Source organism: Ranitomeya variabilis, chromosome 4 (genome assembly GCF_051348905.1).
Source record: "Ranitomeya variabilis isolate aRanVar5 chromosome 4, aRanVar5.hap1, whole genome shotgun sequence".
In the NCBI taxonomy this organism is placed as follows: Eukaryota; Metazoa; Chordata; class Amphibia; order Anura; family Dendrobatidae; genus Ranitomeya; species Ranitomeya variabilis.
The window spans coordinates 417746976-418198510 of record NC_135235.1 but is presented as its reverse complement, the minus strand read 5'-3'; the positions used below and the strand labels follow the sequence as shown (position 1 = coordinate 418198510).

General features: G+C 45.3%; 3 protein-coding genes across 7 annotated transcripts; 2 read left to right on the top strand and 1 right to left on the bottom strand.

The window, feature by feature from the left end:
- Positions 1–43156: 43156 nt before the first annotated feature.
- TMC8 (transmembrane channel like 8) lies at positions 43157–135197 on the bottom strand. Of its 2 annotated transcripts, none has more exons than XM_077251351.1 (16): positions 135142–135197; positions 130619–130747; positions 126574–126719; positions 125986–126132; positions 125814–125890; positions 120699–120838; positions 119003–119150; positions 113253–113423; positions 113022–113173; positions 82877–82997; positions 73012–73109; positions 71306–71489; positions 70191–70321; positions 62521–62679; positions 52258–52336; positions 43157–43414 (listed from the first exon to the last, which is right to left on the bottom strand). In XM_077251351.1, exons 2-16 carry the CDS (start codon positions 130732–130734, stop codon positions 43361–43363), a joined length of 1923 nt encoding a protein of 640 aa, XP_077107466.1. In that variant the 5' UTR covers positions 130735–130747; positions 135142–135197; the 3' UTR covers positions 43157–43360. The 2 variants fall into 2 exon arrangements, with proteins under 2 accessions (XP_077107466.1, XP_077107465.1); XM_077251350.1 differs by lacking the exon at positions 135142–135197 and adding an exon at positions 133495–133587 and having other exon boundaries at positions 43171–43414.
- A 194-nt stretch (positions 135198–135391) lies between these two features.
- Positions 135392–300917, top strand: TMC6 (transmembrane channel like 6). Of its 2 annotated transcripts, XM_077251349.1 has the most exons (21): positions 135392–135410; positions 197812–197892; positions 200777–200877; positions 220616–220693; positions 238647–238793; positions 241318–241423; positions 266071–266155; positions 266255–266509; positions 266776–266969; positions 267060–267204; positions 268234–268389; positions 269903–270075; positions 270174–270255; positions 271100–271197; positions 273269–273364; positions 289252–289327; positions 290530–290663; positions 291483–291659; positions 296006–296084; positions 297691–297768; positions 300699–300917. In XM_077251349.1, the coding sequence occupies exons 2-21, from the start codon at positions 197855–197857 to the stop codon at positions 300717–300719; spliced, it is 2319 nt and encodes a 772-aa protein (XP_077107464.1). In that variant the 5' UTR covers positions 135392–135410; positions 197812–197854; the 3' UTR covers positions 300720–300917. The 2 variants fall into 2 exon arrangements, with proteins under 2 accessions (XP_077107464.1, XP_077107463.1); XM_077251348.1 differs by lacking the exon at positions 135392–135410 and having other exon boundaries at positions 197713–197892.
- A 37677-nt stretch (positions 300918–338594) lies between these two features.
- On the top strand, positions 338595–355363 carry LOC143765064 (uncharacterized). 3 transcript variants are annotated; one of them, XM_077251344.1, is made up of 6 exons: positions 338607–338828; positions 340983–341097; positions 342171–342352; positions 348023–348396; positions 350040–350161; positions 350713–355363. In XM_077251344.1, the coding sequence occupies exons 2-5, from the start codon at positions 340994–340996 to the stop codon at positions 350154–350156; spliced, it is 777 nt and encodes a 258-aa protein (XP_077107459.1). In that variant the 5' UTR covers positions 338607–338828; positions 340983–340993; the 3' UTR covers positions 350157–350161; positions 350713–355363. The 3 variants fall into 3 exon arrangements, with proteins under 3 accessions (XP_077107462.1, XP_077107460.1, XP_077107459.1); XM_077251347.1 differs by having other exon boundaries at positions 338595–338828; positions 350040–355363; XM_077251345.1 differs by having other exon boundaries at positions 338605–338828; positions 342174–342352; positions 350040–355363.
- The last annotated feature ends 96172 nt before the right edge of the window (positions 355364–451535 follow it).

Genomic DNA, 451535 nt, shown 5'->3' with positions numbered 1-451535 from the left:
CAGTCTCTTTACCTTTTACTGAAGACTTCAGCATCCACAGTCCAGGGTACAGACCACAGGGTAAGCAGAGTCCGGCCGGTCCGAAGCCAAATCCAGAGTCCCCTTATCCAGGTGGAAATCAGTAGCCTTCCTACTAGCGCCTGTGTGTTGTAGTACCTCCCTGCTGAGCTTCTCGGTAAGGTCCTCACAACTCTTGTAGATGTTCTAGATGTTATTTCTTCCTCTCTGTCCCCCAGATGGTGTGGATAGGACAAACCCGTATGACTGATGGCCTGAGGCTTGTTTATAGGGACCCTAGAGATGCCCCGACCCCACAATTTGCCACTGGGTCTTCTTAGGTATTAAGGTCGGGCAGCCAACTTGGAATTGACTGTTCTGCCGGTCTCTGAAGTAATGCATAGAGTCAATTACTCCCTCGGTGTTCCGGCCACCGGCTACGCGCCTCAGAAGGAGGCAGTCTATTTCAGGGCAGAACTCCTCCCGGTGTTTTCTCCTTGTGCTATGACTTCGTTTCTCACCCTCTACAGCACAATTCTCTTCGTCTCCTTTCTTAGGATGCTGCCGCACTTGGGGCAGGTGCAGCTCCGTAGCTTTCTGTCCCGCTAGGCCTCTGTCAGGATCCCACCCCTGACAGGGACCCTCTGTCTGCAGCTCAGATGTTCCTCCTTTCCCCCTGTCTGCCTGACAGGTGTTGCCTGGGCAAAGCCCAGTCAGCGTCTCTCTAACTTTCTATCCAGCCCACCAGTTTTACCCTTCTGTGAGGAGTGCCCTAATAGATAGGAGCAAGGCTCCCCCTGGTAGTCTGGAGTGTGAAGTGTGGTGTATGGTTTGTGATACCTGGTAGGTAGATCTCCTTTATTGCCATCAGACGTAATATCACTCCCCCTGGTGGAAGGATGACATTACTGCAACGACCAGGACTCTGGGGCGCTGCACATTCCTAAACCAAGAATCTGCAAAAACCCTAGTCCATGCCCTCATCCTCTCCCGCCTCGACTACTGTAACCTCCTGCTCTGTGGCCTCCCCTCTAACACTCTCGCACCCCTCCAATCTATTCTAAACTCAGCTGCCCGACTAATCCACCTGTCCCCCTCGCTATTCCCCAGCCTCTCCCCTCTGTCAATCCCTTCACTGGTTCCCCATTACCCAGAGACTCCTGTACAAAAGCCTAACCATGACATACAAAGCCATACACAACCTGTCTCCTCCATACATCTGTGACCTCGTCTCCCGGTACTTTCCTGCACGCAACCTCCGATCCTCACAAGATCTCCTTCTCTACTCCCCTCTTCTCTTCTCTTCCCACAATCGCATACAAAATTTCTCTTGCACATCACCCCTACTCTGGAACTCTCTACCACAACATATCAGACTCTCACCTACCATGGCAACCTTCAAAAAGAACCTGAAGACCTACCTCTTCTGGCAAGCCTACAACCTGCAGTAATCACCGATCGACCAAACCACTGCACGACCAGCTCTATCCTTACCTACTGTATCCTCACCCATCCCTTGTAGATTGTGAGCCCTTGCGGGCAGGGTCCTCTCTCCTCCTGTACCAGTTGTGACTTGTATTGTTCAAGATTATTGTACTTGTCTTTTATTATGTATACCCCTCCTCACATGTAAAGCACCATGAAATAAATGGCGCTATAATAATAATAAATAATAATAATAATAATTATAAACAATATAGCAATTACAGCCCAGAATCACAGCTGATTCTTTTTGAGAGGTAAAACTTTCACTGTCTGTTTTTAAGCAAAGTTTTACCTCAAAGAAAGAGTTATCTGTGATCCCGTGCTGTAATGTCTGTATACTCTCTTTTGCTTTCTCCCCTGCCCAGTAGCTGTGGTATGAGGAGATGTCCCTGTCCGGTCAGACACAGCCATTACACAGTACACAGCAGGGGCACATTTATAAGATTATCTCAGCGCAGGAACATTTTGTTAAACACATTCAATTGTGGAACTCATTATAATTTCAAGACCTATTAATTAAAAGGTTGATTAAAATTAACGTTGCTAGTGGGAAACCCCTTTAGTTTCATGGGAATAGAAAGAGTCCACAGACCCACACGGGGAGAAGACCACAGAAGAATGTTGCTGAACAGAGAAACTAAGTGGATCTGTATTCACATACCAAATGGTTTAAACATCAGACAAGATCTAATATTGAACACCAGAAAGGATGGAGTGCAAGAAAACCACTAAAATATAAAATCCAAGTAATTTTATTAAGCAAAAGAATTTACATAAGTAAAATGTAAGCCATACATAATAGCATAGAGAGGGAAAAAAGGTAAAGAGATATGCTGATACAGCAGGAAAAGGTGGACAACAAAATAACCTGGATCATAAATCATATAGCAGAATAAGTGCAAACCATAGCAGTAACAAGCACAGTAAAAAAGGCTGGTGAATAGTCAAAAATTGTAGGTACATGCAACACCAGACTCATATGCCCAACAGGGTTAATCCCGCTTACCCATTATGACCGGTGGTGTCCACACGTCTCCTGCTGGCCCCCTTATGATTTATGATCCTGCCTACCTCAGGTTATTTTGTTGTCCACCTTTTTACTGCTGTATCAGCATGTCTCCTTACCTTTTCCCCTCTTTGTGCTACTATGTATGGCTTACATTTTACTTATGTAAATTCTATTGATTAATTCATGTACTTGAATTTTAGATTTTTGGTGGTTTTCTTGGTCTCCATCCTTTCTGGTGTTCATACGTTTGGGAGTATTCCATCAGTTACTGCCTGCTTTAATGCACTTACCTTGGGAGCGAAGTGTGATCCTCTCTTAGCCTTGGTGTCATACATTGCTTATTTTGACTTTTGTTCTAAGATCTAGTATTGCAATATTGAAATGGATTTTATTTTGTTTGTTCCCCTCTGTATCGTTCTTCTTTTCCTTTTTTGAGATTCTTTTTTGGCTGTTAACATTTATTAGTAGCACTAAATAGAGATGACCAAATATGTTCGGAAAACGATCGCCAAACATAAATTCGGCATGAATATGGTACATTCTGATTCGTGATCAGTAACACGAGCATTTTTGTTAAAAAAGGAAGTCAGCAAACTGAAAATTTGGCAGTAGCCTCCTAATTTTTTCCAGAGCTGTATATATATTGTAGCGTTTCACCCACTATGTGTCTTGGGGGACACTCGCTTGGCAGCAGAATAATCATAGACAGGCATGGTTTTTCAGATAAACAGTCCATGTGGTTTATTATACTCTCAGCATAAACCACTGTAGGCCATGTTACGTATCACAGACCTCACATAGACCTTTACTTCATCATATATGGCTTTACAAATCATTCATTATTCAAGCCTGTATCTCTCCAGTCACCGGGTGACTGCACAGTTCAGCAACTGTCCTATGTTAGCGCACAAAGTTCTTTTCCCCATACCAGGGGTTACCTCTCAGGAGCTCCTGCTCCACAGGTTGACTCCACGTCAGTCCCAGGTCCTCAACACGGACTGTCCAGGTCGACGGTCTCACAGTGCTTCCATGACGTCTCCACTCCCAGGAGCCTCCAACACTGACCGTCCAGGTCCACGGTCTCTAGGTGCTTCCAGGACGTCTCCACTCCCAGGAGACTCCAACACTGACCACCCAGCACCTACAGCACACTGGCCACTCAGTGCCAAAGTCCAACCATGTGCTATTCAGGAATTCCCAGGATTTCCAACACAGGCTTTCAGGGCCTTGCACTTGGACCATTGAGATCCAAACACAGGAACCCCGTGACCCACACCCTGGTCACATTACATACCCGTAACCACTCCCTTAGGTGGGAGTGTGGGTGTGTGTGGCTAGTTTGACCCGCCCATCTCTCATAACTAGCCCTGCCAGTCTCCCATTAGAACTAAACATTTACATGGGGACTACAGGTCCCAGACCACAACACAACTTCAGACTGACAGCGCAGAGTGTCCGCCTCTACAACACACGTACCGGCCATCTACAATTCTGCCAGACTTTGTATCATCACAATTATGCCTCCAAGTGCATCTTGAAGTGCACACACAGCGCCCCCTGGCTGTAACATTGGTCACTGCACCACATAATGTATTTATATTAGATAGGTAGATTGATAAATAGATAGATAGATAGATAGATAGATAGATAGAAAGAAAAGCCGGCAATTCATGTGCCTCAATCAGTATAATCACAGCGCGACAGGTTAGAATAGAGTACACAGAATAGATATATACACATAGAAAATATATATATATATATATATATATATATATATATATATATATATATATATATATATCAGAAACAAAGACAAAAGTGAACGGCACTGCTCAAAACTTATAACTTGAATTAAAGCCGGTATTTATAAGTAATTATTGTCCAAAAACAGCCACATTATAAGCTTCCGGGTGCAACTCCATAGAAGACCAGACTGGTTCCATAGTGTGAAGAGAAGAAAAAGGTGAATGCATTCCGCTTTTTCTTCTCTTCACACTATATATATATATCTATCAGTGGCAAACCCATATATATATATATATATATATATATATATATATATATATATATATATACATACATATATATATATATATATATATATATATATATATATATATATATATATATACGAGTATACAGTACAGAGCAAAGGTTTGGACACACCTTCTCATTTGAAGATTTTTCTGTATTTTCATGACTATGAAAATTGTACATTCACACTGAAGGCATCAAAACTATGAATTAACACATTAATTATATACAGTGCCTAAAAGTAGTATTCAACCCCCTGCAGATTTAGCAGGTTTAATAAGATGCAAATAAGTTAGAGCCTTCAAACTTCAAACAAGAGCAGGATTTATTAACAGATGCATAAATCTTACAAACCAAAAAGTTTTGTTGCTCAGCTAAATTTTTATAAATTTTAAACATAAAAGTGTGGGTCAATTATTATTCAACCCCTAGGTTTAATATTTTGTGGAATAACCTTTGTTTGCAATTACAGCTAATAATCGTCTTTTATAAGACCTGATCAGGCCGGCACAGGTCTCTGGAGTTATCTTGGCCCACTCCTCCATGCAGATCTTCTCCAAGTTATCTAGGTTCTTTGGGTGTCTCATGTGGACTTTAATCTTGAGCTCCTTCCACAAGTTTTCAATTGGGTTAAGGTCAGGAGACTGACTAGGCCACTGCAACACCTTGATTTTTTGCCTCTTGAACCAGGCCTTGGTTTTCTTGGCTGTGTGCTTTGGGTCGTTGTCTTGTTGGAAGATGAAATGACGACCCATCTTAAGATCCTTGATGGAGGAGCGGAGGTTCTTGGCCAAAATCTCCAGGTAGGCCGTGCTATCCATCTTCCCATGGATGCGGACCAGATGGCCAGGCCCCTTGGCTGAGAAACAGCCCCACAGCATCATGCTGCCACCACCATGCTTGACTGTAGAGATGGTATTCTTGGGGTCGTATGCAGTGCCATCCAGTCTCCAAACGTCACGTGTGTGGTTGGCACCAAAGATCTCGATCTTGGTCTCATCAGACCAGAGAACCTTGAACCAGTCAGTCTCAGAGTCCTCCAAGTGATCATGAGCAAACTGTAGACGAGCCTTGACATGACGCTTTGAAAGTAAAGGTACCTTACGGGCTCGTCTGGAACGGAGACCATTGCGGTGGAGTACGTTACTTATGGTATTGACTGAAACCAATGTCCCCACTGCCATGAGATCTTCCCGGAGTTCCTTGTTGTCCTTGGGTTAGCCTTGACTCTTCAGACAAGCCTGGCCTCGGCACGGGAGGAAACTTTCAAAGGCTGTCCAGGCCGTGGAAGGTTAACAGTAGTTCCATAAGCCTTCCACTTCCGGATGATGCTCCCAACAGTGGAGACAGGTAGGCCCAACTCCTTGGAAAGGGTTTTGTACCCCTTGCCAGCCTTGTGACCCTCCACAATCTTGTCTCTGATGGCCTTGGAATGCTCCTTTGTCTTTCCCATGTTGACCATGTATGAGTGCTGTTCACAAGTTTGGGGAGGGTCTTAAATAGTCAGAAAAGGCTGGAAAAAGAGATAATTAATCCAAACATGTGAAGCTCATTGTTCTTTGTGTCTGAACTACTTCTTAATACTTTAGGGGAACCAAACAGAATTCTGGTGGGTTGAGGGGTTGAATAATAAATGACCCTCTGAAAAAACTTTTCACAATTTAAAAAAAAAATAAACAAAGAAATAACATTCTTTTTTGCTGCAGTGCATATCACACTTCCAGGCTGATCTACAGTCCAAATGTCACAATTCCAAGTTAATTTCAAATGTGTAAACCTGCTAAATCTGCAGGGGGTTGAACACTACTTGTAGGCACTGTACTTAACAAAAAAGGGTGAAACAACTGAAATTATGTCTTATATTCTAGGTTCTTCAAAGTAGCCACCTTTTGCTTTGATGACTGCTTTGCACACTCTTGGCATTCTGTTGATGAGCTTCAAGAGGTAGTCACCGGGAATGGACTTCCAACAATCTTGAAGGAGTTCCCAGAGATGCTTAGCACTTGTTGGCCCTTTTGCCTTCACTCTGCGGTCCAGCTCACCCCAAACCATCTTGATTGGGTTCAGGTCTGGTGACTGTGGAGGCCAGGTCATCTGGCGTAGCACCCCATCACTCTCCTCCTTGGTCAAATAGCTCTTACACAGCCTGGAGGTGTGTTTGGGGTCATTATCCTGTTGAAAAATAATTGATGGTCCAACTAAACGCAAACCGGATGGATTAGCATGCCGCTGCAAGATGCTGTGGTAGCCATGCTGGTTCAGTATGCCTTCAATTTTGATTAAATCCCCAACAGTGTCACCAGCAAAGCACCCCCACACTATCACACCTCCTCCTCCATGCTTCATGGTGAGAACCAGGCATGTAGAGTCCATCCGTTCGCCTTTTCTGCATCCCACAAAGACACAGTGGTTGGAACCAAAGATCTCAAATTTGGACTCATCAGACCAAAGCACAGATTTCCACTGGTCTAATGTCCATTTGTTGTGTTCTTTGGCCCAAATAAGTCTCTTCTGCTTGTTGCCTGTCCTTAGCAGTGGTTTCCGAGCAGCTATTTTACCATGAAGGCCTGCTGCACAAAGTCTCCTCTTAACAATTGTTGTAGAGATGTGTCTGCTGCTAGAACTCTGTGTGGCATTGACCTGGTCTCTAATCTGAGTAGCTGTTAACCTGCGATTTCTGAGGCTGGTGACTCGGATAAACTTATCCTCAGAAGCAGAGGTGACTCTTGGTCTTCCTTTCCTGGGGCGGTCCTCGTGTGAGCCAGTTTCTTTGTAGCGCTTGATGGTTTTTGCCACTGCACTTGGAGACACTTTCAAAGTTTTCCCACTTTTTGGTACTGAATGACCTTCATTTCTTAAAGTAATGATGTCCACTCGGTTTTCTTTACTTAGCTGCTTTTTTCTTGCCATAATACAAATTCTAACAGTCTATTCAGTAGCACTATCAGCTCTGTATCCACCAGACTTCTGCACCACACAACTGATGTCCCAACCCCATTTATAAGGCAAGAAATCCCACTTATTAAACCTGACAGGGCACACCTGTGAAGTGAAAACCATTCCCAGTGACTACCTCTTGAAGCTCATCAAGAGAATGCCAAGAGTGTGCAAAGCAGTCATCAAAGCAAAAGGTGGCTAGTTTGAAGAACCTAGCATATAAGACATAATTTCAGTTGTTTCACACTTTTTTGTTAAGTATATAATTCCACATGTGTCAATTCATAGCTTTGATGCCTTCAGTGTGAATGTACAATTTTCATAGTCATGAAAATACAGAAAAATCTTTAAATGAGAAGGTGGGTCCAAACTTCTTTTCTGTACTGTATGTATTTATATTACATAGATAGAAGAAAAGCCGACAATTCATGTGCCGCTATCAGTAAAATCACAGGGTGACAGGTTACAATGGAATCATAGAATCATAGAATGGTAGAGTTGGAAGGGACCTCCTGGGTCATCTGGTCCAACCCCCTGCTCAAAGCAGGATCCACTAAATCATCCAGCCAGATGTCTGTCCATCCTCTCTTTGAAGACTTCCATGGAAGGAGAACTCACCACCTCTTGTGGCAGCCTGTTCTACTCATTGATCACCCTAACTGTCAAAAAGTTTTTTTCTAATATCTAATCTGTGTCTCCTCCCATTCAGTTTCATCCAATTGTTTCAAGTCTTTCCTTGTGCAAATGAGAATAAAGATGATCCTTCTACAATGTGACAGCCCTTGAGATATTTGCAGACATCTATTAAGTCTCCTCTCAGTCTTCTTTTTTGCAAGCTAAACATTCCCAAATCCTGTAACCGTTCCTCATAGGACATCGCTTGCAGAGTGGTCACCATTCTGGTCGCTCTTCTCTCAACTTGCTCCCATTTTCTAATGTCTTCTTTAAAATGTGGTGCCCAAAACTGGACACAGTATTCCAGGCGAGGTCTCACCAAAGAGGAGTAGAGGGTAATAATGACTTCACGAGATCTAGACTGTATGCTTCTGTTAATACATCCCAGAATTGCATTTGCCTTTTTTGCTGCTGCATCACACTGTTGACCCATGTTCAGTCTCTGATCTATTAGTATATCCAAGTTTTTTTTCACATGAGCTGTTGCTTAGCCCTATTCCTTCCATTTTGTATATAGTTTTTTCATTTTTATTGCCCAGATGTTGTACTTTTATATTTTTCCTTGTTAAAAAACATACTGTTAGTTGCTGCCTACTGCTCCAGCTTATTTATATCTTTTTGAATCCTCCCTCTCTCTCTCTTCTCTAGTATTAGCTATTCCTCCTAGCTTTTTGTCATCAGCAAATTTAATCAGTGTACCCTCAATTCCTTCATCTAAATAATTGATAAAGATGTTGAACAATACAGGGCCCAGGACAGAACTCTGTGGTACCCCACTTGAGACATTCTTCTAACTGGATGTGCAGCCATTTACGACCACTCTTTGGGTCTAATCACTAAGGCTACGTTCACACTAGCGTTGTGCGCCGCTGCGTCGGCGACGCAACGCACAACGCACGCAAAACGCGGCAAAACGCACGCAAAAACGCTGCGTTTTGCGACGCATGCGTCGGTTTTTGCCGAAAATCGGACGCAAGAAAAATGCAACTTGTTGCGTTTTCTTGGTCCGACGCTTGCGGCAAAAAAGACGCATGTGTGGCACAACGCAACAAAAAAAAACGCATGCGTCCCCCATGTTAAGTATAGGGGGCGCATGACGCATGCGTCGCCGCTGCGTCGCCGACGCAAACCCGACGCACATTAGCTTAACGCTAATGTGAACGTAGCCTAAGCCAGTTATGAATCCACCAGGATGGTGTGAGATACTTTGTCAAATGCTTTGCTGAAGTCTAGGTAGATTATATCTGCAGCATTTCCTTGATCCACCCAGTCAGTGATTCTGTCATAGAAGGAAATTAAGTGACATGACTTATTAGTTACAAACACATGCTGACTCTTCATTCTTAATCAGGTACTTACATACATGTTGTTTAATAATTTGTTCAAAGATCTTTCCTGTATAGAAGTCAGACTCACCTAGGCCATAGACTAGGCCTAGGTTCTCTGGGTCCACTTTCTTCCCCTTTTTTGAAGATAGGAACAACATTTGCTTTTCTCCAGTCTTCTGGGACTTCTCCTGTACTCCAAGATTTTTCAAAGATTATGGAGAGTGGTTAAAAAATTTCTTCTGCTATCTCCTTCAGTACTCTGGGGTGTAATTCATCTGGACCTGGAGACTTGAATTCATTTATGTTAGTGTTAGTGTTTCCTCACTATCTGTTTATAGATATCCTGCATTCTTCTATTCCTTTAATAGGACAGTGAAAATCAGTTGATTTTACATTTCCTTTCTGAGAGAAAACAGATGCAAAATAGGAAATTAAAAGTTCTAAGATCTAAGGTAGCACATCCCTTGTTTTTCTCCCCTACCTTTTGGAAGACAAAGTTGTCAGCAAGAGAAAATAAGAATTTGCTTGACCTGTTAGTTTGGCCTGAGAGAGATTCCCAATAAATTTCTGGACAGTTGAAATCTCCCATGACCACTATGTCATATTTTTTTGGAGAACTTGGCCATTTGATGCATAAAGAGTTCATCCATGTCTTCAGCTTGCACAGGCGGCCTGTAGTAAATGCCTACAATGGTGTCCTTTCCGTTGTTCTCTCCTTGTATTCTTGCCCAGTTTCCACAGAACTCACAGTCTCTGAAGCTTCAATCTCTATGTAGATATACACTTTTCTAACATACAATGCGACACCTCCTCCTCGTTTATCAAGTCTGTTTCTTGCAAATAAGTTGTATCCTTCTAGCCTTGTATTCCAATCATGTGTATCGTCCCACCAAGTTTCACTGATTCCAATGACATCATATTTCTTCTCCTGTGTTAGTAGTTCCAATTCTCCTTCTTTGTTGCTCATGTTTTGTGCATTTGTATAGAAACATTTTAGTTTGTAATTGGTTTCTCTTCTTCCAATAATTTTAATATTATGATTTTTGGTCTTTGTTCTTCCTTTCCACTTCTAATAGCAGAGTTCTCAATAGTATTTGTCATGTGTATGGCTTTTTCTGGCCTTTTGCTTCCCTTCCCACATTGCTCTAGTTTAAAGCTCTCTTCATGAGTGTAGCAAGGCGACTTCCAAATACATGTTTTCCAGTCTTCGTAAGGTGCACCCCATCTCTAGCAAGCAGTCCATCGTATAGGTAATTCACTCTGTGATCCAGAAATCCAAATCCTTGCTGACAGAACCATCGACGTAGCCAGTTGTTCACCTGCAGAATCTTATTCCACCTCCTTGTTCCATAGAATAGAATAGATAGAATAGATATATACAAATAGAATACATATATACCGTATTTTTCAGGATTATGAGACGCACTTTTGTTCCCCCAAATTTTGGGGGAAAGTGGGGGGGGGGGGTGTCTTATAGTCCGAATCTGTGTGCTGTGCTGTAGAGGAGGGGGGCGGCTCTGGAGTGTTGTCAGGGGGCTGGGGTGGGCTGGCTGCGGGCTGCAGAGACAGCAGGAGGTCCTGTGCTCCCATTCATTAGCCTCATGTAATATTCACTGCACCCGCTGTCCATCACCTCAGTGCTGAAGCGCCAAGTTGATTCATAGGGGAGCAGCGAATATTGCATGTGCCTGCATCTCCCCCCCATCAAGGATATGGCCCCCCGGTCACTCTTATATGCCCCCTGTGCTGCTGGCAGGCACATGCCCCCCCCCCCTGTGCTGCTGGCAGGCACATGGTAGAATAACAAACACTTAACTCACCTTCCCATGATGGCTTAGTGCTCCCAGCTCCTCGGTTGCTCTTCCTGTGCTGACATCTGATCATGGGATCGGTACAGCACAGTGTGCCCAGGTCACATGATCCGATGCCTAGGAAACAGGAAGAGCAACCGAGGAGCTGTGAGCATGGAGCCATCATGGGAAGGTAAGTTAAGTGTTTGTTATTTTATCATGTGCCTGTCAGCAGCACAGGGGGGGGGGGGGCATGTGCCTGCCAGCACAGGGGGGCATATAGTGACCCAGGGGGGCATGTGCCTGCCAGCAGCACAGGGGGGCATATTGTGACCAGGGGGCATGTGCCAGCAGTACAGGGGGCATATTGTGACCGGAGGACATGTGCCTGCCAGCAGCTCAGGGGGCATATTGTGACCAGGGGGGCATGTGCCTGGCAGCTCAGGGGGGCATATAGCGACCAGGGGGGCATGTGCCTGCCAGCAGCACAGGGGGGCATATAGTGACCAGGGGAGATGTTCCTGCCAGCAGCACAGGGGAGCATATAGTGACCCAGGGGGGACATGTGCCTGCCAGCAGCACAAGGGGGCATATAGTGACCAGGGGGGCATGTGCCTGCCAGCAGCACGGGGGCATATAGTGACCCAAGGGGGATGTGCCTGCCAGCAGCACAAGGGGACATATTGTGACCAGGGGGGCATGTGCCTGGCAGCACAGGGGGGCATATAGTGACCCAGGGGGCATGTGCTTGCCAGCAGCACAGGGGGGCATATAGTGACCAGGGAAGGCATGTGTCTGCCAGCAGCACAGGGGGGCATATAGTGACCAGGGCAGCATGTGCCATCCAGCAGCACAGGCGGCATATAGTGACCGGGGGGCATGTCCCTGCCAGCAGCACATGGGGGCTTATAGTGACCAGGGGGGCATGTGCCTGCCAGCAGCACAGAGGGGCATATAGTGACCCAGGGGGGATGTGCCTGCCAGCAGCACAGGGGGCATATAGTGACCCAGGGAGGGCATGTGCCTGCCAGCAGCACAAGGGGGCATACAGTGACCGGGGGGGCATGTGCCTGCCAGCAGCACAGGGGGGCATATAGTGACCGGGGGGGCATGTGCCTGCCAGCAGCACAAGGGGGCATATAGTGACATGGGGGGGCATGTGCATGCCAGCAGCACAGGGGGCATATAGTGACCCAGGAGGATGTGCCTGCCAGCAGCACAAGGGGACATATTGTGACCAGGGGGCATGTGCCTGGCAGCACAGGGGGGCATATAGTGACCCAGGGGGGCATGTGCCTGCCAGCAGCACAGGGGGGCATATTGTGACCAGGGGGCATGTGCCTGCCAGCAGCAAAGGGGGGCATATAGTGACCAGGGGGGCATGTGCTTGCCAGCAGCACATGGGAGCATATTGTGACCAGGGGGGCATGTGCCTGCCAGCAGCACTGGGGGGGGGGGGCATGTGCCAGGATGGGTGTTATATAGATACCATGATTAGGGATATATGATTTGTAAGACAGACACTGGCATTATAAGACAGACCCCCATTTAACATAAAAAATTATTTTTTTCTCTTTTTCTTCACCAAATTTGGGGGTGCGTCTTATAATCAGGTGCGTCTTATAAAGCAAAAAATACGGTATATGGATGTCAGTGACACACAAATATATGTATGTATATTACATAGATAGAAAGAAGAAAAGCCGGCAATTCATGTGCGGTGTACTGTAAAATCACAGCAGGAGCCAACAGGATAGAAGAGACTGATTACGTACAGTAAATACATATAGAATAGATAAATAGATGTCAGTGACAAATACAATTAGTGCAGTGTGTGTGCAAATTACTGTACATGTATTTAATTAATAAAAGATTAATTTTCAGAAAAATTGACGTAGGCTCCTGCGCAATTTTCGGAACCAGCAGAGGGAAAGCCGATGGCTGGGGCAGATATTTATAGCCTGTGAACGGGGTAATACCCATGGAGCTTCCAAGGCTATTAATATCAGCTCACAGCTGTATAATTAGCCTTTACTGGCTATTAACATGGGGGAACCACCTCAAAAAAATGATGTGGGGTCCCCCTATAATTAATAACCAGCAAAGGCTATGCACACAGCTGCTGGCTGATATTAATAGCATAGGAAGGGGCCATGGATACTTGCCCCTCAGACTAAAAACATCAGTTCTCAGCCACCCCAAAAAAGGTGCATCTCTAAGATGTGCCAATTCTGGCACGTATCCTTGCTCTTCCCACTTGCCCTGTAGTGGTGGCAAGTGGGGTGATAGTTGGGGGGTTGATGTCACCTTTGTATTGTCAGGTGACATCAAGCCTTGAGGTTAGTAATGTAGAGGCATTAATAAGACGCCCCCATTACTAACACCCCATAGTCACATTGTAAGAAAATACAGACACGGAGAAAAAAGTAATTTAATTGAAAGAATGACACAGACTGCTTTAATAATCTTAATTAAACCATACTTACGACCTGGCTCATTCCCCTGATGCCTCGTCATCTGCAAAAGATGTAAAAAAAAAACAATATTCCTCACCTTTCTGCAGAGATGCTTTTAATCCATTTGTCCATGACGGGTTCAGCTCTGCTACATCTAGATGGCAGGCTGCATGATGCAACCATGCAGCCTGTCATCCAGTAGACACTGAGCACCATGTGCTCAGTGTCTGCCTGTGAACTGCTATTCCCTGTCTGAAGGCACCGCGAGCGTGAGAAAGTTCTCCTTCTTGCGGTGCCATCTGACAGGTCCTGTGAGTTCACGGCCAATGAACTTACTTCACCTACTCCCTTTGCAGCAATTACAGCATTGCAGATAGGGGTGGGATTCAAATTTTTAACAACAGGTTCTGTGTTTGTGTGTAGGAAAACCACACCCATTTTTTAAGTCACACCCATTTACACACACCTTTTCCTAAAACATATAGTATAGTAGGGGCGCAGTCAAACCATACCTCACAACTTTTGAAGAAGGGAAAGAGGGAAAAAGTTTTTAGGCCACGTCCCTGATCACACCCAGTTCACAACTAGTCACACCCATATCCACATCCCAACCACACCCATTTAGCACTGCTGATCACACTGTTTCATAAACAATAATTATAAACCAAAAAATATGGCCCCACATGATGCTCAATACTATATAATGGCCCCACATGATTCTCAATACTGTATAATGGCCACATTGTGCTCCATATTGTATAATGGCCACACAGTGCTCCATACTGTATAATGGCCACACATGATGCTCCATACTGTATAATGGCCACATATGATGCTGAGTACAGTATAATGGACACACATTATGCTCAATACTGTATAATGGCCACACAGTGCTCCTTACTGTATAATAGCCACACATGATGCTCAATGCTGTATAATGGCCACACATAATTCTCAATACTGTATAATGGCCACTCATGATGCAGCATACAGTATAATGACCACACATGATGCTGCGTATAGTATAATGGCCACACATGATGCTGCATACTGTATAATGGCCACACAGTGCTCCATACTGTGCAATGGCCCCACGTGATGCTCAATACTGTATAATGGCCACACATGATGCTCAATACTGTATAATGGCCCCACATGATGCTCTATACTGTATAAGGGCCACACAGTGCTCCATACTGTATAATGGCCTCACATGATGCTTCATACTTTATAATGGCCTCACATGATGCTTCATACTGTATAATGGCCACACATAATGCTCAATACTGTATAATGGCCACACGATGCTCAATACTGTATAAGGGCCACACACTGCTCCATACTGTATAATGACCACAGATGATATTGCGTACAGTATAATAAGCACACATAGCACACATCCTACACACGCGGCTCCGCTCTGTACACCTCATACACACATGGCTCCACTCCGTACACCTCGTACACACACGGCTCCGCTCCGTACACCTCGTACACACACGGCTCCGCTCCGTACACCTCATACACACACGGCTCCGCTCCGTACACCTCATACACACACGGCTCCGCTCCGTACACCTCATACACACACAGCTCCGCTCCGTACACATCATACACACATGGCTCTGCTCCATACACCTCATACACACACGGCTCCGCTCCGTACACCTCATACACACACGGCTCCGCTCCATACACTTCATACACACACGGCTCCGCTCCGTACACCTCAAACACACATGGCTCCGCTCCGTACACCTCATACACACACGGCTCTGCTACATCCACACTGTAAACCCCTCCTGACCCCACATAAGCTTACCCTCCTCCAGCACCATGACAGCATGGCAGAGTCCTGCAATACACGGAGGCCCTTGATCATGTGACTCCTGACTCCTCCTCTCCTGTTACCTCATCACAGGTCCTGTGCGCACAGAGCAGTGGCAGCCATATATGTGGTGTGCAGCTCTGCAGTGCGGGACCGAGTCTCAAAATCGGGACTGCCCCGCAGGATACCGGACGGTTGGGAGGTACCAGATTGCAGCTCTGAATCTCCCAAATTTGGGGAACCGGCTGCTTTTTTTAACAAGCGGTTCCATAGAACTGGGGAGAACCGGCCGAATCCCACCCCTGATTGCAGACCTTTGGCATTCTAGCAGTTAATTGGCTGAGGTAATCTGGAGAAATTTCACCTCATGCTTCCAGAAGCCCCTCCCACAAGTTGGTTTGGCTTGATGGGCACTTTTTCCGTACCATACAGTCAAGCTGCTCCCACAACAGCTCAATGGGGTTGAGATCTGGTGACTGGGCTGGTCACTCCATTACAGATAGAATACCAGCTGCCTGCTTCTTCCCTAAATAGTTCTTGCATAATTTGGAGGTGTGCTTTGGGTCATTGTCCTGTTGTAGGATGAAATTGGCTCCAATCAAGCGCTGTCCACAGGGTATGCCATGGCGTTGCAAAATGGAGTGATAGCCTTCCTTATTCAATATCCCTTTTTACCTTGTACAATGCTCCCACTCTACCGGCACCAAAGCAACCCCATACCATCACATTACCTCCACTATGCTTGACAGATGGTGTCAGGCACTCTTCCAGCATCTTTTCACTTGGTCTGCTTCTCACAAATGTTTTTCTTTGTGATCTAAACACCTCAAACTTGTATTTGTCTGTCCATAACACTTTTTTCCAATTTTCCTCTGTCCAATGACTGTGTTCTTTTGCCCATATTAATTCCTTTTATTAGCCAGTCTCAGATATGGCTTTTTCTTTGCCACTCTGACCTGAAGGCCAGCATCCTGGAGTTGCCTCTTCACTGTAGACGTTGACACTGGCGTTTTGCGTGTACTATTTAATGAAGCTGCCAGTTGAGGACCTGTGAGACGTCGATTTCTCAAACTACAGACTCTAATGTACTTGTCTTGTTGCTCAGTTGTGCAGCGGGGCCTCCCACTTCTCTTTCTACTCTAGTTAGAGCCTGTTTGTGCTCTCCTCTGAAGGGAGTAGTTCACACCGTTGTAGGAAATCTTCAGTTTCTTGGCAATTTCTCCTATGGAATAGCCTTCATTTCTAAAAACAAGAAAAGACTGTCGAGTTTCACATGAAAGTTCTTTTTTTCTGACCATTTTGAGAGTTTAATGGAACTAACAAATGTAATACTCAGGATTCTTAACTAGCTCAAAGGAACGTCAGTTTTATAGATTCTCTAATCAGCCAAACTGTTTTCATCTGTGCTAACATACTTGCACAAGGGTTTTCAAGGGTATTGTAGCCATCCATTAGCCTTCTTACACAGCAAATATTCTGACTCATGGGTATGTTGTCATGGTTCCCAATGGCAGGGACTCAGGCAAAAACGGACTAGCTCTAGGAAGATGGAATCTCAGATGACCGCGACGCTGAACCTAACACGCAACTAATAGTAGCCAGGGGGTGTGCCTACGATTATCCCTAGACACCTCGCACCAGCCGGAGATCTAGCTGCCCCTAGTAGAGGAATACACAGACCTGGCTTGCCTCCAGGGAAACCCCAAAAGTGATAGTAGCCCCCCACATATAATAACGGTTAGGTAAGAGGAAAACACGTACGCAGTATGAATATAGATTCAGCAAAGAGAGGCCCTCTGACTAGATAGCAGAAAATACAAAAGAGGACTTCGCGGTCACCTCAAAACCCTAAACAGCCATCCTGAAATTACTTTAACTCCGTTATCAACTCATGACACCGGAGTAGTAATTTCAGATCACTAGAGCTTCCAGCAGCAAGAGAAATATAAATGCATGCTGGACAAACAAACACAAAAAATGCCAAAGATCCAACTTAGCTGAATTGCAGTTTTGGAGCAGGTAGCAAACAACAGAGGTGCTCTGGTAACATTGATTGCCGGCACTAGAATGACTGAGAAGCCAGACTAAATAGGAAACTCCCAGTTTCCTGATGGGAACAGGTGCACTGAAAACACAAGACAAAAGTCAGCCAGTACCACCAGTAACCACCAGAGGGAGCCCAAAAACAGAATTCACAACAGTATGTAGAACGCAGTGGTGCCTGGATAGACCTTTTCCTTTGGGCGCTTCCGTATTGACCTGTACTCACGTTCATACCGATTAATCAGACAGCTTAACTCAGCCACGTTCTCATGTAAGAAGACTCCAGGAAAAGAGGATTGCTTTAACTGAAATTCTTGTATTATGATGAAAGTAGCAGGTAAAAAGGAATACTCAACAGAGGACATGTAGTAGGATGCATACAGATGGAGGAATGATGACAAAATGGAGAATAAGGGCGTGAACAAACATACATCACAGGACTACAGTGAGAGAGTTGGGACAAAATACAGGGAAAAGCAAACTTCTGCCTAGAAAGAAGGATAGAACACAAGCAATGCAAACATTGAATGATTTCCCAAGTCGTGAGACATGACACTCCCCGTCTGAAATCCTTGGATTTCACGATGTCCGTAATTCTTCGAAGTTGTTCAAGCCTGAAAAAAACAAGAGGAAGAAAACATGCATGCAATAATAAACATCAAAGATTTTAAAGTCCAAACTCGTTGTTGTCGACCCGTAGATCAAACCGAAAGATAAGTCCAAATATGTTAAACCCATCTTCAGATTGGGGAAGCCGCAAACATGCCAACTCTTCCACCAACCCAGAATCCAATGGGAATGTTAACAGTTCAATAAACTGGAGAATGAAGAGGAATGCTCCCCGCCGTGAGCAACGTCCAGGAGCATGTTCAGTTCATGTGATGTCCTCCTTTCGTAGAAGCAGCACGAGTTCAGTGACCGGGCGGAAGAAGGTTCGGGTAGAGCCCCCTTTTGTCACCTTAACTTCTACCTTACGAGTCTTTCCGTCCTCATTGGGTAAGACCTTGGTAATAAGTCCTATTGTCCAGTCATTACGATGAGCCTCTTTATCCTTTAAGAGAACAAGGTCTCCTTCTTGGAGATTGGGACTGGGCGTCTGCCATTTGTGACGGTTTTGAAGCAAGTGCAAATATTTGGTCTTCCAGCGATGCCAAAACACATTAGCCAGGTGTTGAACTTGTCTCCACTGACGTTTGTAAATGTCCTTGTTATCGAAATTCCCAGGTGGGACTGTAGCGGCTCCAATCTTCTATGTAAGGAGTGTAGCTGGAGTAAGTATCGTTGGAGCATCGGGGTCGGATGATACTGGAACCAAAGGTCTAGCATTTATTATGGCTGACACTTCTGCGAGGAAGGTGACCAGAACTTCATGAGTAAGGGGAAGTTTATGGTCCAGCAACATGGAGTCAAGGATTCTTCGTGCAACACCAATCATGCGTTCCCAAGATCCACCCATGTGTGAAGAGTGTGGAGGGTTAAATATCCAAGTGCATCCATTGTCGGACAAGAAGTTGTCAAACTGCAGTTCCTTGCAGGCTCCTACAAAGTTTGTGCCGCAGTCGGACCGGAGTTGCTTGGCAGGTCCCCGGATGGAAAAGAATCTTCTTAGGGCATTGATGAAGCTGGAGGTATCCATGGATTCAATAACCTTGATGTGAACTGCACGGATACTGAGACAGGTGAATAGGACAGCCCATCGCTTACTGTTCGCGGCTCCTCCACGGGTTTTCCTGGTAACAACCGACCATGGCCCGAAGACGTCTACACCAACATATGAAAACGGTTGGTCCATGCTCAGTCGATCTGCTGGGAGGTTCGCCATTTGTTGTTGTTGGTGTTTTCCTCGTAACCTTCGACACTTGACACATCTATGGAGAACTGAAGAGATGCACCTCTTCATTCCCATGATCCACAAGCCAGCAGACCTGATGGCACCTTCAGTAAGATGTCTGCCTTGGTGCTGTACTCGTTCGTGATAGTGCCGAATCAACAGAGTAGTGACGTGATGTCGACCTGGAATGATGATAGGGTTCTGCTCCTTATCGTATAAGTCTGATTTACTTAAACGTCCTCCCACTCTTAGAAACTTGAGATGATCGACTACTGGATTCAAGTCGAGTAGAGTGCTGTTTTTGGACACGCTGACTCCCTTGGTAATACTGCCAATCTCATGTGAATATTCTTCTTGTTGCACACACCTGATGATAACTTGTTCAGCATGGTCTATGTCGTCGGCAGTAAGACGACTCTTACACACGTGCCAACCATGGCACCCTGAGGGCTTGTCCTTTGTAAAACAGCGAGCAATGTGAATGAGATGAGCTACAGTTCGTACAACGGAGGATTAGCTTGAAAAGCGTTCAAAACGATGAGACTTCAAACCTTGCCTAGATGTCATTGAAGTATAGTGAGCAGAGATAGTTTGTCTTATCTCCTTGTCAGATTCCGGTTCCACCAGCTCATAAGCATTTTTGGTGTTGTTCGCACAGAAATCTTCGTACAGGAGACTGGGAGGCGTCAACCACATGTTGTCACCAAGCTTAGAAGCAGCTGCGAGTCTTGTACCTCGGTCGGCTGGGTTTAAATCGGTGGAGATGTGATGCCACTGCTCAGGGGTAGAAAAACTTCTGATGCGCTCTACTCTGTTGCTCACATATGTATAGAACTGCTTTGTTTGGTTGTGAATGTACCCGAGTACCACCCTGCTGTCAGTGTAGAAGGTAAAGGAATCAATTGTAATGTCCATTTCGTCTTGTACAACTTCAGCAATTTCTACTGCCAATACCGCAGCGCAAAGCTCGAGTCTGGGTACAGAGTGTGCAGGCTTTGGAGTTAATTTGGCTTTACCCAGGATGAAACCACAGTGTACCTTGTTAGCTCCTAAGGTCATCAGATAAGCTACTGCGGCTATGGCTTCTGTAGATGCGTCAGAGAAAATATGGACTTCTCTTCTGATTGCAGTCAAAGGTGATCTTGGAGAATAACAACGTGGGACTTAGAGTTGCTCTAAGAACTTCAGAGACTTCTTCCACGCCTCCCACCTTTGCTGTTTCTGAGTTGGGAGCGGGGTGTCCCAATCCGTGTTTTCGGCCGTAAGCTGTCTTAACAGTATCTTGCCTTGAATAGTGATGGGTGCTACAAACCCGAGAGGATCATAGATGCTATTTATGACAGATAGGACTCCTCATTTGGTAAAGGGTTTGTCATAGGGTGACACTTGGAAAGTGAAGGTGTCCCGTTTGATATCCCACAGTAGACCAAGGCTGCGCTGTGTTGGAGGAACATCGGAACCCAAGTTGAGGTCCTTTAGGTTTGTGGCATGGTCTTCAGATGGAAACGCGTTCATTACCTCTTGACTGTTAGAGATAATCTTGTGGAGTCTGAGGTTTGATGTGGATAGCATTTCCTGTGTCCTGGAGAGTAGGTCAATTGCATCTTCGCTTGTGGGCAAGGACTTGAGCCCATCGTCCACGTAGAAGTTCTTCTCTACAAATTGCCGAGCATCGGAACCGTACTCTCTCTCACCTTCCTGGGCTGTCCGTCTCAGTCCATAGATCGCCACAGCAGGTGAGGGACTGTTGCCGAAGACATGGACCTTCATCCGGTAGTCTATGACCTGATTGTTGACATTGTTGTCTTTGTGCCATAGGAACCTAAGATAGTTTCTGTTGTCTTCTTTCACAATGAAGCAATGAAACATCTGCTGAATGTCGGCCATTATGGCAACAGGTTCTTGTCTGAAGCGGATCAATACTCCAAGGAGGCTGTTGTTCAGGTTGGGCCCAGTTAGGAGCAGGTTATTGAGAGAGAGGCCTTCAAACTGAGCACTGGAGTCAAACACCACTCTGATCTGATTAGGCTTGCGAGGGTGATAGACACCAAAGGATGGAAGATACCAACATTCTTCTCCCTCCCTCAGTGGTGGCGCAGGTTCAGCATGATTTCTGTCAAAGATGTTCTGCATATAGTCAATGAAATGCTTCTCCATCTCTGGTTTCCTCTTTAGGGTACGCTTTAAGGATGAGAACCTTGCAGTTGCTTGCTGCAGGTTGTTCGGCAACCTCACTCTTGGGAAACGAAAGGGTAAAGGAGCTACCCAACTGTTGGAGTCGTCTTGAACAAATTCTTTATCCATAACCTTTATAAATTCTTTATCTTCCCTTGTGGGTGCCAACTTGTTGTCATTACTTGTGGAATCGAACACTGATGACCCGAGGTTTTCTTCCCAGGACTGGAGCGTGTTCATGTTGTTGAAGGATTCCTGTTGCCACTTGGTGTTGCTCACTTTCTCTTTCACCCAGTAGTGATGTGGGCATGGTTGGAAATGAGTGCTGCGACCATTTGACAAGATGTGTGTTTTGTAAGAGGAGATGTTGTTAGGTCTCTTCATCTTATGTATGCAAACATTGCCTATGATTACCCAGCCTAGATCTAAGCGTTGGGCAAATGGTGCATCGTGTGGTCCGTTAATTTGCTGACGCACCTTGTGCAGCCGGAGAATGTCTCTGCCAAGCAGAATCAGGATATCTGCACTGTTGTTGAGGGCTGGTATCTTGTTTGCTATCCCCTTGAGATGTTGGTGATGAAGAGCAGCCTCTGGCGTTGGGATCTCTTCTCGATTGGATGGAATCTGGTTGCACTCGACTAGTGTGGGTAACGGTATCTCGACGGTGTTCTCGAGAGATGTCGCTGTAAGACCACTGGCCCTTCTCCCATAAACCTCTGTAACACCACTGCAGGTACCTAAGGTGTAAGGGTAAGCATTTCCCTTTAAGTTAAACATATCAAAGAGTTCTGACCTTGCAAGTGATCGGTTGCTCTGATCATCCAGAAGGATGTACACCTTTACGGCTTTCTCTGGGTGACCGTTGGGATATACGTTCACCAGGCAAATCTTCGCACAGGACTTGTCCCAGAGGTCTTCTCCGCAGACTTCTGTGCATGAAGAAGATATTGTGGTATGGCTTGCAGTTTGAGCTGCGACCTCCCCGCCATGGCTCGTGGTGGGGGAAGGAGTAAGTGTAGCGTCGGGACGGAATGGGTGGAGTGCTTGTACGTGGTCCTCACTGTCACACTCCATGCACTTAATTGTAGTTTTGCAGTCTTTAGCAAGGTGTTCAGTAGAAGCACAACATCTGTAGCATACCCCGAACTTCTTTAGAAGCTCCTTGCGTTCTAGGAGCGGTTTCTTCCTGAAGCCGATGCACTTTTTTAAGGGATGTGGCTTCTTGTGGATGGGACACTCATGATTTGGGTTCTCTATCTTTTCACCCTTGTTACTCTTGCCTGGGGCTGATGTTGGTAAGGGAAGAATATCCGTCTTCTTCACTGACACTGGACCCCTGCGGTTTCTGTCATTCGAGCGTGCGCTCACGTATTTAGAAGGAGGTGAAGCTGGGCCACTGGATTCTTCGTAGGAAAAGCTTGGGTCGTTCTTACACTCTGTGACGTTTTTTATAAACTCACAGAAGTAGGAGAACGGAGGAAATGACACTTGATGGTCCTTCTTGTATTTTGACCCTAGTGTAGTCCACCTTTCTTGTACGTTGTGTGGTAGCTTGGAGATAATGGGATTTACTCCACGAGCAGTGTCCAGATAGCTGAGGCCAGGTAGGTGGGTGTCTCCCTTGGCCAGCTGGAGCTCTAACAGCAAGTCACTGAGCTCTAGGAACTTTGAACTGTCCTTGCTTGATATCTTTGGAAAACTCTGTAGACGCTTGAACAGTGCATCCTCTATGGCTTCTGGACTGCCAAAGTTTTTCTCTAGTCTTTCCCATGCAGCCATGAGACCAGCCATTGGATTACTGATATGTACAGACCTGAGTCTCTTGACACGCTCTGTGGATTGTGGTCCTAGCCATCTGATTAGCAGGTCCAGCTCTTCGGCAGCAGTGATGCCGAGGTCACTAGTTACGGTTCTAAAGGCATTTTTCCAACCTCTGTAATTTACAGGTTGGTCGTCAAACCTTGTGAGACCGGTTTTAGTAAGTTCGCGGCGAATCATGTACCTTGCGAAGTCGGACATGTCTGTTCTTTCTGACTTAGGATGCACGAATGTGGGCTGAGCGGTGTTGTACATAGGAGTGGAGACATCTTGGCCTTGAAACGTGGGTAAGTATGGAGTGGCATATGCATTTAGTCCAGCAACCGGTTTGGTGGGTATAGTCTTTGCTACATGCGGAGCTGGCACTGTGCGGTTGTCGAGAGTATAATGACCTGCCGGTATATTGGGTTGCGTGTAGATAATAGCCTGTGGAGTTTGATGAGATGCAGGGTCTTGGCGCATACCGGAATACGAAGGAAGTTCAAGTTTGGGAGCATTGTACTGACCTTGAGTGTAGGGTTCTGTAAGTGGATCGGCATCCTGGTGCCCTGGAGAAGCATGAACGCCATCAGGAGTGTTAGTGATGATCTGCGGTTCGCCATTTTGGCTTAGCACGTAGTCTCTTGTGCGTTCAATAGGGTCCTCTGCCTCCACTTCACACAAACTGATGCTGTCTCTTTCACTCCCACTGATAGCTCGCTCCAGGATCCTTAACTCCGCCATGGCTGTTGCGTGTTCACATTCTTTCTCCAGAGCTTCCTTGCGTGCTGCATCCGCATCCATTTCGGCTCTCCTTTGTGCTGCGGCTGCATCCATTTCTGCTCTCTTTTGTGCTGTGGCTGCATCCATTTCTGCTCTCTTTTGTGCTGTGGCTGCATCCATTTCTGCTATCTTTTGTGCTGCGGCTGCATCCATTTCTCCTCTCGTTTGTGCTGTGGCTGCATCCATTTCTGCTCTCCTTTGCGCAAAGGCTGCTTGTATCTTAGACGTTTCTGCCTTAGCACGTGCCCTTATAAGCTGCTGGCTGAGAGTGGAATATTTTGATGAACTTGACCTAGATGAGCGTTTTGAGTGCTTAGACGATTTGGATGAGCGAGATGATGCATCTGGTGTCCGTGCAATTTTAGCCTCTATCTTTGTCTTAATGTCGCATACGGTGTAGTCTCTTTCAGAATTAAGCTGCTGGAAACTTTGCAATTCTTTTAAAGTCTCTGGCAGATTCAGTTTCTTCAGGAGAATAATGTATTGGTCAGTCTTCTCCATATACCTTTGGTATGCTGTGCATAATTGTTCTAGGGCTCCCTCAAGTGGTAACTCATGAGAAGCAGGCCTTGATACAGTGTCTATGTGACTCAGCACTTTCTCCCATAGTGAAGACACTTCACTACATACAACACATTTTTCAGTCTCTAAATTCTCCATGACTTTCCATGTAGGTTTGACTGTACGTTTTCCCCTTTCACTAGCTGGTGGATGGGGATCTGGGTCTCTTTCCTGTGTTTGTAAGTCTGGTAGGGACATTGTATACCTCGCTTCAGACAGGATTTGTTTGCATGCAGGAAGAGTGGATGAGGAGGGTTATACTTCTCACTGTTTATCTGCAGTGTGTGCTTCTATGCACGCTGGGGTCTGGCTGGGAACTGGGTTACTGTGTATCTGGGAAATGTCCTTTTCCACTGAGGTTCAGCACAGACCTTGAGTTACTGTCTCTGAAGGCAGGATATTCCTTTTTACTATTCTGACTCATGGGTATGTAGAACGCAGTGGTGCCTGGATAGACCTTTTCCTCTGGGCGCTTCCGTATTGACCTGTACTCACGTTCATACCGATTAATCAGACAGCTTAACTCAGCCACGTTCTCATGTAAGAAGACTCCAGGAAAAGAGGATTGCTTTAACTGAAATTCTTGTATTATGATGAAAGTAGCAGGTAAAAAGGAATATTCAACAGAGGACATGTAGTAGGATGCATACAGATGGAGGAATGATGACAAAATGGAGAATAAGGGCGTGAACAAACATACATCACAGGACTACAGTGAGAGAGTTGGGACAAAATACAGGGAAAAGCAAACTTCTGCCTAGAAAGAAGGATAGAACACAAGCAATGCAAACATTGAATGATTTCCCAAGTCGTGAGACATGACAGCAAATACAAAGTACCATAAGAACACTGGAGTGATGGTTGTTGGAAATGGACCTCTACACACCTATCAAGATATTGCATTGCAAACCAGACGTTTGCAGCTAGAATAGTCATTTACCACATTAACAATGTATAGAGTGTATTTCTGAATCATTTAATGTTTGTCCAGGTTGAAAACTATTAATCCCCTAGACATGGATTACGGCATGGGACAGAACGACCAACAGGTATGGTATATTGTTGTTTTTTTATTTTAGTTTTATTACAGGAGATCAAGGGCTTCGGTGGAATTAGGTGTTAGGTGAGTATAACTGTGTTTGTTATATTTAAATAAAATGGAAAACTGTGTTTAGTCTTATTTCTAATAAAAGACTTTAGTCTGGCTGTGTCTTTATTTACAGTCCCACTAGTCTAGTTTCCATGTGCCCTGTTGTATGGTCGGGCCGTCCGATGTTTGATTGACACTGGCTCACAGGTGACCACGATGCCTGAAACGTACTTCCAAAGACATTTCCCTGAAGCTATGCGGCCTGAATGGGGCCCATTGATAAAGTTGACGACTGCCAATCACTTGCCCATCCCAGTTGCAGGAGTGGTATGGCTGCAAATCTCTGTTTGTGGCAAAGACCTGGGCCGAAAGGGAGTAGTACTGACCGCCGAAGACGCGGGTAACAGACATGCTGTCACTCTAGGTATGAACATATTGAAGGAATTCGGAAGTCTTCTCATCGAGTCCCAGATGTGCTTCTAAAACAGTGGAGCCATCACACACTCAAGAGGAGGGTGTTACAGCAGCTAATCCGTACGGCCCAAGCTCAAGAAACCTCTAGTGATGGGAAGATGTTGGGGAAAGTGATCGTTCCAACCGCAGCCAACCTGGTTCTACCGCCAGGGCAGACCGTGCTCACTCTGCCTGTCTGAGCGTGTAATCCTCTGGAAGGAGTCGAGATACAGATGGAGCCAGCTTGTTTGGAGCAGTTACCTCCAGGGCTCCTTGTTGCATGGACACTAGCTACTGTGCATGATGGGATGGTCCCAGTGCGATGTGTTAATCTAGGAGAAGATAATCTCATGCTCCCGTCCTTGAGTGAAGTTGCGCAAATTCTGGGCATGCCAAAGGAGCTGATACCACCTCAAGCCATACAGTTGACAGTGAAGCAGGAAGATCTTTGGGCTATGAACCTCAGCATCTGCGAGAAGGACTCTGGAACAAATGCAGGCTGAATTAACAGAACTCACACCACAGCAGGTCCAACAGGTGGAAACTCTATTAGGGCGATACCAAGATGTGTTTGCACGTCATGAGGATTACTTAGGCTGCACTATAGCAATCACCCATGAGATACCGACTGGAAATGCCACACCCATAAGAGAATGTTACCGACAAATTCTACCACAAATGTACTAGGAGGTGAAGGGAATGCTGACACAGATGCTGCAGAATGGTGTTATTCGAGAAAGTCAGAGCCTGTGGACTACTCCCATCGTGCTGGTGTGAAAGAAAGATGGAACTTTACGTTTCAGTGTGGACTATCGCAAACTTAATGCCTGCACTGTGCAAGATTCATACCCCTGACCCAGGAATGAGGAATAATTGTCTCCTTTGGGGAGCATGAAGTACTTCACTTCATTGGATCTACCCAGTGGCTATTGGCAAGTACTGATATCTGGGCACAACCGAGCAAAGATAGCCTTTATACTACCTATGAGCCTGTACAAGTTCAACCGGATGCCGTTTGGTCTGGCTAACGTTCCTGGTACATTCCAACGACTAATGGAGAGGTGTTTAGGTGACTTGAACTTTGAGGCCACTCTCATCTATCTAGATGATATAATCTAGATGATATAATCGTGTATGCCGCAACATTCGAGGAACATCTGCAAAGACTGGAGAAAGGTCTGAGCCAACTAAAGAGACACGGTTTGAAAGTGAAGCCTCAGAAGTTTCATCTATTTCGCACACAGATTGAGTACTTGGGACATGTGGTCTCTGCAGAAGGGGTGAGACCATCACTTGAGAAAATTGCTGAAGTACAAGATTGACCCACCTCGAAGACTGTGAAAGATGTTTGAGCCTTCCAGGGGCTCACCGGGTATTATCAGTGATTCGTAAAGAACTTTACTCACTGTAATAATTATAGGGGATAACTCAGGAGACTCTTTGCGTGGAACAAGACAACTACAGGACACAGTTTTATAAGTGGTAAAGTCTATATTATCACACGGTGATTCAAACAGGTGCAGAGAGAAACTCAAGTCCACAACACTTGGTGCAAATAATAAACGCAGCTTAGCAGTCTTCAGAGAAAAATGCAATCAAGCAGAAAGGCTATGAAGCAAGTTATTCTTGAGGATATTTGACATGAATAAATCCTTGTCTTATAGGCAGTTCAAATCATATCTTAGCTCAACCAGGGAGGCCTGGTTAATAGTCTCAGGTTATAGCAAAGCAGCAGCAGCTTACATGTCCAGCATATGCAGATGCAGTAAACACGAGCAGCAGATGAAGGAGGATTACTGGAAACTTGTGTATGCAGCAGGAACTCAGAGCAGAGTAGCAGGATCACCACACAGGTTCACAGGAGCAGGTGTATAGCCAGGGAGTAATCAGAGGTCAGGAGCTGGATGCAAGGCAGAATACTCTAGCACAGACTGAAGGCTGGGGTGGAGTTTTATAGCAGGAAGACACAGTGCACATGAGACCAAAGACGCCATCTTGGAAGAGGGCAGTAATGCACAAAAGGTAAAAAATGTTCAGAGTCCTGACACTCGCATTGTGAACCCGCTACTTGAACTGATGAAAGGCGTGCCATCTGGTGCAAAGAACAGGACTATCCCATGGGGAGAACGCCAGGAGAAAGCATTTCGAGCCCTGAAGATGGCTTTAACTGTAGTGCCAGTGTTAGCTCATGCAGACTTCTCCCAGCCATTTATTCTCCACACTGATAGAAGCCTGCATGGACTCGGAGCTGTGTTGTCTCAGATCCAAGATGGAAAACAGCGGGTGATCGCCTATGCGAGCCGGTCCTAACACGACTTTGAGCTGAATCCAGATAATTACAGCTCATTCAAACTGGAGCTGTTGGCATTAATGTGGGCCATGACTGAGAAGTTTGTGGAATATTTGTCCAGCTCTGAAGTCCTGGTACACACTGATAATAACCCTTTGGCCCACTTGGAAAACGCAAAACTCGAGGCCCTGGAGCAGTGCAGGGTGGCTTGGGTGACTAAGTTTTGATATAAGATCACATACAAGAGTGGAGCTGAAAATACTCACGTCGATGCTTTATCCAGAGTGACACATGAAAGACCTGTGCCCAACCATGATGAAGAGCTGGAGGCTGAAGAGGTCCCTGAGTTCCGAGATTCTGTCAGGACATTGGCAGCTACGCAAGACCAGGTACAGGCAGTGACTCAGGAATGCATACTGTGACGATCCTGTGATGAGTGGGTCTGGTTACAACAAGATGATTGGGAACTTGCTCAAATGAGACAGTGGGTAACTCTGAAACAACTACCCAGGCAAAGAGAGAGAGACGCCCTGTCACCAGGAACTCTGCAGGTCCTTCGGCAATGGAAAAAGCTTCAACTTAAGAATGGGCTATTGTACTGGAAGATTCAGTTACAACAGGAACTGGGTGTCACCTGGCAGGTGGTAATCCCCTAGGCGCTGCTGTCTAAGATAGTTACGTAAGCACATGAAAAAGGAGCACACTTCAGTCAAGAGAAGACCTTTCAGAGGCTACAAAAACTAGTTTACCATCCTCGCCTGAAAGCCATGGTGGAAGAGGCCTGTTGGCAATGTAGAATCTGCGAGTTAGCTAAGCCTCTGGAGCCAAGAGCTCCCACAAAGACTATCATGACTTCTGCACCTCTGCAAATATTGATACGAGGGATACGAGTATTGTCTAGTAATGACGGACTACTTCACTAAGTTTTCCGTTGTGACTCCGACACGTGACCAAACTGCTGAATCCACAGCACATGCCATCTGCAAGAATTTCATTCAAGTGTATGGCTGCCCGAAGAGGATCTATTCCGATTAAGGTACCTGTTTCCTAGAGCAAATGATGGAAGAGCTGCATCGTCTGTACCGGATCGAAAAATCTCGGATGCCTTACCACCCTCATGGAAATGGAGCCTGTGAATGGTTCAATCGGACCGAGTACACCGCACCACCGCGTTAACGCCATATGCCCTGCTGTTTGGCTGGCCAGGAAGAGAAATCACTGAGCTTGAGTTGGATCCAGAGGACGACTACCCACGGAATGGGGTGTCCACCTGGGTTCGAGAACACCATCATCGTCTGCAGACACTACATTGCTTGGTGCAGATCAGGTTTCGGGAACTTGAACATCCAGAAACAGTCCCTCTGCGAGGGACAGCTCTCCAAGCTGGGGACCAAGTGTTGGTCCAAGATAAGCATCCTAGGGACAAACGGGGACAAAGGGGAAGAAGATGCCCCCAGTCGAGCAGTTCATCAGAATATGCTACGTCCCTGTTTGTCGAGACATCCTGACAAAATTGAAGAGGGGAAAAGTGCTCCTGAAGTGTTCCGTCCGGCAGTTGCTGTTTGCAAAGAAGAGGAGTCACCTGATCTGTCGCCTGTAAATCCTGAAGAGGGATAGGTTCCAGAAGTTCCAGGGGTACTGATAGCTACAGTGGAAATGGGCGCGTCCCCGCCATCGTCTGTTCAGCCCGACTCGACTACCCAATCTGATTCAACTACTCCTTCTGACTTGAGGCGCTCCGAATGGGCCACAGCCAGAATACCCCCCAACAGATACAATCAGAACCAATTTATTTGGCAACAAATCATTCAAGGACTAGTAGAATGTCAAAGCAAACTGCAAGAACTGTCGCCTGTGGAATGGGGAGCAAAAGGAGAGGGGGGGTTTAAGAAGAGGGACCGAACCGGGCTTACCTTTCTTGCCCCTGGTCTGGAGCTGTCAGGACTGTCATCTTTGTTGTCTGGGGGAAAGCTTAGAAACCCGGACCGACCTTTACACTCATCAGCAGGGGGCGAACTAGGCTAAAAAGGGGAGAGCATGCGAAAAAGCAGACAGATTTGGCGGGAGCATGCAGCGTAGCGCACAGCAGGGGAAGTTTGGGGCTCTGTCCTCTGAACACCATGACAGCGCAGGCCCGCGCTATTGTATCCCTGCTGCCACTTATAGAGACTGTGACCAGAGAACTGTCTTTTGTCCGTTAGCTCCTGCTGCTATAGGTACCCAACGCAATGGGACAGTTAATACCGCGTGCGTGCTGCCTAAGAATGACCCGATGACTCACCAAGAACTGTACCATTTCTCTCCCGCATACTTCTGCCGAGCTTCGTTAAGCATCGGCAATATTACAGCCTGCTCTCCTTTCTTCAGCCCGAATCCCGGACTCAGGACCCCAAGCAAGACAACGAGGACTCTACGTCACCAGCAGGAACTGGATCATCAACCCCTGCGGGACAACAACAGATTCAACATGTGCTAACCGCGTTGGCACCAAAGTTCGAACCTAAGACTCTGCATTCAGGAAGCCGTCAGACTGATAACTTGTTCTTAATGAATATTTATTATACCTCTTCCCCCGTTACCTCCCTCAGCATACCTTTTGTGCCCATACCGCTTGCCATATCCCTGCCTCACTTCCCCCTCCCTGCGTGGAGCATTCCCTGTTCAAGTAAAAGCTTAATGTTAACCCTTACTCTGCCTCCTGTCCGTTACTGCATCCCACAACCTGCTAACATCCACGCTGCACAGTGATGAGGCAGTGAACCCAGGAAAGTTCAAAGTAAACGTAGGTTTAATGTCCAAAATCTTACAAACAAAACAAACTGTATCCACTGGATTGCAGCCGGGAAGCAAAACAGTCCATGAAGGTGTCCGGTTGCCAAGGGCGACCGCATCACCGTATTACACTGCAGGGTGCTAGGAGTTCGCTCAGCTGGGCTCTGTGTTCCCTCACACAGGCAGAGATTTTGCAGAACTGTCTGCTCAACACCATGCAAACGCTAAACTGACACACCCAACCCTCTGCTACAATGGTTTTTACAATAATTGTGGCCGCAGGCCACACGCAAAACCCGGACAGGGGGAGGAAAAGGACCAATCCCACTACCTTCCTGTAGTCCATTTCAAAAATACAAACCAAGAGCAGGTTTTCTTAAATCTGCATGTGACGAAAAGCTTGCCAACACTCACTTTTATTCTGCACTGCAATCACAGCTATGCCTGTGACTGCAATGCACTCCCCTGGCCTCAATATGCTTGTGTGCACATCCTGGGGGACACATAGCGACCCTCACATATGACCCCAGTCACTGCCTCACACTATATAAAGACCAATATTGATATTACTGCCATATAGTCAGGGGTACATACCAGTCCTGCAGAACATATAAGAGATCACAGCACAGTTACAGATAATGGCTGTGATATATGTGATGCAGTAACCCCTGTGACAGGTAGGGGGCGCTGCATGATCTCCCCAGTATGCGCTTGGAGGCGTGATGGTGTAGAGAGAAAGTTTGGCAGGATTGTAAATGGCCAATATGTGTGTTGCAGAGGAGGTTACTCTGCACTGTCAATCTGATGTATTGTGGTTATGCTGGGACCTGTAGTCCCTCAAGAGTTTGTGTTATGTGTATAGTTCTCATGGGAGATTGGCAGGGCTAGTCATGAGAGATGGGAGGGTCAGACTAGCCACACCCACACTCCCACCCAGGGGAGTGGTTACCAGTATGTAACGTGACCAGGGTGTGGGTCAGTGTTCGTTGTGAGCTCCCTGTGTGTGGGGCTGAGAGGTGTGTCCGGTAGGTCCTGTGTGGTTCCTGTGTATGGACCTGACCGGTGAAGGTGCTGGATTGTCCTAGGAATGACTAGGGTCCTGTAAGCACCTGAGACCGAGGAACCTGGTGTACGGTCGGTGCTGGATTGTCCTAGGAATGACTAGGGTCCTGCAAGCACCTGAGACCGTGAGACTTGGCTTCGGGTGGCCTGGGTATTGGACGTTCCCGGCTGGGGAAGGACGTCCTGAAGAGTACCCGGACTAGGCCACCAGGCGGGGTCCTGGCTACCTGGGTGTTGGGAGGTCCTGCGCGGAGGACCGGATCCCTGAATAGCACGAGGTGAGGACCGGGATCGGCGGAGCCAGTGACAGTTACTGTGTGGGGAAGCTGGAGTCCTTCGGTGAGGTCTGGACCGACTACTGTGTGCCGGACAGGCAAGTTGGGGATCCCCGTTAGGCAGCTTACCCAGAAGAGTGTTAACGGAGTGTGGGGAAGCTGGAGTCCTTCGGTGAAGTCTGGACTGACTACTGTGTATTGACCAGGCAAGTTGGTGATCCCCGTTAGGCAGCTTACCCAGAAGAGGTTAACGGAGTCGGCAGGTGGAGCAGGAGCTCCCGTCAGGTACCAAAGAGACTGTTGGTGCCTGTTGTGTTTTATGTAATATAAGTAATGAACTTTGCATAACCCGGTTTATGGCATTTTTAATAAACCGCATGGACTGTTTTGTTTGAAAGTTGTGCCTGGCTACATTAATCCCGTGCCAAGCGAGTGTCCCCCAATACACTCAGTAAGAGAAATCTTACATGGCTTACCGCTGTCGTTCCTTCTGATGGAGTCGTTCACTTTTCATGTCTTTTCCATCTGGCCCAGACCGACATGACAACTTCTTCCAGCCAGCTGCAGAGAATACAACAGAGACACATCTGACTTCTCACATTTTCAGCAATGTCCCCAATGGGACTATTCCCAATCTGCACAAACTGCTCATCCTGCTCATATCCCAATGCTGGGCCGCTGCTGCCATATGTGTCCCTATTACTGCACCTGCTATGTGGTTCTCTGTGCCCTCTAAATTCTAAAGCAACCCTCTAAAATATAGTAATGCCGCGTGCAAGTGCCCTAGAAAACAGTGCCCACATTTTGTCCCCAAAAAGTAATATTGCCCTGTATGTGCCCCTTTGACAATCACAGTAACCTGAGTTCCCCTATAACAATAAGTGCCCACTTTACATTTAATAATGTCCCGAGTCTCCCCCCTGTACAGGTTCCCTATACACAGTATGATGCTCTCTTATACACAGTATAATGCCCCCTCACTGTATTTATACTGACCCCGTAATGTCGTCCAAACTATTTAATGGCTCCAACACTGTAATCTCAACACTGTATGATGGCCCCCTAGCTAGCCTCCATATAGCAAAATGCACCAGATAGCCCTCAATATAGTATGATACACTCCCCATAGGCAGACTCTATATTGTATAATGCATTCCCCATAGGCAAACTCTATATAGTATAATGCACTCCCCCTATAGGCAGACTCTATAGTATAATGCACCCCCATAGGCAGACTCTATGGTACAATGCACCCCCATAGGCAGCTTCTATAGTATAATGCAGCCCATAATATAATGCATCCCCCATAGGCAGATTCTATAGTACAATGCACCCCCTAATATAATGCACCCCCCATAGGCATACTCTATAATATAATGCAGCCCATAATATAATGCACCCCCATAGGCAGCCTCTATAGTATAATACAGCCCATAATATAATGCACCCCCATTATAGTATAATGCAGCCCTTAATATAATGCCTCCCATAGGCAGTGTCTATAGTATAATGCAGCGCTTAATATAATGCATCCCATAAGCATCCTATATAGAATAATGCAGCCCCTAATATAATGCATCCTCATAGACAGCCTCTGTAGTGTAATGTAGCCCTAATATAATGCACCCCTATAGGCAGCCTCTATAGTATAATGCACCCCCATTGGCAGCCTCTATAGCATAATAATGAACCCCCATAAGTAGCCTCTATAGCATAATGCACCCCCATAGGCAGCATCTATAGCATAATTCACCTCCATAGGCAGCCTCTATAGCAACTCCATTAAAAAAAATACTCGCCTCTCTTCCTCCTGGCTCCTCCACTGCTCTGAGCACCCACACATCTCCAGACCGCACACGCTGAGTAGTGGTGAAGTCATCATGCCCGCTCTCAGTGACTGCGTCAGTGATGTCAGATGCTGAGAGGGGGATCATGGGAGAGGGAGCGTAACACCTCTTCTCTCATCAATGCGGTCAGCTGTATCGGCATCTAGCCGATACAGTTGAACTTGCGATGATGGGCAGGGGGCCCACTGCTTGCACCGAGCCCCCCACCGCCTGCTCAGTGGCCCCATAGCAGCCGGGTGGCAAAGCAGGGAGATAGATTCTCCCTGCTCTGCCGCAGAATGTAACTGTATTGGCACACTGTGCATGCTGATACAGATGCAGCGCCCCAGAGTCCTGGTCGTTGCAGTACTGTGGCTCCGCCACTATGGGGAGCTATGGTACGTCTGATTGCACTAAGGAGTTTCTCTGACCAGGTACACTCACACCACACTTCACACTCCGGCCACCAGGGGGGGTGGTTCTATCTACTAGGCCACTCCTCACACTTTGGTAAAACTGGGGGTTGGACAGGAAGACAGGGAGAAGTAGCTGGGAAGAGCTAGTGAGAGGACCTGTCAGGGATGGGATCCTGGCAGACTCCTCAGAACAGAACTAACCAGTGCACAACGGGAATACAGTAAAGAAGTATTGGGACCAGAAGGAGTCGTGCTGTTAGACCGAGGCAACATCCTTCTGAGGCGCAAACAGTCGGTGGCCGGAACGCCGAGCAAGTAAGAGACTTTAAGTACACTGCAAACCACGGCCGGACAGCTAATTACAGGTTGGCTGTCTCACTTAACACCTAAGCAGACAACGGAGGCAGCTGTGGGAGAGGGGCGACTCTAGGGTCCCGGAAGAACTCCAGGCCTACCCCGTCATACGGGTGCGTCCTACCATATCATCTGGGGGACGGAGAGAACGAACATCAGAGACAGACAGAAACAGTTGTGAGGACTATCCCAGGAGCTCCGCAGGGAAGAACTACAACATCCAGCGCTAGAAGGTAGACACTGATTCCCACCTGTAAAGAGAACTCCTGATGTGCCTTTGGACCGGCCGGTCTCTGACAACCCAGTTAACAGCGCTCTGGACTGAGGTCTCCAAAACCTTCAGTAAAGAGGTAAAGAGACTGCAACCTGGTGTCTTTGTTATTTACCGCGACTTGCACCCCACAACTGCACCATCATCATCACTTATTCTACCGGACGTCCCCCACTGACAGACAGGGCCACGGACCGGGTCTAGCCACCGTGACAACCCCAGGACTGAGACCCAGAGGCCCGGTGCCGGGTACCCCTAGGCCCTGCGGCGGTGTGGGGGCGCTCTAACTTGGCGTCACGAACAGGATCTACTTAAGCCTGAAGAATCAGGTCATGTGTGCCTTGGAACTGTGATTTATTGCGCTTGAACTGTACTTTATTGAAAAGACTGTGTACTGCCATTTAGCGCCAAAAATTTGCCATTGCCGCGCACGGAGGGAGGAGCCTTAGCTACGTGGGCGGAATCAGCCAAAAGAAGCGCGGAACGGAAAGCGCGGTAAGGCGCCAATCCCGAAAGAGGAACTCCGACCTCCAGCAGGTTAGTGGGAGGAAGGGACAGCCATGTCTGAGTCGGGAGGAGAGGAGGTGGCGGTCGCAGCCGCGGACGCAGGGGCAGCTCCGGTCCCCGCAGCGGACGGAGCCGCGGCCCTAATACCACCACCGGTTGCCGCAGAACCCGCCGTTCCTCCCAGCCAGCCGGACGCTGACGCTAACACAAAAGCCATAATGCCCTTCTCTATGCCGTACCTGCCCGGAGCGGCCTGGCTTCCGCGATACTCTGGGGAGTCGCATACATTCACTGACTTTAAAGAAGGGATCTGCAGCCTGCTCGAGTTCTATCCCCTGACAGAGCCTCAGAAGGTTCATATGATAACCGGCCAACTCTTTGGGGCGGCTCTGAGAGAATTGAAGTCCTGGCCCGCCGAGGATAAGGGAACTGCGCAACAGATTCTTGCAAAGCTTAAGGCCACCTTCGATACTCGCACTGCTACAGAGATTAAATTGACTTTCTATGGATGCAAACAGAGACCGCAGGATAGCTTACGGGACTATGCCCTTAATCTCCAGGAGGCGATGCGGGCCATTAAGCAGGGTGACCCTGGCAGCATGCAGGATGAGGATAAACTTCTGAAGGAGCGGTTCATTGAGGGGCTCCTGTGCAGTCACCAGCGGGGCCAATTGCACTTCCTGGCCATGCAAAATCCAGACTTGACTTTTGCGCAATTCAAAGATAAAGCTATTCAGGCATTGCAGGAGTGCCAGCCCAGCCGCACAATACCACCCAGGTGCCCCGCTCTCACATACCACCAGGAGGTGGCATCGGACACCCCAGTTGCCGCGGAGGCCGACGCCCAGAGCTTCGAGGACGACTCCCCTACAAGACTCCGTCTCCAGGTGCAAGAGCTAACCAAGAGTGTTGCTGCCCTGGCCCGGACGGTGCAGTCCCTACAGGAGGCCCCCAAAGAGAAGATCCAGTTGGCTTCCAGCCCGGAGGATGTCCCGTGGATGCGACAGAGGAGGACCCCGCCGACCAGAAGCCGGCCCGACGATCGCTTCCATCAGGATTGACGACCCATTTGCCGCCGCTGTCACCAGGTGGGCCACCTTGCAAGGTACTGTCCTTTAAACAAGCAACCCCTGGGGCAAAGGGCCAACCCCCAGGAGTAGGACGATCTGGCCCGCAGCATTGGAGAACCAAGTACATTGGAGGACGGCCAGTTCTCCCTGTAGTGGTTGATGGGATCCCCTTGAACGCTTTGCTGGACACTGGTTCTCAGGTGACGACTATACCTTACGTGCTTTACAAACGGTATTGGGAGGACACTGATTTTACCCGTGGCCCTGACGATGATTTCACCATAATTGCCAGTAATGGTCAGCCGTTGCCACAAGTGGGGTATAAGGAGGTCACCATCAAGGTGGGGCGGGTGGAATTGAAAGCCCAAGGGATTGTGATTGTTGATATTGATCGTCGAGAATGTAATCCCATGATGACTCTTGGTACTAATGTTATAGAAAATTGTCTTGCAGAAGTTATTGTTTTGTTGCAACAGGTGGCAGAAACCGCTGGCCACAGTGAACAACGTGCCCTGCAGAAGGAAATCAGAGCTCTGATGCAGAGACAGCAGGTAGAGCTGACTGGTGGTGAGATTGGTCGTGTCACTGTGAGTGATTCGAACCCCATCGCGATACCCCCCAGGAGTGAGATGTTAATATGGTGTCGGGCAGCTATAGGCCTCAGGGGTAAGGACTATCAGGCCTTGGTGGAACCCGTATATTCAGACAATAGGCCTACTGTCCTGACAGCCCGGGGGGTGGTCGACGTCCGCCAGGGGAGAGTGCCCGTACGTGTCCTCAATTGTGGGGAGGAAGAGGTTCACCTCACCAAGTATACCACGCTCGCCAAACTGTTCACTGTCAATAATAATGTGATACAGACACCTGAACCCTTGGTCCCGTCAAACTTGGCAGAGAACAAAGGTTCTGCGGAACCCTCAAAAGACTGGTGTCGGGAATTGCATGTGGGCACTGACTCTACCCCATCCCATCAAAAACAGGGGGCCTACAGGGTGGTACACGAGTACGAGCAGGTATTCAGAAAACACCCCTCAGATTTTGGGCAGGTGAAAGGGATCCAACATCACATCCCCACGGGAGATCACCGACCCATAAAAGAGAGATATCGCCCTGTACCCCCAGCTCATTACCAGTGTGCCAAGGACATGTTGCGGGAAATGAAGGAGGCTGGGGTGGTGAGAGACAGCTGTAGCCCCTGGGCAGTCCTTGTTAAAAAGAAAGATGGTACAATGAGGATGTGTGTTGATTACAGGCAGTTGAATCGCATTACACATAAGGACGCATACCCACTGCCCAGGATAGAGGAGTCTCTGGCTGCTTTAAAATCTGCTAACTACTTCTCTACCTTAGATCTCACCAGTGGGTACTGGCAGGTTCCTGTGGCGGAGGCGGACAAAGAGAAGACGGCCTTCACGACGCCAATGGGTCTCTGTGAGTTCAACTACATGCCCTTCGGATTGTGCAATGCTCCCGGGACGTTCCAGAGGATGATGGAGTGCTGCTTGGGACACCTGAACTTTGAAACCGTGCTGCTATATTTGGATGATGTCATTGTCTTCTCTAAGACCTACGAAGACCACCTGAAGCACCTGGCCGAGGTGTTTGAAGCCCTATCCAACTTTGGCTTAAAGGTGAAACCGTCCAAGTGCCATCTGCTGAAACCGAAAGTGCAGTACCTGGGCCATGTGGTGAGCGCTGAAGGAGTGGCCCCAGACCCCGACAAGGTCACAGTGATTAAGGACTGGCCGAAGCCCAGTGACCTCCACGAAGTCCGGCAGTTCCTCGGGCTGGTAGGCTATTACCGGAGGTTCATTAAGGACTTCACCAAGAAGGCCGCACCCTTGCAAAACCTGTTGGTGGGCCAACCAAAGAAGACCAAGGGGAGGAACACCCCCTTTGATTGGAACGAAGAGCTGGAGGAATCCTTCACCTGTTTGAAGTCGGCACTGACGGGAGAAGAGGTACTGGCTTACCCCGAATACGACCAACCGTTTGTGCTGTACACAGATGCCAGCAATGTGGGATTAGGAGCCGTGCTGTCCCAGGTCCAGAAGGGCAAAGAGAGGGTGATCGCTTACGCCAGCCGGAAACTCCGTCCCACGGAAAGGAACCCTGACAACTATAGTTCCTTTAAGCTGGAATTCCTTGCCATTGTCTGGGCAGTGACAGAGAGGTTCAAACACTACCTGGCCTCCGCGAAATTCACCGTCTTCACGGACAACAATCCGCTAACGCATCTGAATACTGCCAAACTTGGGGCCTTAGAGCAGCGGTGGATGGCCCGGCTAACCAACTACAATTTCACCATCAAGTACCGGGCAGGACACAAGAATGCCAATGCCGATGCCTTGTCCCGAATGCCCAATTTGCCAGAAGCGGGAGAAGACCCGGAGGCACTTGAAGAGGTGGAGCTGCCTGCATTCCATCACCCCAAAGCCACCCAAAACTCTCATCAGGTGAAGAATAGGCACAAGAACCAATCGGATGCCACGCTCAATCCCCTGCCCCACCATGGATGGGCAGAAACCCAGGATAGTGACCCCGCGGTCCGTCAGGTGAAGGAGCTCTTGACGCAGGCTGGGTTGCACCCTGGCCCAGATGACCCACAAGAAACCCAGTAGCTGTGGAAGGGGAGAAGCAAACTGTTTATCCATGATGGCAAGCTGTGCAGGAGAAGCATCGACCCACGTACTCATGAATTGGTGTGGCAGATAGTGGTGCCAGGCGGGATGCGCCCATGGTTCTGGGAGCCTACCATGATGGAGCCGGACACTTCGGATGGAGGAAGCTAGAGAAGCTGCTCCGAGGGAGGTTCTATTGGATTGGCATGAAGAGAACCATTGAGAAGTGGTGTCGGGAGTGTGGTCCATGTAGTCTGCGCAGGAAGGACCGTGACAGTCAACGGGCTCCCCTGCGGCCTATCATCACCAAAAGGCCGCTCGAACTGGTCGCGATGGATCATGTGAAGCTGACACCTAGCCGGTCGGGCTATATCTACGCCCTTACCATCGTGGACCACTACTCCAGGTTTTTGGTGGTTGTGCCTGTCAAGGATCTAACGGCCAGGACTGCCGCCAGGGCCTTCCAGCAGCACTTTTGTAGGCCCCATGGCTACCCAGAGAAGGTACTGACCGATCAGGGACCTGCATTCGAAGCAGAAGTGTTCCAAGAATTCTGCCAACTGTACGGGTGTAAGAAGATCAGGACCACACCGTACCACCCTCAAAATAATGGGATGTGCGAGGAGATGAACCAGGTGGTAATCGATTTATTGAAGACCTTGCCTGTGGAGGAACGGAACCTGTGGCCGATAAAGTTGCCTGACTTGGTGGATATGTACAACCACATCCCAGTAAGTTCCACCAATTGTACTCCAGCGTACCTGATGCGAGGAAGATCTAGTCGGTTACCCGTTGATCTGGACATGGGGGTCCTAGTACCCGAAGATACCTCGCCGGAGGAAGATTGGGATTCAGAAAGGCAGCGAAGATACCGCGAAGTACAGGAGTGTGTAGAGAGAAGTCTCGCCCAGGCTAGGCAGAAACAAGAAAGGGACTACAACCAACACGCTCCTGCGATTCCCCTGTCACCTGGTGAGCAAGTACTTAAACGAAAGAGGAGATTACACAAGCTCGATGACCAATGGGAAGCGGAACCGTATACCATCCTGCCATCCGACTTCGATAACTCAAAGGTTTGTCTCATCAGCAAGGACAGAGGGGAGACCTCGACAGCGGTATCCAGGGATCACCTTAAGGTCTGCCCCGATAAGTTGAAAGAGAGGGGCACGGCCCCAGAAATCTCCCCGCCGGTGGAAAAGGAGAAGATGTTTCATACCGTCCTTGGTGACTTTCCCCAGTCCTGGACTCAGATAAACCAAGCCATCGTGGTGCCTGTTCTAATGTTCCAACAGCCGGACCCACCAGAAACAATGGTGGTACCAGATCAGCCGGCCCCGCTACCTCAACAAGCTTTACCTGATGAAGCCATGCCAACCGCTGAACCAGCAAATCCTCCCTCTGCTATCAGTGAATCTGCTGTACCCACTGTTGATAGCAGCAGCTCCGAGAGCCCCAACCTGCCAGTGCTACCCAGACTCACTAGAAGTGTAGCTAGAAGACAGTGCACTACACCAGCGGTAGCAAGCATAGCGGGCCCTGTTAGGCCAATAGCAACCCCTGCGCTGCGAAGGTCCACACGCAGCACTCAAAATCAAACTCCCCTCCACTACAAAACTTGGAGGTATTAATAAGGGCTGCTATTTAATTGAAAATGTTTGTATGCATATCTTTTTGTTACAGGTTTTTAAATGGACAATAGAGTAATGGACGGTGAATTGCTCAAAAACTTTCAAAAAGGGGGACCCCTTTGTTTACCCGGGGTCCCCGTTGTTTCAACCACTGAACTGAGAGTCATAAACTGTGCATGACCTAACTTTCGCAACGTTCAAGAGTCCTCACCTCCCATAAAGGGAAGCACTGTTATGTTTAATTGTTATGCTATTTCAAAATTCTGTATGTTTTCTGTTAACATGTATTGTTGTTCTTGTTTTCCCAGTCCCGGAGTACTGGATTTAACCGGGGGGGAGTGCAGCGCCCCAGAGTCCTGGTCGTTGCAGTACTGTGGCTCCGCCACTATGGGGAGCTATGGTACGTCTGATTGCACTAAGGAGTTTCTCTGACCAGGTACACTCACACCACACTTCACACTCCGGCCACCAGGGGGGGTGGTTCTATCTACTAGGCCACTCCTCACACTTTGGTAAAACTGGGGGTTGGACAGGAAGACAGGGAGAAGTAGCTGGGAAGAGCTAGTGAGAGGACCTGTCAGGGATGGGATCCTGGCAGACTCCTCAGAACAGAACTAACCAGTGCACAACGGGAATACAGTAAAGAAGTATTGGGACCAGAAGGAGTCGTGCTGTTAGACCGAGGCAACATCCTTCTGAGGCGCAAACAGTCGGTGGCCGGAACGCCGAGCAAGTAAGAGACTTTAAGTACACTGCAAACCACGGCCGGACAGCTAATTACAGGTTGGCTGTCTCACTTAACACCTAAGCAGACAACGGAGGCAGCTGTGGGAGAGGGGCGACTCTAGGGTCCCGGAAGAACTCCAGGCCTACCCCGTCATACGGGTGCGTCCTACCATATCATCTGGGAGACGGAGAGAACGAACATCAGAGACAGACAGAAACAGTTGTGAGGACTATCCCGGGAGCTCCGCAGGGAAGAACTACAACATCCAGCGCTAGAAGGTAGACACTGATTCCCACCTGTAAAGAGAACTCCTGATGTGCCTTTGGACCGGCCGGTCTCTGACAACCCAGTTAACAGCGCTCTGGACTGAGGTCTCCAAAACCTTCAGTAAAGAGGTAAAGAGACTGCAACCTGGTGTCTTCGTTATTTACCGTGACTTGCACCCCACAACTGCACCATCATCATCACTTATTCTACCGGACGTCCCCCACTGACAGACAGGGCCACGGACCGGGTCTAGCCACCGTGACAACCCCAGGACTGAGACCCAGAGGCCTGGTGCCGGGTACCCCTAGGCCCTGCGGCGGTGTGGGGGCGCTCTACAGATACAGTAGCATAGCTCTGGGTGGCCCCCCTCAGAGCGTGGGGCCCTGGGCGACCACCCCGTCTGCCACCTCGGTAGCTACGCTACTCCTGCTGCCATCTATTGAACGCAGGTGAATCCGCAGGTATTCATTGAACCGTGCAAAATCACCGCGTCCAATACATTGTATGGGTGATATTTATCTTGCGGAGACTTGCGTCTCCACAATATAAATTGACATGCTGCGGTCTGGAAAGAAGCGCCGCATGTCCGTCTCCACAGGTAAGCCGTGTGTGTCGGTGCAAGCATAGTGGACATGGGATTTCTGGAAATCCCATCCACTATGCTGTAACATCTGGATGCTGCGGATGTACGCAGCGTCCAACCTGCAGTGTTTGCTGACCATGGGAACATACCCTAACAGTTCTTATGGAGATAGTGAAGTTTCATTCTGGTCAAAAGTGCATCTCAGACAAAGCCACCACTGATTCCAGGCTTTAGCCATGGGTCTTTAATGTTACTTCCGAATGTAATTTTTAAAAATACAGGAAAAAATGCTTCTTCAATTACTGCGGCTCCATGATAAAGTCTTCCTTTTTTTTCATCACCAATAAATTGAAAGCTTTCCATCGACTCTTCAGAAGGTCCCATCACTGGGTATGAAATTAATGATCAACCATATTACTCTAAATATCTTGTTCTTTCAGTCTTCGTACCAAGAATTCTTTATCTTCTATTTGCTAAGATGAGAAAACAAGATAGCTTTAATATGTTCTTAACACATCAATTAACTACAGTATAGCTGGCAACCATTTTTATTTCTATCTTTCTTCATTTTAAATGTTTGCCTTAAAGGGGTTTTCTAGGTCTTGCTTGGTTATTACAGTGGAAACAATCTAAACAAAAGAATAAATGAAACTACGCTATACACAGGAATCCACTCTCTACTACTGCGCTGCAGCTCTACCAGACCAGAAGTAATAACATCCCGACCTCGTCTCCTGACCCTGCTACCAACCAGTCACCGGTGATCATGACATTATTAATTATGGTCTAGTGGAGCAGCAGTACTGGAGAGGGGAGTGGGTAGTTAAGGTGAGTACAGCTTCTTTTCTTCTTACATGGTTTTCTAGTGAATAAAAAAAAAATCTGGAAGACCTCCTTAAAGGGAATTTGTCAATAGGATCAATCTTACCAATCTATCTATATAGGCAGGTATGTCATAAAAAGCTGAATAAAATGATACCTTGCTATCTGAAATCTGATGTCTTATTCCACAGATAGCCATATTTTTCTTATATGTAAATGAGGACTATGGGATGAACTCTGATGGGCATGAAAATCTGCATTCAGAGCTTATATAAAATGAAAAGGAGCCTTCCCATATAGACAGTGTAGGAGAGCTTAACCTACTGACAGATTCCTTTTAAAAGATGTCACTCTGAAATAAAAAAATTCTTTAATTGCTTTTTATAGCTTTATGTTTTAATTTTTTTATTCATTTAAAAATTATATAAAAATATATAAAGTTTCATTGAGAATAAAATGGTTGAAAATTAAATAAAATGTAATTACATTACAATGTTAAATTCATTTGATACAGCACTAAAATGTGTAGTGCCATGTGGGCCTTTGTGTTATATGATCAGAGCAGATCATAAATGTTTAATAAATTCATGTCCCTGTTTATAGGGTCCATGACTGGCAGTATAAAATGTTTGCTCTGAAGATAAGCGCACCTGTTTTTTTGCACATTTTAGGTTAGGCATATGTTAAACTATTTGCCCCAAAAAGCATAGTATTTTTTATATGTTTGAAACTTTGCACCTAAAAAATTGAAAGTGGGCATGGCATAGGAATGGCTACATTTAAGGGTATGTGCACACGTTGCAGATTTGCCTGTGGATTTTTCTGCACTAAATCCGCAGCTCTTGGCAGAAAACGCAGGTGTGCTTTTGATGCGTTTTTTGCGCGGTTTTGATGCGGTTTTTTGATGCGTTTTTGAAAGATCAGCTCAGATCAGATCAGATCAGATCAGCTCTGCCCTCTCCTAGTGTATCATCACCCATCCCCTGCAGATTGTGAGCCCTCGCGGGCAGGGTCCTCCCTCCTTATGTACCCGTGTGCCTTGTTTTTTTTTTTGCTCATGTCTAATGTATTTGTCTATATTTGCCCCGTATTTCACATGTAAAGCGCCATGGAATAAATGGCGCTATAAAAATGAATAATAATAATAATAATAATAATAATAATAATAATAAAGCTAAATAAAGATGTATTATTGAACAAAAAAAAAAAGATTTGTGATGTCATTTCTTGTCCAACCTTCTCTTTTACATTTGTCCAACCCACACTCGAGTTTTGAAAAAAACGAATCTGTTTCTTTTCGCCGGATCCGTTTTTTTTCTCATAGAGTTGTATTAGCACCGGATTGCACCTGATAGCCACACGTTTCATCCGTTTTTTGCCAGATCCGTAAAAAAAACTTTCCGACGGACGGAGAAAACGTACAGAGGAAAGTTTTTTCTGTCTGGCAAAAAAATGCACAGCGACGGATCCTGCGAAAAACGTATCAAACTGAGATGTGAAATGATGAATCCGGCCTCCAAATCCGTTTCATGCATTTTTTCCATTGAAATCATGCACATTTTCCTCTCTCTCTCTCTCTCGCTCTCTCTCTAAAAAAAAAACCAGATCAGTTGCATCAGTTTTTCACTATTTGCAACGGATCAGTGTTTTCAAAAATTTGCCACAAACTGCTTGATGGAAACAAACTGATGTGTGAAAGTAGCCTAACTATCCATATATCTATCTACATCTATCTATCAGGCAGGATCCGGCGAATTTTTGAAAAAACGGATCCGTTGCAAATAGTGAAAAACTGATGCAACTGAACCGTTTTTTTTCAAAAGAGAGAACAGAAAATGTGCATGATTTCAATGGAAAAATTGCATGAAAAACCGGATGCGGAGGCCGGATTCATCATTTCACATCTCAGTTTCATCCGTTTTTCGCTGGATCCGTCGCTGTGCGTTTTTTCGCCGGACAGAAAAAAACATTCTTCTGTACTTTTTCTCCGCCTGCCGGAAACACTTTTCTGAGGGATCCGGCAAAAAACGGATGAAACGTGTGGCCATCAGGCGTAATCCGGCGCTAATACAACTCTATGAGAAAATACGTATCCGGCGGAAAAAAAATGGATCCGGTTTTTTTTTTTCAAAACTCGCCGGATTGTGCCTGACGGCAAAAACCTGATGTGTGAAAGTAGCCAGATAGATATATGGATAGATTTATCTATGTATCTTTAGATATATCTATCTATCTATAAATATATCTATAGATAGATATATAATAGCAAGGTCGAGGTTTCTTAAAGGGAACTTGTCACCCCCAAAATGGCTGGTGAGGTAAGCTCACCAGCATCAGGGGCTTATCTACAGCATTCTGTAATGCTGTAGATAAGCCGCCGATGTTACCTGAAAGAGGAGAAAAAGACGTTAGATTATACTCACCCAGGGGTGGTCCCGCTGCGGTCCGGTCGGATGGGGGTCTCCGGTCCGCTCCAACGCCTCCCATCTTCATTCCATGACGTCCTCTTCGGGTCTTTACGCCGCGGCTCCGGCGCAGCCGTACTTTGTCTCCCCTGTTGAGGGCCGAGCAAAGTACTGCAGTGCGCAGGCGCCGGAAAGGTCAGAGAGGCCCGGCGCCTGCGCACTGCAGTACTTTGCTCTGCCCTCAACAGGGCAGACAAAGTACGCCTGCGCCGGAGCTGCGGCGTAAAGACCCGAAGAGGACGTCATGGAATGAAGATGGGAGGCGCCGGAGTGGACCGGAGACACCCATCCGACCGGACCTCAACGGGACCGCCCCTGGGTGAGTATAATCTAACGTCTTTTTCTCCTCTTTCAAGTAACATCGGCGGCTTATCTACAGCATTACAGAATGCTGTAGATAAGCCCCTGATGCCGGTGAGCTTACCTCACCAGCGATTTTGGGGGTGACAGATTCCCTTTAATGATCGTTTAATTAAAAAAAAAAACATATAAAAATGGTGTGGGCTCCCGTGCAATTTTCTGCGCCAAAGGGGGAAAGCCGACCGCCGGAGACCAATATTTGTAGCATGGGAAGGGGTTAATACCCATGGCCCACTCCCAGGCTATGAATATCAGCCCGCAGCTGTCTGCGTAGCCTTTACTGGCTATTAAAATAGGGGGACCCCAAAAATAAAATGACGTGGGGTCCCCCCTATATTTTATAGCCAGAAAGGCTACGCAGACAGCTGCGGGCTGATATCCATAGCCTACAGAGGGGCCATGGATATTGGCCCCCCCCCGGCTACAAATACCAGCCCCCAGCCGCCCCAAAAATGGCGCATCTGTAAGATGCGCCAATTCGGGCCTCTCTCTTCCCACTCCCGAGTAGCGGTGGGATATGGGGTAATAAGGGGTTAATGTCACCTTGCTAATGTAAGGTGACAGTAAGCCGGGTTAATAATGGAGAACCATCAATAAGACGCCTATTCATTATTAATCTTAGAGTAGTGAAAGAGTTAAAAAAAATAAAGACACAGCCAGAAAAAAGTATTTTAAAATTCTTAATTTAACCATACTTACCATACTCTATCGCCTGCAAAAAATTAAAGATGATAAACCGTATACTCCCTGTCCGACGCAGTCCAATTAATAACGAGTGTCCTATGACGATCTTCCCTATAGAACAGTGACATCGGGTGATGTCACTGCTCTATAGACCTTCAGTGACACACTGACAGGAGACAATGGCTCCTGCAGTGCATCACTGAGGTTACCTGAGTTCAGGCTCTCGCTTTATGGCAATGCTGCGTGGGAACTTTCTCACACAACAGTGCCACAAGTGAGACTAGGGACTATTTTTTACAGTGACGGAGGAATACAGTGCGGAAGGATACCTTTCGTCATTGTATTCCTGGAGTCCCTGGAGAGCGGTCGCATCAGCTGATGCTTATATGTTGTATGTACTGTTATATGTTGTATGTTGTATGTTCTGTTATATATTGTATGCTGTATGTTATATGTTGTATGTTATATGTTGTATGTACTGTTATACAGTATGTTGTATGTTATATGCTGTATGTACTGTTATACAGTATGTGGTATGTTATATGTTGTATGTACTGTTATATGTTGTTTGTTATATGTTATATGTACTGTTATATGTTGTATGTTCTGTTATATATTGTATGTTTTATGTTATATGTTGTATGTTATATGCTGTATGTACTGTTATACAGTATGTTGTATGTTATATGTTGTATGTACTGTTTGTACTGTTATATGTTGTATGTACTGTTATATGCTGTATGTACTGTTATATGTTATATGCTGTATGTACTGTTATATGTTACTAGCTATTGAACCCATTCTATGCCCAGGTGGCGAGCATTTATATTGGTATATGGTCTCCATCCTGGTATGTGCTGCTCCCATCTTGCTCTCCCATCCTGTCATGTGCTGCTCCATCCTGCGCCCCCATCCTGTCATGTGCTCCCATCCTGCGCCCCCATCCTATCACGTGCTGCTCCATCCTGCGCCCCCATCAGTGCGGGCGGCTGTGCTGAGTGCGGGCGGCTGTGCTGAGTGCGGGCGGCTGTGCTGAGTGCGGGCGGCTGTGCTGAGTGCGGGCGGCTGTGCTGAGTGCGGGCGGCTGTGCTGAGTGCGGGCGGCTGTATGTGGCTGTGCTGAGTGCGGGCGGCTGTATGTGGCTGTGCTGAGTGCGGGCAGCTGTGCGTGGCTGTGTGGGTGCGGGCAGCTGTGCGTAGCTGTGCTGGGTGCGGGCGGCTGTGCTGCGTGCGGGTGGCTGTGCGTGGCTGTGCTGGGTGCGGGCGGCTGTGCGTGGCTGTGCTGGGTGCGGGCGGCTGTGCTGGGTGCGGGCGGCTGTGCGTGGCTGTGCTGGGTGCGGGCAGCTGTGCGTGGCTGTGCTGGGTGCGGGCGGCTGTGGGCGGCTGTGCTGGGTGCGGGCGGCTGTGCGTGGCTGTGCTGGGTGTGGGCGGCTGTGCGTGGCTGTGCTGGGTGCGGGCGGCTGTGCGTGGCTGTGCTGGGTGCAGGCAGCTGTGCGTGGCTGTGGGTGGCTCTGCTGGGTGCGGGCGGATGTGCGTGGCTGTGCTGGGTGCGGGCGGCTGTGCGTGGCTGTGCTGAGTGAGGGCGGCTGTGCGTGGCTGTGCTGGGTGCAGGCGGCTGTGCGTGGCTGTGCTGGGTGCGGGCGGCTGTGCGTGGCTGTGCTGGGTGCGGGCGGCTGTGCTGGGTGTGGGCGGCTGTGCGTTGCTGTGGGCGGCTGTGCTGGGTGCGGGTGGCTGTGCGTGGCTGTGCTGGGTGCGGGCGGCTGTGCGTGGCTGTGCTGGGTGCAGGCAGCTGTGCGTGGCTGTGCTGGGTTCAGGCGGCTGTGCGTGGCTGTGCTGGGTGCGGGCGGCTGTGCGTGGCTGTGGGTGGTTGTGCTGGGTGCAGCGGCTGTGAGTGGCTGTGCTGGGTGCGGTGGCTGTGCTGGGTGCGGCGGCTGTGCGTGGCTGTGGGTGGCTGTGCTGGGTGCGGTGGCTGTGGTGGGTGCGGCGGCTGTGGGTGGCTGTGCGTGGCTGTGCTGGGTGCGGCGGCTGTGGACGGCTGTGCTGGGTGCGGTGGCTGTGCTGGGTGCGGCAGCTGTGGGTGGCTGTGCGTGGCTGTGCTGGGTGCAGAGGCTGTGGACGGCTGTGCTGGGTGCGGTGGCTGTGCTGGGTGCGGCGGCTGTGCGTGGCTGTGGGCGGCTGTGCGTGGCTGTGGGCGGCTGTGTGTGGCTGTGCTGGGTGCGGTGGGTGCGGCGGCTGTGGGCGGCTGTGCTGGGTGCGGCGGCTGTGCGTGGCTGTGGGCGGCTGTGCTGGGTGCAGTGGCTGTGGTGGGTGCGGCGGCTGTGGGCGGCTGTGGGTGGCTGTGCTGGGTGCGGCGGCTGTGCGTGGCTGTGGGCGGCTGTGCGTGGCTGTGGGCGGCTGTGCGTGGCTGTGGGCGGCTGTGCGTGGCTGTGCTGGGTGCGGTGGGTGCGGCGGCTGTGGGCGGCTGTGCTGGGTGCGGCGGCTGTGCTGGGTGCGGCGGCTGTGCGTGGCTGTGGGCGGCGGTGCTGGGGGCCTGAGCAGGCGGGTACACCGGCGCACTGTGGGGGTCTGGTGCCGGACTCGCCGCTAGCTCAGGCCCCCGGCACTTGCTATAGTTACCTGGCCCTGATCCAGCGCTGCGCGCCGCTCTGTCTTCCGGGTCCTCTGGCTGTGACTGTTCAGTCAGAGGGCGGCGCGCATTAAGCGCGTCATCGTGCCCTCTGAACTGAACGTCACAGGCAGAGGATGTGGAGGAACAGCGCGCATCAGTGGAACGGAGGACAGGTAAATATAGCATACTCACCCTCCTGTGGCTCGTCCCTGCTTCTCCGTTGGAGATCGCGGTGTGCGTTCAGTACTTACGCATACCGCGATCTCCTGGGAGCGTCACTCTGTGGGGTCTAGACTGCGCCGGCGCTTGCACTTGCGCAGTCTATAAAGGCTTCGGACAGAGTGACGCTCCCAGCGTTATATTATAGATATGCTGTATGTACTGTTATATGTTATATGTTGTATGTTATATGTTTGTGTTTTTATTTTTTTGTTTTTTTGTTTACATTCAACACATTAGCCGGATAATGAACTACTACTGTCCCATCATTGGCTAATGTGTCACTCACTCACTGTAGCAGGCATAGCCCGATGGGACTTGTAGTCCCATCGGACAATGCCTGCACACACACACACACACAAAGACCCCTGCACAGCCCCGCACAGGCCCCCGGCAGCCTGCACAGACCCCCGAGAGGCCCGCACAGACCCCCGAGAGCCCCGCACAGACCCCCGAGAGCCCGCACAGACCCCCGACAGCCCGTACAGACCCCTGAGAGGCCCGCACAGCCCCCCAGAGCCCGCACAGACCCCCGACAGCCTGCACAGACCCCCGAGAGGCCCGCACAGACCCCCGGAAGCCCTGCACAGACCCTTGACAGCCCACACAGACCCCCGAGAGGCCCGCACAGACTCCCGGCAGCCCGCACAGACCCCCAACAGCCCCGCACAGACCCCGCCCACACACCCAGACACGCACAGTCACCACCCACACTCCGCCAACACACTTACCCCCTCCCGATCTGCAGCGTTTCACCCGCAGCTAAACTGCAGATCTTTTTTACATCTGCGGTTTTGCTGCGGATGTGCCCGACGCAATACAAGTCAACAGGTGCAGAAACGCTGCAGATCCACACAAAGAATTGACATGCTGTGGAAAAAACAACGCTGCGTGTCCGCGCGTTTTTTTTCCGCAGCATGTGCACAGCGGATTTGGTTTTCCATAGGTTTACATGGTACTGTAAACCGCATGGGAAACTGCTGCGAATCCGCAGCGTCAAAATCGCTGCGGATCCGCGGTAAAAACTGCAACATGTGAACATGGCCTGAGACATATTTATGACTAGATTTCATCAAAATGTGGAAAATACTGGCAATATTATCAGAAAGGCGCCTGATTGGCTCCAAATATATTCTGCAGAAGGACAAGACCCCAAACATACAGCCTATGTCATTAAGAACTACCTTCAGTGTAAAGAAATACAAGGAGTCCTGGAAATGATGACAAGGACCCTGTAAGGCCCTGATCTCAACATCAATGAGTCTGTCTGGGATTACATGAGGTGACAGAAGGATTTGCACAAGCCTACATCCAAAGAAGATCTGTGGTTAGTTCTCTAAGGGTACCGTTACACTATACGATTTACCAACGATCACGACCAGCGATACGACCTGGCCGTGATCGTTGGTACGTCGTTGTGTGGTCGCTGGAGAGCTGTCACACAGACAGCTCTCCAGCGACCAATGATGCCGAAGTCCCCGGGTAACCAGGGTAAACATCGGGTTACTAAGCGCAGGGCCGCGCTTAGTAACCCGATGTTTACCCTGGTTTCCATCGTAAATGTAAAAAAAAAAAAACAGTACATACTCACATTCCGGTGTCCGTCAGGTCCCTTGCCGTCTGCTTCCCGCACTGACTGACTGCCGGCCGTAAAGTGAAAGCAGAGCACAGCGGTGACGTCACCGCTGTGCTGTGCTCTTACTGTACGGCCGGCACTCAGTCAGTGCGGGAAGTGGACAGCGAGGGACCTGACGGACACCGGAATGTGAGTATGTACTGTTTTTTTTTTTTTTACATTTACGATGGTAACCAGGGTAAACATCGGGTTACTAAGTGCGGCCCTGCGCTTAGTAACCCGATGTTTACCCTGGTTACAAGCGAACGCATCGCTGGATCGGTTTCACACACACCGATCCAGCGATGACAGCGGGAGATCCAGCGATGAAAGAAAGTTCCAAATGATCTGCTACGACATACGATTCTCAGCAGGGTCCCTGATCGCTGCTGCGTGTCAGACACAGCGATGTCGTATGGATATCGCTGGAACGTCACGGATCGTGCCGTCGTAGCGACAAAAGTGCCACTGTGAGACAGTACCCTAAGATGAAAAGACATCACATACTGTATACCTAGATCATTTTTAATCTAATGCTACTTACATTAGAAAGGTGGTCCTTGAGCAGCTCCACATCTAGTTCGTTCTGGCGGACACGGGAGACATAACAAGTCAGAACAATACTATAAAGAAGAGCATAAAAATTGGTCAAATTTTAGAATTTGTATAAGACTTGTATAAAGATTAAGTGTCCAATTCATTAACGTGTTTATGGCAGATCAAAAATAACGTGATAGTTATAATTTGGCATAAATTTGAAGCTGTCCCATCAGGTATGCCAATATGAGCAAAGCATAGGCAGAATGGAGGCTATGCATGCTTGTCAAATTTATGAAGTTACACCACTTTTGGCATAACAATTGTGGCATAACTTACTCCAGAAATGTACTCCAGTTCTCGACATTTCTGCTGGATGGCACTTATAAGATGCAACTAATTCATTTAGGCTAGTTTCACACTAGCGTCGGGCTCGGCCCGTCGCCGTGCGTCGGGCCGAGGTCCCCAAAGCTAGCGTTGTCCCCGCCGCACAACGGGGGCAGCGGATGCATTTTTCCAGCGCATCCGCTGCCCCATTGTGAGGTGCGGGGAAGTGCGGGGAGGTGGGGGCGGAGTTCCGGCGGAGTTCCGGCCGCGCATGCGCGGACGGAAAAAGCGGACCGTCGGGAGCAAAAAACGTTACATGTAACGTTTTTTGCTCCCGACGGTCCGCCACAGCACGGCGCAACCGTCACAGGACGGTTGCGACGTGTGTCATTGCGTCGCAAATGCGTCGCTAATGTTAGTCAATGCAGAAAAAACGCATCCTGCAAGAACTTTTGCAGGATGCGTTTTTTCGGCAAAACGACGCATTTGCGACGTAATGCAGTTAACGCTAGTGTGAAAGTAGCCTAAGTGGCGATTGCCCCTTAGTGAAGTGAATTAGGTGCATCTTACTCCAGCAACCCCGTTCATTAAGTCAGGCGTGCATAACATCGGTCTTAATGAATCAGGATCTAAGTAGCACTACACTTTTTAAAGGAAATTTGTCACCAGGTTTTTGCTACCCCATTTGAGAGCAGCATGATGTAGGGGCAGGAACCCTGATTGCAGCAATGTGTCACTTACTGGGCTGCTTGTTGTAATTGTATAAAATCACTATTTTGTCTACCATAGATCTACTAGTTATCTGAATGCTGAACTCTGTATTACCCCAGCCACACCACTTTATGCCCATGTACAGAATGTGCAAAAAGCTGCCAATCAGTGGTGGGTGAGGATTTATACAGAGCTCATGAATATGCCTGACTACCTTCTTGCTGGTTTACTAGTCCTGTAATGATAATCTCCTGCTGAAAAACAGTGATTTTTTTTTTTAAACTACAGCAAGTAGCCTAGTAAGTACCTTATTTTTCGGATTATAAGACGCACATTTTTCCCCAAAAATTTCGGGGGGAAATGGGGGTGCGTCTTATAATGCGGATATACCTTATCGGCGTGCCGCTACGGGTGTCCCGGTGGCAGTACTGTGCTGTGTCCCAGTGATGGTGCTGCGCAGTGTCCCAGTGGCGGTGCTGCACTATGTCCATGGTGGCAGTGCGGTGCTGCGCTGTGTCCACGGTGACACAGGGGGCTCTGCCAACATTTTGTGAAAGGCCAGAGCCCCCCGCAAGTTCCCACATGGTTTCCTGACTCCTGTGCGGCATTGGACTCCTGAAAAATGGCCATCGGGAGATGGCGCATGGGCAGATCGAGATCTCAGCGCTGTGATCTTGGGAGATGGGATCTCGACACTGAGATCTCATCTCCCGAGATCTCGGCACCGAGATCTCAATCTGTGCATGTGCCACCTCCTGGCGGCCATTTTCCCGGAGTCCACCTAGGCACAGGTGTCAGAAAACCATGGAAGAACTTGTGGGGGGCTCTGGCCTTTCACAAAATGTCGGCAGAGCCCCCCACAGCACCGGGGACATAGTGCACCACCGCCACTGTGGACACAGCTAGGCACCGCCACCGTGGACAGTGGACACTGGACACAGTGCAGCACCGCCATTGGGGACACAGAGCAGCATCATCACCTGGACACAGCACATCACTGCCACCGGAACACCCGCAGCTGTGTGCCGCACTTTGGAACACCCACTCATCCCAGCCTGCGGCAATGCTCCATTCTTGCCTCCTTCACCAGCAACCCTGGGACCCATGCTTCAACGCAACCACCACCCCCGTAAGCAATAAGACGCATGGATTATGAGATGCACCACTATTTTATTAAAAGTTTTTTTCCTATTTTTCTTCTCAAAATTTGGGATGCGTCTTATAATCCGGAGCATCTTATAAAGCGAAAAATACGGTAATACATCGCCGGATTTAGGATCTCAGCCCTTATATCAGCAAAGTGGATGGGATTTATAGAGATCTTGTGCCCACGGTGCTTCTTTTTTACTCAGCATAAACTGACCGTGGTGTGAGTTTCAAATCCACAACATGTCAATTTCTCTTGCAGTTAGGCTGCCGTCACACTTTCAGTGTTTGGTCAGTATTTTACATCAGTACCTGTAAGCCAAAACCAGGAGTGGAACAATCAGAGGAAAAGTGTAATAGAAACATATGCACCACTTCTGCATTTATCACCCACTCCTGGTTCTGGCTTACAAATACTGATGTAAAATACTGACCAAATACTGCTAGTGTGACGGCAGCCTTACACTGAGTTTTCTTTGTGAATTTTCCCAACAGACTTGCATTAGATGTGAAAAATCTACAGGTAAAAAACATATATGCATCTTTAGTGCATTTCTACTGCGGAAATGCATCAAAAAACGCATGTAATCTGTATATGACTGTATCAATAAAGCTTTTTCAAAGACAAATACCAGGAAATGTCAAAAACAAAGCAGCTTTATTTAAAGCACGACATACCAAAAAGTGAAAAAACGCAGTAAGTAACCTAATTTACATAATGCCACTCAGTACCTTTATTCACCCAACCTTGAAGGTTTTAATGGCGAGCTATGCCAGGTGTCCTTTTCAATCCCCATGCAGATGAGGGTTGGTTTGTCACATGGAAAGATAGGTTATTAGTGTTTAGGAACCATCCATATTTAAGGCACACCTTGACGTGGTTGGATGACTTTTGTGCTCTTTGATAAAAAAAAAAATTATAACAAAACTAAGTAACTTACCTTTTTAACATTTTCAGCAGTATTGGAGTTCATGTATTCATTAATCGCAGTGTGCTGAGGAACCATGAATGTATATGTATATTGGTCACATAGCATGTTTGTGTACCTGTACATTAATTTATTACTAAAGGAGTGCAGCTCCTATTTTTTCTTTATATACTGTAAGTGCAGAAAAGGTGCAGAAATTCTGCAACATTAAAAACTCTAAAAGCTTTGTGGGAACGCAGCCTAAATAGCAATAGTCGATTAAGCCATTTCCTTGAAGTAGACAGGTGAGCTAATCAATTTGGGACCATGGTTCAGCAACCACGTTGGTAGTCACTGGCTGAAGGACAGGCCACCTGTGAACATCCTCCAATTTGCAACATTCCTGGCAACTCTTTTGAATATTGTTCCAGTCGTGACATCATGTGTGAGTCACGGCACACGGTGACATTGTAGCGAGCCTACAAATCATAAGAGAAGCTGTAGATTCTGGCAGGTAGGAGGCAGCTTGCAGGGCACTTGCCTGACTGCCACAGACTTTTGATGTGGCCACGGAACCAAACTGATTTATCTCTATATGGCACCTGATGCTGGACAGTTAGAGTGTGTCATATATTGCTGCTAGTTGCTCCGCTGAAACTCTGCCCACTTATTGCATGCTAATAGACATTCGAATGTAATATAAAATTCTCTTGACTGCATCCAGCAGCATTGTGAGGATGAATCCTTAAGAAAACTGAAAAACAATTTTGGTGATCTTGCTATATAGACAAATTCAGCTATTGCTGCATGAAATTAAAAGCTGCCAAATACTCTCTGTTCTGCAACTGATCTAAGACTAAAATCCTCCATAATCCGAACCTCACACCTCTGTCTCCAAGATTTCTCTCAAGCTGCACCAGTTTTCTCGATTGCACTACCCTAGACAACCCAACTAAAACCTAGCCGCCACATTTTTAAACAAGCTTTAAAAAGACATCTCTTTAGACAGGCTTATCACCTCATGACAATAATGCAACTGTTCCCTGTTCCACCTGTAAATTTTCCTCAGAATCTGATCCCGCCTGTTCATCTGCGTCCACATTTTCTTGGTAACTGTTGTGTGGTAGATTGGCTCACTTGGCTCTCACAGAGGTAGGCACAGGAATGCTCTTTGGGTAAATCTTCTGCTGGTTTATTTGTCCTCCACGTCCTTCATTGAGGTTGGTTCACTATTAGGGCTTTTGTCTTTAGCACTTCCAGCATGACTATCTGTATGTTATCCATTGATCTGTATTTTACTATAATCTGATTTGACTTAGCCACTAAGTTTATGAACATAGGAATGGTTTGGCTTTTTTCTACATGATTGTTTTCACCTGGATGCCTTAATGCACTATTGCACTTGCCACTTTATTTTGGAAAATGAGGCCCTGATGAAATTTCATTTTAGTAGCTGTTACCATTTGTATTTATTATTTTTTTTTGTATGGCCTGTTGTGGGTTCCGTTCTTGGGCTCCCTCCTGTGGTTGTGAGTGGCACTTTTGTGTGTTCTGCCCTTGGGCTCCCTCTGGTGGTTTCGAGTGGAACTGCTGCTCCTTGGGTTTAGCAGTAGCAGCTGCTTTCACTGATCATCTCTCCTGGCTTTGCTATTTAACTTGGCTCTGGTCTTCATTCAATGCCAGCTGTCAATGTTTCTGGGTTGGATTCAGATCTCTCCTTGGATTTCTCTGATGGCCTGTCCATTTCAGCAAAAGATAAGTTCTTGCTAGTTCTTTGGTTGTCCATTTGCTGTGGACTTTATTACTCAGCTCATGTTATGTTTCTTTTTATCCAGCTTGTCATTATGATATATTCAGGCTAGCTGGAAGCTCTGGGGAAGCAGATTTGCCCTCTCCATACCGTGAGTCGGTGTGGAGATTATTTTTGTAAACTCTGCGTGGATTTTTAGTTTTTAATACTGACCGCACAGTATCCTTTCCTATTCTGTCTATCTAGATTAGTTTTGGCCTCCTTTGCTAAAATCTGTTTTCATTTCTGTGTATGTCATTTCCCTCTCCACTCACAGTCAATATTTGTGGGGGGCTATCTTTCCTTTTGGGATTTTCTCTGAGGCAAGATAGCTTTCTGTTTCCATCTTTAGGGGTAGTTAGTTCTTAGGCTGTGACGAGGTGTCTAGGGAGGGACAGGAACATCCCACGGCTATTTCTAGTGTTGGTGTTAGGATTAGGAACTGCAGTCAGTATAGTTACCACCTCCTCAGAGCTCGTCCCATGTTGCTCTTTAACCACCAGGTCATATCAGTGTTGCTCCTTAACCACCAGGTCATAACAATGGCCATCAACTTAGCTGCTCACAATGGGAATTATTTGTGCGTATTCATATGCATGTGTGTTGTGAATTCCGTTCTCGAACTCCCTCCTGTGGTCATGAATGGTACTTCGGTGAGTTCTGTCCGTGGACTCCCTCTGGTGGCTGTGAGTGGAACTGCTGGCTCTGAGGTTGCTTCATCAGCTGACCTCGTTTGCGGCTAGGCTGGCTTCTTTATTTAACTCCACTCAGATCGTTACTTGATGCCAGCTGTCAATGTATCAGTACTGGTTCAGATCTCTCTCGGATCTCTCTGATGACCTGTCTACTCCAGCAGAAGCTAAGTCCCTGCTAGTTCATTTGTTGTTCATTGTGTACTGAATATCTTTATTAGTACTTGCTAAAGTTCTAGTCCAGCTTGCTAAAATGATATTGCCTTGCTAGCTGGAAGCTCTGGGGTGCAGAGTGGCACCTCCGCACCGTGAGTCGGTGCGGGGGTCTTTTTGCACACTCTGCGTGGCTTTTTGTAGTTTTTTGTGCTGACCGCATAGATCCCTTTTCTATCCTCGGTCTATTTAGTAAGTCTGGCCTCCTTTGCTGAAACCTGTTTCATTCTGTTGTTTGTGACTTTTCCTCTTAACTCACAGTCAATATTTGTGGGGGGCTGCCTTTTCCTTTGGGGAATTTCTCTGAAGCAAGGTAAGGCTATATTTTCTATCTTTAGGGGTAGTTAGCTCTTAGGCTGTGAAGAGGCGTCTAGGGAGAGTTAGGTACGCTCCACGGCTATTTCTAGTGTGTGCGATAGGATTAGAGTTTGCGGTCAGCAGAGATCCCACTCCCCAGAGCTTGTCCTGTTGTCTAGTTTAACCATCAGGTCATTCCAGGTGCTCCTAACCACCAGGTCATAACACATGTGGTACAATTATGCCTTTCTGACTTTCCCAACTGTTTTTGAACGTGGCACTAATGCTGTCACTTTCTTTTTACTTTTTTATTCTATGTATTTATTTATTCATTTTTTATGATAAAACTGGTTTTGAGGTAATTTGCAATAACAAATTATATTTTAATTATTGCTCTGTGATTAGTGTTGAGCGATACCGTCCGATACTTGAAAGTATCGGTATCGGAAAGTATCGGCCGATACCGGCAAAGTATCGGATCCAATCCGATACCGATACCCGATACCAATACAAGTCAATGGGACTCATGTATCGGACGGTATTCCTGATGGTTCCCAGGGTCTGAAGGAGAGGAAACTCTCCTTCAGGCCCTGGGAACCATATTAATGTGTAAAATAAAGAATTAAAATAAAAAATATTGCTATACTCACCTCTCTGACGCAGCCTGGACCTCACCGAGGGAACCGGCAGCGTTGTTTGCTTAAAATGCGCGCGTTTCCTTCCTTCCGTGACGTCATGGCTTCTGATTGGTCGCGTGCCGCCCATGTGGCCGCGACGCGACCAATCACAGCAAGCCGTGATGTAATTTTGAGGTCCTGGATGCCTAATTCTAGGCATTCAGGATTTTAAAATTACGTTCCGGCTTGTGATTGGTCGCGTCGCGGTCACATGGGCGACGCGACCAATCACAAGCCGTGACGTCACGGGAGGCAGGAGACGCGCGCATTTTTAAAATTACGTCACGGCTTGTGATTGGTTGCGTGCCGCCCATGTGGCCGCGACGCGACCAATCACAGCAAGCTGTGACGTAATTTCAGGTCCTGAATGCCTATTTCTGCATTCAGGACCTGAAATTACGTCACGGCTTGCTGTGATTGGTCGCGTCGCGGCCACATGGGCGGCACGCGACCAATCAGAAGCCGTGACGTCACGGAAGGAAGGAAACGCGCGCATTTTAAGCAAACAACGCTGCCGGTTCCCTCGGTGAGGTCCAGGCTGCGTCGGAGAGGTGAGTATAGCAATATTTTTTATTTTAATTCTTTATTTTACACATTAATGTTGTATTTTACACATTAATGTTGTTTCGATACCCGCAAGTATCGGCCGATACCCGATACTTGCGGTATCGGAATGCTCAACACTATCTGTGATCCATTTTTTATGTTTTTGGTTCGATTTTGATATCTCTATGGATGAGCTTATAATATATGACCCTTTTTTCTGGAAATGGTTTATTAGGACTCAGTATAAACCAATTCAGGGTTCAACAAAATAAACATGGCCTTTCTGGCATAACGGGAAAACAAAAGATAACTCATAGCACTGTCCAAATGCCTGCAGGGTTCTGCCCTCTCAGGATACAACAACCGAGTTTACCTAAACACTTCTGTGGAGGTCTCCAGCCTCCAAACCTACAGACACCAAAAAAAATTCAGTGGCAGGATAATTAACTAGACGCACCACACCCTTGGTGTGGAGATATGGTGAGTAACCGTCCTGCCCATCTCTTAAGGTACCTTCACACTAAACGATATCGCTAGCGATCCGTGACGTTGCAGCGTCCTGGCTAGCGATATCGTTGAGTGTGACAGGCAGCAGCGATCAGGATCCCGCTGTGATATCGCTGGTCGTTTAGGAAAGTTCAGAAATTTATTTGGTCGTCAGATCGCCGTGTATCGTTGTGTTTGACAGCAAAAGCAACGATGCCAGCAATGTTTTACAATGGTAACCAGGGTAAATATCGGGTTACTAAGCGCAGGGCCGCGCTTAGAAACCCGATGTTTACCCTGGTTACCAGTGTAAAATGTAAAAAAAACAAACAGTACATACTCACCTTCGCGTCCCCCGCCGTCCACTTCCTGCACTGACTGAGCGCCGGCCGTAAAGTGAAAGTACAGCACAGCGGTGACGTCACCGCTCTGCTGTTAGGGCCAGCGCTCAGTCAGTGCAGGGAAGCAGACGCCGGGGGACGCAAAGGTGAGTATGTACTGTTTGTTTTTTTACATTTTTACGCTGGTAACCAGGGTAAACATCGGGTTACTAAGCGCGGCCCTGCGCTTAGCAACCCGATGTTTACCCTGGTTACCCGGGGACCTCGGCATCGTTGGTAGCTGGAGAGCGGGCTGTGTGACAGCTCTCCAGCGACCACACAGCGACGCTGCAGCGATCGGCATCGTTGTCGCTATCGCTGCAGCGTCGCTTAGTGTGAAGGTACCTTTACAGAGACTCACAAAAAAAACAACCCTGTCATGGCCGATTAACCCCTCTCAGCACGTAACATGCTGGAGAGAAACTTCTGGGTTTTCACATCACGGACGATAGTAATCTTCATGATACATATCTCCCCTCACATTGCCAGTGAACCTGTCATGCTGTAATTAGGCAGGTACTGGTTCATGACCGGTTCATGCAGCTTTATATCATAACTAGTGTTGAGCGATACCGTCCGATACTTGAAAGTATCGGTATCGGAAAGTATCGGCCGATACCGGCAAAGTATCGGATCCAAACGGATACCGATACCCGATACCAATACAAGTCAATGGGACTCAAGTATCGGACGGTATCCCTGATGGTTCCCAGGGTCTGAAGGAGAGGAAACTCTCCTTCAGGCCCTGGGATCCATATTAATGTGTAAAAGAAAGAATTAAAATAAAAAATATTGCTATACTCACCTCTCCGACGCAGCCTGCACCTTACCGAGGGAACCGGGAGCGTTCTTTGCTTAAAATTCGCGCGTTTACTTCCTTACGTGAAGTCCCGGCTTGTGATTGGTCACGTGCCGCCCATGTGGCCACGACGCGACCAATCACAGCAAGCCGTGACGTAATTTCAGGTCCTTCAGGATTTTAAAATTACGTTCTGGCTTATGATTGGTCGCGTCGCGGTCACATGGGCGACGCGACCAATCACAAGCCGTGACGTCACGGGAGGCTGGACACGCGCGCATTTTAAAATGCGCGCGTGTCCTGCCTCCCGTGACGTCCCGGCTTGTGATTGGTCGCGTCGCCCATGTGGCCGCGACGCGACCAATCACAGCAAGCCGTGACGTAATTTCAGGTCCTTCAGGATTTTAAAATTACGTTCTGGCTTGTGATTGGTCGCGTCGCGGTCACATGGGCGACGCGACCAATCACAAGCCGTGACGTCACGGGAGGCAGGACACGCGCGCATTTTAAAATGCGCGCGTGTCCAGCCTCCCGTGACATCACGGCTACCGCGACGCGACCAATCACAAGCCAGAACGTAATTTTAAAATCCTGAAGGACCTGAAATTACATCACGGCTTGCTGTGATTGGTCGCGTCGCGGCCACATGGGCGGCACGCGACCAATCACAAGCCGGGACTTCACGTAAGGAAGTAAACGCGCAAATTTTAAGCAAAGAACGCTGCCGGTTCCCTCGGTAAGGTGCAGGCTGCGTCAGAGAGGTGAGTATAGCAATATTTTTTATTTTAATTCTCTCTTTTACACATTATTACATTAATGTTGTTTCGATACCGATACCCGATACCACAAAAGTATCGGATCTCGGTATCGGAATTCCGATACCCGCAAGTATCGGCCGATACCCGATACTTGCGGTATCGGAATGCTCAACACTAATCATAACCCTCAATAATTATAATCATGGATGGACCTTATGACAAGCACCTTTTACCTATGTGTCCCCCCTCCCATTTCCTTATAGAATGTAAGCTTGCGAACAGGGTCTTCTCTCCTCCTCTAACTGTTGAAATGTGTTACTCTGTGTTGTCTTTATTGTCTGTACATGTACTCCCTGCTTAATTGTAAAGTGCCAGGGAATATGTTGGTTCTATACAAATAAAAAATATTATTATATTACTTAACATATGGCATAATGCATGAGGCAGGAAGAGAAAGCATATTAGCGGTTACTAGTAATGTCACATACATCAATAATATACAAACATAACATTCTACTGAATTTGACTTGGCTAGACTTACCTCAGTATTAACAGCAGTACATAAGCACCTATGTCTGATGTCAAATATGTAAGTGCAGTCATGGCTATAGGGGGCAATGCAGAGCGAGTACTGTTTTGCACAGCTTCCCACGGAGTATTGTAGTCAGTAAACAAACCACAGGAGTGAGATGGGCGAGCACTGCCAGAAGAAACGCATGAAAAAGAATTATTCACAATGTAAAAGGTTTCGCTGCTTGGACTAATGACTCTGCTGTTGGACAAGCCTAGAACCATGTCCAATGTGGCTGCCAGTGGCTATTCTTCCCATTCAGCTAACTAGAGGTAAAGTTCAACTGTATATGAGTTCGGTCTTGATGCACATTTGTTGGAGCCCAATATATGAGCAAAATGTATTGGGAACTGGCTGTATGATTTCAGCCACGTGCAGTATGTTCGAACACTACGGTGTTTTAGAGAAAAACATTCTTCACCCCTCAGCCTGTTTTCAGCTTCCTGACCAGGCATAATTTTACAATTCTGACCACATTTGCATTTATTTGTAAAAATATCGGAATTTTGGAGAAAATGTTGAAAATTTTGCAATTTTCAAACTTTCAATTGTTTTATCCTTAATCCAGTTAGTCATGCTGTACAAAATAATGTATAAATAACATGTCCCATATGTCTACTTTACATCAGCAAAATTTTTGAAACTTTTTTTCTGTTAGGAAGTTAGGAAGGGTAAAAAGTTTATCATGAACATTTAAATTTTTCCCACAAAAAATTTCATTTGACCACAAATTTTGCTTTGTTTACAAGGGTAGCAGGAGAAAATGAACCATACAATATGTTGTGCAATTTCTTGTGTGCACGCCGACACCCATAGGTGGTGGAAAACTATTGTTTTGGCGCACAGAAGGGTTCGGAAGGGAAAGAGTGCCAATTGACTTTTGGGGCACAAAATTGGCTGGAATAGATAGCGGACGCCATGTTGTATTTGTAGAGACCCTGATGTGACTAAGCAGTGGAAACCCCCCCACAAATAGCCAGATTTTGGAAACTAAATCCTCAAGGAATGTAGAGCTGTGGTAAGCACCTTGAACTCACTGCTGAATGTGGCAATACCCCATATGTGACTGAACAATACTGCTTAGCCACACATCGAGACTCGGGAGAGAAGGAGCGCTGTTTGACTTTTGGAGAACAAATTATTGTAGAATAGTTTGCGGAGTCCATATACAGAGCCCCTAAGTTTCAAAAGAGCAGAATTCACACTCAAGTGACCCTATTTTACATATTACACCCGTCTGGGAATTTATCTACAGGTGTAGTGAAGATTTTGACTCCAAGGGTATTTTCCAGAAACAAGTAGCAGTGAATGTTGCTGAGTGAAATTGCAAATCTGCCGCTGTAGTACCCCTGTGTTGTAGTGCCCATACATTGTAGTGTCCAGTATATTGTAGTGCCCAGGTTGTGCTTCTGGAGATATGGATCGCATAAGAAGAGTGGGTTATGATCACTACAGAGATGCCAAACATGTGGACGCTAAATGTGGTTTGAGCACAATCTGGGGCTCAGAAGAGAGGGAGGCATTGGGACTTTTGAGCACAGAACTTTCTGGATTTTGATTGGGGACAAGGAGTCACAGTGCTTTTCCAGAGCCTTTGTGCTACCAGTAACGTGAAAGCCCTCTATATTTACATTGAAGATGATGGACCTGAGTGGGGACTTCCTTTTTTGTTGATTGAGTTGAAGCTTTTATCAGTATTTTTTTTACATATAATTTTGGGTCACATTTATCCTGCGTTCTACGCTGAGCACTTGTGGTTTCCATCTAAATCTCCAGATGATGCGATTCAGATTAAATTTCCAACAGATCCATTTACTGTAATGAGGTAGCAGAAATACTCTGCCAGACGGTGTCCCTAGTGTCTTCATCTGCCTCATTATAGGGAATGTTCCATGGGGGTTCAGTCGTAATCACGTATTTCAGAGATTTAGATGGAAACCCCGGTGTAAGTGCTCAGAGTAGAGCGCAGGATAAATCTGAGCCGAGCTGTGGTGTTTATGAGGCAAAATGACCAAATATACAGCAGGTCAAGTATTGGTTTTATTTATTTTTTTACGCCATTTCTCGTGTGGTATAAGTCATATGCTTGCTTTATCCTTCAGGTCGATGCGATTACAGTGATACCAGATTTATATTTTTTTATGTTTGGTTGCTGTTGTGGCAACCCAGGGTCCTGGTCATCACAGTAATGTCGCTTTCCTCATGGGGAGAGTGATGCTACGTTTGGAGGCAAGAAAGGATAACTGCAACCAGGTACCACAAACATGCAACACATTCACACTCCAGGCCACCAGGGGGAGCTTTTGATCCTATTTACTAGGTGACTCCCTATATATATATATATATATATATATATATATATATATATATATATAACTGGTAGTCTGTAGGGAAAGTTAGAGAGTTCCAGACAGCAGTCTGAGGAGGATAGAGGGATCACGGAGCTGTGCATGCCCTAAGAGCTGCAGCTCCCAAGAAAGAGATATATAGAAAGCAGAATTGATTGCAGAGAGCATGTAGGAAAGGAAGCACTGGAGAGGATACCAGAAGGGGACCAGCCCCGAGCAAGCTGCCTCCTTCTGAGGCGCAGAAATCCGGTAGCCGGAACACCGAGGTTGTGAGGATCTCCACGCCTTACATCAGAGAAGGGCGGGACAGCTGAACTTCAAGTTCCCTGTCTGACACAACACCCAGGAGGCACAGTGACACCCCACAGAGCCGGATCATCTAAGAGATCCTATAAACAGGCTCAAGTCACCAGTCATACGGATTTTGTCCTATCCTAACCGGGGGACAGAGAGAGAGAGAACATCTGTGAGGACCTTATGTGAAGCTTCTAGCAGTAAGAGACTACACCACTACAGTGCAAAGGAAGGCTTCTATTTTCCACCTGGATAAGGGTACTCAGGACTTGCCTCCAAACCGGCCGGACCCTACCTGCCCTGTGATCCAGTGCCCTGGACTGTGGCTGCTGAAGTCTTCAGTAAACGAGACTGCAACCTTGTGTCCTCGTTCCTTACTGCACCCCTCACCATTCTACCATCTACACTCTCAGAAGCCCTAGGGATATACTTCACCTGTGGGAAGGAATACCATCTAGCTGCCATAACATCACCCCAGAGGACCCCTTAAAGCAGCGTCGGTCACCCTGACCAAATACCACAGGTGGCGTCACGAACAATAGCCTTTATCCCTTTAAAGACCTTTCTCTTTTACATGGGCGCCCAGGGCCACAGACCGGGTCGCCACCATGACATCCCCCTGTGAACCACAGGACCCGGTACCGAGTAACCCCACGGCCCAGGCGGGCGACTCACTGTCACAGTAAAAGATACTTAAAAAAAAAAAGTTTTTACATCTCCTTATTTTGAAAGTTAGAATTATTCTTTATTTCTGCCGACTGAGTCATGTGTTTGCTTGTCTTTTGTGGGATGAGTTGACGTTTTCATTGTTATCATTTTTGGGCACATAATATTTTTTGATCGCTTTCTATTCTGATTTTTGGGAGGCAGAATTAACAAAAAAACAGCAATATAGGAATTGTTTTTGGGGGGGCGGTTATGCCATTCACCTTGTGGTAAAACTGATTAAACAGCTTTATTCCTCAGGTCAGTACAATTACAGCAATGCCACATATATTTTTTTTTGTTTTGTCGCTTTTACACAATAAAAGTAATGTTATAATAAATCATTTTTTTTGCATTGCTACATTTTGAGAGCTATACCTTTTTTATTTTACCGCTGATGGCGCTTTATGGTGGCTTGCTTTTTGCAGGACCAGATGACATTTTCAGCAATACCATTTTTATGTACATTTGACTTTTTGATCTCGTTTTATTCCACTTTTTGCCACTTCACTGAAGGGGTTAGCTAGTGTGACAGATTTATAGGTTCGGTCATTCCCGAAGCGGCAATATCAAATATGTGTATTTTATTTGTCTAATTTTTTACATGAATGTATGAATTTGACTAATATTTTTTCTTTTTCTTTTTTTTTTTATTAATATTTTTGAAATTTTTTTAAACTTTTTTTTTACTTTTTATCCTTGTCACAGTATGGGACATCTGTGATGTAGAAATACTTGGCACTTGTATAGGTGTGTTGAAGAACATATTTATTGAGTGAAGAATGAGTGAAGAATACCTGACCTTCATCAGTCATCTGGATAGAGGAGATCTGTGTGGCAGCACGCTCACACAGATTTCCTCTATCCAGATGACTGATGAAGGTCAGGTATTGACTGAAATGTCACATTTATTTCTGGAAATTCTTCACTCAATAAGTAAGTGCTTCAACACACCTATACGAGTGCCAAGTATTTCTACATCACAGCTGACGGATTTGGTTATCCTACTTGTGCACCACCAGAATTCCAGAAGTGCCGTGTTTTCCTAATTACAGTATGGGACATCAACTTTACCTGCTCTGATCGCTGAACTAATAAACTGCAATGCTTTTGCATTGCAGGGCATTAGATCTGTGCATCGTACACAGGGAGGAGGCATGTCGGCTACTGCTCCGAGCAGGAGCTTACTGGCATCCATAACTTGGTTTTCTAGCTAAATAACATGAAGAACATATATTATTGGCACATAAAACACGCAATTATGCTGCAGAAGGGGGTTTTTTGCATTATGCAAAGTAGGGGCAGGTCAGTGAGGGATCAGTGACTTGTCAGCAATCTGCATTATGAATACATAATCAGAACACCACATGAAGACCCCCACAGGCCGCCCTGCAGCACGAGCATATCATTAACTAAAAAATATAAATAAATATTAAAGAACAACCATAAAACGGATTTCATCAACCAAGGTATCATCTTAATCAGTATAACGGCGCAAACCTGACACTGTTTATAGGTTACTGTGCACAATACTGCTGACTGGTTCCCTCTAAGGAGGACCTTTCACTAAGTTTTTCATTTTGAACTGGACACAGGAAGTAACAGTGGCTTAAGAGTGGAATTAAACATTTTGTTTTATTTCTTATTTTGACTCTTTTTTTGCTGAGATATTAGAAATTACAGCACCACTGCAGATTTTTTTTTATTATTTTACTGATGGAGTGTAGCTACTAATCTATGTTCCCTGACCCTAGTATTATACCTACCAGCCATCTTCAGCTGTTCCCGTGCTGCTCAGGTCTCACCCCACCATCTTGTGACTTTTGATCGTAAGTGAGATGTAACAGTCACAGAACTCATTGTAAGTCTATTAGAGCCTTGTTCTGGCTTTGTTATGGCTCTCATAGATTTACATTGAGTTGTGACTTCCAGATCCCCGAGCAAATGCTGCAGCGATCAGGCAGGTCACAAACTGCTGGAGACCGACAGAACCGTAATGCACAGACTGGCCGAGGATCTCCCAACATAAGCCTGATAGCTTCACATAGTTCTATAAATCTATAACACTCGGGTTGAGAGACCTGTGGCCAGTCGGTGTATTCGGTCCGATCTATATATTCTATATAGCTCCAATGTTGTCAGCCAAATGATTGTTTAGTTAATAGCTCTCCCAGTATTATACTTGGCCGAATGTGCATGCTACTTCCATAGTAGAAATGTGTTGTGTGTATTTTTTGGAACGTGAGAGGATTAGACTGGCATAAATACAACCTGTTTAGTCCCTATGGCCACAAATGTCAGAAACTCTACCAGAGACCTGTCAACTGGGCCAAACAGATAATAGAAGTCAAGTTTACACAATATCCATCACACGGATAAAACATCTCACCAAGAAAAAGTAAATTACTAGATTTCTGGTCATTATAGGAGTGGTACTGACCTTTCACAGAGGTGCAGCTTAAATATTAAAATTTTCCATTTTGAAATGTTAGTAAGTATGGAGACTAAGTCTACAGCATGTAAACACAGAGAAGATCTGTGGTGAGGTCTTACTTCATGCTGCAGGTTGCTATATAAGCAACAATGTAAGATAGATTCCTGTGTATTATAGAGCAGAAGGAAGAGGCTAGATCATAAACAACACAAGTAAACTGTGTCATAGCCTTCTTCTCAGTGTGGTATGGCTACTGCTCACTCTGTCTGAATGTAGTAAGAGAATTACATTGACCCTGTACAAAAAGCTATGACCTTTTTTTTTGAGAAAACTAACTTTTTAGTGGCAGCTGTTACATTTAATCTTCTGGATTAAAATGATAAAACATTAAGTTTTGCGTATTCGTTGTCCATTGGTTAATTTATTTAACCCCTTAACGACCACTGATACGCCTTTTAAGGGTACATAAACCACAGAGCCGCTTTTTAATGGCGCTGTGGAAGAAGTGTATAGTGTCCACCCTCCCCCCGAGTCAGAATTTCAGGGGTAGCTGAGACCCCAGAGAACATGATTTGGGTCGGTTTTATGTATAACGGCGTTATTAACTGTATTACGGCGATCACAAAAAAAAGTCAGATTTTCCATTTAATTTCTTTCTCCTCTGATGTGATCACACATCAGAAGAGAGAGAAATAGGGTCCCCGTACCTCCTTTGTCCCAGGATCCTTCAGCATCCCCCCGTGATGAGAAAATGCGTAGTGCACCCGCTGAGATCTGCTGGCCAGCACCCGGCAACAATAGGAACATTTTCCTATTGGTTCATTTTGATCACAGTGATAGACACTATCACAGTGATCAAAATAAAAAAAAATAGTAAATAAAAACCCCTTTTATCTCCCCCTTAGATAGGGAACAATAATGAAATAAAAAAAATAAATTTATTTCCATTTTTCCATTAGGGCTAGAGTTGGGCTAAGGTGAGTTGGGCTAAAGTTATGGTTAGGGTTACGAGTAGGGTTAGGGTTATGGCTAGGGTTAGGGTTAGGTTTGTGGTTAGGGTTATGGGTAGGGTTAGGATTAGGGGTGTGTTGGGGTTAGGGTTGTGGTTAGGGTTGTGATTAGGGCTAGGGGTGTGCTGGGGTTAGGGTTGGAGTTAGAATTGGGGGGTTTCCATTGTTTAGGCACATTAGGGGGTCGCCAAATGTGACATGGTGCCAAAATTGATTCCAGCCAATTTTGGGTTCAAAAATTCAAATGGTGCTCTCTCTCTTCTGAGCCATGCTGTGCACCCAAACAGTGACTTTCCCCCACATATGGGGTATCGGCATACTCAGGAGAAATTGCACAACAAATTTTGTGGTCCATTTTCTCCTGATACCCTTGTGAAAATAAAAAAAATAGGTCCAAAGTAAATTTTTTGTGAAAAAAGTAAAATGTTCATTTTTTCCTTCCACATTGCTTTAGTTCTCGTGAAGCACCTGAAGGGTTAATAAACTTGAATGTGGTTTTGCGCACCTTGAGGGATGCAGTTTTTAGAATGGTGTTATTTTTGGGTATTTTCTGTTATATTGACCCCCCAAACTCACTTCAAATGTGAGGTGGTCCCTAAAAAAATGGTTTTGTAAATTTTGTTGGAAAATTTAGAAATCGCTGGTCAACTTTTAACCCTTATAACTTCCTACCGAACAAAAAAATTTGTTTCCAAAATTGTGCTGATGTAAAGTAGACACGTGGGAAATGTTATTTATTAAGCATTTTGTGTGACACAACTCTCTGATTTAAGGCATAAAAAATAAAAGTTTGAAATAGAAAGTCCTCACCATCTATACCTATTATCTAGGGTTTCTCTGCTCACTTACTGTGTCAAGAGGTAAGATAAGGGAAGGAAAACTGTCAATAGGCCCAGGAGCAGGACAAAGTAAAACTGGATTCTCAAGGTTGATTCTTGAAATAATTTTTTGGAGACATCACACAGATGGATCAAGGAAAACTAAGAAAATGAAATGAACAGATCAGTATGTGAGATACAATAATATACTCAAAAATCCCAATTTCATACACTCATCAACATTTTATGCTAACCCCAGATCTTCATCCCTTTTGCACATTCTCAAGCCTCATTCAGACAAACTTGTTTCTATCTGATAGAATATGTGCCCATTATAGGCTACAGGAATGTTCCATGTTTTTTCATGGAGACATGTCTATTTTCTACCGGTATCATTGTTAAAAAGTACAAATCATGGATGGCTCACGGATGGCATCAATGTGTAGTCTGTGTCCTGTGTGTGTTGCAAATGATGGGAAAATCTTTGTAATGTAATTATTCATGTGTGAAAATAACTGATGGTAAAAACACATCAAACACAGATGAAACTCGGATCCAAAACACTGATAACACGTGGAGCATTTTTTTGCGAAAGTGAGCAAACACAGACAACTGAGTGAGGCGTTATGGAGATTTTTAGCATGGACTTCCTGGAATTCTTTGTTAGTCTACGTTCACATTTGCGGTCTGCGCCGCAGCGTCGGGCGCCGCAGCGTCGCCGCATGCGTCATGCGCCCCTATATTTAACATGGGGGCGCATGGACATGCGTTGCACTTGCGTTTTGCGACGCATGCGTCACTGCGGCGCACGCGTCCGGGCGCAGAGGACGCAGCAAGTTGCATTTTTGCTGCGTCCAAAATCAACCAAAAAAAGGATGCATGCGTCGCAAAACGCGTTGTGCATGCGTTTTGCTGCGTTTTTGTTTGCGTTGTGCGTTGCGTCGCCGACGCTGCAGCGCACAACGCAAATGTGAACGTAGCCTAATGCACCAAGGTGAAATCTGCTGTATCACATTTGCTGTGCATTTCCACTTGTGAACATTCTTTGCGTTGTGGATTTTTCATAAGAATCTCACCTTTCATATTGCATAAATCATAATGTAATATAATAATATGTGTACACGTGGCCAGGTTTTGTTTTCAGACCTTTTTAATATAGAATGTGATGAAGATAAAGATGAGGTTGAGCAGTGGTAGTAATGGGGCATAGAACATCCCTCCCCACACTAACGTCTGACCATACACTGCATCCAGCACATTTTGAGATAGGTGAAATGTTTCCTTTCCAAGCCAACGGATCACCCAACACTGGTATCGGGAAAACAGGAATCTGGCAAATATGAGGGAAAGTAGTAAGAGATGGTTGGAAATAGTAGACAGCATTTGTCACTAAACATATTGTATCTGACCATGTCATCAACCCAGAAGACATATGTGCAGACAGCCATACTAGGTCCTAAGATTAATGGGGACCTGTCAGCTGATTCATGCTGCCTGATCCAGTTTTCGGCTCCTTAATTACAAACATATATGTTTTACTCTGAGAAGTGTTTCAGGAAAAAACTAAGAAAGAATGGATGGGAAAGATGACTAGTCCTAGAGTGGTGTCCATGCCAGTATTTCCTCCTAGGCTCTACTAGATTGACGGGTCTCTCCCTATAGGTACAGACCCATCAGTCTAGCTGAGCAGGTGGGAAGAAGACAGTTAGGGCATATTATCTCATCCTTAGCAACTTTTTCAACTGTTTTACTCTGAAGTTGTGCAGTGTTTCAGAGTAAGGCTGGAGTCACACTAACGAATAAAAGATCGGTCCAATGTTGATCCAGAAGTAGAAGTAGGGCAAGTGTAATGCGAGAACAATGTGATTTTTATCAACTAACATCCATATGCAATCCGTACACAATGCGTATTTAACATAGTGTTTTACTTCCTGTAATTATCTATGTAATTTAGAGCTAGTTTTAAAATAAAAAAAATCTTATATACAGAGATAGATAATAAATAGAATAGATAATTACGATAGAAAGATGTCCGTGAGATACATAATTAGTGTCGTGCGTGTGTAGCTTACTATACATGTATTTAGCTATTAAATAAATAAATGAAAAAAAAATTGATGTGGGGTCCTCCCTATTTTTAAAAACCAGCAAAGGCTAAGCAGACAGCTGCAGGCTGATATTAATAGGCTGGGACTACGAAGAAGTGGATCATTGTGGGACCTCCATTTAGATTACAGTGAACCGGTGTGGATTCTTTTTTTTAATAAATGGGTGAGAGAAATTGTCAGAGAGAGATTTTTACAAATCTAGGATTTTTGTGTCTGTGTTTATTTCTTTTGACTATGGAGTGTGTAATGGGGTTGTCTGACAGACACCTCTCCATTACTAACTGCTGAGCTTGAAATCAGCAGATATTACACAGCTGACATCAGCCCCCAAATTATTACCCCAACTGCCAGCATACCAGGGAAATCAGGAAGAGCTGAGGCTAATGGATGCATCATTTCTGGGGCGGCTGAGGGCTGGTGTTATTAGTCTGAGAGGGAGCCAATTTCCATGGACCTTCCCAGCCTATTAATATCAGCCCGAAGGTGTCTGCTTAGCTTTTGCTGGTTATTAAAAATAGGGGGCCCATATCATTTTTTTAGGGTCTCCCTTTTTAATAACCAGTAAAGGCATGACATTAAATTTCTGCATGTCATCTATCTATTGTATCTATCTATTCTATATCTCTATTCTGTCTATCCATTTTACATATCTATCTATTCTATTCTAACTATTTCGCACCCATTGATTTGCATTGGTGAGTCTCGGACATTCTACGCAGCTAAGTGCAGTAGGTCTGTATTTACCTGCGAGGCAATTGTAGAACCAAAAGCTCTACCAGTAGTTTAAGAAAGTTAAACATGGACAACTTGTAGAATTCTTGCCCCACTGAGGTCTCCCAGCACTGTGTGGATAAAGCAGATGTAGTAAATAACATGTTAAGGGATTATAGAAAATAGAAAATGAGAGGTTTTGATTTTTTTTTCCAAAAACAGTATCACATGTATTCAATGGCTGTGTTGTTAAGAAGGCCCCATGAGGTTGATCTCAAATAGTAGACATTTGAGTGAATAAATAACCCACCCATTTTCCTGTAATATCTTGGAGGCTGATAATTTTTGATTCTTCCTTGGCTGTGAAGAAATCGGCGTCTATTTGAAAGCATACAGCATATTTTAATATGGCTAACCAACAATTAAATTAATTAAGTAAAAGGCACACTGTCCATTGCATGGAACCACTTATCTATATTCCAATTCAACATTAGGTATACTCCAGCATATGGGTGACACAGTTATTTAACCTCTGCACCTTGTTTTACTATCTCTGCTGATACCAGTCCACTGATATTTATATAATAGTTGGGAGAATTGTTCACCTTGGATAGGATTAGAATCCCCCCCTACTGGACACTTTGCTAGATCTGTATTTGTGCCATTCTTTTACTTGTATTTTAATGATTTAGAATAAAGTTTAAAATTGTAATATCATATATGGTTCTCTTCTTTCGGCTGTCCATTTACATAAGTCCAAATCTGGTTATATGTCATTTGAAGTGCCATAGTTTGCTTTATATGGACACCACTAGATAAATGTGTTGCAATATGATGCATATGGACTGTTGAATAAACTTCTCCAGTTCAGGCTCGGACCGGGAAATCCTCCGGGGGGCCCTGACTCTGATAGTCTCTTTTTCTTCAGCATGCAGAACATACGCTGTGTGCCTGATTTAAGCTCCATCCCTCCCCACCCATCAGAAAAGGGGAGGAAAGCTGAGCGTGGGGTAACTTCCTTACTGTCGGTTCCAACATTGCCTGGTGTAAGGTAGGGTGGGGATCAGAGGCTCAGACTGCAGCATAAGAGAACTATGCCGGGTGGATCTCTTCTCTTTCTCCCCAGGGCCGCCATCAGGGCATTACTGCCCTTACTGGCGGATGGGGCCCAATGAGTAGAGGGGGCCCGCAGCGGGCCCCCTCTCCTCTACTCAGCAGGCCCCAGAGGCAGGATTCCTCCCATATGGCAATAGTTAACAGCCGCCAGACAATCACAGGCCAGCAGCTGACATCAGCAGGCACGTTGCCAGCGTATGATGTCACTGTCATATGCCAGAACGAAGGTTCGTGCCTCAGATGTATGGAGCGGAGGACATCGCTGGATCTCAGACAGGTAAGGATAAACTTTTAAATTTTTTTGTAAAGCAGCGGTATGGGGCTGCATTTTACAGTATGGGGGGCACATTATACTATGGAGGTGCATTATACAGGGTGGGCCATTTATATGGATACACCTAAATAAAATGGGAATGGTTGGTGATATCAACTTTCTGTTTGCGGCACATTAGTAATTAGTATATGGGAGGGGGAAAGATGGGTGGTGACCATGGTGTCCATTTTGAAGTTGGCCATTTTGGATCCAACTTTTTTTTTTCCAATGGGAAGAGGGTCATGTGACACATCAAACTTATTGAGAATTTCACAAGAAAAACAATGGTGTGCTTGGTTTTAACATAATTTTATTCTTTCAGTATTTCTTTCCAAATTTATGACCACTTTTAAAATGTGTTCAAAGTGCTGGCCATTGTGTTGGATTGTCAATGCAACCCTCTTCTCCCTGTTATGGTGACCTGGTGGTAAGGAGCACCCGGAATGACCTGATGAGCAAACTAGTAATACTGGACAAGCTCTGGGAAGTGGGAGCTCTGCTGACCGCAACACTAATCCTATCACAACACACTAGAAATAGCCGTGGAGCGTACCTAACTCTGCCTAGATGCCTCTTCACAGCCTAAGAGCTAGCTACCCCTAAAGATAGAAAATAAAGCCTAGCTTGCCTCAGAGAAATTCCCCAAAGAAATAGGCAGCCCCCACATATATTGGCTGTGAGTTAAGATGGAAGTCACAAACACAGGGATGAAACAGGTTTCAGCAAAGGAGGCCAGACTTCACTAGACAGACTGAGGATAGAAAAGGTGTCTTTGCGGTCAGCACAAAAAAACTATAAAAAACCACGCAGAGTGCGCAAAAGAGAGCCCCACACTGACTCACGGTGTGGAGGTGCCACTTTGCATCCCAGAGCTTCCAGCTAGCCAAGCAATATCATGATAGCAAGCTGGACAAATAAACAATGATTTAGCAAATAAACTCGCAGGGACTTAGCTTCTGATGGAGTAGACAGGTCATCTGAAAGATCCAAGAGAGATCTGAACCAGTACTAGGACATTGACAGCTGGCATCAAGTAACAATCTGAGTGGAGTTAAATACAGCAGCCAGCCTAGAACTAAACGAGGTCAGCTGAGGAAAGAACCTCAGAACCAGCAGCTCCACTCACAGCCACCAGAGGGAGTCCATGGACAGAACTCGCCGAAGTACCATTCACGACCACAGGAGGGAGTTCGAGAACAGAATTCACAACAGTACCCCCCCCTTGAGGAGGGGTCACCGAACCCTCACCAGAGCCCCCAGGCCGATCAGGACGAGCTAAATGAAAGGCACGAACCAGATCGGCAGCATGAACATCGGAAACAACAACCCAGGAATTATCCTCCTGACCATAACCTTTCCACTTGACCAGGTACTGAAGTTTCCATCTCGAAATACGAGAATCCAAAATCTTCTCCACCACATACTCCAACTCCCCCTCAACCATCACCGGGGCAGGAGGGTCAACGGAGGGAACCACAGGAGCCACATACCTCCGCAACAACGACCTATGGAACACATTATGGATGGCGAAAGAAGCTGGAAGGTCCAAACGAAATGACACAGGATTAAGGATTTCAGAAATCTTATAAGGACCAATGAAACGAGGCTTAAACTTAGGAGACGAAACCTTCATAGGAACATAACGAGACGATAACCAAACCAAATCCCCAACACGAAGTCGGGGACCAACACAGCGACGGCGGTTAGCGAAACATTGAGCCTTCTCCTGGGACAATGTCAAATTGTCCACCACGTGAGTCCAAATTTGCTGCAACCTGTCCACCACAGAATCCACACCAGGACAGTCCGAAGACTCAACCTGCCCTGAAGAAAAACGAGGATGGAAACCAGAATTACAGAAAAAAGGCGATACCAAAGTAGCCGAGCTGGCCCGATTATTAAGGGCGAACTCAGCCAAAGGCAAGAAGGACACCCAATCATCCTGATCAGCAGAAACAAAGCATCTCAGATATGTTTCCAAAGTCTGATTGGTTCGTTCGGTTTGGCCATTTGTCTGAGGATGGAAAGCTGAAGAAAAAGACAAATCAATGCCCATCCTAGCACAAAAGGACCGCCAAAACCTTGAAACAAACTGGGAACCTCTGTCCGACACGATGTTCTCCGGAATGCCATGTAAACGAACCACGTGCTGGAAAAATAATGGAACCAAATCAGAGGAGGAAGGCAATTTAGGCAAAGGTACCAAATGGACCATCTTAGAGAAGCGATCACAAACCACCCAGATGACCGACATCCTTTGAGAGACAGGGAGATCTGAAATAAAATCCATGGAAATATGCGTCCAGGGCCTTTTCGGGACCGGCAAGGGCAAAAGCAACCCACTGGCACGAGAACAGAAGGGCTTAGCCCAAGCACAAGTCCCACAAGACTGCACAAAAGAACGCACATCCCGTGACAAAGAAGGCCACCAAAAGGATCTAGCCACCAAATCTCTGGTACCAAAGATTCCAGGATGACCAGCCAACACCGAACAATGAACCTCAGAGATAACTCTACTAGTCCATCTATCAGGGACAAACAGTTTCTCTGCTGGACAACGATCAGGTCTATCAGCCTGAAACTCCTGCAGCGCCCGCCGCAAATCAGGGGAGATGGCAGACAAAATTACCCCCTCTTTGAGAATACCAGCCGGCTCAGGAACTCCCGGAGAATCAGGCACAAAACTCCTTGAAAGAGCATCAGCCTTCACATTCTTAGAACCTGGCAAGTATGAAACCACAAAATCGAAGCGGGAGAAAAACAGCGACCATCGAGCCTGTCTAGGATTCAACCGCTTGGCAGACTCGAGATAAGTCAGATTCTTGTGATCCGTCAAGACCACCACGCGATGCTTGGCTCCCTCAAGCCAATGTCGCCACTCCTCAAACGCCCACTTCATAGCCAACAACTCTCGATTGCCCACATCATAATTGCGCTCAGCAGGCGAAAACTTTCTAGAAAAGAAGGCACATGGTTTCATCACCGAGCCATCAGAACTTCTTTGGGACAAGACAGCCCCTGCTCCAATCTCAGAAGCATCCACCTCGACCTGAAGCGGGAGTGAAACATCTGGCTGACACAACACAGGAGCAGAAGAAAAACGACGCTTCAACTCCTGAAAAGCCTCAACGGCCGCAGAGGACCAATTGACCACATCAGTACCTTTCTTGGTCAAATCAGTCAATGGTTTAACAACACTAGAAAAATTAGCGATGAAGCGACGGTAAAAATTAGCAAAGCCCAGGAATTTCTGAAGGCTCTTCACACAAGTAGGCTGAGTCCAATCATAAATGGCCTGAACTTTAACAGGGTCCATCTCGATAGTAGAAGGGGAAAAAATGAAGCCCAAAAATGAAACCTTCTGAACTCCAAAGAGACATTTAGACCCCTTCACAAACAACAAATTAGCACGAAGGACCTGGAACACCATTCTGACCTGCTTCACATGAGACTCCCAATCATCCGAAAAGACCAAAATATCATCCAAATATACAATCATGAATCTATCCAGGTACTTTCGGAAGATGTCATGCATAAAGGACTGAAACACAGATAGAGCATTAGAAAGCCCGAATGGCATCACCAGGTACTCAAAATGGCCCTCGGGCGTATTAAATGCTGTTTTCCATTCATCGCCCTGTTTAATACGCACAAGATTATACGCCCCTCGAAGATCTATCTTGGTGAACCAACTAGCCCCCTTAATCCGAGCAAACAAATCAGACAGTAGCAGCAAAGGATACTGAAATTTGACGGTGATTTTATTGAGAAGGCGGTAATCTATACAAGGTCTCAGAGAACCATCCTTCTTGGCCACAAAAAAGAACCCTGCTCCCAACGGTGACGAGGACGGGCGAATATGCCCTTTCTCCAAGGAATCCTTTATATAACTCCGCATAGCGGCAAGTTCTGGCACAGACAAATTGAACAGTCGGCCCTTCGGAAACTTACTACCAGGAACCAAATTAATAGCACAATCGCAATCCCTATGAGGAGGTAGGGCACTGGATTTGGGCTCATCAAATACATCCCGGTAATCCGACAAGAACTCAGGGACTTCAGTAGGATGGGAAGACGAAATTGACAACAATGGGACATCACCATGTACCCCTTGACAACCCCAACTGGATACAGACATTGATTTCCAATCCAATACTGGATTATGGACCTGTAGCCATGGCAGACCCAAAACGACCACGTCATGCAGATTATGCAACACCAAAAAGCGAATATCCTCCTGATGTGCAGGAGCCATGCACATGGTCAATTGAGTCCAGTACTGAGGCTTATCCTTGGCCAAAGGCGTAGCATCAATTCCTCTCAATGGAATAGGATACTGCAAGGGCTCCAAGAAAAAACCACAGCGCCTGGCAAACTCCAAGTCCATCAAATTCAGGGCAGCGCCTGAATCCACAAATGCCATAACCGAATAGGACGACAAAGAGCAAATCAGAGTAACGGACAAAATAAATTTTGGCTGTATCGTACCAATGGTGGCAGACCTAGTGAACCGCTTAGTGCGCTTAGGACAATCAGAGATAGTAAAAACACAGCCCCTTCTGACGTCTGTATTCTTGCCGTTCAACTCTGGTCAAGGTCCTATCACATTGCATAGGCTCAGGCCTCTGCTCAGAAGATACCGCCAAATGGTGCACAGTTTTGCGCTCACGTAACCGTCGATCGATCTGAATGGCCAAGGACATAGACTCATTCAGACCAGCAGGCGTGGGAAATCCCACCATAACATCCTTAAGGGCTTCAGAAAGACCCTTTCTGAAAATTTCCGCCAGCGCACACTCATTCCACTAAGCACAGACCACTTTCTAAACTTCTGACAATATACCTCCGCTTCATCCTGACCCTGACACAAAGCCAGCAAGATTTTCTCAGCCTGATCCACTGAATTTGGTTCATCATAAAGCAATCCAAGCGCCAGAAAAAACGCATCGACATTACGCAATGCAGGATCTCCTGGCGCAAGGGAAAATGCCCAGTCTTGAGGGTCGCCACGTAGCAAAGAAATAATGATTTTTACCTGCTGAATGGGGTCACCAGAGGAGCGGGGTTTCAAAGCAAAAAACAGTCTACAATTATTTTTGAAATTCAGGAACTTAGATCTTTCCCCAGAAAACAAATCAGGAATTGGAATTCTGGGTTCTAACATCGGATTCTGAACTATATAATCTTGAATGCCTTGAACCCTTGCAGTGAGTTGATCCACCCAAGAGGACAGACCTTGAATGTCCATATCTACACCTGTGTCCTGAACCACCCAGAGATTTAGGGGAAAAGAAAAACAAAACACGCTGCAGAGGAAAAAAAAAATGGTCTCAGATCTTCTCTTATCCCTCTATTGAGATGCATTAACACTTTACTGGCCAGCTGTACTGTTATGGTGACCTGGTGGTAAGGAGCACCCGGAATGACCTGATGAGCAAACTAGTAATACTGGACAAGCTCTGGGAAGTGGGAGCTCTGCTGACCGCAACACTAATCCTATCACAACACACTAGAAATAGCCGTGGAGCGTACCTAACTCTGCCTAGACGCCTCTTCACAGCCTAAGAGCTAGCTACCCCTAAAGATAGAAAATAAAGCCTAGCTTGCCTCAGAGAAATTCCCCAAAGAAATAGGCAGCCCCCACATATATTGGCTGTGAGTTAAGATGGAAGTCACAAACACAGGGATGAAACAGGTTTCAGCAAAGGAGGCCAGACTTCACTAGACAGACTGAGGATAGAAAAGGTGTCTTTGCGGTCAGCACAAAAAAACTATAAAAAACCACGCAGAGTGCGCAAAAGAGAGCCCCACACCGACTCACGGTGTGGAGGTACCACTCTGCATCCCAGAGCTTCCAGCTAGCCAAGCAATATCATGATAGCAAGCTGGACAAATAAACAATGATTTACCAAATAAACTCGCAGGGACTTAGCTTCTGATGGAGTAGACAGGTCATCTGAAAGATCCAAGAGAGATCTGAACCAGTGAGTGGAGTCTAAGTGGAGTTAAATACTGAGTGGAGTTAAATACAGCAGCCAGCCTAGAACTAAACGAGGTCAGCTGAGGAAAGAACCTCAGAACCAGCAGCTCCACTCACAGCCACCAGAGGGAGTCCATGGACAGAACTCGCCGAAGTACCATTCGCGACCACAGGAGGGAGTTCGAGAACAGAATTCACAACATCTCCCACTCTTGACACACTGAGAGCAACACCGCAGAAGAAATGCTAGCACAGGCTTCCAGTATCTGTTGTTTCAGATGCTGCACATCTCGTATCGTAAGGCAATTGTCTATGCTGTGAAGATACGAGATGTGCAGCATCTGAAACAACGGATACTGGAAGCCTGTGCTAGCATTTCTTCTGCCGTGTTGCTATCAGTGTGTTAAGCGTGGGAGAAGAGGGTTGCATATGTATTTATTTGTGAGATGGCATTAAAGGGAACCTGTCACCTGTTATTTCCCATATAAAGTAGAGCCAACATCTGTAAGCCTATGTGACAGCATTCTAGAATGCTACCTATATTTCCCCAATGCGGTCTCCATAAAACAAAAAAGAGCTTGTATCATACTCCCCTACAGTGCAGACCGGTCCAATGGGCATCGCAGTTCTTGATCCAGCGCCTCCTCTTTTCTTGCGTTGCTTGGATGACGCGTGCTATGTCATCCTCCTTGTCCTCGACACTGCGCTCCTGCGCAGGCGCACTTCCCTGCCGAGGGCAGAGCAAAGTATTGTAGTGCACATACGCTGGAGCTCTTTGGCCTTTCCCCGTGCATACGCATTACAGTATTTTGCTCTACCCTCACCAGGGCAAAGAGAAGTTCACCTGCGCAGGAGTGTGATGCTGAGGACACTGTGTATGATGTAGGACGCTTCATCCACATGAAACAAGAAGAAAGGAGGCACCAGATCAAGACCAAGGACACCTATTGAACCAGACTCTGTGGGTGAATATAATAAGATATTTTTTTGTTTTACGCAGAACATATTGGGGACATATACACAACATTCTAGAATATTGTCACATAGGGCTTACAGGTACTGGCCCTACTTTATAAGGGAAAAACCTGGTGACAGGTTCCCTTTCAGCCACAGTTTGGACATATGCACACAAAGTCATTAAGATTGCATGCAGAGTCACCAAGGTTTCCCTAAACTATGCAATTTCAGGGAAAAGCTGCCACTTTTTATCCTCAAGTGCCTTTGCTGGCAATGTCTTTTCACTGTTTTTTCAACTCTAAGGAGTATGAGTAGTAAATGGTTTCCATACCATGAAACAGTTAAAAGTAAAAAACACTGAATATGTGCACAGCAATGTCATTTTTACATTGCTATACACTACGTTCATTTTTTGCGGCACTTTTTATGTGTGTTCCAGGCGGAATCTAAAGAAGATGATGCGTGCGCAAACCCTAAAAAGGGTATGTGCTCACGTAGATGGAATCCCTGCGGATTTTTTTGCACCTGTTTTGAGAAATCCGCAGGTAAAAAGCACTGCGTTCTACCTGTGGATTTACCGCGGATTTTCTGCGTTTTTTGTGTGGATTCCACCTGCGGATTGCTATAATGGAGCAGGTGTAAAGCACTGCGGAATCCGCACAAAGAATGAACATGCTGCGGAATAAACAACGGAGCGTTTCCGAGCTGTTTTTTCCGCAGCATGTGCACTGCGGATTTTGTTTTCCATAGGTTTACATGGTACTGTAAACTCATGGAAAACTGCTGCCAATCCGCAGCGTCAAAACCGCTGCAGATTCGCAGCAAAATCCGCAACATGTGCACATACCCAAACACCTCTGGAAGGGGCTTTTCTCTTGTGAGACATCTGCCGTTAGAACATATTCATGAGGTAGTCAGCACATATCCTTTAGGCTAGGTTTACATTGCGTTAATGCAGTCCGTTCAATGCATGCGTTGAATGGACTGCGCAACGCAAATACCTTTTAAAGATCGCGTTATGCGATCGCTCTAGCGCAGATGCTCCATCTGTGCTAGCGGTGACGGACCCGAAAACACTGCAGACCGCGTCCAAGGGTCCATCACAGAATGACAGCACATCGCTAACGCATGTCGATTATGAAATGCGTTAGCGATGCGCTACATAATGGCAGTTAATGGGTGCGCTAACGCATCCATTACATAGCGCTAGTGCTGCTATGTAACGGATGCCGTCAGCGCATTGCCATTAACGCAATGTGAACCTAGCCTTAATGAATATGGATGATTCTAAAATATAATTTCCAATATTTATGCCCATTTGCAATGCTTCAAAATTTTCTAAAAAGAAACAGACATGGTAGAATGTTGCAGCTAAAATAAGTGGTATTTCACGTGGGTGCAACAACAAAAAAACACATGGGTGACCAGTTAACTGCTGTGACATTGCCAGCTGCCATTCTGGGTGTAAGCATTGCAGTCTACTGATGGCACAAGTGTGCTCTTATAAATAGTTTACAAACGCTGATGCTCACCTGAAATTTTATATTGTAGCCACACATCTGACATGGTGCCTTGGAAACTCCTAAGCATAGGATCTTTTGACCTAGAGTAAGTAAGAAGATTGCCAAAGTTCCGAGTCTGAGGAATACATACCTGTGCAAGGAAGATTTATGTTTAAAGCATTTTTATTGAGTTTCAAATATAGCAAGAAACAAAAGGCAAAATATTAGAGGTCAAGTATACACAGGAAAAAGCATTGAGGAGGCCAAGATGGTCAGGAAGAAAGCCATATCCACAAGTAGACTATAGTTGTTTAGTAACCTTCATCACTAAAGAGATCCCCTTCCCACAGCAAAGCATAATCCTTCTATATTCAGGAGTAGAACGGGAAAAAGAAAAGTACAAAAAAATATCTTGGTAGGAAGTTTTCTTAAACGTAATTCTTGGCAGCAAGAAACAAGAAAAACTGCTAGATCAAAATAATAGTTCACGTATCTGCATCGTAAAATTACTGGACTGTCAGATGGATAGGCATTTAGTAGGATCATTTCAAATCCTCATGTGAAGACACACAGTATTGTATCTTAATTAAACAGACAACTGTTTTTAGCAAACCAAGAATAAAAGAATGTTATCTGTATGTTAGTGTCAGCTACTGCTATGCAGTGAGATGCAAGCTCCAATAGATGGCAATAGAGTGGCGGGAGGACTGCACACTGCCAGAGCAGACCTGCAGCGCAGCAGCAAGGCTACCACCAGCTGGCAGCAAGATAGTGAAGCAAGCAGGGTCGATTTTTGTCAGTAGCGCAGTACAAAAGGAATAAACAAACACAGAGTCAGAGACAAGCCAAAAACATCAATACTGGTCAGGAGCGGAAATACCAAAGACAAGAGATGAAAGCAGGTCAGGGTCCAAGCCGAGTCAGGACATGAAGAGGGGAGTAAACAGATGCAGGCACAGTCAGCAAAGGCAGCAGGACAAATCAGGGTTTAAGCAAGGTCAGCTACTCATGCCGTAGGCAGAAACTATAACTGACACCGCCTGCAGGATGCAGCAGCAATAAATAGCAAACCTGAACCCAGAATGAGGCAGAGCAAAGTTAACCTCTGAAATGACCAGACCAGAAAAGGGGTAGACAGGACTCAAAACCCGGTCTGGATCATGACAGTTGGCTTTTGAATTTAAGTGTTGATTTCTGGTTGGTCAAGAAAACTGTAAATACTGAATGAGGCACACTTGTTAAGCCTAAAAATAGGTTACATGCCTCTGTATAAAAAGACAGAGAGAGATAGTCAGAGATTCTGCCAAGACATCCATACATCCAAAGGACCAGAGACAGGACAGCAGCCAATTCATCATGGCACCATCACGAGGGACATGGATCTATCATTCTACAGGAAAAAACCTTTTCTGTCCCAGTTGGAAGAATACAGATCTGCTCCATTGACCAACGCTGAACAATGGATACCTTTGAGAAGACAGGTTGTGACTCTCAGGTTAATTGGCCTTGTACCTCAATGGACTGTCATCTTCCTATGCTTGTTGTTACCTCCTCTCTGTGTGCGTGCCACAGGTGGGGTAGCAACCCTGGAAGATCTGAGTCACAGCTCCTATTATTCCGGCAAGTCAGCTGAAGGTTGAGGGTCTGTAATGTGCACCATCTTGGGTATTGTGCTGGGACTGTTCTATGTGTTGTCTGTCTGTTTTGTGGTTCAATAAAGCATTGCAACACTGTTTTACCCTCATCCTGTGTTGTCTGAGTAGCCTTACGTCCACATTAAAGGGAGAGTGGGCATTCGGCAGGATGATCCCTGGTCCATGTTGTTCCGGCTAGTGGACTCGAGTTGCCCGTTGACCCCCTGTGTCTCCACATTATGGTGGCAGCAGTGGGATACTACTCAGCCCGGCAGAACCAGGGGCGCTGTAGGTGACTGGTATTCTCACACACCGTCCAGGGCTCCACAACCAGGGAGGTATACAGACAGGCCCAGCAGACCATTGATGAGGCATGCACAGCAGGTTTTGGACGTCACTATGTCCAACCCCACCAACTCAGCCTTGGGAAGAAGATGTATAGCCTCAACAAGAAACAGAAACTACAGAACGACAGCTTTGACGGATTGAACGTGCTTTAATCCAGGAACTAGGGAATGTGGAGGAAGCCACATGTGGGAACAATGAATACCAGTTGTTTCTCATCAATTACGTGTGGAGTTTATTTTCACAAGGAGGACATGGAATATGCTCTCAGGAAACTGGATGATAGAAAGTTTTGTGTCATAATGGTGAGACCTCTTGCATTCATGACTGTGCTTAAAGGGAACCTGTCACCCCCAAAATCGAAGGTGAGCTAAGCCCACCGGCATCTGGGGCTTATCTACAGCATTCTGTAATGCTGTAGATAAGCCCCCGATGTATCCTGAAAGATGAGAAAAAGAGGTTAGATTATACTCACCCAGGGGCGGTCCAGCTGCGGTCCGGGTCCAATGGGTGTCACGGTCCGGTCCAGGGCCTCACATCTTCTTACAATGACGTCCTCTTCTTGCAGTTACGCCGCGGCTCCGAGGCAGGTGTACCTTGTCTGCCTTGTTGAGGGCAGAGCAAAGTACTGCAGTACGCAGGCGCCGGGAAAGGTCAGAGAGGCCCGGTGCCTACTCACTGCAGTACTTTGCTCTGCCCTCAACAGGGCAGACAAAGTACGCCTGCGCAGGAGCCACGGCGTGAATGCAAGAAGAGGACGTCATCGTAAGAAGATGGGAGGCCCCCAACCGGACCACGACACCCATCGGATCCAGACCGCAGCGGGTCCGCCCCTGGGTGAGTAATCTAACCTCTCCCTGATGCCGGTGGGCTTAGCTCACCTTCGATTTTGGGGGTGACAGGTTCCCTTTAACCCTTTAACCCCCAAGGGTGGTTTGCATCTTAATGACCGGGCCAATTTTTACAATTCTGACCACTGTCCCATTATGAGGTAATAACTCTGGAACGCTTGCATGGATCCTGGTGATTCTGACAATGTTTTCTCATGACATCTTGTACTTCATGATAGTGGAAAAATGTCTTTGATATGACTTGCGTTTATTTGTGAAAAAAATGGAAATTTGGCAAAATTTTTGAAAATTTCCAAATTTTCCAAATTTGAATTTTCATGCCCTTAAATCACAGAGATATGTCATACAAAATACTTAATAAGTAACATTTCCCACATGTTTACTTTACATCAGCACAATTTTGGAACCAAAATTTTTTTTGTTAGGAAGTTATAAGGGTTAAAAGTTGACCAGCGATTTCTCATTTATACAACACAATTTTTTTTTTAAGGGACCACATCACATTTGAAGTCATTTTGCGGGGTCTATATGATAGAAAATACCCAAAAACTGCACCCCTCAAGGTGCTCAAAACCACATTCAAGAAGTTTATTAACCCTTGAGGTGCTTCAGAAGAATTTTTAGAAATGAATGAATTTTTTTCACAATGAAAATGAATTTTTTTCACAAAAAATTTACTTCAGATCCAATTTGTTTTATTTTACCAAGGGTAATAGGAGAAATTGGACCCCAAAAGTTGTTGTACAATTTGTCCTGAGTACGCTGACACCCCATATGTGAGGGTAAATCACTGTTTGGGCGCATGGCAGAGCTCGGAAGGGAAGGAGCGCCATTTGACTATTCAATGCAAAATTGGCTGGAATTGAGATAGGACGCCATGTCATGTTTGGAGAGACTCTGATGTGCCTAAACAGTGGAAACCCCCCACAAGTGACACCACTGTGGAAAGTAGACCCCCTAAGGAACTTATCTAGATGTGTGGTGAGCACTTTGAACTCCCAAGTACTTCACAGAAGTTTATAATGTAGTGCCGTAAAAATAAAAAATCATTTTTTTCACAAAAATGATCTTTTTGCCCCCGATTTCTTATTTTCCCAAGGGTAACAGGAGAAATTGGTCCCCAAAAGTTGTTGTGCAATTTGTCCTTAGTATGCTGATACCCCATATGTAGGGGTAAACCACTGTTTGGGGCGTATGGCAGAGATCGGAAGGGAAGGAGCACCGTTTTACTTTTTCAACGCAGAATTGGCTGGAATTGAGATCGGACATTGGGGCTCGGAAGGGAAGTAGTGGTGTATTGGAATGCAAACTGATGGAATAGTCTGCGGGCGTCATGTTGTGTTTGCAGAGCCACTGATGTGCCTAAACAGTAGAAAATCCCCACAAGTGACCCCATTTTGATAACTAGACCCCCCAAGGAACTTATCTAGATATGTTGTGAGAACTTTGAACCCCCAAGTGTTTCACTAAAGTTTATAACGCAGAGCCGTGAAAATAAAAAATCCTTTTTTTCCTGCAAAAATGATTTTTTTAGCTCCCAGCTTTGTATTTTCCCAAGGGTAACAGGAGAAATTGGACCCCAAAAGTTGTTGTCCAATTTGTCCTGAGTACGCTGATACCCCATATGAGGGTGTAAGCCACTGTTTGGGCACACGGCAGAGCTCGGAAGAGAAGGAGCACCATTTTACTTTTTCAAAGCAGAATTGGCTGGAATTGAGATCGGACGCCATGTCGCGTTTGGAGAGCCCCTGATGTGCATAAACTGAAAAAACCCCAATTCTAACTCCAACCCTAACCCGAAAACACCCCTAGCCCTAATCCCAACCCTAACCACACCTCTAACCCGAACACTCCCCTAACCCTAATCCCAACCCTAACCCCAATACACCTCTTCCCCAACACACCCCTAACCCTAATCCTAACCCTAACCATAACCATAACCCTAACCACACCCCTAAACTTGACACACTCCTAACCCTAATCCCAACCCGAATCCCAACCATAAACTTAATCCAAACCCTAACCCCATCTCTAGCCCCAACCCTAACTTTAGCCCCAACCCTAACTTTAGCCCTAACCCTAACTCTAATAGGAAAATGGAAATAAATACATTTTTTTTATTTTATTATTTTTCCCTAACTAAGGGGGTGATAAAGGGGGGTTTGATTTACTATTTATAGCGTGTTTTTATAGCGGATTTTTGTTTGGCAGCTGTCACACACTAAAAGATGCTTTTTATTGCAAAAAATAGTTTTTGCATCACCACATTTTGAGAGCTATAATTTTTCCATATTTTGGCCCACAGAGTCATGTGAGGTCTTGTTTTTTGCGGGACTAGTTGATGTTTTTATTGGTACCATTTTAGGGCACATAATATTTTGATCGCTTTTTATTATGATTTTTGCGAGGCAGAATGAACAAAAACCAGCAATTCATGAATTTCTTTTGGGGGAGGCGCTTATACCGTTCCGGGTGTGGTAAAATTGATAAAGCAGTTTTATTCTTCGGGTTAGTATAATTACAGCGATACCTCATTTATATTTTTTTATGTTTTGGCATTTTACACAATAAAAACTATTTTATATAAAAAATAATTATTTTTGCGTCTTTTTATTCTGAGGGCTATAACTTTTTTATTTTTTTGCTGATGGTGCTGTGTGGTGGCTCATTTTTTGTGGGACAAGATGACATTTTCATCGTTACCATGTTTATTTATATCTGTCTTTTTGATCGCGTGTTATTCCACTTTTTGTTCAGCGTTATTATGATAAAGCATTGTTTTTTGCCTCGTTTTTTATTTATTTTTTTATGGTGTTCACTGAAGGGGTTAACTAGTGGGACAGTTTTATAGGTCACGTCGTTACGGACGCGGCGATACTAAATATGTGTACTGTTATTGTTTTTTTTTATTTACATAAAGAAATGTATTTTTGGAAAAATATTTATTTTTTTTTCTTTATTTAGGAATTAAAAAATATATATTTTTACACATGTTAAATTTTTTTAACTTTTTTACATTATCCCAGAGTGGGACATCAATATATAAAGTCAGATCGCTGATCTGACACTTTGCAGAGCACTGTTTCAGATCAGCAATCTGGCAGGCAATGAAGGAGGCTTCTCATGTCCTGCTCTCAGCCAGGCCACCTCCCTGCAGGGCCCTGAAGGACCCCGCGGCCATCTTGGATCCGGGGGCCTGCAGGGAGTAGACCCTCGGAACAACGCTTTCACATTACGTTATTCTGAGGGTCTCGGAAGCACGCAGGGAGGGACCGCTCTCGGCACTTTAACCCCTGAAACACTGCGATCAAACAAGATCACAGCATTCCGGTGGCATGGGGAAGCATCGCCCAGGGAAGGGGTGGCATCCAATGTTTTCTCTGATCAATAATACGGTCATCTGCACAAGCCCTAATAGAGATATATGACTACACAATGTTTGTTTCACACAAAACAACAAAAATGACTGTATATAGTGTAATCTTCTATTGGAGCCACCTTTCAGAGGATTTTTTGCCTTTTTTTTTCAAAACCCACATACCATGGACATCTTGTGGAACAAAAATGAAGGCCACACACCGCTCATAAGAGACAGCATTGAGGCAAGGGCAGACAAATGGGAAGAGCGAAGATAATTGGGTGCAAATGTGTATATCATTTCTAAAAGTCCTTTGTCATAGATGAAAGCAGAATTGTATTACAGTAGAGACAAAGGACCAAAATGCCATCAGATGGAACCCTGGATAAACATACTGTATACCTTATGATGCTTGTCTTTTTGGAAAATTAGATGGAAGAATCACACAAGGCTGATTGTGGGTTACCAGGCAAGGTATGGAAACGTAATGTCAAACACACCAACTCTACCTTTAACAGCTTCCCCCACACACACTTTTTTGAGGATCTATAAAAGACTCTTTAAAGTACTGATCAAAAGACAAGCAATATTGCAGCTGTATGGTACAATACGGTTGGTAAACCAGTGCTGTTAAGGGCTATGGAGAGCAAAGGATAACTGTAGTCTTTTAAAAAAGGACAACGGTAAGCAGACAGGAACAAGTCCAGAAGATTGTAGAAAAATCAGGACATTAAAGGGGTGGTCTGATATACAAAGTAATTTTCATCCTATATCCCTATCTATTTAAGGAAGCACTCAAATCAAAATGTTTATCCTCTAATGATTATTGCAATACATTATTATATAGCACTGTGTACTTACAATTGTTCGTTTGCCTTTCTACACGTCTAAATCTTCTCTTTTCCATTAGGTCTATGACATCACGTGATTAAAAACTCACTACCTGAATCTTTCTAAGCTCTATGTACTATAACAAATTGTAATGTGGTACCGTGTTAGCCAGAAAAATCGATGTGAATACTTTTCTGCCCAATGATGACAGAAGTATTCTAGGAGTGATACCTTATTATTTTCTAGTTAGCCAATAAAGGTATCACTCCTAGAATACTTCTGTCATCATTGGGCAGAAAAGTATTCACATCGATTAAGCTCTATGTAGAAACTGGATAAGTAATAAGTCACTGCAAAAGTTCCCAGAAGGGGGAGGAGCGAAGCAGCTGGATCAGGAGTTGAAGAGGGGGGATGATAAATGCAGGGACAAGAGAATTCCTGTTTTTAAACAGAGCAGAGAAAAGAGAAGAATTAGCTGATGTGAGGCAGTGACCGTTGTCACATGCGAGAATTGCTATGTATCCCCCCAGGATGCGCACGGAGGCGTATTAAGGCCGTGGGAGTGCATTGCAGTCACAGGCGTAGCTGTGATTGCAATGCAGTATAAAAGCAAGTGTTGCTCTTGGGCAAGCTATTTCTCCAAGGCAGATTTAAGAAACCTGCTGGGCTTTTATTTTTTAAGTGGACTATAGGATGGTAGTGGGGCAGTCCGTTTCCTTCCCGGCCGGGTTTTCCATGTGGCGTACAGCCACAGGTTCCTTGTAAAACCCCTTGAAGCAGAGGGTTGGGTGTGTCAGTGTCAGTTTGGTTTTGCAAGAGTGCAGAGCAAAAGGCTCTGCGGAGCTCCACGTGTGTGAGGCAATACAGGCAAGCGGAGCTGAGAGCACCCACAGCGTACACGGCGGTGCAGTCACCCACGGCAACCGGTCTCTGAGGTGGACTGGTGTGTTTATCAGCTGCAATCTGATAAGGATAAGTTTCCCATCTGCGATCTGGAGGATATCGTGTACTGTGTATTTTTCTGCGAGTTGGACATTAAAACATTTTGCTTTGAACTTTCCTGGGTCACTGCATCATCACTGCACAAGGTGAATTCCACTGCACTACATATGGTGGAGAATGCAGGCGGTGTGAACTGAGACATACCGCAATGCATGCTGCATGTCAGTGACCAAGCCCGCAACGTTACAGCTCAATCCCGCTGTAGAAATGGAGGAGCTTTAAAAGCAGTTGGTCCTCACTCAGCAGAGGCAACAGGAGCAGTTTCAGCGGCAGCAGCAAGAAGCTCTGCAGTTTCAGCGGCAGCAGCAGGAGCTACTGTGCCAGCAGCAGCAGAGAACATGTGAGCTGAATTTGCAGCTGATTGTGGCTCTGCGAGAGGAGACTATTCTGACTCATGGGTATGTAGAATGTAGTAGTGCCTGGATAGACCTCTACTTTTAGGTGCTTCCGTATTCACCTGTACTCATGTTCATACCGATTAATCAGACAGCTTAACTCAGCCACGATCTCATGTAAGAAGACTCCAGGAAAAGAGGGTTGCTTTAACTGAAATTCTTGTATTATGATGAAAGTAGCAGGTAAAAAGGAATATTCAACAGAGGACATGCAGTAAGATGCATACAGATGGAGGAATGATGACAAAATGGAGAATAAGGGCGAGAACAAACATACATCACAAGACTACAGGGAGAGAGTTGGGACAAAATACAGAGAAAGGCAAACTTCTGCCTAGAAAAAAGGATTGAACACAAGCAATGCAAATATTAAATGATTTCTCAAGTCGTGAGACATGACACTTCCCGTCTGAAATCCTTGGATTTCACGATGTCCGTAATTCTTCGAAGTTGTTCGAACCTGAAAAGGCAAGAGGAAAGAAAACATGCATGCAATAATAAACATCAAACATTTTTAAGTCAAACTCGTTGTCGTCGACCCGTAGATCACAGCGAAAGATAAGTCCAAGTATATAAAACCCATCTTCAGATTGGGGAAGCCGCAAACATGCCAACTCTTCCACCAACCCAGAATCCAATGGGAATATTAACAATTCAATCCAATGGAAAATGTCAATATCCAATAAAACTAGGGAACGAGGAGGAATGCTCCCCACCGTGAGCAACGTCGGGAGCATGTTCAGTTCATGTGATGTCTTCCTTTAGTAGAAGCAGCACGAGTTCAGTCACCGGGCGGAAGAAGGTTCGGGTAGAGCCCCCTTTTGTCACCTTAACTTCTACCTTACGAGTCTTTCCATCCTCACTGGGTAGGACCTTGGTGATAAGTCCCATTGGCCAGTTATTACGATGAGCCTCTTTGTCCTTTAAGAGAACAAGGTCTCCTTCTTGGAGATTGGGACTGGGCGTCTGCCATTTGTGACGGTTTTGAAGCAAGTGCAAATATTCAGTCTTCCAACGATGCCAAAACACATTAGCCAGATGTTGTACTTGCTTCCACTGACGTTTGTAAATGTCCTTGTTATCGAAATTCCCAGGCGGAACTGTAGCAGCACCAGTCTTCTGTGTAAGAAGTGTAGCTGGAGTAAGGATCGTTGGAGCATCGGGGTCGGATGACACTGGAACCAAAGGTCTAGCATTTATTATGGCTGACACTTCTGCGAGGAAAGTGACCAGAACTTCATGAGTAAGGGGAAGTTTATGGTCCAGCAACATGGAGTCAAGGATCCTACGTGCAACTCCAATCATGCGTTCCCAAGATCCACCCATGTGTGAAGAGTGTGGAGGATTGAATACCCAAGTGCATCCATTGTCGGACAAGAAGTTGTCAAACTGCAGTTCCTTGCAGGCTCCTACAAAGTTTGCACCGCAGTCGGACCGGAGTTGCTTGGCAGGTCCCCGGATGGAAAAGAATCTTCTTAGGGCATTGATGAAGCTGGAGGTATCCATAGATTCAATTACCTCGATGTGAACTGCACGGATACTGAGACAGGTGAATAGGACAGCCCACCGCTTACTGTTCACGGCTCCTCCACAGTTTTCCTGGTAACAACCGACCATGGCCCGAAGACGTCTACACCAACATATGAGAACGGTTGGTCCATGCTTAGTTGATCTGCTGGGAGGTTTGCCATTTGTTGATGTTGGTGTTTTCCTCGTAACCTTCGACACTTGACACATCTATGGAGAACTGAGGAGACGCACCTCTTCATTCCCATGATCCACAAGCCAGCAGACCTGATGGCACCTTCAGTAAGATGTCTGCTTTGGTGCTGTACTCGTTCGTGATAGTGCCGAATCAACAGAGTAGTGACGTGATGTCGACCTGGAATGATGATAGGGTTCTGCTCCTTAACGTATAGGTTTGATTTACTTAAACTTCCACCCACTCTTAGAAACTTGAGATGATCGACTACTGGGTTCAAGTCGAGTAGGGTGCTATTTTTGGACACACTGACTCCTTTGGTAATACTGCCAATCTCATGTGAATATTCTTCTTGTTGCACACACCTGATGATGACTTGTCCAGCATGGTCTATGTCGTCGGCAGTAAGACGACTCTTACACACGTGCCAACCATGGCACCCTGAGGGCTTGTCCTTTGTAAAACAGCGAGCAATGTGGATAAGACGAGCTACAGTTCGTACAACGGAGGACCAGCTTGAGAAGCGTTCAAAGCGGTGAGACTTCAAACCTTGTCTAAATGTCATTGAAGTATAGTGAATAGTGTTGAGCATTCCGATACCGCAAGTATCGGGTATCGGCCGATACTTGCGGGTATTGGAATTCCGATACCGAGATCAGATACTTTTGTGGTATCGGGTATCGGTATCGAAACAACATTAATGTGTAAAATAAAGAATTAAAATAAAAAATAGGGATATACTCACCTCTCCGACGCAGCCTGCACCTTACCGAGGGAACCGGCAGCCTTCTTTGCTTAAAATGCGCGCGTTTACTGCCTTCCGTGACGTCACGGCTTGTGATTGGTCGCGTGCCGCCCATGTGGCCGCGACGCGACCAATCACAGCAAGCCGTGACGTAATTTTCAGGTCCTGAATGCCTAATTCTAGGCATTCAGGATTTGAAAATTACGTTACGGCTTGTGATTGGTCGCGTCGCGGTCACATGGGCGACGCGACCAATCACAAGCCGTGACGTCACGGGAGGCAGGAAACGCGCGCATTTTAAAATTACGTCACGGCTTGTGATTGGTTGCGTGCCGCCCATGTGACCGCGACGCGACCAATCACAGCAAGCCGTGACGTAATTTCAGGTCCTGAATGCCTAATTCTGCATTCAGGACCTGAATTACGTCACGGCTTGCTGTGATTGGTCGCGTCGCGGCCACATGGGCGGCACGCGACCAATCACAAGCCGTGACATCACGAAAGGCAGTAAACGCGCGCATTTTAAGCAAAGAACGCTGCCAGTTCCCTCGGTGAGGTCCAGGCTGCGTCGGAGAGGTGAGTATAGCAATATTTTTTATTTTAATTCTTTATTTTACACATTAATATGGATCCCAGGGCCTGAAGGAGAGTTTCCTCTCCTTCAGACCCTGGGAACCATCAGGGATACCGTCCGATACTTGAGTCCCATTGACTTGTATTGGTATCGGGTATCGGTATCGGATTAGATCCGATACTTTGCCGGTATCGGCCGATACTTTCCGATACCGATACTTTCAAGTATCGGACGGTATCGCTCAACACTAATAGTGAACAGAGATAGTTTGTCTTATCTCCTTGTCAGAATCTGGTTCCACCAGCTCATAAGCATTTTTGGTGTTGTTCACACAGAAATCTTCGTACAGGAGACTGGGAGGCGTCAACCACATGTTGTCACCAAGCTTAGAAGCAGCTGTGAGTCTTGTACCTCGGTCGGCTGGGTTTAAATCGGTGGAGATGTGATGCCACTGCTCAGGGGTAGAAAAACTTCTGATGCGCTCTACTCTGTTGCTCACATATGTGTAGAACTGCTTCGTTTGGTTGTGAATGTACCCGAGTACCACCCTGCTGTCTGTGTAGAAGGTAAAGGAATCAATTGTAATGTCCATTTCGTCTCGTACAACTTCAGCAATTTCTACTGCCAATACCGCAGCGCAAAGCTTGAGTCTGGGTACAGAGTGTGCAGGCTTTGGAGTTAATTTGGTCTTACCCAGGATGAAACCACAATGTACATTGTTGGCTCCTAAGGTCATCAGATAAGCTACTGCGGCTATGGCTTCTGTAGATGCGTCAGAGAAAATATGGACTTCTCTTCTGATTGCAGTCAAAGGTGATCTTGGAGAATAACAACGTGGGACTTGGAGTTGCTCTAAGAACTCCAGAGACTTCTTCCATGCCTCCCACCTTTGCTGTTTCTGAGTTGGCAGCGGGGTGTCCCAATCCGTGTTCTCGGCCGTAAGCTGTCTTAACAATATCTTGCCTTGAATAGTGATGGGTGCTACAAACCCGAGAGGATCATAGATGCTATTTATGACAGATAGGACTCCTCGTTTGGTAAAGGGTTTGTCATAGGGTGACACTTGGAAGGTGAAGGTGTCCCGTTTGATATCTTTGGAAAACTCTGTAGTCGCTTGAACAGTGCGTCCTCTATGGCTTCTGGACTGCCAAAGTTTTTCGCTAGTCTTTCCCATGCAGCCATGAGACCAGCCGTTGGATTACTGATATGTACAGACCTGAGTCTCTTAACACGCTCAGTGGATGGTGGTCCTAGCCATCTGATTAGCAGGTCCAGCTCTTCGGCAGCAGTGATGCCGAGGTCACTAGTTACGGTTCTAAAGGCATTTTTCCAAACTCTGTAATTTTCAGGTTGGTCGTCAAACCTTGTGAGACCGGTTTTAGTAAGTTCGCGGCGAATCATGTACCTTGCGAAGTTGGACATGTCTGTTCCTTCTGACTTAGGATGCACGAATGTAGGCTGAGCGGTGTTGTACATAGGGGTGGAGACATCCTGGCCTTGAAACGTGGGTAAGTATGGAGAGGCATATGCATTTAGTCCAGCAACTGGTTTGGTGGGTATAGTCTCTGCTACATGCGGAGCTGGCACTGCGCGGTTGTCGAGAGTATAATGACCTGCCGGCATATTGGGTTGCGTGTGGATATTAGCATGTGGAGTTTGGTGAGATGCGGGGTCTTGGCGCATACTGGAATACGAAGGAAGTTCAAGTTTGGGAGCATTGTACTGACCTTGAATGCAGGGTTCTGTAAGTGGATCGGCATTCTGGTGCCCTGAAGAAGCATGAACGCCATCAGGAGTGTTAGTAATGATCTGCGGTTCGCCATTTTGGCTTAGCACGTAGTCTCTTGTGCGTTCAATAGGGTCTTCTGTCTGCACTTCACACAAACTGATGCTGTCTCTTTGACTCCCACTGATAGCTCGTTCCAGGATCCTTAGCTCTGCCATGGCTGTTGCGTGCTCACATTCCTTCTCCAGACCTTCCTTGCGTGCTGCATCCGCATCCATTTCTGCTCTCTTTCGTGCTGCATTTGCATCCATTTCTGCTCTCCTTTGCGCAAAGGCAGCTTGTATCTTAGACGTTTCTGCCTTAGCACGTGCTCTTATAAGCTGCTCGCTGAGGGTGGAATATTTTGAAGAACTTGACCTAGATGAGCGTTTTGAGTGCTTGGACGATTTGGATGAGCGTGTTGATGCATCTGGTGTCCGTGCAATTTTAGCCTCTATCTTGGTTTTAATGTCACGTACGGTGCAGTCCCTTTCAGAATTAAGCTGCTGGAAACTTTGCAATTCGTTTAAAGTCTCTGGCAGATTCAGTTTTTTCAGGAGAGTAATGTATTGGTCAGTCTTCTCCATATACATTTGGTATGCTGTGCATAATTGTTCTAGGACTCCCTCTAGTGGTAACTCATGAGAAGCAGGCCTTGATACAGTGTCTATGTGACTCAGCACTTTCTCCCACAGTGAAGACACATCACGATATACGACACCTTTTGCAGTCTCTAAATTCTCCATGACTTTCCATGTAGGTTTGACTGTACGTTTTCCTCTTTCACTAGCTGGTGGATGGGGATCTGGGTCTCTTTCCTGTGTTTGTAAGTCTGGTAGGGACATTGTATTCCTTGCTTCAGACATGATTTGATTGCAGGCAGGAAGAGTGGATGATGAGGGTTATACTTCTGACTGTTTATCTGCGGTGTGTGCTTCTATGCACGCTGGGGTCTGGCTGGAAACTGGGTTACTATCTATCTGGGAAATGTCCTTTTTACTGAAGTTCAGCACAGACCTTGAGTTACTGTCTCTGAAGGCAGGATATTCCTTTTTACTATTCTGACTCATGGATATGTAGAACGTAGTAGTGCCTGGATAGACCTCTACTTTTAGGTGCTTCTGTATTCACCTGTACTCACATTCATACCGATTAATCAGACAGCTTAACTCCGCCACGATCTCATGTAAGAAGACTCCAGGAAAAGAGGGTTGCTTTAACTGAAATTCTTGTATTATGATGAAAGTAGCAGGTAAAAAGGAATATTCAACAGAGGACATGCAGTAAGATGCATACAGATGGAGGAATGATGACAAAATGGAGAATAAGGGCGAGAACAAACATACATCACAAGACTACAGGGAGAGAGTTGGGACAAAATACAGAGAAAGGCAAACTTCTGCATAGAAAAAAGGATTAAACACAAGCAATGCAAATATTAAATGATTTCTCAAGTCGTGAGACATGACAGAGACCCCTAAGGTGAGGGGCAATCAGTGTTGTAAAGAGAAGACCCCTAAAGTGAGGGGCGATCAGCGGTGTAAAGAGGAGATCCTTAAGGTGAGGGGTGCTCCGCAGGTGTACCAGTGGTCCTTTGCAGAGTCTCGTCCCGCCAGGTCTCAGGCGTATGACTTATTGCAGTTGGTACAGACATGGCTCCAGTCTGAGACCTTAACCCAGCTCCAGAGAATAAAGAAGGTGGTGGTTGACCGACTGGTGAGGGCGCTGCAAGCAGCCATACAGCATTGGGTGGGGCAAGGGGACCCATGCACTCTGGACCAGCTGGTAGGATTGATTGAGCGGTATACTGCCTCTCAGGACTTTGTACACGAGCATGGGAAAAGTCCACAAACCACTGTTGGAGCTAACCAGTATCGAGCCCGTGATGAAGGAGTAACCCGAAGGGTGGGTGATAAAAGTCCCATTTCCTCTAAAGCGGCTCCAGAGTATAGTCGTGCCACAGCGATTAAGTGTTGGCGGTGTCAAGGGCCCAGACATGTGGCTGTCAACTGCCCCCTTATATCTGAGCCCATGGACTGCGTGTTTACTCGCTCTGTATCTACATATGCCCAGCCAGTCTGTACCACCACTGTGGGCACTGCCGACAGCGAACCCCAGCTAAGCCAGGTACTCATGAATGGGTGCCAAACAGAGGCTCTCCTGGACTCGGGGAGCTTAGTGACTGTAGTCCATGGGTCCCTTGTTGTCAGAGACAACCCCAAAGGACAGAAAATGGAGGTGATGTGTATCCATGGGGAACTCCGGGAGTACCCAACCGCGGAGGTTATTTTTTCCACACCGTGTGGAGACACCAAACATGTGGTAGGAGTGGTGAAGTCTCTGCCATATGGGACTGTGTTGGGAAGAGACTTGCACCTGTTCTGGTTCCTGTGGGAGACCAGGGTCAACCTTCCCAAGGTAAATGGTGTTTCGGGTGCAGAACCCAAAGATCCCAAGTCAGGGATACCTGGCATAGGGGTCACCAACCTAGGGACAGAGTGTAACCCCGATAAGTTTCCCTTAGAGGTTTTGGCAGGAGAGGTCGTGGAAACCCTACTGAACCTCGAGCTGGAAATGTCCCCTGGTAAGTGTGGTACAGCTAGTTCCAGGGTCCCATGCAAAGACTCACGTATAGAAAGAAAGCCTGGAGGAATCAGGATGGTGTGGTCATGGAGGTGACTGTGGTCATACCCACGGGAATCTCTTTGGCACCAGCCAAAGATGTAGCCGGGGGTCTGGTTAAAATGAATAGAGCTCTCGCTAATCAGCAGCGACGGGAGGATTGAGTTTGGGTACGACGAAATACAGATGTATGCCGAGAGTTGCTGTGACGGACCTCAGTGATCCAGCGTGACATAGCCGCCGAGGCACTGGTAAGGGTACAGAAAAAACAGTACCAAGGGCCAGAAGGCAGGTACTTAGGTTATGGGATGAGCTGCGGGGTTATCGAACCCCAAATAAACAAGGTCAAGACTACCCAAAACTGGCCTAAATCTACTGTATATGAGTTGGTGAATCTAGGTTAGCACCTGTTCACACCTAGTTTATGTTTGGATGTGACGGTCAGGTTTTTTGAAAAAATTTTTGAAATGTCTAAAACTACTATTAGTCAGGAAAGTGGGCGTGTCTTCTGCAATGGAGAACAGAGAGGTAGGTGGTCACGTAACAAAGTGTGGAAGAGAAACGCAAAGGGGAGGAATGCTCTTGTCAACCGATGGTTCCGGTCCCTATAAAACATTGGTTACTCAGTAGAGCATCGGGCAGGGAAGTCACAGGGATATGTGGAAGCCCTGTCACGTGCCCCATGTGGGGTGACAAGTGTTCAACCCCACAGGTTTGAATGGGGGGTATGTTGTGAATTCCGTTCTCGGGCTCCCTCCTGTGGTCATGAGTGGTACTGTGTGAGTTTGTTCTTGGGCTCCCTCTGGTGGCCTTTAGCGATATGGCTGGTCTGTGGCTGGGCTCAGCTGCTTCATTTCCTGCTATGCTGTTCCTATTTAACTCACCTGGACCTTCACTTGTTGCCTGCTGTCGTTGTACTCAGTCCTGATTCTGATCTCTCCTGGACCTCCCTTGTGACCTGTCTCCTGCTGGAGAAGCTAAGTCTTGCTTGTTCATTTTGCTCATTATTTCCTTGAAAACGTTTCTCAGTATATGATGAGTTCAGTCCAGCTTGCTTTTATGTGATTTTTCGCTTGCTGGTTAGTTCTGGGGTGCAGAGTGCGCCCCTCACATCGTGAGTCGGTGTGCGGGTTCTTGTATTCTCTGCGTGGTTAGTTTTTGATAGTTTTTGTACTGACCGCACAGATTCCTAGCTATCTTCTGTCTATCTAGTATTAGCGGGCCTCATTTGCTTAACCTGTTTCATTTCATGTCAGGTCAGTTTGGTGATCCTACCACCGGATCATAACAGTACAGCAGGCCAACAAAGTGTTAATGCATCGCAGAAGAGGGAGAAGAGAAGTCCTGAGGTCATTTTTTTTTTCCTCTACAGTGTGTTTAGCCTCTCTCCTCCCCTTAATCTCTGGGTGGTTCTGAATTCAGCTGCAGATATGGACATTCAGAGTCTGTCTTCTAGTGTGGATCATCTCACTGCAAGGGTACAAGGCATTCAGGATTATGTAGTTCGCAGTCCTATGTCAGAGCCTAAAATATCTATTCCTGAGCTGTTCTCCGGAGATAGATCTAGGTTTTTGAACTTTAAGAATAATTGCAAGTTATTCCTTTCTCTGAGACCTCATTCCTCTGGTGACTCTGTTCAGCAAGTTAAAATTGTTATTTCTTTGTTGCGTGGTGACCCTCAAGATTGGGCATTCTCTCTGGCGCCAGGAGATTCTGCATTGCTAAATGTGGATGCGTTTTTTCTGGCGCTTGGATTGCTTTATGAGGAACCTAAGTTAGTAGACCAGGCAGAAAATATTTTGCTGGCTCTCTCTCAGGGTCAGGATGAAGCAGAGGTTTACTGTCAGAAGTTTAGGAAATGGTCTGTGCTCACTCAATGGAATGAGTGCGCCCTGGCAGCGATTTTCAGAAAGGGTCTTTCTGAAGCCCTTAAGGATGTTATGGTGGGGTTCCCCACGCCTGCGGGTCTGAATGAGTCAATGTCTTTGGCCATTCAGATTGATCGGCGTTTGCGGGAGCGCAAACCTGTGCACCATCTGGCGGTATTTTCTGAGCAGAAACCTGAGCCTATGCAATGTGACAGGATTCTGACCAGAATTGAACGGCAAAATCACAGACGTCAGAATGGGTTGTGCTTTTACTGTGGTGATTCTGCTCATGTTATCTCAGAGTGTTCTAAGTGCACAAAAAGGTTCGCCAAGTCTGTCACCATTGGTACTGTACAACCTAAATTCATTTTGTCTGTTACTTTGATTTGCTCTCTGTCATCCTACTCAGTTATGGCTTTTGTGGATTCAGGTGCTGCCCTGAATTTGATGGATTTGTCATTTGCCAGGCGCTGTGGTTTTATCTTGGAGCCTTTACAATTCCCTATCCCACTAAAGGGAATTGATGCTACGCCATTGGCCAAGAATAAACCTCAGTACTGGACTCAAGTGACCATGTGCATGACTCCTGCACATCAGGAGGTGATTCGCTTTCTTGTGCTACATAATTTGCATGATGTTGTTGTGTTGGGTCTGCCATAGCTGCAGGCTCATAATCCAGTCCTGGATTGGAAAGCAATGTCTGTGTCAAGTTGGGGTTGCCAGGGGATTCATGGCGATGCTCCTTTGGTGTCAATTGCTTCTTCTACTCCTTCTGAAGTCCCTGAATTTTTGTTGGACTACCAGGATGTATTTGATGAGCCCAAATCCAGTGCCCTACCTCCTCATAGGGATTGTGATTGTGCTATAAATTTGATTCCTGGTAGTAAGTTCCCTAAGGGACGACTTTTTAATTTATCTGTACCAGAACATGCCGCTATGCGGAGTTATATAAAGGAGTCTTTGGAGAAAGGGCATATTCGCCCGTCCTCGTCCCCTTTGGGTGCGGGGTTCTTTTTTGTGGCCAAGAAGGATGGTTCTCTGAGACCCTGTATAGATTATCGCCTTCTAAATAAAATCACGGTCAAATTTCAGTACCCCTTGCCACTGTTGTCCGATCTGTTTGCTCGGATTAGGGGGGCCAGTTGTTTCACCAAGATAGATCTTCGAGGAGCGTATAATCTTGTGTGCATAAAGCAGGGCGATGAATGGAAAACAGCATTTAATACGCCCGAAGGCCATTTTGAGTACTTGGTGATGCCTTTTGGGCTTTCTAATGCCCCCTCTGTGTTTCAGTCCTTCATGCACGATATCTTCCGAGAGTATCTGGATAGATTTATGATTGTGTACCTGGATGATATTTTGGTCTTTTCTGATGATTGGGAATCTCATGTAAAGCAGGTCAGGATGGTATTTCAGGTCCTGCGTGCCAATGCCTTGTTTGTGAAGGGCTCTAAATGTCTCTTCGGAGTCCAGAAGGTTTCCTTTTTGGGCTTTATTTTTTCTCCTTCTACTATTGAAATGGATCCAGTCAAGGTCCAGGCTATTTATGACTGGACTCAACCTACATCTGTGAAGAGTCTTCAGAAGTTCTTGGGTTTTGCTAATTTTTACCGTCGCTTCATCACCAATTTTTCTAGTGTGGTTAAGCCTTTGACGGATTTGACCAAGAAGGGTTCTGATGTGACGAATTGGTCTCCTGCGGCCGTGGAGGCCTTTCAGGAACTGAAACGTCGGTTTTCTTCGGCTCCTGTCTTGCGCCAGCCGGATGTCTCTCTTCCCTTTCAGGTCGAGGTTGATGCTTCTGAGATTGGAGCAGGGGCTGTCTTGTCGCAGAAAAGCTCTGATGGCTCTGTGATGAGACCATGTGCTTTCTTTTCAAGAAAGTTTTCGCCTGCCGAGCGGAATTATGATGTTGGTAATCGAGAGTTGTTGGCAATGAAGTGGGCATTTGAGGAGTGGCGACATTGGCTTGAGGGAGCCAAGCATCGTGTGGTGGTCTTGACGGATCACAAGAATTTGACTTATCTCGAGGACCCAAACGGTTGAATCCTAGACAGGCTCGGTGGTCGCTGTTTTTCTCTCGTTTCGATTTCGTGGTTTCACATCTTCCGGGCTCGAAAAACGTGAAGGCTGATGCCCTTTCTAGGAGTTTTGTACCTGACTCCCCGGAAGTTTCTGAACCGGCTGGTGTCCACAGAGAGGGGGTGATTTTGTCTGCCATCTCTCCTGCTCTGCGACGGGTGCTGCAGGAGTTTCAGGCCAATAGACCTGACCGTCATCGGACGGCAGGAAAATATTTGACATCAGGCAATATATTACATGTACGACTACACATTGTGTGTACTACGCGGTGTGTAGTTGTGACTTAATTTACATCGGCCTTACATCTCGTGAATTACGAGTGAGAACTCGTGAGCATGTCCGTGAAATCGAGGCAGCACGTGATGTTGAGGAAGTGGTTAATTTAAAAACATTACCTAGACACTTCCGTTTAAAACATGACTGCAACTCCAAAGAATTGCGGGTTTGGGGAATAGATTGTGTCCACATGGGCACTCGTGGTGGTGATTATCTGCGCATTCTTACGCAGAAGGAGTGCAGATGGATAATTAATGTGGACACAATGTCCCCCCGTGGCCTCAACGAACAACTGAGTTTCTCTTCTTTCCTTTAGACCTTCATTGTCTCTGGACTTTTTGGATTATTTTTAACGTGATTTTAACTGTCTTTGTTTTTTTCTTAATTATTCAGTGCTATGACTTTCAAGTATTTATGATTGACACTCTCATCCAGAAAGTATATTGCGGATACATCTGAGAACTTCATGTAATGACATATGAGCGACCATGGACATGAAACCCTGGAACACCAATTTTGATTTTGTTGTTTGGTTATTTTATTTTATTTTTTATTATTTCTTATATATTCACTTGTGTTATTATCTCACTATTTTATACATTTTTAGTACTATGTCTCACTTATGTAATTATTCATTTGAGCACATTTATGCAACTGAACACTTATGTATTTATGCGATTATAGTATATTATGACAAAATGGTATTGTATTTATTGTTGTGCACTTTGAGTTTATGTATATTTTTATATAACTATATACGTATGTATTTATTATTTTTCATTTCATCACATTATTTTTATCCGGTTATTAGTGCACACTGTGATAGATATGAGGTTCTAGGGGTAGTGATCCATGGGTATTGCATTAAGGGATGTATCATTCATGGGGTGTTCTGTTATTCCTAACAAGTATAGGACTTTTCTGCGCACCGGTTTATCCATATGGTTCCTCTTTTTCCATAACAATAGGCCACAGATACACTGTGTAGCGATATATTTTTGAGTACAATAGTAGTAGCTCCCGAACTAAAGATGGTGGCCGCTATACTTGGTACCGCTTAGTGCGCATGATCATAACCCAGGCATCACCGCGCGTCGCATTCGGCGTCTTCAGGCAAGGATTGTGGGGAAATGACGTCAATGGGGATTTCCCCTCACCCCCGGTCCTATGCCGACGCCGGATGTGACGTTAGTAGCGGCGCCTGTGGTGTTGTGCGCATGCGCCGCATTTGTCAATGGCGGTATGAGGATCTATAAAAGCCGGGTAGTGGGACAGTTTTATCGCGTCGCCCCCCGAGGAAGCCGTGGGCGAAACGCGCGTAGGGGCGCGGGTGCGTGCTCGTGGATTCACGTATGGGTAAGGATCTCTGATGGGTATTTTACCGTTTTTGATGGGACATTGGTATACTTATTCTGCAATGTGATAGCCTGTTTGAGAGGCACTCTATGCACTATAGCACTTTAGCAATTATTAGTACCTTTGTCTCCTTGATATTCCCTATTCAGAGACCCATGCTGCTTCCATGGTGCAGCACATTTTAGTGGGTGCACCCATTTCTCCTCATTTCTTATACTCTGGTTTTGTTATAAATTATTGTTAGTCAACGTGTGACTTGGCATTGTTCCTGTGTATTTTTATATGAATTACAATAAAGGTATCTATTTTATCATTATATTGTGTGGTTATGTGCTTCAAAGCTGTGTTTTAATAAACAATAGACCTGACCGTTGTCCACCGGAGAGACTGTTTGTCCCGGACAGATGGACCAGTAGAGTTATTTCCGAGGTTCATTCTTCGGTGTTGGCGGGTCATCCTGGGATTTTTGGTACCAGGGATTTGGTGGCAAGGTCCTTTTGGTGGCCTTCCTTGTCGCGGGATGTGCGTTCCTTTGTGCAGTCCTGTGGGATTTGTGCTCGGGCCAAGCCTTGCTGTTCTCGTGCCAGTGGATTGCTTTTGCCTTTGCCTGTCCCGAAGAGGCCTTGGACGCATATTTCCATGGATTTTATTTCGGATCTTCCTGTCTCTCAGAGGATGTCTGTCATCTGGGTGGTCTGTGATCGTTTTTCTAAAATGGTCCATTTGGTGCCCTTGCCTAAGCTGCCTTCCTCCTCCGATTTGGTGCCACTGTTTTTTTCAGAATGTGGTTCGTTTGCATGGTATTCCAGAGAACATTGTGTCTGACAGAGGATCCCAGTTTGTGTCCAGATTTTGGCGGTCCTTTTGTGCTAAGATGGGCATTGAATTGTCTTTTTCGTCGGCCTTCCATCCTCAGACGAATGGCCAAACCGAACGAACTAAAGAGACCTTGGAAACTTATTTGAGATGTTTTGTTTCTGCTGATCAGGATGATTGGGTGACCTTTTTGCCATTGGCTGAGTTCGCCCTCAATAATCGGGCTAGTTCTGCTACTTTGGTTTCACCTTTCTTTTGCAATTCTGGTTTTCATCCTCATTTTTCCTCGGGTCAGGTTGAGCCCTCTGACTGTCCTCTGGTGGATTCTGTGGTGGATAGGTTGCAGCAGATTTGGAACCACGTGGTGGACAATTTGACGTTGTCACAAGAGAAGGCTCAGCGCTTTGCTAACCGCCGTCACTGTGTGGGTCCCCGACTTCGTGTGGGGGATTTGGTATGGTTGTCTTCTCGTTATGTCCCGATGAAGGTTTCCTCTCCTAAGTTCAAGCCTCGTTTCATCGGTCCTTATAAGATTTTGGAAATCCTCAACCCTGTGTCATTTCGGTTGGACCTCTCAACTTCGTTTGCCATTCATAATGTGTTCCATAGGTCATTGTTGCGGAGATATGCGGTGCCTGTGGTCCCTTCTGTTGATCCTCCTGCTCCGGTCTTGGTCGAGGGGGAGTTGGAGTATGTGGTGGAGAAGATCTTGGATTCTCGTATTTCGAGACGGAAGCTTCAGTACTTAGTTAAATGGAAGGGCTATGGTCAGGAGGATAATTCCTGGGTTGTCGCCTCCGATGTCCATGCGGCCGATTTGGTTCGTGCCTTTCATTCGGCTCGTCCTGATCGGCCTGGGAGCTCTGGTGAGGGTTCGGTGACCCCTCCTCAAGGGGGGGTACTGTTGTGAATTCCGTTCTCAGGCTCCCTCCTGTGGTCATGAGTGGTACTGTGTGAGTTTGTTCTTGGGCTCCCTCTGGTGGCTTTAGCGATATGGCTGGTCTGTGGCTGGGCTCAGCTGCTTCATTTCCTGCTATGCTGTTCCTATTTAACTCACCTGGACCTTCACTTGTTGCCTGCTGTCGTTGTACTCAGTCCTGATTCTGATCTCTCCTGGACCTCCCTTGTGACCTGTCTCCTGCTGGAGAAGCTAAGTCTTGCTTGTTCATTTTGCTCATTATTTCCTTGAAAACGTTTCTCAGTATATGATGAGTTCAGTCCAGCTTGCTTTTATGTGATTTTTCGCTTGCTGGTTAGTTCTGGGGTGCAGAGTGCGCCCCTCACATCGTGAGTCGGTGTGGGGGTTCTTGTATTCTCTGCGTGGTTAGTTTTTGATAGTTTTTGTACTGACCGCACAGATTCCTAGCTATCTTCTGTCTATCTAGTATTAGCGGGCCTCATTTGCTTAACCTGTTTCATTTCTACGTTTGTATTTTCCCCTTAACTCACCGTTATTATTTGTGGGGGGCTGTCTAAAACTTTGGGGTTATTTCTCTGAGGCAAGTGAGGTCTTTGCTTTCTCTCTAGGGGTAGCCAGTTTCTCAGGCTGTGAAGAGGCGTCTAGGTTTTTAGGTAACGCTCCACGGCTGCCTTTAGTGTGTGTGGATAGGATCAGGATTGCCGTCAGTATAGCTTCCACTTCCCCAGAACTTGTCCTAATACTCTGGTTTACATGTCAGGTCAGTTTGGTGATCCTACCACTGGATCATAACAGGGGTATGTGAGGCAGTGACTGGTGTCATATGCGAGGGTCGATATGTGTCCCCCCCAGGATGCGCAAAGAGGCTTATTGAGACCATGGGAGTGCATTGCAGTCACAGACATAACTGTGATTGCAATGCAGAATAAAAGTAAGTGTTGGTCTTGGGCAAGGTATTTGTCCAAGGCAGATTTAAAAAACCTTTCATTTTTTAAATGGACTACAGAATGGTAGTGGGGCAGTCCATTTCCTTCCCGGTCGGGTTTCCCATGTGGCCTATGGCCACAGGTCAGTTGTAAAATCCCCTGATGCAGAAGGTTGGGTGTGTCTATTTGGTTTTGCAAGAGTGTAGAGCAGAAGGCTCTGCAGAGCTCCACCTGTGTGAGGCAACACAGGCAAGCGAAGCTGAAAGGCCTGGCACCCACAGCGTACACGGCGGTGCAGTTGCCCACGACAACCAGGTCTCGGAGGTGGACTGGCGTGTTTATCAGCTTCAATCTGGAGGATATGTTTCCAGGCTGCGATCTGGAGGATATCATGTGTTGTGTATTTCTGTGAGTTGGACATTAAAACATGTTTTGCTTTGAACTTTGCTGGGTCCCTGCCTCATCACTGCAAAGGTTGCATACCGATGAACTACACTGGGTAGAAAGGCATAATGAGTAATTGTAAGTACACGGTGCTATATAATATGATGATTGCGATATATTAAGAGGGTAAACACTTTGATAGCAGTACTTATTTAATGCCATAATCTAAACTAGTTTCTGATATACTAGAAAATAAAAAATTCCTTATCCTTCCCTCACTACACTATCTAACTGCTTTTCTTATTTTTTTAATGACTTCATGTGAGAATCCCAGTGCATGCTGGGATACTCAAAAAAGTGTCACCAGAAGACAGAGACTGCAGTCACTGCCACAGCCTCTGCTCCCTTCCTAAAACCAAGCGCCATCAGTAGTAGAAGGAATAAATGGCTAGCACTCGAATGGAGTTTGTAAGTAAGGTGCCAGTGAACGGAATCAATAATTCCATCAATAGGTCAAGTCTATAATCACTGCACTCATAACAGGAAATTTGTGCTTCAAGTGAATATTTTTATTAACAGGTGATAGACGTTTCGGCCACTCTGTGGCCTTGATCGCAATGTCGCATTGTAATGTTACTTCAATAAGTCGTACTTGTACATCCCGTTTGGAAAAAGGTAAATATGGTGGGTATGTCCACACTGGATAAAAATGCACTGGATTTGCAGGAATGTTCATAGAGTATATGGCACTTTAAGTGGAAGCGGTGCTGGGGCCGCAATGTAGTGTTCTCCCCGCTCAGGCACGTTATTGCCAGCGCTCCCACCTTGCCACCAACGTCGACCTGTACTCCTGCCTACCCTGTGATTTTGTCAGACCTTTATGTGCATGTTTCATTGACTACATTGCGGCCCCAGCACCGCTTCCACTTAAAGTGCCATATACTCTATGAACATTCCTGCGAATCCAGTGCATTTTTATCCAGTGTGGACATACCCACCGTATTTACCTTTTCCCAAATGGGATGTACAAGTACGACTTATTGAAGTAACATTACAACACGACATTGTGATCAAGGCCACAGAGTGGCCGAAACGTCTATCACCTGTTAACCCCTTTCTGACATTAGACGTACTATCCCGTCGAGGTGGGGTGGGCCCGTATGACCACCAACGGGATAGTACGTCATATGCGATCGGCCGTGCTCACGGGGGGGAGCGCGGCCGATCGCGGCCGGGTGTCGGCTGACTATCACAGCTGACATCCGGCACTATGTGCCAGGAGCGGTCACGGACCGCCCCCGGCACATTAACCCCTGGCACACTGCGATCAAACATGATCGCAGTGTTCCGGCGGTATAGGGAAGCATCGCACAGGGAGGGGGCTCCCTGCGTGCTTCCCTGAGACCCTCAGAACAACGCGATGTGATCGCGTTGCTCCGAGGGTCTCTTACCTCCTCCTCCCTGCAGCAGGCCTGGATCGAAAATGGCCGCGGCATCTGGGTCCTGCAGGGAGGTGGCTTCACAGCGCCTGCTCAGAGCAGGCGCCGCGAAGCCTGGAGCTGTGCACGTCAGATCGCCGATCTGACACAGTGCACAACAAAGTGTCAGATCAGCGATCTTACACTATAACATGATTTCCCCCACCCTGGGGCAATGTTATAGTGTAAAAAAAAAAATATTCACATGTGTAAAAAAAAAATAAATAAAATAAAATAAATTTTTAAAAAAAAAAATATATATTGTTCCTATAAATACATTTCTTTATCTAAATAAAAAAAAACAATAAAAGTACACATATTTAGTATCGCCGCGTCCGTAACGACCCGACCTATAAAACTGTCCCACTTGTTAACCCCTTCAGTGAACAGCGTAAAAAAAAAAAAAAAAAAAACGAGGCAAAAAAAAAATGCTTTATTATCATACCGCCAAACAAAAAGTGGAATAACACGCGATCAAAATAACGGATATAAATAGCCATGGTACCGCTGAAAACATCATCTTGTCCCGCAAAAAACGAGCCACCATATAGCGTCATCAAATAAAAAATAAAAAGTTATAGTCCTCAGAAAAAAGCGATGCAAAAATAATTATTTTTTCTATAAAATAGTTTTTATCGTATAAAAGCACCAAAACATAAAAAAATGATATAAATGAGGTATTGCTGTAATCGTACTGACCCAAAGAATAAAACTGCTTTATTCATTTTACCAAACGCGGAACGGTATAAACGCCTCCCCAAAAAGAAATTCATGAATAGCTGGTTTTTGGTCATTCTGCCTCACAAAAATCGGAATAAAAAGTGATCAAAAAATGTCACGCGCCCAAAAATGTTACCAATAAAAACGTCAACTCGTCCCGCAAAACACAAGACCTCATATGACTCTGTGAACCAAAATATGGAAAAATTATAGCTCTCCAAATGTGGTAACGCAAAAAATATTTTTTGCAATAAAAAGCGTCTTTCAGTGTGTGACGGCTGCCAATCATAAAAATCCGCTAAAAAACCCACTATAAAAATAAATCAAACCCCCCTTCATCACCCCCTTAGTTAGTGAAAAATTAAAAAATTAAAAAAATGTATTTATTTCCATTTTCCCATTAGGGTTAGGGTTAGGGTTAGGGCTAGGGTTAGGGCTAGGGTTAGGGTTAGGGTTAGGGCTAGGGCTAGGGTTAGGGCTAGGGTTAGGGCAAGGGTTAGGGCTAGGGTTAGGGTTAGGACAAAGGTTAGGGCTAGGGTTAGGGTTAGGGCTAGGGTTGGGGCTAGGGTTAAGGCTACAGTTAGGGTTGGGGCTAAAGTTAGGGTGAGGGTTGGGGCTAAAGTTAGGGTTAGGGTTTGGATTACATTTACGGTTGGGAATAGGGTTGGGATTAGGGTTAGGGGTGTGTCAGGGTTAGGGGTGTGGTTAGGGTTCCAGTTGGGATTAGGGTTAGGGATGTGTTTGGATTAGGGTTTCAGTTATAATTGGGGAGTTTCCACTGTTTAGGCACATCAGGGGCTCTCCAAATGCAACATGGCGTCCGATCTCAATTCCAGCCAATTCTGCGTTGAAAAAGTAAAACAGTGCTCCTTCCCTTCCAAGCTCTCCCGTGTGCCCAAACAGGAGTTTACCCCAACATATGGGGTATCAGCGTACTCAGGACACATTGGACAACAACTTTTGGGGTCCAATTACTCCTGTTACCCTTGGGAAAATACAAAACTGAGGGCTAAAAAATAATTTTTGTGGAAAAAAAAAAGATTGTTTATTTTCACGGCTCTGCGTTATAAACTGTAGTGAAACACTTGGGGTTTCAAAGTTCTCACAACACATCTAGATAAGTTCCTTGGGGGGTCTACTTTCCAAAATGGTGTCATTTGTGGGGGGTTTCAATGTTTAGGCACATCAGTGGCTCTCCAAACGCAACATGGCATCCCATCTCAATTCCTGTCAATTTTGCATTGAAAAGTCAAATAGCGCTCCTTCGCTTCCGAGCTCTGCCATGCGACCAAACAGTGGTTCACCCCACATATGGGGTATCGGCGTACTCAGGACAAATTGTATAACAACTTTTGGGGTCCATTTTCTCCTGTTACCCTTGGTAAAATAAAACAAATTGGAGCTGAAGTAAATTTTTTGTGAAAAAAAGTTAAATGTTCATTTTTATTTAAACATTCCAAAAATTCCTGTGAAACACCTGAAGGGTTAATAAACTTCTTGAATGTGGTTTTGAGCACCTTGAGGGGTGCAGTTTTTAGAATGGTGTCACACTTGGTTATTTTCTATCATATAGACCCCTCAAAATGACTTCAAATGAGATGTGGTCCCTAAAAAAAAATGGTGTGGTAAAAATGAGAAATTGCTGGTCAACTTTTAACCCTTATAACTCCCTAACAAAAAAAAATTTTGGTTCCAAAATTGTGCTGATGTAAAGTAGACATGTGGGAAATGTTACTTATTAAGTATTTTGTGTGACATATCTCTGTGATTTAATTGCATAAAAATTCAAAGTTGGAAAATTGGAAAGTTTTCAAAATTTTCTCCAAATTTCAGTTTTTTTCACAAATAAACGCAGGTAATATCAAAGACATTTTACCACTATCATGAAGTACAATATGTCATGAGAAAACAATCACCAGGATCCATTGAAGCGTTCCAGAGTTATAACCTCATAAAGGACAGTGGTCAGAATTGTAAAAATTGGCCTGGTCATTAACGTGCAAACCACCCTTGGGGGTAAAGGGGGTTAATAAATATATTCACTGGAAGCACAAATTTCCTGTTATGAGTGCAGTGATTATAGACTTGATCAAGCGCCATCAGTGACGCTCATTTCAGGGGCTGGGCTAGTCCCTACTCTGTCATTGTGTGATGTGCACAATGACAGTGCGCGCTCTGTTGCTGGCACAGATTGGCAGTAACAAGCGCACTGTTACTGTGTGTTGTAAGACTACCCAGCATGCAGTAATATCACTTGCAGGGGGCAGCGCTGGTTTCTGCAGGCCAGCTAATCTGATACTGCGCACTAACAGTGTGCTCTGGTACTAACTCATTACTGCTGATCTGAACCAGCAACAGAGAGCGCGCTGTCATTGTGCACATCGCACACTGACACAGCAGTGACTAGCCCAGACTTTGAAAGGAGCATCACTGATGACGCTTAATTTCAGAGAGGGAACAGAGGCTGTGGGAATACTGTGATCGGAGCTTGAACCATACACCCATACATCATGGACCACACACGACTTTAGTCATAAGAAAAACAAAATATTAAAAATAACATTAAGATGTACAGACAATAAAGACAGCATATTTGAATTGCCATAATTAATATTGTGTTTCACTCGTTGAGTTTCATAACAGATATGGTGTTCGAAAAGTTAGGCAAAAGTGGATAGAACATTGGTAGTGAGTTAATACAATTTTGTAGCTGCCAGTAGTGTGTTGTCTGCTTGCTAATGGTAGCTAGGGCTTACAAATGAATGAACTCCACCCAATAACAATTTTATGACATATTTTAAAAGAAACTCAACTTATAAGGAATGTGTCATCGGAAAATGACCTATTGTTTAAATCAGGTTTTAATGGCACATGTATTTTTCATGATCTAAATAAAAAAAAAATAGAAATTGAGAAATGTCCACACAGTCTACTGGTGATGTTTTAGACTAATAGTGTCCTTTCAGTAAGAGTTTTCAGCAGACTGATTATCATCAGAGGTAAAATTACAATGACAGCTAACACATCTATACATAGCTGACTTACACAGGATCCTTCACTCACAATTGGTGATGTGACGGCTACCCCTCCCTTCACAATGATCTTTGCCCACGCTCAATACCGTAGTTGCTTCAGTACAAAAGATAGGGTCTCAGTCAGTTTATTGCTGCTATTGTACATGTGTATTTCTTGTAACAACAGGAAATATGAGTCTAGAATAACCCCAGTAGCCAGTGTGAAAGTTGCATATTTCACATTTTTAATTTAATATAAATTATGATATGGAAAAAACATTGCCAGCATTAAAAAAAAAAATACATTTAGGCACAAAAAACTGATGTAAACCATAGGTAATTTTTCTGACTACACATTCCCTATAAAGTGGAGTAAGAAGAAGATAAATTCAGCAACATGAATGTATTAAAAAGGAATAAAGTGGGGAAACCAGTCTATGACATAAAAAAACATGCGTTGGCTAGGGCTAGTCGTTAGAAGCATGAAAAATAATGTAATAATTGTCGTTCACCTGATCAACGTTAAGGTTATCTCTGCACTGGGGGACAAGCCTTCAAATTTTACTAGGAGCCTGAAGAAATATGGCAGGATCAGAAGAACCAAGGAGATGGCAATAGGCACAGCATACTGAGTCACCAGGCTGAGGATTGGATCATGTGGCCTCTGAGGAACATACTGCCATTAAAGAATATGTCGCTCTATATGCAGATGATGGACATTTGAAAGATTACATTGAACTTACCTCTTCAAAGTCTTGAGAAACACCTGTAGCCAGATATATCAGATAAAACCCTCCAGCCATTAGAGCCAGGATGATACAGTTGATAAAAACACGCAAAGCAAGAATGCGAGCTCTTTTACTCAGGGATTGTTGAGCCGTTAACCAAAACCAATGCTCCTCAGCCAAATGAGACTGCGAGAAGGAAAGACATTAGAGGACTACTGATTAAAGTGAACCCGTCACCAGATTTGGCCATATGAGTTACTGCCACCGCCTTTCAAGGTTGATATACAGCATTCTATAATGCAGTAGATAAGCCCCGGTGTAACAGGCCAGATTATACCCCCAGGCCAGACTATACCCGGGGTTAAAGTGGCCTAGGCTAGATTATACCCCGGGTATACTTTGGCCTAGGCCAAACTATACCCCGGGGTATAAAATAGCCTAGGCCAAAGTATACCCCTCCAGGCCAGATTATACCCCCCAGGGTAAGCTGAGGGAAAGCTGCTCATTCTTCTAGGTCACAGCTCCCCCTCCCATCGGGCACTGCTCCTTTTCAAGCTCCTCCACCTCTGGTGACGCCAGGGATCTCCCTTTCTAAGCCCCACCCCCTCCCTATAGTCACATGTGACATGAAATCTTCAGCCCTGCTCGTGCCAGCTCGTTGTCTTGGCGCCTTGGATATGCTTGGAAAAGGGCTTTGTATACCTAGGGGGCACTGACGAGCACTGAGGGGTGGGTGGGGAACCCCTTTACTGGTTGCTATGGGATATAGCATGATCACTCTATCCTAGCAACACCTTGGATACGCTTGGAAAAGGGGTTTATCTATCTTGGGGGCACCATTGCAGCACTGCGGGTGGGTGGGGAAACCTTTTACTGGTTGCTATGGGATTTTACATGATCACTCTATCCTAGCAACGCCTTGAATACGCTTGAAAAAGGGGTTTATCTACCTTGGGGGCACTCTCGCAGCACTTAAGGATAGGTGGTTAACCCCTTAGGTGGTTGCTATGGGATTTTACATGACCACTTTATCCTAGCAACGGCTTGTATACGCTTGGAAAAGGGGTTTATCTACCTTGGGGGCACCCTTGCAGCACTGTGGGGAAGCCGGGGAACCCTTTTACTGGTTGCTATGGGATTTTACATGACCAATTTATCCTAGCAACGCCTTGTATACGCTTGGAAAAGGGGTTAATCTACCTTGGGGGCACCCTCACAGCACTGCGGGGTGGGTGGGGAACCCTTTTACTGGTTGCTATGGGATTTTACATGGCCATTCTATCCTAGCAACGCCTTGGATACGCTTAAAAAATGGGTTTATCTACCATGGGGGCACCCTCGCAGCACTGCGGGGAAGCCGGGGAACCCTTTTACTGAGGAAGGAAACAGCACAAAAATTCAAAAGCTGACTTAGGCCATAGTATACCCCCGGGGGATAAACTTTATACCAGGGGGTATAAAATAGTTTTTATAGTATTTCTCTAGGCCATAATGTTATCACTTCACTGTTTTTCTCACCCTATTGCTTATTTGTTGAAAAGTGTGCAGATCTGAACTGACAGTAGATGGCGCTGTCCTGTCAGTGCATAGTTAATGATAACTTGTTTTGTATGTTCTCTATGACACCTCTCTGCTCTCTATGACACCAAATCTTTTCCAATTTTGACAACCATGGAAGATCAATTGTATGACCAGCTTTTGAGATTCTACACTGCAACAGAACAAAGGTACCCTCAGTATACCTACGATCTACCTCCTGAGAAACGTGCAAATGCCAAGTCCCAGTTTAGACAAACAGCAAAGCCATATCGAGCCCAAGGAGGAATTGTTTATCATAGGGAAAAGGAGGTTCTTACTAAAAGTCGACTGCCAAATATCCTGAAGGCCTGTCATGACAACCCAATATCTGGGGGCCATTTTGGCAGAGATAAAACTTTAGCCAAAATCTCTGACCGGTTTTACTGGAAGGGAATGAAAAATGACGTTCACCAGTATGTGAAAGCCTGTCAAAAATCAACCTACTACCAAGTTCAAGAAGGAAGTATCTTAGCACCACTCTTGGCCTTACGTTTAGTAAGGTTGTATACTGTGGATGCAGACGAGACCTTGAACAACCACGGCGTACATATAAAACCAAAGGTGATGGAAACTGCTTCTTCCGGGCCATCAGCTACATCTTGACAGGAACAGAGGACAACCATTCCCTTCTCAGAGATAAAGTCATCCACCATATGAAAACTGACTTGACAAAAAAACTACAGGACTACTTGAACCAAAATGTGAATGAATATGTGAACATCTCTGGAATCTCTCGTGATGGAGTCTGGGCAACTGATGCAGAGATCATGACCACGGCGAATCTGTTGAGTTGCGACATAATAATCTACACAAACGTCGGTGACTCCATGGATTGGTTGACATATCCTGCAAGCTTCAATCTGCAGTCAACAACTGAACATGCACTGTATCTTGAAAATAAGCACGATCATTTCAATGTTGTTATCAGTGTTTAGCTTTAAACGTTAATTTGGTAGCAAGGACATGCTAGACTAAATGTCATAATACACAGAATGACTGTTGGGCGATTTGTTGCCCCAGATAATTGCATTGCATGATAAGTGACTTATAGCTAATGAGAAATTATTGCCCCCCCTCCCACCGCTAGGTGGTGCTGGCTCTGCTTCTACAAGCTCCAACGGCACTAGCCAGGTGCCGCTCTCCTCTATGGCGCCTGGCTGTGACGTCGGCGCATGGAGAGGCAGCGCCACCTAGCGGCAGGAGGGGGACCCCGTCTACCAGGAGACGGGCAGCGGCGGTTAGCGAGGGGGGGTAATCGGGCAGCCCCCCTAAGGTAACTATAAAATGGGGGGGTATTTGTAATGCATATGCATTACAAATACCCCCCTTTACAACTACTTTTGCCATGGGCAAAAGTTTTGTATAGTGGGAGGTACTCTTTAAGAATTGTCAGTTTGGTTTCTCAATAAAATGTTGAAGCATTAAGTAATTCTTGTGTATATCACTCAATGCAAATGATTTCATTGGGGTATAATATGAGCTGAGAGGTATAAATTGGGCTAGGCAACTTTAACCCCAGATTAGTTACATAATCTGGCCTGGAGGGGTATAGTTTGGCCTAGGCTATTTTACACCCCGGGGTATAGTTTGGCCTAGGCCAGTTTATGCCCGGGTATACTCTGGCATAGACCAAATTATACCCGGGGTTAATCTGGGACAGGGTTACTTTGGCCTGTTACACCGAGGAACCCTTTTACTGGTTGCTATGGGATTTTACATGACCACTTTATCCTAGCAATGCCTTGTATATGCTTGGAAAAGGGGTTTATCTACCTTGGGGGCACCCTGCTTGCTATAGGGTTTTACATGGTGTAAGTACCTTAGATTGATCATTTGAAATCGCTTAGCAACCAGGAAAAGAGTTCCCCAGCCTCCATGCAATGCTGCGACAGTGCCCCCAAGGTAGATAAGCCCCTTTTCCAAGCGTATCCAAGGCGTTGCTAGGATAAAGTGGCCATGTAAAATCCCATAGCAACCAGTAAAAGGGTTCCCCGGCTTCCCCGCAGTGCTGTGAGGGTGCCCCCAAGGTAGATAAACCCCTTTTCCAACCGTATCCAGGGCGTTGCTAGGATAAAGTGGCCATGTAAAATCCCATAGCAACCAGTAAAAGGGATCCCCACCCACCCCGCAGTGCTGTGAGGGTGCCCCCAAGGTAGATTAACCCCTTTTCCAAGCGTATACAAGGCGTTGCTAGGATAAATTGGTCATGTAAAATCCCATAGCAACCAGTAAAAGGGTTCCCCGGCTTCCCCGCAGTGCTGTGAGGGTGCCCCCAAGGTAGATAAACCCCTTTTCCAACCGTATCCAGGGCGTTGCTAGGATAAAGTGGCCATGTAAAATCCCATAGCAACCAGTAAAAGGGATCCCCACCCACCCCGCAGTGCTGTGAGGGTGCCCCCAAGGTAGATTAACCCCTTTTCCAAGCGTATACAAGGCGTTGCTAGGATAAATTGGTCATGTAAAATCCCATAGCAACCAGTAAAAGGGTTCCCCGGCTTCCCCGCAGTGCTGTGAGGGTGCCCCCAAGGTAGATAAACCCCTTTTCCAACCGTATCCAGGGCGTTGCTAGGATAAAGTGGCCATGTAAAATCCCATAGCAACCAGTAAAAGGCTATAGTCTGGCCTGAGGGTATAGTGTGGCCTGTTATAGTTTGGCCTAGGCTGTTTTACATCCTTAGGTATAGTTTGGCCTAGGCCAAAATATACCCAGGGTTAAATGTAGCCTAGGCCACTTTAACCCTGGGGGGTATAATGTGGCCTGGAGGGGTATAGTTTGGCCTAGGCTATTTTACACCCCGGGGTATAGTTTGGCCTAGGCCATTTTATGCCTGGGTATAGTTTGGCCTAGGCCAGTTTATACCCCGGGGTATACTCTGGCCTAGGCCAAATTATACCCGGGGTTAATCTGGGACGGGGTTACTTTGGCCTGTTACACCGGGTCTGACCTGAAAGATAAGAAAAAAAACTTTTATTATACTCACGTGTGGGGCAGTCCGGTCCAAGGGGTGTTGCTCTTCTTGGTCCGACGCCTCCCATATTCTTGTGATGCCGTCCTCCTGCTTGCTTCATGTGGACGATGCATTCCTGCATCCACACAGGTTCCCCAAAATCGTGCTCCTCTCTGACTTTTCACGGTGCCTGCGCACTGCAGTACTTTGCTCTGCCCTCAACAGGGTAGATAAGTACGCCTGCGCAGGAGCGCGATTCCAGGGAGCCTATGTAGATGACGCAGGGATGCATCATCCACATGAAGCAGAAGAAGAAGAAGGCTAGCACTCGACTTCTGTGGAGGTGACGGTGCTAGTGATCGGAGCCAGTAGTCCCATCGATAATAAAATATATAATCACTGCACTCGTACAGGAGAAGGTTTGCTTCAAGTGGATAATTTATTGGTGAAAAGTGAGGCGACAGGAAAAAAAATTAAGGTTTCAGCCAATCAATGGCCTTGATCACAATGTCGCCTTTCATACGTTCTTTTCTAGAATTTGAACATGTAGTATCCACATCATTTCCAGTCACATGGCCGGCCATGTCCTTATACAAGCAGCACCGCCTGTGCTATAGCAGCTGCTCGTTCGACCAATAAGAACAACACCCATCGGACCAGAAGGCCCCGCAGGTGAGTATAATAAAAGCTATTTTTCTTCTCTTACAGGTCGGATCGGGGGCTTATATACAACATTATAGAATGCTGTAGATAAGCCCTGAAAGGGGGTGGCCGTAACTCATATCAGCCAAACCTGCTGACAGGTTCCCTTTAAATAGATGACAGACTGGATTCACGCTTTTATTCGGGAACTCCGTTTGTCTGTTCTGTTCTAGGAAAAGACAATCAGAATTCATATAGAAATGGATCAGTTGTAAAACTGATGCACCAAGAAGCAGAGGGGTTCTATTGAATATTACGAGGTTCATCTAGGTTCCGGTAAGTGTTGAGACCTGAAAAAAAAAAATCATACAGTACTTTTTTTTTCTGTCCTAAAAACTGACACATATCAGAACCCACAGGGACCCCATACAAATAAATAACGCCCTTCTCCTTCAGTTTGCACCAGTTGTGCCATTGATCTGTTTTTGATGTGAATTCTTTTGTCTGTTCCTAAAGAAGAACTAACAAACTGAATTTGCGAATGCAAATGTGAAACCAACCTAAAACATATAATGATATGTAGATAGCCAGACAAACCTTGATATGATTGCTGAAACTCTTCTGCTTAAGAACAGATGTCACCGTTCCTCTCACACAGAAATCCCAACCCGAAAACACTTTGCTGCTGATCGAGGTCCTGTACTGTCTGCTCCGCACTCGCCTTTGTGTTATTCCTTTCACTGTACTATTGGTTAAAAAGATCAAGATATTACTTTTTCATGTAACAAATATTGTGCTGTCTTGTTGCTGTCTAGCGCATTAAGAATGAAGAAAAAAAAGTGTGTGATTTAATCCAAATGCAGCCGGAGAAAGACAGCTAGACTATCTCACTGGTCAACAATGAATCTGGGAAACCTCCTATCTCTCTATCCCCTATAAAATGAATCGCTGTAATAATCGACTACTACACTCATCTTCTTCAGTGCTGCAGTTGTACAACATATTACTATTTGGGAAATTTGCCAGTTTTAGGTCTTTCTTTCACTATTGCTGGGCTGTGAGCTGTGATGTCCTCTCAATATACTAAATCACCCAAAAATGGCTGCTGCATTCCCTGCCTAGGCTTTTAAACAGGATATGATAGTCCCTTCTGAATGGCTGTACTATTCCATGTGATATGGTACCTGCAAGCAAAGACCACATGGTCATGCCTGAGGTCATGTCAGCCTTTTATAGCTAATGCAATCTTCTGCAATGAATAAAATAGTGGAGTGCATTTTTTATGTTATTCGAATCGCGAAATGTTCAAATTTACTTACACTTGCAAATTTCATAAAATTCAACACAAATTTAATTTGCATTGAAATCGATTCGCTCGTCAAACTCAAGTTAATTAAATCTATAAGAGCGAACATCTCATATTACTATTGTTTAAAAACAAATTTTCCTATCATTATAGTCCAGGATGGACTTTGTTGATTTATTGAACATCAGTTATAGTTGAACTCAGAAATTCTTTAAAGGGAGTCAATAAGCAGGTTTTTGCTGTGTAATCAGAGAACAGCACGTTGTAGGGGCTGAGAGCCTGATTCCAGCGATGTGTCACTCACTAGGTTGTGTGTTGCTGTCTGCTTCAATAAAATCAGTTTTATCAGCAGGAGATTGTCACTACAGGACTAAGTGTTTTGTGCTTCCTAGTCAACTGCTCTGTGTAACTCCGCCCCCCAACTGATTAGCAGCTTTCTGTCAATAGACAGTGTACACCAAAAACTGCCAATCAGGGGGTGTGGAGAGGTGACACAGAGCTCATTGTTCAGAATATTGCAAGGTCTGCAGCAGAGAAAATGTTGATTGAATTAAAATGAGAGCATTCAGACTAGTAAATGATACATCGCTGGAATCAAGGTCTCAGCCCGTACAACATGCAGCTCACAGATTACAAGGCGAAAAAATGGTTACTTGTTTCCTTTGAAGGTTTTTTTGAAAGGGATTGTCTCTAATCTATGAATTCTAGCAGTGTCTTTTTCTACCCGGAGAGTGCCAATCACTTTAATGAACAGGTAAGGAACTGAGCCTCATGAAAATGAACGTTATTAGTTGAAAATAATGAAGCTACCCAGTTTTTTTCCTCTATTAGACACATCACTCAGACAGATAAAGAGACGTTAATGGGTGCTCAGGACTGGGAACTCTGCCAGTACCCAAAATGAGATAGCACCAACGCTGAGCGAGGAGCATTACAGAGCAGGTCAATGTTAGGAGAAGGTAAATCTAATAAACAAAGGGTTTATACCATTGTAAGAGAACAAGGCTACAGATCAATAAGAAGAAGAAGGGCGTCAGCAGGTAGGACAGCCGGACACTATAAGTATCTTTATGTTCCATCACATCAATGTAATGTCCATAGAAAAAGAAGGTGTCCTGCATAAAGCCCTGAAATGTGAACACACAAAGAGTAAGTACCGTATATATAATGCAATTTATAATCTTTACAAAGTGTTCACATCAGAAGTTTCATTCTGTTGGGGTGGACCCATAATTCAGCACAATGAAAAGCCCTCTTCCAAATCAACTTCTACTCGGGTATTGTGCACTTTTGGAAATCAGTGGCAACCCAAACAAGCAGGCTACAATGACCCATTGCAGGTCATTGGGTCATTCAATGAGTATATTTTCAACCCCGTCAGAATTTACTTTCTGGCCAATGAACGCTAGAAGCTGAAAAATGGAAACCAAACCTACACCTGCAACTTTAATGATTGCACTGCTCATGGTCATCTACGGCAGGGGTGGGCAAATAATTTTCCTGAGGGCCACATGAGAGACCGTAACTGATGTGGAGGGCCAAACCAATAGGCTGAAATGAATTCTACTCAATATCAATATCAAGATATTGTAATTATTATATTATTGATAATTATATTAACCCCTTTCTGACATCAGGGGTAATACGCCGATGTCACACACCCTCCCTTTTATGTCAGAGGTGAGCCCACATCTTTCCCGGCACATGTCAGCTGTTTTGAACAGCTGACATGTGCCAGGAACATCCACGGGTGAAATCGCGATCCACCCGCAGCTATTAACCAGTTAAATGCTGCTGTCAAACTCTGTCAGCGGCATTTAACATTCGCGTCCGGCAATCGCGCTGGAAGTCCGCCCATCGCGTGATCGAGGGTCATCGATGGGTTGACACGACAGCCAGAGTTCTCCAGGAGACCTCTATGGTTGTCAGTGCTGGATTGCTATGAGCGCCGCCCAGTGGTTGGCACTCATAGCAAGCCAGCAATTTTGCTACATACAGGCGATCTAATCATCACCTGTATATAGCAGAGTGGATAGGGATATGGCAGCTTCTAGTCTCCCATGGAGACTATTGAAGAATGCAAAAAGTTTTAAAAAATGCTTTTAAAAATATAAAAAAATAAAAAAAAATAAAAGTTCAAATCACCTCCCTTTCGTCTCACTCAAAATAATAATAATAAAAAAAATCAAACATACACATATTTGGTATCGCCATATTCAGAATCGCCCAGTCTATCAATAAAAAAAGGATTAACCCGATCACTAAACAGCGTAGTGATAAAAAAAAGTGAAAACGCCAGAATTACATTTTTTGGTCGCCGTGACATTGCATTAAAATACAATAAAGGGCGATCAAAAGATCGTATCTGCACCAAAATGGTATCATTAAAAACATCAGCTCGACGCACAAAAAATAATCCCTCACCCAACCCAAGATCACGAAAAATGGAGACGCTACGGGTATCAGAATATGGCGCAATTTTTTATTTTTTTTAACAATGGTTTTTTCACCACGTAGATAAAAAAGAACCTAGACATGTTTGGTGTCTTTGAACTTGTAAAGACCTGGAAAATCATAATGTCAGGTCAGTTTTAGCATTTAGTGAATAAAGTAAAAAGGCAAAACAAAAAACGGGTGGGATTGCACATCTTTTGTGATTTCACTGCACTTGGAATTTTTTTCCTTTTTTCCAGTACATGATATGTTAAAACCAATGGTGTCGTTCAAAAGTACAACTTGGCCCGCAAAAAACAAGCCTTCACATGGGCAAGGGAGCAAAAAACGAAACCGCAAAAATTAAAATACGGTACCTCCGGGGTTAAGGGGTTAATATTAATTGTATCACTTAATATTGAGCAAAATTAAGTATGCTGACGTCCCCATATATATCTCTATATCGTATGAGCCCCCCACAGCCCCTTATATACTGTAAGAGCCCCCACACAGCCTCCCCATATACTGCATGAGCCCCACATAGCCTTCCCATATACAGCATGAGCCCCAGAAAGCCTCTGGATATACAGCAAGAGCCCCATACAGCTTTCCTATATACTGCTTGAGCTCCACACAGCCTCCTTATATACTGTATACTGCATGAGCCCCACACAGCCTTCCTATATACTGCATGAGCCCCACACAGCCTCCCTACATACTGCATGAGCCCCACACAGCCTCCCTATATACTGCATGAGCCCCACACAGCCTCCTTATATACTGTATACTGCATGAGCCCCACACAGCCTTCCTATAAACAGCATGAGCCCCACACAGCCTCCCTACATACTGCATGAGCCCCACACAGCCTCCCTATATACTGCATGAGCCCCACACAGCCTCCTTATATACTGCATGAGCCCCACACAGCCTCCCCATATACTGCATGAGGCCCCCACAGCCTCCTTATATACTGTATACTGCATGAGCCTCACACAGCCTTCCTATATACAGCATGAGCCCCAGAAAGCCTCTGGATATACAGCATGAGCCCCACACAGCCTCCTTATATACAGCATGAGCCCCACACAGCCTCCCCATACACTGCATGAGGCCCCCACAGCCTCCTTATATACTGTATACTGCATGAGCCCCACACAGCCTTCCTATATACAGCATGAGCCCCAGAAAGCCTCTGGATATACAGCATGAGCCCCATACAGCTTTCCTATATACTGCTTGAGCTCCACACAGCCTCCTTATATACTGTATACTGCATGAGTCTCACACAGCCTTCCTATATACTGCATGAGCCCCACACAGCCTCCCTACATACTGCATGAGCCCCACACAGCCTCCTTATATACTGCATGAGCCCCACACAGCCTCCTTATATACTGCATGAGCCCCATACAGCTTTCCTATATACTGCTTGAGCTCCACACAGCCTCCTTATATACTGTATACTGCATGAGTCTCACACAGCCTTCTTATATACAGAATGAGCCCCACACAGCCTCCCTACATACTGCATGAGCCCCACACAGCCTCCTTATATACTGCATGAGCCCCACACAGCCTCCTTATATACAGCATGAGCCCCACACAGCCTTACCATATACAGCATGAGCCCCACACAGCCTCCCTATATACTGCATGAGGCCCCCACAGCCTCCTTATATACTGTATACTGCATGAGCCCCACACAGCCTCCCTATATACTGCATGAGGCCCCCACAGCCTCCTTATATACTGTATACTGCATGAGCCCCACACAGCCTCCCTATATACTGCATGAGGCCCCCACAGCCTCCTTATATACTGTATACTGCATGAGCCCCACACAGCCTTACCATATACAGCATGAGCCCCACACAGCCTCCCCATATACTGCATGAGGCCCCCACAGCCTCCTTATATACTGTATACTGCATGAGCCCCACACAGCCTTCCTATATACAGCATGAGCCCCAGAAAGCCTCTGGATATACAGCATGAGCCCCATACAGCTTTCCTATATACTGCTTGAGCTCCACACAGCCTCCTTATATACTGTATACTGCATGAGTCTCACACAGCCTTCTTATATACAGAATGAGCCCCACACAGCCTCCCTATATACTGCATGAGCCCCACACAGCCTCCTTATATACTGCATGAGCCCCACACAGCATCCCCATATACAGCATGAGCCCCACACAGCCTCCCCATATACTGCATGAGGCCCCCACAGCCTCCTTATATACTGCATGAGCCCCACACAGCCTCCTTATATACAGCATGAGCCCCCACACAGCCTCCCTATATACTGCATGAGCCCCACACAGCCTCCTTATATACTGCATGAGCCCCACACAGCCTTACCATATACTGCATGAGCCCCACACAGCCTCCCTATATACTGCATGAGGCCCCCACAGCCTCCTTATATACTGTATACTGCATGAGCCCCACACAGCCTCCCATATACAGCATGAGCCCCAGAAAGCCTCTGGATATACAGCATGAGCCCCATACAGCTTTCCTATATACTGCTTGAGCTCCACACAGCCTCCTTATATACTGTATACTGCATGAGTCTCACACAGCCTTCTTATATACAGCATGAGCCCCACACAGCCTCCCTACATACTGCATGAGCCCCACACGGCCTCCCTATATACTGCATGAGCCCCACACAGCCTCCTTATATACTGCATGAGCCCCACACAGCCTTACCATATACAGCATGAGCCCCACACAGCCTCCCCATATACTGCATGAGGCCCCCACAGCCTCCCCATATACTGCATGAGGCCCCCATAGCCTCCCTATGTTCTGGATGAGGCCCCGATAGCCTCCCCATATACTGCATGAAGCCCTTCAAAGCTTCCCCATATACTGCATGAACCCCCCCCATAGCCTACCCATGTCCTGGATGAGGCCCCCATAGCCTCCCCATATACTGAATAAGGCCCCCATAGCCTCCCCATGTGCAGTATGACACCCCCATAGCCTCATAATGTGCAGCAAGACATCTCCATAGCCTCACCAGGTGCAGCACGACACCCCCATAACCTCCCCATGTGCAGCATGACACCCCCTTAGCCTCCCCATGTGCAGCATGTCACCCCATTAGCCTCCTCATGTGCAGCACGACACCCCCATAACCTCCCCATGTGCAGCACGACACCCCCATAACCTCCCCATGTACAGCATGACACCCCCATAGCCTCCCCATGTGCAGCATGTCACCCCATAACCTCCCCATGTGCAGCACGACACCCCCATAACCTCACCATGTGCAGCATTACACCACCATAGCGTCCCCATGCCCACCTAAACATCCCACACACATGAAAAAAAAAGACCACCACATACTCACCTCGGTCCCGTTCCCCGGAGTTCTGCTTCTCTCCCTGCCTCCGGTGCGCTGACTCTCCGCAGTACACAGCTGACGTGATGAAATTACGTCATTGCATCGGCTGTTTCACACTCTGATTAGTGGAGGAAGTGGCTGGAGGACCTTCCTCCACCAATGAAGTCAGCGCAGATGGAGACAGCGAGCGGGTGCACCCATGGTGTGGTGCGGCCCGTGGACTTCTGCTTTCCAGCTCGTTGACTGACACACTTTGCTGTGGTTTGATCTGTGGTATTCTATTGTGTAAAATAATAATCACAATGTCTCACTTCTCCGGTGAACACGTCCAAAAAAGTACTCTGCAAGGACTGGCTTTGAAAGTTGACTGAAGAGTTTCCACATGGTTCTGATGAGAACATAATAATAACAGTAATGGAGTCACAGAACAGATTATAGACATAAAAACAGCCATAATCTCTATTCTTGCAAGTGGATACATACCTATATTGTTGTGGTGGTGTCCTGTTCTATTAACTAATAAGGTGGGATAGATGATCAAACTAGTGGTCAGGATGATGGAAGCAAAGTTCAAGATCAACAGGAAACGAAGAAACAAGAAATAGGAGCTAATACTCGCACCAAATTTAGCTGCAAGGGGATAAGAAAATTCATAGTCATAGATTAGTAAGATACGGTCTGTTCTGTTGTGGGAAATATTTACAGTACATTGACAGCGTTCAGTAGATAGTATTGACTGGGTACATAATACCCTATGCAGGGTTGTCCTAATTTGTAATATATACGCACATCGTAGTGTAAAGATGTCAAAACTGGGCAAGCCATAGATCCTCCACCAAAGCGCCTGCCAAATATCCCTCCAAAAAAGGGCATCAGCCACAGATCCCACCACACAGCAACTTACAGAGCTGCCCCCATAAACCAGCCCATACCTGTCTGCTCTGCTGGGCTTCTTCATAAAGAACAGCTGGCCTGCCATTATTTTATGCATCCTAGACTACCAGGCAGTGCTGCATTGTTTGCTCTATGATTAAACATGTCTGATACTCACTTTTTTTCTGAATCTCTCACCTCTGATTGCAATGAGTGTTTTTTCCCACAATATAAAGGATGAAACTAATTGCTGTCCCTTGTTCCAAGCTGGCAACACACAATGTTGTTTCTGAGTCCAAGGAATCCAAAAACTGGTATTATAGCCTTCCAACTGCTTTAGTTCTCTGTAAAAGAAAGGAACCATTATACAATATCATTCGGGATCTATTCTATTCCTTTAATTCGGAATCAAATTTTCCAGCAAGTGTAGTTGGCACAAGATCAGTACTGCATTTACATCTCAGGATCTAAAGTTGGTGGAATCATCTCACAGTCCAGCATGTGGCCTATGTCTAATGTGGGGGCCTTCCAATATTGCCCTGACAAATGAGAGGGAGAGAAGAATCCAGATGTTCCTTCTTATCTTCCTCCATTTGGTAAGCTGCCGCCAGAAGAGTCTGGCAGCAGTTTTATCATACAGCACATAGGAACACTGGGCCAAGAAGCCAAATTTTCCTGTGTAGGGGGAGTCACCAGAGACAATTCTATTCTGAGCAAAGCATTCCTGTGTAGGGGGTAATCAAAAGAGATAACTGTTGGCTAAACAAGCATTCGTTCGATAGCCATCTAGTATGTATTTAGGCCTTTGGACTCTGTTTTTAATAATCCATACCTTAAAAAAAGATCCTTGAAATTGTTCCAGAAAATAAAGTATTTCCCCCAGAAAATTATTGTACAGTCATGGTTACATTTTTGGCCATGACTACATGCTATTAAAACTACCGGCAGCATGTATCAGGCACTGGCTGTATAATTTCAGCCATATATGTTTGACTCTTAAACATTGTGGTGTTTCAGAGAAAAAAACATACTTTGAAAGCCTCCCTTTCCTGGAAGATTCTCCCTGCCCACTGCAAATGATTGACAGGTCTCTCTTTATACAGTGCATAGATGTAGAGAGAGACCGGTGACTAAAAGAGAGCTGGAGGGGGAAAATCCACGAGGAACTGATTAAAATTAGTCACATTTCAGCTAGGCTGTCACACACACAAGTGGCTCATGAGGTTCATCGACCAACTGTGTCATGAGGCCGGGCTTGCCTAGGAGGGGCGTAGCTAATCGGCTACCTGGTGCTCACTGGAGCTCCTGATGGTGGAGGTAGGCTTGAGCTGCAGGTAGCCCTCATTTTACCACTCCTAGGCCGTACTGCAGCTGCTGACCCTGGGTGTCAGGTACACAGGCACGGATACGGACTCGGGCTCCATTCAGACTAATAAGTTCCGGATCCTCAGGCAGAACAGTTACTGACATGGAGTCATAGATTGGACTGACATGACAATCAGGATGCATGTAACTCAGATAGGCACACATTCAAGACACAGGGGTCTCGGATACTGATTCCGTTAATGCCAGAGCAGCTTAAGGGTACAGGTGCAGCTTTAGACTTCAGGGACTGCCAGAATGGTCTTAGTGTCTAGCCACACAAGGACCAGAGACTCAGATTAAGGGACTGACCACGCGAGGACCAGGGACTCAGGATCAAGTCACTGCCCACACAAGGTCCAGGGGACCTAATAACTCACTAATTCCACTAACACTAATTAATGACACATTGTTGCTTTGGCCCTTCCCTATTGCGGCAGGTGCCTTTTATGCAGGATGCCTCCCAGCTATTGGTTGAGAGTCATCTTGCAGCCACGCGCGCTGGCCCTTTCAGAACAAAGCAACTCTCGTGTGCACTAAGAACTCAGAGACACAGGATGCAGGGAGCACACTGAGGGACGCGCCGTTACAAAAAATGCTTGAGAAATGGCTTTATAACAGTTTTCAGACTGATAGCTCTCAATTATTTTGTTTCTCATTTGTTCCAGAATTTCTTTGGATTGCGGCATGTCTAACTTTTGAGGATCTTTTGGTCTACTGTACTTTGTCAGGCAGATTCTATTTAAGTAATTTATTGATTGAAAACAGATGTGGCAGCAATCAGACCTTGGTGTGGCTAGGCAATTTGAACTCAGATTCCCAAAGATGTGTGAAACCACAGTTAATTCATGTTTTAAGGGGTGGGGCAATCACATTTTTCACACAGAGACCTGTAGGTTTGGATTTCTTTTTCCCTTAATAATAAAGATATTTATTTAAAAACTGGATTTTGCGTTTACTTGTGTCATCTTTGTCTAAAATTAATATTTGTTTGAAGATCAGAAACATTTAAGTGTGACAAACATGCAAAAGAATAGGAAATCGGGAAGGGGCAAACACTGCAGAGGTCTGCAGTTGATATTGGTGTCCTGTTGCAGGCAGCAAAAATTATGTCACTGAATTATGCTGCCCATGGCACCTATATAGAATTAAGCAGAACTGCAGGTTGTTGGAACGGAGACAGGTGAGTGGCATTGGTTTCTACTTTTTTAAATTTCCGTGTGAAGAGCTACAGAATGGGGGGGGGACATTATTTCTATATTGGAACCAGTATGGGGAACATTATTACTACATTAGGACAACCAAAATTGCTGTTTTTTGGTAATCACGCCTTAAAAAAAATAACAGTAAAATGTGATCAAAAAGTCAGTGATAAAAATGGCACAAATGTATGCTACAGCATATCCTACAAAAAAAAACCTCACACAGCTCAAGGGAAAAATGAAAAGTTGTGGCTGATTATTGCGATAGAATTTTGTTTTTTTTTTACAAAAGTGTAATTATTGTATAAAATTAGAAAACCTGTGACCTGTATGGTGAGATAGTGTCATGAGTGGGTCATGTCCTCCTGGGAGATCTGGAGTTAGAAAATCACTATGTATTGTGAATTGCAGATCTTCCATTTAGTCGGTGTGTTTCTGTTTCATATAGAATGGATTTTGTTTCTTTTGGTGCTGAAGAGGTTAACGACCCTTTATATGCTGGTTAGAAATTTGTAGCTCCATCTCATAGCTGTTGCTGACCTGGTCATTTCCTCTCTCTATAAAATCTGGCCAGACCTTCTCTTCCTCTCCTGTGAAAGTTTCTCTTCCTAGCTCTTTGGAATCGCTGTGCTGAGTTGGAGATCGTGTGGCTGCTGGAGATGGTTGCATGCTGTTTTTGAGTCCCTATTCCCATTTGGTTTGTACATTCCTATCCTTTCCTATGCACCTCTCTACCTTTGCGTCCTCTCTGTCCAGATTCCTTGCCTCTTCTGGGGGGTGCCCACAGCCGCTTCGCGGCAGATCTGAGGACCGCTGCTCATGCAAAAATCTGCCACATGATGAGCGACCTGCCCGTACTGCTCAGCCTCCTTCTTAGCAAAACAGTCACAGTAATACTGCATCTGCTAGCACTGCTGCTGTTGTTCCTCCAGATGAGAACCGGCCCCGGGATGCTATAGGCTGGGTCTCCCTCTTCTTTAACGTTGTGTGGCATGGTGTCGCCTTGGGCTAGCCAGCCCACGTGAGCTATATGGGTGCTCAGCCCCCAACTGACCAGAAAGCCCTCACTATCTTAACCCACCATACCCCTCCTACATTAACTATGTACAGGGTGAATTCCCATATAGTATCAGGTAGACTAGAATGCCCCATCTAGTGGCCCAACCAGAATACTACACTTTCCCATTACAATTGCTGCAAAGTAATGTACACTTCTTAAATGGGTTAACAAGGGAAGTATAACACTTTGCAACCCCTTACATTTATACACTAGCATTTCTGTCCCAGGACTCCTGGGGAGGGGGAGGGCACAGCTTATGGCATAACAGGAGAACAGTAAGGCTGGTGGCCCAAACCTCCTCACCTTTAGAGGTATCTTTGGGAGCAAGGATAGTTAGGGTCCCAGCCCTAGTGACAGTGCAGGACCCCTTTCCCTTTTTATGCAGTCACAGCGTGACACATACAAAATGAGGAAATTCAGAGACAACAAAAGAGGAAAAAAAATGGCACCATGGAAAAAAGTGGGTTTATATATGCTGAATGTGGAATTGATCGCCAAGAAGCAGTAAATGTGTGCTCATCCAACGTAAAATCCATATGCAATAGAAATAAGAAGAAATTGGTGGCGCTCACCAGTTCTGTTTGGAAGTGCAAAGTTTTATTTAGCATGATTCACTAACCTTAATCTACGTTTCTCTTTCAAGGGCACAGGATTATTTCGGAGATCATTATATTTAACTTTTGTCTTCTGGACTTTGTCGACAGTATTTGATTTTTTAGGATTCTTTTTGTTCATTTTCAGCAATCCTCTGTAAAACAAACAGTAGATTTTAATACAGTGGTCCTACAGTATTGGATAGCTTAATTTTGCTATATCAGAATTAACAGGTTTAGGTAAAGAACAAGTTCAAGAGAGGTTAAGCTTATACTACTGACAAAATGCCATATGGAAATATGACCATGAAGGTTGTAAATGATCTCTAAGACATTTGGATGGTGATCTTGGCAGAGGTGTGCAGCACTAATACAAATATTGGGGATCTAGTGTAAATCAATACATAGAAGAAAGTGAGGGGAGTGCTGCTGCACTTGTAACACCCCAGGTAACCGGTTGTTACAGTGATGTTGCCTTCCCTTCAGGGAGGGTGATATCATGATTGGAGGCAAGAAGGATTCTCTTGGCCAGGTAAGGCACTCACATTCAACACATTCCGAATCCAGACCAGAAGGGGGAGCTCTGAACCAGATTCAAGGGAGCTTCCCTCATCATCCCTCATGCTATAGGCATCCTGGTCTGGAGGAGGAGCTAGTTAGTCTCCAGTAGGGAGAGATAGGAGAAGGACGTCTGGAACAGACAGAGAGGCCGAGCAGCCACATGGGAGCTGCAGCCTCTGGAAAGAGAGATAACTTGAAGGGTTGAATAGTGGAGGAGTTTAGAGGAAGGAAGCACAGTGGAGGAAGAGGCTCAGAGGGGAAGAGCGGATGGACACCCTCAGAGCCAGAGCGCAGAAACCAGGCTCCGGGAGCCCGAGGTCGTGTTGTTTTCCAGAACGCGTGATAAAACCAGAGGGCATAGGACTGTATGTCAATTGCCCACACCAAGTCTGAGGTGAAGTAGTAACCTGAGAGCCCTGGTCATGATAGAGACTCTATAAAACGTCTCGCACTGCCTGTCTTACAGACATCTGTCTTAGGACAGGAGAGAGGGGACTTTGCCAGCAAGCTTCAATCAGCAGGGACCTCGCCAACTAGTAACACTCTATTACATGCTACATTGTCACATCATCCCCAGACATTTAGATCGGTGCCTACCAGTCAATTTTTGCGTATTAAACGCATCTGTTCTGATGACAGTGCGTTTGAACAGCAAGCCAAGATCCTTAAAAGTAATCTCCAGCAGAGAGGATACAATCATAAGGCTATATGTGCCGGCTATAGGAGGGCTAAGTTTACATCACGGGAAACACTCCTAGCCCACACTGGACATAACATCTCCAAAAAAAGATGCTCAAAAAATCAACCTGTGCGTTTTATAACTACCTTTTAACTCTGAATGGAGAGAGATATCAGCGATTCTAAAAAAATACTGGCCTGTGTTATTGGCAGATGAGGATGTCAAACCACATATCTCCATCCATCCGTCAATAACATGGCGGAGGTCAAAAAATCTTAAAGACATGTTAACAAGAAGCCACTATGTGGCACCTCACAATCCAATTTTTTCTGAACGAGTAGGCCCTAGGTGGGGATCATTTCAATGTGGGGACTGTTCCGCATGTAAATTCATAGAAAGAACCTCCACATTTGAAAACAGTAGCTTTGATAGAGTTTTCTCTATTAGGGTATGTGTCCACGTTCAGGATTGCATCAGGATTTGGTCAGGATTTTTCATCAGTATTTGTAAACCAAAACCAGGAGTGGAACAATTAGAGGAAAAGTATAATAGAAACATATGCTCCACTTTTGCATTTATCACCCACTCCTGGTTTTGGCTTACAAATACTGATGAAAAATCCTGACCAAATCCTGATGCAATCCTGAACGTGGACACATACCCTAACCCACTATATCAATTGTAGAACCGACAATGTTATTTACTACGCAAAATGTGCATGTAATCTCATTTACATCGGGATGACTACACGCGAATTACGCGTGCGTATTCTTGAACATGTACACGATATAAAGAATGGGGCTTTGGCAAGAGATATAGAAACTCTAAAAACAATACCAAAGCACTTTAGAGTATATCACAATAGCAACCCAAAAACGTTTAAGGTGAGAAGGATTGACCGTGTTCAATTGGGCATCAGGGGAGGTAATTATAAAAAAGAACTACTCAAAAAAGAGACAAGATGGATGGTAGATCTGGACACAGTAGCCCCTAAAGGCTTAAATGAGTTTGTTAGTTTCAAATCCTTTTTAGGTTAGCACAAATTTTAGCTTGTTGCTGTATTATTATACATGTTTTTTTATTCTACGTTTATTGTTTTTTTCTTTATACTACATTATGTTTCAGTCTCCGTTGCGTCATATGTTTTATGATCGCCTTTTTGATGTAATAATTATACTGCTTCCCTCCACTTCATTTATAGTATTTGTAATATCCTCTACTGGCCACCTTGGGAATGCTATGAAGAGCTCATGTATATCAAGTGCTATCCTGAGTATTTAGAAGATGACATCGTATATCATTGATGATTGCTAGCATAATACTAGAAGAATTAATGAAGCCATCTTCATCTTCAGTCACATATTTTGTATGATATTTTTATTTAAATCGGACTATGTAGCCTCAAAATGTTTTGTGACTGACCTGATATGATGCTCTTGTATATATATATATATGATGCATTTCTGCTATTATATGCTATCGGCGATTTGTGGAGGGATATGGCTATCAAGGGGTTAACCTTCACGGTGTTAGGGTGTCTAAATATTATTTTGCATTTAATATTTACCAGAGGGGTGTAGTTTATGTCACACATATGCGGGGGTATGACACGTATGTAGTCTGTGTTTTTATCAGTTGTATTGTAGTAGCGTAGATGTTTACCTCTTGCTGGTTTGTGGAGGTGCATGGCGCGCATGCGCTGTGGCGTCGCTGTGGGGAGGCGCTCTTCTGTTGTAGTGCATTGCTCTGGTTACCTGCCCAGTCACATGACCGGAGCATGTGGTCAGATGACGCGCACACTGAGCGCGGTCTCCACGGTGACGTCGCATCATGGCATCAGTGTGCCGTTGTACACGTGCCAGCAATGAGTTGTTGAGTATGTGTACATATAAAGACTGTAACAGCAACGCCATCTTACCTCCTGACGAAGCTGTGGATACAGTGAAACGCGCGTCGAGGTGTGCTCTGACTGGGTGATCCCCCTCTTTGGGTTAAACATGACTTCAGGTAATGATGACCTTATATGATAGTCTTGCCAGCCACAAGGTAATTGAGGATATTATTATCCCTTATATTGAGCAAGGTAAATATCGTTATATATCCTGCAGGTCAGCCGCAATATCGGCACTATATATGTGTTATTAGGCATATGGATTGTTACATTTTTTCCAGATATGCTCTTTAGTGGGGAGTCACATCAGTCTTTGGCTCTGTTATGATCCTGTACTTATCTTAAATAGTATCTCACCAAGTTTTAACATTTTGTGTATTGGTTTTAAACTTTTTGTAATAAAATATTTGGTTTTATTGATTATATTTGAGATCCAGTGTCTTCATAGTTCTCTATCGGTGTATACCTCACCAACTAGAGTAGCTCAAGTGGGAAAGGCTTACGGACCCCTGGGAGAGGGGTCCTCTATTGCCTCCAAGCCGACCGGACCACAGCTACCCCTGCACTTGGTACCCTGGACTGAGGACTGCTACCTTCAGTAAACCAGGTAAAGAATGCAAACCTGTGTCCTCGTTCTTTGCCATACACTTGAAGCCCTGGGGACCTACTTCACCTGTGGGAAGTTATGCCATCTAGCTGCCATTCCATCACCCCAGAGGACCCCTTAAGCAAGGTCGGTCCCTACTGACTGAATACCACAGGTGGCGTCACGAACAAACTTTATTACAATTCGCTTAAAAGACCTTTCCCTTTAATTGGGCGCCCAGGACCACGGACTGGGTCGCAGCTACCGTGACATCAACTTTAAGTACCGGACTCAGTACCGAGTACGAGTACCCCATGGCCCTGGCGGGCGACTCAGACTTGGCTTTACTTAAATGGGTGCAACAGAAGGAGACATCTGTGCCCGAACATCTGGTTAGAGCACAATTCTGACACACAAGCATTAAGATCTGTTCACATTTCACATATGCATGCAAAGTCTCTATAAAAGTTCTGTCTGGGTTCTTATCATCATTGATGGTAGAAATAGTCCAGCATTCAACACTTTTTGCTGTACAATTAATTACCCTCAGATGAAGCCCTAATACAAGTCAAAGAAGTCCATCAATGACCATTGGGTACATAACTAGAAACATAACCTTACAGAAACCAGAAGATGGAAGTGAAATCCCTAAAATATACAGGTTAGACACAATATTACTGACGGCAGTGCATCTTGTACACACATACAACTTGGCCTGTAATGGAAGCAGATGCCTTCATGACTACCGGCCTTGTCTCTACTTTGGTATTGGTTAGTATTATTTAGGGGTCATTTTCTAATTCTGCGAGTCACATACATAAATTGCCCTTACCTTGTTTTTCCTTCTTATCAGGACCTGACTCTCGTTTCATGTCTTGCAGAAGATGTGACAGGAAGTTATGAGGCATAAATTTGTACAGGAAACCACAAGAAGTGCAACCCATCTTTCTTACCCAGCTTTGTATATATCTATTTGAGGCAGTGAACCCATTGGTGGCCCAGATAAGTAGATATTAGGAGGCGGCTGAGTATGATAACGTCATTTCAGAGCACCGTAGACTTCCACCATGTCAGATCACTGTCACAACTGACGGCACAAAGGTAAGAGGGTGCACACTCAATATTAGGGTAAACATTTTGTTGTTTACATTGGAAACACTGGATTTTAAAGCAATAGAAATGTACATTGTATCATCCTCACTCAAGGATTTGATGATTTGCAAGCCCATAATGCACAAAGGATGAGTCAATTTGTTCTCTTAACTTGTGGTGGTACAGGGGGCTAAGACAGCTGTCAGATTTTATTAAGGGGGTCATTACAATGAACTGGCAAATAATTCTTTCATTCCAAAAACTGTACAAAGGCAATTGCATATTCCTTTTATCAAGGAAAGGAAAACATCAGTAAGACTATGTGCACACGTTGTGGATTTTTCAGCTCAGTTTTTGATAAATCAGCAGGTAAAACGCACTGCGCGGATTTCCAGCATTTTTTGTGCGAATTTCAGCGATATTTTCTGCAGCATGTGCACTGCGGATTTGGTTTTCCATAGGTTTACATGGTACTGTAAACCTGATGGAAAACTGCTGCGAATCCGCAGCGTCAAATCCGCTCCGAATCGGCAGGCAAATCCGCAACGTGTGCACATAGTCTAAAGGAAAGGCTCTAGTACAGTTAAAGCAGAAAAGTGATGGAATGTGCCTCCTCAAGAAGTAGTGATGTCAGACACTAAAATTCATCTAAGAAAGTTCAGTCTGATAGATGTATTTCTTATTTTAAATGAACAATGATTATTATTATTATTTATTTATATAGCACCATTCATTCCATGGTGCTGTACATGAGAAGGGGTTACATCAAAATACAAATATCACTTACAGTAAACAAACTAACAATGACAGACTGGTACAGAGGGGCGAGGACCCTGTCCTTGCGGGCTTACATTCTACAGGATTATGGGGAAGGAGACAGTAGGTCGGGGGTTGCAGTAGCTTCGATGGTGTTGAGGTGGCCGTGTGGTCATTACAGGCTGTAAGCTTCTTTGAGGAGGTGGGTTTTCAGGTTTCTTTTGAAGGATCCAAATGTGGTGGATAACCGGATGTGTTGGGGCACAGAATTCCAGAGGATGGGGGGATATTCGGGAGAAGTCTTGGAGGCGATTGGGTGAGGAGCGAATAAGCGTGGAGGAGAGAAGGAGGTCTTGGGAGGACCGGAGATTACGTGAGGGAAGATACTGAGAGATTAGTTTGGAAATATATGGAGGAGAAAGGTTATGGATGGTTTTGTAGGTCAGTGTTAGTAATTTAAACTGGATACGCTGGGAAATTGGGAGCCAGTGAAGGGATTTGAAAAGAGGGGAAGCAGAGGAGTAGCGAGGAGAGAGATTAATTAGTCGGGCAGCAGAGTTAAGGATGGACTGGAGGGGTGCGAGAGTGTTAAGGCCCCGTCTCACATAGCGAGATCGCTAGCGAGATCGCTGCTGAGTCACAAGTTTTGTGACGCAACAGCGACCTCCATAGCGATCTCGCTATGTGTGACACGTACCAGCGATCAGGCCCCTGCTGCGAGATCGCTGGTCGTGTCGGAATGGCCTGGACCTTTTTTTGGTCGTTGAGGCCCCGCTGACATCGCTGAATCGGTGTGTGTGACACCGATCCAGCGATGTCTTCACTGGTAACCAGGGTAAACATCGGGTTACTAAGCGCAGGGCCGCGCTTAGTAACCCGATGTTTACCCTGGTTACCAAAAAAAACAAACAGTACATACTCGCCTTTCGGTGTCCAGGTCCCTTGCCGTCTGCTTCCTGCTCTCACTGACTGCAGCCGTACAGTGAGAAGTGAGAGCACAGCAGTGACGTCACCGCTGCGCTCTGCTCTCGCTGTACGGCCGGATCTCAGTCAGAGCAGGAAGCAGACGGCAAGGGACCTGGACACCGAAAGGCGAGTATGTAGTGTTTGTTTTTTTTGGTAACCAGGGTAAACATCGGGTTACTAAGCGCGGCCCTGCGCTTAGTAACCCGATGTTTACCCTGGTTACCCGGGTGCTGCAGGGGGACTTCGGCATCGTTGAAGACAGTTTCAACGATGCCGAAGTCGTTCCCCTGATCGTTGGTCGCTGGAGAGAGCTGTCTGTGTGACAGCTCCCCAGCGACCACACAGCGACTTACCAACGATCACGGCCAGCTCGTATCGCTGGTCGTGATCGTTGGTAAATCGCTTAGTGAGACGGGGCCTTTAGAAGGTAGGCTACAGAGGAGGAAGTTGCAGTAGTCGAGGTGGGAGATGATTAGGGCATGCACAAGCATTTTGGTAGATCACAATAGCATTTTTTCTGCTATATAGTTGTCATGAACTCCGCTCTGTCATACATTAAATTTTTAATCACTTATCATCACTTGGGTTTTGGTGTGAATTTTTAATTAAAAAAAACTGTAGTAATTTGACAAGTGCTGAGCGAAATAATAGGAGTATGTCCTGACTGCAAGGATGGAGGTCGTGAGGATCATTCAAGGGAAGGAGATCATACGTCATTGGCTGGAAGAAGCTGAACAACCCCATATAGGCTGATAAATGGGGACATCCTGAGTCGGGCTTTCTCCTTCTTTATTTGTATGCCATGGCGATAGATTGCCTTTCCTCCCTCTCCTGTATATTGTTGTACTTAAAAAGTGTTGAATATTAATTTACTCTTTTAGATCATGATAAATGTAATACATTTTAAAGTTATTTAAAAAAATCCTCCTCGCCTTGGTATTACTGTTAGACACTTGTTATGCTGCCCTCTGGTGATTTGATTCTCTTCAACAACCTTCACCTAATGCATTCCGAGTAGTGATGGGCGAGCACTAATATGCTCGGGTGCTCGTTGCTCAGGTCAAGCATTTGGACTGCTCAACGAGCCCAATGTTAGTCTAAGGGAAACGCAAGCATTTTTCTGGCGGCCCCCCCAGTGGTCTGCAGAGGCACTAGAAATTGCAGAAGTCGATGGGAACAGTGCTCAAATGACATGGGAATAGCATGGGGAAGACCCCTGGAAGCATTTGTGACTCCAAGGTCACTGCTGTGAACAATGTTGTCAGAGTCTTACGCCACTTTTACAGACTCACAATAAAACATACAAAAACTAAACCAAAATGGATTTTCCTGGGAAATATGTTAGGCTACGTTCACATTTGCGTTGTGCGGCGCAGCGTCGGCGACGCAACACACAACGCATGCAAAACGCATGCACAATGCAGCGTTTTGTGACGCATGCGTTCATTTTTTGCATGATTTTTGTCGCAGAAAAAACTGCATCATGCAGCATCCTCTGCGCCCTGACAGTTGCGCCAAAATGACGCATGCGTCACAAAACGCAAGACAACGCATCTCCATGCGCCCCCCATGTTAAATATAGGGGCGCATGACGCATGCGTCGCCGCGGCTGCGCCCGACGCTGCGCCGCACAACGCTAATGTGAACGTAGCCTAAAGGAACATCCTTTTTATAGTAATGACTTGTATATAAGGCAAAATAAATAACCAAAAACAAAAATGCTCCTCCACACCTTGGGCTATGTTCACATGTCGCGTTTTTGATGCGTTTTTTAACTTTAACATTGCTTTCAACCAAGACAAATGCATTCACTGGGAAATGTCATTTGAACATTTTACAACCTTGTCTGGCCATGTGGTGTGTGACTCATCATCAGACACATCTTGTTTCATTTATGAAGGAGGGACTCTGAAAATCACAAAGACATACCTCCCAACTTTTGAAGATGGGAAAGAGGGACAAAGTTTGTGGCGTGCAACGCGCGCCGCGGCAAATTTTAGGCCACGCCTCTGACCTCACCCATTCATAATTAGTCACACCCATATCCACGTCCCAACCACACCCATTTAGCATTGCTGATCACACTGTTTCATATACAATAATTAAACAAAAAAATATGGCCACACAGTGCTCCATACCGTATAATGGCCACACATGATGCTCAATACTGTATAATGGCCACACATGATGCTCAATACTGTATAATGGCCACACAGTGCTCCATACTGTATAATGACTGCACATGATGCTCCATATTGTATAATGGCCGCACATGATGCTCCATATTGTATAATGACCGCACATGATACTCCATACTGTATAATGGCCACACATGATGCTCCATACTGTATAATGACCGCACATGATGCTCCATACTGTATAATGACTGCACATGATGCTCCATATTGTATAATGGCCGCACATGATGCTCCATACTGTATAATGGCCGCACATGATGCTCCATACTGTATAATGGCCACACATGATGCTCCATACTGTATAATGACTGCACATGATGCTCCATACTGTATAATGGCCACACATGATGCTCCATACTGTATAATGACCGCACATGATGCTCCATACTGTATAATGACCACACATGATGCTCCATACTGTATAATGACCGCACATGATGCTCCATTTTGTACAATGACCGCACATGATGCTCCATACTGTATAATGGCCACACATGATGCTCAATACTGTATAATGGCCACACACAGTTCTCCATACTGTATAATGATCCCACATGATGCTCAATACTGTATAATGACCCCCCCCCTCCTGTATGCATGGCTCATTTCCCTCCCATCCCATATACATGGCTTATATTCCCCCTCCTGTGTGCATGGCTCATATTCCCCCTCCTGTATGCATGGCTCATATTCCCCCCCGTATGCATGGCTCATATTCCCCCCCCCCCGTATGCATGGCTCATATTCCCCCCCCTGTATGCATGGCTCATATTCCCCCCTGTATGCATGGCTCATATTCCCCCCCCCCCGTATGCATGGCTCATATCCCCCCCTGTATGCATGGCTCACATTCCCCCCCCGAATGCATGGCTCATATTCCCCCCTCCTGTGTGCATGGCTCATATTCCCCCTCCTGTATGCATGGCTCATATTTCCCCCCCCCCCCCCCCGTATGCGTGGCTCATATTCCCCCCCCTGTATGTGCAGCGCCCCAGAGTTCTGGTCGTTGCAGTACTGTGGCTTCGCCGCTAAGGGGAGCCATGGTACGTTCGATGGCACCGAAGGAGTTCCTCCAATCAGGTATCACAGACACCAATATGTTTCATAGCTGGGCCTCCGGGGGGAGCTAAGGGTGCTATTCATTAGGCCACTCCCCACCATAGTGGGTAAACTGGGGGTCAGGCAGAAAGTCAGAGAGAACGCTGACGGGATTGAACGGAGCAACACCCTGTGGCAGGGGGTGTTGTGAAGGGAGAGACTGTAGGGTCTCTGCCAGGGGTGGGATCCTGGCAGAGGCTTGGCATTGAAAGAACGTAACGGGTCCGCGCAGGCTCCTGGAAGCGGCGGGACTCAAGGAAAGGACTAGAAGCGAGACAGATTGTGCTGAGTGAGAAACGAGATCAAGCAGAAGGAGAATACCAGCAGGGGTTGTGCTGAAAGAGGCAGCACCTTGCTGAGGCGCAATACCGGTGGCCGGAACGCCGAGGGAGTGGATTAGAATACAGCTTCAAGCCATACTCCAAACAGCGGCAGGACAGTCGGTCTCAGGCGGGCTGTCTACCACATATCACCTATGAAGTCTTGGGGGGCAATTGCGGGAGAGGGGCGTCTCTAGGGTCCCGGAAGAACTCCAGGCCTACCTGACAAACGGGTGCCATTCCAACCTGAATACAGGGAAGGGGTGGATTACAGAGGAACATCAAATCGAGTTGTGAGGGAACTTAAGAAACAGACACAACCGTTGTGGGGTTACTTTCCGTAAGCACAGCAGGGAAGGACTACAACACATAGCGCTAGAAGGAAGGCACAGATTTCCACCTGAGAGGAGAACTCTGGAGGTGCCATTGGACCGGCCGGACTCGCGCAGCCTGGTGAACCGTATTCTGGACTGAGGACTCAGAGATCTCCAGTAAAGAGGTAAAGAGACTGCAAACTGGTGTCCTCGTTATTTACCGCGACTTACACCCCACAACCGCACCGTTACATCGCTACCATTACTACCACCTATTTCACCGGACGTCCCCCACTGACGGACAGGGCCACGGACCGGGTCTAGCCACCGTGACAACCCCAGGACTGAGACCTAGAGACCCGGCTCCGGGTACCCCTCGGCCCTGCGGCGGTGTGGGGGCGCTCCAACTTGGCGTCACGAACAGGATCTACTTAAGCCTGAAGAATCAGGTCATGTGTGCCTAGAGACTGTGATTTACTGTGCTTGGACTGTACTTTATTGCAAGACTGTGTGCTGTGCCATTTGCCGCCAAAATCCGCCGCCATTGCAGCGCTGAGGAAAGCACAGGAAGGGAAGAGGGGCGTGGAGTGGGCGTAGACGAGCTGGAGAGCGCGAAGAATAATGGCCGCCCAGTCTAAATATTTCTGTGCAGTGAGGACGTGTCCGTCAGCAGCAGAGATCCGCCTCCTAATCCTTAATGGGGGGCGGAGGCAGAGAAAACGAAACTGCTCACGCAGGAGAGAGCGGGAAAAAGACCAGGAAGCGACCCACGTGGAGGACGCTATGGCCAGCAGCTCCGAACCCGACAGCGGGGTTGAAGTGGAAGTCTCCCCTGACTACCCGGCTGAGCCCAGCAGCTTGTCCTCAGTGGATAACACCAAATTCCTGAGAGCCGAGATGGAGGATTTATATAACCAGCTCCTCCAACTGCATGTAAGAGTCCAGGCCCCGCATCAGGTGGGACCGGCAGTGGATTCCCGGACATCGGAAGAACCAGCGGGACCTGTCGCGGAAAGTGGAATCGTACCAGTGGGTGAGTCCACCGATCCTACCCCACTAGCAGAGGGTGTGTTAGTGGGTCCCGTAGCAGCACCACCTCTCCCGGGGACCCATAGACTTCAGCGCCTGTTACCATGGGAGGAAGTCACGGGCATGGAACACCGTATGCGAGCCCCAATCACCCCTACTCCCTTGCCGTGTGAGGTCAGCGCGGAGCGCACGGTGTGCCGCTGGGTGAACCCTGGATCCAATCTCATGGGGTTCCCCGGGGTGGAGACCCAGAAGGGAGAAATGGTGCAGGCCCTAAGCTGGGAGGAATACCAGATCCAGCTAGAACAGCGGTGGCGAGAGGAAGAGAAAACACATCAGGCTAAACGGGAGGCCTATCATCAAAAAGATTTGGCGGTCAAGGACCGGGCCCGTAAGGACCCCACCACTCACCAGGCCCCGCGCAGGCAGGGCATCATCACCGTCTTTAAACTCCAAGGAGGCTGGGGCTTCATTAAAGAACCGGGGCTATACGCAGAGGTCTTTGTTAACCGACGGGATGTCGAGTCACACCTTAGAGAGGGTCACCCCGATCGAGACCTCTATCCGGGAGACAGTGTTACCTACACCCGGCACCTTGGGGAAAAGGGGTGGTTCGCTCTGAACGTCTACAAGAAAGAGAAACCAGCCCCTGTGGCCAAAGTGCCGCCGTGTGACCGATCTGTAACCACCCTGGTCGGCCCCACCTGCCTGACCACGGAACTTGCGATCTGCCACCCGATCGCCGCCACCACTGTCGTGCCTAAAGAGGTGCCCCTTCGAGTGACCGATGTTCCGGATGTGCCAGCACAGAGAGAAGTGGGAACACAGACCTTGATCGCCGCGCACGACCTGGTCGTGCAACAGACCCGAACCCATGGGGTGTATCTGGCAGCGGGAGTGGACCTGAAACCTGGATTGCAGGGGTCCGCCCGCCAGGAGGCGCCTCATGGAAACTTCTGAAAGAAGAGTCACTTTGTGAAAATGTAAATAGTTACTGTTTGTTCTTTTGAGTTGTTGCTAAACCCGCCCAGGGTTAATGGATCTCTTTGTTGACCCGGGATCCCTGTGTTTGTTCTGAGTTTTCCTAAAATTTTTGCACAAGTTTAAAGAACTGCAGAAATCATGGACTGTGCATGATTCGAACTTCCTTTGTAAATAGTTTGCACCTTCTTAAAGGTGCACCCTACTGGTTTTAGCCAAAGACACTTTGCGAAGATACCATGCCGGAACCTTTGCATGGGCCGGTAGGCTGAGAAGACGAGCTACCTTAGAAAGACTTGGTCTCCTCTTAAAGGGGATGTGAGAAACTGAACTTGAGAGAGATACTGTTGCAGAACAGTAATGCCATAATGATGCCTTGAAAAGAAATGTAACTGTTTTACATGCTAAGTTATATGTGTTGAATTTGTTGAAATGTCTAAATAATGTTTTGCAGAAAGAAAAGATGCAGAGAGCCCGTAGGGGTAGAGATAGAGGTCTGCATAGTTGAAAGTAAGCAAAGTAATAATGAAGGTGAGGATAGAAGGTAAACCCCGCGTCCCCATTGAAAGTTACTTTGTTACTAAGGACAGAGAGTGAACCCGTAGGGGTTAGAGAGTGAGTCCTTAAAGGAGCCGAGTAGAGCTGGCTCAGAGTTCTTTAAACGAAAGGAATGTTATGTCTATACCATGTATAGTAGAGAAAGGCAGTAGGCCCTGGATGAACAGGGCGGTCCTGTAAAAGAAAGGAGAGGCAGTAGGTCTGGTGCCATAGGGACAGGCGGTCCTGCAGGTTCAAAGTAGGAGAATGTGAAGTTACCTTACCCTGTAATGTGATTATAGGAAGGCCTTTGGTAAACTAAGAGTGTATGTTTCTTAAAGGCAATGTTAATTTATTGTTCCAGAATTTGCACTAAGTAGAATACCCGGTTGGGTAACAGGAGTTATGCATAGCCTGTAATTTATAATGTTGACCATGTTTGTAACGTTAAAAGTGTCCTCACCTCCCATAAAGGGAAGCCTGTTCAAGTATACTTATTGTTTTGCACTCAACAAAATTGTATGTCTGTTTGCTAATCTGTATTGTTGTTTTTCTTCCCAGTCCCGGAGTACTGTGTTTAACCAGGGGGGAGTGCAGCGCCCCAGAGTTCTGGTCGTTGCAGTACTGTGGCTTCGCCGCTAAGGGGAGCCATGGTACGTTCGATGGCACCGAAGGAGTTCCTCCAATCAGGTATCACAGACACCAATATGTTTCATAGCTGGGCCTCCGGGGGGAGCTAAGGGTGCTATTCATTAGGCCACTCCCCACCATAGTGGGTAAACTGGGGGTCAGGCAGAAAGTCAGAGAGAACGCTGACGGGATTGAACGGAGCAACACCCTGTGGCAGGGGGTGTTGTGAAGGGAGAGACTGTAGGGTCTCTGCCAGGGGTGGGATCCTGGCAGAGGCTTGGCATTGAAAGAACGTAACGGGTCCGCGCAGGCTCCTGGAAGCGGCGGGACTCAAGGAAAGGACTAGAAGCGAGACAGATTGTGCTGAGTGAGAAACGAGATCAAGCAGAAGGAGAATACCAGCAGGGGTTGTGCTGAAAGAGGCAGCACCTTGCTGAGGCGCAATACCGGTGGCCGGAACGCCGAGGGAGTGGATTAGAATACAGCTTCAAGCCATACTCCAAACAGTGGCAGGACAGTCGGTCTCAGGCGGGCTGTCTACCACATATCACCTATGAAGTCTTGGGGGGCAATTGCGGGAGAGGGGCGTCTCTAGGGTCCCGGAAGAACTCCAGGCCTACCTGACAAACGGGTGCCATTCCAACCTGAATACAGGGAAGGGGTGGATTACAGAGGAACATCAAATCGAGTTGTGAGGGAACTTAAGAAACAGACACAACCGTTGTGGGGTTACTTTCCGTAAGCACAGCAGGGAAGGACTACAACACATAGCGCTAGAAGGAAGGCACAGATTTCCACCTGAGAGGAGAACTCTGGAGGTGCCATTGGACCGGCCGGACTCGCGCAGCCTGGTGAACCGTATTCTGGACTGAGGACTCAGAGATCTCCAGTAAAGAGGTAAAGAGACTGCAAACTGGTGTCCTCGTTATTTACCGCGACTTACACCCCACAACCACACCGTTACATCGCTACCATTACTACCACCTATTTCACCGGACGTCCCCCACTGACGGACAGGGCCACGGACCGGGTCTAGCCACCGTGACAACCCCAGGACTGAGACCTAGAGACCCGGCTCCGGGTACCCCTCGGCCCTGCGGCGGTGTGGGGGCGCTCCATATGCATGGCTCATATTCCCCCCCCTGTATGCATGGCTCATATCCCCCCCCGAATGCATGGCTCATATTCCCCCCCTGAATGCATGGCTCATATTCCTTCCCCCTGAATGCATGGCTCATATTCCCCCCCCCCGAATGCATGGCTCATATTCCCCCCCCGAATGCATGGCTCATATTCCCCCTGGATGCATGGCTCATATTCCCCCCTGAATGCATGGCTTATCTCTCCACCCCCCCGCTCCCGCTCCCATCTTGCATGGCGCACCGGCTTATGTCCTCCTTCATCCACCCATCCCCCCGTCCCCCCATCCCATACTCACCTGTGCCACACTGCACAGCCGCGCCGACATCCCTCTCGTTCTGTCCCAACTCCCGGCGCAGCACCTTCTTCCTGCGTGAGCGGTCACGTGATACTGCTCATTAAGGTAATGAATATGCGCATATTCATAACCTTAATGAGCGGTACCACGTGACCGCTCATTCAGGACTAGCTGTGTATGCCGAGACCAGGCATCGCTGGGGCAAGGTGAGTATGCGTCTTCAAGGAGGGCGGCTGGCCGGGGGGGGGGTTGGGGGGTTGGTCAGTCGGGAGGTGAACCAGGACTTGGCTTAACACAGGGGTGTCGCTTAACACAAGGGGGCGTGTCGGTTTGCTTTTCCTGCTGTCTGTTATGACCCCAATGGCAGAGGGTCTCAGAAATAAATACCAAGTCTGCAAACACAAAAAAAACAGCTCATAGGGCAGTGGTAACTGGGCTGACCATATATCTAATCCTAGCACCACAAATAGCAGCAGCCGGGGAACGTGCCTACGTTGGTTCTAGACGTCTCGCGCCAGCCGGAGAACTAACTAACCCTAGAAGGGAAAAGATAGACCTTACTTGCCTCCAGAGAAAAGACCCCAAAAGTTGGATACAAGCCCCCAACAAATAATAACGGTGAGGTAAGGAGAAAAGACAAACGTAAGAATGAACTAGATATTTAGCAAAGAGAGGCCCACTGACTAATAGCAGAATATAGTAAGATGACTTATATGGTCAGCAAAAACCCTATCAAAATTTCCACGCTGGATATTCAAGAACCCCCGAACCGTCTAACGGCCCGGGGGGAGAACACCAGCCCCCTAGAGCTTCCAGCAAAATCAGGAATCACATTTAGTACAAGCTGGACAAAAAATAAGAGCAAAGCAAATAACCAAAAAACAAGGAATCAGGACTTAGCTTAATTTTGCAAGATCCAAGACCAGCAGACAGGAGCAAACAGAAAGGAACTGATTACAACGATGCCAGGCACAGGACTGAGAAACCAGGAAGTTTATATAGCAACACCCCTGGACTAACGACCCAGGTGGGTGCCAAACAGAGGAAAGACAATCCCAGAGTCATATCACTAGTGACCACAAGAGGGAGCCAAAAAAGTCTAATTCACAACAGCTGTCTGCGGGATCAGAGCGTCCCGTGCGGGACTGCAGGGCAAAGCATCAAATCCGGGACAGTCCCGCACAATGATGGACGGTTGGGAGCTATGACAAAGACTATTTTGATAGGGCCATCAGGCGGCCTTTACTATTCTTAAAGGACCAGCAGTTGGACCTCACTATTCTTAGAGAGTCATCAGCCGGCTATGCTTTGTTGTTCCCATTATTAAAGCAGGTCTCCTATACTCTTATTGCATATGCAGTGAGTGGCAGGGCTTCCCAAAATTTGGACGCACCCCAATACCCTTTTGAAGAGACGTATAGGAGGGCCTCATGAAAACAATAGTCCCATTATTAGGAAGTGGGTCTCCCATACTGTTTGCCTATGCAGTGAATGAAAGCCTGCCCAAAATTTAGATGCACCCCGATACCCCTTTGAAGAGATGTACAGGAGGGCCTCCTGAAAACAATGTTCCCATTATTAGGAAGGGGGTCTCCCATACTGTTTGCCTATGCAGTGAATGCAAGGCCTGCCCAAAACTTAGATGCACCCCAATACCTTTTTAAAGAGATGTACAGCAGGGCCCCGTGAAAACAATATTCCCATTATTAGGAAGTGGGTCTCCCATACTGTTTGCTTATGCAGTGAATGCAAGGGTTGCCAAAAATTTTGAGTCAATACAATGCCCCTTGGAAGAGACGTGGAGGAGGGCCTCATAAAAGAAGGTTCCCATTAGAAAGGAGTGGGTCTCCCATAGTGTTTGCCTATGCAGTGAATGCAAAGGCTGCCAAAAATTTTGAGTCACTACAAAGCCCCTTGTAAGAGACGTGAAGGAGGGCCTCATAAAAGAAGGTTCCCATTAGAAAGAAGCAGGTCTCCCATAGTGTTAGCCTATGCAGTGAATGCAAGGGCTGCCAAAAATTTTGAGTCACTACAATGCCCTTTGGAAGAGACGTAGAGGATGGCCTCATAAAAAAATGTTCCCATTAGAAAGGAGCGGGTCTCCTATACTTGTAATGCCCATGCACTAAGTGTATGGGCTGACAAATATTTACCCTGGGGGGTATACATGAACATACTGTATAAAAAAATTTTTACGGGCATCATAAACATCCTTTAAAATTTTTTGTAGTTGTTGCATCACAGACCACGGTCACCCTGGTGATATGGTAGTGGAGGATGAGGAGAAGGAGGAGGACAACAGCAAATAGCCAAAATCAGGAATGCATCCTCTTTGATTGTGAGCAGACAGAGTTTCAGAACACAGAGAAGAGGGATGGTGATGCTAATTAGGGCGTTATCGCCGCTCACCATCTTTGTGGAGTCCTCAAAGTTTTGGAGGATGGTGTAGGAGACTAGCAGGTGCGTAGAATGCAGTGACACACAGGAGGCAGAACAAGGGTTAACAGGTTTCTTTATAATATATAAGGGGAATGGGAATAGCAGGGGGGGGAAATATAGATTCACTGGTGCAGGGAAGAACAGTAAAGAGGAAATAATGGTTCAAGTTATCAGTCTCTGGGTCCTGGAAGAAGGATGCTGGAAGATTCCTCGGTGGTGCCGCAGGCGGCGCGAGATGTCTCCAATCCAGTCTTGTAGAAAAGACATGCACTGTCTCTGCATGTTGACAAGTCTTCTGGGTCCTTCACCACGTAGTCTCCTGTTCCGGGTATGAGATGCTGTATGGGGGCAAGACCGCGGCACAGTGGGTGAAGCAAACAGTTCAGCAGTAAAGTACACAGTTCAGTGGCCGCAGCCGCAGGCGTAGTCTAGCACTCAGCATGCACCGCAGGAATATTACTGAGTGGGGCCTCCGCGAGGGTCAGCGAAGCGGTGTTGTGAACTCCGTCTCGGTTTCAATGTGGTGCAGGGGTCTCTCTGAGCTGTAAAGAAAAGAAAAATAAACCAGCTCACCCGTGATGCATTAGCTGAGCTTCGGGAGCACGGACACGCTGTGTCCAAACGTATAAAGTCTAAAAGAAGAAAAATGTCCAGCTCCACCGAATCTGTGAAGATAAAATTTCTTTATTCACAAACTTGTATCATAGAGGGTACAAACTTTTTTGTACATGATTTGCTCGCCATTCCACTGGCAAGGTTCTTTGAGGAGTGCGTGGCTGTCCTTTCTCCTTCTGTATGTTTTGCTGCCAGATAAAATGTTCTTGATCATAACGATTGGGGGGGCTTGCCAGCCGTTGTTCGTTCAGAGTGCCTCAGATTAGAAGATGTAGTGGAATTCTCTTGTGGAGGAGAATCTGACCGTAGGGAAGGAGTCATAGATGAGCCTGCGTTATCTGATTCTAAACTCTGTGAGGTCTCGGGGCTTAATCCATCATCCTCTTCTTCTACCGGTGTGTGAATTGTCTCAGGGGGCTCGGACCCCTCTTCCACTGATACAGGGCTTTTAGAAAGACAGGGTTGGAGCATGTTTTGGTGAAGAGTTCAAGTAGGTGCATTCTCTTTCCCCTCAAGCTGAACTTCGTATACAGGTCCCTCAGGACTAACTTGCCTCTTCACCCGGTACGGGTCTTTCTCCCAACGATTTTCTAGTTTGTCCCGAGGACGTTTCTCCTGCACTAGGACACTGTCCCCAACTTGAAACTCTGTTGCTCCGGATGGGGTCTTCTCCACATACTCTAACTCCTACAGTCTAGTCTAGACCAACTGATGTAAGGTTTGCAGGCGATGTCGACGTTCCCAAACCCAGGAGGACACCCCCATCCGTGTGTAGTCCTCTTCTGGATAAAATGCCAGCTCAGTGATTCCTTTTCCATCTTGACCAAACAGAAGAGAGTTAGGTGTATATCCCGTGGTTCGATGTACTTGATTATTATATATCCACACCAGTTCAGAAACGTTCCCAGGCCACCGGGCCTTCCGATCCTCCTCTAAAGTTCTTAGCATCTGAATTAGCGTACTGTTAAACCATTCACAGGCACCTGAGGATGGTATGGTGTGGTGCGGGATTTGTCGATCCGGTACATGCCATGTAGCTCATTCGTTGCTTTCCCTAAGAAACAGGCTCCTTGATCAGAGTGAATCCTCTTGGGACATCCATAGAGTTGGATGAAGTTCTTGCAGATTGCGTATGCAGCGGACTCTGCGGTTTGATCTCGAGTTGGAATCACCACATCAAACTTTGTAAAGTGATACAGCATCACTTGGCAGTGCTCATAGCCCTGATAGGCTGGGTCAATGTCAGATAGTCTATAATTAAGAGTTCTAGAGGGATGGAGGTTACAATGGACTGGACAGGAGCTCTGTTCCAGTGGCTTAGCCAGTTCACATGTCTGACAAGTCCTACAGGCATTTTCCACTTTTGATCTCAACTGGGGGTGGTAGATGAACCGTTGTAAGCATTGGAAGGTCTTTTCTGGTCCAAAGTGGGCCCCTTGCTCGTGTGCGGCAATGGCAATCTCGGGTAACCACGCTGTAGGGACTAAGACTTGCCAGGTCACACTCCGCTCAGTCCGTAGTTGTACTTTTTGATATAGTAGCCCGTTCTTCATCTGAAGTTGTTCCCTCTGTCAATGGATCCGTAGAGCCTCTGGAGACAAAGTATCTCTTTCTGCCGCGCTGGGGAGTCTTTGTGAAGCCACACACCGTCTCAGCAAAGCTAGTTCACTATCTTCCTGTTGAAGTTGAACCCACTCATCTCGCGATTGTCCCAGAACACCTTCCTGGACAGAAGTGAGTATTTGTTCCTGCATTGCCACCATCGTCCTGGTGGGTCTCAGGAACTTAGGGATTTCATCATCTTACAGCTCTTCATCTCTGTCCCGCTCTGGCTTAGTACTCCTCCTTCTAGACAAGGCATCGGCATGAGTGTTCTGTGCTCCCTTTTATAGGCAATCTTATATCGGAACTTCGCTATTCTGGCCACCTATCGCTGCTCCAGAGCCCTCAGTCTCACATTTTCCAGGTGCGCTAGCTGGTTGTTGTCAGTGTGCACCAACACTTCAGACCCAGACAAATACTCCGCAAATCTCTCCGTCATAGCCCACACCAATGCTACCAGCTCCAACTTAAAGGAGCTGTAGTTGTCTGGATTACGTTCAGAATCGTGAAGGGACTGACTCGCGTAAGCGATCACCCTCTCTCTTCCATCCTGCATCTGCGACAACACAGCCCCAAGTCCCAGCAGACTCCCGTCGGTGTGGAGAATGAACGGTTGGGAGAAATCCGCATAAGCCAAGACAGGGGCTTCCGTGAATGCTCTCTTGAGATCCCGAAAGGCCTCTTCCTGAGACTCCTTCCAGCAAATCTTCCCTTTCTTGGCACCCGAAGGTACCCCTTTCAACAGCTCCAGTAATGGCTTTGCTCGCCGAACGAAGTTCTTCACAAAGCGCCTGTAATATCAGGTCAATCCCAGGAAGGCCCTGACATCCTTCACGGTCTTTTTACCTTCCCCACCAGGACTGTCACCCCCTGCTCCTGTTCACGCATGCGTGCGTCACTCCCTACCTCGGGGAAAGTCATTTGGGGGTTTACTCGCACACGCTCTCACAGGACTTGTTTTGTCAGCACGTCTCGTAATCCAGTCACTAAGAGGTCTCATAACATAATGTCCATGGGACCTACTCCCATACCACCCTTGCTAACAATTGCAGTGTGTAATTTCTGCAGTGAATTCATATATTGGGTTACAGTCTCCCCCTCCCTCAGCATTCTGCTAAAGAGAAGCGTCCTCAGTTCCCCTACGTCTGTGGGGTCTCCGTGAGTCTCCTCTAGGATTTGCAACACTTTACTGAAGGTATCTCGGCCTCTGGAGTCCGCACTATCACTGAATCCTACAAGTAACATGAGAGGCCCCCTATATTTCCATTGACAGATGATGCAACCTGAGTGGTGACTTGCTTTTTTTGCAGATTGAGTTAAAGCTTTTATTTGGAACATTTTACATAGCATTTGGGATCACAATTATCTTGTGCTCTACACTGAGAACTACTTACTTTGGGGTTTCCATCTAAATCTCCAAATTACGTGATTCGGATGAAACCCCCGAGGGATCTATTCACTATAATGAGGCAGCAGAGTTACTCTGAACTCTGTCCTCTGTTCAGCGATGTCCCTCTTTTCAGAAATGCAAAAAACTGTGTCTGACTGCACTTTTATGCACTCTTAAAAGACGGACATCTCCAGGTCATAGGTCAGACGGTGTCCATAGTGTCTCTATTTGCCTCATTATAGGGATTTTTTCGCTGGTCCTCCTTCTGAATCACATATTTCAGAGATTTACAAAGAAAACCAGGTGCAAGCGCTCAGCATAGAGCGCTGGATAAATGTAAACCGAGCCTTCCTGCGATCTTTGGGAAACAGAATGAACAAATCAACAACAGGTCATACCACGTTCACAGTGTGGTATAAGGGATAAGACAAATTTTTTCTTCAGGTCGGTACAATTACAGCAATACCATATTCATATAGTTTTTTTTATATTTGGCTACTATCACACACTAAAAAATGCTTTTTTTTTGCAAAAAAAAAAAGTTTTTGCATCACCATATTTTGAGAGCTATAATTTTTCTATATTTCTGCCGATAGTCATGTGAGGGCTTGTTTTTTTGCAGGATGAGTTGACACTTTTATTGCTTCAATTTTCATGGACATAACATTTTTTGATCGCGTTCTATTACCATTTTTTTTGAGGCAGAATTAACAAACACCAGCAACTCAGGAGTTGTTTTTTTATGCCATTCACAATGTGGTAAAAGTGATGAGGCAGCTTTATTCTTCAGGTCATTACTATTACAGAGATACCACATTTATATCATTTTTTTATGTTTTGGAGCTTTTCACAATAAAAACTATTTTATAGAAAAAATAATTGTTTTTGCATTGCTGTATTCTGAGAGCTGAAGCTTTTTATTTCTCCACTAATGGAGCTCTATGGTGGCTTGTTTTTTGTGGGACAAGATGATGTTTTCAGAGACACTATTTTTATTTCCATTCGACTTTTTGATCGCATTTTATTCCACTTTTTGTTCAGCAGTAAGATTAAAAAAAGCATAGTTTTTTTGCTACTTTTTTTAAAAAAAAGTTATGATTTTCACTGTATTATAGACAGTTTTATAGGTCTGGTTGTCCTGGACACAGTGAAACCAAATATGCATATCTTTATGTTTTATTTTGTATTTACATAAATATGCCTATTTATTCCTACAATTTATTTTTTTATTTTGTGATTTTTCTATTAAATATTTTTACTTTTTTTTTCTCTTAGTCTACCTATAGGACTTCAACTTTCATTACTCTGATCGCGAATTTAAAGCATTGCAGTACACCAGCACTGCAATGCATTATCCCTGTCAGTGTTAAACAGACAGAAGCCTCTTAGACCAAGCTGCTGGCATGGTCTAAACAGACCACTGTAGCCAGTGTTGGACTGGGGTGCCAAAGGCCCAGCAGTAACATTGACTTTGGGTGGCCCACTTTTCACCTGCATACAAATATTACACTACCAGTCACAAATTTACTTCTATCTCTAATAATAAACTGGGTAATTTGGTTAATGAATGAGATGCTGCTTTTTTCTGTATAGAGTGAATCAAGTGCATTATGCCAAGAACTGCACATACAGTGAGGTTGGGGGCCCAGGTCTGCACAGGGGCCCACCGGGGGATTTCCCTGTTACCCTGTGAGCCAGTCCGAGCCTGACAGCCCCACACAGAGCCCCGGCAGCCCGCGCAGAGGCCCGGCAGGCACGCATAGAGCCCCGGCAGGCACGCAGAGAGCCCCGGCAGACCGCACAGAGCCCCGGCAGCCCACACAGAGCCCCCGGCAGCCCGCACAGAGCCCCCGGCAGCCCACACAGAGCCCCCGGCAGCCCAAACAGAGCTCCGGCAGGCAAGCACAGAGCCCCGGCAGGCCCGCACAGAGCCCCGGCAGCCCGCACAGAGCCCCGGCAGGCACACACTGACCCCGCCCGCACACACAGACACGCACAGTGTCTGCCCACACTCTTCCCCCCTGTCGTAGCTGTTTTCATTCTGACCCAAATGTCAGCTGACAGATCACCAGTGAGTCCTAATTGTGGATTTACGCCCTTAGTTGACAAGCGCTTGGAGACAAAAGACACCTCACACGTATCCCGTGAGCAAGTCACTTTTATCTGATATATAAAAAGCCAAAGCAATGTTTTATACCATTTACATCCAATGCATTTCAATGTAACTCATGTAGCCCCCACCAGCACCCAGGGTCATATTCTATTTACCATAGCTCAGAACATATTGTAACTGACTATTGAGAACATACATGATAAGAAGTGTAGTCTCCTTGGAGAGGAGACCATCAGACTACTGAGTCAACAGATTCTAGTAATTCTAACACTTAAAGGTAAAAGGCACTTAAAGGCAAGGCAGTTAAAGGCAAACTATTAACCCTTCTATAACAATTTCCCCCTTTTGTAAATGGTATAACCTCTGCTACGGGGTCCGCTGATGTCCACAAAGGAGCTACTGTCTCATGGGTCTAGTACCCACAAGGGGACTTCCTACCTGCTTCGCCCATCCACCCTCAATGTGGACACTCAACTTCCCATCAGCAGTGGCCATACGGGGCCTATGATATACTACAGAAGGTTCAGCCTTAGATAATACATATATTAGCGCTTTTACGGCTACATAAAACAATAAGCAAAGCAACAAGATTTGCATACAAGTCTGAAAAATACCAAAAATAATCCATCCTGCTAGGCCGCTAAGCCAATCGGCTGGATTTAAAAAGAAGTCTCTATATTGTATTAGTCTCATTAACAGCCTTAAGGAACCTAGAAAACCTGAGTCCAAGTCTCATTGGGTATGCTGTGTGGTGTTAATACCTTCCTTGGCTCCAGGGGTAAAGGCTAAGTACAGCATAGCCCTTACAAATACTGGGCTGTGTATACAGATCTAACAGTCCAGCAGGTTTGTCCTTCCGCGTCTTTTATAAGAAAAGCATGATGTTGAGTAAGTTGCTGTCCTTGTCAACATTTAAAAGTTTATCCAGTGTCTCTGTAAGGTGCAGACATCCTACCACTGCCAGCAAGGTGATTAGGACAACAGTCTTTCTGCTAGTGAAAAGATCTTTTTGTAGTGACTGGCATGGATCCAGGTGGGAGTTCCCTCAAGTGAATGTGGTCAACTGGACTTTACAACGGGCCGTCAAACCGTGGATATAGGCTCCTTCTCACGTGTCTGTGTATGACCACCCAATCACCTGGAATCAGAAGATGTGCGTCTGCACTGGCATTAAGATCTGGAATGGATGAAAACACATGTTTATGCACCATATTAAGTATTTTCTGCAAGGCCTGGACATGGGCTGTCATAGCACCGTGTTGCATTTGTAGCACCTGTGGGAAGTACAGACCAGTCTCTGGCAAACTACTAAACAGGACTTCAAAAAGAGACAAGCCTGTCTTTCTATTTGGAGTGTGTCTGACTCACAAGAGTGCAAGAGACAAGCACTCTACCTCGCTCTTTCCTGTGTCTGCCATGGCCTCTGAATTTTCAGTTTAAGTGTCCCACTTGGTCTTTCCATTTTCCCACTACTTTGTTGTCTATATGGTGCATGATATGCTTGCTGTACTCCCAGGGCCTGCATGACTTCCCTCATTATTTCTCCCGTGAAGTGTGTGCCCCTATCGCTCTCTGTGGTTTCTGGGCACCATACCTGCAGATCAGTTCTTTCATTGGGTTGTCTGCAGTCGCTTTAGTATTTGCACATTTTACCAGATAGGCTTCCAGCCAACCAGAGAAGAGATCTACACATACTAGGACATTTTTCACACACTCCTACCTTGGGTAGCTGTATGTAGTCAGTCTGCAGTCTCTGAAACGGGTAGAGAGGCCTGGGTGTCGCTTTCTTAGGGATTTTTACTGTTTTACCAGGGTTGTGCTGTGCACAGATGAGGCATGACCGTACGAGCTTTGCTGCTGCGTAACTGAAACCAGGAGCGATCCGGAAGGCATCTACCATGGACACATGTGACATTTTGAGGTGTGAGTGGGGCCAAGTGTTGCTTGTGCCATAATTAGGAACAGGGACCTTGGTATATACAATTTATCCTTATTCTCCCAAAACTCTTTTTGAGTTCAGCTCAGCTCCCATTCTCCCCCGTGTTCCTTCTCTGTTTGGGCAGCTGGAGGGATTTCAGGACATCTAGGCTCAGTGTGGCTGGAATACGCTGACTCTCCGCCACCGTCCACTGCTCCCTAGGCCGCCTTGCTGCTACTTTAGCAGCCTCGTCCGCCCTTCTGTTGCCCTCTACCTCCACAGAGTCACCGTCCGTGTGTGCTGTTACCTTGACGATGCCAACCTGGACTGGTAACGTCAGTGCCTCCACTAATTGTTTCATCAGCTCTGCATTTTTAATGGGCTTACCGGCTGATGTAAGAAACGTTCTGCTTCTCCAGACAGGGCAATAATCATGGGATATTCCCCATGCACAATTCGAATCTGTGTAAATATTAGCGACTTTACCTGCAGCAGCTCTACACGCCTCAGTGAGCGCCTTCAACTCAGCCTCCTGCACCAACATGTGTGGAGGGAGTGGTTCAACTCGGATTACCTCATGTGAGGATACTACTGCATGTCCAGTGTAGAATCGCCCATCCTGGTGGTATCTGGAGCCATCTACAAAAATAAAACTTCAAAATATGCATTAGGAACAGGTTTTTTTTTTTTTTTTCATGAACATATGTAAAACATACTGTCTCCTGACTCATCAGTTCCTATGCAGTCATGTTTGTGCGTCATGTCAACGTACCAGTGTACTCTTTTTTTTTTTTTTTTTTTATGCTGTCACCAATTCCCCCTTTTCTGAATCCACAGGCAGATGAGTGGCTGGATTCAGAACACTATGTCTTTTGAGGGTGACGTATTCAGGAATTAGTATTAGAACACATTCGAGTCTGATCTGTCTATCCATAGACAGGTGTTTTGGTTGAACTTGTACAAGTATGGCATTAATGTCATGTGGGGAACAAATTGTCAAAAGAAAAAGTCAGTGTAAGCTCACATGCCTAGCAGTAATATAGCAGCTCTACAACACGGACACACGTAGGAGACCCTCTAATCACTGGGTGTAATTGTGCTGAGTAGTAAGCTATCGGTCTCTGTTCCTCTCCACATTGCTGTGTCAGTACTGCGGTAGCATGTCCTCCCTGCTCTGTTCAAAATAAGAAAAATGGCTGATCATAGTTTGGAATGCCTAAGGCCGGGGCTGGCACAATGAGCAGCTTCAGAGAATCAATTGCTTCTTGAGTGAGATTGTAGGGGTTTGATGACAACCTGTCATAGAGTGGTTGCATCATTTGTGAAGCAGACCTTATCCAAGGCCTACAGTAGGTCACCAAACCTAGAAAAATGCGCAGATGCTGGTGTGACCTGGGTAAAGGGAGATTTTGTATTGCCTGTTTTCTGTCTTCAGTCAGGTGTCTTGTACATTCATCAATACAATGTCCTAAAAATGTCACCTTTTGTTTGTAATACTGTCATTTGTCACGTGAGACCTTGCAACCCTTCTCTGCCAAAAAACACAGCAAGGAAACTGTAGCTTCCTTGCAGGACGTCTGGTCCGGGCAGCAGAGCAAGAGGTCATCCACGTACTGCAATAGTACAGTCTGTGGATGAGGTGGTTGCCACTGCTCAAGAATCCCTGCCATCGCTGTTGAATAGATGGTTGGGGAGTTCTTTCCCCTTTTTGGGAGGACCGTCCAACAGTATTGTTTACCTTCGCAAGTAAAAAAGAAAAGATGCTGTCAGTCAGGGTGCAGGGGTACAGAGAAGAATGCATTTGCCAAATTAATGACTGTGAAACATTTTGTGACCGTACGGTGTGTGTATTAGGGACAATTGAGATCACACTCACTGTAACATCATTAATGGCCTGTAAGTCATGAACTATTCTGTGTCAGGGGAACCCTTGGGTCCTTTTTCTTTTTAATGGGATACAAAGGGGTGTTGCTTTAACCAAAGAGGAGTGGTTCCTTCTTTTAATTTAATCATGACAAGGGGAATGGGCAGCCGACCCACATCAGATTTTCCCCTTGCCCAAACGGTGTCTGGTACCTGACTCTTTTCCCTGTCCTCAGACATTCTGGTGTCAGGTATTACTTTCACTACTCTTGCCATATACACCAGTTCTGCAATATTACACAAGTGTTTATATAAATCACACATTAATGACCAAATATTATTTATACCCGTATTTGATTGGGTAGAGTACCCCTTAAGAAACTAAATTTGATTCACAGAATATGTTACCAAAAGAAATTATATATATGAAAATATATATTTACGAAAGATACTGAGTCGTAAAATGGGAGAGCACAATGCCATAGGCCACAGCAAAGCACAAGCTTATTTTAAGAAGGTAGTAGCCCTATGTAAATCCATAACTAACAGTTCCAAATATAAAAAGAAGGGATTTGAAAAATACCAAATACCAGTTACTTGCAATAAGGTATAGGAAGTGAAAAAGACAAATAAACAGTGACTATGGTTTGAGCCAATATAATGAATGGCTAAAAAACTATATATCATATGAAGACAACCTAGATATACAGTGGGGCAAAAAAGTATTTAGTCAGTCAGCAATAGTGCAAGTTCCACCACTTAAAAAGATGAGAGGCGTCTGTAATTTACATCATAGGTAGACCTCAACTATGGGAGACAAACTGAGACAAAAAAATCCAGAAAATCACATTGTCTGTTTTTTTATCATTTTATTTGCATATTATGGTGGAAAATAAGTATTTGGTCAGAAACAAAATTTCATCTCAATACTTTGTAATAAATCCTTTGTTGGCAATGACAGAGGTCAAACGTTTTCTGTAAGTCTTCACAAGGTTGCACACACTGTTGTTGGTATGTTGGCCCATTCCTCCATGCAGATCTCCTGTAGAGCAGTGATGTTTTTGGCTTTTCGCTTGGCAACACGGACTTTCAACTCCCTCCAAAGGTTTTCTATAGGGTTGAGATCTGGAGACTGGCTAGGCCACTCCAGGACCTTGAAATGCTTCTTACGAAGCCACTCCTTCATTGCCCTGGCGGTGTGCTTTGGATCATTGTCATGTTGAAAGACCCAGCCACGTTTCATCTTCAATGCCCTTGCTGATGGAAGGAAGTTTGCACTCAAAATCTCACAATACATAGCCCCATTCATTCTTTCATGTACCCGGATCAGTCGTCCTGGCCCCTTTGCAGAGAAACAGCCCCAAAGCATGATGTTTCCACCACCATGCTTTACAGTAGGTATGGTGTTTGATGGATGCAACTCAGTATTCTTTTTCCACCAAACACGACAAGTTGTGTTTCTACCAAACAGTTCCAGTTTGGTTTCATCAGACCATAGGACATTCTCCCAAAACTCCTCTGGATCATCCAAATGCTCTCTAGCAAACTTCAGACGGGCCCGGACATGTACTGGCTTAAGCAGTGGGACACGTCTGGCACTGCAGGATCTGAGTCCATGGTGACGTAGTGTGTTACTTATGGTAGGCCTTGTTACATTGGTCCCAGCTCTCTGCAGTTCATTCACTAGGTCCCCCCGCGTGGTTCTGGGATTTTTGCTCACCGTTCTTGTGATCATTCTGACCCCACGGGGTGGGATTTTGCGTGGAGCCCCAGATCGAGGGAGATTATCAGTGGTCTTGAATGTCTTCCATTTTCTAATTATTGCTCGCACTGTTGATTTCTTCACTCCAAGCTGGTTGGCTATTGCAGATTCAGTCTTCCCAGCCTGGTGCAGGGCTACAATTTTGTTTCTGGTGTCCTTTGACAGCTCTTTGGTCTTCACCATAGTGGAGTTTGGAGTCAGACTGTTTGAGGGTGTGCACAGGTGTCTTTTTATACTGATAACAAGTTTAAACAGGTGCCATTACTACAGGTAATGAGTGGAGGAAAGAGGAGACTCTTAAAGAAGAAGTTAGGGTACCGTCACACATTGAAATTTCCATCGCTACGACGTTACGATTCGTGACGTTCTAGCGATATCGTTACGATATCGCTGTGTCTGACACGCTACTGCGATCAGACACCCTGCTGAGAATCGTACGTCGTAGCAGATCGTTTGGAACTTTCTTTCGTCGCTTGATCACCCGCTGACATCGCTGGATCGTTGTGTGTGACAGCGATCCAGCGATGTCTTCGCTTGTAACCAGGGTAAACATTGGGTAACTAAGCGCAGGGCCGCGGTGCTGCGCTCTGCTCTCACTGTACGGCTGCACTCAGAGCAGGAAGCAGACGGCAAGGGACCTGAAGGACACCGACGGGTGAGTATGTACTGTTTGTTTTTTTACATTTACGCTGGTAACCAGGGTAAACATCGGGTTACTAAGCGCGGCCCTGCGCTTAGTTACCCGATGTTTACCCTGGTTACCCGGGGACTTCGGCATCGCTCCAGCGCCGTGATTGCAACGTGTGACCGCAGTCTACGAAGCTGGAGCGATGATTATACGACGCTGCGACGTCACGAATCGTGCCGTCGCAGCGATGAAAATTTCAATGTGTGACGGTACCCTTACAGGTCTGTGAGAGCCAGAACTCTTGATTGTTTGTTTCTGACCAAATACTTATTTTCCACCATAATATGCAAATAAAATGATAAAAAAACAGACAATGTGATTTTCTGGATTTTTTTGTCTCAGTTTGTCTCCCATAGTTGAGGTCTACCTATGATGTAAATTACAGACGCCTCTCATCTTTTTAAGTGGTGGAACTTGCACTATTGCTGACTGACTAAATACTTTTTTGCCCCACTGTACACGGTAACTATACCACCTTGTGTAAGGAAACTACTAAACTGGCAAATGAATGGAATTAAGTGTAACTATAATTGGGCATGATTTACCTGTGGTATAATGTGCACGTGGAAGACCCTGACGTCTCTCTGCACCAAATGTTTATATGAAAGGGGACTTGTGACTGTAATACCCTCAGGAGAGTACTGTATGATGGCCTAGCCAGCACTCAACTCTGCTCCCAGCAAATCCATAGGGGTATTGAAACCAAAAATTGTCACTAACAATAACTTTGTAAGCAGCTCTTCTAAGCACGATCTCGTGATTCTAGTCTTATTTGTTTAGTCATAGGGCTTCAGTCGCTTGTCCTTCTACACTCACGCATTCCACAGTCTCGTCAGTAATCATGTCTGGCATTATCAAGTTTCTGTGCCACAGTTCCGGCTGCTCCAGTGTCAATCAAGAATTCTGTCTCTTTCCCTCCTGGAGGTGAAGAAGGTGGAAGATTGGTCTGAGTGTCCATTTTCTCCACAATTCCAGCACTTTACTGTTTCTAAGTCCTTAGGTCCCTTACTGCGTCTCTGCTGTTTCCCTTGTACTCCAGCATACATGACACGTCGTCTTATTGTCCTAGTTTGTTCAACTCCTTTAGCAACTTTTAAGGAGGTCTTTGGATCCACATTTCTCCATTCAGGTCTAGCTGTCTGTACTGCGTCTCGTAAGTCTTTGGTCATACCGTCAATGAATGTATTTACCAATACTTTAACATCAAGTGGGTTTACTGGACTGTACCCCATGTCTTCCCATTTAAGCTGTAACCGTCTAAAGTACATCTCTACACTCTCTTCTTTTGTCACATCTGTATGTGTCTTAATTATGTGTCCTAGCAAGTCACCTGTTTTTGTGCTCACTAACTACCTAGGCCTGCCCAGGTGCACTTATACGTCCATCATATTGTCTTTATCTGAAAAATGGGAAAGGTTGGTTCTCAGGGTCAGCCAATTGTTTTTAGCGTAGCTAGCTAGTCAGAGGGCCTCCAGGGATAATACTCCTGTATCTGTCCTACCCTACCTGATGTGGTTGGTTCTCTGGTGGTGGGGGTGACTAGATGACCGGTTGGGGGTGACATGACATGCTGGTCTACAGCTCCTTCCCAAAAGGATTACTGTCAGCCTACTCCCAAAAGTTAATGTCCCCACTATCCACCAACCACAATCCTGTGTCAGCTTCTTATGTCACTACATGTGATCTTGTCTGGACAGGATTCAGTGTAATTCTCTTAGGTCGGGTTGCAGCACAAATCATACGAGTATTTCTCCAGTCTGGGTTTGTCTGACCACAGTCCATCTGTCTTGTCTGGGTCTCTGGTTATACAAAGGTATAACCGTAGCAGTAATGTGTCAGTCATAGTCGGACTTTTAAGCATCAAAACATTCATAATACACCTTACTTTCGTCCTTTGTCTGTGCCTTTTTGAACAACAAAACATCCACTCACTGGCATTTTTGCCTTTTTCAATATTGGTTTCACATCTTTCACTGCTTCCTTTTTCCAATCTATACAGCGTTTTTTGGATCCCATTGGGGGCCCTGACTGCACACAGAATAAGTTGCCCATGGCTTCAAATTATCCGCTCAACAACACCGAGCAGGTTCCCTACCTACCACTCGGTGGCACCGAGCAGGTGCACTACCTACCACTCGGTGGACTTAAAGGATTTTACCGAGCAGGTTCACTACCTACCACTCGGTAAATCAGCTGGCTAGCACAGCTCCATGGATGGCAAGGTTCCACCACCTAATGCCGTAGACTGACTGTAGCAGGTTACTCCGTACACTACATCAGCCGTGCAGTTGGTTACCTCCTCTGCTGATCCTGAATTTGCTATATCAATCACTCAGCTTGAAGCAGGTGAATCTTTTACCAATCTTTTCAATCACTTACAAGTTTTCCTCTAAAATAGGCACAGTTCTTTTTCACTTTCAATTTCATACAGTACTTATTGCTTTAAACACAAATCTCTCAGCGTGTACTAAACCAAGGACAGAGAAACTTAGAATGCAATACATGGCCCCCCTTCCTCTGGCCCACACGCAAAGGGGAGAATCTCAAGCAAGTAGCGCAGGGGTGCACTTCCCTCCTCCCATCTGGTATTTCGCGCTGATCAGAGCTTTGTGCCTCACACACACAGAAGCAGTTTACAAAAACATTCATCCTCTCGGAATTAAAAACAATTTCTCTATACAGGCAAATCACTGCACAACTTGAAAAAGCTGATTCTGACCGCGTCCGGCCAAACCACATATAGACATACATAGAAAACTATCCAATGTCAAACCATATATAACACAGGTTTCACTGAATTTCAGATGTAAATTAAATGTACATTAAAAATATCCACAACTCATTCATCCTGGACCCTCAACAACACTTAGATAAGTAATGATACTTATGTGATCATTCATTCATACGTGCTCAGGGATTGTTTTTTTTTTTTTCTTTTCCTTTCACTTTTTAGTTGAGTTTCACAAGAAGAAAATCCCTTATCTCAATCACTCCACCTCTTATCTCATTCAGAGGTTCTCATAGACATACACACATACAAGGCTCACACAGCCTGTCTATTCTGCACTTTGGAATTAACACAACTCTATATAAATAAAACTGCAGCAGTGTCTACTGACACTCTGAAAACACTTTAAGGCCAAACAACAAAAACCACAGCCTTATACAAAATACAGCTTCATATAATGTACTGCCAATCCAAAATGACCAAAATAACAACACTGCACAAAGTCTATCCCAGCTCTTGTATTACACACACTAAACAAATACACAACCAATTAGGATATTGACAAATAATACAGATAACAATTATCACAATTATCATCTTATTACTCTATTATTCAACTCTCATACGGACATAAACAGACAAAACAAACACAAAACTCACTGGTGATGTGTGGATTCTTTGAACCGTGTTTACAGCCTTTACCCAGAGGTATGGAGAAATCCGGAAGAGAGATTGCAGGTGCAAACAGATTGTAAGAATAACGTTTCTCACCTTGCTGCAGCAGTTGTTTGCATTATCCTATCTCTCTGGAAGCTCCCACATACGGATTCCGAATAAGGCGGCTGGTTACACGGTCCCCGTTCGGGCGCCAAACTGTCGTAGCTGTTTTCATTCTGACCCAAATGTCAGCTGACAGATCACCAGTGAGTCCTAATTGTGGATTTACGCCCTTAGTTGACAAGCGCTTGGAGACAAAAGACACCTCACACGTATCCCGTGAGCAAGTCACTTTTATCTGATGTATAAAAAGCCAAAGCAATGTTTTATACCATTTACATCCAATGCATTTCAATGTAACTCATGTAGCCCCCACCAGCACCCAGGGTCATATTCTATTTACCATAGCTCAGAACATATTGTAACTGACTATTGAGAACATACATGATAAGAAGTGTAGTCTCCTTGGAGAGGAGACCATCAGACTACTGAGTCAACAGATTCTAGTAATTCTAACACTTAAAGGTAAAAGGCACTTAAAGGCAAGGCAGTTAAAGGCAAACTATTAACCCTTCTATAACACCCCTCTGGAACAGGAAGGACAAGCACAGAAAGGGCTTATTTACATTCCGATATTTGTGTCCCATTGACTTGCATTGGTATCGGGTATCGGTATCGGCGATATCCGATATTTTTTGGATATCGGCAGATCCAATCCGATACTGATAATTCTGGATATCGGAAGGTATCGCTCAACACTAGTTATAATCAACAAAAGAAAAATAATCTGTCAACCCAGGGTTGAAATGTTCAGAGAATTACATAAATCGTTTGCTCAATAAATACTAAATGTAAGTGGCATTTTAAAAAATAAATAAATAAAAAAGACAAGTAACCAAAGAACTAAGGCTGGGTTCACATTTGGGTCTGTGTGCGCAGCGTATGATCCGCATCGATCCGCATGTGTCACGTATACATATCTTTAACATTGTGTACGCAGTGACATGTTTTTGCATGCGTTCGCTTGCGGATGCATGCGTCGTTTGGAGCTGTGCGGCGGGGTCCGGTGAACACAACATGTTGCATTTTTTGAGGCGGCAAATATTGCTCAATCGTCCGCATGCGGACAATTGCTTCAAAAAATGCATTACTGTCTATGGGCACGCATTGTTACGCAAGGATATGCATACGCTTGCGTTCGGTATGCATGCGTACTTCTGACTAATTTCGCATTGGAAATTATGTAACCACATGAAAATTGCCAGCTGTAAAAAAGGGAGTATGGAGACAGGAAGTCCATTACTCTCAAGACTCTTGATGCGGACACAGGACATTGGATCAAGGCAGAAGACTCTGGATGTAAGTATAGAAGCTTTGAAAAGGTATGTCTGTCTCTCACTGCATTCTGTACTCTATACTTATGTTTTTTTCTGTTGCTTCTAGACTGTTGCTGCCATCCCGGTGCTGCTGTCCTGGTCCCAGTGCCGCCGTCTATATGTAAGTATAGAAGATATGAAAATGTCTTTCTGTCTTTGCACTCTGTATTCCATACAGATTTTTTTTTAATTCCCTGTAGATTAGGTGTAGCTGTCTTGGTCCCAGTACCGCCATCTTGGTCCCAGTGCCTCCGTCTTGGTCCCAGTACCGCCGTCTTGGTCCCAGTACCGCCATCTTAGTCCTAGTGCCTCCATCTTGGTCACAGTACCGCCGTCTTGGTCCCAGTGCTGCCGTCTATATAGTAACATAGTAACATAGTTTTTAAGGTTGAAGGAAGACTTTAAGTCCATCTAGTTCAACCCAATGCCTAACCTAACATGCCCTTGATCCAGGGAACTAGTCTGATTGCCGTATGTGGAGTCGGGAAGGAATTTTTTCCCCAATGTGGAGCTTACACTGCCACATGTTTTTTTTTGCCTTCCTCTGGATCAACATGTTAGGGCAGGGGTCTCAAACTGCATTCCTCGAGGGCTGCAAATGGTGTGTGTCTTCAAGATTTCCTAAGCATTGCACAAGGTGCTGGAATCATTATCTGTGCAGGTGATTACATTATCACCTGTGCAATACAAGAAATGCAGTTTGAGACCCCTGCCCTAACATGTTGATCCAGAGGAAGGCAATAAAAACATGTGGCAAACAGTAAGCTCCACATTGGGGAAAAAAATTCCTTCCCGACCCCACATACGGCAATCATACTAGTTCCCTGGATCAACGCCTTATCAAGGAATCTAATATATATACCCTGTAACATTATACTTTTCCAGAAAGGTATCCAGTCCCCTCTTAAATTTAAGTAATGAATCACTCATTACAACATCATACGGCAGAGAGTTCCATAGTCTCACCGCTCTTACAGTAAAGAATCAGCATCTGTTATTATGCTTAAACCTTCTTTCCTACAGACGTAGAGGATGCCCCCTTAATAATGACCGACTGATTCAAGCTGTGCAAGAGCTAGCAGCGTTGTGGGACCCCCGTGATCGGAATCATTCCGACTAAGTCTTGATCCGACGACTCTGGGAAGAAGTGGCCAGATCGCTGATGGATGATTGGGACCATGCAACGACAAAAGTCAGAAAGGATTTTGGTAAGAATTGCTATTTTGGCCACCTCTGCTTTTCTGTAAATTTTGCTGTCTCTTAAAAATTTTATTTTTCTTCCCCCTTCACAGAGAAGAGAGTAAAAGTTTGTTGGTGTTCGATGAAGGATCGCTTCAATAAGGACATGAGAGAGGAGATTCAGGTTCGAAGTGGTGCAGTATGAAAAATCAGATAACACAAGTATCATAAAGAGCTCTCTTTTCTGAAGCCAGCGCTTGCTCAGCGAAAGTGGGTATCTTTTGTGTTGTCTTTCACTATTATTTAATTTATTCTTTTTTGTAATGATATTTTTTTATTTAATTTCCACACAGAACCTGGAGCAGCACTGTAGAACCTGGATCTTCCTCTTTTGGAGTGGCCCCTCATCGACCAGCCAACGAACCGGCACCATCCCAATCATCCACCAGCGATCCAGCAGCCAGACAGGCTTCACAGTCTGGGGAACAGGAAGCCGGTCCTTTTAGTTTTCCCCTCTCCCCGCCCTCTGCCACTACTTTACTTGGGTCTGCTCGGCAGCGGCAGAGGGTTTGGGAGAGGTCAGTCATGCCCGAGGTTATTCACTTAAGCTCGGTCTTCCAGTCTGGGATGAAGGCGGTTGTGGATAGGATGGAGAGTGGGTTTACTCATGTGAACACACTGTTCCAGGAAGTCCACAAATGCCTTGACCGCCTGGAAGGTGACCTTAATAGACCGGCGCAACATTATTTTTCCACTATAGAATGAGGCGTGACGGAAAACCTTAGTCCTGATCTCCAGCTGTTTGTGATGAAGGCCTGTCAGGATGCTTATACCAAGGCCATGCAGCAGTCCCGATATCAGCAGCAGGCACATAGTTCTTTCCCTACAGGGCAACAAGCTCCAGGACAGCAGCTGTGGCAGAATCCGTCTGCACCGACTCGCCAAGGGGCTTATCTACCACCACCACCACTGCTGGACATTACACTTCCAAGAATCCCAAGCTTTACCATGCAGCCGAGTGCATAAGACCAGCCATCCACATCCACCACCACGCAGCCGAGTGCAGCAGCCCACACTTCTCCTACACCAACGCAGCACCAGGGAAAAAAGCAGCAAAAACCCAGAAAAACTGAGGAAAAAATATTACATGCACCCCCTCAACCCTCACCTCCTAATGTTTCTGTGTTTTCTAGTCTGTCCACACCTTCCCTTCGTTCTTTCCCTTCCAATGTGTCAATCCCTTCCAGCTTGTTTTCTACTCCTAATGTGTCTGCAGCGCCCCAGAGTCCTGGTCGTTGCAGTACTGTGGCTCCGCCGCTAAGGGGGGCTATGGTACGTCTGATGGAACTGAAGGAGTTCATCTGACCAGGTATCACAGACACCAATACATTTCACAGTCTGGCCTCCAGGGGGAGCTAAGGGTTCTATTAATTAGGCCACTCCTCACAATCTGGTAAAACTGGGGGTTAGGCAGGAAGTTAGAGAGAAAGCTGACTGGGTTGGAACCAGGCAACACCTTGTGGCAGAGGGTGTTGTAGGGGGAAGATTCGGAGGGGTCCCTGTCAGGGGTGGGATCCTGACAGAGGCCTAGCAACCAGAGAGAACGTTACGTGTCATGATTCTCAATGGCGAGAGAACATAGCCCAGCATATATGAGAACTAGCTCTTGGAAGATGGAAACTATACTGACCATGAACTAAACCTGCCGCACAACTAGAAGTGGCCGGGTAGCATGCCTACGTTTTTTTATCCCTAGATGCCCAGCGCCAGCCGGAGAACTACCTAATCCTAGCAGAGGAAAAGACAGTCCTGGCTCACCTCTAGAGAAATTTTCCCAAAAGGCAGACAGAGGCCCCCACATATATTGGCGGTGATTTAAGATGAAATGACAAACGTAGTATGAAAATAGGTTTAGCAAAATCGAGGTCCGCTTACTAGATAGCATGAAGACAGAAAGGGCACTTTCATGGTCAGCAGAAAACCCTATCAAAACACCATCCAGAAATTACTTTAAGACTCTAGCATTAACTCATAACACCAGAGTGGCAATTTCCGCTCACAAGAGCTTTCCAGACACAGTAACGAAACAGCAGCTGTGAACAGGAACAAAATGCAAAAACACACAAGGACAAAAGTCCAACTTAGCTGGGAGTTGTCTAGTAGCAGGAACATGCACAGAAAGGCTACTGATTACATTGTTGACCGGCATGAAACTGACAGAGGAGCAAGGTTATATAGCGACTCCCACATCCTGATAGGAGCAGGTGAACAGAGGGGATGATGCACACAAGTTAAATTCCACAAGTGGCCACCGGGGGAGCCCAGAATCCAATTTCACAACAGTACCCCCCCCTCAAGGAGGGGGCACCGAACCCTCACCAGAACCACCAGGGCGATCAGGATGAGCCCTATGAAAGGCACGGACAAGATCGGAGGCATGAACATCAGAGGCAGTGACCCAAGAATTATCCTCCTGACCGTATCCCTTCCATTTGACCAGATACTGGAGTTTCCGTCTGGAAACACGAGAGTCCAAGATCTTTTCCACAACGTACTCCAACTCACCCTCAACCAACACCGGAGCAGGAGGCTCAACGGAAGGCACAGCTGGTACCTCATACCTGCGCAACAATGACCGATGAAAAACATTATGAATCGAAAAGGATGCAGGGAGGTCCAAACGGAAGGACACAGGGTTAAGAATCTCCAATATCTTGTACGGGCCGATGAACCGAGGCTTAAACTTAGGAGAAGAAACCCTCATAGGGACAAAACGAGAAGACAACCACACCAAGTCCCCAACACAAAGCCGAGGACCAACACGACGACGGCGGTTGGCAAAAAGCTGAGTCTTCTCCTGGGACAACTTCAAATTGTCCACCACCTGCCCCCAAATCTGATGCAACCTCTCCACCACAGCATCCACTCCAGGACAATCCGAAGATTCCACTTGACCAGAGGAAAATCGAGGATGAAACCCCGAATTACAGAAAAACGGGGACACCAAGGTGGCAGAGCTGGCCCAATTATTGAGGGCGAACTCCGCCAAAGGCAAAAAAGCAACCCAATCATCCTGATCCGCAGACACAAAACACCTCAAATATGTCTCCAAGGTCTGATTAGTCCGCTCGGTCTGGCCATTAGTCTGAGGATGGAAAGCAGACGAAAAAGACAAATCTATGCCCATCCTAGCACAGAATGCCCGCCAAAATCTAGACACGAATTGGGTCCCTCTGTCAGAAACGATATTCTCCGGAATACCATGCAAACGAACAACATTTTGAAAAAACAGAGGAACCAACTCGGAAGAAGAAGGCAACTTAGGCAAGGGAACCAGATGGACCATCTTAGAGAAACGGTCACACACCACCCAGATGACAGACAACTTCTGAGAAACAGGCAGATCCGAAATAAAATCCATCGAGATGTGCGTCCAAGGCCTCTTCGGGATAGGCAAGGGTAACAACAATCCACTAGCCCGAGAACAACAAGGCTTGGCCCGAGCACAAACGTCACAAGACTGCACAAAGCCTCGCACATCTCGTGACAGGGAAGGCCACCAGAAGGACCTTGCCACCAAATCCCTGGTACCAAAGATTCCAGGATGACCTGCCAACGCAGAAGAATGAACCTCAGAGATGACTCTACTGGTCCAATCATCAGGAACAAACAGTCTACCAGGTGGGCAACGATCAGGTCTATCCGCCTGAAACTCCTGCAAGGCCCGCCGCAGGTCTGGAGAAACGGCAGACAATATCACTCCATCTTTAAGGATACCTGTGGGCTCAGAATTACCAGGGGAGTCAGGCTCAAAACTCCTAGAAAGGGCATCCGCCTTAACATTCTTAGAACCCGGTAGGTAAGACACCACAAAATTAAACCGAGAGAAAAACAACGACCAGCGCGCTTGTCTAGGATTCAGGCGCCTGGCAGACTCAAGGTAAATTAAATTTTTGTGGTCAGTCAATACCACCACCTGATGTCTGGCCCCCTCAAGCCAGTGACGCCACTCCTCAAAAGCCCACTTCATGGCCAAAAGCTCCCGATTCCCAATATCATAATTCCGCTCGGCGGGCGAAAATTTACAGGAAAAAAAAGCACAAGGTCTCATCACGGAGCAGTCGGAACTTCTCTGCGACAACACCGCCCCAGCTCCGATTTCAGAAGCGTCGACCTCAACCTGAAAAGGAAGAGCAACATCAGGCTGACGCAACACTGGGGCGGAAGAAAAGCGGCGCTTGAGCTCCCGAAAGGCCTCCACAGCATCAGGGGACCAATCAGCAACATCAGCACCCTTCTTAGTCAAATCAGTCAATGGTTTTACAACATCAGAAAAACCAGCAATAAATCGACGATAAAAGTTAGCAAAGCCCAAAAATTTCTGAAGACTCTTAAGAGAAGAGGGTTGCGTCCAATCACCAATAGCCTGAACCTTGACAGGATCCATCTCGATGGAAGAGGGGGAAAAAATGTATCCCAAGAAGGAAATCTTCTGAACCCCAAAAACACACTTAGAACCCTTCACACACAAGGAATTAGACCGCAAAACCTGAAAAACCCTCCTGACCTGCTGGATATGAGAGTCCCAGTCATCCGAAAAAATCAGAATATCATCCAGATACACAATCATAAATTTATCCAAATAATCGCGGAAAATGTCATGCATAAAGGACTGGAAGACTGAAGGGGCATTTGAAAGACCAAAAGGCATCACCAAATACTCAAAATGGCCCTCGGGCGTATTAAATGCGGTTTTCCACTCATCCCCCTGCTTGATTCGCACCAAATTATACGCCCCACGGAGATCAATCTTAGAGAACCACTTGGCCCCCTTTATACGAGCAAACAAATCAGTAAGCAGTGGTAACGGATATTGATATTTAACCGTGATTTTATTCAAAAGTCGATAATCAATACACGGCCTCAAAGAGCCGTCTTTCTTAGACACAAAGAAAAAAACGGCTCCTAAGGGAGATGACGAAGGACGAATATGTCCCTTTTCCAAGGACTCCTTTATATATTCTCGCATAGCAGCGTGTTCAGGCACAGACAGATTAAATAAACGACCCTTAGGGTATTTACTACCCGGGATCAAGTCTATGGCACAATCGCACTCCCGGTGCGGAGGTAGTGAACCAACCTTGGGTTCTTCAAAAACGTCACGAAAGTCAGACAAGAATTCAGGAATCTCAGAGGGAATAGATGATGAAATGGAAACCAAAGGTACGTCCCCATGAGTTCCTTTACATCCCCAGCTTAACACAGACATAGCTCTCCAGTCGAGGACTGGGTTATGAGATTGCAGCCATGGCAATCCCAGCACCAAAACATCATGTAGATTATACAGCACCAGAAAGCGAATAACCTCCTGGTGATCCGGATTAACACGCATAGTCACTTGTGTCCAGTATTGTGGTTTATTACTAGCCAATGGGGTGGAGTCAATCCCTTTCAGAGGTATCGGAGCCTCCAATGGCTCCAAATCATACCCACAGCGTTTGGCAAAGGACCAATCCATAAGACTCAAAGCAGCGCCAGAGTCGACATAGGCGTCCGCGGTAATAGATGACAAAGAACAAATCAGGGTCACAGATAGAATAAACTTAGACTGTAAAGTGCTAATTGAAACAGACTTGTCAGGCTTCTTAGTACGCTTAAAGCATGCTGATATAACATGAGTTGAATCACCACAATAGAAGCACAACCCATTTTTTCGTCTAAAATTCTGCCGCTCGCTTCTGGACAGAATTCTATCACATTGCATATTTTCTGGCGTTTTCTCAGTAGACACCGCCAAATGGTGCACAGGTTTGCGCTCCCGCAGACGCCTATCGATCTGAATAGCCATCGTCATGGACTCATTCAGACTCGCAGGCACAGGGAACCCCACCATAACATCCTTAATGGCATCAGAGAGACCTTCTCTGAAAATCGCCGCCAGGGCCCACTCATTCCACTGAGTAAGCACAGACCATTTGCGGAATTTTTGGCAGTATATTTCAGCTTCATCTTGCCCCTGAGACAAGGACATCAAGGCCTTTTCCGCCTGAAGCTCTAAATGAGGTTCCTCATAAAGCAACCCCAAGGCCAGAAAAAACGCATCCACATTGAGCAACGCAGGATCCCCTGGTGCCAATGCAAAAGCCCAGTCTTGAGGGTCGCCCCGGAGCAAGGAAATTACAATCCTGACCTGCTGTGCAGGGTCTCCGGCAGAGCGAGACTTCAGGGACAAAAACAATTTGCAATTATTTTTAAAATTTTGAAAGTGAGATCTATTCCCCGAGAAGAATTCAGGCAAAGGAATTCTAGGCTCAGACATAGGTGCATGAACAACAAAATCTTGCAAATTTTGTACCTTTGTGGCGAGATTATTCAAACCTGTAGCTACACTCTGAAGATCCATTTGAAACAGGTGAACACAGAGCCATTCAAGGATTAGAAGGAGAGGAAGAGAGGAAGGCTGCAGTATAGGCAGACTAGCAAGTGATTCAATTAAGAGCACACTCAGAACTAGAGGGAAAAAAAAAAAAAAATTGTAGCAGACTTCTTTTTTTCTCTCCTTTCTCAGCCAGTAATTTAACCCTTTTTTGGGCCGGTCAAACTGTCATGATTCTCAATGGCGAGAGAACATAGCCCAGCATATATGAGAACTAGCTCTTGGAAGATGGAAACTATACTGACCATGAACTAAACCTGCCGCACAACTAGAAGTGGCCGGGTAGCATGCCTACGTTTTTTTATCCCTAGATGCCCAGCGCCAGCCGGAGAACTACCTAATCCTAGCAGAGGAAAAGACAGTCCTGGCTCACCTCTAGAGAAATTTTCCCAAAAGGCAGACAGAGGCCCCCACATATATTGGCGGTGATTTAAGATGAAATGACAAACGTAGTATGAAAATAGGTTTAGCAAAATCGAGGTCCGCTTACTAGATAGCATGAAGACAGAAAGGGCACTTTCATGGTCAGCAGAAAACCCTATCAAAACACCATCCAGAAATTACTTTAAGACTCTAGCATTAACTCATAACACCAGAGTGGCAATTTCCGCTCACAAGAGCTTTCCAGACACAGTAACGAAACAGCAGCTGTGAACAGGAACAAAATGCAAAAACACACAAGGACAAAAGTCCAACTTAGCTGGGAGTTGTCTAGTAGCAGGAACATGCACAGAAAGGCTACTGATTACATTGTTGACCGGCATGAAACTGACAGAGGAGCAAGGTTATATAGCGACTCCCACATCCTGATAGGAGCAGGTGAACAGAGGGGATGATGCACACAAGTTAAATTCCACAAGTGGCCACCGGGGGAGCCCAGAATCCAATTTCACAACAGTTACGGGACCGCGCCTGCACGATATAGCGGCGGTACCCCAAGAAAGGATAAGAAGCGAGGTTTATTGTGCTGAGTGAGAAACGAGATCAACGCAACAAGGAGAATACCAGTAGGAGTCGTGCTGTAAGACGAGGCAACATCCTATTGAGGCGCAATACCGGTGGCCGGAACGCCGAGGAAGTATAGAGCTCCAAGCCAAACTTCAAACCTACGGCAAGACAGTCAGTTAGAGGCGGGCTGTCTCACCCAACTGACCTAGGAAGACACAGGGGGGTAACAACAGGAGTGGGGCGACGCTAGAGTCCCGGAATAGCTCCGAGCCTCCCCATCATACGGGTGCGTCCTAACCATAAGATCTGGTGGACGTGGAAGAACATCAGAATCGAGTTGTGAGGGAACACGAGAAACAGACACAACAGTTGTGAGGACTATCCCGTGGTGCTCAGCAGTGAAGGACTACAACACACAAGCGCTAGCAGGTAGGCACAGATTTCCACCTGCAAAGGGAACTCTGGAGGTGCCATCGGACCGACCAGGCTTGCGTAGCCCAGTTAACCGTATTCCGGATTGAGGACCCTGAAGCCTTCAGTAAAGAGGTAAAGAGACTGCAACCTGGTGTCCTCGTTATTTACTGCACCGCACCACCACCACCATCCACATCTATTATTTGGGCGCCCCTCAGCAGGGTCACGGACCGGGTCTAGCCACTGTGACAACCCCAGAACAGAGACTCAGAGGCCCGGTACCGGGTACCCCTCGGCCCTGCGACAGTGGGGGTGCTGCATGTCCTCTTCCCCAATGTGTCTTCCCCCAATGTGTCTGACCCAATCCTCCAATTGTCTTACACTTCCCCTGTAACAACTTCCCCAACCACTCCTAACCTACCATCACAGCCCGACACCCCCTGGTCCACCATGCTACTCCCTCCCACATACTCTGAAAGTAATCAATCATTTTTCCTTTTTAAAAAAAAATTGATTTTTTTTTTATTTCTGTTAGTAAAAATTGTTTTGCTTCACAATACCGGTCTCATTGTGTTTTCTTTATCTCTTTATTTAACCATGTGTGTATTGGTGAGTGAAGTATGAACGGGTGTAACAGTTAAGGTGTTTATTATACAAGTTAGATTGAAGGTGTTAATATTAGAGTCAGAAAACATTACAGGTACATAACATTACAGGTTCATAACATTACAAGTACATAACATTAAAACTACATAACCTTACAGGTGCATTTTCTTTACAGGTTACAGGTACATTTTATTTACAGGTTAAACCATTTCATCTTGCCATGACACACTTTCACTATCAGAAACAAAATAGGCTGCAAATGTATCCCTCATTTGGGCAACTTCGACTGTAGTCCACAGAGGGTGATGTTGGTAATCCTGCAATGTGGTATTAACAGTTACCACAAGTTCAAAGTGGGGTTGCTCTTTTGACAGGATGTAGATATGCAGAACAACACATGCTTTCACAACCTCATCAATTGTCTCTATTTTTAGATTTATGTCTGTGCCCAAAATGCACCATTTAGATGCCATCAAACCAAAGGCACACTCCACAGTTCTACGTGCCCTTGTCAGTGGTAGTTGAAAATCCTTTTTGTGTGACTCAAGTCCCGACTTGAGTACGGTTTTAGTAGGTTGCCAGACATTTGAAAGGCCTCATCACCAACAATAATAAATGGCATTGGTGGTCCTTCAGTGTTAGGAAGAGGTTGTGGAGGGGGGAAATTAAAATCATTCCCATACAATTGTTGTCCCATGTCAGAGTTTTTGAAAGTCTGTGAGTCATTTCCTCGTCCAAAGGAGCCAACATCAACGGCGACAAATGGACATTCAGCATCCGCAATTGCCATCAGAACAATGGAAAAGTATTTTTATAATTGAAGTACTCAGATCCGATCCTGTGGGTTTCAGAATCCGAATATGTTTGCCGTCCACAGCCCCCCACACAGTTAGGAAAATTACACACTTCATTGAATTTTGCTGCATTTTTCATCCAGAGTTCAGCTGTGGGTTGGGGGAGGAAGTCGGCACACAGAACGTCACACAATGCATGGCAGGTGTCTCCAACAATCCCAGAAAGGGTGGACAGTCCAATTCGAAATTGAAAATGTAGAGATCTTAAGGTCTATCCGGTAGCCAGGAATCTGCGGAACAAAGGAACAAATAAATCAGTACATGGCTTTTCTAACAATAATAGTAACGACAGGTGTTTGTTGTTTAAAATGACATACCTTATGGTCACCAACAGATGTTCCTCAGCAGGAATTGCGGTACGTAGTTGGGTGTCCTGCCTGCTGATGTATCCTCGGACACATTGCAGCAAATCATCCAAGCTCTGTTGCGACAGCTTGGTGTAGTCCAAAAACTTTCCCGGGTTTTCACGAAGCTCTGTGTACAATGACTGGTAGGCTCCATGGCTCTGTCGGAGTTCAACAATGGCTTGTTGCCAAAAGTGACGATGACGTCTTCTCCGTCTTTCTCTTCTCCTTTCTTCCTCACAAGCCACAGCAAAAGCCAATTTCAAAGATAAATCCAGATTCATATTGAAGCTCTCACGCTCTGCATCTTGCAGCAGCAGCATCCAGCATCCAAAGGAGTGAATTTCAGCTGTGCAGTGTCTGTATATATAGAAATCCCATAAGCAACACCCATTGGGAAATACCATATGCATGCTCATAAACAACGCAAACTCATGCAAAAAAGCATACAAATGCATGCAATCGCAGCTTTTTTAACGTCATACATACGAGCATGTGGATAAAAAATGCTGCGTACACATGCATTTGCATGCGTTTTTGCATGTGTTTGCGCATGCAGACGATACGGTGCGGACACATACGCAAATGTAAACTTAGCCTTAGAAGTGGAAAAGGAAAAAAAGAATACTGCAAGCTCCAGTATTTTATTAGTTACTTTGCATGGGTGGGTCTTCAATTAACGCCCATTCTAGGTACCAAGTTCTGTTGCAGAAATGTGTCTTGATTTTATCTTGGATGATAAATACCAGAATAGCAATAAAAGTTTCCAATGTATTAAACCCTTAATGACGGCCAGAAAATTATTGCAATTACACATGTGATTATACACGTTTATTTCCTTTGTGTATTGGAAAAGCAGGTCAAATTGGACATCATTTCACACAAAACCTCAAAAATGGGCGGAACAAAATTGTTGGCACCTTTCCAAAATTGTGGGTAAACAATTTTGTTTTAGGCATGTGATGCTCGTTCAAACTCACCTGTGGCAAGTAAAAGTTATAGGTGTGGGCAATATGAAAATCACACCTGAAACAAGATAAAAAGTAGAAAAGTTGACTCAATCTTTTCATTAGGGGTCTGTGTGAGTGCTACACTAAGGGCTCATACTCACATGCGAGAAACTTGGGCGAGTTTCGCACGTCAATACCCGGCACTGCCGCCGACACTCGGATTGGAGCGCTCAGCTGCATGTATTTCTCTGCAGCTGCAAGCCCTGACCCGAGTGCCGGCGGCAGTGCTGGGTATTGACATGCGAGACTCGTCCGAGTTTCTCACATGTGAGTATGAGCCCTAAGCATGGAAAACAGAAAGAGAAGAAGAGAACTGTCTGAGGACTTTAGAACCAAATTTGTTGAACAATATCAACAATCTCAAGGTTACAAGTCCATCTCCAGAAATCTTGATGTTCCTTTGTCCATGGTGCACATCATAATCAAGAAGTTTACAACCCATAGCACTGTAGCTAATCTATGTGGATGTGGACGGCAGAGAAATATTGATGAAAGGTTGCATTGCACGATAGTCCAGATGGTGAACAAGTAGCCCCAATAAAGTTCCAAAGAAATTCGAGCTGTTCTGCAGGCTCAGGATGCATCAGTGTCAGGACATACTATCCGTTGATATTTGAATGAAATGAAATGCTATGGCAGGTGACCCAGGAGGACCCCACTACTGCTGACACAGAGACATAAAAAAACTAGACTGCAGTTTACCAAAATGAACATGAGTAGGCCAAAATCCTTCTGGAAAAGCGTCTTGTGGACAGATGAGACCAAGATAGAGCTTTTTGGTAAAGCACATAATTCTACTATTTATCGAAAACAGAATGAGGCCTACAAAGAAAAGTACAGAGTACTTACAGACAAATATGTTGGACGTTCAAAGATGTTTTGCTGCATCTGTAACTGGGTGCCTTGACTGTGCGCAAGGCATCATGAAATCTGAAGATTACCATAGGATTTTGGATGGCAATGTAGAACCCAGTGTCAGATAGTTGGGTTTGGGTCCTAAGTCACGGGTCTTCTAGCAGGACAATGACCTCAAACCTATGAGGGGCGTTCATTAAAGATTTCCCCTGACCCACTTATTTATCACAGGACACTGAAACTGCACATGTGTAATGATATACCGCATATAGTCATGTATAAGCTGAAATTTTCATCACATTTTTTGTGCTGAAAATGCCCCCCTCGGCTTATACACGAGTCATTGCCAGAAAGCCGGCAATGGAGGGGGAGCAGCTGCAGGAGTCGGCAGCTGTGACATCATACTCACCCTCCTCGCGTGGTCCTGCATGTCCCTGCATCTCCATTGTCCTGGTGCTGGAAGCTCTCCTCTCACCGCTCATTAAGGTAATGAATATGTACGTGTCTCCACTCCCATAGGCGTGGAGTGCATATTCATTACCTTAATAAGTGGTGCCACGTGACCGCTGAGCAGAGGAGAGGAGTGCTGCCGGCGCCGGGACAAAGGAGATGCAGGGACATGCAGCGACCGCGCAAGGAGGGTGAGTATGACGGGGAGAATGGGGGAGGGCAGGGAGCCATGAATACAAGGGGGAGGATGGGGAGAACGGGTGAAGACGGGGGAGGATGGGGGAGAACAGGGGATGTCGCGGGCCATACATACAAGGGGGAGGACAGGGGAGGACGCCGAGCCATGCATAGAAGGGGGAGGATGCCGAGCCATGCATAGAAGGGGGAGGACGGGGAGGACGCCGAGCCATGCATAGAAGGGGGAGGACGGGGAGGACGCCGAGCCATGCATAGAAGAGGGAGGACGGGGAGGACGCCCAGCCATGCATACAACTAGGAGACCGGGGGAGTCACAAATAACAGGACAAGGATGAGGGGACAATGCGTATCCAGCTTATACTTTAGTCAATAAGCTTACCCAGTTTTCCGTGGCAAAATTAGGTGCCTCGGCTTATACTCGGGTCAGCTTATACTCGAGTATATACGGTAAGGCTCTATAAGTTACGTGCCGACATCCTAGGAACCATCCAATATTATCACCATATGCTTATGGAATAAGAAAAAAATGTCTGTATAGAAGGTCAGAAACCAGTTTTTCATAGGCAGTCTGAAGGGTAGTTTCATAGGGAACATTTTTTTTGTTTATGTCTAGTTTCCAATAAAGAATATTGCAACTGATTATTACAAAATGGTTAGCCATATGATTGTTTTGGCTTGTAATTGTAGGTAATTTATGTTTTCTTCAATAGTAAATGGCATAAACATGCAATGTGGACACTGATAATATTGTACCAACAACCTACTGTTGCCATCCACTTCTGATAAGCTGCCATATACATTGGCAGAGTATCCCACTCATCCAGAATGGTGTGGATTCTCAGATTTCAATACTAAAGGGTGATTCATTATAAAGCTTATGGGAAGTATGTGAAAAACAGAATTAGCATGAAGCATTCCAGCTCGCATATATCATAGTAAATGTGAAGTCAAAGACAAGTCTGGGCAAGAAGCATGGGATGCAACATGCAAGTCAGCTCATATCAGTTTGGAAGTCGCCTGTACTATTTTTTCTTGTTCCTTTTGTTTTGAGAAAAGGCTAAAATGTCCACAGAGCTTCAAAAAGGTCGCAGTTAGCTATAGCCATCAGGTGTGCACCAATTGTCCACAACTTGTTTTGAGCAAACATGTCTGAATGATGTCTTATTCCTTTTGAATTAAAATACACACTTGCATGACAGTATCTAATTATACTTGGGTTTACTACATATAGCATACTGCTGTGCCATGTTTCATCAGGCCCCATACATAAATATACTGAGCTAGCATGGTGGCTCAGTGGTCAACACTTCTGCATTGCTAAAATCCTAGGTTTGAATTTGACCAAGGATGAAATTGGAAGAAGTTTGTATGCGTTCCCTGAATGGGTTTCTGACTGTTTCTCTCCAGTTTCCTCCCACACTCCATATTGACTTTCCATTTAAAACCCACCCTACATCACATAATGCCCATGACAAGAATTTCCAAGCTGTGGTTTGAGTCCCTTGAGTAGGAAAAGCACATGGCAAATAGTTGATATTGGCATCCAACGACAAACAAATGTTTTAAAGGGAACCTGTCACCCCCCCCAGTCGTTTCAAACTAAAAGAGCCACCTTGTGCAGCAGTAATGCTGCATTCTGACAAGGTGGCTCTTTTAGTTCTGGGTGCTGTAACTAGAGAAATAATCAGTTTTTTAATTTGTCAGAAATACCTGGTCCTCAGTCAAGTAGGCCGGCGTTTCCCCCTGCTTCAGACAGCACACTGCTGTCACTCACATCTTCTTGGCGCCGGGCGCTGCCTCCTCTTCACTGCTGTTTTCAAAAGTAGCCGGCGCCTGCGCTCTTATCCCCTGCCTGGTGCAGGCGCAGTGAGCGCTGGCCGTCTTTCCTCATATGCAGTCCAGCTGACTGCGCCTGCGCGGCCGCCATGCTTGTGATTCCCAGCCCCGCAATGTGAATAAATCATAAGTCACTGCGGATTATTTCTCTAGTTACAGCACCCAGAACTAAAAGAGCCACCTTGTCAGAATGCAGCATTACTGCTGCACAAGGTGGCTCTTTTAGTTTGAAACGACTGGGGGTTGACAGGTTCCCTTTAAGGTAGGTTTTACCTTCATATATACAACATCCAATGGAGCATGTCACGATTAAACCAAGAGTAAAAGAAATTCTGTAGATCACAAGGTACAGAATTAAAATCAGGGAGTACCTCTTCTACTCAGAGGTCTACAGGCTAAAGCTTCAAGGTTGGATAGACGTATAATGCCCACAGAGGTGAGAACAAGTGCTATACAGAACCCAATAACGCGTCCTGTAATGCTCTATGACTCCCTCTTGAACTGTATGGGCCTGACTCATCATTTGTGATTCCTTGAAGTCAATTTTGTTTTTTTTAGTCTTTTGTTATTCACTGGAATTTTTTTCACACTAAATCCTTTCAAAATGGTGCCCGCAAGCCGCTATTCATGAATTTTGCATATATTTTAAAAAATGCACTTAATTTTTGTCTTTAACCATTTTTTGGCAACTTTTCAGCACAAAAAGTAGCAAATCATTTTAAAAATAACACGTCTAAAAAAGGCAACAAATTGAAAACTTGTGCAGAAAGCTTACTCCATGCAGGGGACTGGAGTGCGATGCGACATTTGGTAAAAGTCGCATTATGTGAATCTGTCTAAAACATCCGGATAAGCAAAGTTGTCAAGGAAAAATTTTGGTTTAGAAAAGTGCAGCGCCCCAGAGTCCTGGTCGTTGCAGTACTGTGGCTCCGCCACTATGGGGAGCCATGGTGCGTCCGATGGCACTGAAGGAGTTCATCTGATCAGGTATCACAGACACCAATACATTTCACAGCCGGGCCTCCGGGGGGAGCTAAGGGTTCTATTCATTAGGCCACTCCCCACCATAGTGGGTAAACTGGGGGTCAGGCAGGAAGTTAGATCAGAAAGCTGACTGGATTGGACGAAGCAACACCTAGTGGCAGAGGGTGTTGTGGAGGAAGAGACAGTAGGGTCTCTGTCAGGGGTGGGATCCTGACAGAGGCTTGGCATTGGAAAGAACGTAACGGGTCCGCGCCAGCTCCGGGAAGCGGCGGGGCCCAAGAAAGGACTAGAAGCGAGATAGATTGTGCTGAGTGAGAAACGAGATCAAGCGATAGGAGAATTCCAGTAGGGGTCGTGCTGTAAGACCGGAGCAACACCCTACTGAGGCGCACTACCGGTGGCCGGAACGCCGAGGGAGTATTATAACATTCAGCTTCAAGCAATACTCTAAACAGCGGCAGGACAGTCAGTTTAAGGCGGGCTGTCTAACACATATCACCTATGAAGTCTTGGGAGGCAATTGCGGGAGAGGGGCGTCTCTAGGGTCCCGGAAGAACTCCAGGCCTACCCGACAAACGGGTGCCGTTCTAACTGTAACATCAGGAAGGGACGGACGATTAGAAGAACATCATTTAATCGAGTTGTGAGGGAACTTAAGAAACAGACACAACGGTTGTGGGGTACTTTCCGTAAGCACAGCAGGGAAGGACTACAACACATAGCGCTAAGAAGGAAGGCACCGATTTCCACCTGTGAAGTGAACTCTGGAAGTGCCATTGGACCGGCCGGACTTGCGCAGCCTGGTGAACCGTATTCTGGACTGAGGATTCAGAGATCTCCAGTAAAGAGGTAAAGAGACTGCAACCTGGTGTCCTCGTTATTTACCGCGACCTGCATCCCACAACTGCACCACCAACATCCACACCTATCATTCACTGTGCGCCCCACGGCAGGGTCACGGACCGGGGCCTAGCCGCCGTGACAACCCCAGAAGCAGAGACTCAGAGGCCCGGTACCGGGTACCCCTCGGCCCTGCGGCAGTGGGGGCGCTACAACTTGGCGTCACGAACAGGATCTACTTAAGCCTGAAGAATCAGGTCATGTGTGCCTTGGAACTGTAATTTGTTGTGCTTGGACTGTACTTTATTGCAAAGACTGTGCTGCGCCATTTACCGCCAAAAGTTCCCGCCAAAAACCGCCGCCATTGCTACGCCAGAGAAGCAGGAGGGCGTGCCATGGGAGGGGACTACCAAAGTGGCGCCAGAAGCGGTGATCGCCCCCTGCGCCTCTTGTTGCAAAGCGATGACCTGCCTCAAAGCAGAGAACCGCCCCCTGACTTGCGATGGCGGGAACGGGGTGAAGGAGGAGCTCGACCTTGGAGAGATGGCAGAGTCAGATGCATGCATTGCCGCCGAATGCCGGACAGCGACGATGAACAGCAGGGGCTCGAACAATGGCGAGGTGATCCCGGCTTGTCCTCACCCATCAGAGGAGGACCCGCGTCCACCGCAGCGGGAGGACCTGAGTTCCTTGGAGACACCAGTGGAGGAGCCGAGCCTGCCTATCCTAGTCACGGAATCATGGAGGGCGGAGTTACGTCAAGAGATGACTCCGGAGGAGCCGTGGTCCGGGCCGCAGCCGATTCCAGTGTCCTTGTCAACGGACCGGGGCGACATCGGTGGAATCACATCAGGTGCAGGTATGGACGACATCCCTACTCCCCTGGCCGATTCTGCTCTCCCGACCGATCCGGCTCCCTTGATCGATCCCACTCCTGTGACCGCTCCCCATCCCGGCAATGATCGTTCCTTCTTGGTGGAGCGGGTTATCCTCACCTCCAACGCGATGGGGAAGCTAGTGCCTCCGCTACCAACCAAGATGGGAGAACCCATAGGTGTGGGCCTAGACGGGGTGATCCTTCGGTGGGACACCCCCTGGACAGGGCCGGATGGGACCCGGGAGGATGGCCTCACCCTTGCGGTACTTACCTGGGAGCAGTATAAGCAATGTCTGATCCAACACTGGAAAGATCGGGACGAGACTGAACCACCTGACACGCCACGTAAGAAGTCTGCTCCCGGCAGGAAGGACGTGGTAAAGCGGGGAACTGTACTGGCCTACCACCCGAAGAGGGGATGGGGTTCCATACAGGAACCGGGGCTACCAACTGATGTCTTTGTCACTAGCTATAATGTGAAGACCCCCTGCTGCAGTCGAAATGGTGACCCGTTACAAAGAGGGGATCAGGTGACTTACACCCGCCATCGGAGTGCACAAGGATGGTGTGCCCGGAACGTTTGACGGTGTGAGCCTGAGAGAGCGCCCCCTGGTGTCCCGATCATGACTGATCCCGATTTGCCGGACCTCGTTCCCATCACCACGGTACGTCTTGTAGCGGCTACCGAACTCGCAAGCAGGATTAGCCTTCAAATCCAGGCACCGGCTGATCTGATGGCATCTGAGAGACCAACTACCAGTACGGGTGCCACGTTGGCTGGGGGACAGGGATTTCCCCCAGACTTGGAAGAATAAACCTCGATACCATGAATCTGTAAATAGTTACTGTTTTCTGTTAGGCTGCTAAACCCGTTCAGGGTAAACTCTTAAAGGGATCCCTTTGTTGACCCGGGATCCCTATTGTTTGTTTTTGTTACCAAAAGTTTTGCACAAGTTTTAAAAACTGCTGAATCATGAACTGTGCATGATCCGAACTCTTTTGTATATAGTTTGCACCTTATTAAAGGCGCTCCCTACTGGTTTTACTTAAACAAGGACTCTTTGCGAAGATACCGCACTGGAACCTTTGATGAGTATGGACTGGTAGCTTGAGAAGATGTGCTACCTCACCGAGATTTGGTCCCCTCTTAAAGGGGATGTTCATTTGTTGCACGTAAATGGTGATATTGCTTTAAGACCGGTAGCAATAATGTCAATGGAAGAAAATGATGATAATATTTACATGTAAAAGTTATATGTATGCCATTAGTTAATTGTAAAGGAATGCTGATAATGTTCTCTGAAAGAAAAAGTAAAAGGAAGTAATGAGAAAGTTTAATATTGTGAAAAGAAGATAGTTGATAATGTTGATAAGAAAAGGGGGGGGGATAGAAGGTAAACCCTGCGTTCCCCATCAAAAGTTAGTAATGTGTTATTAAGGACAGAAAGTGAACCCGTAAGGGTTAGTGGGTGAGTCCTTATAGGAGCCAAGTAGAGCCGGCTCGGTGTTCTCAAACTGAAAGAAAAGTTATGTTCTATACTGTGTATAGTAGTTGAAAAGGCAGTAGGCCCTGGCTGAACGGGGCGGTCCTGTAACAGAAAGGAGAGGCAGTAGGTCTGGTGCCGATAGGACAGGCGGTCCTGCAGATCCAAAGTAGGAGAATGAAAAAGTTAAAATACCTTGTAATGTGATTATAGGAAGGTCTTTAGCGGATTAAGAGTGTATATCCTTAAAGACAAAGTTAAATTATTGGTTAATAATGTTTGCACTTAGTAGAATACCCGGTTGGGTAAGAAAAGTTAATTATAGCATGTTGCTATGATATTTTTGCCATGTTTGTAACGTTCAAGTGCCCTTACCTCCCATAAAGGGAAGCCTGTTCAAGTATACTTATTGTTATTGCACTCAACAAAATTGTATGTCTTTTTGCTAACTTGTATTGTTGTTTTCTTCCCAGTCCCGGAGTACTGTGTTTAACCAGGGGGGAGTGCAGCGCCCCAGAGTCCTGGTCGTTGCAGTACTGTGGCTCCGCCACTATGGGGAGCCATGGTGCGTCCGATGGCACTGAAGGAGTTCATCTGATCAGGTATCACAGACACCAATACATTTCACAGCCGGGCCTCCAGGGGGAGATAAGGGTTCTATTCATTAGGCCACTCCCCACCATAGTGGGTAAACTGGGGGTCAGGCAGGAAGTTAGATCAGAAAGCTGACTGGATTGGACGAAGCAACACCTAGTGGCAGAGGGTGTTGTGGAGGAAGAGACAGTAGGGTCTCTGTCAGGGGTGGGATCCTGACAGAGGCTTGGCATTGGAAAGAACGTAACGGGTCCGCGCCAGCTCCGGGAAGCGGCGGGGCCCAAGAAAGGACTAGAAGCGAGATAGATTGTGCTGAGTGAGAAACGAGATCAAGCGATAGGAGAATTCCAGTAGGGGTCGTGCTGTAAGACCGGAGCAACACCCTACTGAGGCGCACTACCGGTGGCCGGAACGCCGAGGGAGTATTATAACATTCAGCTTCAAGCAATACTCTAAACAGCGGCAGGACAGTCAGTTTAAGGCGGGCTGTCTAACACATATCACCTATGAAGTCTTGGGAGGCAATTGCGGGAGAGGGGCGTCTCTAGGGTCCCGGAAGAACTCCAGGCCTACCCGACAAACGGGTGCCGTTCTAACTGTAACATCAGGAAGGGACGGACGATTAGAAGAACATCATTTAATCGAGTTGTGAGGGAACTTAAGAAACAGACACAACGGTTGTGGGGTACTTTCCGTAAGCACAGCAGGGAAGGACTACAACACATAGCGCTAAGAAGGAAGGCACCGATTTCCACCTGTGAAGTGAACTCTGGAAGTGCCATTGGACCGGCCGGACTTGCGCAGCCTGGTGAACCGTATTCTGGACTGAGGATTCAGAGATCTCCAGTAAAGAGGTAAAGAGACTGCAACCTGGTGTCCTCGTTATTTACCGCGACCTGCATCCCACAACTGCACCACCAACATCCACACCTATCATTCACTGTGCGCCCCACGGCAGGGTCACGGACCGGGGCCTAGCCGCCGTGACAACCCCAGAAGCAGAGACTCAGAGGCCCGGTACCGGGTACCCCTCGGCCCTGCGGCAGTGGGGGCGCTACAAAGACAAATTAAAAATTGACTCAAATACTAAAGCCACAAATAAATTACTCCAGAAAACTGGAGAAACTACAATGATGAATTAGCCAATGTGTGTCTAAGCAGCAAATGTACATTATTTTCCCACAAGAAGCAGTGAGAAAAAAAAAGTTTTGCTGTGAATGCAACTACATTCTTGGTGTGTCCAACTTCCGGAGTGGGATGCTTCATCACCACCCAGCACCCAGTGGCTTGTATTCTCATAGCATAGAAAATGGTGACAGATTCTATTTAGGCTTCATTCCCACATATAGAAACCTTACCACATGTGTAAAAACCACGGTCATTAATAACACTGGTCAACAGCATTTTTGGTGCCAAAGATATTTCATCGAATTTAGGGTATTTTTGGGGTGCTGATTCTGAATATGTCATCAGTTTTGCCAGATTGGCTCAAGTTTTTGAGATTTTTGGTATCTTATTTATAGCACTTGTTGGTAAATGCGACGCATCATCTCATTAATTTCTTTGGATTAGTACTTGAACTGAGCAGTTCTCAATATAGTTTTGTGTTAATTAGTGTTCTAAAAGTTTGTTCATAGCTTGATTTTTGCACTAACTTTATGTTGTTGTCTGTTTTCCAGTGAAAAGCATGAACTCATCAAGAAGAAGTTGTCTTAACGATCCAGACTCATTCTGTTACATTTGTGGTGAATACACACTGCCAAAACATAGAAGAAACATAACAGACTTCGTAATAAAAGTGTATTTTGCCTATTTTGGGGTTATGCTTGGGGACCAAGACAAGTTTTGGGCACCACACATAGTGTGCAAAGCATGTATCGAATTATTACGAAAATGGAGCAAAGGACAAAGAAAAAGCTTCAAATTTGGTGTTCCAATGGTGTGGAGAGAGCCAAAAAATCATCATGATGACTGTTATTTATGGTAAACACAGGTACAGGCACATCTTCACGATGAGGGACAGGCCTTCTTGCAGATTCCATGTTACTCCCATTTTCGTTTCTTATGCTTATTGAATCCTTGCACTTGCACTGCACAGAAATAACAGTCATCATGATGATTTTTTGGCTCTCTCCACACCATTGGAACACCAAATTTGAAGCTTTTTCTTTGTCCTTTGCTCCATTTTCGTAATAATTCGATACATGCTTTGCACACTATGTGTGGTGCCCAAAACTTGTCTTGGTCCCCAAGCATAACCCCAAAATAGGCAAAATACACTTTTTTTACGAAGTCTGTTATGTTTCTTCTATGTTTTGGCAGTGTGTATTCACCACAAATGTAACAGAATGAGTCTGGATCGTTAAGACAACTTCTTCTTGATGAGTTCATGCTTTTCACTGGAAAACAGACAACAACATAAAGTTAGTGCAAAAATCAAGCTATGAACAAACTTTTAGAACACTAATTAACACAAAACTATATTGAGAACTGCTCAGTTCAAGTACTAATCCAAAGAAATTAATGAGATGATGCGTCGCATTTACCAACAAGTGCTATAAATAAGATACCAAAAATCTCAAAAACTTGAGCCAATCTGGCAAAACTGATGACATATTCAGAATCAGCACCCCAAATATACCCCAAATTCATTAAAATATTTTGGACACCAGAAAAAAATTTTTTTTTTGTTGACCTGTGGAATAGGTAGTTCACTTAAAGGGGTTGTCCAAGTTAGGAAGTTTAATATCCCATGAATAAGGGCTATGCCTCATTCAGACATCAGTTATATTCATGTATGCAAAAAACGGTCCAAGTTTCAGAAGTGTTTTTTTTATCAGGATTTCATCAGTGATTGGTCAATGTGTCAGTGTGAATTGCGTATTGGTTGATCATGCACACGTCCATGGCCCTTCCCTAGGCTATTAATATCAGCCCGTCGCTGTCTGCCTAGCCTTTGCTGGTTATTAATTATAGAGGGACCCTATATCTTTTCTTTTTTTGGGGGGGGCACCCATTTTAATAACCAGGGAAGGCTAGGTATACAGCTGTGAGCTGACAATAATAGCCTGAGAAGCTCCATGGGCATTGACCCCTTCCCAGGCTATAAAAATCTGCCCCCAGCTGTCAGCTTTCCCTCTGCTGGTTAATGAAATATCAGTGGATCCCACACCATTTTTTTTTCAGAAAATAATTTAGCAAGTAAAAAAACATGTACAATAAGCTACCCAAGCATTGTACTAATTATATATGTCACTGACATCTTTATATGTATCTATTCTATGTATACATATGTATTCTATCTATTCTATTCTGTCGGATCACACTGTGATTTTACTGTACCCGACAGATAAATTGCAGCTTTTCAAAGGACACTGGTGTGTAAAAATCACACGGCACTCACATGATCCGAGTGCCGTGCGATTTGTTTTTTTTTTAAATCACACCCATTGACTTGCGTTGGCAAATACACCAGCATGCTGCAATTTTTTCTCATCCCGATCTGAGCTGAGAAAAAAAATTGCAGATAAGCAGAGAATCATAGATTAATATTGGTCAGAGGGCAATCTGATTTTTTATCGGATTGGACTCGTTCATTTTCCTCGCAGATAAGTATGAGCCTTTATTCTGTGGAATTTTACAAGTTTTCACTATTTGCTTTGCAATTAAGAGTGGAATCTGTGTGGGTAATAATTTCTACATCTTTTTATTTATTTTATTTTATGCTTAACATTTACTATATAATTGTCTAAGGGTCACTTCCGTCTGTCCTTCTGTCTGTAACGGTTATTCGTTCACTGATTGGTCTCGCCAGCTGCCTGTCATGGCTGCCGCGACCAATCAGCGACGCGCACAGTCCGGAAGAAAATGGCCGCTCCTTACTCCCCGCACTCACTGCTCGGCGCCCGCATACACCCCTCTGCTCACCGCTCACACAGGGTTAATGCCGGCGGTAACGGACCGCGTTATGCCGCGGGTAACGCACTCCGTTACCCCTGCTATTAACCCTGTGTGACCAAGTTTTTTACTATTGACGCAGCCTATGTAGCGCCAATAGTAAAAACATCTAATGTTAAAAATAATTAAAAAAATAAAAAATGATTATATGCTCACCTACGCCGCCTTTCCCACTCCTCGCGATGCAACCGCCACGTTCCGTTGGCACGGATGGTCTGGCAGAAGGATCTGCCGTGACGTCACGGTCATGTGACCGCGACGTCATCACAGGCCCTGCGCGCCTGCGCGAGCAGGCTGGGACCGGAAGCTGCCGCCTGTACCTCGCACAGGCGACAGAACTACAAGTATGGTGAGTATGTTAGAACTACAAGGGACCCTCGGATCGGAAGGTGAGTATGTTTATTTTTTATTTTTTAACCTGTGACATACGTGGCTAGACAATATACTACGTGGCTCTGTGCTGTATACTACATCGCTGTGCAATATACTGCGTGGCTCTGTGCTGTATGCTACGTCACTGGGCAATATACTACGTGGCTGGGCAATGTACTACATGGCTGGGCAATATACTACGTGGCTGGGCAATATACTATGTCGCTGAGCAATATACTACGTCGCTGGGCAATACACTACATGGCTGGGCAATATACTACGTCGCTGGTCAATATACTACTTCACTGGGCAATATACTACGTGGCTCTGTGCTGTATACTACGTCACTGGGCAATATACTACGTCACTGGGCAATATACTATGTCACTGGGCAATATACTACGTGGCTGGGCAATATACTACGTCGCTGGGCAATATACTACGTCGCTGGGCAATATACTACATGGCTGGGCAATATACTACGTCGCTGGGCAATATACTACGTCACTGGGCAATATACTACGTGGCTGGGCAATATACTACGTCGCTGGGCAATATACTACGTCACTGGGCAATATACTACGTGGCTGGGCAATATACTACGTCGCTGGGCAATATACTACGTCGCTGGGCAATATACTACGTCGCTGGGCAATATACTACATGGCTGGGCAATATACTACGTCGCTGGGCAATATACTACGTCACTGGGCAATATACTACGTGGCTCTGTGCTGTATACTACGTCACTGGGCAATATACTACGTCACTGGGCAATATACTACGTCGCTGGGCAATATACTATGTCGCTGGTCAATATACTACTTCACTGGGCAATATACTACGTGGCTCTGTGCTGTATACTACGTCACTGGGCAATATACTACGTCACTGGGCAATATACTACGTCACTGGGCAATATACTACGTCACTGGGCAATATACTACGTGGCTGGGCAATATACTACGTCGCTGGGCAATATACTACGTCGCTGGGCAATATACTACATGGCTGGGCAATATACTACGTCGCTGGGCAATATACTACGTCACTGGGCAATATACTACGTGGCTGGGCAATATACTACGTCGCTGGGCAATATACTACGTCACTGGGCAATATACTACGTGGCTGGGCAATATACTACGTCGCTGGGCAATATACTACGTCACTGGGCAATATACTACGTGGCTGGGCAATATACTACGTCGCTGGGCAATATACTACGTCGCTGGGCAATATACTACATGGCTGGGCAATATACTACGTCGCTGGGCAATATACTACGTCGCTGGGCAATATACTACGTCGCTGGGCAATATACTACGTGGCTGGGCAATATACTACGTCGCTGGGCAATATACTACGTCGCTGGGCAATATACTACGTCGCTGGGCAATATACTACATGGCTGGGCAATATACTACGTCGCTGGGCAATATACTACGTCACTGGGCAATATACTACGTGGCTCTGTGCTGTATACTACGTCACTGGGCAATATACTACGTCACTGGGCAATATACTACGTCGCTGGGCAATATACTATGTGGCTGGGCAATATACTACGTGGCTAGGCAATATGCTACATGGCTGGCCAATATACTACGTGGCTGGGCAATAAAGTACGTGGCTGGGCAATATACTACGTAGCTGGGCAATATACTACGTCGCTGGGCAATATACTACGTGGCTGGGCAATATACTACGTCGCTGGGCAATATACTACGTCGCTGGGCAATATACTACGCCGCTGGGCAATATACTACATGGCTGGGCAATATACTACATCACTGGGCAATATACTACGTGGCTCTGTGCTGTATACTACGTCACTGGGCAATATACTACGTCACTGGGCAATATACTACGTCGCTGGGCAATATACTATGTGGCTGGGCAATATACTACGTGGCTAGGCAATATGCTACATGGCTGGCCAATATACTACATGGCTGGGCAATAAAGTACGTGGCTGGGCAATATACTACGTGGCTGGGCAATATACTACGTAGCTGGGCAATATACTACGTCACTGGGCAATATACTACGTGGCTGGGCAATATACTACATGGCTGGGCAATATACTACGTCGCTGGGCAATATACTACGTCACTGGGCAATATACTACGTGGCTGGGCAATATACTATATGGCTGGGCAATATACTACGTCACTGGGCAATATACTACGTGGCTCTGTGCTGTATACTACGTCACTGGGCAATATACTACGTCACTGGGCAATATAGTACGTCACTGGGCAATATACTACGTGGCTGGGCAATATACTACGTGGCTGGGCAATATACTACGTGGCTGGCCAATATACTACGTGGCTGGACAATATACTACGTGGCTGGGCAATATACTACGTAGCTGGGCAATATACTACGTCACTGGGCAATATACTACGTGTCTGACCAATATACTAAGTGGACTGTGCAATATACTACGTGGACATGCATATTCTAGAATACCCGATGCATTAGAATCGGGCCACCATCTAGTTTGTTATAAACCACAAGGTAAATGTAATCAAGCAAGAAGCAGATCAGACACAACCGGAAAGCAGAGGGAAGTCAGAAATAGGTTTTACCACTTCTGTCTTCTTTGCTACTTGTGATTCCTTTAGGCACACACCCAGTTGCTGAATCTGATATTGCATTAACACAACATATTGTTAGTTAGAAGAAAGTAACGGTATGTGCACACGAAGTTCCGCTGATTATTCTGATATTGTCTTAACACAGCACATTCCTAGTTAGAAGAAAGTAAGGGTATGTACAGGTTCCGCCTGGAGACTGCCTGAAAGTGCTGCAAAAGTATACCCAGTGAACAGGAAAAGTAAAAACTACATTGCTGTGCGCGTTTTGTGTTTAGTTACTTGTTTCAACCACTTCAGGTGTTGGAAACTGTAAAGCGATTAAAAGAAGTACCGTATACATTCTTCTGGCAGAAATGGAAAGAAAAGATTTCTCCAGCACAGAAAGAATAATAAAACTTCTCGTTTATTCTGTATTCTTATAAAACAACATGTTGGGTACACCAATAAGAATCACAGGGGATACAGGACCGACGCGTTTCGACTAGGTAGTCTTAGTCATTTTCTCAAATACATTGTTCTAGCCACTTGCAAGTCATAGTTTACATAATAGACAAAAGAGTCGACAGTGGCAGAGCAGCCACTAAAACTTCGGCAGGGCCACCAGCAAAGCTGCTTTGCCTAGGAAAACCTTGGTGGGTCAGCCAGTGTCTCAAAGACACCATGTGCACATACTGTACATCAAGCCTTCGTTCCCACAAGTATTTGGTGAGTTTAAATAATGCGGATTTTGTGCAGCTTTTCTTCATCTATTAGGTAGGTTAGGTTACTTGGGTTTTTGAGTGCATGTTTATATGCGTTATTTTTGCAGCACTTTTCGTTCCTTTTTGGTATATCATGATGTAAATAAAGCTTTTTTTTATTTAAAGGGAACGTGTCATCTGTTTTGTCATGTGTCAAATAACACTATCGTCTTAGGCATTCTTCACACTTAAATTATTGTCTTAGGCCTTCTTCTGTTTTGTATGTACTTATAAATATGGTCCATTTTTTAAGGACCGCATTGGACATACGCACACCCATTGTATTTAATGGTGGTGTGCACGTCAAGTTTTTCACAATGGACTGTGTGAAAAACCAGCAGACTTGTCATGTTTTTTTTGCATGACAAACTGCGTGCTGCACACGTGCGCACTGATGACATGTACCAGCTCCTGGGAACAAGCAGTACAGATCCTGTTGTTCCCTGGCACTGGCCAGCGACTGAAGGAAACTCTGATCTCAGCACGACCAGGAGACAATGATGGGAGTAGTACTTAGCAGCAGTTGCGTACCTCCTGTGTAAAATAAAAAATAAATAAAAACGGTATGGCCTTCCGCTCACTTTTCATAACCAGCAGAGGGAAAGCCCAAGGCTGGGGGCTGATATTAATAACCTGGGACAAGGAACAATACCCCATAAGGTTTCCAGACCATTAATAACAGGTGCTTAGACTTTCCTGGTGAATTTACGGGGGCCTCAGAAAAAAAAAATGATATAGGGTCCCCCCATATATTCAAACCAGAAAAGGCTAAACAGAAAGCTGTGGGTTGATACTAAGAGCCTGGGGACCTGTCAGAGATAATGCCCCAGCTCCCCGCTACAAACATCAGCCCTCAGCTTCCCCAGAAATGGTGTATCCATAAGCTCCTCTAAATCAGGCGCTTAGCCTCTCTTTTCCTACTTGCCCTGTGGCGGTGGCAAGTGAGGTAATAGGGTTGAGGGGGTTGATGTATTGTCAGGTGACATCAAGCCCAGGAGATAGTAATAGAGAGGCATCTATAAAATGCCTATAAATTAGTAAGCCCATAGTCATATCTACTATATAATTGTCTAAGGGTCACTTCCCTCTATCCTTCTGTCTGTCACGGAAATCCCAAGTCGCTGATTGGTCGCGGCAAAACAGCCACGACTAGGGTTGAGCGACCTTTAGTTTTTTAGGGTCGAGTCGGGTTTTGTGAAACCCGACTGTCTTAAAAGTCGAGTCGAGTGAAATCGGCTGACCACAGTGAAAAGTCGGGTTTCGGCCGAAACACGAAACCCAGTGAAGAATTCATTCTCTCTCTCTCTCTCTCTCAGAAAATTTCGTATTGCACATTCCAAATCGCTACTGCGCACAAGCGTTAACATGACGATAGCCGTTCACTCCCCTAACACCTATGTCATCACTCTGCCCACGCTCATTCATTGGCTGAAAAAATGGCGCTAATCGCGTCATACGAAACGCGACTTTGGCGCCAAGATCGCGTACCGCATGGCCGACCCCACACAGGGATCGGGTCGGGTTTCATGAGACGCCGACTTTGCCAAAAGTCGGCGACTTATGAAAATGAACGACCCGTTTCGCTCAACCCTAGCCACGACCAATCAGCGACGGACACAGTCCGGCAGAAAAAAGGCCACTCCTTACTCCCCTCAGTCAGCGCTCACACAGGGTTAATGGCAGCGTTAACGGACCGCGTTATGCTGCAGTGTAACGCACTCCGTTAACGCTGCTATTAACCCTGTGTGACCAACTTTTTACTACTGATGCTACCTATGCAGCATCAATAGTAAAAAGATCTAATGTTAAAAATAATTTAAAAAATAAAAAATAGTTATATACTCACCGTCCGTCGGCCTCTCGGATCCAGAACAGGCTTTTCCCGCTCCTCACGACGCTCCGGTGACCGCTCCATGCATTGCGATCTCGCTACGTCATCATCTCGCGAGACCGCAATGCACTCTTGGGACCGGAGCACGCGAGGAGCATTGGTAAAGACCTCGCTTGGATCCGGGGGCCAACGGAAGGTGAGTATATCACTATTTTTTATTTTATTTCTTTTTTTTTTTAACAGGGATATGATGCCCACATTGCTATATACTACGTGGGCTGTGCAAGATACTACGTGGGCTGTGCAAGATACTACGTGGGCTGTGCAATATACTACGTGGGCTGTGCTATATACAGTACTACATGGGCTGTGCAATATACTACGTGGGCTGTGCAATATACTACGTGGGCTGTTCAATATACTATGTGGGCTGTGCAATATACTACGTGGGCTGTGCAATATACTACGTGGGCTGTGCAATATACTACGTGGACTGTGCAATATACTACGTGGCTGTGCTATATACTACATGGGCTGTGCTATATTCTACGTGGCTGTGTTATACACTACATGGGCTGTTATATACTATGTGGGCTGTGCTATATACTACATGGGCTGTGTTATACACTACGTGGGCTGTTATATACTACGTGGGCTGTGTTATATACTATGTGGGCTGTGTTATACACTACGTGGGCTGTGAAATATACATCAGAACAAAGAAACAAGAGCTTTAGATCCCTAAATGTAGCTATGTAGAAATAAAATAAATAATCACTAATGTCAAGCAAATATCTATAGAAAATGTATATAACTTTATTAGTATTTTAAATGCAAACAAGACAAACCAGTGCACATAATAAAATCAAGAAAGTACTGGACAGATCTAATGAACAATGATGCAAACTGGCAGAGGTAGGCAATCCATATAATAAAGGCACTCAAAAATGTATAAACTATGTACCCAGTAGAAAATATGTTAAACTGGGTAACATGACATCACATGCATGTAAAGAAGAGAGTGGCCTAATAAGAACCTAATGTAAATGGGCGAGAAATGTAACACCTATCAAAGGAGCCAGATCACTATAAAGTATAGCGTGTGGCAAAATTACCATATTCCTATGGAGCTAAAGATAAAGTGCCAAAAGTGCATATGTATCAAAAATAGGCATCTCTAACCCATGGAAGCCAGAACCAACTGCACAGTGGGCTGTGTTATACACTACGTGGGCTGTTATATACTGCGTGCGTGGGCTGTTATATACTACGTGTTCTGTTATATGCTATGTGGGCTGTTATACACTCCGTGGGCTGAGCTATATACTCCGTGGGCTGTGTTATATACTACGTGGCTGTGCTATATACTCCGTGGGCTGTGCTATATACTCCGTGAAATGTGCTATATACTATGTGGCTGTGCTATATATTACGTGGCTGTGCAATATACTACATGGCTGTGCTATGTACTACGTGGCTGTGCTATTTACTACGTGGGCTGTTATATACTACGTGGCTGTGCTATATACTATGTGGCCGGCCGCAAACAATCAGCGACAGGCGAAGTCCGGCCGCGAATTGTCACGGGATTTGAACCACGCTTTGCTAGTTGGTCGTGGTTGGTCGAATCCTGTGTATTCAATGTATTATTCTAAAATCTTCATAAATAAACTACATACATATTCTAGAAGACCCGATGCGTTAGAATCGGGCTACCGTCTAGTTGTTAATAAACACAGAGCAAGTCCTTAATTTGAAATAATACAAAACATCCTGTTTAACACATTTATTTAAAAATAAAAAACACAGTTATATTCATACTACACCCATTAATGGAAACCCTTGTCTAATCTAAAAAAAGAAAATTAATAAACCAGCATTTCCCTCACCTGTTCGACATAGTGTCCCATGCCGTAATCCATCTCAGTGATAACTGCTTTAAAGGGAACCTGTCACCTGAATTTGGCGGGACCAGGTTTGGGTCATATGGGCGGGGTTTTCGGGTGTTTGATTCACCCTTTCCTTACCCGCTGGCTGCATGCTGGCCGCAATATTGGATTCAAGTTCATTCTCTGTCCTCCGGAGTACACGCCTGCGCAAGGCAATATTGCCTTGCGCTGGCGTGTACTCCGGAGGACAGAAAATGAACTTCAATCCAATATTGCTTCCAGCATGCAGCCAGCGGGTAAGGAAAGGGTGAATCAAACACCCGAAAACCCCGCCCATATGACCCAAAACTGGTCCCGCCAAATTCAGGTGACAGGTTCCCTTTAATACCTGGATGGTGCCAAGATGCAACTGACCAGGCTGAAGAGCAGGATACAATGAGGTGCTGCAGGTACAGAGATGAGCGATGACTTCATAGAGTTCATTGCTGGTCATTGTAGCTGGGGTCCCACACTTCACTGTGAGCAGCACGATGAACTACGGTGACCTCAATGAGATCACCGCGACCAAATTCTCACTGTGCTCGTGGGGATCTCCTTGAGGTCACCGATCAGGAGCCGGTCGGCACCAGGGAACAGCATGAACGATAGAACAGCGTGAACGATACTGCTTCCCTGGTGCCGGTACTTGTCACACTGATAACAACTCCCATCATTGTCTCCTGGTCGCGCTGATCTCAGCTGGAGCAGGAGACAATTATGACAGCAGCCTTCAGCAGCCAGCTGGCGACAGGAAAAGCGCAAACTGTACCACTTCTTCCCAGGTGCCGGTACGTGTCATGCTGATGGCAATCGGATGCCATGTGTCATCAGTGTGCACGTGTGCAGCATGCATTTTGTCTGCGCTGCGCAAAAACACCTGACGTCTGTGGGTTTTTCACGTGGACACACGGTCCGTGTGAAAAACCTGACGTGCTCACCACCATGTTGTACTCCCTTGAAAACAAGACACAGGCAGGACTTCATAAGAACTTTTCCCATTTTTCAAGACAGTATATGGTAAAATGAGTGATGTCATTCAAAACTGCAACTCGTCCTGCTAAACAACAAGCCCTCAAAGGAATATGTCCGGAAAAAAAACAAAGGAAGCCACAAAAACAAATTGGCCATGTCATGAATTGTTTAAAAAAAATGACTGCACTATAAAAGGGTTCCTGTGTTCCCAGCCTTGACAGCCCCTCATTCAGTGATGTAACCCCTCCCATCCACCGCACTGTCTGCACCGTGTGTGAGTGTCACTACCCAGCACCTGCTGCACACACCGTGTCAGCAGTCAGTGTACTCTGCTCTGGCTACACCCTGTACATATACGTCCCGGCAGGTTGGGGGCGGGGTTTACGTATTAACGCATCGCCCTGGGGTTCCTATCTCCCCCCGTACTTGGGTTGGTAGGGCTTGGAAACAATGCCTGGAGGGGGTGGATCAAACTAAATAGTAACAAGGCTGGGTGTGAATCTGGTAGTATTGTGTACAGGAGAGCAGGGGCAGCAGCTGCAGCCATGTGGCATTGTCTCTATAACTTTTCCTGTGTCCTGACTTGCTCAGCCATGTTCTGTGCCTCCTTCTCATAGGTGCAGACAGCTCTACTGAGGATTCCTGTGACTGGGGCTCATTATGTCTGTCACATTTCTGAGCATTCCTGAGGACTACAGGTGAGTGACTGCCAGGGTGGGTCCGCGTGTGACAGTGACTGTAAATGCTGGGGTGGGTCCGCGTGTGACAGTGACTGCCAGGGTGGGTCCGTGTGTGACAGTGACTGCCAGGGTGGGTCCGTGTGTGACAGTGACTGCCAGGGTGGGTCTGCGTGTGACAGTGACTGCCGGGGTGGGTCCGCAGTGTGACAGTGACTGCAGGGGTGGGTCCGCAGTGTGACAGTGACTGCCGGGGTGGGTCCGCAGTGTGACAGTGACTGCCGGGGTGGGTCCGCAGTGTGACAGTGACTGCCGGGGTGGGTCCGCAGTGTGACAGTGACTGCCGGGGTGGGTCCGCAGTGTGACAGTGACTGCCGGGGTGGGTCCGCAGTGTGACAGTGACTGCCGGGGTGGGTCCGCAGTGTGAGAGTGACTGCCGGGGTGGGTCCACGTGTGACAGCGACTGCCGGGGTGGGTCCGCGTGTGACAGTGACTGCCGATGTGGGTCCGCGTGTGACAGTGACTGCCGGGGTTGGTCCGCGGTGTGACAGTGACTGCAGGGGTGGGTCCGCGTGTGACAGTGACTGCCGGGGTGGGTCCGCAGTGTGACAGTGACTGCCGGGGTTGGTCCGCGGTGTGACAGTGACTGCCAGGGTGGGTCTGCGTGTGACAGTGACTGCCGATGTGGGTCCGCGTGTGACAGTGACTGCCGGGGTGGGTCCGCAGTGTGACAGTGACTGCAGGGGTGGGTCCGCAGTGTGACAGTGACTGCCGGGGTGGGTCCGCAGTGTGACAGTGACTGCCGGGGTGGGTCTGCGTGTGACAGTGACTGCCGATGTGGGTCCGCGTGTGACAGTGACTGCCGGGGTTGGTCCGCGGTGTGACAGTGACTGCAGGGGTGGGTCCGCGTGTGACAGTGACTGCCGGGGTGGGTCCGCAGTGTGACTGCCGGGGTGGGTCCGCAGTGTGACAGTGACTGCCGGGGTGGGTCCGCAGTGTGACAGTGACTGCCGGGGTGGGTCCGCGTGTGACAGTGACTGCCGGGGTGGGTCCGCAGTGTGAGAGTGACTGACGGAGTGGTCCGTGGGTGACAGTCACTGCCGAGGTGGGTCCGCGTGTGACAGCGACTGCCGGGGTGGGTCCGCGTGTGAGAGTGACTGCCGGAGTGGTCCGTGGGTGACAGTCACTGCCGAGGTGGGTCCGCGTGTGACAGCGACTGCCGGGGTGGGTCCGCGTGTAACAGCGACTGCCGGGGTGGGTCCGTGTGTGACAGCGACTGTCGGGGTGGGTCCGCAGTGTGACAGTGACTGCCGGGGTGGGTCCGCGGTGTGACAGTGACTCCCTAATGTGATGATGTCTGCGTAGTTTCTACAAGGTATGGTAGCATTGCACCACTACGGTCTCCATGTATCATTACTGAGCACTGGCTCTTTAACAAAAAAAAGTGTTCACATTTTTATTTTTGTATTTATTTTATCTTCCATCTGCATTACGCAGAAGGATTATTCAGATTACTCAGATCTTGCTGGAACACCTGGCGAAAACACCACCATCTAAAAAGACTTGTCATATTCTTATGTGGCAGTATTTCAAATAAATAAACAAACAAACAAACAGAACCTGCATATGGAGGTGCACACCACATTTGCACAATAGTTTGAGTTTTTGCAGATTTCAAAAGGGAAGATAGAAGTGCAAAAGTGTGTGGGGTTTAGCAGATGAGGGCGAAGGAAATCTTCCCTCCGAGAAATACTGTAAATTATGGAAAGAATGGTGTAAACTATGGCGCAAATCCCACAGCTGGAATAGATTTAATACTCTGATGTGTAATCATCGCTTTAAATAAAATAGCCAAGCTCAGCTGAGTTATGGGGTTTGCTTTTCTCCCATTGAAGTGAATGGGAGTTATGGAAACAACATTGCTAAGTGACCTCCGCTGCTTCCGTAACTCCCATTCATTTTGTGTTACATAGACGGCGTAGCACAACTGTGCCGAGCTGTTTCAGTGACCCCATAGCTGGTGCTGGGAATTTAGATGGAGACACAGTATTCCTGTCTCAGCCATGAAATGTAGAAATGGGAATGAAAAAATCTGAAATTAATTGCAGCGGGTTCTATAACTTGCTAATATAGTTGTAGCAGCCATGGTACCCCAGGCTTCCCAAAGCCTATTTCCCAGATCTCAGTAAATCCTGTGCTTGACATAGCCCACGGTGACTGTCAAACATGAAGGGGGCTGGCTGACTGCTTATTCGATTGCTAAGCCGTTCCTTTTCCATCGTGTCTACTGTATGGACAGGGAAGCGAGGCCACTTAGCAATTGGAATATGCTGTCAGCCAGGCCCCTTGACACATTGCTCTAGTCCGGTGCCATGAAGAACACAAAAATTGGGACATTTCAAACTACTTCCATAAAGCGAATAGATTCTAAGAGCTGAATAGAATTGCTTAAAAATAGTTGAGACTTGTCCTACAACAGTCACGTTTCAGTTCTGCATGGAAAAGAAAACTCGCACACCACAGTCAGCCAGCCCCCTTCACACATTGCTCTGGTTTAGACTCATGAAAGTGGAGTAATCTAAAACAGGTACACAGAATTCCTTTTTCTGGGATGTCTCCTGGCCGCCCCAACATTTTCTCTTTTATGCTAGAAAAGGATGTGTTTAGATGGTATGTAGAATTATGAAAGAGTGACAAGAAGCGCACTATGGGGCACGACGTGGGCGCACTGGGGCACGACGTGGGCGCACTGAGCCTCATCGTGCCAGTGTCAGGCACATCTCCTGTATGACCATAGATAGCTGCGTGTTGGGATACACCACAACGAAAATGACTTTGTGACCTATTTATACTGTGTGACATGTTTATAGTGCACTAATGCACCACTGATTTGTGTCCTTTGCAGTCCTTGTGATGAGCGGGAAGTTCATGATTCCTTCAGCAGTGTCATTGAAGATGTGGAGAATGAAGCCCTTCTCGAACTTCAGCAGCGTGTCCACAATAGAGGTATTCCTACAATCAAAAGCCTTTCAATAGACGCACAGACATGGGGCCTCATGGGGATCAGCGATGGTGATTAGTGGTCCTACAAATCTAAGTCTAAGTTCTATTGTCCATTTTGCAAGAAAAAACCTTCCACACACAAAGAGTTTGTACTACATCTTTTTGAGGCTGATTCTGCCCATTCTTAAGGCGGCTCCAGACACTCACTCTTTTATATATAAGAAAAAACGTAGCAAAAATGACCAGGAAGATGCTTCAGGAAATCCTGCCATGTGTACATGCCCCTCGGCTAATTTAGATGGACGAATAATAGGGGAATGAACGTTCCTAGGAATGCTCAGTCCCACCTATTGCTTGTTTAAACATGGCAGCAGTCACTCGACGAAAGAGCAAAATACTCAACTTTCAAGTTATAGGATGTTTAGGTCACTTAAAAAAAGAAACAGGATGATCTGCTGCTGATAAACAGATGTACTACCGATAACACACACAGAATAATTTATTAATGAATGTTACGTGCAAATTCTTGTCAGTCTGTCTAAACAGGTTATTGAACAACGCCAATCCACTGGCGTGTATCTGATCGGTGTTGCTGGAACAACACTGGCTCCGCAGATGTGTACAGGTGCACCAAGCGTATTTGTGTTATGAGTGCAATCCGACAAAACATTGGATCGGACTCTGACCATTGTTAGTCTATGGGCCGTGCATGTGTCAGATTTTTTTTTCTCTCTGTCCAAGGTAGAAATCGCTGCATGCCGGAGTTTAATCTGATACTCGGATCGCGCTCGACCGTGCAAGCCAATAAACGCATGAGAAGCATCAGACTGTACTTGAATGACATGTGAGTGCAGACCGATTTCCGCCCACTCACAAAAATGGAAAAGATGGAGAATTTTTTTCTTTCCTCCAGCATATCCTCATCCGTGAGAATCAGATCACACTATTTTGACTCTGATCAGAGTATCATTTACATAATGGACCCGATTATCTCAGATGAGAGAATCGATGGTCATGTGGAATTGCCCTATGTGTTATTATAAGGGGGACACATACGGATTGAGACGCAGTTGTCCCAAGTAGTGCACAACCCCTAATGATTCAGGAGCGTCTGGCTCCAATGTTGTATCTGAGATATACTGATAACTGAATGAAGCATATAGTAGGTTGCAAACGGCATCTCTCTCTAGCTGCTAGTTTGGAGGACAGAGATTCTTTAAATAGGAGTTCACACTGGGGGATAGTTTGGCACATCTAAGAGTACTTCTTGGCTGACAGCGCTAATTTGGTAAGTCATAGTATTCCCCATGAAATGATTCTGGGGCATTTCTTCTTACAACTCCACATATGTTCCTCCTTAATTCCTCCTGTAAATATGTGAATACATTTACCATTGTCAGTCTTTCATTCCAGAGGAAGCCACTAATGCTGACTTAATGTGTGGGGTGAAGTGCCCCGTCCTCTCCATGCCTGGAGACCCTTTGGTCTGCTTTTAATATATTTGTTTCATTTTTAACTCATTTTCTGTTATTACTTTGCCTTGAGTATACTCTTTCGTGCCATATTATTAGGTTTGCATCATTAGGGGTTAGGGGGCCCTGGCTTCTTAATATTTCATGTGTGTCTGGGGCAGGATACTTATGGTGGTGTGGAGTTCCCTGCCAGGGCAGTGGGGTACTCGGCACCGGGTCCGGTCTTAAAGGGGATGTCACGTGGCCCTGGGCGTCCAATTAAAGTGGGGAACAGTCTTTAACCCCTTCATGACCTTGGGATTTTTCGTTTTTCCGTGTTCGTTTTTCACTCCCCTCCTTCCCAGAGCCATAACTTTTTTATTTTTCCGTCAATTTGGCAATGTGAGGGCTTATTTTTTGCGGGATGAGTTGTACTTTTGAACGACATCATTGGTTTTAGCATGTCGTGTACTAGAAAACGGGAAAAAAATTCCAAGTGCAGTGAAATTGCAAAAAAGTGCAGTCCCACACTTGTTTTTTGGTTGGCTTTTTTGCTAGGTTCACTAAATGCTAAAACTGACCTGCCATTATGATTCTCCAGGTCAGTACGAGTTCATAGACACCTAACATGACTAGGTTATTTTTTACCTAAGTGGTGAAAACAAATTCCAAAGTTTGCTAAAAAAAACAAAAAATTGCGCCATTTTCCGATACTCGTAGCGTCTCCATTTTTCGTGATCTGGGGTCGGTTGAGGGCTTATTTTTTGCGTGCCGAGCTGACGTTTTTAGTGATAGCTTTTTGGTGCAGATACGTTCTTTTGATCGCCCGTTATTGCATTTTAATGCAATGTCACGGCGACCAAAAAAACGTAATTCTGGCGTTTCGAATTTTTTTCTCGCTACGCCGTTTAGCGATCAGGTTAATGCTTTTTTTTATTGATAGATCGGGCGATTCTGAACGCAGTTATACCAAATATGTGTAGGTTTGATTTTTTTTTTTATTGATTTATTTTGATTGGGGCGAAAGGGGGGTGATTTAAACTTTTATATTTTTTTTATTTGTTTCACATTTTTTGTAACTTTTTTTTTTTTTTACTTTTGCCATGCTTCAATAGCCTCCATGGGAGGCTAGAAGCAGGCACAGTACGATCGGCTCTGCTACATAGCAGCGATCTGATGTTCGCTGCTATGTAGCAGAAAATCAGGTGTGCTGTGAGCGCCGACCACAGGGTGGCGCTCACAGCTGCTGGGGATCTGTAACCATAGAGGTCTCAAGGACCTCTATGGTTACAATACTGAAGCATCGACGACCTCCGATCATGTGACGGGGGTCGGCGATGCAGTCATTTCCGGCCGCCCGGCCGGATGCGGTAGTTAAATGCCGCTGTCTGCGTTTGACAGCGGCATTTAACTAGTTAATAGGCGTGGGCAGATTGTGATTCTGCCCGCGCCTATTGCGGGCATATGTCAGCTGTTCAAAACAGCTGACATGTCCCGGCTTTGATGCGGGCTCACCGCCGGAGCCCGCATCAAAGAGGGGCTTCTGACCTCGGACGTACTATCCCGTCCGAGGTCAGAAAGGGGTTAAAGGGGAATTGTGAATAAGTCTGTCGTGACGCCACCTGTGGTGTTCTGTCAATAGTGGGACCAACACTGTTTTAAAGGGGTCCTCGGGGATGTTGTTGCAGCAAAGATGTAACACTTCCCACAGGTGAAGCGGGGTCCCCAGGGGTCCTATAGTGTATGGCGATGATGGTGAATGCCGGGCAATGAGTAAAGGACACAAGTTGTAAAGTCTTTACCTGGTTTAGTGTAGTTGGCAGGCCACAGTCCAGGGTACCAGGCACGGATGGTGATGTGGCCCGGCCGGCTCAGAGGCAATGGGAGAATCCCTTTTCCAGTAGAGGTCCGTAAGCCTTTCCAACTAGCGCTGTTCTATGTGAGGTCCCTGCTGCCTGAAGCTTACTGGCAAAGTCCTCTTTTCCCATGTCCTGGGACAGGTTCCTGCATGACGAGCAGCTTGAGCCATTTTACAGGGACTCTATCATGCCCCGGGATCCTCAGGTGCTGCATCTCCGGTGTGGTGCGGGTCGATCACTTAAAGTTCTGAGCCCTCCGGTTTTGCCAAGTGTCCTACAGTTCCACTATAGCGTCAGGCTCCCGATACTGCGCTTCGGCTCTGAGGGTGCCCGGTCACAGTTCCCCTCTGAGCCCTGTTCCTCTCCTCTGCTCCTTTCCTCTGAAGCTCCACCACATACAACCCTTCGGGTCTTTCTCCTTTCAGAGGCTTCAGCTCCCACGTGGCTGCTGGGCCTCTCTGTCTGCGCTCTCAGGCTTCCTTCTCCTTCTCTGTCTCTCCTAGACTGCTTAACTCCTCCTTCAGACCAGGACATGTATCATATTTGAGGGAAGCTCCCCTTTATCTGGGTCCTGAGCTCCCCCTCCTGGTCTGGATTTGGAATATGTTGCATGTGAGTGCCTTACCTGATAAAGGGAATTCCATTGCCTCCAAGCATGATATCACCCTCCCCGAAAAGAAGGCAACATCACTGCAACAACCGGTTACCTGGGGTGTTGCAGGTGCAATCCCTTGAGTATCATTGAAACTAATGTGCAGCTTTTATTTTTAGGTCTGTTTTGAATGAAGCTTATTTATTTTGCATTTATCTGGTAGTTTGTGTAGTATATTTTTACCTGTGCCTTTATCACCTCGTTTTTTTTTCTTGTTTGTCTTTGTATCAGTCTGTATAGATGCACCCTATTGTGTATGTATACTCTAGTAGAACACACAGAACAGTCAGACAAAGAACCCCTATGGTAGACTGGCCTCTAATTATCTCATACACTGAGAGATCACTGCCAGTCCGCAGAAGCTGGTGATGTAAAGTGGGTTCCCATAAGCATAAAATATGTATCGCTTTATAGATCGATGTTTCCTGAAAGGAGACGTAAATGTTTTTATCAAATGATGCATAATATATTCCAGGAGGTTCTCTGCCTAAGGCCTCATTCTGATGTCAGTTTTTTATGTACGTATGCAATTGGTGTTTTTCATGGAGAGAACATATACCTAGGATAATCTATGGAGCTGTCCACAGAAAAATTACAGAGACATGTTTGACTTCAAGTCACAGAACAAAATTACAAATACAGTCTATGGGTTTGTGAAATCACTGACCGCAACACATTGCCATTTGTGTGCTGTCCATTTTTAATGTTGCAATAGAAAAGATAATTTTTTTTATTTTTTTTCATTTTTTAATATGAGAAAACAACTGAAGAAACACTGGTGGTAAAAACTGACCAAACACTGATGGAAATCCTTCAATGGTTTTACTTGCAATTCCATTTTGTAATTGGTGTAAAAGTAACTTATCCTGCAGATCGATACAGTTCCCAGTGATGTAACACCCTCTGGTCAAGTTACTACCTATTCTGTGGATAAGTGATAACTTTTTTGAACCAGAACTTTGATATGGCTTTAAGAGGTCTTTGACTTAAACCCCTTCACCCCGAAAATTGTTTTCACCTTCCTGACCAGGCCAATTTTTTTCAATTCTGACCACTGTCACTTTTTGAGGTCATAACTCTGGAACGCTGTAGGTCTTTATTAAATAAAAAATACTTCAGGTGACATTAACTATGATACATTACAAATAAAACACAATAGAACAAAACATAAGAACAGAGCTCCAATCAGATGACAAAAATCACAAAGAAATAAACCAGAAATGGAACCAAAATGGAGAAAGTTCATGACCTACAAATCAGGGACAAGAAAGAAAAATTCCAGTAAAATAAAGAAAGCAAAACTAAAAGACAACAAACAAAATACTCATAACTTACATGAATACCCCCGTAAAATTATAAATTAATAAATAGTATAAAATCATGTAAGACCCCCGGCCCAGCTTCATTCATACTACTATATACAACCCCAACTACATTCACACCGTCCTATATATAATATTATATACAATATATACACTATAAACATATTACACTGAACTGATTTATACAACACCGCAAACACAACAAAACCCTACTGATCCCACTGCCTTACCTTACAGCCACCCCCTTACACCACCACATTCACCCTACAACAAACCTAAAATACAATACAGTGTACAAAATTAACTTTTTTTCCATTATTATTTATTAAAAAAAATAAATAAATATATACCGTATTTTCCGGCGTATAAGACGACCCCCCAACTTTTCCAGTTAAAATGTAAAATCTTCTTAAAAGTCGGGAGTCTTCTTATAAACCGTGTCGTCTTATAGGGCCGGTGACTTTTGTGCCTTTTGGGGGGGGGAGTGGGCCTGATGACGACGAGGGGGCGTCTCACAGGAAAGTGAGTATTCCCCATTACCTCATTGTATCGCTGCAGCGTGGGGTCTCTGCTGGGAGCGGCAGCGGCTGTGCTGTGGGGCAGCGGCTCCTCTTCTTCAGTGTGGGGCCTCTGTGCTGCTGGGCGGCGGCGGCGGCTTATCTTCAGGCAGTCGGGGCTCCTCCGGTATCTCCTTAAAGCCCGGAGGCCCTGCCGGCAACTCCATCGGTGCAATGCAGTGGCCTCCGGGAACATGGCCGCTGCTCAGATTCAGATCTCGTCCCGAGATCTCGGGAGACGAGATTTAAATCTGAGCAGCGGCCATTTTCCCGGAGACAGCTCCATTGCTGCTATGCGGTGACCTCCGGGAAAATGGCCGCTGGGGGCGGCGCATGCTCAGATTCAGATCTGAATCTGAGCAGCGGCCATGTTCCCGGAGGCCACTGCATTGCACCGATGGAGTTGCCGGCAGGGCCTCCGGGCTTTAAGGAGATACCGGAGGAGCCCCGACTGCCTGAAGATAAGCCGCCGCCGCCGCCCAGCAGCACAGAGGCCCCACACTGAAGAAGAGGAGCCGCTGCCCCACAGCACAGCCGCCGCCGCTCCCAGCAGAGACCCCACGCTGCAGCGATACAATGAGGTAATGGGGGATACTCACTTTCCTGTGAGACGCCCCCTCGTCGTCATCAGGCCCACTCCCCCCCCACCCACCATATACACCCGGCAAGGCGATACCCGGCGTATAAGACGACCCCCGACTTTTAAGAAGATTATCAGGGGTTAAAAAGTCGTCTTATACGCCGGAAAATACGGTATATACATACATACATACATACATACACACATACACATATATATATTATATACATATACAGTGCCTACAAGTAGTATTCAACCCCCTGCAGATTTAGCAGGTTTAATAAGATGCAAATAAGTTAGAGCCTTCAAACTTCAAACAAGAGCAGGATTTATTAACAGATGCATAAATCTTACAAACCAAAAAGTTTTGTTGCTCAGTTAAATTTTTATAAATTTTAAACATAAAAGTGTGGGTCAATTATTATTCAACCCCCTTTGTTTGCAATTACAGCTAATAATCGTCTTTTATAAGACCTGATCAGGCCGGCACAGGTCTCTGGAGTTATCTTGGCCCACTCCTCCATGCAGATCTTCTCCAAGTTATCTAGGTTCTTTGGGTGTCTCATGTGGACTTTAATCTTGAGCTCCTTCCACAAGTTTTCAATTGGGTTAAGGTCAGGAGACTGACTAGGCCACTGCAACACCTTGATTTTTTGCCTCTTGAACCAGGCCTTGGTTTTCTTGGCTGTGTGCTTTGGGTCGTTTTCTTGTTGGAAGATGAAATGACGACCCATCTTAAGATCCTTGATGGAGGAGCGGAGGTTCTTGGCCAAAATCTCCAGGTAGGCCGTGCTATCCATCTTCCCATGGATGCGAACCAGATGGCCAGGCCCCTTGGCTGAGAAACAGCCCCACAGCATGATGCTGCCACCACCATGCTTGACTGTAGGGATGGTATTCTTGGGGTCGTATGCAGTGCCATCCAGTCTCCAAACGTCACGTGTGTGGTTGGCACCAAAGATCTCGATCTTGGTCTCATCAGACCAGAGAACCTTGAACCAGTCAGTCTGAGTCCTCCAAGTGATCATGAGCAAACTGTAGACGAACCTTGACATGACGCTTTGAAAGTAAAGGTACCTTACGGGCTCGTCTGGAACGGAGACCATTGCGGTGGAGTATGTTACTTATGGTATTGACTGAAACCAATGTCCCCACTGCCATGAGATCTTCCCGGAGCTCCTTCCTTGTTGTCCTTGGGTTAGCCTTGACGCTTCGGACAAGCCTGGCCTCGGCACGGGAGGAAACTTTCAAAGGCTGTCCAGGCCGTGGAAGGCTAACAGTAGTTCCATAAGCCTTCCGCTTCCGGATGATGCTCCCAACAGTGGAGACAGGTAGGCCCAACTCCTTGGAAAGGGTTTTGTAACCCTTGCCAGCCTTGTGACCCTCCACGATCTTGTCTCTGATGGCCTTGGAATGCTCCTTTGTCTTTCCCATGTTGACCATGTATGAGTGCTGTTCAAAAGTTTGGGGAGGGTCTTAAATAGTCAGAAAAGGCTGGAAAAAGATAATTAATCCAAACATGTGAAGCTCATTGTTCTTTGTGCCTGAACTACTTCTTAATACTTTAGGGGAACCAAACAGAATTCTGGTGGGTTGAGGGGTTGAATAATAAATGACCCTCTGAAAAGACTTTTCACAATTTAAAAAAAAAAATAAACAAAGAAATAACATTCTTTTTTGCTGCAGTGCATTTCACACTTCCAGGCTGATCATCAGTCCAAATGTCACAATGCCAAGTTAATTCCAAATGTGTAAACCTGCTAAATCTGCAGGGGGTTGAATACTACTTGTAGGCACTGTATACACACACCTACACTAACTATCCCGTCACCCCTGATCCAGCTCTGGCCACAAAGCTCAGGAATTATCCGAGGTAGGATCATCATCAGGCCCCAAAGTTTTTCCCCAGGCGAGGCCTGGGCCAGGCCAGATCAGTCTCTTATCACCGCCTTTGAACCCCCCTATCCCCCCACCCAACCTAAGACCCTCTATTATAATATATACAATACATACAATACACTATATACAATATATACATAAACCAACATCACAGAACACAACCTACATACTCACCACCCAAGGCTCAAGTTCGATGCCTGCAAACCTTCTATTCAGGGAACAGAAATACAAAACAAAAGTCTAGGGTGTAAAGATATCAGCCCACCACCAGGATATAGTACTAACGGACTAAGACACCCCGAAGGAGAAACCCTTCCAGAGATGGGCCGCCCTCCGGGCACCCAGTCCCCCGCACTCCAGAGAACGCACCTTCACCAGGGCACCTAGGATGCTGCTACAAACTTCATCTACATGGAGGATTTTACTCTGCATCGAAACTAAAACTCGTGCGTTCCACGTGAAGTACCTGACCACTGCGCTGACTAAGAATAAAGTGGCTCGGTCCCTTCTCCCGTGGTCTCTGAACGCTCCATAGGCCCACTCGGCATAGACTCGGACAGAGTGGCCAGCTGCGGCCAACCAATGGAAGCGCCCATGCTGTTGTACACGTCTGTATTAAAGGGACAATGAAGCAGGAAGTGCTCCATGCTTTCCAGCATGGTAGCACAAGCCTCACGGGGACAATTCCTGTCCTCGGAGCTCCTGTACTTCAAATTGTCCCTCACATACAACTTACCTTGGAAGCAGCGCCAAGTCAAGTCCCAATACTTCTTGGGGATCCTGCTAGAATTTAACAAACTTAACCCAACCTCTAGATCCCGACTTGGGCAGTCCTTGAGGACCAATGGTTTCTGAAAATGCGAAAGCAAGACCATCTCGAGGAGTTTCCTAGGGAGGGACCTCACCTCCCACATTCCCAGACCCAACCGGTCATTTTCAGAATCGGGGTAACATAAGCCGGGAGATGCCCATGCGGTGTGCGAAGATCCTTCAATCTTCCCCCTGTCTCCCATTCCTGGAAGAAAGGCTGAAATCATCAATGCAAGAGAATACCCACGGAGGCGCCCTCTCTTTCCAGAGGTTTGCCACGTTAACTTTCAAAAAGGTGTTCACTAGGAACACCACGGGGTTCACCATATTCAACCCCCCTAGTCTCCTCATGTGGTAAGTGACCTCCCGTTTGACTAGGTTTAGTCTATTCCCCCATAACATCTGGAAGTACAGACTGTAGACCCGTGTCCAGAGAGGCTCTGGCAAGACACAGACGCTGCCCAGGTAGATTAGCAAGGGGAGCAGGAAAGCTTTGCACAGGTCAACCCTTTCCCTCAGGGTCAAAGAGCAACCCTTCCATTGGTCCACTCTTTGGGCGACACCTTTGATTCTGCCTTCCCAGTTTTTCGTGGGGTAATCACCCTGGCCAAATTTGATGCCTAGGACTTTGGCATGTTCTTGGGGTTCGGGGAGGGTGTCTGGAAGATCAAATGCGGGATCCCTGCCTCCCAGCCAGAGACTCTCACACTTGTCCTGGTTGACCTTGGACCTGGATGCCTCCAAGTAGCTCTCCACTTCTGACATCACCACCATCGCCTCCTCTTGCGAAGTAACAAAGAAGGTGACGTCGTCCGCGTAGGCCACTACCATCAGGATAGCCTCCGGCGCCACCCCACCCATCCTCACCCCCGCCAACGGTCCACAATCGACCCTTCTGAGGAAGGGATCGATCGCAAACGCTTAAAGCAAAGAGCTAAGAGGGCAGCCCTGGCTTACGCCAGATCCTACCCCGAAAGGTTGTCCAATCCACCCGTTTATCAGAGGGAAAGTCCTCAGCCTCTGCGTACAAGGTCTTAAGCCAGTCTACAAACCCTCCAGGCAGACCATACCTCAAAAGAGTGGACCAGAGGTACTCGTGGTCGACCCGATCAAAGGCTTTTGCCTGATCCAGGGTCAGCAAGAACCCCTTCCAAAGGCCCGCCCTGTCCCGTTCCATGGCCTCTCGGACACGCAGAACAGCACTGAAAGTGCTATGGCCAGGAACGCAACAGTGCTGGGCCTCCGAAAGGAGTCGCGGTGCAATCTTCACCAGCCTGTTGAAGAGTATCTTAGCCAAAACCTTCCTGTCCAGATTGAGAAGTGCTATGGGACGCCAGTTCTCAATGCGTGACGGATCCTTACCCTTTGACAAAATGATCAAAGCCGACCTCCTTAATGATCTCGGCAGAGTGCCCCAGGAGAGACACTCACTAAACACCTGAGTCAAGAGGGGGACCAAGGAGTCCCTAAAGGTCCTAAAGAACTCGAATGTTAAGCCATCCAGACCTGGCGATTTTTTTTTTTTTTTTTTTTTTTTTTTTTTTTTTTTTTTTTTTGGGGTGGGGGTGGGCCGGAGCCCATCGATCGCCAGTCTCACTTCCTCTTCTTTGATCGCCTCTGCCAAACCACCCAGCGAGAGGTCAGCCCCTGGCTCAGGAACACCTTCAGCCAGGAAAGCCGACATCCTGTCACGATCTAGTTCCTTCCTTCACAAGAGGTGCGAGTAGTATGTACTGACGACCTCCAAGATCCCTGATCTGGACCTTCTCAGGGATTCCGTACAGTCCATGAGCCCCGTCACTATCTTACTATTCACTGAGATCTTGTAGCTTCTGTAAGGGTCGGGCAAGTAGTACTTACCGTAGTCCCTCTCAAAAACCAAAGATGCGTGCCTATCGTACTGACACCTCTTTAGAAAGGATTTCACACTGGAGATCGCCTCGCAGCTACCCCCAGTCGAGACAAGATGCTCGAGTTTCCTCCTCAGGCTCTGATACAGGCTATCCCTGTTCAGGCTTCTGAGGTTCGAGAGTTGTCAGAAGAATCTCGCCACCCGATGTTTGAACATTTCCCACCACTCAGACTTAGTGTTACTTAGGTCCAGCAGCGGTACCTGGCTCTGAAGAAATTCCTCAAAGGACCGTCTTACAGCTTCTTCCTCAATGAGTGACTAATTCATCTTCCAATAACCTCTTCCCATCCGAGGAGTCTCTGTAACGCTCAGAGAAAACATAATCAAACAGTGATCGGCGAACTCCACCTCCACAACTGACAACGGTGAGGAGATGGCCTCCTCATTCAAATAAAACCTGTCTAACCTAGACCTGCACTGACTAACTCTAAAAAAGGTGAACCCCGTGTGGCCTGTGTTGTGCCGGATGTGGACATCCACCAGGTGTGCCTCACTTACTATCCTATTTAGCGCAACGCAATTGTAAGCCAGCCGGTCTCCAGAACCTCCTCTATCACAGGGTCTCGTGACCTTGTTGAAATCCCCTCCAAAGACCACCTGCCGACTTGAAAATAAGAAAGGTTTGATCTTCATGAAGAGACACTTGCGGTCCCACTTGGACTGGGGACCGTAGATGTTAATGAGCTGAAGCTCCTGTCCCCCATGGAGACATCTAGGATCAAGCATCTCCCCATTTCTAACTCGATCAATTGTCTGCATTCAACTGCTGTGGTCTTAAAAAGGACCGCCACCCCGCTATACGGCTCGGCCTCAAGAGACCAGTAGGAGGGCCCGTGCCTCCACTCCCGCCTTGGTTTATGCATGGTTGATAGGTCAGTCATCCTGGTTCTCCTACAAAACAAAATGTCGGCGTCAAGTTGGCCGAGAAAATGAAAGGCCGTGTACCTTGCCGCTCCTGACTTTATGCTGGCAACATTAATGGTTGCCAGCGTCAACGGGGTGGGTGCCGCCATCATGATTGATTGAATTAGATAGCCTTTTTCTTCCCACCCCCAACAGTTTCACCCTCTTCCTCTGACAATGATGAGCTTTTAGTGCTCTTAAGACAAACAGACTCATCCATTCTCTCCTTACATACAATCTGGCCCTTGTCTGGTGGTCCTGAGGTAGTCCCCCTCCCCCAGAAGGCTTTGTATTTGCCCCCTGAGAAGACCCAGCGACCTCCTGAGCCCCAACAACCTTGTCCACAAGCTCCGGCTCTGGGTCCCCATCGCCCCCCACTGGAGGGGAGTCCTGTAGGGCCCAGAACCGGTTAGAGAGATCCACCAGAGGGGGGCGGCTGGACCTTCCAATGGCACCTGGATCAGGGCTAGAGAATCAGAGGGCTCGCACTCCAAGGAGGCGGCTCGAGGCCCGGACCCCCTCTTATCCTTAGTTGTTTTCCTGTTACCCTTTTTCTTTTGCTGTGACCACTCCCCCTCTCCCTTATCCGGACTGTCACCGGATGAAGGTTCCTGGGCAGACATGGCGTCTTTTTGCTCCTCCCTTTCAAGTCTCTTTACTTCCTCTCTCAATTCGCTGTCTTTAGGATCCTCAGCTGCAAGTGAAGCAACCGGGTCAGAGTTTAGGGTCATTACTCCCTGCCCTCTGTTCCCATGGCGCTGTTCCTGCCACCTGATATTGGATGGCGGCAGCCTGCTCCTCATCGGTTCCCTACCTCCTCCGCCCCTACTGGCCCCTTCACGGCAAGATTAGTCCCGGCTTTCGCCTGTCCCACACTCCCCGTTTTCAGGACCGCATTGGCAAAGGAACGCGGACAGCGACTGAATGGGTGACCGAGGTCACCACACAAGTTACACCTAATCCTGCCACAGGTAGCAGCGAGATGGCCGAGGTCCCCACACAGTGCGCATTTCTGGGTGGTACACTGCGCACTGAAGTGTGTGGGGCTGCCGCACCTGTGACAGACCTTAGGCTGCCCCCGGTAGAAAATCAAGATCCTGTCCCTCCCCAAAAATGTTGAGGAAGGGATATGGGTAACGGTGTTTCCTGAAACCTTCAATTTCACCATGAAGGTCCAGGCTCCTGACCAGATACCATGGTCGTCAAGGGTCTTTTCGGGAATACCAACAATGTCGCCGTATCGTCCAACCCAGGTGGAGATGTCGACACAGGAAAGTGACTAGTTAGGCTACTTTCACACTAGCGTTAACTGCATTCCGTCACAATGCGTCGTTTTGCCGAAAAAACACATCCTGCAAAAGTGTTTGCAGGATGCGTTTTTCACCATTGATTAACATGGTGACGGATTGCCACACGTCGCACCCGTCGTGCGACGGATGCGTCGTGCAGTGGCGGACCGTCGGGAGCAAAAAACGCTACATGTAACGTTTTTTGCTCACGACAGTCCGCTTTTTCCGACCGTGCATGCGCGGCCAGAACTCCGCCCCCACCTCCCCGCACCTCACAATGGGGCAGCGGATGCGCTGGAAAAATGCATCCGCTGCCCCCGTTGTGCGGCGGAGACAACGCTAGCGTCGGGAACGTCGGCCCGACGCACAGCTACGGGCCGAGCCCGACGCTAGTGTGAAAGTAGCCTTACTGGTCAAAACGGTCACCTTCCTGACTGAGTTCTGGCGGGATATTGCTACAGGGAGGAAACCCTGCCATTCGGGCATTCGGGGCGACCCCAAGCCAGCTCATGGCGAGACTAGAAAAGCTCAAGGCCCTCCGGTCTCACGAAGCTGACATCGAAGTAGGAGGTCCCATAGGAATGGATCAAGGTGAAGATATCATATGCCGCGAAGCCTATCCCCAGCAGGAGCTCAGCAACCTTTGACCGATCAGGACAAGCATCCTTGCTTACCCACTGGAGACGGGTCACGTTCCTATGGTGACTCCTCTGCCCCGGTGTCGGCAGAGACCAGACAGTCTCTGCCCCTCTATCTCGGAAGGCGGAAAGACCGTGTCTCTCTATCCAGAAAGACAGATCAACCTCCTTCCCCTCTACATTGATGGAACTCTCCCCTTTCACCATCCTCAGGGTCACCAGACAAGGGCGCACTACTACCCCCAGCAGTGACAGCTCCTGGATAGCTTGGGGCTTCAGCCCCCGCCACTGCCGGGGGGGCAGTGGGACCACTACCTAGTTCCCCTCTACCAACACCAGTAATGCTCTCCTCATTCACTCCACCACTACTCCCATCATTTGCAACTTCACTACTCCCATCATTCACTCCACCACTACTCCCACCATTCACTCCACTACTACTCCCATCATTTCCTGCACAGCTCCTTTCATTCCCCTTACCATTGCTACCACTTCCCGTCACTTTATTACCAGCTGCTTGTTGGGGGGCACCGCCTGCCCTGCACCCACAGACTTCGGGGTCCTGGTGTCACGCTTGGGTGCTGGAGCACTCTGTCCCCCTGTCACAGCAGGGCGCCCAGTGTTCCCTGCAGATGATTTATCCTGCTTTTTCTGTGCTTTTTGGACACGCTGCTGCCCTGTCGCAGCCGCATGCCCCTTCTCCGTTGAGGCGCACTGCGCCCCTGTCACAACAGTGCGCCCCCCTTTCGCCGCACCATGTTCTTCGGACCTGCCCCCCACAGCCCCAGCTTCGGCCGGCTCAACCATAGTGAGCAGGGATGGAGTCTGCCCACACCGTCCCCCTTTCGCAATGGCGTGGACATCTCCCCCCGCCCTCCTTGGCCCTGGTAATAACCGGCTTAGCCGCAGAGGGCAGGGAGGGAAACTCCTCAGGGTCCCCTATGTCTGGTGCTGTGAGTACCTCCACAGCCTTGCCCCCTGCGCTTACCTCCACAGCCTTGCCCCCTGCGCTGTTCCCCGCACAGACAGCAGCACCGCCGGACGTCCTCCTCTCCCCACCTTGTGTATGCACCGGACCCACTGCAGAGCCCGTGCCTTTATGTTTGGTGGGGTTAACTCTGGAACGCTGTAATTGATCCCACTGATTCTGAGATTGTTTTCTAATGACATATTGTACTTCATAAAAGTGGTAAAATTTGTTCGATACGACTTGCTTTATTTGTGAAAATATCAGAAATTTGGCAGAAATTCCCTATATGTGGGGGTAAAACCATTGTTTGGGTGCTTGGCAGGGCTCGGAAGGTAAAGAGCACCATTTGACTTTTTGAATGCAAAATTGGCTGGAATCGAGAACGGACGCCATGTTGCATTTGGAGAGTCCCTAATGTGCCTAAACAGTGGAAACACCCCACAAATGACATCATTTTTGAAAACAGACCCTTCAAGGAATTTATCTAGATGTGTGGTGAGCACCTTGAAGCCCCAGGTGCGTCACAAAAATTTATAATATTGAGTCTTGGAAATAAAAAAAAATCTTATTTTTTTCCACCAAAATGTTATTTAGCCCCATTTTTTTATTTTTTTTATTTTCACAAGGGTAACAGTAGAAATTGACCCCCTAAAACTTTTGTGCAATTCCCCCTGAGTACGCAGATACCCGATATGTGGTGGAAAACTACTGTTTGGGTGCACGGCAGAGCTCGGAAGGGAAGGAGTGACTGTTGGAAGCTCAGACTTTGATGGAATGGTTTGCACGCCCCATGACACATTTGGAGAGGCCCTGATGTGCCTAAACAGTAGAAATTCCCGACAAGAGACCCCATTTTGGAAACTACACAGTGATAGTAATGTTTATAATGCTTTTGGTTCTATTGGTGTATGAATTAATAATGTGGTGTTATGTGTAAGTTGTGCGAAGTGCATCAGATTATAAAAGTGTGTCAACAGGGAAAAAAATGATTTAATTAATTTATGGATGTGCCAGGTTTCTCAGGGCAGGTTTCACAATGGTAAATTGTGTGTTTTCATATTCCTCTCTTGGAGCATACTCTGCACCTTTTTTGTGCTCTTCCCTTCGCTGTTTGGGGAACCTCTCCTGGAAAACGTTCACTATCAGTTTCAGAAGTACTGGGACCCTCCCCTTCCTGAGTGCCAAACATTAGGGCCTTGATGCCTACATCCTGAAACTGTAGGTAGGTCCCCGTATTGCCTGGAGATTGAAACAGCACAAAAGCATTATACAGTGCCATCTGTACAATGTTCACTGCCAATTTTTCTTTTTATACCATACTTTAGCTTTTTGCATGGCACTGTATGGTTTGAGGACCTGATTTGAGAGATCTACCGCCGCCATGTACTTATTATAATTCAGGATACAATCTGGCTTTGGGACTTGTGTTGTGGTACCTCTAAAATTGACAAGTGAGCTGTTGTCGTGGTGTATGGTGGTCAAGATAAGAACATCCCTCTTGTTCTTATACTTGATCCCCAGCATGTTGTCGCTGCATTGGGCTCTGCTTTCGCCCTCTTTCAGCAGTTGCCCAGTTAGTGGCTAAGGGAGTCCTCTCTGACTTTTTTTTTTCTCGCACGGTGCCGCATGCAACTATACCTATGAAAGAGAGGGTCTTGAAGAGTGGGGGATACTGATGTGAAAGTAATCTACATATAACCCTTATCCAGCAATAAGTGCAGCAATTCCCACACAATTTTCCCACTCACCCCCATGACAGGGGGTTACTCAGAGGTGTCAATCTGGGTGTCCTTCCTTTCGTAGACCCCAAATCTGTGGGTGTACTCTAAGGTACTCTCGCACTGCTTGTACAGTTTAATTCCGTACCTGGCCCTCTTACTGGACATGTATTGTTTGAACTTTAGCCTCCCTTGAAATGAACCAGATATTCATCTTTTCAGATGTCGCTTTGGGGGTTGTATGTCTCAGCAAATTTTCTGTTGAAGTGGTCAACTACTGGCCGAATTTTATATAGACGATCAAAGTTATGATCGTCTCGTTGAGAACACTGCGCATTATCACTATAATGAAAACATTTTTGGATCACTTCAAATCGTGTCCTTGTCATGGCTAGAGATGAGCGTATAAGCTGCAGAGGGAACCCGGCTTCCTGAATCGCTCCTTCTGATTAGCTGTTTGGCTCCGCAGCTGCATGTGTCCCAGCTATGTGACAGTAACGACACATGCATGGAGAGCCCAACAAACAGGCTATCCATGCATGTGTTGTGACTATCACACAGCCGCGACACATGCAGCTGCGGAGCCGAACAGCAGATCAGCAGGAGCGCTCCATGTATCCGGGTTCCTCTAAAGATTATTCGGTAAGCGCTATAGCTTGTCCCGATCAAATTCGCTTATCTCTATTCATGGCCATACTGAATTCCAGTGTGCTATAGAGTATATCAGTACTCCAGTATTGCCGAAGCTCTGGTTTTCTGACAATGCCCATATGCAGCACAATACCCAAAATGTAATTATCTCTGCTGCATTTACAGGGTCAATCTGGCATATGATGACATGAGATTTGATGTGAAAAAATGATGGGCATACAAATTTGTCTGGGCCACCATAAGATTTATTATTTCCTTGCTGAAAAAGAATTAGACAAAGTCCATTTCAGTGAGGCTGGTAACGTCAAATTGGATTCCTGAGCTGCCCATGATATCCTGAAAAACAGGCTGATAATTTTCAGTCGGTGGATTCCATATGGGATCAATTACTGTAGGGGTTGCCTGTTCTAGGGCACCTTGCTAGATGAGGAGGAGCAAGAGAAATAGAGGAATGTGGCATCTTTGTCACTGCCTCAATCAATGTCGGAGGCAAGGAAAGCTTATGCCTCCTCTGGTGAATAGTGTCTTCTTGACAAATGGGACATTTTTATTTTATTCTTCAACATTGGGAATGTGTGTGTAAGTGGTGTATTGTGTGGGGCTTGTGTAAAGAGTACTATTTATTATAAAAAGTAGAGGTAAAAATTTAGAAGAAACACTTAGAATAAAAAGAACAATCAGTAGATATAAAAAAAAAATTGTAAAAAATTACAGTGACGTTCATTACACTAATGCCCTATTTATAAAGTTACTCGGCACTAACTATTCTTTTGCAAGAAAACATCACTAACACTCCGCTCGCTCCCCTAATGCACTAGCTAAGAAGTTAACCATCAAATTAAATTTTATTTATTTATTTATTTTATTTATTTTTTAGCAAAAGAAAAGTGTTACCTCCCTACTCTCTATTTTTTTTTTTTTTTCTAATAGAAAATCGGACATCACTAACACTGACTTCCGCTACTGTAACTAGCTTGAAAAAGAAAAGGTCGCTGATCAGCAACGATACTGATCAGAGCGCAACGGCCATGGAAAGAGCACAGATACTCAGCCCAGGACGCAGCACAAAAAGAGTGTGCCAAAAATACAATTGGGAGTGTGGGTGATTGGGGATGGGTTGGCGGAGAGCTGGAACAGGGATTGGGGAACTGCTTCTGCTGCTGTTATCACAGATCAGGCACACAGCAGCCAGAATACAGCACAGATTGCAGGAGACAGATCGCGGGAGGATCGCACTTGCCACAAATACTTTTTCTCTAACTCGGATATACAACTGCTCTGCACACCAACTCTGAGATAAAGATGGCGTGCAGAGTGGTGATCGCTATTTTGGATGACCCCTTTTGGTGCTGATTGGTTGAACAATAATGACTGACCAGCGTCAAAGAGGTTAATCAGGTGAGGTGATGTGGCGATCACTCTACCCATTGTGATTAGTGCTGTCTCAGACAGCAACAATCAAAGCATGTCACATAGTTTGCTGTTTTTGTAACTTTATTGTGACCTTGCTTTTATGGCTGCTTAGCATTGATCAGCCAAATCACAGCGATCGCCTTCGCAAGGTGATTTTGGTGGTGGTATAGCCCCCCAGGGCGACATGCAGGGATGTCCTGCAGTCAAAGAAATAGCATTCTGTATATATATGCTTCGCTTTGCAAAATGCAGCTTCCGCAGAGCAGTATATACACGACGCATGTCGGAAAGGGGTAAATCATGTGTGTCTGCTCTATTGGGGTACATTCACACGACCTTATTTTTGGTCTCTGCTGTCAGTGTAAAACAAACTAATATCACACAGACAACGCTAAAGACCAATGTTGTTCAGATGACTGTTAATTTTTACATAGACCAAATGTCCGGGTGAAAAAAATGAAGCGCAGCATACACTATTCTCTTCTGTATTTTCAATTAAACGTGCCCATTTAAGTCTATGAGTGTGTTTAAAAAAAAAAAAAAGCGGATCCCATATGGATCAACTGTAAAGCAGACTATGTCTTTTAGGCATGTTATATGAAACTGATTATATGAAACTGATTATATAAAAACGTAGCCTGAATGGAAGATATCTAAGGAGGGTGTTATATAGTTGCTTCACTCTATTTCTTACTGAGATAAAAAAATTACAACACATTTGTTGGTCCCGTCCGGGCTTACGTCCAAACCTTCCCTCCCCTGCATATATTCCTATACTTAAGACACTCAGACATAGTAGACTGCATATGTGTGCCTGCCTCCAGCAGGCATATAAGCCCGAAAATGATGCAACCTAGAGCACACGTTGACTCTGTGGGCACCATTATGGTCTATGGCCCAGTCCGCGCATACGCCTGAATTCCGTCTTGGGTGGGAATTTGGACGTTAGCCCCCACAGGACCAACGAACATGTGACACAACGCAATGTTGAAAGCACCTTAACATTCGACAGTTGGTTATGGTCGCTCAGCAAATTGCTTCAGACCTTCATGAAAACCTACATTAGGTGCTCCATTAACTTCTAATTGTGTTACATTAAGTTTTTTCTTTTTTCTAGGAACTAGTCCTGAATCATTGGGTGACCACTACTCCGCCACCATGAGAATCCTTGCTAATATGCCAAGTCGAACAATTGGTAAGTATGGCAATTTTGGGATGTGCTCCCTCTTTATAAAATAAAACCGCAGGCATTCCAGGTATGAAGTAAACTTAAACAAGTAATGCTCAGTCTCCCACATTGAACTTTGTTAATGATAAATTTAGGAAGGTAGGTTTTTAGTTTGTTTATATTAAAAAAAATTATATGCTGTTGATGTGCTATCACCGCTGCAACAAAAACACTGAGACAAGACCAGTGGTGGGGAGCTGGTGCTGGACCCAGGGAGGTTGAGTACCTGCTGAATTTATTTGAGTTATTTTACAGAGTTTGGAGTTCACTTTCCTGAAAGTGGACAAGCCCTTTAAGAAGTGAACACATGTTTGGATCCTCACTGCCCTAAGGGCTCATCTTAGTTTGTAACACGGGGAGAAGAAACAGCACTTCAAACTTCTCAGGAGAGATATTTACTCAGTACTGTAACATTGCAATGTCCCTGACCTTTTGCTCCTTTCTTTGTACTTTTCATATCCGGAGTTCCTAAAGAAGGTTTTTGTGGGTGCACAAATGCCATACATGTAGATGTCAACTGCTGTTTAGGCACACTACTGCAGGACCACCATTTATATTTCTCCTGTTGGAAACGGGTCCATCTGTATGCCTTCTCTTTTGTTATTTTGTCTCTTCCTCTTTCTCTCACCAGAAGAAATTGCTAAAACATGTTTACAGCCTCAGGGAGAAAAATACAGCATTTATCACCTCACAGAACTGGGCAAATTCACTTCACCCACCATGTACTAATGTAGTGTTGTCTGTCTCGCATACAGAGAACAGTTTTACCTCAGACATTGTGCTCCTCTACCATTCACCTTATATATCTGCCTCACTCACTGTTCCTGTATTTCCACCACAGACATAGCTGACACCTCATACAGTAATGGTATGATACACCACATGTGATATCTGCAGCTTCTTCTTGTCCTCACATGATGGTGACTGTGTGATAAGTAATGTTACTCTGCTCAATGTGCTGGAGCAGGGAGGATACATGAATTCTGTACACTGCTGGGAGAGGAGTAGCCTGGGTGTAAGAGGATGTTACATAGGTGATGAGTCAGTATGGAGAATACACTGCCCTCATTATTCCCTATAACTAGCCTGCTGTGTGCAAGTTCTTAGCCCCTCTCCATGTATATGGCCTACAGTTAGTGACGGACATATCATTGTTGCAGCCACACAGAGGCCCGAGAGATAAGGGGGCACATTTCTAACTCCAAAGCAGGTGGAATTGTGCATTATGATGAACTTTTGGACTGCAAAGGGCCCATATATTGTTCTTGCACTGGGCCCTCTCCTGTCGGCATCCGCCACTGCTTCAAGTTAGATAGGGATTGCTGTTGTGCAGGTTTAGTCCTCCCTCCTTATAGTGTTATATGCTGATCCTGCTGTGTGCTGGTCTTTAGTTCCCCTTCATGTATATCCCTCTGTGTATACTGATCCTGCTGTGCGCTGGTCAATAGTTCCCCTTCATGTGTATCCCTCTGTGTATACTGATCCTGCGGTGTGCTGGTCATTAGTTCCCCTTCATGTGTATCCCTCTGTGTATACTGATCCTGCTGTGTGCTGGTCATTAGTTCCCCTCCATGTGTATGCCTCTGTATATACTGATCCTGCTGTGGTACAGGTCATTAGTTCCTTTTCATGTGTATCCCTCTGTGTATACTGATCCTGCTGTGTGCTGGTCAAATAGTTCCCCTTCATGTGTATCCCTCTGTATATATTGATCCTGCTGTGGTACAGGTCATTAGTTCCTTTTCATGTGTATCCCTCTGTGTATACTGATCCTGCGGTGTGCTGGTCATTAGTTCCCCTTCATGTATATCCCTCTATTTATACTAATCCTGCTGTGTGCTGGTCATTAGTTCCCCTTCATGTGTATGCCTCTGTGTATACTGATCCTGCTGTGTGCAGGTCATTAGTTCCCCTTCATGTATATCCCCCTGTGTATACTGATCATGCTGTGTGCTGGTCATTAGTTCCCGTTCATATACCTCCCTCTGTATACTGATCCTGCTGTGTTCAGGTAATTAGTTCCTTTTCATGTATATCCCTCTGCGTATACTGATCCTGCTGTGTTCAGGTCATTAGTTCCTTTTCATGTATATCCCTCTGTTTATACTGATCCTGCTGTGTTCAGGTCATTAGTTCCTTTTCATGTATATCCCTCTGTGTATACTGATCCTGCAGTGTGCAGGTCATTAGTTCCTCTTCATGTATATCCCTCTGTACATACTGATCCTGCTGTGTGCTGGTCATTAGTTCCTTTTCATGTATATCCCTCTGTGTATACTGATCCTGCTGTGTGCAGTTCATTAGTTCCCCTTCATTTATATCCCTCTGTGTATACTGATCCTGCTGTGTGCAGGTCATTAGTTCCCCTTCATGTACAGTATATCCCTCTGTGTATACTGATCCTGCGGTGTGCAGGTCATCATTTCCCCTTCATGTATATACCTCTGTGTATACTGATCCTGCTGTGTGGTGGTCATTAGTTCCCCTTCATGTATATCCCTGTGTGTATGCTGATCCTGCTGTGTGCTGGTCATTAGTTTCCCCTTATGTATATCCCTCTATATACTGATCCTGCTGTGTACAGGTCATTAGTTCCCCTTCATGTATATCCCTCTGTGTATACTGATCCTGCTGTGTGCTGGTCATTAGTTCCCCTTCATGTATATCCCTCTGTGTATACTGATCCTGCTGTGTGCTGGTCATTAGTTCCCCTTCATGTATATCCCTCTGTGTATACTGATCCTGCTGTGTGCTGGTCATTAGTTCCCCTTCATTTATATCCCTCTGTGTATACTGATCCTGCTGTGTGCTTGTCATTAGTTCCCCTTCATGTATATCCCCCTGTGCATACTGATCCTGCTGTGTGCTGGTCATTAGTTCCCCTTCATGTATATCCCTCTGTGTACACTGATTCTGCGGTGTGCAGGTCATTAGTTCCCCTTCATTTATATCCCTCTGTGTATACTGATCCTGCTGTGTGCTGGTCATTAGTTCCCCTTCATTTATATCCCTCTGTGTATACTGATCCTGCTGTCTGCTGGTCATTAGTTCCCCTTCATGTATATCCGTCTGTGTATACTGATCCTGCTGTGCGCTGGTCAATAGTTCCCCTTCATGTGTATCCCTCTGTGTATACTGATCCTGCGGTGTGCTGGTCATTAGTTCCCCTTCATGTGTATCCCTCTGTGTATACTGATCCTGCTGTGTGCTGGTCATTAGTTCCCCCTCCATGTGTATGCCTCTGTATATACTGATCCTGCTGTGTACAGGTCATTAGTTCCTTTTCATGTGTATCCCTCTGTGTATACTGATCCTGCGGTGTGCTGGTCATTAGTTCCCTTTCATGTATATCCCTCTATTTATACTAATCCTGCTGTGTGCTGGTCATTAGTTCCCCTTCATGTATATCCCTCTGTTTATACTGATCCTGCTGTGTGCTGGTCATTAGTTCCCCTTCATGTGTATGCCTCTGTATATACTGATCCTGCTGTGTGCAGGTCATTAGTTCCCCTTCATGTATATCCCCCTGTGTATACTGATCATGCTGTGTGCTGGTCATTAGTTCCCGTTCATATACCTTCCTACTGTATACTGTGCCTGCTGTGTTCAGGTCATTAGTGCCCCTTCATGTATATCCCTCTGTATATACTGATCCTGCTGTGTTCAGGTCATTAGTTCCCCTTCATGTATATCCCTCTGTATATACTGATCCTGCTGTGTGCAGGTCATTAGTTCCCCTTCATGTATATCCCTCTGTGTATACTGATCCTGCTGTGTGCTGGTCATTAGTTCCCCTTCATGTGTATGCCTCTGTATATACTGATCCTGCTGTGTTCTGGTCATTAGTTCCCCTTCATGTATATCCCGCTGTGTATACTTATCCTGCTGTGTGCTGGTCATTAGTTCCTTTTCATGTATATCCCTCTGTGTATACTGATCCTGCTGTGTTCAGGTAATTAGTTCCTTTTCATGTATATCCCTCTGTGTATACTGATCCTGCTGTGTGCTGGTCATTAGTTCCCCTTCATGTATTTCCCTCTGCTTATACTGATCCTGCTGTGTGCTGGTCATTAGTTCCCCTTCATGTATACCCCTCTGTGTATACTGATCCTGCTGTGTACAGGTCATTAGTTCCTTTTCATGTATATCCCTCTGTGTATACTGATCCTGCGGTGTGCAGGTCATTAGTTCCTCTTCATGTATATCCCTCTGTACATACTGATCCTGCTGTGTGCTGGTCATTAGTTCCTTTTCATGTATATCCCTCTGTGTATACTGATCCTGCTGTGTGCAGGTCATTAGTTCCCCTTCATGTACAGTATATCCCTCTGTGTATACTGATCCTGCGGTGTGCAGGTCATCAATTCCCCTTCATGTATATCCCTCTGTGTATACTGATCCTGCTGTGTGGTGGTCATTAGTTCCCCTTCATGTATATCCCTGTGTGTATGCTGATCCTGCTGTGTGCTGGTCATTAGTTTCCCTTGATGTATATCCCTCTATATACTGATCCTGCTGTGTACAGGTCATTAGTTCCCCTTCATTTATATCCCTCTGTGTATACTGATCCTGCTGTGTGCTGGTCATTAGTTCCCCTTCATTTATATCCCTCTGTGTATACTGATCCTGCTGTGTGCTGGTCATTAGTTCCCCTTCATTTATATCCCTCTGTGTATACTGATCCTGCTGTGTACAGGTCATTAGTTCCTTTTCATTTATATCCCTCTGTGTATACTGATCCTGCTGTCTGCTGGTCATTAGTTCCCCTTCATGTATATCCCCCCTGTGTATACTGATCCTGCTGTGTGCAGGTCATTAGTTCCCCTTCATGTATATCCCTCTGTGTATACTGATCCTGCAGTGTGCAGGTCATTAGTTCCCCTTCATGTATATCCCTCTGTGTATACTGCTCCTGCGGTGTGCAGGTCATTAGTTCCCCTTCATGTATATCCCCCTGTGTATACTGATCCTGCTGTGTGCAGGTCATTAGTTCCCCTTCATGTATATCCTCTGTGTATACTGATCCTGCTGTGTGCTGGTCATTAGTTCCCCTTCATGTATATCCCTCTGTGTATACTGATCCTGCTGTGTGCTGGTCATTAGTTCCCCTTCATGTATATCCCTCTGTGTATACTGATCCTGCTGTGTGCTGGTCATTAGTTCCCCTTCATGTATATCCCTCTGTGTATACTGATCCTGCTGTGTGCTGGTCATTAGTTCCCCTTCATTTATATCCCTCTGTGTATACTGATCCTGCTGTGTGCTTGTCATTAGTTCCCCTTCATGTATATCCCCCTGTGTATACTGATCCTGCTGTGTGCAGGTCATTAGTTCCCCTTCATGTATATCCCTCTGTGCATACTCATCCTGCAGTGTGCAGGTCATTAGTTCCCCTTCATGTATATTCCTCTGTGTATACTGCTCCTGCTGTGTGCAGGTCATTAGTTTTCCTTCATGTATATCCCTCTGTGTATACTGATCCTGCTGTGTGCTGGTCATTAGTTTCCCTTCATGTATATCCCTCTGTGTATACTGATCCTGCTGTGTGCTTGTCATTAGTTCCCCTTCATGTATATCCCCCTGTGCATACTGATCCTGCTGTGTGCTGGTCATTAGTTCCCCTTCATGTATATCCCTCTGTGTATACTGATCCTGCTGTGTGCTTGTCATTAGTTCCCCTTCATGTGTATCCCTCTGTGTATACTGATCCTGCTGTGTGCTGGTCATTAGTTTCCCTTCATGTATATCCCTCTGTTTATACTGATCCTGCTGTGTGCTTGTCATTCGTTCCCCTTCATGTATATCCCCCTGTGCATACTGATCCTGCTGTGTGCTGGTCATTAGTTCCCCTTCATGTATATCCCCCTGTGCATACTGATCCTGCTGTGTGCTGGTCATTAGTTCCCCTTCATGTATATCCCTCTGTGTATACTGATCCTGCGGTGTGCAGGTCATTAGTTCCCCTTCATGTATATCCCTCGGTGTATACTGATCCTGCAGTGTGCAGGTCATTAGTTCCCCTTCATGTATATCCCTCTGTGTATACTGCTCCTGCGGTGTGCAGGTCATTAGTTCCCCTTCATGTATATCCTCCTGTGTATACTGATCCTGCTGTGTGCAGGTCATTAGTTCCCCTTCATGTATATCCTCTGTGTATACTGATCCTGCTGTGTGCTGGTCATTAGTTCCTTTTCATGTATATCCCTCTGTGTATACTGATCCTGCTGTGTGCAGGTCATTAGTTCCCCTTCATGTACAGTATATCCCTCTGTGTATACTGATCCTGCGGTGTGCAGGTCATCAATTCCCCTTCATGTATATCCCTCTGTGTATACTGATCCTGCTGTGTGGTGGTCATTAGTTTCCCTTCATGTATATCCCTCTGTGTATACTGATCCTGCTGTGTGCTGGTCATTAGTTCCCCTTCATTTATATCCCTCTGTGTATACTGATCCTGCTGTGTGCAGGTCATTAGTTCCCCTTCATTTATATCCCTCTGTGTATACTGATCCTGCTGTGTGCTTGTCATTAGTTCCCCTTCATGTATATCCCCCTTTGCATACTGATCCTGCTGTGTGCTTGTCATTAGTTCCCCTTCATGTATATCCCCCTGTGCATACTGATCCTGCTGTGTGCTGGTCATTAGTTCCCCTTCATGTGTATACTGATCCTGCGGTGTGCAGGTCATTCTGTGTATACTGATCCTGCGGTGTGCAGGTCATTAGTTCCCCTTTATTTATATCCCTCTGTGTATAGTGTTCCTGCTGTGTGCTGGTCATTAGTTCCCCTTCATTTATATCCCTCTGTGTATACTGATCCTGCTGTCTGCTGGTCATTAGTTCCCCTTCATGTATATCCCCCTGTGTATACTGATCCTGCTGTGTGCAGGTCATTAGTTCCCCTTCATGTATATCCCCCTGTGTATACTCATCCTGCAGTGTGCAGGTCATTAGTTCCCCTTCATGTATATCCTCTGTGTATACTGATCCTGCTGTGTGCTGGTCATTAGTTTCCCTTCATGTATATCCCTCTGTGTATACTGATCCTGCTGTGTGCTGGTCATTAGTTCCCCTTCATTTATATCCCTCTGTGTATACTGATCCTGCTGTGTGCAGGTCATTAGTTCCCCTTCATTTATATCCCTCTATATACTGATCCTGCTGTGTGCTGATCATTAGTTCCCCTTCATTTATATCCCTCTGTGTATACTGATCCTGCTGTGTGCTTGTCATTAGTTCCCCTTCATGTATATCCCTCTGTGTATACTGATCCTGCGGTGTGCAGGTCATTAGTTCCCCTTCATGTATATCCTGTGTATACTGATCCTGCAGTGTGCAGGTCATTAGTTCCCCTTCATGCATATCCCTCTGTGTATACTGATCCTGCGGTGTGCAGGTCATTAGTTCCCCTTCATGTATATCCCTCTGTGTATACTGATCCTGCAGTGTGCAGGTCATTAGTTCCCCTTCATGTATATCCCTCTGTGTATACTGATCCTGCGGTGTGCAGGTCATTAGTTCCCCTTCATGTATATCCTCTGTGTATACTGATCCTGCTGTGTGCTGGTCATTAGTTCCCCTTCATGTATATCCCTCTGTGTATACTGATCCTGCTGTGTGCTGGTCATTAGTTCCCCTTCATGTGTATGCCTTTGTATATACTGATCCTGCTGTGTGCTGGTCATTAGTTCCCCTTCATGTATATCCCCCTGTGTATGCTCATTTTGCTGTGTGCTGGTTATTAGTCCCTCTAGCATAAAGAAGTAGTCCACTCGCCTACAGTTAGGTCCAGAAATATTTGGACAGTGACTAAGGGTACCGTTACACAAAACGATTTACCAACGATCACGACCAGCGATACGACCTGGCCGTGATCGTTGGTAAGTCGTTGAGTGGTCGCTGGGGAGCTGTCACACAGACAGCTCTCCAGCGACCAACGATGCCGAAGTCCCCGGGTAACCAGGGTAAACATCGGGTTACTAAGCGCAGGGCCGCTCTTAGTAACCCGATGTTTACCCTGGTTACCAGCGTAAATGTAAAATAAAAAAAACACATACTCACATTCCGGTGCCCGGTTTCCGCTTCCCTGCACTCCTCCTGCATCCTGTGTAAGCGCCGGCCCAAGCAGAGCGGTGACGTCACCGCTGTGCTCTGCTTTCACTTTACGGCCGGCGCTCACAGTCAGTGCAGGGAAGCAGACGGCCAGGGACCTGACGGACACCGGAATGTAAGTATGTACTGTTTGTTTGTTTTTTACATTTACGATGGTAACCAGGGTAAACATCGGGTTACTAAGCGCGGCCCTGCACTTAGTAACCCGATGTTTACCCTGGTTACAAGCGAACGCATCGCTGGATCGGTGTCACACACACCGATCCAGCGATGACAGCGGGAGATCCAGCGACGAAATAAAGTTTCAAACGATCTGCTACGACGTACGATTCTCAGCGGGGTCCCTGATCGCCGCTGCGTGTCAGACACAGCGATATCGTATGGATATCGCTGGAACGTCACGGATCGTGCCGTCGTAGCGATCAAAGTGCCAATGTGAGACGGTACCCTAAGTCTTCATGATTTGGGCTCTGCATGCCAATTTTTTTTTTTTCATTTAAAATAAAACTGAGATACAATTGAAGTGTAAAATAAAAACAACTGGCACACTCCAAAACTGTGATGCAAAGGGGTTTGTTTAATATGCATACAGAACGTTTCGGTCTACAATTGACCTTCATCAGCGTGCAAAAAAATAGCGGTATGGATGTCGGAACCCCAGTAGATATTAATTGGTATTAAATGGCTACTTGCGGTGGATACCGCGTAGTCCCTGCGCTTCCTCCTCCTCGCTTGCCTGACCAATTAGCATTTATTACTGGCCTACACATACACATATGTATGTATATATTCCTATCCTACCCACTACAATCTTGATGCATACCAATTAATATCTACTGGGGTTCCGACATCCATACCGCTATTTTTTAGCACGCTGATGAAGGTCAATTGTAGACCGAAACATTCTGTATGTATATTAAACAAACCCCTTTGCATCACAGTTTTGGAGTGTGCCAGTTGTTTATATTTCACATTAAGGTTTGGGAACCTATTCCTGTGCACCTCCCCTTAGTAAGGCTGTGCTGAACATTTTCTATACCGTACAATTAAAGTGTAGACTTTCAGGTTCAAGCCCTTCACGACATGTGTTGTACATGTACGGCGCATGTCCTGTCTCCCCCTTTGATGTGGGCTCCGTCTCTGAGCCCGTATCTTTTCCGACATGTCAGCTGATTTTCTTAGGCTGTGTGCACGCGATGCGGAATTAGTGTGGATCCGCAGCGGATTTGTCCTCGCAGAAACGCTGCAGTTCCGCAAAGTGATTTACAGTACAATGTAAATCAATAGAAAAAAAAATGCTGTGCTAATGGTGCTGAAAAATCCGCATGAAAACCGCTGCAGATCAAAAGAAGTAGCATGCTACTTCTTTTGTGCGGAACTGCAGTGTTTCTGACCCCTTCCATTATAGAAATCCTCAGGGCTACAAAACGTAGAAAATCCGCACAAAATCCGTATAAATTCCGTAACAAAAACGCATAAAATCCGCATAAAATCTGCACCTGTGTTTTCTGCCAGGAGATGCAGATTTTGTGCGGAAAATTCTGCACCCCAATCCGTGTGCACATAGCCTTAATTACCAAAGATTAAACCACAACCGCAAGATGGATTTCATGAAGCAAGATACCATTTTAATCAGTATAATGGCACCTACCTGACACTGTCTGTAGGTTACTGTGCACAATCCTGCTGACAGGTTCACTTTAGGTTTGGTCCTAAGCATATGCAATGCATGCTCGATGGGGTTGACATCTGGTGACTCTGCCATTCCAATCAACCTTGCAGCCTTTTTGTGAATCTGAGCAGAAAGTATCGCCCTGCACACTTCAGAATTCATCCAACTGCTTCTGTCTTCAGTCACATCATTAATAAACAATAGTGACCCAGTGCAATTGGAAGCCATGAATGCCCATGTCATCACACTGCCTCCATCATGTTTTATAGAGGATGTCGTGTTCTTTGAATCTTGAGCCGTTCCAAGCCTTTGCCATACTAACTTCTTCCCATCTTTCTGGTACAGGTTGATCTTCGTTTTATCTATGCAAATGTTATGGAGGAAATTTGTGGATTGTATCCGCGCTGCCAAACAACTCAAATCCAGACGTAGTTGAAAACGTAGTGGTGGTTTATTCAACGTGTTTCGAAGTCTATATGACTTCTTCTTCAGGGAATAACACAAAAACATAATTTTATCTATCCAAAGAATGCTTTTCAAGAACTGGGCTGGTTTATTTACCGTAGATGTTTTTGGGAAAAGTCTAATTTGGCCTTCTATTTTTTAGGCTGATTAATGATTACACCTTGTGGTGAACCCTCTGTATTTGCTCTCATGAAATCTTCTCTTTATGGTAGACTTAAATATTGAAACAGCTACTTCCTGGAGTTCTTCACTTGGATGGATTCAGTGAAGAGGTTTATCTTCACCATGGAAAGGATTCTGTGATCATTCACTAATGTTGTCTTCCATGGACGTCCATAACTTATTGAGTTCCCAAACTTACCTGTGCGCTTTTTATTTTTTTGTTGTTTTGCAGAAGATAGTAAACTGTTGATTTGGACACTCCTAACATTTCTGTTATCTCTCTGATGGATTTCTCTTTTTTTCAGCCTAATGATGGTCTTCCATTAAGAGCTTCTTTGAGTGCATGTTGTGGGTTCACCAGCTTTTAAATGCAAATGCCACACCTGCAATCAACTCCAGACCTTTTACCTACTTAATTGAAGATAGATTAACAAGGGACTAACCCATGCAGCCCATTATGAGCTTTTGAAATAACTGTCCAAATTCTATTGGTCCCTTTAAAAAGAGGCAGTTACTTATTAAACACCTGTAATTCCTAAACCGTAACTCCAATTAGCCAATTAGGATGTGAATACCCTCAAATTAAAACTGACAGTTATGTATACACTTTAAGCCCATATTGATTATATAACTGTATCTTGAATATGTTTTGGTAAAAAGCTAAAATGCCAAAACTTGTGTTGATGTCCAAATATTTATTGCCCTAACTGTATATAATAGCTCGAACGTGTATTCTGTGCATTTTTCGGCCTATAAGGCGCACCAGACCATAAGTCGCACCACAAATTTTGGGGTGGAAAATAGCAAAAAAAAAGATTTTTATAAGATGGGGGTCCGTCTTATCGTCCGAATTTAAGGTATCTTACCTGAGGGCCGGTGGTGGAAGAGCGGGGTCACAGGAGGTATGGTCCCTTCCTCAGGAAGCCGTCCGCTTCAGAAGTGGGGCAATGCTGCAGTCCCGGAGTATCCCAGCGGTGCAGTGCTGCACGTCCGGTGTCGGTGGTGAGGCAGAGTAGAGCGCGTTGCATGGAGCAGGATCCCTTTCTCAGGATGCCGGTGGCATAAATGTGGCGATGCTGCAGCCCGGTGTCCACGATGAGCAAAGCCAAGTGTATCATTGGTTTCTCGGCGGCCATTTTCCTGAAGCCAAGGGCTGCCGGGATCTCAATCTGCGCACTCGCAGCCTTAAGCAGCCATTTTCCTGAAGCCCACAGCCTTAGGAAAATGGAGCACGAGAGGCCCAGCCAAGATCTCAATCTGCACGTCCGCTGCCTCCGGCGGCCCACGGCTTCAGGAAGATGGCCGCAGAGAAACCAATAATGCACTCCGCACTACAAACCCCCGACACCAAAATTCAGCATCGCCACACTTCTGCCGCCACTGTTTCCGTGAGGAAGGGATGCTGCTACACCACTGCCACAGCCCCCTGGTAAGCCTGCATTCTGACTATAAGATGCACCCCTCACTTTCCTCCCAATTTTTTTTTGGGAAAAGTGCGACTTATAGTCAGAAAAATACGGTAGTTCAGGTTTATTGCTAAGAGTTGCCTGTTAGCTGCAGTACTTTGTCCGCCTGACCCATATGTAGATATTTTTTTATTTGTGAAGCAAGTTAGTACAACTTCAATCCATAAAATCAAATCCTTTATTTCATGATTAAAATAGATATGGCCACACAAAAATAGGCATAGAGGCTTGGTTGTGGATAAGGGGTGCAAGGAGGTGAAACCAGATACATTTCAAACCACTTCTCCTTCTTTAAAGGGTGGACCCTGGTGAGTGTTGGCTGATATTTTCCAGAACCTGGTTTGTAGTGGAGGATAACGCTGCACATATCTGTGCAAATGGACATATTCATGGAAGCTTACAAGGGCTTCTCACTAAATTAGAATATCACCAAAAAGTTAATTTATTTCAGTTCTTCTATACAAAAAGTTAAACTCATATATTATATAGAGTCATTACAAACAGAGTGATCTATTTCAAGTGTTTATTTCTGTTGATGATTATGGCTTACTGTTTGTAATGTCTCTATATGAGTTTCACTTTTTGTATTGAAGAATTGAAATAAATAAATTTTTTGTTGATATTCTAATTTAGTGAGAAGCACTTGTAAATCTAATTTTGCAAATTTTGGTGGTTTCACCCCTTAGCGACTGCCAATTCAAATTAAAACGGCTGCCATTAAGGTGCCTTATTTGTCACCATCATTTTAAAACGGTTGGAATAAGTGAATAGCGTCTCCCTGCAGGTGCAATTCTGTTGGGTGACTGCTGTAAATGACAACTGACACCCTGCGGTATCGTCCCTGGCCGGTGTGATGACCCAGGGTACGTGGCCTGTGAGATCAAGCAATGCATGAGACCAGTGATCAAAGTAAAAAATATACATGTTCCACAATGGGACGAAGTTAAAAAAGTAAAAAAAAAGGATCTAAAACATGAAAAAAGAAAAAAAAACCCAAAGTTTGAGCTAAAATAAACACATAATTGGTATCGCCAAGTTCAGAACGAACCAACCTATAAAACAATAATGTCATTTATTCCATACTGTGAACATCGTAACAAATAAATAAAAAAAAAACACTAAATAAAAAAAACACTCCAAAAATGTTGCTTTTTCATCATGCTGATGCATCAAAAATTAAATACAAAGCGATCATAAAGATATACGTAAAAAAAGCAAAGATACAAATGAAAACGTTAAACCGTCCTGCAAAAAACAAGCCCTAATATTGCTTATTCGAGAAAAAAATGAAAAAGTTACAGCTCTCAGAATATGACGTAAAAAAAAACAATTTTTGTAAAATATTATTTTTGGTGTGTAAAAGTAGGAAAGCATACAAAAAGAATATAAATTTTGTATCGCTGTAATTGCATGGACCCCAAGAATAAATTGATCTTATCACTTTTACCACACGATGATCCACGAAAAAAAAAAAAAAAAAAAAAAATGAACTGCTGTTTTTTGTTCATTCTGCATCTAAAGAACCTGAATAAAAAGTGATCAAAAAATGTTATGTGCCTCAAAATGGTGCCAAATAATCGCTGACTCGTTGCACAAAAAAATAAGCCCTCATACAGTTCTGTCTGCAAAATAATAAATAAGTTACAGCTCTCAGAATATCTTAATATGGCTACAATTATTTATTTATTTTATAAAAAAGCATTTTTACTGTGTAATAAAAAAAAAAAAGGATTTATATCAGCTATTGCTGTTATCACACTGACCTGAAGAATAAATCCACCTTATCACTTATACTGTATGCTGAACAACCTAAAAAACAAGAACTATTGTTGTACTGCTGTCTATTTCTTTATTCTACCTCCCATGTACATCCCCAAAAATGTGAGTCAGATGAAATTCTCATCAGAACCACTCACTATAACGAAGTAGATGGAGTGACTTTGGACTCTGTTTGGTCCTCTTCCAGTGGTGTCTCATCATTTTAGGCATCTTTTTAGCGCACACGTGTGGTCGACCACCGTTCTGTGAATGTCTGAAAGGATGGATACCATTGGAACCATGTGGCAAACAGAGTATAAAGTGTCTCCATCTGCCTCATTAAAGTGACTGTTTCCATCAGGGGTTTCGCTTGAATTGCATTTTTGTGGAATTTACACAGAAGTCCCGACATCAGTGCTCAGCGTAGAACACAAGAATATGATCCCAGCTTTATACTGAAAGCGATCAAAAAATGTTATGTGCCCCAAAAATGTTACCAGTAAAAACTCTAACTTATCCTGCACAAAACCAGTCCCCACTCAGGTCCATCATCTGTCACTGGAACTATAGGGGGTCCCATGTTACTGGTAGAACAAAGACTCTGGAAAAGCGACGTGGCTCAAATACAATCAAGTGAAATATGCACTCCCAAATCCAAATGCCCCCTCCTGAGCCCCACTGTGCCTAAACCACAGTAAACGGCCACATGTTTGGCATTATTGTAGCGGGGAGAGCGCACTTAATTTACAGGTTGCATGTCTCCAAAAGTACAACCTGTTTACAATATATGGAGGTGATACAACCCACGAGGGCTCTATATACAATGTATAAACCAAGGTAGCATATTTGCAATTCTCCAGAAAAAAAGCACAGTGGGTATTACAAAATGGTCCCTGTGCCATAGATTAATTCATAGAGAGGTGCAATTTCTATGATGGAGTCACACTTGGGTTTTTCTCTTGTTCTGGCACCTTAGAGGCTCCACAAATATCACCCCTGCAAACTATTCTAGGGATCTAAAAGCAACATGGCTCTTCTTCCTTCTCAGCCATGACGTTTGGCCTAACAATAGTTTCTGACGACCATATTGGGCATCATTGTGTTTGCGGAAAATTGCGCAATAAATTGTGCGGTCCAGTTTCATCTATTAACCCTTTTGTAACTGACAAGTCTGCAGCAAATAAAAAATAATGGATTTTTACCAGTAAAATGTTTTATTTCCACCCCCCTCAACATTATAAAATTCTGTGAGGCACATGGGGGTTCAGAATACTTACTACACCCCTACATGAATTCCTTAAGCAGTAAAGTTTCAAATATGGAGTCTCTTGTGGGAGTTTCTGCTGATCTGACACCACAGGGGCTTGGAAAATGGAGCTAACAGTCTATTCAAAGTGTCAGTCTATTCCTTCCCATTCGATCACTGCCGTGTGATCAAACCGTAGTGTGCAACCCCACATGAGGTTCTGCCACTTTCAGTATAAATTGCATAATAAATTAAGCGGTCCATTTTCTCTTACTACTCCTTGTGGAAATTATAAATTTGGAACTAATACAGTATTTTAGTGGTATGAACGTCTAGATGTTATAAAGTTTTGTGAATCATCTGTATGTTAAAAATGCTCAGTACACCCCTAAATGAGTTCCTGGAGGTGTCTAGTTTCCAAAATAGTCACTTGTGGGGGGTTTCTTCTGTTTTGGCACCTCAGGGGCAAATGCAACATTCAAAATTTATTCCAGAGATATTTAAGCACCAAAAATTAAATAGCGCTCTTCACTTTCCAAGCCCCGCCATATGCCCAAACAGCAGTTTTTGACCAACGTATAGGGTATGTCTGTGTCCGGAAGAAAAATTGCATAACAAATGATGTCCGTTTCCTATTATCCATTGTCAAAATTGCAAATTTGGGCTAAAACAACATATTAGCAGAAAAAAACTTACATTTTTGTTTTCACATCCAAATTTTAAAAAGTTCTCCTAAGCACCTACAGGATCAACAACTTCAACACACCTCTAGATGAATTTTTCCTGGGGTCAACTTGTTGGGGTTTCTGCTGTTTTGGTACCGTAGGGGCTCTCTAAATGAGACATGGGGTCTGCAATCTATTCCAGCCAAATTTACATTCCAAATTCCAAATGTTGTTTCTACCATTTCGAGCCCTGCCATGTGGCAAAATACATGTGGGGTATAGTCGTTTTTTTGAAAGTGGTCTGAGGGTATTTGCAAAAAAAATGTTGTTTTTTTTTGTTTTTTTAACAACTTTATTGTGTTGTTTTTTCGCTAACTGCAATAATAAAAAAATTGGTTAGCTTTGGTTAGTTTTTTTTTATCATTGTGATTCCCCTATATCTGATTTGGTTTTGTGGCTTGTAGTATTTCAGGAATGATCAAAAGAAAGGTTATCTGTCCTCATCATGTCAGTTTCGTTATATTAAACGTTTTTTTTCCCATGAACAAAGTTCATTTTAATCAATAGATCTTGGAATAATAATCATTTCCACAATTGGATGTGTTTAAATAAAATGTCCCTGTGCTGAGATAATCTTATAAATGTGCCCCTGCTTGTGTACTGTGTAATGGCTGTGTCTGACCGTACAGGGACATGGTTTGATCATACCACATCTCCTGGGCAGGGGAGGAGACAAAAGGGAGTATACAGACATTACAGCAGAGGATCACAGCTGATTTATAAAAATAAATACATGTCCATCTTGGCTGTAGGCCAGGCTTTTTGCAGCAAGCTCCTGTATCGTTCCATGCTCTGACTTGCTCTCTACACTGGGTGTAGACATTTGTAAACCTCAGTTAGAAGCCCAGCAGCTTCACATGCGGTAAATGGCCTTTCCCCAACATACATACTGGATTCAGAGGCCCCACTACCTTCGTACTTGCCACTCAATAATTACGCACAGAATGAACGCTTTACCAAACACTCATAGTTTTGCAGAGAAAGCGATTTCCTTGATATTTTCATATTCTTGAGTACTTTGACAACAAGCTTACATATTGTAAGCATGTAGCTGGATGCCATATGATTTGTGATCTTCCTTATTATCTTTACACACTGCACAACCTTATTCATGTTCAACAACAGCTAATATGACAGATTGTACTTGCCACATTTTTGAGAAGCGGGCACCACTCAGATACAAGGTAACATGGCCAAGTGCGGACAGACAAATTCATCATAATTAACACCAAAAGTGGCGTAAATTGCTGTAGTTGGAGACTACAGTACTTCAGTTGGGGACCAGAGTAATTTTTCACGCTGTCGCACACCCACTGAAAGAAGTGGCAAATTCGTTAGAAGAGGAGCACTGGCTCCATACTACCAGCCAAGCCAACATCAGTGAAGTGTGTCATTAGTCTCCAAAGTGACATTTAGTTGAGCTGGCCACCAAATTGCTGGTGGGCTGTGATCCGAAGATAGGAAGTGCAAGACTTCTGGGGGGTTTGAGATTACATATAGACAGGGAGTTAGAAAAAATAAGGCAGTAGGCATTGGTAGGGACAGAGAAAAGTGAGGGAAATTTCGTGGATGAGGGCTGTTGTGTAATAAGGTGCTATGTTTTTACCTGTCCTAATCCTCCAAATGAGCTGCCAGTGGGGTCCAGTACAAGAGTCAGGCACATATAGGAGCTAATGTTGTCAGCCATGAGTCTGTAAGCACTATCACTACAAAGTATTCCACAGTGGCGGCTGAGTAAGCGTTTTGAAAGAAGTACATGAGAAGCTCTATGAACTTATTTGTACCGTAGAATTGAGATGGCTGCTCCAGCTAGAGGCCAAATGGCTATAGGTCTTCAACCTAGCTTCAGCAAAAGTGAGCAAAGAATGGTCAGTGCGTGAGATTCTAGTCGCACAAACATGTTATTGCTGCAGTCAATCAGTGGCTACTGCGGCGACTCATTGTTCAGTACGACAGCCACTAATTTGCTGCAACAGTGACATGATGTGCCCACCAAAACAGAAGCTTCTGAGATGAGATTAACAGGTGACCAAAAAGGGAACAAAAATAAAGTACTGGACAGCACCTTTAAGAATACTATGTACAGGGCTTAGGAAACCAGAAGAGCTGTGGGAATAATCTAGCTATAGAGAGCTCTATCACCAGCGATTGGTAGCATGGCTTATCAATAATGCATAAAATGCTGACTTGATAATTTAGGTAGATCTTGTGGGCACTACTTAATTATTTTTCATATGTTTTGCATGTAACATTCCTTTATATGCACAAAATATTACATTTTTTTTTCTTTTCCTCCCTCAAAATTGTTTCTAAAGGGCGCTGTAGAGGGGGTATGCTTTCAGAGTATTATAACCGCACCGTGAGAAAACGACAGTCCAAGAAGCGTCCATCTTTGTACACTATGGAACGATGTGCTAGGCCCAGCATAAGGCAGCGTGATGCATCTGCAGAAGCCGAAGAAGGTAAGGATTCGGCTATAGAAAATGAGCAACACCAACCTGGACCAGGTATAACACCATCTATACGTTTTTACTGAGAAATCTTTTTGGCTCCTCACACATGTACAGTATATTCCTCTCATTAACCATGGTATTTTGAAAATGTAACCAGGTTAAATTGCGATTACAGAAAGTTTTTTTTCTATGTTAAGGACTTTTAGATTGGCCAATTATCACAATTAACTGTTTTCCAAGTGAATGTTATTTGACCTCTTTTTGGCAGATTGGATTATTGAATAGAATTTTTTTTTGTCCTCTTCTAGAGCAACAAGGGAATACAAAGTATTAAGGAAAACATTGTGTTAAAGGGGTTGTCTACTACTTGGACAACTCATTCTCATTCCTCATGTATGGCCCCGTTGAACTAAAAACACTTATACTCACTCCCGTGCTGGCGCCGTTGCAGCAACGTCAGCACTCGCGTTCCTGAGGCTCACGTGAGGTTATGTCACACAAGCCCTGTACCCAGTCAGCGCTGACATCACTGTCTCCACATTCGGACAAATACACTGTGTTCCAAATTATTATGCAAATAATATTTCCTCATATTTTCTCTAAATTACCTATCTGAATTGCAGTCATTGTTATTTTCCAGTCATCTACTATTCTAGTATAATTGCAATGTTTTGGAACAAACTGCCTATGAACGCAGTATCTTTTAAAAAAAAATAAACACTCAAAATGCATGTTCCAAATTATTATGCACAGCAGAGTTTTCAACATTTTTTTAATTATTTTGAACAAAAAAATGGTCACTTGTGAAGTTATAAGCATTATCAGCTTATTACAAAATGAAATCAAACAGTTTTCAAGTGAAAACTTTATTCTAGGTGATGTTACATTTGCACATAGGACCTCTTGTTCGAAAGAAGCTTCTGAACTCTCTAGTCCATTGAATTTGTCAGTTTTTGGATGGTTTCTGCTTCAATTGTTTTGCATGTGGACAGAATACCCTCCCAGAGCTGTTGCTTAGATGTGAACTGCCTCCCGCCATCATAGACACTCCTTTTGATGATGCTCCAGAGGTTCTCAATGGGGTTGAGGTCAGGGGGAGATGGTGGCCACACCATAAGTTTGTCCTCTTTTATGCCCATAGCAGCCAGAGATGCAGATGTGTTTTTTGCAGCATGAGACGGTGCATTATCATGCATGAAAATGATCTTGCTGCGGAAAGCACGGTTCTTCCTCTTGAACCATAGCAGGAAGTGTTGTTTTAGAAACTCCACATAGATTATGGAGTTCATCTTTACCCCTTCAGGGATCATAAAGGGGCCGACAATCTCTCTCTCCATGATTCCAGCCCAAAACATTACTCCACCTCCTCCTTGTTGGCGCCTTAGCCGTGTTTTCATGGGGTGTCCATCAACCAGCCATCCTCTGGACCATCGAGCGTTGCACGACACTCATCGGTGAACAAAACAGTTTGGAAGTCAGTCTTCATGTATCGTTTAGCCCACTGGAGACGTTTTTGCTTGTGTGCAGTGGATAGAGGTGGTCGACAGGATGGCTTACGCACAGCTGCAAACCTCTGAAGGACCCTGCATCTTGTTGTTCTGGGGAGGTTGGAGGCACCAGCAGCTTCAAAAACTTGTCTGCTGCTATGACAAGGCATTTTTGCAGCTGCTCTTTTAACCTTACGCAATTGCCTGTTGGAAAGAGTCCTCAATTTTTCCTTATCAGCACGCACACGTGTGTGCTGGGAATCAGCTACGTACTTCTTGATTGTGCGATGATCACGATGAAGTGTCTTGGCAATGTTGATTGTAGTCATGCCTTGACCTAAATACTCCACAATTTGTTGCTTCTCAGCAGCCGACACATCCTTTTTCTTTCCCATTTTGGCAAAAAATGTAGGCTGCTTAATAATGTGGAACAGCCTTCTTAAGTAGTCTTGCCTTTATTTGGACACACCTGCCAAACTAATTTGCACAGGTATCTGCAATTGCTTTCAGTGATATAAAGAGCCCTGGCACACATCACCATCAATGAGTTTAAATGACAAACAAAAAAATTCTAACCTTATCACTCCTAAACTCTTTGTGCATAATAATTTGGAACACAGTGTAGAACATCAAGAGGAAATCGGAGAGTAGCCGCGGCTTCTTGTTGATGTTCAATAGGTGGGTGGGGAGAGTGAGCTGGCACTCCTTGGGTGCAGGGCACGTGTGATGTAACAACCTCATGTGAGCCCCAGGAAAGCAAGAGCCGCCACACTTGCTTATATAGCGAATTGTATTACACATATTATCGGCAGTGTCCCCATTGGGGCTCACAATCTAAAGTCCCTCTCACTATATCTTTGGAGAGTTGGAGGAAACCGGAGTACCCAGAGTAAACCCACGCAAACACAGGGAGAACATAAAAACTCCTTGTACATGTTGTCCTTGGTGGCATTTGAACCTAGGACCTCAGCGCTGTAAAAGCAACAGTGCTGACCACTGAACCACTATGCTGCCCAATCCTATGACCTTCAAAATCTTTTTACCAGAACATCAAAGATTGCTGGTGTCAGAACTGCGGAAAACATCAGGAGCACAGCGGATTCGACTGCTTAAGAACTTCCCACTGAGCCTTCACATAAAGAGAGAGCTGAGGTGAGGAATCGCAAACAAGCCCCCACTACCTCCAAAACTGCAGTGAAAGACAAAGAACCATACAATAGTAGGCTTAAGCCCCCGTCTCACATAGCGAGATCGCTAGCGAGATCGCTGCTGAGTCACTAGTTTTGTGACGCAACAGCGACCTCAGTAGCGATCTCGCTATGTGTGACACGTACCAGCGATCAGGCCCCTGCTGCGAGATCGCTGGTCGTGTCGGAATGGCCTGGACCTTTTTTTGGTCGTTGAGGCCCCGCTGACATTGCTGAATCGGTGTGTGTGACACCGATCCAGCGATGTCTTCACTGGTAACCAGGGTAAACATCGGGTTACTAAGCGCAGGGCCGCGCTTAGTAACCCGATGTTTACCCTGGTTACCAGCGTAAATGTAAAAAAAAACAAACAGTACATACTCGCCTTCTGATGTCCGTCAGGTCCCTTGCCGTCAGCTTCCTGCTCTCACTGACTCCCGGCCGTACAGTGAGAAGTGAGAGCACAGCAGTGACGTCACCGCTGCGCTCTGCTCTCGCTGTACGGCGGCTCAGTCAGAGCAGGAAGCAGACGGCAAGGGACCTGGACACCGAAAGGCGAGTATGTACTGTTTGGTTTTTTTGGTAACCAGGGTAAACATCGGGTTACTAAGCGCGGCCCTGCGCTTAGTAACCCGATGTTTACCCTGGTTACCGGGTGCTGCAGGGGGACTTCGGCATCGTTGAAGACAGTTTCAACGATGCCGAAGTCGTTCCCCTGATCGTTGGTCGCTGGAGAGAGCGGTCTGTGTGACAGCTCCCCAGCGACCACACAGCGACTTACCAACGATCACGGCCAGGTCGTATCGCTGGTCGTGATCGTTGGTAAATCGCTTAGTGAGACGGGGCCTTTAGAGTTAGTGTTGGCAACTATATCAATCAATCCAGGTTGTTGTAGTCTATACAGTACAGCAATAAGAAGTCTGAATTTTTTTTATGTACAGTAATTTCTCTTTCCAAATTTTCTCACCACTTCTTGTCTAAAGCAGTTCTTTGGCTTCAGCCGAGTGCCTTTTCTTGTTGTTCAGGACTGTAAGTGATGCTTCCTCTCCTCCTAATTCAGAATGGTACCATAGGGTGGATGCGCGTTTGTCTCCAAACTACTCATACGGAAGCCATTTAATTTCAGAAGAGGCGAGTTCTTAGTTACAAATCCAAAAATTATTCTCCAAACACTGCTGCATTTATTTGGATATCCATATGTAAATGATAGGGAGACGATACTGGCCATAGGGAGGACAGAAAGAAATGTACTGCTTAAATCCTTAATAAAAGTTACTTTCTCACACTTTAATGTTTTACTTACAGGATGTATAATTAAAGACAGTTAATCAAATAAAGGTACAGTTGCACATAACCTGACATGTTTCGACTCACTGGGCTTTCTCAAGGGTCCAAAGACACCACACCTGGTATTTAATCCTTACAATTTCAGTAATTATATCCAGGTCAAGATTAATAGAGTAGTTATATGCAGCAAGAAATAAAAAAGAAAATATATGGAAAAGTAGCTAAAAATGAAACAATGTACAATTAAACATAGTGATTATGATAATACATGAGGGTTTTTTATCTATTTAACACCCAATATTACTTCAGTCGTCTTTTGTGATAATTTACTAATTATTCACCTCCTCTCCAATCTTATTCTGTAGTGCAGTTATCAATACCTTGGTCGAACAGAAAGAAAACAGGAAGAAAATTTAACTTGAGCATAAATTAATACATCAGGAACATTGAGAAAGATCTGATGACCCACAGCTTGTTATCACTTTAGAAAGAAGTCCACTTTTGCAATCCAGATGGTATGATGGCAATGGCGATTAGCAATGTAAAAGAAGATTAGAGACTTGGTAGTATACCTAAGAAGGCTATCGCAAAAGAAGACAGAGTTTATTTACAAGCTAAATACATTAACCCTTGATGGTGTAATCATCGAGATTGCTGTACATTGTTTTCTAAACTAAAAATATTTTTTTAATATACATAATTACCTACCTTTAATTTATTGTAAGGTTTAAAAATCAGGTAAGAATGTCTGTCAGTATAGACTGGCGAAACCAGTCAGATTATGTGCAGTTGTTTAATGAGCTGGTGTTAATTGTATATCCTATATTCTATAACATTAAAGTGTGGTAAAGTCGGGGGCGTTGCCTAGCAGGAGATGTGAGAGGACGTGTGCCGGACCTCTCCTGATGCCCGAACGGTGAACCGGTAATATTAGAGGCGCCGCCGAACGCCAAGTACCAGGGAAGGAGCTCCGGGGTGTCCGGGGAGCGGAGGGAGCCAGCCGCACTGTGAGAAAACAGCGGGATGACGCGCAAACGGCAGAAAGAGCTCGGGATGGCGGGCAGCACACGCTCCCAAGATGGCGCCGACAGCGCTGCAGAAGAGGCGGCAAAGGCAGACGCTGCCTATCAGAGGAGGCTTGAAGTGATCGCCCGGCTGGAACAGTTTGCCAGGACAGAAAACTCAGAACGGCTGGTGCAGAGAGCCGGTGGAGAGGTAACAGGAGATGAGAGAGACTCTGGGGTGTGGATGGATGTGGGGTCTGGGGCACAGGCAGAGGGGATAATGAGCGGTTCCCCCAAAACAACTATTACAGTACCAGCTATGAGGTCTGATTCTTTGAAGGTGGTAGCTGAGCCGACCCAGGAATATGCTGCACAAATGGGATCTGTGAGCAATGATGAGGCTGGGGAGCCAACCCTGAAGGATATATTTTCTGCAGTATTATTCTGCAAGACTGCTTTGACAACTCTAACTGTCCAGGTGGATGACCTGAAGGGGGAGGTTGCCTCTTTTCGCTCGGCTATGCACAAGATGGAGGGGAGAGTTGAAATGTTGGAGGAACGTGTGGGAGGTGCAGAAGATCAGATTGCTGAACTGGCAAAAAGAGAGAAAAAATATGTCCAGCGCATTGCGGAGTTGGAGCTTAAAACTGATGATTTGGAGAATCGCTCGCGCAGGAACAATTTGAGAATTATTGGTGTGCCTGAAAAGGCAGAAGGAAACAACCCCACGGACTTTATCGAGACATGGCTGAAAACTAAGGTTGGAGGGGACAGTCTCACTAAATTATTTGCGTTAGAAAGAGCTCACCGGGTGCCAACCAGACCTCTGCCCCCTGGCTCCGCCCCACGGACCTTTCTTGCCAAAATCCTAAATTACAGAGACCGGGATATTCTGCTAAGAAGAGCCAGGAATATGGAGGAATTAACTATTGACGGCAACCGAATATCTATATACCCTGATTATTCCACAGTTGTACAGAAGCTCAGGATGAAGTTCGGAGAGGCTAAAAGGCGATTACGTGAACTGGGTCTGGTTTATTCAATGATGTATCCGGCTAAACTACGGGTGGTGGCCATGGAAAAGGTTCACTTTTTTCAAAATCCTGAGGAGGTGTCTCATTGGCTGGATTTGAATGCAAAACGTATTGGAGCAGAAAAGACCCGCTGAGGAGGATCGGACGTGAACTTCTGGCTATTGTGACAGTTTTGGGAGGGGAGGAAAATTGAGTTGTTGGTTGATTCTGATATATTATTAGAGGAATCTGATATGTGGTTCATGTGTGTTAAAGTTGTGTTCGGCGGCGCAACTGTTTCTATATTCTGTTTCTAAAGGGCGGGGAGAGGAACGACCATAGGAGAGTGTTAAACCTATTGGGGGTTGGTGTCGGCTTTTGAGCCACTGCTGGGATTGCGACAGCGCGTTCCCCTTTCTCATACAGAGAGGGAGTAGGAGACTATAAGTTGATTGGTATACAGTTTTGGGGGAGGAAGTTATTGAGGGAAGGGAAGGGTAGAGAGAAGGGAAGGGTAAAGGAAGAGTTATGTTAGTAATAATGAGGGCTTGGGGGGGAGTTTTGGGTAAGGGGGCTCAGGTTAGGGGGGTAAGGGAGACCAACGGAAGGAAGTTGAGAAGTTTCACCACTATGCAAAATGATGGGAGATAAAGTTAAAATTTTGAGCTGGAACATTAGGGGTCTATCGAATGATACCAAACGTAAAGCTATCTTGCAATATATTTTGAAGCAGAGACCCTCGCTGATATGCCTTCAAGAGACTCATTTAGTTAAAGAAAAAACGGGTTTATTGCAGAAAAGATGGGTGAGAAAGGCATATCATGCGACATTCTCGGCCTATGCTAGAGGAGTGTCAATACTTGTGCATACAAGTGTACCGTTCGAGGAGGTAGAGGTGGTAATAGATAGTGATGGACAATATGTATTCCTTGTGTGTAAGATATATGCTAGGCTGTTGTGTGTCGTGTCGGTGTATATTCCTCCACCGTACTCAGGGAAAAAACTACAGGAAATCCTAAATAACTGGTAGGTGGGGAGGAGTTCCATTACTCATAATTGGGGATATGAATAATATTATTGATGATCACTGGGATAGGGGGCAACAGGCTATGTTGAGGAAGGAGGGGAACTTAACAGCGTTTGGTAGCTATTTGAAAGAGGTGGTATGGAGGGACTTATGGAGAGTTCGTAATAAGGATACATACTGTTTCTCCTGTTATTCGGCGACATATGGCTCTCTATCCCGTATTGATATGGCTCTAGGTAATGAAGGAATGGATAGATTGGTACAGGAGGTAGTCTATATGCCTAGAGTAGTGTCGGATCATAGTCCATTGGTAGTAACACTGCAAATTGAAAGCCCTGGGGAAATGGCTAAATTGGGTTGGAAGATTAACCCCTTCTGGTTACAAATTCTTGACATGGGAAAGATTGGGGAAGAGATAGGGGAATTTTTTAAATTTAATGATGGAAGTGCAGCGAAACATGTGGTTTGGGATACCATGAAAGCTTATTTGAGGGGAATATTATCTAAAGGGATATCTAGGCATAAAACACAAACAAGGAAGTCTGACAAAGCCATATTGGAGGAATTGAAGGAAGCGGAGGCAGCATTGAGTAATTTACGTTCTCAGGACACCATGAACCGTATGAAGATGGCTCAGGAGGAGGTTAACAAATTATACCTACGCAAGGCGGAGAGGGTGAGAGCTTTCCAAAGAGAGGCCTTTTATGCGGAAGGGGAGAAGGTGGGCCACCTGCTATCAGTGGTGACGTCTGCTCAGAGGGACTCTACACACGTATATGCTCTGGAATTAGAAAATGGTAGCATTGTAACACAGGGGGCCCAAATTCTGGGAGGTTTTAAGGGATTTTATAGTAAATTGTATGCATCACACACGGGACAGATGGAAGGTGAAATTGACAGGTTTTTTGAGGAGGTAAATTTACCTAGGCTGGAAGCTGAGGATAGAGATTCGTTAGATAGGCCGCTTACGGTGGAAGAGTTGGAGGGTGCCTTGAGGTCAATGGCGGGGGGGAAGGCTCCGAGGGCTGACGGCGTTCCTGTTGAGATCTATGATGTCCTTTCTGAAGAGTTGTTGACCAGATTGCTGGGGGTATTCGAGGAGTCACTGGAGTGGGGAATATTGCCTGCGTCCATGAGGGAGGCCACTATTGTGGTCATTCCTAAACCCGATAAAAACCCACGGTTGCCGGAGTCATATAAACCGATATCACTCCTGACAACAGATGTTAAGATTTTGGCAAAGGCCTTGGCGAACAGACTGACTCGGGTAATAGAAAAGGTGGTTCATTCGGACCAATCCGGTTTTATGCCTAATAAGTCCACTGCCATTAACTTGAGAAGGTTATTCCTCAATATGCAGATACCGGCGGAGAATGCTGATAGGAGGGTGGTAGTTTCCCTCGATGCACATAAAGCCTTCGATAGTATAGAATGGCAATACCTATGGTCGGTTCTGGGCCGCTTTGGGTTTGGGCCAGTTTTTGTGTCATGGGTGAGACTCCTATACTCCTCTCCAGTGGCTAAACTTAGGGTGAACAATGCACTGTCGGAAAGCTTTCAACTGTTTCGAGGTACGCGGCAGGGGTGTCCAGGGGTGTCTGTTGTCCCCGTTGCTGTTTGCTCTGGCGGTGGAGCCTCTGGCAGCGGCTATCAGAGGGTCTCAGTTAGTAAAGGGGTTCGTGTATGGGAAAATGGAGGAGAAAATTGCTCTGTATGCCGATGATATTTAGCTTTTTCTTGAGGGTCCTGGGGAGCCTTTAACCCCTTAACGACCGCCGATACGCCTTTTAACGGCGGCCGCTAAGGGTACTTAAACCACAGCGCCGTTAATTAACGGCGCTGTGGAAAAAGTGAATAGCGCCCCCCAGAGTCGGATTTTCTCTGGGGTCTCGGTTGCCGAGGGTAGCCGAGACCCCAGAGAACATGATTCGGGGGGTTTTTATCGACCCCCGAGTTGCGATCGCCGGTAATTAACCGTTTACCGGCGGTCGCAACAAAAAAAAAAAAAAACGCGATTTGCCGTTTAATTTCTCTGTCCTCCGATGTGATCGCACATCGGAGGACAGAGAAATGTGGTCCCCGATGGCCCCCAATAGCCCCCCGATACTTACCTACCTCCCCCGGTGCTCCTCGTGGCTCCCGATGGGCGCCGCCATCTTGTTTCCGGGAAAAAATGGCGGGCGCACGCGCAGTACGCCCGCCGGCCGGCACCCGGAAGATCTTTGGGGTCTCGGCTGCCGGGGGTAGCCGAGACCCCAAAGAACATGATCGGGGTCGGTTTGCACCGACCCCTGCTTTGCGATCGCCGGTAATTAACAGTTTACCGGCGACCGCAAAAAAAAAAAAAAAAAAAGCGATCAGTTATTTCTCTGTCCTCTGATGTGATCGCACATCAGAGGACAGAGAGATAGGGGGATTCGGGGACCCTAACATACTCACCCGGTGTCCCTGGGTCCTCTTCTGTCTTCTCCTGCCAGCTGGCTTTTTCATCATGGCGGGCGCATGCGCAGTGCGCCCGCCATCTGCTGCCATCTGCCGGCCGGCAGGAGAAGACGAGTTGGGGCTAAAATTAGGGTTAGGGTTAGAGTTAGGGTTAGGGTTAGAGTTAGGGTTAGGGTTGGGGCTAAATTTAGGGTTAGGGTTAGGCTACTTTCACACTAGCGTTTTTTGGCTTCCGTCGCAATGCGTCGTTGGAGAAAAAACGCATCCTGCAAAAGTGCTTGCAGGATGCGTTTTTTCTCCATTGGCTTGCATTAGCGACGCATTGCGACGGATTGCCACATGTCGCATCTGTCGTGCGACGGATGCGTCGTGCTTTGGCGGATCGTCGACACAAAAAAAACTACATGTAACTTTTTTGTGCGACGTGTCCGCCATTTCCGACCGCGCATGCGTGGCCGGAACTCCGCCCCCGCCTCCCCGCACCTCACAATGGGGCAGCGGATGCGTTGAAAAAACAGCATCCGCTGCACCCGTTGTGCGGCGCTTACAACGCTAGCGTCGGTACGTCGGCCCGACACACTGCGATGGGCCGAGTACGACGCTAGTGTGAAAGTAGCCTTAGGCTTCTTTCACACTTGCGTCGGTACGGGGCGGTCGCAATGCGTCGGCCCGACGTACCGACGCACGTTGTGAAAATTGTGCACAACGTGGGCAGCGGATGCAGTTTTTCAACGCATCCGCTGCCCAGTCTATGTCCTGGGGAGGAGGGGGCAGAGTTACGGCCACGCATGCGCGGAAATGGCGGACGCGACGTACAAAAAAAAGGTTACATTGAACTTTTTTTGTGACGACGGGGGCTAAAGTTATGGTTAGGGTTGGGGCTAAGGTTAGGGTTGGGGCTAAAGTTAGGGTTAGAGTTGGGATTAGGGTTAGGGATTGGATTAGGGTTGGGATTAGTGTTACGTTTGGGATTAGGGTTGGGATTAGGGTTAGGGTTGGGATTAGGGTTAGGGGTGTGTTGGATTTAGGGTTTTGATTAGGGTTATGGTTAGGGTTGAGATTAGGGCTGTTTTGGGGTTATGGTTGTGATTATTGTTAGGGTTGTGATTAGGATTATGGATCGGGTTGAGATTAGGGTTAGGGGTGTGTTGGAGTTAGGGTTGGAGTTATAATTTGGGGGTTTCCACTGTTTAGGTACATCAGGGGGTCTCCAAACACGACAGCCAATTTTGCGCTAAAAAAGTCAAATGGTACTCCCTCCCTTCTGAGCTCTGCCGTGCGCCCAAACAGTGGTTTACCCCCACATATGGGGCATCAGCGTACTTGGGATAAATTGGACAACAACTTTTGGGGTCCAATTTCTCCTGTTACCCTTGTGAAAATAAAAACTTGGGGGCTAAAAATCTTTTTTGTTGGAAAAAAAAATATTTTTTTATTTTCACTACTCTGCATTATAAACTTCTGTGAAGCACTTGAGCTTTCAAAGTTCTCACCACATATCTAGATAAGTTCCTTAGGGGGTCTAGTTTCCAACATTTGGTCACTTGTGGGGGTTTCTACTGTTTAGGTACATCAGGGGCTTTGCAAACGCAACATAACACCCACAGACAATTCTATCAAAGTCTGAATTCCAAAATGGCGCTCCTTCTCTTCCGAGCTCTGCCGTGTGCCAAAACAGTGGTTTACCCCCACATATGGGGTACCAGAATACTCAGGACAAATTGGAGAACAAATATTGGCATCCAATTTCTCTTGTTACCTTTGTGAAAATAAAAATTTGGAGGCTAAAAAAATCTTTTTTGTGGGAAAAAAAATATTTTTTATTTTCACTACTCTGCATTATAAACTTCTGTGAAGCACTTGGGCATTCAAAGTTCTCACCACATATCTAGATAAGTTCCTTGGGGGGTCTATTTTCCAAAATGGGGTCACTTGTTGGGGGTTTCTACTGTTTAGGTACATTAGGGGTCTGCAAACGCAACATAACGCCCGCAGACAATTCTATCAAAGTCTGCATTCCAAAATGGCGCTCCTTCCCTTCCGAGCTCTGCCGTGCGCCCAAACAGTGGTTTACCCCCACATATGGGGTACCAGCATACTCAGGACAAATTGGACAACAACTTTTGGGGTCCAATTTCTCTTGTTACCCTTGTGAAAATAAAAACTTGGGGGCTAAAAAATCTTTATTGTTAAAAAATATATATTTTTTATTTTCACGACTCTGCATTATAAACTTCTGTGATGCACTTGGGCATTCAAAGTTCTCACTACACATCTAGATAAGTTCCATGGGGGGTCTAGTTTCCAAAATGGGGTCACTTTTGGGGGGTTTCTACTGGTTAGGCACATCAGGGGCTCTCCAAACGCGACATGGCGTCCGATCTCAATTCCAGTCAATTTTGCATTGAAAAGTCAAATGGCGCTCCTTTGCTTCCGAGCTCAGCCATGCGCCCAAACAGTGGTTTACCCCCACATATGGGGTGTCGGCGTACTCAAGACAAATTGTACAACAACTTCTGGGGTCCACTTTCTCCTGTTACCCTTGGTAAAATAAAAATTTGGAGGCAAAAAGATCATTTTTGTAGAAAAAATGCGATTTTTTATTTTTTTATTTTCACGGCTCTACGTTATAAACTTCTGTGAAGCGCCTGGGGGTTTAAAGTGCTCACCACACATCTAGATAAGTTCCTTAAGGGGTCTAGTTTCCAAAATGGTGTCATATGTGGGGGGTCTCTACTGTTTAGGCACATCAGCGGCTCTCCAAACGTGACATGGCGTCCGATCTCAATTCCAGCCAATTCTACATTGAAAAAGTAAAACAACACTCCTTCTCTTCCAAGCTCTGCGGTGCGCCCAAACAGTGGTTTACCCCCATATATGGGGTATCGACGTACTCAGGAGAAATTGCACAACAACTTTTGTGGTCTAATTTCTCCTGTTACCCTTGTGAAAATAAGAATTTGTGGGCGAAAAAATCATTTTTGTGAAAACAAATGCGATTTTTTATTTTCACGGCTCTACGTTATAAACTTTTGTGAAGCACTTGGGGGTTCAAAGTGCTCACCACACATCTAGATAAGTTCATTGGGGGGTCTAGTTTCCAAAATGGTGTCACTTGTGGGGGGTTTCCACTGTTTAGGCACATTAGGGGCTCTCCAAACGCGACATGGCGTCCGATCTCAATTCCAGCCAATTCTGCATTGAAACAGTCAAACGGTGCTCCTTCACTTCCAAGCTCTGCGGTGCGCCCAAACAGTGGTTTACCTCCACATATGGGGTATCGGCGTACTCAGGAAAAATTGCACAACAAAATTTGTGGTTAAATTTCTGTTTTTACACTTGTGAAAATTAAAAAAAATGGTTCTGAAGTAAAATGTTTGCAAAAAAAAGTTAAATGTTCATTTTTTTCTTCCACATTGTTTTAGTTCCTGTGAAGTACGTAAAGGGTTAATAAACTTCTTGAATGTGGTTTTGAGCAGCTTGAGGGGTGCAGTTTTTAGAATGGTGTCACACTTGGTTATTTTCTATCATATAGACCCCTCAAAATCACTTCAAAGGTGATGTGGTCCCTAAAAAAAACATGGTGTTGTAAAAATGAGAAATTGCTGGTCAACTTTTAACCCTTATAACTCCCTAACAAAAAAAAAATTGTTTCCAAAATTGTGCTGATGTAAAGTAGACATGTGAGAAATGTTATTTATTAACTATTTTTTGTGACATATCTCTCTGATTTAAGGGCATAAAAATACAAAGTTTGAAAATTGCAAAATTTTAAAAATTTTCGCCATATTTCCATTTTTTTCATAAATAATTGCAAGTAATATCGAAGAAATGTTACCACTAACTTGAAGTACAACATGTCACGAAAAAACAATCTCAGAATCAGCGGGATCCGATAAAGCGTTCCAGAGTTATAACCTCTTAAAGTGACACTGGTCAGAATTGTAAAAATTGGCTCGGTCATTAAGTACCAAATTGGCTCTGTCACTAAGGGGTTAAGAAATGTGATTTCATTAATTGAAGGATTTGGGCAAATTTCTGGATTGATTATCAATTGGGACAAATCAAGTGTTATGCAGGTGGATAGGGAAGTGGACTGTACGGGGGAGGTGGAGCAGAGTACGAAATTAAGGGTGGTGTCGCAATTTAAATATCTAGGGATCCAGGTTTCTCTTCCCTTAACTAGATTTGAGGAGCTTAATCTTGAGCCCTTAATAAACAAATTACGCGCCAAAATCTCAGCTTGGAATAAGTTGCATCTGTCGGTGGTGGGTAGAGTAAATCTCCTTAAGATGGTTGTGATGCCACAGGTTTTGTATATTTTGCATAACTCTCCGGTATGGATCCCTCTGACCAGATTTCGTAAACTAAGATCATTATTCGGGGAATTGGTGCGGGGATACTGCAGAGACCTAAAGATGAAGGGGGACTTGCCTTGCCTAATCCCTGGTTATACTTTTTATCTGCTCAGAGCCAGCATCTTAGAGGATGGGGGGAAAGTCTTGAGAAAGGTCAGGGACATAGTAGCGTGGTACATGTTATCGGCATGTGGCCCTTGGGTCAGGGTCTAGAGGCAGGACTATTTAAGAAATTGGGAACTTGTTTTTACACTATAAATTTAATTCATAAGGTATGGCAGACGATTAAACGTATAAGGGGGGTAGTGAAATTCACTGAGTTTTCGCCTATGTGGGATAACCCCTCTTTTCAAGAATTTAATCATATTGAAGGAATGGGAGAATGGAGGGAAAAGGCATTGGGTTGATAGGTCAGTTGATTCATAACGGGAATCTTAAATCTTTTGAGGTACTGCAGCAAGAATTTCAGTTCCCAGGGTTGAAGTTGTATCACTATTGACGGGTTCAACACGCATTTCAGGCACAAAAAAAGAGAGAGCCTATAGTGATTCAGAAGGATCTAATGTTGGACTTCATACTAAATAACAACGGAACAAAAGGGGCAATATCCGAAGTATATGGCGATTTACTACATACCTTTCTAATGGATTACCCTATTAAGGCCAGAGGGAAGTGGGAGGATGAACTGGGACAAATAGACGACGATAGGTGGGAGTCTATACTGGAATACATACCCAGGCTGTCGATGAGTGAACCTGGGAGACTGTCGCAACTATATGTGATAAATAGGGCCTATAGGACACCTGACATGTTGTTTAAAGCCGGGCTCAGAGATGACTCTGGGTGCCCTAGGTGCTCCCAGTCTCAGGCGGGGATACTGCACATGTTGTGGCTGTGCTCCAGATTATTTGCATACTGGGTTGTTGTGCTGAACCAGATAGGGGTAATTTATGGGTGTTTGATTCCCAGGGATCCGGTGGTTTGTGTACTTGGGTATGTGGAGGAAATCCTGACCAACGAAACTGCCAAGATGGCAATTGCTAGATTATTGTTCATTGCGAGAAAGGTGATTGCAAGGTATTGGATCAGGGAGGAACCTCCTACTAGACGAGAGTTTATTGCACAAGCGAATCATATTGTCCAGCTCGAAAAAAGTATATATAATAAAAGGAACAGGATGGGGTTTTTTCAAAAGCTGTGGCAGCCATGGCTGGATGGGAATAATTGAGGGGTGGTGATAAAATGATGCTAATAGTAAATATGTATGTAATGTTTACTTTCTTCTTTCCAAGCGTATTGTATGGTTGGAGTTGGTCTTCAAGGGAGGAGGGGGGTGGGTGGGTATGTTTCTTTAAAATAAAAAACAGTAATGCACCTTGTTATTTAAATGGATTTTATTGTATTTCTTTTACATAATAAAAAATATTTGGTTTAAAAAAAAAAAGTGTGGTAAAGTCACTTTTAATCAGCATCTGTGCAATATATTTCTTTCTGACCTCCCTATGTCCAGTATTGTCTCCTTATCATCTATGGCTACCCGAAATAAAATCACAACAGCGTTTGGAAAAGAAAATTAGAGCAAAACACTCTACATGACCCCTATTCTGCAAGGATACCCCCACTGTGAACAGGTAACTGAAGTGGGTATCCCATGGAGAACAGACATGAAGTTTATACCAGAGGTTGGTAACTCTTCTGGTCTTCAAAGGAATTATATCAGACACTTTGGTACCGAAATCTTGTTAGGATTTTGTTTTTTTGTGACCAGCATAGGTCCTACAGTCATGGAAAACATTATTTTCGGCATATTGGTGAACATATTGTATTTACTTACATCACTGAGCGGCCTGCACATCAGTCCCAAATTAACAGCTGACAGATGGATAACAATATATAGGCCATGTTTCCAATCTATGGAAAGCTAAAATCATGATGGGAAATATGGCATTAATATCTCCCATCTGGGACATCCAGGTGGGCAGATATCCTGAAAATTGTGGATCTCATAATTAATAGGACCTAACCACATCCCATTGACCAGCCCCCATATAAGCTCACCTAGGGGAGGTGTGTGGGAATGACTGTTATATAATAAATACAGATTCAGAATTTTAATCATTGTCATTCCGGAAAATAAAGTTTGCTGTAGTTATTTACCATTTTCAAAGGAGAGCTTCTCTCCATAAAGATCAGAGGCAATTTCTGCTACCACAGGTTTAGTAATTTTATTTTGTAAGCCCTTGTTTGTTTTATGTAATTGTATATATTATATTGTTTTGTCCCCTTTTGTAACATCTTTTTTATATTTTTATAAATGCCTACTTTTTTAATTAAATATAGAATATAGATTAAATATATATTATATAGCTTCGTTCCTCTTGCTCTGTAAACTGCATCCCTGAAGCCATATGAGTAGTGTAGCAGAGGTATTACTCATCAAACTCAATTTGACAGGTGGACACGCCCCTATCAAAGTGTATCAAAGTGTGTAACCCCGCCCCTCTCCTTGTCTTCTAACAGCAGCTGTGTGGCAGCTCCCCCTCCCTTTTTATATAGTTTAATTTGTTAATACAGTGAATATTATCCCCGTAATTGTTTTATATTAGAGTTTTATATTTATATGTGATTTATAATGCGCACATTATGTATGTGGGCATGTTACAACATGAATGTTATCCCCGTAATTGTTTTATATTAGAGTTTTATATCTCATTTATATGTGATTTATAATGCACACATTATGTATGTGGGCATGTTACAACATGAATGTTATCCCCGTAATTGTTTTATATTAGAGTTTTTTACAACATGAACGTTATCCTCGTAATTGTTTTATATTAGAGTTTTATATCTCATTTATATGTGATTTATTTTTTTATTGACATTTTCATAAGCCTATAGTCCCAATAATATTTATTTGACCAGCAGATAATTAATTAAAATCGCATAAAGCGTGTTAAATAGACAATACACCAAAATCATAGCGAATCAAAATGTATTAAATTGATTACTGATACGCTTCCAACAAGTTGATAATAATATCAAAAGTGTACCAATAATATTTATTCTCTTTTTATTGACATTTTCATAAGCCTATAGCCCCAATAATATTTATTTGACCAGCAGATAATTAATTAAAATCGTATAAAGCGTGTTAAATAGACATTACACCAAAATCATAGCGAATCAAAATGTATTAAATTGATTACTGATACGCTTCCAACAAGTTGATAATAATATCAAAAATGTACCAATAATATTTATTCTCTTTTTATTGACATTTTCATAAACCTATAGCCCCAATAATATTTATTTGACCAGCAGATAATTAATTAAAATCGCATAAAGCGTGTTAAATAGACATTACACCAAAATCATAGTGAATCAAAATGTAATAAATTGATTACTGATACGCTTCCAACAAGTTGATAATATCAAAAGTGTACCAATAATATTTATTCTCTTTTTATTGACATTTTCATAAACCTATAGTCCCAATAATATTTGACCAGCAGATAATTAATTAAAAGCGCATAAAGCGTGTTAAATAGACATTACACCAAAATCATAGCGAATCAAAATGTATTAAATTGGTTACTGATACTCTTCCAACAAATTGATAATAATATCAAAAGTGTACCAATAATATTTATTCTCTTTTTATTGACATTTTCATAAACCTATAGTCCCAATAATATTTATTTGACCAGCAGATAATTAATTAAAATCGCATAAAGCGTGTTAAATAGACATTACACCAAAATCATAGCGAATCATAATATTTATTTGACCAGCAGATAATTAATTAAAATCGCATAAAGCGTGTTAAATAGACATTACACTAAAATCATAGCGAATCAAAATGTATTAAATTGATTACTGATACGCTTCCAACAAGTTGATAATAATATCAAAAGTGTACCAACAATATTTATTCTCTTTTATTGACATCGGATATCGTAGTGACTGTGCCGTCTATTTGCACACAACCATTTTGAATCCATGTTTTGCTGACCTTAAACATTTTGTATAACAGCTGTGTTTCTCCTGATTTTTCTAGCGCGGCTCGCTGAGCGTTACCACTGCACTCATTTCTCTTTGCTGCTTCTGAATGTACACTATTCTCACCCATAGACAGTTTTCCTTTAAAAAATACAAATATTATTGAATATAATGTTTTACATATGTTACAGTATTTTATTTTTCCAGGTGTTACTTTAATAATAATAATGATAATAATAAAAATATGAATATTATTGAATATAATGTTTTACATATGTTACAGTGTTTTATTTTTCCTGGTGTTACTTTAATAATAATGATAATAATAAAAATATGAATATTATTGAATATAATGTTTTACATATGTTACAGTATTTTATTTTTCCTGGTGTTACTTTAATAATAATGATAATAATAATAAAAATATGAATATTATTGAATATAATGTTTTACATATGTTACAGTATTTTATTTTTCCTGGTGTTACTTTAATAATAATGATAATAATAATAAAAATATGAATATTATTGAATATAATGTTTTACATATGTTACAGTGTTTTATTTTTCCTGGTGTTACTTTAATAATAATAATGATAATAATAATAAAAATATGAATATTATTGAATATAATGTTTTACATATGTTACAGTGTTTTATTTTTCCTGGTGTTACTTTAATAATAATAATGATAATAATAATAATAATCATACACCGCAAAATTGTGTCAATATTGGACTATGAAATTTTCCATAAAAATCTTCTTGGTTATCCCAAGACACGTAAGAAACAAATGCATGACTTTTAGCACCGCCACAGACACGTATATTATTCCATCTTTCTTTAATTCAACATTATTTTATCACATATTAATTTCACAGATGTCTGTGCCGTCTATTTGCACACAACCATTTGGAAACCATGTTTTGCTGACCTTAAACATTTTGTATAACAGATGTGTTTCTCCTCGCTGAGCGTTACCACTGCACTCATTTCTCTTTGCTGCTTCTGAATGTACACTATTCCCACCCATGGACAGTTTTCCTTTAAAAAATATGAGTATTATTGAATATAATGTTTTACATATGTTACAGTATTTTATTTTTATTAATAGTTACTTTTAACTATTCTTTTAGAGTGTCTAGTAGATTTATATTCTTTGTCTGATATATTTCTACACAAAGCTTCAAACTATTTTGTAATTTATAATGTATCACAGTAGTTTCATATGAAGTTACATCTTAGGCCCCATTCAGACTATTGTAATATCTGTAGCTTAAAATAGAGCCAAATAGCTACTTTCAAATCCGGACATACACCATTGATTTTAATGGGGTCTAAGGGGGTTCTATCAAGGTTTCCACATAATAGTTATGGAAAGAATAATGCTACAGAATTGGCCGCTCCAGTTATAAAACAAAAATGATGAAAATTATCCATGATGATAATGTGAAAAAGGCTTATGCAGTGGGTTTATGGATCTCTACAATAAACACCATGTGTAGAAATTTGGTTCTAGAACTTGTTGGATTAGTGAATATAATAACGTTTGTCATATTTTATAACATGCAGCTAATGATTCTTGCTTTCAACTTGTATGTAACCGGATTAAAATAAAGAATAATGACCTAGCTGATTTGGGTGATATTGTAAAACCATTTATTGTTTCTACTACTTGGCAATTGTTACATTCAGTTATTTTTATTTATTTATTTATTTATTTTTATTTATTTATTTATTTATTTTTTCCTTGGAATTTGTTAGTCATTACAATTATTTTTGCTCCCAAAATAGGTTTTTAGAGCCACCAAGCTACATAAATGTGCAGGCTCCTGAATATTACAATTACAAAACATTCAAAGTTTGTTTCTCCACTTTTTGCAGATAATAAATCTTAATTTCTTTATAATTTGACTTTTAGTTATAGTTTGTTTCAGTTCTTTGGCGTTCTATGTATACCGTAAATTTTGCTTCCTTTCAGTGAATAATATAAGACAAATTATTTTTATTCAAAAACATCTAACTTATGTATACTTTTAAAGCTTTGTTACATTTCTAGCCAGTCTACACCATGCTGTGTAACATAAATACATGCGGCCTTGTAGTGATTTAATATAGTGCACCAAACATGATATGGTTTTTCGTTTCTCTGAACTGGCGCAAACAAAACATATAAGGTAGTACGGCACAAGACGTGAGCGTACCCGCAGCTCACTGAGCATTACCACGGTACTCACTTCTCTTTGCTGCTTCTGAATGTACAGTATTCTCATCCATGGAGAGTTCTCCTTTAAAATATGGATATTATTGAATATAATGTTTTACATATGTTACAGTATTTTATTTTCCTGGTGTTACTTTTGTTCATGTATTACTGGTCTCTTCTGCAGTTGTGATTCGTACCTTTTCTATAAAAATATGGATAAATGAATTGTCCATTATAGAACCATTTTGAATCCATGTTTTGTAGACCTTAAACATTTTGTATAACAGATGTGTTTCTCTTGATTTTTTATTTTTTATTTTTTTATTTATTTTTTATTTTTTCTTGGTTAAGGGCTCACTGATGTTTTAATAAACTTTGAATAAATAACTGTGCATACATAAGAAACCTTGCAATATATCTTTATAGAAATAATACTTCTGCACTCATGGCCACTTCTCCACCTTTGCCTCCTGAACTCATCATTCACTGTGAAATAACGCAAAAATCCATCTTTGTGCTGATGGAGGCATCAACATTTTGCCATTATAAGTTTATGGCTCTGTAAAGAGAGATGAGAATTGTCGAAAGGAGCTGGAGGCAGACACACACAACACACAGAACACACGCACAACAAACACACAGAACACACGCACAACAAACACACAGAACACACGCACAGCAAACACATAACATACAGAACACACACAACACATACAACACAAACAACAAACATACACACACACAACATACAGAACACACACAACACATGCAACACACACACAACAAACACACACAACACATACAACACACACAACAAACATACACACACACAACATACAGAACACACACAACACATGCAACACACACAAGAAACACAAACACACACAACACATGTGTGCTGCTGAAGGCTCCTTTCGACAATTCTCATCTCTCTTTACAGAGCCATAAACTTATAATGGCAAAATGTTGATGCCTCCATCAGCACAAAGATGGATTTTTGCGTTATTTCACAGTGAATGATGAGTTCAGGAGGCAAAGGTGGAGGAGAAGTGGCCATGAGTGCAGAAGTATTATTTCTATAAAGATATATTGCAAGGTTTCTTATGTATGCACAGTTATTTATTCAAAGTTTATTAAAACATCAGTGAGCCCTTAACCAAGAAAAAATAAAAAATAAATAAAAAATAAAAAAATAAAAAATCAAGAGAAACACATCTGTTATACAACATGTTTAAGGTCTACAAAACATGGATTCAAAATGGTTCTATAATGGACAATTCATTTATCCATATTTTTATAGAAAAGGTACGAATCACAACTGCAGAAGAGACCAGTAATACATGAACAAAAGTAACACCAGGAAAATAAAATACTGTAACATATGTAAAACATTATATTCAATAATATCCATATTTTAAAGGAGAACTCTCCATGGATGAGAATACTGTACATTCAGAAGCAGCAAAGAGAAGTGAGTACCGTGGTAATGCTCAGTGAGCTGCGGGTACGCTCACGTCTTGTGCCGTACTACCTTATATGTTTTGTTTGCGCCAGTTCAGAGAAACGAAAAACCATATCATGTTTGGTGCACTATATTAAATCACTACAAGGCCGCATGTATTTATGTTACACAGCATGGTGTAGACTGGCTAGAAATGTAACAAAGCTTTAAAAGTATACATAAGTTAGATGTATTTGAATAAAAATAATTTGTCTTATATTATTCACTGAAAGGAAGCAAAATTTACGGTATACATAGAACGCCAAAGAATTGAAACAAACTATAACTAAAAGTCAAATTATAAAGAAATTAAGATTTATTATCTGCAAAAAGTGGAGAAACAAACTTTGAATGTTTTGTAATTGTAATATTCAGGAGCCTGCACATTTATGTAGCTTGGTGGCTCTAAAAACCTATCTTGGGAGCAAAAATAATTGTAATGACTAACAAATTCCAAGGAAAAAATAAATAAATAAATAAATAAATAAAAATAAATAAATAAATAAATAAAAATAACTGAATGTAACAATTGCCAAGTAGTAGAAACAATAAATGGTTTTACAATATCACCCAAATCAGCTAGGTCATTATTCTTTATTTTAATCCAGTTACATACAAGTTGAAAGCAAGAATCATTAGCTGCATGTTATAAAATATGACAAACGTTATTATATTCACTAATCCAACAAGTTCTAGAACCAAATTTCTACACATGGTGTTTATTGTAGAGATCCATAAACCCACTGCATAAGCCTTTTTCACATTATCATCATGGATAATTTTCATCATTTTTGTTTTATAACTGGAGCGGCCAATTCTGTAGCATTATTCTTTCCATAACTATTATGTGGAAACCTTGATAGAACCCCCTTAGACCCCATTAAAATCAATGGTGTATGTCCGGATTTGAAAGTAGCTATTTGGCTCTATTTTAAGCTACAGATATTACAATAGTCTGAATGGGGCCTAAGATGTAACTTCATATGAAACTACTGTGATACATTATAAATTACAAAATAGTTTGAAGCTTTGTGTAGAAATATATCAGACAAAGAATATAAATCTACTAGACACTCTAAAAGAATAGTTAAAAGTAACTATTAAAAAAATAAAATACTGTAACATATGTAAAACATTATATTCAATAATACTTATATTTTTTAAAGGAAAACTGTCCATGGGTGGGAATAGTGTACATTCAGAAGCAGCAAAGAGAAATGAGTGCAGTGGTAACGCTCAGCGAGGAGAAACACATCTGTTATACAAAATGTTTAAGGTCAGCAAAACATGGTTTCAAAATGGTTGTGTGCAAATAGACGGCACAGACATCTGTGAAATTAATATGTGATAAAATAATGTTGAATTAAAGAAAGATGGAATAATATATGTGTCTGTGGCGGTGCTAAAAGTCATGCATTTGTTTCTTACGTGTCTTGGGATAACCAAGAAGATTTTTATGGAAAATTTCATAGTAGTCCAATATTGACACAATTTTGCGGTGTATGATTATTATTATTATTATCATTATTATTATTAAAGTAACACCAGGAAAAATAAAACACTGTAACATATGTAAAACATTATATTCAATAATATTCATATTTTTATTATTATTATCATTATTATTATTAAAGTAACACCAGGAAAAATAAAATACTGTAACATATGTAAAACATTATATTCAATAATATTCATATTTTTATTATTATTATCATCATTATTATTAAAGTAACACCAGGAAAAATAAAATACTGTAACATATGTAAAACATTATATTCAATAATATTCATATTTTTATTATTATTATCATTATTATTAAAGTAACACCAGGAAAAATAAAACACTGTAACATATGTAAAACATTATATTCAATAATATTCATACTTTAATAATAATAATGATAATAATAATAAAAATAACACCTGGAAAAATAAAATACTGTAACATATGTAAAACATTATATTCAATAATATTCGTATTTTTTAAAGGAAAACTGTCTATGGGTGAGAATATTGTACATTCAGAAGCAGCAAAGAGAAATGAGTGCAGTGGTAACGCTCAGCGTTAGAAAAATCAGGAGAAACACAGCTGTTATACAAAATGTTTAAGGTCAGCAAAACATGGATTCAAAATGGTTGTGTGCAAATAGACGGCACAGTCACTACGATATCCGATGTCAATAAAAGAGAATAAATATTGTTGGTACACTTTTGATATTATCAACTTGTTGGAAGCGTATCAGTAATCAATTTAATACATTTTGATTCGCTATGATTTTAGTGTAATGTCTATTTAACACGCTTTATGCGATTTTAATTAATTATCTGCTGGTCAAATAAATATTATGATTCGCTATGATTTTGGTGTAATGTCTATTTAACACGCTTTATGCGCTTTTAATTAATTATCTGCTGGTCAAATAAATATTATTGGGACTATAGGTTTATGAAAATGTCAATAAAAAGAGAATAAATATTATTGGTACACTTTTGATATTATCAACTTGTTGGAAGCGTATCAGTAATCAATTTAATACATTTTGATTCACTATGATTTTGGTGTAATGTCTATTTAACACGCTTTATGCGATTTTAATTAATTATCTGCTGGTCAAATAAATATTATTGGGGCTATAGGTTTATGAAAATGTCAATAAAAAGAGAATAAATATTATTGGTACACTTTTGATATTATTGGTACACTTTTGATATTATTATCAACTTGTTGGAAGCGTATCAGTAATCAATTTAATACATTTTGATTCGCTATGATTTTGGTGTAATGTCTATTTAACACGCTTTATGCGATTTTAATTAATTATCTGCTGGTCAAATAAATATTATTGGGGCTATAGGTTTATGAAAATGTCAATAAAAAGAGAATAAATATTATTGGTACATTTTTGATATTATTATCAACTTGTTGGAAGCGTATCAGTAATCAATTTAATACATTTTGATTCGCTATGATTTTGGTGTAATGTCTATTTAACACGCTTTATGCGATTTTAATTAATTATCTGCTGGTCAAATAAAAATTATTGGGGCTATAGGTTTATGAAAATGTCAATAAAAAGAATAAATATTATTGGTACATTTTTGATATTATCAACTTGTTGGAAGCGTATCAGTAATCAATTTAATACATTTTGATTCGCTATGATTTTGGTGTAATGTCTATTTAACACGCTTTATGCGATTTTAATTAATTATCTGCTGGTCAAATAAATATTATTGGGACTATAGGCTTATGAAAATGTCAATAAAAAGAGAATAAATATTATTGGTACACTTTTGATATTATTATCAACTTGTTGGAAGCGTATCAGTAATCAATTTAATACATTTTGATTCGCTATGATTTTGGTGTATTGTCTATTTAACACGCTTTATGCGATTTTAATTAATTATCTGCTGGTCAAATAAATATTATTGGGACTATAGGCTTATGAAAATGTCAATAAAAAAATAAATCACATATAAATGAGATATAAAACTCTAATATAAAACAATTACGGGGATAACATTCATGTTGTAACATGCCCACATACATAATGTGCGCATTATAAATCACATATAAATATAAAACTCTAATATAAAACAATTACGGGGATAATATTCACTGTATTAACAAATTAAACTATATAAAAAGGGAGGGGGAGCTGCCACACAGCTGCTGTTAGAAGACAAGGAGAGGGGCGGGGTTACACACTTTGATACACTTTGATAGGGGCGTGTCCACCTGTCAAATTGAGTTTGATGAGTAATACCTCTGCTACACTACTCATATGCTACCCATAGTGTGTGTGTATATATATATATATATATATATATATATATATATATATATATATATATATATATATATAGATATGTGTGTGAGCAGACCGCTGACCCCACTTTGTCATGAACCAGCACTCCGCTGCATCTAGTCGTCAGTATGATTATGCAGTTGACTGATGATTGGTGGATGAGGCCACAGCTGCTTTCGCTACTAGGCCAGATATAGGGAAACTTAGTGAACATATAGTATACACATATCCGATTCCAAAACATGTTATATATACTCACGTCTTCTGAACTGAATTGGCTTCTGTGACAGTATTTTGGAGATGTTCATGCATCCACCCTATGGCGCCATCCTGAACTAGGAGGAGAGGAAGTATCACTTCAGTCCAGAACCGCGGGGAAAGGCACTTGGCTCAAGCCAAAGAACTGTTAATAATAATAATCTTTATTTATATAGCGCCAACATATTCCGCAGTTCTTTACAGTTTAGCAGTTTCAAACACAACAGTCATAGGTAACAATGTTAACAATACAATAATTAAAGCAAAATAAGACGACCCTGCTCGTGAGAGCTTACAATCTACAATGAGGCGGGGGAGATAAAAAGTACAAGTATTTACAATGATGGTTCAGCCATCCTGAGGGAGTGGGGATAGATGGAAATAGTGAATGGGCTACACATGCGCCCTTACACATAAAATGACTTTGATTAGGGAACGTGATAGGCTGCTCTGAACAAATGTTTTGAGGGTGCACCTAAAACTATGCAAATTGTGAATGTTCCTAATTTCTTGGGGTAGAGCATTCCAGAGGATTGGCGCAGCACTGGAGAAGTCTTGGAGACGGGAGTGGGAGGTATGGATTAGTGCAGAGGTTAGTCGAAAGTCATATACAGAGCGCAGCAGTTGGTTAGGCCGATAGACAGAAATAAGGGAGGGATGTAAGGGGGTGCTGCACTGTGGAGAGCTTTGTGGGTGAGAACAAGTACTTTGAATTGGATTCTATAATGAATGGGCAGCCAGTGTAATGACTGGCGAAGAGCGGCTGCATCTGAATACCGATTAGCCAGGTAGATGACCCTGGCTGCTGCATTAAGGATAGACTGGAGAGGGGAAAGTTGAGTGAGGGGGGGGCAAATAATAGAGCGTTACAGTAGTCCAGGCGGGAGTGGATCAAGACGACAGTGAGGGTTTTTGTTGTTTCCTGTGTGAGATAGGGGCGGATTCTAGAAATGTTCTTTAGGTGTAAGCGGCACAAGCGGGCAAGAGATTGTATATGGGAGGTGAAGGAGAGATTGGTGTGAAACGTAACACCCAGGCAGCGCGCGTTAAGGTACCACCCATGGAGAGGGAAATGTCAGATTTAGAGAGGTTAGTAGACGGTGGGTGCAGAAGTTCAGTGTTGGAGAGGTTGAGTTTCAGATAGAGGGCGGACATGATGTTGGAGACTGTGGACTGACTGTCACTGGCGTTCTGTAGTACAGCGGGAGTAAGGTCAGGGGATGACATATATAGTTGTGTGTCATCGGCATAAAGATGGTACTGAAAGCCAAATCTGCTCATGGTCTGTCCAATTGGGGCCGTGTAGAGAGAGAGAAGAGAAGTGGGCCAAGGACTGAGCCCTGAGGTACCCCGACAGTGAGAGGAAGAGGGGATGAAGTGGAGCCAAAGAACGATACACTGAAGGAGCGGTCAGAAAGATAGGAAGAGAACCAGGAGAGCAGTGTCCTTAATGCCTATTGACTGGAGCCTAGAGAGTAGGAGAGGGTGGTCAACAGTGTGAAAAGCTGCAGAGAGGTCGAGAAAAACTGTTTCCACGTAAGTGTGATGATAAATATTATAAAGTGGAATTGCATAAAAAATTCATTACCTTATTGCTGTAGGGGAAAGATTATTACAATACTTGCCATTCATAACTCCAAGCCTTTTGTTAGGGAGTTTTCCATTCTTTAGTGCTTCACTACAGTCGGTTCTTGCCTGTTTCAGGTACTTAACATTGGATGGTGGAGGAATTTGGAAGGGGAGAAATATTAACCCTTGCTGCAGCTCTGTATTAGACAATATCAGCCTGGTAAGACATATGAACATTGCCATTATTTATCTATATATTTTTTAATATATGTTCATTTATATTGTATATCTAATATGATTTTTCTTCTTCTCTGCACAGACTTTCCATAAATGCTGGCTCACGTTGCTGTCAGCGCTTTGTGCTCTGCGACCCTGGCATGTGGCTCTAAAGCAGATTGGTGGAAGATTTGGATCCAGCGTTCTCTCATATTTTGTTTTCCTGAAAACCCTTTTGGGGTTTAATATCTTCATGAGCCTTTTGTGTGTCTTGTTGATTGTCACTCCACAGGCTGTCCATCCACATGGGTCACCAAACCCCCGGACATTTACTAGTTTGGAGCTCCTGACAGGAGCGGTGAGTGTGTACGGAGACTCTAATATACTACAGTAGCCAATTGGACTCCTATACTCCATTCACCTCAACTAGGTGAATGAAGTATGGTCATGGCCGATGTCCAGAGATAGGCAGAAGAGTTGAGTTTGGGAGCAAGTCAGACAGTATCAGAGGCCAGTATGATTATTTTTAAGTGGTTTGCAACAAGTTCTTTCATAGTCACCAATAGATAACAACCCAAAAAGTTGATTTTTCTTATTCTTTAAACACCTTTCTCTTGTTTTTAGGGATATTTTACGGATACGATCATGTATTATGGTTATTATAGTAATTATACCCTAAATGATGGCTGTTCCTCAAAGTCCAATACTTCTTCAATGTGTCCAAAGGACAAGGCCTGGCTTCCATATCACATACCTCTGGCTTATCTTTTCACTATTGGATTTGGTTTCTTGAGTACATGTATTATATTGGTGTATAGGTAAGAGCATGGTGTATATTTTGACAAATTCATTTAATATTTTGACAAGTTTTCACTATTTAATAATCCGATTTCTTTTCTTATATGCAGAATGTCTTGTTCATTTGGTGAAAATTTCAGAGTAGGATTTTTCACCAGCGGTCTGGCTCTAAAAGTATTCAGCTCCTGGGACTTTAAAGTGAACAGAATCCATTCTGTGCAGCGACAGAAGCAGAATATTCACATGCAGCTGAAGGTGAAGTCAGTCCTCCTAAATCGATCAGTCCATGTCCTCAATCAGTTACATTCCACACGGTGGTGACCATATTGTACAGATTTCATGAAAACCATGAGATTATAGATCAGCATTTAAAAGCAAACTAACCTTGCTTCTTTAAAGGGGTTGTGCTACAAGATCACTTCTAGCCTTATGAATATAAAGGAATATGGATGTTTTAGGCTTTGTGCATATTGCGTTTTAGGCAAAATGAACAATATCTGAATGCTGTCATGGGTTCTCTTGTGTCTCATTTCTTTGGATGCCATTCCCTGTACTTCTGAGTATATTAGTATAGTAAGCCATGTCAGAATTAAGGACACAGGGAGGAGAACGTGAGCAGCCACTGCGTGTCCACATGGCCGCACATGCGCCTGAAGCTATACTGTGCTCACTGTGGGAAGTCAGCGCTGTAACTGTCGATCAAAAGCGGAAAAAGTCCTCCCATATGCAAATGATAAGGTGTAACGGCGCACCAAACCCCAATCTAACGGTGCTCCAAGGCCACCTAATTTGCATATGAGTTAAAATTATTTTCACAGGCGCTGTAACAGGTACAGTGCTAGTATACCATAGTTGTTATAGGGACTAAGACCCCTTCAACACTGCATAGCTCATTTAAAATGAATTTTTGGGGTGACTGGCTCCCTTTAATTGATTGGTGGTCATTTAATAGTCTGTTTACACAGGCAGACCACTGTTAATGATGTGCACTGAGCAATTTGTAATAGATCCTTTAGTGCACATAGGGTGCCATAGTTTTTAGGTGCCCGAGCCTTGTTTACACAGGATGATGTGCTGTCAAGAATGTTGAAGATGTGTGTGGCACAAAAGGCCACTTCACCCATTGAACGAGCATTTTGCTCTTTCTCTCGAGTAATCGTCAGCCTGTCTACACAGATTATCTTGAATGAGCATTCTTATCTTTAAGTGTAAATGCACCTTTAGTCATTTATGAGACGATAATCATGTTGTTCATAAATTTGTGATACTACTTGTTGTTTTCAGGAGTTACTCAGTGAACGGCGACCGAATCAGCATAATCATGGCTTCAGAAAGAGACTACAGCATGTGTGTGTCCTGATCTCCTCATGGATATTGTGTGTTGGCAGTTGGTTGGGTTCAGCTTTGGCGGTGTACGTCATTGCAGAGAACCTGCACAAGGTGAGTGCTACATCCTAGTACCTGTGCCAAATCAGCCCTGCCATATAGATTGCAAGTAATTAAAGCAAGAGAAGACTTAATTTAAATCAGCATGTGGGCGGGATAGGTGGCCTGTTCTTCGCGCTAGGGGTGTGATAAATGGCGTCTTCTGGGGGCAGGATAGGTGGCCTGTTCTTCGCGCTAGGGGTGTGATAAATGGTGTCTTCTGGGGGCGGGATAGGTGGCCTGTTCTTCGCGCTAGGGGTGTGATAAATGGTGTCTTCTGGGGGCGGGATAGGTGGCCTGTTCTTTGCACTAGGGGTGTGATAAATGGTGTCTTCTGGGTGGCAGGCTATTCGGCATGTTCTCAGGGGAGAGAGGGTGGGCAGGATAGCCGACCACCTGTAATATGAATCACTTGCTATGAATCAGGGTTTTTTTTTTTTTAGCAGGTGATGTGCTAGAAAACTCACTCACACATGAATATTAGTGGTTTTAAGATCTAATACATAAAAAGTATATGTACTCATCGTTGAGGGATAGTTATGGTCAGTATCCTTCAGCTGACATTAACCTGCTACTGTGATGCACTCAGGTCTTGCAATGTGCTTATCCTGAAGCCTACACTGTTATCACTATATCTGCATCTAGAGCTAACAGGCCTTTGAACAAGCACACAGCTCAATCTACACAGGTGGTGGCCAGAAGGAGGGGAGGGGTGTTTATATACATGAGTTCAGTGATTGACAGTCTTTCCTGTATGACTGTGCATGCAAAGATAGCTGTTGGTCACTAATAGGACCGACCACTGGACTTGTGTGTAGAAACTCAAGGGATTTCAATGACGAAATTTCAGGTTACGCTGAATCTTTTCCCTACGAACCTATATATCGTTCTGCCCACTTTCTCCTTCTGTATACCATGCTGTCCGCAAATTAGACTTTGTTTACAACCTGACAGGTTCCTCTTAACTCCTCAGTCTGGAATACAGTTATTGCGCATACTTTTCCAGGCTCTGGAGGCCTATTTCCTTGGCAACCAGCTGTAAACTTAGTGAAACAAAAGCTCTCATAGCTGCAGAATGACAGCAGATAGAAAGAGCAAGTCAATCAGAAACATTCTTATTTTCATATTCAAAAAACAGTGTCATAAAATGAGAATAACCCATTGAATAGACCACCAAGACTGTTAATAAAACAGTAAGTAACAACTCATGATGGGAAATCTGTGAAAGTGTGGTAAAACATACGAATGCCCCATTCTTTTGCATTTTTTTAAGGAATGGAGGGGTCACACACTTTTGACATGTGGATGTTTTGTATTTTCATACATAGTAATCTGCAGACATGAGTGTAAGGGAAAATGCTATGCCCTGGAGATGGCGTGTATTAATAAAATGCTAGAAACATTATAAACACGCACCAAAAGGAGACAAAATGTAATGTTTGTTTTGCTTTTCATAATTTCCCATTGACTGCCCATTTGCTTGTGGCCTAAGCCTCCTGATGTGTGTTTTTTTTTTTTTTTTTTCTAGGATCATCGAGCTCGAATGAGAAAAGGAGGCGAGCCAGAAGTAGAGGCAATGCTTTTACCACTGCCTTTGGCTGTGTCTTTTTGTAACCTTCTGCTACCATACATGTATCATTTGCTGGGACTTTGGGAGAAGCTGGACTCCCCCATACTAGAAGTCTATATTGCTATTTGCAGGTTACAGGCAGTCTAATGTATTCCCACTTTTCTCATTCCTTTTGTACCTTTTCTCTCTCATTCTGAACTATCCCTTCTTTTACTATCTTTTCTTACAGAAATCTTCTACTAAAGGTTGTCATCCTTGGTGTACTGTGTTATCACTGGATATTACGAAAAACAAACTACACAGAGAATAAGGTAAACCTTTCTGAGGGAGTGTTCATAGTTATTTTTTGTGTAACTGAAATATGTGCTTCAGTCTAATGGAAATAAGTTTTATTGGATGTAACACTTTTAGGGTATTTGTCTACAAAGGGCCGGCATCCCCATATTGTAAAAATATCCATTTGACGATGGTCCAAAAATAGTTCTAGCAATTCACAAATTGTCATACCATACTTTGTGTAAAGTTTGAGCAAGAATAGCCAGAAAAATTAGATTTTTTTTAAACTGGTGTATGGGAAAACTTGAGGAGTTGCCCAAAGCGAGCAATCAGATTGCACTGCTTACTTTAACTAACTACTTCTGGACAGCCCCATAAACTGTAAGCCTGCTGGTAGCCTACACTTTATGCAGTGTAAGCAACTTGTACGAAGTTGTGTGGTTTGGGAGCCGACTTTCATAAGTAGCCAGACTACCCACAGGGAAGGTAAACATAGTTTATTACCATGTTTACCTTCTCATTTTTGGTATACACAGCACTGAACCTTGCGCTTATGTTTACAGATTAGGAAGCACTGACAGTGCTTCCTCCTCCAGACCTAGCAGTCATGTAACCATTGGGTGTAGGGCGGGAGCAGGACCTAATAGACCCAGTCAGCTCTACTATTCAGCCAGGAAGCTAAATTTCCCCTGTAACTGAGGCTAATAGACCTCCGACCCCAGTTGCAGCTAGTAAACAAATGCATTATGTTAAAATGCCCCCCAAAGGACTTTTAATATAGAACACATAGTTGTCGCTCAGTATAATAAGACCTGCTGTTGTCTGCGACTTATTTGCTAATAGCATCCTGATATCGTGTATATTCTTCCTAATCTTTAGTGCTGGGAGACATTTGTTGGACAGGAACTGTTTCGCTTTGTGATAATGGACCTGATTTTCACACTGCTGGACACTTTGTTTGGTGAGCTATTTTGGAGGTAAATGGGTTTAATTTGTTTATTAATTATAGCTAAGGTAAATGGGTTTAATTTGTTTATTAATTATAGCTAAGGTAAAATATTATTTTTAACTATGTACTGTAACATTATTTTATATACTCTACATATGAGGGCAGTCATGGTGTCAGAAGTGAACAGCAGTTCAGAGATTTGCTTCACAGCAGCCATTTGGGCAGAAAAAACTAGGCAGAAAGCACAATTTCTATGGAAGAGTTTTGAGGACATGCTCTGTGCAGAGGTCAATGCGTGGAGAGAGGAACGTTAAGCCCTTCATGACCCCAGCTTTTTTTGGTTTTGCGTTTTCGTTTTTCGCTCCCCTTCTTCCCAGAGCCATATTTTTTTTTTTTTCCATCAATATGGCCTTATTGAGGGCTTATTTTTTGCAGAACGAGTTGTACTTTTCAACGAAACCATTGGTTTTAGCATGTCGTGTACTCGAAAACGGGATAAAAATTACAAGTGCGGTGAAATTGCAAAAAAAAGTGCAATCTCACACTTGTTATTTGTTTGGCTTTTTTGGTAGGTTCACTGAATGCTAAAACTGACTTGCTATTATAATTCTCCAGGTCATTACGAGTTCATAGACACCAAACATATCTAGGTTCTTTTTTATGTAAGTCGTGAAAAAAATTCCAAAGTTTGCTAAGAAATTTTTTTTTAAAAAAATTGCGCCATTTTCCAATTCTTGTAGCGTATCCATTTTTCGTAATCTGGGGTTGGTTGAGGGCTTATTTTTTGCATGCCAAGCTGACATTTTTAATGAGGCCATTTTGGTGCAGATACAATATCTTGATCAGCCTAGATTGCATTTAAATGCAATGTCGCAGCAACCAAAAAAACGTTATTCTGGCGTTTTGACTTTTTTTTTATCGCTACACCATTTAACGATCAGGTTAATCCTTTATTTTATTGATAGATCTGGCAATTCTGAACGCAGTGATACCAAATATGTGTATGTTTGATTTCTTTTTTTATTGTTTTATTTTGATTGGGGCGAAAGGGGGTGATTTAAACTTTTATATTTTTTAAATTTTTTTCATAGTTTTAAAAACTTTTTTTTTAAAATTTTGGCATGCTTCAATAGCCTCTATGGTAGGCTAGAAGCTGCCACAACTTGATCGGCTCTGCTACATAGGGGCGATGCTCAGATCGCCCCTATATAGCAGAATTACTGCATTGCTTTGAGCGCCGACCACAGGGTGGCGCTCATAGCAATCCGGCATCAGCAACATAGAGGTCTCAAGAAGACTTCTGGTTGTTATGTTGACGCACCGATGACCCCCGTTCACGTGACTGTGCGCGCATTTCCGGCCGGATGACCGGAAGCGCTTGTTAAATGCCTCTGTTAGAGTTTGACAGCGGCACTTAACCGGTTAATAGGCTGAGGCGGAACGCGATTTCGCCCACGCCCATTGAGGGCACATGTCAGCTGTTCAAAACAGCTGTTTATACTGCAGGTGGTAAATTTCCTTGTTATCCTGTTGATGAGGATGAGATGACTGCTAGTGGTCTCTTTTATAGTAGGAAGTGTCATTTTGTGAGGTTCCTTAGCCAATGTGAAAATTGCAAGATTTCAATACTTATTATAGATAACTTGCAAAAAAATTGTTTAACTTGGATATTTTAAGAAAAAGTGATATTCTGATAATGGATTCCTTTTAATTGTTTAAGTATTGGACTACACTTTTGCAACGTTCTAATAGTACAATACATTGCTTCATTTCAGGATTTATGCTTTTAACAAATTTTAGGGGTGTTTTTTTTTTTTTTTTGTGGATGTTAAGAGCGTATTTGTCTTCTGCCAACAAGTTGTACACGATGACAGAAAGGAGATGGGCTATGTTGCTGAGGGCTGACTAGGGTAAGCAGGGTATGTTGAGGAAAGCTTCCTAATACGCGTCTTGAAAATGGTGATGAATTGAAGAAAAATATGAGCCAAACCTTTCATCTTATAGTGGATTGTGAAATTGTTTAATTGTAGATCTTGCTCCATAAGTCGCTTCTTTCTCGATCATAATTTTTGCTCACACACCACCATCTTTTGTTACAGGTTAATCCTGCAAAAGAGGCAGAAACAAAAGTGTCGGACAGAATTTGACATTGCTCGAAATGTACTAGCACTCATCTATGGGCAGACACTGGCATGGTGAGTCTGTCTGTCTTGTACAATTTCCTGGTTATGATTTTGTAAGTTAAAAGCCACAATCCAGAATTTTTTTTTTTTTTTTTTATTGCTCTAAGTTTCCTACCCTTAGTCTTGTATTTACCAGCTGCCTTCATCATCTTCTATCAGCACCACTCTGGTCGTCTTCTGCAATCTGTGACCTGTAAGTCACAATGTATGCCTGTGAGAGCCAAAACGAGGCTCTCATAGACTAGCATTGATAGCTTGTGACTGTTACTTCTGACTTCGTTGGGAAGAGGTCAGGGAAATTAGGCAAAAATGCTGTAGTGGTGCTTTAGCGATGATTCAGTATACAGTGTGCGGCCCTAGCTAAAAGCAACATTTTGTAAGTCTAGGTCCATGGGGTTACTAGAACATCACACAAACATTGTGCCGTGCATCTTTAGGCTGTGTGCACACGTTCAGGATTTTTTGCGGTTTTTCAATATAATAACGTGATAAAACCGTGAAAAAAAGCATACATTAAGCATCCTATTACTTGAATGTAATCAGCAATTTTTGTGCACATATTGCATTTTTTTCCGCAGCGGAATCGCATTCCGGAAAAAAACGCAGCATGTTCATTCTTTGTGCGGAATCGCGGGGATTCTGCACACATAGGAATGCATTGATCCGCTTACTTTCCGCATGTGGCTATAAAACCGCGAAAAAACCTGAACGTGTGCACACAGCCTTACAGCGCCCAAAGGAAGATGGAGGTTTAGCTGTCCCCAATCCATGTTACATTGGGTCTCAATGTCAGCATATGGTGGGATGGAGGGACCATGAATTTTCTAGTTCAGTGGGGAAGGTTATTTCTCATATGGTGAAGAGAGGTCCACTGTTGGTTTCCTTGGAGGCTGGTAGATTGCGGCTGTGCTCTAGAAGGTTTCCAACACTGGCGCTGCTTGAGAAATTGTGGAAAAAATTAAGCAATGGAGGGGAATAAGTGATTACACGAGTCATACATCCATTTGGTACGATTCACGGCTGACCGAAACACTGAACCTATGAAATTTTGGACAGTGGCGGAGAATAGGTATATATAAATAAAAGGGGAGAAGCCAGCGCTGCTTATGGTCAGAACGCAATACAAAAAGTGCACATGCACATATTAATTTCTAACTGTATATCAAAATGAACAAGCAATTGATCAATTCTTTGAGCCACCCTGCCACGCCAAGGCATTCTCATAAGGGAGCAGTCCTACGCTATGATTTTTATATTCGCTGTGCCATTACGGCCTCCTAAATGTGTTGGAAGCAAGACCACATTAATCCCACTTTACGTTTTTTATATTCGCCATGCCATTGCGGCCTCCTAAATGTATTAAAAGCCGGACCATACTGAATGCAAACTGTACCTGTAGCGTTTCAGAATCACTCCCATGGCGCCAGAAAGGGTACGCGCAGATAAAGGTCGACCAGGTCCAAACATAAGACATTTCAGATCTGACCTCCACACTGCCTGACCAGCACCACAGATGAAGGGTGACACAGGCACAGGTGCATAAATCAAGCAGCCTGGGGCAGGGCAGGGCTGCTGTATGTGTGTACAGCAACCTAGATCAATCACAATGAAAACAGAAAGAATGGCGTGCATGACCCAGCGCGCACGGCAACAGTGATGGTCAGCCACAAACCAATCTCATTTTGATATACAGTTAGAAATTAATATGTACATGTGCATTTTTTGTATTGCGTTCTGACCATAAGCAGCGCTGGCTTCTCCCCTTTTATTTTGAGAATAGGTATATGGTATGTGTTGCAGCTGTTGGATGGTGAGACGTTCAGAACATTTGAAGCACTTGGGAAAGTGTTCCCTTTGGAACGTAATATGTTCTATCCGTATCTGCAGCTGCGGAATGCATTTCAGAAGCAATGGAGAAGGTCACCGATAATGATACACATGGATGGTATGTTGAATATAATTGGTGTACAGAGGAATACTAGAGGTTTTATAACACTTATCTACAGGGGATTGTTAGACACGTTCTTGGACAGACATCCGTTGACAGACTTGGGAGATATATCGGATGCCCAATGGGAGTCGATTCTGCAATATGTCCCAAAAATTTCTATAAGTGAATCTGGGAGGGTGTCGCAGTTATTCACCATACATAGGGTAGATAGGACTCCTATGTGGATGAAAAAGGCTGGTTTGAGAGTGGACACTAGGTGCCCGAGGTGTACGATTGATGAGACTGATATTCTACATATGCTGTGGTCCTGTCCCCGATTGCAGGCATTCTGAATAGTGGTCTTAAATTTGATAGAGTGATGGAAACAAATGTTACTCAGGACCCACTGATATGCATTTTAGGATGTGTGGAAGGGGTGGCGTTGGATGAATGGGGTAGACTGGCGATAGCCAGAATGCCATATGTTGCAAGGAAGACTATTACATTCCATTGGCTGAATGAAGACCCTCCTACTAGAAAGGAATTTGTGAATAGAGTTATCTTTGTTATACCTATGGAGCGGAGTGTATATATGAAAAGGGGTAAAATGAATCACTATGAGAACATCTGGGGGGGCTGGCTGGACTTTCCTGGGTTACCTTCTTTGGATCTTATCAAAGACAGGATATTGGGGGTTATAGAAGTGTGTACGGCATTGTATTATACGGACAAGGATTATGTAAGGCTACTTTCACACATCAGGCTTTTAGTTTCAGGCAGAATCCAGGCTATGTTCCAAAAAACGGATCTGTTGCAAATAGTAAAAAAAACTGATGCAACGGATCCGTTTTTCTGCCGGATCCGGTTTTCCATTTTTGAGAGAGAGAGACGACTATTTGGACGGTTCCGAAAAAAAATGGATGAAACGTGTGGCCATCAGGCGTTATCCGGCGCTAATACAACTCTATGAGAAAAAAAGGGATCCGGCGTAAAAAAAAAACGGATCTGTTTTTTTCAGAACTCGCCAGATTGTGCCTGAAACAACAAACGTGATGTGTGAAAGTAGCCTAAGCGTGACGGGGGGAGGGGAGGTCTTTTCTTTGTTTGTTTGTTGTTTTTTTTTGTATTATTGGAAATGTAAGAAAAGTAATATTGTTAATATACTCATACATGTTTATGTATGTATTGTTATTCTTCACATTTTCTTCAATAAAAATTATTTGATTAAAAAAAAAAAGAAGACATGCCTGTTCAAGCCAGACAAAAAGGCATGGCATTTCTTAGATATTGCCAGAGTTGAGCAGTTTTCAAAAATACATGTCAAATGAAATGTAGAGCGTTAAAAAAGGAATCTGTAATCAGGTTTTTGCTATGTAGTGAGACTAGTGTGATACCGACGCAGAGTCCTGAATCCAGTGTTTTTTACGTTATTAGGCTGTGTTTTTACTGTTTCAATAAAATCAGTGTTTTATCAGTAGGATATTATCACTACAGGACTGTGTTTGTGCCTCCTGATCCAACCACACCACCAACACTGATTCCCAGCTTTCTGTGCACAATGTATAATGACAGAAAGTTGCTAATCAGTGGTGCTGGAGAGGGTTATACAAAAAGATCAGAGAATGTCTAGAAAGCTGCTTTTTGTAAGTAAGAGGAAGTCTATTGCTGGAACAAGAGGAATGAGTTTAGTCTACATGATTTTGTTTATTGTCACATTCACTTTAAATTCAGAAAAACATATTATGATGATTACTAGATGGCAGCCCGATTCTAAAGAATCGGGAGTCTAGAATCCATATATACTTTATTTATTCAAATGTAAGAATAATACAATTAATAAATAATAGTAAGAAAGAACAAAAAATGGCTGCACTCACCAGCTCTTGACAATTCTTGACAGTACGGCACATTTCTGATTGGTCGCTCGCGGCAGGCGGCAACCAATCAGAAAAGTGCCGCGCACCACGAAGGCATATATCTTTGTCCACCCTGAGCGGGTGTAGGACGCTGGTGACGTCACTTATCTCCGGACATTATCTCCGGACAAAGCCACGGAAGTTGGCACAAATTGCCGGAAGTAGTATTCTAGGCAATTATATATTAGATTTTAATGTTATCAGTGTTTACCTTTGAACGTTTATATTGTATTGTCCTGTCACCAGCCATGTGTACGATTATCGGCCGAAAGCCTCTCTGGAACCAATAATCACCCCATGTAAAGGTATCTTTATAAGTTAAAGATTCAGAATACTATGACTTTTATCATATCCTGAACAGTCAAGTTTTTTATGAACCGTTAAGGTTTTCTGGTTGAAGTAAAAAAAACTCTGAGTGTTTACAGTTTGAAACCATAAAATGTTGAAAAATTATGTCATTCTTGAGTATATCACTCAATGGTGCTCATAAACGTGTCAAATTTGATCTATAATATACTTTAATATACGTTACTTTAATCTTTAATATACTTAAGAACAGGGCCCCAGACATCACACAGGGGGTCTGAAACACCACACAGTGGTCCAAAATATCGCTGTGCTCTGCCTGGGGCCCCATATGCTGCCTGGGGCCCCTGTGCTCTGCCTGGGGCCCCTGTGCTCTGCCTGGGGCCCCATGTTCTGCCTGGGGCCCCATGTTCTGCCTGGGGCCCCTGTGCTCTGCCTGGGGCCACTGTGCTCTGCCTGGGGCCCCATATGCTGCCTGGGGCCCCTGTGCTCTGCCTGGGGCCCCATATGCTGCCTGGGGCCCCTGTGCTCTGCCTGGGGCCCCATAGGCTGCCTGGGGCCCCTGTGCTCTACCTGGGACCACTGTGCTCTGCCTGGGGCCCCATATGCTGCCTGGGGCCCCTGTGCTCTGCCTGGGGCCCCTGTGCTCTGCCTGGGGCCCCATGTTCTGCCTGGGGCCACTGTGCTCTGCCTGGGGCCCCATAGGCTGCCTGGGGCCCCTGTGCTCTGCCTGGGACCACTGTGCTCTGCCTGGGGCCCCATATGCTGCCTGGGGCCCCTGTGCTCTGCCTGGGGCCCCATATGCTGCCTGGGGCCCCTGTGCTCTGCCTGGGGCCCCATATGCTGCCTGGGGCCCCTGTGCTCTGCCTGGGGCCCCTGTGCTCTGCCTGGGGCCCCATGTTCTGCCTGGGGCCCCTGTGCTCTGCCTGGGGCCCCATGTTCTGCCTGGGGCCACTGTGCTCTGCCTGGGGCCCCATGTTCTGCCTGGGGCCACTGTGCTCCGCCTGGGGCCCCATAAGCTGCCTGGGGCCCCTGTGCTCTGCCTGGGACCACTGTGCTCTGCCTGGGGCCCCATATGCTGCCTGGGGCCCCTGTGCTCTGCCTGGGGCCACTGTGCTCTGCCTGGGGCCCCATATGCTGCCTGGGGCCCCAGTGCTCTGCCTGGGTGTAGGACACTGGTGACGTCACTTATCTCCGGACATTAGCTCCGGACATTAGCTCCGGACATTAGCTCCGGACAAAGCCACGGAAGTTGGCACAAATTGCAGGAAGTAGTATTCTAGGCAATTTTATATTAGATGGGCATTTCCTGAAGGAAATACATGGTGCTTGAACATCGCTACCAGCTTTACAGCAGCACTTTTCACACACGGGACTGGGGGGCGCGCTTACTTTTGCACCCGGGGCCGGGGGCGCGCTTACTTTTGCACCCGGGGGCGCACTTACTTTTGCACCCGGAGGCGCACTTACTTTTGCACCCGGGGGCGCACTTACTTTTGCACCCGGGGGCGCACTTACTTTTGCACCCGGGGGCGCACTTACTTTTGCACCCGGGGGCGCACTTACTTTTGCACCCGGGGGCGCACTTACTTTTGCACCCGGGGGCGCACTTACTTTTGCACCCGGGGGCGCACTTACTTTTGCACCCGGGGGCGCACTTACTTTTGCACCCGGGGGCGCACTTACTTTTGCACCCGGGGGCGCACTTACTTTTGCACCCGGGGGCGCACTTACTTTTGGGGCCGCACTTACTTTTGGTGGGCGGGGCTCCTCGGCCTCCGATTTGGTTGGTGGGGACCCTCGGCCTCCGATTTGGTGGGCGGGGACCAGCCTCTGATTTGGTGGGTGGGGACCCTCGGCCTCCGATTTGGTGGGCGGGGACCCTCGACCTCCGATTTGGTGTGCGGGGACCCTCGGCCTCCGCTTTGGTGGGCGGGGCCCCTCGGCCTTCGATTTGGTGGGCAGGGCCCCTCGGCCTCCGATTTGGTTGGTGTGGACCCTCGGCCTCCGATTTGGTGGGCGGGGCCCCTCGGCCTTCGATTTGGTGGGCGGGGCCCCTCGGCCTCCGATTTGGTTGGTGTGGACCCTCGGCCTCCGCTTTGGTGGGCGGGGCCCCTCGGCCTTCGATTTGGTGGGCGGGGACCCTCGGCCTCCGATTTGGTTGGTGTGGACCCTCGGCCTCCGCTTTGGTGGGCGGGGCCCCTCGGCCTTCGATTTGGTGGGCGGGGCCCCTCGGCCTCCGATTTGGTTGGTGTGGACCCTCGGCCTCCGATTTGGTTGGCGGGGCCCCTCGGCCTCCGATTTGGTGTGTGCTCTGCCTGGGGCCACTATGCTCTGTCTATCATCTTCTTTGAGCCAAAGCTCATTTAAATTGGACTCAGGCAAAATGGATATCTGTTCTTTTGTCAGATGAAACAATATGTGAAATTCTTTATAGAAACCAAAGACACCTTGTCCTGCAGACTCAAGGAGAGGGACCATCCAGTTTGTTACCAGTGCACCTTTCACAAGCCTGCATCGCTAGTTGCATTAGTGCCTATGACATGACAGCTTACACATCCTGAAAGGCACGATCGATGCTCAGTATTATATAGAGGTTTTAGAACATAGGCTCCCATCCAGGCAACATGTATCTCAGGGAAGGCCTTGCATATTTCATCAAGACAATGCCAATCCCCATACTGCCGCAGGGCCGAGGGGTACCCGGTACCGGGCCTCTGAGTCTCTGCTCTGGGGTTGTCACGGTGGCTAGGCCCGATCCGTGACCCTGCCGAGGGGCGCACAGTGAATGATGTGACGGATGTAGATAGTACGGTGCAGTAAATAACGAGGACACCAGGTTGCAGTCTCTTTACCTCTTTACTGAAGGTTTTAGAGCCCTCAGTCCAGAGCGCTGTCAACAGGGCTGTCTGAGACCGGCCGGTCTAACGGCACATCAGGAGTTCTCTTTACAGGTGGGAATCAGTGTCTACCTTCTAGCGCTGGGTGTTGTAGTCCTTCCCTGCTGAGCTCCCGGGATAGTCCTCACAACTGCTTCTGTCTGTCTCTGATGTTCGTTCTCTCCGTCCCCCAGATGATATGGTAGGACGCACCCGTATGACGGGGTAGGCCTGGAGTTCTTCCGGGACCCTAGTGTCGCCCCTCTCCCACAGCTGCCTCCGTTGTCTGCTTAGGTATTAAGTGAGACAGCCAACCTATAATTGGCTGTCCTGCCGTGGTTTGCAGTAGTACTTAAAGTCTCTTACTTGCTCGGCGTTCCGGCCACCGACTGTTTGTGCCTCAGAAGGATGTTGCCTCGGTCTAACAGCACGACTCCTTCTGGTCCTAATGCCTCTTTTCTGTATTCCCGTTGTTCACTGGTTAGTTCTGCTCCTAGGAGTCTGCCAGGATCCCATCCCTGACAGGTCCTCTCACTAGCTCTTCCCAGTTACTTCTCCCTGTCTTCCTGTCCAACCCCCAGTTTTACCAGAGTGTGAGGAGTGGCCTACTAGATAGGACCACCCCCCTGGTGGCCGGAGTGTGAAGTGTAGTGAGGTGTTACCTGATCAGAGAAACTCCTTTAGTGCAATCAGACATACCATAGCTCCCCATAGTGGCGGAGCCACAGTACTGCAACGACCAGGACTCTGGGGCGCTGCACTCCCCCCCGGTTTAATCCAGTACTCCGGGACTGGGAAAACAAGAACAACAATACATGTTAGCAGGAAACACACAAAATTTTGAAATGGCATAAACAAGTAAACATAACAGTGCTTCCCTTTATGGGAGGTGAGGACTCTTGAACGTTGCGAAAGTTAGGTCATGCACAGTTTATGACTCTCAGTTCAGTGGTTGAAACAGCGGGGACCCCGGGTAAACAAAGGGGCCCCCTTGTGAAAGTTTTTTTCTTTTGAGCAATTAATCCATTACTCTATTGTCCATTTTAAAACCTGTAACAAAAAGATATACACACAAACATTTTCAACTGAATAACAGCCCCCGCTAATACCTCCAAGTATTGTAGCGGAGAGGAGTTTGATTTTGAGTGCTGCGTGTGGACCTTCGCAGCGCAGGGGTTGCTATTGGCCTAACAGGGCCCGCTATGCTTGCTACCGCTGGTGTAGTGCACTGTCTTCTAGCTACACTTCTAGTGAGTCTGGGTAGCACTGGCAGGTTGGGGCTCTCTGAGCTGCTGCTATCAACAGTGGGTACAGCAGATTCACCGATAGCAGAGGGAGGATTTGCCAGTTCAACGGTTGGCATGGCATCTTCAGGTAGGGCTTGTTGAGGTAGCGGGGCCGGATGATCTGGTACCACCATTGTTTCTGGTGGGTCCGGCTGTTGAAACATTACAACAGGTACCACGATGGCTTGATTTATCTGAGTCCAGGACTGGGGAAAATCACCAAGGACGGTATGGATCATCTTCTCCTTTTCCACTGGCGGGGAGATTTCCGGGGCCATGTCCCTCTCTCTCAACTTATCGGGGCAGACCTTAAGGTGATCCCTGGATACAGCTGTCGAAGTCGCCCCTCTGTCCTTGCTGATGAGACAGACCTTCGTGTTATCGAAATCGGATGGCAGGATGGTATACGGTTCCGCTTCCCATTGGTCATCGAGCTTGTGTAATCTCCTCTTTCGTTTAAGTACTTGTTCACCAGGGGACAGGGGAATCGCAGGAGCGTGTTGGTTGTAGTCCCTTTCTTGTTTTTGCCTAGCCTGGGCGAGACTTCTTTCTACACACTCCTGTACCTCGCGGTACCTTCGCTGCCTTTCTGCATCCCAATTGTCATCCGGCGAGGTATCTTCGGGTACTAGGACCCCCATGTCCAAATCAACGGGTAACCGACTAGCTCTTCCTCGCATCAGGTACGCTGGAGTACAGTTGGTGGAACTTACTGGGATGTGATTGTACATATCCACCAAGTCAGGCAACTTTATTGGCCACAGGTTCCGTTCCTCCACAGGCAAGGTCTTCAACAAATCGATTACCACTTGGTTCATCTTCTCACACATCCCGTTGGTTTGAGGATGGTACGGTGTGGTTCTGATCTTCTTACACCCGTACAGTTGACAGAATTCTTGGAACACTTCCGCTTCGAATGCAGGTCCCTGATCAGTCAGTACCTTCTCTGGGTAGCCATGGGGCCTACAAAAGTGCTGCTGAAAGGCCCTGGCGGCGGTCCTGGCCGTTAGATCCTTGACAGGTACAACCACCAAAAACCTGGAGTAGTGGTCCACGATGGTAAGGGCGTAGATATAGCCCGACCGGCTAGGTGTCAGCTTCACATGATCCAGCGCGACCAGTTCGAGCGGCCGTTTGGTGATGATAGGCCGCAGGGGAGCCCGTTGACTGTCACGGTCCTTCCTGCGCAGACTACATGGACCACACTCCCGACACCACTTCTCAATGGTTCTCTTCATGCCAATCCAATAGAACCTCCCTCGGAGGAGCCTTTCCAGCTTCCTCCATCCGAAGTGTCCGGCTCCATCATGGTAGGCTCCCAGAACCATGGGCGCATCTCGCCTTGGCACCACTATCTGCCACACCAATTCATGAGTACGTGGGTCGATGCTCCTCCTGCACAACTTGCCATCATGGATAAACAGTTTGCTTCTCCCCTTCCACAGCTGTTGGGTCTCTTGTGGGTCATCTGGGCCAGGGTGCGACCCTGCCTGCGTCAGGAGCTCTTTCACCCGACGGACCGCGGGGTCACCATCCTGGGTTTCCGCCCACCCGTGATGGGGCAGGGGATTCAGCGTGTCATCCGGTTGGTTCTTGTGCCTGTTCTTCACATGATGAGAGCTCTGAGTGGCTTTGGGGCGATGGAATGCAGGCAGCTCCACCTCTTCAAGTGCCTCCGGGTCTTCTCCCGCTTGTGGCAAATTGGGCATTCGGGACAAGGCATCGGCATTGGCATTCTCGTGTCCTGCCCGGTACTTGATGGTGTAATCGTAGTTGGACAGCCGGGCCATCCATCGCTGTTCCAAAGCCCCGAGTTTGGCAGTATCCAGATGCGTTAGCGGATTGTTGTCCGTGAAGATGGTGAATTTCGCGGAGGCCAGGTAGTGTTTGAACCTCTCTGTCACTGCCCAGACAATGGCAAGGAATTCCAGCTTAAAGGAACTGTAGTTGTCAGGGTTCCTTTCCGTGGGACGGAGTTTCCTGCTGGCGTAAGCGATCACCCTTTCTTTGCCTTTCTGGACCTGAGACAGCACGGCTCCTAATCCCACATTGCTGGCATCTGTGTACAGCACAAACGGTTGGTCGTATTCGGGGTAAGCCAGTACCTCTTCTCCCGTCAGTGCCGACTTCAAACAGGTGAAGGATTCCTCCAGCTCCTTGTTCCAATCAAAGGGGGTGTTCCTCCCCTTGGTCTTCTTTGGTTGGCCCACCAACAGGTTTTGCAAGGGTGCGGCCTTCTTGGTGAAGTCCTTAATGAACCTTCGGTATTAGCCTACCAGCCCGAGGAACTGCCGGACTTCGTGGAGGTCGCTGGGCTTTGGCCAGTCCTTGATCACTGTGACCTTGTCGGGGTCTGGGGCCACTCCTTCAGCGCTCACCACATGGCCCAGTTACTGCAGTTTAGGTTTCAGCAGATGACACTTGGACGGTTTCACCTTTAAGCCGAAGTTGGACAGGGCTTCAAACACCTCGGCCAGGTGCTTCAAATGGTCTTCGTAGGTCTTAGAGAAGATAATGACATCATCCAAATACAGCAGCACGGTTTCAAAGTTCATGTGTCCCAGGCAGCACTCCATCATCCTCTGGAACGTCCCGGGAGCATTGCACAATCCGAAGGGCATGTAGTTGAATTCGCAGAGACCCATTGGGGTCGTGAAGGCTGTCTTCTCTTTGTCCGCCTCTGCCACAGGAACCTGCCAGTACCCACTGGTGAGATCTAAGGTAGAGAAGTAGTTAGCAGATTTTAAGGCAGCCAGAGACTCCTCTATCCTGGGCAGTGGGTATGCGTCTTTATGTGTAATGCGATTCAACTGCCTATAATCAACACACATCCTCATTGTACCATCTTTCTTTTTAACAAGGACTAACGGAGCTGCCCAGGGCTACAGCTGTCTCTCACCACCCCAGCCTCCTTCATTTCCCGCAACATGTCCTTGGCACACTGATAATGAGCTGGGGGTACAGGGCGATATCTCTCTTTTATGGGTCGGTGATCTCCCGTGGGGATATGATGTTGGATCCCTTTCACCTGCCCAAAATCTAAGGGGTGTTTGCTGAATACCTGCTCGTACTCGTGTACCACCCTGTAGGCCCCCTGTTTTTGATGGGATGGGGTAGAGTCAGTGCCCACATGCAATTCCCGACACCAGTCTTTCGAGTGCTCTGCAGAACCTTGGTTCTCCGCCACGTTTGACGGGACCAAGGGTTCAGGTGTCTGTATCACACTATTATTGACAGTGAACAGTTTGGCGAGCGTGGTATACTTGGTGAGGTGAACCTCTTCCTCCCCACAATTGAGGACACGTACGGGCACTCTCCCCTGGCGGACGTCGACCACCCCTCGGGCTGTCAGAACAGTAGGCCTGTTGTCTGAATATACGGGTTCTACCAAGGCCTGGTAGTCCTTACCCCTGAGGCCTATGGCTGCCCGACACCATATTAACATTTCACTCCTGGGGGGTATCGCGATGGGGTTTGAATCACTCACAGTGACACGACCAATCTCACCACCAGTCAGCTCTACCTGCTGTCTCTGCATCAGAGCTCTGATTTCCTTCTGCAGGGCACGTTGCTCACTGTGGCCAGCGGTTTCTGCCACCTGTTGCAACAAAACAATAACTTCTGCAAGACAATTTTCTATAACATTAGTACCAAGAGTCATCATGGGATTACATTCTCGACGATCAATATCAACAATCACAATCCCTTGGGCTTTCAATTCCACCCGCCCCACCTTGATGGTGACCTCCTTATACCCCACTTGTGGCAACGGCTGACCATTACTGGCTATTATGGTGAAATCATCGTCAGGACCACGAGTAATATCAGTGTCCTCCCAATACCGTTTATAAAGCACGTAAGGTATAGTCGTCACCTGAGAACCGGTGTCCAGCAAAGCGTTCAAGGGGATTCCATCAACCACTACAGGGAGAACTGGTCGTCCTCCAATATACTTGGTTCTCCAATGCTGCGGGCCTGACCGTCCTACTCCTGGGGGTTGGCCCTTTGCCCCAGGGGTTGCTCGTTTAAAGGACAGTACCTTGCAAGGTGGCCCACCTGGTGACAGCGGCGGCAGATGGGTCGTCCGTCCTGATGGAAGCGATCGCTGTCCCGGCCTCTGGTCGGTGGGGCCCTCTTCTGTCGCGTCCAGGAGACATCTTCTGGTCTGGAGGCTAGCTGGATCTTTTCCTTGGGGGCCTCCTGTAGGGACTGCACCATCCGGGCTAGGGCAGCAACGCTCTTGGTCAGCTCCTGCATCTGAAGACGGAGTCCTGCAGGGGAGTCGTCCTCGAAGCTCTGGGCGTCGGCCTCCGCGGCAACTGGGGTTTCCGATGCCACCTCCTGGTGGTATGTGAGAGCGGGGCGCCTGGGTGGTACTGCGCGGCTGGGTTGTCGCTCCTGCAATGCCTGGATAGCTTTATCTTTGAATTGCGCAAAAGTCAAGTCTGGATTTTGCATGGCCAGGAAGTGCAATTGGCCCCGCTGGTGACTGCACAGGAGCCCCTCAATGAACCGCTCCTTCAGGAGTTTATCCTCATCCTGCATGCTGCTGGGGTCACTCTGCTTAATGGCCCGCATCGCCTCCTGGAGATTAAGGGCATAGTCCCGTAAGCTATCCTGCGGTCTCTGTTTGCATCCATAGAAAGTCAGTTTAATTTCCGTAGCAGTGCGAGTATCGAAGGTGGCTTTAAGCTTTGCAAAAATCTGCTGTGCAGTTCCCTTATCCTCGGCGGGCCAGGATTTCAATTCTCTCAGAGCCGCCCCAAAGAGTTGGCCAATTATCATATGAACCTTCTGCGGCTCTGTCAGGGGATAGAACTCGAGCAGGCTGCAGAGCCCTTCCTTAAAGTCATTGAATGTATGCGACTCCCCAGAGTATCGTGGGAGCCAGGCCGCTCCGGGCAGGTACGGCATAGAGAAGGGCATTATGGCTTTTGTGTTAGCGGCAGCGTCCGACTGGCTGAGGGGAACAGCGGGTTCTGCGGCAACCGGTGGTGGTATTAGGGCCGCGGCTTCGCCCGCTGGGACCGGAGCTGCCTCTGTGTCCGCGGCTGCGGCCGCCGCCTCCGCTCCTCCCGACTCGGACATGGCTGTCCCTTCCTCCCACTAACCTGCTGGAGGTCGGAGTTCCTCTTCCGGGATTGGCGCCTTACCGCGCTTTCCGTTCCGCGCTTCTTTTTGGCCGGTTCCGCCCACGAAGCTGAGGCTCCTCCCTCCGTGCGCGGCAATGGCGAGTTTTTGGCGGTAAATGGCAATACACAGTCCAAGCACAATAAATCACAGTTCCAAAGCACACATGACCTGATTCTTCAGGCTTAAGTAGATCCTGTTCGTGTCGCCAATTTGGAGCGCCCCCACTGCCGCAGGGCCGAGGGGTACCCGGTACCGGGCCTCTGAGTCTCTGCTCTGGGGTTGTCACGGTGGCTAGGCCCGATCCGTGACCCTGCCGAGGGGCGCACAGTGAATGATGTGACGGATGTAGATGGTACGGTGCAGTAAATAACGAGGACACCAGGTTGCAGTCTCTTTACCTCTTTACTGAAGGTTTTAGAGTCCTCAGTCCAGAGCGCTGTCAACAGGGCTGTCTGAGACCGGCCGGTCTAACGGCACATCAGGAGTTCTCTTTACAGGTGGGAATCAGTGTCTACCTTCTAGCGCTGGGTGTTGTAGTCCTTCCCTGCTGAGCTCCCGGGATAGTCCTCACAACTGCTTCTGTCTGTCTCTGATGTTCGTTCTCTCCGTCCCCCAGATGATATGGTAGGACGCACCCGTATGACGGGGTAGGCCTGGAGTTCTTCCGGGACCCTAGAGTCGCCCCTCTCCCACAGCTGCCTCCGTTGTCTGCTTAGGTGTTAAGTGAGACAGCCAACCTATAATTGGCTGTCCTGCCGTGGTTTGCAGTAGTACTTAAAGTCTCTTACTTGCTCGGCGTTCCGGCCACCGACTGTTTGCGCCTCAGAAGGATGTTGCCTCGGTCTAACAGCACGACTCCTTCTGGTCCTAATGCCTCTTTTCTGTATTCCCGTTGTTCACTGGTTAGTTCTGCTCCTAGGAGTCTGCCAGGATCCCATCCCTGACAGGTCCTCTCACTAGCTCTTCCCAGTTACTTCTCCCTGTCTTCCTGTCCAACCCCCAGTTTTACCAGAGTGTGAGGAGTGGCCTACTAGATAGGACCACCCCCCCTGGTGGCCGGAGTGTGAAGTGTAGTGAGGTGTTACCTGATCAGAGAAACTCCTTTAGTGCAATCAGACGTACCATAGCTCCCCATAGTGGCGGAGCCACAGTACTGCAACGACCAGGACTCTGGGGCGCTGCACATCCATCGCAGCATCATGGATTCACAGAAGAGTTCAGGTGATGAACCGGCCGCCTGCAGCCCAGACCTTTCACCCATAGAACATTTGGTGGATTATGAAACAGAAAATAAAGCAAAGATCCAGGACTGTTGAGAATCCTACATCAGACAAGAATATTGTAATACTTACCACACTGTTAGTTATGAAAGCTATATACATGCCAAGATGTTAAGATTTACTTTAAAGGCTAAAGTTTGGAAGTTGTGAACGAGGAATAACCTGTCGATCGCTAGGACCCCCACCAATCCCGAGAACAGGGCTCTGGCATGGTAAATCGATCATGCACACTGCCTCTACATTCATTCTCATGGGAATGTTTAAGACTATCCCAGCCAAGCACTCGGCTATATCTGGTGGTCCTATTAATAATTAATAGTGCGGCAGTGTGCATGATCTACTACTGCTAAATTCACGTGGGCATCTTTAGAGCCCCAGTTCTTTGGATCGGTGAGGTCCCAGTAGTCGGACCCCAGTGATCAAGAAGCTGTCCACTGTCCTATAGATAGGGAATAACTTCCAATCTTGAAAGTACTTTTCACTTTTTTTTTTGCACACCTGTTCAATTATGGCAATACCAAATACATCTAGTAGTAAGGTTTACTAGTTATGATAGTCGAAAAGCTTTTGGTTTGTGTCATCTTATTCTTGGACCTATAATCCTCTTTTTTTTTTTTTCTTTTTTTTTTCCCCCCATGAGCGACGCTGTTTAAGGGCTTGTGGTTTTTTGTTTTTTTTACAGTGAAACTATAGTTTGATTTGGTATCATTTTGTCACACAATGTTTTTAATCACTTTTTTTTGTACTAGTTTTTGAGATGCTAATCAAAGGCCTTGAGTAGCCCCGGGTTGCCAAGACAGCTCATCAGTACTCAACATTGGTGTTACAGGGGATAATGGGCTGACAGTGTCCCCCATCCCATTTAGTGTTTGACCACTTGGATGCCATCGATGCGGTTGAGCTTCACATTCAAGTGTTAAATTGCTGTGGTCTGCTGCAGTTATAGAGGGATGTCATCTGTTTAACACAGCCAGGACCAGCCATACTTGTAGCAGTGTCAGCTCCTGAGCCCACTTTATGCATTATGTATACACATGTATAAATGTTATATGACAGAAAAAAAATGTGATAATGTTGCAACAGAACAGTTTTGTTTTTTGTGTTTTAACAGAAAAAGGTACAAAAAGTGCAATGTGTAACCATGTTCCTGTGTCTTCTCTTTCGGACAGGCTGGGTGTTCTCTTTTGCCCTCTCATCCCTGTTGTGCAGACTCTAAAATTGCTCCTGCTGTTCTACATAAAAAAGGTGAGGTGTCAGACCTGAGCTGCATAGCACTCTAAACATGGTTACCAATTACGGTACTTCTATTAACTGCATCGGGTGGTATCGGTATTTCATACAACGGGGATTGTTGACTTGCAAAGTGATGAAATGCCAGTCTGGTAGAAATGGAGCAGTTGGACCTCATTTTAATTTCACTGACAAAATAATTGTCCATATATCAAAAATTAGTAACTGGCAAGTGTCATTTTGTCCACATAAAGAGCTAATTCAAAGGTGCAAATAAATATGATTGCACTGTAAAAATCACTGTAAAAAATACAAATGCCATTATCACTGTAAGATAATAAAATATCATTACTGTATTGAGGCTTTAACTCCATATACAGCCATAAGAGTAAAATCATTAGCCAAAAATACAATCGCCTGCCAAATATTGTATAGCAAATCTGCTCTGACTCGGTGAGGCAATGACTCCATAACTTCTGTGAATGTGTCTTGATATCTGGCACCAAGATGTTAGTGGCAGATGCTCTAAGTTCTGGAAGTTGTGAGGTGCGCCCCTGTAGATTGCTCGTTTTTCCAGTACATCATATAGTGCAGAGGCTTAATGTCAAATAAAATGAAACTATTCGGTGTAAATACCACCATTGATCAGCCCTTCCAAAATGTTAAGAAGACTATGAAATCAAAATCAAAAAGTTCTGTTAAGTCACACAGTGTAGAACCCAATTCAGTAAGTGCCTTTTTTTCAGCCACTTGTTTGGTACTTTGGTGTCTGCTTAGTCGTTGTATTTGTACCCACTAATATAATTGTAGCGTATGAGAATGGAGACCATGTTCTATCTATTAGGTCTATAGTTACCCGTGCTTGTGTGAGGTTGTCACACGAGCCCTGCCCCAATCAGCGCTGGCTTCATTGTCCTAATATTCAGACAAATAACTACTCAAGAGGAAGTCAGAGCTGCGGTTGCTTCCTTAGCTCCTCTTGATTATTTATACGTCTGAAGGCAGAGATTTGGACGAAAAGCTCACGTGACCTAACAACCTCACGTGACCCCAGTAACACAAGTGCCGGCACCGGAGGTGAGTATAGGTGTAACAGGGGAAAAGGGATGAAGAAAGGGTTGTCCTAGTCATGGACAACCCCTTTAAGTATATTTATGCGCCTAAATATTTTAATAACAAACTTGAGTAGTGTGATATATGTCCTTGTTCTCTTATAGGCCAGTCTGATGAGGAACTGTCGTTCTCCAAGCAAGCCCTGGAGAGCCTCACATATGAGCACAGCATTTCTCACGCTACTGTGCTTCCCCTCTTTCTTAGGAGCGTCGGTGTTCCTTTCCTATACCGTATGGTCGTAAGTAGAAATGTTGAGGGGTGAACAGTTAATGGAATCGATAAAGCAGGACATGACCCCATAAGTAGATTGTGTTTTTCTGACTTGGATATAAACCCTATACTAAGCTGTGTTCCTGGTGTAGATCTGTTTCACAACATCATTTCCAACTCTTTTATCCATTGATCAATTTGTGAAGTAATGCTTGTGTAACCTATTAAACTTCATGAGCAGTCATACTGGAATGCTGTCAAACCTGCCTCATATGCTGACCAAAATGTATCATGTCTACAACGATTTCTCACTATCTGTAGGTAATGTGGCAAGCCCACAAAATTTTTTGTTTCTTAGGGTGAATCTGAGAAACGAGCCTGTATCTGGCATCCACAGAAACGCATGGACAGATGTTTCAATTGAAGCAGCCCCATTTGAATGGAGAGAAGGCGTGCCTGCTCTACCTCTGCTCCATTCATTGTCACTGTCAGAAGTAGCCGACCTCTATACAGTAATCATGATTTTCCAGCAGTCCCATAAAGAATGATTGGAGCGGAGGTTGAGCATGTGCACTTTTGCTCCACTCAAGAGGGATGCTCTTGAAGTTGCAGAGGCCTTTTCTGGAGACCTAGTCTGTCATTCCATAATAGACTGCTTTCTGGCAACCTGAACACATATGAATTTAGAAAGTGGCATTAAACAGTCATGAAAATAAAAAAATAACATGTAACTAACATCTGTACAAACAAAATATTCCCATAGTTAGAATTTTACATTCACTATCTATATAGGATGAGTAAACAATACTCTTCTATTTCTTGTGCTCCATATCTATCTCGTTCTTAGTGTGAAGCCTTCGGTGTCTTGTGGTCCATTCCGCTCTCTAAATACTATGTACGAGGCAGGGAAGTTCTATGTCCGGCAACTGGAAGTATCAAATCCCCGACTCAGTTGGGTCAGCTGGATTCACTACTACCTTTGGGAAAACACATTCTTCATTTATCTTGCGGCTATGGTCCTGCTGTGAGTACTTGGTAACAATCAAATCATAGGAAATGTATTGTTAAATTGTGTTATTTTTTAGCAACATGGCCTCATCTATAATTCATTTTCAGCATTGGGGGTGTTTAGACTATGAGTAACCACTATTAGGGTATATGGATGACTCTTGGAATATTTTATTTTAAACTCATTTACTTGAAAATAAGAAATGAGCTCAGTATGGGGTAAAAGCAGAGTTTCTATGTTCTTGACTTCCATAGTAGGAAAAGTAATTCTAATTATTGTCATTTATTTTTTTTGTGTCTAATATCTGACTTTGACTTATAATACAGTCAAATGGCTTGCCACATATTATGGTCACGATATAATACAGGACAATCGACCCTTACACATACTGTACAGTATGTATCTGGTAAACATGATTCCTGCTTAAGAAGGTATAAGCAATATAAGAAAATGCACCATCAAATTAGAAGTGTATAAGTTGTGAGCACAAAGCATACCAATAATTAAGGGTGGATAGATCCAGCTATGCCAAATGTAGGAATAAGGGTTGCGGTCCATGAGGCTCAGAAGATCCCGCCAGTGTTTCACCAGTCTGCCTGCTTTTTCAGGGGCTTTTTGACATTCATGTATAAAAGTGCTTAGCACTGATGTGAAGATTTGTGGTTTCATCAAGCAGGTGAGCAGCAGTATATTGTGATGCCATATACTAGGGCCTTGTACATATAGGTGTCACGGTTTCTATTATAACTGAAGATATGAAAAATTTATTTTGTAACGGTTTCCTTGCAGATACCATTAAACTTTTTGAAAGTTTTTGTCAGGTTTTGCTTTTTATTTTTTTTATACATTTTTAAAGGGAACCTATCACCCCGTTTTTTAAAGATTAGATAAAAATAGTCTGAAATAGGTGCAGAGCTGGGCTTTACATTAGTGCCTTTTTGGTGCCTTTACACCCCCGTTAGGCTGCCGAAATACCTGTGTGAAGTGGCCGTTTTGTCCTGTCACTCAAGTTGGTCAGGTCGGATGGGCATGGTTACAGCGCTTTTTTTCCCTCAGAAACCTGCTCATCATTACGTTGGTGGCGTAGTGGTGTGCGCATGTCCAAAGCGAAGATCCACTGCCCAGGAGATTCAAAACAGCGCGGGCTTCGCTATTCGCCGTTTACCGGTGGGCGCGGCCATCTTTCCTGTGGCCGCGCGTGCGCAGATGGAGCGCTCTGCTGCCCGGGCTTCAGGAAAAATGGCCGCCGCGATCTCCATCTGCGCACGCGCGGAATCCCGCGGCCATTTTCCTGAAGCCCGGGCAGCAGAGCGCTCCATCTGCGCACGCGCGGCCACAGGAAAGATGGCCGCGCCCACCGGTAAACGGCGAATAGCGAAGCCCGCGCTGTTTTGAATCTCCTGGGCAGTGGATCTTCGCTTTGGACATGCGCACACCACTACGCCACCAACGTAATGATGAGCAGGTTTCTGAGGGAAAAAAAGCGCTGTAACCACGCCCATCCGACCTGACCAACTTGAGTGACAGGACAAAACGGCCACTTCACACAGGTATTTCGGCAGCCTAACGGGGGAATAAAGGCAACAAAAAGGCACTAATGTAAAGCCCAGCTCTGCCCCTATTTCACACTATTTTTATCTAATCTTTAAAAAACGGGGTGATAGGTTCCCTTTAAAGCAAGTCACACAATAAGATTTTAAAAAATGTGAATGTGGTCTATTAGGTAAACACTAAGGTGCACAATAAGGGCAAAACCAAACAGCGTAGTTGAATGCACGTTTGCAATTCATGTCCTTCCCGGGAGTAAACTTTGTCTCCATTGGGCAACCAAATTATCAGACAAGTGGGCACGATATGGAAAAGCGGTCGTGCTTGATTTAACCCCTTAACAACCGCCGATACGCCTTTTAACTGCGGCAGTTAAGGGTACTTAAAAAACAGCACCGCTTTTTAACGGCGCTAAAGTTTAAGTGTATAGTGCCCTCCAGTGTTGGAATTTCTCCAGGGTCTCGGCTACTGGGGGTAGCTGAGACCCCAGAGAACATGATGCGGGTCGGTTTTTACCGACCCCAATGTTGCAATCGCCGTTATAACTGCGACCACAAAATTTTTTTAAAAAGTCAGATTTTCCATTTAATTCTCTCTCCTCTGATGTGATTGCACATCAGATAAGAGAGAAATAGGGTCCTCCGATCACCCCCCCAGTAACTCTGGTGTCCAGCATCCCCCCATGAAGTCCCCCCGGTCGGTGGCATCTTCTTCCGGGAGAAAATGGCAGGCACATGCACAGTGTGCTCGCCGATATCTGCCGGCCGGCACCAGGCAACAATAGGACATTTTTCCTATTGGTTCATTTTGATCACTGTGATAGGGTCTATCACAGTGATCAAAATAAAAAAATAGTAAATAAAAACCCCTTTTATCACCCCCTTAGTTAGGTAAAACTAATGAAATAAAAAAATATATATTTCCATTTTTCCATTAGGGTTAGATTTGGGCTAAAGTGAGTTGGGCTAAAGTTAGGGTTGGGCTAACGTTAGGGTTTGGCTAAAGTGAGTTGGGCTAAAGTTATGGTTAGGGCTATGGTTAGCGCTAGGGTTGGGGTTAGGGTTATGGTTGGGACTACAATTAGGGTTAGGGATGTGTTAGGGTTAGGTTTGTGGTTATGGTTGGGATTAGGGGTGTGTTGGGGTTAAGGTTGGGATTAGAGTTTCCACTGTTTAGGTACATCACGGGGTCTCCAAACGTGACATGATGCCACCATTGATTCCAGTCAATTTTGCGTTCAAAAAATCAAACTGTGCTCTCTCCCTTCTAAACCGGGGTATCGGTGTACTCAGGAGAAATTGCACAACAAATTTTGTGGTCCACTTTTTCCTGATACCCTTGTGAAAATAAAAAAAATTGGTTCCAAAGTAATTTTTTGTGAAAAAAGTAAGATGTTCATTTTTTTCCTTCCACATTTCTTTAGTTCTCGTGAAGCACCTGAAGGGTTAATAAACTTCTTGAATGTGGTTTTGCGCACCTTAAGGGGTGCAGATTTTAGAATGGTGTCACTTTTGGGTATTTTCTGTTATAGTGACACCCCAAAGTCACTTCAAATGTGGTCCCTAAAGAAAAATGGTTTTGTAAATTTTGTTGGAAAAATTAGAAATTGCTGGTCAATTTTTAACCCTTATAACGTCCTAACAAAAATAAAATTTGTTTACAAAATTGTGCTGATGTAAAGCAGACATGTGGGAAATGTTACTTATTAAGTATTTTGTGTGACATGACTCTCTGATTTAAGGGCATAAAAATTAAAAAGAACCTGTCACCCCCAAAATCGATGGTGAGGTAAGCCCACCGTCATCAGGGGCTTATCTACAGCATTCTGTAATGCTGTAGATAATCCGCCGATGTTACCCGAAAGAGGAAAAAAAGACATAAGATTATACTCACCCAGGGGCGGTCCCGCTGCGGTCTGGTCCGATGGGTATCTCAGGTCCTCTCCGGTGCCTCCCATCTTCTTACGATGACCCCCTCTTCTGGTCTTCACGCCGTGGCTCCGGCGCAGGCGTACTTTGTCTGCCATGTTGAGGGCAGAGCAAAGTACTGCAGTGAGCAGGCGCCGGGAAAGGTCAGAGAGGCCCGGCGCCTGCGCACTACAGTACTTTGCTCTGTCCTCAACAGGGCAGACAAAGTACGCCTGCGCCGGAGCCGTTGCGTGAAGACTAGAAGAGGACGTCATGGAATGAAGATAGGAGGCGCCAGAGCGGACCTGAGACGCCCATCAGACCGCCCCGCAGCGGGACCGCCCCGCAGCGGGACCGCCCCGCAGCGGGACCGCCCCTGGGTGAGTATAATATAACCTCTTTTTCTCCTCTTTTCAGGTTACATCGGGGGCTTATCTACAGCATTACAGAATGCTGTAGATAAGCCCCTGATGACGGTGGGCTTACCTCACCATCGATTTTTGGGGGTGACAGGTTCCCTTTAAGTTTGAAAATGTTCTAAATTTTCGCCATATTTCCATTTTTTTCATAAATAAACTCAAGTTATATCGAAGAAATTTTACCACTAACATGAAGTACAATATGTCACGAAAAAACAGTCTCAGAATCAGCGGGATCCGTTAGAGTGTTCCAGAGTTATAACCTCATAAAGTGATAGTGGTCAGAATTGTAAAAATTGGCTTGGTCATTAAGTAGCAAATTGGCTCTGTCACTAAGGCGTTAAAGTACCACTTATTTTTTTGTTTCACTGTTGGAGTGATATTGCTAGTGCATGTTGTAAAAAAGACATGGATCCTTTAAGTTCAACTTTTCTCCACTAGTTATAAATTCTCGATAGCTAACGATGAAGTGTCTTTTCTTTTTCAGGATTGTAATTTACTTCCATATTCAGATTGTGAATGGACAGAGGAGAATCATACGGCTGCTGAAGGAGCAGATTGCAAATGTAAGTAGTTCTAGTGATATGTCACATAAAAGATAAAGCCGTGCCAGTTTGGTAGCCTTTTAAGTTGTATGATTTATTGATTTTCAAAGGGATGGGACCGCCTGTTAAAGGGAAACTGTCATTAGAATTTGGAGCCTGGTTGCGTGGATGCAGCTTGGTGTGTTTTAGGCTGGATTTACATATCTGTGAGTCATATACAGAGTACAGACCGAGATGCACGGACTGGCCACGAGGCTCCTGAACTGAACTTGAGAGCCTCATAAATGCCTGTGATGCTCTTGATTTCAGGTTGGGAGATACATAGCTGCTCCATGAATCTCCGATCGTGACACGGATGTGTGAATGCAACTTTACTATCAAGCACTGCCACTTTACAGAGAAAACATAGTTTGATAAGCTAGCCAAGGACTATAAAAGGGGACCTGACTTATTGGAGCGGAGAGAAGCCATCTGGGGTCTGCACCAAACTAGTCAATTCTCAAACTATATTTTCTCTGAAACCCACATGGCTACAATTGCAATATACTTCCCGTTGTTGCCACTTTTCATTTTTGCACTTTTGTGTTTTGCTTATCTTCTTCCAAGATTCATAAGTTTTTGTTTTTCTTTGAGCTTACATAGCCATACAGAGGGCTTGTGTTTTTGCAGGAGGAGTTGTAGTTTTGAATGACACCATTTACTTGACCCCCACTTGGATTTGTTTTTAGACCCAAAGTATGGTAAATGGTGGAAAAGCCGCAATTCCACCATTGTTTTGAGGGTTTTCTTTTGTATAAAGTTCAATGTGTGGTAAAAATCAACATTAATTCTGGGTTTCAATAAGGCACGGAAATGCTTAGATGGCTGCAATCAGAGTTAGCGCCGGTGGCTCCAGTAGAACTTATCTCCTGGGCCTGATTCATACACGTAGGACATTTTTGGCTTTGTTTTCTCAATTTCCTTCTAAAACTAGAACAACTAAATGCTAAGATATATGTACCATAAAATATAAGCCTCATATATTAGAAATAAAAGGGCTTGATGTCTGAACACACTGAAGCAAAACAAACATTTCTTCATTCTCCAAGCAGTTTGATTCAGTACCGGTTTCCTTCTCCCCACAGGCCACATATCAGTTGTACATTTTCTATGTACTGTATGCCATAGAATTCAGTGTGCAGAACCAAACACGATACATAGACAGCAATACAATCCTGCATTAACAGATTCTCAGAATGTTTTATTATTAAGTTATCAAGGTTAAAGCAATTGTTAAAACTAGTGATGAGCGAAGGTGATGGGATGTGTTGTCCGAGCATGCTCTGTGCTAAACGAGTGTCTTTGGCATGCTCAAATAATATGTCCAAGTCCCTGCGGCTGCATGTCTCCCGGCTGTTCGACAGCCGCAATAAATGTAGAGATAGCCTAACAAACAGGCAATCCCCGTATGTGGGACATACAGCCACGGGGACGCGAACATATTATTCAAGCACGCCGAAGTCACTCTATTAGCATCCGAGCATGCACGGATAACACCTTATCCCAGCACGTTCGCTCATCACTAGTTAAAACCAAAGGTCTGATCTAAGAATTTAAAATGTTCTTGTGGTTTACTTTATTGCTGTAGGAAGGAGAAGACAAACGCTTCCTCATCAACAGACTTAATTCAGTTTATGAGAAGAAGAGCAGAGGGCAGCAGCCAACGGTATAACCTCCTGCCTACTCTGGGAAATTATGTGATGTAGGGAAGCGCTTTCAGTAACATAATGAAGTGGATATGGATAGTTTGGATTGTAGCTAAAGCTACAAAATGTACGGTAAAGTCATGTGATGCTTTAACAGGGTTTTACAGTCTCCTGATGAATGAGAGTAACTGCTGGAGCCTACACTGCATCTTTCTCTGACGGGTCCTATCATGTAAAACATGCATCTCTTGGGCTTTAAGCCTACTGTGTGAATGGGCAAACATGCCTCTCCTGGGTTTTAAACCTACTCATTTAAATGGGCTGGTAAAGCCCAAGAGGCATGTTTTAGAATATGATAGGACCCATGAAAGAAGTGTCACCTTGTCGCGGTTGATGGGCTCACATGAATTGGCCACTTCATGCGCTAAGAACCTTCATTTTTGTAAGTACTGTTTTTAAAACCATATATACATATGTTTTTAATTTTTAGTACAGTTTATTCAGTAATCATGTTATATTTTATGTTTGCATATACATTAGTCTCTAGAGTACTGCTGCGTCCCTCTTTTTTGCAAGTTATGTAGTCATTGCAGCGTGCACCTGTTCACATTATATGGAGGTGCTGGTCAGGTTTTTTGTTCTATACAATGCTGTGGTCTGAACAATGCAGCGTTAACTGTGGTGGTGCACGCAAGTTGACATTGTCCTACTAATTCCAGGCTACCATGCTGTTCTCATTGCCTGAAGAAGTCTCTGCCATATGCAGTGTTTTCACCCCTCAGAGGGAGAACCGCTTTGTAGCCTGACATTGTACTACTATCGAGCACTACTCACTGACCACCACCCTGATCCTGGCACCTCCTGTCCCCTCTCACCCTGAGCACTGTGAGTAGTGATAGGGGGGAATTTATAGCTTGCAGCACCGCTGTGAAATACAACAAGATGGTGCCTGGCTCCCCCTACAGCTGTTAACTGGGCAGTCCAGGGTGCATGCCCAGTTCACAGCTGAGCCAGCCACAGTATAGGAGATATGGTTGGACACCAACTGCAGCTCATATGGTCTGGGACAGCCATATTTGCGGTGTATAAGTGTCGTGCTCCGACTTTTACGCACCAGCAAATTAAAATGGCAGCCCCCAGCAGCTGCAGAATTTTTTTTTAATAAATTAAAAAATTATATTTTAGAAAGGTATATTTAATTTTGTATTAAAAATAATTGAGGCTATAATTATTAATACAAAAATAAAATTCGTTAGAACTTCCCTTTAAAGAGGATCTATCACCAGTTTTGGCATCTTAAACTGAATATGATAAGGAATAGTGGCTGAAGACCTGACTGAAACGTTGTTTTTAGTTTCCTTTTATACGTTTCAGAGAAATTAGTTTCTAAAACTTAGGTTATAACTTTATGATAAGTCCCAAACAGACATTACTTACTTTTTGTGTGTACTTCTTCCCCTGTTTGATGTTGACCAATCAAAAGCAAGCAACAACACACTGGGGAAAGAACGGCATGCCGTCATAATATCTTGGAACACATTTTCTCCTGTGTGGGACATGTAATGACAGACACTGATCTCCTCACTGATCTCCTCACTGATCTCACTGCAGAGCTATGTGTGATTAGAGTGACAGGTCAGAGATGAGTGTTATTATTAGCACCTTACAGCTTTCAGTTCACATCAGTTAGTGTGGGTGAGAGGCAGTACAGCAGAAAGAAGATTTCTCATTACAGATACTGCTGCATCTGCAGCTCTTCTCTCACAGTGCTATCAGCTCTGCTGCAGTGGCTCTCCCAATGCTGATTTTGTGAACTAAAAGCTGAACAAGTGCTATTAATCACATTCCTCTTTTCTCTACTCCAATTACTTTGTAATCACACACAACTCTGAAGTGAGATCAAGAGTAGAATCTGTCATTACATGTCTCACACTAAGAACTATGTTTTAAGCTATTGTGTAGAATCAAAAAGAGGGAAGTACGAAAACCCGGATAAAATTGTAAATTTTATTGATACAAATATTAAAATAGAATTAATAGCAAAGTATTCTATAAAGTTCACATAAGGGTTAGGGAACACATGGCAGAGGAATGGCTTTATAAACACGATAATTGTGACAGGTAAGACAGATTTACACAGTAATTTAGATTAATTACATGTCCCTTAAAAAGAAGGTTAAAGTGCTATTGCTTATGTGCAGACAAAATAAAGAAAAGATAATCGCAAACCAATAATACCAGTATTGCTGCAAGAATGAAGTGGTATGTGTGTTTAGTCACTCATAAAAAGAAAGTTCATAAGGTGACAACTATGCCACTATAAGTGAAGTGCTATAATGCAATAATCATGGCTGAGGTAGTGTTAAATATAAAGGTGGCAGAAAATATGCAGGCATTGTGAAGTTGTTAATAAACAAGGTACAGCACCTGAATAGGTGTAAAGGCATTCATGCACTATATACTTGTGATGAAGTGTACACATAAGAAGGGTTAGATGGTTATATTTGGAAAGGCTGACAAGGAAATGCACCTAGGGTCAGAGTAGAGAGTGTCAGCGTGTAAATGCTGTACCTGTTATAGACTGCTCAGACAGGAAACAACCCCGACGCGCGTTTTGCATTTGCTTCTTCCTTGGGGGGAAGGCAACATCCTCCCCGAAGACTGAAAGAGGTAATTTATATAAATAAAGTGATATAAAATAATTTCTCAACAAGAAGGCATCTGATATGAGGCACACAGGTAGGACTTTTTTCAGCATTCTATAATCTGTATGCCCATATTAATAGATTTTAGATAGGTCAAATGTGGTGACAGATTCCCCTTAATTAGATCAGATGTAAATATTGGTTAATCAAACATATGTTCTTTTTAAGATAAATGTAGATTATTAACATAAATGTGGATTATTACCATTTGTATTGACGAAGTTCTAAATTATCATTATTTTCAGCCAAACACTGGAACTGACTGACTGATACCTTAAGCAAACTGGAGAATTAACTTGCCCACCTAACACTGGAAACTGGACTTTGATGTGTGCCAAAGACTGTCATATCATCTCACCAAAAGCGTGATGTGACTTTATGATCCTGCCAAACACTGTACATTTCAATGACTGAAATAACCACTTTGTTATATTTGTCTATTTATAATAAATGTTTTACTGTCACTACTGTCTTCATTGGGCCACAGACACATGTAACCAGTGTAGTTATGCATAGATAGTAATTTACAACTATAGTTTACAATGTTAGTATGGCTTCTCTTTCGTGCACGGGTATCAGCTCACGCTCTCTTTTAGGCTAGGACTTTATAGTGTCACCTATAAGGTGAAATTTTACCTGCACTTGTGCTGGGATTTCTGTTTTAATTTATGGCAGGTAAAGTTGAGCTTCTCTCCTAAAGAGCAGAAATTGAAATTACAGTTCATGTCACAGTAATGCAGTAAATTGCAGGCAATGCTGGATTACTGTGGGGCTTTAGCCCTATAAGCCCGTAAATTTGAGAGTCTGATAGTCCGACACTGAACTTCAGCTAAATCTGTTATCATTCTTCTACATAGATTCAAGAGTTGTAAGGTTCAGTTATGAAATGAGCCATTTCTTAATGATTTTGACCTCCTAAACTCAAATCCGACAATGAAAAATTTTAGATGGCTCGTTTCTATGCTATCAAAGAGTTTTCCTTTTACTGCTACATATAATTAATGCATAACAGTTTCAGTACTTGGAAACATTATTATTTTTACAAATATAAAATATTCTGCATCTTTGTTATGTCAATTTTCTGATTTATTTAGAGGAAACTTGGCAACAATTCAAATAACTAATACATATCTAAACATTATTGCGAACTGTAAACAGGTACAGAAATTGCACTACAAAATTAGGTCCTCATTCAGTAACAACTTTTTTTGCTTATCTCATGTACTCCTGCATCTTATCATCTCTTACAATTGTCTTAACAGTAATCGGCAAGCATTGAAGGATTCCATTTTCTTTTATATCTTTTCTCCATAGCCGCAATAGCTTGGTGAAATCTCACTGTGCTCATTGCTCCCTGCTTCGCAGTTTGGTTGGAAAAAGTCTAGATGCGAATTTAAGAAATTAATCTTTAAAAGAAATCTGTCAGTAGGATCAACCCTCCTAAGCCGTCTATCTGGGCATGTAGGTCATAGGAAGCTGAATAAAATGACACCTTGACATCTGCGATCTGATGTCTTATTCCAGAGAAATCCACAATTTTCTTCTATGTAAATGTCCTCTTCCAGGCTATGGGGAGGACGCTGCTTGGAAGATATTTCGGCCTCCAGAGCTTATTTTACATAAAGGGGAGTTAACAGTGTGAGACAAGTAACTAAAACAGAATAGGAGAAATTAAAGGGAACCTGTCACCCCCCCCCCCAGGCGTTTTTAACTAAAAGAACCACCTTGTGCAGCACTAATGCTGCCTTCTGTCAAGGTGGCTCTTTTAGTTCTGGTCCCTGCCAACGCTGCAATAATCACTTTTATAATGTGCCCCTCATACCTCGAATTTGTCAGGGGGGCAGGTCTTTCCCCCCTGCAACCCTATCTGCCTGTGAGATGGAAGCTGAACCACTGAGGGGAACCTGTAGATATGTCGGTTATAACTAGGGATGGGCGGATCTGTGGATGATCGGGTTCGGACGAACTTGAAAAGTTTGGTTTGGGTACCAAAACGAAACGCAAACCTGAACTCGGATCCCATTCAAATGTATGGGGGACCCAAACATGCAGCAGTTCCCACACTGTCCTCTGTATGAAAGAGTGGGAAACATCAACTCTGATCGGCAGTAACCTTAGACGCTATTGCCGGTCACAGTGCTGCGGTTCCCACTCTGTCACACAGATAATAGCGTGCGAGTCAGTAGCTGTGACCGGCGGTGAAAAAGTTACCAGTGGTCGGGTGATTACTACTACTCTCATCAGGGTACACCTGGTCTTGCTGATAGCATGTGCAGTGCCTGTGTAGATTTCTGTACTTGCATTTCTTGAATAAATAAATCATTTAAAAAATGAAGTGGAGGGGCTCCCTTATTTTTACTATCCAGCTGAGGGAAAGCGGACAGCTGGGGGCTGATGTTATTATTCTGGGAGGGGGCCAATATTCATGAAGCTTCCCAGGCTATTAATATTTACTCACAGCTGTCTGTGTAGCCTTTACTGGTTATTAAGTAGAGAAAAAAAAATCAGCTCACCATGTCTTTTATCTTGACCTCTTGTGTAATCACCAAACACCTCGCACGGACCAGGGTGAAGTAGCCACAATGAATCCAACAGAAAAGCAGGTGTGTCCAGCGAGTGGTGAAGGTAAAAAATAATTTTTAATGAAGATAAATTAAAAATATATCCATATATATGGTATCCAGCACTCAGTACACACTGGCTATAGAACCTAATGACGATCTACATGTTTCGACCTGGTGGTCTTAGTCAGGATCCGTCTTTTTAGGCAAGTATAAATGCGCGGTCGAGCACAGTTTTGTGCACTTCTAAAAAGGACATCAATGAACACAGGCCAGACGGAGTCCAGAGTAACTGGATCCCTCGCGGGTTTCATCTGTCATGTCACTTGGAAATTTAGATGGAAACCACAAAGTAAGTGCTCAGCGCAGCGCGCCGGATAAATGTCATCCTAAATGTTATGTAAAAGGTTCCTAACAAGAGCTTCAATTAATTCCACAAAAAAAGCAAGTCCCCCACCTAGGACTCTGTTAACTGAATTATAGGAGGCTTCCACGTTACTGGTAGCACAAAGGCTTTGGAAAAGCAAAATGCCCCAAAAGAAATTCATCAACTTCTGTGCTCCCAAATGCCGCCCTCCCTTCTGAGCCCCAGTGTATCTAAACCACATTTAGCGCTCACATATTTGTAATTTCTGTAGAGATGAGACCCTGCCTAATTTACGGGTGCATGATCTGGGCACAATGTACAGGCACTACAATGTACTGGTCACTTCAACGGCAGTTTGCAATTTTCACTCATCAACATCCATTACTGCTTGTTTCTGGAAAACGCCCATGGAGTCAAAATCGTCAATACACCTATAGATAAATTCACAAAGGTGTATAATTTACAAAATTGGGTCACTTGAGGGGTGGAGGATTCTGCTTTACTAAATCTTAGGGGTTCTGTATATGGCGTCTGAAATCTATTCTAGGAAAATCTGCGCTCTGTCCCTCTCGAGTCTCGCTGTGTGGCTAAGCAGTACTGTACAGCCACATAATGGGTACTGCCACGTTCAGTAGAAATTGTGGGTCAAATTTTGGTGCCATTTTTACCCATTTCCCAGTATGAAAATTAAAAATTTGGGGCTAACACACAATCTTGGTAAAAATGTAAATTATTATTTTTCCCTTCACCCATGACGGCACACCTGAGAGAGGGATCCGCACAGCCAGGACAGGAACCCTACTGAAATAAAAGGGTGGTACCTCTCCCTTGCTTCAGTTGGGTTACAGAGCATGAGAGGACCTCTGGGTTAATTTACACACATAACCAACACCACATTATAAAACACCCAAACTATAGTGCACACCCATAAGGTGAGAAGAGGGGGATATACAGGTGCTGTCATGGGTTCTGGAAAAAACGGCTACCTGTAAGTAACCTTGGTGTTTTGCCTTCACTCATGACAGCACACCTGAAAGATTTCTGGAGAATTGAAACACCTTTGGGAGCGACCACCACTTGCAGCACCCTTCTGCCAAAGGTCATGTCAGCAGAGGAGGACAGATTCAGTCTGTAGTGCTTAAAGAAAGTAGACGGTGAGGACCAGGTAGCGGCCTTACAGATCAGATCAATTGATACCTCTGCTTTTTCTGCCCAGGAGGTTGCCACGGCTCTGGTGAAGTGAGCCTTGATGCCTTCAGGAACAGGAGCACCACTCATAGCATAAGATAAACTAATGGCCTCCCTGATCCATTTGTCAATGGTACCCTTGGACACCCCATACCCCTTGCTGCTACCCTGAAAGGCTACAAATAGGGACTGGTCTTTCCTCCACTGACTGTTCATGGACATATACTCCAACATGGACCTCCTTACATCTATGCTATGCAAGTTTCCCTCGCCTAGATTTTTAGGGTTGTTACAAAAAGAGGGCAAAGTAATCACCTGGTTCCTATGGAACTTAAGAGCCACTTTGGGAAGCTAGGCCGGATCCAGCCTTAGTACAATCCTATCGTCATACACCTGTGTGTAGAGTGGACATATGGACAGGGCTTGTATATTGGTCACCCTGCGGGCCGATGTCAGAGCCACTAGTAAAACAGTCTTAAAGCAAACCTGTCACCAGGTTTGGCTGATATAAGCTATGGCCATCGCCTTTCAGGGCTTATATACAGCATTCTATAATGCTGTAGATAAGCCCCCGATCCGACCTGAAACATAAGATAAATAAGTTTTATTATACTCCCCTAGGGGGCGGTCCAGTCCGATGGGTGTCGCAGGTCCGGTTCTGGCGCTTCCCATCTTATGATCGCCACCCTCCTGCTTGCTTCATGGCTCCCTGGCATCGCGCTCCTGCGCAGGCGAGCTTATCTGCCTTGTTGAGGGCAGAGTAAAGTACTGCAGTGCGCAGGTGACGGGAAAGGTCAGAGGCCAAACGCCTGTGCAAGTGTGACATCATTATTATTATTATTCATTTATATAGCACCATTAATTCCATGGTGCTGTACATGAGAATGGGGTTACATACAGAGTTATAGATATCGTTTACAGTAAACAAGTTTACAGTGACAGACTGGTACAGAGGGGAGAGGACCCTGTCCTTACGGACTTACATTCTATGGGATAGTGGGGAAGAGACAGAAGGTAGGGGGTGAGGCGGCAGCTCTGGCGATGGCGAGGCGGCAGCTCTGGCGATGGCGAGGCGGCAGCTCTGGCGATGGCGAGGCAGCAGAATGGTTATTGAAGGCTGTAGGCTTTCTTGAAGAGATGGGGTTTCAGGTTCCGTCTGAAGGATCCGAGGGTGGTGGATAATCGGACGTGTTGAGTCGTGGAATTCCAGAGGATAGGGGATATTCGGGAGAAATCTTGGAAGCGGTTGTGTGAGGAACGAATAAGTGTGGAGGAGAGTAGGAGGTCTTGGGAGGATCGAAGATTACATGTGGGAAAATATTGGGAGATTAGTTCAGAGATATAGGGAGGGGACAGGTTGTGGATGGCTTTGTAGATCAGTGTTAGTAGTTTGAACTGGGTTTGTTGGGGAATTGGGAGCCAGTGGAGGGATTTGCAGAGGGGAGAAGCAGGGAAGTAGCCAGGAGAGAGGTGGATTAGCTCTGCAGCAGAGTTGAGGACAGACTGGAGTGGTGCAAGAGAGTTAGCAGGGAGGCCACAGAGGAGGATGTTGCAGTAATCGAGGCGGGAGATGATGAGGGCATGCACAAGAGTTTTGGTAGATTGTGGGCTGAGGAAGGAACGGATTCTGGCAATATTTTTGAGTTGGAGGCGACAGGAGGTGGCAAGAGTTTGGACATGCGGTTTGAAGGACAGGGCAGAGTCGAGAGTTACCCCGAGGCAGCGGAATCCAGGTGCGGGAGAGAGAGTGATGCCGTTTACCATAATAGATAGATCAGGTAGGGGGGATACGTGAGATGGGGGAAAGATGAGGAGTTCGGTTTTGTCTACATTGAGTTTTAGGAAGCGAGAGGTGAAGGAGGATATGGCTGACAGACACTTCGGGATTCTGGACAGCAGAGATGTGACATCTGGGCCAGAGAGGTAGATCTGAGTGTCGTCCGTATACAAGTGGTACTGGAAGCCATGGGTCTTTATGAGTTGTCCTAGGCCGAGGGTATAGATGGAAAAAAGTAGGGGGCCTAGGACAGAGCCTTGAGGGACTCCAACAGAGAGAGGGTGGGATGAGGGGGTGGTGTGGGAGTGGGAAACGCTAAATGTGCGGTTGGAAAGGTATGAGGCAATCAGGACAGGGCAAGGTCTTAGATGCCAAGGGAAGAAAGAATCTGTAGCAGTAGGCAGTGATCGACTGTGTTGAAAGCAGAGGACAGGTCAAGAAGGAGGAGGATGGAGAACTGTCTGTTAACTTTGGCTGTGAGTAAGTCAATAGTAATTTTTGTCAGGGCAGGACATAGACTAACACCTTACCCTTGATCTTTTCATAACCTCATAGACTAGCTGTCCTCCACATCTGTATGGCCTTACTGATGCTTTATTTCTGACATGTACATGTCTTAACTCACACCCTGTCCATGACCGTAAAAACTGGATGAGTTATATCCGTCGTTTTGATGAACAGCACTTGTCTTCGGGTCATTCCATGTCAAGTGAACCAATGATTTTTACCACTATATTTTTAATTCTTTTGAGATTTTGTTATTTGGTAATACTGTGTCAGAGAATGTAAAATGTGAAGAAAAAAAAATTCTAGATATTTTTTTTTATTTTTTATTGATTTTCAAAGTTCAGAAAAAGTGCGAATTTTGGTGTTGCCTGCCTTTACATTTCTCCCCATAACTCAGGCTAGAAAAGAGATAGAGAAACAAAATAAACACCATTCTACTCAGAACTGTACAGGCTTTCACCAGATATGTCACAAGAGTATCTTTAATAATATTTTACCTATGCGAACGCAAGCGCAAAACTTTAAAACGCATTTCCGAAAAAAAACGTTTAATTTAAAAATTTCAAAAGCTGCACATGTGCCTGTTATGCTCCTAGCCACGTCTGCACCAAAATACAAGCTGGGATCGTGATGGGATCATATTTTAAAAAATAAAACTATTACAGTGTCAGTTCAAAAATCTTGATTTCAGGTCTGTTCAGCCTGTGGTGTAGATGTGTGGGGTCTAGATTTACCAAATAATCCATGATTGTTAGATGTTACGGTATTATTTTATTATGTTAGAGCTTAGAAGCAGGAGAGGACAGAGGAGAAAGCTTTGTTAGGGCCCAACCTGAGATTGAACAGGGGTAGACGGTGAATGCAGAGCAGATGACAGGCAGCAGCTCGGGTCTCCACAGGCCAGATTCACACCAAATCTTATCACCCAGGCAACTCCTCAAATGGAGGGAGAAAAATATTCTTACCATCCAGTTCATGTATTGTACAAACCAGGACTACGAAGAGGAGGAGAGTTTGTTATAGGAAGCAGAACCCATCACAGCGACTCAGCAATACCGGACTGTCATCCCATGTAGTGGAAATAAAGACAGTGACGTCCATGACGTGGTAGAAGGCGGCACAAGATCGGCAATGGATGACACAACTGGCTATGTGACCTGTGAATATGATCGGCGCTGGTGGCTACTGGACTCTCCAAAGATTGTGAAAATGAAGACATAGAAAGGACTTTTCTGCACCTTCTGGTCCAGCGCCGTCCTTTGTGTATCCAAGAAAATCAGACATTGTAAAAGTGAACAAAAATCAGGTATAACTCGGGTGGAGCCGAGCACCATGACAGGCCGCACATACTCTGACCCAGAAGGAAACGGCCATTGCTAGTGAGCGCTTATGGGCAAGATGACATTTCACCCACTAGAAGGGACACACTGATGATAGAAGCCCAGTGTAAAAACCTACTAATAATTGTTTGATTAGTTCATATTTTATAGTACGAGGATTTAACTACTGGACTATTCTTCTTAAACACTTCAGAAATGACATGTTTAGTGATATAGTAGAAAAAAAATTGTTCCATGTATAAATAGGTGGTAAAAATATTGGCTCTTTTAATCTGGTTTTTAACATATAATTAGGATCAGACTGTATTTAGAAAATCACACTTGAGGATGTGATCACCTTTTATCTTTTGGCTTGTTCAATGAATTCAGGTTGAAAATGCTGAGCAAGTTGTGTTAAGATGATTAAGATGTATTTATTCTGGCACTTTGGTAGTTGTTTTTTGTGTTACTTTATTGTTACATATAAATGTTCAATGCAATAAGTTGTAATTTGAAAAGAAAAAAGGAAGAAACTCACACAAACATAAAATCAGATGATGCAAGGCTTAAAAAAAATACAAATTTGATAGGTCCCAAGTTGAATCCCTGTACAAATATAAACAAGGACACAAGTAACACACATGCATGTTTTCACAATTTTAAAACATACGTTTTTTTCAGAATTGCGCATCAAAATGTTTAATTTGATTTCACCAAAACAAAATATAAAGAAACATAGTCTTGTGACAAATCAAATGAAAGCCGGTACCGTTCTGAGAAAAATGATGCCTCTCCCACCTCTATATCTTAATTATAGCCCGAGATATGATAAAAAATGTAAAGCCATACCAGGCCAAAATCTGCACTTTTTTAAAACTTTAAAAATCTGAAAAAAATTAACTGATGAAGAAAAAAAATCTAAACTTTTAATTTGTAATTAACTAAAGTTGTACTTCATAAAAACAAAAAATAAAAAAAATCTAAAGACGTCAGGTAAAAAAAATATTCATATTTGGATCACTTGGTATGGAATGACCCCTTCATGTTATTCTATTATGGAGTCTTGCACGTCTGATTTTTTCTTTGGACCAAGTAAGTATGAAGAAAAAAATCGCAGCATGCACAAGTTGCATCTGATTGTCAGATCACACTCAGCCTTTCATTGCTATGGGTCTGTGCAATCTGATTTTTGAGACCAAAGTGAATGAAGACGATGGAGAATTTTTTTTTCTCCTCATAAAATAGTATCACACTCTGATGAAACACTGATTAAAGTCTGATCAGAGTGTGATTAGCATAATCGGACCGATTTTCTCAGTCCTGTAACCCTAGCCTTAAATACTCATAATGCCCAGTTTATTTTCTCCTTTTAAAGGGGACAGTGTCACACATTCTTATTTAAAAAATAAATCCATTTTTTTAATACTATGTATTTTTGGAAATGCTTTCTTCCGCTTGTCATTTTTTCATATTTTCCATTGTTGGCCACCAGAGGGAGCAAATATGAAAGTGTGGTGAAACAGTGATCTGGTCTCTGTTGTTGACCTCAAAACTTCCGTGCTCTTGTAGTTGTGTGTAAAAATAGGGTAGATATGTTTTTTGTTTTTTTTTTTTTGGGGGGGGAGTTTACAGTACAGTATCAATTTGCTGATGTCTGTGTAATTCCCCAAATTTGGGCTTTACATTAAATGCATTTAGTATTTTATGTGCTATTCCATCACTGAACGATCCAGACTTCTACACTTTAATTAGCTAACTGGTGATGTTAACTCAGTAGTCATGGCCAGGGACTATGGAGCTGATTCATCAAAGCTTTTACACCATAAAACTGACGTAAATGCTTTGAAAAGTTGCAAAAATGTTGCAAGTTTAGCCATTTTCAGGCCAGTTTGAATCAGTCCCGATATGATGGGCGGAGTTAGGAATGACCACACACATCTGTCAAATTCGTCAAAAATACCACAGTATTCTCTCAAAATGTTACTCCAGTTAGGGGTAGTATTTGTGGCACATGCCCGGGAGGAGATGCACTAAATTAATTGGCATGCGACCCTGTGTACTCCAAGATTGGGTTATCATGAGTGTGCGATAGGTCAGTCTTGGTGAATCGGTCCTCATGTGTCTTGGAAGATTAGTGTGTGGCAGGTTACCATCACCTTCCTCCAGCCGCACTTCCCTAGATATAAACACATGTAAGGGTGTGACAGGGACTGTCATACACCTCTCCCTGTCATACACCTCTCCAGTTGAAAACGTTTTCAAGAAGTGTATTTAAATATGTGGTTTCATCGTATTTTCTTAGCAGTGTAAAATATACAGTGCATAAAACCTTTTAGACACTAATGTATACGGTTCTAATGTTTAGTAATTAATGTACAATGTTATTAATGTGTAGTATATAGGGAACATATAGAGATAGGTTTGGGACATAAAGTATAGTATAGGGCTGATAGTTTAGAGTAAGAAAGGGAAATATGCAGTGGTGGGCATATTAGTTATAGGAAGTAGTGCACAAGTTTAGCTATCGTTAATATGTTTGGGATCAGACCAGCATGGGAGGGGGTGGGGTCATATAAAAAGAGACTGATTAGATTAGTTGGAGATATAGATAGAGAGATTGATAAAGGATTAGTAAGAGTTCAAGGCCAGAGGGCTGGAGGGCACGAGAAGTATGCACTGTTCTGGCAGTATGAGAAATTCAGCAACGATTCTGGCAACGTCCGGAGCCTACAGACCGCACTAGGCACTGGGAAGCATGCATTATTCCCTTCCAACAAGTGGAAGCCAGACAGGGAAACGCGTGAAGCAGATGGCACGGGTCTTGTGCATACTGCAGAGCCAGAGTATCCGATAGGCTGAAGGAGCCAGTAAGCGAAGGGGTAGTTCAGGCTGAACAATGGGAGAACTTGGAACATACTGTGCTTTGTCAGTAAAGTTGAACTGGTTGTTAAGAAGCGAATGTTCTCTGATTTGTGGGTGGCTGATCTTGTAGATAGCTATGGCGTGCAATAAGCAACACCGTTCCTGTACCCTCAGGGACAACAGCACAATATAGCAATGGAGGATATCCCAATATTAAAACATAACCTTTAATATTATTAAGTTAAAAATCTTGGATACCAACAAAACACAAACATAAACCAAAAGTGCTCAAGTGAACCAGTGCTCAAAGATAAAAATTGGATCGGTCTTATCAATCTGAACGGACGTATCAATATAGCAGTTTGCTTCTCAATCTCCAAAGCTGGGGAATGGTGGTCCAAAAGTATGGGCAAGGGGTGGGGGTAAGTTTGCTTCCACTATCTTCCCTGTTATGCCCCTGCAGAACTCCTGTCCTAACAAGGACAGGCCCCAAGTGAGCCCTACTATGGACAACCACCATATAATGTATATACCCAATGTCTCTCTTCTCTTGGGATATCCTCCATTGCTATATTGTGGTGGCTGATCTTGGACCAATGGACGTGGATGCAACGAAGACCTCTGGCCTGAAATTGAATACACCGTACTGCACACAGAACAACAGTGATGGACAGGGACACTGTTTATTTATGGGGTGCCAGGGAGTAAGTGCTGAATAATGACATCTTGGACATCCGATACACATAATCCCCGGCCATTGTTTCTCTGAAATCCTGCTACCTTTCAGATTAAAATACAAATGAACACAATAACATAGCCAGTGTCCAAAGGCCCCGTCTCACTTAGCGACGCTAAAGCGATCCCGACAACGATACGACCTGTCAGGGATCGTTGCTGCGTCGCTATGTGATCGCTGCTGCGATCTCACTGTTTGACATCTCACCAGCGACCTGTAGCGACCTGTACAACGATGTCACAAGGGAGCTATTATGACGATTCAGTGTCTGAGTCGTCAACAAGGTCGTTGGTAAGGTGTCAAACACAGCGATGTGTGCTACCCAGCGGGACCTCAATGATCAAAAACCGGTCCAGGCCATTCCGACACGACCAGCGATCTCACAGCAGGGGCCTGGTCGCTGCTACGTGTCACACATAGCGAGATCGCTACTGAGGTCGCTGTTGCGTCACAAAACTTGTGACTCAGCAGCGATCTCGCTATGTGTGATGGGGCCTTAAGTTTTTCTGTGATTTGGCCAGCATAAATCTACTGTCAGCGTTCCTTTAAAAATGACTAGAAGGCAAATAAAATAATGGGATGTTTTAAAAGAGGCATAAATGCTCATGATAAGAACATATTTTTGCCTCTAGAATACTGTGTACGAATTTGGTCTCAAGTGTATAAGAAGGACATAGATGAACTAGCGCAGGTGCAGAGAAGAGGAACCAAGGTTATTAACCCATTCACAAACACGCATAGATATGTCATAGGTCGTGTCTCGGCATTTGATGTAGGCTACGGTGCTGAGCCTGCATCATTTCTGGCACATGACAGCTGATTTGATCAGCTGTCGTGCCCTTAACAGCCGTGGGTGGAATCGCAATCCACCAGTGGCTGTTAACATGTTAAATGCCACTGTCAATCTCTGACAGCAGCAATTGACATGCGCACTTCGTAAGCGCGTGATAAACCCCGCCCATCTGCGCTCCTATCAAAGAAGACCCCTGTGCTTGTCATTGCAGATCTGCTATGAGCACCGCCCTGTGGCCGGCGTTCTTAGCAGATGATCATTTCTGCTACACATAGCAGGACTAAAGCCCTGCAATATGTAGCACAAGCGATCAGAAGATTGTAGCTTCAAGCTTCCTAAGGAGACTATTGAAGCAAGTAAAAACAAGTTTTTAAAAATATTAAAAAATATAAAAGTTCAAATCACCCCCCTTTTGCCCCATTAAAAAAATATATAAAAAATTACACACATTTGGTATCGCTGAGTTAAAAAACGCCCCAATCTATCAAAATGTAAAAAGAATAAATCCAATTCGTAAACGACATAACAAGAAAAAATATCAAAACGCCAGAATTACATTTTTTTGGGCTACGCAATGCAATAAAATGCAATAATGGGCCATCAAAATATCGTATCTACCCCAAAATGGCCCAGATCCAGAAAATTGAGACCTTACAAGTCTTGGAATATGATAAACAAAAACCACTGATACATGGCAATGCCAATCTAAAAAAGCCTGCATAAAGTATGTAAGGACACTCCCAACGCAATATATCCTACAAAAAACAACGGAGTTGTAGTCCAGAAAAATATTTTAAAACAAAAATATTTTATTTAAGTAATCAGGCATAAAATTGACAAGACAATGTATATACGATACAGGTCAAACAGCTATACAGGCTCAGGTGTGAAGACCAAACCGCATCCCTAAAAGTAGGCAGAGACAGGGGAAAGCTGTTCTACCTAAGTTATAGTGAGATATACACGGTGCAAATAAGATATTGCGGCTAATATCAATATAAAGTGAATTGATACCCTCTAATAGTAGTAATTGCACATATGTCCCAGACCTAAAAGAGGGGTATCAAATGCAATCTCAAGAATTGCACAGCCAGAGAGTTCAGACAAAGCACCAAAAAGTGAAGCTTCAATCAGATAGAAGCACAGCTTACCCATGAATGTATCTGCGGGATGTGTTGTCAAGAGCAGCCCCGAATATGGCGCCATTTTTTTTTTTTTTTTTACAAACTTTGGATTTTTTTTCACCAATTAAATAAAAAAGAACCTAGACATGTTTGGTATCTGCAAACTTGCAATGACCTGGAGAATCATAATGGCAGGTCAGTTTTAGCATTTAGTTAACATGGTAAAAAAAAAGTAAACAATTGTGGGATTGCATTTTTCTTGCAATTGCACCGCACTTGGAATTTTTTTCCCATTATCCGGTACACTATATGGTGAAATAAATGGTGTCGTTCAAAAGTACAACTCGTCCCGCGAATAAACAAGCCCTCACATGGCCAAATTGACATAAAAGTAAAAAAGGAAAGAAGGGCAGCAAAAAACAAAAGAACGCAATAACTGAAAATCCTGAGGTCGTGAAGGGGTTAAGGGAATGGGTGGACTGCAATGACAAGATACACTTAAACTTGGGGAAACTAAGTTGGGAAATAACGAAGATTTAGGGGCGATTACAATGTGCAAATATATGAGGTGACAGTACAGAAAACGTTCTGATGATCTTTTTACATCAAAGTCTGCGACACGGATAAGGGGACATCTTCTATGTATAGAGGAAAGAAGGTTTAATCATAATCAGATGCAGATTCTTTACTGTATGAGCAGTGAGACTATGGAACTCTGACACATCATGTTAATTCACTACAAAAGTACAAGGAAGACCTGGGTATTAGTGATGAGCGAATGTGTTCTGATAACGTCTTATCCGAACACCTTGGAGTGCTCGTAAACCATGTGCAAGTCTGCACTGCATGATTTGCAGCCTCAACACATGTGGGCATTCCCACAAACAGGCATTCCCCACGGGTGTTCAGGCTGTCTAACAGCCTCAAATCGTGCAGTCAGCAGGGACTCAAACAAAATATAAGAGCACACCCAGATGCCTCGATAACACCTGAGCATGCTGGGAAAAGATGTTATCCAATCACGATCGCTCATCGCTACAGTGGATACCTTTCTTGAAAAACATAGGGTAATATTACAGATTATGGTATTAAACGGGTGGAGGACCTCCTGCAGATCCCGGGGGACCACAGTGCTTGGGCCGCCAGCCCCGTTTTGCCAGTCCTTTAATTAATCTTTTGACTGTGAGTACACAGCGTTCACTACTGAAAGCTGCGACGCATGCAACAAACTATTAATTCCACACGCTGGCCAGTTTTCCCACCTACAAAGAATGGAGAGGCCTGTAATTGTTATCATAGGTACACTTCACCTGTGAGAGACAGAATCTAAAAAATCCTGAAAATCACATTGTATGATTTTTAGAAAGTAATATTTGGTAGAGAAACCTTTCTTTGCAATTACAGGGGTCAGACATTTCCTATAATTTTTTAACAAGTTTGCACACACTGCAGCAGGGATTTTGGCCCACTCCTCCATACAGATCTTCTTCAGATCTTTCAGGTTTCAGGGTTGTCGTTGGGCAACACTGAGTGTCAGCTCCTTCCAAAGATTTTCCATTGAGTTCAGGTCTGAAGACTGGCTAGGCCACTACAGGACCTTGACATGCTTCTTACGGAGCCACTCCTTAGTTGCCCTGGCTGTGTATGTCAGATCATTGTTATGCCGGAAGACACAGCCAAGACCCATCTTTAATGCACTTACTGAGGGAGGGAGGTTGTTGGCCAACATTTTGCAATAAATGACCCTATCCATCCTGCCCTCAATATGGTGCAGTTGTCCTGTACCATTTGCAGAACCCCCCCCCCCCCCCCAAGTATGATGTTCCCCCATCCGCGATTCATGGTTGGGACGGTGATCTTGGGGTTGTTCTATTTGGTGTCATCTGACCACATGACCTTCTCCCATGCCTCCTCTGGATCATGCAGATGGTCATTGGGAAACTTCAAATGGGCTTGGACATGTGATGGCGTGAGCAGGGGGACCTTCTGTGCCCTGAAGGATTTTAATCCATGACGGCGTACTGTGTTATTAACGGTAATGTTTGAGACTGTGGCTCAACAGGCTGTGGCTTGGAGTCCGTCTCAACAGGACTGGATTTTCCTTTTCTTTTTCAAAGAAATTATAGTGCATACAAAAGAAAAATGTACATGGTCAACATGACCTAGTCAACGTGTTTCGACTGCACTAAGCAGTCTTACTCATGACTAATGGTCAAATAACATGCAGTCATTTATATATTTTATTACAAGGTATAACACAGATGTTCTTAATTCACTTAACAATTAGGTGTCACATATAACAAGCGATGTAGCAAAAACTGGAATGACATTACAAAACTTCAAATTATTTGGGTCAAATAATATTTTATATATATATATATATATATATATATATATATATATATATATATATATATATATATTTATATTATTGAAATGTAGAAATAAGAAAAATTAAATCATACACCAGAATAAAAACCCCAACACGTGTTTAATAATGACATGTTATCAGTATACCATGATATGAAGGTGAATGTGAATTCTTCCAAGTAAAATATTATTATAAAATTTATATTTAAAAAATTTAATTAAAAAAGGCTGGGATTGGCTACAGGACAAATGGCAAACAGCTTGATGAGAAGGTAACAACTGTTGACATTAATGACATCATTTTTTTTCCCTGGTGTCATTCGACAGCTCTTTGGTCTTGGCCATGGTGGAGAGGTTGTAGTGTGATTGAGTGTGTGGACAGGTGCATTTTATACAGGTGACAAGTTCAAACAGGTGCAATTAATACAGGTAATGAGTGCAGAGTAAGAGGGCTTCGTAAACAAAAAGTGAAAAAGTAACAGGTCTGTGAGAGCCAGAATTCTTCCTGGTTGGTAGGTGATCAAATACTTATGTCATGCAACAAAATGCAAATTAATTATGTAAGAATAATACAATACCATTTTATGGGATTTTTGTAAGATTCTGTCTCTCATAGTTGAAGTCTACTTACAATAAAAATTACAGATCTCTCCATTCTTTCTAGGTAGGAAAACTTGCAAAATCAGCAGTGTATCAAATACTTATTTTCCCCACTGTATGTACACCCATCCCAGTGTCTACTATGTGATGCACAGTGTCATGTTAACGTTTGGGCACCTCTGGTCAAAATTACTGTTATTGTGAACAGTTAAGCAAGTTGAAGATTAAATGATATGTAAAAGGCTTAAAGTTAAAGATGACACATTTCCTTTCTATTTTAGGTCAAAAAACTATATATTTTCATATAGTACATTTTAAAAATTATAAAAAGGAAAATGGGCCGATGCAAAAGTTTGGGCACACTGCATGGTAAAACTGAGTAGACATGAGGGAACCTTTCAAGGTCCGGTTCAGTTTGATTCCCCACAGCCAAACAGTTCGTCGAATATATCCAAACCCCATTGAATTCAATGGGAGGCAAACCAATGCATATATAACACCTTCGGGGGGGGGGGCGCAAAATTCTGTCAAAACAGCTAAAATTAGGGGAAAAGTGGTATCAATTGACTTAGAGTACAAACAGTATAACTGAGCAGCATGGATGCATGAGACAGAGCCTGGGACAGGGCTTGGACCACCATTTCTAGCTTAAACATTGATCAGTAAGTGGAGGATGAGTGACAGGTGTAGGCTTTGTGCTCTAAAATCCCTGCCAAATTCAGGCAACACACATGAAGGAGACTCAACTTGGAGTCCAAATACCGTATTTTCCGGCGTATAAGACGACCTTTTAACCCCTGAAAATCTTCTTAACAGTCGGTGGACGTCTTATAGGGCGGGTGCGGAGCAATGTGCATATGGTGAGTGGGTGGCTAGGAGCGGCGCATGCTGATTCAGATCTCGTCCCGAGATCTCTGAGTCTGAATCTGAGCATGCGCCAACCCCAGCGCCCATTTTCCCAGAGGCCACCGCATCGCAGCAATGGAGCTGCCGGGGCCTCCGGGCTTTGAGGAAATGCTGCCGGAGCCCCAACGCTGCGCAATGATACGCCGCTGCCCTCCAGCAAAGAGCCCACACGCTGCACAAAGAGGAGCCGCCGCCCCCAGCACATAGACACCATGTTGCACAAAGAGGAGCTGCCGCCGCCCCCCGGCACAGAGAGCATCGCTGCCACAATGAGGTAATAGGGGGATACTCCACTTACACCTTCTCTGTGAGACGCCCCCTCTCTTCGTCATTGGGACCACTCCACCCCACCTTATGCACATTGGTCACCCGCCCTATAAGCCGACACACGGCGTATAAGAAGACCCCCGACTTTTAAGAAGATTTTATATTTTAACTAGAAAAGTTGGGGGGTCGTCTTATACGCCCAGTCGTCATTCTGACATTGTTTTCTTGTGACATATTGTGCTTCATGATAGTAGTAAAATGTCGCTGATATGACTTGCGTTTATTTGTGAAAAAAAACGGAAATTTGGCGAAAATTCTGAAAATTTTGCAATTTTCCAAATTTGAATTTTCATGCCCTTAAATAGAAATGTTGCACAAAATACTTATTAAGTAACATATCCCACATGTCTACTTTACATCAGCACAATTTTGGAACCAAATTTTTTTGGGGTAGGGAGTTATAAGGCTTAAAATTGACCAGCAATTTCTCATTTTTACACCATTTTTTTTTAGGGACCACATCACATTTGAAGTCACTTTGAGGGGTCTATATGAAAGAAAATACCAAAAAGTTACATCATTCTAAAAACTGCACCCCTCAAGGTGCTTAAAACCACATTTAAAAAGTTTATTAACCCTTCAGGTGCTTCACAGGAATTTTTGGAATGTTTTAAAAAAAATGAACATTTAACTTTATTTCACAAAAAAATTATTCAGATTCAATTTGTTTTATTTTACCAAGGGTAACAGGAGAAATTGTACACCAAAAGTTGTTGTACAATTTGTCCTCAGTATGCCGATACCTCATATGTGGGGGTAAACCACTGATTGGGCGCATGGCAGAGCTCAGAAGGGAAGGAGCGTCGTTTGACTTTTCAATGCAGAATTGTCTGGAATTGAGATAGGACGCCATGTCGCGTTTGGAGAGCCCCTAATATATCTAAACAGTGGAAACCCCCCACAAGTGACACCATTTTTGAAAGTAGACCCCCTAAGGAACTTATCTGGATGTGTGGTGAGCACTTTGAACCCCCAAGTGCTTCACAGAAGTTTATAATCTAGAGTCGTAAAAATAAAAAATCATATTTTTTTTCACAAAAAAGATCTTTTCGCTCCCAATTTTTTATTTTCCCAAGGGTAGCAGGATAAATTGGACCCCAAAAGTTGTTGTGCAATTTTTCCTGAGTACGCCGATGCCCCATATGTGGGAGTAAACCACTGTTTGGGCGTATGGCAAAGCTCAGAAGGGAAGGAGCGCCATTTGACTTTTCAATGCAAAATTGGCTGGAATTGAGATAGGACACCATGTATCGTTTGGAGAGCCCCTGATGTGCCTAAAAAGTGTAAACCCCCACACGTGACACCATTTTGGAAAGTAGACCACCTAAGGAACTTATCTAGATGTGTGGTGAGCACTTTGAACCCCCAAGTGCTTCACAGACGTTTATAATGTAGAGCCATAAAAATAAAAAATCATATTTTTTCACAAAAATGATCTTTTCACCCCCAATTTTTATTCTCCCAGGGGTAACAGGAGAAATTGGACCCCAAAAGTTGTTGTGCAATTTGTCCTGAGTACACTGATACCCCATATGTGGGGGTAAACCACTGTTTGGGCGCATGGCAGAGCTTGGAAGGGAAGGAGCACGTTTGACTTTTTCAAGCAGAATTGGCTGGAGTTGAGATCAGACGCCATGTCACGTTTGGAGAGCCCCTGATGTGCCTAAACAGTGGAAACCCCCCACAAGTGACCCCATTTTGGAAAGTAGACCACCTAAGGAACTTATCTAGATGTGTGGCATGCACTTTTAACCCCCATTTGTTTCACTAAAGTTTATAATGTAGAGCCATGAAAATTAAAAAATCTTTTTTTCCCCACAAAAATGATCTTTTAGCCTCCAATTTTGTATTTTCCTAAGGGTATCTGGAGAAATTGGACCCCAAAAGCTGTTGTGCAATTTGTCCTGAGTACGCTGATACCCCATATGTGGGGGTAATCCACTGTTGGGCACACGGCAGAGCTCAGAAGTGAAGGAGCACCGTTTTACTTTTTCAACGCAGAATTGAATGGAATTGAGATCGGACGTCATGTTGCATTTGCAGAGCCCCTGATGTGCCTAAACAGTGGAAACCCCCCAATTCTAACTCCAATCCTAACCCCAACACACCCCTAACCCTAATCCTAACTCTAACCACACCCCTAACCCCAACACACCCCTAACCCCAACACACCCCTATCCCCAACATACCCCTAACCCTAATCCCAACCCTAACCACACCCCTAACCCAAATCCCAACCTCAACACACCCTTAACCCTAATCCCAACCCTAACATAACCCTAACCACACCCCTAACCCTGACACACCCCTAACCCAACCGTAAACTTAATCCAAACCCTAGCCCCAACCCTAACTTTAGCCCCAACCCTAAATTTAGCCCCAACCCTAACCCTAATTTTAGCCCTAACCCAAACTTTAGCCCTAATCCTAACTTTAGCCCCAACCCTAACCCTTATGGGAAAATGGAAATAAATACATTTTTTAAATTTTATAATTTTTCCCTAACTAAAGGGGTGATAAAGGGGGGTTTGATTTACTATTTATAGCGGGTTTTTATGTTTGGCAGCTGTGACACACTAAGAGATGCTTTTGATTGCAAAAAATATTTTTTGCATTACCACATTTTGAGAGCTATAATTTTTCCATATTTTGGTCCACAGAATCATGTGAGGTCTTGTTTTTTGCAGGACAAGTTGAAGTTTTTATTTTATTTATTTTCGAGCACATGACTTTTTTTGATCACTTTTTATTCCGATTTTTGGTAGGCACAATGAACAAAAACCAGCAATTCATGAATTTCTTTTGGGGGGCGTTTATACCGTTCCACGTTTGGCAAAATTGATATAGCAGTTTTATTCTTCGGGTCAGTACGATTACAGCGATACCTCATTTATATAATTTTTTTTAATGTTTTGGCGCTTTTATACAATATAAACTATTTTATAGAAAAAATAATTATTTTTGCATCACTTTATTCTGAGGGCTATAACTTTTTTCGCTGATGACGCTGTATGGCGGCTTGTTTTTTTGCGGGATAAGATGACGTTTTCAGGGGTACCATGTTTATTTATATCCGTCTTTTTGATCGCGTGTTATTCCACTTTTTGTTCAGCGGTATGATGATAAAGCATTGTTTTTTGCCTGGTTTTTAATATTTTTTTACGGTTTTCACTGAAAGGGTTAAACAGTTTTATAGGTCGGGCTGTTACAGACGCGGCGATACTAAATATGTATACTTTTATTGTTTTTTTTTTATTTACATAAAGAAATGTATTTATTGGAACAATATTTTTTTTTCTTTATATAGGAATTTTTTTATTTTTTTTTTAACTTTTTTACTTTGTCCCAGGGGGGGACATCACTGTATAGTGTCAGATCGCTGATCAGCGATCTGACAGGCAGTGCAGGAGGCTTGCCGGCGCCTGCTGTCAACAGGCGCTCGCAAGCCACCTCCCTGCAGGACTCGGAAGGACCCCGCGGCCATCTTGGATCCAGGGCCTGCAGGGAGGAGACAGGAGGAGATGCTCGGAACAACGCGATCACAACGCATTGTTCCGAGGGTCTCAGGGAAGCACGCAGGGAGCCCCCGCCCTTCCCTATGCCACTGGAACGCTGCGATCATGTTTGATCGCAGTGTTCCGGGGGTTATTGTGCCGGGAGCGGTCCGTGACCATTCCTGGCACATAGTGCGAATGTCAGCTGTGATAATCAGCTGACACCCGGCCGCTCTCCCCCCGTGAGCGCGGCGGATCGCATATGATGTACTATCCCATCGATTGGGCAATAATAAGTGGTTCCCTTCTCCTTATCAAGTGGACAATAACATTGGAGTTTAAATTTTCCTTTTTGACGTGACGGACTAAACCATATACCATCATTATGCATCAAGAGATGGAGTCTGATTCCTTGATTTACGTCTGAACACCATCTTTAGGGCTTTTTTATCATCTGAGGATGTGCGCTGGCCGTTTCAGGTTGGAATTATACATCAATTACCATACTGTATTTTTGAGTGTTATCATGTTCTTAATTATTTCACTTATATTACATTTGTGCTGGCATGGTATTTTGCACTTTATTTATGGCACAATGCACTTTTAACCCCTTAACCCCCAAGGGTGGTTTGCACGTTAATGACTGGGCCAATTTTTACAATTCTGACCTCTGTCCCTTTATGAGGTTATAACTCTGGAACGCTTCAACGGATCCTGATGATTCTGTTTTCTCGTGACATATTGTACTTCATAATAGCGGTAAAATTATTGGATATTACCTGTGTTTATTTGTGAAAAAAAACGGAAATTTGGCGAAAATTCTGAAAATTTTGCAATTTTCCAACTTTGAATTTTTATGCCCTTAAATCACAGATATGTCACACAAAATACTTAATAAGTAACATTTCCCACATGTCTACTTTACATCAGCACAACTTTGGAAACAAAATTTTTTTTGGTAGGGAGTTATAAGGCTTAAAAGTTGACCAGCAATTTCTCATTTTTACAACACCATTTTTTTAGGGACCACATCACATTTGAAGTCACTTTGAGGGGTCTATATGATAGAAAATACCAAAAAGTTACATCATTCTAAAAACTGCACCCCTCAAGGTGCTTAAAACCACATTTAATAAGTTTATTAACCCTTCAGGTGCTTCACAGATATTTGGAATGTTTTAAAAAAAATGAACATTTAACTTTTTTTCACAAAAAAACTACTTCAGCTCCAATTTGTTTTATTTTACCAAGGGTAACAGGAGAAATTGGACCTCAAAAGTTGTTGTAAAATTTGTCCTGAGTACGCTGATACCCCATATGTGGGGGTAAACCACTGTTTGGGCGCATGGCAGAGCTCGGAAGGGAAGGAGTGCCGTTTGAGTTTTCAATGCAAAATTGACTGGAATTGATTCATGTCACGTTTGGAGAGCACCTGATGTGCCTAAACATTGAAACCCACCAAAAGTGACACCATTTTGGAAAGTAGACCCCCTAAGGAACTTATCTAGATATGTGGTGAGCACTTTGACCCATTAAGTGATTCACAGAAGTTTATAATGTAGAGCCATAAAAATAAAAATTATTTTTTTTCCACAAAAATTCTTTTTTAGCCCCCAGTTTTGTATTTTCCCAAGTGTAACAGGAGAAATTGGACCCCAAAAGTTGTTGTCCAATTTGTCCTGAGTACGCTGATACCCCATATTTGGGGGGGGGGAACCACCGTTTGGGCGCATGGCAGAGCGCGGAAGGGAAGGAGCGCCGTTTGGAATGCAGACTTAGATGGATTGGTCTGCAGGTGTCACGTTGCATTTGCAGAGCCCCTGTTTTCCCCTAACAGTAGAAACCCCCCACAAGTGACCCCATATTGGAAACTAGACCCCCCAAGGAACTTATCTAGATGTGTTGTGAGAACTTTGAACCCCCAAGTGTTTCACTACGGTTTATAATGCAGAGCCCTGAAAATAAAAAATCTTTTTTTTTTCCACACAAATTATTTTTTAGCCCACAGTTTTGTATTTTTCCAAAGGTAACAGGAGAAATCGGACCCCAAAAGTTGTTGTCCAATGTGTCCTGAGTACGCTGATACCCCATATGTTGGGGTAAACCCGTTTGGGTGCACAGGAGAGCTCAGAAGGGAAGGAGCACTGTTTTACTTTTTCAACGCAGAATTGGAATTGAGATCGGACGCCATGTCGCGTTTGGAGAGCCCCTGATGTGCCTAAACAGTGGAAACCCCCCAATTCTAACTGAAACCCTAGCCCAAACACACCCCTAACCCTAATCCCAACCGTAACCCTAACCACACCTCTAACCCTCATCCCAACCATAAATGTAATCCTAACCCTAACTTTAGCCCCAACCCTAATCCTAACTTTAGCCCCAACCCTAACCCTAACTTTAGCCCCAGCCCTAACCCTAACTTTAGCCCCAACCCTAACCCTAACTTTAGTCCCAACCCTAACTTTAATCCTAACCCCAACCCTTACTGTAGCCCTAACCCTAACTTTAGCCCCAACCCTAACCGTAACTTTAGCCCCAACCCTAACCCTAACCCTAACTTTAGCCCCAACCCTAACCCTAACTAATGGGAAAATGGAAATACATTTTTTAAAATTGTATTATTTTTCCCTAGCTAAGGGGGTGATGAAGGGGGGTTTGATTTACTTTTATAGTGGGTTTTTTAGCAGATTTTTATGATTGGCAGCTGTCACACACTAAAAGACGCTTTTTATTGCAAAAAATAGTTTTTGCGTCTCCACATTTTGAGAGCTATAATTTTTCCATATTTTGGTCCACAGAGTCATGTGAGGTCTTGTTTTTTTGCGGGACGAGTTGACGTTTTTATTAGTACCATTTTCAGCACGTGACATTTTTTGATCGCTTTTTATTCCGATTTTTGTGAGGTAGAATGAACAAAAAACAGCTATTCATAAATTTCTTTTGGGGGGGCGCTTATACCGTTCCACGTTTGATAATATTGGTAAAGCAGTTTTATTCTTCGGGTCAGAACGATTACAGTGATACCTCATTTATATCATTTTTTTATGTTTTGGCACTTTTAAACGATAAAAACTATTTTATATGTAAAATAATTATTTTTACATCGCTTTATTCTGAGGACTATAACTTTTTAATGTTTTCGTTGATGATGCTGTATTGTGGCTCATTTTTTGCGGGACAAGATGACGTTTTCGGCGGTACCATGATTATTTATATCCGTCTTTTTGATCGCGCGCTATTCCACTTTTTGTTTGGCGGTATGATAATAAAGCGTTTTTTTGCCTCTTTTTTTACGGTGTTCACTGAAGGGGTTAGCTAGTGGGACAGTTTTATAGGTCGGGTCGTTACAGACGCGACAATGCTAAATGTGTACTTTTATTGTTTGGTTTTTTATTTAGATAAAGAAATGTATTTATTGGAACAATATATTTTTTTTTCTTTATTTAGGAATTTTTTTTTTCTTTTTAACACATGTAAAGATTTTTTTTTTTTGCTTTTTCACTTTGTCGCGGGGGGGACATCACTATATACAGTGGGGCAAAAAAGTATTTAGTCATTCAGCAATAGTGCAAGTTCCACCACTTAAAAAGATGAGAGGCGTCTGTAATTTACATCATAGGTAGACCTCAACTATGGGAGACAAACTGAGAAAAAAAAATCCAGAAAATCACATTGTCTGTTTTTTTATCATTTTATTTGCATATTATGGTGGAAAATAAGTATTTGGTCAGAAACAAAATTTCATCTCAATACTTTGTAATATATCCTTTGTTGGCAATGACAGAGGTCAAACGTTTTCTGTAAGTCTTCACAAGGTTGCCACACACTGTTGTTGGTATGTTGGCCCATTCCTCCATGCAGATCTCCTCTAGAGCAGTGATGTTTTCGGCTTTTCGCTTGGCAACACGGACTTTCAACTCCCTCCAAAGGTTTTCTATAGGGTTGAGATCTGGAGACTGGCTAGGCCACTCCAGGACCTTGAAATGCTTCTTACGAAGCCACTCCTTTGTTGCCCTGGCGGTGTGCTTTGGATCATTGTCATGTTGAAAGACCCAGCCACGTTTCATCTTCAATGCCCTTGCTGATGGAAGGAGGTTTGCACTCAAAATCTCACGATACATGGCCCCATTCATTCTTTCATGTACCCGGATCAGTCGTCCTGGCCCCTTTGCAGAGAAACAGCCCCAAAGCATGATGTTTCCACCACCATGCTTTACAGTAGGTATGGTGTTTGATGGATGCAACTCAGTATTCTTTTTCCTGCAAACACGACAAGTTGTGTTTCTACCAAACAGTTCCAGTTTGGTTTCATCAGACCATAGGACATTCTCCCAAAACTCCTCTGGATCATCCAAATGCTCTCTAGCAAACTTCAGACGAGCCCGGACATGTACTGGCTTAAGCAGTGGGACACGTCTGGCACTGCAGGATCTGAGTCCATGGTGGCGTAGTGTGTTACTTATGGTAGGCCTTGTTACATTGGTCCCAGCTCTCTGCAGTTCATTCACTAGGTCCCCCCGCGTGGTTCTGGGATTTTTGCTCACCGTTCTTGTGATCATTCTGACCCCACGGGGTGGGATTTTGCGTGGAGCCCCAGATCGAGGGAGATTATCAGTGGTCTTGAATGTCTTCCATTTTCTAATTATTGCTCCCACTGTTGATTTCTTCACTCCAAGCTGGTTGGCTATTGCAGATTCAGTCTTCCCAGCCTGGTGCAGGGCTACAATTTTGTTTCTGGTGTCCTTTGACAGCTCTTTGGTCTTCACCATAGTGGAGTTTGGAGTCAGACTGTTTGAGGGTGTGCACAGGTGTCTTTTTATACTGATAACAAGTTTAAACAGGTGCCATTACTACAGGTAATGAGTGGAGGAAAGAGGAGACTCTTAAAGAAGAAGTTACAGGTCTGTGAGAGCCAGAAATCTTGATTGTTTGTTTCTGACCAAATACTTATTTTCCACCATAATATGCAAATAAAATGATAAAAAAACAGACAATGTGATTTTCTGGATTTTTATTTCTCAGTTTGTCTCCCATAGTTGAGTTCTACCTATGATGTAAATTACAGACGCCTCTCATCTTTTTAAGTGGTGGAACTTGCACTATTGCTGAATGACTAAATACTTTTTTGCCCCACTGTAATATCAGATCGCTGATCTGACACTTTGCAATGCACTGTCAGATCAGTGATCTGACAGGCAGTGCAGGGAGGCTTCCTGGCGCCTGCTCTGAGCAGGCGCTTGAAAGCCACCTCCCTGCAGCCCCCCATGACCATTTTGGATCCGTGCCTGTAGGGAGGAGGAGGTAGGAGACCCTCGGAGCAACGCGATCACATCGCGTTGCTCCGAGGGCGATGTTTCCCTATACCGCCGGAACACTGCGATCCTCTTTGATCGCAGTGTGCCGGGGGTTAATGTGCCAGGAGCGGTCCATGACCACTCCTGGCACATAGTGCCTGATGTCAGCTGCGATAGTCAGCTGACACTTGGCCGCACTCCCCCGTGAGCGCGGCAGATCCACTATGACGTACTATCCCGTCATAGTACGTCATATGGGATAAAGGGTTAATATGTGAATAAGATGTCAGCTCCTTATTACTTATACTTTATTCACATTATTTTTTCTTATAAGATTAACCTAGCCGCCCTTGGCGGGTATTATTAAGTTACTGGCACTTACGTGGATATGTTCTTCTTTGAACATTCATTCACAGTGTTTTCTTATGTGTCTTCGATGTTCTCCTTCTCTTATCTCTTATTAGGCACTTTTCCATGGGGATTGTTTTCAGACTGGGCACGCCGCATTAGATTTTCGAACACCGCAATAATGGCTGCTTCCACTGTACTTCAGGTTGATGGTGGCTGGCTTGCTCATTGCTCTCGTACTGTGTATATATAAGATGACCTTCTATAAATGATGCTTGTTATACTGCACTTCTGATAAATGGTGACTCACAAGCACATGCGCAGTGCGCTTTTTGTCTGTGCATCATAAGACGGCCTCTAAGAGCTACCGGCGTGTGTCAATAACATCACGGAGGGATTTCCTCCATACACACGCCAGAGCAGAGAGCCTGAATACAATACAGCTGGGACATGGAGGTGTTGCTGACATGTACTGATTATGATTCGCCCACGCTGATGGCATCAATGGTATTTATGGATGACATTAGGTAAGATTAGACACACTCCCCTTGAGAAAGCACATCTGCGAAACGCGCGTCGGGACATTTATGGTGTTACAGATGGGCGGCTTACAGCAATATAGGTAACATACATTTTGCATTTCTATTTCATTAGGTCAGGTCTTGATATGTTGTTATTGTATGCATTTGCCAAATAATTAATATACCTCTGGCTATATGAATATTTTGCATGAACACAACTAAATACCAGCAGCCTGATACTAGTCCACGTCACCACGTATTTGGACTTGAATATTTCCTCTATTTTTTTATTCCTCACACATGTTTCATGGGTATTCCTGATTCATGGTTTCCTTTTTAATGTGTATTTTGTTTAATAAAAAATTATTTATATTTATTATTGCTTTTTGGAGTGGTGATATGGGATACATGTTTCTGCCTTTTGTAGTAATATCATCTCGCAGCTGTATACTTAGCCTTTGCTGGTTATTAAAATGGAGGAACCGCCCCCAAAATTAATAAAAAGCAAAGGCAAGGCAGACTGCTGCGGGCTGATATTAATAGGCTAGGAAGGGGCCATGGATATTGGCCCCCTTTAAGACTAACAACATCAGCTTTCAGCCGCTCCAGAATCTTCCCCCCTTGCTCTGGTGTGGTGGCATGTGAGGTGATAGTTGGGGGGGGTGATGTCATCTTTTTTATTGTCAGGTGACATCAAGCCCAGAGATTAGTATTGGAGAGGCATCTATAAGACGCCCCATTACTAACCCCATAGTGATATTATATAAAATAACACACACACCCTGAGTAAAGTCCTTTAACCAAAAAGGTGGTTTGCACGTTAGTGACCAGGCCAATTTTTACAATTCTGCTCACTGTCACGTTATGAGGTAATAATTCTGGAACGTTTTAATGGATCCCGGTGATTCTGAGATTGTTTTTTCAGGACATATTGTACTTCATGAGAGTGGTAAAATATCATCAATATGACTTGTGTTTATTTGTGAGAAAAAAGGAAATTTGGCAAAAATTTTGAATAGGGTCTAAGGTGTGTCAACCTCTAGAGATCAATATATCCAGGAATGAATGGTGGTCGCTGTCACATTCACTCATAAATCTAACTTGTACAAAATCAGCAAAAGATTATTTTGATTCATTCACGACCAATTTGCGAGTGCCACTGGTTCATTATGTCAGTAAAAAAGGTGGTTGCCACTCACCAGCCCAGGAGCATAATACCATATTAAAGAGCAAATGAGTTTCCCATAGCCATACCTCTGAGATGATGGTAGAACCTCCTCATACTCCAAATACATTTGTGGTTAAACTAGTTAAACTAAATTCCAGCAGCTCAAGTATTATGTGACTTCAACCGTATGTCCCTGGTGTTCAAATAGTGCATGGCTGCCTGGAGACCTAATTCATGACGAACTAAGGATTACAACGATTCTACGTCAATTAAAGCAAAAAAAAGCTACAGATAATGGAACCACAAAAAGCTGAATAAAAGTTACAAACTTTATTTATAATTCATAAAAATGCATGACTAAAAGCATGCTATAAAAGGGAATGTAGTTGTGACACTACTCATTACTCACAGATAAACCGTGTGGCTGGGTAGTCAAGAGGTCAGAGGTCAAAAGTCAAGCCAGTACAAGAAGGTATCGAGTCACGATAAAAGCGCTAGACAAATGGATGGTCAAGACAAATCCTAAGTCAAGCAGCAAAGATCAGAATACCAGAGAAGCAGAACAGAACAAGCACACACATAATGAGCAACGGTACAATTGGCAGGAATCAATGGCAGAGAGGTGGTTAAATAGCTAGGTATTTACTCTGGAGAAGAGACAAATGGAAGAAGCCCTGGCACACTCTTGTCCTGATTGGATGGCTAACCTGTCACTCCAAACACTGATAGCTCAGCACGTTCATCATGCTGAGCTGTCCATCGCCATACCGACGGCTCAGCATAGTAACATAGTAACATAGTTAGCAAGGCTGAAAAAAGACATTTGTCCATCCAGTTCAGCTTATATTCCGTCAGAATAAATCCCCAGATCTACGTCCTTCTAAAGAACCTAATAACTGTAAGATACAATATTGTTACACTCCAGGAAGACATCCAGGCCTCTATTGAACCACTTGACTTAGTTCGCCATCACCACCTCCTCAGACAAAGAATTCCAGATTCTCACTGCCCTAACAGTAAAGAATCCTCTTCTATGTTGGTGGGAAAACCTTCTGTCCTCCAGGCGCAGAGAATGCTTTGTGACCGTCACATTCCTTGGTATAAACAGATCCTCGAAGAGATATTTGTATTGTCCCCTTATATACTTTTACATGGTTATTAGAGTGTCCCTCAGTCGTCTTTTTTCTAGACTAAATTATCCTAATTTTGCTAATGCTATTGTAGTTCCCCCATCCCCTTTATTAATGTTGTTGCCCTCCTTTGTACTCGCTCTAGTTCCTGTCATGGTTAGGACATGGGTAATGTCCTGTTCTCTCAGGGTTAATTTTGCTGGCCTCTCTTTGGATCTGGGAGGGGTATTTATACTCACTCCAGACTAGGATTCCCAGTCAGCTATACTTTCGTCTTGTCTGTACTCCTGACCCCTGAAGTGAGTGCTCAGTTTGCAATTGTATTCCTTGCTCTCCGTGATTTACTCTGCTCGTTTGTTCTTTTGGATTTCTGACCTCTGGCTTCTCTTCTGACTATCCCCTGCCTCTCCACTTTGGTACCTCGTGATCTCCTGGTTCTGATCTTAGCTTGGTTGACTACTCTCCTGTGTGTATGGGCTCCTCCGCGCCCCGGCGTCTGGCTCCGCCCCGACCACCGCCCACTCTGTCACATGGTTCAGGTCCTGTTTGTTACCTGGTTAGTAACCCGGCGCTTTACTTAGCTCCCTTGCTGCTGTGTGCAGCTCTCCCCGCAGCAGTAATACCCGGGAGTCGTGACAGTTCCATTATATCTTTCCTGAGCACCGGTGCCCAAAACTGTACGCAGTACTCCATGTGTGGTCTAACCAGGGATTTGTACAAAGGCAGTATAATGCTCTCTTCATGTGTATCCAGACCTCTTTTAATGCACCCCATGTTCCTGTTTGCCTTGGCATCTGCTGCCTGGCACTGGCTGCTCCAGGTAAGTTTATCATTAACTAGGATCCCCAAGTCCTTCTCAATGTCAGATTTACCCAGTGGTTTCCCATTCAGTGTGTAATGGTTACAGCATATTGATTCCTTCTTCTTCTTTCCTTACATTTATCATTGTTAAACCGCATCTGCCACCTCTCGGCCTAAGTTTCCAACTTATCCAGATTCATCTATAGCAGAATACTATCTTCTCTTGTATTGACTGCTTTACATAGTTTTGTATCATCTGCAAATATATAAATAAATATGTTGAAGACAATAGGTCCCAACACCGACCACGCGGTACCCCTCTGGTCACAGCGACCCAGTTAGAGAATATACCATTTATAACCACCCTCTGCTTTCTATCACTAAGCCAGTTACCCATTTACACACATTTTCCCCCAGACCCAGCATTCTCATTTTGTGTACCAACCTCTTGTGTGGCACGGTATCAAACGCTTTGGAAAAATCAAGATATACCTAGTCCAATGACTCACCTTGGTCCAGTCTATAGGTTACCTCTTCATAAAAACTGATTAGATTGGTTTCACAGGAGTGATTCCTCATAAACACATGCTGATATGGAGTTATGCAGTTATTCTCATTGAGATAATCCAGAATAACATCCCTCAGAAACCCAGCAAGCCCCATTCTTAAATTGGACGGCCAAACTGTCAATCACTGCATCCAGACACTCTGATAGGAGGAATTGTGACACTAGCACAGAAATTTATACCATCCAGGAAAGACCCAATACAAATTTCAGATTACAATGCACAAAATTACATATTTATACCAGTCAAAATGCACAAAACTATGTATCAATACAATTTTGTAAAATGCCAAGTGGCAAGAAGCTTGAGAGCCACTTTTAACCACTCTACACTCCTATTGGTGAGTTACAATATGAAAGGGTCTTCTTTCCACGTTATTCATTCACCCTGGAAGAAGCTAATGAGAAACACGTGTTGAGGTTGGTCTATATACACTCAGATCTTTCCTCCATATTCACTAATCTTTATTACCATTTGCGCACTATTTAACCACTGTTTGGCTACATCTCCTCACTGTACCCTGTTTAGCTGTCTAGACACTTGGCCTTTTTTTTAATATGGTATATATAATATATATATTATCAATAAATAAAAAAAAAAAAATTTTTTTCAGCTGTTTGGCCACTTGGCCTTTTACAAATTGGTATAGATACAAAAAACATATAAACAATATAGAGGACTTTGCCCTTACAATATTAATACCATGCATATACACATTGCTAGATTTTCAGAAAAATCTACATTTATTTAATACGAAAATTACACCCTTGAGCGGTGCCCACAGACAGGCAGGAGGAAGGCATCACAGTGCCAGTGTGTGTGCAATTGTTCCTCCCTCTTGGTCGCACCTTTTAATGTTGATGTGCAATTTAAGTTATACAAATTTAGAGACATAAGTCTATTCTGACTGTACAATGAGAAAATTGTCAGCTCACCCTATATACAAATTTAAAAAAACTGATCGTCACATCCAAACATATACTAAGTGTGAACAGGTGCTAACCTAGAGTCACCAACTCATATACACTCAAACAAAAAAGGCAGCACTATGTTTCGCCATAGCATGCAAATATGAAAATTGATTTGCATTACTGCATTAGAAATATGAAAAATTGAGAAAGCTTAGTGCATAACTTGGCCAATTCATGTTTACCTGGAAGCCACGTTACGGTGTTTCTCGTTTACAGGACCTAACAATGCCTTTCTTCTCTCAGAATAAAGTCTTCATCTGTATGGGAACATGAATCCTCTCTTAGAATAAAATCTATCTTTCTGTGGAGGTGTAGTGGTCCTGCTGGGATTAAAAACACCTGTGGCTAAAAGACAAAGTGCTCAGTCAGAAGGCTAATGAATACAAATTTCAAAAAACTGACCATCAAATCCAAACATAAACTGAGTGTGAACAGATGCTAACCTAGAGTCACCAACTCATATACACTCAGAGCTCACCCTGTATAGCCAGCATGCACAACAAGGATCAGTCCCATCTTGTAAACCTCTTCTTTTATTTTGCTTTGTCTTATGGCCTATGTATTTTTGATATAAGTTAAAATAAACATCTATGGATTTTACCACATGCGGAGGCTGGCTTCTCTACTTTTTCTACTCTGACCGTGGTCTATACGTGCAGCTCCTTCAAGTGCAGCTTGTTAGGTGCACATTAGAAATATTCCACAAAGTGCCAGAAGAGACCAGAAGGGATTAGCTAGAAACCTTTTACTAAGGGCAATTCCCTTTTTCCATTTTCCCACAACTACTCTATCACCATGCTCACATATGCTCATACAGTCATTGTCTCACTAATCCTTACTGTCTTTCACTATACCCAAACCCCAACAAATTTATATTTATCTTTCCCTCTTACTACCCACCTGACCTCATCTGCAGACCTGTTCCTAAACCTCAGGATCCCTCTTTTTTAAAACAAAATCAAGCTGTGATTTCTCCACCTCTGATCATCTCCTCACAGCTGGTGATAAATCTCCCAATCCTGGTCCTCCACAGCTAATAGGTATAGTGCCCTGCTGCATTGTGTTAGGCTATGTGCACACGTTCAGGATTGTTTGCAGAATTTTCCTGAACAAAACCGGACTTTTTCTGTGGGAAATCCGTTCGCATTTGTATCGCGTTTTTACCGTGTTTTTTGCTCATTTTTTTTTGCATTTTTTTCCGTAGCTTCCCAATGCAATAATATAGCGGCACAAATGTGAAAAATCCGCAAAATTAATGAACATGCTGCGTTTTTTTTACCGCGATGCGTTTTGCAGAAAAAAACGCAGCATGTGCATAAAAATTGCAGAATGCATTAAAAATGATGGGATGCTTATGTAAGCTTTTTTTAGCGTTTTTTCCGCTGAAAACGGACGAAAAAACGTGAAAAATCCTGAACGTGTGCACATAGCCTTATAGTGGCATTCATTTCAGCCACACTCCTCCACCCTGGCAATAAACATGGTCGAGGAGTTGGCCTTCTCCTTTCTAACAACTGCACCTTTCTCCCAATCCCACCTCTACCATCTTTTATTCTCCCATATTTTGAAGTGCACTCTGTCCATATCCATTCTCCTTCCAAACACCAAGTGGCAGTCATATACCGACCCCCACCCGCCCTTTATCAATTATGTCTCCACTTGTCTTCTATACTCTCTCTTGTCACATCATCATGGGTGATTTTAACATCCTAATTGACACCCATATAACAGACCACTGCCTTTCCCCCACAACTTTCGTCTTTACTGTCACTGAAGAAAAGCTTACTCATCTTCTCTGCAAATCACACTTCACCGTTTGTGCTTTTAACTCCATCCAACCTCCTCTCCAACTTTACTACTATACTTATACCAGCACAAAGCCATCTATTCAATCTATCATTAATCTCTGAAGTCTTCCCATCCTATTTTAAACTCACAACAATCACGCCCATTATGAAGAAGCAATACCTTGAGCCAACATCTACGTCCAGCTGTATCCCAATATTGCTACTCCCTTTCGCTTCAAAACTTCTTAAACAGCTTGTCCATATTAAACTTTAGTCCCAGCTATCATTCAACTTGCTCTTGGACAACGTACAATCCAACTTTTGCAACCATCACTCCACTAAAAATGTCCTAATCAAAGCTACAAGTGACTTACCGCCAAAGCTAACAGACAATATTCTATACTACTCCATGTAGACCTGTCCTCTGCCTTCAACAGTCAACAACTTCCTGCTCCTAAAGATCCTCTCTTCCCTTGGCATGAAAGACTCACCCTCTTCTTTATATATCATACCTTATACTAACTGCACAAATAGTGTCTCCTATTGCCATACTGCCTCCTCATCCCACCCTCTCTCTGTTGGTGTCCCTTAAGGCTCTGTCCTGTCCCCCTACACTACTCCATCTATACCTTTGGCCTAAGACAACTCATAATGCAGCGCCCCAGAGTCCTGGTCGTTGCAGTATTGTCGCTCTTCCACCAGGGGGAGTGATGGTACGTCTGATGGTACTAAAAGAGTTCACCTGACCAGGTATCACAGTCACACACTACACTTCACACTCCGGCCACCAGGGGGAGCAAAAGGTTCTATCAGGCCACTCCTCACACTCGGGTAAAACTGGGGGTTGGATAGGAAGTTAGTCAGAAAGCTGCCTGGGTGAGACCCAGAGAAGACCTGTCAGGCAGACAGAGAGAGAAGGAGGAACATCGGAGCTGTAGACAGAGGTCTCTGTCAGGGGTGGGATCCTGACAGAGACATAGCAAGAGATAGAACGTTACGGAGCTGCGCCAGCACCTCATTGCGGCAGCATCCTAAGAAAGGACAAGAAGCGAAATATATTGTGGAGAAGTGAGAAACAAGATCACAGCACAAGGAGATAACACCAGGAGGAGTCTTGCCTTAAGACCGGCAACATCCTTCTGAGGCGCGTAGCCGGTGGCCGGAACACCGAGGGAGTAATTGGCTCTACGCATTACTTTGAACTACGGCAGGACAGTTAATTCCAAGTTGGCTGCCCAACCTTAATACCTAATGAAGACAACGGAGGCAAATTGTGGGAGAGGGGTGTCTCTAGGGTCCCTATAAAATAGCTCCAGGCCTACCCCGTCATACGGGTCGTCCTATCCATACCATCTGGGGGATGGAGAGAGAATATCAGAAACATACACGACAGTTGTGAGGACTATCCCGTGGTGCTCAGCAGGGAAGTACTACAACACACAGGCGCTAGTAGGAAGGCTACTGATTTCCACTTGCAAAGGGAACTCTGGATGTGCCTTCGGACCGGCCGGATTCAGCCAGCCTTGTTAGCAGTGCTCTGGATTGTGGACGCTGAAGTCTACAGTAAGCCTACTTTCACACTGGCGTTTTTTTCAATACATCGCAATGCGTCGTTTAGGGGAAAAAACGCATCCTGCAAAGTCTGCAGGATGTGTTTTTGCCCCATAGACTAACATTAGCGACGCTTTGCGACGCATTGACACACGTTGCAACCGTCGTGAGACGGTTGCGCCGTGTTGTGGCGGTCCGCCGGGAGCAAAAAACGTTACATGTAAAGTAACTCCGCCCCCACCTCCACGCACTTCCCCGCACCTCACAATGGGGCAGCGGATGTGCTGGAAAAATGCATCCGCTGCCCCCGTTGTGCGGCGCATTCACTGCTAGCGTCGGTAACCTCGGCCCGACGCACTGCGACGGGCCGAGCCCGACGCTAGTGTGAAAGAAGCCTAAAAGGTAAAGAGACTGCAACCCTGTGTCCTCGTTATTTACTGCGACCTACACCATCATTTACCTCACTGGGAAGCCCTGGGGACATACTTCACCTGTGGGAAGGTATTCCATCTAGCTGCCATAACATCACCCCAGCGGACCCCTAAGCAGCGTCGGTCACCCTGACCGAACACCACAGGTGGCGTCACGAACACTTGACAAACTACATCCTTTAATTGGGCGCCCCTTAGCAGGGCCACGGATCGGGCCACTGTGACATCCCCAGAACCGAGACAGAGGGACCCGGTACCGAGTACCCCACTGCCCTGCGCCTGGGGGCGATCCAATATACTCCCATGGCTTACAGTACCACCCATATGCTGATAACACTTATATCTATCTCTCCGTCCCAGAAATCACCTTTCTGCTGTGAAGAATCACAGAGTGTCTATCAGTTATATACTCATTCTTTTTATCACCCTTTCTAAAAAATTTTGTGGACAAAACTGAACTCATCATCTTACCTCCATCTCACTCAATTCCCCTACCAGACCTATCTATCACTATAAACAACTTCATGCTTTCCCCGTATCACAAGTCCACTGCCTCAAAATAACTCTTGACTCTGCTCTGTCTTTGAAATGACACGTCCAAGCCTAACCAACTCAAAAATATTTCTAGAATTTACTCCTTTTGCCGCACCTGCACTTTACCTAACTAACCCTGACCCGTCTGATTCAGAATGACTCATCACAGTTACCGGACGCAACACGCTTTTACCCTCGGGCTTCAAAACCCCCCCCACTTGTTGTTAGTTCGTATGACTGCGTGTTATCCGTTTACATGCATTATTATATAGATTACATTTACAGCTCTGTATTGATATTTTCTTTATTATCACTTTATATGTAAATTGTAAATTTTCAATAAAAATTTGTTTAAAAAAAAATATATTTCTAGAATTCATCCTTTCCTCAACCCTGAATCTACTAAAATGTTAGTCCATGCCCTCATCATCTCCTGCCTCAACTACTGCAATATCCTCCTCCGTGGTTTTATCTCTGCTGCCCAATTAATCCACCTCTCTCCTCACTCTACTCCTCCAACTCTTCCATTTGCAAATCCCTCATTGGCTTCCAATTCCCCAACAAATTCAGTTCAAACTACTAACAATGACTGGCAAAGCCATCCATAATGTTTCCTCCATATATCTCCAAACTATTCTCTCCATACCTCCCCACATGACTTCCTTCTCTCCAATACTCTATGTTCCTCACCCAATCACCTCCAAAATTTTACTAGAGCACCCCTATCCTCTGGAATTCTGTGCCTCAGCATGGTCCAATTGTCTCCCACATATGGAGCATTCAGATGCAACCTGAAATACATCTCTACAAGACTACAGCCTGCAATGACCCCACTGCCACCTCTACACCACCCAGACATGCAGCAAACCCCTAACCCAGTGTCTTCTTCCCCATTACCCTGTAATCCCACAGGGTCCTCTTCCCTCTGTTCCAGTCTGTCACTGTTAATTTGTTCATTCTAATTTATATCTGTATTTTTTATGTAACTCCTTTTCACATGTAACGCACCATGGAATAAATGGTGCTCTAAAAATAAATATTAATAATTGTGACCAGAGCATGCGCTCTCTATCTCTACATGTAGTGGTGACTCAATATATTATCTCCATTCATCGCTACCCCAGAATAGGAATGTTCAAGAAACAGCAAAACATAAGAGGCCGAGGAATTCTAGAAAACATGTCAGCATTAGAGATGTGCGAGTCGATTCACAGGACCCAGGCCATCGGCCATGTCTGTGATCTGCGGCTGCTGGACGGGAGCCCTGAGAACCACCTCTTACCTGATTGATTAGTGTTAGTAGTGCAGTGCGCCATAACTATAGCATCGTGCCGGGCTGACTAATGAAAAGACTAGCTGTGGCTGTCATCAGGTAATACGCGATTGTCAGGACCACAGACATCGGCTGCCTGCAAATCCATTACCGTCATCTCTAGCTGGATAAGGGTGCTTTCACATCGCATTCTCGCACCCATTTGGGGGCCCCGTTTATGTCTAAACTCTCCACAAAATGGGGCCATACACCATAATGGTGCCGGCAGAGTGACCGTGCGCTCTGCCGTGCATCATTTTCGGGCTTATACGCCTACTGGAGATGAACACCCAGAAGCAGTCTACTACGTCTGAGTGGCCGCCTCCAGTAGGCGTACACGCCCGAAAATGATGCACGGCAGAGCGCACGGTCACTCTGCCGACACCATTGTAGTCTATGGCCCCGTCGGTGCGTACGAACAAATTCCGTTTTGCGGTGCATTTACGTAAGCCCTGATGGGGCCACCAAACGGGTGCCAGAAAGCAACCTAATAAGATGATGGCTCATGATGCTGCATGTGGCGGACTGTTCAGGATAATACCTGAGGTAACATAACTTTATAATAAACCATATGTATCCCAGCTCTCCTAGCCGGACAGACGATGCTATATACCGGTAATAATGGCGTACTGTGAGCCATAACAGTGCTCAGCTGTATGTGGGCTCAGTACTGCACACAGGACACGGAGTACACAGTACACTTGAGTAATGGCGCCGTCACACATGATGACGCACCGAGCTCGCCACTTCCTCTTCATGTTTTCATAAACGAAACTTGGTAAATGTCTTTCGGCGTCCGCTCTTCGCTGGCTGAGAGGCTGGGGCACGTAGTGTGATAGAGAACACCGCCCTCTCGGCGCCATTTTGGGACAAGTCAGATACTGCGAAACTAACGAGGAGAGAGGTATCGGCGGAGGTCGTGTATACATATCGTGATATAGCTGGCTGGTTCTTCCAGGTATATCCCTTATGTATACACTACCTTCCGCAGACTAGAACTGAAGCCCCCGCTAGGAGCCCTCCTGATCAGGTGAGGAACGCTTTCGTATTCCTTCCTTCGATTACTAACACAAAGCGGCGTCGGTTACTAACACAAGGCGGATAGAGGCAGCCATCGCTGGGGGCCTCTGCCTCATATACCGGGGTGATTTAGGGGTAACGGGACTGGAACAGGGGGTTCAGGTGGGAGAACGCGTGTCGCCCCCTAGTGGACAAACCAGGAATCCTAATGGGAGGCACAGTCACAGAAGGGGCTTCATTGGAAAACTGCTGGGGGCTGTGAGGGAAAACTACCAGATACAACCCCAACATCTCTTCAGGGCCATTGCCTATTTTGGGACTTAATGGGTTTCTACATTTTTGATATGTCAGAAGTTTTATTAACCCTCTTAAAGTGATTTGACCTGATTTCATATCTATATATATATCTATCTATCTATCTATCTATCTATCTATCTATCGCTCTCAATAGAGATATCTCTATCTCGATTTTTTATTTTTTTTTTTCTATTTTTTCCTCACCTCTGTTTTTCTGTTGTCGGCAGCTATTAATAGACAGCTTCCCACCTTACAGAATTGTAATAATCAAATGTCTATAGTGTGATTTTTTTTTTTTTTTTTTTTCCCCTCACGCTGAATACAGCTGAGAAACAATACACAGATCTGCACGGCCTCATTGAATGACATTGGTGCAAGTGAAGTCCGATAGGTTTTTTTTTTTCATTACCACATTGCACTCGACCGATGTATACACTCACACGGTGAATTCCACACCAAGAAAAAAATAATGCCAGAAGTCCTTCTTGTTTGTGCTGCTCTTTTTTTAAAAAAGGAAATGGATAAAATGGTATATCATTGTGGGACACGTACCGATTTTTGACCAACAGGAACTCCAGCTCGTTAAACCGAAAGTAAACCCTCATAGACAATAACTTGTATAGATAAAATGGGAAAACCTTCAAACCGTAGGATTGCCACTTGTTCCTGAGTAGATCTGATTTTGCTCACAGTACATTTTTTTTGCTTCCTTGATCAGTTTCAACTAGATGATTACTTGACCACTTATAGCTCAGAAGTATATGTTAAATATATATTTTTCCACATTCAGGCTGTATGTGCGCACTTTCAGAATTGCCACTGAAATTTCCTTGGCAATTCCGCAACTCCCTGCCGCGGGAAATACGCATGCGGAATTGGCATGCGTATTCTCTCTAAACACTAGCATTTTCCAAGCGATCTGTAGCCTCGCTTGGAAAACTGATTGACAGGTTGGTCACACTTGTCCAACATAGTGTTTCACAAATGTGACCAACTTTTTACTATTGATGCTGCCTATGCAGCATCAATAGTAAAAAGATATAATGTTAAGAATAATAATTTAAAAAAATCGTGATATTCTCAAAGAATGAGCATGCTGCGTATCTTTCCACAATGCGATTCCGCCGCGGAAAAATAAGCAGCATTTAGCACTGTGTTGCGGAATCCCATTCAATGGGTTGTGTTGTGTATGTGTTTTCGCTGCGAAAAAACGTAAAAACGCATACAATCTGCAACGTGTGCGCATAGCCTTAGTGAGCAAAAAAAGTATCAGTTTCAAATGGGAGATAAAAGGATGGCTAATTTAAAGGATTATTTTTCCATAGACTTCAAAGTAAAAAAAAAAAAAACAGATCCAACTGAAATCAGTTTTTTTAAGAACAAAGAAAGTTGTCTTCACAACTTTTTTGCCAACAGATTGCTGCTGGATCCGATCTAGTGGATGATTACTGGACGTGACCATGGCCTTACATTGATCACGGCTTCTAGAATAGAATCTAGTTTGCTTTCAAAGCTGCAAAACTGAATTTGTTTGATTTGTTGCTCCCCTTGGGGGTAGGCTTCTGGCAGGGCTTGTCTGCCTATATATGACTGATCCAAGCACACATGTTTGTGGGGACAAGAGTCTAAGGTATAAGCTCCATGAAAGCAATGTCTATTACTTAGATCATATTGGAAAATCGGCCGAAGGCTGTCAGTGTCCTGCGACACTTATAAAGACATAGTCTCCTGCCAAATAAACCAGGATGGGGCAGGTTTCACTGTTGCTGGTCTGGTTTTCTGTTTCCCTAACCTAGTTAGTTTCTAATCTGCCTCCCTTCATCAGAATAACAGTAGAAATATGAATAATTATTATTTTTTTAAACAGAATTGGACTGAATGCATTGCTTTACTGTGATTGTGGATAAATACAACATGTTGCTCTGCAGTGACCACATAGAGCACTCTTCTTCATCCGATCAGAATTCCAAAGATGTAGACAAGTAAGTGCATTATAACTGCTTCATACATGGATAGTTTGCTTCAGAAGTTCTGTGATTGCATATGGTGGAGCAGTATTGCATGCATTTTCATCTTTATACAGGTGCTTTCAAGAATATAGTCACTGTGTGGTCATGTTCAGACATGGCAGGTTTGTGGTGCAAGATGCTGCTCTGCTAATCCACTTGAGAATATGATACAAATAGATGAGGTTTACTAGCTATATGTAGCTGGAAAATTCAGCATGCAGATTTTCTCCACATTTCACCATTTACAAAGCTTATTCTGATAGCCACAGCACAATATCTAATGCAAATTCTGCACCTAATGCATGCAGGCTTTGCAGCAGATGCATTGCACACTTCCATGGAGATCCTTGATGCTACTATTACACCACTAATCAACTTTGCTTAAAGGGGTTATTCATGGCTATTTAATTTTTAACTAGGGGCTTAAGAACTAAGAGGTAGCCAGTTGCTAATTACCTGCCTGATGTGCCTGGTGCCGATCTCTTCTGGCAATGAGTGGTCACAGACCGCTTCTGCCGGCGATTCAGCGGCTTCTGGTGAGGTGCCCATACTTATGCACCTGTCAAATTTTGTTTGAATGCAGATTGCACATTTTCTGTTAGTACAATAAACCTCATTTCAAGGCAGAAACATTACTGTAAGTGAGTCAATTTGCAGGGCAGAGGTCTAGAGGCCATGTTTGTATTCATTGTCCGCCTGTAAACTGCATTCTATCTGCTGGAATCCCTGGTACCTCTTCTGATTAGTAGGCCCTGCGTGATGTCCTGCCTGTCACACCCCAGCAACGACGAAACGCCAGCCCTGCAAATCGGGAGAGGTCACAGGGCTCCCATCCAGCGGCCGCTGACTACTGAGGTGGCTTCTGGTCCAGGCTCCTATGAATCTCTGTGCCCATCTCTAGTACAAAATTACATTTTCCTAAATGTATATCTTCAAAGCAAACCTACCGTAACTGTGATTGCAGCTTTGGGTGAAAATAAAATGACATATATTTGTACATCTATGTATGTATGTGTAGATTGATATATGTATATTACTTTCCATAGAAGAAATGGATTTCACAAGTCTTCTTACAGCCTCACAAATGGAAACAAAACAGGAAGAGCACGCTCTAATTCTGAAGATCCTTCATCTATCCAGGAGTTATCTTCTCCAGACATGATAGAAAAAGAGTTCAACCAGTTTCACTTCAAAGGAAAAGAACTCATTCAGATTCTGGAAAAAGATCGTAAGTATTGCGAATGATGCAAGTGCTAGCCTCTCAGACAAGCATGGGTGGAAGTAATGCCTTTATAGGTGTCTATGACGCTTGTAAATGCATTTTAACTTTTTAAAATCCGTTTCACCCGTACATCAACCCATGAAGCTGGTGTCCGAGCAGGCTATGAGAACAAATGCGCGGAGCTGTACATGAGCCTTTTTTGCAGAATGTAAAGCCTTGTGCCCCACCCCTCCTCGTTCTTAGCAATCAGAGGTGCTCACGGTGAGCAGCTCTGCCACTGAATGCTGGGAGTCTTCTGTCTTTATAGATTTATTACCAAGAGTACTACAGAGCTAGTGATACACACAGGATATGCTGGGAGATCAACAGATCTGTCAAATGGATGCCAATCAGGGGTGATCAGTGAGGGAGCGGGTTGCTAAAACTGCAGAATGAGGTTGCTACACATACTGGAAAACCAGTTGTTATTTTTTCCATGTGCTTAGCTTTTTTTATTTTGTCACCACGTTTCGAGAACCGTAACATTTTTATTTCTCTATGAATTGGACTGAGGGCTTGTTTTTTTGCATGGAGAGCTTATTTTTAGTGTTACCAGTTATGTAAATATGCTTTGATTGCTTATTACATTTTATTTTATTAAGGGAGGTGACCAAAAAAAGCAACTCTGGATTTCAGATTTTTTTTTTTTTTCTTTATTTGCTTTTACTGATCGGATTCATTTAATATTTTAATAGATTGGAGTTTTATGAACACTGCAATAACAAGTGTTTTTTTTTTTTAACGGGGTAAAAGGGGTGACTTAAGCTTATATTTTTAAAAACTTGTTTCTTTATTTTTTTTTACACTTTGTTAGTTAGCCCTCTTACGGGACTTGAACCTTTGATCGTTTGATCACTTGTACTACATACAGCAATAGCACAGTATTGCTGTATACAGTGAAAATCTTGGTCTCCCATGGAGCACAACTTACAGCTGAACGTCACGAGGACTTAGGCCTCTTTCACACTTCCGTCGTTTAGGGGCCGTCGCAGTGCGTCGTTCTGTGGAAAAAAAAAAACGCATCCTGCAAAGTTGCCCGCAGGATGCGTTTTTTGCACATAGACTTGTATTACCGACGCATCGCAACTTATGGACACACGTTCCATACGTCGTGCACTGGATGCGTCGGTATTTGGCAGACCGTCGTAACAAAAAAACATTCAAGGGAACGTTTTTTCGTACGTTGTGTCCTGCATTTTTTTAATGCGCAGGCGCGGCCGGAACTCCACCCCCTCCTCCCTGGGACTTTACAGTGGGCACGTTGAAACACTGCGTCCGCTGCTCACGTTGTGCAAAAAATTGCCAATGTCCGTCGGTACGTTGCGCCGACGCTTAGCGACGGCCGCATACCGACGGAGGTGTGAAAGAAGCCTATGATAACATTAACGATGGTCTTCAGCAGACCCATGGCCGTCATAGTGACTCATTGGCTCCCTGCGATTTGCGTTGTAGGGGACCGATGAGTCAGTGCGCACAGGTATTGGCACACGTCCTATTGAAATGTTGATCTCAGAGAGGCATTTAACAGGTACCTCTTACCATGAAAATGCAGTCCCAGTTTGCAGGCACCATGTTATAGAGTAGTGGCAGCTGAGTAGATTGATATATAATTGTGAGAAAAGACTCGGTAAGGCTACGTTCACATTTGCGTTGTGCGCCGCAGCGTCGGCACCGCAACGCAAACAAAAACGCATGCACAACGCTGCGTTTTGCGCCGCATGCGTCCTTTTTTTAATTGATTTTGGACGCAGCAAAAATGCAACTTGCTGCGTCCTCTGCGCCCGGACGCGGGCGGCGCAAAACGCAAGTGCGACGCATGTCCATGCGCCCCCATGTTAAATATAGGGGCGCATGACGCATGCGGCGACGCTGCGGCGCCCGACGCTGCGGCCCAGACCGCAAATGTGAACGTAGACTAACACTTGTTCTATTCATTGAAACCTTTGTTCTCTCTGGGATTTTTGGTCCAGTGGGTGTTCGTCAGAAAGCAGTCAGTGACTTAGTTTTCTTTATAAAATTATACATATACACTATGTTCCAAATTATTATGCAAATTACATTTTTATCAGATTTTCCTAAATGGTTGGTGCAAATGAGTCAGTCTAATAAAAGTCATCACCCGTTAGATTATACATCAAATTTTATTGAAGAAACCTCCCAATGATAACAGTATAATCTCCTAAATGAATAAAAACTCAAAATGCACTGTTCCAAATTATTATGCACAGTAGAATTTCTAAACATTTGATATGTTTTAAAGAACTGAAAATGCTCATTTGTGGAATTTGCAACATTAGGAGGTCACATTCACTGAGCAAAAAAGCTATTTAACGCCAAAACATCCCAACAGGCCAAGTTACATGTTAACATAGGAGCCCTTCATTGATATCACCTTCACAATTCTTGCATCCATTGAACTTGTGAGTTTTTGAAGAGTTTCTGCTTGTATTTCTTTGCATGAAGTCAGAATAGCCTCCCAGAGCTGCTGTTTGGATGTGAACTGCCTCCCACCCTCATAGATCTTTTGCTTGATGATCCTCTAAGGTTCTCTATAGGGTTGAGGTCAAGGGAAGATGGTGGCCACACCATGATTTTATCTCCTTTTATGCCCATAGCAGCCAATGACTCAGAGGTATTCTTTGCAGCATGAGATGGGGCATTGTCAGCATGAAGATGATTTTGCTCCTGAAGGCACGTTTCTGTTTTTTAGACCATAGAAGAAAGTTGTCAGTCAGAAACTTTATATACTTTGCAGAGGTCATTTTCACACCTTCAGGAACCTTAAAGGGCCTTACCAGCTGTTTCCCATGATTCCGGCCCAAAACATGACTCCTCCACCTCCTCGCTGACGTTGCAGCCTTGTTGGGACATGGTGGCCATCCACCAACCATCCACTACTCCATCCATCTGGACCATCCAGGGTTGCTCACCGCTTATCAGTAAACAAGACTGTTTGGAAATTAGTCTTCATGTATGTGTGGGCCCAATGCAACCATTTCTGCTTGTGAACACTGTTTAAGGGTGGCTGAATAGTAGGTTTATGCACCACAGCAAGCCTTTGAAGGAGCCTACACCTTGAGGTTCGAGGGTCTCCAGAGGCACCAGCAGCTTCAAATATCTGTTTGCTGCTTTGTAATGGCTTTTTAGCAGCTGCTCTCTTAATCCGATGAACTTGCCTGGCAGAAATCTTCCTCATTATGCCTTTATCAGCACAAACACATTTGTGCTCAGATACAGCCACAAATCTCGTTAACAGTACGATGATCACGCTTATGTTTTTGGAAAATTTCTAATGTTTTCATCCCTTCACCAAGGCATTGCACTATTTGATGCTTTTCAGCAGCAGAGAGATCCTTTTTCTTTCCCATGTTACTTGAAAACTGTGACCTGCTTAATAATGTGGAACATCATTTTTAAGTAGTTTTCCTTTAATTAGAATCACCTGGAAAACCAATTATCACATGTGTTTAACCCCTTCATGACCGTGGGATTTTCCGTTTTCGTTTTTCACTCCCCTCCTTCCCAGAGCCATAACTTTTTTATTTTTCCGTCAATTTGGCCATGTGAGGGCTTATTTTTTGCGGGACGAGTTGTACTTTTGAACGACATCATTGGTTTTACCATGTCGTGTACTAGAAAACGGGAAAAAAATTCCAAGTGCGGTGAAATTGCAAAAAAAGTGCAATCCCACGCTTGTTTTTTGCTTGGCTTTTTTGCTAGGTTCACTAAATGCTAAAACTGACTTGCCATTATGATTCTCCAGGTCATTACGAGTTCATAGACACCTAACATGACTAGGTTATTTTTTACCTAAGTGGTGAAAAAAATTTCCAAACTTTGCTAAAAAAAAAAAAAATTGCGCCATTTTCCGATACTCGTAGCGTCTCCATTTTTCATGATCTGGGGTCGGTTGGAGGCTTATTTTTTGCGTGCCGAGCTGGCGTTTTTAATGATAGCATTTTGGTGCAGATACGTTCTTTTGATCGCCCGTTATTGCATTTTAATGCAATGTCGCGGCGACCAAAAAAACGTAATTCTGGCGTTTCGATTTTTTTTCTCGTTACGCCGTTTAGCGATCAGGTTAATGCTTTTTTTTTATTGATCGGGCGATTCTGAACGCGGCGATACCAAATATGTGTAGGTTTAATTTTTTTTTTATTGATTTATTTTGATTGGGGTGAAAGGGGGGTGATTTAAACTTTTTATGTTTTTTTTTATTTTTTTCACATTTTTTTTAAGTTTTTTTTTTTACTTTTGCCATGCTTCAATAGCCTCCATGGGAGGCTAGAAGCAGGCACAGCGCGATCGGCTCTGCTATGTAGCAGCGATCATAAGATCGCTGCTACACAGCAGAATTGCAGGTGTGCTGTGAGCGCCGACCACAGGGTGGCGCTCACAGCTGCCGAGGATCAGTAACCATAGAGGTCTCAAGGACCTCTATGGTTACCATTCAGAAGCATCGCCGACCTCTGATCATGTGACGGGGGGTCGGCGATGACGTCATATCCGTCCCCCCGGCCGGATGCGGTAGTTAAATGCCGCTGTCTGCATTTGACAGCGGCATTTAACTAGTTAATAGGCGCGGGCAGATCGCGATTCTGCCCGCGCCTATTGCGGGCACATGTCAGCTGTTCAAAACAGCTGACATGTCCCGGCTTTGATGTGGGCTCACCGCCGGAGCCAGCATCAAAGCAGGGGACCTGATGTCGGACGTACTATCCCGTCCGACGTCAGGAAGGGGTTAAGATTGATTTCAGAGATCCATTGAGCCCTGAGACACAATACCATCCACGAGTTTATTTGAAAAACAAAACAATTAAATCTTTGACACTTAAATCCAATTTGCATAATAATTTGGAGCACAGTGTAGAGAAAAATGTCACACAGATGGGATCACCCACTGGACCGAAAATCCCAGAAAGAGCAGAATATGGAATCTTTTGTCACCAAACGGATTGTCTAGTCAGTTCCCACTGCTCTATAACATGATGCCTTCAGATTGGACTATATTTTCATGGTGGCTTGCTAATTATTGGGGGCTCAAGCGACATGTTCGAGTACCTGCAAGTTTTGCATCTGTTACACAGCCACAAGACACGTGAGGATTGCCCATATACATCAGGCACCCCCCCCATTTTTTGTGGCCGTCTTAACAGCTATGAAATATGCGGGGACTCTTAACATGTCGCTCGAGCACCCACAATACTCTGTGCATACCCAAGCACCCTAGGAAACTTGAGTAACAAGCACTTGTTCTAATCACTACCACTCCATTCATTCTGTGTGGGGTTGCCAGGAAAAGCAGAGTACAGTGCTTGGCAGTGCCATTTGGAAAGAATGGAGCACAGGTCGCACGTGCACACTGCTGCCTCATTTTAATAGAATAAAAGTTCCTGTTTGCTCGTTGCTGCAGGTCCCTGTAGCCGGACCCCACTGATCAAGTTTTCATTTACAGCACTCACTGGACAGCCCTTTAGGTATTTGTTCATGCTTATGGCATTGTTATATTATGACCAACGGCCTCTGATGTAATGGTGGACTTGGCCTAATTATCTGATTTCCCTTTTTCAGCATTCTGTAGTTATTCACCATAATGAAGTCTTTTTTAACATTCTGATTGCAAAATCTGTTTAACAGCAAAGAACCTTGAAGCCGTCTCAAGATTTGTGCAGAACCATAAGGGCACGTCAATAAAATGGGAGAACAGCGACTGTTGCCTGCGGTTATGTGATCTTGGTGGCACTATTTACATGGGGCAGAAGTTTATGCAAGAAAGCTGGGAAGAGTGTTATCTCGCCAAACCAACCAAAATGCAGGTCTTTGGCACATTGGAAAACATTCAGGTCATGCTTCCCAGTGTACAGTGGATCATACTTGTGGGAGAGGATGGATGGATATATGCTTATGGGGAAGAAGAGCTACATTTAGTTGCAAAAAGCTTACAAGAATTTGTAGAAAATGGCATATCTAACATTTATTCAACATTTGTGGATTCTGATGCCAGTGATGAGGTAAGATGTCATTCTGATATTTCTTCTTGTCTACTTTCTAATCCTCTTCGTCTTCCCTCCAAATTGCATTTTGACTCTTCAAGTCTGAGATCAGCCCTAAGCTTGGTACCTGATTAAAGCGAACCTGTCAGCAGGTTTGGCCGATACGAGTTACAGCCACCACCTTTCAGGGCTTATCTACAGCATTCTATAATGCTGTAGATAAGCCCCCGATGTGACCTGCAATACTGCAGTACTGCACTGCAGTACTTTACTCTGCCCTCAACAGGGCTGATAAGTATGCCTGCGCAGGAGCGCAATGCTGGGGAGCCATGAAGCAAGCAGGAGGGCGGCATCGCAAGAGGATTGGAGGCACTGGACCAAGACCTGTGAAACCCATCGGACAGGACTGCCCGGCAGGTGAGTATAATAAGTTACGGTATTTTTCATCTCTATCAGATCGGGGGCTTATCTACAGCATTATAGAATGCTGTAGATAAGCCCTGAAAGGCGGTGGCCGTAACTCGTATTGGCCAAATCTGGTGGCAGGTTCACTTTTAAATTTATTAATTTCCAAAACCATTATTATAATAATTGGTGGTGGAAATCCAAGGGGTTTGATTTCTACTGATCTTAGTGATGACGTATCCTAACAATGGACTTTGTTATTGGAAAACCTCTTTACAGGTTGTCCCATTAACACATTTATTGCTTATCCACCGGATAAACCGTAAATGTATGATTGCTTGGACATCGACATACCCAAATGATGGGGGTATCTTTAGTGAGCAAGAGTGTTCTCCATTGCTATTTACAGTTGCTATGCAGTTCATGGAGCAGTGATTGCACATGCTCACTAACACTTTATAAAGGAGACTTTGTAATTGGTGGGGGTTTGAATCTGTCAATCCCAGCCATCATACATTGATTACCTCTACTTTGGATAGGTGTTTATGCTACAAGCCCTTTAGTGTGAATATATGAATGTTATATAAATATTAGTACATTCTGTGCTTGTTTAGTAAAGTGGAGCTATATAAATCTCTATGGACCTCAAATTATTTTGGCTTCACTCAGCAGCTTGTTATTGGACTTACTGAGCTAAATTGACAGCATTTAATACCTAATGGTGCAATCCGATGTGCTTTATCTTGCTGCCACATTTTTCATAGGAGATGTATGTATATCAGATCTTGTGTATTACTTTAAATGAGTTGTCCACTACTCAACCAATCCCTTTTCAATTACTGTGTTCGCTCCAAGTACAATTGCAGCTATACTCCTGGCCAGCACCATTCTTGCAGTGTCCACGTTGTCTTTCCCGGGACTCACGTGACATTATGCCACGTGAGTCTTACAGCTAATTGGCGGCCGCTTCACTCCCCCACCTACTCCGGAGTTAACGGTCATCCAGAGAGAATCAGCTGCAGCTGCTTTCTTCCTCCAGATGTCAGATTTGCCTGAAGGGGGAGAGAGTGAAACTGCTGCAGAGCTTGCGTAGCATAATGTCATGTGAGCCCCGGGAGAGCCAATGTCAACACTGCTGGGACCGATCCAGAGATGAGGATTGGTGTTGTTTTTCGTTGGGGTAACATTGGGATTGTCTGAGAAGTGGACACTCCTTTTAAGGGTTTTGTTAAATTGTTTCCATTATTATATTGCAGGAAGGTGAACCTCTGCACCAAGATGAAGAAATCCTGAAAATCCGACAAAGAACAAAGGATTTTGTAAACAAAAGTGCAAACGAGTTTGACGATTTCCTGAGTTTTATATCCTCATAAGAGCATTAGTATAACAATTTTCAGATTAATGTTGTGACTCCTGTTAGTCACTAAATAAATTCATTTACCTCCACATATTAGCTATATGAAACACCAGAGAACAAAAAAGAGTTTTGTATAAATAGTGAAAAAAACTATATTTATACAAATACAAACAATTTAAAAACAAACAAAGTAATGAAAGTGCTATAATCAAAGGCACCAGATGTAAGTGGCACTCAGTACAATAATAAATACATCATTGTATCAGTACAAAAATCAAATAACTCCGGTGAGAACAACACCCTCCTTTTAGAATCCCAAAAGACACAACCTTCATACTTGTAAATAAAGGTCCTTGTGATGCAATCAATCGCTTGTAGTGACCTAAGGCAGTGCTTGTATAAAAGTCCACCAGTTCTATAAGGCGTTCAACCGTAACATATGCCTGACCTGGTGGGCCTAAGAACAGATACAACAAGAGAGAATGTTTCACCTGACACTGAAGAGCCCACTGCATGCACCCTGACGCGCGTTTCGCCGCTGTCAGCCTTGCTTTCTCAAGGGCATAAGAGCAGTAGCAATAAATCAGAAGAACCTGTTTTCTGCAGTAAAGGCTGCAGTTATGTCCTGCTCATTGAGACAAATGTGGTCTGGGTGAACATGACCGTTATGTTACCACATTTATGAACAAAACCACACTTTGCTGTAGAACATGAAATGAATACATGTTTCTGTGTACCTAGCTCATGCAACATTAAATCGAAAGCCCTGCAGATTATTTGCTTTTAAACTTTCTAGAATCTTCTGCTAGTGTAGGAAACCAAGCACATAAACAAAGGGTGCTCATAGCGCAATATTGACTTGAAGGATATGAAAACGACTAGTGTGGGTGCAATACTAACCTTGCTAAGTTGTGCATGGAATAGGCACAACGCTGAACACCTGGGAACTGCACCTCCCAGCAAGTGTAAGGCTACTTTGATCCCTGCTGCAAACAGATCCAGAAAATAATCAAAATTTAAATTGGCTGAAGAAAAACCAGCATGGAGATGGATGCTGATTAGATGGTAACATCTAAAAAATTATTGGTTTATACTTAAAACTTTTTTTTTTTTTAATTTGAAGAATTGACCATTTTTGAGACATATAACTTTTAGGCAGCATAAAGTCTGCTTGCTGGTTTTTCTGCTGCCACTTTAACGTCCTGATAATTTGTCTCCCTCAGTAATCAGTACAGTGGCCAAGTATGTACCACAAGGAGATGCCAGAGATTTAAGAGCCAAAAATTTGTACAATTAGAAATTTATGTTCCTTTAATGTAGCAATAATGCTAAAGCTGGCCATAGACATTAAATGGCTGTAGTTGGACAGCTATATCTCCCATACACAAGATCACTTGGCTCTCCATCAGCTTTTCTGTGTTCTGTATGCCAGAATGTCAGTTTATCTTCTCTCCGAACAATAGGAATATGAGATTCAATTCCAGCATCACCAATACAATCTCTGAAAAGACATTTAGGAGGCACTTTTGCACATTAGTTGGTTAGTGGAAATTCGATTCTGCCAATGCGCGGTAAGCATTTAATGTCAGCTCCTGATGGTGTATATCTATCCTGCTACAGAATAGAAGAACCATTATAACAAGACAGATATACACCATCCGGAGGTGTCACCAGTGTAAGAAGCAGATCTATTTGAGCAACTGGTCAGAGATGCTTTCTCGTGCCACTGTGAAACTATTGCTCTACTAATGTGCTAACCCATAATTTGTCTGAAAGCTAAACAGAAATGTTGTCCCTTTTGAGAAGAACTAACACAGGAAGGATTCCAGGGAAGGATCATACCCAGGCACACAAGATTTTTTGCAGAAATTGCAACTGAAATTTAATTCTGGGGGAGGGGCGGTCCCAGCTGTTGTGTACAATAGCAGTAACACAGATTGTCTTTGGGTCCCTTTACATGGACTGACTGGACTGTGCCCAACAATATGTAAACTTCCTGAATGGCAGTCGTTTAGAGAGAATCTGTCAATGAGTTTTTGCTACCTCTTCTCAGAGCAGCCTGATGTAGGCAAAAAGAATCTGAATCCAATGGTGTCACTTAGATTACAGCTGTTCTGATGAAGTTTTTAGATTTGACAATAAAGCAGAGCTGAGGAAGCTAACCCGCCCACACCATGCCCTGTATATACAGTGTCCATAGACGGTGAGCTGCCTATCACAGGACGGGGGGTGTCAGACTAGCATGCATGCAGCTGCTGTGTCCCAGCAATAAAAAGCTGATGCTAAAACAACCATTGCAAGCAAACAAATTCATGGAGCTTGCATGGCATTGCTGAAATCTGTGTTTTAACCCCTACAGCATAGTCTTCTGCATAAATAGCAAAAACCTGCTGACAGATTCCCTTTAAATACCTGTATAGACAGGTAAACAATGCGCACTAAGAGATCTGTAATAAATCGCTCAGTGCACACAGACTGACATGGTTCTCGCCAGTGCAAATTCTGTTTATAGAAGAGAATGCACTGCTGTTTTGGGTTTTTTTTCCCCTGCAAAAGATAAACCAGCTATTTGCCCCTTCATCAAGTGATTGGCAGCCAGTTTACACTGCAGGACAATTGCAAAATGAGTCTTTTTAATACCGTTTGTTCATGATTATCTTGCAGTGCACATGCAGCTTTAGGGCTCGCCTCCCACTTGCGATTAAGTCGGACTAATGCAATCCGGTTAAAAATCAGATGCATTCGTGCCAATTTAATTGAATATTTCTGTTCTGAATTGTGTTTTTTTTTTTTTTTTTTTTTGTGCCCTGCTCCGTGTAAGTCTATGGGTGCGTGTGAAACATTGCATTGCACTCGGGCATCACGCGAGTGCAGAGCGATTCCCACGGACGCCAGCAGCAGAGGAGATGGAGAAATTAATTTCTCCGTCTCCTCCGCAGTTGAGCTCTGATTCTCTCGTGCCATAGGATCGGAGCACTGACAGTAGGCTCCCGCTCGCAGCAGAGCAGGAGCCGAGGGTCATTAGCATATGGTATCTGATGCTCTTGCATCGGACGTGATACGCTAATGCGACTCCTGCCTTAATTAGACATTCTAGTTTACTCTCGTGTAGAGATGGGGGTGACAATCACTCTGAGTGTCACTAAACTGCATCCAGAGTAGTTGTTACCTTTTTATTTATTTTTTTCCTTCAGCTTCCAGGCATGTTGCCTACAGTTCACCTGCTCACGGTGCAGTGTTTATAGCAGTTCAAGGTAGAGCACAGTCAGACAGCCGTATAAATCGGACCGAGATGGTAAGGCCGTGCATGGCTTACTGACCTGATTGTGACTGCTTCATGTGTTTCTATTCAGATGTCAAGCACAGGTCGGGATAGCCGCTGGCCAGTCAGTGCACTGCGTTCTAATCTTGCTCCGATTTATATGGCCGTCTGACAGCATCACTAGAATTGCTTTATTAGTGGAAAAGGAGAGGGTTTTGTTTTTTTTATATGTAACTTTTTTTTTTCCTTTTGCAAAATGAAGCAGTAGGTGGAACTACTGCTACTCCATGTATTCCCCGTAGGTGTTGAATGGAGTGCAGGTAGGGCAAGATCCCTGCTGCTTAATTCTTGCAGAAATAAAATTTTCCCATAGAGTATATATAAAAAAAAAAACAAAAAAAAAACCTTCTCTGCTCAGCCGATTGTTTCCAAGCAGTCAGACCCCATTGACCAAAATTGTAAAACCCATCGTTTGGAAAGGTGGTGACTTGTTTTCACTGGACAACCTCTTTTAAAGGCTGATTTCCCAAATACCAACACAAATTTGGTGTAACTGTAGGCGTTTACTAGATCTAGATCTCTGAATCTTCATGTTAAATAGGTGGATAACACAGAGTTTGCATACAATTATATTTTATATCGCTTACATAGTCTGCAGCGCTTTACAGCTCAGATGTTGCCTGCAAAACTAAACTCCGAGTAACAAAATATTGAACAATTGAAACAAGTGAAATCATGATCCTGCTCACAAGAGTTTACAATCTCGGAGAATAGGGATGATAGAAAATGTTAAGTGCTTGTTTTGCTTCCGGTCCTGTTTTGTAATGTACTTAAGTAGTTTAGCTATCTTCTCTCACTAGCAAATATCTATAATATGCTTGGATCTGTTAAGAACTCATCCCATATTCCTGTAACAGGACGTGTGCACCTCCATTAATATTAAGACTGTTTGCTAAGTGCAGGGGCAGAGTTTATAAATGCTGTCATTAGAATTTTGGACTGTGGAAGATGCAAGGCCAATAACGCTACCCCAGACTTTTTGTCAATATTTTAATATGTGCAAAGATTGTAGATCTGTCAGATGAGCATTGTATACACGTCTTCATTGTTTCATAAATGTACTTTCTATAGACAACTAAAAGCACTTTCTAAGGGGACACTCCACTAGCTAATGACAACAGACTTGTTAAACCATTACTCCCATCTTTAATGTTCATTGTGGTGGTGCGCACTTATCCACCATGTCTGATGCATTGCCATTCTGGAAGGCATGGAAAAGTCAAGAAGCTGGTGTTAGTCGTTGTGGGCTTCTGTAACAGGGAGTCTTTACCTTTTTTAGTGGAATAAACACATAGGGAGAAGGGTGATCATATAAAATGTACTGTCTCTGCCTACTCATGATTCAGACAAGTATTTTCTGGAGTGACGTTTCACTGGTGAATGTCCCCTGAGTGCAGTTTGTTTTGTCGACAGCTCTTTACATGTCTGCAGTATATGGCTAGTGGCTGTGTCAATTCCTCCACTTATATGTATACAGTGTCCATATGTATATTCATTTACAGTAGTAATGTACCATACAGACAGTGCTGTAAATACCATTGTATGAGGTGAAGAGCAGGATTGTTTCTCTATTCGTCATCTGATACATAAATGTTGCAGTTAGTATATTATCAGTTTTGGATTATTCTAGCTGTATTAGCTTGTGGTATAAATGTTTTTCCTTTCATTGTTATATATCGTAACTATACCTTGATTCATGCTCAAAGAACTGTACGGTATGTTTGCTCATAGGAAGGCCCTTTCCAAGTGCTGTAGGTTTTTCCTCGAGCTGTTTGTAGTGGGGAGGGTATTTCTTAATGATTGTGTAATTAGTTTTCTAAAAATGTAGCTGATGCACATCCATATCTATTTTTATATTTAACAAAAATCTAAATAATTGCCTAATAAACAATTAAATCCGGTTTTGTTTTGTTTTTCATTCCCATGCATAAACTTTTTCACATGTGCAATAAGTCAGAAATGTGTACAACACATTAATACATGACGTTTGGCGAACTTTCATATGTACTAAAAGAAGAATGTGAAACTGCTGTCTTAATATTTTTTTTTTAACATTCAACTCCAGATGTGACTTGTCCTTGGATTGTAGACGTATGCATAGACTTTTTTTTTTTCCCAAGAGGTTCAATTTACAGCAATGAATCGATATACAAACTTCTAAAAAATGGAGTGTCTTCCTCTTGCAGATCTGGAAAAATGTGTGATGGGAAATGGTGCAAACAAAATATCTGCCTGGAAGATATTTCCAAGATCTAACTATTGGAATGGTGGAAGGTCGGTATTAATGGCTTTACTGAAGTTCCAAATCTACTTTAAGGAAAAATATGTAGATAAAGCAGATGGATCACCTGTTAAAAGAACATGGTAGGAGTATCTTAAAACTGTCAACTTCCAAAAGCTGTATGTCAAGAAATTAGCCCCAGCTACAGACTAGTGGAGAAATTCATCATATCAGACCTCTCCAGTGTAAGAAACAAAAGATCTACAATACGCCTTGAAGATTGTAGGGAATTTGCCTACAACATAGACATTCCTGTCACATCGATGTCATACTAAAAAAAAAAAACACAACCCAAATTCTATATTTCCGGCTCTGACCCTACTGTAGTTGTTTTTAAAAAAATCTATGCAAATGTCTTGGTGGGGGTGTCACTTTAAGTACAATTAAAACTAAAAGGAACCGTATTTACTGCCAGATCATCCAATTATCCCTATAGTTCATGGTTTGCCTAAATCCCATAAAAATACATTTCCTCAATTACGTCCCACCATCTCTGGGATTGGTTCTGTCAGTGAAAAACTGGTTGGATGAACACTCACAACCATTGGTCTGTAGATTTCCAGATTACCTAAACGATAGTTAGTTCCACATTTCTGCAAACTTTAGATTTTGTTGGAGTAGGGACTTGCGTGTGATGTTACAAATATATACTCCATTATCCCTCACCATCTTGCCATCCAGGCTGTTCAACATCACCTAGAGCAATATAGTTCATATCCTAACATTATTTAAAGGGCCACTGTCACCCCCTCCAGCCGTTATAAACTAAAAGAGCCACCTTGTGCAGCAGTAATGCCTCATTTTAACAAGGTGGCTCTTTTAGTTTTAGGTTCAAGCATACCCCAAATAAAGCGTTTTTATACTTAGCCACAATTCCTGTCTCTAGCCAGGTAGGCGGGTCCTCACTCCCCAGCTTGGCCAGCTCCTCTGCCGTCACTCACATCTTCCTGCGTTTTCAGCGCCGCCCCCTCAGCGCTGTTATCGTTTCAAAACCGGTGCCTGCGCTGTGTACAGGTGTCCTGCGCAGACGCAGTAAGCTCTGGCCGTCTGATGTCCCAGCCAGGCTTGCACACTGCGCCTGCGCGGGCATTGCGGCCAGCCACCTTTGGAATCCCCGCCCCGCACTGTGTTATGCATTATGCACAGTGCGGGGCGGGGATTCCAAAGGTTCCACCTATACAGAATATTCCGTGTAATGGCTGATACCAGAGAACAAAAGACATCCACAGAACACCAGGATGGATCGCTGCACAGCAAATAGCTGTAGGACCTGCGATGACGTCACTGCCATGTGATTGCCCTAATCACATGGCAGTGACGTCATCGCAGGTCCTACAGCTATGTGCAGTGTGCAAGCCTGGCAGGGACGTCAGACGGCCAGAGCTTACTGCGTCTGCGCAGGACACCAGTACACAGCGCAGGCGCCGGTTTTGAAACGATAACAGCGCTGAGGGGGCGGCGCCAAAAACGCAGGAAGATTGGAGTGACGGCAGAGGAGCTGGCCAAGCTGGGGAGTGAGGACCCGCCTACCTGGCTAGAGACAGGAATTGTGGCTAAGTATAAAAACGCTTTATTTGGGGTATACTTGAACCTAAAACTAAAAGAGCCACCTTGTTAGAATGCAGCATTACTGCTGCACAAGGTGGCTCTTTTAGTTTATAACGGCTGGAGGGGGGTGACAGTGGCCCTTTAAATGCAAAAGTATAACTGTACTACAATATTTGCTTGGTCACAATTATTTTTGTGTAATATGGAATTTTGTTTTGCAGGTAGGAGGAGCCCCAATGAGCTCCAAATTCTTACCATTGCTTGCATTTTTATTTATGGCATGGTGGGAGGAGAAATTCTTAATAATGATCCATTTTTTTTACAATCTCGTTTGGTGTGGACGATCTGCTCATTGTATGGTTCGTAGACCTATCAGACTTACCTGAATTTATTTTCTATGTGAACAATAACCATTACAGCTACGGTATTTTTAAAGTCCCCCTAGCACTTCTGTGCAAACCATGTCCTGTGAGTAATGGTTAGAGGATTTGGGAATGTTTAGCTTGCAAAAGAGAAGACTGAGAGGAGACTTAAAGGGAATCTGTCCGCACACTTGACCTATCAAACCTAACTAATATGGATATACAGGTTATAGAATGCTGAAAACAGTCCTCCCTATATGTCTCATATCAGCTGTGTTGTTGCTGAGAAATCATCTTTTATCACTTTATATAAATTACCTTTTCCAGGCTCTGGGGCGGATGGTGCCTGGAGATAACTGCATCCAGAGCTTATTATAAGTGAAGGTGTTCTCTGTGTAAGACGGGTGGGGAATCTTTTTTTTTTTCTGCCAAGGGCCATTTGAATATTCATGTCACCTTTCGGGGGCCGTACAAACTCCGTCCACAAAGTGCATCCCGACTCTGGCACTGGTTTCAGGATGTAATCTTTCACTGCATGCCCTTCAATGTTCAGTAGTGAACACTGCATGTGTGTGCTAACAGAGCAAGAAGAAAATAATGAGCTGGTGGCAATCAAAATACACCTCCCTGCCCAAGAACGCGGTCCCTGAGAATCTGATAAAATGTCAACGAGGGCCGTAAATGGCCCTGGGGCCTGAGGTTCCCCACCCCTTATGTAAGACAAGTAATTAACACAGATAATTAACACAGAACAACCTTCCCTTTAATGGTACAAACCTCTCTGCTGTTTGCTGTTATCTGCCACCTATGATCCTGCAACCTTCCCTTTAATGGTACAAACCTCTCTGCTGTTTGCTGTTATCTGCCACCTATGATCCTGCAACCTTCCCTTTAATGGTACAAACCTGTTTGCTGTTATCTGCCACCTATGATCCTGCAACCTTCCCTTTAATGTACCTGCTGAATGTTTGTTAAATTCATTTGTTGCATTGTATTACTTACTGCTGTACATCCATGCCAGAGTCACAGGAGATATCATCCTGTTCAAGGTGTTAGAGCATATGTTTGCAGCCAGGCCCAGTGCCTTTGATCATGTAACCTCCCCTGGGGTGTTGGCCAATTGCTAATTTATCCCAAATAAGGACCCACAATCCCTCTCACCTGATCCTTTACTCTGCCCTATAAATTTAGTAGCTTCTTAAGGGGGACACGCGTGTGGGGTCAGGCACGCGCATTTCTGCAGAAAAGCATTAAGACGCTGCAGTTATTTCAACGGCAGTTAGTCATGGCAGGAGTCGGAACCCCACTCTATGATCTGTCTTTTCTGGGTATGTCTGCTGAGTAAGCACTTCTTACTACTTGGACCTTGCTTTTCTATTAACCCATCTTACTCCTTCACCATGTTTACCTATGCTCTTACAGTATTTGCTCCACTAATCCTCTCTCTCCTTCGCTGTCACAATCCCCAGCACTCTCTAACCTAGTAATCATCTCCCCTTCCCTCTTACCTCCCCACCTGTCCTCCTCTGCTGACCTGATCCTCAACCTCAAATCTGTCCTAAGAGAACATAAAACAAGTCGGCCACTCTCCTTCTCCCACCTGCTCTCTCTCTCTCTCTCTCTGCTTCTCACTGCTGGAGACATATCTCCCATCCCTGGACCCCCACATCTCATACCTCCCATTACTACTCCCTCCTATCGCTCCCTATCCAACATGAACTACCGCAATCTTTCCAACATAAAACCCGTGCCCCTGACGCCCACCCCCCTGCTCCCGTTCTCTGGAGCACTCTGGAATGCCCGCTCAATCTGCAATAAGCTTCATGTGATTCACAACCTTTTTCTCCCGCAATCTTGCCTTCCTTGGCCTAACAGAAACATGGCTAACACCCTCTGACACCGCCTCCCCTGCTGCTCTGTGCTACAGAGGCCTCCACTTCACCCACACTCCTCGACCCGGCAACAAACATGGTGGAGGAGTGGGTCTTCTCCTTTCTTCAAACTGCACCTTTAACCCAATCCTGCCTCTTCCCTCCCTTATTCTCCCCTCTTTTGAAGTCCATTCTGTCCGCATCTACTCTCCCTCCAACCTCCAAGTGGCAGTCATATACCGGCCTCCAGGACCGGCCACTGCCTTTATTGACCAATTCTCCACCTGGCTTCTTCACTTTCTCTCTGCTGACATTCCCATCATCATCATGGGTGACTTAAACATTCCCATTGATAACCTTCAGTCAACAGCCTCCAAACTTCTGTCCCTTACCTCATCCTTTGGACTTACTCAATGGTCCCCCGCAGCCACCCACACAGACGGGCATACACTAGACCTGGTATTCACCCGTCTCTGCTCTCTATCTAACTTCACCACCTCCCCTCTCCCTCTATCCGACCACCATCTGCTCACCTTCTCATCCCTGTCCTCCTCACCGGTCATCCACGTCCAACAACATGCGCACCCCCGCAGAAACCTTGCACACCTAGACGCCCACACACTGACTCCATCCTACCACTGGCATCCATATCCTCACTCCACGACACAGACACTGCCACTGCTTTCTACAATGCCACTCTCGCATAAGCTATTGACACGTTTGCCCCTCTCGTCCATGGCAGAGTGCGACGCATCAATAGACAACCTTGGCACAATAACACCACTAAAAAGCTCCGGCAAGTGTCCAGGGTTGCGGAGCGGCGTTGGAAGAAAACACACTCGCAAGACTATTTCACTGCATTCAAACAGGCAACACTCACTTTTAAATCTGCTCTCACCTCTGCTAAACAGGCCTACTTCACAACCCTCATATCTTCCCTATCCTACAACCCCAAACAGTTATTCAAAACCTTTAACTCCCTCCTCCGCCCCCCACTGCCCCCTCCAACCTCCCTCATCTCTGCTGAGGACTTTGCCACACACTTTAAAAATAAGATCGACCAGACAAGGCAAGTCTTTATTGTTCAACCACCACAACCCCTTTGTATACCAGACCAATGCCCAAACCCCATAACATCCCTATCCAACATCACTGAACGGGGGCTTAACTGTCTCCTCTCCAAATCGCACCTCTCCACCTGTGCGCTCGACCCCATCCCACCTCCTCCCCAACCTCACCACCACACTTATCCCATCCCTAACCCACCTGTTCAACCTATCACTAACTTCTGGCATCTTCCCTTCTGCGTTCAAACATGCCACAATCACGCCTATCCTTAAAAAGCCAACCCTCGATCCAACTGCCATGTCCAGCTATCGCCCAATATCGCTGCTCCCTTTCGCTTCCAAACTCCTGGAGCAGCACGTCCACAATGAACTTTCCTCCCACCTCTCATCTAACTTGTTGTTCGACAATCTACAATCTGGTGTCCGCCCCATCACTCAACTGAGACTGCTCTGACCAAAATCACTAACGACCTACTTACCGCCAAAGCTACTGGACAATACTCTGTACTCCTCCTTCTAGACCTGTCCTCTGCTTTTGACACAGTTGACCACTGCCTCCTACTACAGATCCTCTCCTCCTCTGGCATCAAAGACCTCGCCCTATCCTGGATCTCCTCATACCTTTCCAACCGCACATTCAGCATCTCCCACTCCCACACTACCTCCTCATCCCACCCTCTCTCTGTTGGAGTCCCCCAAGGCTCTGTTTTAGGACCCCTACTCTTCTCAATCTATACACTTGGCTTGGGACAACTCATAAAGTCCCATGGATTCCAGTACCACCTCTATGCTGATGACACTCAGATCTACCTCTGGCCCAGACGTCACCGCTCTGCTGTCCAGAATCCCAGAGTGCTTATCAGCTATATCCTCCTTCTCCTCTCGCTTCCTCAAACTCAATGTGGACAAATCTGAACTCATCATCTTTCCTCCATCCCATAGATCTTCCTTACCTGACCTATCTATCGCAATCAATGACATCATGCTTTCCCCCGTACCGGAACTCCGCTGCCTTGGAGTAACCTTCGACTCTGCCCTGTCCTTCAAACCGCACATCCAAGCTCTTTCCACCTCCTGTCGCCTCCAGCTCAAAAATATCTCCAGAATCCGTCCTTTCCTCAACCTTCAATCTACTAAAATGCTTGTGCATGCCCTCATCATCTCCCGCCTTGACTACTGCAACATCCTTTTCTGCGGCTTCCCTGCTAACACCCTTGCACCTCCCCAGTCCATCCTTAACTCTGCTGCCCGACTAATCCATCTCTCTCCTCGCTACTCCTCCGCTTCCCCCCTCTGCAGATCTCTTCATTGGCTCCCATTCCTTCAGCGTATCCAGTTCAAATTACTAATACTGACCTACAAAGCCATCCATAACCTGTCTCCTCCATATATCTCTGAACTAATCTCCCGATATCTTCCCTCACGTAATCTCCGGTCCTCCCAAGACCTCCTTCTCTCCTCCACACTTATTCGCTCCTCATCCAATCGCCTCCAAGACTTCTCCCGAATATCCCCCATCCTCTGGAACTCTCTGCCCCAACACGTCCGACTATCAACCACAGTCGGATCCTTCAGACGGAACCTGAAAACTCATCTCTTCAGAAAAGCCTACAGCCTGCACTGACCCCGCTGCCTCCTCATCACCACCGAAGCTACCGCCTCACCAACACCGGAGCTCCTGCAACCCCCAACCTACTGTCTCCTTCCCCATAATCCTGCAGAATGTAAGCCCGCAAGGGCAGGGTCCTCGCCCCTCTGTATCAGTCTGTCATTGTAAGTTTGTTTACTGTAAGTGATATCTGTAACTTGTATGTAACCCCTTCTCATGTACAGCACCATGGAATCAATGGTGCTTTATAAATAAATAATAACATGTGAAATGAAATTTGTCGTCTTGAAAACACAATTTTGCTTCTCTCGGCTCTGCTGTAATTGCAACAATATTACATCCTGTGTGTCTGGAAACTGAGAGGAACCTGCAACATGTGTCGGTTATCGGGAGAGCAGAGTGGCCATCACACTGGTGACCATGTCCCATCACACTGGTAACTCTCCCTTATATTTAACCCCTTCACCCCAGAGCTTTTTTCGTTTTTCGCTCCCCTTATTTCCAGAGCATAACTTTTTATTTTTCCATCAATATGGCCATGTGGGGGCTTATTTTTTGCGGGACGTGTTGTACTTTTGAACGACATCATTGGTTTTAGCATGTCGTATAACAGAAAACGGGAAAAAAATTCCAAGTGCGATGAAATTGCAAAAAAAGTTCAATCCCACACTTGTTTTTTGTTTGGCTTTTTTGCTAGGTTCACTAAATGCAAAAACTGACCTGCCATTATGATTCCCCAGGTCATTACGAGTTCGTAGACACTAAACATGTCTAGGTTTTCTTTTATCTAAGTGGTAAAAAAAATTCCAAAGTTTGCTTAACAAAAAAAAAATTGCGTAATTTTCCGATAACGGTAGCGTCTCCATTTTTCGTGATCTGAGGTCGGGTGAGGGCTTATTTTTTGCGCGCCGAGCTGACGTTTTTAATGATACCATTTTGGTGCAGATACGTTCTTTTGATCGCTCGTTATTGCATTTTAATGCAATGTCGCGGCGACCATAAAACGTAATTTTGGCGTTTTTATTTGTTTTTCTCGCTACGCCATTTAGCGATCATGTTAATCCTTTGTTTTTATTGATAGATCGGGTGATTCTGAAAGCGGCGATACCAAATGTGTAGGTTTGATTTGATGATGTCCTAATCATTTGATGATGTCATAATCAACTGATGTCATAATCATTTTTTTATTTTTTTTATATTTTTAAACACTTTTTTTTTTTTGCATGCTTCAATAGCCTCCATAGGAGGCTAGAAGCATGCGCAACTCGATTGCCTCTGCTACATAGAGGTGAAGCACAGATCACCTCTATGTAGCAGAAATGCACGGTTGCTTTGACCGCCGACCACAGGGTGGCGCTCAAAGCAATCGGCCATCAACAACCATAGAGTTCTCGAGAGCTCTGGTTGTTATGGCAATGCACCGATGACCCCTGATCATGTGACGGGGGTCAGCGGTGCGAGCACTTCCAGCCACGCTGCTGGGAGCGCTAGTTAAATGCCGCTGTCAGCGATTGACAGCGCCATTTAACTAGTTAATGGGCGCTGGTGGATCGCGATTCCGCTCACGCTCATTGCGCGCACATGTCAGCTGTACAAAACAGCTGACGTCACGGCTTTGAGGTGGGCTCACCGCCGGAGCCCACCTCAAAGCGGAGGTTCTGCCAGCTGACGTACTATTCCGTCAGCTGGCAGAAAGAGGTTAAAACAAGCTCTGGGGGCAGAGTTATCTCAAGGCACCATCCATCCCGGAGCCTGCAAATGTCTCATACTCAGGAGCAGTTAAACATTTTGTAAATACGCAAAAGGGAGGCACTTCACAATTTAAGTTTAATGGGATAGAAAAGGTTAACTTTCTCCTTCGCCACATTGGGGGACACAACCATGGGTGTATGCTGCTTTTGCTAGGAGGCTGACAGTGAGTTGAGACAAAAAAGTTCTCCCCTGCAGTATACACCCTCATGCTGGCTTCCAGAGACCCAGTTCAAGCTTAGTGTCCGTAGGAGGCACCCAGGGTTTGCTATTCAGACCAGAATTTTTTCTTATTTTTTTATTTTTTTACTATTTAACTTTTTTACCTGGATGAAGGGGCGACGGAACCTTTCAAGGCTCCGATCTCCCCGAACCAACAACAGGCGAGCACCGAGAGTGTCACCTCTCTGTATCCTCTCCTGCGATGTGGGATGCCACTGCCTGAGCTGATTCTAGGGGCAACGGGCCCCTTCAAGGGCACCGATCTCCCCCCCCCCCCCTCAACAGACGAGCACATGGGGTATCACCTCCACGTATCCTCTTCTGCAGCCAGGCCTATTGCCGAACATTTTGCCCTGCCCACCAGGTTATACCCTCGGATGCTCAGAGGCACTCTCCATCGTGGCATCCGTGCAGCCCCCACTGCATCACCACTGAAAAAAGCGGATGATGGAAGGAGGCAGACGGTTCCTCTACACCCCCCTTTTAAGGGGATGGTGGATGGAGGCTCCTCCAACCCTGCACCGTCCCAACTACCCAGGGCACAGCTCTGACCTGTGACATCTGCCATCCCCTTCATATCGGGGTAAGTGCCACCCGGGAGGGGTCATTTTTCGGCGGTCATAGGAGGGCTCCATAGCGGCAGGGTCCCCACAGGGCTCCGCGGCATCTTTCCCAGTGGTCCGCGGGTGCACGCCGGCCGAAGCCATAAATTTAGTCCCCAGCTTCGGCGTAGTGTATCGGGCCTAGTCCCGATAGGCCCCGCCCACCGCTCGCATCATTCCAGTGGCTCTGCCCACAGAACTGGCGCTTCTTGCTCTATGCGAGAGTGTCCCAAACCTCGGCAGCCATCTTCCCTGCACAGCACCGCTCTGCTCCAGCCCCCCCTTTTTTCTGCACGTGGCAGCAGCCCTGGATGCCGGTCTTCTCCCCTACTCAGCGCGCCGCCTCATCTGATTGCGGGACACAGGACCTGGGTAAGAAGACTGCACTAGGTGCTTCCCTGCAGCTTTACCCCACATTGCTTCCATAGCAGTGTTTTTTACTTATATTGGGGTACATCATGTCGCAGTCAAAGGCTACAAAGATACCACCTTTTTCTCTGCGTGTACCACCCGCCAGGCTCCTCTCCCTCGGCCTCAAAGCTCCCCTCTGCTCAGCCTGTGATGCCCAATGTGCTCAGGAGCCCTCCGCCGCTACCGACCCCAGTGTATCTAGCCCCCCCGAGTGGGCCGCGTCACTGTCACAATCCATGGCTTCGTTGGCTAAAGCGATTGAATCCCTTCATGACCCCGCTGGGGAGCGGGGCACTCGTTTACATGTGTTAAGAGACCCCTCCCTTACAGGGGAATCATCTGCCAGCAGGGGCCGCTCTCACCTGAAGGAGGTATGGACATCCAAAAAACGGATCCGCACTACCTCTCCTGAGCATTCACCACGCCATTCAGCCTCTGGTAGCTCCAATTCTCGCTCACCTTCTCCAGGCGTTCGCAGCGATCATGACTCTGAGTATGAGTCTGAGGCATCCTTGGACCCGGATTCTCCGGAGTTTCAATCGACTGTGGATTCCCTCATTGAAGCTGTCAATCATGCGCTAAAGGTTGATGACCCTAATTCGGCTCCTGATCATGCGGTATCTTTTACAAGAACCAAGCGATCCCATAGGGTGTTCGCCTCTCATCCGGATTTTTTAGATATAGTCCGGCGACACAGGGAGCGACCGGATAAGCGCTTTACAGGTTAAAAAGGCCCTGGAAACGAAGTATCCCCTTTTCAAAGATCTTGTCAAAGATTGGATGGAACCTCCACTAGTAGATCCTCCGGTATCGCGTTTAGCTACCAAAACGCTTTTATCCGTACCTGATGGGGCTTAAATTAAAAATCCCACAGAACGCCAGATAGATTCCCTGGCTCGCTCAGTGAATGAAGCCTCAGGTTATTCTCTATCCCCTTCCTTCGCTGCGGCATGGGTCGCAAAAGCAACTGTTTTCTGGGCAGATGCCCTTACAAAATCCATTCAGGACCAGGCTCTTCCATCTGAGGCGGCGGATCTCGCCAAACAAATCGCTATGGCTGGAGACTGTGATGTACGCGTCTTTAGACACAGCAAACTGCTGCAATTGCTGCCTCAAGCACCGTCGCCATTAGGAGAGCACTATGGCTTAGAGAGTGGCCAGCGGATTCCTCTTCTAAAAAGTCTCTGATTTCTCTACCTTTTCAGAGCGGACGTCTGTTTGGAGAAAAAGTAGACCAGCTTATTTCCGATGCTACAGGAGGGAAAAGCAAATTCCTCCCGCAGCACAGGCCTAGAAACTGCTTTTCCGCATCAGCAACATTTTCGCTTTCGGCCCTTTCACAGTAGCCCATTCTGGTCCATCTCCACAGCCTCGTCCAGATCAGAACGATCTCCACGTACAGAGAGAGACCCTCGGCCCTCATACAGGCCGAATCAGTCCTGGCAAGGTAAGCCTAGGCAACCCAGAACCAGGGGATCCAGGCCCTCCAGATTTCCTTCACAGTGACTCGGGGAGTCTTCGGGTTGACACCACCAAAGTAGGCGGACGCCTGCTTATGTTTCAACATGTCTGGCTTTCCGTCATCCACGAGGAATGGGTCAGAGACCTGGTGTCTTCTGGTTACAAAATAGAATTCTCCTCTCCTCTGGCACGGTTTTTTCCCTCTCATCTCCCAAGTTCAGTAGCTCAGTCTCGCTCACTTCACCGCGCCATCGAATCTCTCCGCCGAAACGGGGTCATTGTTCCGGTCCCAGAATACGAGAGATTCAGAGGTTTTTACTCAAACCTCTTTGTCCTTCCAAAAAAGGATGGGACGGTGCGCCCTATTTTGTATCTAAAGCTCCTAAAGGTCCGGCACTTCCGGATGGAATCCCTCCGGTCAGTCATCTCAATGGAGAGAGGAGAGTTTCTAGCATCAATAGACATCAAGGATGCTTATCTCCATATCCCAGTCTTCCCTCCACATCAAAGATTCTTGCGTTTTGCCATCCAGGAGGACCATTTTCAATTCTCTGCCTTACCCTTCGGCCTTGCCACCGCGCCCAAGGTATTCACAAAGGTCATGGCCATTCTTCACTCCCGAGGAGTGGTAGTGTTGCCATACTTAGGACGGACCTTTGATCAGGAGGTCATCTATCAGGCCTGCAAAGCAAGCGTCCGCATTACCTTGGATACTCTTTCACGCCTGGGCTGGCTGATCAACTTGGACAAGTCCTCCCCCGTTCCAGCCCGACGGATCTCCTTCCTAGGCATGATCCTGGACACGTCCAAGGGGCTGGTCCTGCTTCCTCGGTCCAAGGCCCAAGCGCTTCAGCATGGAACCCGGACACTTTGTCGTCCCTTTCCTCATTCCATTCGGTTTGCCATGAGGATCCTGGGGAAAATGGTGGCCGCAATGGAAGCGGTTCCCTTCGCCCAACTGCATCTCCGCCCCTTACAACACTGGTGGTGACTACCGACGCCAGCCTCCTCGGTTGGGGAGCGGTATTTCGCCACCACACTGCCCAGGGGCGTTGGACCATTCGGGAGTCGAGACTTCCAATAAACATCTTGGAGATTCGAGCGATCAGATTTGCCCTGAGACGTTTCCACTTCCTCCTCGTGGGTCACCCAATTCAAATTCAATCAGACGTCACAGCTGTGGCGTACATAAACCAGGGGGGGACCCGTAGCAGGGCGGCGATGCGGGCGGTCTCCCACATTCTCCGTTGGGCCGAGAACAACCACTCCACCATTTCTGCAGTGCACATTCCAGGCATCGAGAACTGGGCGGCAGACTTTCTCAGCTGTCAGGGTCTTGCCTTGGGGGAGTGGGAACTCTATCCGGAGGTCTTCCAGCAGATTTGCCTTCGCTGGGGGACTCCAGACGTGGATCTGATGGCGTCCAGACTGAACGCAAAAGTTCCCAACTACATAGCACGTTCTCGGGATCCCCAGGCCATCGGGGTGGACGCACTGATATCCCCATGGCATCGGTTCCACTTTCCGTACGCGTTTCCTCCGCTTCCTTTACTACCGACGGTAATCCAGAAAATCAAGATGGAGGGGGTTCCTTTGATCCTAGTCGCCCCGGGTTGGCCACTTTGCGCTTGGTACGCGGAGCTCATTCAACTCGTATCCGACGTTACCAGACTGCCCAGATTTGCTTCGCCAAGGGCCGATCTACCACCAGAGCTCAGGGGCCCTGCGTTTAACGGCTTGGCTGTTGAAACCTGAATCCTAACTCAAGCTGGTTTCTCCCAGCAAGTCATTGCCACCATGATAAGCGCTTGCAAGACGTCTTCCGCTCGCATCTATCACCGCACCTGGAAAGCCTTCTCATGGTGCAGGCTCCGTGGACGTCCTCATTTTTTTTTCAATTCCCTCAATTCTGGAATTTCTCCAGTCCGGCTTGGATTCCGGTCTGGCGCTCAGTTCCCTCAAGGGTCAGATCTTGGCATTATCCGTGTTGTTCCAACGTAAGATTGGTGCTGACTTGCAAGTCAGGACTTTTGTTCAGGGGGTCTCCCACGTAGTACCCTCCTATAGAATGCCGTTAGAGACTTGGGATCCCAATTTGGTCCTGAGTGTTCTTCAGGAGTCCCCTTTTAAACCTCTGCAGGATGTCTCGCTGATTTTTCTCTCCTGGAAGGTCACCTTCCTTGTGGCAGTAACCTCTATCAGGCGAGTCTCAGAGTTGGGCGCACTGTCCTGCTGGGCTCCCTTCCTTTCCTCCCACCAGGACACAGTAGTCCTACGTCCATCTCCGTCTTTTCTTCCCAAGGTGGTTTCATCCTTCCACCTTAATGATGATATCGTTCTTCTCTCCTTCTGCCCACAGCCAAGACAGGGTTGAAAAGGCCCTTCACACCTTGGATGTGGTAAGGGCCCTCAGGAGGTACATTTGTAGGACTGCCCCCTTCCGCAAATCGGACTCCCTCTTTGTGCTCCCGGAGGGTCACAGAAAGGGTTTAGCCGCTTCTAAAGCCACGATAGCCAGATGGATCCGATCAGGTATTCAAGAATCTTATCGGGTCAGAGGCAGACCTATCCCGGGGGGGATTAGGGCACACTCAACTCGGTCGGTGGGTGCTTCCTGGGCCATTCGGCACCAAGCGTCAGCAGAGCAGGTTTGCAAGGCCGCAACATGGTCCAGCCTGCAGACTTTCACAAAGGGTAACTCTGGAACGATTCAACTGATCCCAGATTCTGACATTGTTTTCTCGTAACATATTGTACTTCATGATAGTGGTAAAATTTCTTTTATAAGACTTGCATTTATTTGTGAAAAAAACTGAAATTTGGCAAACATTTTGCAATTTTCCCAGCTTTGAATTTTCATGTCCTTAAATCAGAGATATGTCACACAAAATACTTAATAAGTAACATTTCCCACATGTCTACTTTACATCAGCACAATTTTGGAACCCAATTTTTTTTTTTCGTAGGAAGTTATAAGTAGGGTTGAGCGAAACAGATCGGACAAATTAAAAAATCGCCGACTTTCGGCAAAGTCCGATCCTAGTGTGGGATCAGCCATGAGGTCGCAGATCTGCGCGCAAAAGTCGCGTTTCGTATGACGCTTTCAGCGCCATTTTTCAGCCAATGAAGGAGGACGCAGAGTGTGGGCAGCGTGATGACATATGTCTCGGTCCCCACCATCTTAGAGAAGGGCATGACAGTGATTGGCTTGCTTTCTGCGGCGTCACAGGGGCTATAAAGGGCGTGCACTCCGACTGCCATCTTACTTCTGCCGATCTTAGCATAGGGAGAGGTTGCTGCAGCTTCATCAGAAGAAGGGATATAGTTAAGGAGGGAAGATTAACCCCCAAACTGCTTGTGCTGTAGCGATTTCCACTGTCCAACACCACCTTTTTTTTTGCAGGGACAGTGGAGGCTATATTTTTGTGCATCAGCTCTGTAGCTTATTAGGCTGCCTTATAAGGCTCCCTGATAGCTGCATTGCTGTTTGCACGCTGCTGTGCAAACCAACTGCTTTTTTTAAAAGCAAAAATCCTGTTGCTCTTTTCTGCATAGTTATCTTGTTTATTTGTCCACACTTTTGTGTGCAGCAGTCCTTTTTATTGCTGCCATACTTGTCCTGAGATCATTGTAGGGAGATTGAAATTGTACTACAGTCCTTGTATTTTTTCATATATCTTCCAGCCACTTTCTGCCACTTACATTGTGTTGTTTTATACACTGGGCCTGAGTTTTGGTTCAGTCTCCCCCCAAAAAAAGTGAGATTCAAATTCTCACAAAGTGGATATACCGTATTTTTCGGACTAGAAGAAGCACTTCTTCCCCCCCAAAAAAGGGGGGAAAATAGGGGGTGCGTCTAATAGTCGTAATGCAGGCTTACCCGCAGTGGTGTGGTGGCGGCAGCAGAGGTGCGGCGGCAGAGGTGTGGGGATGAGGAGGCGCAGTGAGCGGTAATGGCGTGAGCGGGGTCCCTTTCACAGATGAGGTGATGCAGTAGCCCGGTAAGCAGCAGAGCCGGGTGAATCATGTTATCAGTGGTGGCGGCCATCTTCCTGAGGCCGCGCGTGCGCAGATGGAGTGCTCTGCTTCCCGGGGCTTCAGAAAAATGGCCGCGGGAGGCCGCGCGTGCGCAGATGGAGATCGCGGTGGCCATTTTCCTGAAGCCGAGTTCACAGATTTAGATCTTGGCTTCAGGAAAACGGCCACCGCGATCTCCATCTGCGCACGAGTGGCCTCCCGCGGCCATTTTCCTGAAGCCCCGGGAAGCAGAGCACTCCATCTGCGCATGCACGGCCTCAGGAAAATGGCCGCCACCACCGATAACAACATGATTCACCCGGCTCTGCTGCTTCCGGGGCTGCTGCATCACCTCACCTGTGAAAGAGATCCCGTTCACGCCATACCGCTCACTGCGCCTCCTCATCCCCGCACCTCTGCCGCCGCTGCACCTCTGCCGGTAAGCCTGTATTAACCCGGCTCCGCTGCGTCACCTCAACTGTGGAAGGGACCCTGCTCACGCCATACCGCTCATTATCCCCGCACCTCTGCCGTCGCCACACCACTGCTGCATCCCTCCCATGGACACCAGGCCGTGGCGTCGCCCACCTAAGCAGGAAGGGACCCTGCTCAGGTGCACGCCGTACCGCATCACCCCACCTCTGCCGACACCATGCCTCTTGTGACCCTGCTCTACCACCGCCAGCCCTCAGGTAAGATACTGTAAAGACGGACCCCCATCTTATAAAAAAATATTTTTTTCCTGCAATTTTCACCCCAAATTTGGGATGCGTCTTATGGTCCGCAAAATACGGTGCTTCAGTCCTGTTAGTTTGTCGTACGTCAGCCAGACATTTTCTGTCACTTAGATTGCGTTGTTATATACACTGGGCCTGAGTTTTGGTTCAGTCTCCCCCCCAAAAAAAAGTGAGATTCAAATTCTTACAAAGTGGATATACTTCAGTCCTGTTAGTTTGTCGTATATCAGCCAGCCACTTTCTGCGACTTACATTGTGTTGTTTTATGCACAGGGCTTGAGTTGTGGTTCAGTCTCCTAAAAATAAAAAGGGAGATTTAAATTCTCAACAAGTTTATATACACCTTCTACTTTGTTTTACAGTACCATATAACGGTTGTTATTTTGGTTAGATTTTCCAAAAAATGAGGAAGTCTGGTGGAAGAGCCCATGGGCAGTGGTTGCCAGCTGGTACTGATGGTGGTGCATCTGGTGGTAGTGGCAAAAGCACAATAGCACCTAAGGCTGGAGGTGTTGAGCCAGAGTCATCGTCTGGCTACACAAGGCCTCAAAGGCTCCCTTATCGGGGAGTAGGAAAACGGCTTTTAAAGCCGGAGCAGCAGGAAAAAGTTTTGGCTTTCCTTGCTGATTCAGCCTCTAGCTCTTTCGCCTCCTCTTCAGAAAGTTCCAAATATAAAAGCAGCGAGTCGTCAGTGGATGCTTCCGGTCAGGAACAAGACGTTTCCTTGTGTCCTTCAACCAAACCAAAAGTGAAGTATGCATCAGGCGACACTACAGGTTACTCCATGGAGCTCTTTACACATACCGTGCCTGGGTTAGAAAGGGAAATTGTTAACTGCCCATTACAAGATGAATCCGACATGGAGTGCACTGATGCACAGCCACAGCTAGATTATTATGCTGTTCCACTGACTCAGATCACTACATTGCCCTCGCAGTGTACTGAGCCAGAATCTGACCCTGAAGAGACTATGGTGCCCTGTCCCGAACGCTATAGCACCTTACACGGTGTGCTATCAGAAAGAGTTTTCAGTGCTGCTGGTTCAATACTGACCGAAAAAAGGACACGTCTGGCTACCCAAAATGTTGATGATCTAACCTTCATTAAAATGAACCAATCATGGACTTCAAATTATTTTGCCCCACCTTCCCCTGCTGACACGTAGCTTGCCTGAAAAATGTCTTGCTTTTGGCCTCCTCTTACTGACTTCTCCAATTCCTCCATTTGCAGCTGCTGAATGTCCACCATAGGCCATTTTTATACCTCCCTAAATGGGCTGACTCCCCCCCACAGGGCCGTGGTCACCACCTGGCGCAAGCACCCGTGCGAGTGCCGTTTGCCTGGACAGGTGGGTGGGCCCACTCTTGGGTGACGGCACTGGCACAGGGTCCCTCATAGTACAATGAAGTGTCTCTGACGGTGGTGGTGCACAACCAATGTCCGACACACCGTCGTAATATGAGGGGCCCTGTGCCAGTACCGCCGCCCACGAGAGAGTGTTCCCCCCCCAGCTCGAACAGTGCTCTACTACTTTCAATACTTACCTCTCCCTGCTCCACCACTGTGTAGTCTGTGCTGTTAAATCCTTCAATGGCACTGCCAATACAAATTTGTTGAAATGATAGTTAAAATATACAGAACTACCACTGTCTGCTACTCAGCAGAGGAGCCCACCTCTGTACCTAGCTATGCCACCTGTTTATTTATGAACGATTTTTTGGCAGACATTTAGCCCACTTTATTATTTGGGCCTACTAACTTAGTCTGCTACTCATTACAATTTTCCGACACTGAGCAAAGCAATGTCGCCTGTTTATTTATGAACAATTTTTTGGCAGACATTTAGCCCACTTTATTATTTGGGCCTACTAACTGTGTCTGCCACTCATTACAGTTTTCCTCCACTGAACAAAGCAATGCCGCCTGTTTAGTCCTGTTACCACATTTGAACTGCATTTAGCCTACTTTATTATTTGGGCCTACTAACTGTGTCTGCCACTCATTACAGTTTTCCTCCACTGAACAAAGCAATGCCGCCTGTTTAGTCCTGTTACCACATTTGAGCTGCATTTAGCCTACTGTATTATTTGGGCCTATATCTGTGTTTCCTCCTCATCCTACCCATTGCCCAGCCACTGCTAGATGAGTCTGCTGGTTCATTGACCCAGACCACTACATTCCCCTTGCACTCTACACAGCCAGAATCTGACCCTGCTGAAAGTCAGGTTCCCCTTCCCGCATACTATACCACCTTACACAGGGACAAAGAGGAAGGTGCAGGTTCCTTCATCAGGTAGGGGGGCATACTCGTTGGCGACGTCACTGGCACAGGGCCCCTCATAGTACGCAAAAGTGTCTCTGCCAGTGGGAGGCGCCACCTGCCGTTAAACACTCCGCCGTACTATGAGGGGCCCTGTGCCATTGCCAACGAGTGGGCACCCCTTGCTTGCTCAGGATCACAACACTTGCAAAGTTGAAATACTTACCTCTCCCTGCTCCACCGCCGTGACGTATTCCGCGTTTCCTGGGCCCACGAAAATCTTCAGCCAGCCCTACCCCCCCCACAACTTTAGCCAAATGACCCCCAGTTTTCAATGCCTAACTATTATTATAAAGTAAATTAAGATTGACAAGCTTAAGTAATAAGAATTGATGTTTTTGGCATTAAAATGGGCACTGTAGGTGTTTTACTGTCCTCCACTCACTGCCGACTTTGATTCCCCATTGACTTGCATTGGGTTTCGTGTTTCAGTCGGCCCCCGACTTTTCGCAATAATCGGCCAATTTCACCTGACCCGACTTTTGACAAAGTCGGGTTTCGCGAAACCCGACTCAATCCGAAAAAAGTAAAAGTCACTCAACTGTAGTTATAAGGGTTAAAAGTTAAACATTGATTTCTCATTTTTACAACTACATTTCTTTTTTAGTGGCCACATCACATTTGAAGTCACTTTGAGGGGTGTATATGATAAAAAATACCCAAAAGTGACACCATTCTAAAAACTGTAACCCATCAAGGTGCTCAAAACCACTTCAAAACGTTCATTAAACCTTCAGGTGCTTCACAGGAATTTTTGGGATGTTTAAAAAAAAAAAAAAAATGAACATTTAACTTTTTTCATAAAAATTTACTTCAGATCCAATTTTTTTTATTTTACCAATGGTAACAGGAGAAATTGGACCCCACCCCAAAAGTTATTGTGCAATTTGTCCTGAGTACAATGATACCCCATATGTGGGGGTAAACCTCTGTTTGGCGCATGGCAGAGCTCGGAAAGGAAGGAGTGCCGTTTTACTTTTTCAACGCAAAATTGGCTGGAATTGAGATCGGATGCCATGTCATGAATGGAGAGCCCCTGATGTGCCTAAACAGTGGAAACCCCCCCACAAGTGACACCATTTTGGAAATTAGACCTCCCAAGGAACTTATCTAGATGTGTGGTGAGCACTTTGAACCCCCAAGTGCTTCACAGAAGTTTATAACGTAGAGCCGTGAAAATAAAAAATAATTTTTTTCCACAAAATTAATATTTTCGCTCCCAATTTTTTATTTTACTAATGGTAACAGGAGAAATTGGACCCCAAAAGTTGTTTTGCAATTTCTCTTGAGTACGTCGATACCCCATATGTAGGGGAATACTACTTTTGAGGCACAGTGCAAAGCTCAGAATGGAAGAGGCGCCATACTGGAGTTCAGACATTGCTGGAATGGCTTGAGGGTGCCATGTCACATCGACAGAGCCCCGAGGTGCCAGAACAACAGAAACCCCTATATGTGAACTCATTTTACAAACTACACTCCCCAATGAATTAATCTAGGGGAGCAGTGATCATATTAACACCACATGTGCCTCACAGAATTTTACACCACTGAGCGGTGAAGAAAGAATAAATTACATTTTTACCACTAAAATGTTTTATCCCCAAGTTTTTAATTTTTGTAAGGGCTAATAGGAAATTTTTTTTACAACAAACTGAGGTCCATTTTTTCCTGAGTGTGCCAATACCTTACATGTAATTGGGAAATATTTTTCAAGCACAGTGCAAAGCTCAGAAGGCAAGTAGCGCCAGATTTTAAGGTTATGGTTTGCAGGTGCCATGACCCACTGGGAGAGCCCATGAGGTGCCAAAACAGCAGGATCCCCCATAAGTGATCCCATTTTATTAGCTACACCTCAATGAATTCATCTAGGGGTGCAGTGATCATACTGACACCATGGGTGTGTCACAGAATTTTATACCATTTGGCATTGAAGACAAAGTAACTACATTTTTACCACTAAAGTTTTGCTTTAGCCAAAGATTTTACATTTTCACACAAGAAGTGGGTAAAATTGGCACCGACATTTGTCCCACAATTTCTACTTAACGTGGCAATAACCCATATGTGGCTGTACAGTACTACTTAGCCATACGGAGAGACTCATGCGGAATGGAGTGCTATTTGCCTATTCAAGTGAATGGGTCTGTGCACATGTCGGTGTGTTTCCACGGACCGTGTGTCCGTGGGCAAAACACGCTGACATGCCACAAAAGTCCCGCACACGTGCATATGCATAACACACATGGATGTCATCTGTGTGACAAGCATCGGCGAACGGGAAGAAGCGTTACAGTAAGCGCTGTTCCCCGGGTGCTGAACACGGCTCTCATCACTCTCCCCTGCTCTGCCGGCCATCGGCGTGAGCAGGAGAGAAATGATGAGAGTTACATTCAAGTGATAAAAGAACAGGAGGCAGCTGATGGGACTATTACTCCCACCAGCCTACCCCTGCTGTTTCTAATAACAGTGACCGTATTAGTGGGTTATTCATCAGCCGCCGCCTGTGCTATAAATTAAATAAATAAATGAAAAAAACGGCGTGGTTTCCCCTGTATTTTCTATAACCGGCCAGGCAAAACTCACAGCAGGGGGCTGCAACCCTCAGCTGTCAGCTTCAGCAAGGCTTGTTATTAAGAATAGAGGGGTCCCCATGCTGTTTTTTTTTTTAATTATTTAAATAAGTAATTTAAAAAAACGGCATGGGGTCACCCCCATTTTTGACAACCAACCTTGCTAAAGCTCACAGCTGGGGGCTGGTATTCTCAGGCTGGTAAGGGGCCATGGATATTGTCCCCCCAGCCTAAAAATAGCAGCCTGCAGCTGCCCAAAAAGGCACATCTATTAGATGCACCAATTCTGGCGCTTTGACCTGATCTTCCCACTTGCCCTGTAGCGGTGGCAAGTGTGGTTCATATTTGTGGGGTTGATGCCACCTTTGTATTGTCACGTGACATCAAGCCCACGGCTTAGTAATGGAGAAGCGTCTATAAGACACCTATCCATTACTAATCCTATAGTTACATGGTAAATAAAGACAGCCAGAATAAAGTCTTTTATTAGAAATAAAACTAAACACAGTTTTACTTACTTTTTTTATTTAAAAACTAGCTGAAGAGCCCGGCGTTGCCTGGGCATAGTAAATATCTGTGGTTAGTTATAGCACCTCACTTCTCTTATTTTCCCATCACGCCTCTCATTTTCCCCCTCACATCTCTCATTTTCTCCCTTACACCTCTCATTTTCCCCCTCACTCCTCTCATTCCCCCCTAACACTTGTCATTTTGACCTCACACCTCTCATTTTCCCCTCAGTATATACATGTTTGTCATCTCCCTTATATATAGTATACACCTGTATGTCATCTCCTGTATATAGTATATACCTGTATGTCATCTCCCCTGTAAATAGTATATACCTGCTGTATGTCATCTCCTCCTGTATATTGTATATACCTATGTGTCATCTCCTGCATATAGTATATACCTGTATGTAATCTCTTCTGTATATACTATATACCTGTATGTCATCTCCTATATATAGTATATACCTGTATGTCATCTCCTCCTGTATATAGTATGTACCTGTATGTCATCTCCTGTATATAGTATATACCTGTGTCATCTCCTCCTGTATATAGTATATACCTGTGTGTCATCTGCTCCTGTATATAGTATATATCTGTGTCATCTCCTCCTGTATATAGTATATACTGTACGTGTGTCATCTCCCCTGTATATAGTATATACCTGTGTGTCATCTCCTCCTGTATATAGTATATATCTGTGTGTCATCTCCCCTGTATATAGTATGTGCCTGTATGTCATCTCCTGTATATAGTATATACCTGTGTGTCATCTCCTCCTGTATATAGTATATATCTGTGTGTCATCTCCCCTGTATATTATATATACCTGTGTGTCATCTCCCCTGTATATTATATATACCTGTGTGTCATCTCCCCTGTATATAGTATGTACCTGTATGTAATCTCCTGTATATAGTATGTACCTGTATGTCATCTCCTGTATATAGTATATACCTGTCATCTGTATATAGTATATACCTGTGTGTCATCTCCCCTGTATATAGTATATACCTGTGTGTCATCTCCCCTGTATATAGTATATACCTATGTCATCTCCCCTGTATATAGTATGTACCTGTATGTCATCTCCCCCTGTATATAGTATATACCAGTGTGTCATCTCCTCCTGTATATAGTATATACCTGTGTATCATCTCCCCTGTATATAGTATATATGTGTGTGTGTCATCTCCTCCTGTATATAGTATATACCTGTGTATCGTCTCCTCCTGTATATAGTATATATGTGTGTCATCTCCTCCTGTATATAGTATATACCTGTCATCTCCCCTGTATATAGTATATATGTGTGTGTCATCTCCCCTGTATATAGTATATACCTGTGTGTCATCTCCTCCTGTATATAGTATATATCTGTGTGTCATCTCCTGTATTAGACCTCGTTCACACGTTATTTGGTCAGTATTTTTACCTCAGTATTTGTAAGCTAAATTGGCAGCCTGATAAATCCCCAGCCAACAGGAAGCCCTCCCCCCTGGCAGTATATATTAGCTCACACATACACATAATAGACAGGTCATGTGACTGACAGCTGCCGTATTTCCTATATGGTACATTTTTTGCTCTTGTAGTTTGTCTTCTTATTAATCAGATTTTTATTTTTGAAGGTTAATACCAGACTTGTGTGTGTTTTAGGGCGAGTTTCATGTGTCAAGTTGTGTGTGTTGAGTTGCATGTGGCTACATGCATGTAACAACTTTTGTGAGATGAGTTTTGTGTGGCGACATGCATGTAGCAACTTTTTTTGTGTCGAGTTGCATGTGACAGGTTAGTGTAGCAAGTTGTGTGCAGCAAGTTTTGCGCATGGCGAGTTTTGCGCGTGGCGAGTTTTATGTGTGGTGCCTTTTGAGTATGTGCAAGTTTTGTGTGAGGCAACTTTTGCATCTGTTGCAAATTTTGTGCATGTGCCAATTTTTCCACGTGTGCAAGTTTTGCATGTGGCGAGTTTTCCATGAGGTGAGTTTTGCACGTGTGGCGAGTTTTGCATGAGCCTAGTTTTGCATGTGGCGAGTTTTGCGCGTGGCGACTTTTGAGCGGCGACTTTTGTGTTTCCACTTTTATGTGGCGAGGTTGGTGTATGTATGGTGAAATGTGTGCTGAGGGTGATATATGTGTTCAAGCACGTGGTAGTGTGTGGCGCATTTTGTGTGTGTTCATATCCCCGTGTGTGGTGAGTATCCCATGTCGGGGCCCCACCTTAGCAACTGTACGGTATATACTCTTTGGCGCCATCGCTCTCACTCTTTAGGTCCCCCTTCTTCACATCTGGCAGCTGTCAATTTGGCTCCAACACTTTTCCTTTCACTTTTTCCCCATTATGCAGATAGGGGCAAAATTGTTTGGTGAATTGGAACGTGCCGGGTTAAAATTTTGCCTCACAACATAGCCTATGACGCTCTCAGGGCCCAGACGTGTGACTGTGTAAAATTTTGTGGCTGTAGCTGCGACGGTGCAGATGCCAATCCCGGACATACACACACACACATTCAGCTTTATATATTGTATATACCTGTATGTCATCTCCCCTGTATATAGTTATATACCTGTATGTCATCCCCCCTGTATATAGAATATACCTGTATGTCATCTCCTCCTGTATATAATATATAGCTGCATGTCATCTCCTGTATATAATATATAGCTGCATGTCATCTCCTGTATATAGTATATATGTGTATGTCATCTCCCCTGTATATAGTATATACCTGTGTCATCTCCTCCTGTATATAATATATAGCTGTATATCATCTCCCCTGTATATAGTAAATACCTGTATGCCATCTCCTCCTGGCTGTCAATTTGCCTCCAACACTTTTCCTTTCACTTTTTCCCCATTATGTAGATAAGGGCAAAATTGTTTGGTGAATTGGAATGCGCGGGGTTAAAATGTTGCCTCACAACATAGCCTATGACGCTCTCGGGGTCCAGACGTGTGACTGTGCAAAATTTTGTAAATGTAGCTGCGACGGTGCAGATGCCAATCCCGGACATACACACACACACATTCAGCTTTATATATTAGATAACACAGTTATACTCACCAAACGCTTATTCCACCAAGCCCCCTTTCTCCTGTAACAAAAGTAAAATAAAAAAACAACAATATACCATACCTTTCTGACGTTCTGTCCCACGCCATAAACCATGTCTGAGGGATAATTAGTTTTCAACCTGGACAGTGCCAAGATGCGACTGTCCAAGCTGAGAATGCAGCGCTCAGTGACCGGGGGTGATGTCATAGAGCTTACCTCCGGTCACTGGGCTCCGTTCCCAGTCGGGCTGAGCTGCGGTGAGATCCCCGCTAGCACAGTGAGGGCTCACGATGCTAGCGGGGATCTCACCAAAGTCACCGCAGCTCAGCCTGAGAATACCAGCCCCCAGCTGTGAGCTTTAGCAAGGCTGGTTGTCAAAAATGGGGGGGACCCCATGCCATTTTTAAAAAACAGCGTGGAGACCCCTCTATTCTTGATAACCAGCCTTGATGAAGCTGACAGCTGAGGGTTGTAGCCCCCAGCTGTGAATTTTGCCTGTATGGTTTAGAAAATACAGGGGTACCCACACTGTTTTTCCATTTATTTATTTATAGCGCAGGCGGCGGCTGATGAATACCCACATCAGCCGCTCCTGCTGTCACTTATTAGCAGCAGCAGGGGTAGGCTGATGGGAGTAATAGTGCCATCAGCCGCCGCCTGCTGTCTCTTTTATCACTTAAATGTAACTGTCATCACTCTCCCCTGCTGACGCCGATCACTGGCAGAGCAGGGGAGAATGATGAGAGCCATATTCGGCACCCGGCGCCGGGAAACAGCGCTTACTGTAACGCTCCTTCCATCTCACCCGTCCATGTGGTACTATTGCAGCACACGGATGCCACACATGTGCCGCAAGTATTACACACGCGGACACTGACATCTCCGGTACAGGAACTTTCAGGACGTGTGAAAGAGGGCTTATAGCGCGTTTTCATGTTTGACTGCTGTCACACACTAAAAGATGCTTTTTATTGCAAAAAATAGTTTTTGCATCACCACATTTTGAGAGCTATAATTTTTCCATATTATAGCCAACATAGTCATGTGAGGTCTTGTTTTTTGTGGGACGAGTTGACATTTTTATTGGTACCATTTTCGGGCAAATGACATTTTTTGATCGCTTTCTATTCCGATTTTTGGGAAGCAGAATGAACAAAAACCAGCAATTCATGAATTTCTTTTTTTTTAATGGGGGTTTATACCGTTCCGTGTGTGGTAAAATTGATAAGGCAATTTTATTCTTCGGGTCAGTATGATTACAGCGATACCTCATTTATGTTGTTTTTTTTATGTTTTGGCGTTTTTATACAATAAAAACTATTTTATTGAAAAAAATAATTATTTTTGCATCACTTTATTCTGATAGCTATAACTTTTTATTTTTCGGCTGATGGAGCTGTAAGGTGGCTTGTTTTTTTGTGGGACAAGATGACATTTTCAACGATAACATGATTATATATATCCTTTTTTTGATCACGTGGTATTCTACTTTTGTTTGGCGGTATGATGATACAGTATTGTTTTTTGCCTTGTTTGCTTTTTTTATGGTGTTCACTAAAGGGGTTAACTAGTGGGACAGTTTTATAGGTTGGGTCGCTGCAGACGCAGCGATACCAAATGTGTACTTTTATTGATAAGATTTTTTTTTTTCATTCAAATATTTATTTCGTGATAGAATATATATTGATTTTTTTATAATTATTTTAGATTTTTAAAAAATATATTTTTACAATTATTTAGGAACTTTGTTTTACTTTTTTTCTAACTTTTATACTTAATCCCACTATGGGACAATCATTTTTTGCAGGCTCATCGTTTCTATAGCATGCAGAAGAAGCAGCATCTGCATGACATAGAAGCTGTCAGCGCTGCACTCACTGAGAGACTTGCTGATCATGTAGTGCACATGACCAGCAAGCTCCTCACTCTGGTGACCCGGATGTCATCATGACGACATTGGGTCACAATGGCAACGATCGGGACCCCGCGTCATGCTGCGGGGTCTCCGATCCAAAGGCAGAGGGGCTGTCAGCCCTCTGCCGACCTCCGGAATGATGCAATGTTAGATCGCAGCATTTCGGGGGTTAAAGTGGCGGGAGCAGTCTGTGACCGCTCCTGGCACCTAGTGCCGGGTGCCAGCTGTCAGAATCAGCTGACACCAGGTGATGATCGCCCGTGCACCCCCGTGAGCACAGGCGATCGCAATGACATAATATTCCGTCCATGGTCAAATTGGCCCAGGTCGCATGGATGGAATATTACGTCCGATGTCAGAAAGGGGTTAACGTGCTGAGAAATAAGGGTATAGTGCCCCCCCAGCTTTGTAAAAAGCTCCAGAGTCTCAGCTACCGGGGATAGCTGAGACTCTGGACAGCATGATCAGGGCCGTTTTTTATGGTACCCTATCACGTGATCGCCGTTATTCACCGAATAACGTCGATCACAAAAAAAAGTTTGATTTACAATTAATTTCGCTTTCCTCTGATATAATCTAGTATATCAGAGAAGAGAGAAATAGGGTCCTCCGAAAACCCCCGCTACCTCCGCCATCTCCCAGGCCCTCCACGTTATCTTCCTGGAAAAAAATGGTGGATGCATGCGCAGTGTGCCCGCCGAGATATGCCAGCCAGTACCCGCAACAATAGGGAGTTTTTCCTACTGGTTCCTTTTGATCAATGTAATACACCCTATTACAGTGATCAAAAGAGAAAAAAATAGTAAATCAAATCCTCCTTTTTCACCCTCTTAGATAAACTATAATTTTTTCACCATTCTTTGCAGTTAAAGTTGGTGTTAGGGTTAGGCATGTGTTAAGGTTCAGGTTGGAGTTAGAATTGAAGTTTTTCAAAAGTAAAAAAAAAAAAATGATGAGGATATGACAGCTAGTATTGAGCACAAATGCTCGCAACTTGAGTTGGCATCGAGTGCTCGGGTATGCACAGTATCGCGGAACTACGCATGTCTTTTTTGGGTTGTCTAACAGCCACGACTTATGCGGGACAGGGACATGTCACTCAAGCACCCGGGATATTCAGTGCATACACGAGCACCCGATGCAAACTTGGGTAGTGAGCACTTGCGCTCAACTCTAATGATGACATATCCAATATGACAACTTAATGTTATCAAATTCTGTGTTGTACCTGTGGGTTCAAGATGCTCACTATACCCCTGGAAAAAAGTCCTTGAGGGGTGTGGTTTCCAAAATGTGGTCACTTCTGGAGGGTTTCCACTGTTGAGGCACATAGAGGGCTCTCAATTCCAGGCAATTTTGCATTCAAAAAGTAAAACAGTGCTCCTTCCAAGCCCTGCCGTGCACCCAAACAGTAAATTTCCCCTACAAATGGGGTATCAGCGTACGCAGGAGAAATTGCACAACAAATTTTGTTGTCCATTTTCTCTTGTTATGCCTGTGAAAATAAAAAAGTTCAGGTCTAAAGTACATTTTTTGTGAAAAAAGTTAAATGTTAATTTTTTCATCCTCATTGCTTCTGTTCTCATGGAGCAACTGAAGGGTTAATAAACTTCTTTAATGTCGTTTTGATCACCTTCAGAGGTGCAATTTTTAGAATGGTGTCACTTTTGGGTACTTTCTGTATATAGGCCCCTCAAAGTCACTCCAACTGTGAGGTGGTCCTTAAAAAATGGTTTTGTAAATTTTGTTAGAAAAATTAGAAATCACTGGTCAACTTTTAATCTTTTCCAACGTCCTAACAAAAAAAGATGTTTCCAAAATTGTGCTGATGTAAAGTAGACATGTGGGAAATGTTATTTATGAACCTTTTTTGTGATAAAACTGTGATTTAATGGCCACAAAAATTAAAAGTTTGAAAACTGCAAAAGTCATATTGAAAACTTTTTACTAGGGTTGAGCGAAACGGATCAGTCATTTTCATAAGTCGCCGACTTTTGGCAAAGTCGGCGTCTCATGAAACCCGACCCAATCCCTGTGTGGGTTCGGCCATGCGGTATGCGACTTTCCCGCCAAAGTCGCGTTTTAATGACGCTAAAAGCGCCATTTCTCAGCCAATGAAGGTGGACGCAGAGTGTGGGCAGCATGATGACATAGATCTCAGTCCCCACCATCTTAGAGAAGGGCGTTGCAGTGATTGGCTTGCTTTCTGCGGCGTCACAGGGGCTATAAAGGGGCGTTCCCGCCGACCGCCATCTTACTGCTGCTGATATGAGCATAGGGAGAGGTTGCTGCCGCTTCGTCAGAAGCAGGGATAGTGTTAGGCAGGGTACATTCACCCCCAAACCGCTTGTGCTGTAGCGATTTCCACTGTCCAACACCACCTTTTGTTTGCAGGGACAGTGGAAGCTACATTTTTTTTTCCTCAGCGCTGTAGCTCATTGGGCTGCCCTAAAAGGCTCCCTGATAGCTGCGTTGCTGTGTGTGTACGCCGCTGTGCAAACCAACTGCTTTTTTCAAAGCACAAATCCTGTTGTTCCTTCCTTTCTGCACAGCTATCTTGTTTGTTTGTCCACACTTTTGTGTGCAGCAGTCCTTTTTATAGCTGCCTGCCATACTTTTCTGAGATTACTGCAGGGAGATAAAGATTGGCAAGTCTGCCTCCGTGCCATTGTGTGTGTGGCATCTGTCTCTCATTGTGTGCCACAGAAAACCAGTGTGTAATACTGGGCCATTTTTTTTTTTTTTTTAATTCTCCCTGTAAAAAAAATAAATAAATAGTGGGAGATAAAGATTGGCAAGTCTGCCTCTGTGCTGTGCTGTGTGTGGCTTCTGTCTCTCATTGTGTGCCACAGAAAACCTAGTGTGTAATACTGGGCCATTTTTTTTTTTTTTTTTATTCTCCCTGAAAAAAATAAATAAATAGTGGGAGATTAAGATTGGCATTTCTGCTTGAGTGCCGGTCCTGTGTGTGCCATCTGTCTCAAATTATTGGGCACAGAAAACCTAGTGTGTAACATTGGGCCTGGTTTTCCTTTCAGTGTCAGCCACCTATAAAGGTGTATATAAATCCTACAGAAGTTAGAGTTCACCTTATAAGTTGTTTTACAGTAACAAATACCGTTACTTTGGTTACGTTTTGCAAACAATGAGGAAGTCTGGTGGAAGAGGTCGTGGCCGTGGGCGGTCATTGTCAGCTGGTAATGATGGTAGTGGTGGTGGAGCATCAGGTGGTCGTGGTAAAAGCAGTACAGCACCTAAGTCTCGAGTTGTTGAGCCAGGTTCGTCGTCTGGCTACACAAGGCCTCGAACGCTCCCTTTTCTGGGAGTAGGAAAACCGCTTTTAAAGCCGGAGCAGCATGAACAATTTTTGGCTTTCCTTGCTGACTCAGCCTCTAGCTCTTTTGCCTCCTCTTCTGAAAGTGCTAAATGTAAAAGCAGCGCGTCGTTAGTGGATGTTCACGGTCAGGGACAAGTCGCTTCCTTGTCGTCTTCACCCAGAACAAGAGAGAAGGATGCGTCAGGAGACACAACGGGTTACTCCATGGAGCTCTTTACACATACCGTTCCTGGGTTAGACAGTGAAACAGTTAACAGGCCATGCCCATTAGAAGTTGAATCGGACATGGAGTGCACTGATGCACAGCCACAGCCAGATTACTATGCTGTTCCTTTGACTCAGACCAGAACATTGCCCTCGCAGTGTACTGAGCCAGAATCAAACCCAGCTGAGACTATGGTGCCCCGTCACGAACGCTATACCACCGGCTTACACGGTGACACAGACGAAGTTGCACACGAGATAGAAGAGGAGGTCATAGATGACCCAGTTGTTGACCCCGATTGGCAGCCATTGGGGGAACAGGGTGCAGGCGGCAGTAGTTCTGAAGTGGAGGAGGAGCCGCAGCAGGCATCAACATCACAACAGGTTTCATCTGCCGGGCCCGTATCTGGCCAAAAACGCGTGGCAAAACCAAAACCAGTTGGAGGACAGCGTGGCCATCCGGTTAAAGAAGCTCAGTCTGCAATGCCTGAAAAGGTATCCGATAGTAGAAAGAGTGCAGTCTGGCATTTTTTTAAACAACATCCAAATGATCAGCGCAAAGTCATCTGTCAAAAATGTTCAACTACCTTAAGCAGAGGTCAGAATCTTAAAAGTCTAAATACAAGTTGCATGCATAGACATTTATCCACCATGCATTTGCAAGCCTGGACTAACTACCAAACGTCCCTAAAGGTTGCAGCACCCTCGGCCAATGAAGCTAGTCAGCAACGCTACATCCCTTCCCTCACTGTAAGCCCACCATTTCCCGCAACACCTGCAGTATCTGTGCAGCTTTTGTCTCCAGGCCAAAGCAGTCAGGGAATCACCAGGTTCGTAGTAGGAAACACTGCATGTAGGGCCCCGGCAAGAATACCATCTCCAACCCTCTCTGTCTGCCATGTCAACCGGCACCACCGCTAGTTCCACGATCTCGTTCTCCAGTCCAGTTCACCCTACATGAGACTCTTGTTAGGAAAAGGAAGTACTCATCCTCGCATCCGCATACACAGGGTTTGAACGCCCACATTGCTAGACTAATCTCATTAGAGATGATGCTCTACCGGTTAGTTGAAAGCGAAGCTTTCAAAGCGCTGATGGACTACGCTGTACCACGCTACGAGCTACCCAGTCGACACTTCTTTTCTAGAAAAGCCATCCCAGCCCTCCAACAGCATGTTAAAGACCGCATCGTCCATGCACTCAGGCAGTCTGTGACTACAAAGGTGCACCTGACAACAGATGCATGGACCAGTAGGCATGGCCAGGGACGTTACATGTCCATCACGGCACACTGGGTGAATGTGGTGGATGCAGGGTCCACAGGGGACAGCAATATTGGGACAGTTCTGCCTAGCCCACGGTCAAGGAAAGAGTTGGCTGTAGGCGTTCGCCCCCCCTCCTCTTCCTCGTCCTCCTGCAGAAGCGAGAGCTCATCCACAGACCGCAGTCGCACATCCACTCCATCCGCAGCTGCCACTGTTGCACACCAGGTGTGCCATTATGGGACAGCTAGTGGCAAGCGTCAGCAGGCTGTATTGGCAATGAAGTGTTTGGGCGACAACAGACACACCACGGAAGTTCTGTCCGAGTTCTTGCAGAAAGAAACTCAGTCATGGCTGGGCACTGTACATCTTGAGGCAGGCAAGGTAGTGAGTGATAATGGAAGGAATTTCATGGCTGCCATAGCCCTTTCCCAACTGAAACACTTTCCTTGCCTGGCTCACACCTTAAACCTGGTGGTGCAGTGCTTCCTGAAAAGTTATCCGGGGTTACCAGACCTGCTCCTCAAAGTGCGCAGACTTTGCTCGCATATCCGCCGTTCGCCCGTACACTCCAGCCGTATGCAGAACTATCAGCGGTCTTTGAACCTTCCCCTGCATCGCCTAATCATCGACGTTGCAACAAGGTGGAACTCCACACTGCACATGCTTCAGAGACTGTGCGAACAGAGGCGTGCTGTTATGTATTTGTGGGAGGATACACGGGCAGGCAGTTGGATGGCAGACATGGAGTTGTCAGGTGTGCAGTGGTCGAAGCTACAAGACCTGTGTCAAGTCCTTCAGTGTTTTGAGGAATGCACACGGCTGGTTAGTGCAGACAACGCCATAATAAGCATGAGCATCCCCCTAATGCGTCTGCTGATGCAAAGTTTGACGCACATAAAGGAGCAGGCGTCTGCAGCCGAGGAAGAGGAAAGCCTTGATGACAGTCAGCCATTGTCTGGTCAGGGCCGTGTAGAGGATGCGGTAGCGAGCGAAGAGGATGAGGAGGATGAGGAGGATGATGGGGATGAGTACTTTTTTAATGAGGAAGCTTCTCCTGGGCCAACAGAAATTAGTGGCGTTGCAAGGCCGGGTTCTGGTTTTTTAAGAGAGACAAGTGACGTAGATTTGCCTGTCTGCCCCTCAAACCAGCACAACCGCAGATTTGACAACTGGAACTTTGGCCCACATGGCGGATTATGCCTTACGTATCCTCAAAAGGGACCCACGCATAAAATGATGACCGATGACGATTACTGGTTGGCCTGCATCCTTGACCCTCGCTATAAAGGCAAATTGCAAAATATTATGCCACATGAGAACCTCGAACAAATATTAGCAACCAAACAAGCAACTCTTGAAGACCGTTTGATTCAGGCATTCCCAGCACACAGCGCCGGTGATGGTTCTCACACGAGCTGCAGGGGGCTACAGGGCAGAGGTGTTAGAGGTGCACAGATCAGAAGTGGCGTTGGACAGAGGGGTTTTCTGACCAGGTTGTGGAGTGATTTCGCAATGACCGCAGACAGGACAGGTACTGCAGCATCTATTCAAAGTGACAGGAGACAACATTTGTCCAGTATGGTTACTATTTTTCATCCCTTATCGATGTTCTCCCTCAACCGTCATTCCCATTTGATTACTGGGCATCCAAATTAGACACCTGGCCTGAATTGGCAGAATATGCATTGCAGGAGCTTGCTTGCCCAGCAGCTAGTGTGCTATCAGAAAGAGTATTCAGTGCTGCTGGTTCAATATTAACCGAAAAAAGGACTCGTCTGGCTACCCAAAATGTGGATGATCTAACCTTCATTAAAATGAACCACTCCTGGATTTCAAATTATTTTGCCCCACCTTTCCCGGCTGACACTGTCATGAATCCCCAATGGCTAGGGATAGCACAGGATAAGCAAAGTATAATAAATATCGGACGAGCTCTAGGGTGATGGAACCTGGGCTGACCGCTGCCCTACGCCTGACAAACACAACTAGAGATAGCCAGGGAGCGTGCCTACGTTGGTTCTAGACGCCACGCACCAGCCTAAGAGCTAACTAGTACTGCAGAGAAAACAAAGACCTCACTTGCCTCCAGAGGAATTAACCCCAAAGATATAGTTGCCCCCCACATGTATTGACGGTGAAATGAGAGGAAGGCACATACATAGAGATGATGTATATAGCTTTAGCAAATAGAGGCCCGCTGAAAACTAGAAAGCAGAATGACACAAAAGGGGACTGAGCGGTCAGCAAAAAACCCTAATCAAAAAAACCATCCTGAGATTACAAGAACCCATGTGCCAACTCATGGCACTTGGGGAGAACCTCAGTCCACTAGAGCAACCAGCTAACAGAGAGACATTCTAAGCAAGCTGGACAAAAAAACAAACAACTGAAAATCAGCACTTAGCTTATCCTGAAAGATCTGGGAGCAGGTAGGCAGGAACCAAACAGAGCACATCTGAACACATTGATAGCCGGCAAGGGAAATGACAGAGAGGCCAGGTAAAATAGGAAACACCCAGCCTCTGATGGACAGATGGAAACCAAAGGCCGCAACCCACCAAAGTCACCCAGTACCAGCAGTAACCACCAGAGGGAGCCTGCAAACAGAATCCACAACAGTACCCCCCCCTTGAGGAGGGGTCACCGAACCCTCACGAGAACCCCCAGGGCGATCAGGGTGAGCTCTATGGAAGGCACGGACCAAATCAGTCGCATGAACATCGGAGGCGACCACCCAGGAATTGTCCTCCTGACCATAACCCTTCCACTTAACCAAATACTGGAGTTTGCGTCTGGAAACACGAGAATCCAAGATCTTTTCAACAACATACTCCAATTCTCCCTCCACCAGCACCGGAGCAGGAGGCTCGACCGAAGGAACAACAGGCACCTCATACCTCCGCAACAACGACCGATGGAACACATTATGAATAGCGAACGATGCTGGGAGATCCAAACGGAAAGACACAGGGTTAAGAATCTCCGAGATCCTATAAGGACCGATGAACCGAGGCTTGAACTTAGGAGAAGAGACCTTCATAGGGACAAAACGAGAAGACAACCACACCAAGTCCCCAACAAGAAGTCGGGGACCCACGCGGCGACGGCGATTAGCAAACTGCTGAGTCTTCTCCTGAGATAACTTCAAATTGTCCACCACCTGATTCCAAATGTGATGTAGCCTGTCCACCACCACGTCCACTCCCGGACAATCCGAAGACTCCACCTGACCAGAGGAAAAACGAGGATGAAACCCCGAATTACAAAAAAAAGGAGAGACCAACGTGGCCGAACTAGCCCGATTATTAAGAGCAAACTCGGCCAGTGGCAAAAAAGCAACCCAGTCATCCTGATCAGCAGAAACAAAACACCTCAAATAAGTTTCCAAGGTCTGATTAGTTCGCTCCGTCTGGCCATTCGTCTGAGGATGGAATGCAGACGAGAAAGACAAATCAATGCCCATCTTGGCACAAAACGTCCGCCAAAATCTAGACACAAACTGGGATCCCCTGTCAGAAACGATATTCTCCGGAATCCCATGCAAACGAACCACGTTCTGAAAAAACAAAGGAACCAACTCAGAGGAGGAGGGCAACTTAGGCAAGGGCACCAAATGAACCATCTTAGAAAAGCGGTCACACACAACCCAGATAACGGACATTTTCTGTGAAACCGGGAGATCAGAAATAAAATCCATGGAAATGTGCGTCCAAGGCCTCTTCGGGATGGGCAAGGATAACAACAACCCACTAGCCCGTGAACAGCAAGGCTTAGCTCGAGCACACACTTCACAAGACTGCACAAAGGTATGCACATCCCTAGACAAGGAAGGCCACCAAAAAGACCTGGCCACCAAGTCTCTTGTACCAAATATTCCAGGATGACCAGCCAACACAGAAGAATGGACCTCGGAGATGACTCTACTGGTCCAATCATCCGGAACAAACAGTCTTTCTGGTGGACATCGATCCGGTTTATCCACCTGAAACTCCTGCAATGCGCGTCGCAAGTCTGGGGATACGGCGGACAATATTACCCCATCCCTAAGGATACCAGCAGGCCCAGTGTCTCCAGGAGAGTCAGGCACAAAACTCCTGGAAAGAGCATCTGCCTTCACATTCTTTGAACCTGGCAGGTATGAAACCACGAAATTAAAACGAGAAAAAAATAACGACCAACTAGCCTGTCTAGGATTCAAACGCCTGGCAGACTCAAGGTAAATGAGATTCTTGTGATCAGTCAAGACCACCACGCGATGTTTAGCACCCTCCAGCCAATGACGCCACTCCTCAAATGCCCACTTCATGGCCAAAAGCTCCCGATTACCCACATCATAATTGCGCTCGGCGGGCGAGAATTTTCTAGAGAAGAAAGCACATGGCTTCATCACCGAGCCATTAGAACTTCTCTGTGACAAAACCGCCCCCGCTCCAATCTCGGAAGCATCAACCTCCACCTGGAAAGGAAGTGAAACATCTGGTTGACACAACACAGGAGCAGAAGAAAACCGGCGCTTAAGTTCCCGAAAGGCCTCCACGGCCGCAGGAGACCAATCAGCAACATCAGCACCCTTTTTAGTCAAATCAGTCAAAGGTTTAACAATACTGGAAAAATTAGCAATGAACCGACGATAAAATTAGCAAACCCCAAGAACTTCTGAAGGCTCTTAACAGATGTAGGTTGTGTCCAGTCACAAATAGCCTGAACCTTAACGGGATCCATCTCAATAGTAGAAGGAGAAAAAAATGTACCCCAAAAAAGAAATCTTCTGGGCTCCGAAGAGACACTTTGAGCCCTTCACAAACAGAGAATTGGCCCGCAAAACCTGAAACACCTTCCTGACCTGTAGAACATGAGACTCCCAGTCATCAGAAAACACCAAAATATCATCCAAATACACAATCATAAACTTATCCAGATATTCACGGAAAATATTGTGCATAAAGGACTGAAAGACTGACGGAGCATTGGAGAGTCCAAAAGGCATTACCAAATACTCAAAATGGCCCTCAGGCGTATTAAATGCGGTTTTCCACTCATCACCCTGTTTTATCCGCACCAGATTATACGCACCACGAAGATCTATTTTAGTGAACCACCTAGCCCCCTTAATGCGAGCAAACAAATCAGTAAATAATGGCAATGGATACTGGTATTTGACTGTAATCTTATTCAGAAGGCGATAATCTATACAAGGCCTCAGGGAACCATCTTTTTTTGCCACGAAAAAAAAACCTGCTCCCAGAGGGGACGAAGATGGACGAATATGTCCCTTTTCCAAGGACTCCTTAATATAATTCCGCATAGCAGTATGCTCTGGCAGTGACAGATTAAATAAACGACCCTTAGGGAACTTACTGCCAGGAATCAATTCTATAGCACAGTCACACTCTCTATGGGGAGGGAGCGAATTGAGCTTAGGCTCCTCAAAAACATCCCTATAATCCGACAAAAACGCAGGGATCTCCGAAGGAGTAGATGAAGCTATAGAAATCGGAGGTGCATCATCATGAACCCCGTGACATCCCCAGCTTAGCACAGACATTGTTTTCCAGTCCAGGACAGGATTATGAGTTTGTAACCATGGCAGACCAAGCACTAGTACATCATGTAAATTATACAGTACAAGGAAGCGAATCACCTCCTGATGAACGGGAGTCATGCGCATGGTCACTTGTGTCCAATACTGCGGTTTATTCATAGCCAATGGTGTAGAGTCAATTCCTTTCAGAGGAATAGGAACTTCCAGAGGCTCTAGACTAAAACCGCAGCGTTTACCAAATGACCAATCCATAAGACTCAGGGCAGCGCTTGAATCCACATAGGCATCGACGGAAATGGAAGACAGTGAAAAAATCAGAGTCACAGACAAAATGAACTTAGACTGCAGAGTATCAATGGCAAAAGATTTATCAACCCTTTTTGTGCGTTTAGAGCATGCTGATATAACATGAGCTGAATCACCACAATAAAAACACAAACCATTTTTCCGCCTATAATTTTGCCGTTCACTTCTGGACTGAATTCTATCACATTGCATAGTCTCAGGTGCCTGTTCAGAAGACACCGCCAACTGGTGCACGGGTTTGCGCTCCCGTAAACGCCAATCAATCTGAATGGCCATAGCCATAGACTCATTCAGACCTGTAGGCGCAGGGAACCCCACCATAATATCCTTAATGGCCTCAGAAAGACCATTTCTGAAGTTTGCAGCCAGGGCGCACTCATTCCACTGAGTAAGCACCGACCATTTCCGAAATTTCTGACAATATATTTACGCTTCATCATGCCCCTGAGAGAGGGCCAATAAAGCCTTTTCAGCCTGAATCTCTAGGTTAGGTTCCTCATAGAGCAATCCCAATGCCAGAAAAAACGCATCCACACTGAGCAATGCAGGATCCCCTGGTGCCAATGCAAATGCCCAATTCTGAGGGTCGCCCCGTAGGAACGATATAACAATCTTGACCTGTTGAGCAGGGTCTCCAGAGGAGCGAGATTTCAAAGAGAGAAACAATTTACAATTGTTCCTGAAATTCAGGAAGGTAGATCTATCTCCAGAAAAAATCTCTGGAATAGGAATTCTAGGTTCAGACATGGGAGTGTGAACAATGAAATCCTGTATGTTTTGAACCTTTGCCGCGAGATTACTCAGGCTGGAAGCCAAACTCTGGACATCCATGATAAACAGCTAAGATCAGAGCCATTCAAGGGTTAAGAGGAGGTAAGAAGCAGCTAGACAGCAATTAAGGGCTAGGCAGCAAAACTCTGAAGGAAAAAAAAAAAAAAAAAAAAAAAAATTTCCTTGAACACTTCTTTTTCTCCTGCTTCAGCCCAAACAATTAACACTTTGTGGGCCGGCTATACTGTCATGAATCCCCAATGGCTAGGGATAGCACAGGATAAGCAAAGTATAATAAATATCGGACGAGCTCTAGGGTGATGGAACCTGGGCTGACCGCTGCCCTACGCCTGACAAACGCAACTAGAGATAGCCAGGGAGCGTGCCTACGTTGGTTCTAGACGCCACGCACCAGCCTAAGAGCTAACTAGTACTGCAGAGAAAACAAAGACCTCACTTGCCTCCAGAGGAATTAACCCCAAAGATATAGTTGCCCCCCACATGTATTGACGGTGAAATGAGAGGAAGGCACATACATAGAGATGATGTATATAGCTTTAGCAAATAGAGGCCCGCTGAAAACTAGAAAGCAGAATGACACAAAAGGGGACTGAGCGGTCAGCAAAAAACCCTAATCAAAAAAACCATCCTGAGATTACAAGAACCCATGTGCCAACTCATGGCACATGGGGAGAACCTCAGTCCACTAGAGCAACCAGCTAACAGAGAGACATTCTAAGCAAGCTGGACAAAAAACCAAACAACTGAAAATCAGCACTTAGCTTATCCTGAAAGATCTGGGAGCAGGTAGGCAGGAACCAAACAGAGCACATCTGAACACATTGATAGCCGGCAAGGGAAATGACAGAGAGGCCAGGTAAAATAGGAAACACCCAGCCTCTGATGGACAGATGGAAACCAAAGGCCGCAACCCACCAAAGTCACCCAGTACCAGCAGTAACCACCAGAGGGAGCCCGCAAACAGAATCCACAACATGACACCTAGCTTTCCTATAAAAAGGTCTTGCTTGTGGACTGGTCTTACTGAGTGTTCCAATCTCTTAATTTGCAGCAGCTGTTTGTCCAGCATACGACATGTTTACACCTCCCTCAATGGGAAAACTCCCCCCACGGGGCCGTGGTCTTGCCACTTGGCGCAAGCACCCGTTAGAGTGCCGTTTGTCTGAAGAGGTGGGTGTGCCCGCTTTTGGTCGACGGTACTGCCACTGGGTCCCTCATAGTACAATAAAGTGTCTCTGGCGGTGGTGGCGCGCACCCAACGTCAGACACACCGTTGTAACATGAGGGGCCCTGGGACGGCACCGCCGGCCACAAGAGAGTTCACCCCCCCCCAGCTCAAACTGTGCTCTACCACGTGCAAAATTATCTCTCAGCTCCACCAATGTTTAGTCTATGCGCTGACATCATTCAATGCCTGGCACTGACAATACCAATTTGTTGACATCTATGATGCTAGTTAAAGTAGTCTGGGTCAGTGTCCTATATTGACACCAGTAAATACTTACTGCCAAATTACTATGTCAGAAACTCAGCAGATGAGCCCACTCCTGTACCTAAGTATGCCACACTTTTTTTTTGTTTTGTTTTGTTGTTTTGCGAGACATTAACATCTATTTATTTTTTGTGAGTACTAACTGTGTCAGACACTCCTTGCAGTCGTCCTCCGCTGACCACACCAATGCTGCCTGTGTACCCCTGCGAGATAACTCTAAGTGCCTTGAGCCTATTTTTATTTATTTTAGGCCTAGTAAGCCTGTCTGCGGTCCCTCCTTGCAATCCTCCTCCACTGACCACAACAATGCTGCCTGTGTACCCATGTAACCTATTTAAAACTGCATAGAACCTATTTTTATTTATTTTAGGCCTAGTAAGCCTGTCTGCGGTCCCTCCTTGCAATCGTCCTCCGCTGACCACACCATGGCTGCCCGTGTACCCCTGGAACCTATTTAAAAGTTCATAGAGCCTATTTATATATTTTATTTAATATTAATAAAGCCATGATGGACTACGCTGTACCACGCTACAAGCTAACCAGTCGACACTTCTTTTGCGAGAAAAGCCATCCCAACCCTCCACCAGCATGTAAAAGACCGCATTGTCCATGCAGTCTGGCAATCTGTGAGTAAAAAGGTGCACCTGACAACAGACGCATGGACCTGTAGGCATGGCCACGGAAGGTTACGTGTCCATTACGGCGCAATGGGTTAATGTGGTGGATGCATGGTCCACAGGGGACAGCCTACTAAGTCTGTCTGCAGTCCCTAATTCAAATTGTCCTCCACTGTATAAATCTGAGCTTCAACCTTCTGGCTCTCATTAAGTGCTGTTTTTTAAAAAGTTTGGTGGTTGGGGCCTACTAACGGTGTCTGCCGCTCCCTGGTGTTGTCCTCCACTGTATAAATCTGAGCTTCAACCTTCTGGCTCTCATTAAGTGCTGTTTTTTAAAAATTAATTTGGTGGTTGGGGCCTACTAACGGTGTCTGCCGCTCCCTGGTGTTGTCCTCCACTGTATAAATCTGAGCTTCAACCTTCTGGCTCTCATTAAGTGCTTTTTAAAAAAAAATTGGTGGTTAGGGCCTACTAACGGTGTCTGCCACTCCCTGGTGTTGTCCTCCACTGTATAAATCTGAGCTTCAACCTTCTGGCTCTCATTAAGTGCTGTTTTTAAAAAAGTTTGGTGGTTGGGGCCTACTAACGGTGTCTGCCGCTCATTGGTGTTGTCCTCCACTGTATAAATCTGAGCTTCAACCTTCTGGCTCTCATTAAGTGCTGTTTTTTAAAAATTTGGTGGCTGGGGCCTACTAACGGTGTCTGCCGCTCCCTGGTGTTGTCCTCCACTGTATAAATCTGAGCTTCAACCTTCTGGCTCTCATTAAGTGCTTTTTTTAAAAAAAAATTGGTGGTTAGGGCCTACTAACGGTGTCTGCCGCTCCCTGGTGTTGTCCTCCACTGTATAAATCTGAGCTTCAACCTTCTGGCTCTCATTAAGTAGTTGTTTTTAAAAATTGGTGGTTAGGGCCTACTAACGGTGTGTGCCGCACCTTGGTGTTGTCCTGTGTTATTTTCCTGACCTTTAATCTTCAGGCTTTCGGCCTTCATGTGTAATATTAAACTGCATAGGGCCTACTAGTTGGGTTGGGCCTACTAACGGTGTCTGCCGCTCAAAGGTGTTCTCCACTGAACAAAGCAGTGCCGCCTGTTTACTCCTGTTACCAATTTTGAACTTTATTTAGCCCACTTTATTATTTGGCCCTATATCGGTGTTTCCTCCTCATCCTGCCCATTGCCCAGCCGGTGCTACATGAGTCTTGTGGTACTTTGACCCAGACCACTACATTCCCCTTGCACGCTACACAGCCACAATCTGACCCTGCTGAAAGTCAGGTTCCCCTTCCCTCATACTATACCACCTTACACAGGGACAAAGAGGAAGGTGCAGATGAAAGTGCAGGTTTCTTTAACAGGTAGGGGGCATACTCATTGGCGACGTCACAGGCACAGGGCCCCTCAGAGTACGCAAAAGTGTCGCTGCCGGTGGGAGGCGCCCCCGCCGTGCAAACACACCGCTGTACTTTGAGGGGCCCTGTGCCAGTACCAATGCGAAAGAGTGGGCCCCCCTGCTTGCTCAGGATCACAGCACTTGCAACGTTGAAATACTTACCTCTCCCTGCTCCACCGCCGTGACGTAGTCCACGTTTCCTGGGCCCACTAAAACCTTGAACCAGCCCTACCCCCCACAACTTTTGCCAAATGACCCCCAATTTCCAATGCCCAACTATTATTATAAAGTTAATTAAGATTGACAAGCTTCAGAAACAAGAATGGATGTTTTTGGCATTAAAATGGGCACTGTAGGTGTTTTCCTGGCCTCCACTCACTGCCGACTATGCTTCCCCATTGACTTGCATTGGGTTTCATGTTTCGGTCGATCCCCGACTTTTCGCGATAATCGGCCGACTGCACTCGACTCGACTTTGGACAAAGTCGGGTTTCGCAAAACCCGACTCGATCTTAAAAAAATGAAAGTCGCTCAACCCTACTTTTTACCACTATCATGAAGTACAATATTTCACGAAAAAATAGTACCAGAATCAGGGGAATCCGCTGAAGCGTTCCATAGTTATTACCACATATTATGACACTGGTCAGAATTGTAAAATTTTGCTTGGTCATTAAGGTGAAAATTGGCTCGTCACTAAGCAGTTAAAGGGTGGAAGAGACATATTTCAGACATTTGTACTGGAAAATAACATGGAAAACAAACAAATGAAAAGGGGGTGCAGAAAAAAAATCAGGAAGAAGAAAAATAAAGGTTTAGAGACTGATGACGCAAAGTGTACAAAAATATCTAATTTGTTCAGTCTCTTTCAACCAGGCCACAGTATTCCTCGTCCTAGTAACTTTGAATCCTTTACTAAACAAACGGTACACAAAGCAATCAAGTTAGGGATAAACAGCCACATATCCAAGATCCTGCAACACCATTCATACTACAGAACATGAAATCTCTGCCTGTTTTTAGAGTTGATCCATGTTCACACTATTAGTATTTAGTCAGTATTTTACATCAGTATTTGTAAACCAAAACCAGAAGAGGAACAATCAGAGGAAAACTATAATAGATATACCTCACCACTTCTACATTTTTGGTTCACTCATGGTTTTGGCCTACAAATACTGATAGTGTGAACGTAGCCTTAGATTGAGGCATTACCAGATGATCTCTTGGGTGTGTATACATGAAGGAATGCGATCAGCTCATTAAAGTAGCAGTTCTTCATGTAAGTTTAGAGTCTCTGTCTACATTCAATTACTCTACTCATCCTAATACACATCAATTCATCTTGTTTTTTTAGTTATCACCCAAACTTAAACATTAATGATCCAGTAATAAAGAAAACTGTCCTTCAGAAAGATGGATCAAACTGTAAGTGGTTGACCTACTGTGAAGAACAAAAAGCTGCATTTTGCTCAGTATGTCTTGCTTTTTCAAAGAGTTCTTCAATTAACCCGTTTATTGAAGGAATGACAGATAGGAGACATGTTGTTCACCAAAGCATCGAAGAACATGAAAAATGTGTAATGCTCATACCCTGTGCTGAAGCTTATTATTCAGATATCAGTGATTTACTGATTTGCAATCAAATATACTGTATATACTCAGAGAACAAGTCAAGAAAAATATCAGATATTCGAACGTGTAAAAAACATCGTAAAAAAGTAATAGGGAAAGGTGGCCTTAGCTATAGAGGAAATACATTTGAGGCTGCCTACACCTTAGAAGACATTTCTGTTGATAATGGCAATGTTTTGAAATATGTTCTTCTCAGCAAGTATGTTTGTTTACAGGAACATGTCAGTGATTGCATAGCAAGATCTTGCATTCAATAGGGAAGGATAGAGGATGTTTCATAACTTTGCTCTCTGAAACTACTGTCAAGCAAAGTTATAGAAACAATGTAATGGTTTATTCTGAAGACAGTTGCTTTTGATGAAAGGGAAGCTGGCATCTTCAGTGCTTTAAAAGATCAATGTTCTATCATTGCTCGTTATGTAACAAATAGTAATGGGCGAGCACTAAAAAGCCTGGGTGCTCGTTGCTCGGGTCGAGCAAATTGTAATACTCGGGTACTCGGCCAGAACAACGAGCCCAATGTAAGTCTATGGAAGACCCGAGTATTTTTACCACGATCCCCCCCAGCAGGGGCTGGCTGGCAAATTTTAGCCTGGGGGGCAAGCACACAGCAGTGGCCCATGAGTAGCGGCCCATCCTTAAAGGGGTTGTCGGATCTTAAGCTACATGTCTAGTCACTATGTGTGAATCCTCATATCGTGCGCACAGTGTGCGCTGTGAGGATTCTCCGGTGCCTGTGCCGGGAACAAGTGGTCTTGTGACTGCAATATATAATATGACACACACACGCACAGCCCCACTGTATAGTGACACACACGCACAGCCCCACTGTATAGTGACATATACACGCACAGCCCCACTGTATAATCACTCTCACGCACAGCCCCACTGTATAGGGACATATACACGCACAGCCCCACTGTATAATGACACACGCACAGCCCCACTGTATAATCACACTCACGCACAGCCCCACTGTATAGTCACACACACACAGGGCCGGACAGGGACAAAAAAGCAGCCCTGCCACAAAAAACCCCACCAGTCCACATACTCAAACACTCCCCACCCCCAATCAGTGAATTTTGCTATACTTTGTTCTGCCCTTCAACAATCCTCTTAAAGGAGTTATTTGAAGAGCCACATGTGAATGGCGCCGAAGTGCGCATGATCGACCACAGGTCCATTTACATGGTGCTCTTTAGAGCTCCAGCTCTCGGGATCATGGGGGTCTCAGCGGTTGGACCCCGGCGATTCCAAGATCTCGGCATAGGAGATTACTTGGGATAATCCATTTAAATGGATCTTCCAATATTTTTTTAAATTTTCCTATAAAAAAACTGAAAATAATAAACCAGTATTGACCTTCCCAAAGACCAATGTCGCCTCTCTGACAACAGAACAGGAGAAATGGCACCATGCAGTGTATATACAGTTAGGTCCATATATATTTGGACAGAGACAACATTTTTCTAGTTTTGGTTATAGACATTACCGCAATGAATTTTAAACAAAACAATTCAGATGCAGTTGAAGTTCAGACTTTCAGCTTTCATTTGAGGGTATCCACATTAAAATCGGATGAAGGGTTTAAGAGTTTCAGCTCCTTAACATGTGCCACCCTGTTTTTAAAAGGACCAAAAGTAATTGGACAGATTCAATAATTTTAAATAAAATGTTCATTTTTAGTACTTGGTTGAAAACCCTTGGCTGGCAATGACTGCCTGAAGTCTTGAACTCATGGACATCACCAGACGCTGTGTTTCCTCCTTTTTGATGCTCTGTCAGGCCTTCACTGCGGTGGTTTTCAGTTGCTGTTTGTTTGTGGGCCTTTCTGTCTGAAGTTTAGTCTTTAACAAGTGAAATGCATGCTCAATTTGGTTGAGGTCAGGTGACTGACTTGGCCATTCAAGAATATTCCACTTCTTTGATTTAATTAACTCCTGGGTGCTTTGGCTTCATGTTTTGGGTCATTGTCTATCTGTAGGATGAAACGACGACCAATCAGTTTGGCTGCATTTGGCTGGATCTGAGCACACAGTGTGGCTCTGAATACCTCAGAATTCATTCGGCTGCTTCTGTCCTGTGTCACATCATCAATAAACACTAGTGACCCAGTGCCACTGGCAGCCATGCATGCCCAAGCCATCACACTGCCTCCGCTGTGTTTTACATATGATGTGGTATGCTTTGGATCATGAGCTGTACCACGCCTTCGCCATACATTTCTCTTTCCATCATTCTGGTAGAGGTTGATCATGGTTTCATCTGTCCAAAGAATGTTCTTCCAGAACTGTGCTGGCTTTTTTAGATGTTTTATAGCAAAGTCCAGTCTAGCCTTTTTATTCTTGACACTTATGAGTGGCTTGCACCGTGCAGTGAACCCTTTGTATTTACTTTCATGCAGTCTTCTCTTTATGGTAGATTTGGATATTGATACGCCTACCTCCTGGAGAGTGTTGTTCACTTGGTTGGCTGTTGTGAAGGGGTTCCTCTTCACCATGGAGATTATTCTTCTATCCTCCACCACTGTTGTCTTCCGTGGACGCCCAGGTCTTTTTGCATTGATGAGTTCACCAGTGCTTTCTTTCTTTCTCAGGATGTACCAAACTGTAGATTTTGCCACTCCTAATATTGTAGCAATTTCTCGGCTTGTTTTTTTCTGTTTTCGCAGCTTAAGGATGGCTTGTTTCACCTGCATGGAGAGTTCCTTTGACCGCATATTTACTTCACAGCAAAACTTTCCAAATGCAAGCACCACATCTCAAATCAACTCCAGGCCTTTTCTCTGCTTAATTGAGAATGACATAACAAAGGGATTGCCCACACCTGTTCATGAAATAGCCTTGGAGTCAATTGTCCAATTACTTTTGGTCCCTTTAAAAACAGGGTCGCACATGTTAAGGAGCTGAAACTCCTAAACCCTTCATCCAATTTTATTGTGGATACCCTCAAATGAAAGCTGAAAGTCTGAACTTCAACTGCATCTGAATTGTTTTGTTTAAAATTCATTGTGGTAATGTCTATAACCAAAATTAGAAAAATGTTGTCTCTGTCCAAATATATATGGACCTAACTGTATATATATATATATATATATATAGGACAGGAGGAGTGGTACTGTGCAGTGGATATATACAGTACAGAAGGAGTGGTACTGTGCAGTGTATATATACAGGAGGAGTGGTACTGTGCAGTGTATATATACAGGACAGGAGGAGTGGTACTGTGCAGTGGATATATACAGTACAGAAGGAGTGGTACTGCGCAGTGTATATATACAGGAGGAGTGGTACTGTGCAGTGTATATATACAGGACAGAAGGAGTGGTACTGTGCAGTGTATATATACAGTACAGAAGGAGTGGTACTGTGCAGTGTATATATACAGGAGGAGTGGTACTGTGCAGTGTATATATACAGGAGGAGTGGTACTGTGCAGTGTATATATACACAGGACAGGAGAAGTGGTACTGTGCAGTGTATATATACAGGAGGAGTGGTACTGTGCAGTGTATATATATAGGAGGATTGTTACTGCTCAGTGTATATATACACAGGACAGGAGAAGTGGTACTGTGCAGTGTATATATACAGGACAGGAGGAGTGGTACTGTGCAGTGGATATATACAGTACAGAAGGAGTGGTACTGTGCAGTGTATATATACAGGAGGAGTGGTACTGTGCAGTGTATATATACAGGAGGAGTGGTACTGTGCAGTGTATATATACACAGGACAGGAGAAGTGGTACTGTGCAGTGTATATATACAGGACAGGAGGAGTGGTACTGTGCAGTGGATATATAAAGTACAGAAGGAGTGGTACTGTGCAGTGTATATATACAGGAGGAGTGGTACTGTGCAGTGTATATATACACAGGACAGGAGAAGTGGTACTGTGCAGTGTATATATACAGGAGGAGTGGTACTGTGCAGTGTATATATACAGGAGGAGTGGTACTGTGCAGTGTACATATACAGGACAGGAGGAGTGGTACTGTGCAGTGTGTATATACAGGACAGGAGAAGTGGTACTGTGCAGTGTGTATATTCAGGACAGGAGGAGTGGTACTGTGCAGTGTATATATACAGGACAGGAGGAGTGGTACTGTGCAGTGTATATATATACACAGGACAGGAGGAGTGGTACTGTGCAGTGTATATATACACAGGACAGGAGGAGTGGTACTGTGCAGTGTATATATACAGGACAGGAGGAGTGGTACTGTGCAGTGTATATATACAGGACAGGAGGAGTGGTACTGTGCAGTGTATATATACAGGCAGGAGGAGTGGTACTGTGCAGTGTATATATACAGGACAGGAGGAGTGGTACTGTGCAGTGTATATATACAGGACAGGAGTGGTACTGTGCAGTGTATATATATACAGGACAGGAGGAGTGGTACTGTGCAGTGTATATATACAGGAGGAGTGGTACTGTGCACGTGCAGTGTATATATACAGGAGGAGTGGTACTGTGCAGTGTATATATACAGGACAGGAGAAGTGGTACTGTGTAGTGTATATATACAGGACAGGAGAAGTGGTACTGTGCAGTGTATATATACAGGAGGAGTGGTACTGTGCAGTGTATATATACAGGACAGGAGAAGTGGTACTGTGCAGTGTATATATACAGGAGGAGTGGTACTGTGCAGTGTATATATACAGGACAGGAGAAGTGGTACTGTGTAGTGTATATATACAGGACAGGAGAAGTGGTACTGTGCAGTGTATATATACAGGAGGAGTGGTACTGTGTAGTGTATATATACAGGACAGGAGAAGTGGTACTGTGTAGTGTATATATACAGGACAGGAGGAGTGGTACTGTGCAGTGTATATATACAGGACAGGAGGAGTGGTACTGTGCAGTGTATATATACAGGACAGGAGGAGTGGTACTGTGCAGTGTATATATATACACAGGACAGGAGGAGTGGTACTGTGCAGTGTATATATACACAGGACAGGAGGAGTGGTACTGTGCAGTGTATATATACACAGGACAGGAGGAGTGGTACTGTGCAGTGTATATATACAGGAGGAGTGGTACTGTGTAGTGTATATATACAGGACAGGAGAAGTGGTACTGTGCAGTGTATATATACAGGACAGGCGGAGTGGTACTGTGCAGTGTATATATACACAGGACAGGAGGAGTGGTACTGTGCAGTGTATATATACAGGACAGGAGGAGTGGTACTGTGCAGTGTATATATACAGGACAGGAGGAGTGGTACAGTGCAGTGTATATATACAGGACAGGAGAAGTGGTACTGTGCAGTGTATATATACAGGACAGGAGGAGTGGTACTGTGCAGTGTATATATACAGGAGGAGTGGTACTGTGCAGTGTATATATACAGAATAAGGCCACATGTTCAGTATTTGGTCAGTATTTTTTATCCGTATTTGTAGCCAAAACCAGGAGTGGGTGATATGTGGTGCATATGTTTCTATTACTTTCCCTCTGATTGTTCCACTCCTGGTTTTGGCTACAAATACTGATGTAAAATACTGACCAAATACTGATAGTGTGAACGTGGGCTTAATACAGGTACTCATTAGGGTGGAATCACAGTAGAATATGGCATCGGATGTGAGAAGAAAATCGTACCACTTTTGTGGAAGAAAATGGAACTGATTTTTTTTTTTTTTTATACTCTTTATTAGCCCATGTGGCAACATTTCACTTCCATATCAGAGAAATGATCAGTTATGGATCTGAAACATTGCCACATGGACTAATAAAGAGTCCGTTAGTTTTCTCACAATTAATTGGAATGATAGATAGATATATAGATACACACACATACATAGTAAGAATAGATGCTGAGAATTACACCATTTATGCAGGACAGTAGAAGTATACACAGCTCCCAATATACCGTATGTACTCGAGTATAAGTCAACCCTAGTATAAGCCGAGGCACCTAATTTTGCAACAAAAAACTGCGAAAACTTATTGACTCGAGTATAAGCCGGGTATACATTGTCCCCACATCCCCGTCCTTGTATGCATGGCTCCTTATCCCTGTCCTTGTTTGCATGGCTCCTTATCCCTGTCCTTGTTTGCATGGCTCCTTATCCCCGTCCTTGTTTGCATGGCTCCTTATCCCTGTCCTTGTTTGCATGGCTCCTTATCCCTGTCCTTGTATGCATGGCTCCTTATCCCCATCTTTATATGCATGGCTCCTCATCCCCGTCCTTGTATGCATGGCTCCTTATCCCTGTCCTTGTATGCATGGCTCCTTATCCCCGTCCTTGTATGCATGGCTCCTTATCCCCGTCCTTGTATGCATGGCTCCTTATCCCTGTCCTTGTTTGCATGGCTCCTTATCCCTGTCCTTGTTTGCATGGCTCCTTATCCACGTCCTTGTTTGCATGGCTCCTTATCCCCATCTTTATATGCATGGCTCCTCATCCCCGTCCTTGTATGCATGGCTCCTTATCCCTGTCCTTGTATGCATGGCTCCTTATCCCTGTCCTTGTATGCATGGCTCCTTATCCCCGTCCTTGTATGCATGGCTCCTTATCCCCGTCCTTGTATGCATGGCTCCTTATCCCCGTCCTTGTATGCATGGCTCCTTATCCCTGTCCTTGTATGCATGGCTCCTTATCCCTGTCCCTGTATGCATAGCTCCGCTGTCCTTGTGTGCATGGCTCCTTATCCCCGTCCTTGTATGCATGCCTCCTTATCCCCGTCCTTGTATGCATGGCTCCTTATCCCCGTCCTTGTATGCATGGCTCCTTATCCCTGTCCTTGTATGCATGGCTCCTTATCCCTGTCCTTGTATGCATGGCTCCGCTGTCCTTGTGTGCATGGCTCTTTATCCCCGTCCTTGTGTGCATGGCTCCTTATCCCTGTCCCTGTATGCATGGCTCCTTATCCCTGTCCTTGTATGCATGGCTCCTTATCCCCGTCCCTGTATGCATAGCTCCTTATCCCTGTCCTTGTATGCATAGCTCCTCATCCCCATCCCTGTCTGCATGGCTCCCCTGTCCTTGGGTGCATGGCTCCTTATCCCCGTCCTTGTATGCATGGTTCCTATAAAAAAAAAAAAACACACTTCCTACTTACCTTCCCTGCATGCCCTCGCAGCATCTCGTTCTGGTGCCAGCAGCTCCTATGGCTGGGCGATCACATGTCCCCCACTCATTAAGGTAATGAATATTTACCCACACCTATGGGAGTGGAGAGGGGTGAATACTCATTACTTTAATGAGCGGAGGACACGTGATCGCTCGGCCTGAAGAGCTGCTGGCCCCGGAACGAGATTCAGTGAGGGCGCGCAGGGAAGGTAAGTAGGATGTGTGCTGGAAGCCGGCGGCTGTGGCTATGCACGCTAAGAGAAATGAATATTCACTGCCAGCGCAGTGAATATTCATTTCTCTTTAGCAGCGGCACAGACTTTAGCCTCAGCCGCCGGCTCCTACCTCTGTGACCCGCTGCTCCCCCTCCGTCTTTCTGTGACAATGACTTGTGTATAAGCCGAGGGGGGCGTTTTCAGCACTAAAAAAAATATGCTGAAAAACTCTGCTTATACACGAGTATATACAGTATACTACAATCTATTATATACACAGCTGCATATTATATACCGTGTTAAGGAATATAGAGCGGTGTATATATTATATAGTGTAGAGATGTGGCAGCAGTGTATATATAGTGTGAATTCCACACTATGTACATAGCGCCATACTATATAAACATCTCTACACCATATAAACATCTCTCCCTCTCTCAATATATTATAATTAAGACACCATTATACTATATTATGATGCATACATCACATAAGAGACACCGAGGCTGATGTACATAGGAGACACCGCGACTGCTGAATATATATCACATTGAAACTACTGTATATACAATATATAGTTGATACTGCGACTGATGTGTATAGTTGTAGTATCACCTATATATTGTATGTGATACTGTGACTGCTGTACACACATTATTTAGGTGAAACTGCTATATATATATATATATATATATATATATATATATATATATACACATACATACACACAGATATATAGTGCAGCTATACACAGCAGTATCACCTATATAACGTATATGCAGTAGTCAACATTATACAGGTGATACTGCAAATGTTGGATACATATTATATAGGCAATACTGCTACTGCTGTGTATATGATAGTATCACCTATATAGTGTATATACAGCAGTCTATATAGATTATATAGGCAATGCTGCTACTGGTGTGTATATACATTATATATAGGTGATACTGCTGTGTATATATGTATGTGTGTGTGTATATATATATATACACACACACACACACACACACCAGTATCGCCTATATAACGATACAGTATACTCAGCAGTTTCACCTATATATAACGTATATACACATCAGTAGCAGTATTGCCTATATAATGTATATAGACTGCCGTATATACATTATATAGGTGATAATGTGATTATATACAGGAGTAGCAGCCAGTATCACCTATATAATGTATGTATAGCAGTCTGTATCTTATATGGGCAATACTGTTACTGATGTGTGTATACGTTATATAGGTGATACTGCTGTGTATATATGTACGTGTGTGTGTGTATATACACACACACACACACACACACACACACACACACACACACACACCAGTATCGCCTATATAACGATACAGTATATACTCAGCAGTATCACCTATATAACGTATATACACACATCAGTAGCAGTATTGCCTATATAATGTATATAGACTGCCGTATATACATTATATAGGTGATAATGTGATTATATACAGGAGTAGCAGCCAGTATCACCTATATAATGTATGTATAGCAGTCTGTATCTTATATGGGCAATACTGTTACTGATGTGTGTATACGTTATATAGGTGATACTGCTGTGTACAGTGGTGTGATATATACACCCCCCCCCGCAGTGTCACCTATATAAGGTATACTGTATACACATCAGTAGCTGTCTCACCTATTTAAGATATAGACTGCTATACGTACATTATATAGGTGGTATAGTGATTATATACATCAGTATCACCTATATAATGTATATATAGCAGCCTATACACATTATATAGGTGATACTGCTGTATATAACCACTATACCACCTATATAATGTATGTATAGCAGTCTATATCCTATATAGGCAATACTGCTACTGATGTATATACATTATATAGGTGATACTGCTGTGTATACATGTACATATATATATATATATATATATATACATACATACACACACACCCCGCAGTGTCTCCTATATAAGATATAGACTGCTATACATACATCATATAGGTGGTATAGTGGTTATATACAGCAGTATCACCTATATAATGTATATATAGCAGTCTTTACACATTATATAGCTGCAACTGCTGTATATACATTAAAAAAATTCATCTTGGGACTCACCCAGGTCCCTGAGATGGGGGGGGGGAGGTTGGGAGGATGAAGAGCTGAAGTGGGTCGGGTCCTGTCCAGCATAGGCGGTGAAGAGGAGAGGATCCCAGGCATTGGTGAGGAGAACAGTCTTCTCTGACGCTGGTGCAGGCCGGCCAGTGTCAGACACACAGTCAGGTGGAGGCGCCCTCTATGTGCGCCGGACTTTTCAAATCTCTCCATGTGCGCGCGTGGTCTCCTGCTTGCCCGCGCTGGCACAGGCAGCAGACGAGCACGCGCAGGAACTAGCAATGCGGCCGTGCTCGTGCACTAAAACCCGGGCCGCCGCAGCACTTCTCAGCGCGGGCAATGCGCGCACACAGGACCTGACTGACAAGATTTAAAGGGCCGGCTGGCGAGATGCGCTATATATTAAAATCGCTGCCGGTCCTCCAGCGGCCCTGTTCAACTGCTCAGGCACCGGCCCGGGGGGCATATGCATTCCTGCAACCCGGGCCAGTCCGCCCCTGCCCCCCAGGGTCCTTTTAAGGTCTGAAAATGATGGAATCACTGCTCAAATGACACAGGGGCATCATGGGGATCGCCCCTGGAAGCATTCCTGACCCCTATTTCATAGCTTTAATGAATTTTTCCCAAGATTCATGCCATTTTTCCCGGTGCCACAAAAAACACATTAAAACGAAACCAAAACGGGTTTTGCTTGGAAATATGTCAAGGTACATCCTTTGCAGGTTAATGACTTGCCTGTAAGGCCAAATATTTAACCCCGCACTGAAAATTTTCTCCCCCACTTAGGCTTAGTTCAGACACAGGGTTTTTGAAGCGTTTTTCATCTTTAACATTGCTTTCAACCACTACAAATGCATTCACAGGAAAATGTCATTGTAACATGTGACAACCCTAGCTGGCCATGTGGTGTGTGACACATAAGCAGACCCATCTTGTTTCATTTACGAAGGAGGGACTCTTAAAGTCACAGAGCCTATTTTTACTGGTGCATCAGGTGGCATTAATCTTCTTAAAGGGCCATTATGAAACAGTGGGTCTCCTAAGCTGTTGTAGCCTATGCTGTGAGTGGATGGGCTGCCAAGAATTACGACGCACCACAATACCCCTGTCACAAGATGTGCAGGGGGGACTCCTGAAAAAGTGTTGCATTGAATTCAAGGCCTGCCCTGCTACCAATTCATATGCACCCCAATAAGGCTTTTAAACCACATACTGGATGGGCCCATGAAAATCCACTTCACAATATGCGTTTTGTACTCCGTACTCCTTTGTTTTACACATTGGCAGCAAGGCCAGCCCTGCTGCATAGTCATATGCACCCCAATAAGCCTTAGAACCCGCATACTGGATGGGCCCATGAAAATCCACTCTATTTTTTAATGGTATGATGGTTTCCTCTTTGCAGAATTATTTACAGGAGAATTTGGCAATTGCATTTGCCATGTTTTTAACACTAAGGTTCAGATACGGCTTTAAGAAAGGCTAATTACCTTGCCATACAAAGCAATTTCATTGCAAACTACCAAATTCAAAGAATAGTAAAAATGATTAGTGTGAGTGCGTACACTTTTGCATATGTTAACAATAACATACAAAGGTTAATAAGTATATGTAAAGATTACATAAATATACTGATTACCGTATATACTCGAGTATAAGCCGACCCGAGTATAAGCCGACCCCCTAATTTTGCCACAAAAAACTGGGAAAACTTATTGACTCGAGTATAAGCCTAGGGTGGAAAATACAGCAGCTACCGGTGAATTTCAAAAATAAAAATAGATGCTCCATACCGTTCATTATGGCCCCATAGATGTGCCATATAGTGCTCTGCACCGTTCATTATTGCCCCATAGCTGTACCATAGAAAGCTGTGCCATATAGTGCTCTGCACCGTTCATTATTGCCCCATAGCTGTGCCATATAGTGCTCTGCACCATTCATTATTGCCCCATAGCTGTACCATAGAAAGCTGTGCCATATAGTGCTCTGCACCGTTCATTATTGCCCCATAGCTGTGCCATATAGTGCTTTGCACCATTCATTATTGCCCCATAGCTGTACCATAGAAAGCTGTGCCATATAGTGCTCTGCGCCGTTCATTATTTCCCCATAGCTGTGCCATATAGTGCTCTGCACCGTTCATTATTGCCCCATAGCTGTGCCATATAGTGCTCTGTACCGTTCATAATTGCCCCATAGATGTGCCATAGAAAGCTGTGCACTGTTCATAATTGCCCCATAGTGCTCTGCACCGTTCGTAATTGCCCCATAGCTGTGCCATATAGTGCTCTGCACCGTTCAGAATTGCCCCATAGCTGTGCCATATAGTGCTCTGCACCGTTCATAATTGCCCCATAGCTGTGCCATATAGTGCTCTGCACCGTTCATTATTGCCCCATAGCTGTGCCATATAGTGCTCTGCACCGTTCATTATTGCCCCATAGCTGTGCCATATAGTGCTCTGCACCGCTCCTTATTGCCCCATAGCTGTACCATATGGTGCTCTGCACCGTTCATAATTGCCCCATAGCTGTGCCATATAGTGCTCTGCACCGTTCAGAATTGCCCCATAGCTGTGCCATATAGTGCTCTGCGCCGCTCCTTATTGCCCCATAGCTGTACCATATAGTGCTCTGCACCGCTCCTTATTGCCCCATAGCTGTGCCATATAGTGCTCTGCACCGTTCAGAATTGCCCCATAGCTGTGCCATAGAAAGCTGTGCCATTGCTGCTGCTGCTGCAATAAAAATAATAAAACACATACTCACCTCTCTTGCTTGCAGTTCCTCAGCGTCCCGTCCCGGCGTCTCTCTGCACTGACTGATCAGGCAGAGGGCGCCGCGCACACTATATGCGTCATCGCGCCCTCTGACCTGAACAGTCAGAACAAGAGGACGCGAAGACTGAGCGGCGCCCGGCGTGTGGAACGCGGACAGGTGAATATGACCTACTTACCTGCTCCCGGCGTCCCGCTCCTTCCCCCGGACAGCTGGTCTTCGGTGCCGCAGCCTCTTCCTCTATCAGCGGTCACCGGCACCGCTGATTAGAGAAATGAATAGGCGGCTCCGCCCCTATGGGAGGTGGAGCCGCCTATTCATTTCTCTAATGAGCGGTCCCACGTGACCGCTGAACAGGGGAAGAGCTGCGGCACCCGGAGACCGTGGGACAGGCAGGGGGAGCGCCAGGAGCCCCGGAAGCTGGTAAGTATACCTCAGCGCCCTCTCCCCCTCACCCGCCGACCCTGCCACAGACCGTGACTCGAGTATAAGCCGAGAGGGGCACTTTCAGTCCAAAAATTTGGGCTGAAAATCTCGGCTTATACTCGAGTATATACGGTACGTATATATGAATATTAACTACATACAGTGTACTTAGATCATCACCAAGAGGCTTTTAAAGGGACTCTGTCACCTGAATTTGGAGGGAACAATTTTCAGCCATAGGGACGGGGTTTTCGGGTGTTTGATTCACCCTTTCCTTACCCGCTGGCTGCATGCTGGCTGCAATATTGGATTGAAGTTCATTCTCTGTCCTCCGTAGTACATGCCTGCACAAGGCAATCTTGCCTTATGCAGGCGTGTACTATGGAGGACAGAGAATGAACTTCAATCCAATATTGCAGCCAGCATGCAGCCAGCGGGTAAGGAAAGGGAGAATCAAACACCCGAAAACCCCGTCCCTATGGCTGAAAATTGTTCCCTCCAAATTCAGGTGACAGAGTCCCTTTAAACATCATCCGTCTGGAATATCAGAGAAGTAACACCAAGACAGAGAACCCCTGGGAGATTACACTGCATGGGCGTCCCCAATTATGTAGGTATCAGCACACTGTACATGTACAGGTACCCCAGTTTTGGCATCTGTCTTAGTCATGTTTCTCTGGTCTTATATAGAGATTTACACTATCTAGTAACTCTAGTTTCACCCAGACCTCCAAGTGGCCACTTTTCAAGGTTGGATGAAACTGAGAGATCATGGAGTCATCAGACGAGGGGCCATGAACCCCTAGAAAATAAAAGCCACAAGGATTTAGATCAAACCACCACAGGCATAGTTTCAGTAAACCTTAATGTTTTACAATGACAAACAGCAAACATATAGAGGCTTCGAAATGTTTATGAAGTGAGTAAACAAACATTTATCAAGATTGAGTCACTATGAGCATTGTCTGTCACATCTGTAAATGTTTTACAAGAAATGCAGCTATGTGATTGTCTGAATGCATTCGGTGTACAGTATTTCAATCTTTGTAAATTTGTAAAATCGCCATTTGTATTTTCACCATTTGTACATATGAGGCAGCCAAAGTTATGTCTCTCAAGGAGAGAAACTAATATAGTGGACAAAGCTATATTTTTTAATGAACTACTGAGCCAAACTAACAGCATTGCTTTATCAAATTTATATGAAGTGTATTGTGTCCAATGTTAGCAACCAGGCAACACAAAAATGAACTTTTCAAGTGAGCTCTTTAATGTACAGAAATGTTATGAACTGTTTGCCAACAAGGATGTGGTTTCACCAATGTGGGGTACCTTTTTGTAAAAATATACTATTGCCATCACAGCCCACCTTGCCCAAACTTCACCAGCCTATAACAGTACAAACCACGTTCACCCTGGTGATCTTGTGGCAGTTAAACAAGAGACATTGCAGGAGACAGAGTTAAGAATTAGGCCCAATGTAGTGGTGTGTGTCTCTGAGACTTGTAATGCAGTGCATGATCTGCCAAACAATTCCCCAATGTGGTGTCCTTTTTAGACTTATTAAAATAGTGCCATCACAGCCCCCTTGCCCAAAATGCACCATACAGAGCACGTTTACCCTGGTGATCTAGTGACAGTTAAAGGACACATTGCAGGAGACTGAGTTAAGAAGTAGGCCCAATGTAATGTAATACTCAATTCCCCAATGTGGGGTCCTTTTTTGACTTATTAAAATAGTGCCATCACAGCCCCCTAGCCCAAAATAGTGGCCTATAACAGTACAGAGCATGTTAACCTTGGTGATCTAGTGGCAGTTAAAGGACACATTGCAGGAGACCGAGTTAAGAAGTAGGCCCAATGTAATGTAATGCCCAATTCCCCAATGTGGTATCCTTTTTGGACTTATTAAAATAGTGCTATCACAGCCCCCTAGCCCAAAATTCAGTGGCCTATAACAGTACAGAGCACGTTAACCCTGGTGATCTAGTGGCAGTTAAAGGACACATTGCAGGAGACAGAGTTAAGAAGTAGGCCCGGTGGAATCCCATGCCCAATTCCCCAATGTGGGGTCCTTTTTGGACTTATCAAAATATTGCCATCACAGCCCCCTTGCCCAAAATGCACCGTACAGTGCACGTTCACCCTGGTGATCTAGTGGCAGTTAAAGGACACATTGCAGAAGACAGAGTTAAGAAGTAGGCCCAATTGAATGCCATGCCCAATTCCCCAATGTGGGGTCCTTTTTGGACTTATTAAAATAGTGCCATCACAGCCCCATAGCCCAAAATTCAGTGGCCTATAACAGTACAGAGCACGTTAACCCTGGTGATCTAGTGGTTCTGGATGATGAGGAGGAAAAGGAGGAGGATAACAACAAACAGACCAAATATTGTAGCCTATACCCATGCATGGTTGTGAAGAGGTGCATGAGAATACACCTCCCCAAAAGAGAGAATGTATTTGAGGTTATGTTTCCCTGTTTTCACTTGGTGGTGTACAGAAGTCTTTCCCAATCCAGCCCTTGTTCATTTTTATAAGAGTCAGCCTGTCAGCATTTTCAGTTGACAGGCGGATGCGCTTATCTGCTATAATTCCACCAGCGGCACTAAAAACCCTCTCTGACAGAATGCTAGCAGCAGGGCAGGCCAGTACCTCCAAGGAGTAGAGAGCCAGTTCATGCCACGTGTCCAGCTTGGTTACCCAATAATTAAAAGGCACAGAGGAATCACGGAGGACATTTGTACAATCTGCAAGGTACTCCCTCACCATCTTCATAAACATTGCACTTCTTGTGACAGCACCCCTTGCCTCTGTGCCGCCACGATGGGAGGGTCTGAGAAAACTGTCCCAGAACTTGGCCGTTGTTCCCCTGCCTGAGCTGGATTGTACTTCTGTCTCTCTCGCTTGGACTCCTTGGTTGTACAACAAACTCTGACGTCTGCTGCCAGCCTTCTCACATGGGAATTTTCTAAGTAATTCCGCTACAAGGGCCCTCTGGTACTGCAATATTTAAGTACACCTCTCTGCCTCAGGCAGGAGAGATTGAAAGTTCTCCTTGCAGCGTGGGTCTAGAAGTGTCACCAACCAGTAATGAGTGTCACCCAAAATTTTGAAAATGCGAGTGTCACATGAAATACAGCGCAACATAAAGTCAGCCATGCGTGCCAGACTGCTAACAGGCAAGACTTCCATGTCCTCACCAACAGGATGACTGACCATAGTGTCCTCCTCATCCTCATCCTCCTCCTCCCTGTCCTCAGGCCATCCCCGCTGAACAGACGCTAATACAGATGTGTTTGTAGTACCGTCTATAGCGCATGAAAGTAGCTCCTGTTCTTCCTCCTCCTCCTCCTCATTGCCTACCAATCCACGTTGAGAAGACATGAGGCTGGACTGAGTGTAATCCCCCTGTATGATTCCTTGCTCCATGTCCTCGTGCTCTGCCTGCAATGCATCCTCTTTAATTGTGAGCAGAGAGGTTTTCAGAATGCTGAGAAGCGGGATGGTGATGCTAATTATGGTGTCATCGCCGCTCACCATCTTGGTGCAGTCCTCAACGTTTTGGAGGATGTTACATATGTCTGACATCCATGTCCACTCCTGAGGTCTTATGTGGAGTCTGACCAGAAATTCGACAGCCATGTTGATGTTGGTAGTCAACAACTGCCCTCTTCTGCTCACAAATCCTTTCCAACATATGCAGCGTAGGGTTCCAGCACGTGGGGACATCACACAACAGTTGGTGAGCTGGAAGCTGAAAACGCTTCTGAAGCACGGCAAGGGCGGCTGAAGCTGTAGCTGACTTTCTAAAATGGACAGACAGACGGCGTACTTTCACTAGCAGATCCGGCAGCTCCGGGTCGCTTTTCAGAAAATGTTGAACCATGAGGTTAAGCACATGGGTCAAGCAAGGTACGTGTGTGAGCTCACCTTGCCTCAAAGCCGCCACAAGGTTACGGCCATTGTCACACATGACCATGCCTGGCTGTAGGTTCAGCGGTGTCATCCAAACATCTGACTGCTCTTTCAGCGCTGTCCACAACTCTTCTGCATTGTGCGGTTTGTCACCTATGCAAATTAGCTTCAGCACAGCCTGTTGCCGCTTGGCTGAGGCGGTGCTGCAGTGCTTCCAGATTCTGACTGATGTGTTGATTTCAGAGATGGAGGATGAAGAAGAGGAGGTGGAGGAGCTGTAGACTGTGGGGGCAACCCTGATTGACGTAGGGCCAGCAATCCTCAGGGTGGGGAGGATGTGTTCCATCCCAATGTCCGACTGGGTCCCGGCTTCCACTATGTTAACCCAGTGTGCCGTTAGCGAGATGTACCGTCCCTGCATATAAGCACTGTTCCATGTGTCCATGGTTAGGTGGACTTTCCCTGTAACAGCATTGTTGAGGGCACGGTTAATGTTGTGGGACACATGCTGGTGTAATACCGGTATGGCACATCGGGAGAAATAGTGGCGACTGGGGACCAAGTACCTTGGGACGGCCGCCGCCATCAGGTTGCAGAAAGCTTTCGTCTCAACGAGCCTAAAAGGCAGCATTTCTAGCGCAAGCAGAAGAGAAATATTAGAACATAGGACTGTGGCCTGTGGGGCATTGGCTGGGTATTTCCACTTGCGTTCAAAAGACTGGGTTAGAGACAACTGAAAGCTGTGCTGGGACAAGGATGTGGATGAGCTCGATGATGGTGCTGCTTGACTGTGGGGCACAACAGGTGCAGGGCTAGAGGCATCTTCACATGCATGGTGTACTGGGGATTGGCTTCTACGCAAAACAGTGGAAGAAGCAGTGGTGTGACCTGCAGACCGTGTTCCTGGAGCCTGTGGTTCGGCCCACAAAGTCGGGTGCTTTTCTGCCATGTGCCTGATCATGCTGGTGGTGGTCAGGCTGGTTGTTTTGCTACACCTGCTGATGTGGGCATGGCAGGTGCTGCAAATGGCCTGTTTGGGGTTATCGGCAGAGTCTTTAAAAAATAACCAGACTCGGGAAGATCTAACAGTTGGAATGGCTACTTCCCTCATGTTGGTGTTACGGGGAACGGATGCACGCCTTCTGTTCGTGGCTACCACACTGCTTCTTCCTGCCTGTTGGGGTGATATGCCTCCTTCCCCATGTGTGCTGCTGCCCTCACTCTGCATGTCCTCCTGCCAGGTTGGGTCCGTCACATAGTCATCGACCACCTCGTCTTCCACATCCGCACCCTGCTCTTCCTGACTTTCTGGCAATTGTGTGTCATCATCGTCCACCTCTTCTGACACTTTCCCACCATCGCCTTCGTGTGACCGGGGCTGGTCAAAGCTTTGTGCATCTCTACATGCGATCTCAGCTGTCACCACTTCAAGTTGACCAGCCGAGAGTTCAGAATCTTGGAATGGAAAACTGAACAGCTCTTCAGAGTGTCCAAGTGTGAGATCAGTTGTCTCAGGGCACTCGGCATGGTGGGAGGAAGGCGGATCAGGGTGAGGAATATCCTGGCCACACTCACGGCTACTCGGACTTGACCGTGTGGAAGACATGGTGGTGGTGGCTAAGTGACTGGAAGCATTATCCGCTATCCAACCAACAACCGTTTCACACTGCTCTGACATCAATAGTGGTGTGCTGCGGTCCCCTAGAAACTGGGACAGGAAGGTCGAGCGAGAAGATGTGGGTCTTTGCTGTTGCCCACTTTCACCTTGGCCACGGCCTTGTCCTCTGGATGCACCATCATCATCACGTCCACTTCCCCGTCCCTTGCCCCTTGCCTTAACCATTTTAAATGGACTACTGCACTATTTCAAATGCTCCACACAAATGTATTTATTAGTAGCGAAATAATATCTGATCAGTTTGCCTGCAAATCTACAATTTTTCAAACCCAAACACCAGGCAGGCCTCCTCCTGACATAACAGACTGTATTCAATGTTTGGGAGCTTTTTTGTGAAGTTAATTTATGCAAAATAGTGCTGTATATAATTAGGGTATCAGACAGCCAAAACAGTGGTCCACTGGCCTACAATGACCAAACTTGGAGCACACAGATATATGAGGGCTCTCATGGAAATACCACACTGGCAAATATGTGGCCTTGTAATATTTTTTATGTGAAATAGTCCTGTATATCATTTCAGTAACACACAGCAAATGAAGGGGTCCTATGGCCTACAATGACCAAACTTGGAGCACACAGATATATGAGGGCTCTCACGGAAATACCACACTGGCAAATATGTGGCCTTTTTTTGGTTTGATATGCAAAATAGTGCTGTATAGAATTTAAGTATCAGGCAGCAAAAAAATAAGTATACCGGCCTACAATGATCAAACTTGGCGCACGCAGATATACGACGGCTGTCACGGAAATACCACGGGGTATCAGCATACTCAGGACAAATTGGACAACAACTTTTGGGGTCCAATTTCTCCTGTTATCCTTGGGAAAATACAAAACTAGAGGCTAAAAAACAATTTTTGTGAAAAAATATGATTTTTTATTTTTACGGCTCTACATTAAAAACTTCTGTGAAGCACTTGGTAGGTCAAAGTGCTCACCACACATCTAGATAAGTTCCTTAGGTGTCACTTGTGGGGGGTTTCAATGTTTAGGCACATCAGGGGCTCTCCAAACGCAACATGGCGTCCTATCTTAATTCCAGTCAATTTTGCATTGAAAAGTCAAATGGCGCTCCTTCCATTCCGAGCTCTGCCGTGCACCCAAACAGTGGTTTACCCCCACATATGGGGTATCCGCGTACTCAGGACAATTTGCACAACAACTTTTGGGGTACAATTTCTTCTGTTACCCTTGGGAAAATATAAAATTGGGGGCGAAAAGATCATTTTTGTGAAAAAATAGGATTTTTTATTTTTACGGTTCTGCATTATAAACTTCTGTGAAGCACTTGGTGGGTCAAAGTGCTCACCACACATCTAGATACGTTCCTTAGGGGGTTTACTTTCCAAAATGGTGTCACTTGTGGGGGGTTTCAATGTTTAGGCACATCAGGGGCTCTCCAAACAAGACATGGCTTCCTATCTTAATTCCAGTCAATTTTGCATTGAAAAGTCAAATGGCACTCCTTCCATTCCGAGCTCTGCCGTGCACCCAAACAGTGGTTTACCCCCACATATGGGGTATCCGCGTACTCAGGACAATTTGCACAACAACATTTGGGGTACAATTTCTTCTGTTACCCTTGGGAAAATAAAAAATTGGGGGCGAAAAGATCATTTTTGTGAAAAAATTGGATTTTTTATTTTTACGGTTCTGCATTATAAACTTCTGTGAAGCACTTGGTGGGTCAAAGTGCTCACCACACATCTAGATAAGTTCCTTAGAGGGTCTACTTTCCAAAATGGTGTCACTTGTGGGGGATTTCAATGTTTAGGCACATCAGGGGCTCTCCAAACAAGACATGGCTTCCTATCTTAATTCCAGTCAATTTTGCATTGAAAAGTCAAATGGCGCTCCTTCCATTTCAAGCACTGCTGTGCGCCCAAACAGTGGTTTACCCCCACATATGGGGTATCAGTGTAGTCAGGACAAATTGCACAACAACTTTTGGGTCCAATTTTTTCTGTTACCCTTGGGAAAATAAAAAATTGGGGGCGAAAAGATCATTTTTGTGAAAAAATAGGATTTTTTATTTTTACGGCTCTGCATTATAAAGTGCTCACCACACATCTAGATAAGTTCCTTAGGGGGTCTACTTTCCAAAATATCAGTGTACTCAGGACAAATTGCACAACAACTTTTGAGGTCCAATTTCTCCTGTTACCCTTGGTAAAATAAAACAAATTGGAGCTGAATTATAACCTCATAAAGGGACAGTGGTCAGAATTGTAAAAATTGGCCTGGTCATTAACGTGAAAACCACCCTTAGGGGTGAAGGGGTTAAGTAGGCACTTAAAAAGCATTATTATTTGTAGGGTAGCTAAAAGGGGGCAGACGGTACTTAGCCGGCTGTCAGTCAGTGCCATTGTGCTGTTACAGCTTCCACTCTCTATACATAGAGCGGTGACTGAAAACACGCCGGCGCCACTCTTATGACTGAAAGAGCAAGGCTGCCCGGAGGAATAAAGTTAATTTCCTCCCGGCAGTGGGGCTCTCAGTGCGGGCACCGCATGGTGTCAAAACGCTACAGATTAACCCCATATCTACAGGTTAATAGCATTACTTTGCATGACAGATTCCCTTTAAGCTCTGCAGTAGAGCAGGGAGACACGATCTCCCTGCACTACTACTCTCCATTTTCTAGATGACCACAGGTCACTTTAAGCCTGCAGTCCACAGAATGGCAGGGTGATGCACTGGCTAAGTCACCAATGCATGCAAAGATTGTCATAGTGGGAGCTAACGAGAGGGTCACTATACAGTTTGGGGGTAATCATACATTGTGAGAGCCCATATACAGTGTGTGAACTACTGTTCATGGCACTCATAATGTGTTGGGACTACTGTGGCAGCTATTATGAAGTGTAAAGGACATTATACAGTATGGGGTCTACTGTGAGAACAAATAAACATTGTGGATTCTTCTGTGGGGGCCAATATACAGTGTGGGGGCCATCATAAAGTGCGAGGACTACTGTGGGAGTCATTATACAGTGTTTTGGGTGAGCAATGGGGACATAATTCTATGTATAGAGGAACTCTGGGGGACATCTTATTTTATGTAGGGGAGCTGAGGGCCCATCATACTGTGTATAGGGAAGCTGTGGGCCCATCATATTATGCATGAGGGGGCTGTGGGCCCATCATTCTGTGTATGAGGAAGCTGTGGGGGCATTATACGGAATATAGGCCAGTTGTCAGCCAATGATGCTGTGTATAGGAGAGCTGTGGGCCCATCATACTGTATATAAGGAAGTTGTGTGGGCATTATACTGTGTATAGGGGAGCTGTGGGCCCATCATACTGTGTATAAGTGAGCTGTGGGATCATCATACTGTGTATAGTGAAGTTGTACATGGGGAACTCAGGGGACATAATTAAATGTTAAGAGGGCACTTAAACATTATTATAAAGAGGGGCACTCAATATTGTGACCAACAAAGTCGCACATGGATTACATTATTACTTTCTAGGGACAAAATGTGGAGGGCACATGCACAGGAAATTAATATTTTTTAGTGGGCAATTTTACCATCTGGGGGGCACAAAGGAGTCATTATTACTATGTAAGGGGCACAGTGGTGGTGTTACTATGTGGGGCACTAAGAGGAGCTCTGTTTTTGTACCACACAGCTGGTGCAGTAATAGGGACACATATGGCAGATGCGGCTCAGTATTGGGGTATTAGCAGGATGAGGATTTTGTGCAGGTTGGGAATAGATGGAGATGGGGCTGGAAATATGAAATGTGTCATTGTTGTGTCTGCTGGAGAAGTCGACATGTTGGTCTGGGCCAGATGGAAAAAATGGGAAAAGTGAACAACTTTATCAGAAAGAGCATCAGATGTAAGTTACTATCTGTAACTGTACTGTAATCTCTGTATGTCCTGCAGGACTGGTATCTACCACTATATGTCAGTCATCATATGGCGGTAACATCATTGCTGGTCTTTGTATAGAGATTTATTTTCAATAACAGTGCAGTCATCTCCTGAGGTTCCCCTATATCCACCGTAGTTATAATTACCTGGTTAGGGGTTACAGGTGGACATAGACAGAAAAAGGCCCATGTGCAAGAACAATATATGGGCCCTTTGCAGCCCAAGAGCTCCTAAAAATGCAAAATTGCACCTTCTTTGGAGGTAGAAATGGGCCCACTTATCTCTTGGGCCCATGTTCAGCCGCACAGGTTGCACTAATGATATGTCCGCCTGTTAGGGGCCCACTCACATGTTTCGCCCCCCCGAGCTGAACCCCTAGCTATGCCTCTGGGATATATACACATAGAATTAGTGTTGAGCGATACCGTCCGATACTTGAAAGTATCGGTATCGGAAAGTATCGGGCGATACCGGCAAAGTATCGGATCTAATCCGATACCGATACCCGATACCAATACAAGTCAATGGGACTCATGTATCGGACGGTATTCCTGATGGTTCCCAGGGTCTGAAGGAGAGGAAACTCTCCTTCAGGCCCTGGGAACCATATTAATGTGTAAAATAAAGAATTAAAATAAAAAATATTGCTATACTCACCTCTCCGACGCAGCCTGGACCTCACCGAGGGAACCGGCAGCGTTGTTTGCTTAAAATTCGCGCTTTAACTTCCTTACGTGAAGTCCCGGCTTGTGATTGGTCGCGTGCCGCCCATGTGGCCGCGACGCGACCAATCACAGCAAGCCGTGACGTAATTTCAGGTCCTTCAGGATTTTAAAATTACGTTCCGGCTTTGTGATTGGTCGCGTCGCGCTCACATGGGCGACGCGACCAATCACAAGCCGTGACGTCACGGGAGGCTGGACACGCGCGCATTTTAAAATGCGCGCGTGTCCTGCCTCCCGTGACGTCACGGCTTGTGATTGGTCGCGTCGCCCATGTGACCGCGACGCGACCAATCACAAGCCAGAACGTAATTTTTAAATCCTGAAGGACCTAAAATTACGTCACGGCTTGCTGTGATTGGTCGCGTCGCGGCCACATGGGCGACGCGACCAATCACAAGCCGGGACGTCACGGGAGGCAGGACACGCGCGCATTTTAAAATGCACGCGTGTCCAGCCTCCCGTGACGTCACGGCTTGTGATTGGTCGCGTCGCCCATGTGACCGCGACGCGACCAATCACAAAGCCGGAACGTAATTTTAAAATCCTGAAGGACCTGAAATTACGTCACGGCTTGCTGTGATTGGTCGCGTCGCGGCCACATGGGCGGCACGCGACCAATCACAAGCCGGGACTTCACGTAAGGAAGTTAAAGCACGAATTTTAAGCAAACAACGCTGCCGGTTCCCTCGGTGAGGTCCAGGCTGCGTCGGAGAGGTGAGTATAGCAATATTTTTTATTTTAATTCTTTATTTTACACATTAATGTTGTTTCGATACCGATACCCGATACCACAAAAGTATCGGATCTCGGTATCGGAATTCCGATACAGCAAATATCGGCCGATACCCGATACTTGCGGTATCGGAATGCTCAACACTACATAGAATACATAGTTATATTGATGTCAATGACACATACATGTACACTCCCTGACAGAAGTTATGTCGCTTATCCATGTTATGTAAATAAAAGCTTATAACCTGACCATTCTATGTTCATTAACTGATCAATATTTCTGCATTGATGACAATTTATTTTCTTAAGCTAAACCACATTTCGGAGGGTTTCAGCTTTCAAAATAATAATTTATACAACCAATGGATGAATTTAACCTCAGGTTATAAGCTTTTATTTACATAACATGGATATGTGACATAACTTCTGTCAGGGAGTGTATATATATATATATATATATATATATATATATATATATATATATATATATATATATTGCATAGATAGAAGAAAAGCCGTCAATTCATCTGCCGTGTACGATGAAATCACAGCAGGAGCCGACAGTGTAGAAGAGATGGATTACACACAGTAAATACATATAGAATAGGTAGATATACAGATGTCTGTGACAAAACAAATATAATTAGTACAGTGTGTGTAGCTTACTGCACATGTATTTAATTATTAAAAGATAATTTTTCTGAAAATAATGGCATGGGCTCCCGCGTAATTTTCTTAACCAGCAGAGGGAAAGTCGATGGCTAGGGACAGATGTTTATAGCCTGGGAAGGGGGTAATACACATGGAGCTTCCCAGTCTATTAATATCATCTCACAACTGTATACTTAGCCTTTACTGGCTATTAAAACGGGGATACTAAAAAAATGATGTAGGATCCCCCTATAATTAATAACCAGCAAAGTCTATGGAGACAGCTGCGGGCTGATATTAGTAGCCTAGGAAGGGGCCATGGATACTGTCCCATCCAGCCTAAAAACATCGGTTCTCAGCCACCCCAGAAAAGGTGCATCTATAAGATGTGCCAATTCTGGCACTTAGCCTCGCTCTTCCTACTTGCCCTGTAGTGGTGGCAAGTGGGGTGATTGTGGGAGGGGGGTTGATGCCACCTTTGTATTGTCAGGTGACATCAAGCCCCGAGGTGCAGAGGTGAGTTCACCACAGTGAAATTCTCCTGGTGAACTCACCTCTGCAGTGTGACTTTCTCACGGTGCTAGTGAGGATCTCACCGCAGGTCACTGATGCTCATTCACCAGTGGTTCTCAGCCTGGACGGTTACATCTTGGCACCGTCCAGGTTGAAAATAGTGATGAGCGAACATTTCGGCATGCTCCGAGATTTAGCTTATGTCGACGCAACTGCATGATTTGCAGGTGCTAGACAGCTTCAATACATGTGGGAATTGCCTGTTGTTAGGCAATCCCCACATATATTCAAGCTGTCTATCCAATACAATTTAGGTATATTTTTATTTATCATATACAAGGGACAAATACCACCGCACCACGACCAGACACCATATTACCACCACATAGATACCTATAATACCACATACAAGGAACAAATACTGCCACACCATGTCCAGACCAGATTTTACGACCACAGTGACCAAATAATATCACATACAAGGAACAAATACTACCACACCACGGCCGGAAAACATATTACCACCATATAGTGACTGAATACTACAATACTGATCATTAATTAAAAAACACAATACTAATATCATCATACGTGCCATTATACACAGGAGATCTGTACTTAGTATGCAGTGTCTGTGTAGAGGTAATACAGTAATTACCGGTGACATTATACACAGGAGCTCTGTATATAGTGTCAGTGTACAGGTAATATAGTGATCACTGGTGACATTATACACAGGAGCTCTGTATACAATATATTGTTACAGTTAATACAGTGATCCAGGTGACATTATACACAGGAGCTCTGTATACAGTATTAGTGTACAGGTAATACAATGATCAACAGTGACATTATACACACGAGAACTGTATATATTGTACAGGTTATATTGTGATCAATTACATTATACACAGGACCTCTGCATATAGTGTCAGTGTAAAGGTAATACAGTGATCACTGGTGACATTGTACACAGGACCGCTGTATATAGTATACAGTGTATAGTGTAAGTGTATAGGTAACACACTGACACACCAGTGACCTCTCTAGGTGAAGTCCTTCATCTTTGCTTTTCATCTTCATCCAGCACAGATCACCATCACTTCCAGCCAGGACTCGTCTCTGCAGGAAATAATACAGTTAGCTAGAGCACCGCTTGCAGAACACGTTACTTAATTTTTTCCCAACTTCTAAACTACACAAGATGAAGAAAAAAAGCGACATAGTGTTGCTCTGCACAGTAACAGGACCGCCTCCCGTATTTAAAACAGTATCCTCAAAAAATAAAATAAATACATCATTGCTTGCAGTAATAATATCTCTTAATTAGCCCTTATGGTAATAATATCCCCCATCCTGGCCCCTGTGTGTCTCATTCCTGGCTCCAGCCATATGTTCTCCCATCCTGGCTCCATATGTTCTCCCATCCTGCCTTCATGAGTATCCATTCTGCCCTCATGTGATGTCCCATCTGTCCCATGATCCTGCCCCATCTGTCCTGTGATCCAGCCCCATCTGTCTTGTGATCCTGCCCCATCTGTCAAGTGATCCTGCCCCATCTGTCCTGTGATCCTGCCCCATCTGCCCCATGATCCTGCCCCATCTGTCTCCATTGCATCCATCCTGCCCATAATTCTGCCCCAGGATCCTGCATCATGTCTCCTTCCTGCCCCATGATCCTGCCCCATCTGTCTCCATCCTGCCCCATCTGTCTCCATCCTGCCCCATGATCCTGCCCTGTCTCCATCCTGCCCCATCTGTCTCCATCCTGCCCCATGATCCTGCCCCATCTGTCTCCATCCTGCCCCATGATCCTGCCCCATCTGTTTCCATCCTGCCCCATGATCCTGCCCTGTGTCTCCATCCTGCCCCCAGTATCTCCATCCTGCCCCCTGTCTCCATCCTGCCGTCGAAACATATTGCGTCTTGCCGCTTTTAATAAAAATAAACCTTTCTCCTTACCTGACCCCACCATCTGTCTCCATCCTACCCCATATGTCTCCATCCTGCTCCATGTCTCCCATCCTGCCCCCTGTGTCTCCCATCCTGCCCCCTGTGTCTCCATTCCTCCTGTGTCTCCATTCTTCCCTGTGTCTCCATTCTTCCCCCTGTATCGCCATTCTTCCCCGTGTATCTCCATTCTTTCCCCCTGTGTCTCCATTCTTTCCCCCTGTGTTTCCATTCTTTCACCGTATCTCCATTCTTTCCCCCTGTATCTCCATTCTGCCTCCTGTGTCTCCATACTTCCCCGTGTCTCCATACTTCCCCGTGTCTCCATATTTCTGTGTCTCCATTCTTCCCCATGTCTCCATACTTCCCCCTGCATCTCCATATTTCCCTGTGTCTCCATATTTCCCCCTGTGTCTCCATTCTTTCCCCTGTCTCCATTCTTTCCCCCTGTATCTCCATTCTGCCCCGTGTCTCCATACTTACCCGTCTCCATATTTCCCCATGTCTCCATTCTTCCCCCTGTATATCCATACTTCCCCCTGTGTCTCCATACTTCCCCGTGTCTCCATATTTCCCCCTGTGTCTCCATTCTTCCCCCTGTATCTCCATTCTTCCTCCTGTGTCTCCATTCTTTCCCCCTGTATCTCCATTCTGCCCCGTGTCTCCATATTTCCCCCTGTCTCCATACTTCCCCGTGTCTCCATTCTTCCCCGTGTCTCCATTCTTCCCCGTGTATCTCCATTCTTCCCCCTGTATCTCCATACTTCCCCGTGTCTCCATATTTCCCCGTGTCTAAATATTTCCCCGTGCCTCCATTCTTCCCCGTTTCCATTTTTCCCATGTCTCCATATTACCCCGTGTCTCCATATTTCCCCCTGTGTCTCCATACTACCTTGTGTCTCCATACTTCCCCGTGTCTCCATATTCCCCCCTGTGTCTCCATATTTCTGTGTCTCCATTCTTCCCCCTGTGTCTCCATATTTCCCCGTGTCTCCATTCTTCCCCCTGTGTTGTGATCGCTTTTTGGGCTCCCCTAGTGGTGGCTGGTGGTACTGGAGACTTGTGTGTTCTTTTCTGCCTCGCTCACCTGCTTCCATCAGTTTTGGGAGTTCCCTATTTAGCCTTGCTCTCCAGTCACTTCCTTGCCGGTCATCATTGTAACCTGAGTCATTCAGTTGCATGTTCCTGCTACTAGTCTGCTGATCAGCTAAGTGGACTCTTGTCCTTATTGTTTTGTATTTTTGTCCAGTTTACAGTTTTGTCATTTCCTGTTACTGGAAGCTCTTGTGGACTGAAATTGCCACTCCTGTGTGATGAGTTGACACAGGAGTTTTAAAGTAATTTCAGGATGGGTTTTTGAAAGGGTTTTTCAGCTGACCGTGAAGTCCTCTTTTGTATCCTTCCTCTATCTAGTAAGTGGACCTCGCTTTGCTAAATCTACCTTCATACTGTGTATGTCTTTTCCTCTGAACTCACCGTTAATATATGTGGGGGCTACTATTATCTTTGGGGAATTTCACTGGAGGTAAGCCAGGTCTGTTCCTTCCTCTTCCAGGCGTAGTTAGTTCTCCGGCTGGCGCGTGGCATTTAGGCAGCCGTAGGAATGCTCCCTGGCTACTGTTAGTTGTGTGGTAGATTTAGGTCTCGGTCAGCTTGAGTTTCCATCACCCGAGAGCTAGTCTGTAATTTTTGTGTTTCTGATGTTCCCATGCCATTGGGGAATCATGACAGTATGACCGGCCACTGTTAAAGTAATTGGCAGAAGAAAGGAGAGTAAAAGAAGTCTGTAGATTTTTATTTTTTTTTTTCCTCTCATGTTTGCTACTTAGTTGGCTCAGTTGTATTTCTGCTCTATTTACAGCCTTGCCTTTCTCTCCTTCTAATCCTTGAATGGCTCTGATCTCTCCGGTTTAAGGATGGACTCTCAGAGTTTGGCTGCAGGTTTAAATAATCTTGCTACGAAGGTTCAGAATTTACAAGAGTATGTTATACGTACTCCTATTTCTGAACCTAAGATTCCTACACCGGAGGTATTTTCCGGAGATAGATCTTGGTTTCTGAATTTCAAATGTAATTGTAAATTATTCCTTTCTCTCAGACCTCACTCCTCTGGAGATCCTGTTCAGCAGGTTAAGATTGTGATTTCTTTGCTGCGAGGTGACCCTCAAAATTGGGCATTTTCATTGACACCAGGGGATCCTGCGTTGCTCAATGTGGATGCGTTTTTTCTGGCTTTAGGGTTGCTGTATGAGGAACCTAATTTGGAGATTCAAGCTGAAAAAGCTTTAATAGCCCTGTCTCAAGGGCAAGATGAAGCCGAGATATACTGCCAAAAATTTCGTAAATGGTCTGTGCTTACTCAGTGGAATGAGTGTGCCCTAGCGGCAATTTTCAGAGAGGGCCTTTCTGATGCCGTTAAGGATGTCATGGTGGGGTTTCCTACGCCCACAGGTCTGAATGAGTCCATGACAATGGCGATTCAGATTGATCGGCGTTTGCGGGAGCGCAAACCCGTGCACCATTTGGCGGTATCTTCTGAAGGGACGCCAGAGAAAATGCAATGTGACAGAATTCTGTCAAGAAGCGAGCGGCAGAATTATAGGCGCAAAAATGGCTTGTGCTTCTACTGTGGTGATTCCGCGCATGTTATATCAGCATGCTCTAAACGTACTAGGAAGGTTGACAAGTCTGTTTCTATTGGCACTTTACAGTCTAAATTTCTTCTGTCTGTAACTCTGATTTGTTCATTATCAGTTATTACCGTGGATGCCTATGTGGACTCTGGCGCCGCTCTGAGTCTCATGGATTGGTCCTTCGCCAGGCGCTGTGGGTTTGATTTGGAGCCTCTGGAAGTTCCTATACCTCTGAAGGGTATTGATTCTACACCTCTGGCTTGTAATAGACCACAGTTCTGGACGCAAGTGACTATGCGTATGACTCCAGACCATCAGGAGATGATTCGCTTCCTCGTGTTGCATAATTTACATGACGTGTTAGTGCTTGGATTACCATGGTTACAATCTCATAACCCAGTACTGGACTGGAAAACTATGTCTGTGTTAAGCTGGGGATGTCGGGGGGCTCATGGGGACATACCTTTGGGTTCTATCTCGTCATCTATTCCCTCTGAGATTCCGGCATTTTTGTCGGATTTTGGGGATATTTTTGAAGAGCCTAAAATTGGTTCTCTCCCTCCCCACAGAGAGTGTGATTGCGCCATAGATCTGATTCCAGGCAGTAAATTTCCAAAGGGTCGTTTGTTTAACCTATCTGTACCTGAGCATGCTGCCATGCGAGAGTATGTTAAGGAGTCCCTGGAAAAGGGACATATTCGTCCTTCTTCATCACCTTTAGGAGCTGGGTTTTTCTTTGTCTCTAAAAAGGATGGCTCGCTGAGGCCTTGTATTGATTATCGACTCCTGAATAAAATTACTGTCAAATATCAGTATCTGTTGCCGCTGCTTACTGATTTGTTTGCTCGCATAAGGGGGGCTAAGTGGTTCTCCAAGATTGATCTCCGTGGGGCGTATAATTTGGTGCGAATTAAGCAAGGGGATGAGTGGAAAACCGCATTTAATACGCCTGAGGGCCACTTTGAGTATTTGGTAATGCCTTTCGGCCTTTCTAATGCACCTTCAGTTTTTCAGTCCTTTATGCATGATATTTTCCGTGAATATCTGGATAAATTTATGATTGTGTATTTGGACGATATTTTGATTTTTTCTGAGGACTGGGAGTCTCATGTTCAGCAGGTCAGGAGGGTTTTTCAGGTCTTGCGGGAGAATTCTCTGTGTGTAAAGGGTTCTAAGTGTGTTTTTGGGGTTCAAAAGATTTCCTTTTTGGGGTACATTTTTTCCCCTTCTTCTGTTGAGATGGACCCTGTCAAGGTTCGGGCTATTTGTGACTGGACGCAGCCTACTTCTCTAAAGGGTCTTCAGAAGTTCTTGGGCTTTGCTAATTTTTATCGTCGATTTATAACTGGTTTTTCTGGTGTTGCTAAGCCTCTTACGGATTTGACTAAGAAGGGTGCTGATGTGGCCAATTGGTCCTCTGCCGCTGTGGAGGCCTTTCGGGAACTTAAGCGCCGCTTTTCGTCTGCCCCTGTGTTGCGCCAGCCCGATGTCTCTCTCCCCTTTCAGGTTGAGGTCGATGCTTCCGAGATCGGAGCGGGGGCGGTTTTGTCGCAGAAAAGTTCCGATTGCTCAGTGATGAGACCTTGTGCGTTCTTTTCTCGAAAATTTTCTGCCGCCGAAAGAAATTATGATGTCGGTAATCGGGAGCTTTTGGCCATGAAGTGGGCATTTGAGGAGTGGCGTCATTGGCTTGAGGGTGCTAGACATCAGGTGGTGGTTTTGACTGATCACAAGAATCTGATTTATCTTGAGTCTGCCAGGCGCCTGAATCCTAGACAGGCGCGCTGGTCGTTGTTTTTCTCTCGGTTTAATTTTGTGGTCTCATATCTACCAGGTTCTAAGAATGTGAAGGCGGATGCCCTTTCTAGGAGTTTTGAGCCTGATTCCCCTGGTGATTCGGAACCTACAGGTATCCTTAAGGATGGGGTGATATTATCCGCTATTTCCCCAGATCTGCGACGTGCTTTGCAAGAGTTTCAGGCGGATAGACCTGATCGCTGTCCACCTGGTAGACTGTTTGTTCCTGATGATTGGACCAGTAGAGTCATCTCGGAGGTTCATTCTTCTACGCTGGCGGGTCATCCTGGAATTTTTGGTACCAGGGATTTGGTGGCTAGATCCTTCTGGTGGCCATCTCTGTCTCGAGATGTGCGTGTTTTTGTGCAGTCTTGTGATGTGTGTGCTCGGGCCAAGCCTTGTTGTTCTAGGGCTAGCGGGTTGTTGTTGCCCTTGCCTATTCCGAAGAGGCCTTGGACGCACATCTCGATGGACTTTATTTCTGATCTTCCTGTCTCTCAGAGGATGTCTGTTATCTGGGTGGTGTGTGACCGTTTTTCTAAGATGGTTCATTTGGTGCCATTGCCGAAGTTGCCTTCCTCGTCTGAGTTGGTTCCTTTGTTTTTTCAAAATGTGGTTCGCTTGCATGGTATTCCTGAAAATATCGTTTCTGATAGGGGTACCCAGTTCGTTTCTAGATTTTGGCGGGCATTCTGTGCCAGGTTGGGCATTGATTTGTCTTTTTCGTCTGCCTTCCATCCTCAGACTAATGGCCAGACGGAGCGAACTAATCAGACTTTGGAGACGTATTTGAGGTGTTTTGTGTCTGCGGATCAGGATGATTGGGTTGCCTTTTTGCCGTTGGCGGAGTTTGCTCTTAATAATCGGGCTAGTTCGGCCACTTTGGTTTCCCCTTTCTTTTGCAATTCGGGGTTTCATCCCCGTTTTTCTTCTGGTCAGGTGGAGTCTTCGGATTGTCCTGGAGTGGATGCTGTGGTGGATCGGTTGTATCGGATTTGGGAACAAGTGGTGGACAATTTGAATTTGTCCCAGGAGAGGACTCAGCGGTTTGCTAACCGCCAGCGTCGGGTTGGTCCTCGCCTTCGTGTTGGGGACTTGGTGTGGTTGTCTTCCCGTTTTGTCCCAATGAGGGTTTCTTCTCCTAAATTTAAGCCTCGGTTTATCGGTCCCTATAGGATTTTGGAGATTATTAACCCTGTTTCCTTTCGTTTGGACCTCCCGGCATCTTTCGCTATCCATAATGTGTTCCATCGGTCGTTGTTGCGGAGATACGAGGTGCCGGTGGTTCCTTCTGCTGAGCCTCCTGCTCCTGTGCTGGTTGAGGGTGAATTGGAGTACGTTATAGAGAAAATCTTGGACTCCCGTATTTCCAGGCGGAGACTCCAGTATCTGGTTAAATGGAAGGGCTATGGTCAGGAAGATAATTCTTGGGTAACTGCCTCTGATGTTCATGCCTCGGATTTGGTTCGTGCCTTTCATAGGGCTCATCCAGGTCGCCCTGGCGGTTCTTGTGAGGGTTCGGTGCCCCCTCCTTAAGGGGGGGGTACTGTTGTGATCGCTTTTTGGGCTCCCCTAGTGGTGGCTGGTGGTACTGGAGACTTGTGTGTTCTTTTCTGCCTCGCTCACCTGCTTCCATCAGTTTTGGGAGTTCCCTATTTAGCCTTGCTCTCCAGTCACTTCCTTGCCGGTCATCATTGTAACCTGAGTCATTCAGTTGCATGTTCCTGCTACTAGTCTGCTGATCAGCTAAGTGGACTCTTGTCCTTATTGTTTTGTATTTTTGTCCAGTTTACAGTTTTGTCATTTCCTGTTACTGGAAGCTCTTGTTGACTGAAATTGCCACTCCTGTGTGATGAGTTGACACAGGAGTTTTAAAGTAATTTCAGGATGGGTTTTTGAAAGGGTTTTTCAGCTGACCGTGAAGTCCTCTTTTGTATCCTTCCTCTATCTAGTAAGTGGACCTCGCTTTGCTAAATCTACCTTCATACTGTGTATGTCTTTTCCTCTGAACTCACCGTTAATATATGTGGGGGCTACTATTATCTTTGGGGAATTTCACTGGAGGTAAGCCAGGTCTGTTCCTTCCTCTTCCAGGCGTAGTTAGTTCTCCGGCTGGCGCGTGGCATTTAGGCAGCCGTAGGAATGCTCCCTGGCTACTGTTAGTTGTGTGGTAGATTTAGGTCTCGGTCAGCTTGAGTTTCCATCACCCGAGAGCTAGTCTGTAATTTTTGTGTTTCTGATGTTCCCATGCCATTGGGGAATCATAACACCCCTGTATCTCCATATTTCCCCCTGTGTCTCCATATTCCCCGTGTCTCCATATTTCCCCCTGTGTCTCTATATTTCCCCCTGTGTCTCCATTCTTCCCCGTGTCTCCATTCTTTCCCCGTATCTCCATTCTGCCAAGTGTCTCCATACTTACCCGCCTCCATATTTCCCCGTGTCTCCATTCTTCCCCCTGTATATCCATACTTCCCCTTGTGTCTCCATACTTCCCCGTGTCTCCATACTTCCCCGTGTCTCCATATTTCCCCGTGTCTCCATTCTTCCCCTGTATCTCCATTGTTCCCCATGTCTCCATTCTTTCCCCCTGTATCTCCATTCTGCCCACTGTGTCTCCATATTTCCCCTTGTGTCTCCATACTTCCCTGTGTCTCCATATTTCCACGTGTCTCCATTCTTCCCCCTGTATCTGCATACTTCCCCATGTCTCCATATTTCCCCGTGTCTAAATATTTCCCCGTGCCTCCATTCTTCCCCCTGTGTCTCCATATTTCCCCATGTCTCCATATTTCCCCCTGTGTCTCCATACTACCTTGTGTCTCCATACTCCCCCGTGTCTCCATATTTCCCCGTGTCTCTATATTTCCCCCTGTGTCTCCATTCTTCCCCCTGTATCTCCATATTTCCCCGCGTCTTCATTCTTCCCCCTGTATCTCCATATTTTCCCGTGTCTCCATATTTCCCGTGTCTCCATTCTTCCCCGTGTCTCCATATTTCCCTGTGTCTCCATTCTTCCCCCTGTATCTCCATTTTTTCCCGTGTCTCCATATTCCCCGTGTCTCCATACTTCCCCCTGTGTCTCCATATTTCCCCCTGTGTCTCCATATTTCCCCGTGTCTCTATATTTCCCCGTGTCTCTATATTTCCCCGTGTCTCTATATTTCCCCGTGTCTCTATATTTCCCAGTGTCTCCATTCTTCCCCCTGTGTCTCCATTCTTCCCCCTGTGTCTCCATTATTCCCCCTGTGTCTCCATTCTTCCCCGTGTCTCCATACTTACCTGTGTCTCCATATTTCCCCATGTCTCCATTCTTCCCCCTGTGTCTCCACTGTTCCCCCGTGTCTCTCATCCTGCCCCGGTCTTGCCGCTTTCAATAAAAATAAAAAAAACCTTTCTTCTTACCTGGCCGTGCTCCTGCAACAAACTTCCCTCAACGCAGTCCACATCTTTAGGGTGTATACCCGGTTGTGTAATGAGCACACCAATTCCGGAACAAATTGAGGCCATTCATCTTCCAACATCATTAGCATTTGTAACAACGTCCTACTGAAGAGTTTGCAAGCCCTGTTTCCCTGAGAGTGATGGGATGTTGTTCGGGACTACTCAATGCCATATAGTCTGTGCAGTTCTTAAATGTCTTCCCTGGAAGCATGCCCTTGATCGGAATGGATCCTCTGGGGGTGTAATGCCGATGTCCCTGCATGGTTCCTCTCCTTCCCCTTGGCAGAGACGCTGACATGCTCACCACCATGGCTACTCTGCTGCACCTCCAGCTCCTGCCACAGCTTCCAGGGCACAGTGCCCCTAGCACATCACGCAAGTCTCTTGGCAACGTGCTTAGGTTACGAGCCCACTCCTCGCTTTTTATAAAAGCAATGCATGTACTCCGGCAGTGTCCCCGGCTGAGAGGAATTAGGTATTTAAGGAACCGTTCTCAATAGGGAGGTGCCTGAGAAACTTTAGTTCCTAGTTTGTCTTCAAACCTACTGATTCATTGTCAGGTACCTGTTCCTGAACCTGTCCTTACTTTGAACTTCCTCTTCATTTAATCTATGGACACCAATTAAGTCCACAGATCTCCATCCACAGGAGTCAAGTTCACAGCACCTAAACTTCCGAGGTTTTCCTGCATCACATAAACTCATGCCATTTCCTTCCTGGGAGCTAGCTATAGATTTTTACCACTGAAATTAATGTATCTCACCAACACACGCTCCTGGCACACAGTTGCCAGGGTGCGGGCGACCAGCAGTCCCAGCATCTTTTGCCCCGTTCACTGGGGTTTCGACCTTTACATCCATGCCTCCCAAGAATGTCCGGGTCCAGACAGGCATAATGAGGGCTGTCTGACCATGTAGAAAAGTAAGAGAGGTAGTAGGGGATACCATCACTTTTCCCAGGGGTTTGGGTGGCGACTAATGACCTCTAAATTTGATTAGCCCGGATCAGCTGTTGAAACACTTTTCTACTAGGGCGGTGGCGTGTTGCATGCCTCCAGTCGCTTCTCTGCCGATTGCTCACCAGGAATTGTCCAACTTCCTTCAGGACATTCATCCCCAGCATGATCCCCTTCTTTCCCAGGTTTTGTCTACAGACCCGAATCTCCATCCCTACCTGCTACTTGGATGGGTAAATGGTTGGCAGCCATCAGTCGTATTGTCGAGCCCCCTCTGGATGAGGTGGTGCTGACGGAAATATGCTTCTAGGATTCTGGTCACCTGGGACCCCATGTCAATTAAGCAACAAATCCTTTGTCTGTTTAACTCAGCCCACATAGTAGAACTGTCAGAAATGAAGTCTTCGCAGACTTCAGGCCCCTGTCTAGTGAGACCTAGCCCCAACGTTCGAGCCCTGTCTGTGGGACATGTTAGTTTAAAGGCTGCCTTCGCTGCTGTCTCCAGTGGGTCAATCACTCAACAGGTGTCCCCATACCTCCACAGGTCCAACATTCAACTTTGCGACCATCTGGTGGACTCCAAGGCATATACATACTTTTTATTCTTTAAAACGAATCCCACATCATTAAATTGTCAGCCGTAAATTTTGGTATATAGCTAAGCATAGCTCTGAGGGAAGGATACCCCATGTGGTCTTGGCTACTACCGACTGATCCACTATTTCTGTGCTTGAATCTTGTGCAGCGCCCCAGAGTCCTGGTCGTTGCAGTACTGTGGCTCCGCCACTATGGGGAGCTACGGTGCGTCCGATGGCACTGAAGGAGTTCATCTGATCAGGTATCACAGACACCAATACATTTCACAGTCGGGCCTCCGGGGGGAGCTAAGGGTTCTATTCACTAGGCCACTCCCCACCATAGTGGGTAAACTGGGGGTCAGGCAGGAAGTTAGATCAGAAAGCTGACTGGGTTGGAACCAGGCAACACCTTGTGGCAGAGGGTGTTGTAGGGGAAGATACAGTAGGGTCTCTGTCAGGGGTGGGATCCTGACAGAGGCTTGGCAACGAGAACGAACGTAACGGGACCGTGCCTGCTCCGGGTAGCGGCGGTGCCCAAGAAAGGATTAGAAGAGAGATAGATTGTGCTGAGTGAGAAACGGGATCACGCAAAGGAGAAATACCAGTAGGAGTCGTGCTGTAAGACCGAAGCAACATCCTACTGAGGCGCAATACCGGTGGCCGGAACGCCGAGGGAGTAGAACAACATTCAGCTTCAAGCAATACTCCAAACAGCGGCAGGACAGTCAGTCTCAGGCGGGCTGTCTAACTCAAATCACCTATGAAGTCTTGGGAGGCAATTGTGGGAGAGGGGCGTCTCTAGGGTCCCGGAAGAACTCCAGGCCTACCCGTCAAACGGGTGCCGTTCCTACCCGAACCTCAGGGAGGGACGGAGGATTAGCAGAACATCATCTAGTCGAGTTGTGAGGGAACATCAGAAACAGACACAACAGTTGTGGGGTACTTTCCGTAAGCACAGCAGGGAAGGACTACAACACATAGTGCTAGGGGGAAGGCACAGATTTCCTCCTGAGAAGAGAACTCTGGAAGTGTCATTGGACCGGCCGGACTTGCGCAGCCTGGTGAGCCGTATTCTGGATTGAGGACCCAGAGATCTTCAGTAAAGAGGTAAAGAGACTGCAACCTGGTGTCCTCATTATTTATCGCGACCTGCACCCCACAACTGCACCGTTACAACACCACTTATTGCACCGGACGTCCCCCACTGACAGACAGGGCCACGGACCGGGTCTAGCTACCGTGACAACCCCAGGACTGAGATCTCAGAGGCTCGGCTCCGGGTACCCCTCGGCCCTGCGGCGGTGTGGGGGCGCTCCACTTGCTGTCTATGCCAAGAGTTAACAGGTACGTGGATGCACCAGAACAGACAATGACGAGACAGTGGCACTTAACAAACAACTATTTATTTAGCTAACGTGATAAATATGTGGGCACAGTGTCAATAGTAAAAGTGAATAATGACCTACTGTAAAGTATAGTCTCCTCAGCCTGAAAAGACTAGCCCATTGTTTATACAGAGGCATCAACGACACATTCAGGATGTCATAATGTTCCAAAGGTATAAATTTGTAAGACAAAGAATAAATGAACTGATGAGTCCAAATGTCACTGCAGGATTTAAAGTCTTCCCTCGTCTATGGGGTTCCATAGCTGAAGTCTACCCCCAGATGAAAGCATAGCAGCTGAGAATAATATATGTGTACTAGCTATTGAACCCGTTCTACGCCCGGGTGGCGAGCATTTATTTTGGAATATGGTCTCCATCCTGGTATGTGCTGCTCCTATCCTGTCATATGCTGCTCCATCCTGCGCCCCCATCCTGTCATGTGCTGCTCCACCGTGTCATGTGCTGCTCCATCCTGCGCCCCCATCCTGTCATGTGCTGCTCCACCGTGTCATGTGCTGCTCCATCCTGCATCCCCATCCTGTCATGTGCTGCTCCACCGTGTCATGTGCTGCTCCATCCTGCGCCCCCATCCTGTCATGTGCTGCTCCACCGTGTCATGTGCTGCTCCATCCTCATCCCCATCCTGTCATGTGCTCCCATCCTGCGCCCCCATCCTATCACGTGCTGCTCCATCCTGCGCCCCCATCAGTGCGGGCGGCTGTGCTGAGTGCGGGCGGCTGTGCTGAGTGCGGGCGGCTGTATGTGGCTGTGCTGAGTGCGGGCGGCTGTATGTGACGTGGCTGTGCTGGGTGCGGGCGGCTGTGCTGGGTGCGGCAGCTGTGGACGGCTGTGCTGGGTGCGGTGGCTGTGCTGGGTGCAGCGGCTGTGCTGGGTGCAGCGGCTGTGCGTGGCTGTAGGCGGCTGTGCGTGGCTGTGGGAGGCTGTGCTGGGTGCGGCGGCTGTGCGTGGCTGTGGGCGGCTGTGCTGGGTGCGGCGGCTGTGCTGGGTGCGGTGGCTGTGCTGGGTGCGGCGGCTGTCCGTGGCTGTAGGCGGCTGTGCGTGGCTGTGCTGGGTGCGGAGGCTGTGCATGGCTGTAGCGGCTGTGCGTGGCTGTGCTGGGTGCGGCGGCTGTGCTGGGTGCGGCGGATGTGCTGGGTGCGGCGGCTGTGCTGGGTGCGGCGGCTGTGGGTGGCTGTGCTGGGTGCAGCGGTTGTGCGTGGCTGTGCTGGGTGCGGCGGCTGTGGGCGGCTGTGCGTGGCTGTGCTGGGTGCGGCGGCTGTGCGTGGCTGTGGGCGGCTGTGCGCGGCTGTGCTGGGTGCGGCGGCTGTGCTGGGTGCGGCGGCTGTCCGTGGCTGTGGGAGGCTGTGCGTGGCTGTAGGTGGCTGTGGCGGCTGTGCATGGCTGTGCTGGGTGCGGCGGATGTGCTGGGTGCGGCGGCTGTGCTGGGTGCGGCGGCTGTGCGTGGCTGTAGGCGGCTGTGCGTGGCTGTGGGAGGCTGTGCTGGGTGCGGCGGCTGTGCGTGGCTGTGGGCGGCTGTGCTGGGTGCGGCGGCTGTGCTGGGTGCGGTGGCTGTGCTGGGTGCGGCGGCTGTCCGTGGCTGTAGGCGGCTGTGCGTGGCTGTGCTGGGTGCGGAGGCTGTGCATGGCTGTAGCGGCTGTGCGTGGCTGTGCTGGGTGCGGCGGCTGTGCTGGGTGCGGCGGATGTGCTGGGTGCGGCGGCTGTGCTGGGTGCGGCGGCTGTGGGTGGCTGTGCTGGGTGCAGCGGTTGTGCGTGGCTGTGCTGGGTGCGGCGGCTGTGGGCGGCTGTGCGTGGCTGTGCTGGGTGCGGCGGCTGTGCGTGGCTGTGGGCGGCTGTGCGCGGCTGTGCTGGGTGCGGCGGCTGTGCTGGGTGCGGCGGCTGTCCGTGGCTGTGGGAGGCTGTGCGTGGCTGTAGGTGGCTGTGGCGGCTGTGCATGGCTGTGCTGGGTGCGGCGGATGTGCTGGGTGCGGCGGCTGTGCTGGGTGCGGCGGCTGTGGGTGGCTGTGCTGGGTGCGGCGGCTGTGCGTGGCTGTGGGCTGTGCGTGGCTGTGGGCGGCTGTGCTGGGTGCGGCGGCTGTGCTGGGTGCGGCGGCTGTGCGTGGCTATGGGTGGCTGTACGTGGCTGTGGGCGGCTGTGCTGGGTGCGGCGGCTGTGCGTGGCTGTGGTCGGCTGTGCTGGGTGCGTGGCTGTGGGCGGCTGTGCATGGCTGTGGGCGGCTGTGCTGGGTGCGGCGGCTGTGGTCGGCTGTGCTGGGTGCGGCGGCTGTGGGCGGCTGTGCTGGGTGCGGCGGCTGTGGTCGGCTGTGCTGGGTGCGGCGGCTGTGCGTGGCTATGGGTGGCTGTGCGTGGCTGTGGGCGGCTGTGCTGGGTGCGGCGGCTGTCCGTGGCTGTGGGCGGCTGTGCGAGGCTGTGCGTGGCTGTAGGCGGCTGTGCGTGGCTGTAGGCGGCTGTGCATGGCTGTAGGCGGCTGTGCATGGCTGTGCTGGGTGCGGCGGATGTGCTGGGTGCGGCGGCTGTGCTGGGTGCGGCGGCTGTGGGTGGCTGTGCTGGGTGCGGCGGCTGTGCGTGGCTGTGGGCTGTGCGTGGCTGTGGGCGGCTGTGCTGGGTGCGGCGGCTGTGCGTGGCTGTGGGCGGCTGTGCTGGGTGCGGCGGCTGTGCGTGGCTGTGGTCGGCTGTGCTGGGTGCGGCGGCTGTGCGTGGCTGTGGGCGGCTGTGCTGGGTGCGGCGGCTGTGCTGGGTGCGGCGGCTGTCCGTGGCTGTGGGCGGCTGTGGGTGGCTGTAGGCGGCTGTGCATGGCTGTGCTGGGTGCAGCGGATGTGCTGGGTGCGGCGGCTGTGCTGGGTGCGGCGGCTGTGGGTGGCTGTGCGTGGCTGTGGGCTGTGCGTGGCTGTGGGCGGCTGTGCTGGGTGCGGCGGCTGTGCTGGGTGCGGCGGCTGTGGGTGGCTGTGGGCTGTGCGTGGCTGTGGGCGGCTGTGCTGGGTGCGGCGGCTGTGCTGGGTGCGGCGGCTGTGTGTGGCTATGGGTGGCTGTACGTGGCTGTGAGCGGCTGTGCTGGGTGCGGCGGCTGTGCGTGGCTGTGGTCGGCTGTGCTGGGTGCGGCTGTGCGTGGCTGTGGGCGGCTGTGCGTGGCTGTGGGCGGCTGTGCTGGGTGCGGCGGCTGTGGTCGGCTGTGCTGGGTGCGGCGGCTGTGCGTGGCTGTGCTGGGTGCGGCGGCTGTGCGTGGCTGTGGTCGGCTGTGCTGGGTGCGGCGGCTGTGCGTGGCTATGGGTGGCTGTGCGTGGCTGTGGGCAGCTGTGCTGGGTGCGGCGGCTGTGCGTGGCTGTGGGCGCCTGTGCGTGGCTGTGGGCGGCTGTGCGTGGCTGTGCTGGGCGCGGCGGCTGTGCTGGGTGCGGCCATTTTCTTGGTCCTGCTCCCGGAGTCGGCGCCTGCGCAGTCCGCGCTTTCCGGCGCCATTTTCTTGAAGACACTGCAATGTGTCTTCAAGAAAATGGCGCCGGAAAGCACGGACTGCGCAGGCGCCGATTCCGGGAGCAGGGGGACAGTCACGGCCCGGAAGCGCGTCGGTGGAACGGGTCAGGTAAGTATACTCACCCTCCGCCTCCTGGCTCGTCCCTGCTTGTCCGGTGGAGATCGCGGTGTGCGTTCAGCGCTTACGCATACCGCGATCTCCTGGGAGCGTCGCTCTGTGCGGTCCAGACTGCGCCGGCGCTTGCGCTTGCGCAGTCTATAGAGGCTTCGGACAGAGTGACGCTCCCAGCGTTATATTATAGATAGTTAATGCCTTGTATGTAGCTGTTGATATCTTTTGATATGTTATACATCTTTTTATATCTTGTATGTTCATGTATGTTTTGTGTTGTCTAATATGTATTTTAATTTTTAATTATTTCAGTAACTGTATTTTTAAATTCATCCATTTTGTATAAATCCATTTGATCTTTTAGCATTTTCAAATCAATTATAAATCACTCAGCAAGACCTTCTACAGTCTACCTTGTATCCAAACTCTTTTCTTTCTTAATCTGACTTCAAAATATTACATTGAAACTCTCAAAAGTTCCCTTGCAACTTTTGCGAAAGCCTCAAACAATTTTTTTTCACTTGTGCTCTAGGTGTGCCACACGTCTGTGAAGAAAATCACATACTGGATTTTTTGGATTATGAAACACACTTTTTTTTTTGGGGGGGGTGCGTTTTATAACCTGAATGTAGCTTACCGGGTGGGAACACACCCTGCTACCAGTCTGGATCCCACAGCATCGCCTCACTCCTACCTCCGCTGAACACCACCTGCTACCAGCCTGGGGCCCGCCGCATCTTCTGCTTCCACCACCGCTAGCTTCCTGCAGCAGCGGCCCTACCACCTGGGTCCCTGCTCCACCTCCAGCCCCCCCCCGGTAAACTACCGTAAAAGTGGATTATAAGACACACCACTATTTTATTAAAATAATAAACATTTGGTGTGCGTTTTATAATCAGGTGTGTCCTATAATCCACCAAATACGGTATTTCAACTGATTTCCTACATTACAAGTTTATGTTCAAAACCTTTCACTCTGCTCATCATCATGTTAAAATTGAGGAAATAGGTATGAAATTATCTCTCAGTCGCCAATTAGCATTGATCCTCTTCCCTCCCACACTTTATCTTGTTTACATGGATCTTGACCAAACAACAGAAGAAGTCTTCAGTCTCCTCTCTTCTTCTTGCCCTATTACTTGCATAAGGGCTCGCTCACACCATCGTATACATTGAACGAGTGCTATCCGATTTTTTTATCAACCCTCAGACGAATATAATTCAATAGGGCAGTGCTGCTACCAGTCCACTATGTTTAAATGTCCGCCTCCAGTAGGTGGCCACTTCCGAAAATGATGGACGACAGAGCACTCTTCTGGCACCAATCTAGTCTATGGCCCCATTGGTGAATACACCAAAATCCCATTTTGTTGGGGGTTCGGATGCAAGCCTCGACGGGGTCAATTTATGGGTGCCTGAACGCAATGTGTAAGCACGCTAAGGGTTTTTTAATTTATTTCCCCACCATGGGCCCATCATCATTATTTAAAGTGCCATCCTGTGCAGCTTTCTACTGACTAGTCTCAGCTTTCTCTCTGCACCACAGACATTATCACCCATATATCAAAAGTGGAATCATTTTAGCCACGTTAATGTATCGACATATTTGATAACTGATTTGATGTACATGAACCCCGCTTGATAAATCACACCATACTTATTTATTTTATTCACTTGTATAGCGCCATTAATTTGACAGTGCTTTACAGACATTATTGGCACTGTTCCCATTGGGGCTCACAATCTAGAGTCCCTATCACTAGGCCTTTGGAGCGTGGGAGGAAACCAGAGAACCTGGAGGAAACCCACACAAGCTCGGGGGGAGAACATACAAACTCCTTGTAGATCCTGTCCTTGGTTGGATTTGAACCCAGGACGCCAGCATGTGCCAGTATCGCTAATTTTGTCACACTTGCTAACATTTAAATACTCTTTCTGCCCCAGGGTCTGTGTGAAGTAGAGAAACCTTTTTTTTTTTGGTTGTGTTGTTTTAAAAAGGTCATATTTTATAAATGTAGAAACTAGCTAGAGTAACCAAAGAAGGGGAAAAAAGTGCTCATAGAACAAATTGGTAAGAGATGAGGAGTATATAACCCCCTTAGTGATAACACAACTCACAAAAGGCGAGCAGGCTTAGAACATAACACCTTTTTGTGCTGATGTATGCCCAGCTACTACTGTCTCATATAGGCAAATAAAAAGCTTAGTGTTAAAGGGGTGGGCTGAACATAATGTTGATTTACGGTAAATCCTAAATATCTATGTAATGAAATAATCATATCTCTTTTCTAATAACTTTTAATTAAAAAGTCTCCACTGTTTCCTCTCTGCCCTAGCTAACTGCTTTATTTTTTTCTAAACTTCCGAGTTTGACGACATTTTGTTTGACAATCCCCAGTGCTTGCTGAGATACTCAATTGGGACGTGATCAGAGGGAAGGGGCTGTGGCCACTGCCGCAGCTGTTTTCTCCACTCTGAAATGAAGTCTCATCAATGACGTCCGTTTCAGTCCGTGGACTTGTCTCTGCTGTATTGAGCATGTATCAGTTTTCAGTTCCAAAGTATGCTCAGTAGGAGCTCCCTTATCACTGTGTGATGTTATTTGCAATGAACAGTGACAGTGCGCTCCGTCATTGAGTCTAATGAGAAAAGACAAGCCGCCTAGAGAGTGCATTGTAGTGAGGGAACATGGCGAGGAATAAAGTGGCTGTGAAGTCCACAGCTAAAATAGTAGCTGAGCTTGGCTTGACCAAGACTTCAACAACATTTATATTTTGTTAATCAATCAGTCACATTAACTCTTTCAGCTGATAGCTATTGTTAAATATACATATTTCATATCTTTATTGATTCAGGACTTCTTACTAGATTTGATACTCCAAAGAAAATGTTACAATAATTCTTACAAACAATGTAGTGGTTTATTGTATTGTCCACCAAAAAGAATAATTGCAGAAAAATTCTAAAACGTGAACTAGTGCCTTGAATAGTTCATTAAATTGGTTGCAGTGAATAGTTCATTAAATTGGTTGCAGTTTACTCATCCTTGTTTCTCTGGATCCTGTGTAGAAGTTTTATCAGGTGCTTGTCTAGGATTGTCTGTCCAAATTACAGTAGACTGCAAAAGCACTTGTCAGCTGCTTATCCATTAGTGACAAAGTCCAGGATATAGTAGGCCCTATGAGCACACGTCAGCTCCTGTGTGTGTAGGCCAAAATCCTATATGGACTGGAGCATGTGTCAGCTCCTGAACTTAGGCCCTCTAAGTGGAGAGGGTGAGAGAACTCCTGCATGTGTCCTGTAGCAATATCTGTCTCACATATCACCTGCTGTGACCATGAAAGTCCATATGGCATACATCCACCCATGCTAAGTGTGCAAGACTAACCCAAAGATCATGTCAGCAAATCTATAATATAACGCTGGGAGCGTCACTCTGTCCGAAGCCTTTATAGACTGCGCAAGCGCCGGCGCAGTCTGGACCCCACAGAGTGACGCTCCCAGGAGATCGCGGTATGCGTAAGCGACGAGCCACGGAGCCAGGAGGGTGAGTATATTTACCTGTCCTCCGTTCCAGCGCTGCGCGAGCCTCCGTCCTCCACATCCTCTGCCTGAGACGTTCAGTTCAGAGGGCACGATGACGCGCTTAATCCGCGCCGCCCTCTGACTGAACAGTCACAGCCAGAGGACAGGACCCGGAAGATAGAGCCGCGCGCAGCAGTGGAACGGGGGTACAGGTAAATATAGCAAGTGCCGGGGGCCTGAGCTAGCGGCGACCCGGCATCTGACCCCCACAGCGCGCCGGTGTCCCCGCCTGCTCAGGCCCCCACCACAGCCACGCACAGTTGCCCGCACTCACCAGAGCCACGCACAGCCGCCCGCACTCACCAGAGCCACGCACAGCCGCCCGCACTCACCAGAGCCACGCACAGCCGCCCGCACTCACCACCGCCACGCACAGCCGCCCGCACTCGCCAGTGCCACGCACAGCCGCCCGCACTCGCCAGAGCCACGCACAGCCGCCGGCACTCACCAGAGCCATGCACAGCCGCCCGCACTCACCAGAGCCACGCACAGTCGCCCGCACTCACCACCGCCACGCACAGCCGCCTGCACTCACCAGAGCCACGCACAGCCGCCCGCACTCACCAGAGCCACGCACAGCCGCCCGCACTCAGCACAGCCAAGCACAGCCGCCCACACTCAGCACAGCCGCCCGCACTCAGCAGAGCCACGCACAGCCGCCCGCACTCACCACCGCCACTCACAGCCGCCCGCACTCACCAGAGCCATGCACAGCCGCCCGCAATCACCAGAGCCACGCACAGCCGCCCGCACTCAGCACAGCCAAGCACAGCCGCCCGCACTCAGCACAGCCGCCCACACTCAGCAGAGCCACGCACAGCCGCCCGCACTCAGCACAGCCACGCACAGCCGCCCGCACTCAGCACAGCCACGCACAGCCGCCCGCACTCAGCACAGCCACGCACAGCCGCCCGCACTCAGCACAGCCACGCACAGCCGCCCGCACTCAGCACCACCACGCACAGCCGCCCGCACTCACCAGAGCCACGCACAGCCGCCCGCACTCAGCACAGCCGCCCGCACTCAGCAGAGCCACGCACAGCCGCCCGCACTCACCACCGCCACGCACAGCCGCCTGCACTCACCAGAGCCACGCACAGCCGCCCGCACTCACCAGAGCCACGTACAGCCGCCCGCACTCAGCACAGCCAAGCACAGCCGCCCGCACTCAGCACAGCCAAGCACAGCCACCCGCACTCAGCAGAGCCACGCACAGCCGCCCGCACTCAGCAGAGCCACGCACAGCCGCCCGCACTCAGCACAGCCACGCACAGCCGCCCGCACTCAGCACAGCCACGCACAGCCGCCCGCAATCAGCACAGCCACGCACAGCCGCCCGCACTCAGCACCGCCACGCACAGCCACCCGCACTCACCAGAGCCACGCACAGCCGCCCGCACTCACCAGAGCCACGCACAGCCGCCCGCACTCACCAGAGCCACGCACAGCCGCCCGCACTCACCAGAGCCACGCACAGCCGCCCGCACTCAGCACAGCCACGCACAGCCGCCCGCACTCAGCACAGCCACGCACAGCCGCCCGCACTCAGCACAGCCACCCGCACTCAGCACATGGGGCAGGATGGGAGCAGCACATGACAGGATGGGGCGCAGGATGAGAGCACATGACAGGATGGGGCGCAGGATGGGAGCACATGACAGGATGGGAGCAGCACATGACAGAATGGGGGCACACACATGACAGGATGGGGGTGTAGGATAGAGCAGCATATGACAGGATGGGGGCGCAGGATGGGAGCACATGGCAGGATGGGGATGCAGGATGGAGCAGCACATGACAGGATGGGGGCGCAGGATGGAGCAGCACATGACAGGATGGGGGCGCAGGATGGAGCAGCACATGACAGGATGGGGCCGCAGGATGGAGCAGCACATGACAGGATGGGAGAGCAAGATGGGAGCAGCACATACCAGGATGGTGACCATATACCAATATAAATGCTCGCCACCTGGGCGTAGAACGGGTTCAATAGCTAGTACTGTATACCCAGTACAGAGTTGAGTAAAAATGAATAACAATAATTAATATTTAACAGATCTCTCCCAACACACCCATGCACATGAATGCTCAGTTTGGCTGAGTGTTTCTATGTTCTCTTTGAAGTGCAAAGTGATCCTAATCTTCCCTGACATCATCTGTAGGAGGACAGTCGGGAGGACAACATACACATTAAATTAGAAATCGTCAGGTTCAGACAACGTATTTTCTAATGCGTTTGGAGGCTTTAAGTACTGTATAAGCAGTAAGACACTCTCACAAGAAGTTATTGGTGTAAGGCTACTTTCACACTAGCGTTAACTGCATTACGTCGCAAATCCGTTTTTTTGCCGAAAAAACGGATGCGTCAAAAAAGTGAAAAACGGTGACAAACGTATGCCACGCATCCAGCATTTCGACGGATCCGTCGCAAATCCGCTAAACGTTTCCGTCGAAAATACTGGATGCGTTGCATACGTTTTACCATCCGTTGTATCCGTTTTTCCGACGGATCCGTTTTTAAAATGGGAGGCTCCCAAATTTGATTGGCTACTGGAAAATTTGAAAAACTATATAGTACTGTTTTTACAGCCCATCTTTGAGGGTTTTAGTTTTCTGGCAGCGATGGAAGGTGTTCTTGGGAGGATTGCTAGTTTGGTTACCGACGTTATCTTTGAGACGAATCGCCTGGATATCATAGTGCGGGAGAAGGAGGCGGCAGCGGAAAAACGTAGAATGCTTCTGCAGCAACGGAGACGGAGACGACTGTGGATTCATCCGATTAATGAACTACGGATGACCCGGGGTGTCCAGTCCACTCTGTACCTGGAGTTGCGGCACAATCCACACAAATTCCACAACTACGTGCGGATGAGGATGGAACATTTTGATTTTTTGCTTGCAAAAATGGAGGATGTCATCCGAAGACAGGACACAAGGATGAGGCTTGCCATCACACTGGCGGAGCGGCTGATGGTGACCCTGCGGTAAGCCTCTTTTTTTTTCTTTCATTGGTCATTTTTAATGTTATATTACATGCTGCAGACAATACTGCGCTGGCATACTGCGCACTATTTTCTGCAGCATGTAATTTTGGTTTTCTTGGCGGACATTCCACTGCTTTATTTAAATGTCATTGCTGATATTGAATGTTAGATAACAGACTGCAGAAAATACTGCGCTGAAATATTGCGTTGCATTTTCTGCAGTTTTTTTAAAAAGTTTTTTGGGTTTGATGACATGCAACTGCTTTTTTTTCTTTCATTGGTCATTTTTAATGTTATATTACATGCTGCAGACAATACTGCGCTGGCATACTGCGCACTATTTTCTGCAGCATGTAATTTTGGTTTTCTTTGCGGACATTCCACTGCTTTTTTACACCGGTTTCATGCTGGTTTTATTGTGTGTCCCGTCCTTAAAAAAAAAATTAACAGTGCCATATTGAAACTTGTTGGTCTGTGCAATGTTTGCTAACATTTTTTTTAAAGTTTCCTAGCTACGGGTGAATCTATGACTTCGCTCCATTATCAATTCAGGCTGGGCATTTCCACTATCTCTGGAATAGTGAAGGACACATGTAAGGCTGTTTGGACCACTTTGCAACCAGAGTATATCCCCCCAACCATCCATGGAAATCTGGTTGCGAAGTGCTGAAGAGTTTCAGCAAATTTGCAATTTCCCTAATTGTGTGGGTGCAGTTGACGGAAAACATATAAGGATTGCGAAACCGGCAGGAACAGGATCGGAGTATTATAATTATAAGAAGTATTTCTCCATCGTCCTTATGGCTATTGCAGATGCCAACTGCAGGTTCCTTGCCGTGGATATCGGAGCTTATGGACGGTCCAACGATTCGCAAGTTCTTAAAAACTCTCCGATGGGTCGTTGCCTTTATGGAGAGAGCTACGATTTCCCGCCAGCCAGACCACTGCCAGGAACAAATGACCCAGCCATGGAATATGTTTTTGTAGGTGATGAAGCCTTTCAACTGTCGCCGCACCTACTGAAACCGTACAGTAGCCGGAACTTAAAGCATACCAAGCGGGTCTTTAATTACCGGCTTACTAGAGCACGAACAGTAGTGGAGTGTTCTTTTGGCATATTGACGGCGAAGTGGCGAGTTCTGCTGACGGCTATCAAACTGACTACCGCAGCAGCTCGGTTCGCTCTACAGGTTCTGTTACAAGGATGAGGGACCAGTTTGCCAATTATTTTGTGTCACCTGTCGGGCGGATCCCATGGCAAGACATGATTGTGTAACCTGTTTTCCATGTGTTTGTTTATGTAAAAAATGTGTTTCTTCAGAAAAAAAAAAACAAAAAACCAAAAGCGTGGTTTTCTTGCTAGTAAAACCAATATGTTATACCTTTAACACGTCTGGTGTTTGTTTTTATTTTACCTTTTTTATTTAGTTGCCATATTACCTTAATAAATCCACACACACACACAAAGAGTAGAATTTTAATCAGAATTTTATTTTAACTCTTTTTTTTTTTTTTTTAATTTTTGCCAAAAAATTAGATATTTTTTATTTTCAATTTTTTTTTTTGGAAAACGTTGCAAATTTTTTTAAATTACATTTACATAAACATTTACAAAACTATATTACAAGTCTTCAAAGTGTGGGGTGGAGATACGAGGGGAGGAGGGGCAGGAAGGTTGGACCACGTCGATAGGTGGGGGAAACCCTACTTGTTTGGGGTGCAGTGGAAGGGGGGGTAAAAACAAGAGGCTGACCAGAGGGGGGTGGTGTTGGGGTAGGGGGAAGAGAAAAGCTGGGTAAAGAAAACATTGGGGAAGGAATTTGGTCTGGGGGCCGGGATGGTTGTGGGGACTGGGTTGGGTATTGGGACTGGGTTGGGTAATGGGGCTGGTGTGGGGATTGGGGCTGGGTTTGGTATTGGGGCTGGTGTGAGTATTGGTGCTGGGTTTGGTAATGGGGGGTATTGTGTGGAAATGGGGCCTGGGGTTGTGCATGGTGTGGAAATGGGGCCCTTGGTGGGGCCTGGGGTAGAAATGGGGCCTGGGGTGGAATTGTAGTGGAGGTGTGGGGAGGTGTGTGGGTAGATTGGGGGTCATTAACGGCCTGCAATAGAGCATTATGGCAGGTATTCATTACCCGCATCTGTTGCTCAAAAGAAAGCTTCTCCATGCTCCGGAGCATGGATTGAAAAAAAATATTGGCCGGATCGGGACTTACAGCTGAATGCAGCCTATCCAAGCGACTGCTGGTTTCCTGGCTTGTTTCACTGATGCGTGACTGCACCATGTTGAAACCAGCAGTCACTTGCTCTCCCAAAATTTTGAAAGAGCCTTGGAAGGATGCATTCAGGTGTAAGAACTCAGGAGCATAGCTCCTTTCCTGACCCCTCTGTCGCTGCCGCCATGAACCTAATGGTGGTCTAGAGGTGGCAGGATCAGAGGGGTGGGGTAAAGGGAACGCTAACTGTTCAGCATCAGATGCGAGCAATGAAGCCTGCAATAATGCTCCACTGCTTGGGGCGGATGAAGTGGAGGGGACAGAGGGGTCAGAGGAGGGGTCAGAGGAGGGGACAGTGGTGTGGGGCCTACCGACGTGGCCCTCAGTGGCGGACTCAGGAGGGCGCAGAGGAAGATGCAGGCGCCCGGTGGCTGGAGAAGGTGCTGTGAAAGAAAAAACAAAAAATTAATACATTGATATGAAAAAGCCCTGACTGAAAGCAAACTAAGTAGACAGGTTAACATGGTTATTAGTGGACTGTAGAATACTTACACTCTGCTCAGCATGGTTCGCCTCAGGAAGGAGAGGGCCTGGCCATATTTATATTTGCTCCTCTTCCTTCCTGCAGAGCCACTCGGGGCCTGCATCTCCGCGTTGAATTCCCTCTTAAAGCGATCCCTCAGTGACCGCCACCGCTTCCTAACCTTTCCAACTGTGAAGACAAGAATGAAAAGAAAAAAAAAAAATTGGTAAATGCAATACATTACAGTCAGCTCAAAACATCACTGGAAAGTGAATACTTACCTAGTTTTCTCTGCTGCTGAGGATGAAGGCTCTCCCGCCTTGGAAGGAGGTTGTGACACACTTCGTCCCAGAGCCGACGGGTGACACCGGTATCGGCATGCCTGCGGTCAGCCATGTTCCACAGCGGCTCCCGCTCGCGAACCTCCTCGATGAGATCATCAATGTCTATGTCGTCATCATCCTCTTCTGCAGGAGCACGCTGTGAAGCCTGTGCCAAAAAAAAAAAAGAAAAACAAACAAATTAGTACACTGAAACACTAAAGTACCAATAGAATCCCCCTCCCAAAAAAAAAAAAAACTCACTGATGGCCGACCGCGGCGACGAGTCCGCCGACTCTGGGAGTGTCTGGGAGAACCTTCAGCGGCAGCAGCAGGAGCAGCAGCAGCCTGAAATAAAGGAAACAAATTCTCAGTTAGGTAGGCATATATTTTCTGTGTTTAGTTATGTATGAAAGTCTGTTTTGTGTATGGTGCAGTGTGATGTGCGAAGCAACTGTTTCACCACTACTTACACTTGGTTCCTCCTCCACTTGCATCTCTCCACCCATCTCGCCCCCTTCTGACAGCTCCTCATCTGATTCAGCTTCCTGTTGAAACATAATTTATGCATGTAGTGATCAAAAAAAAAGTAAAAAAAAAAAAAATAAAATTTTTTTTGTGTTAACTTACCGATACACGCTGTTGCTGTGGAGGAGGGCTGTCAGAAGAGGACATTGTTGTGGAAGCAAGGCCGGTGGCTCTGGTCCTGGTGTCTCTGTAAAAGTTAAAAGACACTTGCAATCTGCTCTACACATTGAAGTAGCAGATTGGGGTCTTCAAAACTTACTTTGAAAGATTTGTGGCTGTGGTCCTGGTGGGCTGGTCCTGGGCTGACAGGCGGCAGCGGCTGTGGTCCTGGTGTTTCTGTAAGTTAAAAGACACTTGCAATCTGCTCTACACATTGAAGCAGCAGATTTGGGGTCTTCAAAACTTACTTGTAAAGATGTGTGGCTGTGGTCCTGGTGGGCTGGTCCTGGTGGGCTGGTCCTGGTCCTGGTGGGGACGACAGGCGGCAGCGGCTGTGGTCCTGGTGTTTCTGTAAGTTAAAAGACACTTGCAATCTGCTCTACACATTGAAGCAGCAGATTTGGGGTCTTCAAAACTTACTTGTAAAGATGTGTGGCTGTGGTCCTGGTGGGCTGCTCACTGGATGTGGTCCCTGGTGTATCTGTAATAAGTATAATGTATTTATAGTTAGACCACCCCCCGAAGTAGGCAATGTTTAAAGATAAACACCCTGCTAAAATGATGTGAGAAATGTTCATTAAAGGTGAACACCAAAACCCAAAAAAAGAGGCACGTTATACCATTAATTTCCATGTCCCTAAAAAAAAAAAAAAAAAATGTGAACCCACCATGCAAAAATATATTTGCCACATTTTATTTGAAAAAATCACCTCCCCCCACAAAAAAAAAAAAATTTACAGTATAACCTTTATTAAAAAATAAGCCCTCAACCAACTCTGTATTGCATGTGTAACCATTGGTACATACACCAGCTTTAAATTTACCTTTATGAAATGATACTACGGACATTTTTTTTAACAAACATTTTATTATTTTCTTTTTTTTTCACTCTTTTTTTTAAAATCACAATTAGGAGCTGACATGCTCTTTATTTTAAATACAAGTACATCAACTGCAAATGGTTTTAACAGTAAAATAAAATCAACACTTTTAAATAGAAAAAAACACCACACTCACACATTCAAACCACAAGCTGCAGACCGCTAGACTTTTTTAAAAAATACATCAGATTTAAAAAAAAAAAAATACACATTTAAACCACATGCTGCACAGACCACTATACAGTCTAATACATCAGAAAAAGGCAATTAACCAATTAAAGCATGGACAAATGCACATGAAATCAACAAGACGCACACAAACATGCATGGTATGTGTCCACATTCCGGATCGCATCAGAATTTGGTCAGGATTTTCCATCAGTATTTGTAAGCCAAAACCAGGAATGTAACAAGAGGGAAAGTATAATAGGAAAACAGGCACACTTTTGCTTTTATCACCCACTCCTGATTTTGGCGTACAAATACTGATGGAAAATCCTGACCACATCCTGATGCAATCCTGAACATGGACACATACCCTCCCACATGAACAGGCATAAGCAGTGGCGTAACTACAAAGTTATGGGCCCCGGTGCGAACTTCCAAATGGTGCCCCCCCCGCCATAAAATTCAATGTAACCCCCATAGAATACAATGCAGCCCCCCTCATAGTATAATGCAGCCCCTCTATACAGGGGCAGTGAGAAAGACACAAGCAAATGGTGACTAGGGGGCAGGGGAGAGGGCACAAGTGGGCAAGGAAGACAGGCACAAGGGGACACATGGGGGCTAGGAGGCAGGGGAGAAGGTTACAAGGGGACTAGTGGACAAGGGAGACTGACACAAGGGGACAATGGAGACTGACACAAGGGCACATGGGGACAAGTGGGCAAGGGAGACTG

What these genes read in the sequence shown, in the direction of transcription:
- TMC8 (XM_077251350.1), bottom strand. Translation starts at nt 133,574, where the DNA reads ATGCACTACAACAGAAGAGCGCCTCCCCACAGCGACGCCACAGCGCAT. An exon ending in ATAACCTTAACGTTGATCAG is followed by an intron (nt 82,998 to 113,021) that starts GTGAACGACAAT and finishes TTCCTTGCACAG; the next exon opens with GTATGTATTCCTCAGACTCG. An exon ending in GCTACAATATAAAATTTCAG is followed by an intron (nt 73,110 to 82,876) that starts GTGAGCATCAGC and finishes TTATCCACACAG; the next exon opens with TGCTGGGAGACCTCAGTGGG.
- TMC6 (XM_077251349.1), top strand. Translation starts at nt 197,855, where the DNA reads ATGTCTGTCACATTTCTGAGCATTCCTGAGGACTACAG. An exon ending in TATTAGACAATATCAGCCTG is followed by an intron (nt 266,156 to 266,254) that starts GTAAGACATATG and finishes TTCTCTGCACAG; the next exon opens with ACTTTCCATAAATGCTGGCT. An exon ending in GTCTATATTGCTATTTGCAG is followed by an intron (nt 270,076 to 270,173) that starts GTTACAGGCAGT and finishes CTTTTCTTACAG; the next exon opens with AAATCTTCTACTAAAGGTTG.
- LOC143765064 (XM_077251347.1), top strand. Translation starts at nt 340,994, where the DNA reads ATGCATTGCTTTACTGTGATTGTGGATAAATACAACATGTTGCTCTGC. An exon ending in TCAGATTCTGGAAAAAGATC is followed by an intron (nt 342,353 to 348,022) that starts GTAAGTATTGCG and finishes TCTGTTTAACAG; the next exon opens with CAAAGAACCTTGAAGCCGTC. An exon ending in ATTCTGATGCCAGTGATGAG is followed by an intron (nt 348,397 to 350,039) that starts GTAAGATGTCAT and finishes ATTATATTGCAG; the next exon opens with GAAGGTGAACCTCTGCACCA.